General features: G+C 46.8%; 1 protein-coding gene and 1 pseudogene across 1 annotated transcript; both read right to left on the reverse strand.

Moving 5' to 3' along the window:
- Nucleotides 1-32,123: 32,123 nt before the first annotated feature.
- MAP2K1 (mitogen-activated protein kinase kinase 1) lies at nt 32,124-401,490 on the reverse strand. The gene is made up of 11 exons (XM_069625019.1): nt 400,671-401,490; nt 254,809-255,019; nt 248,037-248,183; nt 237,692-237,769; nt 237,530-237,581; nt 183,823-183,947; nt 120,997-121,204; nt 119,872-119,936; nt 98,453-98,514; nt 97,273-97,318; nt 32,124-34,603 (listed from the first exon to the last, which is right to left on the reverse strand). Exons 1-11 carry the CDS (start codon nt 400,748-400,750, stop codon nt 34,490-34,492), a joined length of 1,188 nt encoding a protein of 395 aa, XP_069481120.1. The 5' UTR covers nt 400,751-401,490; the 3' UTR covers nt 32,124-34,489.
- Nucleotides 215,279-215,376, reverse strand: LOC138505329 (U2 spliceosomal RNA; annotated as a pseudogene).
- Nucleotides 401,491-576,716: the final 175,226 nt, after the last annotated feature.

A 576,716-nucleotide genomic window follows, 5' to 3' on the forward strand; every position in this document is an offset into this window, starting at 1 on the left:
CCTTGCCTGGCCTGTTGATGGACCAGCTGTTTCTCTGTCAGAGGATGTGCCTGTTAAGGTGAGATGAGAATACAGTACTCTTCAGTGAGTCACATCTGCAGGCTTGCATTACCCTGATGCTACATTGGGTGTGTCCCCTGCACCTGTCATGCTGTTTGGTCGTTCGGTTTGCTCATGCGTGCATGAACATGTGGGTGGTGGGAAGGTACATTGACTGTTGGTCTGCCACAGTGGTTTGTAGTTGTGTGTGCGTTGGAGCTATGCTTCTACTCCTGTATTCCCTTGGTGCACATGGTCAGCCCTAGGAACTGTGTGGCCAAAAGCGGCAAATGACTTACACTTCAGGTCCTGGAGTCCAGATTGAAAAAAGCAGGAACTTCTTGGCCTTCTCACATTTGGCCCTGATAAACTTCAGAGCTCAGATAGTTTACTTATTAAATACAAATATCTCGTATTATAGCAACATTACAATACGTTCAACCTTAGAAACATTGTTGCTTTATATTCCACATCCTGAATGGAAACTAGAAAGCCCACAATACAAAATTATTATAAGCCTGAAGTGGATAAAGTTTACTTTTGTCACAGACTTCCAGCAGGCGGCTGTTGTGCAAGATGTTGAAGTGCATTGTCCTATTCTCACTAAGCAACCCTTTTGACAAACCTTTAAAAGGGGCAAATTATTGTAAGTGAACACCTTCTTGCTAAGGTGATGAGCTCATCAGTGTCCAACTCAGGGTGTGCTGGATAAGGGAAAGGGGCATGTTGCAGGTCATGGAAAGGCCACAGGCAGCCCACTTCTGGACGCTGCATGTGGCCTTGCCTGAGAATGGCAATCAGTCTGAGCTTTGCAACTGCAGCGGCTGGGACCCTTCTCGGCCTGTCGTGGCTTCTTCCACAATGTAATCACACACATGAGGACACAAGGCCCGCCCTCTTTTGATGTGCGTTTGCATTATGAAAAAAGCCAGGATAGGCAGAGAAGGGTCATGCAGTTGCACGATGGCTGGATCCGCCACAGACTACAGCACTGGAAATCCTCAGAGGCGGTCCAGTCAGCCTCAGCATTTTTCTGTGGAGGGCATGTGTGTACCCCATTCCCTTGGCCGAGTATTTTTGAGGATTCATTTGGGGATTAATTTATTTGCACACATGGTTGTCATTTAGATGGGGCTTGTTGTACTTACTGCCATCTCCTTGTGGCCTGGCTTGTCGCACAAAGTCCCTCAATTCCCTCCATGTGCAGTATAGAACTCAATGCTTCCTCCCCAAGTCATCAGTGTTGGGGGGGGGGGGGGGTGGGTGAGGCCGTCCCAACTCTTGTAGCCAGGGATTCACTGCGATGGGCAGACAGGATATTTGTGCAAATGCAGGTTGTCCCACTGCTTGTGGCAGTCACAGGGCATGAGGGGGACAGGACCCACTGTGGAGACCACATCCGCCAACTCCTGCGATTAGGTTGGTGTGACTGGTGTCCGAGCCGAATAGTTCGTCTGCATGTTGCACAACATGTTTCCGCTCCCAGACATGATGGTGATGTTGTCTTGGGTGGCTGGAAACAGGAAGTGGCTGATTTTGAATTGATTGAATCTTCCCAAATGGCCGCCGGCAAGCTTCCAGTTTCAGCATTGATGCTGTTTCCAGTGCTGGTAATACCGGTGCTGGTGTTTCCGGCATTAGAAACACGGGCTCCAGTGTTTCCGGCACTACTGGTGCTGGTATTGTTGTTGCCAGCATGTATTTGCGGGAATCACTGGCATTTTGGGGTTCATGCCAGTAATTCCGGCACAATGGTAGTACTGTTTCTGGCAAGGGGGATAGGCATGCCTGCGGATCTGTAATATGTCGGTGATTCCGGAAGTCGGGTTGCCGGAAACAGTACTATCGGCATGACAGAATTACCAGCATTTTACTGGCTAATTCATAATGAATTAATCTAACCAAATAACCCCTTTGTTGCCAACAGGAAACCCTGGTGCACTCAAAAGGTTGTTTTTAAAAAATTCTAATTTTTATTTACGGCACAAAAACATGCTTAAATTCAGACAAGATTCAACATATAATTGTCATCGTACATCCAGTTCTCCCATACAATCAATTTCTCAATGGGAGAATATTATGTTTGGTGTCATTACAATCTTAAACATCATCTTTTAGCATGTGAATATCATAACACATATTTGTTTTTTTCACTCGCGTGTATATCCATCATTCTGTAGCTGGACAGTGTAAGGAATGTTCTTTAACACAGTCTTAGGTGCCTGGCGCGTTTCGAATACCGATGTAGCCTTCCTTAGAGGCTAAATCACTGTTCAATTCCATATTATTAATCACAGTTTCACAATGTCCTACAAGATAAAATAATAATAATAATAACCATCTTTCAGTATCCTTATCATTATTGAGAGTATATGCAATGAATCATTTAATCGCTGATGTGTTACTCTGCACTGACCTCTAATAACTGTCCACACCACTCGATTTCCTTTTTCCAAAAAGTAAAAAGTAGAAAATAAAAACAAAAACTGGAATCATTCTATGTCCTCACTCTGATTTAAATAACAGAGTGCCCTTACGAAGCATGGAACTGGTCTTACCCGACTCTGCTGTCGGTTAGGGAACGTTACGTCTGGCTTCGAGCTCACGAGACCGGGTTCTGCACACACATCGACCTGTGTGAACAAGCGTAGCCCGACCTCACGTGGATTAATGCTTCTATACTGAGCTACTTACTGTTTTCTATGATGTATTAGAACACACTGACAACAGGGCATAAGACTGGAGAACCGGTCGGATGCCCCACGTCCACATTAAGATGCCGCCAGCACTGCGATGGCAACTGCCCTGAGCGGAGGGGGCCGGCGCACCACACACGTAATGGCCATCTTGATCTAGTTCTAATCAATATGTATACCTATACGAAGTAGCTCAGCAAGTCTTCATATTCCCTCATATGCAATACCTTACCTTTTAGCTCTTGCTTCCTTTTTTACCGTATTCTCAGATGCTGATCTTGGGGTAATTATGTGCCACAAAACTAAAATATTGATCAACCTCCCCTTATTATCCAGAGACCAGAGCTGACCTTAAGTTGACTAGATTGTCATGCCTTTCAATGTTTTTGTGGTCAGCGCCGCCGGGGGCTAAGAGATGTCTCGGTCTCTTACTCTAAACCATAATCTCTTATGTTTGTCATGTACCTTGGTCATAACCAAGGCAACGCTCTGTTGCCAACAAGGCTGCTGTTCAATACGCCAGTTGTTCGTGGCAGCAGTGCAACAATCAGTATTGTCGTGCCTGTAAGGCAAACGTCACTTAGTTCCGTCTCCAATACCTCAACAAGCCTCATGGCTTTCACCAAGGTGTGTGAAACGCTAGCAGGAACCACTGCTCCTTGTTTAATGATGGCTCACATAGAACAAAATACATAATACATCATACCCAAGTACTATGTATTGTACCCTTGGTTATCACACTCTTGAGCTTTATTGGAAGCACGTTCTCCAAGTCCTCACTCTATGGGATTGCATGCAAAGTAAAAATGAAGTGGAGTAAATACCTAAAGCTTCTATAAACTCAAAGCTTCCTGTCCAGCTCACAATTGTAGTTTTGTTATATCACACATTATCAAGATGATCATTTCATATTCATCACATCCTTAAGCATCTATTGACATCCGTCAGCCAGAATACAGATCTGTTCACAATCTACCATCCTTGACGTATAATGCATAAACAAATAACATCAGGTTTTTTACACTGTGAATCCTTGCATCATGTGTCACACCTTAGGTAGCCAGTTCTCATCCGCTGATCTCTCCCTGCCAGAATATAAATCTGTTCACAATCTGGCTTCAATGAAGTATGACCAGTTAACCTTCAGTTTACATTGTCACATCATGGGTGACCAATCTTATATCCAGTTTGTTATTGTATATCCGTAAATCAAGCCACTCCTGTCTGGCACAAAAATGACAGAATTACAGGAAACATGCGAGAGACCATTCAGAATTCATCCCTTCGGGAGCTAGACACTCTAGCCTCTCGATCCATGCTATTTCTTTTTGTAGAAGTAATCTTTGTACATTGCCCCCTCTTTTGGGGACAACCACTCTTTCCAAAATTACAACTTCAACCTCTGACAAATGAATAGCTACCAGCGACTTCTGGTTTTTTAACCTAATCTTCGACTCATGCTCAGTCCAACGGGTTTTGGCTTTACGTGTTGTTATCCCTATGCAATAAAAGCTACAAAGGAATATTAAGCCATAGACCATGTTGGATGAGTCACGAGTACTTCTATGGTGGTGTAAAATTAAGTTCCATTTTATAATATTGCCACAGTGCTGACAGTTATGGCATGGTTTCTTTACCATGTGTTTGGCCTTTTAAAGTCTAACTGTTTATATTCTGGCTGAAACAAAATGTTCCTCAATGCAGAGCTTTTTTTGTAGGTAAAAAGCAGTGGAGCCAGAAAGAGTTTTTCTAAAGTCGAGTCTAACTTTAGAATTTGCCAATTGTTCTGTACAATCTGCTTGATCTTCCGGCTCTGCGTGGAATATGTTGTTATGTATACCTCTGGGGGATTAGTCTTTGAGGATTTTGACTAACATTTCCCTTCTCAAGATCTCTTCCACTTTCCTTGCTACTTCATCAATGAGTTTAGTAATTGTTCTTTCTATAAATTTGCACTTCGCTTGAGTCTTTTACTTTACTTGTGATGAGAGGTTTCTCCGATACCTCATGAACTGACTTAATGGTATGATGTCGAGTGTCCGTTATGGATGAAACCATGTGGCATGCAACAAGCTCTTCCTGTCCGTGTTGCTCGTAAAGATCCTATTCTTAAGCGAACCTCCTTCACAGTATACTTCTTCATCTGGAAAGCATACCTTTGTCAAACTCAATTCAGTGTTAAAAGTGATGCACAGATAATTCATAATGAGGGCCATAATTTAGACAAATTGGAAATCCGCAGAGACTTGCATAGGCTGAAGGGCATTACTCTGTATTCATAACGCTCGAATATTATTCAAAACGTTGTTATCCATGTGCGCGATTCTACCAGATTGTAAGCACCTCTTAAGTAGAGTTTGGTATACGCAGTGCTATGGCAGCCTTGATGGATTGGGACTAGAATCAAAGGCAGAGGATACCATTTTTAAAAGTGATATTATTTAACTGACTGTAGTCTACACATGGGGCCTCATTATAAGTTTGGCGGTAGCCTTGCTGGTAAAACTGGCAGGCTGCCGCCAAACTTGCAAAAGAATTCCGGTACCCGCGAATGGGCAATTACCGGGCCATTACGACCCTGCCGGACACAGTGATTGCCCATTCGCGGGCCCCAGAATGGTTCCTGTGCATCCAACATGCTCTGCTCATGGGTTGCCGGTACAGCTGCCTGGTCAGACCTGGCGGCCGTAATGGCACTCGCGAGCAGAACTCGTAGTTTGCCAGTCCGGTAACTACGGTACTGGCAAGTTTACCTGTACCGTAGTTACCGGACTGGCAAACTTAGAACGAGGCCCATGGTCTCAATTCAGTCCTTGTTGGTGAAGAAGAATTTATGAAACCTTTGTCCAGATTGTCATCTGTGTTTTTCAGAATAACGTTTTCCTTTACGGCCAAGGTGTATGTTCGACCATAAGGTATGTTGGCTACCGGTTGCAGCTTAATCATAAGGCCTATGAGGGGGTACATTGTTTGCTTTCGTGGGATATAACACATCCACATAGTCGTGATATTTCGCAGGTAGATTGGGGATATCGATAATCGTAACATGGGTTGGTAAGATCTGTTCCCTCATAGGTCTTTGATAACTTACTGGATGTCGATCCCCCGCAAAGGTGAGTACGTGCCACCTCCAATCAATAAGAGTGCTGTGATAAGTAAGCCATGGAATGCGCAATATTATTTGGAAATGAGGGGCTGCAATGGTATCTAGAGGAATGATTTTTTTTTTTTATAACTGTTTATTTTTATTTATATGCACATAACAGCATAAAACAACCAGCAAGGTCACATATTATACAATCGGCAGTATTAACTGTGAATTATGTCCCGGCAGCACAGGGGTTTCTCAGGCGGATCAGGGGTCAGCCTCTCGGGTGTGGGCATCTGGCCTGTTGAGGAAGATCGTGGGGGTGTCCTGGCCTCCTCCCTCAGGCGGGGGGTGGGTCATCCCGAACCCACCCACTTCCCCGAGACTTTCTGGAATTTTGTAGGGCATCCTCTGGCCTTATAGATTCGTCTCTCTAAGGATGCGCATCTGTCCACCTTGTTGGACCATCGGTCTATACTCCGTTCTTCAGCCGATCCCCAAGTTCCAGGTATTTGCCATTTCCCCACGCCCAGTGCCACCGTCAGGAATCTCTTTGCATATTTAGTGAGATCCACCTACTCCCTGTAGTATCCATTTCAGGTCCCCTGGAACCGGGGACCCCAAGACCTCGGAGATCCTGCTCATGCATTCCACTCAAAAGCCCTGCAGTACATTACAATCCTAGTCCATGGCCCTCATTACGACCCTGGCGGATTTTTTCCGCCATCGACGGACTTTCCGGCCATGGCGTAAAGTCCGTTTACGCCATGGCGGATGGTGGACTTACCGCCCCATTCCGAGGTCGGCGGGGCGGTAAGTCCCCATTGACCCATTTACCCTTCCCCATTTCGGCCCCATAGGGTGTAATGGGAGTGGGGAAGGAGTTAATTACGCCACCGTAAATTACGGTGGCGTAATTAACACCAAGGTCCCATAGCGCCATGGATTTCTCCGCCCGCAAAAAGCGGGCGGAAAAATGACCATGGCGCTTTGGGAACTCGTAGTTGGCGGTAAGGGGTCGGCGCAGCTAACGCTGGCGCAAACCCCTTACCGCCAGGGTCCTAATGAGGCCCCATGTGTTATTTTATATATATATTTGTAAAGCGCACATATGCCGAGAGGCATCAAGAGGCCTAGAACAGTAGTGTTTTCAAGGAGCGACAGAATGGTCATCCGTTGCTCGCAGGGTTAGCGGGAGGTCATTCCAAACCTACCCAGCCATAACAAAAAAGCATGGCCACCTATACGTGATAGTCTGATGCGAGGGACAGACAGCAGAAAGGCAGACCGGGGTGACGAAGGGGGCGAGCAGCGATGTACCATGGAAACCTTTCCTGGAGGTATTCCGCTCCCAGTTTATAAAAAGCCTGATGGACAATACACTTAGACTTGAAAAGAATCCGCTTTTCAATGGGAAGCCAATGCAATTGTCTTAGAAGCAGAGACATATGTGCTCAGAAAGGAGGATGCAGGACAGATCTGGCAGCAGTGTTTTGAAGCATCTGAAGCCGGTTGATAAGATAGCGTGGCTGCCCAAAATAAAGCAAATTGCACTAATCAGCCGTACTGAGAACCAGTGCAGCCACCACAGGGGCATGAACTGTACATGGAACAAAAGGGAGCACTTTCCGTAAGATGCGTAGATTAAACTGTCCAGATTTGCACACATTAAACAAAATTGGAGAGTGTGCGGATCCTTGAGGGACCCCGCATGACAAGGGCACTGATTTAGAACAGAAAGGAGGGAGGGAGACTGACTGGGAGCGATCTGCCAAGAAAGCAGAGAACCAGTCCAGGACTTGGCCAGAAATACCGGCATCTGACAACCGAGAGAGCAGGGTGGGGTGATCAACCGTATCAAAAGCAGCAGACAGATCTAACAGTAATACTGCTCCGACCCTTCCCTGATCAACCAGTTGGGCGAGACCGGTCAATGCTGAATGTAGGGCTGATTCAGTACCCCTCCGAGGCCGAAAACCGGACTGAAAGGAGTCAAAGAACCCCAGCGATTCCAAAAAGGACGAAAGAAGAGGAGACACCAAGGCCTCAAGAACCTTCATAGAAAAAGGCAGAAGAGAAATGGAACGAAAGTTGGCCAGCACCCCAAGGTCCAAAGATGGCTTTTTTAACAGGGGAGCACAAGAGCATGTTTAAGCTGGCTAGGAATAAGTCCCTCTTGAAATGAAGCATTAATAGCATCAGTAATCTGAGGGATTAAGTCTCCCGAGATGTCTTTGAGCAAGATCAGAGAGATAGTATCTGCTGGGGAAGCGGATTTAAGGCAGTGAATTGCTTTAAGTATGTCTTGATCAGAGAACAAAGGAAACGAGGACCAAGTAGCAGTAGGAACAGACAGTTTGGAGATACTTGAAACCACAGATGTCTTGGCAGACACGTCTCTAATGTCATTTTGAATGGTTGCAATCTTGTGTGAAAAAAAGAGGAAAGGGAGTGACAGAGATCCTGTGAAGGGGCTACCAGTGAGCCATTTTTTGACGGGGTAGAAAGAGAATGGGCCAATTGAAGCAGGGCCTTTGGTTTATTGATGGTGCTTTCCAACTTCTTGCTAAAATAAGATTTTATTGCAGCAATAATTGCTTTTTGATAACCTGTCAGAGTAAAACGGAAGACAAATTTAGCTTCAGATGAGTAGCACGGTCGCCACTTCCCCTCTGCAGCGCAGCTTTTCAGCCCTGAGCTCATTGGAGAACCAGGGCTGTGAGGCACGATTTCTTTCTTTGCAGAGTCTGAGAGGAGCTAACCGGTCAGCCACAGCAGAGAAGGATGCTTCCAATGAGGTCAAGGAGCAGGAACCACATTGAGTGAGTTGAGATTGAAGAGACGCTACTAACTCGAGGTTGGTCACTTTACACCAGTTGCATCTAAGAGAAGCATGTTTAGGTAGTGGCAGAGTGGGATACAACTAATGAATAAAAAAAGGGATCAGAAAGTGGTCAGACCACAGGGACAGGGAGTGGACACAGAAACCGACAGTTTTGGGGCACAGATAAAATCTAAAATATGGATGTGTAGATTCCGTAATCAGCTCGGGAAGGCCAAGATACTCCATTGATGACAGAAAAATTGCTGTCTGGCCTGTATTGGGAGTATAAGCTGGGAGATAGAAGACGGTGGAAGAAGGTGCCCACAGCCCTTCTGTATCAGAGACAATCCCCATCGCTGACATGTAGTAGTAAGATTGGTGTAATATTTTGAGCTGGATCATTCATAACTTAGCATCGATACCTATCTCTCGAGGAAACATTAATGCTTCCACCCATTTTTCCATTTCCAGGGGGCCCAAGTCCCTTTCCCATTTCCCTCTTAGCCTGGCCAAGTCTCGAGCTCCGAAGGAGTTCAGGACCTGATAGAGTCTGGAGGTGACCTTGGTCAGGATACGATCCGGGAGAACCTTAGTCTCCAGGGGGAGCAGCTGGGAACATCAACCAGAATAAGAGAATTGGGCGTTTATATCATGAGTGAGTTGTATGTGCCTGTAGAAGTCCATAGGTTGTAACCCACATTTACCCTTCAGAGTCTCAAAGTCTAAGAGGTGCCCATCCTGTACTGGGTCTGCAAATGTACACATGCCTTGTTGCTCCCGTTTTGTGAAATGCCCCATTTTCAGAATTTCGGGAAGGTGTTTATTATGCCACAGAGGTTGGGCCAGTGTCGACCTCGCTTTCCACCCAATGTGTTGATGGGCTCCACTCCAAACCCGGTGGATATGCAGTGTCATTCTTGCCATGCCCACCAACCTTGCATTGTCATCATACAATATCTGGAGAGGGGTGGCCGGGCCTACACTGTTTAAACCCCCCCGATGTGTGGGAGCACAGGGTCCCCGTGTATCCATTTGTTCATCATCCCTGTTTGCACAGCCCAATAATAGGTGCAGAGGCAGGGCTAAAGATAAGGTCATCAACGTACAAAGAGATTCGGTCTTCCCCTCTCCGAGGCCACGAGAGCCCAGGTCCAGTTCCTATCTATTCTAAGTTTAATTGCCAGCGTTTGATGGCCAGGAGGAACAACAAGAGGGAAAGGGGGCATCCCTGTCTAGTTCCCCGGCCCAGCTGGAACACCCTGGAGAACCTGCCATTCATCCTCAGAACCGCCTCAGGGGTGTCATAGAGAATTTTAACCCAGGGCATAAATCCCATCTGATTCGGTGTGGTGGGATGCCCTATGGGAAATTATGGGACAAACGCTTTTTCAAAATCCACCACCAGGAGTGCCAGTGTGTCTGAGATTGCAGGGGCACGATCAATAGCAAGTAGGATCCTACGCAGGTTCATACGGGTGGATTTGCTCGGCATGAATCCACATTTGTCTGGGTGGACAAGGGATTCTATCACCTTCAGCAGCCTGTTAGCTAGGATCCGTGCAAGGATTTGGCTTCACCGTTTATCAGTGATATTGACCTGTAGGAGGGCAATGTTCTGGGGGTTCCCGGGTTTGGGAATCAATACTAAGCATGTTCTCCTAAAGTCCAAGGGAAGTCGTCCCTGTTCCTTACTTTGCAGAAACATGCAGTGTATGTGTCCTGTTATGCCACTCCCCAGTCGTTTCTACCGGGAAGCCATTGGGCCCGAGAGTCTTCCCCGATTGGAGCTGCGACAGAGCGGTCTGAACTTCTTCACGTTCAGCAGGAAAGACCAGTCCTCTAGTGCTACCCAACTGCATAGGTTTGCTGGGGGTATGGAGATTTCACTGTCCCTTCTATATGGGTTTCTCCTCCAAACAGCACCTCTTTGTTTCCATTTTCTCTCACCCAATCTCTGACCCAACTGAACCATTAACTGTACATAATCCGTTGGGATGGTAGGGGGCGAATCACAACTTGACTGAGGGCATCTTTGAGCTCATCTTTAAGCCCTTATGGAAAATAGTCAATTGTACCTCGTCAGGCCACGTTGTCTGAGAGGCTAGGTTCCGGAACTGGGCAATATATGCTAATAGATCCTTATTACCTTGACAAAAATCGGGCAGCATATTGCCTGCTAAACATGAAACTCATCATAGTTCAGGAGGGTTGGGCCGCTGTTATAAATGAAAGGATTAACCCAGGCTAGGGTGGTTTTATCCAGATTCAATAATATAAAAGATATATTGGCCTGGTCTGAAGCATACAATTGGGGACTGGTGTCCTTGGTCTAATGGTATCTGGCTCTAGTTACATAGTCTTAGGAGGCATGGGTATAAAATCTTAAAAGCTAAGGCTAAGTAAAAAAAACATGTCCTATAATCATTTATGGGATCCCTATATTCACTCTTATCAGAGTTGACTCCTTCCCATATATTCAAATTGAAGTGTTTAGTCAATTACACTCCAAGCAAACTTGAATCACATAATACATCAACTCATATACTTCAATAAACAAATACATTTTTTATTAATTCTAATTCAAGTAAACACCCAGAATCTTCATATTTCATAATGTGTTCCCCAATTCTTATACCGCATATACTCATCAATATTTATTAAATGCAGTTTTGCGATTCATACATTTCTTCTGCAACCATCAACAGATCAAAAGTTGTTGATGGAAAACTTATTGTCTTAAATCCATCCCAAATGCTCTACGAATTTAACTAATCGTCCTTCTGCAGGAGATCTTCTAATCTATTTTCCTGAAATAATTAATGATATAGAGGATTTCAACCTTACTGAGGTATTGTTAATAGGTCCTGTGTTCTAAATGCACAATGTAATTAGAAATATCCTTCATAAAGGTGTCCCTTGATTTCCTCATCTCCTTGCACTAGAATTATTGCTTGATTTAACCTAAAAGTAATAATGTGAAATCTACATGTTACTACTTTCTTAGGTACATATCACTTAAAACATCATGTCTATCTTCTAATTTAGAGACAGAGTAAATATCTCACCTAATAATATTGTCGATTCCAAAATCTTGTGTCCTTCCCCTTATCTGATAAGTGTCCTAAACCGTTCTTCAGATTAGACCCCAGTTAGTACTACATAGGAACTAATCTAATTACTTAACACTCACCTACAACTGGATCTTATCGAGAACAATCTCTCTTGGACATGGAGCAAATACGGTTAAAGCCATAGAGTTCACCTCAGAGGTAAAGTAGATTTAAAATGGTGCATGCCGTGATGTGCATGATGTCATACGTAGTGTGTGTCATCATGCGTCGAGTGAATTTATCAGGACTTGTCTCCATTAAATGGATAATCAGCATGAAGATCTGTGTAATCTTACTACCATATCTTCTCTATTATTAATCCAATTAACTGTTTCACTACTGTTCAAATTGTACATATTCTTTGGTAAATCGAGCATGTTCAAATTATATCAGAGCAAATAAGGGCAAACAGAACAAGTTAAATTCCATTCTACGATGAGCTCCTTGGTTCCTTCGCATCCATTTTTTTCAAAAGCCTAGACTACCATCTTGGATTTCATTGTCATTTCTCTGTGAAGCCGTTTGGTCAGAGGGCGATGTTCTGTTTTTTCCGAATTAAGCAAAGTTGACTGGCTGTGTTTCTGCTTCAACCAAGGCTTGTATGCAAGATATACGTCTCTTTTTATTAGTGTATGTGAGAATTGATAGAGGCACTTTGCCACACCTGCACATATTACACATCAAATTAAATGACCCACAAGGTACACATTTTTATTTTACTCCTCAAAACACTTCAGTCTGTTTTCATTATGTTTGCATATAAGACGTGCAAAACAACAGATTTACTTTTCTTAGAATTGAAAAGCTTCTTCATATTGTGCACAAAAAATCGTGTACCTATGTCAACGAAGGACCATGTGTTGTTGATCTTACTACTTATTTACTTTTTGTATGTATGTGTCTTGAAATTACAGTAGTAAAACACACAGAAGATCCTACAGGGGTATTAAATTGCCTCATGCCAGACCCAGGGGTTTCGCAGCATTCAGTAGAGGGAAAAGCATCTGAAGAGGAAATGGTCACATTAGTCATATTTGTCAAACAACCAGGTTTTTACAAACTTTTTGAAGGTTGGGTAGGATTGTTCATTTCCAATATGCGGCAGAAGAGAGTTCCAGACGGTGGGCGCTGTGACACAGAAACAAATGCCTCCTGCTCTCTTTTTGTTGCATCTCCTAGTGAGTAGCGAGATGCTGGTGGTGGATCCTAGCGAGTGCCCATGATGTTTCAAAGCAATACTGTTATTGAGACAGAGGGGCGGCCTCTTTGTTGATGCAGCGGTGCACAATACTTTGTTTTGAAGTTAATGCAGGCTTTGATGGGTAGCCAGTGCACCTCTCGTCTAGATGCTGAAATTGGATCTGATCCGTGTAAGCCCAATGCAGTGCACAGGGCTTTGATCTCTAATAGTTGGAGTTTGGCCAGGCTGGTTGCTGAAGTGCCCATCAGGAGTACATTACAGCAGTTCAATTTGCTAATGAGAGCTCTAGCGAGAGTAATGCAGTTACTCAGTTGGGTGGGGGGAAATTGTCTGATCAGGGAGACTGGTCTTGAGGTGTGGGCTTTGCTGAGGCCAGTACATTGATATGTTTGGTCATGGTCAGCTCTGCTTCCAAATGCACTCCCACAGTTTTGACATGTTTTAAGACTGATATTCCAGAGTCATCAATGCAGAAAGTGGATAAGGCCTCATCAAGGTTTTTGCAGCCGGCAAGGTGATCCTATGAGGAGCAGCTCAGTTTTTTTGTCGCTAAGGCAAAGATTGTGGGTGGCCATCCAGTTTTGGATGGTCCTGTAGACTTTGTTTATCATGTCGGAATCATATGCCAGTGATAGGAATGAGAATTTGCGTAACTTCTGGGAAATTGGTATAAATGATCCAGAGGCAGTCCAGAAGGTCAAATAGGGGATTGGTGTATGTATTAGAGGGTAGGTGAGAGCCAAGAGCCTTGGGGAACACCAAGGGGCACCAATATGGGATCAGCGGCCGCATCACCAATGAACACCCTTGAGGTGTGTTCACTGAGAAAGGATTTAATCCTGGTTCTCGCTTCTGACAAGAAGTTGAAGTATGAGCTGAGGTGTTGGCAGAGGGTATCATGGTCAATGAGGTTGGAAGCAGCAGAGAGATCTAGTAAGAGAAGTATAGCTAGATTGCCTTAGTCATGGATGTGGTCCATTTGGATTTTTAAGTCGAGTAGTGCTGTTCCAATACTATGTTTTGGGCGGAAGCCAGACTGTCTAGGTCTTAGTAGGACGTGTTGATTGTTCTAGAAATAATTGTACTTGGGAGTAGGCCAGGCAGTCTAGTATTTTGAGTAGGAAGGAGACTGTGGTGATAGGGCAATAGTTATTACGGAGGGTTGGATTGAGTGATGGTTTCCTGAGGAGAGGGGTGACTCAAGCTGATTTTATATTGGTGGGGACCTCATTGGTTGAAAAGAAGGCATTCTCAAAGTCTGTCATAATGGCCATCAGAGTGGATGTACAAAGTTTAACTATATGTCCTAGACAGTCATCCCCTTAAAGGTAGGTTTCACTGAGAGTGATGCTTTTTTTGTTGCCGTGATTATAGTACGTAGTGAGCCAATTTTGTTAGAGAGTGCGGTTTGGATAGTGGAACACCATGTTTTGTTGGCCTGAGTCGGGGTGTACATAGGGATTGGGTTTTCTAGCTCTCTCAGAATGGAGAAGAGCTCTTTGGTGTTGGATCTCACTTTGGAATTATGGTATCATAAGAGTAGCTTTGTGAGTGACAATTGCTTTCTTATAGGACTTTGTAGCTTTGGCAAGAATTATGTGTTTTTTTGCAAGGAGTGTTTCCTACAGAGATAGTCGAAGGCTCTTTTTGTTTCTGTGCAAGGTAACGCGTTCCTCTGAAAACTAGATGTTGGGTTTGTGTAGTTTAGGTGTTTTGCACTGGATTCAATAGGGGTGCGGACGTGATAGGGAGTTTACAGAGAGAGAGTCTGAACTCAATGAGAGTGGTGAGAGCATGGTACCGTACTGATGGATAAGATGTTGATGGTGGTACTGGTAGTGGGGTCCAATCCAATGTGCATCCTGTAACGCGAGTGGGGGAGACATTATTTGGGAGAAGTTTATATCCCCTAGTGTTTGCACCTGAGCAGAAGTTTTAGCAGGATCCTTGAATCCAAGATTGAAATTACCCATAATAATGAATTTGGTAATTGGTTTCATGAACGGAGTGATCAGGAGGGCGATATCTAGGTCTGGGTGGCTCATGGAGTTTGGCTGCTGGTACAAGAGAAGCAAGTTGTACTTGGACTGGGGTTTGATAGTGAGTTGTGTAGCAGTATTTCGTACTTGGGGATGGGAGGAACAGGGATGGGTCTGATTTGTAAGGACGTTTGGCGAGGAGAGCAACATCACCTCCTGGGGCGTTTACTCGGTCTGCCCTGTAGATGGTGTAGTTAGGAGGAATGGCTAGGGAGAGCTGAGGGTCCAAGGCACTGTGTAGCCAGAATTCAGTAGTGGCCAGCATGTCGAGGTGGTGATCAACAATGGTGTTGTATATCCCAATGGCATGTGCTTCCGGTGGACGTATATTTAGCAGTGCACAGTGAAGTGCAATCGCCTGCTTTACTGGTGACAGTGAGTGCACGAGAGGGGTCTGTCTCACTGGTTAATAGTATGGGAGGGGGACAGTGCAGGAGCTTAGTCTGGTACGTCTGGACTCACCTATTGCAGGGATTGAGCGCTCAGGTTGTGGAGTTGGCAGGTATAGTGTTCTAGCACAGAGTTTGTGTGAACAGGTGGTTCCCAAGCTTGGCGAGGAGAGGCTCATCTTACATCATTTCTGCAAGTAGGGTACAATGGGTTTCAGAGTGTGGCAGCCCAAAGTAAGAGTCCATGTGAAGGGTGAGGCAGAGAATGCGAAAGGCTATTGGCTGAGGAGCCAGGGCTGCGTATTGCAAAAGGCTTCGTCCAGTCGTTGGTGAAGGAGCCCATTAAGTAAGGGTCTGATGTTGGCCAAACCGGTGGGCAGTCATAATTTCGAAAAAAAATGTCGACAGACAAAAATGTCGAAAAAAAAATGTCGACTTTCGTTTTTTTTAATTATATATTTATTTTAGGGGTTCGGGAGTTAAAAAAAAGGAAAAATTAAAAAAGGGGGGTTGGGGGGGGGGGGAACCCCCCCCCATTTCGAAAAAAAAATGCATTGAAAAAAAAAGTCGACATTTTTTTTTTCGACATTTTTTTTTCGAAATTTTGACTTTCGACATTTTTGTTGTCGAAATTATCACTATGAACCCCTTCCAGTCATCCATGGCCAAGTTGGTTTGGCCGGTTCATAGTGATAATTTCGACAACAAAAATGTCGAAAGTCAAAATTGCGGAAAAAAAATGTCGAAAAAAAAAGTCGACTTTTTTTTTCAATGCATTTTTTTTTCGAAATGGGGGGGTTCTCCCCCAGCCCCCCTTTTTAAAATTTTTTTTAAATGTTTCCCTTTTTTTTAACTCCCGAACCCCTAAAATAAATATATAATTAAAAAAAAACGAAAGTCGACATTTTTTTGTCGACATTTTTGTCTGTCGACATTTTTTTTTTCGAAATTATGACTGCCCACCACTGGAAGGATGGTCGTGTGGCTAAATGCTGGGGTGTCAGTGAGGGATGATGCATTTGTGGGATGCAGTGGGTTTATCGGCAGTGACTTAGGGCAGAGGCTGTTGGTTGGGGTGCTGGACATGCGTGATGGTTGTGTATTGGCTAAGACAGGAAGGAAGGATGGGGTGGTGTGGGCGGTAGTAGGGGAGGCAACGCACAGTGTGAAGGTGCTGAGAAATTCAGTCTGGTGGAATGGGGAAAGCAGTAACACCATGAGGAGATGGCTAGGGCTGGATGGTGGTGTATCGGAGGTAGAACTGGGATGGTAAATTCATGTGCATCGTGTGTAGCACGGAAGTAGAGGGTGCAGTGTCTTCGTGTTTGGGGGGCTTAGCTGGGTTAGGTAATAGTCTTAGGTGAGCGTGTGGTTAGGGGTAAGGGGTGGGACTGGCAGTGTGACGCAAACATTGCGCTGCTGCAGAGGTTGAGGTGCGCAGGTGTGCGATGGGACAGGCCTTACCTTGTTGAAGGTCTTGGGGGAGGGGCGGTGGAGGGGGATCTCAATAACTTCAAACAAGCAGAATTCTACCTCACGGTGGCAGTATTGGGAGCTTGCAGGGTGCACGAAGTCCAGTGACAGGGCAGAGTTGCTTATGCAAGGTGTAGGGGCCGGGGTGCCGATAAACTCTGACAGGTCCAGACAGGAGTGCTTAGCCTTAGAAGCAGGCCTTTGATTGGATCATTCATACCTGAGTTCGCGCTCATTTCACTTTCTGGTACCTGTGGTCCTTAATTCAGTAAAGGCACCATAAAACTGCGAACATGCAAAATAATGTGTTAAAAAGCGTGTAGACCATTGCTTGAAACCTGCGTGTCTGCATGTTTTTAAAATTCTTTTTATTGGTATTTTGACATAAAGGCAAACACACAACAACCCAGCCCAAGAACCTGCAAACCACCACCCCCTCCCCCAACCCCATGGACCTGTTCCGCATCCCTTTGCCTTCACCCGCGTTCCGTCCCTGCACCCCCTGCACAACCCAAGGAGGCAAAACCGGCCACAAATTGCCCAACAATTTGCAGTAAACCATCATAGGAAGTCTATTATCTTTACATTCTGCGGGCACCAGTGAATCTTGAAGTCACTTTGCAAGTATACCAGTTTCAGGCCCCAGTCCAGCCTGAAAGCCTCATGGGTTCCCTGAAACTTTTAAGTGATCCACTCCATGGCCAGAAACTTCCAAACCTTTTGCAACCAGTCAATGTTGTTCAGGGCTTGTCCAGGGACGTCGTTTCGCCAAAATGCCAGGGGTAGTGGAAGTGACATCACACGACCCTTGACCCCCTGATGACATCACAGGAAGTGATTTCATTTGACCTCACCCCAAAGTGATCACGCGGGAAGCGATGGAACACAACCTTTCATCCATTGACAAAACAGAAAGTGGCATCACATAGCATTGTACACTACGAAAAATATTGTTACGATATCACTAAAATGTGATGTACATTTCATACAAGAATGGATCGCCATATGTATCGTTAAGATCAGTGTGTATAGGCCCATATTACCACATTACTGTGAATGCAAGCAGACGTCCATGAGCAAATGATAATGTGTTATTATATAGCACTTACGCTTAAGTGCTTTATATAGCAAAAATATACACCCAACCTGTGTTGGTACTCATTTATCGACCTCAGAAGGATGAAAGGCTGAGTTGAGGTGTTTAAGAACAGACTAAATCAGTGAATCACCCCCTGAAGTGTGCCTGAAATAAACCTTTAATGAGTCTAGCAATTATTGTATAGAATTCCAGAAAGATACATTATTTGGTATTCCTATTCTTTTTTATTTAGGGTCATTGCTGAAAGTGTTAGACTTGTGCCACACCTGATCTTATTTTTCTTATTTTTTTTAAGGGGCCTGAACAAGAAAGCCAGCCACTCCAGAAGTAAAGAGCCACATGGTGCTGGCCACAGCCCAGGAGCCTGCATTACTAAACAAAAATACAATAAATAAATAATATATTTTTTTCATTTTTTTTTGGGAGGTCGCAAGGGAGACCACAGAGGTCACAAGGGAGACTACAGAGGTCGCAATTGCGACCTCTGGTGACCCCTAAATGACGTCCCTGGGGTTGTCTCTGCTACTATTTTTGCCCCACCGCCTGCCAGACAGCTATAAAAAGAACCATGCAAGCTTTTCTTTGCTCTCTGGCCACCAAGCCTTCCACTGAGCCACCCAATCCCAACAACCATTCCCTTGTCTCCTAGCCGAAGTCGACCCCAAATATTGCTCCCATTTGCTGGATGATATCTCGCCAAATGGGTTGGATCACAGGGCAGTCCCACCATATCTGCACCCACGACCCCGTATCATTACAGCCCCGCCAACAAACTGGTGTAACGCTCAAACATTTTGTGCAGTATCTCTGTCATTGTAACATTATTCGATACCAAGTCTCCCTTAATTGAATCAACAGTGTTAGCTTGGGTATATTGCAGAATATAAACTCAGTGCTCCTCCGGACCCTCTCCCACATCGGGGCCACATTTCTTTGGAAGGGGCGGAGGGGTCTCCTGCATTAGTTTATATAGGGAAGATATAAACATTTTCGATCCATCATAAGTAGTGATGAATCTCTCGAAAGATGTGAGTGGCCTAGTCCCCGCCGCCTTAACAGCCAGGTTGGCCAGCCAACGCTACATTTGGTAGTACCTGTGACTATCATTTTCAGTCAGCCCAATGTTTTGTTTGCACTGTTCGAATGTTAGAATATCAGGGCCCGAATACAGATCTCCAACCTTCGGGCAACCTGCCCTCTTCCACTGTTGGAATGCCCATGCCTCTATCCCCGGCGTGAACTGCGGATTTCAAAATAGCAGGGTGAGGAGGGATGGCAAGGTCGACAACGACCCACGCGCCACCAGAGAATCCCAGACATCCACCAGCACTGAAAGCATTCTACTTCTATGCATATTCAGTGATCTGTCCGCCCCATCTACCCACAGGACACCCTGCAGGGAGTAGCAGCCACTGCCCTACCCATGCACACCCAGCTCCCGGACTTGTCCCCCGTTAGCCATTCCCTAATGACCCAAAGTTAGGCAGCCTCATACTACTTCTGAAAATGATGTGCCCCTAATCCCCCCCTTTCCCTATCGGCCATCAAGACGCTACTAGGAACCCTGGGACGCTTGTTCCGCCAGACGAATGCTGCGGTGATCCTATTAAAGGACTTGAACAAAGACCAGGGCAGGGGGTAGGAAAGTGCCTGAAAGTAATAGAGGGCCTTGGGTAGGTCTACCACCTTCACTGAGGCTATTCTGCCAAACCACAAAATAGCCAAAGGATGCCATCTCAACTTATCTTCCTTCACCTTTTGTAATAGTGCTGGGTAGTTGGCATCGTACAGTTGACCCAGCGACTTAGTTATGGTAACCCCCAGGTTTTGAATGGCAGTCTGCACTGGATGTGCTCTCTCCTCTCCGCTTCCACCGATAAATTCAAAATCTCTGATTTATTTAAGTTCACTCTTCGCTTGATACTGTGCCAAACCCTTCTAGTTCAGCCCCCAGGGCCTTGAGCCAAGATTCCGGTTCCATAAAGGGCAGCAGCATATCAACCGCATATGCCATGATCTTATGCATTTTCCCTGCAAAGTCAATCCCACATACCAGGCTGGAGGCTCGAATTCGTGATAAATATAAAACGGGGGAGAGCTTTGTCTCATACCCAGAGTGAGAGGGATACACGAAGATGGGTGACTGTTGATAGCAAGCTGAATTGAGGGGGATGCATAATTATCCCTGACCATTTGCACAAACCCAGGCCTGAAGCCCCATACGAGTGAGGGACCAAAAAAGGAACAACCACTCGATACGGTCAAATGCCTTTTCAGCATCTAATGCCACGACGACCGCCAGCATTTGATTAATCTCTGTCTTTCAATAAGGTGGCAGACCTTCTGAACATTATTGAAGGTCTGTCTCCCTGGCACAAAACCTGCTTGGTCAGGGGCTACCAGTCAAGAGAGCAGCAGGGTCAACCTCCGTGGCAGAACCTTGGTATAGATTTTAGCATCCAGGTTCATCAGCGCTATGGGTCTGTACAAGCCACAGCTGGTGGGGCCCTTCCTAGGTTTAGAGAAGACAACCAATGTTGCCTCCTCCATCAACCCAGTCACCTGGAATGTGTTGAACAATTGCACCAACTGGGGCGTGAGTTTAGATCTACATTTTTTATAAAATTGGGCTGTGTAGCTATCAGGCCCTGGCGCTTTGTTGAGCGGGAGAGACTTGGATCGCCTCCTCTACCTTTTCTACCTCGATATTTTCCTCTAACTCGTCCCTTTCCGTGCAAGCCCACTAAGGTAGCTGCACAGAGTCCAAGTAAGAGTCCTGCCCCATCCCCTGAAGAGTAGAGCCGCTCCTAGGAGGCTGCAAACGATTCCACTATCACCTCGCTCTCTGTCACCATTTCCTCTGTATCCGAGGAGATCTTTAGGATAGTCTGGGTGGCTACCTTCCCTTTAAGCGGTCGGCCCTGTTCGCCCCCACATAATAACTCTGTTTTGTGTAAGGAGCAATTCAAACTGGCCCAAGGTATGCTGCTATTCCCTGCACAATCCTCTGGTCCATTTCCTGACTAAAGCCTGCCTAGGCTCACTCAACTGATCTTCCAACTACTTCTCCAGCCGCGCCTACTGCTTTTCCTGCCTGGCCTTGATCAATAGGAGTCCCCCCCCTAACCCCCTCAGGACAGCCTTAAAGGAGTCCCACATCGTTGCCCAGCCAACCTCCGGTGTATCATTTTCTGCAAAGTATAACTCTCTTTTCCCCAAACATAGCTGTGAGGACTGGGTCCCCCAGAATGTCATTGGGAACCCCCGATCTGCACATTTTCTGCCCACTGCCGGGGAAGCCAAGTGTCCGTCTCAGAGGGGTACGATTCGATATTGGTGTTGGGCCCAAATCCAAGCCCTCCGCCCAACCTATTACCCCAGAAGTTACTCAAATGTAATTGATCCGAGACCTAGTGTGATGTACATGCAAAAAACAAGTATACCCTTGTGCTTCCCCCTTCAGCCATTTCGGAGAAGCAATCATTCTCACTTTTCCCTCAACGCCTTGGAAGGGGTTGAAGTTCTCTTGAGCTCACCCAAACTCCTATCAACCTGAGGAACCCAGGCCATATTAAGGTCTCCCGCCAAGATGATCTCTCCTTCAGCAAATTTGTCCAGTCGAGCGAGCCCCCCTTCATCCAGGTCGAATCACTAATCCATAGGATTCATTCACCCTCCGACCCCTGCCATTGACTCTACCACCGACACAGCCCTTGATAACCTTCACCCATCCATCTCCAACACCCTTGACATCCTTGTCTCTGTTATGAGGATCCACATGAAGCCTGTCTCCAAGCGCAACAGTTGGTATGATTCCAACCTAGCCTCTCTGAAACACGTTGCTGAATGAAAGTGGCAGGCTTCAAACACATCCAGTGACAAACTGGCCTGTCGCCTGCTCCAAAGGCAATACTGTTTCTCCATCCGCTCCAAGAAGTGGGCCCATATCCAAACGCTCATTGCTGGGTCCACCAACGATACGGCTGGACTCAAAATCTGTAAGGAAATTGCTAATCTTACTGTAGTTATCATCTCTCCTTTTCCATCCAGGCCCTCTGTACTGCACTGGCCTCCCATTTCACAACCAAAACACAGGATATCCTGTCTTCACGCTCCTGTACCCCCTCCCAATTCCCCCACCTGCTCTAAGGCCTCCCTTGAGCCCCTCTCTCCCTCCCCACCTCCTTTTCCCCGCTCTATGAAAGTCTCATCCAAACAGGTGCACCCCTGCTCCAAAAGAACTATCAAGGACATTTCCTCTCTTCGTCTCTCGCTCCAGCTTTGGCTGATTTCTGTAACCATTCCTTTGCCATTGGCTCCTTCTCACTTTCCCTCAAGCACACCCTTGTGCAGCCTCTCCTAAAAAGCTGTCAGCCGGCCCTTACTGCCCAGTTAACTACTGCCCCATGTCTATTACCCCCTTCTTGTGCAAACTCTTGGAGAATGTGGTCATCTCCCAACCAACCCACCACACTAAATCTGTTGGCTGTCTCCATGACCACCAGTCTGGCTTCAGAGCATCCTGAGGCACAGAAACTGCTCTCCTGAAGACCTGCTCTCAAACCTTTACTCCAATTCTCCTTCTGTTCTCATCCTGCTTGAATTGTTCTCTGCCTTTGACACGGTCAATCATGCCGCCATCATAAAACAACTCCATGCTACCCTTGGTATCACTGACCTGGCACTGGACTGGTTGATCACCTTCCTATCTAATCGCCCCTCCCAGGTGGTATTGGGCCCTATCCTCTCCTCCATCTCACTCTCTACCAGCAGCGTCCCTCAGAACTCTATCCTATCACCGTGGCTCTTCAACATCTACCTTGCCCCACTTGATTTCCGCATTCTCTCCTCATTTCCAGTGTTATGCTGATGACACTTAGCTCTTCTTCAAGGTTCCATCCACTACCTCCTCTGTCATTCCTGACTTTCTGATTGCTATTCAGGTATGGTGCATGTCTAATGATCTCTATCTTAAGGCCAGTAAGACTGATATCCTTCTCATTGAGACCCCTGCTCCCTGCTTCCCTCCCACTATCTGGCCGCCCTCCTTGGTTCCACCCTCCCCCTCACATCTTGTGAGGCCAAAAACCTTGGTGCCATCTTTCACGCCTCTCTCTCCTTCTCCCCCACATTACGGACCTTGCCAAGAGGGCCCACTTTCAACTTCACCTCTTCTGAGGCATTCTCCCCTTCCTTACCTTCCCCTAGAAACTCAGTCTCCAGAGCTCTGGTACTCTCTAGGCTGGACTGTTGCAACAGCCTCTTTCTTCTCTTCGCCCCCTTCAACTAATCTAGAATATTAATGCAAGACTTATCCTTGGCCTCAGGCCCAGGGACCACATCTCTCCAGCCCTAAAATCTCTCCACTGGCTCCCAGTGGCTGCAAGGATCAAATTCAAGACCATCTGCATCATCCACAAGGCTTTCTAGGGTCTGGGACCCTGCTGCATCCAACTCGCTCTCCCCAAATACCTCCCTGCTAGAGCCCTTCGGTCCTCTGGCTCCAACCCTATGCAGATAAGAATTTTTTCCAAGCACAAAGGGGGGGGGTAAGTCTCTCTTTGACTGGGCCTCCCTGCCCCTCTCAGACTTGAGCCGGACTGCCTTAAGTTCTGGAAGTTTCTAAAGACCCTGCTCTTCTCTACTTCCTTCCCTCTCGCCCTCCCTTGCTAATGCCCCGTTCTGCCACTGCGAATGGCGGCCTGGTCCCTTATGAGTCTTACATGGCACCAGGCCCTCCCCGACCAGTCTATACCAGAAACCTCCCAAACCAGCACTGCCTTTCCGGGCCCCTTTCCCCAACTAGCCTGGTGGGTTGGGCATCCCTCCTGATTCTGGTCCACCCCCTGTCCTCGCACTTAGAAGGTGGTCCTCCTCTGGCACCCCCTGCCACTTGCCCCATGGGCTCCCGCCAGCACTTGCCTAGCCCCTACTTCCCCAACTGTATTTTTATGTTCCACCCCTAATTGTCACCTATCCCCTCCCATTCCCCCATGCAGTTCTTGTTACTGCACTTGCACGATCCGAATGTCACAAGGCCTAGTAGGATAGTTATTGTTGTTTATCTCCCATGTCACCCCCCTCGTCTTGTGGTGCCTGGAAACACCATTTTGCTCTATAGTGCAAAATAATACAAAAATAATCAATAAATACATAAATCGCAGGGACTTTCTCTCACCAGATGTGACCCTGTTGAATACCAAGACCACCATACACTGTGGGGTAAAATACCCCCCTGCCATCCAAAATGGCCCCATATCTACCGCCGACTTCCCCCACCCCCAGGCCTCCAGCAGCAGCTGTAACAAACTTTCACCTCTTTCTACATTGTATATAGTTTCCCGACCACACAAGAGAACCGGCTCCTCTGTCAAATCCCCCACTTGGAAGGCAACATGCTTCGTTTCTCTGTCATACAAGAGCAAAATGGTCTGGCCCTGTGAGCATCCTCGCTTCTCATAAATCCATAGTCAAGTGTCATACTGCCCCTTCTCTGCCACTGTCCTTCCTCCAGACGAGCTCCCACTCCCAGCTACGTCTGCTCTTCCCAGCGGCTTCGCCTGCATGCCCTCCTCGTGAGCTGCAGGATGCTTTCACCTTCCCCACCGTTGTTATTCATCACTGCCTGCCATCTCAAGTAATAGCAACCCAAAAGGGAAGGTCAACCTCTTATCTGATGCTTTTTAAAGCCAGAAATGTGATCATGCCATGGCCCTCCTCTTTTGCAGAGTGGACTGTGCCAGGTCCTGGTGTAGGGAGATTTCTGTTCTGTTGACTGAGAGATGCTGTGCTGCTCTTGCCGCTCTTAAAATGCTCTCCTTCTGAACATATGATGTCATGGCCACCAGAACATCCCACGGTATAGCTCCCGGCTCGGATCTCTTTGTACCTACTCTATGAATCCTGTCTATACCAATCTCTTCACCAGGGATGTCCGTGATCAGGCCCCTGAAGCAGTGCTTAATGGTGTCCTTAAGATCCTTGTCCACAATATCCTCGGGAAGGCCTTTTTATCCCGATTTAGAACCTGTGTGATCTGTTTTACAGGTCCTCGCACTGGATTTACAGGTTGTGCAAAAGAGTGGCAAGCTGATGCAAGTGCTCGTACATTTTGTGGGCGTCATCCACTAGGTCCTCCTGCCGTTTCCATTCTTTCCTCCAGCTTCCCAATTTCTGCTTTCAGTTCCCTCGTGGTCTGTTTAATCTCCTCCCTGAGTGCTGTGAACTGGCCCTGGAACAAAGCGTCAAGCTTCTCCTGGAAGTCCATCAAGTACTGAATGAGTTCTTCCTTACTTGCTGCCAAGGTGTCCATGACTGTGCCTGAAGGCTGCAATCCGAGAGGCTTCTGTCTTCCCATGTCTTCTTCTCCTGCACCTTTTGGAGGCCCCCCTCCCATGACGGAAAAGGGGGCGACTTGTGTTGTGTCAGACGGGCATGGTATCAAGAGATGACACAGGCACAAGGGATATTGTTCAAAAACCTTTATTTTACCGGTCAGCATGGTGTAACGCCTAACATGCCATAGCTCTAAGGAGGTATTGTTCCCCATCAGTAAGGGAAGTCGAAGTCTGTCAGTACAAGACAAAATATTGTCTGTGTCAAAACCTATGCTTGCCCTCACTTCTATACAATAACAATGTGTATGGTATTTGGTAAACTCAATAGTGTTCAGGTAAAAATAGTTTGGCAATCGACTTCTTCTGTAACTCCCTTGCCCAAGTTCAAGGCACTCGGGATGACAAAGTTTCACAGGTTTCTCAGGATTCACTTGTCAAAAGTTCACAGTACCTTATTTGGCTTCTCGGGTTCCCTCTCCCCAAACCAAAAAGCCCATTGGTTTACACTCTTCTATAGGTCTCCCAAGCTTCCCTTGCCCAAGCTTGGACCCTTTCGATTCCACAAAGTTCACTTTCAAAATACCAATGTTCAACTGGTTAAGTTTCACACGTTTCAATTGGTTTCTCAGGCTTCCCCTGCCGAAGTTCAAACTTTTTTGATTTCACATCAATGTTCAACTTGTCAAGTACCACTTTTCTAAACACAAGAGTGCTTCTGTAGGGGTTCCCTTCCCCATGTTCAATGACTCCTCATCACATGGTTCACTTATTCAATGGGGTCTCCCCTCTCGCCGTGGCAGTTGTCAGATGGCACCCTCCACCCATCACAGGTTGCGCAACCAGGTGCCCTGGGCTTTAGCTGTTCCCTCTTGTTAAAGTTCATTGGCCAAAATAAGATTCTCTTTCAACATACACTTTCTTTATAAACGACTGTTTCTTCATATTTTCTTTACTAGCTTCTATGGTTCTCCTGGGTCACTCCCCCACCTGGAAACCTTCCCAGTTTAGGTTTCTTTATGGTGGGGTCTCTGCAGTACCCCTGGATCACTCTCCTGCCTGGGGGCCACCCCGATGCTTAATTATTATTTATAGGTTTTCTTTTTGCTCACACTTAAAATCCTCACATATCTCCCTTTTTCGCTCAATCCCTTTTTGCTCACACTTCACGGCTTCACACAGCTCCCCTTTTCTAAAGGTCTTCCTTCTTAACACAGTGGCTGTTTACTTTAAAGTACATTTCACAGAGAGACTTTCTTTCGAAGACATCCCTTCCCTTCTTTGAAGAAACGCGACCACTCCGACATACGGCCGGATTCATGGAATATTTGCCCGGTTCAAAGTGACTTTGCACTGCTGACACAGACATTGATTCATGGAACTGTGCAAGTGTATTTTTGCAGTGCAAAGTCATTTTGTACTGCCGAAATTACCACTTGCACTAACTTTGCACTGCAAAAATACACTTCGCACAGTTCCATGAATCAGAGCTTGTGTTGGCAGTGCAAAGTCACTTTGAAACAATCAAATATTTCATGAATCGGGCTCATGATGTATACTTTAAAACTCGATAGACTAGAAGTTTTTCTTCTAGCACTCACAATCAAAGTCACACAGGGGTTTGCAGCCTCTCACACTGACCGGCTACCCTTAGAAGACTTTCCTTTCTATGGCGCTTGCCACAAACTTTGTGAAATGCCTGTAGCATTTCTTCCTCTACCCCTCAGGCACTCCTGAACTATCACAGTGCCCCCAGGAGGGCGAACACTCCTCTTGGTGGGTGGAAGAATGGCCCCTCAGCTGGCCTCCTTCCTCTGCCTTGCCTCTGTCACAAGGAGCTCTAGCTCCTAAGCCACACCTGCCAGGACCAACAGCCTTCCTAGTCCCTAGGTTGTGGGCGCTTTCCAGACTGCAGCACTGCACACAACTGCCCCCCTCAGAGCTTTGCTTCCTTTCAGCTCCTCTTCTGGCTTCATGACCACATCTGCTTATGTCACTCCCAGGACTGCTGCTACTGCTGCTGCTGCTTTCGCCCTCCTTTTTATTCCAATTGCCTGACCTTGTTATTGGGACATCTCCATTGAGTATGTTGGTGTGCCTCTGTTTGCATCGTCGTCGTCCCAGTACCATTCTGGTGTTTCACATAGGAAGTCTGCATTCCACCTGACTCCCTCTTCTACAGTACTATAATGGTGTTTCCTATGGGGGGGGGGCATGCATTACTTTGAAGCTTCTTCCTTGTCCCAGTACTTGGGTAATTGTAGGGGGAATAATTTTATTAGATGCAGTCCTTTTGGTTGTTTTTACCTCACTCTCCTGTAGGAATGTGGTTTGGTAAGATAATTAGGTGGCATCTCCTGTTGCCTTTTCCTGGTCTCTGTGTCCTGTAAGTTGGAAAAAAGGGACACAGGACAGGATTGACAATAGCCCATGAAGGCTAAGGGAGTGTAGGGTAGGTTGGTATAAGGAAAATGGGCATACCATGTCTCACCCTCTGGTATCCCACCCCCTCTCTTCAAGGACCCTCCATCCAAGTAATTCTCCCTCGCAGATTCAGCCCCGGGGTCGGGATCTAGCAATCTTGCCTTTCCCTTGGTTTCCTGAGGGGGGCATACTAAGGAGGCTGAATGTGAGAATGCCCTCAGATTTCTCACAGTTACCTTCACTTTCTGCCGAAACATCGGCTGGTGCCCTTACCAACAGGCACCCCCCCAGGGCTCACCTACCGGCCTGCGCCCTTGCTCCTCGAGTATCCCGTGACCACTGCAGGGCCTCCACAACCACAATCCCTCTTCAATTCTCCAATTGCAGCAGTCGCAGTTGGCCTTTAGTCTGTGCCCCCTCCCTCGGGACTCTGCAGGCCTAGTCGCATTCTGCCTCCTGCTCCCTCCGCACTGTCTGTATATCACTCCCCAGTGTCTTTGATGGACGCTCACAGCCGTGCCTCCGCTTGCTGGCCTGCTCCTACAGTGGTCATTTCCTGGTTGCACCCTGGTCCCTTTGCACTCATATGTGCCTGCCTGTCTGTGGAGACAGTGTCCCAGGAAGTAGATCCTCCCTTCCCAGCCTCCTTAGTCTGGCCTTCCTCCTGTCGCCTAGAGGTATATCACCCAGTCTTCAATGCTCCCCACTCCCCAGAGGTGGGATGGATCACCACTGCCACCTTCGACCCTGCTCATCAGCGCCTCATCTCCAGTCCTGGAGGTATCCCTGCCGCTCCTCTGCAGTATTGACCGCAAGTGCTGCCTCCCCAGCTCTGTTAGCAGGGCTTCCCCAGGGTCAGAGACCTCTGCTCCTTTTGCTGGTCCCTTCTGCACAGGGGGCACAATCGGGGGGGGGGTGTGGGGGGAGGGATTACCTTCAACTAGCAGGCTGCCGCTCACTCTCCTGCTGCAGGATTTCCCCACCAGGTTTCCTCTCCACTTCAGCGCAACCTCCCCAAGCGTTGTCACTGTAGGATCCTCGTGGCAGGTGCTGTCTCACTGGCCACGGCCGCTGGATTCTGCATCGTGTTCCTGGTCCCCCGTTTCCTCTGGCAAGCCTGCCCTTCTCCTGCGGCTCCCCCGGGGAGTCGCTGTCAGTGAGAGTCCACCACTCCCTCTGCCGCCGTAGGGTCCCTTCCCCACTCCAGCTGCCGTGCAGGCTTCTAACACAATCACCGCCTTCCGCTCGCCTCATTGCCTCACCTCTCTGACCCGCAGCCCAGAGCTCCATTGGCCACTCTAAGGGGGATGTATGTCTCCATGGGGTATTTATACCCAGCTATATTGTAAACTGCCTAAATGGAGAGCTCTGAAATTCACTGCCTCTTCATGCTGGCGGCCATCTTAGAGTCGTGATCTTAGCTTTTAATTGACTCACCAAACCGCTATTTCTAATGCCTGCTTCATTCACCTATCACTTTACATGCTGAATACTAGGTCAGCGCTTCAGCTAAGCCAAATGCACTGAACTTTTGTGGACAAACCTTTTCCTCATTTCGGCACAGCACGGTTCTTTCAGCACACCTCTCCGTTACAGCACACTAAACCCATCACACCAGGCTGCACTGGTAAAGTCATGCCATGACCCCCCACAACATATCTGAATCTTTGCATCTTTCCTCAACACTTCACATACACCCCTTCTTTGCTGGCTACATCGATACGCCTGAGCTACACTCACAAAACGATATTGAGGCATATCACAAGACTCAACCCTGTAGGGTAACCCACAATCCTGTGCAAGGGGATTTCAGCCCATAATAGGGTATGCCTGCATAATTACAGATCCAACCACTCTGTGGGACGAACCCACATCTGGCAGACACATTGGGGCTCATTTTCTTCAAGCTTTACTGTTATTTGAATGCATGAAAGTCCTGCGTAAGACTTTTCCGCATTCAATAAATGGTGCGACTCCTTACATTTGTGCAGTGGATCGTAAGTTACGATTCTGCCTCCTGCTTTCTCTCCGCCATACAAATACTCCATCATTTGCGCCAGCATGCATTATCATGATGGCACCAGCAAAATGCAGGCCATTTTCGTAGTAATCAACTGTAAATGTTTTGTGCCATGAATACATGGCAGGTGGCATTTACGCATTATGCATGGTGCTGTACAAATGGGTGGGTACAAGTGTGTAGGCCACCTTTTAACATTCCTTTTACACTCAGTCGTGCAAATGAGGAATATTATTTGGCTGAACCCTGTTTACCCAAAAGTGTAAACGTTACAGGTGCCCACCACATAATTACAGGGGACTCGAAAATAACCTCGATTGTTGCCGTGGCTCCAGACACCTATCTGTGTCAGAAGCCTGTGTAAATGCAGACATTGCACCTCTTGTATGCTGCAGAGTACAACAAGTGAATACAAATGGAGGGTTTAGAAGCAAAGCCAAGTTAAAAAATAAAAATAAAGCTGTGTTGCAAGGAAAAGAAATGGTTCACAGACGAAACGGATTAGAAGTTGCAGTGATGACAACGTGGGAGATTTGGAAAGGCGCTAAAGCGCAAGAGTGCATTTCACTATTGTGCAAATAAGCTGTTGATCTTCAGGTTTGATGTTCCAACATTCAAAGGGTGTACGTTATCCAAATATGGACAAACGTGGGCAGTTAATGGGATGGGAGAGTTCATGATCAAGGAGGGAAGGCATTCTATTTCTAAGCGCATGACTAAAGTAACAGGACCTTATTTAGGTTATGATTGATGGCCCCAGATGATCTTGATCCCGGCAGACCGGCCTTTCTACACTTAATTTGGAAAATGTCTTAAATTTCATTTGAAAAAAAAAAAAAAATAAGAATTAATAAGTGCAGCAAAGGTAGCAGTTCAGCAGCCACGCATCAAATGAAGTCCACTTTCCCTAGTTGTATAAGGTGCCCACAGCAAAAAGCAGCTGCTTTGTAGCATAGTATGAAGAACGAAGGACCATTCCCACTTGATTCAGGAAAACTCATCCTGAGTTTGGAGGTCTAACCCCAAACTTCTTCAGGATTGCATCCCGTTCCATTGCGGCCGCCCTGACCGCCTGCTATGTGTTTCATGATGATGGTTCATTACGGAGCTGTTCACTTGATCCCTTTCCCTGCCGTCATACAACGGGCCACAACTTGATCTCCAGGTTAGAAATGGGTTCTTGAACTCCTTAGGAATGCCCGAGAAGTGCTTTATGCCGTGCCCTAAAAGAATGCTGTCCAGTCTGCGCAAGTGATCCTCCTTCATCTATTGATATCCTCTTTGCAGTTTGCTCATTGCCCTACTTTTTTAGTTAGCCAAGTGAACGCCCTATTGCGTAGCATTGCCCAGGGCGCTTTCCTGGTGGCCAATGTAAATAACCCATAAACGTGTACCCAGGCCCAATCCGTTATAGATTTTCCACTGCAACCTGAATATGCCTGTGCCCCCCCAGCCCCCCATACCCTCGTAACTCCCGGTTGAACACTGCATGCCACCAGTCTGCCATAAACTCCCTCCAAAGGCCTGGACAATTGGTTGCATTCCTTACCTTGAGGGTACGTTTCTCAGAGGTTTTAAGAGTCCTTTGAGCTGGATATAAATCTTCCTAAAGTGTGAGTGGCTAAACATGATTGCCCTTAACCTGAGGACTATATATCCAAAAAGTAAAAGAAGGGTGGAATGTGGAGTATTTTAAATCAATAAATGAACACTCCATGTAGTAGAATATAGTTGTGCCTTAAGTTTCTTTGAAAACAGCGATTCACATGGGTTCCTGTACACCCTGTGGGAAGCATAGGGGCACTCCTGTGCCTATTACTGACCTGTAAAGAGACATGCGCAGGAAAGACTGCTCTGGGAAGGGGCCAGGAAGCAATGACTATGTACAACAACTCAGCAGGGCATTAACCCTGCGACCCCCCGCTGTCGAACCTCACAAGCAGAGCTTAGAAACCTGGAAGCTAGAGCTGCCCTTGCAAAGAGCTTGCAGGTAAAAGTACCGTCTTGTGATGCTTTGATTAACACCCTGTCACCCCCCCCCCCCCGTGGCCAGGCCTTGCCCACCGTACCTGAAAGGAGACGCAGGTCTGTGCTCATCGGGCTCCTGGCGAGCACTGCCTCGCCTGGGTACGCCCACTTTATTCAGCAGCGCATGCACGATGGCAAACGTTGCTGTCGCGCTCATGTGACACCATCACACTTCTGCCAGTTCCATTTTCTGCTCTCTTTACTGGGCAGAGCTAGAGTAGGATTACAGACCGCTTGGAGACCCCACGGTTTTTTTCCTCTCAGCATGTCTTCCCTGCTAGAACACACAACCCTTACCTGCCTGCAAGAGTTCCCTCCAGGCTTATGGGACTTAAATAAAAGTAAACCAACACACATAATTTGATGATACATTGATTAGAATACGATTTATTTCCTCAAACATCTGAAACACTACATGATTGAGAAACCTTTCTTCCATTTCAGATACAGTTGCTGCACGGTACATTCAGACGCTGAATAGGAGGAAGGCAGTCATGCAGGCATTTTGGTTTTGATCTTGTGGGGCTACTTAAGAAAAATACCCAACTACATTTAAAAATTCATGCAGTCACAATCCTAAAAGATGTACAGCACTTTGTAACTTACGGAAGCATTAAAATAAAAGATTAAAAGTTGAAGTGCAGAAGCAAGTGGCATGCTCGTCAGGGATTGGGATGGGGGGACTATCGCGAGAAGAGGGACCTGGTCTTTCCCACCCCATTCTTACCATGGGAAGGAGGTTTCTTTAAACTTAAGTGCAGGAGTGGGTGGAGCCTACAATTATTCGTTATGGGCATTCAGGACGAACAGACATGCCCTAAGCACTTAAGGGGTTATGGTGCCATTGTGGGCCCCACTGTCAAAATGTGTCAATTCTTTAGCGATTTAGACTATATAGGCAGTAAGTTAACTACAACTGCCCCTGTGGAGATGTTTCTCTGCCTTTCATCATTTGGAGGACAGAACAAAAGTACCAGTGAGTTAAGCAATAACAGGTTAAATGTAGCACAGTGTGCGATTTATGATTGGCAGGTATTGTTAGTTAATGCCCCCACTAGGGACTTACACATTCAGATCCGTTTACGTGGCAGCATAATACAGGGAGGCCAGTAGGGCGTTGTGACCGACATTTGGGCTGAGGAACATGTGGTCACGTGTGCTCCTGGCCTATTATCGGGCATGACCTAGGAATTAATTGGAGCCTAGCACTATTGGCCTTTGGAGGGAGTGAAGGGCAACTGTTTCCCAGGCCCTGCCAGACTTTCAGAGTTTTGGGCTCTACTCTAGATTTACCGGCTTTACAGAGGCACCAGTTTCATATTTCAATGTAGGCAAGACCCGATGAAGGGGTAAAGATGGGCTAAATTCTATCAAGTGAAATCTAGGAATGAAACGTGATGAGTAGTAGCCCAAGTTTGTGCATGGCTCAGAGTGAGAAATCACTGTGCCTAACCGGAGGGAGTATGCACCCCACTTAGAAATGGGTACACCCCCAGCCTGAAGCGAGCTTATCTCTACTCAGGAGTGAGTACGGTGGGAGTGCCTTTATGCATGGAACCAGAAGGGAGATCTTTCATGTATGATGATGGCACCATGAACCTGTATGTACAGTGCAAGATGTGGGTGCTCGTAGGGTTGATGGCAGTGTTTGTATGCATGGTGGGAATGCTCTTATGTGTGGCACCAGTTGTGACTACTTTCCTGTATGGCTTAAGTGCGAGTGCTAACAGGTACAGTGGCAGGCATAAGCACTTGCACAAGGCCATGTGTGTTTGCTGTAAGTGGTGCCTGGCATGCTGACTGCCTGGCACTGGAGGGGCTTGGTGTACTGAATGTAAAGGGGCTACCTGGGAGAAATAATCTGCACGCGGTTGATGGGAGCTTCTTGAACCTAGGATCAGACTCTACCATGAAGCTTGAGAACCTGGGTGCTTTTTGATCATTGAGGGTTATAGAATCTCTCCTGGACAGAGGTGCTTCTTGAGCACATAATATTTTTTATTTAAATACGGTTTATTTCAGAAACCATCATTCAAAAACACTGGATCTTCCATAATCAAAACCTACCCTGGTATGGTTCAGAGAATGCATAGCCACTCGGAAGCAAGCACAAGCCCCAATAATCTACTTTACATCGGAGTTATGCCGCTGAGCAAAAGCAGAGGCAATTGTGTCTCCACATGCGATACTGTACTCTAGCGTGGAGCATAGGGACTTTGCAGGGTGGCATGTTAAGACTGGTTTGAAGCATGGTTTAGAGGATAGGGGACAATAACACAAGGAGGTTTGCCAACAATAAGGACTGTTAAGCACCCGACAATCCTTTTCGTGAGCCTCAAATTCGTCACTTACAAAATAAGCGTTTGGACCACACTTGCAGAGGGCACAGGTAATTTCCAGATATGCAAGTGGAGATTTCCTGAGATCTGCCTCATGGCCACAATATTGAGGTTCAGCCACAGACTAACCATCTGTGTCAAACACGTGGACCACTGCACTTCACATGATTATACATATAACTTAATTGATCGATGATCATGCCCCTGCAAGTGATCAAAACCAGGAAGAACTTGGCACATGCCATAGCAGACGATCCTTCCTTCAAGGTGGAGAGAAACAGATAAGGAACACTGAACAGTTCACTCTTGTAGAAAATTGACACAAGTGGCACTTAGTTTGCTGTGGGTGTGCAGCACCCATCAGCTTTCCTAGCACTTCACCATCTTCAGTGGCTGGCAACATGTGTTGGGGTGCTTGGCTGGCGGAGGCCAATGGTGGAGCAGAGCCAGCCTGCAAAATCCACTTCCTCCAATTCGGAATTCTTGATGAAATTGTGGATCTGCAAAATATAAAAGGTGGAGAAATTTAAAGTCAGCCCATCTGAGGGGAGGGGTAGTTTATTCTGAAATGTCGATGTCTCTAAAATTGAACCGATTCAGGCCTCGCCACAACAACCTTTCAGAAGGATCACCCTGCCTTGCAATGCAATTGATTCTTGCCTAGCACCTAACCTTGGGGGAACTCAAACCCATTCTCCACCGGCCAGTCTGCTTGTATAATCCACCGTCAAGCCATTGAACACAAAGAGGTTTCAAACCTTTTAGCAATGGTTTTCCAGCAAGGGTATACACCCAACCGTCCTATGGGTTGAACTCTCTGCCTCCAGATCATTTGTTGTTGAACATTTTCCTATTAGACATTTCTTTGTTTATTTTAATTATAATTAAACGTTTTAACACCTATAAAGGAAGGAAGGAAAGAAAGAAGAGGCCTTTTGTGTCTGGACAAGGGCTTCAGAGAGGCCTTTCCGAGCATGGCAATGCACCTGCACATCAATACAATAGGAGCTAGCAAAAATATCCATGTAGCACCTTTCAAATGATCTGCCACTGATCCATATCTCAAAAAAGCTGTAGCAGTGGTCTTTGGACATACCTACAGCAGAATGCGTCCTAGTAGGACCCAGTAAGGCCAGTCCATCTTGAGTCGAGGTGTGCAACACATTCATCTACTGGGATGAATCTAGCAATGTCATAACTCCCTCACCGGAGAAACTGTCTTTCCAGAAGCCCAGGGAAAGGCAGCCACTCCCTGATCCTGACCTGGGAGGTGGCTGTCTGAGGGAGGACCATATGGGGGAGACATCCCTCATGGGAGAGAGGTAGACTCATTGACAGGAACATGGTAGCCCCCTTTCCACGCAGGGTATGTCCCATTACATTCCCACCTCTGTATGCCTTACTGGGATGAGGAAAATCCCATTGAAAGTGCAAGAGACACATAGACATATTCACATAGGCATACTGGGATGAGGAAGAGGGCTAGAGTAATGAACATCACATCCATGAGACGCTCACCATGTGTTCTTGTCATTGGCAACATGTGACTGATGCCGGGATATTCACAAGGCCCGACAGACAGGAAAGAGAGGCATACCATTCTTGGGACACAGAAAAAGCAGTTTGCAGAGCGGAGCGGGAGATCTGCTGGATAGTGCAGATGGAGAGGCTCTGAGAGGGAAGGTCCGCTGCACAGGCGCGATAGGCAGAAACTACCAAGCGACATGGAAGGCACAGCAGGGTCCTGAGAGGACGTTTTACAGGGCTGAACGCTGGGAAAACATGAGGCCGTCAGGGACGCTGGAGCAGGCGATAAAGACCAGTGAGCCAATAGGGGAATTTGGGATGCTGTGGCACTCTGAAGTGTTTGCCGGATACCGTTAATAAACTGGGCGAAAGTCAGCAAGGGAGCTAGAACAGCGGGATAGCTAAAAGGAATAACGCATATCAATGAGTGCGGGTCGTGGTCCCAACAGATAAATAAGGAGAAGAGAAAGGTTGTGAACTGTTTGGGATTGAAGGAAATAGCACACTTGAATGCTGAGGACAACACTGTGAGTCAGGGACTTGCACCAATGTGCGGGAAAAAAGGGAAGATTGATACCCCTTGAAAGTGGAAGCTTTTAGAAGTGTAATTCAGGGGAAGGGAAGCCATCTGAAGTTGGTGAAACCTTTAAGTTGGAATCTTCAAAAAGTCGTGGCATGAGAGTGTTCCAGGCAATGTGATTGCGAGTCTGGGACCCGCACCCATTAGCAAATCAACTGAAAGAGCCAAGAAGAGGAAAGCCAACCTCTTAGGTGTGTGAAATCCAGGGGAAGGGAACCATACCCCCTGGGTCGGAAAGTTGCATATTGTGGAAAACAAAGTGAAGAAAGTAAGAAAGTCCAGGCAGGAGAATACACCAGGTGAATTGACTACGAGCCTGGTGCCTGCACCCAAATACATAATATACTGTGAAAGTAAATAACTTTGAATGCCGGAAATCCAGGGGAAAAGTGAATCATACCCCCTGGAATGGGAAATAAACTGTGGAAAAGAAACCAAGAAAGGAACTATATCCCTTTAACTAATGTGTTTACAAACTATAAAGTGTCTAAAAAAAACTCAGTGGAAGAGTAACAACACCTGAGAATTGTGATTGTAAACTGAAAAGAATCCAAGAAACTCAGGGGAAGGGGATATCATCCTAAGGATTGTGGAACTTTGATTATTTGTTTATTTTTGCACCTTTTAGAACTTTGTGTTGAACTTTGGAAAAAAAAGCTAGAGATGGCCAATTGAAAGACTATAGCCCTTTGCACTTTATTTTGAGTGTAGCATTCAAGGGTCAGGTTAGGATTTTGGACACAGGACAGAGAACCCTTCACTTATGGACATTCTCACACTGACATCCTTTTGTGTCATTGAGGCAGGGAAACCCCTCGTAGTGAGAGAGTGAGAAAGGTCTTTCTCCATTTTCTTTTAATAAAAGTCTATAGAAACCAGCATAATGCTTCTGTGTCCAAGTTTTACTCTTGATTCCTTACACCATCTAGAAATGGCTTGCTAACAAAGTGGTTCAGTGTTACCAGCTGGAATATTTGTAACAAAAATACATAGAAAGCCTGCATTTTTAAAATCATATCAAGATATAGTCCTCTCTTAGTACTGAGAATATACAAACATTAATCTGCTGGGGTAATGCAATGGCAAAGGAAAATGATGTACGATTAGTTTGAGAACAGCAAATAGTTTACCTGTCGACCATGCTTGAATTTTGCTCACTCGTTTGACCAACATGATGGTCGGCTTGCAAATCCTCCCTGCTGAAACTCCATAATAAAGCGAGATCGTGATAAGGATGCTTTTATGAAACCTTTTAATTAAAGTCATAATGGGAGAGCTAACCCATTGGTTTTTTCAGGATCTGTTCTAAAATGTGTTTCTTCTTATCTTGCAAATCATTCCTTTTCTGTCTCCTGAAATGTTTGATTTCTCGCTCATTCTCTGTTTTTCCCCACAGTGTCCCTCAAGGGCTTGTCTTGAGTTTGGTTCTATACACACTTTACACTTCTTCTCAGTCTTCTCTTATCACAGATTTCGGTTTTCAGGTGCACTTGTATGCTGATGACACCCAGATTTTTCTGTCTTTTTCTTCTTTCAATGATTCTATTCACCCCGCATCTTGGACTTCGAGTCCCACAAGGAGAAGCAGCGACTGTTTGGTTACTTGCCCTTTGAACTGCCTTCTCCTTCTACATCAGCAGGAGCAGAATGCTAAAACAGTGTGACAGCGCCGCACCCAAACCGAGTCGGTGTCCCGCGTCTTCCAGTTAGGTGGCTGATGGGATGGCATCTGATGACCTGGACCCTTGCTGTGGACCAACAATCGAGTGTACAAGAATGCAACTCCTGCACACGACTAATAACACCAATATTAATGGTAAGCTAAGGTATCAAACAAGTGACTGCTGTCTTAGATTAGCTAAGGCACGTAATAATGTTTTCATAGTTAAATCAAACACGTCCTCTGACTGTAAAGGAGCTCATAAAATTACCACGGAGCAATGAAATGAAATTGTTAACTGATACGAACTATGTGACTAGTTACCTATCTCTTTATTCTGTTTGGGTGGCAAAATTACTAGTTCCATCTTCACACTATTAGATCGCTTGGCGCAGCCAGAAGGCTTCTACACTTCTTTCGAGATTGGCAGTACTGCTCCTAACACTGAAGAACCCACACCTTACAAACAATACCAATCGCAATATTATTCCACCTACTGCTGCCTGGAACAAGAACGTTGCTTCAAATTTCCCTACACCTACTATGGATGTCTGCTTACCCGAGGAGGCCACTGCTATTAATAGTAAAACAGCTCTTCACTATGACTCTATTCTCACAGTATCGTCTAGGGATTTAGATGTCCATCGTAGATAATTAAATGTACTATGTAAGAGTTTGTTGGCTTCGCCCATTTTGCCACTGCATAATTCTATGGGGTCTAGTGACCATGACTTAGAAAAAGAAGTTCCTTCTAACTCATGCACTGAATAAGCAGTATATCTTCATCTCAACTGTTGCTATGTATCCTCTCCTTGCATCTCTGGTTAAGTTATGTGACAAACGTTTCAAAACTTCTGCGGACCACACAGATAGGCTTAATGCCATCATCTAGAAACTGACGACTGATCCCTCCCAGACACCGCTTACGAATGTTGCCTGCAACATTTCTAACTCAATTTCTGTCACGCCCGCCACAAATATCCCAGATAGACATCACTGTATCTCAGAGATTAAGCAAGGTGCTGTAATCGGACTAGCGAAGTGGTGCAATTAAATCCCACTTTAGGATTTAACTGCAGGGGTAATATGGACACCAAACATCCTTAGTGCAGCCACTTCCAATCTTAAGAATGACTATTACAAAACAAGGGATGTCACTCCCATTCAGTCTAGTCATAATAACGAGAGGCCACATGCGACAACAAAACGCTATATATAGGGTAAACATGGCAAAAGAGGAAAAAAAAGAAAAAAGGCAGGGCATCAATGCAGACAAGATAGCAAAAACACAAGGGCCAGTGGATAGCTCCTGTTCCACCCATATTGATCTCACAGACACTGACTGCAGCAGGCCCTAAGGCCCCTATAACTGCCCACTCGCCGCACCCTAAAACTAAGGGGAGGAATACCTCTGGGAAAGATAACAGACATTCGCAAAAAAAGTATAACATCATGGCTCTTAGTTCTAGTAACTCTAGTAACTAGAAAAAGGCTGGTGCATTTGATATTTGCATCAGCAATGAGGGTATTGGGATATTTCTTTCAGGGCCTTCCACCAACCTCAGTGCTAGGACACCAACAGTAAGGTTGGGTAGCACTTACATTGATGCAGACTTTCGCAACCAACAAAAATTAAATTGTCTGCTAAGCCTGGCTCTGTCAAATCTATGAATCACAACTACTTAGCTCCTTGCCAGCTTAAGGAAGAAGCAGAACACCCAAAGGGAGGCTCTGGCTTACCTTCCTCAAATACCTCGGGCAACGAGACGTCGGCTTCCAGCGATAAACATGCAGTGGTGACCATGCATGGCAACAGTGAAGACTTGGAACCAAGACGGCTCTAAAGGGGGGAACGGCTGGTACTCATTCCAATAGGGCTATGAGAATGCCAAGTATCTTGGAATTATTACTATTTTAACCGTTCATTTGTGCTCTTTCTTTTTAATGAAGTTCAGCCATTGTGAAATATCACTTATAATGACATTGAGTTTGTGGAATTATTGGAAGAAACCATAAACATCACATCCAGGATATACTTTTACAAAGAATCTACTATGGAATTTGTTCATAGCTTTGAAGCTGCTTTTGCAAAATCTGGTTATATATGTACATTGGAATATGTGAGCCAATCCATAAGAATAACATCAGCCGTGTGCATGCCCTTTACGTCCAGTCTATCATCTGTTACATCTCGCAGTCTACAAGAGAGACAAGACCGGCACGTCTAATCTCTGACCTATTATGGATTATGGGGCACGGCTCAAGATCACTTTAAATGTTGCTGGGAATAAGAGTGTTCAGTTTGGGATGTCCACCGACATTGCTCCAAGACATGTAGAACAAAGCTGGTCAAGCAGTCTTTTCTCGGCCAGCCGAAAAGCGATTTATGCTTTAATCAATCTGGCTAGCGTGATTTCTTGGAATACGCAGGGTCACAGTCACCTCTTTAGCGAAGAAGTCTTACTCACGGACATCAGTAATATCAGCATTGTGGCCCTCCAGGAAACCTGGTATAAGGATGAAATTCAGCTTGACGGCAGATGCACCATTCAACATTTAGCAAAAAAGGCAACAAGGGCTGGTCGGGTGTAGCAGTGGGAGTTGGGGGATGCTGGTCAGTGTAAAAAAACGGCTATGATTTGATGGATTTAAAAATACCTGGGGACTCACTTTTATCTGGTTCTCAGAAGTAGACTAGGTAAGAATGCCAATTATTGGGCCTGCTCATGGGAACTATTTATGACCCACCTGGTAATACTCCTAATTTTCAACTTACGAGGCACCTTGGTAGATTGCTGGAAATGTGTTGGGGGGGTGACGATTGTATTGTGACAGGTGACTTAAATTCGAAGATCACTGCAGATCTGGTCCAAAATGAGGACCTACCCACTCCCCTCCTTAAGCAATCCATCTAATAATAAGAGGCCTATTTTGTCCCAAAGTGATTGCCATTCAGTCTGACCCTCCCATAAAAACCAAAGTGCGAGTAATTCCCGTGGGAATTACGCTAGATGTGCACGTAACAGCGGTATCATGATTGATTATATCTTCACTATTCGCTCTCTGTATGCTTCTGATACAATCTTGGTTGTTGTTCAATGCGATCAAAGTGATATTGCACTTTTTGGTTTGGATGCATCAGGTGCTGGTCGTGATGCAATATACACTGTTAACATTAACCGTGGTCGGAATAGAATCGGTTGGGACACCATGGGCCTCATTACGATGTGAACGGTAAGGGATTACCGGCACCGGTGCCGGTAATCCCTTACCACCCTACTACCAGTTCCCTTTGCGGGTCCTTCCGTAACGCCTGTTTTTTTCAGGCGTTAAGGACGGGACCCGCAAAGGGACTCTAGAGCTAATAACGGTACCGCAATTTGCGGTACCAGTATTAGCGCCTTCCCCATTCCCATTGAGCCCTATGGGGGCTCAAATGGGAATGGGGAATGGCCCTGGTGAATGGGGAATTACCGGTCCCTCCAACCTTTCCATTCACCACGGCGGAGTCGGAAGTCGGCAGAGTCGGAAGCTAATAGCTCCATGGCTACCTCCAACCTCGTAATGGGGCCCCTTGTATTTAACAAGAATAAATGACAAACTGATTAAGTTACTGGCTGAATCTATGAGCCTGTAATGGCTGACATCGTTGGCCACACTCATCCACAGTGATTATGTAAACTTTAACAATGGTAATTATCAAATGAATGAATTTGCTGATCACTGTGTTGATACCAGTGCTTTGAAGAACTCAATAGAGACACCACTAAAGGGATATGATTTGATAGCAGACAGTCTTAACAAAGAACTGGTTTCAATCCATGTTAATTCCTCACCAGTATCAGTCCCTACACTTTTACCAAGCATAGGCATTGTCATGATAGGAATATTAGAGATGCTAAATGCAGACTTAGACAGGACATTTTGACATTTTTATTTTTTGTATTTTTACTGAGCTTTATGTAGCGCCTTTGTCCAAAATGCTTTACATAAGAAAATCGATGGTACATAAAATCAGCAATGCAAATCATCGTTCAAATACTGCCAGTAACAATCAATCAGAGGACTGATGCAAGTAAGTTTTTAGAGAGGAACTGAACAAAGAATAAGAAGTAATGGAGCAAAGAGACAGAGGGAGCATGTTCCAATGAAGAGGAGCAAGGAGCTGAAAAGAACGAAAATGGGATTGAGCACAGGGGGCGACGGGGAACATTCAACCTAAAGAGATCAGACGAACGGAGAGAACGAGAAGGAATATAGAATGAGAGGAGAGATGCAAGATCGTTAGGGGCAAGTCCGTAGAGAGATTTAAAAACTAAGCAAAGAAAGTTTATATTTAAGCTGAGACTAGAAAGACAGCCAGCTGAGTGAGGCAAGAGAAGAAGAGATCATATCCCGATAAGAAAGAAGAAAGAGTGAGCGAATAGAAGAATGGTAGATTGATTTAAGAGGAGCGAGACGCGAACAGGAGAGACCAAAAAACGTGACAGAACAATAAAACAGTCGAGAGAAGATCAACGAAAAAATAAGACGTTTTGTGGCATGAAAAGTAAGAAAAGGGCGGACTCTGCGAATATTATAGAGATGAAATCGACAGGAGCGAGATGTAAGAGAAATATGATGGGCAAAGGAAAGATTAGAATCGAAATAAAGAACAAGATTACGGGCTGTGGGGGAGATGGATAGACTGGAGGGAGGGAAAGAAATAGAAGAGGGAGGAGACTGTAGCAAGAGTGTTAGCAGGAAAGAATAGGACTTCAGTCTTTCCAGCATTTAAAGTAAGGACATGGGACGTCATCTAGGATTTAATAGCAGACAGGCAGGTTGAGAGAGTATGATGAATATCAGGTGTGAAAGACGAAAAGGATAGAAAGAGATGAGTATCATCAGCATAGAAATGGTGCGATAGTCCAAAAGAAGAAATTATAGGGGCAAGAAGAGAGGTATATAAGGAGAATAGAAAAGGACCAAGGACTTGAGGAACACCATGAGCAAGGGGAAAAGATGGAGAAGTGTTACTGCTCCAAGAGAAAGCAAAAGTATGGTTGGATAAATAAGATGAAAACCATGATAGAACAGAACCATAAAGACCAATTGAGGAAAGAGAATCCAGAAGCAAAGAGTGATCTACAGTGTCAAAAGTAGCAGATAGATCAAGAAGAATAAGAACAGAGGAGTGTTTAGAGTAACGAGCTGTATGAAGAGAATTAAGCACACAAGTCAGAGCTGTTTCAGTGGAGTGACGGGGACGAAAGCCAGACTGTGCAGGGGGACGAAGAGATAGACCTGACACGAATGTTGAAATTTGTGAATAAACAAGATGCTCAAGAAGCTTAGATAGAAAAGGTAAGAGAGATATAGGTCAAAATGTGAAACAAGAAGGGGATTAGCTGTAGGTTTCTTTGAGATAGGAATAATAATTGCATGTTTGAAAGCAGAAGGAAAAGTAGAAGTGGAGAGACAGATGTTAAAGAACGAGACAAGAAAGGGTACCAAAGGCAGATAGATTTTAGGAATGAGTAAAGAAGGAATGGAGCGGAGGGGGCAGCAGTGGGTGAACTTTGGCCAAGAGAAGAGCCACCTCAGACTCAGAAACAAAGTTAGAGGCAGTACTAGAAGGAGTAGGGAAAGGTAAAGGGGAAGAATTATAGGAGGGTGACGATAGAATATCCTGGCATAGGGAATGAACTTTAGAAGAGAAATTTGTTTGCAAAATCAGATGCTGATGGAGATTAATTAATAGAGGGATCAGATGTGGGAGGAGAAAGAAGCCGAGTTATTAAGTTTCAAAAAGATGCTGAGGGTGAGTAGATTGACTATGGCGAAGATCAGAGAAAATACATTTGCAATAGAGGGCGTGATAAGGAAAGTAGGTAGAGTGATTAGCGGGAGACCAGAGTTTGTGCCAGCGCCTTTCAAGATGACGGAGACGGCGGATAGAACAGAGATGGGAAGAGAAGCACGGTTGGCCAGGTTTGCGGGTAGGCTGAAAGGAGGAAAGAGGATAGAGTTGATCAAGAGCAGAAGCAAGAGATGTGGGTGCAGAGATGCAAAAAGTAGGGGGCTAGTCAGATAAGTAGACAGGTAAAGCCGACATAGATGAAACAGTAAATGAAGTAAACATCAAGTCAAGAGTGGAACCAGAAGTATGAGTGGGAGGAGTAGTAAGTGGAGAAAGAAAATGTGATTCGAGTATCGCTAGAAAAGGAGAAGCTAAGTGAGTAGAAGAAAGATGGCGATCAAAGTCTCCAGGTAAGACAAGTGGAGTAGGACTAGGTAGAATGCGTCCAAGAAGGTGGTCAATGTCCTCACAAAATGGAGCCCAAATGTGTTGGGCTTGCTGTCCCATTAATGATCATTTCGATTGTTGTCATGCCATTAAACAATCTAAAGCTCACTATAGATCCTGAATGAGGTAACACCGTAGGAAGAACATTACACATTCTTGTGTCTAAGAAGAATAATAGCTGTGGATTCTGGAGAACTGTCAATTCCAAATCCAACAAAGATCCATTATTAGTAGGTGCCTCTAAGGATGAGTGGGAATACATTAGGAGTACGATAGGGAGGCCAAATGTTTCTTTGCTCTCTCCTCCCATTATTACTGATAGATGGCTGTATACTAGAGGGGTAGAAAAGGTAATTGAGATCAAGTCCCATAAAAACACTAGGTCCTTGGACCTGATGGCTTATGGAATGCTAGCATTAAACCTAACCCCCATTGGTGGGGTAGGTTATTACATCTTCTTTTCATGATCAGCCCCTGTGGTAAACTACCACCTTCATGGTTGTGTATTACCATTGTCCTGGTGTATAAGAAAAGCTTCCAATTAAATCCTAAAAATGAATGAATTCTAGCAATGCTAGATCCCCCGTCAAACATGTTCGCACATGTTCTGCTTTGGGAACTCAAGGACTGGGCCAAAAATAACAATATTATACAAATGAACCAAACAGGGTTCTGTAAGGGTTTGGTACCTCTACTAATTTATTGGCACATGTGGGTCCGTAAACAAAGTGTCTATGTGGCTTTCATTGATTTCAGTGCTGCATTGACACTGTGCAGCAAGAGAGCCTTCGGTCTAAACATACTAATTGGGGTGTCTCCCCGGGCCTTCTTCGAATGATCATGTTGCTGCATAGTCAGGCTAGTGCTAAACTTAGAACATCACCCACTGGCTTGGTTACTGATAGCCTTGCCACGTACATGAGTCTCAAACAGGGGTCGACCGTCACCTACTTTATTCAATCTTTATTTGTCGGATCTACCACAGGCTTTCGGTGGAAAGACAAAATGTTCACCTAAGCTTGGTATACATTGTATGCAATGGTTTGGCTATGCCAATGATTAAGGGCTCCTCAATTGTACTCCGAAAGGACTGCAACTTCAACTTGGCAGTCTTGTGGTATATGCAAAAAATACTGCGTTGGTAATTAACACCAGCAAGCCAAAAATGATGATTTTCAATCCCGTTCAAACAGTTATAAGTAGGCTTTGGAACATATTCCTCTGGATATTGTTGCCACCTATAAATATCTTGGTATCACCATTGGGAGCAAGCTAACCTGGTTCCAGTAGGTAGATTAAGGGGCGAAAGCAACTTGGTGCAGTTCTCTGGTTTGCCCGAGTCCACAGTGGATTTTCCAACAATTGTCGATTACAATTTTATAATGCTAAGAGTAGTTCTATGTTATCATATGGGCTGGAATTTTGTGGCAGTTAACACCTTTCTAAACTTTTTTAATTTTATTTTTTAAACATTTTTATTTGCATTTTCAACACAAAACAAACAAATAACTTTAAACAACATCACACATCACACTTCTACTGGCACTTTCGCATGGAGTTTACGATCTTCTTATTTGGTTGAATCACGGCGAGGCTCCCTCCTCCTCAGTCCGTAGTGCTCATCTGCTACTTTGTGTGCTTCACTCGGGTGCGGGTGGGCCGAGCCTTATACCCCCTGACTCTTTTCGTGTCCGGTTTGTCGAGCCCCCTCCGTCGTCTGATTAATCCTCGTCCAAGCCTCTAGGCTTGCCTGTGTTGTCTCTTTATTTGCTTCCAAACAGGTCTTGCACAAGGGTGTTCTATGCCAGTACCTTGGCTCCACTGTCTCCTTCCCCCTTTGCGTCGCCCTTGTCCACACTGATGTTTCGGCTATCCAGCAGATAAGACTCTGGTGTTCATGCCTGCATTTGGATTCCTCCCTTTGATGCTTTTTCCTTGATTGTATCCCAGAAATGCGTTATCCTCGGGCATGACCAGAACATATGCAACATGTCCGCCAGCTCTGTCGCGCATCGCGGGCAGCTCCGTGCCTGTCTGCTCCCCATGTTCAACATTTTTTTAGGCGTCAGATATGCTCTGTGTATGAGGTGAAGCTGCATCTGCCTGAACCTTGCGTTCCCGGAGACTCTGCTCCATTGCTCATCCGAGAAGGATTTCTGAAGCTCTTCCTCCCATTTCGCTCGTGCTTGCAAGACTCTCATGTTGGTGGCTCCTAGTAGTTGTTCATAGAGTCTGGTCACTGTGTGCCTCCCCCTCCGAGACCTCATACCATGCGTTTAGTGCCGCTCTTGCGTCTTCTGCCTTCGGTATGGTGTCCCATCTCTTCCTTATTGTTCAGACCATGTTATTGTACAATATGAAGTGGCCATTATGTATGCCCTGCTCTTCTACCAGGGTCTGAAAGTCCACCCTGAGTCCGCCTTGCCACAGGTCCCCTATTTGGGCTACTCCCTTGTCTTCCCACTGCTTTCTATGCGTTGCCAGATTCGTGATGCAGGCATCAACTAATCCCGCCAGAGGGATTTGTCTGGAGCAGGGGTCTTTTATGCCTTGGATTCTCCACGCACTTTTCCACAGGTCCATGCCCAGCTTAACCATGTTTGGCAGTGTTTTTGCTGAGTCTTTGTCTATCCATAGGACCTATCTCAGCTAGTACCGCTGTACCGCCGGTTGAAATAGTATCGAGTCAATAGATGCGTATTCTACCAGCCCCTGTACTACAAACTGAAGTTGGCCCGCCAAATAATATCGTTCGATATTGTTCGAAGTCCAGGAGCCTGATGCCCCACCATTCATAGTCCCTCTGCAATGTGTTCAGTGCCACTCTGTTTCTCCCTCCTCCCCACAGGAACTCCCGTGCCATGGTGTGTAATTGCTTAACGAGCGACCCAAGGATGTTGTAAGGAAAATTAGTGAAATAATATTGGAGACAGAGTAGCACTTTTATCTTCAGCAAGGCTGCCCTCCCTATCATCCCCAATGGTAGCGTGCTACAAAATCGTATGGCTCTCCCTGTATTGTCTAGAGCTGGTTGTGTGTTTGCCTCGTGTGTTTCTCTGAAGTCATGATAGATATTCACTCCTAGATATTTGAACGTGAGAGGGGTCCACGTGAGGCCCAGGTCCGGTAACTGGGTTGGGATCACTCCTCTCAGGTCCGCCAAGGGGAACAACAAGGATTTACACTTGGTGATAGTGATTCCCGAAAGCCTGCTGAATGCTCCCAGGGTTTCGAGCAGTTCTGGCAAATGTGTCTGTGGGTTCTGGACATAGAGCAGCATGTCATCTGCGTAAATTGATATTTGGTGTACTTCCCCGTCTATCACTATTCCAGTGTCCCTGTACTTGGCCCTTAGAAAAGCAGCGAATGGTTCAAGGGTCAGATATACAACATCGGGGCCAGTGGGCAGCCCTACTTCGTACCCCGGGCAATGCTCCATTCCTCAGAGACATGCCTCCCAGTCTTCACCCTGGCCCTTGGATCTGTGTATAGGAGCTTAATCCACCATAGGAACCCTTCCCCTATCACGAAGTGGGCGAGCACTCCCAGTTCACTGAATGAAATGCCTTAATGGCATCCAGTGATGCCACTGCGCATTCCCCCTCTCGCTGATTCGCACTGTCTATAACATGGTGGAGTCTGCGCAGATTCCACATTGTATTCCTTCCCGATACGTATCCCGTTTGGTGTGGGTGTACCAGCGTGGGTATAACCCTTTTAAGCCGGTTGGCCAGAGACGCTGTCAGGATTTTGGAGTCTTGGTTTATCAGGGAGATTGGTCTGTAAGAGCCACACTCTAGGGCCGGTTTCCCTGGTTTTAGTATTTGTACAATTATTGATTCTGACATACTACTAGAGAGCTGTCCCCTCTTGTACGCCTCCTCTAACATCTCCAACTGTCTCGGGCTAGGCTGTCCTTGTATTTCTTGTAAAATTCCCCGGGTATACAGTCGGGCCCCGGAGACTTGCCTGTCGGAAGCCCAGTTATGGCCGCTGACATTTCTTCCACTGTGAGGCATATATCTAACATTTGGCTTTGTTCCTCTGTCAGTTGGGGAAGGGTGATTTCCACCAGAGCCTCTGCTATGTCTCCTTCCTCTGCCTCCTGCACCCGGAAGTAAATGTTCTCATAGAATCTCAAGAAGACCGTGTTGATGCCTTCCTGGGTCCTGATCTCCTCCCCCTGCTCGTCTTTGATTGCCTTTATCGGTTCCCGCTTGCCCTCTTGTTTAGTCAGCGATGCTAGGAGCCTGCTGGGCTTGTCTCCCTCTGTGTGTAGCTTCTGTATATACTTCCCGTAATCCAGTTTTCCAAGTCTTTCCAAATCGCCATGCCCTTCTGCCACAGGGTAGTGAGACCCCCCGGCTCTTAACCCATTTTACCCGCTTGTACTTCCACCCATGCCACCTCCCTTTCTATTTTCATCCAGTTCGGCCAAAACTTCACCCCTGAGACCTCCGGTTTTCCCTATTGCCGACCCTCTGACTACCACCTTGAGGGCCTCCCAAACTATTCCAGTGCTCTCCACACTCCCCGCATTCTAATCAAAATAATCATCTATCGTGCTCTGGGTGTACTTCTGGAATTCCCCATCCTTCAGTGCCTCTGTGCGTGTGTGCGTGTGTGCGTGTGTGCGTGTGTGTGTGTGTGTGTGTGTGTGTGTGTGTTTTTTCCCCGTCCGTCCAAGCCCCAGCTATTGGGTTGTGGTTGGATAGCGTTCGTGCGTGAATGTGGCCCCGGTGAATTCCCCCAGTATCTCTCCTTGCCCGTGAACAGGTAGTCAATTCGAGTGAATGTCCCCTGTGGGGCGCTATAATGTGTGTATCCCCTAGTACCCTTGTGTACCTGTAGCCCCCGGCCCAGATGATCGATGCTGCCCTATATAGGGCCAGCTGAGGCCTGAGTGTCCTGAAGAACTCTGTAGCTTCGTGTTTGGGGGCATACGTATTCCCCAGGCACACCTCCCGGTTCTCCAACATTCCCTGAACGATCAGAACCCTACCATCTGCATCCCTTTCTTGTTTTATGAGTTGGAACGGGATCCCTGGAGCAATCCACGTCAGCACTCGCCTCGCATAGTTAGAGTATATTGAACTATACATTTGGCCTCCCCACTTCTTGGCTACTTTGGCTTGTTTCTCGGCTGTCAAGTGTGTCTCTTGCAGCATTGCGATGTGGACATTCGCCCTATTGAGCCAGGCGTAGACCCTTAGCCTCTTGACATAGGCATTTAGTCCTCTAACATTCCATGTGACTACATTTACCACTTCCTGGTCCATTTACTCACTGTGTCTGGCAGCCGCTCTTTCACATGAGCTGATAGGTCGTTGTTCTTCTGGTGCTTCGTGCATCCAGGCCTGCCCACGCTTTGCTCCGCCCACTGGGGTGGTTTTGGTTCCTCCACACCCTGTCAACCTCCTCCTGCATCTGGCCATTGCCGGCTACCCTCCCTGGTGCACCTCTTTGATTTACTGTGTTCGGACATAGCTCTGATTGCTCTCCCTCTTTGCCTCTGCTGTGCCTTTATCGTTTGATGTGTTCTCCTCCATTCATGCCTTTCCCCAACCACCCTAAACACACAACTACTACAACTAAAAACAAATGCCCAGCCACCCTCCCCCTGCTCGGGCTCCACTGCTTTCCAGGTGCCACCCTCTTTTTGTGGGCACACTTGTTGCGGCCTGGTACCTTGAAACTGGCACCACAAGTTCTGTCTTTCCTTGGGGTCCCATCTGTGCGTCTTGGCAGTCCGCTCCCGCAAACTGTGAGCTCCCTCTTCCTACTACTGGTTCAAGTCTCTGTGCTGTTACTCTGCTGTTTGTTTTTCTTCTTCAAGTTACATTGGGGTACGTCCCCAGGTTCCACTCCTCTGATAAGTTTTTGTGATATCTGGTGGCGGTCTGCTCAAATGTTGTGGAAGCTCCCGCCTGTTGGTCGATTGGTCCATGTCTCTATATAGTCTGGTTAGGTGGTTATTATAGCACCATTTCTTGTTATCATCCCGCCCTCCTTTGAGAATGTCAAGATCTTTTCCCTATCTTTGAAGTTCATGATCTTCACAATCATAGGTCTTGGGAGTGCCCCGGGACGGGGTCTCCTAGTTAGAGCTCTATGCGCCCTCTCCACTACGAAGCCCTGGGATATATTCCCTGCTCCTACTTCCTGAAGTAGTAGGTTTTCTATGTAGTTCGTGGGGTCCCTGCCTTCCTCCCCCTCCAGAAGCCCCACTATGCGCACATTGTTGCATCAAGCTCTCCCTTCTGTGTCTTCAGCTTTGCGTTCCAGCGTGCGGAGCCTATCCAGCACCTCTGTCATTTAGGATTGAGAGGTCGTCACGTTCGCTGTGTTACTCTGCACCTGCTGCTCCACCGTTGTCACTCTCTCCGCTTAATTCCTTGTGTCTTGTCTGAGGAGCCCCATGTCTACGATCACTGCATCCAACTTGCCCTCTATTGGTGCTTTAAGTGCTTCTATGGCCTCCAGGATGCCTCTTTCCACTTGCCTGATCTCTCCTTGTGTGGGGCTTGACGTGGCCATGGACGCTTCGGTTACCACGGACTGCGTGTCCTCGTTCTTGCGGGCGAATGACTCCATGGTGGTTCTGCTCCCTGTCCTCTCCCCGGCCCTTCCGCTCCGGACTGTCGCCGCCTCCTCGTCCGCTGTGGGGAAGTGCCACTCTGTCTTCTGCTGCTGCTGGCCTCCCAGCCGGACCGTCAGCACCGCCGATAGTGGCGGGCTGTACTCTCCACTCACTGCCCGTCCTGGCTCAGACTCACCACAGCTGGTTTGCTTCTTCCCCTTGCTGGGCCCAGTCTCTCTCAGTTGGTACGCAGAGATATGGGGTCTCCAGGTCCACAGCTGGGAAATCCACCCTCCGGCCGTGTTCCCTCCTTGCTCTGCTGATCGTCGCCTCTCACGCCTGCTCCCCTTGCTGTTCTGCCTGCGCCTTTGCCCAACGGGGAGTCCCGGCCTTGTCAGCTCGCCATTTTGTCCATGGCGACACGGTCATTCTGGTCCTGTTTCTGCCACCAGCTTGCTCAGATTCTGCTTGCACTTCCAGCTGTGTACTCCGCAGGTCTTTCGACATCCGGCCTGCGTTTTCCCATGCAAAATGTGTTCATTTTCCACCAATTTGGTGGATCTATGTTTCGGATCTCTTGGGAGCTCCAGAAAGTCACTCACCCACGCATGGCTGCCAAGCCACGCCCCACACCTTTCTAAACTTATTAAGATCGAGGGGCTGTGCCTCAAAGATTTAACTTATAGCTCTAGAATGAATGACTCTGATGAGTATTTATATTCAGAATGTGGAATATTGAGTATAGCCAGAGCACTTTCTGTAAGGATTAATTAGCTATATTGTAAACTGCTAAATAGCCTCGATACCTCCTTACTCCACATAATACATTCCTCTGCTTTAATTTCTGGTATTGGCTATGGAAAATCTTGCCTGAAGTTGATAATGGATGAATCCACTTACCAGCTTAGCCCCTCAGCTGCCCTTACCTTAGATTCAGGCATGACATTAAATTAGCCTTCTATGATGTTGATCAGGAACAGACTAGAGTTAACATGGCCTCTAAATTACTGACTGGAGAATATCTATTGCAGCTCACCAAACGAGTCGCCACACTACACTATTTACTGCACTATCCACATTTCAGGATTATTACTGTATACCTGCTGCTGAAATGTATCCAAATAAAAACGTTTGAAATTCAAGGGAGTTGGATGGGTTTTTTATAAGCAACAGAGGACATTGGAATCAGCTAAACATTTGATGATTTACCGCGAAAGCATTAACAATATATAATCGAGGGCTTACAGGTGCCTAGGAATTACAGACCTAAATGTCGAAGATTCTGAACGCATTTGGGAGTTATTCTTTGAGGGTAACGATTAACCTATCACTTACTATCTGACAAAAATGTGGCTCTCCATAAAAAGAGGTTTTAGAAATAGTTACTTTTGAATGCTTTATTGTATTTTATGTGCTTATGATTGATAATATGTTGTATCCTATAGTGACTTGTATTAAAACCCTTATCTGGCAAGGAGTGACCACGTGACACCATGACAGGGGTCAGTATTGCCACTGCAGGAATAGTGCATTGTCTGACGGGGGTCACAGGAATAACATTTGTCAGTGGTGTTTGTACTGGGGAAGCAAAATCCTCTATATGTCTTGCTCACCTGATAAGAGTGAGAATGAAAAGAATAAGGAGTGAGTTGCTTAGAAATGCTGAAATGGGGAGCACAATAGTTGATAAGCCAGAATAGGGCAGCGATATGGCGATTGACGCTGCACTTATAGAAATTATGCACAATGTGGAGCAGGAGCGGCCCAGACAGAATGAGAGGAATACAGCCTTTTTGGAGGTGAGGGACAAGCTGATAAGTGTGTGAGTTAGTGTTAACACTGGGTGATCGATTAGTGCCTTCCCATGTTCTGGAGAATAGTAAATGTGGCGCATTTTAGCCAGCTGGGTTGCATCCTCCCCAAAGGACATTGGAGGACTAGGTTCTGGTGGCAAGTCATGGGTGGGAAGGTTGAGGAGTGTGTGCGGAGGAGTGATTGGCATGCGTCGAAAATAAGACACAAGTCAGTCACAAGCCTAACTGCTCAAAAAAGTCCCTAAATGGGGTGTGGACGAGGATGAAAATCTATTTCATTGGTACTTTGATGGACAAGGGGAACACCTTTAGGATGATCCTGTGCAACCGAATACTTTGAGGTATGATTTGTAGATGACAGATCTACACCCAATGGGATACACTTCTTGTTTCCAATGATGGCGTCCAGCTCAAGTCATGTGAGATGCAAAGGTACCTGAAAAAGTAGGGTATCACACTGCCGGAACATATCGTACAATCCCAAACCCAATGGCATAGTAGAAAGAGTAAACAAAACAGTCAAAGAGAACTTGTACTGGGCCCGTCTGGGCATTGAATGTAAGGCAGTTTAAATGACTGAATAGTGGCCTGTAGGGACTCCCCTCATAAAGATACCGATAGGCTGAGAAGGAGGCAAACACTTACATCCCCCATGAATGCCAGGTGCGGCAGCTGATTATACAACCCTGAATCCGTGCAAGGGAAGGTCTAGTGCTACCAAGAGGTTTTCAAAGCTAACTATGATGCCTGCATGTGGGTCAAATGGTAGAGATGAAAGCTGGTGATGTAATGAGGATAGGTAAGCAATTCAAGAACCCTAAGAGCTAGTCCTTATATTTTTTAGATGAGGTTTAAGAAGGTTGGGTGGCGCATCAAGTGATGGAATACTGTAGGAGGTGGGGCAACATCCATGTAAATCTGCATAGTGAACCGTCCACTTCTATGCCTGCGCCCCAAGATAGGAGCCACCAAATGTATTTGGGATTACCATACAATCTTAAAACTTGGTGGGAAGAGGAATGGCTTGGAGGGAGTGATGGAGAGTATACACCAGAGTGTACACTGCAGAGTTGTTTTAATGTCTGTAGTGAGGGCACTGACGAGTGATCAGATTTCTCTGCAGAGTGGTTCTGATGCTCATGCCGAGGTGCAGGAAGTGATCACGTTGGCTTGAGTTCCCTGTGCCTCTTTGCCATAGCCCCTGTGTCAAGCGAGCTCCTGTCAAAAGGAGCGGATTTGTGCTGTTTTAATGACCCCCACACAGGGCAGTGTTGCTACCGTGCGCTGTGTTCCTTTTCACATTTCACTGATGTGCTATATATTGGGATGCTGTTGCTTTTATATCCTTTACTGGCTCTTTTACCCTTGTCCCCCTCCCCATCCCCGTCCTGCAGCGTAATGTTATATGAAGAGTTGTAAGTTTATGCCAATTGTGGTCACCTTAAAGAAGAAGCATATGTAGCAATTTATTGTTTTACCATGCCAGTGCCTGCTGCATGGTGGAACACTAACAGTAGAAGGTGGAATGCTCTGGCACTCCATCCGTAACAGGTGGGACCAGGAGCTGTTAGTGGACGTGGAGCTTGCTCTTGGCTGCATCTGTGCTGAGGTGTTCTGAATGATTATTGTTTCTACTAACAAAATCATCCTTGCTTGCACCCACCTGTGCCTTCTGATGTCTTTGTGGTCAGCATATTTACTACTTAAATTGTCTGTTCTTACATTCTGCACACCTACAATGCGTTATGCTGTCAAAATAGTGTTGCAGAGTAGACCCTAATTCCTATGCCTTTTTGCCTCCCTCAGAAGGTTGGTTGAACGTGTTACCCCTGTTTCATTAGGAGGTACTTGATGTTACTGGTGTCCACCTGCAGTCGGCACAGAGACCTTGTCCACCAGGACAAAGGGCTGGAGGTGTTAGCAAATGTCTCTGACCTCCAATTCCAAGATGTTTATGGGATGGACTCCTTAAGTTTCCTGGATCGCCATGAGGAAACTCCTCCAGGTGGGCTAAACACTGTTTGAAGTAAGTATCCTTCATCTGTTGCCTGGTGTGGAAGGTAGCAGAAAAGAGCCCCCTAATCAGATCATGACTAAAGGTTCGCCATTTGTAGAAGTCAGCATGCTGAACCATGGTTATTTTGTCTTCTCGCACGTTATCTGGCCACACTGACTTTGCACACGTTTGCTACTACATCATGTGGAGGTACGCTTTGAGCCTATGTAGAATAACACATGACTTTAAGCCCAGCAAAGAAGCTATTGCGCCTGCCAGGAAACCTGCCCTCAGAAGAAAAACCCTATCATCGTCTGTAAAATAAGACACCTCTCCTTCGACAGAACATCCTCAATGCAAATCTATCAATGGTTGCTCCCATGTAGGAAACTGGAGAACTTGGGCACCAGAAGCACTAGTCCCAATCAGGGAGAGTCCAAGGACATGAAGGAGGGCATCAGAGCCAGACCCTTGTCCACAGAAGACAGAGCTTTGACCAAGCAATATGGGTGGACAATAAAACCAATTATAATTCAAATTTACCATACCTGTTACTAGGCATTTAGAATATTTTAGTCCAAAAGGAGGACCTTTATGCTGTTAGTGATGTCAGCCTACAGCGAAGCATAGAAGAGGCGATGTGGAAGTTAGCGCTGGATGTCCATGATGTTTTGTGGTCATTTTTCTGAAGGATGCACTTGATCGCTTGCAGAGTGAACATCTTGAACTGTTTCATGTCGGAAAACTTATTGAGACACCCTGGAGCTCATGTTCGTTGGGAGCATAATGTTGATGGAAGCCATGAAGCTTTGAGTAAGGCTTTAACACTTTCCATTAACGTCACACCCCATTTTCAATTATTTGTATGGCAGAGCGGAGGATCCGAAAGCAACTTGCGCGTCTGCCACCTTCCTTCCTTCCTCTCCACTATACAAATGCCGAGCTCCCTGTGTGGTCCGACGGCTTCATGCACCAGCATGAAGAAGGTTGACCCTATAGAGATCCGTTGCACCGGTTACTGTGTTTTCATTGCAACAATTTTTGCCACAGCCGTTTTCATCCCGGCCATGCTGGCGATGTTTTTTTTAAATTCGTTTTTTTTACTTTTTACAAATGTATGTGTAGTTTGTGCATGGGTTTTGGGTATGGTGGTGCACCCTCTCCCCCCATTAAAAAATTAAAATTCAAAACAGATTTCTTTTCACCAAAGGCGCCCAGGGCGATAACCCCACTGTGAAAACAGCTGCAGCTAAACATTGCAGCAATTAAAACATGCAAATTCCCATTGCGCATGTGGCTTGCCAGGCAGCATTCACTCATTTGCATGGCAGAGTGCAAATGAGCAGGGCAAAAGGCGGCGTACACACGTGTAAGACACTGTTTGCCCTGCATATTTGAACTCTGCCGTGCAAATGATGAACATTTGGCGGCAAGTGCAAATGTACCAGATCCCCGCCATCAAATTACATTTTGGAGCAAGATGAGCTCCCACATGTCTTTTATGGGGGTCTTTCCTTTCCCAAATGCCCTTTGAAGAAAGTACACAGAATACAGTCCCTTAGCTCGCGCCAGAGGACGGAAACTCCTCTATCACTTCTTTAATAAGGGAACTTGCACTTCATACTGGAGCAGGTCATGGTGTGTGGGATTGGACAGCTGAAATATTTGGAGGACTATTTTTTAAAAATCTTCAAGGCTATGTTCTCCACCAACTTGTTGCTGGAAATGGCCTCCCATCTTCGAAGGATTTCCTGCATTCTCCCTTACGCCATGGAGGAATGTGACAATGCTATACCTCCTGCTTGGGTCGGGTGTCCGGCATCCATCAAACATTCACCAATGTTTGATTGGAAACATGGCTGTGGACTGCGGTATACCAGTTGTTTTCCATTCCGAAATTCAAGGCTAGGAACGTCTACAAACAAACAAATCCCCTTAAGTTTGGCTGCTGGGTCCATGTCTACATATTTTCATGTGTGCATGTGTATGGAGAGCTGAAAGAGACAGAGGACAAGAGTGGGAAGAGGAGCTAGCAGGCAGCGAATGGGCAATCAGGTGTGCCTAGAACAGCAGGGTCTTCAAGTCTATTTTCTCTGCTACAATCCTACAGAGCAAACAGTCTCCACCTGGTTAGTCAGGCACTGTACCTCATGGTATGAGTAAGATCCAAGCAAATGCCCCCTAAAATGGAAGAACAACAGGCCCTGTGGTACCTCAACAATTTGATCAGAAATCCTAGAATATGAGTGCCTTTTCAGACAAACTCTGTCAGCCACCTCACACACCAGCATGTCTTCTTAATGAGGTGAAAATGGTTAGATTGGTTGGAGGCCAACTGGCTTTACTTTGCAACTGCTTCAGCCTCTTGACAGTGCATGTATGATTTTATCCCACTTATTTCTATCAAATCTACAAACCATTGCACTTAAATTAGCAACCATCTGTGAGGCTAGAGAATGGGTCCAGGGGGACCTGGGGACCGGAGGACACCCACTCTGTGATACTAACAAATGAGGCATTATAAGGAGGATCCTCCAGCCTGAAGTGTAGGCTGAGTCCTGACACCCTTGAGGAAGAGATGGACACCAATCACTATATACTTGCCTTCCTGCTAAACTTGAAGGAGAGACAAGTGCAGTGCGATGGGGTGCACCGGCACATGGCACAAAAGATCAAGCTGACCTGGGTCATGCATGGGTTTGCGTAGCTGTAGGGGCTACGAATGATGAACATCGGAAGCTGGAGTGAAATCCAAGCAGAACACATTGAGCGAAGGATGGAGCAACAGATGAAAAAGACAGCCGCCGTGACATGGTAGCCAAGTTCCAAGATGGCGTCCCACATTCTTGTAATGTCAGCCTGCAGAGGTACCAGCTGGCCACTGAATCCCTGAACTGCGCCTTGAGAGCAGGAGAGTCCGACCAAAATCCATTAATCACTAGGCTTGAAGGTGAGGACCGACAGGTGCATTCACTTAGGCAATCAAGGGCCCTCTTAAGCAATAGGGCAGAGGGGGCTGTCTCGGAAACAATCATTTTGCAATTTGGAGACATGGTGGCAGAGCAAAGGCAAAGCATAACAGAAGAAGGAAAAGCGAGAGAAGCGATACATCAGGAGGTGAAAAGAAGGCAAGAAAAGGGAGAGAGACGAGGAGAAAAGGCGGCAGGGGGAGTAGGCAAAAAAGTAAAAACATCAAAGCCAGAAGGAAGAGAGAAGTGTCAGAAGTTGGCGGTTGTGGAGAGTAAATTCCCGGAAGGTGAATAATGAGAGCTCAGTTCTGGCTAAGGCAAGAACACCATATGCTGGAAAAGGTTTGAGGAGGTGAAAGGTGAAACCAGGGGCCTAAGCTGTAGAGAGGTCGTAACACAGGGGTTAGTTCAGTTGAGAAGCCTGTGGACTTGGGGCCAGCGACTGGTAGGGGAAAAGAAACATCAAGACGCAAGCAAGGTTCTTATAGATATTAGAAACAGGCTAGCCGGGGACCATATTTGAAATCTGGTGGGACTGGCAAGCTCACTAAGAAGAATATATAACTATTTCCGGCACCGGATAGCTTGGAGAAGAATCCTAGGGCCAAATCAAACTTGTGGAGCTAGAACAACACCAGACTGAAAATCCATTGGGACTGGCAAGGAGGAAATCAACTGTCATCGCTAGCTGATGGAAGGCATTGCTTGACGACAAAAGCTACATAGGTGTTTTATGAGCTTCAAACCCAGGTATCTGTGAATCACAGCTTCTGGCTCTATTTGTGCCACCCAATGCGATCACAAACTATTGTAGAATCTTCTCAAAGACTGAGCTTGATCTATATGCAGCGATTTACTGCTACTTGCATACTCACCCAGTTAAAGGAGACATCTCAATTTTTGGTTTCACATTTACTCCCACTGCAGTGTTTTTATCACAATATATATTTTTGTTTGATTTCTAAATGTGGCCTTAAGTCCTTTGTTGATTCCTCGCTCAGTCAATAACATGCTACCAAAAAGCCACATCTTGCTCGAATGAGATGTCATCTTTAATGTCCTGGGTGTTAGTCTTAGCAGTGCACGGTGGTGGCGTGAGTTATGGTTGCTTAGCTTACCATAACTGGCGAATTTCAAGGGTTTTTCGGTTTTACTTGGAACCATAACGTTCCTTTGACAAAGTTTTTTCACTGAATTTCATAGGTTTTTAGTAGCGCAACTTAACCATAACGTCCCTTTAACAAAGTTTTTTCATTGAATTTCATAGGTTTTTATTAGTGCAACTAAACCATAACGTCCCTGTAACATTTTTTTTTTACTAAATTTTAAAGGTTTTTATTAGTACAACGTGACCATAACATCCTTTTCAATAGATGAAGAACACTAACATCTTATGTCCTCAAAGTGGGAATGCCGGGTGGTAAAAAAAAAACAAAAAGATTTTCATTCCTACGCCGGGACGCCTGCGGCGTCTCGGTGTAGGAAGGAAAATCTTTTACCAAGATGGCCACCATGGAAAGGGAAGGCGGGGTGTATAAAGAACACAACGGCGCATGAGCGGGGTTGGGGGGGGGCACAGGGGAGACACTTGGGCATGAGCGGGGGGTGAGAGGGAACAGGGTACAAACGGGGCATGAGCAGGGGGTGGGGGGGAAAAGGAAGGAAACACAGGGCATGAGCGGTGGTGGGGGGAAACACGAGAGAGACACGGGGCATGAGCAGCGGGTGCGGAGGAACATGAGGGAGACACGGGGGGTGGGGAGGAACACGAGGGAGACACGGCATGAGCGGGGGGGGTACAGGGCACATACGGGACATGAGCGGGGGTGGGGAGGAAAGGAGAGAGACAAGGGGCATGAGCAGGGGGTGGGGGGAACACGAGGGAGACACGGAGCATGAGCGGGGGGTAACCCGAGGGAAACACGGGGCATGAGCGGGGGTGGGGGGAACACTAGGGAGACACGGGGCATGGGTGGGGGGCAACAGGAGACAGACAAGGGGCATGAGCAGGGGGTGGGGGGCAACAGGAGACAGACACGGGGCATGAGCGGGGTAGTGGGGGGCAACAGGAGAGAGACACGGGGCATGAGCGGGGGTGAGGGCAACAGGAGACAGACACGGGGCATGAGCAGGGGGTGGGGGGGAACAGGAGACAGACACGGAGCATGAGCGGGGGGTGGGGAGAACAGGAGACAGACACGGGGCATGAGAGCGGGGTGGGGGCAACAGGAGACACACATGGGGCATGAGCGGGGGTGGGGGGGTACGGGAGACAGACACGAGTAGGGGGTGGGGGGGTACAGGAGACAGACACGGGGCATGAGCAGGGGGTGGGGGGCAACAGGAGAGAGACACGGGGCATGAGCGGGGGGTGGGGGGAACAGGAGACAGACACAGGGCATGAGCGGGGGGTGGGGGGAACAAAAGAGACAGACACGGGGCATGAGTGGGGGGGCAACAGGAGAGACACACAGGGCAGGAGCGGGGGGTGGGGGGCAACAGGAGACAGACACGGGGCATGAGCGGGCGGTGGGGGGTACAGGAGACAGACACGGGGCATGAGCGGGGGGTGGGGGGCAACAGGAGAGAGACACGGGGCATGAGCGGGGGTGAGGGCAACAGGAGACAGACACGGGGCATGAGCAGGGGGTGGGGGGGAACAGGAGACAGACACGGAGCATGAGCGGGGGGTGGGGAGAACAGGAGACAGACACGGGGCATGAGAGCGGGGTGGGGGCAACAGGAGACAGACATGGGGCATGAGCGGGGGTGGGGGGCAACAGGAGAGAGACACGGGACATGAGTGGGTGGGGGGAACCGGAGACGGACACGGGGCATGAGCGGGGGGAGCAACAGGAGACAGACACGGGGCATGAGCGGGCGGTGGGGGGTACAGGAGACAGACATGGGGCATGAGTGGAGGGTGGGGGGCAACAGGAGAGAGACACGGGGCATGAGCGGGGGGTGGAGGGGAACAGGAGACAGACACGGAGCATGAGCGGGGGATGGGGAGAACAGGAGACAGACACGGGGCATGAGCGGGGGGAGCAACAGGAGACAGACACGGGGCATGAGCGGGCGGTGGGGGGTACAGGAGACAGACACGGGGCATGAGCGGAGGGTGGGGGGCAACAGGAGAGAGACACGGGGCATGAGCGGAGGGTGGGGGGCAACAGGAGAGAGACACGGGGCATGAGCGGGGGGTGGGGGGAACAGGAGACAGACACGGGGCATGAGCGGGGGGTGGGGGGGAACAACAGAGACAGACACGGGGCAGGAGTGGGGGGTGGAGGGCAACAGGAGACAGACACGGGGCATGAGCGGGGGGTGGTGGGCAACAGGAGACAGACACGGGGCATGAGCGAGGGGTGGGGGAACAGGAGATAGACACGGGGCATGAGCGGGGGGTGGGGAGAACAGACACGGGGCATGAGCGGGGGGTGAGGGGCAACAGGAGACAGACACGGGGCATGAGCGGGGGGTGGTGGGCAACAGGAGACAGACACGGGGCATGAGCGAGGGGTGGGGGAACAGGAGATAGACACAGGGCATGAGCGGGGGTGGGGAGAACGGACACGGGGCATGAGCGGGGCGGTGGGGGGCAACAGGAGACAGACACGGGGCATGAGCGGGGGTGGGGAGAACAGACACGGGGCATGAGCGGGGCGGTGGGGGGAAACAGGAGACAGACACGGGGCATGAGCGGGGGGTGGGAGGAACAGGAAAAAGACACGGGGCATGAGCAGGGAGGGTGGGGGGCAACAAGAGAGAGACACGGGGCATGAGGGTGTGGGGGAACAGGAGACAGACACGGGGCATGAGCGGGAGGGTGGGGGGCAACAGGAGATAGACACGGGGCATGAGCGGGGGGTGAGGGGGGAACAGGACACAGACATGGGGCATGAGCGGGGTGTGGAGAGAACAGAAGACAGACATGGGGCATGAGCGGGGGGGTGGGGGAAGGGAGAGAGACACACGGGGCATGAGCGGGGGTGGGGGGAGGGAGAGAGACACACGGGGCATGAGCGGTGGGCGGGAGGGGGAGAGACACAAGGGGCAAGAGCGGGGGTGGGCGGGAGGGGGCAAGAGCGGGGGTGGGCGGGAGGGGGCAAGAGACACGGGGCAAGAGCGGGGGTGAGTGGGAGGGGGAAAGAGACACGGGCCAAGAGCGGGGGTGGGCGGGAGGGGGCCAAGAGCGGGGGTGGGCGGGAGGGGGCAAGAGACACGGGGCAAGAGCGGGGTGTGCAAGAGACACGGGGCAAGAGCAGGGGTGGGCAGGGGGAAAGAGACACAGGCCAAGAGCGGGGGTGGGCGGGAGGGGGAAAGAGACACGGGGCGGGAGGGGGAAAGACACACGGGGCAAGAGCGGGGATGGGCAGGAGGGGGAAAGACACACGGGGCAAGAGCGGGGGTGGGCGGGAGGAAGACAGACACACGGGGCAAGAGCGGGGGTGGGCGGGAGGGAGACAGACACATGGGGCAAGAGCAGGGGTGGGGGGGAAGGAGACAGACACACGGTGCACGAGCGGGGGTGGGGGGGGTACAGGAGACAGACACGAGGCATGAGCGGGGGTGGGGGGAACAACATAGACAGACACGGGGCATGAGCAGGGGGTGGGGGGCAACAGGAGACAGACACAGGGCATGAGCGGGGGGTGCGGGGCAACAGGGGACAGACACGGGGCATGAGCGGGTGGTGGGGGGCAACAGGAGACAGACACGGGGCATGAGCAGGGGGTGGGGGGCAACAAGAGACAGACACGGGGCATGAGCGGGGGTGGGAGGAACAGGAGACAGACATGGGGCATGAGCGGGGGTGGGAGGAACAGGAGACAGACACGGGGGATGAGCGAGGGGGTGGGGGGCAACAGGAGACAGACACGGGGCATGAGCAGGGGTGTGGGGGGCAACAGGAGAGAGACACGGGCATGAGCGCGGAGTGGGGGGTACAGGAGACGGGCATGGGTGGGAGCAAGAGTAGACAGACATGGGGCATGAGTGGGGGATGGGGGAACAGGAGACAGACACGGGGCATGAGTGGGGGGTACAGAAGACAGACACGGGGCATGAGCGGGGTAGTGGGGGGCAACAGGAGAGAGACATGGGGCATGAGTGGGGGGTGGGAGGGGGAACAGGAGACAGACACGGGGCATGAGCAGGGGGTGGGGGGCAACAAGAGACAGACACGGGGCATGAGCGGGGGTGGGAGGAACAGGAGACAGACATGGGGCATGAGCGGGGGTGGGAGGAACAGGAGACAGACACTGGGGATGAGCGAGGGGGTGGGGGGCAACAGGAGACAGACACGGGGCATGAGCAGGGGTGTGGGGGGCAACAGGAGAGAGACACGGGCATGAGCGCGGAGTGGGGGGGTACAGGAGACAGACACGGGGCATGGGTGGGAGCAAGAGGAGACAGACATGGGGCATGAGTGGGGGATGGGGGAACAGGAGACAGACACGGGGCATGAGTGGGGGGTACAGAAGACAGACACGGGGCATGAGCGGGGTAGTGGGGGGCAACAGGAGAGAGACATGGGGCATGAGTGGGGGGTGGGAGGGGGAACAGGAGACAGACACGGGGCATGAGCAGGGGGTGGGGGCAACAGAAGAGAGACACGGGGCATGAGCGGGGGGTGGGGGGCAACAGGAGAGAGACACGGGACATGAGCGGGTGGGGGGAACAGGAGACAGACACGGGGCATGAGCGGGGGGTGGGGGGCAACAGGAGAGAGACACGGGACATGAGCGGGTGGGGGGAACAGGAGACAGACACGGGGCATGAGCAGGGGGGCAACAGGAGACAGACATGGGGCATGAGCGGGAGAGTGGGGGGGTACACGAGACAGACACGGGGCATGAGCGGGGGTGGGGGGTACAGGAGACAGACACGGGGCATGAGCAGGGGGGGCAACAGGAGACAGACATGGGGCATGAGCAGGGGGTGCAACAGGAGACAGACATGGGGCATGAGCGGGGGGTGGGGGGCAACAGGAGAGAGACACGGGGCATGAGCAGGGGGTGGGGGGAACAGGAGACAGACACGGGGCATGAGCGGGGGGTGGGGGGAACAACAGAGAGACACGGGGCATGAGCGGGGGTGGAGGGCAACAGGAGACAGACACGGGGCATGAGCGGGGGGGTAACAGGAGACAGACATGGGGCATGAGCAGGGGGTGCAACAGGAGACAGACACGGGGCATGAGCGGGGGGTGAGGGGCAACAGGAGACAGACACGGGGCATGAGCGGGGGGTGGGGGGTACAGGAGACAGACACGGGGCATGAGCGGGGGGTGGGGGGTACAGGAGACAGACACGGGGCATGAGCAGGGGGGGCAACAGGAGACAGACATGGGGCATGAGCAGGGGGTGCAACAGGAGACAGACACGGGGCATGAGCGGGGGGTGAGGGGCAACAGGAGACAGACACAGGGCATGAGCGGGGGGTGGGGGGCAACAGGAGACAGACACGGCGCATGAGCGGGGGGTGAGGGCAACAGGAGACAGACACGGGGCATGAGCGGGTGGGGGGAACCGGAGACAGACACGGGGCATGAGCGGGGGGGGCAACAGGAGACAGACATGGGGCATGAGCGGGGGGTGGGGGGGCAACAGGAGAGAGACACGGGGCATGAGCAGGGGGTGGGGGGAACAGGAGACAGACATGGGGCATGAGCGGGGGGTGGGGGGGAACAACAGAGACAGACACGGGGCAGGAGCGGGGGGTGGAGGGCAACAGGAGACAGACACGGGGCATGAGCGGGGGGTTGGGGGCAACAGGAGACAGACGCGGGGGGTGAGGGGCAACAGGAGACAGACACGGGGCATGAGCGGGGGGTGGGGGGCAACAGGAGACAGACACGGGGCATGAGCGGGGGTGAGGGGCAACAGGAGACAGACACGGGGCATGAGCGGGGGTGAGGGGCAACAGGAGACAGACACGGGGCATGAGCGAGGGGTGGGGGGCAACAGGAGACAGACACGGGGCATGAGCGAGGGGTGGGGGGAACAGGAGAGACACGGGGCATGAGCGGTGGGTGGGGGGAACAACACGGGCATGAGCGGGGCGGTGGGGGGCAACAGGAGACAGACACGGGGCATGAGTGGGGGGTGGGAGGAACAGGAAAAAGACACGGGGCATGAGCAGGGGGTGGGGAGAACAGGAGACAAACACGGGGCATGAGCGGGAGGGTGGGGGGCAACAAGAGAGACACGGGGCATGAGCGGGGGTGGGGGGAGGGAGAGAAACACACGGGGGGTGGGCGGGAGGGAGAGAGACACACGGGGCATGAGCGGGGGGTGGGCGGGAGAGAGACACGGGGCATGAGCGGGGGGTGGGCAGGAGGGAGAGACACACGGGGCATGAGCGGGGGTGGGCGGGAGGGAGAGACACACGGGGCATGAGCGGGAGGGTGAAAGACACAAGGGGCAAGAGTGGGGGTGGGCGGGAGGGTGAAAGACACGGGGCAAGAGCGGGGGTGGGCGGGAGGGTGAAAAAGACACGGGGCAAGAGCGGGGGTGGGCGGGAGGAGGAAAGAGACACGGGGCAAGAGCGGGGGTGGGCGGGAGGGGGAAAGACACACGGGGCAAGAGCGGGGGTGGGCGGTAGGGGGAAAGACACACGGGGCAAGAGCGGGAGTGGGCGGGAGGGGGAAAGACACACGGGGCAAGAGCGGGGGTGGGCGGGAGGGGGAAAGACACACGGGGCAAGAGCGGGGGTGGGCGGGAGGGGGAAGACACACGGGGCAAGAGCGGGGGTGGGCGGGAGGGGGCAAGACACACGGGGCAAGAGCGGGGGTGGGCGGGAGGGGGACAGACACACGGGGCAAGAGCGGGGTGGGGGGGAGGGGGGCAAGAGCGGGGGCGAGGGAGACAGACACACAGGGCAAGAGCGGGGGTGGGGGGAGGGAGACAGACACACAGGGCAAGAGCGGGGGTGGGCGGTAGGGGGAAAGACACACGGGGCAAGAACGGGAGTGGGCGGGAGGGGGAAAGACACACGGGGCAAGAGCGGGGGTGGGCGGGACGGGGAAAGACACACAGGGCAAGAGCGGGGGTGGGCGGGAGGGGGCAAGACACACGGGGCAAGAGCGGGGGTGGGCGGGAGGGGGACAGACACACGGGGCAAGAGCGGGGGTGGGGGGGAGGGAGACAGACACACAGGGCAAGAGCGGGGGTGGGGGGAGGGAGACAGACACACGGGGCATGGGTGGGGGGTGAGTGGGGGGTGAGCGGGGGGTGGGCGGGAGGGGCGAGACACACGGACAAGAGCGGGGGGTGGGCGGCAGGTGGTGAGAGACATACGGACATGAGCGGGGGGTGGGCGGCGGGTGGGGAGAGACATATGGACATGAGCGGGGGGTGGGTGGCGGGTGGGGAGAGACATACGGACATGAGCGGGCGGTGGGTGGGGAGAGACATACGGGGCAAGAGCGGGGGGTGGGCGGTTGGGAGAGACGAGCGGGGCACGAGCGGGGCATAAGCGGGGCATGAGCGTAAGGGAGAAAGACACACGGACATGAGCGGGGGGTGGGAGGAACAGGAGACAGACACGGGCATGAGCGGGGGTGGGGGACTTACTGTGCAGGCGGGATACAAAGCCTCTCATGCGAGGAACAAAGATGGCGGGCGTCTCTGAAGCCAGACGCACTGCACGCTTCCACGCATCCAATGAGAGAGCATGTCAGATGTCCGCGGACATCACGCAAGCTGCTGGCCCAATCACCGTCCTGTCCGCGGAGCGAACAGGGAAGTGTGTCCGCGAAGCGAACACAGATATCACTAATTTTTTTCACTTACATTTTTGTCATTTTTTTAAAAACTACTGGACGGATTTACACCAAATAAAGCAAAGCACGCTTTCGGGACCAAGCCGCCGCTCCTGCCGCTAATTTGGTGTAAATCCGTCCAGCGGTTTGGGCTGTAGGCGTGAGCAAAGTTTTTTCCCATTATGTCTATGGGGGAAAAAAAAGTTTTGGGACCCCCCCTATAACTTTGGCCCCCCTGGACGAATCCTCACCAAACTTTGCAAATAAAATTCAGAGTAACCCAACTACTTTTATTGCAAAGTTTGGTGAGGATCGTCCAGGGAGAGCGAAGTAATAAGCCACCCAAAAAGTGCTCTTCCTATGGAAACAGCAACTTAACCATAACTACATGGCCACTACCGTGGCCATGTAATATCATATACACACACATTCATATTCCCTGCTTTCCCTCGCATTGTCCCCCCCAATACGATGCATTTTCTTATCACGATATCGAATTATGTTGGTAAAATATGTCACTTGTGCACATTCAAACAGGACGTCGAGTTTGGCCTTTTGGTTACGCTCTTCGCCCCCCAGTTTACAGGTTAGTTCGTGGCTGGGAAACAGCTTTTATTTTTTTAACCTTTCTTTTATTTTACCATTAAAATAAAAATAATGGTAGGTGTTGCCAATTAGAAAAATAATAAAGGTACAGCTAAGCCACGAACCATCATGGTCTGGAGGACTGCAGGCAGAGAACTTAAGCACAAGGCCAAACTGCTCCTATGAGTCCAGTGTGCACATGTTACCTATTTTACCATCATCATTCAATATGTTGATGAAAACACTATATATATATATATATATATATATATATATATATATATATATATATATATATATATATATATATATATATATATATATAAAAATAATCGCTGGATCTACATGTTACAATACACGTTAATAAAGGAGACGTGCATGCGGAGAATGGTGTGCTCCAAGTGATCCATTTCCATTTGATGTGAGGGTCTTTAGACGTGGCTGCAATGTCAGTCACGTCCTAACGTCCCTCGCGCCAAATCGGCAGTGCCAGAAAGGCTTCTGCACCAAAATGGGCGCGCTGAACTGGCCGCTGTGCCAAAGCGGTCGCGCCAAACCGGCCGGCGCCCAACCAGCAGCGCCAAAAAGGGGCGTACCGCTATCCCAAGACCCAAAGAAGAGCTTAAAAACCTGGAGTCTCCAGTGTAAACCTGGAGGTTAGGCAGCTATGGGAAATGTGTAACTCTCCCATTTACCGCAAAGGGTGGCAGAGAGAAGCCTTACTCGTCCCCTCTACAATCACAAGACACACAGACATGACTCCATTTGAGACTTAAGAAAAAGGAAACCGTTTTCCTTGAGGCAGCACTGCAGAAACAGTCTTCTGCTGCCAACACCTCCACTGAAAGCAATGGGAGAAAGACGCACATAAAACAAAATACATCAGAAGGTTTTTAAAACTATGTCCCACAAAAGGACTTTATAACACAATTTAACAGCTTGCAGACTGTTGTGGAGTGACCCTCCCATGTGCATTTCCCCTTTAAGAGGATGTATCCCTCCCATGTGTATTGCCCTTTTATAAAACTTTCTTTATTTGACTTGACAACACACAACAACAGTGAGAGATGTACACAGTGCGACAGCGAGATACAATCCACATAATGAATACAGTACCAATGCATGATTGTTATTTCATATCAACTGATTGGTCAGGGACCAGGCAATATCACAAAAGAGGATTAAAGAGTCACTGCACAACGGGCGGTGTCAGGGGAGGCGGGTGTGGGGATGGAGGATTCAATGTCCGAGTTCATAGAGGGCATTTAACTGCGGAATTTCCGCCATATATCCCTTGGCTTCGAGTGTGGATGCTGCATTGCACCCCAAGACTCCTCGGTGTCTGACGCCCAAGTGACTGCCCCGAGACACTTTGTATACGTGGGTGCTCTAGGATGGAGCCATATCATCAAAATGCAGCGCACAGCCAACAACATGCAAAGCCCAGCAAGTTTCCTAGTGTCTCGCCCGAGTTTGGGGAAGTCGTGAAACAGGCATCGTAAAGGAGAAGGGTCTATTGTGTGGTCCAATATAACAGACAATGTCAAACAAATTTCTGACCAAAATTGTGATAGGTGGGAACAAGACCAGATCATATGAATGTATGTCGCCTGCTCGGAGCCACATCCAGGGCAGTTGGAGGGAAGGTCACTGAACATATGGTGCAGCCTGCTCGGAGCATGATGATATCTGTGAAACACCTTGAATTGTATTAATTTAAAGCGGGAATTGAAGGATACATTATGGGTGCGTGCACACATCCGGGACCAGTGAACATCTGTTATCTCCACCCCCAGATCCTCCTCCAACCTGTGTCTCGGTTTAGTGAATGAGGGAACAGCTCTGGTCTGTAGAAGAGTATAACGCCTAGTCACCTTCCCCCTCGAAGAATCGAAGGAGCGTAGCTCAGCTATTATGGGTTTGTCAGGTGGTATCGTGGGGAAATTAGGATATTTAGTTTTGAGATGTTTCCGGAGAGAGGAGTACTGCAACCAAACCGATGGTTTCCGTTTAAGGGAAGGCAGAGATCTGACCATTCAAGAAAGTTACCCTGTACATAAACATCTCGTAGTGTTAAGAAACCCGCGTCGGCCCATCGGCATACGATGGATTGTGGGACTCGCAGTACCTCAGGGAGGAAATTCCAGAGCGGAAGATCCCTGTGAAAGGGGTGTGGTGTGTCTAAAAGCTTCCAGATTTTAGTGAGGGCTAGAGATGTGCTGGCTTCTGGATCTGCTGAACGAGGGTCCGCCGGGGCGGGTTTGAGAATGAGGGAGCAAATTTCATGGTCACTGACCATCAGTTTCTCCAGCGGAACATGGGGGTGGAAGGGGATCCGCAGTATTAAACCAGTGGGACATGAATTGGGATTGTGCAACCCGCCAGTATCTGAGGAAGTCCGGAGCGCTGAAGCCTCAGCATTCCATAGGGGTGGTTAATGTTGTTCATTTGAATCGGACAGCGCAGAATGCCACAGAAAGGTATTGATTGTGCAGCATAATGTCCGGAAGAAGTCATCCCCTGGCCATATAGGAAGATTTATGAAGCGATAAAGGAGCTGGGGTAGAACCACCATTTTAAGTATTCCTATTCAGACTGCTAAGGAGATAGGGAGACTGGCCCAGCTTGTAGTTTTAGTGGCTAGGTTCGTGAGATAGTTTAGATAGTCCTCACGTAGCATCGGGAGACCACCACCCCGAGGTAAGTGAACTTGGATTGGGCCCAAGTGAATCCCATTAGGTTAGAGGGGGGTTGTGTGCACTTGGTGAGCGGGAACAGGACCGATTTTGAGCAGTTCACCTCGAGTCCAGATTTGTGTCCGAAGTGGACCACGTCCTCTAGGATCGGGGCAAGGTTGGCATCTGGAGAACGGATATACAGGAGGGCGTGGTCGGAATATAGGGATACTATATTGGACTGGCCCGCGGTTCGCAGTCCTCTGTGAGCATGCGACTGGCGTATCATGTCCGCAAATGGTTCCATGGCTATAGCGAATATTAGCGGGAAGAAGGGGCAGCCCTGTCGCGTTCCTCTGGCTATCTGGAAGGGAGAGGAGTACTTGTCCTCTGTGCAGACTCTAGCTGATGGGCTCGTGTAGAGTAGTTTAACGCAGGATCGGAAGTTGGGACCAAATTTGCATTTCTCTAGGACTCGCCATAGGTATTCCCACGAGACAGAGTCGAAAGCTTTCTGCATATCTAGGGAGGCCGCCACTGCCTGCACTTTCGGGCCGATCCTACTGATCACATTGAATAGGCGTCTAAGATTAAGGGAGGTGGAGCGGCCTGGGACAAATCCTGCTTGATTTGGGTGGATGATGTGGGGGATAAGTGAGGCCAGGCACATGGCTAGTAGTTTGGCATAGATTTTGACATTCCAATTAATTAATGAAAGGGGGCGGTACGAGCCACATTGAGTGGGAGGCTTGCCAGGCTTGAGCAGTACCGTTATCATTGCTTCCCGGAGCGTGGGGGGGGGGGGGGGAGGGAGTATGCCGTTTTCACAAGCCTCCTCCCATAGGGCCAATAGTTGTGGGACCAGAAGGGGTTTAAATCGTTTATAGAGTTTGATGGGGAGGCCATCTGGGCCAGGGCCATTGCCAGATGCCAGCAAGTCTATGACCTCTGAAAGTTCTTCCAGAGTGAACGGCCTCTCGAGGGAGATACTAGTGTCAGAGAGGGCTGAAAGAGGGAGGTTATCTAAATAGGAGTCGATCTCTGATATCTGCACACTATCTGCTTTCGAGTATAGGGAGCTATAGAATGTTAGGAATTCCGAATTAACGTCTTGTGATGATGTAGCCAGTGTTCCATTGGGTCTCTCTATCGCAGGTATATTGGGGGCTCCGAATTCTCTACCTATCAGTCTGGCCAACATTCGGCCTGGTCGCTCTCCCTCTCCATACTTCCTCACAAGATGGGGGCCGTCTAGAAATTTAACCTCACGCCCGGCCAGACTCCGGAAGTTGTCCAGCTCTGAGCCCAACCGCGCTAGAATCTCAGGGGATTGATCCAGGGCATTTTGAGCCTCGAGAGCGGAGAGAGCCGACTCGGTTCTCGTGATGTCAGTGCGGATCGCTTTCAGGATTCCACTTCCCTTGGAAATGGCGACACCTCTGACATATGCCTTGAAGGATTCCCAGAGAGTGGCTTGTGATGACACGGAATTAGTATTAATTTCAAAGAATTCCATGATGGAGGATTCCAATTCAGAGCTAAAGACAAGGTCAAGTAGGGAATGAGGGCTCATTTTCCACTGCCTGGGACTGTCATAGTCTGGGCCCCAGTTCAAGGAGATGACCACTGGCAAGTGATCGGAAAGAGTGTAAGGGAGAATTGTCAGGTGTGTTAGAGATCTAATCAAAATATCCGATACGAGCCACCTGTCTATTCTGGAATGGGAGTCGTGTACAGAAGAGTAGTAGGAGTATGCACGTGAGTCGGGGTGCATGAGACACCATGCATCCACAATCGATAAGCGGAGGAGCGTTGTCAAAATGGAGTGGGCTGCTCTGGAGAGCTGGCGGGGTCTGGAGCCCAATCTACCAAGATCGACATCTAGTATAGTATTAAAGTCTCCCCCCCATAAAATGGGGATAAGGGGGATCCCTTCCAATATAGAGGCCAGGTGCCAGTAAAAGTCAGGGTCATCAATGTTTGGGCCATAGATATTTAATATGGCCACCTCTTGATTTTGTAATGCGCCTAGGGTTAGCACATACCTACCCTGTGGGTCTACCCGTGAGTGAGCGCACTTAAACTTCAGACTTTTGTGTATTAGAGTCAGCACACCACGGCTCTGGGTGGAATAGTTGGTGTAATACCTCTGGGGTCCCCATTGTTTAGCAAATTTCTCAATTTGTGCAGAGCGGGAATGGACCTCCTGTAAGCATAGTATTTTAACCCTGTGGCGTTCCGCATAGAGCAGTATCTGTTGCATCTTTTTATGGTTACCCAGACCCCTTACATTCCATATGAACTTTAGGTTCTTATCTGACATTTATATGGAGATGTTGGTTGAAATTCTAATCTGCGGCGGGGTGGCAGCCAGATCCGACGTGACCAGGGTGGACTCAGAACTTCGCCAGTATATCCGCACCCCGATATCACAGCATATGTGGCATCTCTCGTGGTTGTCAAGCCTTTTTTAACATTACTCCCCTTCCCCCCTCCCCCTACTCACATCCCTCCCTCAAACAGAGGAATGATAACCCAGCATAACCACAACAACCACCAGATTAACGGCATCAATGCCTGGGGGCCTGAGAGCTGGCCTGGCGGTACTACTCCGGACTGGGGGTTATAAGGATATTAGTACTTCAAAACACAGTAAACCAGCGTGACCCATGAGGACCTCATGGATCGAGGATCAGCTGCACAAACAAAGAACAAGACCGACTACTAATGCATTCTTGTGAGGCATAGACACAACCATACTCGCAGCAGTATATGGGCCTATAAGTGATAGGGGAATAATTGGAGACAACAGAGCAAGATACAATCTCACCGCAATGGTGAGGAATCATCCAGGAACATTCATCAATACATTTTGAAGCCTCTTCCGGGATCGTGAAAAAGAATGTTTGATTAGAGTGTTCCATTCTTAGCTTCGCAGGAAATAGTATAGAGTATTTAACCCCTAAGTCTCGGAGTTTCTTTTTCACTGCCATGAAGGTTTTGCGCTCCTGCTGGACAGCAATGGAAAAATATGGGTAAAGATGGATTCTTGCTGCCCCAAGAAGCAGCTCGCCCTTAGCCCTGGCTGCCCTTAGGAGGGCATCGCGGTCTCGAATATTTAAGATTCTGGCTGTAATGGGACGTGGAGGCACGCCCAGTCTGGGCTTCGCAGTTAGGGAGCGGTGGGCTCTTTCAACTGCGAACTGCAGGGAGAGTTTGGGCGTATCCAGAAGTGTTAGAAGAATGCGTTCCACAAAGTCCTCCATGGGCTCTTTAATATGGTCTTCCGGTATTCCGACTATACGTAGATTATTTTGTCTTGAACGAGATTCGAGATTGTCATTCTTCCTTTCCACTGCTAGCACTCGACTGGAGAGTGTGGAAACCATAGCTCGCAGGGAGCCCAAGTCATCTCCGGTGGCCCCCACCCTAGTTTCAATCTCGGTCACACGGCCATCGGTCTTTTCGATATGGGCTTTTATGGAGGAGATGGTGCCATTCATATCATTAAGTTTGGTATGCAATGTGGTGAACCCCTCGTGGAAATACTTCAGCATCTTCTGTGAGTTGTCCGGGGCCGGTGGGCCCGAGGCGGTGGGTACCTCCTCTAGGGTTTCGACGGCCGGTCTAGCCAGTGTTTTTGCAAACATGTTCAGCGAACTCTGTTTTTTCCCTGCACCGGCTCCCTTGGTCATGGTGCCCGCAAAGGAGGGTTCCAGAGATATGGGTAAGCGTGAGTGATCAGAGGAGTACTTTTGTGACGACTGTTGCAGTGGGGGTATCTGGACAACTGTTAGCACAGATCTTTTGGTTGAGCCGTGCCGGATTCTGCTGAGTAAATTATGCTATCGGCCCTTTTCGAGGCTTGTTGGTGTGCCCAGTAGCAGTTGTTTCTTAGCGCTGACCCCGCGGGCACACCACAGATGACAGCTTTACAGGTTCAGTTGATCTGCGTCTGCGGCAGTGGCGGCTGGGACCACTCAAAGGGTGTGTAGCGAGGAGCCCGTTCACCAGTGGTGGCAGTCCAGGGGGCCAAAGGTATGCAGGATAGGTGCCCGTGGTCAGTGCTGGACCATGCCAACGGATGGGGCCCCGTGGAGTGATCAACAGTATCTTCACATTATTTGAGGCCAATGAAGTTGTCCCTGCAGAGTTTATATCCCCGTTTTGTCCGCTTATAGACGCGCCTCCAGTTCTGGTGTTCCCAGCTCCATTAATTCATTGCTGAGTCAGCAGTAGCGGGGTTGGGGGGGGCTGCCCAGAGGGGGTTCAGTTATGATTAGCCTGTCTCAGGTAGCGTCCAGGAGCCAGCTGCGTGCCGCCTGGGTGCCGGTGGTATAAACAGGCCAGTACTCCGGTTTGGGCCCAAGCTGCAATCGCTGTATTCCAAATATCAGGATAGGGATGTGCTGTGCGTGATGGGGGGCCTTGCGCAATGTCGCCCGGGGAGGCCAACCTCGAGTGTTTGTGTGTCTGCGGGGGGAAGACTCCTTACAGTTCGATAAGAGGCCAGTCTTTGGGGCGCGGGAGTCACCCCTAGCAGAGCACTAGAGCCGAGAATATCCCCCGGTGCCTCTGGTCAGAGTCTGCAGTTTGACATCAGCCACCCATCTAGCCCGGGGGGGAGGTAAGGGAGCCAACGCGGCCACAGGGGCGGCACCGCCTTAGTACAGGCGAAACCCGCTGGGGCCCCACTCCTCCCCCTGGGGCTCTTACCATGCCAAATGTCCCTCAGAGCACAGAATGAAGGAGGGGAGATGCTGGGGGGGGGGGGGGGCTCACAGCCAGCGCACTGGTGTGGGCCCAGCGGCAACACCGCAGTCTCCCCCGCCGCCTCAGCCCACAAAGCTGGGGGATCCGCGGCGTCCGGACTTCACTTCGGTCAGGCGAGGTGGCCCCACAGCAGACCCCAGGTCGATACGCTCCCCAGCACCCAGCTCCCCAATCGACACAACAAGTGGAATGCGCAGAGTTCTTGGTCAAAATATGGCTGCCAGGCGTGCACCAGGGCCGGGGCGCCCCTCCCCCACGAAGGCTAGCTGCGTCGGGGTGTGCAGTAGATGAAAGGGCCGCGGCCGCCGGAGCCGCCGCACGGGGCGAGTTAGGCGCGCACAGCACTGGCTCCTGTCTCGGCTGTTTCTCCGCCCCCAGGGGGTTCTCGGTCCTGTGAGTCGGCGAGGATGTGGTATAGGGGTTCCCTCAGAGGTCACTGCAAGTAGGAGAGGATTTTCTGCGTGAATGAGGTTATATTTGAATTTAAGTATTCTGCATGTGCTGGTAGTTGATCGACCTGCCACCCCTAGAGGCACAGGGCCGCATAGGTGCTGGTGTCCCATAGCACCTCAGGGGGGGACTGGTGCGATGTCCATGACCAGCCCCCACCCATCAATCCTCCGAGGCACTGGGCCTCCATGGTACTGGTCTGCCAGAGTACCACAGGGGGCTGGTGCGATGTCCATGACCAGCCCCACACCCTCCATAACAAAGACCACCATACCAAGAAATCGAAATTGGTGGCCGACCTATTAAAAGGCTTTTATCCCTGACTCACAACTACAAAGCAACTCTGCCACCCAGCATGTGTCCATCTTGAATCCGTCCACACTCCAGCTGAAGGCCACAAGAGACTCCTATGGGGATTTAACAGCTCTTCAGCTTGCATGCTCTCTGATTTGGGCCAGTACGTTTTTGAGCCGACACAAATTCACGGCCATAAATTTAAAATGCGATAAGTAATGAAAATGCCCAAACCTTTTGCCTTTACCAAGGATTGTTTTGTTTCTTTTACCTACGATGTATTTGGTCTGGCTGAGAGCAAAGATGCAGTTGTTAGCTCTTTCAAGTGACTTTCTTTGTAAAGTCAAGCTAGCTGAAAAACGGGAACTCGTGGACCGTGGGCGCCCTCTTGTGCTCATTTGAAAACTAAACGTAATTTTGAACTCTTGTTCTCTTATCGGAGAGACCGGGCATTTGTCGGAATTGGCAGCCAACAAAATGCTCCCCACCAGGGGCGTTGCTAGGTCTGGAAAAGACCCGTGGCTACGCTGATGTCAGGGGGCCAGCTAGCCTTTCGGTTGTAGCTCCTGAGATTCTATCCGGGGCTACAACCAAAAGACCAGGGGCTATAGCCCCCTTAACCCCCCCCCCCCCCCTCCAAGGAACGCGTCTGCTCCCCACCTTGCCACCTGGCACCAGAAGAGCGAGGTGGAACGTTGTCTTAAATGCCGTGGTAGGAGTAGGGAGCAAATCGAGTAGGAATCTTTTGGTGTTTCAGCTTCGGTCATCTCTTGAATTGAGAAAACACTTGGAGGAGCGGTCGTAAATTCTCTGGAAATATCTCGTGAGCGCAAAGGGATTTTTGGACGCCCCCCTCCCCCATCCCCCAATTCAGTAACTCCATCAAAGCATAATGTCCTCAACCAATTCTGAAATTTCCCCGAGGTCTTGGTAACATTTGGTGAGATTTTCCAATCTTTATTCGCCACAGTCAACATCCTACTGTCTTGGTGCTTCTTTCATTTGTGTGCTCGTTTATCTCTATGTATAAAAGTCAAAATGTGTTTTTTTAAATGTTTTCTTGATATGGTTTATTACAAACCTTTCAAAAAGAGCAACAAAACACTCATCAAAATGTGTTTGTTAATGGCGGGATTCGTGGCAAAGCGTTGTTCCTTATACAATTCTACACTGTTTCACCAATGTGCACCACATGTTGCATATTTGCCCGTTAGGACCCCTCCGGACATTACTGGCGACATGACATTTCGACACCCCATCCCGTTCTCCGGATTTCAGCACAAGTCAAAATTTGTTTGTGGCTTGGCAAAGCATTGTTCCTTATACAATTCCAACCATTTCCGCAATCTGCACCAAATTGTCCACAATTACCTGTTAGGACCCTCGGGACATTGCTAGCCACATGATTTTTGGACACCCTCCACCCCTTTCCCCGTATTTCAGCACCTTCACACACACGAGACGGTGGCGTGAAATTGGTGAAACATCAATGTAGTCGTAGAAGGACCGGTCCCGACACGAAGAACACAACTCGAGGTACAGGCCCTAGGATGCACGGTTTCCAAGATATTTGCACCACAACCAATTGCACCACGCCAGGATGAGGCGACAGGCGGGGAGAGAGCAAAGAGGTTCCCAGTATGCAGCAGCACCCAAACTCTCACCTCCCACAATGTCTGCTCCAGAGTAGGTCAGCCAGCCCCATGCACTATTCTCAGTGCAATTTACTTCAGGGTGCAAAGCAGATCAAGCGATAAGCGAATTGGAAGAGCGACCTTCAGGATCAGTGTTATCATGTCTTCCTACAGAACCCATTCCGAGAATGAGTACTTCTGCTATTAATAAATGAAGTGCATTTTACTTTTTTGAAAAACAGCTACTTGCTGACCTTTTATGTTAAAACTGCAGGTTGGCCATGAACACTCTCAAATATCAGTTCTCTAATATATATATATATATATATATATATATATCATACATCCGCAACAACAGGCATATGTTATCTTTCTCTCAATTCTCAAGCATGAGGATTACATTTTTGTTTAAAAAAGGCAGATTTGCCATCATGATGTAAATAGACGCAGCGATGATGTTGCCCATCTTTGACTGGCCTATCTATATAATTAACATGGCAGTATCGTAACACTGGCTGATATATACCACCACGTGTTTTTATTTATTATACAACATTTCTAGGAGGAGATGGAACAATGAGCTCAACTAAGATGCGATTCCTTGTATACCGTGTCGAGCATAGCTCTTTTATGGTAAAGGTATTTCTGTTGGCAATTATATACGCCCGCCATACTATCACCAAAAGTAGTTTCGATTTGGACTTGCTCTTTCTGACAAGTCATTTTCATGATCATAAATGCCAGGCTTAAATAATTAACTCATTGTAAAACACTATAAATTGATGTGATGAGAATGTTGCCCATTTTAAAAAGGAAACTCGGCCTAAGTATTAATAATTTCTTTTCCCCACCAAAGATGGCAGTGGTTTTGTACTTTTGAGCCCGGGCCGGGACCAACAAAGTGGGGGTTTCAGTGGGCACCGCCCTTAGCAGTGGCACCCATCGCCTTTAGCAAGGTTCCCACCTCCACTACCCTTGGGTAAGGGGTCGTGAGGGAGGCTGGCCGGTAGGGCGGGATATTGCAGGTCTGCAGTTAGGGGTGTATTTAGGATGAGGGATGAGAGGGGGGTGGGTGAAAGGTGGTGATCACCTAGGAGCTCATTACAGTTTCTCTGGTCTGGAAAAATGCCAGCAATTCCGGCACAGGCATTTTTTCCAGACTAGGAAAACCCAAGTTTGCCGATGGGGGCCGTGATCTACCGGCAGGACTGACCTGCTGGTAGTTCAGGCGCCTACAGGCAAATAAATGCCGGAATCACCAGCAATACTGGTGTCGGTAATTCTGGCAATCCCATCCCATGGGACTCCATTGAATGAGAATTTACCGGCGTAGTAGCAAAAGTAGTTTTGCTGGTATCCCGCCTGAATTACCAGTGACATACTGACAAAACTGTGATGAGGGCCGCAGTCAGATCGAGGTTGTTCCTGCTTGCGCATCTCCGTTTAAGGGCACCAGCCGCCGATTACCAGTCAGAAACTGGGGACAGCGAGAACACTTGTGCTCCCTCTTTTTCCTCTTGGTTGTCTTGTATGATACTAATGCTGTTTGTTTTTATTTTCAGAGCCCTGTGGCGGAGTTATATGGTGCTTGCACTGAAAAAGTGGTCCAGCACATCCAACGGTCAGATCAAGGCACCCTGGGGGAGAAGACCTGATGTGTGGCTACGAGGCATACATCGGGGGAGGGGTATGTGGGCAGGGAGACTGACCAGTAAATGAAGGACAACTGACTGGCCACAGGCCAAGCTGGGCCAAAAACAAATGTTTATGCAAAGGGGGATGCCAAGGGTGCGTTTGGCCTTTGGAGGTTTTAGTGAGGGAAGGGGTAGGAGCAGTGACTCCCCTGCAACGCTGGTGCTCAAGCAGCCAATGCCAGTGCTGTTTCCCAGGTGAAGAGGCTAAGGACCGCCTCACAGGCACTGCCAGGGCACCCTTTCAGCGTATAATCCGGACACTGCGCTTTAATTTCATGGGCACCTGTAAGTTAACACCTCCATGATAAAAGCTGCAGGAGGCGTTTTTCTCCCCAGACACCACAGGTCTCTGTTTCTGTCTGCGATCATCACGGGGGGTTGGTGCTGGTTTGGAAGGGATGGTGGTACGGTCTCGGTGGGGCTGGTAGAGGGTGCAATCATTCGTTAAACTGTAAAATGTTGCTTAAGGAGAGGAATCAGGTAATAATGTCTCCATACATAATGTCGCCGGGAAAAAGCCATCGGTGACATTATATAGGGTGAGAATATGTATGGGGACGTGTCGCAGAGATGTCCTCTGCTCCCCTTGCAAAAAGAAAAACTAAATTGGGGGTTGCAGGCCTTTCCCCGCATGTTCAATGGTAATAATGTCTCCACAAAAAACGGTGACTTTTTTTGTCAGGAGACTTTTTTGTGTGGACATTGTTATATGGGAACCCGGGAGGCAGGTGTGGGCATTCCCCGACTACAGAAGGTATGTAACTTTTAATACAGTACTATAAATATCAGTAGACAGTGGTGCAGTAGTTAACTGCCATGAGTATGCCGGCACTGAGTTACACATCACAAAAAGCAACACGAATGGCAAGTAGACTAATAGTCCCCTACATTTACAGTGCAAAATATATAGGTTTTTTAAATCGAAGTTACAGGGAAGACAGTAATATCTTATGTGTTTATCTTCCATGTTTCTGATCTATACAAATATTATTGCAGAGAAAATTACGAAGACAGAAAAGGATTGTCATCGACACGACAATGTCTAGCAGTTCCAAAGGTGGGTGGGTGTGAATATGTTTCGCATCGATGGTAAAACCGATTAGCTCTAAATCAAATTTTGATACCTAATATAACACAGCCAATCTTTGTAGAAAAAAGGAGCTGCATAAAATTGAAATTGCTATTACAATGGTCTAGATTAAGCAGCCTCTAATTCGGTATTAACTAGGTAGGTCTAGTAAATAAGCCATGCCGCCACTAGTCCTTTACAGTAAATGATCTCCAGTTGTATGCTGACAAAGTGTAAAACATTTGGTGAATTGTATGCAGCTTCGTGTGAATCCATTTCCGAGTGCTATAATAATCAGTATTGCTATTATTAACCACTAGTCTCAATGTATTGACCTTGGGAGGATTAAAGGCTGAGTCAGACTGGACCGGGTATTGAGCCACATGCACCGCCATCGCCTTGTACCCAAGCCAAGCGTGTGGTGTTTGGGCTAGCCACCCGGCTTTAACTAAGTAAATGCAATAATCATCTAAATTGCATGGCTCCCTGGCTCCGGAAGCTACAACTGTATGGGCACAGGATGGAGGCGATATGGCGTGTCCCACCATAGGTTAACCCTTTGCCTTTACTGTGGCCTACCAATGTAGCCCCCCCCGCCCCCCAATCCAGAAACCCGAGTCATTTGCCACTAACATGCCTCCTTCGTCCCACGGGTCAACATGATCACAAAGAAAGTGCACTTCCAAATCTATATATTTAAAGAAATTCTTCCACTGCTGGACTTCAATGGCAAGGTTGATTTTGTTGGAGCCATGATTCTCCCAGACGTAGACTCGCGCAATAGCATCTACACAGGGGCCACAAAGAAAACTGAGTTTGCTCATGGGCTCAAAGAAATTGAAGACTTTTGTCCCCAGGCTTAAAATCACTGCACTGATTCCTGTTGCAGTACACAATTGCTTTGCAAGTACCCAATAATATAACTGATTTATTTTATGTGTTTATTTGTAGGCTATACCGGCTTGATGTGACCTGTATTCTATATCTCTTCTTACCCGCTTCCCTCTCCATCACTCTCCACATCTACCAGATTTCTTTAGAACTTCAGAAGCATATCCTTACACTGAAAACATCAATAGAGAAAGTGAAAACTGAACCACCAATGTGGTGGGTGGCGCAGAGATGGACGGGAGTACAGAGTGAAACGCCAATGGGGGGAGCTACACGGACATTCACATAGTCCATGATTTCAAGCTGTGTCCTGCCCAGGGTGTACATGCCAGCAGAGAATGCTCACTAATGCCCCACCAAAGCTGACCTGAATCCCCTTCAAGGTTCTAGAGTTTCGTGTCAAATGCAGGGCCTCTGAAAATGACTTTCTGCACATTTGGATCCTACCCCCCTGCTATGCAGATGCTTCTCAGGGCAGGCTATCACTGGCCTGTGAGGGGCAAGCCCCCAGAAAGCCACTCAGAGCCAACATGTGATCCCGATATGGCCTGCGAGTTGCCAGAAGAGCATGCACACAGGCCAGCGCTCAGCTGATTGATTGATTATTTATATAGCGCCTACACACAATGTGTCTAGGCGCTGGGAATATACAAACGGTAAATAACCCTTGCAAAAACCTAGCCCCTTCATCACCCACATCTCTTTGCCACAGAACTTGGCATTCAGGAATTCTGGGGGGTCCCAGGGCAGTGCAGACCCTTTAGATGGGGCTTTGCTGGACTGTAAGGATGCTCTGAAGGGCGCAGGTCACCTCGGGCCTCCGCACGTCTTGGCGTATGGACTTTATTGTACAGGGAAACGTTTGACACCCTGTGCATTGATGCCATCACGATGGATGGCCTACAAAAAGTGGAGTTTCAGGTGCACCAGCTTTTAGTAGGAAACACGCCAGATGTTTATTGGGAAGCATGAGAGATTTTGAAGTAGTGTTTGTTGTTTTATAATTGCATTGGCTTTTTTTTGCTCTTTTGTTGTTGCTTTTAGGCAGGTAAGGAATATAGGCCAGATTCTAGCACATCTCCGCACTTGAGCCAAAAAGGTATCAGCCCAATTCTCAAAGGGCATCTGAGTGAGCGCATCTCCGCTCATTAGATGCCTTTTCCCCCTTTGCGAATTTGTGCAAATAATGGAGGGAGGAGGGGGAGAAAGTTATTTAAAAAAGCATCCCGAATTCACAAACGGGATGCGCTTTTAAATGCTCTGAAATGACGGTTATCCGCGTGAGCCTTTTGAAAGGGGCACAGGGGGGGGGCACCAATGATGGAAGTGTCCTTTCTGCCCCATCACGATTTCCTTTTGGAGTGTGACAGTGGCTCCCACACTAGCATTTCCATCCCCTAAACCTGACGGAAATGCTTTTTTTTTCTCAATCATTTCACAGGGTCCTCTCTGAAATGCGCTTCCAGGAACCGCGTGGTTCCTGGGAGCCTGTCATCCATTAGTGTCAGGACTGCATACCGACAATAATGTATGCAAGAGACCGCACATTTTGCTGCCACTGTCCAGCCCCTCTGAAAATTCTCTGGTGACCTTTGCGAAAAAGGTGACCTGAGCCTTTCTAAAAAAAAAAAATAAAAATAAAAAAGTACAAAAGTGCATTCTCGTCGCTCATTTCATTTGCGCTATTTTTTGAGAATCTGGACCTTTGATTTTTTTAATTTCCTCTTTGTTGTCTTGATTCAATTATATTTAATTAATTTAAAATATGCACTCCCTTTAATGTGGCTTTCTTGAACGCTGCCTTTGTTTTTGGCGTAGCATTCCAAACAGTGCATTTTAGTCTATGTAGAACCCTTTAACATGCAAACAGACAACCATGGATTTCCTTTTACCGGCAAAACGAATAAACAGGCAACCACCATAGTTTGTTTACCTTCTTGGAAAGTGCATAACACATCTTGGATATTGTGAATGTTAACTTGTGAACTCAGCCAAGCTACATGCCAAATCTCAGAAGTGAAATGATACTTCTGATGTTTCATGTCTATCTAGTGTCCCCACCGCCCCCAGGATTGAAATTGCCATTAGACCCTTTATCACACAGACACAGATAGAGGGATACAAACTCTGCTCAAAATGGCCTCTGCTGCAGACATACATTTTGCTAGAGCCTTTCTGTGCTTTAGTCTCTGTTTGCGTCCCCTCAGAATCTGGCATGTGGCCACTGAACCAGCAGCCAAGAACTGCTTGATGAAAGGTGCATGATTTGTTCTTTTTAATATTCTCAAACACTGTCCCCTACTCCCACGTCCAGTGACCATTAGCCTGTCAATGAGCAAATCTTCCTCTTTGTCCGGCACCAATCTTCGATACTAGTTTGGAGATCCAGGTCTCCCCGCCACTGTGCACATTGGACGAGAACAAGGTAAGCCCCATTTAATGTTATTGTCATTTATTATTAAATGAATGGTTCAAGCGAACAACGGTATATTGCACACTTTTGCGAACAATTGTCTAGGTACCAAGCACACTACCACCTAATAGCTCTTGCACTTGGCGCACAGCAACCTAACATCAAACTGGCAGCACAATCCACTCCCTAACCTCACACAACCAACACTAATAAACGATTCAGTCTCATGCAGTACATCACAACCCATACAGGAGTCCGCCCTGTTGCATTTTGCGAAAATTGCAGACAGAAATTTAAGAGGAAGTCTTGAGGCGAATTTGTTAAGTAGATTTTCCTTTTTATGTAAAATCCCTTCACATGTGAGTCCCCAGCACATCTTGCTTCCTTACTTGATTTTTAGTCTGTTCTTCTGAGTGAGTGGGAATCGTTTTCCACACTCATTCCTTCGTTTGCCCTATTTTTGGGATCCTTTTGTATTTCTTGCTATACCTTTTTCTTGAAGTAATGTTTTCTTCCAAGTTTTACGGCCTCTGTCATTGACTTTTACAGCACACAGCACTCAGTTTTGCTGGAAGCCCCTTGGGCTTCTCTTTCATTTCTGTTATTTTCCTTGTGAGAACACATGTTCCCAAGGGCAGGGGATATTTAGTATCCTTCCCATCTTTTCTACTCTGAGATCAGCACACCCCACCTTATGTGGAGTGATAAGTGGTTATACTGTATCCCCTTCGTCACTGCTCCTGTATCTTTTTAGTTACAGTGACAAGCTAATCTGAATGCTGGTGGCAGTGGTTTTATTCTACCTACATTTGTACAGTTTTTACTCCCAGTGGGTACTCACAGCTGCAATAGTGCACAGAAGGGTCACCATTGAGCCAGAATGGTGACAGTTTTCCCTTTTTACCAATTCAAGATAACTTGTCCCTTCTTGGTCCTTCTCCAATGTGGAGTGGGGGAGGTCCTGGTTTGACTTTGGTCTTCGGTGGGACGCCTTTGAGAAGCCTGCCACGGTTTCTGTGAGGACAGGAAACAAGGGAGGGCTAGAAACTCTGCTGTGCCTGCCTGGAACCAGTTTCAACTGGGAGTCTGGCTGTCCTGAAAAGACAGCCACCCTCCAGAGTTTGAATGGCACATGGGTGCCGATTGGCTGGGTTCCTGCATTCTTATGGATCCTGAGGATGAAGACAAGTTGCCCACTGAACTGAAGAAACAATGAGAAGGAAGAGGAGAGACGCCTGAAGCCACTTCCAGATGACCGAAGATGCCTTCTGTGTAACCGCTGCTGTTCAACCTCTTCTTTTTTGCATCGGGATAGCCCCCGAAAAGGATGAATCTCTCTCTTAGACTGGTGGGATCTATCAGTCTTGAGACGACCTGCAATTTAATCCATCCCACAACGAGCTGTGTCCCTCACGGGCAGCAAACCACTAATACCCTGGGACCTGTGGCCATTATGCAGTGCAGCACCTTCCGAAGATCGAATCCTTCCGAAACTTTGGTGAACTGCTTCCAGACCTCCAGAGGCAAGATTCCACTCCTTGAAGTCCCCACACCAGAGTGCTGAACTGAGAAAGCAAGACACATCAACCAGGTGGTAACCTTTCTTCACTGGTGCTTTGGTAAAGGCCCCAAAATCACAGAACCCCAAAGAATCATTTGCTGAGAGCCTCTTCACTTGACTGCTGCTGCGAGATCCATTCCAGTCTCCCTTCTTTCATCTGCCTGACCAAGAATCTGGCGACCAGGTCTGCTACTGCTACCGTGGGGGCGTCGTGCTGCATACTCTTCTTCACGTTCAAGGTACTGTGAGTCTCCTGGTAAAACTTACCTAGAGTTGTGTTGCTGCTCCTGTGTTGCTGGAGTGCTGATTCATATGTTTGGGAGTTTGCCCATACATGGTCGCCCAGGCCTAACAACTGTGTGCCTTCAGGAAGCCTTCTCTGGAGTCCCTGACCTGTTTCCCAACAGAGAGTGTTACTTACTTGCTACCGAAGACCCCCTCTGGAACTTACGACTTTCTACACCTTGTGCCTTACCTTTACTGCCCTCCAATCCGACTCTGAGACACTCATAACTAGATAGGGATGGACTTCTAAAGTGTTAGGGCCCTGTGAAATAATTACATGTATTAACCTGCTTTAAGTTGGTTTTGTTTCATCCCTTTTTACCTGAAACAGATATTCTGAAAGTTATTACAAAAGTATTTTATTTACCTTTTGAATTGCATACTGCCATTCTACAAGTATTACACAAGTGATTACTTACTGTGAATATTGCATTGGTTATTCTAAGTTGCTTATTATATGCTATAGTACTTACCTTTCTGAAGAATCGCCTTTATCTTCGTGTATATATAAAATAAACCATTATGTGTACATAACTTTTAGTGTGTCAGTGTTTATTTGGGCTTATGTGAATATTCTAAGTTCTTTGTACCTCCCCACAGCCCTGTCTCCATCCCAAGATAAGCCTGGCTGTTCAGGCATTGCTACCACCATACTTATGCGGGTGAGGCCTATACTAAGAGCTGGAGCCCTGTGTCCCAAGTGTGAGTCTTTTAAAGTCCTACCAAAGGTGGACTTTTGTGAAACACACTAACATAGTTAATTTGCCATTATGAATGCAATGTATGCTAGGTTTAATACCTTGATCTAGTAAACCAGGTTAGGTGGAGCAGTGAGCTACCGCTCAGTAACTCAGTGCTTCGAGCCCACACCAGGGGCAGGTGAGCTCTTTAAAAATACTAAATAATATAACATAAATGTTTCAAATCACACTGCATTAAACACAGGTCATTAGCAAGGGCCTAAAATATTTCTCTTAATTAAATACACAATCGATCCAAGGAAATCACGGTTGATAACCAAGGCAAGCTATAGAATAACTCACCAGCTGGGCTGCGGAACCAAAAACACCACCTGAAGTTCCAGAGGTTCCTAAGACCTGTCTGTTCACACAGATCTACCTGAACACTTCGAAGGTAATCCCCTCCCACTAAATACAGCAGCCACAGCCAGGACATCTCTATGGCCTCTCTAACAAGACTATGGTCTCTGCTGCAGCTGGTCATGAATATGTACAATTAATATAAGTGAACTGTGACGAATTGAGGGAATTTGTCCCTTCTCTACAAGGTGGAGCATCCCGCCCTGAGGCTAAGGAGGTGAGCCCGCTCCTCAATTCCCTCCATATGGGTAGAGGCAAGCAGGACCTCATTGGGAGAGACCCCCTTTGGGGACAAGGACTCCCGTTCTTGTGAGGAACTCCCATAAGAATATTCTGAAATAGCATACTTGGGAATATCTGACAACATGGAAGACATTCAATATAATAACTGGGACAAAAAAGAAGAAGTGGACATTTGTTATGGTCAACCAGAAAACAAATGTTTCTTTAAATACGGTTCCCATTTAAATGGGACGAAGAAGCTGATGAGAGGAGAGATGCCGCAACTAGTGGATGCAAAGAGATACGTATGCTGACAAGCGAAGCCAGACGGAGATGCAACCCCTGAGGGGGTGGAGACTCAGTGGAAGAGAATACCTGCAAGTTAAAAAACTGCTCTGAAACTGTCAGCAGAGCACAGGATGTGGTGCGTCCTTCAGGAACGAACAAGTGAGAAGGTCATGGTGTTGGCATGACCACCAAGATCCTGTGGTGGAACAGCGGTTCCCCTGAACTACGCTGAGACCACTAGAGGGCCCTTACCGTCTATCAGCCACTTACGAGCACAGCTGTCATTCCGTCAGAAAAGAGCTTGGAACGCGGACTGAAGCAAGATGGAGAGTCCAGGTAATGGGGAGAACGGGAAACCCAGAAGACCCAAGGGGAGCGGTTATCGACTATTCATTCTCGTACCAGTCATATCCATCAAAAAACTGCTCAGACTCATCGCAGTCATGTTTTTGCGAAAGTAAGAGAATTGAAGAAGGATGACAAAAGAAACCATTATGTAAAAGGAATTGCAAGAAATATTCAGAGTGAGAAAATAACACCTGAAAACAGAGGAAAAGTGGATTACCTCGTCAAAAACAGAGAACCCAAGAAAAGCAAAGTACTTAATAAGGGAACTAAAATATAATAAGAATGGTAAGAAACAATAAGAGTGAGAGAAAACACCTGAAGAAAAGGGCAAAGTGAGATATCATCAAGAAGGTAGGTAGGGTGGTTGTGGTCTCCAATCGCTATGAAATACTTTCCACCATCGAGGGAATTGGCTGACATTCTGGTTTTGGAGGGCAGGGGGAACATCTCCCAACACGGTTCCTTTCATGGAATATTGCTGAGGCTAAGGGGAAATTCTCAAACCCTGATACTTTGAATTTTCTGAAAACATACAAAGTGATCCTTTTGCAGGAAACATGGGCCCTGGAGACCACCCTCCTCAACGGCTTTGTGTCATATGGGGTAGCAGCTAATAAAAATAGCAGGGGTAGAAGTTTTGGCAGCCTGGCAATTTTGATAGGTGCTTCCCTTGATTGCAAGGTGAAGGTCATTGGGACCAATATGGATTATCTGCAAATGTTTTTACCATCATTGTGCAATGGGCGAGTCAGTGGCAGTTCTTAATTTTTACAAGTCTCCATAAGACTGAGGCAAATAGGCTGTCAAACCTCAAATAATTCGAAGAAAAATTGGTGCTGAGGGCAGACCGTAAGACCACCTTCCTTTTGGGGGAAGATTCCAAACTGCAAATGGGTGAGGGTCTCCTGGACGATCCTTACAACCTTCATGAGGATATGATTCTCAAAATGCCCAAACCCCAGATGCAGGACGCTCGGGTGTGTGCCAAAGAACGTCAATTTTGCGCCTGGCTTATCAAATGGTGCATGCGTGCAATAAATGGACGTATTCAAATAGATATCCCGGTCCTTCCTACCTTTCGGAATCGCTAGGGATCCTCCACTATTGATTATTTTTGGGAGTGTTATTGGGGCACATTGAATCCTGGCTTTCAGCACATTCTATCCTATACAACAAACAAATTGGATTTAGACCATGGAACATACACTGAATCTATATTAATTGGTGTAGAATTCTGTTTTTCGCAGGGGTGAGGCCATACATCTTGCATTCATGGACCTGAGCACAGCCTTTGATAAAGTGAATAGGTGCAAATTGTGGGCTGTGCTCAGGTCCATGAAGTATCCAGAGGAGATCCAGACCATGTTGTGGGAGCACCAAAGTGGGAACACAACGTTTGCGCGAAGTGGGCCATGTACGGCCTGTTTTGATGTCGGTCTTCGGGTTCAGCAGGGCTTTGTTTTGGACCCTGTTCTCTTCACTATGTACATCAATGGTTTACACGAGGCCCTCCTGGGCAGACATCCCGAGGTTGAGTGGTAGGGCTTTTCCTACCTCAGCCTACGTCGATTAACCTATTTTGCTTGCCAGAACGCCAATGGCCCTTCAGAAATTGATCAATGCCTATGCTGTTTTCATGAACAACCTGGAACTGAAGATCAATACAGTGAAATCTGCTGTGATGGTGTGTGTTTGGGATGGGGGGAGGGAAGGGGGAGAGGAAAAGGCCAGAGAAAATGAACTCTATGGTCTGCAATGAATAGGTCATTTGAAGAGTCAAGGACTTTGACTATTTAGGTGTCCGTTTCTCAGTAACAGGCCAAGCTCATTTTAGGAAGCAACTGTTGGAGATGAACCAATACTTGGGTGGGCTTTCCTGTTTAATTGCTCAGCGTCATGGTCAACCATTGGACTTGATATTAAAACTCTATGGTATGCAGACCAAGGTTGCTGTCCTGTATGGAGCCCCTCTTAGGGGCTGCACAAAAATTCCAGCGTTACAAATATAGGAAAACCAATTCCTTAAATGCCTATTGGGACTCCTGGGGCCTGCCCCCAATTATGTTGTTCATAAGGAATTGAGAGTGGGCATTTGGAGGACCAACAGACGTTCGCTCTGGTCCTCTTTTGGCTACGTCTCTGGTCAAATGAGAACACTAGCTTAACACATTTCATCATTAAGTCTCTATTGGCCAACGATAATTGGCACAACATTCCTTGGCTTGCTTTTATAAGTGATTTCTTTAACCAAAACCAACAATCCTGCACTCTTCCCCGACCATGTTGCTGCCACCCGCGCATCTACAACATTATAAGCGCATGTTTATATCAATAATTATTGAGAAGAGTTATCCATTCCAGCAAATCGGGCCTACACCGTTATTAGATGGGTGGGTCCTATTCAGCCATATCTCAGTCTGAACTCCGAAAAGGTGGACCATTGGCTGATCACCCGTGCCAGGTACAACAGTCTGCTGTTGAGGGAATAAACTGGCAGCTGGAAGGGCTTTTCTGATTCACTGAGTTGTCCAGTGTACAGAGCCGCTGTAGAAGAGCTAAAGCACTTTATTCTGTTTTGCCCTGCTCATAAGTACATCAGAAAGGCCTCTATCCTGCCTGTTTCCAGACACTTTAACTTGAGACAACATCGCTGTGCCCCATTTTTTCTTTTAACTGCTGACTCTCCAAATGTTGCTTGGGCTCTGTTGTCCTATTTAAAAAGAACAATATACTTTAGAAAGGGCGTGTTGGCTGGGTTGGGAACTGAAGTTCTTCGATTTGGAACCTTGCATATTTGCACTGAAATTGATTTTTAGTAATACATTAAAAAAATATATGTTTTGCTATATGTCTGTGCAAAATCTTAAATGTGATGAATTTGTATTTTGCTCGTTTGATGGATGTGTTCATCCAAATAAACATATTTATTGATTTAATTTAAAAGCCCAAGAAACTTAAGAGAAGGAATATTATTTATTTGGATTCTTTTTAAAGCGCTCACACAGCCTGGGGGCATCGAGACGCTGTTACATGAGTTGTTTTTCTTAGTTACGTAGTTGATTGTCTTAGTTGCGTATTTATAACGCGCTTAAATACCCAGAGGTTTCTAAGCGCGGACTAGAGGATCGAACCTGTGTTGCGTTGTGTCGTCTTGCTTCCAAGACGAGCACGTTGCAGCTGAGCTATCCTCCCGGACACGGGATATGATGAACTGAATAATAGAGAATATGAACTGGTTGGCTATCCCATCCTCCATGTAGTTGCCTTGCAGAGCTCCTTGACAGAAGTGTTGGCGAACAAGCATCCCATCACAGCATTTCCACTGGTTGAGTGTAGCATCACTCGCTGTGGTAACGGCCAACCGGCTTTCTATTAACAACACTTGATAAGAGTTCACAGTTCATCAGGTTATGTTATTTAGTTTCTTGTAGAGCACACAAGCACCCAAAGGTATCTTGGTGCTAAATAAGAAAGGCTTTCTGAGAGGGATTGCACAGCCTAGATTCAAGCAGAATACAACGGATAAAGAAAAGGCCTCGGGGCTTTCCAAAATTAGGCATGATTCTCCATTAGCCGAATAGCTAGTGAAAGGGTGTTCCAAAGGGAGGAAGCCGCCACTGAAAAGGCTCTGCCACCTACCCAAGCCTTCTTGACACGTGGAACCACAAAAAGACCAAGGTTGGCCGATTGAAGAGCTTTGGCTGGCTTCTAAGGAACAATCTTTTTCTGGAGGTATAAAGCATCATGCCTAAAACAGAATCTGTGCATTAAGCAGAGAACGTTGAACTTGACCCTCTTTTTGACGGGAAACCAATGAAGTTGGTGTAATACAGCCAATGTGTGCAAACTTTGGTAATTCAGCCACTAAGCGACGAAATCTGGTGTGTGAGAAACCTTATAGGGTATGTGCGCAAATAGCCTATTCGTTTTTGAGAAATTGATTGAGATATCTCACCAAGAGCAGCAGAAGTGGGGAACAGTTGGTTTCTCCCTAACAACTGAATACGTATATTATAGTAAAGGTGGTTCCCCTCACCAACCACACTCAATACCTGGTATTCAGTTGTACATTAGTATAGTAGAGACATTACTCAACATCATGTTTGTCCCTGTGCAAAAGTTTTTATTCCAGGACTTATACTGCCTGCCAAAAATATAAGCTGCCCGCCTACACGTGTTTCAACCCACTTGGATGAAGCAATAATGAATTCTCAGCACCACCTTGTCCCTGCAGAATCTCACAACAGTCTCTTGCACGGAAAGGGCTTGACTCACTGACAACCTCTGTGTGGATGTGATGGCCAGGATGAAAGCTACCTTTCAAGAAAACGTCTTCAGACATGAGGAGTACATGGGTTCAAACAGAGGATCTATTGGCTTCAACAACACCAGGTTCAGTTCCCATCCTGAAGCCGGTCTGTGGACTGCCGGAAACAAGATTGCAGCCCTTTCAGGAACTCTTTAACCAAAGGACAGTGAACAAAGATCCATCTCCTGTTATCTCCCTAGATCTCTTAATAGCTGATCGATGGACACTTTTCAAAGAATGTTGCAGACCGCTACAAGCCAGGCCCAGCAGGTAAGGCAAGATTTTGTGAGTCAGGCAGAGAGCCGGGTGCAAGTCACCAAAACATCTAATATGCTTACAATGTTTACAATAAAATATATACGAAACAAGACCACTGCAAGTCCAGGTCTAAGGGGGTGCCCTGCATCCTTTCTTTTCTTCTTGAAAAAGGCTCCCTAGCCCAGGGTCTGTACACAAACAGGTTGGATTATATTTCGGATCATCGATGGCCAGGTGACCCCTTATGTTGAGGCGAACCCTACTATAAGGCGCTTTATTTAACTCCCTTAGGGGCATAGTAGGGGACCATCCATGCAGAGTATTCTGATTGCCCTGGCGCCCTTCCTCCTGATGACCGTCTCTCAACCTTTTCTTCATTTTATCTTGTCTCGTCTCTCTCCAGGCCTTGTCACCTGGTCTACTCTCTCTCCTTCCCATTTCTACCTTCCAGCTCCCTCTTCTCTACACTCTGTCACCTCTCCTGGCTCAACTTCCAGCCAGATCTTGCTCCTCCCCACAGTACCCTTGCCTCTACATTCCTACCTGCTCCTATCCTCTTACTCCTGTCTGTAACCTTGCTCTCACTTTCATCTCTTTCTCACTCCTGCTCTCCAACCTATCCTGCTCTCCGCCCAAATTCTCTTTAATCACTCGCTGACACACAAACAACCAAATTAGTACCACCATCTCAGTCCCAAAACCTTACCCTCAATCTTTCCAAATACACCAAACATCTCCAAGTTCTTCACCATCAGCTAAACCCTCTTCTCTGGTCTCTTCCTCTAACTCCTTCGACCTCACCCAAGTACCTCTCACTTCAGACTACCTGTGCTGATTTGTATAGTGTCTTTCTTCCTGCCTAGAAGGTTCTTTTGGGATCAGCTGCTTACCTAGGCCAACACCTTTTGTCTAGTCCCAACTCTTCCTGTTACCTTTCCTTTTTTCATGCAGGACTTCCTCTGGAAGTGTTCATAAGGGCCTCTCTCAAACGTTTCTTCGCTCTATCCTGTCGCCTCTACCTCCAGACCTTGTCACCTGGTCTACTCTCTCTCCTTCCCATTTCTACCTTCCAGCTTTCTTTTTCTCTGCTGCCTCCTTTTCAGCCTCCTTCTTTGCAATGCGTCCATGTGATTGGTTGTTCTCGGTTTCAGCAACAGGAAGTCACTGTTCAGGCAGGGATTGAGGAGTGTTCCAGGATCCGCCCCTTATGCAGGACAACTCCCTGCTTGTTGCAATTACACCGTTGCTGATCCCTTGAAGCATGCATAGCTAGTCTGTAGAAGGCGTTTGGTCTCCCATTTGGCTCCTGCATGGGAAAGCCTAGTCCATTTCCTTTTGGGTACCCAGACTACTCCTTTCTCCTCCAAGGCAGGTCTTGTGTTTGGGCCCAGGTGCATTGTGGTACTTGATATTTTTCCTTGCACAGTGCTACTTCCAGGGAACCCCCCCTCCCCCATGATTTGCAGTGTCTGGTGCATGCTGGTCGCTGTAGTTTCTCAGGAACCATCTGAAAGAGTAGAAAAAGAGACCAGGCTAGAACAGAGGCTGATGAGCATCGGGACAGAGAAAAAGGTATCAATCTACATGCGTGGCTCCATGCATACTGTAGAGCTCGGAAGAGAGGCTCCGTACAACTCCCCCACCACCTCTGGGGTAGGATTGGTTCTCGTATTGCACAGGTCACCTGCCCCATGTGGAGAAGGGTCTATGTGACAGGGTCAACCCATGACCCTAAAACTGGGGCATACACGCTGCAGAACCCTTTTGATTTCTTTGCATAAGTGTCCATTGTTGAGCGCAACCTAGCCTCAGCCAGAATGGCTGTGCAGTCCTGTCCCAATGCCAGATGACTGCACTGAGAAACTGTGCTGCCAGGTTGAGCTAGGCTGGGTCATAGTTGAACATGCTGCTCTTTTCCCTGGACCACAGGTAATGGTGGTGAGGTGATGGAATGTGGAGTTGCGGAGACAGGTGCAAGTACCAAGATTGCCTGGCCCACATCGGAACAATGAGGGGCATTGTGCATGGGGGGGACCCGAACTTGTTGACCACCCTCTGGATAAGATCAATTGGAAGAAAATCATACAAAAATGTCTGATATCATTTGATTGAAGGCACATCCGCCTGAGATTCCAGATGGCTGCACCTAGAGGCAAAGACTCTACATTTTTTTGTTTTCCACGTTGGTGAAGAGATTGACCACTGGGCACCACAGCACAGAAAAGTTGTTCCATGAGCTTTGTGTCCATCTCTCATTCTCAGCATTCTTTTAGATGCCTGCTGAGCAAGTCTGCAGTCATGTTTCATTTTTCCTGCCAGATGTACCCGACAGCCACGTCTGGTACATGAACCACCACTGCAATGAGGTCTGCGCCTACCGAGACAGCAGATGTGATCTGGCCCTCCCGATCTGGTTTTTGAATGTAGAACATTGCAGTTGTGTTGTCTGGATCCAGTGTTCTTTCGCAGAGATTACTGGGATGAAGGCTTTGAGTGGGAGTCAAATCGCTGTAAACTCCAGCACAGTGATGTGCAACAGAGATTCTTCTGGGGCCCTCTGACCTTGAAAAGGCCCCAGTTGCACTGAGAACCAAACAAAGAGGTGTCTGCCACTAGCAACAGCTGATGTACCTCTACTTGAAGTCGCAATTTTGACTACATGGGGATCTGGGTCTAGCACAGCCATGCTTCAAAACATCATCTACATGGAGAAAGTCATTCAAGTCTCTGTCTAGCTGACTCCACTGTAAGTCACACCGCTCTTGCAACTGGCTCATCTGCAACCTGAAGAATGAGATCAGCGTGACATGAACCCAAGCAGCCTCTTGTATACCTTGATAGGCACCTGTTTTTGTTGATTGAATACACCCTTAAATCTGATGGCCTGACCAGGCTCTTCCACAGTGTCGAAGAGAGCATGCAGGAACTTAATCTTGTGCATTGGATTGAATGTCGGCTTCTCGTCATTCATTGAGAATCCCAGTCAGTGCAGCAGGCCCACTGTGGTATGCATGGCTTCACTTGCACCCCGCTGGATGGCCGAGTAGACTATCCAAGCATCTAGTTATGGAGAAACATGGGCTTCAAATGTGTGCAGGTGAGCTGCCTCCCACACAAAACACTTGGAGCAGATCCTGGCTGCTGACCTGAGTCCAAATGGAAGAACTTCAAATTGAAAGTGCACCCCCCAGGAACTCAAACAGCAGGAATCTTCAGTGCATTCTATGGATTGGCAGATGGAAACACCTGCCCTCCAGATCCAAGGTACATAGGAGGTTACCTTTTCAAATCAGTGCGCGGAATTTCTGCAATGTTGTCACCATTTTGAACATCTTACTCATGATGTTTGTGTCCAAGGCGCGCAGATTCATGAAGGGCATGTGCTCTTTTTCTCCCTATCACACGAGGCAGTATCTGGAGCTGAAACCCCCCATGCCCTCCCTTGGACCACCATGATAGCATCCTTAAGCAGCACAGGCTACACTTTTCTCTATTCGTTTAGACCGTTATTCTCTGGGGACTCCTCTTCCCCTTGGTGGTATACAGGAGTCTTTTGTTTGAATTCCAAAGTATGACTCACGCAACCATTTCCAGGACTCATTTGTTGGATGTTATTGACTGCCAAGATGTCTAATGGCTTGTGATCCTCCCTTTTACTGGGGGATGCTGGAAGTATAAAATGGCCGGTGCAAAGTCAGATATGCTTGGGAGACTGGACTATTTTGCCCTGGTTTCTTCTGCGGGTCCTATGCGGCAAACAAAAGGAGTTCTGGCCTCTATGAGGTTGGTGGTGCTCAAACCTCAAAATGTATGTCTGATAGTAAGGCTAGTACAAGTGAAAAGATAACACTGATGACTGGCCATAACCTCTTGATGAGCCCTTTGATGCTAATGGGCATCTGGAAGACAGTATCCTCTTAGCTCTCCACATTCTAGTCTTTTACGATAAGAGTGCTTTGTCGCTGCCTTTCCAAATAGATGCAGTCAAAAGGTAGGTCCAGAATCTAGGTTTACACCTCTGCCGATGGGCACCAACCCGCTGTTCATACTTTGGATTAAGGTGTTATATAAATAACACACACATCATTATCATTATCATTACTTAGGAAGCTTGGGACTAACACATTCCAGGTGGCACTCATGATGTTGTGTGAGATCAGAACTCCCTCCTGGGCCAGATTTACCGCTTTCCGCTGCTTGTCCTGCAGCAGAAACTCAAAGAGAAAGTGTACCTTGCAACACAAGTTCCGCCCGCAGTGGGCAAGGATGACTGCAGTTTTGGATGCCTAGATGGCCAGGGACGCAGACTGTATGACCTTTCTTGGCGCAGCATCTATCTTGCAGTATTCCTTCTCAAGGGGCAACATGAAATAAGTCCATAGCATTGCTGACTTGTACCTGAAAGCGGTTGCCACAACAGTATCCGGCTGAGGTTGGTCCTTCAAGCACACTGGGGCCGGGCTTGGTGCCCTGTACTTCTTGTCTACCCAAATGCCAGTTGTTGGGGTTAACACACGTGCCTTGTAGACCTGCAGGACCAACCTCAAAACTTTCAGCAAGATGGGGATCAAAAGAGATGACCTGCACAGCCGGTTGACCTTGGCTATCAGCATAAATTCCTTGTCCTCCCCTCTAACTGAACATCCAGATTCAGGTGGTTAGCCAATTGAACCATCATGCACTGGAAGATCAGGTTCTCATCCGGCTGATATGAAGGTGGAGGCTCGTAGCTTGTAATTGGGTGTCTCATTGGTTGCTGTGGCCTCCTCTCAGGGTATCTGTCCTTCCTTCTCTGACCCCTCCTCTGTGACTAAATCAGAGTAGGGTTGAGTCTGAGCCGGAGGGAACCTACTCTGAATCAAACTGCTGAACAATCTCAAAGATCTTGTCCACCAAGCCAGAGGGCATGCCTTCTGCCAATGTCCTGCAGCTTCACTGGGCCTCTCGAGGCCAGTGCGCCTCTTTTGGGGGCTCGGGCAAGGACGATCAAGACCAGTGACAGTGACTCCTAGACATTGAGCATTGATGATGGGAACCAGAACGACAACAGGACCTTGATCTGGGCGTGAAACTGGACCTCTGGGAGTCCCTGGTCCATGATCGATGACAAGAGTCGCTCCGCCACGCCAGTGAGACTTAGCTACCAACTTCCTCAGTGGTGACCCCACTGTCGACTGCACTGTCAGCAGCCGCTCCTTCACTGACACCACCAGATCCTCCACAGCCAGTTTCATCTCTGTTGCTGGGCTCCCTGAAGAAAGTGGGGTAACAGTCACTTTTTTAAACCATGATTGGGGTCTGAACCTGACCTGGGAACAACCAACCCCTTTCTGGCAACAGTGACTACAGGCATTCACTTATCCTTTTCAGCCAGCCTCTTACCCCCCCCACCCCCGCACCCCCCACCAGAGGCCCAGTGCTTCTTTTTCTTCTTTCCAGAACAGTTTTCACTTTTGAGCATGAAGTCAGGCCAACAGTCCCTACTTTGGCCAGTACTGGTCCTGGAAATGAGCCCTTTCCACAGGTCACAGGACGCATTACCACGAGGAAGGGGACAATATATGCATGCAGTGCTCGTGTGGAGGCTCCAGCCTAACGTTCTTTCTGAGGCACTTGCAGCATTGTTTCAATACAGACATCCTCTCCTTTCCTTCTTGGCGAGCCATAAAGGCTTAGTCTTATAGCAGTTACCTCTACAACAGACCTCAGAGCCCTGGCACAGTCTGGAATTCAGAAACGTAGACTTTCCAGAAAGAAACTCAAATGGAGCAACTAACAACAAAACACAGAGGTTTCTTCTCTAAATGGGCGGGGGGGGGGGGGGGGGGTCTAATCTGTAGAATGTTGAGTTGCCGAAATGGCCTGGCTGTGTATGAGCACTTAAAGGAGCAGCAGTCTGGCTACAGCCGACAGGCTGCAAACTGGATGAATTTTATTTGAATGGGACTTCCAGGGGTTCACAGCCCCACAGTTTGAGATATTCTTAAGTGTGTGCATCTCTAAAAGACCCAAAACGGGAGATTCATCAGGACCAAGAGGTGATTAACTATGTGTTTTGGCTATATAAAGTGCTACATTAACTCCATCACACTCGGCAATATACACCGTTTGCACTAGGCTCCTTTGCACACTACTTACCATAAGCTGCTTTAGATCAGCTCGTTCTGCTGGATTTTTCACCAAACTGAAAAGATAAAAAGAAAAACATGTTACAGGCATCAATGTATCAGGTTTGCAAAGGTAGCGGGCGCCCCTCTCTCGATAGAACAAGGCTTGATAACCTGTTCAGTGGTTATTAACCACTTGAGAGTTCGCAGCCACTGCTTTTTCTCACTGTGCCTTTCACAGATGGGAAATATCCATTTGCATATCAGTCTTTGTCCTGCCCAGGGGCAGTCCAGCACCGAAATGCAATGGCAATTCCAACCTGAACGAGAGTACCACCAGCAACCCCATACACGTGTTTCACCCTTGTTGGGGATCATCAGTGAGGTGAAGCTGATGCCTCTCTAAGCACAGTGAGAGGGAGACCACGTCTGGTTGCCCCCAGGAGACCTAGGGTTACCAATCCCAGGTTCCTTGAAATTTAGTTTTACAAAGGTAGCGGGCGCCCCTCTCTCGACAGAACAAGGCCTGATAACCTGTTCAGTGGTTATTAACCACTTGAGAGTTCGCAGCCACTGCTTTTTCTCACTGTGCCTTTCACAGATGGGAAATATCCATTTGCATATCAGTCTTTGTCCTGCCCAGGGGCAGTCCAGCACAGAAATGCAATGGCAATTCCAACCTGAACGAGAGTACATCAATGTATCGGACTCGTTTTTCGGGATTGAAGGAGGCACGCTAATCTACATTAACTTAACAGGCAAGATCCTCATCCACATCAATGGGTGAGATCCCGTCGTAAATGGGCATTACTGGGAAAGGATCTTGCAAGGTCAAGAAGGGCGAGTTGAGGGGAATTACTGTGCCTGAACTTGGCCCTTGTGTGGATCCATGGAGAGAATGTAAGGGCATTAGCTCATTAAATAAATGGAGTTCTAATGGGCATTGCTGTGGATGACGGCACTTTTGTGAGAATAATGGAGAGCTCTAATAGCATCAGTGTGCCCGATAGGACCTTCATGAGGTAATTACGGGTGCTCTAAAAGGCATTAATGTATCTAACTGGATAACTATCTAATCAATGTGGGAGCTCAAAGGAATGTTACTACATTCGATGTGAACTGTGTAGGGTTAATAGGGGCATATCAAACATCCCAACGTGCTTGATCTAACAGGGATTAAACTGTGTACACATATTGCACTGGAAACTTACCAACTGTTCACAAAGTCTTGGAATTCAGGACCAAAAACTCCACTGGGCAATTTTGGAGGAGGCTGAAAATAGCAACACACACGATTAGCACCATTCATGTGAGAGGAATGTAAACAATGTGCACCATTGAAAGCATCATCCATGACCTATGCAATAATTCCCATTGAGTTCAGTTCCAATGCAAATAAGGTCTATGCAGGTAGGACAGGCGTAACAATAAGGAGGGATTGGGAAATTTGAGGGGGATGCATGCTCAAAGAAGTGGACATCCTAAAATGAAAGAAAAAAGAAATCTTGTGAAAACATGGACTAGGAAAGTCACTATTCAGCTTGCACATGTGTCCGATCCCAGAAGGTGTCTTTAAAGATGGCGAATGCAAGAGAAGAGGACATATGTGTCCCTTGCCTCGCATGGGTCTTTATGGATGTTGAGTAAATGGGTGCAATGCGCAGACCCAGGAGTTACTGTTCTTTTCAAAGAGTTTATGGCAGATGCTATTTATTTTAATGGCAGTTTGGGAATCAAAACGTATTTGTTGTGATCTCCAGTCTCTTTCGCAAGAGTCATATGGGCTGTGATGGGACCTATGACGTATATTGTTTGTTAAGTTAGTACAACACACTCTGGTCCTTAATTTACTACAGTGCCTACCCCAGGCCTTTATTTAAACTGTGGCTGACTTGAGACTTGATCCTAAACCTCAGAGATACATTTCATGGTTGGTTAAGGGAGGGCATGAATAATACCTACAAGCTTGTACACATGTATATTTACAAATAATCGGTGCTTTAAAGAGAATCTGACATTCAAATGTAATAAGTGTTTACAAGACTGGATGCCCTGGATAATTAAGGTGTTGTATGACCTCATTATAATCCAAAAATCGTCTAGATGAGCAGGCTTTGAATAACACACAGTGAGCTCCAGAGTATATCAATGCTCTACTGAAGAGAATTAAAGAGTCAACTCTTCAGACAAGGATTTCACATTACCTATAGTCAAATCAGATTATTGAATAAAAGAGAACACCTGGGCCAGAACCGCTATTGTAGAGTACTCCATTTTCCAGGAATGCTAGTAATAGTGAATAAAGCAATGACTCTGAGGCATCTACTAATTCATTTTCAAAACCTGATAGGCCAAATATACTTTTGAAAAATACTTGACGGCTTACAATTTATCAAAGAGGCGATGATGGGGAATAAGGGCACTAGAGGTGCGGATCATCAAGAAACTTTCAAAAGCAAAGAAGGCATCCAGATGCCAATTGTACTAACAACAATACGAAAATAAAAAAAACCCAGCTGCAGTTTCAACACCACCCACTTCATGAATGAAGGTTAAACATAACTTTTTACCAAAGGGTTTTTTTTTTTGTATCCCCAGCGGCCCTACCCAACTGGTTCAAGCTGATACTTGGCACACTAAAGGTGCTCTGCAAAATACGACTGAATATTTATTTAGATGGCAATCCCAATACACTCTGTCTAAAAAGTACTTCAGAATTCCACAAACCATCTTGATTTATTTTCAATTTCAGAAGCAATTACTTCTGAGAACGTGACTATTAAAATGATATCCAGTTGGAGAGCTACTACATGGGAAATAAATGTAACTTGACAACAGAGAACCATGATGTCCGAGTGCCAACAAATTATCTTACAATGAAATAAAACTATACAATTGGTGGCACTGTAGTGTTCAGTATACAGGAGTATGAAGTCTGCCAACCACTTGAAAAGTTGATTTTCATCCTTGTAGTAAACTCAAAAACCTTTATTGGCACCTCGTTTGGAAACAGACTACAGAAAGGCTGGTTTAACGCCAACAAACAAAATTTCCTTTTTGTTTTCAATGTATTATTTATTATTTTGAAATGGTATATGAGCATTTATTAAACAGTCAATTTTGTACATAGAATTACAAAGCAAATAGCATAAATCAACCATCATATTTATAGCAGAAAAGAGTCAATGTCAAAACAGAAGAAGAAAAAATAAAATTAAAATACAAATAAATGTCACACTACTCACAGGTGTCGATAGGGGGCCAAAATGTATTACCCCGAAGGACACAAATGTAAATAACTAAGCATAAATGTTGTTAAACACATCCCAAATCTTTTCATATCTATGAAGTTGATCCTTGTTATGGAAAGCTACTTTCGCTCTCCTAGAGAGAAGCGACAAACTCAACAGCCAGTCATCCGCACAAGGGGCACCACCACTCCTCCAGAATTTCAGAATCTGCTTCTGCGCAACCAAAAGTGCCATGAACGCTGAATAATTTTTACCATTGGGCAATATAGTATCAGAGGGAAATAAGCCTAGTACATCAATAAGTGGGCTTCGGGGAAGGGACAGACCCAAAACCAAATCCATTCTCTGGAAAACACCATCCCAAAACAGAATTTTTCTACACAGCCAAAACATATGGAGGGTTCCAGCAAACATCATCGCAACACAATTTACATGACCTCATTTTCCAAGGTGACCAATATAAGTAATGATTAATCCGCTGCATTCGCAAAACATAGCTCCAAAACAACCTTATACTTAGCCTGCCCGCCCATATGCAATTCCACTCAATATCCATCAATAAACAACCCAAATCTGTATCCCAATTACTCCAACCACATAACGATGCCAGTGCACATCCTGGTGGCGTTAGAAGTTTGTACTTATTGGCTCACCAGGAACCCTAAAGAAGCTCCATGTAAAGTACAGATCGTTCTCCATTGATAACACCTCCATCCCTGTCTCACAGGCGGTAAAAACCTTGGGAGTCTACTTCTACTCTAACCTTTCAATGGTCAGGCAGGTTAACGCCATAGAATCTGCTGCGGCCTACCATTCTAAACTGCTCACTGCTGCTAGACCAATCCTGACAAGACGGAACTACCTCACCATTGCAAGAGCAATAATCGGGTCTCGACTGGACTACTGCAACGCACTCCTGGCAGGCACCTATGCAAAAAACATCAGGAAACTACAGACTGCCCAGAATAATGCACTTAGGGCGGCTACCAGCATATCCAAAATGGACAACATTTCAGCAACCAGGAAACTGTCCACTGGCTCCCGATAAAGGAGCGCATCATTTTCAAAACCCTCGCCCTCACCCACAAATGTCTCCACAACACTGCACCCTGTTACCTTTAAGAGCGTATGACCAAACCCTCCACAGACAGACCTACAAGAACCGCTTACACAAATCGTTTCATAATTCCTAAGACCCCCCCAGGACCCACGCAGGAGCTTCCAGCTTCCCAGTCATTGCAGAAACCAACTGGAATTCCCTCCCACGTCACTTGCGAAGCATTGACTCGCATGCAGCCTTTGGGAAAGCTGTCAAAACACTACTGTTTGTATAAACTGGACTCAACTAGCTTTGTGCCTTGCACACTGTAAGCTACCTATCCCATTCTCTGTAACCAGCTATGCTAACTGTATTATTTATGAAAACACAATCTTCTATGTACGTGCATCACTGCACCATGTTAGGCTTTCGCTCTCTGTAACCATGAGCAAAGCCTCCAACCTGTAACTAAGACGCCTTCCTGCAACAACGCCTCGATGCCCTCGGGCTGTAGTGCGCTTTACAAATGAAAAAATAACAATAAATAATCTCCCCTGCCTTTGGTTTATACTTAAAACGCGAGAACTCAAAATCAAACATATTCTGACCGTCATGAACCTGTCAGATTCTCCACGTGCCCGCTTTCTGCCATGAAATCCATGACAAAGCACATTTATACTGTTGCACAGCTGGGTTCCTCAACAGACTAGAGTCCAAACAGAGCAAATACTTTTCACCACAAATCTCATTACATCTCTCTCTCAATGTTAATCCAACCTGCACAGTCAATTTGGTCTGGCATAACCCAGCAGTGTAGAGTACGTAATGCAAATGAAGAATGAGAACGCCTTACATCAGGATAACCAAAGCCACCTAGATGTACCGGCTTCCGAAGAACATTTCTCAGGATTCCTGCATGGCCACCCTCGCACCACAAAAACCTATTTAGCGACTTATTAATAAGCAAAATAAATGTATTTGGGAGCGGCAGAGAAAGCATACTGAATGTATACAGTAATTTCGGAAGCAGAGACATTTTCACCACACTAATGCTTCCCCGGAGAACTTCAAATTCTCCCACCTACTGCAAAAAATGTCTATCTCAACAAGTTTTTGATTAATATTATCAACAAGGAGAGATTCAACACCCCTGTCAACATGAATACCCAAATACTTAAAACCTGAATCAGCCCACACCTCAAAATCCACATTAAACAGCCCTCTATGACACGAATGGGAAATCTGAAAAACTCAAGATACATTCCTCTTATAATTAGAAATGCTCCGCTCCCGTACCTCTGCAGTGATAACAAAAGCACCAGGTATGAACGCTCTGGGTTAGAAATCAGCACCAAAAGATCATCTTCATAAAAAAGGACCTTCAATACCTGGATGATTACTCAGCACAACTGCGAGAGGCTCAATGAACAAGTCCAATAACAAGTGCAGCCCTGACGCGTGCCTTTCTGGATTTTGAAAAGATCGGAAATATGGCCATTTACACTCAAGGCTGCTCTTGCTCCACCACACAGAGCTTCAAAACGTGCAAGATCTGATGTAGAAAAGGCCAACTCACCCTGTCGAAAGCTTTTTCTGCATCTATACTAACAGCTGCATAGGCATCAGTAGAGTTTCTCTTGAGGCATATGACATCAAGCAAGTCACACAAATTATCGTCGCTATTCCTGCCACATACAAACCCTGTCTGATTTTTGTGAATTCTTTTAGCAAGTAAACCATTCAGTCTCATTGCAAACACGTTCGCCAAAACCTTGACGTCAACATTTAAAAGCAAGATGAGTTGATAGTTCCCACATAAAGAATGATTCTTCCCTGGTTTAGAAATAACTGATTAATGGTGTCAGCATAGATACTGCGACCACCTCAGTATGCACAATTTCCATATATAACAATACAAGGAAAGGAGGCATGCCCTGACTAAATGTTTTTTTAAATTCCATCGGTAACCCTCAGGCCCAGGGCACTTACCACAAGCCGAAGTCCTAATTGCTATTTCCATTTCTTGGGCTGTAATTTCTGCATCAAGAACTAACTTATCTTGTTTTCCTAGACTCGGCATACATATGGCGCAAAGACAAGATCTTTAATTTCCTCCCCAGACACAAGCCTGTCTTCTTCATATCGAGATGCATAATACTGCCTGAACTCTTCACAAATATCTTCATTCTTCCTCAAAACTGCGCCTCCAATTTCGACAACAAAGAGCACTTGTCTGTTGCCTCCCTCTGCTTTAAACTCGCTAGTAATGCTCCCAACCTCTCACCTCGCTCCTAGAATGGTACCTCAAATAAAACAAATATGTCTCTGCTTTTAGGCAAAGTTCACAGTCTAAGACATCTTTAGCATTTGACATAGCCAGGATAGTCTCATCACTGGGTCTGTCACAATATTGCTCCGTAGCTGTCCTATACACTTCCTCTAATCTGGCCATATCTTTCTCCCTTTCTCCCTTCTTGTATGAAGCATAACTAATAAATGTGTCTCTTATAGTTGCTTTCAAAGCATCCCAAATTATTGACAACCTGTCAACCGAATCCAGATTTTCTTCCAGGAATATTGAGATTTCCTGTCCAATTTGGCGGACAAATTCTCAATCATTTAGTAACTATGTGTTAATTTGCCAATTTTTCACAAAACACCTGCAGATCCATCCAAAGCTAACTCAATTGGGGCATGGTCAGATATCACAACTTCACGAATACCAACACTACAAATATCACCACATAAGCTCCTACTAATCAGAAAAAGGTCAATACACGAAGATGTCCCATGAGGGGTCGAGTGGAAAGTGTAACATTTACTCTCACAGTTAAAATCACGCCAAATATTGTGCAAGTCCCACTTGTCTAACAATCTTAAGTGTCCTTTCCTGACGTTGGCCTCAGCGTATGAGCGTGTCTGATTAGATGTATCCATTTTCAAGTCGAACGTGGTATTAAAATAACCCCCACCATCATTTCCGTACTATCTAACTTATCCAGGATTTCATCTAGTTTATCAACAAAGGCAGCTGATCTACTTTGGGTGTGTAAATATTCAAAAGCGTTAGATACACATTTTCCACATGTAATTTAAGCGCAACAAACCTCCCATCAGGATCAACACACACACACTATCAATTGTATATCTCAGGTAATTTCTAAACAGGACAGAAACACCACGTGAATTACTGGCAGTAGCTTGAAAATTCTTTTACATACAAACTATTCAGGATGTAACCCACTTGATCCCCCGTTAAGAGTCTCTTGGAGAAGCACTATGCTTGGCCCCTTTTTAGTCATATATGTCAGTATCGCCCTCCTCTTAACCGGGTTGTTTACACCTTTAACATTCCAGCTCATGAAACCCAAACATGCGGCCATTATTTCCAACACATCCAAATATTTTTATGGTTAAAATTGCACCGCCACCCACCATCATTTGATTGAGCACACATATAATGGCATAAATACACATAATGCACAGGGCGCAGCAGACAAATAAGTAGTTTGAAACCCCCCCCCCCACAAGAAGAAGAAAAAAGGGGGAAAGAAGAGAAAAGGCCCAAGTTAGGAAAAACTTGGGAGGGGGGGTACAGAGAATAACATACAAGTCAAACTATCTACAATTCAATACAATTAATTCAGTTTAATCTCATATAACTTGGCCTACCCTCTGCGAAACTAGAACCAGCTAAACAAGGAAAGCAGTGAGGCAGCAACACCCACCCATCATTAAAATGTAAATGACAGATGAGTCTAACACTGGAAACAACAGTAAAAACGACTAAACCTACAGTTCCTAAGGGCACTCGAGTCAAAGGCGCTGGGGTACAAACCTCAATTTGAACATGTAAATAAGCAGATCTATACGGGTAACAACAGAGTTGCACTCACTTACAGACAGACAGACCGTAACCCAAACAGTCGCACACTCTCATTTAACACCCATATACACATTCATGAATGCATACTCAACGTCATATGCATGCATATATTTCTATACATACACATACAAGTACATACACACCTGCATACATACCTACACATCACCCATAAATAAACATCACATCCGAATACAACCCAATATTTTGCCAGTAGACCTAATGAAGCCTTGGTGGATGAACACACCATATCATATAAAATGTATTCGAGAGCACACGTGCATGGACCCCATATATTCAGATGTTCACAGCAATCAAGCACCAAGTGAGCAATACAGTATATTCTCAGACATGCAGACGATCATCATTCTTGAATTTGCGTTTCTATGGACACCACACATTTTCCAAGATAATGTCTCACACATAATAAATAAAAATGTGTCTGTACAGCAGCAAACACCATTTTCGCAGGTTGGACTTATCAAAGAGCTGCAAAACTGAAGCTTTGGCATTGTGCCCTTTCCTCATTGCTCACATCCTGGCTGGTGGTGATAAATGTCCAATGTCCCGCTAGTTCGGGTGATTCTGTGGTGAAGGGCCGTGTCGTATGAGGCATGGGTCACCAGCCGTAAAGTTAATGCAGGCACATCGAGTCAAACCCAGCCAAACAATCCTCTGCCCTCCGTTATGGTTTATTTGGTGCCAGCATTTATTCTCCTGGACAGATCATCCATGATAGATCTTCTAGCGACTTCATTCTAAATACATCAATTGGCGGGTTGTGTCCAGAAGCGGCAAAGGGTGATGGCAGACATCTATTAATAATGAAACGCGAGTGACAGATACTTGTACCCCATGTGACATTAGCCATCTGGTTTCATGAATGGCATCTATTTGGATCAGTAAAGTGGGCTATTTACCCGAAGTCAGTCCCTGAACGCAAGTTGTCCACACCATATTTCAATTGCGTTCTGCTCTACGCTACACATTTAACTCGTCCACGATATATAGACTAGTCCAGGTACAATATAAGGGGAAAGTGATCCTTCAACTCAAGTCTCCGCAAACATGTATCTCCCAAGAGGGACCGTCAGAACAAACTCTGCTTACCCAAAAACAATGTGCCGATGCAGAACTTAAAGATTCTTCCGTGATAGGATATTGCAGGACAGATTTCCAATGTCTGCATAATTTCCTACAGCAATCTAACTCGAGGGCGGCCTCTCATGTGCGCAAAACATCTCGCTATGCACACAAATGAGAAATGGAAGGCATAACGACTCTTCCTCAGCCGGGACACCGAAAGCGACACATTGTCTCTGTGAGCACCATGTTGTGATGGCACACTGCTATAAGTTAAAGGAAAGGACCCTCCATTTCGTCTGTGTCATGCTGATAGAACGCAGACCGTTGCAGGCAACGGATTTGCAGTCAAAACAAATGCTCAATTCGTAACCTCTGCCTTATAAGAGTCTCCATCTTCAATACATTGAAGCTTCTAAGCAAATAAAACAATTAAAAGTAAAGTGTACACACCTCCATTAATGCGTATAAATGTTCACATATGCAATAGGAACCAATGCCTTTGGCTCTGTAACCTTGAAGACTTTTCACCAAGGTTGAATTCCTTTCAAAAAAGAGAGTGACTATTGATGATCAGTGAAAATGTGTATTATCCCATCAACAATCACTCTCATTACAGCAGGATGAGTCATATAATAAGCCATTTTCCTCTCTTTGGCAAGCCTCTTGCATTCAGTAAACCGTTTCCTCTGCATAACGATTTCTTTACTGAAGTCATTGAAGACCATACTGGTATGTTTGTCATTCCATTTCAGCAACCCCAATTCTCTGCTGCTTTCATCAGCATATCCTTCAATGGGTATCTTAAACACCTTAACCGAAAGGCACCAGGGGGTTGACCGACTCCTAGTTTAGGGGCAAGAGTGTGTGTTCGCTCAATCTCCAGCACGTTCCCCGGAGGCAGATTTAATAGTTTGGGCAATACATTCGGCAGAAAATCAATAGGACGACCACTTTCCGCACCTTCTGGGAATCCTGGAATCCTCAGGTTAGATCTTCTATTGTAGATTTCTTGCTCAGAGGTTTTCTTGTCAGATGCCTCCAGGAGTACAGGCATGGTTCACACTTTTGTTTCCAAAGCCAACAGCCAGTCTTCAGATCCAGAGACTCTAGTTTTCAATTCCTCGGTGCGCCTCTTGACCATAGCTTGATCATTTTCTATTTCTAACACAGTCTGTTTAATCTTCTCAATGGACACCACAACCACAACCATGATTTCAGTCAGGTAGTCTTCAGCAGATTGACCTTCAGGTCGGACTCCAAACAGGCTCCTTTTACTCACGTCTCTCACTCTCTTTGAAGGTTGTGAGGCTTCACTCAGAGCAGCAGTTTGTCCCTCTTTCCCTCTCCCCAGTCTGGTCATTCTAGATGAGGGAAGGTATAGCATTTAAATTGAGTTTGCCATGATATATATATATGCATTTTAGCAGGATTTTCTGGGCAGGAGCTGTCCTCTCAAGTTGCCATCACTCCAACCACCAGTTCTAGATTTTCTAAATAATTCATCACCAGAGATCCTGGCACTTTATGCGATCCCTAAAAACATATTGGTTTAACCAATTTCCTGGGTCATGCCATCAAATAAGGGATCATCTCATATTAGAAACATTGTTAAAATACACTGATGTATTTCCTACGAACATTTGTAACCAAAATGAAATCTCATGTCAGGGCATGATGCCAATGATGGTGGCAGGCTTCACGCTCCAGCCTGATACATAATCTCTACATTAACGTTGTGCTAAATGATTCATTGGCTGTTTTACAAGGGGCTCTGACTACACTTGACCATCCCTTAAATCTTCTCTTCATGTCCAGAAATCATCAAGCTGCCACTGAAAGCTTTGATGCACATCTTTAGAATATTTAAAATTGAGTTGTTACTTAAAACCAAAGGAATGAGTATGGGGCGACAATTGTCACAATGCCTACCCCCAGGCATCCGGATCAAGCCCATCAGCCCCGGGAGCAGGCATCTAGACATTTAGTAAAACCTCAGCAGCCCCGGCTAGGGGCTATCTGGGTTCAGTCCTGGCGCCTTAGGCGCCAGGCTCATAATAGGAATCAGGCTCATAGTCATTACTTACCTCAGGCAGACCATGCTGCAAATGACTCCAATCCAACATGAAGCCTGAAAGGGACTATTTTTCTACAGGGACTATTTTTTACTCGGGGGTGGTTCTTCTTACCTGGGACTACTTTTGAGGCTATTTAAACCACGCCTGACCAGCAACACGGTTCGCGTTATTCTGCATCCAGCAGCCTAACGCTCACCGTGCCTGCAGCCTGCATCCAGTGTTCTGCCACGCCCGCCTCGAATCTGGAGTTCCTAAAACAAAGAGGAAATCAAGGGACAAGGTTAGAAAACAAACTTATTTCTATTCCACACCTGATTCTGGATCCATCTCGTCTCCGGACCTGTAAAGAACATCATTTCTGCTCGTGCCGCACCTCCAGCTGCAGCGCCGCGCCATACTCACCAGTCTTCACAGCATCCTTCGGGTCGGCGCTGCCTCCATCGTTTCTTCGCCGAACTTCGGCACCTAGGAGACAAAAGAAAACCACAAGGTGAGCCGAGGGAACCAACAAATATAATTCTTACCACCATAGACTTACCTGATTTACCACCGGAGGCATACTTTTGTGACGCTCCATATTTTCACGTGCTGCATCTGTAAAGAGACAAAACAACATGTTTTCCTCATGCAACATTTACCGGACATCGCCGGGTAATACAGACTCTTACCTGAGCGCCACCAGCTGCCACAAGAGCATCTTTTCACGAGCCAGCTGCAAGACAAGAAAGGAAGGGGGGGGGAACAAGAGTGAACATCGGACATATTGAACTCTATGAACTTAATACTTACTGGTCCTCACCAGGAACCTCAGAGTCAATAATCTCCGGAACTCTCCCGAGCCTTCAAACCAGTGGAGTAACTGGAATCGACGCGCCCCTGCAAATCCACGCAGGATGGAGAGCTCATCTTTCAAGAATATAAGGTGAGATTGCTGTGAGGGCATTTCGGAGGTGATTAGTTGGGGAGGACTGTGGGGGCGCCATCACTTGAATCCACAAGTGGCTAAATCCATCTCTCCACTTGCAGGAGAATATTTCTACGGGTTAAGCAGACAAGATTAGGAGGGCAGATCCAGTCATTCATCGCTGCACTACGCATCACGTGGGTGGAGACCGCAGCTGTCCGGGTCTGACCGACGCCCCTGTGGGAGCCAGGTGAGCGTAACAACAATCTCTAGAGCTGCTTGCCAACCTTTACATGGAGATGCCTGTGGAAAAGAACATTTATTATGAGAATTTTGATGATGTGCCGTACTTGGCGGGATGGCTGCAGCCAGTGGCCTTAGGGGCTGGGTCCCCCTCCACATCAGCCCCAGGGGTTGTACATGGGGATTTCCTTGAGCATCACACTGCACCCCCATTGCATAGCAGAGGGGCTACTAGCAGACTACACCTCCCAGAATCCCCTTTTTCCTTGAGAACACAGTCGTTGTTAAGTCCCACAACACTTTACTAGGGAGACAAGCACTATAAGGAAGGATGTTAAGATGACTTGGGACGCACATGGAAGGTGTAACCCTCTTAATATTGAAATGGTAACCGGCCCATTTAAGGGAGCACTTGAAATCATGTTTAGCCAAGCAGGATCACAAAATCTGATACAGGCACCTCAGAACAATAGATTTAAGGTGCACAGGATTTACTGACCTGAAAAAAACAAAAAGTAATATTTTGAATCCTGTGAGGTTCACAGACTTGCTAATGGGTCCGCAGAGCAGCAAAAATGCCACACTATCAGAAACTGCATAAACAACATAGTTCTGGGCCGCACAAACCCCAGTAAAAGGAATTAGCATGCAGATCTTACTTTGTTTCCATCAAGGGTAAGGTGGCAATCTGGAAGAGACTGAGTAGTCCAATGAAATCCAAGATGGATGTCGCACTTCTTATGATCTCTGTTTCATTAAGCCATGCTCATTTGGTGGCAACAGGAGAGGGTATAAGGCTCTATATTATAGGGGAGAAGGAAATGTGTGTAGCTGAAAAGAGGAAGCGGCTGAAGAAGCAGAGCATGATGACGAATCACTGAGGAGCTAGGTGCGGAGAAGGCAATTAAAACTAGGTTGGAGGAAGAAACAGTGATAGGAGGTATTATATTTGGAGAGTCACTCTAGGAGGTTGGAGGAGAGTTATCAGAGGTAGTTAGTGGAAAGGTGCTGGGAGGAGTTTAGGGAGTCAGTGAAGGAGATTTGTTGAAGGTGGGTGGAGAGTCAGAGGAGGTTGACAGGGTTGTTGGTGGAGGCTGTGGAGTTATTAGAGGTGGATGAAGGAGAGCTGTTGAAGGAGGCTGAGATTACAGCAGAGAATGGAGGAGAGAGCTTAATATTAAGAGTCACTGTAGTGGGAGGTAATAGTAGACAAAGGGCCTCATTACAAGTATGGCAGTGCAGGAAAAAACAGCCATAATGCAGTAGTAACCCCGCTGAAATACCGCTGCATTACCACACCACCATACTTCAAGGTTGGTGGCGAGGCAGAGGAAAAACCTCCAGCAGAAATAAATTCCAAATCAGCAGAATTACCTATGGACTCCATAAATGGGCACTTACACTGCCATACCACCACTTGTAATCTGCAGTAATTCCGCTGGACCAAGTGGTGGTGACATTAACCAAATTTGGCAGTAGTTCAACAGATTTACCACCAGACTACCACCAAACTCATAACGAGGTCCAAAATCTGGATGTTTCAGGACTTCATAACAACTGGGGCAGTAGTTGGAGTTCTTTTAGAAGAGCGGGACCCACTCAGTGGTGATAGGTGGTGGTTGGAAAAGTTCGGGTACTCTGCTGAGATGAAAGTGTACACAGGGAAAGTAAAGTTTGGAGGAGAAGAGTTATAACTTCACTGAGGAAGAGAGGATGGCGTTTGAAGCCTCAGTCTGGCAGTAAAGGAGGGAGCTACAATGTCAAAGGCTGAGGGGAGAAGCACTGGACTGAGGAGCCTACTGAGAAAGGAGGTGGAAAGCAAGATTGAGCCCCGAGGGCTAGGACCATGAAGCAGCCAGAGAAGAGAATGAGAACAAAAGAAAGGATACCAGAAAGAACAAACTAGAAGCTCGGCTCAAGGAGCAGATGGGATGTATACGGCTGGGTTAGGACTATGGGCTGATCTGAAGGGTCAAACCCCGGTGGAGGTGGGAAGAGCTAGTGGAAAAAGTGGTGAATATGCCAGGCCAGATAAAACAATAGCCATTATGGCCCAGACATGACTGGACTAGCCATAGATTGTTCCAATATTTTCAACTCCCCACCTGAAGAACCCAGAAACCCTGCTCTATTGCTCCTGCATTACCCAGAGGAACTAGGGAGCAGGCACGGCTGCTACCATCATCGTGGGATCAGGTGTCCCAGCAAGCCTGTCATAGCAGAAGAACAAGTTACTTTCTTACCTGGTAACGTTCTTTCGATGGGATGGTCTGACGACGTAATCCAATCTATGACAGGTAATGGACCTACTCCGACGGCCGACGTCACCCGATGTGTTAAGTAGGACGCACGACGCCCATAGCCTCAGTTATAGTTTTTTCCCCCAGAAGGTGTGCCACCAGTTTTATGCCAGTCAGACACACAAGGCCTTGCGGAACGCAAGCTGCAATCGCAAAAGAAATTCTGCAGCGGGGAAGGTAGGGAGGGAGCGATATGGAATACGTCGTCGGACCATCCCATCGAAAGAACGTTGCCAGGTAAGAAAGTAACTTGTTCTTCGAGGGGATTGGGTCCTCTGACGTATTCCATATCTATGACAGACTCCCAAAGCAGTGCCAAGCAAGGAGGTGGGAAAAGAATTTAGAACACAAATTTAGCATGCCCAATCAAATTGCAGAATATAGGACTGCCTTGCCAAAGGCCAGATCCTGCCCTCTGATGGAATCGAGGGAGTAGTGACGTACAAAAGTATGTACTGAAGCCCAGGTGGCTGCATCACAGATGTGACGAATAGGAACACCCCTCTGCAGGGCAGTAGATGCAGCCACTCCCCTGGTAGAATGGGCCCGCAAGCCAGCCGGAGGGTCCTTACCCAGCAAGCGGTAACACTCGGAGATAGCTCAAATAATCCAACGAGACAAAGTCTGTTTCGTCACAGCTTGTCCCAAACGCTTTCCAGCTTAACCAATGAAAAGTTGATCGTCCACTCTGACCCAGGACATGCACGAAATATAAAAGCTCAACGCTCTCCTAGGATCAAGCCTATGGAGCCTCTCCTCTTCCTTACCAGGATGTGGAGGAGGATAGAACGCCAGAAGAACAACCTTCTGGCTCAAATGAAATTCCAAAACCACCTTCGGAAGAAAAGAAGGACGAACTCTAAGGACAACCCTGTCCTTATGAAACACAGTAAAGGGTGGCTTAACTGAAAGTGCCTGTAACTCACTCACCCTGCGAGCGGAAGTAACCGCAACCAAAAACACAGTTTTAAGAGTTAGCAGTATCAAAGGGCAAGAATGTAAAGGCTCAAACAGAGCACCCATAAGAAACTTAAGAACAAGGTTCAAATCCCAACCGGGCACCAGAAAAGGTGACGGAGGGAACACATTAGTGAGCCCTTTCAAAAACTGAGAAATTAAAGGAATCTTAAAATAGGAACACTCTTCAGACGAGCGCTTAAATATGGACAGCGCCGCCAGGTAACCTTTAATGGTCCCCACTTGCAAGCCCCTGTGGGCCAAAGAAAGCAAAAAAGACAGAACCATGGGAATTTCACATTCAAAAGGATCCACATTCTTAACTCTGCACCAGTTGCAGAACTTTCTCCAACGGCAACGGTACAGAGACTTTGTTGCCGTCCGTCTGGCCGAGAGCAACACCTCCATCACGTCTTCAGGGAGGTCCCAATCCTTGTACCTCAACTTTTCAGAAGCCAAGCGTGAAGGTTGAGGGATCTGACCTCTGGATGGAGAACCTGACCCCCCTCCCGTGAGAGCAGATCGTCTCGGTAGGGAAGACGACGTGAAGGGCAGATGGACAAGTCGAGAAGGTCCGGGTACCATGTCCTCCGGGCCCATGCCGGAGCAATGAGAATCATCCGGGAACCGAACCTCCGTAATCTCCACAGTACTTGCGGAATGACGGGGACTGGAGGAAACGTGTACAGCAGTGGGAATGACTACTCCACCACGAACACGTCTCCTAAGGCTCCTTTTGGAGTAAATTCCCGCGAGCAAAACCTTTCGCACTTCCGGTTGACACTGGAGGCGAAGAGATCTACCTGAGGGGTCCCCCAAAGGGCGAAGATCTCCAGGAGAATCTCCCGAGCCAGCTCCCACTCGTGAGAGATCGTGCTCTGCCTGCTCAGAGCATCTGCCGTCTCGTTGTCGTCTCCGGCCAGATGAACAGCCGAGATTGAAACTTCCTGCTGGATGGCCCAGAACTCGAGCTGCATTGCCTCCCTGCACAGAGGAAGTGACCCTGCCCCCCCCCCTTTTTGTTGAGGTAGTGCATGGCCACCGTGTTGTCCGTTAGAATCAGGACACTCTTTCCTCGCACAGTTGGCAGAAAAGCCTTCAGGGCAAGCCTGACAGCCCTCAGCTCCAACAGATTGATATGGAGTCTGGACTCCGATGGAGACCAACGACCGCTGACTGTCAACTCGTTGGCATGAGCTCCCCATCTCGTGAGGGATGCGTCCGTCACGATCGTCACCTCTGGCCAGGTCAGCCAAAATGGGGCCCCCTTCATCAGATTGCCTTCGACGGCCCACCATAGAAGGTCCTGGGCGACTGAGGGCGGCACCTGAACAGGGTCCGGCAGCCGGCCGGAGGACTGAGACCACTGGAGCTTGAGTGCCCACTGCAAAGATCTCATTCGCAGATGAGCCTCTGGCGGCAGAAGAATGCCGGATGCCATGAGGCCGAGCAGTCTCAAGAACTCGGACGCTGGGAGATTCTGGGCAAGTTGAAACTTGTGCACCATCTGCTGAAAGTGAAGAGCCCTCACCTGGGGAGGAAAACGCTGCCCCAGGGACGTATCGAGCACTGCTCCGATGTACTGGAGCTGCTGCGTTGGTGTCAAATGGGACTTCTTTAAATTGAGGGAGAAGCCCAGCTTGTGAAGGGAGTGGCAGGTGACTGACCGATGATGCAGGACTTGCTCGGGAGAGCGCCCCCTGATCAACCAATCGTCCAGGTAGGGGTAGACGTGAATCCCCCCTTTCCTGAGATGCGCTGCCACCACCACCATGAGCTTGGTGAAAACCCTCGGGGTGGAGGTCAATCCAAACGGCAGGAGCCGAAACTGAAAGTGCGAGCCGCCAACCGCGAACCTCAGGTACTTCTTGTGCTTGGGATGGATCGGCACATGGAAGTAAACATCCTTGAGGTCGAGAGACACCAACCGGTCCTGAAGTTGAAGGGCCCGGAGGACTTGAGAGAGAGTAACCATCTTGAACTTGTCCTTCCTGAGGAGTTTGTTCAAACCGCGCAAGTCCATGATGGGTCTCAATGCCCCGTCTTTCTTCGAAATCAAAAAATAAGGGGAACACCATCCCTTGTTCCTCTCCGCTACAGGCACCAGTTCTATGGCGCCTTTCTCCAGCAGGGCTTGAATTTCCTGCGCAAGGAGCAGATCCGGACTCTTCAAAGAGAGGTTCCCAGGTGGATTGTCGTGAGGCCTCTGCCGAAAAGGAAGACAGTAGCCGTGGGTTATGATCTCCAGAACCCACACATCTGAAGTAATGGCTCGGCACTCTACAAGATGCTGCGCCAGCCTTCCCCCAACCGGCGAACCATGGGACCTGGCCTCATAACTGAGTGATAGCGGCTGCAGCGTTGCCTGAGGGCAAAGAGGCAACTACCCGAGCGGCCTTGGCACCTCGAGTACCCTTGTTTCCACCTCTGGCACTCTTACGGTGGCCTCTTTGACTGCTAGCTCCTCACGCTTTAGTGAAGGACGAGTAATAGCGAAAGGAACCTCCCCTCCATTGCTGTCCCGTAGGACGAAAAGGCAGAGGTTGGCGAACTGCAGCGCCCAACGACTTTGCTGCAGCTTTGGAGGTCTGCAACCTCTCAAGGCTCTCGCCAGCCTTGCTGCCAAAAAGATGTTCACCGTCAAAGGGCATGTTGAGGAGCCGGGACTGCACATCAGGAGCGAACCAGACTTCCGCAACCACGCAAACCTGCGTATTACGGTGCTCGCCGCCATGGACCGGCTGACACAATCTGCCATGTCCAAACCCGACTGAACAGCCTCACACATGGCATCCTTGCCATCCTGAAGCATAGCAAGGAAACCTACGTTCAGCCGCTAATGCAACACAGTTCCACAGAGTGTGTGTGAAACGAGACAAGGCACATATGGAGCTGGCCGCCTGAAGCGCCATACCCCCTGAAGAAAACACTTTCTTCGCCCAGCCGTCAAAACGTTTGTCGTCCCTATCCGGAGGGATGGTAGGATACAATGCCTGCTTTGCCAGGGCCGTAGCGGCCTGCACCACCAAACTCTCCGGAGTGGGGTGCCTGGATAAGTAGCAGGGGTCGCTACTAGCTGGATGGTATTTTCACGACAAAGACTTTCCCACTGCTGGGAGACTCTCCGGAGCAGTCCAAGCCGCCGCCACCCTTCTCTGCAGAGCCACATGAAACGGCAAAACCGGGTCAGTGGGGGGACCAAGATCAAGAATGTCCGTGAGATCATCCTGAACGAACTCCCCAACCCAAGTACTCGGTGACCCGAGACATAAAGCGCCGATATGAAGAATCAGCATGAGTGCCAGGCTCCGGCCTACAAAACTCCACCTCCGGAGAGGTGTCCAGTCCACTGGCATCATGCAGTGACTGCCTCAGGTAATCAAACTGGCTATGGCCAGAGATAAGCTCATGTGGTACCATAACCGGAACCAAGCCGTAATCAGAGCCTTCATCACCCTCTGAAATGTACTCCAGGCAGGGAGAGGAAGACCTCTGGGGACCAAAGTAGTGCCTGACCTTAGCCAGAGCCTTTCAAGGGGCTAACCCCGTGCCACGGGGCCCCTCCGACACCACCGCCTCGAAAGGCGTCGAGGGCGCCGAAAGAGTCTGCGCCGGCGTCGACAGAAACGGCATCGAGCTAATCGGCGTCGACGTCAGCTGCAGCGCCGCCAGCATCGACGCCGTCGACACAGGCCTCGAAGCCGGAGCTCCGAACATGTCTCTCGACGACCTCTGTGCCAACAGCGTCAATGACCCCCTCGGAAGCGGAGCCTCGCGAGAAATTATCGACGACCTCGGCGCCACAGGTGTCGACGTCTTCTTCGAAGACGGCACAGGATCACACGGTCTAAAGCGCGTCGAGGACCGGGACCTGGAACTGGCATGGCGAGAACGGCTACCCTTGTCCGAGCGGGAGCTCTCCAGCGAGCTTTGCCGACCACCCGAGCCCGAAGGCGTACGAGCGGTGTCTCTCGACTGGTGCCGACTGACCCCACTCGGAGGCGCGGAAAGACCGGTGCCCTCCGATTCAAGAATCGCTAGCATCCGCTTCCCGAAGGAAGCCCATTCCTCCGGTGTCGCTTGCATGGAGGGATAAGTGACCCGCCGACTGGCGGAGTCCTTGGAAGAGGACGGGGAAGGCGACCGATGCCGGCGCTTCCGGGAATGCCTCGAAGAAGCGGAGGAGTGCGGAGACCAACTCCTGGAAGGAGACCCACTGGACTTCCGATGATGACACGGAGAGTCGCCCCTCGAGTCATCCGTCGAAAGCCCCGCCGACCTCTACTTCTGGGGCTTAGACACCCGACCTACCGACAGCTTCTTCTTGCGTTCCCGTAAGGCCTTTGCCGTGAGCGACTGGCAGTCGACACAGTCGTCCGTATCGTGGGCCTCCCCGAGGCAGGCGTTGTGCAAGTCCGTAACCGACATCTTGGACCCACAGTACCCGCATTTCTTGAAGCCCGGACGCGGGGTTGAAGACGAAGTAGACATCGCCACAAACAGGTCTTCACAAAAAACCGCACAGGTTCAACAAACCGAGAAGAAAACAGCAAACCCCAAAGAGTCGAGGCGTACCGAGATTCACGAAGCGAACACGTTCGTGGAAAAAACAGAACTGAGGCTATGGGCGTCGTGCGTCCTACTTATCACATCAGGTGACGTCGGCCGTCGGAGGAGGTCCTCGGGGACGGCGCATCGACGTTATCGACGCAGGACGCAGACGCCAAAGATTTTCTGAAGCAGCACAGCTGTGGACATTACCTGTCATAGATATGGAATACGTCGGAGGACCCAATCCCCTCGAAAGGGGCTTTGGGACCAGCCATAAGCCTTCACTTTGAAAGTCGGACAGAGATCCAAGGTCTCACTTTGGGGGGGAATGTAGATGTTGTATAATAGTCTTTTAAACTATTGATTCCTGCCTTGGACCATTTGTGTTCATTTGTATGGCGGACAGGAGGGATGTAACGCAACTTACGTTTCCCCATCTCCCTTCCTCTTTGCTATACAAATAGTTCCAGCATTTGTGCTGGCATGCATTTTCATGCTGGCACAAATCTTCTGAATGGGGTCCACCGGCTTTATGCGCCAGCAAAAAGCAGACAGACTCCATAGGGATCCATTGTAAATGCTATCTGCCATGTGTACATGGCAGGCAGTGTTTAGTCAATTTGCACAGCGGAGTGCAAAAGTGCAGGGCAGAAGGCAGTGTTCATGCTTGTATGATGCCTTTTACCCTGCACTTTTGACCCCTGCCAAATGACCAAAACTCGGGGGCGGGGACCTGCCTACATGCAAGTCTAAACATAACGGGGTCCCGACACCTAATTACGGGTAACATGAAAATGAGCCCCATTAACAAAAGAAGATCAGTATGACTTTTTGGTCCGATCAATGAACCTCAAATAGAGGTTATATGATGGTAAAGATGCTTGAGGCTAAAATGATGACAAACATGTGGATAGTTCTAAGCACTGGGTGTGAAAGCAATAGGAGACAAGGACGGAAATATCCTATTTCCAAACAAGGATTTCCTCACAAATTACTAATTGGCTATTGCATGAAGTAAAAGATGGTAGCTGACAAGTGAGTCGCTGTAAATGTAGCAAAGGAAGCGTGTGTGTTTGTACGCAACAGCAAAAAGACTGGTTAGGGTGTAATAAATCTCATAGGTCCAAGAGTCCTGAAGTTTGGTAATTTTGAGGAGTGAAGGAGCATGCAAAACCATTCGTCCGACAGACCATGGCCATCCCTCCACACCTCCGCCTTGAGGTCTATTTTCAAATGCAAATGTAAAGCCTGCAGGTCTGGCAAATACATTGGAGGATCCTGTTTTAGCTCCCAAACAGGTTTTTGTGAATGGCAGAAAATATGAATGCATTTTATTGTCAATAACGTTCCTGACTTGCCACATATGTTTTTCCACATGACTGAAATTAATAAAAATGCAATTTACAATGGAAGTCTGTACTAAGGAAGCAGAAACCTAAGTAGTTACAGCATTAGGGCAGCCAGCACGATTTCTGTGAATGTGTAGAGAAAATGCCAGAAGCAATACTTTAAGAAGGGGGAGGGCTGGCCAATGATACTACACCACTCAAGGAGCTGTGTTGCATGCCTGGGTGCACTAGGATAAACCTGAGTCAAGTCCACCTATGGTTCTCTCTTTAGACAACCACTCTGCATCTGCTGAAGAAGCTGCATAAAATACATGCATTGGTTCTCCAGGGACCTGGCCCTCTTCAAGTGGGAGCAGGGGTGCCAACAAAAGCCAAACCTAATATTAATGTGGGCAGGTGAGTGCTGTTACTAGGCATAGACTGCATGCCCAATTCAAGAAATTGAAAAGGTAAATTTGACAATGGAAAATGTTTAAAACCTTAGCAGCCTAACAATGACCTCTTGGTAGCCCAAAGGTGCCAAATGTGCAACTGACAAGATATGTCATTCTCAAGAGGCCCAACCGTCTTCAAGGAGACCTACGGGCACTGGCAATAGACCAACCTAATGTCCATGAGTGCAGTCAGGGGATGTCCGAGCAGTTACTATGTAAGTGTCAACATTTTAAAACCTTGGTTTAATTGCTGTGCAAGTACAGTGAGTAACCCATCCATTTATAATTTAGAAAGTGAAATTTGGAGAGGGGTAGACGCAGGAGTCAAGAAAGAACTCTCATCACAATCCACCAGCCCTGTCGTTGTATAGCATTCTGATTTGGGGTTCACACCAGGGCTTCTGTTCCCTATGGGGTTCTGGAGGAGGAAGGCTAGTTCTTCTGCTTTGTAAAAGGTAATCAGACGTGACCTGAAAGCCCACCCCCCTACACAGCTGCCCTTTACGAAACTCCATTAACGAACTGACAACAAATGATTTTCTAATCATCGAGACTAACCTCATTCACAATGTAATCCAGCAGCTCGAAGATGGCCATGGGCGCTCGGCTGTCCGGTCCAAATGCTGGGAGTGTGGAGAGTTGGCAATATCAGTAATCATAAACGGTCAGTAAGTCGGTCAGACATGCACACTTTGTACATTTCTTTTAAATAGTGCTTAATACAAGGATTCGCCTAATGGGGATGAGAGTCTCGACACTCAGATGTCTTATTTCCAAAAACACCTCACCCAATAAGTACAGTTTGACAATCTTGCAGCAATACATTAATAACTGCCTGTAATTTTAGAATGCATGGGGATGTCCAATCACTTTAAATAAAAGGTTGGCGATACTATGTTGTGTTAAAACAATCAATGGATGAGAACCTGTGGCTTAGTTGGCAGACGTTGATCTAGGCAATGGGAGTATTAGTCGACATTACACCATCTGCTAAATTGTAAAATACTAGAAAAAACATTCTGGACCTCATTACAAGGTTGGTGGTGCAGGAATAAAGTGGTGGTAACTCTGTTACTGCCCCTTTCCTCGCACCTGCAAATGATACTTTTTGGCACATTTACTGGCGGTGGCATTACCGTGCAGTAAATCCACTGCTTTTTAGAGGAAAAGTGGAGGCTTCACTTCCAGCTTGTTGCTGGAGGTAAATTCTCCGCTTTGGGGCTCATTACGAATTTGGCAGTTTTACGGCAGTAAATCCACTGAAATACCACCAAACTCAATTACCGTTATCGGCACTTAGCCCTGTGGAGTTACCACAGGATTACAAGTGGTGGTAATTCCCAATTTTATAGTCAACAGGGCTCCATGGGGATTTTTGGCAGATTTACACCTGGCGGAATTACTGTGTGGTAAAACCGGTGAGCTTTTTGCTGGAGGTAAATCCTCAACTGCATGGGTATCTTGGGTGGATTTACTGCTGGAATACCACCAAACTCGTAATGACGCCTTAATCCCCTCATCTTCCAGCCTACTGGCATGTCCCGGAAGAAGCCACACCCCAGTTTTAAGTGCAGTAGGGAAAAGAAAAATTGACATTTACACCCCAATGTACCAGTAGATGATGTGAAGGGTAGTGACTCACCGAATGCACTATATGAACAGAATAATGAAATAGATACTTACAGCTGGGTGGCCGACCTGGAGGGCGGGGCCTGGATGAGGCCTCCGCAAGTGCAGCCTCTGCATTGGCAGTTAGCCCGAAGAGCATCTCCAGCTCCCGGGCGTCCGGTGGTGGGATGGGGTACCGCCCGATGGCCATCTCTACCAGCGACAAACCCATGCTCCAGATGTCTGACTGCACGGAGTAATGTGTTCCCTGCAGGCGCTCCGGCTGAAAGAAAGGTGGCACAGGGCCCAGACAGATGTAAAATGGGATTGGAGGAGATTTCATATTCAAAAAGAATATGGCAAAAGGTGCCTGAAGCCACTTCTCCTTTATACCCCCACAAAAGTGCACAGTGGCCTGGACAATGTTTGCTTGCATGGGTGGGACTGCCTCTAGAAGGCTGATCGGTTGACCTAAAATGTGCATGAACAACCCAAACTTGGCCTACTTTCTCCAAGTTGACTTGATCATCTTTCACTATTCATCTTCCAAGTGCAGTCATGACCACAAACTCTACCCCCAAGCTGTAAGATTCTCTGCAAAAACTGAAATGCTGAAAGAGGCGGCATAAGCCGCTGTACCTTCACAGATGGGTCACAGCGTGCAGAAATTCTAGGCATCTCATGCACAACCTTTGAATACATGATCACGCACGCTGCTTGATGTTCTCTAACGCCTCGTTAGTATAGGTGCTCATCTGCTGATACTTGGAATGTGGCCCTGCACTTCCAAACACTGCAAATAATGATCACAGCAGAAGATGTCAACCTGCGTCGATAAGCAAAGCAACATGCGTGCGTCAGAACTCACAAACTACCAGACACATTAAAATTCCACCAGCAAAAGAATGCCAACCCTCGCTAAGCTGGACACATGTACCCAGCCTTCACAGACAATACAAACACATGCCGTTTAACTGAAAAGGGTGGCGGTGGATAAAAATGTGGTATGCATAGTTGGACCACTCCGAGTTTAGAAAGGCTTTGAGTTAAGCCAAGGACCACTGCAGGAATGACCACATAAGATTGTGAACTTATAAAATGCGCTCACATCCCGTGTCAGTCTTCTCTTGTAAGGCTAACATATGGGCGTGAAAAACGTATTAGTAAGGGAATACGTGCATGCCACCCTGCTGTAGCATGCTTACTTTGTTCCTATATAAATTATAAGGCCAATCAGAAACGTATGAAGGCATTCGTAACATGACCTGGTAAAACTGTACTTACAAGAATGTTGTTTGTTTTGAAAGGCAACCCCGTATTGCTGGTGCAGAAACAATAATTATGGAAAACCAACATTCCGCTTTAAAAGCTAAGGATCCATTAGTAAAAACCAAAAGGAACCATCAAAAGAGCCAAAAATAACCCACAGAAAAAAAACAAAAAAGCACCTTCGAAAATGCCCAAAGAATAATCCACTGGCAAAAAGCAAAAAGCATTGTAGGGAATCCCCAAATCAATCCATTATTAAAAAACACTCGAAATTGGCTCATTGTCAGGTTCCCCAGTAGCATATGGACACATTTCCTCTATCAGGTACCATCTCCCACGTGATGTCATCTAACTCTCAAGTGGCATGTCTGGCTGGAGTCATTGAAGCTCAATATACGACTAAGCACCAACCTGTATTCCAAGATGACAGACTGACAACTTGTTCAGTGGTCATCTTTCAGCACCAAGTTTGTAGTAACACTGTGAGACTACACAACACTTGTCTGCTTGGTATTAGGTAACTCACCTTTTGGAATAGAGCTGCACTACAGAAGCTGGTAGTGTGACTGAGCAGACAGGCCTATCTCAAGAGGGGTAAATGTGAGCTGTAGCAATGAAATTCGCAAATACAAGTAACCAAGCAACACTTATACTCAAGGTTTCAGTTATAAATAGTTATTTAACATCAATTTTTAAATAAGCGTTCTTTAAACAGGGCAAGATATGTAACAATCAAATATACTTTAAAATACTTTTCCAGAATCAGCATTAGTTTAATGGATACTCTTTAGAGATACTTTTTACACACTTCCTACACCCGGAGGTGTCTCCATTCACAAGGACGGTAATGGCATTTACATATCACTAGTACACTTTGCAGATTCTGAGGTTGCAGAAAGGAAAGGATTCCTTTCTCAGGGTATGTGAGTATACTTAAATCTGCCAATGAAATCTAGACAAAACATTTTCCAGCAATAACAGTCTAAAAACAAGGTATCACCTCTGAGGGGCAGAACATATAAAAGTCAATGGATTAGAAGAGTCTGCAGGGAGCCAGGACAGCCAAAGTCAATTGGAGCACAGTCTATGGAGCGGAGGCACTTCGTAGTTAATAAAGGTCTTGCACAAAGTTAGAGAGTTTTGTAGGAATCACTGGTAGGGTCACAAGCTGTTACATTTGTGTAAAAGCAGTTGAAATCAACTCTAAACAAAGTGGTCACTGCAAGTCTCAACTGAGAAGAGCAAAGCTAAAGACACTGAAGTAAGTACCCCAAGTCTGAACAGTACCTCTGGTTTAAAGGAGAGTGGTCCAGCTGGATTCTGTCCTGTTGCAGTGATGCAGATCCTGGGTTCCTGAGCCTCAGTCAAGGGGACAAGAGGGAAGACGTCTGGAGGACTCCTGTGGCAGCAATTTGGAGGTCGGCTGCAGCTACGGGCTGTTTTGGGATCAGCAGCACTTTGCGGTTTCAGTGTGCTGTAAACAGCACCACTGTGGATCTTGGATACCGGTTGGGTTTCCTTCACTCCTTGAGTCCTGCACTCTGGTGAGGGAACTCGAGCTCTTGTCGTCCTGCTTCTGGAGGGTCCTTAGGAGACTCCTGGAGCTTCTAGCCAGATTTCAGACATTGAACTCTACTACGGATTCAGGGAAGATGGTCCAGTGGAGTTCGTCTCGGGGTTAGTTGGTCCCACTTACTCAAGGGAAGAAGTCGTCCCTTCCGGAGCTTCTCTTGTCGATCAGGAAAAGGAGTTTCAGCACAGCAGCAGGGCTTCACCGGGCAATTCAAAGGGCCAGGAGGATGCATTAAGCTTCGTTCACGGTTTCTTCGTCGGGTGTTCTTCTCAGTGGTCGACTGCTTCTAGTACCAAAACCCTTGCCTTTTAAGTAGGTTTCTCCCATTCACGCACAATCTAGACTGTCAATCACACTGCAGGGTGGCTGTCCTGAAAGGACAGCCAGCCAATCAGGACTGGTTGCATTCAGGCACTCCTAGAGACAAAGGACAGGAGAGTTTCAGGAACCTCCCTCACTTCCTGCCCTTCCAGACACACTGGAGCCAGAGGTGGGTTTCAGGACTGAAGCTCGCCAAAGGCAAAACGAACAAAGGTTTCAGACCTGGCTTGGGGCACAGAGTAAAACCCAAGAAAGACATCACAAACAGAAAATGGTGACAAAAGAAGCCCAGGGCCATTTTGAAAAAATTGTCACCTATGGGTACTATACTGCAGCTGAGGGTTCAGCATGCGGTAGAAAATCACAACGGTGGGAAAATTAAACCACTGTCACCAGCCATTTAAAGTAGTGAGGGTAACATGCAAAATGTTACAGGAGTAGGTAGGATAAGGGGTGAATAGGTAACCCCCCAGCACTCCACATAAAATGGTGTGTGCTGGACCTACAAAGAGAAAAGGTAAGTAAAGTCAATTTCAGTTTTGTAATCTTGGGAATAGTAGTTCACACAAGAAAGGGTATTTAAACCTTATGAGAAATCTAAAGGGTTTATCTGTGACACTGCACTAAAGGTGCTGTGTGTCACCATACAAAAAGTAGATGCCTATGGAGTTTGTCAGGCTCCAAAAACAAAGGAAACACATAATCCAAATAAGGTCAAAATACATGAGAGAGTGATAAAAGGTTTCACTCACTCCAGGGTTAAAATTAAAAAGTCCTAAAGTCCAGCAAAAGAGCTGGGGGCCTGGAAGGGTGACGGGAACTAGCAGAGAAATCAGAATTCTCCCTAACAATGCCACACAATGCACAATGCACAATGCACAATAACCATGTTCAGGTTTTATGCAGCCACCTCCCTAAAGTTACTACATTTCAGAAAAAACAGTAACCTGAAAAAGTGTTCAGCAAACATTCAAAACAAGGCTACCGGGAGTTCAATTTAGGATGACAGTAGGCTAAGCTGTTTGGCAGCCATTTTGTGAATGTATTAGAATTGAAGTTAAAATATATGGATAAAGGCATATGCTTGAAATATTTTAAAAATATGATATAATCCCTCTAGTGTTCTATGATAAAGCAAATACACAAGTTTATGAAATGGTTTCAAATATACCAATATTGCAACCACGATTACGAAAAATCCAGAAGCACATTAAAGCTCACAATCTCGTCAGTGTATTGAGCTACATATCCGCCAGGAGGAGTCAGACGAAAGTAGAAGAAAATAACTTGATGTTTGGTGACTTGTAGAAGTAGACATGGCTGTCGGGGACTTCATGAAGTGCATTGAATGCTTTGCCTCTGATAGGAGCCAGCTGATCAAATTAGGTCAATGCACAAAAAGGATCACGTTCCACCACGAATCCTCCATATCACCATTAATCTTTACAATGTATGTGTGATCCACGTACTAGCACACCGCAATCTCCTGGATTTCCAGATGTGTACAGGCACACCTTCATGCACCTTTGCCTAGCAGGAGGATCTGAGAATCCCAAGAATATTAGAGCCTTCTTAAAATACATATATTTCTGGACTAAGGGAAATCAACTGTGCGTGTGTTGCACTAATATTGATGCCTTGAGTCTAGTGCCCGTGCTGCACCAATATTGATGCCTGGAGTCTAGTAGATGCAAACTGTCATAGCATACCCTTTTGTTATCCATAACCTGGAAGTGGGCTGCCCCCACTGGCACAGTGAAGAACCTGGTCATGGGACAGTGTTCATTCATCACCTGTTTTTGTCCGCTGAGTTTTTTGCTGAAAAACATTGGCTGAAAAAAACTCATCAAAATATAGGGGGGTGGGTTATTTATTATTTTTTTAATTTATAAAGCACACCAAACCCAGGGGCTTTAGAGCGCTGTTACAATACATGTTACACGTGGGATAAGGTAAAAGAGAGCGTTTACAGTCAGGGTTTCTCAGTATATTTTACGCAAAAAGACAGGTTTTTAAGGCTTTCCTGAAAAACCAGTAGGATTGTTCAGATCATAGGGCCGGAGGGAGCGAGTTCCAGTGCTTTGCCGCCATCGTGGGGAAGCTAGAGCCTCCAGCTTTTGTCCTTTTGAATTTTGGCTGTTTGAGTCTGTGTACATAGGCAGGTCTAGTCGGGCTGGAGGATTGTGCCTTCTGGATTTTTTCTGCGAGATACATGTGAGCAGCATTAAAAAAAAAAAAGAAAAAGAGGCATCTGTGAGTGATTGACAGGGTTTTGAACAGGATTCGTTCTCGTATCGGGAGCCAGTGAACATTCCTTCTAATCAACGAGATATGCTCAGTTTTGGGTATGTTGAGGGCTGCTCACAAAGAGTCGTTTTGGATTGCCTGCATCTTCTGAATGTTGTGGGTCAAGGTGCCTGCAATTACAACCTTACAGTAGTTCAGCCTCGCTCTGATGATTGCATGTGCGATGATAATGCGACTATCTGATGATAGGAAAGGTTATGTTATGTTATTTGGCATTCATATAGCTCTCTATATATCATTGGGATGACCTCAAAGCGCTGCTAGGTTGAACGCCCTCGGGGACCGTGGTCCAGGCCAGTTGAGAGTAGGGTGTCAAAGAGTGCTTGGGTGCACCAGTTAAGTGTGCAGCTGATGTAATTGCCTGATGGTAACTGCATCCTAGTATTAGGTGTGGTGGTATCGATATTGGTTCAATGTGTGCAGTCTGGCGGGTGGACATCAAGACTGGAATCTGGCTGCGTTAGGCCTGTGAGACGCTTACCTGTGCAGCTAGGCCGGTTTGTCGTGTGATATAGTTGCGTTCTATTAAAATGTTGAGGTGTTCGTGGGATAATGTTCGTATGTGAACAGCTAGGCCAAATTCATTGAGGTGCATAGCTGCACTCCAATTGTGTGATGGTGTAGAGAGTAAGCATAGTGATATGATATGGTAGTCCATCCACACAGCGCCCACACACAATGCTCCAGACATGCTTGGCGATAGAGGTGGCAACAAGGGAAACACACAAACATGCACACAGGCCATGTACAGCAGCAATGCTAAGATCAACCAACGCATTCAGCCTAGCGACATCCCATACAGTGCAAGTGGCAAGACATAGACAGGAGTAAACAGGATTAGACGGGCAACCACGGCCTGATGACCTCTCCGGATAGTTACACAAGGTGAGGGTGAGGGAGAGGGAAGGAGAAAGCAGGGAAAGGAACAAAAACAGGCGACAACCACACCAGCCCCCACAACACCCCATGCAGTGCCGGGGGGTGGGGGGAGTAACAAGCAAGGGGGGGGAGGAGACAAACAAACCATCACACTGGGTCAAGGGACAACTCAGGTAGAGCAGGTGCAGAAAGAGGTAAGGGAGGGGGCGGAGAGAGAGAGAGAGAGAGAGAGAGAGAGAGAGAGAGAGAGAGAGAGAGAGAGAGAGAGAGAGAGAGAGAGAGAGAGAGAGAGAGAGAGAGAGAGAAAGGGGGGAAGGAGGGAGAGGAGAACAAAGAATAAAACAGTGAAAAAAGCAGAGAAGCAGGGGGGAGAGCAAATACAGTTACATAGTTCAGTAGAATACAATTTTGTAAGGAAGCAGAAAATGTTGGATGCAGATTCACGGTGACAATGGGCAAAGCAAGTTTCAGGGATGACCTGAGTGCGGGATCCAGGGGAGGTCGAGTATGAGAGTAGAGGGGGTGAAGCACCACAAGTCGATGAGGTCAAATCCAAGCGTTGGCAAAGGTTATTGATGGTAAACCCTTCGTGACTCAAGACAAATCCTGCAAATAATGGGACGAGGGAATGGAGGAGAGAGATGGTGGGGGGAGGAAGAGGAGGCAGAAGAGATCAGGGAAAGCAGGGGGGCATAAGGGTCAAGAAGGGGGGGCACGCAGGAACATTATGGGGCTGTGGGCATATGGACAAATCACATGGATTTGGAGAGGCACACAGCGATAACACAGAACCAGAGGGGGTAGGTGACATACAGAAACATCATGGGACAAGAGGGAGATGGGCACACAGCGACATCATAGGATCATCAGGACCAGGGGTACACAGCGACATCATGGGGACCAAGGGGGGGCAGAAGGGTCACACAGCGACATTGCGAGTGACCAGAGGGTGGGGGCACACAGCAACATCCCGAGGGATCAGAGGGGCTGAGGCACACAGCGACATCACAGGGAACCAGAGGGGATGGGGCACACAGTGACATTAGGGGGACCAGGGGGCTGGGGGCATACAGCAGCATTACGGGGCAATACAGAGGGGCTGGGCACGCAGCAACAGCATAGGTGACCAGAGGGCTGGGGTTTACACAGCGACAACACGGGGACCAGAGGGGCCGGGGTACACGCCGCAACATCACAGGGGACAACAGGGGCCGGGGGCAGACGTTGTCACCTTGGGATCAGAGGGCTGGGGGCAGCCAGTGACACCATGCAGGGCCAGGGGGGCATATAGTGACATCATTGAGGACGAGAGGGGCTAGGGCCACAGCGACAACAAGGGGGACCTGAGGGGCTGGGGGCATATAGCGACATCACGGGGGAAACCAGAGGGGGCTGAGGGCACACAGTGACAACAAAGGGGCAGGGGGTATCACGGGGAACCAGAGGGTTCAAAACACACAGTGACAACACGGGTGCTAAAATGGGCATGGGGCTGGGGGCACACAGCGACAGCAAGGGGGACCAGAGGGGCTGGGGCACACCGCGACCCAGGGGTGCTAAGATGGGCGGGGGGCTGGGTGCACACAGCGATAGGGGGACCAGACGGCCGGCTGAGGGCACACAGTGAACACGGGTGTTCAGAGGGACGGGGGGCACGCAGCAACATCATGGTGGACGAGGGGGTAGGAGGGTACACAGCAATATCATGGGCACACAGCAGTATCACGGAGAACCAGGGGGTAGGAGGGTACACAGCAATATCACGCGGACCAGAGGGTCTGGGGCACACAGGGAAATCACAGGGAACCAGAGGGTCGAGGGGGCACAGAGCAACACCGGGGAGGGGCTGGTGGGCTCATAGCGGCATCCTGGGACCAGAGGGCTGGGGCATACAGCGACAACACAGGGAACCAGAGGGTCTGGGGCACAAGCAAAATCACAGGGACCAGAGGGGTCTGGGAGCACACAGCGACAACACAGGGATCAGAGGGGCCGGGTCACACAGAAACATCACTGGGAAACTAGAGGGGGGAGGCTGGGGACATGCAGCGAAATCATGGGGAATCTGGGGGCGGGGGAACAAAGCAGCATCACAGAGACCAGAGGGGGGCAGGGGTACACAGAGACATTGCGGGGGACGAGAGGGGCTGGGAGCATATAGCGACAACACAGGGGTCGAGCGGAGCACAGATGCACACAGCGGCAACAGGGGGACAAGCGGGGCAGGGGGTCACACAGACATCATGGGGGACTAGAGAGGCTGGGGGCACACAGTGACATCACTGGGGACCACAGGGGCTGTGGGCATATACCGACAACACGGGGGACGAGCAGAGCACAGGCACCCAGCGACAACACGGGAGCCAGAGGGGCAGGGGGTAAACAGCGACATTACAGGGACTAGAAGGGCTGGGGGCACCAACCGACAACACGGGGGACCAGGTGGGGCTGGAGGCATATAGCGGCAACACGGGAACCGTAGGGGAAGGGGGGCATACAGAGACATCAGAGGGTACCAGAGGGGGCCCGGGGCACACAGCGACATCACAGGGAACCAGAGGGACTGGGGGGGGTACATAGCGAACATCACGGGGGCGGGAGCATATCTGAAGCTGGCAGGGAGCGGATAGAGGCCTTTGTTGTGGTCCTTTTTTGGTGTATTGGCAAGGATATGTGAATACCAGAGAGGAGAGAGTTTGGGTGGGGTTATGATCCAAGGAGATCACTATTCTGCATTTCAGGTATGCGGTTCCTTAATAGTGAATAAATGAGCGTGTTCAGTGATGACATTTTTTGGAATCTCATTGAGTTATTAGTCATGAGGTTGCTACGGTTCAATCGCTTCAGAAGGTCATGGTTGGTATTACGGAAAGAGACATGTTTTTAGAGCTTTGCAGAATGTCATAGTCTTGGGTATGTCGAATATGAGGGCGAAGCGAGCTCCACAGAGATGGGGCCAAGGTTGAGAAAGCGGATCCTCCGATCCTGACAGTTACAGGTTGAAATCACTAGAAGGAGGGCAGTGCTTGATCTCAGGGTGCGTGGTGGGAAGTATAGTTTTATCTTTTCTTGCAGGTATAATGGGCCGGTCTTGTGCACTGCACGGTGAGTGATGCACAGGGTCTTGAAGGTGGCCCTTCATGCGACCCGGAGCCAGTGGAGGGTTCGGAGTGCTGTAGAGATGTGATCTCTTAGACCCAGGTCAAGGGGCAGTTTTGCAGCAGCGTTTTGGGCTCTTTGGAGTTTTAAGTTGGTATGCCGGGGCTCCTAGGTATAGGGAGTTGGCATAGTCCAGTCTCGACATCACAATAGACATAACTGTGGCAAGTCCGATCGGGTAGTAGAGGTAGGGAAAAATGCGTCTCAGAAGTTTGAGGTGGTAGTGACAGCATTTTGACACGTTGATCTGACCGGAGAGTACGTTGTTGATCTTACGGCAGTGTCAGGTCTGAGTCCATCATGCAGCCTAGGTTTTTTACTGTATCGGAGGGGGGAGAGGACCGAGGGATGGGGGCCATGGGAGCAGATGTGGTAGTAGGGTAGTGTTCCCACACACCAAGATTTCAGTTTTAGCAGGGTTCAAAAGGAGGTGGTTTATTGTCATCATCAATCCATGTCACGGAGACGGGCTTCACAGTCGGGAAGGGAGTTGGTGCATGCCTTGGGAATTCTTAGGATAATTTGGGTATTGTCTGCGTAGTTGTAACAGGAGATGTTGTGCATACGGATGTTTCCTGGTAGGGTGGTCCTATAGAGGTTGAACAGGAGAGCAGAGAGGCATGCGTCTTGGGGTACTCCAGTGTTCACCGAGCGTGCAGTTGAGACGTAAGGGGAGAGGAGGGTCATTTGTTTCCTGTTCCTTAGGATGGAGGCGATCCATTTGAGAGCAGTGCCACAGATTCCTAGGGAGTGAAGGCGGTCAAGGAGGATTTAGTTGTTGACCGTGTCAAAGGCTGTAGAAAGATCGAGGAGAATCAATGCTGCGCAGCCTTCAGAGTCTGCAGTGACCTTGAGATCATCCCAGATCGATATCAGAGCGGTTTCCGTTCCATGTCGCAGTCTGAAGCCTGATTGTTCGGGGTCAAAGAGGCAGTTGGATTCTACAAAGGAGTTGAACAGTCCGGTCAATGAGTTTCGCGAGGAACCTGGTGTTGGAGATAGGTCTGTAGTTCTTGGGGTCAAGTGATGCCTTCTTTTGGATGCATCAGGGAAGATGCCAGAGGTGAGGGATTCATTTAGAATTGCTCTTGCATGTTCTCTTGTGCAGGTAGACGAGAATAATTATTTCAGGACAGAGGCTGGGCAGGGGTTGTGGGGTGACCCTGAGGGCTTGCTGGCTGATAGTAGGTCAAGGAACTTGTCTCTAGAGATCGGTTTGAAGGAGTCGAAGGTAGGGAAATTGGGCGTTGGGGCAATGGGATCATGAGGGATCGATGATGGGGGTGAGGAGGACAGTTTGGTGATAAGGGAGGTCGTCCTGTCTAGAGCGGTGGTGTAGAAGTGTAGGGAGAGGGAGTCGCAGAGTGATTGTGAGGGGGTGGATTGGGTAGAGGAGCAAGTGGGATTGACGAATTCTGATATGATCATCTGGAGTTCTTTGCTGCGGTTGCCACAGTTGAGTATTTGTTTGTTGTAATAGGCTTTTTTGGCCTTTCGGATTTCCGTTTTGTAGTTCCGGTGATGCAGGGCAAACATGGATCTGCTGAGCTCGGTTTTTGATGCTCGCCATTTGCATTCAAGGGAGTTGGTAAGTTTTTTGGTGTTCCTTCGGGAGAGACATTCACCATTTGGGGGACAGGGCATTGCGCGAGGAAGCGGGGCGCAAGGGGGTGAGGTGTTAGTGAGTCATTGAGCCAGGAGTCGAACGAGTCGATGGTTAAGGCTGTACCTCGGGGGAGTGTTGTAGGGGGACGAAGAAGCAGGGCTTTGGCTAGGTAGGGAGTGATCTTGACTTTGTTCCAGTATTTGAAATCACTGGGGGGGTGGGGGGTAAGACGGACTGTAGAGGGAGGGGCAGGGGTGTGGATAGAGAAAGGGATGGCAAAGTGATCGGTCCAGATGAGTGGTTTGGGACGGGATAAGTGGACCAGGTCGTGGGAGCTGAAAATTGCCTCAAGGGTGTGCCCACCAGAGTGGGTAGGGCCAGACGTATGTTAGGAGAGGTTGAGTGCATTAAGACCATCAACCAGCGGTTGATTCATGGCGTTAGAGGGGATATCGAACCAGATATTGAAGTCTCCTAGGAGTGTAAGAGATGGGTGATTAACTTGAATGGTAGCTATTGAATCACAGAGGTTGTTGTCGAAAATGTCTGTCGTATCCAGGGGTCTGAAGATGAGGAGGAAGCTGTGGGTGAAGGTCGGTGGTAGAAATAGTTTTACTAGAAGGGATTCACAGGAGGTAGTGCAAGTCTGGGATTCAACGAGTGAGACGGAGAAAGGACAGTTAAAGAGCACTGCCACTCCGCCACCTCTGGGGGGTCTATTGTGGGCAATGAGCGAGGAGCCAGGGGGGAAAGGCTTGGTGTGCTACAGGGGCAAAGTCATCAGATAACCATGTTTTGGTGATAAAAATGAGGTCAGGTTTGTCAGAGGAGAGGATGCCAAAAATGCTGTGTCTGTTTCTTGCTATCGAGCGGGCGTTAAAGAGGATGCAAGTGACTTCATGGGGTGGATGAAGGTATTGGGGTGCTCAGAGTGGGAGCTTGAGGTACATGGCTGCCAGGCGGGGTGGTGGGAGAGATAGGAGCATTGAGAGGTGTTGAGCTAGGATGAGGAGGAGTAAGGGAGGGGCTGAGTGCCTGAGGTGCCTGAGTGTCTGCCGAGAGGGTTACGTCGATAGGGGGCGGGAAGAGTAGGCGGGCAGAGATAGGAGTGTGAGAAGCAAGGGATGGGACAAGGGGGGTTGGGAGGGTGGTCGAAGGATTAGACTGTGTAAGGGGGTTTAGGTGGGCAGAAATTGGAATGGTCTGGGAGGCGAAAGGGGTTAGGTGTACAGGGTGAGAAGTCAAGGGAAAGGGGTTTGAAAGTGGGGGAGGGGAGAGGGGAGTGCAGGGGGTAGGGGATGGAGAGGCTGGGAGAGTGGGCTGATTCAGAAGTGGTGAGGAGTAGAGGGTCGAGGGGGTCAACGCGCTACTTTCAGAGAGGGGAAGGGATATAAAGGGGGAGGTTTGTTGGCAAGGGTCGAGAACAGGGGTAATGGTGGTTGGTTCAGGGGGGTGTTGTGTTCCTCAGTTGGCTGAGGGAGGGAGTGGGGGCATGGGAGGTTGGTACGGAGGGGGGTTCCTCAGAGGGCTCAAGGATGGCGTTGATGTGGAGGTTAGATTGCGCTGTTTGACGAACTAGAGGGCTCCCCTGGCTTGGGAGTTCGATAGAGGGCATGTTGAATGGGCGGGGGCATTATAGTGTTCTCAATAGATGTCAGGGGGAGAGTGGGAGTCAGTGTGTTCGGGTGGGATGAGGGTTAGGAGCTCAAGGGGACAGTTATTTAGCGCGCCAGAGCGCTCCTCTGATCTTAGAGTTGGACGTGGGGTGATGGTATGAGAGGGGCCGGGTGGCATCTGGATGTAATGGTGTACGGGGGAGTGGGTGTGGCTTGCAATTGGGAGAGGAATAGAGGAGGGGAGTCGTGAAGTTGGGTGCTAGAGCGCAGGCGGTGCCCCGCAAGAGGTTGGGGGTGGGTATTGTGCTAGTAGGTTAGCAATGCGGATGGGTCGGAGAGGGGGTATATCAAGAGTTGGGCTATCCATCCTGGGGGCAGCGGGGGGTCAGTGCAGTACCTAGAGGTTGGTGAATTAGTTATGGTAGACGTATAAGCCCAAGATGTACAATATGCATCTAGATTCTTTTAAGGGTGCAGTGGGAGTGGGTGAGAGATGGTAGCAGTAGGGTTTTAGCTGAGTGGCAGAGGTGACTAGATCAATCACGGAAATACTACAGGGTGCACTCCTAGAAGTGTGTCATTTACAGTGGGCACTTTCTAGGTGTGGATCAAGCCAACAGGAGCAATACTAGGAGAGCAGCATAGGCAAATCGATTGCAGTATTATTTAAGGGACACCCTTTAGATGTGAGTCAAGCTCCCGGGGACAGTTTCTAAGTCACACAGGGTACCTTCTAGATGAGAATCAGTGCAGCAGGAGTGAAATTTCTACGTGTGTGGAAAATAAATCACAGTGATACCATGGAGGGCACTTCTTGATGTGACTGAAGCAACAGGAGCAATTATAATTGTGTAGAACAGGCAGGATAAACACAGCAATATCTCAGGTGGTATCTTTAGATTCTACAGGTTAACAGGTACAGTTTCTTAGTATGTGGGATAGGTAGAGTGAGATACAGTAATAACCAAGCCAACAGGGAAAATTCTAGGTATGTGGACAGGTTAACAGGTACAGTTTCTAAGTTAGTGGGATAGGTAGAATAAAATAAAGTAATAGCTCAGCAGGCACTTCTCAGATGCCAAACAGATCAACAGAAACAATTCTTGGACTTAGAGGGCACCATCTAGATGAGAATCAGTGTAGCAAGAGCAAAATAGATCACAGGAATATCTGGGGGGCACTTCTACAAGTAAGTCAGGCTTACGGTAACACAATCTTAGTGTGAGGGACAGGCAGAATATACACAGTAATATCTCAGGGGGCACTTTTGTTGCGAAACAGGTTAACAGGTACAGCTTCTAAGTAAGTGGGATATGCAGAATAAGATACAGTAATCACTCAGCACGCGCTTCTAAGATGTGAGTCATGCCAGCAGGAACAATTCTAACGTCTAGAAGGCATCTTCTGGACGAGAAACAATGCAGCAAGAGCAATCCCTGAGGGCGTGGAACAGATAAATCACTACAGTGTCTCGCAGGACACTTCTAGTTGTGAGCAAGGCTAATAGGAATACATTCTAAATCTGAGGGACCGGCAGAGTCGAACACAGTAATCTCAGGGATTTTTCTAGATGCAAGTCAGGCTAAAAGGGGCAATTTAAGTGTGGGGAGCAGGCAGAATTGGTCACAGTAGTGATTCAGGTAGAATAAGAGGGCACTCTTAGATGCGAGTCAAGCTACTAGCAAAAGTTTCTTATTCACGTAGGGTTCTTCAGGTTAGAGTCAAAGCAGCTATAGCAATTCTAAGTGTGTTGAACAGATAAATCACAGTAATATCTCGGAGAGTACTTCAAGATGTGAGTTAAGCTGAGTTAAGCTGACAAGAACAGTTCTAAGTTTGTGGTACAGGGAGAGTGTGGCACAGTAATAGCTCAGGTAGAGTGTGACACAGGCTAAACCAGAGCAGTTTTCAGAGTTTGGGACTGGCAGAGTACAACACAGTTATATCTTAGGAGCACTATCTAGATGCGAAACAGGCTAAACAAGAGCAGTTTTCAGTTTTTGGACAAGAGTATTATCTCACAGGTCATTGCTCTACCCCACCCTAGCCACACCTACCTTGGTAGTAGCTGCTGGTTGACGTCTGCCCACTGGCTTCCCCTGCTGACACCTGCAGACACAGATTGGAGCCACCTCTGTAGGATCCGCCCTTTGCCTTGGGGCCCTTAGCCACAGGGGCTGACGGGCATAGGGATGCCCTGGCAAGGTCGGTTAAAGCACCTAAGCAGCCAATCAGGGATGGTGGGCGGGCTGGGAGGCGGGAGGGAAGCAGCTGGATGAGGAAATAGATGTCGGGGAAGGGGACTTCGGATGCAGTGCACAGGTGGTCTGGGGCTCCAAAATATACAAATTAAGAGGTGCTGGAGGGTCTCAGCGCAATGGGGCTCACCTGATTTTGAAGCAGAAAAGAAACAAGCACGCTGATGTGCACAAAGCTACACCAATCTGAATGCAAAGGGACAGCCAATCAAGGATGGTGGGCGGACAGGGAGGCGGGAGGTAAGCGGCTGGATGAGGAAATGGATGCCAGGGAAGGGGACATCGGATGAGGTGCACAGGAAGCCTGAGGCTCCAAAATATACATGCAAGGCCACTCTTTCCTTAATCGGATGGGGTACAGTACGCCACCCCACATTACTTCCCTAAGAAGCGGGATGAGCTGGGCCACGCAGGGGGCGCCTTCTTCTTATATGCCTTGCCAAACGGCGCTGTAGGCACAACAGCTTGGGTCAGACTTCAGCTTGTCATCAGTGAAATGAAGACACTGATATAGTCCACGCAGAATCTCAACTCTTTGGTTCCTTCCTTTGGTACTATTACAACTGGACTAGCCCATGGACTTGTAGATGGCTCAATAAGCCCAAGGTCAAGCATCTTGTTGACCTCTTCCTTGAGTTTTTACATGATCAGACATTCTGTAGCACTTGCTTTTGACAGGGAGATGGTCACCAGTGAGGATATCATGCTGGCCCCAAGAGGTCAAGCCTGGTGTCAGAGAAAACTGAGGGGCACACCGAGTTAACAGAGCCTTGCACTCCTCTTGTTGCTGCAGTGTCAGATCAGAAGAGAGTCTTACTCCTATGGTTTCATCTGAAGGGTGTCCCTCGAGGAAATCAGGGAGAGGTTCGCTTTCCTCTTCCTCTTGATCAGAGGCTAGAAGCAAAGCTCCTAGTTCTGGTCTTGAGACATAGGCCTTCAGACCATAAGTGTGAAAGACCCTACGGGCCACCTTGGGGTTCCCCGAGTCCACTAAATAATTGACCTCGCCAAGTTTGCCTGCAACTTTTAAGGGTCCTATTCATTTGTTTTGAAAGACTTTCCTGTGGGAACCATAACTAGAACGAGCTGGTCTGGAGTAAACTCCACCGGGTTAGCTTTCTGATCATGCCAATGCTTGACCAGCCTTAAAGTTTTATGAAGCTTCAGTCATCAGTTGTACTATCCTCTTCCTGAGGCCTAGTACATAGTCAGTTACACAGACTGCCTTTAAGTTTGGAGCACTCTCCAATCCTTCTTTGATCAGAGCCAAAGGACCTCTGACAGGAAGACCAAAGAGGACCAAGGTCTGGACCAAGGTCTGCATGCATTAATCGGTATTGTGGTATGGGCTGCAGGAGGCGGCAATGGCCTTCACTTGCCTAGTCAGGGAGAGTGTCACGTCCAGGTAAACTCCTAGTGTTTTCACTGACAGGGGGGGGGGGTAGGGAAGGATCGTAATGCCATCAATATTAAATGAGGCGTATTGAGTATTGAAATTATAGATCACTGCCTGAGGGATTACAATGAGAAGCTCGGTCTTGTCGTTTAGGCAGAGACCATGCGTGGGTATCCATGCCTGGATGGTAAGGTAGACAGTGTTTATAGAGGCTGAGTCTACAAGGTAGTTGCCAGAGAGAGGGAGGAGGATTTACGTATCATCAGCGTAATTAGTATAGGACACGCCAATGGAATCTAGAAGGTCTAAGAGGGCTTGGTGAAGATGTTAAGGAGGATGCGGGATATACATGAGCCCCGAGGTACACCACAGGAGATGGGAGAAGGGGGGGCACTAGCATTCTCTGCAAACACTCTGACAGTTCTATTGTTTAGAAAAGTGGCAATCCAGGCAGTAGCTTCAGAAGAGAACTATGCAGCCATAGTCAGATGGTGGCACAGCATATTGTGGTCACCCAGATCAAAGGCAGCTGAGAGGTCCAAGAGGAGAAGGGGGGGCTGATCTCCCCTCGTTCCTAATCTCATCTAGCTGGTTTTTCAGGTCTAATAGGGCGAATTCGGTCACATGGCCTGGGGTAAATCCGGAATTGCCTATACCCAGAATGTGGTTCACTTCTAGGAAGTGCTGAATTTGAGTGTAGGCCCCTCTGTCCAGGATCTTCAGTAGAAATGGAACAGTGCTGATGGGTCGATAGTTGTTGGGTATGGTAGGGTCTACTGAAGGTTTTTTGATGAGGGGGTGTACCCAAGCTTCCTCAGACTGGTGGGGACCAGACCCGGAGAAAAGGAGGCTTTAATGAAGGTGGCGATGACGGGGGCTAAGACTTCTGAACAGTCCTTGATGATGGCGGCTTTGCAGATGTCACCCTTGCATTTCGATGGTTTCAGACCTTTTAAGATAGATGTGACTTCGGCCTCGGTGATATTAGCAAAGTGAAATGCTAGAGGTGCTTTCCTTGAGGTAGTGGGGTTCTGGGAGGAAGCTGGAGGTTGTTGTCCAGTTTTAAGAGTTGCTTGCTTGAGGTGGATTTTGGTGTGCAGGGTGTTGATTTTGTTGAGCATGGCCTTTAGTATACTTGTGCACCATGCCTCATCTTTAGAGAAGGTGGGTGGAGGCGTGGAGGGTGACTCCAGTTCCCTGAGGTTAGTGAAGATTTCTCTGGTATTTGATTTGTCATTAGCAATTCGTGTATTGTATGTGGTTGCTTTTGCAAATAGGGTGGCCTTGTTATAGAATTCTGCTGCAGTGGTAAAGATCCCCTTCTGGTGATCAGAGGGTGAGCATTTCCACTTAGCTTCAGCTAAGCGTTTTTTGGCACAGAGTTCTTTGAGGTTGGGAGTGAACCAAGATTTGGTATGTGCTGTGGGTTTAGGTTTGTGCAGTGCTAGTGGGGCAATGGCGTTGATGGCTTCTGTCAGTGCCTTAGAGTACAGATTGGCTAGCACATTAGGGTCAGTGATGTGAAGATACTCAATCGGAGAGTGTTAAGCAAAGGCAAGATATTGACATTTGTAATAGTTCTGGAACTTCAGGCCAGTGTCGATGGGAGTGAGGCAGCAGGTTCGAGGTGTGACAGATGGGTGAGATAGAGTAGGTCACAATGTGGTGGTCAGACCACGGGCAAGGGCTGTTTGAGCTGATGGCGACCTGACAGTTAAGGTCTGCTATCCAATCTAATATGTATCCTTTGATATGGGTCGGGCACTGATGTAGTATATGAAGCCTATTTATTTATTTTATTTATTCGCATTTCTAAAGCGCTCACACAGCCTGCGGGCATCGAGGCGCTGTTACAGGAATTGTTTGTTCTTTATTTGCATAATTGTTTTTTTTTGTCTTAGTTGCAGATTTAGAACGCGCTTAAACAGCCAGAGGTTTCTAAGCGCGGACCCGGGGATCGAACCTGTGTTGCTTCGCATTGTCTTGCTTCCAAGCCTAGAGCGCTAAGGGAGTTGGATAGCGCGGTAGCATTAGTGTAACCTGGGTCATTAAGACCCAGGTGACTCAAGTTAAGGGCAGTGGGAGGATAGGTAATATATAAAAGAAGAATGAGGGTTTGAGGGGTACACCCCCAAATAAAAAAAAATAAAAAATTCAATGAGTTTTTCCAGCAAAGAAATGTCAGCTAAAAACTCAGCAGAAGAAAAAAATCGAGATGAATGAACATAGAAGACCTGGTCATCATGTTTGATGCTGAATTCCCCTTCAGTTGATACGACAAAGGTGTATTCAAGAGTGATTATTTTATTTCCAGGACATTGAAGTAATCATCAGTTGCAAATGGAGAATTGTAACAGACTAGTCCTAGACAGAAATTACATTTTCTGTTAAAATGTCAACTATGTAGTACAATGATACACTGTGGCACTGTATTTACTTTCAGACGTGCGGAAGCCGCAGCTGAACATGGTCAGGCTTACAGTCATCAATATACTCTTGTTACTTTGTATCATTGTCTGCACAATGGCAAAGATGCAGTCTAAAATGGATTCCCACTGAAGTATTTTTTCATTTCTTTCCTCACCCCTCCTTCCTTCTGGCCTATTTGCCCCCTACTTGCCTTCATTTGCACTTCCTTCCCAACAACGCTTTGAAGCTTCATGAATGCAGTGTTGAACACTAAAAAAGAAACATGCAAACATAATAAGGTGGTAGTGCCTTAGCATCTCTCAGTCCTCCCATCCTCTTCCTCCATGCCTCTCTTGCCTCAGTGCTCCATAGCGGGCCTAGACCTGCCGAAGCTCCATGTTAGCAACACACACATTCACAAGCCCCTATGGCTGCCAGATGGGTGCGGCATGTATCCACCTGCACACCGGAGTGGGCGAGGTGTGCTGAAAAGGAGAGCATGCCGTCCAAGGTGCTCTTTAGAGGGTCAATCTCCCTAGAGTCGGCCCAATGACCGAATCTAGATCATTTATTCTTATATTGGCTCCTAGTAGACTTGCTTGTAGCGCCCTGGATGATCTTTAGGTTAGCCTGAGATAGGCTAAAGTGCTTCAGCGTGATCTGCCCAGGAACCACGCTGTGAGGGCTAGCTTGTGAGGAGCAGGGTGGAGTACCCTGCCCCCCTGCTGGGCGAGAAGAGTAGCTGGGCCCAGCAGTAGGTGAATGGGTGGTCTGTCCGATAGGCTGAGAAGCTTGGAGAACCACGGTCTCGCCGGCCACCAGGGAGCTATTAGAATGATGCTGAGGTGTCGGGATTCCTTTACCTTGCAGGTCATCCTGTGAACTAGGTGTATGGGCAGGAAGGCATATGCCGTCATGTCGTTCCATTGTATCTGGAATGCGTCGCCTAGGGAGCTGGAGCCCTGCCCCTGCCAGGAGGCAAACTGTTTCCTGTTGTTCCGGGAGGCAAATAGATCCACCTGGGGATGCCCCCGCCAGAGGACGATCTCCTTCAGTACCAGGTTGTTCAATTGCCACTCGTAATTGTCTGCCCCCAGTCTGCTGAGCCTGCCTGCCTCCAGGTTGGATTCCCCCAGGAGATGGACAGCCATGAGGTAGATGTTGTTTTCCAGAGCCCATTCTCACATGCCAACTGCTAGGTTGCACAACAGAGGGGATCTGGTGCCCCCCTGCTTGTTGACATAGTACAAGCTGGTGGAGTAGTCTGGCTGGATAAGAACTGTCTTGCCCTTGATAAGAGCAAGAAAGGCCTTGAGGGCTAAACATATGGCCTTCAATTCTAGCCAATTGATGTGGGACTCTTGCTCCTGCCAAGTCCAGACTCCATGGGTGCTGTGGCTGTCCAGGGTGGCTTCCCAGCCCTCTAGGGAAGAGTCTGTAGTAACTGTGACCTGAGGGGCCAGCTGTTGCAAGGGCTTGCCCTGCCGCAGGTTGAAGTCCGCAGATCACCATTGGAGGTCCGAGAGGAGAAAGGGAGGAATGCTGACTGGCTCCTCTTGGGAGCCCTTCTGCTAATTCCATGAGGCTGCGAGGTGCAGCTGTACTCTCCGCATCTTGAGTCTTGTGTGGGGCACGGCCATGAGGACCGTTGCCAGAAGACCCAGAAGGTGCTGGTACCACCAGGCCAAGGTCACAGGCCTCGAGAGGAAGTGAGCTGTAGCTCTCATGATGGCTGCAATCTTGTCCTCCGAGGGAAAGACTCTAACGGAGCCCGTGTCCCAGATGAGGCACAGGAAGGTCAGGCTCTGCCTGTGCTGTAGCTGAGACTTCTTGAGATTGATAGCGAACCCCAGGTCGTGGAGTGTCTTCATCAGTGCAGAGGCCATATGCTGACCGTTTCCGGAGAGGTGGCCCGGATGAGCCAGTCGTCCAGGTATGGGTAGACGTGGTGGCCCTGAGCCCTGTGGAGGGCTGCCACTGCATTCATCAACCTGGTAAATACCCTGGGCGCCGAGTTGAGGCCGAAGGGTAGCACCTTGTATTGGAAATGGAAGCCCATGATCCTGAAGCGCAGTAAGGAACGCTGTGGCTGCCAAATCAGGAGGTGTAGAGAAGCATCCTTCAGATCCAGGGAGCACATCCAGTCTCCCCCGTTCAGTGTTTCTGCAATAAGAGCTGGCGCAACCATCTTGAATTTTTGCAGAGGAAGGGAGAGATTGAAGATGGAAAGATCCAACACAACTCTCAGGCCAGCCTGGTTCTTCTTCTGTATGGCGAAAATACTGGAATAAAAGCCTAAGCCTCGCGGGGAGGTTGGGACTTCTTCCACAGCCTGGCTCTCAATGAGCGACCGGATCTCCGCCAGCAGAGTTTCTGTCCCAATCTGTGGGAGAGAAGGGAGAAGAGCAAGGTACCGGTAGGCGGTACCCCATGGAGAGGATCCAGGGGTCTGAAAAATTCTGGTGCCAAAATTGCACGTGAAAGGCAAGCCTGCCCCCCACCGGAGACATGTAGTCCTGAAGGGACGGGTCATGCCTTTTTTCCCTCTGAGGCTGTTGCAGAGGAGGGGGATTGGAAACAGCCCTTGCCCCCCGCACACCTTTTGTTGTTTCCTCCGATTCTGACTCAGGGAACAGTCAGGCTGTCTGGACCTCTGTTCTTGGAAGCCTCGGAACCCGCCAAACGCCCGCCCCTTGTCTGAGCCTTGCTGTGACTGTGTGTAGGCCTTGGGCGTGGCCTTCGTAAGAATAGATAAAGACTTTGTGGTTTGCAAGCTGTTCTTCTTTTTATTATTCCTCATCCGTGGTGGAATCTAAGAGGTCACTGCCCTCGAAGGGAAGGTCCAATATGCGTTCCTGGACATCATGATTAACGCTAGTAGCCCGGATCCAGGCCGTCGTCCTCATGTCCGTGGAAATGCAGATGGCCCGGGAAGAAGTATCGATGTGGGCCACGGTGTCCTGTGCTACCAGCCTGGATTCTCCTAGTCCCACCTTGACGCGTGCTTGGCTCTGTGCCGGAGGTTCTGAGAGGAAGACTGTAATTTCCCGCCAGAGCCTTTGGTTAGCGGCTGCCAGCATGGCTTCTGCGTTGGCCTGCCGCAGGTGCAAGGAGGCGTTGGAGTACAGCTTCTTGCCGTACCCCTCCAAGATCTTCTCCTCCTTGCCTAGCAGCATCGAGGACGAGGTGGCTGAGGACCAATGAGGCTTGGAATAGAGTGATGCTGCAGCTATCACAGAAGAGTGCAGTTGAGGATGCGCTGAAAGCCCGAGTGTGTGTCCCTCCATCTGGCTGCACTTGGCGTTGAGGCACCGATTGACAGGCTGGGCCGAGTGCGGCTTGAGCCACCCCTTCTTGGCCAGGGCAACAAAGTCTTTCTGCATCGGGATCCCTGTTTTGGTAGGGGGTCTTAGGGTGAGGACTTCTGCCAAGACCCCCTCCTCAGGGTGCTCTACCTCGGGCTGAGGAAGGCCCAAATACTCTGCCAAACCTTCAAGGCTTTTGTTGAAGGCCCTGGCTGAAGTCGGCGTGTCAGGGTCCTCCTCCTCGTCCGTTTCCACCAGGCTGAGGTGGACCGGCGCTGGTGGAGGAGTGCTGGGCATCGTGGGCTGCGGAGTGGAAACTGGAGCCGGTGGCTGCTGCGGAGGCTGGTATGGAACCGCCTGTACTGTGGGAGGCAGGAAAGCTTGAATCGGAGGAGGCACCTGTGGCAGCAGCGTCTGCGCTGGGGCCTGTGGCACCGGAGCCATCAGATGAATGACCATGGCTGCTGGTGGGGTGACCTGAGGGAGCAAGTCCCTGATGGCATTCTGGAGGATGGCCCCCATCTGGGGAGTTTGCATCAGCCCTAAGAACTTTTCAAAGAACCTGTCTTTGGAGGCTGTAGAGGTGGCATGAGATATTGACGGAGTGGCCAAGGGCAGCTGGGGCAGGGGCACTCTTTGCCTGGGGCGCAGGTAAAACCTGCCCTGCGCTGCTGATAGATAAACTGTAGGCCATGCACCTGGTTGACACCAGTCCCACCTTGTGACTCTTTCCTCCACCCGCTTCGCAAGAAGGGGTATTGGATGAGCGGCCATCTTGTCTGGCGCGGCAGCCATTTTGTCAAGCTGCATGCCACATGCCGAAGTCGTGGTGCCTGGCTCGCTGGAACCAGCCCCTTCCAAGACGCTTGGTATTGGACCAAAAGGCCTTCCCGCACCTTAGGCCGTGACCTGGAAGGAATATTGCCATCAGCAGAGCTGCCGATAGTGCTGCGTGAAGGCGCCCCCCTCGGACATGATGCCAGTACTAGGGTGTTGCACCTTGGGAGTAACCCTGGTAAAAGAACCTTGCGGTCCCTCAGCACTGCCACTGGAAGGATCCGGTGACCCTTGGCCACGAGTCCGGTATCTGGACTAGCTTCGGTACGTGTGCTGGTACTAGAACCCAACAGGTTCCTCCTGGCCGTGCGCTTCCTTGTGAAGGAGTCGCCCTTACCGAGTGAAGTGGTAAATAGAGGCCTTTCCTTCGGCCTCGAGCGATGTTTGACAAAGTCCTTTAGGTCCACCGGAGGTGACTTCTGGAAGAGCTCCCTCCTCTTAGCTAGCCTGTTCTTCAGTGCCCGTGGAGTCAATGCGTCGCATGCGAACAACCTTCCCAGCAGTGGTTGGGGCCAAGGCAGCAGAGGCAAAGGGCATGGGGTTCGGTTGTAGGGAAGAGCCCCTTGCCGGCTGGGCACCTGCTGAAGCCCGCTGAAGTCGACATGCACTGGGGAGGAGCATGGCGTCGGAGGACCAAGTAACTATTGAAATGAAAAAGATAGAATAATATCCAGGGAAGAGCGCGTGGTATTACATGGCCAAAGCCAAACCCAGGGGCGCTGGTGATTTCATCCTGTTCCCGTCGATGCGGAAAAGGGGACTGAGAAGTGGCGCCGGAGGGCGGAGTCAGGCGAGCGCATGCTCCCAGGGCTGCGCCCAGCGCACCTCTAAATTTAAAGGGAAAGAAGATTTTTTCTGGTGAAAAAGCTTCTGTCTCCTGTCCCTCACGAGGGATGCCCATACAGTATGGAGGAAAGGGGACATTAATAGGCTTTTTCATACATCACTCATACCTTTCATACCGATTCATTCATTCTGTAACATAAGGGTTCGGCAATTTACGAGTGATGTATGAAAAAGCCTATTAATGTACAGTTTTTATAAAAATGTGGTTTTTAACCAACTATTAAAGTGATTTATATCTTTATAATTCAACGGTTTCTGTAAAATAATTTGCTCTCTTAAAGGGTAACTGCTGTAGATTTATGTAACAGCACCTTAGCACCTGCATCTGTAGTGTCGAAAGACCTTAGAGAGAGGGGTAGTCAGTCTGTCTTGTCTCTTTTTTCTCCTTTAAATCTCCCTGTTCACAGACCTGACCCCCCGAAAACAAAAAACTTTGGGAGAACCGTTATATTTACCCATACCGATGAGCCTGATGTCCCGGCAGACAGGGAGCCGCTGGGTGCCAACAAGCCTGCCAGGGCCTCGCCACCGGATTAGGTTGGTTCCTTTCATGCCATGATCTCGAGGGCCTCCGCTCTCAATTTGTTACCAGAGGAGATGGAGAAAGAGGGCTTTATCTTCCAGTGCCGGGAGTCCAGACAGAAGACCGTCATATCAATTCCTCTGCTCAATGAAGTTAGGGAGTAGGATTTGGCTCTGTTGAAGAAGCCAAGTACCCCTCCCCCAAAGAGAGACAGGCTGGAGAAGAAACATAGGGTCCCAGACTCAGCCCCCAGGTGCTTGAGGCCCCAGCCTTCTCCAGACTGTGTGGTGTCTTCCGCCACCAGAAAGCACTCATCAAACCTTTCATCTTCGGCCATGGTAGGACATGGCTCGGTCTGTGGTTCAGTCGACTGATGCATCCACTACATGGGCTTGTGTTTGACCTCATGATCACAGGTTCGAATCCCAGCAGGTCCACTCAGCCCTTCATCCTTCTCAAGTCGATAAAATGAGTACCATAAAGTTGGGTAACAATAAACATCTGCTATCTGTCAATACCACCAAGATGCCCTGCTGGGGGTGAACGTGTGCTCTACAAATACACCTGTTATGTTATGGTGCCTCCAGACCAGATAGGAAGAAGCTTGATGCAGTGGGAAAGCGCATCATTTACACCGCGATCTCCACTGTCGAGGCCGCTAATGTACTGGCCATCTTATCCTGCTATGACAGGGAGCTTTGGTATAAGCTCAAGCCCACTTTGGACTTCCTGCCAGAGGACAAGAAGGTTGAGGCCATGGCTCTGTTCCAGGATGGTGAGGTGGCTTTGGCTCACGACATCACAGTGGCGCTGGATATCGCGGATACCGGGTTACCCCAGATGAGCAATGGGGTGTCCCTCCGATGTGAAGGCTGGCTGAAGGCCACGTCAGGGCGGACGTCCAGTCCAAGATGGTGGATATGACCTTTGATGGGGGCACTCTATTTGGCAAAACTGTAGAAGAGTCTCTCCAGATGATTAAGACGGATACAGAGATGGCTCGCTCGCTGGAGACAATGCAGCAGAGGAGGTCGTCCTTTACAACCCTCAAGGGGTATGTCTGGCAGGTCCTCCAAGGGGTATAACATCCCCTATCGTCAACCCTCGTGTTCCTCGACCCAGGAAGCCTATAGAGGCAGCTCACAAGCTTAACGCAGCAGAGGGCAGCATCGTCATCGCCCGCAGGTCAGGGCGCAGACGCCCAAGCTGGCCTGAACCGGCCGTGGATCCAGGGCTCCACTTTCACACCCTGGTGGGAGGCCAACTAGCCAGCTTTGTTGACAAGTGGAAGACCACCACCCGGGACAAATGGGGCTGGACGTTCTTCATCAGGGGCACACCTTGGAATTCCAACACAGGTATCCTCACATTCTTCCGGTGGCGGGGCAAGAACTACACATGACCCAGCTGCTGCAGGAGCTTCAAGCCATGTTAAGGAAGGGGGCAATAGAACCCGTCTGCCAGAGCCTCCACGGCACAGAGTGTACTCCAGATACTTTCTGGTATGGAAGAAATCAGGAGGGTGGTGGCCAATACAAGACATAAGCTGCCTCAACAAGTATTTGAAGTTTCAGGATGGATATATTGCAGCACGCACTTCACCTGCTGGCGGAAGGAGACTTTCTGGCAACCTTGGACCTGGAAGATGCCTACCACTATGTCCCCATTCACCCAAAATATAGAAAGCTCCTCTGGTTTGTGGTCCAGGGATGCCACTATCAGTTAAAGGCACTGCCCTTCTGCCTCAAGTTAGCGCAGACAGTGTTCATGGCTCCAGTGGCAGTGCATCTACGCATCAAGGGCATCCACATCTACCCTAATCTGGACGACTGGCTCATCCGCTCCGGTCTCTCGCACTGTCAATACAGCATACCGTGGAGACCATTCGCCTTCTCACGGAGCTCGGATTCTCCATCAACTATCCAAAGTCCAGCATGGAGCCATCGCAGAACGCTCTGTTCCTGGGTGCCTGTCTCAACACTGTTGCATCCCTGGCTACGACTCAGAGGAGAGGGTGGCAGCCATCCTGGGCAAGGTACAGCGCCTGTCGTCTGTGCTCTCTGTGACAGCCTGAGCCATTAAGTCGCTGTTGGGCATGATGTCCTCCCTCATCCACCTGTCCCGTTTTGCAGGCTGCAGATGAGATCTCTTCAGGAGCTTCTGGACGCACAGTGGCTGCAGGTGTCAGGCTCTTGGACTAACAAGATTATTCTTACCCAGGAGTTCTGCTAATCTTTATGATGGTGGGGAGTGCACCCACATCTCACGCAAGGAGCTCCTTTTCAGATCCCACCATACCAGGAGACGGTCACCATGGATGCCTTCCTGGAGGGGTGGGGGCCCACACCGGACAGTTGCATGCCAGAGGCCTCTGGCTTCCGCAGGAAAAGGACCTTCACATCAATGTCCTGGAACTCTGGGCAGTCTTCTGGGCCCACAAATAATTCCTTCCTCAACTGCGGGGGAAGGTGGTGAGAATCTTCACAGACAACACCACCACAATGTTCTACATCCGGAAGCAGGGCCGGATGCGCTCCAGGCACTCTCCCAGTAAGCCCAGACCCTGTGGCGCTGGGATATTCTTCAGGACATGTTTCTCGTCCCATTTCACCTGGCAGGCACCAAGAACACCATCGCAGATTCACTTAGCAAGGAGCTGCATTCTTGTCACGAATGGGAACTTCGTCAGGATCAAGTGTCTCTTCTCTTCAGCAAGTGGGGTCAACCCCGGATTAACCTCTTTGCAATAGCGGCCAAGTCCAATTGCCGGAGGTCCCCCAGCAGGGTCCCTCATGCGAGGAACCAGGTGGATGTCGTCTCGCTCCTGTGGGAGGGAATCTTCCTGTATGCTTTCCCTCCAATCCCACTCCTGCTACGAGTGATCAACACTCAGACACTGTCATTGCAAGATGATACTCATCGCTCCGGGGTGGCCTCGACAGATCTGGTTGGATCTGCTCTGTCAGTAGCTCCGTCCATCCGGCTGCCTCCACTTCCTGATATTCTCGCCAGAGAAGATAGGTGATTTTACACCATGACCCGGCATCGCTGAGCCTCACGGAATGGCTTCTGCAGCCCTAGAATTTGGGCATTATTCCCTGCGGCTGGAATGTAAGAAAGTCCGAGCCAAAGTCAGAGCTTCCTCTATGTTGCTAGGCTACAGCCACAAGTGGAAACGCTTCTCAATGTGGTGCAGGATTTAGAAGGTGACGCCTCTGCTTGTCACAGCTCTGCAGCTCCTTCGGTGTCTGCGTTCCCTGGCCAAGGCTGGCCTGGCTCACGTCTCGATGAAGGTGCATCTGGCTGCCATATCCCATTACACCAGGACACCTGATAAGCCATCCCTGTGGTTGAACGGGCTCACCAAGAAGTTCCTCAATTGTCTCTTCAGGACCATTCCACCAGGTAAGGCTCCTGCTCCAGCTTGGGAGCTCAGCATCATTTTGACTAAGCTCATGGGGGCCCTATTTGAACCAATGCATCTGGCCTCTTTGAAGTTTCTCTTGTGAAAGATGTTTTTTTGGTGGCCACAACCTCGGCCAAGCCTGGAGATGCAGGCCATTTCTTGCAAGCAGCTGTACTTGTCTTTCCACACTACGAGGGTGGTGCTGCAGACTCGCCCCACCTTTATGACTAAAGCTCCTTCAGAATTCCATCTCAACAAGCCTTTGGTTTTACCAGTTTTCTTCTCAAATCCTTCTACGCCGGCGTAAAGGGCAATGCATTTGCTGGACATTGCTCTTGCCTTCAAGTTCTATGTGGCACGCACAAAGGACTCTTGGAAGACGTCTCAGCTTTTTGTGAAGCAGGAACTGCGAATCGCAGGATGGCCCTGTCCAAGGCCTTCATATCCAGGTGGCTCTCTGGCTGCATCATACACGGTTATTGTCTGGCCAACAGAACTCTTCCAGGATGGCTGAGAGCCAATTCCACCATAAACATTGCAGTGATGAGTGTTTCTCTCTGCTGTTCCCCTGCGTAATAGCTGCAGAGCTGCTATATGTAGGTCCACCCACACCCTCACAAGGTACTACTGCATCAACAGGGATTCCAAGGAGGAGTCCTGCGCCTGCCAAGCGGTGCTACACAACCTGTTTGAGGTGAGGCTGTTGCAGGTGAAGCGTATTGCTTCTGTTGATCCTTGCCACCTCCCGTGGTTGTGTATGTGTACTGCTGTATAATCATATTCATGAGCATGGGAATCCGTGCCGGACCCCATGCTGGAGAAGGAATACATTATTTAACCAACTCCTGCTGTCCAGCATTGGTCTGGCATGGATTTACATGCAATCCTTCCTCCTTCCCCTCTGTGGCTCTTCTTGGTTCATACTGCCACTTTACGTTCTCAACCAAATCTGAAGATGGCCACCAGTGGTGGAGCTCAGGGAGACAACTGTCATTGGATGGGGCAGTATGACCCAAAGTACAGTGATTGGTGTAAAGGACAGCGATTGGTGTAGAAGGGAAATGCAGTTTTCTACCAGGGATTCGTAGCTTGACGATAGGCAATATTCATGAGCATTTGAATTTGAATCCATGCCAGACCCATTCTGGAGAACAGGAGTTACAGGTAAGTAACTTATTCCCTGTCCCCCCTAATGAAACTCATTCAGACCCAGGGACTGACAGCCTACAACAATGCAGATGACACCAACTCATCTTCAAGATAACTTGCGCCCAAGACGTGACCAATAACTTCTACAAATGCCTCACGGACATATACACATGGAAAAAACAATATCAGGTTAAATCCAAACAAAACAGAAATAATGATCTCCCCACCAGAAGCCAATACAACACGGACATACCTGAGCTGGCCACCGTGCATAGGAACCCAACCAGAGACATCGTCAGTGATAAAATACCTGGGAATCTGGACAACAGACTCTCCCTAGAACCACAAGTCAAAGCAATAGCAAAAACAAAATGTCTACCTCTTGCAACTAATAAGAGGGATACTCCCTTAGCTAACCTTCCCACACAGAACCCTTGCGATCATTTCCTTGGTACTATCAAGCCTACACAACGCAAACAGCCACTACCTTGGAATGCCAGAATGACTCACAGAAAAACTACAATGCATCCAAAATACCACAGCAAGGCTTCTCCTGAGGCTATATAGAACAGACCACATTATACCGGCCATGAGATGTCTGCTCTGGCTACCAGTACAAAAACACATTCACTTCAAAGCCCTCTGCATCGCCAAAAAATCATTACACAGACAAGGAGCTGAATTTCTCCAAGCTAAAATTGCCAGTTACCAACCAGGAAGAAATCTAAGACGTCCAAACAGAAAAAATACACTACAATAAAAGGAAATTCAGAGGAGCCGCATTCTCCCATCTGATAGCCAAACTATGGAAACTCGATATCGGAGGAAATAAGAATGACTGAAGACCATCTAACTTTCAGAAAACCACTATTCAATTCACAGAGACAAGCATAGACACGACCTCCACAAATCACACTCTGGGACCAAAGCAAACAAGGGACAATAGAGAATAAAGAACCAAAAACAAAACCCACCCACCCACAGGGTCGGTTTGGCCCCTCAGCCTTTTGGGGCCGGTTTTTGGCCATGCCTGGGCAGGTTTGGAGAAAAAAAAATAAAAAATGTTTTTTTTTCCAATTTTTATTTATTTTTTTTTCTTCCAAAAAGCCTTTCATCCTTCTTACGTCGATAAATGAGTACCAACACAGGTTGGGTGATATTGTATGCATATTTGATCCATAAAAAAGAGGTGAAGCGTAAGTGCTATACAATAACATATTATAATTTGGTCTTGGACGTCTGCTTGGATTCACAGTAATTTAGTGTACTTAGGAACAATGCTATTTGATGCCACTTCCTGTTTTGTGAAAGGGGTGAAAGATCGTGTTTCGCTTCCCGGCATGGCACTTTGGGGTGGGGGTCAAATGACATCACTTCCGGTTATGTCTTCAGAGGTCAAGGGTCATGAGGCGAGGGGTGGACCCCTTTTTTAGGCAATGGGTGGGCCACTTTTATTTGGGTGACCAGGCCTATTTCTTGTCCCAGTCCGACCCTGCCCACCCACACTAAGAGCCCAACAGAAACCAACTAACCACCCCCTCCACTTTTCCACACCTCTCACGTACTGCACATGCCCAAAAGGGCCAGTGAAACAACACACCAAAAACGCACAAACCACACACCCATCCCTAATCACGCTCATCACACTAGAAAACCCCAAACTTGCAAACAACAAACAACTCAGACACTGGGCACTACCCTTCCGGACACAACAAACACAACAAAGCACACTCAGAAGGTTCACACACACAGACGCCAGTTTCTCCTGGTGCTGCAAGAAGAAACAGACGAGCACAACCTCTATCCTATCCCTCACTAACCAACCCCACCCACTTTATTTTTTTTTTAACTTTTATTTTTTGTTGCACACAGTCAGTACAATCACTTAGTTATATTATTGATACATTCACACAATGTACAGTTACAATTACAGTTTCTATTCGGGGTCGGGGCGTTCTTTCTCGATCTTTCCCGCCAGATATAATTTGTATCTTTCCCATATATTCTTGGGCCTTGAAATAGGAAGCACCGTGTCTATATACAATTCCTCCATATCGTTTGCCCACGCCATGTCCCTGATCCAATCAGCTTTAGTTGGGGGATTTGCACTTTTCCATTTGAGCAGAACAGCCCTCTTGGCCAAAAGCAGACTTAAGTTCAGTAGTTTCCGCCATATCGGGTTCATTTTCTCAATTGTCCCCAACAGGCACATTCGTGGGGTCCACTCCATAGGGTGATCCGCCATCTCGTCCAGTACCCGACATACTTCCTCCCAATATCCCCTCAGTTCAACGCACGCCCATAACATGTGGTAGATGTCTGCATTGTCAGCATGGCATCTCGGGCAGTTCCCCATCATGGCCGGATATATGTGTTTGAGTTTCATTGGGGTGTAGTGTGTTCTTTGTAGTATTTTACAATGAATTAACCTGTATTTAGAGTTACAGGAGATCTGTTTAACAAGTGCACAATGTTGGGACCATTCATCATCTCCTATCTCCTCTCCCAGGTCTTGTTCCCATTTGGCCTTAGCTGTACGTTGCTCTAAAGGACGTGTCTGGAGTATGATTTTATACAATGTAGATGCCGTTATCTTTTGAGATCCCCCCGTGAACACGTATCCCAGTGCCATGCTAAGTGGAGGTTCATTGGGAAAGGTCGGGCACATATTCTGGATGACTGCCTGCATACGGGCGTATTGTTGTCTGGTCCCAGGAGTATTCCCCACTACGTCCCTGATGTCTTCCCATTGAATGAAGTGCCCATCAGTAAAAAGTTGACCCCATTGTGATATGCCCCTGGAGGTCCAATGGTGGGCTGTTTCTCCCTCTAAGGTAAAAGGAGCCTGAGGGGTACTCGGGTGATATATCCTGTCAGTGCCGTATATTTCAACTATTTTGGCCCATGCTGTAATCACCACTTTTGATGGTTTCAGGGAGTTATAGTGTTTGCAGGTGGACCTCGTGAGTTGGTGAAGCGTCAACATGGCCTCTTTCTCAAGTTGGGTTGGTGTAGGACCCACCGGATTAATGAATGTTGTAGCCCAAAGGGAAGCATGTTGTGCCTGCGCGGTCAGATAGTAAAGTTCAAAGTCTGGTGCCATCAAGCCGCCTTTGGAGTATTCATTGGTAAGTGCCCTCCAGCTCACCCTAGGGTGACCGCCCCACACAAATGAAGCACACGCTCCCGACATTTTAGTGAATAGAGCCCGACCTGGCCAAACCGGCACCGTACTAAATAAGTAGAACAGCTTTGGGAGAATTATCATTTTTACCAGGGCGATCCTACCCATCATGGAAATAGGGAGACCCCCCCAGCGTTTCAATTTCAAACACAGTGAATCCCCCAGCAGGTTATAATTCAATGCCCGAGACAACTGTGCAGTCCTGGCTATACATGCTCCCAAGTACAGTATATGTGTCGGGCACCACTGTAGGCCATGCAGGTCGCGGGGTTTGACAGTGGCTTCAGTAATTGGGAACACTTCTGATTTGTTAGGGTTAAGTCGTAGGCCCGAAAATCTACCAAATTGTTCCACTATGGACAGGACCCTCCCCAATGTTCTGTCTGGTTCTCTCAGGTACAGCAAAATGTCATCTGCGTATAGATTTAAGATGTGTAGTGTAGCACAAATTTTTAGCCCGTATGCGCCGGAGTGGGCCCTCAGTATATCCGCCAATGGCTCTATTATTAAAGCAAACAGTAATGGTGATAGTGGGCAGCCCTGTCTAGTGCCCCCTCGCAGTTCAAGTTTTTCTGTTAGGGCACCGTTAACTCTAATTCTGGCCTGTGGGGATGAGTATAATAACTTTATCCATTTCAAGAAGTTCGGACCAAACCCGTAGTTTCGCAGAACCCCGAACAGGAAAGGCCAGGACACCGTATCAAAAGCCTTGCGCATGTCCAATGATACAGCTATCGCCTGCTGGTCTAGGGGTGCCGTGGTCATAACCTTGTGACACCTTCTAATGTTAGTAGCTGTGGACCTGCCGGGAATGAATCCAGCCTGATCCTCGTGGACCATATATGGCATCCAAGGTGTTAACCTTGTGGCGAGTATTTTGACTAATAATTTTGCGTCCGTATTAATTAACAAGAGAGGTCTGTACGACCCACAGTCTTCAGGGGGTTTTCCCGTCTTAAGCAGTAACGTTATCACTGCCTCCCTTGTAGTCTCAGGGAGCTCACCCCTTTCCAACGCTTCGGTCCACATTGCTAGCAGTCTGGGAACTAGATGGTGCTTAAACTCTTTGTAAAATTCTGCACTAAGGCCATCGGTGCCCGGAGCCTTCCCATTAGGGAGAGCTTCAATTGCCCCAATTATTTCTGCCTCAGATATCGGAGCCTCCAATGCGTCTCTCGTACCTTCAGCCAGAAGTATTGTCGGGATGCGGGAGAGATATTGATCAATCTCTGCCTCAGTGGCGTCGGATTGGGGCGAATAGAGTTCTTCGTAGAATGTATAGAATGTGTTGCGTATCTTGGCCTGATCAGTGGTGACCGAGCCTTCTGGTGTAAGTATGCATGGGATATCCGTTGACCCCCTTTCTCCCCTGACTGCTCTGGCTAGCATCCTCCCCGGACGTTCACTTTCACCGTAGCGGCGTGCAGCCGCTGGTCTGTCGAAGTAGCGGATCTCTTGGTCCGCTGCCTCCGTGTATTCCTCTAGCTTATTTTTTATATCCAACGTGAGTTGTGGTGATGGATTAAGCTCATATTGGGATTGTGCCAATGCTATTTGCGCCTCAAGCCGTTGCAGCCTATTCCTAATATCTTTGAGGATGCCACTCTCCTTAGATATGGATGCACCTCTTATAAACACTTTGAATGCTTGCCACAGTGTCGCAAGGGAGGGCACTGAGTTCTCGTTAAATCCAAAATACTCTTGTATATGCTGGTCCATTGCATTCTTATAGACCAGATCACGTAATGTGGCTGGTTTGAACCTCCATGGAGGCCTGCCCATTGCTTCGCCAGGTATTCGCAACTCTATCAAAATGGGGGAATGGTCGGAGTAAGTCCTGGGGAGCATCTGAGAGTCGACAACCCAGGCTAACACTGCGTTATCCGTCAACCACATATCTATCCTGGAGTGCATATCATGCACAGTTGAGTAATACGTGTATCTCCTCTCAGCGGGATGTAGTGTCCTCCATACATCCTTCAGTCCTAAATCTGCCATGTGAGCAAAAATTGCCTGAGCGGCTTTAGATAATGCTCTCGCTTGTGTCGAGGTGCGGTCCATGCCCACATCGAGAATGGTATTAAAGTCCCTCCCGCAAATCAGATGGGCAGTAGGGTAATGTGCCAGTTTCCCAAAGACTTCGGAGTAAAACTCCGGGTCATCCACATTAGGCCCATATATATTTAGGAGAACTACCTCTTTATCTCGTAGAGTGCCGTGTACCAAGACATATCTGCCCCCCGTATCGCACTCCACATCCTTGCAGGTAAATCGGAGGGTCCTGTGCACTAAGATTGCCGTACCTCTAGCCTTCTTCGAATAGGTAGTGAAATATTGGTGGGTACCCCAATTCGGCACCAACTGTCCCCCGTGTTGCCGTCCAATGTGTGTTTCTTGTAGGAAAAGAATCTGTGGGGTATGTCTGTTGATATATGCTGTAATTTTCCGCTTCTTGACCCTTGAGCCCAGACCTCGAACATTCCAACTCATTATCTTAATATTTTCAGTGTTTGTGCCAGCCATTCCCTATAAGGTGTTTGCGGGTTTGTGTTTGCAAAAAATTGTTTCACAGTGTTTCCAAATTTGCCAGCGTACATTAACTGTGTGCTTTTTACTTTCTTCCGATACGTAACATAACTCTTTCCCAACATGTCAAACTACCCCCCACCCCCACCCTCACAATACCCCAAACATCTACTGTGCTTATTGGATCCCACTCCCTCCCGCCAATTTTCTGCATATGCACCTGCTACAGGGGGGCCTGCGGAGATTCCCAGGGCCTATGCTCTTCCAAACTTTACATACGGAGAACCGGATCCGGCGTTGCTCTCTCACATGTGGTTGGCAACGGGAAATTTTGCCGCAAAGCTTATCATACAAATAGAAATCTTCCCGCCCTCACTCATTGTGATCCCACTAGGGGGAAGCTGATTATATAAAGCGAGTGACATTCTATCGATGTACCTTCATGAAAGTCAATCCTGACTATTAGCTTCAGAGCTCCCTGGCACTGCGGGGATATGCGTCTCAACAAAATTGGCGGCTTCCTCGGGGAAGGTAAAGAAGTGGACTTTGTTTTTGTACTAAATCTTGAGTCTAGCCGGGTAAAGCATGGCATATTGGACTTGTCGCTCACGGAGCAGTTTCCTGACGCCATTAAATTGTTTTCTCTCCTGCTGCACCGCAAGTGTGAAGTCGGGGTAGATCCGTATCACGCTGGTCTCCCATCTCAGCTCCTGCTTTTTCCTTGCCGCGCGTAGTATCAGGTCCCTGTCTCTGTAGTTCAGCACGCGTGCAATTATTGGCCTTGGCTATGCTCCCGGCTTCAGCTTCGGAGCCAGGGATCTGTGAGCACGCTCAATAATGGACATGGATGACCACCCGGGGTCACCCAGCAATGTACGAAGGAGGGCCTCAACACCTTTCTCCATGGAGCCCTTCATCGCTTCCTCAGGCACCCCTAAAATGCGAATATTGTTGCGTCTTGACCTCGCTTCCAAGTCCTCACATTTAGTCTTGATCGTTCCAAGTTCAATCGCCATCGTGGATACCGTACTTTTCAGGGCCTCAAGTGCATCTTCCTTGCCCGATATTCTAGTTTCCGCCTCCGTAATACGTGTCGTTGTTTTGTCCAATTTTGACTTAATGGATGCCACATTAGCGGTGATCCCATCCAGTTTGTCATTCAGAGCTGTGAACCCCTGCTGCATTGCGAGGAAGACCGCCTGCGGGTCCATCTGAGTGGATGGTGGGCCCTGCTGCTCCATCGGGGTCATTGGTTCCTCCATCTCGGCCGCTGAGTCCTTCTGGATAGATGTGGTGTATTTGTCGATAGCCCCCTTATTCTTCTTAGGTCTGAAATTCTTGGGCATTATTCCGTGCTTTGTGGTCAATCGTGTCTGCCTCAGATTGTGTTGTACTCTGTCTTCTCTGACCTGCTCGCGTTAGCAATGGTGTGTGCAGTCGGGATGTGTGCACTGCACTCTTGGCCTAACCCACTCGGCACACGTTTAGCAGGCAACTTTGACCAGGCCACCAACCATTTTTCCTAGATGATTTTCGTGGGGGCCTGAGTGGTTGCCCAGCACCAGAGCCGCAGTGAAAGGCCTACGCCGCCGCCAGCCCCAAGAGCGCAGCCTGGGAAGTGTCTCGGGAGATCATACGTTCCCCAACAGATAGCAGGAACCGTTCCCTCCGTGGTTCCATGCGTCGTCCCCGTTGTGTTGTACAGAGCCGCAGGGCGGGGGCCCACGTCGCATGCAGCGCTGCCCCACTTATCTGTGTTGTTCCGGCCGGCGGGGGAGGGCGGTGTCCGCTCCCGCGACCCGTCCGCAGCCCCCTATCTCCGATCGGGAGGTCGGGATTCCTCCGCCCAGCAGCTCTCGGTGGGGCAAGTAGGCGGGGGGAGCCGCGATGGCCAGCGGGAAAGGGGGGATCCAGCAGGTGCTCGGCGCAGAGCGGAGCACCCAGAGCGGGCCCCGATGATGATGGGTCCAGAGCGCGGATCGTGCCTTCCTCACGCCAAGCTCCTCCTCCTCAGCCCTGGCACGATCCAAGGGCCCATCAGCCGCCACCCGCGCAATCTACGTGCCGCTGTATCGTCGAAGTCCAGCCACCACTGCCTCCCAGACTTCACGGTCGTGCCGACCAGCCGTTGCCATTCATTCCATGCTTCGCATTTGTATACCCGGATCCGTTGAATGGTTATATTTTGCAATACGGCCCTGGTTCTCTCCGGAGCTCACACAGGAGCGGCCATCTTCTCCTGTGGGCAACAGCGCCCCCCCACCAACCCCACCCACTTTTATTATAGAGCCATGTGAGCACCTCGAGACCATGCAAATGTTGGGCGAGAAGTGAGTGTGGTCCACCCTGTTTATATCGAACATGTCTGTTGCGGCATTGGTGCTGATGAGGATGCTCTTCAATGAAAGAAATGTTTGAAATGTGCATAAATCCATCTTTAATACGAGCAGTTCCAACACGTTTATGTGTTGAGATGCTTGCTGAGCTAACCATCTGCCTTGTGCTTTGAGTACTAGGCAGTGTGTGCCCCACACGTTTTGTGAAGCATATGCCATAATGGCCACCTAAATGTCAGATCTACAAACAGTTACCCCTTAAATGTATTTGTGCTTGTCCCACACTTAAGTGACTTTTCCACCTCCTGCAAAACCACTGCTAGAACATCCAACATGCCCGATGCTTGTAACGAATGGCTTTTTAGACAGGAATACAAATAAGTGTAAGAAGTAGTTCGTTTTTTTCTCTCCTTAAACATGTTGAGATTATGCTTTCTTTATTCGATTAAGTTGACATTTATGCATCATCTTTGGATGCCATATGTGCTGGACTAATATAAGATCTTAATCATTCATACAGGAGTTATTAATCTGGTCTGTGAAGGTACATTGCATACATTCAAAGATGGCGGCTCTTTTTGCACAGCTCGCCATATAGTCTTCATTTTGAGTAACTCTGGGATACATGCGAACATCATCCTCCCCATTTAAAATGAATTTTCACAATGTAACAAGTTTTACTGTGTTCTGAGGAAGACTGTCGCAAAACGTGTCAGTTGAAGTACCGACCGGTCTTTGTTGTCTGTCCATAAAAACGACGAGAATCTATAATATCATGCAAACTGACATATTGTGAGAGCATGGTTTTATTGTAAAAGCTGGTGGATCTGCATGATGTTGAAATGTGCTTTTCTTTATATACTATACAGAAGTGTTATCACCTTGGTGCCTTTTTACACCGGTTCCTCCACATCACCCACTTGCTAACAAAGAAGGATGTACAGCTTTTCAGTGGGCATTTCGTGGTTCAGTTCACTGCTGGCTGTCTCATGATAATCAATGGGTATTAGCCCTTGGCTGTATTTGTCTCCATTATAATGGATGCACCCCACGGGTGCATCAGACTGTTTTCTGCTCAAGAAGGGCCCGCAACCATCATGTTGAAATAGGAACCCACACATCTTCAGCCGGCCTGTGTGCAATGTGTGTGTGTGTGTACACTCAAGTCTACTTTAGTGGAACCCCGAACAAGGATAAAATGGGGGCAGGAGGTATTGTGGTGTAAGTATTATGATGTAAGTAAAACACCCAATGTTGCCTCAGCCAGAACAGCTCACAGTGCCAAATGCACAACATTTTGGTGCAGGCCGTTAGGCTGCAGCATTTTGTCTGCAGCTCATTGGCACAGGTTCCCTCTGGTACACCCTGTTACCCACGTAAGCTGAGAGTGCCAAAGGGGGACCCAATATCTCTCAGCACTCGATCATAAATATACACTGTTATGCAAAAAACTAGTAAGTGAAGTGCTTTGGTTGATGGTATAGTCAAGAGATTCCCAGTCCACTCAGCAAGTGAAGCTGTGCTGTCAACTTCACTTGCTGAGCGGGCAGTCATTCCATGAATATATGAGTATACTGAATATACTGTCATCCCAAACACTGTATTTATTACACAGTAAGTCAAGTCTGCCCTCACTTACAGCAGCGACCGTCATAGTTTCTCCTCTCCAGCCCTCCACGTGTACGTCATTCTAAAGAAGCACCCCTTTGCACAAGTTCAACAACCAAAGATGCACTTTTCCAGTTAAAGAAATGATTTTCGTGCAAGCTTGGCATTCACAGATATACCTTTTCAGCCACTGAAAAGCATGTTTCTGATAAAAGCTTACAAATTAAAGACAAACTTGTCCAATCAAAGAAATGAATCTCACAAAAGCTTGCCAGAGACATGTTTTTATCGAAAGGAACACTTGTTCCTCTTGCAATCACAACAGTATTAATACCCTATGTTATGGCGATTGACAAAGCAGAGCTATCCATCAAGGGTGTTTCCATGCTTGTTTATGGAAAGCAAGGTGTGGCCTGTGCTGGCATTGGGGCGGATCTTTCCGGATTGCACTCTACATTTATTTTAGAATGTTGGGATTGCTTTAAGCTATTGTGATGAATCTGATGATGTCATCACTCCTTTCCCGGGGATAGCCTCACCCCATGTAGCCAAGGGAAGGCAGCCGCTACCTAATCCTGACCCTCGGGGTGGCTATTTGAGGGTGGACCACATGGGGGAGGCGACTCACGGGGGGAATGACATGACATCATCGGGTGAGACATGGTATCTCCCCTTTCCCTTTTAGGGATATTCCCTCCATTCCTCATACCTTGATGGCATACTGCCATTATCCCCTTTGACAACTTGCTAAGTCTACTGACGGTACTCTTCAATATCAGACAATTAACAAGGTGACAATAACTGAGATGAAGAAGATGCAAAGAGCAATGATGATGACTCCCAATGAGAAACACCATCAACAGTCTAGTAGATGAAAGAATCAGATTGTCCCGACACGGTTTAAAACCATGCCAGAAAGCAAAGTATGGAGTTCTTCCTCTTCTTCATCCTGGTGCAGATCGAGGACGCCGTGAGAATGGGAGATCCGTCCGGCTAGGAGCTGCTGGGGAACCCAAGCTATCACGTTGACAGGCAAGCAGAGAAACCGGTAGTGCGTGACCAGCGATAGTGCAGAAGACAAAGCGAGAAGGCAGCCCAGTGAACAACACACTCGGGGAAGCTCAGTGGAGGGTCTGGCAAAGCAGGAGGAAGCAAGCCGTGCTTCCTGACAGCTGAGGGATCTGGAACGCTGAACGAGGACCTACCGGAGATGCCTGCAAAGTCAGAGAGCCGCGAGAGCCGGGGAAGCACCCAGTTCGAAGTCGGGAATGCAAAGAGAATGCAGGAAAATAACCGCTGAGCTAATGGAAAGGGTTTGGACACTGAAGCACTGTCAGGCAAAGTATCGGAAGCCCTAGACCGTGGGACTGGGGTCTGGGACCCACAGTACAAACTTGCGGAAGACCAAGAAGAGAAAACTAGGTGGACATTGTCTATTAAGACCTGGCAGGAGAGTATACCAGGTATTTCTGTGTATCAATGTGAATGAACAAATTAAGAGAACTGGGCACAAAAGTGACAGCAGGATGAGGTTATGTCATATTGACCAAACTCTGCTCGATGTATGAGTCGTGTTATGTGTGGCTTATATTTATTCAAGAATCTTGAATATCCTTGTATTGATTGATGTTTTTAGTAAAGACAAAATACATTGTTGATACTAACCCGTGGGCACAAATGATGCTGTCTATGTTTTCTGAGAATAATTGTTAGAAGGTTACCTATACAGCAGTATAGGGATAGATTTTTTGATATCTGTAGGAACTTTTTTTTATGAATATGAATAAATAAATATATATTTTTGGACAAAATAATGCTCTGTTGCTAAAGCCGATGACCGAGTAGTGTTGGGCTAGTACAGTGTGCGCCTGAGAATTAAGTCAGTGCAAAAGAGAGGGGGTAACCGGTTTTCTCTTTATAACCTGTGTGACGAAAACTGCTCATCTCGAAACAAGTCCCCCGAAAACAAAAATAGGGAAGTACCCATATATTTTAGAGGAGAGTATACCAGGCAAACCCAAGTGTAGGGAATGAACTGCATAAGAAAATCCCAGGGAAGACTCATGCCCTCAAGATTTTGAAATACATTGAATGTGGAAGAGAACCTGTAAGGGGAGTATACCAAGTGTTCTGCGAGTCTGGCACCCGCCCTTAAATTGTGGCATTGTGAAAAGTGAATCCCAAGGAAGACACATGCCCTTAATATTGTGAATTACATTGAAGGCGCAGAAGGGTGTCATTTCCCCACAAGTGCATTGCTACACCAAGAAGAGAGAGTTATCCTCATGGTTTTTTTGGACTTTTGTTTTGGTGGAGAGAAACCTGGGGAAGGGTGTTGTTCCCTGGGAGAGTAAATATTAACCATTTGAGACTTTAGTTGGATTTATACCTTTTTGTTGTATTTGAACATTTTGTGCACTTTCAAGGCCAAAGACAATATTCTTTATTCCTTAGAGTTACTTTTAGAATGTGTGGGCAAGGATAGGATTTCGGACACAGAACATTTTTGCTTGTTACATGTTGACACAGGACAGAACCTTAGCTTTGGCTGAGGTAGGAAAATACCTCCTAGATTAGGGATAGTGAGGCATTTTCCAACCCCTTTATTATTTAATAAAAGTCTATAACGAAAAACATGAGTCCTCTGTGTCCGCGTCACATTCCTGGCTCTTCACAGTATCTTGTGGTGGGTTTACAGGGCCAGGATTTGAACAGGGGTCCAGACACATTCCCACAGGACCACTTGAGGGCCTGAGCAGAAGCCATGTGCAATCCCTCATTAATATTGCAATGTACAGTAAACATTAAAGTACATCATTTTAGGTTTAAAAGGTGTGAACATTTTCTGCTTTGCAGACATTATACAAAACGAGGCTATTTTCCAGGTGTTCATGATTAATCTTCTAAGGTGCTGAGAGGCCTATTTGTATTGTTGGGGGATGCTTAATATACCGCCCCCATACCCATTGGGTTCCCCCAGTAAAAATAAAAAACAATTTACAGCACCGAGAGTGGCAATGAGATTTACTATAGCATTGGAATAAATCGGAGGTGAACACAACACACAAAATTGTGCAAGTCGTTCAACGAATAAGACATATATTACATACTTGTAATCGTCTTTCTGATGCTTGTATCTAGTGGTTGGTGCAGAGTACTGCATGATTTGCTTTTCAAAATTCGAAAAGGGAAGTCAACAGGGCTTGCCTGTAATACTGACCATAGTGCGATGTGCACTGTACCCATGGTGCTTCACGCATCGAAGTCATCAGATATTTTTGTTTCTGACATCAGGGAGCATGAAGCGTGTATGAGAGGTACAGGAAGGTAAAGAAAGGTGTAAGAGGTCTATTTATCTCCAAATCCAACAAGGGGAGGTAGGGTGGGTGCATGAGAATCTAAGCAGATTCAAACATCACAAAGACAATTATAGGTATGTAATATTTGCCTTCTGAGGCTTGTGGGTCTGCTTAGAATAACATGCTTTGCTTAGACTATCGAGTAGTACCTGGAGTAGGAGGTGGGTTGTTAGAAGTTAGAGGCAAAAAGATGTCTAAACACCGCCTTTAGTTAGGTCGACGGTTGGGCCCCAACTTGTGGGGGGGGCGGGGGGGATGTGGGGAGTTGAAACTGGGTGATACCTTATTTTATCCCATTCCATGAAGACCATTCACAACTGAACCCTTCCACCAAGACACCTTATTTTGTGATGTAGTGTATCGGAAAGCGCTGCTAGATGGACTTTAAGCAAACTGAACACTAGACCTGAGTCTAACAAATGTAGCAGGTAGTGTACTACATTAGTAGGAGTACAGTTAATGGGATTGACTTTAGCTTTTCTACACAATATTACAAATTGCCTCCATTTATTGAAGTAACAGAGTCTTGTGTTTGGCTTACGTGCTTCTTTTAAGATGTCCATACACCGTTTGGGCAAGTTGAGGTGTCCAAACTCTATAACCTCAGGAGCCAAGCTGCTAAATTGAGCGTCTGAGGATGTGGATGGAAGATTGGACCCTGATTTTGTGTTAACAAGTTGTAAGGGCTCGGCAGTTTAATTGGTGGGCAAACTGACATTTTGAGCAGATGTGAGAACCAGGTTTGTTGAGCCCATATTGGAGACATCAGCATCAAGGTTAGATGTTCGTGATGCATCCTGTGTATCTTGTGCAGAGGTGGCAATGGATGAAAAGCGTACACTAGTGTCCCTGACCAACTGATCCACCTCGTGTTCCCCTTGCTTGCACCCTCGTAGGTGAGACTGGAGTGCATAAGCAAGGCATTTTCAGTTCTCTTGTGTTACGATGAGATCTATGTCTGGATGCCCCCATTCTTTGAAATGGTGTTTACAATTCCCACTAGTGTTCGGAGGGAAGCTCTGTGCTTTTGATTAGTACATCTGCCAGACAGTTGTGTTCCCCTGGAACGTGCTGTGACAGGAGATGAATGTTTCTCTACAGAGACCATTTCCAAATCCTCTGTGATAGTTTGGACAGATGTAGTGAATGTGTTCCACCTTGCTTGTTGATGTAAAACATGGCGGCTGTGCTATATGTGAGGACTAGAACTCTTTTGCCTGATAATTGGTGTTGAAAGACTTTCAAGGCTTTGAACACTTCCAGTAACTCTGGGATGTTGATATGTTTGTTTGACAGAGACTGTGTCCACATGCCATGCACTGTTTGGTGGAGATAGTGTGCTCCCCACCCTAAAAGTGATGCATCTGTTGTTAGAGTGGCTTCTACTGCAGGGGTGAGAAAGAGTTTTCCCTTTAACATGTTTTCCCTCATCCACCACTGCAATGCTTCTGGTACAGCTTGCGAAATGACCACTAGATCATTGCAGTGACCATCTGCCTAGGACTATTGTTTCGCAAGCTACTCTTGTATTTGCTGCATGCGCAGCCTTGCATGTGGCACGAGAGAGATGCAGGAAGCCATCATTCCAAGAAGGCACATGACCTTTCTAACAGTTATCTGATGACCGGCTATGCAACAAGGAATTTGATTCAGCATGTTCTGAATGCTCTTGTTGAAGGGGAAGACTAGCACCTCTTCTGTTTGAATCACAGCACCTAAGAATAGCTTGATTTGGCTGGGCACAAGACTGGATTTTTTCTTGTTGATTGAAAAACCCAACTGAAGCAGACGTTTGATTGTGTCACGAGTTTTCTGGTGACACCTTTGTGGTGTTTCCCCTTGTTATGAGCGAGTCATCCAGATAAGGGTACACTGGGATAGATTGCCTGCGTAGGTGGGCTTCTACTAGCGCTAGAACTTAAGTGAATACCTGGAGGGGCTGATACAATGCCGAAGGGTAACACCTTGAACTAGCAGTGAGCGGACCCTACTTCTAGTGTTGTAATGTACTCCCCCTTCTTTAAAAGGGTGATGACCTTGTGGACATTTGTCATCGTGAACTTTTGAGGCTTGACATAGGTGTTGGCAGGTCTTAGGTGTACTACTGGACGCTTTGTCTTGTCTTTCTTTGGAATAAGGAAGTACACAGAATGAATACCCTTGTTTACCTCTTCCAAAGGGACAAGTTCTATCGCTCCTTTCTCGAGTAGTGACTGTACTTGCGCACTGAGCATTAACTGAGGTTCTCTGGACATTCTTCTGGATCTGGGCGGACTATTGCGCAGTATTTCCAGGAACTCGATGCAGTGGCCCTCTTACACTGTTGACAACACCCACTCGTCTGTAGTGATCCCCTCCTATGTGTGGGTGAATTGTGAAATGCGACCCCCTACAAGGAAGTCATGGGATATTGATATTTTATTTTCATCACGCTCGTACACAAGTGTATCAGAGCACGATAAGGCAATGGAGGGGAACAGGGGAGAACAAAACAACAATCTTACTAGGCCAAGTGACATTGAGACCGCGCAAGTGCATGGGAGAAGGGGATGGGAAAAGTGCATGGAGGGGGGGAGAAGAGGAAAGTGCGAAGCAAAGGAGAAACAGATCAATAATAAAGGCAACAAACAGTGGTAGTGCAGCCAGCAATTGGCAAGTGCTAGGTTTAAGGCAGCAGACAGGGTAGGTCTGATAAGTGCAGGAAGAAAAGGGGGGGGGACTGTATGGTACAGATACAGACCCCAGTGCAAGGGGTGGCTGGGAGGCAATGCGAGAGCGTGGCAGGGCGAGCAGGTACCTGGGTCCAGAGGACGGGGGGTGGCCAGGTGCACAGTGCCAAAAGAGAACAGATCAGCAGGGGAGAGGGGGAGCAACGGCAGAAGAAAAGAGGAAGGTCTTGAGGTGCTTCCGGAACCGGAGATGGTTCGCCTCAAGTTTTAGAGTGGCAGGAAGGCTGTTCCAGAGGGAGGCCCCAGTCGAAGACAGATCTACCCCCAGCTTGTTTCTTTGAAAAATGACTGACCCTGAGTGAATTAGAGGTAGAGGAGCGAAGAGCTGGAGAGGGGAGGTATTTGCAGAGGGATAGCTGAAGATATTTTGGACCCAGGCCCCAGAAAGACTTGTGAACAATGCAGAGTGTTTTGAATGTAATCCTTGCATCCACTGGGAGCCAATGGAGGGATTTCAAAGCTGGAGAGATACGATCCCAGGGCTTGAGGCCAAGGACAAGTCTTGCAGTCCTGTTCTGGATTAGTTGCAGAGAGCTGAGAGTAGAGGCAGGTAGATTTAGAAAGAGGCTGTTACAATAGTCCAACCTAGAGAGAACCAGAGCTTGGGAGACCATGAGCTTCTGGAGGAATGGAAGGGAACCTCAGTGTTTTGCACAGGTGGCTGACCTTTAGATGCTTGGCCTCTACCAGAACACCATCCTCTCCGAACAGCTCTCTGAAAGGAGGATTGAAAAGAGGAGACCTGTAAGTAGCCTGAATACCAAATGTGAGGATGAAGCACTTGGTGAAAACGCCGGCTGCAATGCTCTAGAGTATCCCTGGGAACGAAAAGTGCAAAGGGTTTTAAACGCCCCCCACATTGCATAAAGGGTTTATTTGAGATTTGTCCAAGGGTCTTCAGAGTTTCACGATCCTTTTTTGGTGTCCACAGTGCATTGTGAACTGTCTGACCAAACATAACCACATTTTCAATGGGCATATTCATTAAAGTTGCCTGCATTTCTGGCTTGAACCCGGAGTCAGGAGTGGGACCTAATTAGTGTTCCGTCAGCAACTATTCTGCTACTGTGTCAGCCACATAGAGTTATAATAGAATTAACCACTTGCTTCCCCTTTGACACAGTCTTTAGAACATGTGTCCTGAGATGTTCCGGCACTGAATATAATTGTTCTTCAACCAGGTCCCACTGGGCCCTAATATAACTTGCCATTAAAGTAGTATCATTGGCAATCCTGGTTTGAAATGCTACAGAAGTAGCCACCTGTTTCCCCAAACTATTAATCTTTTTGCTCTCCTTTTCAGGAGGAGCCTTAGAAGTTGCTAGAGTGCCTGCCTTTTTACAGGCTGTAGTGACTACCAAGGAGTCCGGCTTTAGATGGTCTCTAATGTACAAAGGATCAGTAGAGAGATGGCAGGATGCGCTTTTTTACAAACTGCAATAATGTATTGGCCCACTGACTTCTTTTCATTTAAAATATTATCCACACAATCATTATCCTCTTCTGATTCGTGGGTCTGCATTCTAAAATGATCCGCAGCTTTCTTTAACAGATTAATAGGAAGCTGGTCCTCAATGGTCTAATTAGCCACAGGTTCATCTGGGACGACAGGGGCTTGGAGGATGTAATAATCGGGATCATCATAATCTGCACAAGGATCATCATCAATAGAAATTTCATCCCAGATCATCATCTATACTACTCACTGTTTGAGGCACTTTGTGTGACACATTCTCCACTCTAGGTTATTTTTGCAGGTGGTTCTCACTCACCCAGCAAAATATATTTTTGCTTGATAGGGTGTTTCGCTAAAGAATTTACAAATTAACACACCTTAACCATTGTGGTCACAAAGCGATCTTTAGTTCAGGTGCCTGTAGATGGGTTTTCCTGTAATGAAAATACTACCTCTTCTGGGTCCGTAAGACAGGATTTTCTGTACAAGGCTTGAGACAATGGGGATCAGACCCAGAGTGTACTGTGAGCATTTAGAAACAGTTTCCGTCTGTTTCTACGGCTGTTTTGATGTGTGTGGGTGTTTGTGTAGTAGACGCCCACTTGGACATTTGTTTCGGCGTGGGCGCTGTGAAGATAAAACCGTCGAAGAATTTAGCGCAGTAGCCACTGCGCTTGGTGGCTGTTTAGGTTTTTGGGTTATGCGTCAAAAGCGATGCGGACGACAGGACTTTTTGTTCACAGAGTCAGTTCATGTAGCAGTGCTCTTTGGTTCTGCTGACCTATTTTTCAGCGATTCCGCAGAGGTGTGGCTGGGGACACTAGTGCGTTTACCCTGTTTGTGTGTGTGTGCCCATGTTTGTGCTTGCTCCGGTCGCCAGGGATTTCCTCCACAGCAGTGCCTGACATCTGCCCCCCCGGAGCGGAGGACAAGCATCCAGAAGTCTACCGACTCCTGCCTTGTGTCTTCAGCGTCAATAGAGGCGCTGATGCTGCCTTGTGCTTCCTCTGACTCATCCACGCCAGAGGGGTAGTCTGAGTAGGCCTCAGCCTGCATGACATAGGCCGCCCAACATTTTTGCTGCCGATCCTTGAGGGTCTTTGGACGGAACAGATTGCATGCTGTGTACAGAGTTTCTAAATGGTCTTGTGGGAGACAATGACTGCAAAGAGGTGAGAAGAGAGAACAAAAGCTAACTAGCCTTCGGTGTGGGCTTGACACCCTAGAATCCACGCTGTGGTTGAAATCTATATATTCATTCAAATGTATCTTTCACTGTAGACTTGGTATGGTAAGAATAAGTGAGCTTTATTAATTTGTACAATAGCCTTATCAGGAGGCTTGTGTTTAACTAAAGATTAGGGGCAGATGCACCCTCAACCGATGCATTTAGTACTCTCCAAGTCCTTCGTCAGGGCATATTTAGGTCATCTTGATCATGCAAGTAAAACAGAAATTGTCCTCAGTAGTCATACCAAAAAAATCAAAAACTGTTGAAACACCAAATAATTCAGATTTGGTCAACACAATGAAAATAATCAAAATAATTCCATATTCAGTCTGCAGGGCATTACAATGCACCAATTGTGCTGCAAAATACATAAGGCCACAAGACATACAATACATTTAACACATAGGAAAAAGCAAAATAGAAATATGTACAATACAACATTAGCAAAGCAATTAGTGACAACATATGCCATTAAAGCTACTTAAAACTATTCCATCATTTACATGTAATCATACCCATACTTAACAAGGCTAGTGTGACCCGCTCTCATACACACGCTGAAAGCATATTAATGTGCTGCCTCTATGTAGTATCCCAATAAATTTAATAGTGCTTATACTCTATTCTTAACATGTGCCCAACGGTGTCCAGTCAACTGGTCGACAACAAACTGGTCGACTGCAATTTGGTCGACACCATTTGGTCGAATGCCAAATGGTCGATTTTTTTTTTTTTATATATATATGTGTTTTGTGGGTTTTCGTGTGGGGAAAAAAAAGAAAAAAGAAAAAAAGGGGGTTGGGGGGGACCCCTCCAAAAAAAAACAAAAAATGGGTAAAAAAAAAAAAAAAAAAAAATTCGACCATTTGGCATTCGACCAAATGGTGTCGACCAAATGTTTTCGACCATTTGACTGGTAACCGTTGCAACACCTCAACGTGTTTGTTCTAACCTGACAAAGTTTGTGAATCTTTAAATCTGTAGCCCGCTGGTCGTGCTCGAGACATTCGTCAATACCGTAGCCGACTTTGGCGTGGATGTTCACCACGCTCCAGCAATGTGCGCATAGGCTTTTGAAGCTAATCTAAGTAAACACTACGTTACCCTAGTAACAGTGCCACTTCAGCATGGCTGACGAGCGTAAAGTTCCTAGAAGCATATGCGGTCAGCCATCTTGCAATGTCCGACCGGCTTAAGCATAAAGGAAACGCTAATACTATTGCTTGTGTGCTTAGAGGTTAGTGTAATGCCCAACAGGTGAAAGCATTAAACAAAATGTTTCTAGTTGTGGAGAAATGTAAAAATACTACTGGTAATCTCGATCAGGATGGTACCTATCATAACAAATATTTGTGAGGAAGTTGGATCATTTATTAATATTTAAAGTAATACTCTATTCCTCATAGGTGGTAGTCTTAAAACATGAAGACATGCAGACTCAGACTATTGTCCTGCCTGTACCTGTTCATAGGCAAAAATAAATATATCGCTAATGTATCCCACAATCTGCGTGTTTAAGCTAGGTCCATCATGGCTGCATTCATACTATTATTTAGGCAAACGGTCCATTACTCTTATTAAAACAAACAGTCTCTTTCTTTGTTCATGTTATGGTGCTATATAACTTCTATATAAAACTCTCTTACACAAAGACAATTAAAAAGCCCCGTTTACAAATTGTTCTCTCCTTTTTATCCAATTCGACCTCCGTCTACAGATTGATAGACAATTTACAGAAAGCAGTTAAGGTCCCATTCTTCGTTCATCCCATTAGGGATTAATGAGTCCAAATGGTCAATCCAAAAAGCTTTGCGTTGTGCCATTCTTTTCTTGATGTGTTCTTTCTGACATCTTGCTGTAATAGTTTCCAAAATCTGGAACTTTACTTGAGATATACTGTAGCCTTTCTCTCTGGCTACGGCCGATGCTATGTTGATGTTCCTAATACAGGATTTATGTTCATTCATATTAATACATATCTTTGTTGCTGTTTTTCCTATGTAATATAGCCCACATGTACATTTTATGCAGTACACACCATTTTCTGTCATACATGTTGCAAATCAATGACATTTTTTTCTCCAGTCCTCGGGTGAAACACTATTGACCCTTTAATGACACTGTTACAGTTACCACAGTTCAGGCAAGGGTAAGTGCCCTGCTGTATGTCCTTTTCAACAGTTCTTATGTCACTTCTGGTTTTTACCATCATGTTCCTTAAATTGTTGCTTCTTTGGTATGCAAACACTGGTGGCTGAGAGAATAATTCTCTTGTGCGCTCATCGCTTGTCAATATATATTAGAATGTTTGGAGATGCTTTTTTTGATTTGTAGACTGTGTATTTGGAGATGAATACCATCCCCAGGGTGTCACTTTGTGTTTTTTCCTGCAGAAGATCATTCCGTTGTGCTGTTCTGGTTTTGTTAGCTGCTTTCTCTGAATCTTCCTCTAGGTATCCTCTCACTCTCAGTTGTTGCTGTGATTTGGCCAACTCTTCTTCACATTAATCAGAATCATTGACTATTCTCTTAATTCTGAGCATCTGCCCATAGGGTACATTTTTTAGAGTGTTGGGCGGGCGGAAGCTCATTCTATGTAGTAAATTGTTTCTGTCGGCTACTTTAGTGAACAGAGTCGTGGATATTTTGAGTTCCTGTACCCTAACCTGCACATCAAGCTAATGCATATCATGAATACCAATCTCCATTGTGAACTGTATCCTTTGATCGATACTATTCATGTGTGCAAGAAATTCATTGAGTTTCTCTCGACTGCCATTCCAAGCGCCAAATATATCGTTGATATATCTTACCCATTTCTTAATGTATCGTTTCCAATCCGGATGTTCTAGATCATGGATACACAACATACGGCCCACGGGCCAGTTGCGGCCCGCCATGCCCTTTTGACCGGCCCGCGAGGCACAAAGACTTTCCTAATGGAGGGCGGCCCGCGACCGCCCTCCATTAGGAAAGTCTTTGTTGTCTTCCGGGCCGGTGAAAACACTGGCCCTCATTGGCTCAGCACACACACGCATCACGGCGCTCCTACGAGCCACGTAATGCGTGTGTGCTGCACCAATGGAGGGCCAGCACTACGGCTGGCGTGGTCCATAAGGCTTGATGCCGGAAGGCATTTCAGCCTTGGACCTCGCCAGCCGTAGTACGATTCCAGCTTACCTGCCGCTTACCTGCCTTCCAGCACGTCTCCGGTAAGTGGTCTGTTTGTGTGTCGGGTTTGTTTTGCTTTATGTTTGTGTGTGTATGTTGTGGGGGTGTGTGTCGGATGTGTATGAATGTTTGTATTTGAATGTATTTTGTATGTATGTTGAGATGCGGGGGTGTGTGTCAGATGTGTATGAATGTTTGTGTTTGAATGTATTTTGTGTGTATGTTGAGATGCGGGGGTGGAGGGGTGTGTCGGATGTGTATGAATGTTTGTGTTTGAATGTATTTTGTGTGTATGTTGAGATGCGGGGGTGGGGGGGGGTGTGTCGGATGTGTATGAATGTTTGTGTTTGAATGTATTTTGTGTATATGTTGAGATGCGGGGGTGGAGGGGTGTGTCGGATGTGTATGAATGTTTGTGTTTGAATGTATTTTGTGTGTATGTTGAGATGCGGGGGTGGGGGGGTGTGTCGGATGTGTATGAATGTTTGTGTTTGAATGTATTTTTGTGTGTATGTTGAGATGCGGGGGTGGGGGGTGTGTGTCGGATGTGTATGAATGTATTTGAATGTATTTTGTGTGTATGTTGAGAAGTGGGGTGTGTGAATGTTTGTATTTGAATGTATTTTGTGGGTATGTTGAGATGTGGGGGGGTGTGTGAATGTTTGTATTTGAATGTATTTTGAGTGTATGTTGAGATGCGGAGGTGGGGGGGTGTGTCGGATGTGTATGAATGTTTGTGTTTGAATGTATTTTGTGTGTATGTTGAGATGCGGGGGTGGGGGGGTGTGTCGGATGTGTATGAATGTTTGTGTTTGAATGTATTTTGTGTGTATGTTGAGATGCGGGGGTGGGGGGGTGTCAGATGTGTATGAATGTTTTGATTTGAATGTTTTTTGTGTGCTGAGTTGGGGGGTGGGGGTTCGGGTCTGTATGGGTGCTTGTTTGAAAGTTTGCTGATTTGGGGGGGTGGAGGGTTCGGGTCTGTATGGGTGCATGTTTGTGTGTGTGTGCTGAGTTGGGGGGGTGGGGGGTTCGGGTCTGTATGGGTGCATGCTTAAGTGTGTGTGTGCTGAGTTGGGGAGGTGGGGGGTTGGGTCTGTATGGGTGAATGTTTGTGTGTGTGCTGAGTTGGGGGTGGGGTGTTCGGGTCTGTATGGGTGCATGTTTGTGTGCTGGGGTGGGGGGTTCGGGTCTGTATGGGTGCATGTTTGTGTGTGTGCTGAGTTGGGGGGTGGGGGTTCGGGTCTGTATTGATGCATGTCTGTGTGTGTGCTGAGTTGGGGGGTTTGGTTGGGGTGAGGGGGCCATGGGGCATAGTGTTTGGTTGGGGGTGAGGAAGCCATGGGGCATAGTGTTTGGTTGGGGGTCAGGGGGCCATGGGGCATAGTGTTTGGTTGGGGGTGAGGGGGCCATGGGGCATAGTGTTTGGTTGGGGGTGAGGGGGCCATGGGGCATAGTGTTTGGTTGGGGGTGAGGGGGCCATGGGGGCATAGTGTTTGGTTGGGGGTGAGGGGGCCATGGGGCATAGTGTTTGGTTGGGGGTGAGGGACATGGGGCATAGTGTTTGGTTGGGGGTGAGGGGGCCATGGGGCATAGTGTTTGGTTGGGGGTGAGGGACATGGGGCATAGTGTTTGGTTGGGGTGAGGGGGCCATGGGGCATAGTGTATGGGGCATAGTGTATCTAGGGTCAATAAAATGTATATAAGTTAATTAAACAGGCGAGATACAATTACTAAATAGAAATAAATTATAACAATGGAAAATGTGTAGTACAAAATGTAAGTTTGAAATGCAAATAAAAATCGTTACCCCTCAAAAACATTCTTTTTCCATGTGTTTAGTACAAATTGGGGGTTTAAAAAGCCTCCTGCCACGCCCCGCCTACCGCCCCGCCCACATTTACTTTTCGGCCCACTATAGCCCTCATGTAAGGTACTTTCGGCCCTCTGTCAAAATCAGTTGTGCACCCCTGTTCTAGATAGTGGGTTTTCTCTAATGTATAGATAAAGCTGTTGGCATAGGCAGGTGCCATAGTTGCTCCCACTGCGGTAATTCAATTAAATAAAGTTCAAGAGCACCATGATGAATTCCTTCAAGGCACCTATTGCTTCTTGTTGTAGTAATAACCATTCTACTGCTTCTTGTCCTTGGTCATGAGGGATACGCTTATGTATACTACTTTCGTCAATTGTGAATAGGCTGTCATCCTTGGTCAGTTTGATTAAATCAAAAGTATGCATGAAATGTGCACTATCTTTAATGTATGTGTCATGAGTTCATCAGTAATGGAACATGACAGAGATATTAGTGCAGAACTATCTGATACTTCCAACATGGCTTCCCGAGTAGCCTACAGTAGCGGGCTAGTGTATACAGCGATGGAGAGGGCAGGAATTCCGGGTGAAGCCACGCCCATTGAGGAAGCAAACAGTACATGCAGAGGGCTGACGGAAGACAGCGCGTAGCTTCTCTACAAGAGACTGCATCACGGTCCGCGAGTTCGTTTCAGGGAATTATTCTTACCTTGCTCTCGAATTCTGTCTTTTGACTACCTTTCTATTCTCTAACTCTTTTTCTGATCCACAGAGACTAATTACTCAACGGCTACTCAACCCCCGGAGTATATGTTTCCCGATCTCTCTTCCCCACCGGGGATTGTTTTCACTGTGTTATTCCGGTTCTGTCTGTGGAAATGCGGATAGGTTTACTTAGATTCAATCTAACAGTAGATAGAGAGGGGATGTGACCTATACCATAGATCTTCATCTGCGCACCTGTTTTTGTGAATTAGGTGGAACTCCGGAAGCATCATATTGGAGGAACTACATCTCCCATAATCCTTCTCCAATCGCCTCTTCATTCTCCCAGAAGCTCCCAGGTTAGCGAGTCCGCTTTCAGTAGGGGGTTGCTTCCGCTTTAGAATTTCTTCTCACTTAAAATTCATTTGATGCTTTGATATCAGACTTACAAGAGAGGCGGATCCTGGCTGTCATTTTCTTCCCCATGGCCATCTTTCCTTCTTCATTCATCTAGGGTAGGTCCTTTAGATTTCTGGCTTCACTTTCTCACATTCTTAAAACTTCCACCTGAAGTAATCATTTTTACTTTTGTGTTCAGCTGAGTGCAACGGTGGAATCAACGTCGTCCATCACGGGGATATCAGACCAAGACCAGCTCATCTTTACAAGCGGCTTTGGGGAACGCAGGACCCGCGCTCCCTAGCAGCTCAGCCCAGGGTTTTCTCCCCCATGAGGCTTTCCCTGGGAGTGCCGTCGTGATTAAGTGTTATTTCATGGGATCACGGCGGTGGTCTCAGGGGGATTCTTGACATCAGCATTTACTGTATTGGCACTCGACAGAGTCCTCCCTGAAAATCAGGTAGGAGAGTAGTGATTACCGCTTATGGATTTGATTCTGCTGTAAACCACAACATCGAAACTAGGTAGTTGTTTGGTCAGAGAGACAGTAGTTACAGTATCTTGACGTTTGTTGTATAATGGGTTGAAGGAAGTAATAAATATATGTCCCAAGCAGTTGTAGGATCCCTCCTCTGGCTGCTACAGTTGGGCTCCCTGTAGTTTGTGACCATCTTTGGGAATTTTGGGTACTATGTACATATGTGGTATACAATGATATAGTGTAGATAAAAATGCTTTGGTTTTATGGGATATCTATCCCATTTCTTCTGCAGATGCTATGATTACTTCAAGATCCTTCTGTATCTCTGTGGTGGGATCATGATTGAGCTTGGCGTATACGTTACCATCTCTGAGTTGTTGTTCACATTCGCTCTTATAATAGTATCGAGTATCACTATGGCTCCTCCCTTGTCCGCTGGTCGAATGGTGATGGTTGGATCAGAAAAGAGTGCTCTTATTTGAGATAATTCTCCTCTATCGAGGTTGCCCATAGTGGAGCTTCTTGATATCTGATAGAACTAGTTTGAGGAAAATCTCGATTGCTGGAACATTGATCGGAGCGGTAAATGTGCTCTTAGGTTTACATTCAGTGTTTTCTTCCTCTATTTCGTTTGTATCTATTGGTGGAGGTAATTCTGCAAAGAACACTTTCAATTTAAGTTTCCGTATTAGTATATGTAGCTCAGCTTTCTTATCAAAAATATTGGTACTATATGTGAGTACAAACTTAAGACCTTTCTCCAGTTTTTCCGATTTCATGTTTAGACAATATTACGTTGGACACATTTACAACCAAGTTTGTTGCGTTTGGAAGCGTGTCAGCATTCCTTGACTTCTTCCTTACCCCCTCCTCTTTCTTTTCCTATTTGACCTACCTTTAAACAAGTATTTGTGCCTCCTGTGTTGCTTGTGGCAGTTCGCCGATTCTCACTGCTGGAAGTACTTGCTGTTTGACTATTGGTTGGCAGACTACATCTGCCTACTGTGTTATCTGAATCAGAACTACTGTAGACTGGTTGCTAAGTCATGGTGCCTGGAATTGGTATTTATCTGCCCAGTTGTACACTTTATTGTTCATGTAGTCGTACGTATCATGCTTAAACTTTCTTATTTTCCTTGTTTCAAGGTCTGTTTTGTATACTTCTAATAGTTTATTGATGTCCGAGAGGATCTCAGTGAATGTTGCAGCGTCTGTTAGACTGGTAATTTCTGTTGATGGTTCACTGATCTCTTTCTCCAGCTGCTCAACATTACCTCACAATTCTTTAAGAGTCAATAATATTATTGAGACTCCGTTCCCATTTCTGCAAACACTCCTTGTTTTCTTTGCAGAATGTGGGTCTTGGAGGCATTCCCAAACCCTGTGGAATCTGTTAAGCTTAGAAATATCTACCTACGGTCACTGCATAAAACGTTCTGTTGATGGCGTTTCTGATTACATATTCAAGTTGTTTTATTTTTTTCTGTGGATCTGTAATGGTAATTGACTGACTTGTTTCCTTGTTCATACTCAAGATAGCATCTGCTTCTTCAGAACAGAAACTGAGTGTAGTAGCTCGGTGTACAGCGTACCACCACTCAAATGAATTACACAGAATAGTCAAGAATGTTTAATAGTGAGTGGGCACTACTGTTATCTTCATTAAAGCTTGACGTCAAGTTTTGCACATGTAAGTGGGGTGCAAACCCAATATTACGTGCCTCTGTGTCGGGCACACAAAGTATTGAGAAGAGAGAACAAAGATAGCTGGCCTTCGGTGTGGGCTGCACACCCTAGAATCCACTCTGTGGTTGAAATCACTATATTCATTCAAATGTATCTTTCACTGTAGACTTGGTATGGTAAGAATAAGTGAGCTTTATTCATTTTTACAATAGCCTTATCAGGAGGCTTGTGTTTAAGGAATTCAAGATTAAGGGCAGATGCACCCTTATCCCATGTATTTCAGACTGTTTTTCATCAGGGCATCTTGATGATACAAGTGTAACAGAAATTGTCCAGAGTAGTTATACCAATTATTGTACAAAGTATGTGTGTCTTTCCATGGAAACTTTCGGTTATACTTTGGGCAGAATTTAAATGGAGTATTTTCCATGGCTGTTTATAAAGTCAGCCAGATGATGTGGAAAAGGGAAGAAGCCGAAGAGACATTCTCTAAATGTGAAAGCAATAGATCTTCCTCCACTCTCCCTAGTGTGTATGCCGAAGTCCGGAGAGGGTTTGTTCAAGGGAAGTCAAGCACTGTTTCGTCGAGCACCATCCAGTCTGTCGAGTGTCGATGAAGAGCAATGAGTTGCAACAGCAATATTATTAAATATGAATATCATGCTGGTTATAAGCTAACAACTACGCATAATGCGACCAAAACGATGGCGGTTTCACGAACTGGACGTTTAGAATCAAGAAGTACGCCAAGACCATGAACTCAAAGTAAACCAATTTTATTAGGGACTGTGTACAGGGGAGGGCCAAATTGAAATGTAAACAGGATCTTTACCCAGTGAAAATAACAAAAATAACAGTGTCTTCTTCCTCCAGAATCTCATGCAATGGTTTTCTCACTGTCAGGATGAGAGTTCAAACTGTCAGATCTAGGCTACTGTTTCCAAATGACTCAGGGAAGTTACCTCACTCCCCAATCCAATATGTTGCAAACTTGTATTCTGCTCCTCTCTGCCTTGTTGCAAGCTTCCCATGGTCCCGTAGCCCAAGACCAAACAAATCCTCAATGTTCCGTCGGATCTTCGGGGGTGGTTTAGGGATCTTATTGCTGTCAGCAAGGAGAGGGACAACAGGTCTACTCTGCACTAGTCTTTGTTCTTTAATTGATTATTTCCACCACCTCTCTGAGCAGCTTTCACTAAGATCCCTGAGCCCCGTTGGAACCTCCTCCCCTTTGTAAACCTACCTAGGGCCTGACCTGCCGCTCTCAAACTTCCTACTTCTACATGACTAGTTGTTCTCTGGCTCCCTGCCTCTTCTTTCCGTATTTTACTAAACTCTCCCTTCCAAAGCTCCTCAACTCTTAAACTCGTCTTCTTCACTCTGGTTAACTGAAGTTGTATCACTATCGGTTTCCTCACATTCACCTACACCCTCCTGCTGAGTTCTCAATCTCTTCGCACTACTACTTTGGCCTTTTGTCAGTGCCTCCTACTCCAGTTTGGGTATTACTTTCTCCTGCCAACTTTCTAATATTATTCCATCCTTCAACTCCACTTCAAGTCTTATTTCCGCCTTTGGCATTGTTCCTACTTCCTTCTAACTCCACTCTGGGGTTTTTATCCCCCTTTTTGTCCTCTATTCCTACAACAGACTTTCAACCCTCTCCTGGGTTTACTTCTTTCCTGTTTTCCTATGTTACGAATATGGACCCAAAATGCACTAGAGGGTTTTCCTTCCTCCATTCTGTCCTTTACTTTAAGTACTGGCTTACAAGTCACTCTTGGGTTTACTTCACCACTTCCTTTCTCTATTACGGGTACTGGTTTATAGGCCCCTCCTTGGTTTGCCTTACTACCTCTATTTTGGGGCCTGCCTTACAAACCCCTCCTGGGGTTGGCTCACCATTTCCTTTCTTTATTTCAGGTACTGGTTTACAAGCGCCTCTTGGGTTTGTCTCACCACTTCTTCTATTTCAAATATTGGCCTACAATCTCCTCCTGGGTTTACCTCTGCCATTCTTTCCTCTGTTTTGTTAACAGGCTGAGAAGCCCCCCTAGATTTGCTTCAGCCCTCTTCACCCATTTTCTCTCACTTTTAAATCTCACCACCTTCTTCTCTTCTATGACGATCACCTCTTCCTCTCTCCTGTTGTCACTTCTGCAGCTTCTTTCTATGGCAGACACCCGTCTTCAAAATCTCTGAGGCACTGCTCCCCTGCAGCAGTCTGTCCTTTCCAACCTTCTTTCAGGAGCCGTCTGCATCTGTCAACTTCCACACTGGAATGGGTTTATATAGAAACACTCCTCCTCCCCCTGATTGGAATAAGCTTAACTGTTTCACGAGCTTAAAGGGTGTGAGTGTTGGGATGGCATCTAAGTGATCGGGCCACGGCTGAAACAACAGCGGCCAAAACGTTTGCATGAGAAAGGTGCGAACTACCAAAAGTTTGCACCTTTCTCATGCGAACACACATACATACTCACACACACATACACAACACACCCATAACACCCCCCCCACCCAGACCCTCAGCACACCCCCACCCAAACCCTCAACATAAACAAACCCTACTTACCTTTATCTTCATGCTGGGTTCCTGTAGCGCCAGTTCCCTTTCACTTCCGTGATCGGGAACCGGCGCCACAGGGTCCTTTTCTTTTCTTTTTTAATGGAAGGCTGTGGGAGTGCCTCCCGCAGCCCCCGCTCACTATACCATAAAGTATAGTGAGCGGGGCGATGTCAAACTTTTGGTGTTCGAACCTTTAGTGGTAGCATTTTTAGAACTTTTGGTCATTGCGACCATTTTTTGGTTGGTAAAATTGGCCTATACCGTTGGGATTGGCTGGTCTCTATCACTTCCTGGTATTGAGATTGAAGCTTGGAGGGTTGGGCTGACTATAAAAACCCTGGTGGACATTTGGAAATTCAGTATGCAGTCAGAAGCTGAGGAGGCAGCTTGTGTGATAGACCATATGCTGTGCCACTGTTGGACAGGTAAAGGTTCTCTAGGGGTGTTTGGGTTTCTCCTAGGGTCTGCCTGTCCGTGAAAGGTTTTGTTAGGGCTTCCTGTGCTTTGAAGGGGCAACTTAACCTCCCTGTCCCTTTCGGGTTTTCTGATTGGGAGAGAAGTGTATTCTGGGAGAAGTTTTCCCTCCCAGGGTGGTTTGTTTATGTGATCTTGATATTTGGGGTCAGTGACGGGTTTTCTGGTGACTTCTGTCTTAAAGGAGGGGATTGGATGGTTTTCCAGATTTAATGTTCCTAACCCCTAATTCCGCTTCTCGGATCAAGTACAGATTTTGTTTTTTTTTCTCTGGGGCATTATGGGAAACATATTTTCCCTTTATTAGTTTATCTGAGAAGGCAGCACCCTGAGTTTCTTGGCTCACGGCTTCCAGACAGAAGTCCCAGAAGGGGACTTTGTCACAGCGGGAAAAAAAACTATTTGAGGACCTCGACCTCTGAAGCACTAGGAGTACAGTGTACGTGTCACACTAGGGCTAGCATTATAGACATGCCCTGTTGACGCCCCTTTTTGAATTTCGAAAGTAAATCATGAAATACTCTGCACTAACCACTAGATGTCGGCCTATGCAAAGCATGTGATTATAAGCAGATCCACGAGCCTCAGAAGGAGAAAAAACACACTGGATTCTGCCAAGATTAGAACCTGTTATCTGTGCAGCTTTGGGTGGGTGCTCAGTCCACCGAGCTTTCTCACTGAGCTTCAACAGAAATATGTCCTTTTAGCAAAAGAAGAAGACTAGGTTCATGCAATCTCACCTGTCACGTGGGTTTTGCTCTTTTATGGCTTGCAAGGCAAAGGCCCCCATTACAAGTAAGGCAGAAATTACTCCAAACTCTTTTACCATTACTACCTGTACAACATTCAATACAACTGCTTGATTGTGTGTTTGTTATTCCCCATTATGGAATCTCATATGACTCTGTGGGGCATTGGAGGAAGTACCACCAGAGGTTATCCCACTGGTGATAACTCCCCCATTTGTGTGGAGGAAGTACCTCCAGCCATATGTTGCATCTATGTCCTATTTACCGCCCTACCTTTAATTCGGCATAGCAGTAAAAAGTGTGGTAATGCTGTTGACACCATTTTTTACCACTATTGCCATAATCATGATGAGGCACAAGGTCCAACCTGTAACTCTGGCATGATTCCCTGCGTATGCTTGATTGTTCTCACCCGGTTACCTCGACTTGTTTCCTGATGAGTCCTCATCTGACGTACAAAAACAGCTGTGCTCTGCATTCCCTGTGTGAATTTTCTCACACAGTTTGCTGTGTGGGATCCATTCATTGGTGGCAACCTTTTTGTGTTTATGCATGTTATACCCCAGGGTTGGCCATAACAGGAACCCCATATACAATCCAGTATCAAGTCCAATGGCCAGACTGTTACTTCCTGTTGAGTGAGTGAGATACGCATGTGACCATATTTGGCCATGGCTACCGCCTGCTCCAGAGAGTGAAGGCCACTGCTGCAAAGTCCAGGATATGACCAGTTTGTGAAAGGTGCCTGGGAATCAGCCCAGAATCCACACCTGAGAGAAAGGGCTATTAGCGGCAGATCACGAGTAGCGGTTAGGCGGTTATTTCCCATTCCCCCCAATGGGATTGGTGGCACTATTAGTGCCGGTGGAAATTGCGCTAGTGGTAATAGTGCCGGAAACGGCCGAAAAACGGGCAGTAAGTGGAAATGTTTACCTCCAGCTTTTTGCTCGAGGTAAAACTCCAACTTACTGACCAACTCATAATAGGGCCAGCCCTTAAATGCAGCGGTAATAGCGTACCGCCGCATTTAAGGGTTACCGCCCAACTCGTGATGTGGCCCAGTCTGGTAAGAAATCCATGACCAATGAATGTGGAGACCTCACTAATAAAGTGGCCTCTAAAATGTTTCGATGGATGCCGCCCTGTGATTGTGAACTGAGCTGCCCAGCCCCACTTCCCTGTAAACGTGGAGGACCTTACCCTTTACCTTGTAACACAGGGGGGAGAATACCAGAGCACTTAGAAAGACGCCAACCGGAAGACAGGACATTGTGCCTGCACCAGCACCCTACTAAGACCCTTTGTTTCAGTGAATCCCTACCCCAGTATTGGCTGTGCCAGACATTGCGTTACCAGTAATGATGCTATCTTCACCTGGCCTGGTAAAGAGAGCTGATTTGAAAGCCCTCGTAAACTCATGACTTCAAGAAGCCTTGGTGCCCGCCTGTTTTTGGGCCCAACATGAAGAGACGTGAGCACAGGATTCAAACAGCACCCAGAACCTGAGGAGGCTAACGCCCTGAGCTTAAGCCAAAACTAACCAGAAGAAACCAAAAGTGAATGTCGGTACTAGTCTGCTCTGAGTTTGTCTCCTAAACACAAGCCTGCAGGACTCCTCCGAACACTGCCCACTGGTGTAATGTGACGGACTTGCAGGAAGGAAAACCTAAATCTGGACAACAATTAATCAATTAACGGGTCACATTGTTCATAGAGAGTGACAATGAGCCAAAACAAATAAAGAATAAAACAAAGGGCGCAAGAAATAAAGACAGCAAAAGCTCTACAGCAATAGGAATCAAAGCAATCAAACTTGTAAAAACTGGTAAAATACAGTTAAATCGAGTATAAAATGTTTTGTCTTTTAAATTAGAAAATCTTCTCCTCCACTTGTATTACAATCAAGTTTATGGGTAACGGGTTTGCACCTGCTTGACGGCTGCTTCAATTAGCTCGACAGATAAATGCTTTCTTATGAATTTAGGTAGATTGAAAGGGGAAGTACTGGCACCGCAGCAGCCCCGAGACAATGTACCTGCCAAAGTGAAAGGTTTTCCAGTTTCCGTTTTTATTTTATTTGTATAGGGGGCCCCTCTCCCTCCCCCTCACATAAGTGGCCCTTCACAGGCGAATGCTTACAATATTCAGAAATGCCCTCGACCGGGAATGCACGGATGTCACTATGTGTGGCGACTCCTCTTCATGCCACAGTGGCTCGCACTCTCTCGCAGCCTATGGACCCTCGGATCCCTCGAGCCTGGCTGCCAGTCCCTGCAAACGATTCATTCATTCATTCATTCATTCTTCAAACCTCGTCTAGTCCGCCTGAGCGCTCAAACATGGGGTACCCGCCGGGTATAGTACAACTCCAGACCCTTCGCTCACAGGCTTTACCCAAACGACGTGCAGCACCACTGCAGGATTCTGGCTCGGGAGGGCTCCCGATCTACCTCCACCCCTCCCCCTCCATGCTTCCCCTGCTCTCCTCCTGAAGCGCAAAGAGACTCAGCTGTCTCCAGGATCCCTAGAAACAGCAGAAAATACACAGAACGCGTTTCACTGCCAATGTACTCAACCCCGTCATTATCACTGAAGAGAATGAACTTGAGGCACAACCCACGCAGCCCATTAAGACGACAAGTAGCTGCCAGTGTGTGGGAGAGTCACTCAGCCGCCCGCACACGAGGACATTTCACTTCTGCGCATGTGATGGGAGATGGCAGAGAGCAGCAGGGTGGTTGTGACATCACATTGACGGTGAGAGAGGATACGGTTTTAAATGGATCGTGTGAGGACTGGGCTGTGGGGACATGTATGAGGTACGGTTAGGATCAAGGGTCGTGATGACGGAGAGCGTTAGGCCAAGACTTAGGTAACATGGACAGTGCGAGGACAGGATTGTAGTGACCCTTTGACCTATGTAGTGCGAGGGCAGTCCTGTGGTGATCAGCAAGGACAGGGTTGTGGTGATCTCGGCAGTGTGAAAGGGGGGAGTATGTTTTTGAAAATGGTTTGAAAGCAGGATTGTGGTGAAACAGGTAGTGAGAGTTTAGGGTTTTGATGATGGCTAAGGTTTAGTGGACATATATAGTGTGATTGTAGAGTATGGGGATACTCAGCTTGGCTTGGTGGCATGGACAGTGTGAGGGCGTGAGTACGGTAATACTGATAGAGGAAGAGCAGGGATACAAGGATAGTGAGAAAGCAAGATTGTGGTGACCTGGATACAGAGACCGCAGGATTCGGTTTCTGAGGTTGATCTGAGGGCAGAATTGTAGTTTGAAAACAGTGCGAGGGCAAGGTTGGTGATGGCATGAAAGCAGGATTGCAGTGGCATGGATAGAAGGAGGGCATGATTGTGGGTCCAAGTAGTGCGAGAACTGGATTGTGGATCTGCTGGGGATAGCGTGAAGGCAGAAATGTGGTGCAGAAGGTCATGGGAAAGGAGGAGTGTGGTCTTCAACATAGTGAGAACAGGTTAGTGGTGCCGATTATGACAGTGTGAAGTAAGGATTGTGGTTCGACTACGGTTGCATTTTGACAGTAAGCCAGGCCTGCACTCACCGACATGTAGGAGCGGGTGCCGACGAAGGAGTTGGCCATGGAATCAATGAGTTGTCCGCTGACACCAAAATCGCAGAGCTTGATCTCACCCCGAGAGTTCACCAAAATGTTGGACGGTTTCACATCTGTTAAAAAGTACAAAAAAGCACACCCTGAAAGAATTGGACTGGCAACAATGTATCTGTCAGGATGTCTGGTACAGAGAGCAAGAGAGTGCACCATACTCAGTGTCAACAGTGAGTAGTGCTTCTATACGAGGACCAAACACTGGGAAGGAACAGTCACGATCTTCTGACTGGCATTGCTATAGTACCCATACATGGCAATCATATCACGCTGTTAGAAGTCTTCAAGGGCACCATCATCCACTACTGCGCAGGGCCAACCACTAATACAGTGGTGTGAACAGCCCATGTGTTCTACAAAGCAACAGAGAAGGCCCATACCTATGGATTTTTGAAGACAAACATTTGTGTGATTTTGGACCATTCATGTTCTCACCAGGCCCCATAACCTGTACAATTGCAGTGTGACAATGGGCCTCATTACGAGGTTGGCGGTACAACCCGCCAGTAGCTGGTGGGTTGCCACCAACCCCATAACACTGTTTCCGCCCACCTGACATCCGGTGCTACCGGGATATCATAGGCGCCGGTTGAACGTTTTTTTTCCCATTCCAATGGAGTAGCACAGGACTCCATGGGAATGGGAAACCTCAAGCACTGGCACTGTAAATAACAGTGCTTCAGTGAAAAGCCTGCCTGTAATCGTTTTATTACATCAAGATTGACATATTGAGCAATTAATTTACCCAGTGCTCAGGCGAACAGGGCTCAATCTCCCTTTCACAAATTACCTTTTGGAGAAAGAAGGGCACTTTCTCATTGGAACCCCATCACCAGCAGCAGGGAATTTTAAGAAGATACAAGATGGAGCGCGGTGATCTAGCTATTCTAGTGCCCCTGCACCACTCCATAGCATGTCTCATACTCCTGCTGTCAACATACCCACAAATTGAACCTTGGTCCTCTCTATATAGGGTGCTAATACAAATCAACATAGACATGTAAACACTATTATAGCTTAGGCACATAGTCCTACACTTCTTCGGTGCAGTCGCTGTGGTTTTCTCAGGCATGTATTTCAGCAACGCTTCGGCTCCATCAGCATCCCAGAATCGATCATCTTTGTCCTTGCATGTTACACTTAGCTTAGCTGGTTTAGCTTAGCTGGTTTAAGCAGCCCCACTTTCACTCCTCGGGCCAGAAAGGATGTCTTGAGCGTGTTGAGTTTCTGCCTCCTCCTCCTCTCAGTTGCTTGCCAGCTGAGCTATTGACTTTTCAATGTGTCCAGGGCTGCCAACACGCGATCTCCAGATGCGGAGGTGGGCCGAGACTCATCAATACTAGATTGCCTACTGCAGGGAGTGAAGAAATCCGAGTCTACCCCTTTGGTCTTTTTTTTCGTTTTCCCTGATGCCATTCTCTTTCACCTGCCCCTCAGGCACCACAACTGAATGACTTCAGGCAGGAACACACTGAATCCTGCGTGCAACCATTCCCTTTTGCTCCTGCATCTCAAAATGGAGCTGCTTTGGTGGTATGCATACTTGCAAAAGGCAGCGCTTCTGGGACCTTCAAAGAGAATGCCTGTGTGCCCCTTCATGCTACACAGCTCACCTTACAGAAAGTCACCAGTGCTCCACTCAGCCGCTTCCTTCAAACACCCATGGCTGGACAAAGAATGTCCTCCTTCAAGATGGTCACTGCCTTTTCCAGGCCTCTGTGACCAGAGGCCCACCACTCTCGGCTGCCTCCTGAGGCGTGTGTCTCCCAGGGAGACCGCCAGCGAGGGAGTCACAACCCGTAAGAGACATCCGCGTCCATCCCGTGTTAGGGTCGCCTCTCCGGCGATGTATGTGCCACCATTCCTCCACAACCTGAGGTGCTCTGCTGTGCTGGCGGAGAGACTTCAGTCACCTCGACAGTGCAGCGAGGACCCTCCTGAGGGCATCCGCTACTCTTCACTCTTCACCATATTCCCATGTCTGATCACCAGCAATTTTCGCCTATTCTTGGTGAGGGGTGCTCGGAGCTCATGAGACGCTTCTGCACTGCTGCAGCCATCTTTGCCATGGCCCCCGGTAGTGTTTTTCTGCGCTTCTTTTTCTGTGCACAGCATAGGGCAGGCACACTTAAATTAGGGACCAAAGCTAACAACTGCTCAGGCCAGACAAATATACCACCCAAAGGGCCACATTTCCTAAAAGCAGGTAACATCTAACATTCAATATGATGTTCTTGTGCTCTTGTTTGATTTTTTGTCCATAATGAATATTTTAGCCATGTTCTACGTAACAGAATGATGGGACCTTTTTGGTGGAGCAATGCAAGTAAATCAAAGAGGAAATACACACATTTATTCATGTTTACGGCAGTGAAATTGTCTTCTGCCGAAAGATTTTAATATGCCGTATTTATTCCAAGGGTAGTGGTTAGTTGATACCGAAAGTGGAATTGCAGATTTGACCCTAAGTAGTGTGTGGCCAACCTCAAATCTCTAATAAAAAGAAAGCTGGCACGATGCTCTGTCCTTAGCGTTATTATTTCTTAAACCCTGCCCAAACCAAAATACATTCATAACGACTATATTAACTTTAATTACTCATTAAATGACATAAATGCTTCCGATATCCTCCAATCCTCACATTCGAGAACCTGTTTGAAGAAATAGTCCTGAAGTGCTTTCATGAACGCTCCTAAACCCCATCTCACTCAGGAAGAGATACTCCACTGGTGCCAAATGCGCCCCTGCGCCGCAGGCACTTTCAACAACAAAAGGCGCCATTAGCCCCCCACCACGCGAGCTCAGGCGAGTCTTTCAAGGGCTCCCCCGTGCTGGCATAGTGGAAGGCGGCATGGCAGGCACCTCATTGTTAGTCAATGCGCCCGTGGCAGCAGAGCGCATTTAAGAACAATAGGGTGCTGATGCACCCTATTCATAGTATTACCTTCTCGCCAGAGTGAGGAGGTTTATATATATATTTTTTTAAAAAGGAAAATAAAAAGGAAAAAAAAAAGGACACTTCCTGACCTTGTCCCCTGTTGACCAGGGGCGCGCGGGGGAAGGGGAGGGTGCCAATTCGACCAGGGCACTGCTGCCCCTAAGGCCGGTCCTGCACTGGATAGGATGTACCACACACTATGGGAATGCAGTTAACAACTCTCTGAATTTCTCAACTCAGTTGCTTACTGCAAGAATGGATGTTTTCCCACAGATTGGTCCCTTTGGTTGTCAAAGTTGTTGCTAATTTATCCTCGAGAATATGTCTATGAGCACGTCACAAACATAGGTGGAAGAGAAACCATTCTGTAGCCTCTTGGCTGTTTAAAGGGGGTGGGGAATCTAAATACAAAAATGCAACAGGTAGATATACAAGACAGGAAAACGTTAAGATTTACCTCCTTCAGTGTTAAAAACAAGAATCCTCTTTGGTTTCACCTCAAGAGATGCCAAACATACCAAGAAATCACAAAGACATTATAACCAGGGCAGAAAAAAGGAGAAGGAAAGCAATAGAACCTACCGTCGCAACTCTGCGATCAGCCAACTGGAAACACCCAGTGCTACATCTCCAAAGACCGCTAACAACCTATATATCCACATATCTCGGAAAGCAGCCACCTAAGCAAATCTAATTTGACCAGGTTACCATACTCCAAACAGAAAGAATATGTGGAGCAACAAGTCACAAGCTTATGCCGACAAGCCCTGTCACAAACATCCCACCAGTTAAATACTTGGAAACAAGGCCACAATATCAAGGCCCTCCCTTTATTACATCTTTCATCACAAAACAACACGCAACACTGGTAACCTACCCCCGCCCCCTGAGGACACTATGAGGAGGTGCCCTACCCCAAGAAGAAGCCGGTAAGCAAGTGGCCGCGGAAGCAATGGAACACAACAACAAACGGTCCACCCACATTGGGGACACCATTAAGATGCACAAGGAAATGTTTGGCACCAGATGTCTTTTGATCCGTACTCGCGTATTTGCCAAACACGCCTCTGACATTTTCAAGCTCCCCCCAGCGGTCCAAATTGGCCTGCTCTTCATCACTGAAACCAGGCTCTCTGACAATCAACTGAGAGATATTCACAAAAGCATCCCGGCAGGCTATGAGATCAAAGGTGCAAATTGTGTCAAATGCAGAGGAGGAAGGATAGCACCGGTCCGCAGAGATTAGTTCAAAATCTAATCACCACCCCCCATCACCCCCACCCCCACCCCCCATCAACAACACTGTCAAACGCTGGCCATTATCTGCTCATTCTCCAAGAACTCATAACAAAGCTTCCTCCTAACCTAGAGACCATTGTCCCAGAGTCCGACCGTTGCTGACAAACTTGCAGATATGTTTGCAAACCTATCTGTGGATCGCCAATACCACAATTAACTGAGCAATTTCAACATACGACTTGAAAAAGAGGACAATCTTACCACCAGGTCACTTACAGCAAACCATGCTGCTATACATCTCAAAGAAATTGTTAAGAGTCCTACCCACATAGCTGTTCACACATTGGATGGCATTATTTGTAATGATAACATCATAATCTTCTCCCTAGTTCACTTTCCCCGGGTAGATCACCAATCCATACCGGTGTCCAGTTAAAGGATCGATTACAAAAGGTTTGAATGCAAAAGGTAAGAGTCAATAGGCACGAAAACCAAATGTTCACATTTTGTTTAATTATATATTTTTTTGGGATTCCGTGTAGGTAAAAAAAAGTGTTTTTTACCACAAAAACAGGGGTTGGGGACACCCCCCCCAAAAAAAAAATTAAAACCTTTTGTTTTCGGTCCTTTGATTCGAACCTTTTGATTCGAACTTTTGACCTATAACCATCCATACCATTTACAATTTTCACAAAAATGTGCCCCCACTCGCAAAACCATCCAAATCAGCTACCACCCTAATTAGACCTTGGAAAGACATACAACTTAACATCCTAGTGGAGAGACTTGTGTGAACAAACCCACAACTTACAGTGGATCCACAAAATACAACCCCAGAAGAGCCGCTCCACAAACCTCAGGGAAGGGTGACCTCTGCCTTTAATAGCATAGCACCAAAAAAGCCCCTCAAAAGCGCACAGAAGAAGAAAGTTACTAAATGGTATACTCCAAAATGAAAAGAAAAAAAAAATCTAAAATTTGAGAAAATATGGAGGAAAAACAACCTACACGCAGACAGGCTCGGCTACCACCAGCAGTTAAGTTTCCATACAGCCAAAATCATGAAAGCCAAGAGAGCACACAACTTGGTGCATTTAGAAGCGGCACAACACAGCCAGTAGGAAAGATTTAAATCATCCAAGAATTCAAAGATTCAGCAGCCTGTAACACAAAACCAACACCAGCTCAAGAAATCAGCAACCCAATTGCTGTGCGTTTCAGAATAAAGATTATACAAATCCAAAAACACCTGAACAGCAAAGGAACCAGGCCACTCCGTCTGACCACAAAACCAACGCTGACTGCACCAAGTACCCCTTCAGTGACATTCCACTTCTTCTTCATGCAAGACCTACTGCCTACTATCAACTCATAGAGCCCAGCAGTATCCCCAGAAGACACAGGACCCCCAACCTTTTCAAAATGATCATGAAACAACAAGATGCAATAGCAGTCTTCTTATCCTTCCTCAATGACCATCAACCCTGCAACATTTAGCCTCCAAGCTTTGCTCGCACCTCCCAATCCAATATCCATTACCTATTCCCTATCTGCTAATTACTTTGCTCATTACATTTTCTGTAAAATAACTTACATTTGTGACACTAACACAGCTGGTTTCCCTCCCTACACCACCCTCTTTCCATTCACCTCCTCTCCTCTATACCCCTTCTACTCTGAACTAATCTCCCTTACTTCTCCTACAGAATTACCACCCATCACTGCCAACCCATTTTGAGCGCCTTTCAACCCATTTCCTCCTCAAATCTTCAAAGGATTAATCTCAATCACCTACCCGTACCTTTCTGAGATATTTAATCTGGCTCAACCTGCTCCTTCAAATCTGCAACCATCCTACCCCTTTGAAGGAACGCCTCTGTTTCTTCCTGGCAAACTATTGACCAGATCCCCTCCTTCACCATTACTTCACAGCCCCTGAACGGATGGTCTTCAACTGGATCACACTGTACCTTCAGGATAATGGCCATGGAGATCGACTTCAATCTGACGTCCACAGTAAACACTCCACTGAGACTGTATTTTTGCATGTCGCCAACTTTCTCTCTAATGCTCACTACTCCAAACTATTTTCTATGCTCATCCTTTTGGACCTCTGTGCCGCTACCAACACCATCAGCCACTCATCTCTCCTCCTCACTCGCCATGACTTTGGGTTTTGCAAATCTGCTGTCATCTGGATTTCCTCCTACCTGGAAAGTTGCTACTTTATAATCTCCTAGAGCTTGCAAACCTCTGACCCTACCCCTCTCCCTGTCCCTGTCATCATTTACAAAGGATCAGTTCTTCAAACTCTACTCTTGGCACCTTATACATATTTCCAAGGAAGACTTCTCTCCTCAAATCTTGTTCTCCTTTCTATCCTCCAACCCAGCCATCTCGAAATAGATTACCAACTGTCTCACTGCAATCCATCTCTGGTTGACTCTCCTCTGCCTCATGCTGAACTCTTCAAAAACAGAATTAAAGTTTCTGCCGGCTTTCAACACCATTCCTCCCCCTCACCAGTCCCCTTCCCACCTGAGCTTGTACCCTCGCAAGGCTCAAAACCTTAGGGTCATCTTTAAAAGCCATCTCTGACTGCAATTATTAATCCACGTCACTGTCTGAACTGCTCTTCCTACCCTACTCAACATTCACAAAATATGCCAATTTTTTACATATCATTCTAAGAAAGCTCCAACCTCCACGTTTGTGCTCACCTAACTAGCCTACTGCTCATGCCTACTCAACTTTGCTACTTACAATGTCTATAAGCTATGAAGATCCTCCTCCACTTCTACCTACCAACACCACAATCGATGGCTTTGCATACACAAAGGCTCCCTTTTCAGGTTTCTTCTCGCAGTCCGATACACAGATAATCTCCAAACTCAAAAACATCCTCTGAACAAAACCACTGGACCCTAAACACGAATCGCACAGGTGGTCGCATGGATGACAACCGACTAAAGCTTATCCCCTGGCAAAGCAGAACTCGATCTGCAGAGCGGTTGCATCAAACCGCACCTCAATAACTTGTCCCGATAAGATGGGCCCATGCCCATTATTAGCATTTTCCGTAAAGAGCCTCTAAACCATAATGCACAGTGCCTCACACTTGCAACACAGGTGAGAGCCAATGTCAGAAGTTGCTTTTTTCTCCAAATTTAGCGCTCAGACACATCATGCCTTCTCTGTCCTTTACCCACAGGTCTATGGCCATGTTATCATTAGTTCTCTCATGACTTGACTAAACAAACAGCCTCTATCTCGGCCGCTAGCAATACCACATAGACAAACTCCAGAGAGTCCAAAATGCAGCAGCCAGACTACTACTTAGAGTGAAAAGCTTTGAATACATTACCCCACTGCTGCACATTCACCATTGGCTTCCAGTGAAAAAAAAAAGTGTACACTTCAACACAGTCTTCATCAACCATTGTGCTTGCCATGCTAATGGACGTGTCCTTTTTAAGGAAGTTCCAGCAATGCAGACCATCAAGGACTCTAAGGTCCAGTGCTGGTTCCTAGCTTCAGCAGGAAAAGACAATGAGGATCCCCTTTCTTGTGCTGGCCATAAAACTCAGGAACTCACTCCCCAAGCAACTTTGCATTGAAGAGGACCAGCAGACTTTCAGGAAATTGCTCAAGACATGGTTCCCATCAGCACACCACAACTCACATACCTTAGTCCGAAAGCTTATCTACTATCCACAATCTTCAAACCAGTCTACAATCGCTGCAATCCATCTTGGAACTGAGGACATTCTTCCTGGGCTTTCACTACCTTTTCTGCCTCACTAAAACCCTAACTGCTAAAATCTTGTACGTTTTCATCACACTCATTCCCTATCAGACAGCACATAGGGCCTAGCGCACAAATCACAGACTCCTTCCATGCTGCATTCAACACTCACACCACACCCACTGGACCAACCCTGAGGCCTCCCTAACGGATAACCTGTCCAGCGTCCTTTATCCCCTTGAAAAAAGAATCCTTACCGCCACATAGGTAATGGGTGCTTGCGACCTGTACTTATCAATACGATAGAGGCAGATAAAAACTAACAGCCCTGCCCACAGTAAGGCCAACAATACTGACAGAAGGGCGGTGTGATGCTGGAAATGCCGTATGGAAGGACAGGGCCTCCTGTCCTTGTCCTAACACTTCTCTGTGTGTGTTTTCTCTATGTTTATTGCCACTCAGGTCCCGCCTGGACTTCTGGCAGTGCAGCTCTTCATTCTCATCTTTTGGTGAACATCACCCATGGGATACCCTTATGGCACCCATAGATGGTGGTACACCCTTGTAATGCTGTATATTTCTGGGCACCTGTGTGTTGCCCACAGAGCAGGGTATTGGCTGGTGGCAGCTACATGCTGACTTGCAGTGACTCTGCATGTCCTCCGTTTTTGATACACCCGGGCCCTGTCGTAGGAATCAATGGATTCCTGTTAGGAGGCAAGATGGCCCCATGGCCTCTTGGTTTCTATTGCCTTTTACTGTGTTTCCCAAAGTCCTGGGAAACCCTGACTCTGTCCCTTCCTCCTGAATGGCTGTTGGGTGGAAACACCATATATGTCTCTGCTGTTCCCTTTCCCCTGACTAGATGTTTGGTGGAAATACCATATGTAGATCTGGGGCTGCCTCCTGCCAGACTGACTGGAGCCTTCCCAGGTGTTGTGTGTTGTGGGTACACCCTAGGGGTGGGATCTGTGTGAATGGATTCTGAGGTGAACTCACATTCTCTGTTGTGGGTGTCTGTTTTCTGTGTGTGTGACACAATGAATGAGACAGTCCTGCCTGAGACTGACATGAATGCAGTGTAGTGTGCTGAAAGGCTGGGTACTTGCCCCAATCCACATCTTTTGTTATGGGTGTCTGGGTGGAGTTAATGGCCTGAATGCATGTGAACCTGATTGGCTGCCTGCCTGCATGAATGCCTTAGTGTGTGCTTGGCTGACCGAGCCTGGCTCAGGCAGAGTGAATGAGGGACAGATGTGTTTATCTGGGCACCTCTCACTTACCAATTTGTTCAGTAGCTGAAGTCAAAGCTTAGCAAGAAGTAGCTGCTACTTGAAGCCCAGCCAGAAGAGAAGTCTGCTGTTGCATTTCTTCAACAATCTGAAAGCTGTTGTGTCTCCCAAGGACTGATCCAGAGAGGACCTGCAAAAGGAGACCTCTCCCCGAGCTACAAAGGACCACTGTGCAAAACTGCTACTCTTCATCGCAGTATCCTGGTAGCCAGTCCTGCATGCCTGCCGTCCGAAGAAGGGGTCTTCGAAGTTCAGAGGAGTAGTGTCGGACATCTCGAGCCAGAGAAGTCCATTTGTGTTACCCAGGGCCCGCAGATGCGTTCCGTGACCAATGGAAGCCGGGAAAAGTGGTACCATGGCATAGTGCTCTTGGACACCCAGAGCTGAGAAAGTTCCAAACTACCTAATAACATTTGAAAGGACATCCTTGCAGTCACCACTGACCACTTTTTCCCACCAGAGAGAGCCCAGAGTCATTGGTTGCATGGAATGTCTGCCGGTGGGTTTCCCGCCACCAGAAGCTATCAAAGTCGCCCAGAGGGTCCAGACTTGGTGAGGGTCCGAGGTCCCCTCCAGTGGTCGAGTCCAGGTCACCAGAAGCCGTCCAGAGGTCTGTGTTGCGGCTGCAACACCAAACAACCGAAAGTCGGAAAACCGCAATATTAAGAAAGTCGGAAAACCGCAATGTTCCAAAATTCGACACCAAAAGTGGCCTATGCACCCGTCGCCACCAGAAGTCATCAAAGGGCCCCAGGAGTCTTATCTTCATCCACCAATCCTTTAAGGAAACCACAGCAAGTTTCTTCTTCCCAGGACTTCTGCAGTCAGAGGAATCGTCGACCAAAGGAGAGCACTGCAAAGAGCCAAAACTGCTGCCATTTCGAAATACTTTGGTTTCCTTTTATTTTTGGACTCAGCATCCAAGTGGCTTCATCTCCCAAAGGAGTTTCATCCTTGGAGGGAATTGTCGTGTAAAGCCGAGAAACTCTGCGACTTTGCCTGCCAAGGCACCAAAGGTACTGTGACGAGGAAGAGCATCTTCTAGCCTCAGGAGTTGTCCAGGTCTCCCAGAGTCGTCTCGGATCCTGTTCTCCTGTGGCCTCTCAGGTACTTTGGGGTGGTTGAACCTTTTAAAAGAAAGCACACGGTTTTTGAACAGTATTGGACTGGGCTGTAAAAGACAACATAAGTTACTCCCTAACATTTCTATTACAAGTTGCCCAGGTGGGGGGATTCTCACTCAGAATGACTTGTCTCGTCTAAAGAAAGCATTCTGCCACTGTTCCTAACTAACCTGCCCTTATGTCCTATTATATGCTGGTTACACACTATTTAAGATTTCACCTACCATTTAAAACTGTCCGCAGTTAGTGCAGTTCTTCCTGAATTTAAGTAGTGTGTGGTACCACATAGAGTGTATATGTTTATCATTCTCTGAATAAGTATTCCATGTACAAATTGTTATTATTTATATGTATATACTGTTGGTAGAAGTAGCAAACCTCATTTTATATAATGAAGCTGTGTTATCACCTAACTTAGTGTGTGGACATTCCTTTGTGGGGGCTTTGGGAAAACACTATACTTAAGAACCTGCCTGCATCACCTCCTGAAAACTCAAGCCGTGTTGGGGTTGTTCTGTGCCTTTACCCTACCATATAGGGGGCAGAAGTACAGATACCCCCCCCCTCCAGTCTTTACAGGCGGTTTATAAGACCATTTGCTTTCCTTTATCTTAACTCCAAATACTGGAACTAAAACAAGTCAATATGCATTTCTAGCAATGGAATTGAGAAAACCCTGTTTGACTTGCAACATATGAACATAAAACACAGTCATGTTTGAAGACAGGCCAGTTTTATGGACTTTATTTTTAATTACCTGCCTTCTGTAGTTTTTGTGTAGTGCTTGAGGAACATAGTCTGGGGACATGATTTTGGCTTTAAGCAAGCTAAACCTCAGTCCGATACTCCCTCAACAAAATATTCTATTTCCCCCTTATTGGATCCTAACTTAGATGCAGAGACTAGGCCTCACAGACACTGATAAGTGTTGGGGTTGTGGGAAGTAAAGAGGTGAACTGGGTCACATACTCTACAATTGCAATTGTTTTTGAGTAGATGGGGTGGACAGACCGATCGGGTGACCATTTGGAGAATAGCACCTTGTTAGCCATATTACACTGACTATACTACAGCCCACTCTTTCCTACAGGATGCACCGCTGGGCCTCTAGGGTGCTGATGGTGGCATAGAAACAGGTAATGATGTTCTTCAAGACAAGGAAGAAGCTCCTGGTAGAGGAATGGCTGCATGATCTCCACGTCTTTCCTAATATGAGAGGGTGATGGACATGCAAACCGCCAGGGAAGATCCGTCTCTGGAAATGTGGGCATTTTTAATGATCTATACATTTAGTTGGCTACTATCATGTGGTGCCGAAAAGTAGACAGCAAATCCTATGTGGTGTTACGTGCATAAGTTGTGTCCTTTTTCCGCCTCTGTGTGCTGGGTTATGTGTTGTATTTTGTGTAGTGGCTGCTTAGATACCTTTGGAGTTGTAGTCTGCTCAAGCAGGAAGAATGGAGCTGTGCTTGGCAGGTGGGCAAAACTATTGGTCTAATTGGACCTTACCCCGCCGACCCCATCCAAAATTCTGGGCTATTGTTGATGGGCCCTTACTCACCTACTGAACTATTGTAAGACGAACGGGGTGCTGATGATAAACGGTTTCTGGGGTTGTGTGATCAGCCCCTTAACAAGGACCTGGCAATTACTTTTCTAAAACTTATTTTTCTCATCAGCAATGCCTTTCTTATGCATGAATGTTTAGGCAATGCAGACTGTGATTGTTCGTTTCCAACTGAAGGGCCCTGCAGATTACCCACCAAGTGTGTGCCTGACTGCAAGACAAATGAGGTGAGTCACAATTTAAAGCTACTTTTTAAAGCTCAATTTATTTCCTCTATGTGTAATTGGTTGACATGCAAAACGGGTTTGCTTTTAAGTGCATATTTAAAAGTTCTTATCATGCAAAACAAGTTGGAACTTTGTGACAAAACACTCACCATGGGCAGGTGAATGTATCACACAATTAGCTTTATTGTGTGTCTAAGTGCTGAAAGTATATTGGTGTAAAACAGGAGATTTTTCAAGCTTGCATTATTCTACATTCTGGGATTTATAGTCTCCCATTCTGGTTTGGAAAATCAATCTACAATGTGTGGACACTGTGTCTCACCTTCACTCCCCAAGTCTCCTCCACCCAGGTAGTTCTTCCTCACATATCTACCGCCAGGGTCAGGATCCAGTAGCTTCGGCCTTTCCTTGGCTACCTGAGAGGAGGATATATTGAGGAAAGAAGTGAGGACGCCCTCAGATTCCTCACATACCTTTCCCCTATGCGGGTTGGATCTTGATGTTTCACAGGGCAACCGAGAAAGGAAGTCGACATTTCCTTGATCTCGACCCTGTGCACCAGGACCCCAACCGGCACATAAAGCTGGGGGTTGCCCAATTGCACTTTAAGATGAGGTAGCAGCACCTGTGAGATGGATGGGGATGCAGATTCGTACTCTAGTATCAAATCAATAATGACAACGCAATGGTTTGGCAAAGGGAGTCAGTTTAATGACAAGTACAAAAAACGGGGAGTTCATGAACATCAGCTGTTGCTTGATCTTCCTCCTCGCTTCAACACCAACGAACTTCATAGAAAACACATCTTTTATACTAAAAACCCGTCATCACTGACGTGTAACGCTTAAAATGTTGCATGCAATTCTATTGGTTATAGGAAGGTAACTTTGCTATAAGTACTATATCTGTATGTGGTAACAGGGTGACAGGATTGGGTAATCAGTGTCAGATGGGGCATCTAAGCCCTTCCTTCTGAATAGCTATTGTGGACGTCACTAAAAGTATGACGTCCCATTGGTTCTACAAACTATAGGATCCTAGATTACTTTGTTTATTGCGATTGGGTTGGCTCCAAGCCTCCTTGTACTTTTCCACTGGCTTAGCAGCATGCAGAATGGTCGGCCAGGTGCAGGGTGCTCGCCCACTCTTCCAGCCTTCCCCCAACCATTGCCATCATCAATCACATCCCCAATGGCCATGTGTCAATTATTTCCTGTTGGTTTGGTCTTGAGACTGCATCTGTGACTGGTAGAGTTCAGATATCTGTGCATGGCACAAGTCTGCGCGTAGGTGTGAAGGCCCCAACTCTTCTTAGTTGGCAGGTCACGTGATTCAGGCACCATGAAATCATCTCCTTTTCCCTGCAATTCATGTATTTGATTTAGCTTTCTGCCCACCACCTGCCTTCTGCTGCTTATCTTGACTTCTTTGAACAGGATACTCAGCTCTTTGCTTCAAAAATCATATCTATGGTTCGTCTATGTCAGCCGAAGCGACCTTGGCTTCTTGGTAAGGGTTGCATGCGTCGGAGTTCCGTTTCTCATCTTTTAGCTTTCGATTCTCGTGTTGAGGGGCTCCTCTCCTGTGGTCTCTTTTAGTAACATTTGGTTGATTCTGCTCTTGCGCACAGTGGAAGTATACTTATATAAAATGCTCCTTTTTGAGGTAGATATGTATAGGTGGCGCTTGCCGCAATCTATTTTACTACTAAGCATAGCAAGCCGCACAATTTTCTTAGCGTTCTTGCAGTTCCAAGCGTATGTATACGTGTAAACTGGCTGCATATCTTCATCACGCTTATGGCATAAGCTTCATACCTTTGACATCGTTATTTTACTTTAGATTCATGATGTCCCTTATTCATGGCGTTTTGTCTCTTTTCGTCATTCGTAGGTTGTCATATCTTCTATATTTGATTCAGTCCGGGTTCTTGTGACATCACCATTCGTCTTCCTTTAGGACTTTCTTGGCTTCTTCAGGCATTGTGTTTCGGCAATCGTCAGTTGGTCTCACTTGTCGATATGGTTTTCTCAATGGGTACCTTACGGTCCAAGGTTTCTTAAGTGCAGGTACTTAAATAGGTGCTGTCTGATAGGTACCGGGCAAAGCCCCACTGCGGCTCTCTGCTGGTTTATTTGCTCATCATACGTCACATACTTCGACATGAAAGTTCCTGGCACTTCAAAATGGGTGAATTGAGTGTGGGTCGGGCTTGGGACCTCCTCTACACTCCCCCGTCTGGGCGATTCATCGACCACTTTCATTTTTTCCTTGGTATCCATCTTTTCTGCATCCTCTGCATTCACTTCTCCTTCATCTTCTGGGCTCACACACGATAGTCTATTGAAATGTCTTTTTTTAATCCATATTTTTATGACTCCCTTCAAGCTTCCTGCTGCTCTCACGTGTTTGTCTTTGTTCCAAGTCATCAGTTGACATTGTACATTTGAGCTGCAATAGATCCATCTTCCCACATAATTTCTATGTTTCCTTGGATACTGAAACTTTGTTCCTTCTGGTACATAAATGCTAGTTTTCACGAGGTCTCTTATTTCTTCATCAGTCAGGTCTTTGGGCTTCCATCCGGGGTCGACATCAATCATGATCTTCATCTTTATGGCTGTTTTCACCGTCTTCTGGCACTGGGAGATTATTATTTTGATAACACAGAATCCAAGCAATATCATCACTAGCAGGGCTTCTAGGAATTTGAATGCATCTGCCATCCATTTCGGAACCCATGAGGATAGCGATCCAAACCAACTGTCGTTGTCCACATAGTCAGTTTCATCAATCATTTGATTCTGTAATTCCGTCAGCATACCTATAGCCTCTGTTAATGTTCCATTTTCTTTGTCATGAGATGGTATAAATGTGCAAAATGATTCTCCGATTTTAGCACAAACTCCTCCATCCATGGCTGTGATCATGTCAAGAACATATCTTTTCTGGAGCGTCATTAGTAAAATCGCCCTTAACTCTTCCCTGATCGCGTTGAATCCCTTTATGGTTGTGTTGATGGTTTGCAGTAACTCACAAATGTAATTACTGTCTGCCTGCACAATCTGCACAACAGTCTGTGTTCATACGGGATTGCATGGAAAGCTTCTTCTGATTTGGCAGAAAAGTAATTCTCTCTCTTCATTCTATTCATCAGTTCCGCAGATCTCCTTTTTCTTAGGTGAGCATCGGCTTTCGGGAAACTGTCAATATTCAGATAACTTTTTGGAATCACCTATGCTGGGACAAGGACATTCACTATTGTGCATTTACCTCCCCAATTCTTCGGCAGCCTGATATATGCCCTGGGTCCACATGCCCAGTAATGATCCATGATTACTGCGGTACCGTGTGCCATTCCTGTGGCATCAAAGATACGTCCACAGTTCTGATTCTCTCCCATTTCCCTTGTACCATTGTTTCTGAAGCACGGTTTGGCATTTTCCAATGGCACTATCTGTAGGGGTCCTCCTCTGTCTTCGACCCATGTTAGTAGCTTTGCGAGTTTTGGCCATAATGGTCTGCATATCTTCTGCAAATTTTCAATTTCTTCTTTGCAGCCTCCAAGGACCATCCATGCTCTGCAAATCACTACTCCTTTCTCCCATCCGTCTGGTGAAAGCACTGTTCCCCAGATTAGCATTTGACCTCTGTTCTTCCATTTTCTGGCTTCTTCTGGAGTTCTTCCTTGGACGTTCAGTTTTTGATTTGCCTCCCTTCTGATCTACGCCCCTTTTTATTCCAGGCCTCTCGTATATGATCACAATGTGCTTTGTCTTTATGTCCTGAACATAGTCATCTTCATTTGGATCAGTTGCTTCAGTTGCCCATTTCAGTGGGGCATCACTTCCCATGAACTTGCCTCTGGTCTTGCACATTGCGATGTGTGACAGACAGTGTGCTGTCTGGACATCGATTTCTACAGCTACAAAGTACTTGGACTTTCCCATGCTGTAATTTAGGAGTGCACAAACAAAGCATTCCTCCTCTGAATCCCGTCTTCCAACTTCTATCATATGCTGGTACAATATGTTATTCCCCAAGTGTGCTGTGCTGTCCAAGTAGTCGTTTAGTTCACTGTCATCTCCTTGTATGCTTCTCTGGATTCTCAGGGTTTTCATGAAGTTTGCTATAACTACGACCTTGAACACCTCCGTATGGCTTCTTACTGGAGGTTTCTCAGGTACCTGAATCCAGGGTTCAGGCCTCTTCATCTGTACTAGTGGAGTAGGCAAAAGTCTGCCAATTCTTTCCTTCTCCTCTTGCATTTTCCTCGCTCTGGTTATGAATGGCCAAATTGATTCTGCTATCATCACTGCACATGACAGTTTTGCAAGACTGGTGCTTGTCAATGCTGCCTCGGTTGGTTTATTATCCAACTCCTTTTGTTTCTTTAAATGTTCAGCTTTTCCCATTTGTCTTTTCATTTCACTTGTAGGATAGCTTCTCATCGTTGGTTGTCCAAACGTCTCCCCTTCTTTGGCCTGAGGTTCTGCTTTTATTGACACTAGATCTGGTGTGTGTGCACTTATCGCTTGCATGCGTGTGGTCGTCATTAACCCACTTTCATTCTGACCGTGCCGACCCTGTCTCTGGCTTTTCAACTCGATTGTCACTGTGTGTGTGTGTCATTGCTAATCACATTAATTTCAAGTTCACTCACTCCTGTGTCGGACCTCCTAGGAACAGGAATCACTATAAAGGGTTTCGGTGCTGTTGTGGGTTTCATGCGTACGTTATTAGGTGGGTGCACTGCACTTGAACACTTTTTACACCTATAAAAAATGCAGTTCGAATTGTCAGTGATAATAAAACAATGATGAATATGATGCATAAATACATTATGCCCCTATAGGTTAGGCGATGGCACTTAGTTCTGGGACAATAAGTACTTCTCTCTTCCTGGGAGGTGACGATGCTGCTGGTTTGATTTCCCATCTCCATCATTGGAAGATTAAAACTAAAGCGAACATATATACTCTATGCAACAATAGCTCTGGATTCTGCGGTCTCTGCTTGTCGGCTGCAGGTACTGAAACAATTGTCCTCCTTTGCCTGGATCACAGATTGTCTATTGTCTTTGGATACCGTTCTCTTTTCTGTATTCAAAAAATGTCAATTAATGCAATAAGCCCGGCAAGTTCTCTTATACTGTACGTGTTCAGAAGTTCCTAAGTCTACTCATCTTATCTGTTTCACTTCCAGAAGAAATATCGTGTCCTTGACAGTATGAATAAAAGTGAAGTCTCTGGCAATACTTTCTCGATCTGTCCTTTTGACGGAACGCTTCAGTCTCCTGGGAATTCTGATGGTGATCAGAAAGTTCAATTTTCATTACAATACCCTGCAGGAGCATGCTCATTGGTGTACAATTTGCTGGGCCTCTGATTAAAGTGAAGACGTCAACCCCGGCGGGCATCCCCACAAGTTCTGGAAAGTCCTCAATTACGTGAAAGAATAGATTGCTCGCCAATCTACTATCTTCTGGTGACAGGGACATTTGTCTCGTCCTTGCTGAATTCGTTCGGTATTCACTGTGAGTGGCTTCTGTGAACTCGGTGTGTGTGGAGAGCAACTTGAATTTTTATTCTGTTCAGGATTATACTCAAGCGTTCTGTATTTGCCGGATTTCGAAGAAATGTCAGGACGTCAGTGTGTCTCCTGACAAGATTTGGGCAGTCTTCAATTAAACGAAAGAATAGCACGTTGACAAGCCTATCCGCTTCTCCTTCTGCTTGGGACATTTGTTTTTTCTTCTCTGTATTCCAGAAGCAGAAGGAACTGATCAGCAATCACGGTAAGCAGCCTCCTTATCGTCTTCTCGTTTTCAGGGTCTTGAAGGAATTCAGTGATGCTAGTGAGCCTTCCCACTAGTGACGGGTATGACCTCTAGACTAGGTCAAAGCCATTCAGCACGTCTTTAGTGATGCTGCTGCTGTGGGGCATCATAAGTGAGTCCTAACAAAGCTCCTGTTTTGAACGAGTCTCGATACTGTACTTTCTTCAAATGTGTGTGTCCGCGATCACATTTTGGCATATTCTTTTCTTATCAAGGCTTCAGTGTGCCTCAGTCAAAAGTTCAAAGTCAACAGGGTACGTTGTGGTTCATACGTACAATTATTTCTTCACCCTGCAACTAGGATGCACAGAGTGTCTGTGTTTTATGTCCTTATTCAGTTTTCTACTCAGAGGAAATGTACAATTTTAATCCACAATTTTGGACAAAAGTTCTTTATTTTTGTTTTGCTGGTCATGCGTCCTTCTTCCTCATCATGGATCTCGTCTGCACGTGCTGTGGTTCTTCCCAGTTGTCTGTAGTCTCTACGCATTGGGGTGCGGGCAGGGGGTCTTTTCCGATGTACGGTTTGATGTTGCCCAGGAAAATCCAAGCTCTTCTTCCTTGTAGTTTGACTGCAGATGGGGTAACATCTTACACTGTAAAGTGTCAGTTGAACCTTGGTTCATCCCACTTCTTTCTCGTGTGGTTTCTCACCAGGACCGTGTCTCCAGGAAAAATTGATGGAACACGGAAGCTATGAACTGAGTGTGTAGCAATATCTCCTTCTGTGTTCTGTGCTGCCCTACATCCTTTTTGTCGTCACTGCAGCTGTCCTGAAATGATAGCGAGACAAGATGTCATGCAGTTCAAGTAATTTTGCTATTCAGACCCTAAGATTTCTCCTGTTGGCTGGGCATCATATCTAGCTCTGTCTTGGGGTGTCAGCAGAGTATGCATCCTTCTGCCTGTTGCTATCTTGTGTGGCGTAAGATAGTCAGAACCAGGCTGGTTTCTGAGAGCATACCAATGAAAGGCAGTGTAACCATCCCTTCTTTAGAGTAAGCTTCAACTTGGCTATCCTTTCCTTTAATAAGCCGTTGAGCTTATCACATGTCCCATTACCTTGCGGGTGATACGCCGACAAGAACTTGTGCTTTATACCAAGCAGCTAGATAATCTTTTCGAAGAATGCATTAACAAAGTGAGGCCCATTATCTGACCTCATGACCTCACATACTCCCCACCTGGCAAATACTTCTCTCACCAGAAATTTGGCCGCACAGGTAGAGTCTGGGTGTGTACATGGACCTGCTTCTATCTATCTAGAGAATGGGCACACCACAACAATTAAATACCCATTTGGCATTGGGATGAGTCCTCTAATCACATTTAGTGTGTGCCCAGCTGTGAACTGTTGGCAGATCATACAGTTCATCATATAAAAATGCATCGTGTTCCACTAAATTCGGTAAAACCCAGTCTTCAGCGATCGTTGCTGCTAAATTCTCTTTCGACATGTGTGCCGGATAATGCAATTTGTCAATGCTAATTTTAACAGGGCTATAGGCAGTACTGGTGTACCATTGCTGTCTTGTCGCCACAAGATTTCGGAGGGGTTTAAAGAACACCCTCACCGCTTCCAGAGGTTCTTTTCCTCTTGTGGTGCTTCTTCTTGGAGTTCCATTAACTTGGTTTGCCCCATGTTGCTATAACTCTCAGGTTCACTTCGTGCAATGATCATTTTTTCATTTACTTCAGTTATTTCCACGCCCATTATAGTTTCGCCCTTGGATGCCATACGCTTGGCCTCTGTGTCTGCCGCTTGATTTCCTCGTGAGTTTAAATCTGTCCCCTTCATGTGGGCGGTGCATTTCATGACCACATAAAGGGGACTGGGAGCAGTAGTGCCTTAATGAGCCTATCCAATAGGGCTGTGTGCTGCACTGGCGTGCCGTCTGCTCGGAGGTAACCCCTCTATTCCAGCATGCTACACCTGCATGCACTGTTGATGTCACATAGGCGGAGTCACTGTACACCATCACTTCCTGGTCTCCATGATTCTCGATGGCGAGTATCAACATCAATAATTCTGCAGCCTGTGCTGAATAATGAGACGGTAATCGTGCACTAATAAGTACCCGAAATTCTCCATTTGCTGTGTGCTTTACCACAGCAGTGTCTGTGTACCTCTTCCCATCATTTTGATCGATTCTCGAAGAACCGTCAACGAAAACAATTTCTCCTTCTGCCAATGCATTTTCTTTCACCCTGGGAATTTCGTCATAGAATTCCTCATAATTTGCGCAGTCATGGATCGGTTCTCCTTCAGTGACTGGCACTGCTATAAACATCACAATGGTTGTAGCTTTCTCTATGGCGAATGCTGCAGCAGCTAAACTCTGTTCGCAAGAGAAGTGGCCTCTCATCACTGAGTACAAATTCCCACTGTAGTATGCTAGGGGCTTGTACCCCAATGTGGTTCTCTGTGCGAGTGCTGCCGTCGTAAAGCAGCCATTCGTGTGTGAGAACAGGTAGAATTCCTCTGCATAATTGGGAATCCCTAAAACTGGAGCAGTGCAAATGGCTTTCTTTAGTTCAGTAACCCGCTCTTCCATAGTCTCAGACCATTCAATTCTTTCTTTCATCACCTGTGCTTTCTTCAGGGCCTGTACAAGGGCTTGGTATATGAGCTGTAGTCAAAGACCCATGCCCTGACGTAATTGCAAAGACCTAGAAAACTCTGCATCTGTTTTATCGTGTGTGGTTTGGCTGTGTTCAGTATGGCTTCAGCCCCTGCAGGGGTAATCCGTTTCCCCTCAAGCGAGATCAGCTGGCCTATATACAGCACTTCTTGCTGACAATATTGTAACTTTTCTTTGTCAACTTTATATCCTTTCTCAGCCAGTATAATCAATAGCTGAATAGAATCGTGTCTGCATTTTTCCTCTGCTGTGCTGCAGATTAAAAAGTCATTCACATATTGCAAGACAGCACTCTCTAATGCAGAGGTCTTCAAACTGTGGGGCGCGCCCCCACATCCCAGGGGGGCCCCAGAGCACAGCATGAAATGTAAAAACAAAAAAATGTTTTTTTAAAAAAAACATTTTTAATTGGAGGAAATGTGAAAGGGCAGCTCACATGGTCAGACTGAACCATAAAACGGTCTTAGGCACCAATGAAAAAATATCCAGCAGTTGCAAATGGATATTCAGTCCATTAGTCACAGACTGTTTGAATAGTACCCAAGGGGTCGTTTTTTGTTCAAATGTAAACAAATTGTGATATTTAAAGAATATTTATTCAGCAACAATGGTCAAAACTACTAGTTGCATAGTGAAGTAACTCCTCAAACTGGCCCACATTGGCCAAAAAAGTGGCCCATTTTGACTGGCCTACACTAGCATTTTGCATTTTTGGTACGGTCATCGCCCTATTGCCCAGTCCAAGCCTGCCGGCTCCTCTATAATGGGTGAGGGGGCATCCACCCACTGGCCACCTCACCCATTCTGGAGGCGCTAAGGTGCAGCACAGTGAAACACTGAGCACTCCCTCAGCTGCTTTTTCCAGCTGAGGGAGTGCTCCTGGGCTGGCTGAACTGTCAAAGGGAAACACTGTTTGCCTTTGACAGTTCATGTCCCCAGCCGCACATGATCACTGAGCCATGCAACGCTGGGGGTGTTTTGCTTCGCCAGCCTTGCATAGCTCATTGGAAATGCTGGCTGGGGCACTGCCTGTATGTATGTGGGAGGGGTGCTCCTGCGCATCCTCGCACATACGGGCAGAGCTACCTGGAGTGGGCCATTTTAGCAACCACGCGCAGGCCCCTGCAGAAGGTACGTTTATGGCAATTTATTTTTTATTTAAATGTGTATGGATGTGTGTATGCTTGTGTTATGGGACTGTTGTGGGAGCAGGACGGGCAGCAGCACTGGGATAGTGGTGGGAGTAGGGTGGGTAGAGCCCAGGGTCTGTACTGGGAGTAGGGTACGGTGACGGCACGCAAAATTCCATAGCAATTTCTACATACTGTCCATCTGGCACTTTTGGGGGGGCCCGGCCTGCCCATACTTTGCTCAGGGGGGCCCAGGCCAAAAAAGTTTGAAGACCACTGCTCTAATACAAGGTTGCTTAAGTCCATTTGTAGGACTCTGTTGAAAATTGAAGGAGACTCACAGTATCCCTGGGGTAGTCTCGTGCTCTTCAAACACATTTGTCTGAATGTAAATGACGTCAAATCTTGTGAGTCTGAGTAATGGGATTGAGAAAAATGCATTTTTCAAGTCAATCACCGTGAAATATTGAGCTTCAACAGGTATGTTACATAGGATCTTTGACGGGTTAGGGACTAGAGGGTACTCGGCCTCAACAATATCATTATGAGGCGCAAATCTTGAACTAGCCTCCTGGACCCTCCCTTTGATTTCTTGACCGGGTAAACCGCGGTATTGCATGATGTCTCTGACGTCACTAAGATGCCCTGCTCCATCATAGCAGAAATTGTCTTGAAAATCCCTTCATCTGCTTCCCTAGACATGGGATACTGCCATATCCTTGGCAAAATTGCTCCTGGCTTCAGTTTAATCCTTACTTCTCCGACTCCCTTCAAGAGGCCTACATCATAGGGGCCTGTGGTCCACACCAAGACAGGCACCTGGGCCATGTCATCATCAAAATATTCAGGGTGTTTTTTCACCAACATCATTCTCTGAGGCACCTCTCTTGTGATCATTCTCACCCAGAAAACGAAATTTACCTCAACTGATGTTTCGCCTACATCTGTTTGTTCACCAAATAGATTGTCATCAGTGATGTCAGTTAGTCTGTACCCCTCTTCAATGGCGATTACTGTGCACCATTGTCTGCTTTCATCATCACACCCATGGATCAGTGCCATTCTCCCTCACACTATGGCTGTGTGTATTGGCAAGGGAAACACTTGTCCCTTCTCCTCGTGCATAGGTATTCGTGGCCTAAATAGAAATTCATCTCGGGTTCTCATGGTTTTGTCTGCAAGGCCTGGTAGCCCTGCCACTAGTATGCATATCCCATATGCGAATATTTCTGGTTCCAATGGGACAGCTCTAACAGCTGATTTTCCTGCGTATGCTCTAATCATTTCACATACGTTCAAATAATGCATTCCTGGTGTCGAACATACTATGCCCTTCTCCGTGAACGAGTTTGTCATGTTTAATTTCGTCATTAGGTCTCGTCCCAATATGTTTACTGGGGTTTGTCTTGAGTATAACAGTGGCACATTCATGTCACATTCTCCTATAGAGACTGGAAGTTCGTTTGTAAAAGGAACACGACTTGTTGCTCCTGTAAAGCCCTTAGTATTAATAGCATTGCCAGACAAGGAAAACTTGCCTTCACGTATACATGAACGTTTTGCACCCATGTCAAATAAGAAGGAATATTCTTTATCCCCTATAAGGACATCTACCCCTGGTTCCTCATGAAGGTCTGGTGTTACTGATAGGATAGAACACATCAGGCTTCCCAGTGAGCTGTCCTAATCCATATATAACTTTGTCCCACTCTGCGTGAATGGACTTCCTCCATCACCATCGTTAGCTCTCATTCCAGAGTTCGATGCCTGTCCTGCACTCGTTGTCTTTGACAGTTGCATCGGCGAATGTTGAGACTGTCCTTGTGGATAACTTATCAAGTCCTGAGGTTGCGAGCTTTGCTGTGCTCCTGGTGCTTGCTGTTGCACTGTGATTCTGTACAACTCCATTTCCACCCTGCTGAAAAAACACAGGTGATTCACCATTCCTACTCTTGTCCCCTGGTCGCTTTGCACAATGCCTTACTTCTGCATGTGTGTGCTAGATGTTCTGACATCCCACACGTCCAACATAACGGCGGTGGTCTGATTATTTGCCGATTTGGCATACCCTGATTGCCATTTTGCATGTTTTGAAAACCTCCCCGATTACCTTGGAAACCTCCCCGATTGCTCTGGAAACCTCTTCCTCGAAAGCCTCTCCTTCTGGGGTAGAACCCATTACTGTCCTGACTAATTTGCTGTTGATTATTGACCTGCGGCACATTCGGTTCATCTGTGCTAATTATCATTGCCCCTTCAATGGCATATTTTGACAATTTCTTCTGCACTAATTTGGCCTCTTCAGCTTTTCATGCAGCCTCTTCTTTGCGATTCTTCTCCTGCAGTAATCCGCAATAGTGAGCTATGGTCAACTGTATTTCAGACTACGGTTTGGCCTCAATTCCTACCAATTCTTTGAGCTGCTTCTGTACTTGATCTGGCAGCCCTTGGCATAATACATGGTAAAACACGGGTATAGATTTCCCCAAAGATTCACGAGTTTCGAGCACCCACGCGTCTTGGAAATTCTGAATGTAAAGCAAAGGATCCTCTGACTTCTTCATTTTTCGTGTCATTATGGCTCCCATGTCAGAAGTATCCGGGTATAGCAATCATAATGCTTTCCATACAGCAGCTCTGCAATTGTTAAATGGAGCTCCATCGTGTGCAGTATTAACTGTAGTCACACCAAGGTAACCGGCACGTGTCCACACATCATCAGCTCGATCACCAAGTATGGCGATTAAAAGACCTTTAATATCTCCAATAGCTAGCATGTTCCCTCCCGTCATTTTTTCCAGCTCACGTATCCATTTCCCGGCTCCCGATGTTAACATTGGAAGCTTATTTTTCAGGTTTTCTCGATCCATGTGTGGCCATGGAATATATACTGTGGCCTCATTCCTCCTTTCTCGAGTAATGGGATTTGGGATACTTGAAACTCCTTTTCCTCTCTCATCATTTTTCTATCCACTGCAGGGGTGATAGTCCCGCATTGCCGTCTACCTGGCAATGTCCTTAGTCGGCTCACATAGGGTGGTGGAGACCTCGCCCTCTGACCGTAAGATACTCCTTCGCGTCGGTCTGATTACCTGGCTGACTGATGCCTTAGGTGCAGATCCACTGGAATCCGGCCATCTTATTCCCCTTGAAAAGCATTTTTTTGCGTCTTCTCTCATCCTCCTTTCCCTCATATTCCCCTCTTTCCGCATCTGACATTGTCTGTGCCCAACTCGTGCAACTCCTGTCATCGCCCTCGTTCCGATTTAGTGTCAACCCATCGAGGGACAGCTCTCTGTTTCTACTACTTCTGGAGGCGTCCTCAATGTCATACAACTGAGTGCTCTCAAGACGCTCGTCCTCTCCTTTTCCTTGGGGTACTTGTTCTAGCCCCATTTCATCATATATTCCATTGATCATCTCTCCGATGCATCGGGTGTCGAAGTTATCCTCGATACTTGCCCTAGACGTGCCTGGTACTGAATCGTACTTGGTAAAGAATTATTCTATGTCCTCCCAGTTTACCACTGGATCAGGTTTTTTAACCTCTTTCCAGATACTCAAGATCACATGCTCTCCGTCTTTGCTTGCGGTCTATGTAGTCATCGAACTCTCTGCGCTTCCTCCCTGACTCCATCTTCTTCCCGTTTCCTTGCATCTCTTTTCATTTGCCCTTCGTGTTTCCTCATCCCTTCATCTTTTTATTCTCCTTTCCCTGATCTTTTGTTCTTCATCTATTTTCCTTAGTTCCTGCCTACTCTGTTCGTCGGCTACTCTATGCTTGTGACTGAGTTTCCTTTCTTGCTCCTCGCGATACACTTGTTCTCGTCTCTGCCCGTCTCTTCTCGTGATCCTTTCGTCTCTCAATCCTTTTTCCTTTTCACTTGTTTGAAACTTGTCTAGCTCTCTCGTTTGTCTCACTTCTTCAATGCCTTTACCATCGAGTTTCAACAGAATCTGACCTCCCATCCATTTGTTCTGGGTGAATGCTATCTCATCAGTTCTATCCTCATCTCCTTTCCATCTTTTGCCTCTCTCTTGGTATCTAGAGATGTACTTGCTTGTGCCTGGTCTCCTTTCTCCTTTTCGCGCCACTCCTTGTCCCTCAGGACCTTGGAGGTGATATCTCGGTCTTTGTCTAGGCTTTCGTCACTACTTTGCATAGGTGACTCATATGCCGGGTTGCTATATCCAGTGGCTGCTTTAAGGTCCCTTAGCGGGTATAATCCTTCGTCTTTACTAACTTCACCTTTTGTTTCAGGCAGGGCGGGTGGCGCGGAAGGCGTCTCACCACCCTCTGTGCATACGTTAAGTATCCAATCTAAAGGTGGCTCTTCCTCCTTGTCCTCTTGGTACATTTTCCAAAGTTCTAAACTCGCTAGGCGTTTGTCTAACTTCTTGCCCCTGTACGTAGCAAATATGTCGTCATGTGTAGCAGGACCGTTTTGGATAGTGACCCGCCCTGGGGCCACGGCATAAACATTTTATTAGCGGTTCCCTTAACCTATTCTACACAGTACTTTTTCAGCTTAGGTGCATGCTTTGGCAACTGTTTGCATAAGTGTATCAACGTTGTAACATCTTCCATACATAAGATAATCTCTTTTCTTCCTCACACAACACTTAGTCAAATTTTACATTGCTTAAACAATATCAACAATATGAGCGAGCACCAATCGTCGCAAGCTCCACGTTAGAGAGAAAAAGAAAAGGAAAGAGAAAAACATAAAACAAATGTGACAGACTAGACAGACAAGACAGACTTCAACCGGCTACACAGATCTCTGCCCCTATGAGTTACCCAACATGGAGTGTAAGCTCATCCCTTTCAAAAGCGTCTTTAACCGCTTTGGTCTCCCAATTCATCCTATTAATTCAGGACTTTGGATGCAGGCTTCTTCTAGCCGCTATATTAAGCATAAGTACTTGGGCATATCCTCTCTCTGCTCAGGTATCCTCCTCTATGCTCTGGTATCTTCCCGGTATCCTCTTCTATGTGTTACTCGGTCACCCTTGAGTCTTTATTTCCTTCCCTATATATATATATATATATATATATATATATATATATATATATATATATATATATATATATATATATATATATATTTATTTTTTTTATTTTTTTTGCCAAAGCGGTCAGTCTTGTTCACTCACCGTTCGCATGTTTCCTCTCTGGATCCTCGGGATCACTGCCTCTCCTGCTGTTCACTCGATCGGCTGCTCGTAGAAATGGGAAGGGGTTCGTGGGAAAAAAAAACAGGTTCCTTCAAACCTTCACCTGCAGAGTTTTTACTTAACTAACCACTATCTACGGGGAGCTTCTCGGTCTACTTAGCTGGATGGCTAAAGGACTTGTGATATTGCAGAGGACCCAGAGTTACTTTATGTCGACGGTCAATGGGTGTTTTATCTAATCGATAAATCGATAAACCATCCTCTCTCTGCTACCAAGTGTGCACCAGGACCCCAACCAGCCCATAAAGCTGGGGGTTGCCCAATAGCACTTTAAGATGAGGTAGCAGCACCCGTGAGATGGATGGGGATGCAGATTCGTACTCTAGAATCAAATCAATAATGACAACTCAATGGTTTGGCAAAGGGAGTCCGTTTAATGACAAGTACAAAAATCGGGGAGTTCATGAATATCGGCTGTTGCTTGATCTTCTTTCCTGCTTCAACTCCAACTAACTTCATAGAAAACACATCTTTTATACTAAAAACTCGTCACTGACGTGTAACGCTTAAAATGTTGCATGCAATTCTATTAGTTATAGAAAGGTAACTTTACTATAGGTACTATATCTGTATGTGGTGATGGGGTGACAGGATTGTGTAATCAGTGTCAGATGGGGCATCTAAGCCCTTCCTTCTGAATAGCTATTGTGGACGTCACTAAAAGTATGACGTCCCATTGGTTCTACAAACTATAGGATCCTAGATGACTTGGTTTATTGCGATTGGGTTGGCCCCAAGCCTCCTTGTACTTTTCCACTGGCTTTGCAGCGTGCAGAATGGTCGGCCAGGTGCCGGGTGTTCACCCACTCTTCCAGCCTTCCCCCAACCATTGCCATCATCAATCACCTCCCCAATGGCCACGTGTCAATTATTTCTTGTTGGTTTGGTTTTGAGACTGTATCTCTGTCGGGAAGAGTTCAGATGATATCTGTGCATGGCACAAGTCTGCGTGTAGGTGTGAAGGCCCCAACTCTTCTTAGTTAGCATGTCACGTGATTCAGACACCGTGAAATCCTCTCCTTTTCCCTGCAATTTGTGTATTTGATTTAGCTTTCTGCCCACCACCTGCCTTCTGTTGCTTATCTTGACTTCTTTGAACAGGATACTCAGCTCTTTGCTTCATATATCATATCTATGGTTCGTCTATGTCAGCCGATGCGACCTTGGCTTCTTGGTACGGGTTGCATGCGTCTGAGTTTCGTTTCTTGTCTTTTAGCTTTTGATTCTCGTGTTGAGGGGCTCCTCTCCTGTGGCCTTTTAGTAACGTTTGGTTGATTCTGCTCTTGTGCACAGTGGAAGTATACTTCTATAAAATGCTCCTTTTTGAGGTAGATATGCATAGGTGGCGCTTGCCGCAATCTATTTTACTACTAAGCATAGCAAGCCGCATGATTTTCTCAGCTTTCTTGAGGTTCCAAACATATGTACACGTGTAAACCGGCTGCATATCTTCATCACGCTTATGGCAGAAGCGGCATACCTTTGACATCGTCATTTCATTTTAGATACACAATGTCCATTATCCATGGTGTTTCGTCTCTTTTCGTCATTCGGAGGTTGTCATTTATATGTGAGTCAGTCCGGGTTCTTGTGACGTCACCATTCGTCTTCCTTTAGGACTTTCTTGGCTTCTTCAGGCATTGTGTTTTGGCAATCGTCAGTTGGTCTTACTTGTCGATATGGTTTTCTCAATGGGTACCTTACTGTTCAAGGTTTCTTAAGTGCAGGTACTTCAATAGGTGCTGTCTGTCTGATAGGAACCGGGCAGTGCCCCACTGCGGTTATCGGCTGCTTTATTTGCTCATCATACGTCACATACTTCAGCGTGAAAGTTCCTGGCACTTCAAAATGGGCAATTTGAGTGCGGGTCGGGCTTGGGACCTCCTCTACAACCCTTTCAGTGTTCCACAAAAAAACAATATGGTTGGAGATCCACAAACCACTGCATAACTCTCGCATTTGTCTCCTTTCTTTGACTAATCCACACCAAAGGTGAGTGGTCTGTGATGAGTCTGAATTTTCGTCCCAATGGATAGTATACTATCTGTACAATAGCCCATTTTATGGCAAGGACTTCCAATTATAGAACAAAGTAGTTATTTTCTGTTGAGAATAGTTTTCTACTTATGTAGAGCATTGGGTGTTCCAGGCCGTCATGCTCTTGGGAAAGGACAGCTCCTAGTCCCGTTAAGGATGCATCCATATGCAGGATAGAATCCTTTGAAAAATCAGCCACTTTTAGGATGGGGCTTTGGCAGAGGGTCTCTTTTGACCTGTTACAATATTTTTGACCTTCATCCCACCTGATCTTCAAGGGCTCTGCATTTTTGTCAGCGAGTCTAGCAGTTTTACTACTAAAATCGAAATAAGCCGGATTTAGAAGAATATCTATTCAGAAATATAACCAGAATGTATCCATTGATCGTAGCACTAACCTGCGTAATCTTACACTACCAAAACATTCACCAATTGGAGCACTGAAAAAAGCATACATACAATCTTGCATTGTCAAAATTTCTATTGCCATGTGTTCAATGGCTCACAAGTCTAAAAAAACAAGTCCGTCAAAGAACATATCTATTCCAGCAACTAACCTTACTCCTCTCCCATCTGTTTCCAATAACGGATGCTGCAAACAAAACACCAAAACATTCAAGTTTCAGAGGTACTGTCTCCCTTTCCACGCCATTGGATTAAAAACCACTGCAAGACACTATCACAAACATTTCTCACTTACTAGCAGATGATTTCTATAGCAATAATGAATCAGTCACTCCCAAATCAATAATTTGTTCTGTGGGTTAAAGGGATATATCCCATAGCAAGGAGTGACTGGGTAACTTGGCAAGGGGTTGATGAGCTATTTGTTGTTACCATCTGTGAAGGCATCATGTAGTAGACACAGACAACTGAAGTAATGTTTTGGGCTATAAACATTTATTCAACACAATGAGGGTGGGTGGAAGGCCCAACATACCCTTTGCAAAGGTGGGATTTCCCTACCTATATCAAACTAATGATAGTCTGTCAGGAAGTCCAAAGTAAAAGTATGGGTCCAAAACCTTTGCTTGCCCTCACATCTATTTGTATACAATGGGGTTCCCTTCTGCAAGCATCAAAACACTTCACAATGCAAAGGAGTTCCGTTCCTCAAGCTTTCAGGTATTTCAACTCTTTCAAAACACAATTCCTGGGGATACATCACAGCTCTTCTGATTTGGTTATCTTTCACAAGTTTCACAACTTATGCTTCTTTAGTTTCAAACAACATTTCCTTTAGTTTCAAGCACAAGCTTCTTTGCAGGAATTCTAAGTGGCGTTTCCATCAATAGGTGTACTCGGTCTAGGCGCAGATGTAGGACCACACGGTCCACCCATCACAGGTCATGCAACCAACACACCTCATTTGCCTCTTTTCCTTGGTATTCATGTTGCCACTGTTTCAGCTCTACAGTGGTGACTGTTTATTTCCGTTTCACCTCCTCATGATGCTTGACCATTGCTCAGTTTGCCACCACTGACTTGATGCAGTTTCATATGCATCTGTGGCTCTTGCCAATGCTTGATTCCTCTCAATTCACACAGTTCCTTTAAAGGGTGTGATTTCACACCACTGCTTTCATTCAGATCGGTATTCAACAATACTTGCTTCATGCTTCAATTCAGAATGATATTCAAAAGTGTTTGATTTTATTCAGATTGGTATTCAAAGGTGTTTGCTTTTCACTCAAATCGGCATTCATTACAGTTTTCACACAGGTCTGTCCTGCTCGCTTGTAGATGCTATCCTACTCGATGTCGTTTGTTCTGATCCCTGGTGTGCTTTTTTAATAGATTTTCCTTCTCTTCCAAACACATACACATAGTGGAAGCGTGTGGTAAAGGACTTGCAAGGCTGAATGTGTAACGACATATAGAAGTTTCTAGTTTATCTCTTATTCTAGCTCTGTTAGATAAGCGGCACACCATTGTGACCTAGCAGAGGTCCCTGGATTAGGTAGGTATAGTTTGAAACTCGTTCTATCCTTTCTGTCCTTCGTCACAGCCTTGTTTTTCTCCATTACTTGTCCTTACCACAGAGGTTTACTTCCTGGATTTAAATTGGCTGTAACAAAAATACGAGACAGATGTGTCTTGCCCGTTTGTTTCTGTTAAACTGCTCGCTTGCCGCCCTGTTGTCCACCCTCTTTGTTTGACTCACCTGTTGGTGCTTATGGCGCTTTAACAAGGCTTATTGCTGCCCGACCCACTTTCAGGTTTGCTTCACCAATTGTTTCACACTCCTTTGTAGCTTGTTCACCACTCAGGGTTTCCTCGTCTAGGCGCAGTTATCTGACCACATGGTCCACCATAACAGGTCACACAAACAGTAGCCCTATACTTTGTCTTTGGCTTGATTCTTTTTTTTTATTTTTTTTTTTTTATTTAATATATGGTCCCCAGATAGAGGACGTATCAGATGTTAAACTGATAAGAACAGATACTACACTTTGACATTAGGAGACTTTCTGGTCGAGGCGCAGTTGTCGGACCGCACAGTCCTCCCATCACAGGTCGCACAACCATAAATCTCCTCAAAGCTGCTGGGCCCCTTTATAGGCTCCTCGGCCTTGGGTTTTCACTTTCCACACTTGTATTCCTTGTAACACTCCTTTAAACCAGTTCTTGGCTTGTCACATACTTATGACTCTCTCACATTTGCAGTTATAACTGATATTCTTTATTCTTCTTTGCACTTGTAATGCTAAAAACAACTTTCATCACATGTCTTTAATTCTGTTCATATTGAGTTTTAAAGGCAGTGTGCCACTTGATATGTGTGTTCATTCACCATTCAGCACATCGTAGTTTAGCCACATAGCAGCTTTATTTCAGTTCGGTATTAAATAGATGCAGCATTGACTTGCCCTCAGTCAAATAGCAAATTTCTTGCAGTTCAGTATTTAATAGATGCAGCATTTACCTGTGCTCACTGAAATACCGACTTTCTTGCAGTTTGGTATTCAATAGATGCAGCATTTTCTTCTGCTCACTCAAATAACTTTTTTCAGTTCGGCATTCAATAAATGCAATGTTTAATTGCATTCGTAGACCGTTAATTATTTACAGTCCATTTGGATCATGTTGGTCTCCCCAGTGTCTTCTGACACTTACCGGCTCTTTGCAGATCCTCCCGGCGGCTCTCCCGAATGGGAAACCAAACTGCCAGTTCGCCAGGCACATCGCAATGCACACACCAGCTACTGTGCTCTGCTCCACTTCTACTATATAGCAGGGCCTGCTGCCCACCTTCCCATACGAGGGTTCCCGGTCCTGCCCAGTGCCTCTGGCAGGTTTCCCAGGATCGTTACCATCAGATTCTCTCCTCTCCTTCTGCTGCTGCTAGTATGCTTTTGGGCTCCACCTTTTACACTCTTTTCCATTCTTGACAGGCTGCAGGTGAAGGGAGTTAAACTCAATTGCCTGACCTTGTATAAGCCTGTGACATGCCTCATCTTCATTACTGGATGTGTTTGCAATAGGAGGTGTGCAATACTCGGAGCCACCGCTTCCTCTTCTCAGTACTTGGTAGGACACTACAGGGGAAAATGGGATAAGATTTACAATATGCCACAAAGACTGAGGGAGAGTCAGGTAGGTCAGTGTTCGTGAAGTAGGGATACCATGTCTGGCCTTCAGGTACCCTTTCTCCCATCCCCAATGACCCTCCAACCAGGTGATCCTCACTTACTTGTCCACCCCCCAGGGTCGGGATCCAAAAGCTATGGCCCGTCCCTGGCCACCTGAACAGAAGACCCCTGGGGAGTAGATGTGAGAATACCTTAAGGTTTCTCACAGAGGACAACGAGAAAGAGGTCCCACACAAGTGAGTTTGCCCATTCACAAAAGGCAGGCCCATCCCCAATACCTGACGCATTATGCCCCCTCTTATGGTTCAGTCTAGTTGTAAGCCTGGTGGTCTGGGGAATAGTTTTCCAAAAAGGTGATCCATTCCTTTCCAGATCCCAGCTCTCAAAGGGGGTGGAATGGGCACACAGCCAGATCAGCTCTATGCAGGCTCCGCTTCCACAAATAGGACAAAGGCCCTTGTGTCCACGAGGCTTCACAATGGTGTTTTCACAATGGACTCAACTCCCCCACGGAGGAAAGGAGACTCAGGAGTGTATCGCCAATAGCTCATATGACAGTCTTCAAGCTATGGCACAGTCTTCACAGGAGCTGCAGCCAATTAGCACAAGGCATACCTTCTCTTTCGACAGAGAGCAGATTGTACAGATAACACGTCCTCACTTAAGCCAACTGTCCCTCTGTAGACAGCACCAATGTTAGCAAAACACAGGAGGCAAGGAGTGGAACAGCAGCGACTGGTCATGTGTCTTCTCCTGAAGCATACAATACAGAATTCCTAATCAATATCACTAACTCCACAAAATTTGAGAAACAAAAGATTCATAGTCTGCAAGGTGGGGGAGGGGCAGAAGTAGCAGAAATGTATGAACATGTGGCGTCCTCAGAAGAACACAAACGTACATGCGTAACTGTTGCAAAAAGTATGAACCTGCAAACACTTTGGCAACACTTGTGACCTCACAAATCCTGATAATAAAACATTATTGTGCTGTATTGAGTCATCACAGAAAGCCTCCATACAGCATATTCAAAAGCTAGCCAGCCTTGCCGCTTCTCCTACAGCATTTCTAGAAAGTTGCTGCCACCAACCCACAAAGCTACACCAGTTATGCCAGCAACCCACTTCGCAGACAGCTGCAATGCACACTTGATTTACGCGGGAAACATATGGGTCATTTTGTGCAAACAATGCTATTAGCGGCTGGCATAGCAGGATATTTAGTAAAAAAAAATCTCTGAAAGGACCATTCATCGCACAAATCCCCATATAGTTCTAAAAAGCTGGGTATTTTACTGCAACCATTTTCTTTTCATCACATTTTCTTTATGGGGTTGTGGGGGTGCTCTTGCTTCAGTGGGTGAATCGCAGGGTTGCATGTGCATGTGTGGAATTCATGACAATATATTTGCTTTTATGCCTTTGCGGAACTTTTTGTGAAGGTCTTGTGGTAAGGGCAGGAATATGAATTCTTTAATTGGTCTCCAGTGCAAGATTCTATGGGTAGTTGAGGAGCTTCTTCTGCAGTGTGTGCGCCTTTGTCTTGTGTTGTAGCAGTCTAGTTTGGCTGCTATGAAAGTTCACATTATGCTTAAATAGACGTTTAGTTAAGTTATAGCTCTTTCAAACAGAAGAACAAGTTACTTCCTTACCTGGTAACGTTCTTTCGATGGGATGTTCCTCCGACGTATTTCACATCCATGACAGTAATCACCACAGCTGTGCTGCTTCAGAAAATGTTCTGCGTCCTGCGTCGATGACGTCGATACGCCCCTTCGAGGACCTCCTTCGACGGCTGACTTCACCCGATGTTATATGTACGACGCACAACGCCCGTAGCCTCAGTTGTAGTTTTTTCCCAGAACTGTGGCACCAATCTTCTGCCAAGTTTACTACAGAAAGCGTTGCGGAAACGAAAGCTGCAATCGCATAAGAAATTCTGTAGAGGGGCAGGCTGGGACGGTGTGATGTGGAATATGTCAGAGGAACATCCCATGGAAAGAACGTTACCAGCAAGCAACTTGTTCTTCGAAGTGATTGTGTCCTCCGACGTATTCCACATCTATGACAGGCTCCCAAAGCAGTACCAACGTATGGAGGTGGGAAAAGAATTTAGATATTTTAGAATGCCCAATAAAATTGCAGAATAGCGAACCGTCTTACCAAAGGCTAAATCTTGCCCAAGGATAGAATCCAGGGAGTAGTGTCTTACAAAAGTATGGACAGATGCCCATGTGGCTGCTTCACAGATATTATGAATGGGAACACCCCTCTGCAGAGCAGTAGAGGCAGCCACACCCCTATGAAAATGTGCCCGTAAGCCTACCGGAGGGTCCTTACCCGCCAGACGGTAGCATTCAGAAATTGACAAGATGATCCAACGGGACAAGGTCTGCTTCGAAACAGCTTGACCAAAACGCCTTCCAGTGTGTTCAACAAAGAGCTGATTGTCCACTCTGATCCGGACTCTTCAAAGAGAGCTTCCCCGGTGGATTGTCGCGAGGCCTCTGCCGGAAAGGAAGACAGTAGCCGTGGGCTATGATCTCCAGAACCCACACATCTGAAGTAATGGCACGCCATTCTACAAGTTGCTGCGCCAGCCTTCCCCCCAACCGGCGAACCATGGGACATGGTCTCATGACTGTACGGAAGCGGCTGCGGCAGTGCCGGAGGGAAAAGAGGCAACTGCCCAAGCGGCTTTGGCACCTCGAGTACCTTGTTTTCCATCTCTGGTACTTCTACGTTGGACCCTTTGACTGGCAGCTCCCCTCGATCTACCAAAGGAAGAGTAATATTGAAAGGAGCCCCCCCCCCTCCATTGCTGTCACTAGGACGAAAAAGCGGAGGTTGACGTACTGCAGCACTCAACGACTTTGCTGCAGCTTTGGAGGTCTGCAACCTCTCAAGGCTCCCGTTAGCCTTGCTGCCAAAAAGTTGGTCACCATCAAAGGGCATGTTGAGAAGCCGGGACTGTACATCAGGAGAAAACCCAGACTTCTGCAACCACGCAAACCTGCGCATCACGGTGCTCGACGCCATGGACCTGCTGACACAGTCTGCCACGTTCAGACCCAACTGAACGGATTCACACATGGCCTCCTTGCCATCCTGAATGAGGGCAAGAAAACCTTCCTGTTCCTCCCCTTTGGGAATATGTTCAGCCGCCAAAGATACACAATTCCACAGAGTGTGAGTGAATCTTGCAAGGGCACAAACAGAGTTGGCTACTTTTAAAGCCATACCACCAGAAGAAAATACCTTCTTCGCCCAACTGTCAAGCGTTTGTCTTCCCCATCAGGAGGGATTGTAGGGTACAACGCCTGCTTTGTCGGGGCCATAGCCGGCTGTAACACCAAACCCTCTGGAGTAGGGTGAGTGGACAAGTAGCAGGGGTCGCCACTGGCTGGACGGTATTTTTTTGGTAAAGACTTGTTCACTGTCGGGAGACTCTCCGGAGCAGTCCAAGCCGCCGCCACCCTTCCTTGTAAAGCCATATGAAATGGCAACACCGGGTCAGAGGGTGGACCTTGGTCAAGGATATCTGTCAGGTCATCCTGCAGAAAATCCACAGGTGGAGCAGACCACCCCAGATACTCTGTCACCCTCAACAAGAGGCACCTGTACGAGGAGTCAGCATGGGTGCCAGGCTCAGGTCTGCCAAACTCAACCTCCGGGGAGGTATCAAGACCACTTGCGTCATGTAAAGATTGACAAAGGTCTTCCAATTGGCTATTACCAGACAACAGGTCATCAGGATCCTCAGGAGGAAAAAAACCCTCCACATCGGACCCTTCATCCACCTCAGAGATTTAATCCAAAGGCTGGAATAAATCCCTGGATGAGGGTACAGAAAAAGGCTCAAACACAGGCCTCACTGACCTTCCTCAGGGTTTCCACCGGTCGCCGGGGCACCTCTGATAAAGTCACCTCAAAAGGCGTCGATGGAATCTGCGTCGATGCCGAACGAGGAGCTGACGGCTTCGACAACGGCTCGAGACTGGAGCCCCGAGCGTGTACTTCGACGGCCTCAGCGCCGATGACGTGGATGCCATCTTAGAAGGTCTCACAGGCTCCAACGGTCTCGAGGGCGTTGAGGACCGGGACCTGGAGCGGGCATGGCTAGAGCGTTCCACCTTGTCCGATCGGGACCTCGACGGCTCCCGATGATCGTGCCGACTGCCCGAGCCCGAAGGCGTGCGAGCGGTGGCCCTAGCGCGTTCCTTTGCCGGCTTCTCTCGAAGGCGCGGATGGAACGGAGCCCTGCGATTCGAAAATCGCCATCATCTCCTTACGAAATGCATCCCATTCCGCCGGAGATTAATGCTTGTTGGGACAAGCTACCCACCGTCTGGCAGAGTCCTCGGATGAGGACAGTGAAGGTGACCGGTGACGGCGCTTTCGCGAGTGCCTAGGAGAGGCAGAGGAATGGCGGGAACCACTCTGGGACCGAGACCCCCTGGACTTATGCCGACGCGGAGTCGCCCCTCGAATCATCGGTCGAAAGCCCAGCGGATTTCCATTTACGGGGTTTGGAAACCCTACCTACAGAAAGCTTCTTCTTTCGCTCCCGTAAGGCCTTTTGACGTTAAAGATTGGCATTCGTCGCAGTCATCGGTAGCGTGGTCCTCGCCGAGGCACCACAGGCAGACGTTGTGCGGGTCCGTAAGCGACATTTTGGAACCGCAGCAGCGGCACTTCTTGAAGCCCGACCTCGGGGTAGAAGAAGAAGAAAACATAATTCGAACAACAAACCAAGAACGAAGAACCGATTCAACAAGTAGAAGAACCGAAGCGCGCCGAGATTCCAAAGCGAACACGTTCACGGAAAAAACGGAACTGAGGCTACGGGCGTCATGCATCCTACATATAACATCAGGTGAAGTCAGCTGTCGAAGGAGGTCCTCGAAGGGGCGTATCGACGTCATCGACGCAGACGCAGATGCCGAAAATGTTTCGAAGGAGCACAGCTGCAGTGATTACTGTCAGATGTGGAATACGTCGGAGGACACAATCCCTTCGAAGAGTATTTCCTGGAAAAAGAACCTGAATCCCAGGCCTAACCACGCCCTCTAGAGTCCCCATCTCTAAAGTAATAAAGTGGTCCTACCCTTCTGCAATACTTATAAAAGTAAGATGCTGAGGTCATAGTGTGGATTGCTTGTGCAGATTAAAACTGTTTTAGAAAACACGTTTCTTACAGTTTGCAATCCTGTGCTTTCTGAACTGTACAGGGAAACCCAGGCCAAGTGAATGGACTCATCCCCCAACATAGATCCCACATTTTGGAATAAATGGCACACCCCAGTAGGGAATTAGACCAGGAGATTGATTGCAAGTTGAACAAAGTTTTATATCAGATAAAAGATGCACACAGAGAGCTCTTCTGCCCAAGAGCGCTCTGCCGAACATTACATTGAGCAGCACATTAGAAGATTGAAACGCGTCAATACTGACGCTTCGGTATAGGTACAAAATACTTGAATGTAATTGGCTAGACATATAGAAACATAATGGAAACATAGAAGACAGTTGCACCAGATTGGCTTGGGGGTTTGCCGAGCAGCACGTGGTCAGCTGGGCTCATCTGTGTGGGGCGAAGGTCAGACACACACGCTGAAACATAGCTAACTAATCTATCTTGGCAAAACAGGAACTGAAGGCATGAAACAAATAACGAAAGAACAAAGTGAACAGTCATGGGGACGTTGTGGAGTTCATTTTGTTAGATATCTGATCGATTTTGTCCATTGCACCCTAAGGACCTGAGACCCTTGATACTCGGGCCCAGATTCCCACCTTGGGGGTTTTTGATCTGCTTGATGCCTCATGGTATAAGTCGACATGTGTTCGTTTTACCAGTGAAATACAATGGCAGGGGATGAGATCTGGGGTGGGTGGTTAGCCTGTTCATAAAATGATGGTCAGATGTGCATCTGCATCAAGAGAGGTTAGGGGACCGTGGCTTCTCAAGGTGGGGATCGAGGGGCCATAGACAGGTTTGAGGAGACGGATGGGCATGCAGGCAGTGGTTCTGCTCCGGTCACACACAGGGCAGTCATCTCAGAGGAAGGGAAAGAATACTGTATCCGTTTGCAACAATTCGTGCCTGGGCTTCTGTGAGAAAAGAGCTTGTGCAGCACAGACAGAGGAGGAGGTGGTGGTGGGGGCCGCTAGGTTGGCTGTGCGTGGCACTGGACAGTTGAGAGATGGCTTTTGGAAATCATTTTGCGGCCTATTAAAAAGATGGAGTCTGGGGTAGGATAAAATGGAGGAGTCTTTATGTGTCATCCAATGGCTCCTGTACTCTGTCTTCGGTGGACAGAACATGGGGACGTCTCCCGTGATTGGATGAGCTTAAGATTCATTCCATACAGAATGTACAGGTGGGTCAAAAGGACCATTCCTTCCTTACACACGCAAGAAACATGTTGTAGAGCTACAGCTCCTGACTTGCAACACATATCTGATCATGTGAGTCTGTGAGAACCAATTCCAAATAGCTCTCCCTAGAAATACACATTCCAGAATTCTCCTCTCTATTCCCTGATACCGCACTCCCAGATCCAGGGCAATTGATGGAATCCTGTGTTTCAGGAGTAGCTTTTATTCAAGAGATCGTGAATTCCAGAAGTATCGTGGATGAGGATGGGGTCACATGCCCACGATTACACAGACGATTGCATGTGCTTCTGGTGTTATTCCAACCGAGAGGCATTCTGAAAAATGTCTCTGTACACATGAAGAGCTGTAATATTAAACAGTTAAGAAGCTAACAGAATTGCTTCCATTCCACTACAAAACCATTCTGAGGAATTGACATCTATTTTCTATGTCTGCCCATATTAGCCATGCTCATTATGGGCAGTAATCTGAGAAGCCGGGCAGGCCTTCTACACTGTGGGTTCAAAACAGTTTAATATTGGGTGTAATGCAGGCCTCCCTGCTATAATGCACAGCGCAATATAAACACGTTTATATTTAGTGAAATACAAGCTGCGAGAATTGCTTTTCCATGTTGCGATAAAGTACATTAGAGTTTTTTTTTTCTAAAGGTTCGGCTGCGAGGCAATGTCCTTGTGCCTGAACAGCACCTTTTGCTTGTATAAACAATGTCTGTCAACCCCTGAAGAGGGTCATTCCTGGAAGGCAGCCAATGTACTTACAAAACAAAAAACAGATATTGAACACTGGACTACAACATGCAGGCCTTCTGTAGTTCTATTATGAAGGACGGGGCCATGTCCTGGGTCATGATGTGCACATGAAGGATGCAGACAAGCTAGAAATACAGTTTTTGGCAAACTCCCTTGCTGCAACTGAAGGACAGAGAATTATCATTGACTGGTCAAGTGCTGTGGAACAAACAGCAAATAAATACAATCTTTGGCAAAAACCCTAAATTTAATTGAAGGACGGAGAATTGTACTTGATTAGTTTGAGCTCAAATACACTAATATCAGCAAAAAATCAATTATTGGCGAGATTACTAGTGCCTCCGAAGAACAGGACCATGTACTTGTCTAGTCTAAGCTAGAGAAAGATGTCAGCTGAAATGCATTTTTTGCCAAAATTCCTAGTGGCCTCCGAAGGACATACAGTAAGCACGGAGGTCTTGGACATAGGGACAGCACCCAGGCTATATAACAGAGTAAGCCCAGTCTCTGGGGATGGCTGTTTGGAGGGAAAGAGCTGGCGGGAAGACAGGGCAGACGCAGACGGCTTGAGGGAGATAGATAGAAGCATGGCTTCCCAGATGGGAGTGGTCAACCCACTCCTAATTCCTTTACTGGACTTTTGAAGCCAAAAGCTGAATTCTGGCGATTTTCAGGACATTTTCTTTTAACAGTACTTTGATTCTTTTTGAGACGCTTTGGGAAAGATCTTTACTCCCTCCAATTTGTGAGAGGCCTCATGCACTGTAACCGTATGGGTACGTTTTTGTGCCTCAGGTGTTTGGTATTGTTTTGTGTTGGAATCGGTGTTGTGTGGTACGATGTGTAAGTTGTGTGCACTGGTTAGATAGTGTCCATAAGGGATCCGAAGTCATGGGTGGCCGTAGCTGTAAGGTAATATGGAATCATGGTGTATAGTTGCATTGTTCACAGTTTGGGCTATCTGTGTGGGCATAGTAATGGTTCTATGTTTGTATTATGTGTAGTGTGGCTAGTCCAGTATCTGGTGTAGAGTCGTCCGTTATGTAGAATGAGCATGAAGGGAAAAGGGGTTAGTAAGGCTTGTCTGTTTGTTGTGGTCTCTATCTGGGTGGCCCTTTGGGTGCCGCTTGATGGTATATAGCCGGGTTCTTGTTTGTGGTTCTTTGGCCTATCTTGTATCCTATCTTGTATCCACTCTAGTTGTTTGTCTGTGGTGGTGTTGTAGCCGAAGTCCCTTCTAGATTACCATTGTCTGTTGAATAGCCAGGTTTTGCATAGTTTCCTGAAGGTGATGTGTACTTTTGTGATTCTAATTACTTTGGTCATGTTGTTCCAGGTGTTAGCGATTAGACGTGAGAATGCTGTTCCGCCGAATTTCCTTTTTTTGTAGTGTTTTGCTTCTATTTTTAAGTCGTTGCTGGATCTTAGTTCCCTTCCTGGGGGAAAGCGGCTAATCTTGCCTTAGAGGAATTCTGCTCCTGGTCTGTGCAAGGCTTTGTGGGCTATGCAGAGCACTTTGAATCTGATGTGCTTTTTTACCGGTAACAAGTGTAGGCTTTTCAATGCTGATGTGGTCTCTTCTGTTCTCTTAGTGGGATCCTGGATGCTGTATTTTACACCCTTTGGAGTTTCTTGGTGAGTCGTGCTGGCCTTCCTAACTAGAGGCTGTTGGGGTTCTGTGGGGGAAGGAGAGGTAGTGGAATAATCCTCTGAGTAGTCATAGGAGGAAGAAGCATTTTTTGGCGATGCGTTGACTTGCGGTTCCACTGATAATCCGTTGTCCATGAGTATTCCTAGGTTTTTACTACATTGATAGTCTCTGGTTGCGTTCCCATGCCGATCATCCAGCTAAGTTGTAGGTTCCCTCTGTCGAATCCTGCGGGTGAGAGCATTGTTTCAATGTTTGCCGGGTTCAGTTTGAGGTTGTTCATTGTCATCCAGTTGTAGATGGCTATGAGCCAGTTGTTGGGGTTATTTTGTTTTCACAATTAGTTGTGTGTTGTCTGCAAAGTTGTAGGTGATACGTCTCTGGGGTCAGATGATTTTCATCAGTGGTCACATGTCGATGTTGAAATGTAGAGGGGAGAGGCTGGAACCTTGTGGGACTCTGCAGGATATATTTTTGGTGTTTGAGGTTTGGTTTGTTAGGAATGAGGTAAACCACTTTAGTGTGGTTGCCTGTATGCCACATTCCATTAGTCTTTTAATTAGTGTTGCATGACTGACTGTGTCAAAAGCTGCTGATATGTCTAGTAGAATGAGGGCCGATTGGGTGTTGTCTGCGTTTATTTTCAGGTCGTCCCATATTGGTAGGAGTGCTGATTCTGTTCCTTTCATCAATCTTAAGACCACTTGTGATCAGTCGAGTATTCTGTTTGTTTCGACGTGTTTAAGAAGGATTTTGTACGCATGGTTTTCCGGGATCTTCGCTGGGTAGAGCAGGTTGGATATCGGCCTGTAGTTGCTTGGGTCTTCTGGCTTTCTGATTCCATTTCTTTTTTATCAGTGTTTTGATGTATGCTGATTTTAAGGTATTATACAATCTTTTTAGTGATAGATTCATTAGGTTCCGGAACCGTGTCGCTTGGGTTCTGTGGTTGAGGATTCCTTTGAAGAGGTTGAGGGGGCAGCAATACCCTGGAGATCCTGCAAGGTTGGTGTCCTTGATCAGTGTGGTGAAGGATTCATCTGGAATGGTTCCAGGCAGATGAATGTTGCTGCAATCCGTGTTTCGTCCAGTGTCTGTGGTGCAGCAGTCGTGGTTGTCTTTGCCCGGGCTAGGTTGGTCTCCTGGATAGTGTCTATTTTTGCTATTCGGTGGTTGGTGATGTTGTCACAAAGTGTTTGTGATGGAGTGTTGGAATTTTTGCAGGAAGAGTTTTTTTAATCTTTGATTATTTTGAAGAGTTATTTCTGTGGACTGTTTGCCAATTCTTTTGAGGACTGTTACTTTGTATGGTTTGAGTTGTCTTTGGTATTTTATTTTGTCTCGTCTGGTGCATTGTTCTCTCCATTTCTTTTCCATTCTGCAGTGGTTTTTCTTGAAGTTTTTCAGTTCTTCTGTGTACCCCTTTGCTCCCAATTTTTTGGGTGTTGGTTTGAATGCATCAGCTGGTGCTAACTGGTTAAGGGCCTTGGTGATCCAATTGCCGAGTGTGTCTTATGCTGTGTCTATGCTTGTATCAGTGCGGTCTCTTTCACTTAGGACAGTTGACTCTAGAAGGGCCTCTGGGTCCAGGTTCTTCCAGTTTTTTTTCTTGCTGGTGTAGAGTATGTCCTTCGCGGCCTGTAAGCGGGTTTGGGATGTGATGCAGAATGGTATTAAGTAGTGGCCGCTTCACACCATTGGTGTTGGTGGCGCGGATGTGCCTAGTCCTTCCCTTCAGAAAATTACATCCAGGGTGTGTCCGGCGTCGTGGGTGGATCCATTTACTATTTGCTTGAAATGCACATTTTATAGGAGTGTGCAGAGTGAGTTGGCTGTGGATTTGTTTTCTTTTTCGAACCATATGTTGAAGTCTACCAGTATGACTAGGTTGTCGTGGTGGGTTGATAACATGGCGGCCTTGTCCGCTAGTTTTGTTGCAAAGTGGGGTTGGGTGTGCAGTTAAAACGTTGAATCAATAATGTTGCATGCATTAATTTTGAGGAAAAAAAAATTCGAAAAAAATGTTGAATATTTATTTTTGTATTTTAGTTTTTTTTTGGGGTTTGGCTAGTAAAAAATGGGTTATTAAAAAAAACAGGGGGTTGGGAGAACCCCCCATTAAAAAAAAAATGAAATATATGCAACATTTTTTTCGACATTATTGATTCGAAATTAATGCATTCAAAATTATTGAATTCGAAATTTCACTGTAAACTGTGGGCTTGTACGACAGTGGTCTGTAGATCAGGAGGAATACTATGTTGGATTGGTTGTTGGGTTCTATCTTGATGAGAAGGGATTCGTAGTCTTCTGCGTTGGTTGTGGTGATTCGAGATGCTCGGACCTGTTCTTTGTGTATAGTTGCGATTCCGCCTCCTCTTCGCTTTTCTCTGTTGGCATGTATTCATTTATAATTGTTGGGTATTGCTTCATTTGCGATTGCTTTATAGTTGTCTGATAGCCGGTTTCCGGTAAGGAAGAGCACGTTTGTGCCTCCTTCATTTAGGAGGTTCATTTATTTCTGTTGTGTTTTTCCATGGATCTAACATGGAGGAGGCTGCAGTGTAGTTTGTTTGATTTTCCTTTCGGGTTTTTGTTAGTATTGTTTGTTCTGTCCATTGTGTTTTTTCATTTTGTTTTTGATTTAAAAAGGTAATTTTATTTTTTTAATTGTGGATTTTTCCAGGCATCACATCTTCTCCAGCACTCTTCAACTCCTTACCTTCTAGTTAGTGAGTATAAAAAGGCCTTTTACCCTTCATTTGATATCACATTGAGTAAGGTATTGATTAAGGCAGATGCTTTGATGTAAATTGATTAGCATGAATTGTAAGGTTGCATATTAAGACCTGGTGAGGCACGTAGTTGGTCTATTAGGTGGTTATGTATTGATGTGTTCTACAAGGAATATGTCTTAATGCACACCAAGGGTTAATGGATGGTGTGAGAATTGAACTATCAATATGAATATATGTGACATTGGTAAACCTCTTCCCTGTTGGCAAATGGGAGCAGCAACCTACTTCAGGGTTTGTTGCCTGCTCTCATCACTGTTGCACAGGGACAGGTGCATGCTTTTCCCTACCCCCTGCACCTACCACAGCCCCTGCTGGGTTGGTCGTGGACACTCCCCTGGGAGTGGAAGCAAGGTTCTGGAGGTAGGGGTGATAAGTTACCCTGGACTAAATTGGCTAAGGACATGCATAACTGCCTGAAGTTGCTCTGACTTTCCCACTAGACCAGGTTCCCTGTGTCCCCTTACACTGTCCCTTGCTTCACTTTATACATTTACTGGACTGATTCTTGTGCAATGGCTATTGCTTTCTGCCTCTGCCCTATCAAGGCCTCTGTTTCTACCAAGCTGGTGCTTTGGCCTTTGTTTTCAGGGTCCAGATTTTCCCTGATCAGACTCATGCAGTACTGCCTCCCCTTTTGCCCTTCTACTCTCTCATTCATATTTTAGTACCTATTCTTTACTTATGCTTCTCTTTTGAATCTTGTACTTGGGTTCTAACAGTTACTAGTACCTGGTGATGTGCTACTGTAAAGTGTCACTGAAGTTAAAGCACAGCAGCACAGAATATCTTTACTCTTCAAACTGATCTGCCAAAGCTGAGTGTGTGTGCTTTATCTACCTACCTATAGAAGTCGAAGCTCTTCCCCTTCAGTCTCAAGCTCTGGTAAAATGGCACTTGGTTCAGAGTTTGCTTCTTGCTGCACAGCCATTATTCAATGAATGCAGCAGAAGGCACAAGTTACTTACCTGTACCTCCTGTTTTCCAGCATGTGTCTTGCATGGATTCACATGCTCCTGAATATTCCCCTTCGTCAGGCTGGGAATCCTCGGTAAAAAGAAAAGCAGTTTTCACTTCAAAACTGCTCATCTCTTCTATGGCCTATCCGTGTCCTTTGGGTCATACTGCCCCCAGCCAATGACACTTGTCCTCCTAAACTCCACCCCTGGTGGCCATCTTCAGATTTAGTAGCGCACTTAAAGTGACAGTATGCACCAAGAAGAGCCAGACAGGGGAATGTGAGGGTTCAGAAATGCGAGGCGGACAAGTAGATAGAGTTTCCTCAAAAGTAGACATCTTTATTTAAATAATATGGGTGAGAGAAACGCCTCACTTTCCCTACCCTAACGAGGATTTCTCTTCACTCCACAAGCTTTCCAATGTGCACTGTAAGGAAGGCATGGTATCAAACAGTGAAGACAGACAAGTGATCACAGTTCAACGGTTTTTATTGAACTTCAATTGGGTTTGAAAAACGCCTATCTAATCCTAAATCTAAAGATTGGAGCAAGCTATGACCATCAAATAATAAAGAACGCAGTCTTAGTAGAATCTGGTCAAATCAAAAGGGCCTATACTAACAAACCTTTTTCCAATCCTTACTTCTAAATACAAATGATGTGGGAAACAATGTTATACAGAAGAAAAGTGTTCAAGAAATGATAGGTCAGGGTAGTTGAGCCGTTAACTTTGCTTCCCCACGTTTTCAGCATGGGACAAGGCGGCACACTCGAGCTAAGCACATACTCTGGTTTTCTAGCACGAGGATGCAGTTCAAAATCTCAGTATCAGGACCTTCTCTGCCAAAGTCTCTTTGCCATTCAAAGTCTCTTATTTCAGAGGGCCTGATGCGACAAACATTCAAAGTTCCTTTCTCTTCAGAATTCTCCTATGTACAACTTCTCTGGTGATGCGCTGTTTATGGCGGATTCTCCCTGCCCCCTGCCGGGCTCAGACCCACTTTAACACAAAACCTTCATTTGGTCTCCCTCTGCTGGGCTCGGACCAAATGTATCTAATTTTCCAAACTTTCTCTACTATATCATAATTGTAGACTTTCGATTGTGCGCAAGATTTTGCTTGTCCCGTTGCAGGACCACTTCGATTCACAATTCTTTGTTCTATTAACATGTCCCTTTTAACTTTCACTTCTGCCACTTCTCAGCTGGACATCTTACAGAGGCCTTCGATTGACCGGACCACTCTGTCAAATATATTGTATCAAAGTCTCTTCAAAGTTCAAACACTCATCAGCAGTTCAAATTTACTTGCGTTTTATCACATGTGTTTTAACAATGTCCATTCCAGCGCTCGCCATACAATGCTGCTGCTTGTAACACAGACCGGCCTTGTATTGGTCTCCCCAACTCACCAGCTGTGTTGATTTCACTAACGTTGCTTTCTTCTTGGAGCCAAGGACGGTACCACAGCGGCTACTGCTTCTCCCCACCTTGATTAGTGACGCGGGAGGGCCCCGGGTATCTGACCCACAATACAGGATTCTTCATCCTGGCTTCCTGGTCTTATGCTTTCTAATCTAGAGGGCTGTTGAAAGTAACCGTTTATTGTCGGAAAGGTCAAGGGAACGTCCCTCCTTACGATCCCCTCCTGTTTTGCCGTCTTTCTTCTCTTATTCAGCTGCCGTCTCGAAACTGGGGTTTCCTCGTGTGCCTTGCCTCACTCAGAGCGTGCTTTCATGCTCCGCCTTTTATCTGTGTGGGGAAGCTTAATGGAAGTCAGGTGTGAGTGATGGTCAGTAATTGCCTTACCTCGTCTGACCATTGTATTGGGACACGTCAGGTATACTGCTCAGGTGTTAGTCTGTTTTCTCCCAGAGCGGGCTGTCTGTGTGAAAGTGTTTGTGCAGGAAAAGGGAGAGGGGGAGTAGAGTCCCTGTGCATCCTATCTGATAGGATGGGGTAAAGGTGTTACAGGAAAGAGAGGGCTATTGCGTCTCACCATCCGGCGTCCTACTCCCCAAGGACCCCTCATCCCGGTGATCCACCCGCACTGGTCCACACCCCAGGGTCTGGAACCAAAGGCGATTGCCATGCCCTGACCACTTGAGAGAGAGATCCACAGGGACTAGTGGGTGAGACACCTTCTGGTTTCTCACAGCACTTGTATCAAATGCAACAAAAAGTTATCTTCCAAGGTGACTGCTGAAAGTATTCACAATGTTCTCCTTCAACAAAACCAAAATACATGTATCTTCCCATTCTTTGATTGTTCAATATCTTTCTCTTCACACACAAAAAGAATGTGTCAGGATGAGTTTTTATCACATTTCAAATAATCACATTGTAGTGGCCTAGCCAGCCACTTTCTACCACAACCTTCAACCACAATGCATTACTTCAATTTATTCTTCCTAGTTCACTAACCTGCCAGCACTAACCACTAAAAAGTCCTTTTCCTGGTATACTCGAATGCCAGGATAACACTCCTACTTCTACTAGCAGTGCTCAGTGGTGAGGTATACTTCAAACTTCATTAAAGTCTTCAACCGTCAACAACATTGAGATGTATAGCTTCTTTCAAAAGGACATAACACTCATTAATGCCATTTGTTCCTCTGGCTTGTTTGCCACATGAAATGCACGTTAACTTCCTCTCCTTGAGAATGATAACAAGGAGGGATTCTTTCCTGCTACCTTTGGGTTTCTTCTGTTCCACCAATTAACTGCTGATAATATATCCGATTTAGTTTTCTTTCTCTAGGAAAACATGTTTCAATTCTATTTCTTATTGCCTTTTTTTGGCATAGGCAATGCTGGTTCTCTTGCTCAAGTATTGCCCTCTTTTCAATTTGGCAACAATGAATATAATCTTTTGGTTTTGCATTTCTCTTAATCTAAGAATTATTCCAAAAGTACTTTAATTCATTAGTTTGGTAGTCAAAATGTCTATTTCCAGACAGCTGTCTGTCACGGAGCTCCCCAGGGTCACTGTGCATAGGGAAACTCACTGGTCTTCCTCTGCACTTCCTTCCGACACACAGCTGGTTCAGATTCTTCTTCCCGCTTTGGGATTTAAATGCCCGACTGCTCCGGTCACACCTCCAGTGCTCAAACCTTCTGTACATGGAGTCTGTGTCACTCCACGCGCACACAGGTGGTCGCCAGCCACTAAGGCACCATACAGAATTGGGAGAGCTCCTCTCTCCCGTGGGACAGTCAGCCTCCACACCACTTCCCACTGCACGATCTCTGCACAGTAAGGCCACAATGTTCATGACTCTTTCAGAGCCTCAAGGCTCTGGAAAAGCAGCTGCGGTCCTGGCTTCTTCTCTCTGCTTCTGCTGCTCACACAGCTGATCTTCTCATGGCCTGCACCTGAGGAGGCCATAAGTGGTCAAACGTTCTGCTCAGGTGTGGTTTCATTAGAGCCAATAGACAGTGCATCAGAATTCTGCACCTCTGAGCTCGTCTTCCTCGTCCCAGTATTGTGAGCATTATGGGACTTGAAGTCCCTAATGTTTTTGTGTCTGTTTTTGCCACATACTTCAATTTTACAATTAGCCATTCAAATCGTGGGATTACTAGGAAGGTTAGTTAAAGGGTTTTCCCAAATTCCCCGACCTGGGTCTCCCCCTTTCTCCCATGTGATCCTCTTGCAGAACACCAACCCAGGGTCAGGATCAGGAAGTGTCTGCCTTTCCCTGGCCACATGAGAAGGGTCTCTGGCCAAGGTTTTTGGGATGATCAGCTCTGATTGATCACAGGAAGGACAGAGGGTTTGGTTACATGTCTTTATAACCACAAGAAAAATAGTGTCAAACTTTTCAGTGACTCTAAAATAATGTCAATTTCTTTTCTCTTATTTATTTTGGGGTCCCGCCACCAAGCCCTCCATTTCCCCTGCTTTACTAACCCCCGCAAACCCTTCCACTCTTTCTAATACCTTGCCCCAACCCCACATATACTTTTATAAAAAATTCAAAATCTTTGTCGTTATTTATCTTTCACTGAAAAAGTTTGTTAAATATTTTTTATTTGTTATAAGCACTGTGTACCGGAGGGTTTGCATGTGAATCCCTGAAAGACCCATGCTGAAGAACAAAAGTTACAGGTAAGTAACTTGCACCTTCTCCAGCATGGGGTCTTGCATGGATTCACATGCTCATGAACATGATTACACAGCAGTACATATACATAACTGCGCCCAGATACCTTTGTGTTAGGTGCACTATATAAATGTACAAATAAATAAAACACAGGAGGTGGCAAGGCTCACAGAAGCAATACGCTTACCCCTGGAATAGACTCACCTCAAACAAACAGGTTTGCGTAGCACTGCCTGGACGACCTGGGACTCCTCCATGGAATCCCTGTCGATGCAGTAAAATCTCGTGAAGGTGTGGGTAGACCGCCACATAGCAGCCCTGCAGATGTCGAGCAGGGGAACACCGGAGAAAAACACTGTTGTTACTGCAATGACTCTGGTGGAGTGGGCTCTCGGCTGGCCCGGAAGCGGTCTGTTGGCCAGACGATGACCGTGCATGATACAACTAGAGAGCCACCTGAATATAGAAAAAAAACTTTAGCGTGTGCCACGTAGAACTTGAGGGCACGAGCAACATCCAGTAAATGCAATGCCCGTTCAGCAGACGTAGAAGGGTTGAGAACCAAAGGATCATTGATATGAAAGTAAGATGGAACCTTCGCCATGAAGGTGGCATGAGTCTGTAGCAACCACCTTAGTTCTGTATTTTTGGAAGGAACTTGGGGTTGGTCACCCTGAGTTGCCTGGGGGCAACCAGACGTAAACTCCCTGCTCACTGTGTTCGGAGAGGCACAGCTCCACCTCACTGATGAGGCCCAACAAGGCTGAAACACGTGTATGGGGTTGCTGTTGGTACTCTTGTTCAGAAGGGAATTGCCATAGAATTTCGGTGCTGGACTGCCCATGTGGGTGGGACAAAGACTGATATGAAAATGGATATTTCCCATCTGTGAAAGGTACAGGGAGCAAAAAGCAGATGGCTGCAAACTCTCAAGTTGTTAAAAACCACTGAACAGGTTATCATGCCGTGTTCTTTCGAGAGAGGGACGCCTGCTACCTTTTTTGCACCTTAGTTGTGTGGAAGGACAAATATGGTAGCTTACAGGAGAGGGCCTGAATCTCCCCGACCCGCCTGGCCGAGGTGAGCCACTGGGAAAGCGGCCTTCCATAATAGAAACTTCAAAGGGGCGGGATGCATTGGTTCAAAAGGGAGGGCCCATAGGCTTATGCAGGACCACATTCAGTTCCCAAGCTGGGGCAGGAGCCTTCACCGGCGGATAGGTCATGAAGAGACCCTTGAGGAACTCTTTGACAAGCCTGTGCAACCAAAGGGAGAGATTGCCTGGAGCCATGGGTAATGGGATGTGTCAGCCAGAAGAACCTTAATAGAGGTGTGAGCCAGGCCAGCTTTAGCCAGCGAGAGAAGATACGAGAGGAGCTGCAGAGCCTTTAGCCGCAGAGGTGTGATCCTCCGCTCCCACCACCACACTGTGAAGCGCTTCCATTTGTGCCTGTAGCAAGACAACATAGATGGAGCTCTGGCCCTGGCCAGGATCTTCTTGCATTCCAGTGGCAGGGAATAGTGCCCAATTTCTATGGCTGCAGGAGTCAGGTTGTGATGCTCAGTGATGTTGGGTCGTGGTGAAGGATTGATCTGTTTTCTATGGAGAGAAGGTCGGGAAGTGGAGGCAGCTGGATGGCTGGCACCACCGACAGATGGAGAGGATCTGAGTAGCAGATCTGCCTCGGCCATGCCAGCGCAATGAAGATAATCCTGCAGTGGCAACGTCCGAGTGCATTGATCGCACGGAACAGTACCAGTATCAGAGGGAAGGTGTACAGGAAGAGCCCCACCCAGGGCAATGAGAAGGCATCCCCTAGACTCCTCGGCTGAAGATATCTGCTGGCAAATTTCCAGCACTTGGAGTTGGCAACTGCCGCAAAGAGGTCAATCTGGGGAAGACCCCACTCGCTGAAGAGGACCGCAGCTGCTGCTGAGCAAATCCGTAATGGTATTCATGACACCCACCAGGTGAACAGGGACAAGAAACATGTCTTGAAGAATGGCCCAGCGCCACAGGGAACTTGAATTCCAGGGAGAGAGCGGGGGAGCCTGTCCTGTCCCCGCCCCGTTTCCTGATGTAAAACATGGTGGTGGTATTGTCCATGAAGATCTGCACCACCTTACCCTGTAGCTGGATGTTTATGTGCAACTCCTTCTCCTCCGGGAGCCAGAGGATTCTGGTGTGAGATTGTCCTGTGTGATTCCCCCAACTCTCCAGCGAGGCGTTGGTAGTGACTGTAGCCTGGTATGGAGGGATCTGGAAGGGGACCCCTTGTGCGAGATGTGGCCGAACCAACCACCATTGAAGAGTCTGACGGAATGCCCGATTCAGGACAATCTTCTCTGTCCATGTGCCTGTGACCTGCTGCCACCTGGCGTCCAGGAATTCCTGAAGGAGCTGCATTTGGAGCCTGCAAACGGGGACCAGATGGATGCAGGAGGACATCATGCCCTAAAGAGATTTGATGGATTGAAATGTTGCAATGGATACTGTGGACAGCTGCTGAATCTTCCCCAAGATGGCTTTTACCCTGTCCTCCAGGGAGGTCTCCAGACACAAGATCGTATTGAGCCGGCACCCAACTTGGTCTGTACATTTTTTGAGTGATCTAGGGTGGCTTTTAGGGGGTCTTGATAGACTACAGTACCTTACTCTTTAGGTGCAATCTGCAATGGATGCAACACTAAAAATGGCTTTAAAAGAGTGGGTCCACTTTAGTAAATAAACACTGATAATGAGGTTTAGTTTGCCTTTAAAGACTTCTGTAGTAATGTGGGTTTAGGTCAGAAAATGAGAACCGCCTACCAGAGCATTTGAAAGATTACACAGTTTATAAATATTCGGCATAGGATGAATGAGTCTAAACTATGTGTCATTGACATCAAGACACAGCAGGTTCGAATTGTGTGCCAAATATTTGGAAAGTCTTGCATCAGTGTGATGGACCCAGTGCCTCATCACACTGCTTGCCATTATATTCTATGGACCCTTGGCATGTGTTTTGTGTCTTTTCAGTTTCAGTTGAACAAGCAGTGTTTTTCCAATTAGAGCTTGCTCTCCGTGATATCTGGGGCTAACATAGAATGTTTTATTGCAAACAAAAATTGAATTATGTAAACTCTAAGCTTACTGGGATTTCAAACTGAGAACTTCCGGCGAATGTGAAGTTAAGGCCTTACTCGGAAGGTCAAACTTGGAGCTTTGTGGACATGTCCACCATTTTGGAAATGTGAAACTCAGAGCATACTTTGAATGTTTAGCTCACTGGGAATGACATGACATAACATGCCTTGAGATACCATATCATGACATATCAGGACATGAGTCTGAGAAGAATTAGCATGAGAAAGTGAGAGAGGCCGTGCGTGTAATGTAAGTGGATCTTGTTAAAAGTAAGTGAATCATCCTTGGTACAAGCTTCATGGTGCTAGGTCCTGTAAAAGTGATGGGAAGGTTGGGGTTAGTGGGGGGGGCAGAAGAGAGAAATAGAGGGAGGGGGAGGAGGGGAGTGGTGAAGAAAGGGAAGAGAGGGGGGAGGAGGACAGAGGAAGGGGGAGGAGAGAGGATGGAGAGGGGGGAGAGGGAGAGAATGGGAGAGAGAGGGCGATAGGGGAACCAATACTTGTAATGTGAATAGTAAAACGGTGACAGAAGTCCATGTCGGTAGCTGCTTGCTGAGCGGAAAAGTACTGGTTACCACTGGGTCCTGGTGTTTATCTGTCAGAATGATAAACGCTACACTAGAGCCAAGGGGGCGTCATTTTGATGCTGGTCTCAATGTATTTATTGCTAAGCCATTCCAATCTTGGAGAGTTTGTCCCATCTTCGAATGGGATCCGTCCAAGCACCATTTTACTTCTAGCAGCCAAGCGTTAGAGTGAGTTTGATCATAAAAGTGAGTGTTCATCCCCCAAGTGGGCATAAGATAATTTTATTAATTTGACTAATCTGAACTATTAATGATGTGCTAAGTGGGTTTGCTGGAAACGAGCCATGATGTGGAAACTAGGTATAGTGTATACTGAAAATGATTTGCTAGCTGGTTTCACAATTACATAAATAAAAACGGATATAAAATTATGTATTCATCAAAATGGAGTGTGCCTTGTAGTGGAATTCCAACTTAAATGCAGTGTTGTACTAGCCAGTTTATTTTTTTGTTATTTAAATGTGGCAGGTCCTAAGGGAAGGTGTGTTGTAGCATGGAAGATAGACAATTTCTCTACAAAATGTGACAAGAAAGGCTCAAATAGATCTCTGCTGCAGGGGCTCATAGCATCGAAGTACCTTGCCAGATCCCTCCACAACCTCAGTTAACCAACGGCTTGTTCATACAACGCTGGTGTATTCCAGATCCCTACTCACCTCGATGCATGATCTTGTGCTTCTCCCTCAGGTACGTCAGACCTTTGAGGACCTATTGAGATAGAGGGAGGCAGCGTTAGTTTGTCAGCGACTGGCTGTGCACCACTAACAGTTTGCTTCAGATATAGGGCTAAGACCATAGGCAGGGATGTCGCTACTCACTGCAATGCTGACTTTACCCAGAATTTTCTCCGGGATCTTCCCAGCTTTTTTCAGCACCTGGTCCAAGGATCCACCATCCTGGGAATAAAATGAACAAATATTGCAATTGATACAAAGAAATAACACAACTGGTCTTTAAGGTTCAGGTGACCATGCTAGCTCCATGCATCACATCAAATTTCCTTAGCTGTGTACATCAGGTCCATACCTTTAGGAGAGGAATAAACACCATCTTATATTTATGTAAGTTAATCTACGTTACCAGGCCTGGTTTGGTTTGCTTTTAAAATAGTTTCTTTATGAGCAGCCTTTCCTTCTGACTTCCACTAGAACCCTCTCTTTCAGTTTATTTCACTCACCCTAGGTTTCCCATTATATCGCTAAACACCTGCTTTCTTTCTCTTTCTCTCAGTCCGTTTCTGAACTCTGGCTTCCTCATCCCCCCTCACCGCCCCCCTCCCCCGTTTCCTTATCACAGCTCCTCTTGCTTTTCTCTTTCTTTCTCACTGTCTGGCTCCTATTTTCCCCTTTACCTTCACCCAATCCTCAGCAGGACAGTCTGAGTTGTCACACTTTGCCCCAGGTGTAATGAGGAAGTTCCGTTTTAATAGGTGCTAAATAATGGGAGGTGCTGCAAAGCTTTAACCGCATGAGGTGGAGCTGACAGTACAGAATGAGGATGAAGGCTTTTGTCCTCATTAAATCTGCTTCAGGTGTGCTCTCTGCCATTCTTGTTAGCAGTGTCGCCTCTATCTCCCGCAGCGCCCGCTTCGACTTCTTTGCCCCGGGCCATTGCACTCTTGGTCCACCCTTACAAAAGGCCCTGCTTTGCTCAAGAAGCTATGTCACAGCCAAAAGTGGATTGCATAAACGTGTCGCCGTTTTTGCTGAGGAAAATGGTTTTGCATCCCTGCAGTATCGACTGTGCTTTGCACTTTGAAAATGAAAGATCTTCCAAGTGTGTAGGAGAATGCAATATGTGGATAAGATGATGATTAAAGGGAGTGGGAGGGGATTAGGAGCATTCTTGCCAGAGCCTATAACCAGCATCTCACTGTGCCCACCAATTACAGCTCTTCACAATGTTTACCAATGCCAGCTTCGAACTCTGACCACCAAATGCTAGATTCACAAGCAGCCCCTAATGCAGAGCTTCATACTCTGCTTACCAATTCAGCTTCAAGTGCTGCCTACCAAAGCCAGGCTGCTCACACTACCCACACATGCTAGCTTCTTAAACTACCCACCAATACCAGCCTCTAACACAGCAGATTAATGCCATTGCCGTGTACTGCCCACAAATGCCAGTTTATCAAGCTGTTAGCCAATGCCAGCTTTTCAAGCTGTTCACCAGTGTTGGCTTGTCATGATGCCCACTGCACCTCCAAGGGCATCTGGTGGTCTCCTTGCCCACAAGTGCACACTTCACATTGTCCATCAGTGATTGCTTCCCGCGTTGCCAAGTCATCACTCCTCAAATACTGGGCAGATGTTTGAAGGCGTGAAATTCGCTTTCAATTTAAAAGAAAGTGTGGAAGAGAATTAAGTCTGGGAAGGAGCCCTCTCCCCTATATTTTCTGCTAAATAAAATATGAAATGGTGCCCCGTGACCGAGAGTCTGTGAGCTCTGCCCTCTTTAGCTCATGAGCAAATACCACAGATATAACTCTCAAATGCTCTGCCCCTCACATTCACTTTTCTTTTTCAAGTGAAGGCCGGGGAGGAGCCAGAGCGCACTGCACCATTACATTGGTTACTCACAGTCACCTTGCTGCTTTTTCCCCAGTGGTGCAGGTTCTGATGGCTACCCTCATTCTGAAATCCACTTCTGCTCTGCAGAAGTCAAAAAGCAGCTCTTTAAATACACACTGAACCTCTCACATGTCCAGTATTCGAGTGATTTATTTCCCCCTGGACAAGCTGCTATATGGTAGGATTGTCTGGCTGAACACTGAAGATCTGGCTACCTTCCATGATTCTCAAATTATCCCTGCCCTTCCAGAACTAGTTTGTTGCCCCAATGCAAGATTGTTTTAGTGCTCAAGTGCGAGCTTCTTCCAATTCCCTGACAGGAGGATTTCACATTGAACGCCCATGCACGTTTTTCATACTGCACACCCATGCAAGTGTCTCACACCACTTCAATGAAAGCTTCTCATGGTGACAAATCCACAGTCCCTAAACTCCCACTTATGCAAGCTTCCATCAGTGTTGGCTTCTTACAACGTGATCCAGCTTGTCACACTGCCCTACATTCTATCAGTGTGGGGTCTGCGAACTGCCTACCAGTTACGTATTTTCATGTTGGTGCCCCATTGCTTGTTTCACACACTCTCACCAGTTAGATAATACAGCATACTTGAGCGTGGCAGAGTGAGCCAGTACCAGCATTGCTCCCAGTAACACTGAGATCAGCGTGGCGCTCAATGGCATTACCTACATAAGAGTTTGGGGATGTTGTGACTAGAACAGTGTTGTGAAGTGACTTGCAGGCTTATCTTGGGTTACATCTTAAATTTATTCCAGACACTTAAGTTACCATGACATTAAGACAAATACATGAGAGTATGGACTGAATCAGCAATGGCCAGGGGAGCTCTAACTGCCTGCCTCAGTATGGAACCCTCAGATAAACATTCCATCATTCACACAGCAACACTCCATGTGACATCACAGACTCACTAAATGACAGCATGTCGCAGACAGTCACAACATAGCACACATCCTTCCTTTACCAGACCCACACACAAACAGTCACCGCAAAACACATCTGCTTCCTTTAACGGACCAGACTCAATACCACACATACTGAACATCACGCATCTCACTCATTACCAAAGACAAACACTACAGACCCCCTCATACACTCCATTGACTCAGCCTATCAGGTGCAACCAAATGAGCCAATATGTTCAAATACTCCAGAGAACTCTGAGACACTAGCCAGGCATCCCCTAATCCATCTGCGTACCTGACACTTGACCACTAACGACCCCTAGCAGTATCACAAGAGTCTGCCATGCCAAACCCCACACTCTCCAAAAAGTGCAAGCTTCAGCACATCAAGATATAAGAAAATCTGAACAATGAAGGCGCTACCTCCTTTAAACATTGTGGCACTAATATAGCGTGGCACACACAGACTAAACTTCCAGCTCTACTTCATACAGAGGAAGGCACAACCTTTCCCACATTACAGTATTTAACAAACATCGAAGGTGCTACCTACCTCAAGACCACTACAAACACACAAATCAGAGGTGCTACCTCTCTTGAATCCCAATTGTGCTACACAAACTGGAGGCGCTACCTCCCTCAACTGCTTTTGCGTCAAACTCACAAGAGGCGCTACCTCTCTCAATTGTGACACAAACATCTAAGACGCTATCTCCCTCAAATACACTAATTACATGCACATAAGAGGCGCTACCTCTCTCAAATACCATTTTCACCACACATACTGGAGGCGCTACCTCCCTCAACTACCTTTGCATCATACTCAGAGGCGCTACCTCTTTCTACCGTGACGCATACATCGGAGACGCTACCTCCCACAAAATACACTAATGACACACTTATCAGAGGCGCTACCTCTCTAAAATACCACTAGTGCAACCCAAACCAGAATACACTAATGACACACTTATCAGAGGCCACTAGTGCGAACCAAAACAGAGGCGCTACCTCTCACTACTACTTAGTGTCACTCACACCAGAGGCGCTACCTCAGCAGTGACAACTCGTACTACATCTCATACTAATCCTTGTGCAACCGATTCACATCCAACCTCAATTGAGTCAGGCACATTACATATTAGCATTTCACATTCCTAAAAGCAATTTTATGACTGCAGTATACACGCAAATCAAATACATTCGTCCTAAAAGTCCATGGACATCTTTTGACCCTATGACATAACTTTGCTCCTAAAGTCCATGTTGCAATACCAAACTAAACTCCTGAAAATCCTCAAAGTGATTATGCTAGCTCGTTCTTACATAGACAACTTCCTTCAAGACATCACAGGCACACTTCACACGCTTAATTTGTGACTTTTAGCTAAGCATGAATATTTTTACCAAACAGGTCGTCACAGAACTTCTAATTTTCTAAAAGTCGCTGGGTGATGTGCACTCTTAGCCTGCAATTACTTCATAGAAAGGATACTGTGCGTATTCACCTCACTTCCGTTATGCAACTTCAACTGCACCATTTCATTTCTTCGCTGTGATTGAAGAAACACCAAAGTTCTGAGATATTACCCACATTTCCCTTTCATGTCTCTGCTCCTCATTGATGCCAACTCTGCATTGCTTTCACACCGTGCCTCCTGACTTTAAAGCACTTTCCTTCCTTCTTCATGAATAGGAACTCCGAGACTTTTAAATCCAAATGTCAGCCAAGCAGGCACTTGTATCAGCAAAGCAGGCACTTGTATTCCACTCCATTATCTACGTTTCAACTTCAGAATACCCGCTCGTAGACGACACCTCCTGTTCTGCACCTTATCAAATGCCTGCATCTATATAATTTTGCCAGTGTAACCGCAGATAGCTGCCGTCGTATTCTACAGTAAACATATGATACTGCCTAGGTGTCACTGGATTCACTGCCTCTTCATGTTGCAACGTAACTGCAGGTGCTTTCTCCTGAACTTATGTTGTATGCGCTGCGTCTCACATCATCCCACCATAGAGTTCACCACTAAACAGTTCTTCATTCGAACGCTACACTCGGGTTCCACCGGATCGCCAACACACCAAGACCTTCAATGATGTCGAAACTGCACAAGCTTTTGAACTGTCACCGTTTTATTTTATTTTTTGCTTTTCCGAAATGGTAGATTACAATATCCTAACCGAGTGTAATCAACGGGAATGAAAGGGTGTTGCCCGCATGTGTGGGTGCATCTGCAGCAACAAGAGCCAGTCACAAATTAAGCGTCTGAAGTGTGCCTGTGATGTCTTGAAGGAAGTTGTCTATGTAAGAACGAGCTAGCATAATCACTTTCAGGATTTTCAGGAGTTTAGTTTGGTTCTGAAATGTTGGGACATCAGTGATGATACTATGGGGTCCCAGAGGAAGGAGTTCAGGAGGTCCACAGTGATTTCGGAAGTGCAGAAGGTGCACGGTAATTCCAGAGGAAGAAGCGCAGCATGTGCTGCACTGGGATTTCAGAAGCACAGTAGGTGGACAGAGATTTCAACGCGTAGGATGTGTTTGGAGTTTTCGGAAGGGAGTTGGTGGGACTGGTGACCTCCGTTGGGTGCAGAATGGAACATTACAGAAGTCATGGAAGGAGAGGAACAATAGTTGGTCTTACGAATATCCTTTTTGAGTAAAGTGTGGCTAAGGAAAAATGCTGAAACTAATTGTAATATCGTCTTCAATGGGATACGGTTGTGCAGCCCTATGTGAATAGCTCATTTAATGCCAAAGACTGGTTTTGTTTTGGAACTTGTGGCAATGAAGTGCGGAATGTGCATGGTGCCAGTATGATGTATGGCATGTGTAGGCTGCACAGTGTGGTATCCAGTTTAACCATTCTTTGGAATTTGCAGTTTAGGGTCGCTGCGAGCGACATAGACTTTTAGCAATTACAATGTTGGTGTGGTATGTTTGGTATTGCATGGCTGGGAGGTATTGCCTGATATATAACAAGTCTTAACTATCTTGAGGCTTTGCAGGTCACCTGGCAAGGATGCTACATGAACATTGTGGTTCAGGACTACAAGTTTGGATTGTGGCATATGACATCTAGTGTCATGGAGTGGGTATTCCAAATGGTAAATGTTTAGCTTTTATTAACATGTATGGTATGGTAAAGAGTCAGGGATCTATGTGTAAAACATGGATTCGTGTTATAACATGGGAGGATGTTCAGACTGGGGGTAGCACCTCCAGATCTTTATGGTATGGATGTGGTTATCCCACGAAGTTATTGCGGGGGTAGCGCCTCCTCTGAGTTTGGTGAGCTTGAGTGAAGCTTATATGAAATGTATAGGTATGGTTGCTGATGGTGTGAGTGCCAGGTCAGCATGTCTTACCTCTCAATGTGATGGCTGGGGTAGCGCCTTCAGCCCAATGTACAGTATGGATGTGGATGGGTATGTCACTAGGATATTTGAGAGGTAGTGTCACATAGTATGGTATCTGGGGATAGCGCCTCCAGTTTGGTATTGGCGTGATTGCGATGAGTCACGCGTGGTTAATCAGTATATGTGTTGTTTTCTGGTGGTAACGCCACCAGTTATGTCGGGGCGTGACTATAATGAGGTTATGCATAGTTATCTCTCGTATGGCTGTGTGAGGTGGTAGGGCCACCAATTGTCCGGGCGTGACTGAGGTTAGTCAGGCAAGGTGAATGGTTTGGTATCTGGGTGGTAGCGCCCCCAGGGGATGTAGTGCTGTGACTGTAGTATAAGTCACGCATGGTTAGGCATATATGTGTACGTGTGTATGGGTGTGTCTATGGTATTAGGCATTGCATTGCCACGCATTACCCCGACACTTGTGGTTTATTTACCACAAATCATTTTTTTTTTCCATTCTCTGTGCACATGCAGTGCAGCTGGGTTTTTTTTAGCTGTACTGTGTGTGCTTCTTTGACTCTTTTCACCCTCATCAGGGTCCGGACTGTGACAGTGATATTGGTTGATGGTCCCGGTGTGCTATGCCAGAGGCCAGTGCATCGTGTATGAGGTGAGTGGTAGTTTGTCTAAGCACGTGTTACGTGCTAGCCCTGATGATGCGAGTCGGCGTGAATGTCTTATGTTGGTGTGTGTGGAGGTGTGTTGTGTAATATTCCGTTCTGTTGCCGGAAGAGGGGAGATGTGTTGTGTAATGCTTTGCTGTGTGTGATGTGCAAGTGTAAGCGGAGGAGATGTGTTGTGTATGGCTTGGCAGAAGGAATGTTGTGATGTCATGTGGAGTGTTTATGCCTGAGTGTTGGAATGTATGGGTGAATGTTATAACACGGTCAGTTGGTGAGCTCTCTGCCTGGGTGATGGGCTGCCAGTGTTTTATTGTCCTATATGTAATTTAAATGTAACATGATTGACTGTTATTAAGATGTCTATGAAGCTGGAAATAAACCTAGCATGTCAATTTAAGAAGGCTGGGAGCTGCTTCGTTACAAATAGTAAACAGGACACTGGGCTTGGCACTAGTATTTCAACGAAATGTGGGACCTCCGTGTCATATTATATGATTTTCGGCTAATCAGTATTTTAAAAAAGAAGCCAGCAGGTTTATTAACTGAGGCTGTTTCTCAGTTTAATAATGTTGAAGCCGGTGGCTCCCCTAGGTGTAGAGTTAAGGGCAGTAACCGTGTGTTGGACACCAGGGCAAGGAGGGCCATAGGAGACAGCGCCTCCATAAAGAGAGCATGGATTCAACTGATGAAGATGGGTGTGTAACTGTGGATGTCCCAGTAACAAACTTAATAGCAGAGTTGGAAGAAGTTGCTGCTCAGAAAGATCAAGTTAGTTTATTTGATGAAGGTCATGTCCCTAGACAAGGTGGTATTTCTGTTCAAATGCCATCAGTTGCAAGTGAGGCGCTACAATCTCTGCTGAAAAGTAGGGACATGGTGATTGCTGAAGCCATTTCACAGGCCTGTCTTGGAAATAAGGAGTCACTGGGAGGACCTAGTGAATCAGAAATCTGGCCATATATGAAGGAGAAATTCATTGAAGTCCTGAATCAGTGCAAAACTAATCAGGATTCCTGTGCTTGGGTGGATTCCTTTGATGAGATTGCATCCCAAGCCCACCCCCCCCCCCCTCCACACCCCACTGCAGCTAGAGTGGATAAAGCATGTCAATGTGACTTGAATTAACTGCATTCCAACAGGCGTGTTATAGCATGTCAAACCGACAAGACAAACACCATTGTGACACCTATTGCGAATGAGACCAGCGTCCCTCAGTCTGACATCATCTGCCCTTCCTCTAAACAGTTTAGAAAGGCGGCCAACCCCTAATTTGATCTGGCTATGCCTACTCATGGTAGGGATTTTCGCATTAAGAAGGCAGATTCTTTTCTGAGAGAGCTTGTTATGAATTTTCATTAACAACGTAGATACACCAGAGAGGACCGAAATTAGAGAAGCACTCAGAAATAAGGTCTTGTCTTGGTGACACTCTAAAGTGAGTAATGGGAGTGTTAGAGGACAGGACTTTCGGCTTTTGCGCAGGTTGCATATTAAGGAAATGTGCACCGGGAACAAAACTGATTGTATCATCAAAGGTTGTTGTCATGGCAGTTTGCTGTTATTTTTGAGTATATGTAAAAATCGGCCCAATATGTCCTCTGTCTCCAACTGACTAACATGCCATCTGCCCCAACTCAAGGATTGTGCTGAATTAATTTCTTCCTTTTAATTTCAGTATTGTATGCCTTTTGTTCCGTGTGAAAAACTTAGCCTATTTACGTTGTGTGTGTTTGTTTCTGTGTGTATTGTATTATGTGGAAAGTTCATTCTATTGGAGTTCTGGCAGTCTGCCGTCATTCTCGAGTGTATGTAAAAGACTGACAAACATGGCATCGGACTCAAACTGAAGGATTGTGTTGAATGAATCTCTTTCTTTTAAATTCTATCTTGTATGCCTTCTGTTCCCTGTGGAAAACGTATCCTATTGATGTTATGTGTGTGTTTCGTTTTTTGTTTTGTTTAGCGCCCTAGTGCCCATGGGCCTATGTCGGCGCTATACAAATTAATAAACTTTAAAAAACCTAAACTAAAACTGCACCCAACATCACCGTAGTGGTCTTACAGAACCAGGCCTGTCTGAAAAAGTGGCGTATTGTGGCCCGCCAGAGTGTTGCCAGACCGTTTCATAGTTGATGTGCATTCTGCTTGTGGCCTGGTAAATTGCTGCCTAGTGTAACAGAAGTAGAAACAGGACATTATGAATTGCTTTTGTTAAGATGTCTGCCACCTTATGTTTGGATGTAGCTCTGTGGTGTAGCTGAAGCGTGTACGCTATTTAAATGATCCCACGATGTCCTAGGTAGGTTGCTGCATTTGCACTCTTTTTTTGTCATATGGCCGATGCAGTGTATAAAGACAGACTGTGACATGATCAGAGGCGTTGCTAGGGGGGTTTAAGGGGGCTATAGCCCCTGGTAATTTGGTTGTAGCCCCGGATAGAATCTCAGGAGCTACAACCAAAAGGCTAGCTAGCCCCCAGTTCCGACAGTTCCAACATCAGCGTAGCCCCGGGTCTTTTCCAGACCTAGCAACACCCCTGGAGATGATGGAGGCTGCTGGAATTCTTCAGCACTCTATGGTTGCTGCGTTACTCTGTTAGTGAGTTTATCTTCTCTGGAGTCTTTTTTTTAACGTTTGGAACCGGTTTCCATTTGGCATCCTGTTTCTTTCTGCTTGGGAGTCAGGGATCTAGGGTCGCTTTGGCCACTTTTTATGGACAAAGGTAGAGTGAAACTGGGTGGACTATACAGCGACAGATTATAACAACGCCAGACAGTGCGAGCTCCTCATGCAGCCCCCACACGCAGCCCCACACGCAAACACTTTCTTTCCCCTGTCCAACAATGAAGGCTCCTTGCACTGCTCATCAGTGCCAGCTCCACACACTACCCTCATGTGGACATAAAACCAGAACAGGCAGCAAAGGCACAGTAATAGAAGTGGCAAATCTGTGGTCAGTAGAAAAAAAAACAGTCTGTGCTCAACTACCATGCCACAGGCATGGTCATGTTGGGCCATAACAGTCTCTTCAGCTCTAAGATGGCCATGAATATTCCAAACTGTTGTACAGAAGGCATGTCCGCAGGAAGCCCACACTATAATCAGATAAAGATGGCCAGGCCTATACTGAACCTTACTAATGTTCCAGGATGTACGAACTTGATCTTGAGGTGGCTGCACCGAAACCCAAATATACCATGTCTACCAGGAGGCTAGCCAATCAGTTTAAAAACAGAACCAGATACCCGACTATGGGACATCAATGCCAATTGTCCTGGCAGAGAATGGGTCAATGATTTATTTAATTTGATATTTTGTTGCTGCAAAGCACCAATTGTGGCATACAGGTTTATAGATGAACGCAGATCACGTACAGAGCACAGTCACAGGGGGCAGGTCATATGGGAATGGCCTGCTAAGGGTTGTGTGCCAAGATGGGTTGGTGGTGGGATGTCTTTTTGGTAGACACTGGACAACAAGTGGTCTTCCATGGAATATGTACCTTGCATATGCACACATCAAACTGGTCATTTTTACAATTGACAGAGTCCGGCACATATTATGTTACACTATCTAGGCCAGCAAAAATCATGCTGCCCAGCCCAAGCAGAGTGCTTTGGAGCCCATACCATATGTTCCATGCAGATGCTGATCTCCCCGTCGCTGTAGAATGCTCCGTAGAAGCCTACGATGTAAGGGGAGTTACATTCATGTAGCACCTGGAGCTCCCTTATGATCTGGTTCCTGATGGCTGGTTTGATCTCCAGATGAATTAACTGAAACACAGAATGAATTGCAATTTACTTTTCTTTGCACGGACAATAAACCAATGTTAGACGGCAGGGGAATAGGTCTTTCGTGGTACTAGAAGTTACTCGCAAGTTATATTTTTGAAATTGGATGCACTATTCAGGTGCACTTTCTACAACAAGTAGACCCCGGAGCAGAGGGAAGAGAGATCACAGCCATTGTCTCGGTTTCTCCATATGCAGGAAAAAAGGCAAGTTTGCACAGTCACTCTACACATTAACAGGTCCACTTAAGGGAGGACGGCCATGTACTATTACACTGCGTGCGCACACACCCGCCTCCCCCTCGGTTAAGAAAAAAGCAGCTCACATACAAACCCGGCCTCCCCGTGCAGAAGACAGGCCCCGACAAAGAATGTAGCTGAAATACAATCCCAAGTTTCACTACACAGACGGCAGGTCGAGACAAAGTACATATTCCAAATACCATCCCAGGCACTCCATACTGACTCGAGGCCTTGATAAAGAACATATCCCAAACACTCTCGCCGGTTCGACATAGTGAGTACAGGCTTTGATAAGAACATACCCCAAATACCCTGCCCAGGTTCGACATGAAAAATCCAGGCCTTGATAAGAACATATCCCAAACACCCTCGCCAGGTTCGACATAGTGAGTACAGGCTTTGATAAGAACATACCCCAAATACCCTCGCCAGGTTCGACATAGTGAGTACAGGCTTTGATAAGAACATACCCCAAATACCCTCGCCAGGTTCGATGTACTGAATCCAGGCTTTGATAAGAACATATCCCAAACACCCTGCCCAGGTTCGACATAGTGAGTACAGGCTTTGATAAGATCATACCCCAAATACCCTCCCCAGGTTCGAGATAGTGAGTACAGACCTTGATAAGAACATACCCCAAATACCCTCGCCAGGTTCGACATAGTGAGTACAGGCTTTGATAAGAACATACCCCAAATACCCTCGCCAGGTTCGATGTACTGAATCCAGGCTTTGATAAGAACATATCCCAAACACCCTGCCCAGGTTCGACATAGTGAGTACAGGCTTTGATAAGATCATACCCCAAATACCCTCCCCAGGTTCGAGATAGTGAGTACAGACCTTGATAAGAACATACCCCAAATACCCTCCCCAGGTTCGACATAGTGAGTACAGACCTTGATAAGAACATACCCCAAATACCCTCCCCAGGTTCGACATAGTGAGTACAGACCTTGATAAGAACATACCCCAAATACCCTCCCCAGGTTCGACATAGTGAGTACAGACCTTGATAAGAACATACCCCAAATACCCTCCCCAGGTTCGACATAGTGAGTACAGACCTTGATAAGAACATACCCCAAATACCCTTCCCAGGTTCGACATAGTGAGTACAGACCTTGATAAGAACATACCCCAAATACCCTCCCCAGGTTCGACATAGTGAGTACAGACCTTGATAAGAACATACCCCAAATACCCTCCCCAGGTTCGAGATAGTGAGTACAGACCTTGATAAGAACATACCCCAAATACCCTCCCCAGGTTCGACATAGTGAGTACAGACCTTGATAAGAACATATCCCAAACACCCTGCCCAGGTTCGACATAGTGAGTACAGGCTTTGATAAGATCATACCCCAAATACCCTCCCCAGGTTCGACATAGTGAGTACAGACCTTGATAAGAACATACCCCAAATACCCTCCCCAGGTTCGACATAGTGAGTACAGACCTTGATAAGAACATACCCCAAATACCCTTCCCAGGTTCGACATAGTGAGTACAGACCTTGATAAGAACATACCCCAAATACCCTCCCCAGGTTCGACATAGTGAGTACAGACCTTGATAAGAACATACCCCAAATACCCTCCCCAGGTTCGAGATAGTGAGTACAGACCTTGATAAGAACATACCCCAAATACCCTCCCCAGGTTCGACATAGTGAGTACAGACCTTGATAAGAACATACCCCAAATACCCTCCCCAGGTTCGACATAGTGAGTACAGACCTTGATAAGAACATACCCCAAATACCCTCCCCAGGTTCGACATAGTGAGTACAGACCTTGATAAGAACATACCCCAAATACCCTCCCCAGGTTCGACATAGTGAGTACAGACCTTGATAAGAACATACCCCAAATACCCTCCCCAGGTTCGAGATAGTGAGTACAGACCTTGATAAGAACATACCCCAAATACCCTCCCCAGGTTCGAGATAGTGAGTACAGACCTTGATAAGAACATACCCCAAATACCCTCCCCAGGTTCGACATAGTGAGTACAGACCTTGATAAGAACATACCCCAAATACCCTCCCCAGGTTCGACATAGTGAGTACAGACCTTGATAAGAACATACCCCAAATACCCTCCCCAGGTTCGACATAGTGAGTACAGACCTTGATAAGAACATACCCCAAATACCCTCCCCAGGTTCGAGATAGTGAGTACAGACCTTGATAAGAACATACCCCAAATACCCTCCCCAGGTTCGACATAGTGAGTACAGACCTTGATAAGAACATATCCCAAATACCCTCCCAAGGTTCGACGTACTGAATACAGGCCTTGATAAGAACATACCCCAAATACCCTCCCCAGGTTCGAGATAGTGAGTACAGACCTTGATAAGAACATACCCCAAATACCCTCCCCAGGTTCGACATAGTGAGTACAGACCTTGATAAGAACATACCCCAAATACCCTCCCCAGGTTCGACATAGTGAGTACAGACCTTGATAAGAACATACCCCAAATACCCTCCCCAGGTTCGAGATAGTGAGTACAGACCTTGATAAGAACATACCCCAAATACCCTCCCCAGGTTCGACATAGTGAGTACAGACCTTGATAAGAACATATCCCAAATACCCTCCCAAGGTTCGACGTACTGAATACAGGCCTTGATAAGAACATACCCCAAATACCCTCCCCAGGTTCGAGATAGTGAGTACAGACCTTGATAAGAACATATCCCAAATACCCTCCCCAGGTTCGACATAGTGAGTACAGACCTTGATAAGAACATACCCCAAATACCCTCCCCAGGTTCGAGATAGTGAGTACAGACCTTGATAAGAACATACCCCAAATACCCTCCCCAGGTTCGACATAGTGAGTACAGACCTTGATAAGAACATACCCCAAATACCCTCCCCAGGTTCGACATAGTGAGTACAGACCTTGATAAGAACATACCCCAAATACCCTCCCCAGGTTCGACATAGTGAGTACAGACCTTGATAAGAACATACCCCAAATACCCTCCCCAGGTTCGAGATAGTGAGTACAGACCTTGATAAGAACATACCCCAAATACCCTCCCCAGGTTCGACATAGTGAGTACAGACCTTGATAAGAACATATCCCAAATACCCTCCCAAGGTTCGACGTACTGAATACAGGCCTTGATAAGAACATACCCCAAATACCCTCCCCAGGTTCGAGATAGTGAGTACAGACCTTGATAAGAACATACCCCAAATACCCTCCCCAGGTTCGACATAGTGAGTACAGACCTTGATAAGAACATACCCCAAATACCCTCCCCAGGTTCGACATAGTGAGTACAGACCTTGATAAGAACATACCCCAAATACCCTCCCCAGGTTCGAGATAGTGAGTACAGACCTTGATAAGAACATACCCCAAATACCCTCCCCAGGTTCGACATAGTGAGTACAGACCTTGATAAGAACATATCCCAAATACCCTCCCAAGGTTCGACGTACTGAATACAGGCCTTGATAAGAACATACCCCAAATACCCTCCCCAGGTTCGAGATAGTGAGTACAGACCTTGATAAGAACATATCCCAAATACCCTCCCCAGGTTCGACATAGTGAGTACAGACCTTGATAAGAACATACCCCAAATACCCTCCCCAGGTTCGACATAGTGAGTACAGACCTTGATAAGAACATATCCCAAATACCCTCCCCAGGTTCGACGTACTGAATACAGGCCTTGATAATACAGGCCTTGATAAAGAATATCGTCCTTAGGCGGCCTACACAGGGGCCAGGCCTAGACAAATAAGATCCCAAATGCTAGCACGAGCGGCACTCTACAGAGAGAAGGCCTAGACAAAGCATATATCAGGAATACAAGCCCAAATCCATCCATACAAAGGGCAGATCTAGATCAAGAAGATGTCCCCAATTACCTCCCCAGAGCTGGCTCAGGTGACAAATATATCCTAAATACTAATCCCAGACATTCCATAAAGAGAGTAGGCAAAGACATGGTGGGACTGGGGCATAATATTGTCTCGGGCACCAATTCAATAGTGGGCCACCATTGCAAATGGAAATTCATTCCTTTTGTGACAGACTGCTTGAGTAGTACCCAAGGGGCAGCTTTTTGATAAAATGTGATGTAGATTTAGCATTTTAAAGAATATTTATTCAGTAACACCGGTCAAAACTACTAGCGAAATGGTGAAGTAACTCATCAAACTCACCCACATTGGGCAGAAATAAGTGGCCCACATTGGGCAGAAATAAGTGGCCCAGAATAGCATTTTCCGTTTTGTGTTCAGGCCTTGCCCTATAAGCCAGTCCGAGCCTGGGCCTAGATCAAGAAGATACCCCAAATAAGCTGCATAAAGAGGCTAGGCCCAGGTGAAGAATAGATCATCCGTTCCATGACTAGGCCTTTCATACATACTCCCGCCCAGATGAGAGAGCCACTCTACAAACAGGGCAGACCCAGAGGAAGTAAGGATCCCACAGCCTAATCCTAGCATGTCAATGCACAGTGCAGGCAGAGATAAGGAGGTAAGCTATACACATACCATCGCCTCAGGCAGTCCATGCATAAAGGCGGCCCAAATCAGGGAATGGTGGCCATACACCATCCTTCTTGACTCCTAAAACGATCGGCAGGCTTACATACTATTCCCCAGATCCTATCTAGGCCCAGATTTACACATTCGTTTTTGGACTTTTGGAAAGTGCTGCATGCTCCTAAGAGAAGCCTCAAAGCCTCAATCCATTCAGATGAGGAATGGGAGGCCACAGACATTTCCATTGGACCCCTTAGATATAAAGCAGGGCCCTCTGGGGGATGCAAACCATACACTACTCTTTTCTCATACTCTCCTTGTAAAAACTAGGATCAGATGAGTAAATGCAGCCCACCCAACCTCCTTAAACATAGGGCACAGATAATGGCAGGGAGTCAACAGAGTATTATTCAACTAAAACTGCCAGCAGGACCCTTTCAATCCATACTTAAGTGATAAGTTAACGCTGATGTACCAATGTTGTCACATGCCTTATACAATATACTTCGCAAACAAAAACATTTCCAGAAACATAGCAATTTTATATTTCGAAAAAGGTGATAGCGCTTGTACACTGAAAGAGTGGATGCATACTTGTTGCAGAGTTCAGTATCCATTGGAGTATGTGGATTGAATTAGTTCTGCTAATGACTGGTAGTTTTTCGTGAATACTGGAAAGACCTTGCTTGGATATTATAAGTCTGGACACTATCCCATCCAAATCTCCATACCCAGAATGGGCTCTTTCAATGTGGTATCACATAGGCCGGAATGCAGTTCCCCTGCGGCACGCGCAGCGGAATGTGTGGAAGATTGGTTGTCCAGCCGGGATTTGGCATTTGGCCTTGTGTCAAGCACAAATACTTTATATTACTAAAAGACTGGCACTGCATATTGGATTCTTTCTGTGTGTAGAACAGTGGCAACCAGGGTGGGATGCACGTTTTCTATTAATCAAGCACCACACGCCGGTAACCTGCTCAACCCCCCAATCTCAACTAACAACCCAGACATGGAGGAAAGTCGGTCAGCCGTTAGTAGAGGAAATGTAACTCATTGCAAAGGACCAAATAACAGCCTGTATGCTACCACCCAGCTTCTCCACACAAAGATTAGACCCAGATGCAGGGAGTCAAATATAGAGCATGGGTGACCGACTAGAAGCGAAGAAAAGGAAATTAGTCGCTGGTCGCAACCAGAGACTCAGTGCCTCATTACGAATATGGCCGTAGTGGTCAAAACGGACATTAATACTGCTACCGCTCCTTTTACCACTCCACCTGATTACAGGGTTGCTCAACCCAGAGGCCAATAAAGTGCCTGCTTTACCATCCCACCATTACTGTCTTCACTAACAATGTAAGTAATGGTGCAAGCAGTATTACTGCGTGGCAATACCGCAATTTGCCTATGAAGGCCCAAGGGGCTTCATAATGGGGAATATCCAAACTTGAAAGGGGGCACAGTCAATGTTTAGCAACTGCCATAATGCTAAATGAGTTTGGTGGCATTAGAACTGTTAAAACCGCCTCAATCTTCTGATTTAGTAATGTAGGTGCGCTTTCATTTTCAGCACAAATTCTCTTTTCCGATGGGTTCTGGAGCGCATAGTCCCTGACTCTAGGCTTGAGTTAGTGACAGTAGTCTTGAGTTAGTATAGAGTTGCCACCCCCTTGAAGATGGACCAGCATAGTCCACACAGACAAACTTTGTTTTTGCTTTCAAAGCGACAATACACTTCAATGTTTACTCAAGTATTCAAATAATCAATATACATATTTCTATGCGTTTCTTTAAGTATTCCCCCTAATCTGCTTTTGCCACCAGGAGGACAGGTCTTACCTTTCTTGCCATGATGAGCCCAGAAGGTTTGTGAGACACCTTGAAGACCACACCACCATTGCCTGCCCCCAGCTCTGATACCTTCTCGAAGTCGTCATCCTTAAGCTCGCCTACTTTCTGTTTCTGAGTGAGGAAGGCCTCGAGGCGCTTTCGTTGCTGTTCGTCGAGTTCAAGCTCTTCCAGTTTCTTCTGCAGCGCCTCCAGGTTGGTTCTGCACAAGGGTGGGGAGAAGAGATGGTGTGGTGAGCAGGAAGGATCCAGGCCTCACTGTATGATTGTGCAGTGCTTAGACATCCAAAAAGAGGAGAACCCATACTCCACAATATTCTCGCTCTCTTATAACGATCATACCACGTCACCACACTTACCTCCTTAGCTACCACACCTTTGGGTGGCCATGCTTTGCAACAAGATTTCCCTGTCCTCCCACCCAACCACTGTAGATTGCTGAATTCGGACAGCAGTAAAAAATAACTGCCCACCTACTGAGATCTAATGGGCCCCTCAGGAAAACCGCCCACTCCAGGAAACCCTGTTTATCTTATGATCAGAAAACCATAACATTGACCATCGATCCCATCGCAGAGTTATTTGCCCACAACATCCATTTTAGGCTGCCTACACAAAAAACAACCAAGTCACCCTGTTGACCAAATACCAGCCTACCAGACCTTTGATCAACTGCAGAGAAGAAGCACACCCAGGTGATAATTATAATAATTTGACCGTTTGTATTTGTGAAAGATAAATTGTGGCGTTGACCCCCCAAATTCTGATTTTATGCTGAAGATCTTCAAAAAAGGCACATTAACTCACTGAGCTGTGCTCCCCCACATACACTGCTTGCAGTTCCCAGCACTGACCATCGAACCACCAAGCTGGAGACACCCTTTTTCTGCGACGTTTCCCTGTACCCGGCACACCACTGCAAACTCAATCGCCTGAAGGTGGGTGTGGGAACTCGCATTGTTGATATGATGCTCGTAAATGGCGCCCATCAAAATAAAACAAGGTCCATAAGCTTTTGTGCGACAAACGTCCTCATGAAACTGGCCCGCAATACCTCTAATTCAGGAAACAGCACAAATGCAGATTTTCTGGCCGACCAAAAATGTGGTGCCCCAACTGGGACCTAGAGCCCTGCCGAGGGGCAACTGAAGAAAGCTCAGCAGCTAAGCAAATTCACTCCCAGCTCAAAATCTAAAATCCTGCCAGAGGACAAGGAATAAACTGTGCACCCTAGAAGGGTTCGGACATGCTGTCTGCGCGCAACTCAAAGACAGTGCTGGTCATTGGGCCGGCTCTCGGCGGATCCGAGATCCGGCACCAGATGTGGAGCCGGATCTCGGGATCCGGCCAGAGTCAGCCGCCCAAGCCCATGAACCGCACTGGAAAACCTATAAGAACAAAAAAAAGCGCCCGCGGCTTTGGCACTGGTGTGTAATGCACAATGCTCGCTACAACGGGCAACTGTTTCCTTTCAGTTGTACATGTAGCGAGCATTGTGCATTACACACCAGTGCCAAAGCCAGCGGTAAAAGGTAATGCTGCCGTAGCCAGCGCTTTTTTTTCTTTGTTTTTTGAAAGCATTGCTGGATGTCCACAACGAGCCCCGCATCTTCTAAGTCACGCTCCTCAGACCCTGCCCCCCTCCGCCTCCTTGTTTTGTGGGATCCCCCACCACTGAATACAGATATGCCAAGCACCTGATGAAGATAATGAAGCCCGTATCCCTTTTAGATGATCCATGCTTACGAAGGTTATAACCTGACACATGCATTTCTTACTATTATGAGCTTTATGATTTGATGGCTTCCTGAATGTTTTCTTGAAATTCAAAGTGGTAGAATGGAGTGGCTTTTTAAAAATAAATTATATGAAACAAGCACATGAAAAAAGACAGCAGTAATAAGTATCACGCTGCCCACTGGGGTGCTTGAAACCAGGTAACGAGGGCGAGAGAGTAGTGCAGACTCAACACGCGCCTTCCATTCCCAGTCTTCGGAGCCAAGAACTACCAGTTTTTCGGGAAAAGACCCTGGAGAGGACGCTAATGCCCAATAACAAGAGGATGTAGCAGAGAAAAGGGAGAGAGAGTGGTCAATTCTGGGGATGATTGGGGGACGCTGACTCTCCAATCCCTCTATGTGGGAGGCAGCCTTCCTTCCTCCGGTAGTAGGGGCCAGCACTCTGTTTCCCCAGATGTTTTGGCCTGCGATTACTAAGACCCCTCACCATAATATTGCTGCCTTCTGCTGATGGAAGTTGTAGCACAACACATCTGGAGAGCCAAATGTTACAAACTCCATGGCATGCATTATGTGTTGTAGCAGAGGAGTGTGCTGGGATTCAGCAGCGTACAGTAGCCCTCCTTACGCAAATGGAAGGAGTCTTGAATTCTAGAACCCTGCATGAATCTGGGTGTACCCCTCTCGACCCGCTACTGAAACAAATCAAGGGAAACGAATCTGCCCTTTGGGAAAATATCACCCAGTCTAAAAAATTACGAGGGTAGCCCACTTCCTACTGCTGCTAAAATCAAAAGGTGAGAGCTAACTCTTACTTACCCATAGAGTTACCGCCCCAAAAACAGACACAATTAGAGCCCAAGCCATCATTGCGCACCTCTCAGGATCCAATTTGAAGTCTTCAAGTACCACACAAGATAACCGCAGAGGCCAGAGGCTTTGAATGCACCACCGCTCAATCCATTTCCACATGCGGTAGCGGCTTACAAGACTGGCTCTATTTGATTGTGTCATAACAGGGGTGGAACCACCGTCAAATTTTCATGGGGAGGGGTGAGGCAGGACAGTTTGAAAAAGCGGGCCACGAGTGCAGCTTGCAGTGAACCCCCAACACCTAAAGCCCATAAAGTTCCTGCATGCCCCCCCAACAGTTGGGCCTTTGCTTTGTGCGCTATGTGCTTTGTGCTTGGTGACACTTACACATAAGCTGGCTCATTGCTTCTAACTGTCCATCATTTGTTTTTAGGAAAACACGTAAAGCATAGGGGCCATTGCTGATAAGCTACTTGTGCTAAGAATCAAACTGGGCACATTCCCAAGGTGTTGTGAGGCGATTGCAGGTCTTAGCATAGAAAGTAAACATGCATTAGTATCTCATCAGCAATTGGATGTGTGGAATGCAGGGTAAGGTTATACATAGATCCCTGCAGGAGGTGCATTAGCCTATTGTGCTGTCAATGCCCCCCCCTTTTCTGAGACCAGGTGATTATCTAATAACACTTCTTTTGGCCCAACAGGTCCATCTTCACCCCAATTCAGAAGATATTTATTTTCACATAACGATGCTAATCTTGGGAGGTATAAAGCACTAAAAGCTGGGAAAGACCAGTTAGGCCTTTGGCTTCCTCCTCCTGCGGGTGCATTGATATAGGCAGGGAGGGCTTCTGCCTCTACTACTGTAGGTTTGTGGCGGCTGCCGCCTGTGAGCAAGTGTGTAACCTGGTGAGGAAGTAGACCTGGTTTTGCTGTAGCCCCCCTTCTCCATCAGTACCCAGGGCTGGACGCCAAAGGAGTGTTGCCTTCCATCTCAAAATACCTCCATTTGGGACGGCTTAAGCCCTCATTGACATTTTGGAAATAATGGAGCCATTTTAGAACCACTTACTTCTCGATAAACTCACCCTTTCATATAATACAATTGGAAATGCTGCCCAGCGTCTGATGGTTGCCCTCCTTTCTGCTGGAGATACTTCATGGTCTATGTCCTGCAACTGGCCGGATACACATACAGATTCCAATAAGCAGACCAGTTGTTCCATTTTGCGCCCACCTAGGTCTGAATGCACAAAACGATCTGATTTTAAACACATGATCTGTAGGCCTGAATATAGCGCAAACTTTGGGACCTCACAAGTCACAAAGATCCAATCAACTGACGGGTGTTTAATCACCTGATCAGTTCCATGGGCGTCTCTGCCTTATTGGTGAACATCATAGGTGATGGAAGGCAGCTGTCTTGGCCCACAGCCAAGACCAGGGAAAAGCCTTCAGAGAGAAGGGATTGGAGTTATGGCCCAGCAGAGGGCTCTGCATATAGTAAGTAATTGGATACAATTAGGGAGGCAACTACCACATTTTGCGCGTAGGAATTTGATGTCTACCCCCAACACTTCCCTTGACGTTTTTCTGAATTTGGAAGCTGGTGTATTTTTGCATACCACCGAATGTGCTGTATACATGAGTTCGATGTAATATTGGTTTGGTCAATATGGAATAAAATTCTGTGTACTGGTTTACAAAATATGCTGTACCCTACTATCTGTTTATGATGGGACAAGCAGATCATTTTCCAATCTAATGTTCGGCAACTGTTACTTTCTTCCTAGGGCCCCTTCATTTTTTCAGTTTTCTATCAGAAGCTCCCGTTACCCCAATGTGTCCCTCCTGCGGGAAGCAGAGGTTACTGCTCTTTTTTTGCAGAGGTCGTTTTTGGCTACTTTACCTACCTTATTCCCCACTCTCGCCTTAAGATGCTTTTTAAACCATGATGCCTTAGAGAAGTTCCAGAGGGCGTGGTCTGGCACGCATGGAGTGAGGAAGCAGGGCATTGAGCTCCGGCCGCGATCCTATGTACTGATCCTCCAGCAAGACAGAAAACGAGCTATAAGTGGCAAGAATCGCACCACCGGGAAGATAAAACGACCCACAGCAGAATCGTGTTGGGACCGGCAGAAATTGGACGCTGGAAGACGCAGTAAGACCTGAGAAACGAGTCCCCCGACGGCACAAGATGGCGGCGATGGACGCGAGCTAGGAGGACGGAGGGGGAAGGGCGCGGAGACTGGGCCGGCCCCAGAACAGACTGCACCAGTGACGGAAATAGGCCCCGGCTTACGGGAGAACCTCTTGGATCGGGACCAACGGCTGTGGAGGCGGATCAGAGGCCGGACCGAACATCAGAGGAGTCAGCCGGCGGATCCCGCAGGCAGCCGAGAGGCGACCACGGAACGGAGGTGACGTGGAGGCTAGCGCAGTGAAGGAGACCGAAGTGGAGAGGCCTCCGGGATCGAAGCAGCGCTCAAGTACACGCAGCGGAGAAGCGTAATAAGGTGGAGGAGAGGAACCGGAGCAGATGCCGCGGGAGGAGCCCAGTGCAGTGACTGCGGGCCCTGCAAGCAGGGGGGAAGACACTGACGCATAGAAGCACGGTGCAACCGGAGATCCTGCCATCGGGGACGCTAGGAAGGAAGGACAGAGGAGGAAGGCGAAACCCCGAAGCAGCGCAGGTATCACGACCACGGGATCTAGCATGACCGGAGACCCCGGCAAGGAACGGGCACCCGGGAAGGAGAACGGAGAGCAGGAGACAGCATCCAGAAGCACGCTTGGACAACCCTGGGGCCATTGACCCAGCCGAGCAGGGAGGCAAAGGGGCACTTCGGACTCCGGACAAGCGGGGTAAGAAACAACCCACAGCACCACTCAGGGCAACAAAGCACCAACACAAGGGAGCAGGGCCGGTGGTGGGGCCAATTGCAGGACTATTATAGACACATCACGGCACGCCACAACTGTGCAGCATCTGAACCACAGGGCTATCAAGCGGCCTGATAGGCCTGGTGCCCAGAGGAGTGAGAGGAACACTGGTCGCAAAACTGGGGGGACGATATTCGGCAGATTAGAGAACCCAGGAACACCACCGGCAGCCAGTAAGGACTGAGGAGCAGGTGGAAAAAGTCTGGAACAAGCGGGAACCAGACGATCCCTGATCAATCGCTGTGCCATTCGTGGGGGCTGCAAAGTGGAAACCGCACAGGAAAAGGCCAACACTTGAGAGAAGCCGGGTAAGAGGACTGGTGGGAGAAGCGGCAAGTCCAGTTCGGAGGCACGGATCGGGATTCACAAATGGCACAAAACCGTCAACAGCAGGACTGGGGGACATGGGTTGGCACCACACCCAGACGGGAAGTGGAAGGAATAGCGGATTCAGAGAACTTGGTACCCCCTGACCTGGGAAAGCCCAACGCAAGCATGCCATCTGCCAAGGACAGAGGCAAGGTGAAAATGACGACAATGGCCGCGTTTGTGGCACAGAAAACAACGGCCGCAACGCAAAGAAACGCGCCAGAAACGGAGGCACAAAGAGAACCAGAAATGGACAACAGAGATGGGCAGGTGTTGGAGGCCATTGCTGCTCTAAGGACCTCCATAGAAACGAAAATCGACGAAATGAAAGCAGATATGCAGCTCATGAGGCAAGATGCATGGAACCTTGCGGAGAGAGTGGCAGTGACCGAAACTGGAGTGGCAGAAACTGCAGAGGCCACGACTGAATTGAAGACCAAGGTGGGGGATCTGGAGAGGAAGGGGGCAATGTTGGAGGCAAGAGCTGAAGAAGCAGAAGGGAGGGCCAGGAGATGTAACGTTAGACTGCTCGGTATCCCCGAAGGGACCGAAGGAATGAACCCGACAAGATACGTAGAGTCCCTACTGCAACAAGAGATAGGCGCGGGCAAGCTCTCACAGGGATTCGCAGTTGAGAGAGCACAACGGGCCCTCCAGAAGAAACTACGACCGGGCTCGCACCCCAGGCCGATGATGGCGAAGATTCTCATTTTTCAGGACAGAGAGATTATACTCAGGCACTCGAGAGAAGGCGGGTTAATAGAGCGGGGAGATTCCAAGATAGCCATATATCCTGACTATACACAAAAGGTGCAACGAGGCAGAGACTCCTTCGTCCCGATTAAAGCGAGGCTGCGGCAGTTAAACATAAAGTACATGCTGCTTTACCCCTCTCGGCTGAAGATAATCCATAAAGGGCGGACCATATTCCTAGAAACCCCAGCGGCGGCGAATATGTGGCTAGAGCATAACAACTTAGCGGATGGCCAAAACGATGAAATCTGATAGACGGACACAAGGGCATGGAAGTGATGTTAACAACTAGGCTGCCAACGGAAGCACAACGAATTATTGGGAGAGGACCACAAGTGCTCTTAACAGACGGCCGAGAGGAGCTCAAATACCGCTCTGTGTACAATGCCCCAACCCTCGGAATGACAGGCGGCAGCCTGTTGCTGGCACATCCAAGTCCATGCTGGATGCCTCGGAAGGGGCTAGAGAGTGTGGAGGCACCCGAGCACAACACCGGTTGTGTAGTTGCTGGGCGCAACTGTTTAAGCTGCGTTCGTTGTCGCAGCAGTTTCAGTTCGACACTACAGTCTTCATGCAGAACGAAGAGTAGGGAAAGGTGGCCAACAAATCGAGGATGCAAGAAAAGAGGTGAGAGGGCGGGAAGGAAACAGAGCCCTGGGGGTTGACGCCCTAAGCATGGCAATGCAATTTAGAGTACTAACTTGGAATGTGAGAGGGTTGGGATCATACCTACGCCAGAACAGGATCAGGTCCTATCTTCGCAGGAAGAAAGTAGACATTGCAATGCTCCAAGAGACACACCTCTCAGTGGAGGACCAGTCTAGGCTGCAGGAGTACTGGGGAGGTCAGGGACAGGGGGCCCCATATTCCCAATTTGCGAGGGGAGTGTACACTTGGATCAACCCGGAGGTGCCCTTTCAGATGATAGGAAGTGAAGCGGACACGGACGGGAGGTATTTGATACTTTGGGGAATGCTTGAGCAAGTAGAGATCTGCATAGTCAACACGTATTTTCCAAACCACGGTATTCCGCCCTACCTTGGATGGCTGCAGATGAAACTGGCGGGACAAAGAGACGGCCTTTACATATGGGGTGGGGATCTCAACTGTGTGAGGGACTTGAACCTAGACCGATCCGAACCCCCGCAGAAGCGAGCGGACAGAACCTCCAGGGCATTGAACAACCTGCTGGAACAACTAGACCTTGTGGACGTCTGGAGGGAACACCACCCCACAGACAGAGGATACTCATACTACTCCTCCCCACATAACCTCCATACGAGAATTGACTACATGTTTATAGGCAAAACGATCCTAGCTCAGGTAGAATCAATACAATACATGGGCAGATCGATCTCAGACAACTCCCCCCTGTTAATGCACTGGGCATTGAAGGGCCCTAGACCCCCTATCCCGTTATGGCGTATGCCCACGGAGGCACTGACGGACCCAATATTTAAAGAGGAACTGGGAGAAAAATTGGTAGAGTATGTCACCACTAACAGTGGCAGTGTTGAGCGCTGGAGCACGGTGTGGGAGGCCCTGAAGGTGGTAACGAGGGGAGAGGTTATAGCTGGGACAGCGGGAATCAGGAAAATGTTGAAGAGGGAGCTGGAGGAGAGGGAGGAAGAAATAAGGCAGGGGGAAGTTAATAGCTCGGGAACTAGAGAGGAAGAGGAGCATTTGCAGGAGGCACGGACAAATTGTCACCAGGCGTGGGGACGGCTAGCAAAATTTGACTACACAACACGTACCACCAGAGCACACATAAACGGTGACAAACCAGGTAGGCTACTGGCCTGGCTATGTAAGCGAGAGCACCCTAAACACCCAGTGACCGCAATAAGAGACATGATGGGAGACATGAGAACAACCCAGCACTCCATAAACACCACATTCTATGACTTCTACTCCACACTATATGCACATGACACCCAAGTGCTGCTGATAGACATACAAGACACCCTAGAAGAGAAAGGACTCCCCAAGCTGAGTGAGCAACAACAAGACTTATTAGAAGAGGCCCTCACGCCTGAGGACATCACAGACGCCATTAGATCCCTGGCCACATGCAAGACCCCAGGAACGGACGGGCTCCCCCTGGAGTTCTACAAAGCATACAAGGCAACATTAGCCCCACTGTTACACGAGGTATATCAAGAGGCCTATGAGACAGGAACCCTACCCAAGACCATGAGAGAGACGCTAATAGTCCCGATACCCAAACCACACAAACCAGCCGAAGAATGCGATTCTTACCGACCAATAGCAATGCTAAACTATGACAGTAAGATACGGACCGCCATACTGGCCAAGAAATTGGCCAAATTGATAGGAAGCCTGGTACACGAGGACCAGAATGGCTTTGTGCCTGGCCGCAACACATCTGCCAATTTGCGTAGACTACAGCACATTATAGAACAAACAGAGGGAGGCCTGGAGCATATGGCAGTGCAGTCATTAGACGCCATAAAGGCATTCGACTCCATCTACTGGGAGTGGCTGATAATGGTGCTAAGGGAGTTCAGATTCGGGGTGGGATTTGTGCGCTGGGTCAAGATACTGTATAATGATCCCAAAGCCAGAGTGAAGACGGGCAAATGGGTTTCAGGAGCCTGGAACATACAAAGAGGCACCAGATAGGGCTGCCCCCTGTCGCCCATGCTCTATATTTTGGGGTTGGAGCCAATTGCAATTTACATTAGGAAGCAATTCTGGGACGCCGGAATACGAGTGGGTAGGGGGCACCATATTATCTCACTATATGCGGACGATGTCCTGATCTATCTGAGAGACCCAAAAAACAATGCCCCCACAATCTTGGAAGTGCTAGACAACTTTTCACGTTATTTGGGGATACATTTTAGTAGATAGAAATCCTGCATGTTTCCACTGGCGGGCTTGAGGGAGGTGGGAGTAGACAACCTACCCCAAGTTGGGATAAAGTGGCAGTCGGACATGTTCAAATACCTGGGGGTCAAGATCAGACATACACCTGAACTCACACACGCGCAAAAACACACTGACGGTAACTCAGAGGCTTCACAACTCAATGAAATTCTGGTCTAGGCTACCGCTCTCAATGATGGGAGGGCATCGATAGCAAAGATGATTATACTGCCACGATACCTATACTTCTTCCAGACCATCTGTCACTATATCAGACCACCCTTTTTCCGAAAATTAGACGCCCAGATTATAGACTTCATATGGGGAAAGGCACATCACAGGCTGGCATTGAATATTCGAACCCTTCCGCATGATGCAGGGGGCATACAGCTCCCGGACTTTGAAAGGTACTATTTGGCAGCCCAACTTAGTCATGTCACCAAATGGTTGTCGGTTGAGGTCACCAACGAAACCGCCCTACTGAGCGATCTCGTCAAACCTATACACCTCAAAGAAATAATATGGGCGCCTCCGAATCGCGCCGGCAGAGCACCCCCATTGGCTAAACTGGGCAGACTAGTATGGGAAAGAGTTAAAACCATCACACACTCGAAGAACCTTTACTCACCTGAAATGCCAATAATGGCAGTCATGAGAATGGCACCAGCTGATATTAACACACTCAGGCAATCGGAAGGACTGGGTATATACGCCTGGGGAGACATGTACGAGGATGGGGAATTCAGAGAGCTGGAATCACTGCATGAGAAAGAGGGCCTACCCATGGGGCAATTCCTATGGTACCAGAAGCTTAAACATGAGGCTAAGGTGAGATGGAGCGACTGGCCAGAGGAGCCAACAACAACCCCTCTAGTGACAGAAATGTACAATCTGAGTGACGTGTGGAGGCCAGTGTCGAGAATCTACGCGCAACTAAATGATAGGCCCAACCCCCGGGGCCCCACACTAAAGACCAAATGGGAAACAGACATTGGCGAAGAGATTTCAGACAACGAGTGGGAGAGAGCACTGAAATACCCAAAAGTGGTGTCCAGAAATGCCAGGTTCAGACTCATCCAAACAAATGTCCTATATAGAACGTATATGACCCCAAAAAGGGTAGCAAGCTTTAAACGGCAAGCGGAAGCGCACTGCCCATGGTGCACCAATGATGAAGCAGGCCTAATACACATGTTCTGGGGGTGCGCAAAAGTGGGCATTCTCTGGGCTAACATCAAACAGGCATGCGAGAGGGGCAGAGTAAGCAGATATGAGTGGACAATGAAAGAATGTCTGCTGGGCACGTACCCCAGGCTAAGCAAAATAAAACACATTGTGTGAGTGATGGACATGGCATGCATACTGGCAAAAAGGGAGAGAGCAATGTCGTGGAAGTAAAAAAAAGGCCCACAATAGGCAAGATGGAAAAGGGAGATGGAGCGATGGACGGCCGCAGAGACAGAAGCTTGGGGCACAGGGATCGTCAGGGGCGAGGGGGACATTAATGCTAAATTTGAGGCATGGAAAGCCGTGGTGAGAGACATGTTCCTACCGTCTGATGATATGCCCCTGTGAACTTATGAGAAGGGTAAGCGGCGTATAGCCACAGGAGGTGCGAGGCTCATAAAGAAGAAAGGAGGGAGATGCGACACAAAGGGGGAAGAATGTTAACCCTACCCGCCCCCCATCTAAAGGGATATGGACAGGCCACCAATTTGACCCAAAGCAATGTTGACACTACAATCGTTTAAACATGAAGACAGTTCACGTTTGTTATATGTTGTTGTTGTTTTGTTTGCTGTTTCTTTTCACGAATCAATCGAATATGTTTTGGAATTGTGGAAAGGCGATGGAAATCCAGAAAGGGGGGGGGAATTACACTGATGTAATGCCAACTGAAAAATGCCAATAAAAATATTTTGAAATAAATAAATTAGAGAAGTTCCAGAAAGTTGAATTTACTACTTGGGAAATGCTTTGATGTAATGTATATACATTGTACAGCAATTGTGCTGTAATCAGGGGTGTTGCTAGGTCTGGAAAAGATCGGGGGCTGAACTAATGTCAGGACTGGTGGGACTCGGGCTACGTATAGCCTTTTGGTTGTAGCACCTGAGCTTCTATCCGGGGCTACAACCAAAAGACCTGGGGCTATAGCCCCCTCAGCCCCCGACCCCCTAGCAACGCCTCTGGCTGTAATTGATAATCAGTGTATGCAGCTGTCATTAACCTCTTCACTGGCCTGCTTCAGTGCCTGCATGATCAGCTTTCCACTATGATGCCGGCAGATCCCTGGTGACTTGCAGACTCTCTTTCTTACTGTGCCACTCTAGAAAGGGAACACATAGCTTGGTGTAATCTGAAAAGGTAGACGCTAAGGACTGGTGATTTCTTTTTTACCTGGTGGGGCATAAATGTATGTGGCAAATATGCATGAGTAACCATGGGCAGCACTTTGTGTGGAAAAACTGGGTAAAAAGCCACACCGTTTGATTCAGATTCTTGAGATCCAGGACTAATTGAAATGTTCCGTTTAGTTTCAGTTTATGTCTCACAGTGTGTTTGTTCCCTGATACCCACTGTCATTTTGGCTACCACAGCATCCTTGTGGCCAATTACTTCACATGCCTCCGGACTGCGACCTCAATCCTGAGACATTGAAGGGACGCTCAAAGTTGCCTACCCACTCCCAACACAAACTCCCCTCTTCCGTACTCAAACACAGCATATGCAGACCAACTATGTCACTAACACATGACCATTTTAAAATTGCTTCCTATACACATCAAGCAACAGAACTCTACACCTTTTCAACAACTTACATAGCACCGCCAAGGCATCCTAGCAACATGGGCACACAGGGCTCCCATCTGGACAAAAATGCCTCTATGCCCCCGACACAGGGCGAAAAACTGACCTGCATGCAGAGCTCAGGGTAATTCCGGGCTGCATGCACCAACACCAAAGTAAAGCTACCTTGCATTTTCCCCCCCATCTCCCTACTAACCCAAGCCCCCCTCTCTTTGGGATCCGCCAGAACGCCTGGAGACCATGCAAATGGCAGTGGTGCACGGTATGAATACCAGTAAGATAAGATAACATTTTCACCTGCTCACTTTCTCTTTCTGGAAACTGCAGTTAATACAACACCTGAAGCAATGAAAGCATCTGTGGGGCATGCTGTACCCGTCAAGGTTCAATAAAGGGCAGCCCCTCCCCATCACTGTGTAATGCGAGAGAGACCCTTCGTCTTCCATAATATAATTCTTTAAAGATTCCTAACCTACAGCTATGTAATCAGGAACCACATGGTCAACTCCAACTGTTTTAACAGTGGCAGCGCCCTCACAGTGAAATCAGGGAGAGGGCACCACTTCTAACTGTGCAATGTGAGACACCCCTCCCTCAAAGTGAAGTCCAGGAAGGAATGGCAATTAACAACCCCTACTGTATAAATTGAAACTGACCAATCTCCCCCTTAACTGTTAAATCCGGGCCTGTGTTATTGGGAACTTACCCTTCACCACATTCAATGTAATCCGGGACAGACATGTCACCTCACAATGTCATCAAGGACAGAGTCTTTTCCACCCATAGTGCATTCTCACACAGAGCCCTAATCTCCCAAGTACAATCAGGAATAGAATCATTGCCTCCCACATCCATGTATTATTCTCTTAGATCCCGCTTTGCCTCCAATTTCCACCATCGTGCTCCCTGCCCCATGAGTGGGAATCGCTTCACTGAGATGATCCCAAGGACTAGTAGATCCTGTCCTGAAATCTCTTCCTCGATGTGAAGAGAACCACACTACATGTAGTGCGCTATAAATCACCAATACATACATCAATTAGAAGGACCGCCACCTGGGATCTCGGGGTGCTTATGCCGGGGGTTACAGCACTATAGGAGAAAAGGGAACACTGCACAAGCAGCAGCCAAGGTCACAAAGTTGAGCTAGGAACGTGCCCTCCATGAACCACAGCGTTTACACTCCCCAATCCCACGATAGAGAGATGGAAATAAGAGCGGTGGGTGCAGCTGGCGAGGGAAGAAGGATGCTCTTATGGAAGCAGCCCACGCAACCATCATCCCACAAAACAGCAGGCAGGCTGCCGCCTCCAGGATTTCTAGGAGCACCTGCGTTTGGGGAATGAAGTCTTTTGTTACCCAATGCGAAGGCGGGCGACAGATGACTGATCAGGAAAGATAGAGAGAGCAAGTGTTCCAGAGTTGGCACAGATCTCAAACGTTCATCATGAACTGTTGATTTCTTGGGCGACTGCGCGACCAGGCACTTAGAAGTGGAAATAGGATATATGAAGGGGATGTAAAGGGCACTGGATAAAATGCGAGAAATTGGTTTAAGCATGCAAGTCTTTGCTTGGGACTGCCGCCAGGGGTTGTGCTACTAAGACACCAGAAGTCCGAAAAAAATGTGAGAAACAAATTGATCCAGACACATGAGGCAAGATACAGGAAGAACACAGGGAAAGATGAAGGCTTCAAAAATGTAACCAATGGCACACTAGTCCAGTGTCGTGGCAAATTGATCTTTTTATTCCTTCTAGAACGACTCAAGAGCCGACAGGCAGCCGGTTCCAGAGTAGTGCCATCGGAGAACCCACATAAGCCTGCTCATCTTTAAAAAGACTCCAGACCATGCGCCTAGCTTGCCTGTATTTAGAACTTGGGTGTTCTAGATTATTCAAGAGCCAAAAGTAAGTAGGTTTGGCGTGGGGGCCCATTAACAGATCTTAATATTTGCCAGAGTGAAGCATACTTTGTTTACCCAGCAAACGCTGGTGTGTCGGCGGTAAAGCCAGCCTCAAAATGGTGGGGGCTGGAGAGGGACCTGGATGCCATTTTTGAAAGCTAATAGTGAGTGGGGCCATTAAAACCCATTGCGGCGTCGACTCTCCCCCCCCCCCCCACTTGGCTGAATCGATATTATGAGCCCAATGCTCAAAATGCAGCGCAAATGAAAGGCGCACAGAGAATGCGCTCGTTTCATTTGCGCTGCTTTGAAAAGGGTTCAGGTCACCTTATTTTCAAAGGTAACCTGAGCATTTCAAGAGGGGCTGGACGATAACGCAAAGATGTGCTGCCCAGCTCCCTGGCACACAGTGTGGAGAGCACACTCCCGACACTGATGTAGGACAGACTTCCAGCAACCATGTGGTAGTGGGAGCGCATTTCACCAAGATGGGCCTGTCTCGGTGTAATGCCAAAGGGGCAAAAAAAACATTTCTATCCCTGTTTGGGGGATAGAAATGAAAGGGTAACAGATGCTGCTTCACAAAGAAATGTCTCCTCCCGCTGCGCCTATTTGAAAAGGTGCAGGGGGTGACCCTCATGTCAAACGACATACAAATATTCTACCGTTCTCCATCATGCCTTCTCCAAGATTTAAAATGGATAGAAACGTAAATGAAGACCCAAACCACTGAAAGTGCTGCATAGGTACACTAATGTCATCAGACATATGCAGAAACAAAGCCGGCAATTTGCCCTGGGTAAGGGCTGAGAGGTTTTGCAAATACAGAACTTATGTTAGCTTCTGTCAGTCCGTATTTTCTCCACACAAACAAACAGGAATGCCAGAACGCAATGTGATGGGAGTCGAAAAGCCAGGACTGGCTGAGCATATCACTGACATGGGCCAATGTAAAATGTCTGTAATCTCTAGTCTGTGTTATAGCTCAGTATGAACATCACCTGTTCTCATTAACCGTTTGATACATTTACACATCGTACTACGCATTACAAAAACCAACTAGTGATTCGGGGAACACTGTTTTACCTTAGAACTTAGTGGTCGGAATTGTAAGGAAGTCCAATTTGTGCTTTGATGGCGGAGGGGCAAACAATACTTGGCCAGGCCTCCTGGAGTGCAGCCTCTTTGATGCGAATGCCTCTGTAGTTCGGTCGCCTTGCGGAGGGATGGAAACCACTAGCCCACATGGTGCCAGCACCGCTGGAGTGGCCTCCATTCTTGCGGTGGGCAGACACCTGCTTTGGACGGACCTGCCCCGGCCGTTCCACCTGCCAGTGCCGAGAGTGGCGCTTGGCTGCATTGTGCAGCAGACCCATTTGACTTTTTCCGCATCCCTTATGTTGGATTTCCCCTGCTCCTGCTCCAGTGCACGCATACTGTGGCGCAATGTCTCCATCAGCGGGCAGGCATAAAACAGAGATCGTTTGAGTCTGCCTCTGATAATCACCGATCACGTGAGCATAGCTACGGTTCCACGGGAGACAGAAAAAACGACAGAAGGCTACAACTGTCAACTCGGATAAAGGTCCCTCGCAAATAGCACCCACCAGATGGCAGATGAAGAAATCGAGAATTGCAAGAAGGATGGCAGAAGCCCCGACACCGAAGGAGATGCTCTCCCTGGAACGATGTGCCACCCCGTTGCCAAAGCTGGCAGCTTTGACAGGGAGCAAGAAACCGTGGAAGGAGAACATCACCAAATGCTGCTGATGAGGGAGAGTGCGCGAGCGTTGCAACATGTGCAGAGGGAGAGTAGACAACAGGATAACATAACAGGAAAGTCCTGCAGCAGGAACAACAAAACTCAAATGGTCAGAGGGTCACGGAACTCGTGGGCAAAAAAAGAGACTCGTGAAATTCCCCTTAAAAAGGTTTTGTTCTAAGACCTCTTAGTGCTCTGTTTGCCCCCAGCTGGGTTTGCGCTATAAAAATATAGAATAAAAAAAGGGCGCTGGTGGGGGAAGGCCAAGAGACAGAGGGTTGGGTGAGGTGGCCAATGCATTGCAGCTGAGATGAAAGGGAAGAAAAACCTGGGACTTGTGGCGACAGTTCTCAAGCATGTACTAGTAGCTACAGTGAACATCCCAAGGCGAGAAACAAAACACCGTGATCTTGGGTGCCGAGAGCGCTACATGAAGTCAAAAGAGGGAATTCTTGCACTGCATCCTGGAACTTGTGGCAACAGTTCCCAAGCGTGCAACAGTAGAAGCAGCAAACCGCGCGAGCAGAAGGCGCCACACAGTGGCAAGAGCAAACACTGAAGGAGAGAAAAACCTTAACTTAACTAATGAGTGACTCTTTTAAATGACAAACTTTTCTCTCTCTTCGTCTCTCGGTCTCTCTTATAGCTAAAAAGATCTCACCACCATCACAGGCTCACAATTAACCCCTGCACTGACCCTTGATGGGACGCGGGGGCGATCGTCCCAGGCTCCCAAGAGGTTCAGGGTATGGCAGAGGCCTCAAAGTGTGTTGTAGACGCTTGGGGAAATAGCAGCCATATTGAAATCGAGGCCCAATGCTGTGCTGCAGCCAGGATAGTAGGGCCCAGGCCGCGATCGTGGAAATAAGCACATGCATGCGGGAATAGGTTGTAGCATGGGCAGCAGTGAGAAAGGACAGAGCCGCAGAGATTCATGCACCTTCTCAAAGTCTCATACTGTCAGTATTCCTATCTCAGGAGGAATGTGCCCGGCAAGGTCATGAGGGCGCGAGAGCTCCATGCAAAAAGTTATCTCAGTAGAAGGAGGGCACAAGCCTCTGACCTTTCCCAGCCCCAGCGTTAAGATATAGTGTCAGAACTGTGGGTTATGGTAGAGGCAACGATATCCTGTGAGACACAAGGAAGGTCTACTTCCTATTCTAAGGTCAGGCATTACTCCCTAAGTGAATTGGGACAGGGAGTTGACAGACCAACAAAACAGAAGTGACTTATCATAGACACTTCAAGAAGGTACTTGGGCACCTCAATCTGAAATTGCAGTGGAAACAAGGATATTCAGTTAGTGATTACAATCATGATATCTTGGGAAGTCTCCTCCTCCCACCCTAGGTAGTGGGTTTACCTGAAAACTCCAGTCTTGGAGCTCGAACCACAATAGTAGTACCTTGAAAGACTTGGAACGTGATTCTACTTAGAGGGGTTTTACAGACAAGAGCCCCAGTCTTTGTAGGACCCGTTCAAAAAAAAAATGTTTAGGTGCCGAAATTACCAATTGTTTCCCACGCAGCATCATTGCACATTTGCGAACAATTACTTTTCAAAAAATTGTTCAAAACAATTTAATTTTGATTTTTGTATAGAGAATTGATTATTTACTTCATCTTTTCTTCTTTGTTCTTTGTATTGTGATTTCCACTCTCTCAACATGTTTAAATTCTTTTGGATGCCCAACATTGGGGTATGTTGATTCATCATTTCATTCATATTTGTTTGTTTAATTTTGAAATTTGATGATTTGACTATGGTTTTTACATCATGGATATTGCGTTTACATTGTATATTTTTATTGTTGTGACCAGCCTTGAAAAAGACTATTTGTCGAAACACGTGTTGGCTGGTTCGAAGAATGAGAAATTGATTAAACATTTGGATATATGAAATTGATCAAGAATTTGGACATTTACTTTCGATCATGGACTGTAATTTAGATTGACATTGCTTTGTGGACTATAATTGGATTGGCATATGCGCACTATGCCTGCTACATTTTTTTGTTAAACATTGTCCATTATCTATAGGAGTTTATGGGTACTCCTATTGTGTAGCACAGGCAACGCAGCTCTGCCACATTAGCATTCAGTGGGTCTAGCGCACACATTGAAGCCCTACTCCCGTATCTCACTTTCAGCAGTTTGTCACAAACCCCATCCAGAAGACCCCCTGGCAAGGCCATGGGCCAGGAAGGGTCTCCACTAAAACCAGGCATCCTTGGCCTAGGCCTTCTCGGGGCCAGTCCTGGTGCCTTTGGCGCCAGGCTTATACTTGATAAAGGACTGGTATTGGGAACTACTTTATTTCAGTGTCAATCAACATGGAGGCATCCACATAGGTTGGCTCCTTGGAACCAAGCTATGCGGTATAGTATTTTTGGGTGTGGTACCATAGGAACTATTTTACCTGGACTACTTTCTTCAAGCTATTTAAATCACGCCCGACTGGGATAACACGCTTTGTGTTACTTTGCAATTCTGCAATGTGACGCTCACTGTGTTCAGCTGCGCCCGCGAACCTCGGAAGAACAGCATCTGTAAAGGAGAAAACGGACGTCGTTAGCAGCAGCAGCTTACCTGTAATTTCATCGTTAGCTGTCCACGGCTCTTGAGATCAGCATCCTGGAACCGGCACTCCTCCCGAACGACGGATCTGCAAAAAAAGGAAGAAACAAGGCATTAGACATTTTTACAATTTAATGAACGGTGCCGAAAGCTCACCTCGCAAGCCGCTCCTCGACCAGCATTGCCTCAGGAATTCCATGCACCGGGTGATCACCGCGACCTGTGGGAAGACAAGACAATAGGTTAGCAAGAGGCAAGGCATCATAGCGCTGCGCTTAGCACCTACTCACTGCATCAAGGTGCTTTAAAAAGGCCATTACTTACCGGCGAGAACCAATTCAGTCTATGCCACATATTGGACTTCCACGCACCTAAAAAAGAGAAAAGACATTAGTTAAACTGAAAAGGCATGCAAGGACTATAATATAGCACAGCAATAAGACCTACCTGAAAGACTCAAAGCGGGCAGGCATCAGTGAAGTAACTCGATTGCAAACGCCCACCAAGCACAACGCGCCCCTGCCAAGAAGGCAGGACGGAGAACACACCTGCATTAAAAACAAGGTGAGGAGAGGTCCATTGGGGCCGCAGGTATACCGGGTGGTGAGGGAATGTTTACCCCAGTTGCCCAGTCTTGAACATTGCCCACCTGTATTCTAGGCAGAACCCTCCCACTGGTCACACCTGGGAACGACAGAGAAGGATACCCGAGTCCCAACTGCTGGGTGGCGTCCCCGTGGAACCAGGTGAGCGTATCAGAACGCAAAGCCTGCTAAACCAATCCACCTGGGCGCCATGGAGACCTCGGAATTAGACCAATTGGCCCAATTAATAGGAGAACTGCGTGCTGAGGTTCAATCTGCCCGACAGGAGACTAACGCTCTCCGAAGAGATTTAATAGTGACTAAGGAGCGCACAGAAGACATTAACAGACAATACTTGCAATCACAAGCAGGACAGACACCTCTGCCTGGAAGCAACCTGACGATGCAGAATCCTACCCTGCCATCCACTTCCTCTTCCTCTTCCCCGGTACAAACTATGCTACCAGGAACAATTCCTTTGGCACCGCCGGAGCGGTTTACAGGTGATCCACGGAAATACGCAGCTTTCATGAATCAGTGTCGCCTCACTTTCTTTGCAGGCCAGGAGCATTCCAAAACGACCAAGCTCGGGTAGCCTTTGGTTTTATCATACCTGAGCGGTAGCGCAGCAGATTGGTCTGTACCATTGGTGACCCATGATGATCCTTTAATACATGAATTTGGGGGATTTCAGAGGGAAATGGAGAAACATTTTGCTCGCCATACCAGAGAGCAAGCTGTGGACAATGAACTCCTTTCCCTCCGACAGGGGAATCAGGACATGTTAACGTACATTGCTACTTTCAACAGATTGGTTGCCGAATCTAGGTGGCCTGAAAACAAAAGAACCACGTTGTTTCATCGGGGCTTACGAGGCGAATTAAAAGACGTTCTAGCTCAAGTAGTTGATCCTCCTCGAGACTGTTCTGAGTTCATAAATCGGGTCGTACAACTAGACCACCGGTTGCAAGACCGAAAAGCAGATCGTTCCAAAATGGATCCTCGGGCAGTGTATGTTCAGTCTAAAGACAATGTAACCCAAGCACAAGAAAGCACTGTGGAGCCCATGCAAATTGGGGGTGGTGGGTGCGACCTCCATTAACAAAACAAGAGCGAGATAAAAGAAGGCAACAACAGTTATGTCTGTATTGTGGAAAACCTGGGCATTTCCTAAAGGACTGCCCGGTGAAACCTCCAAGGAAGATCATCGGGGCCACAGAAAAAGATGGAGAAAGAATCTAAATCAGAAAACTACCCAGCTCGGCAAACGTAGAGGTCAGTTTGTCGAGTGAGAGGAAAGAGCCACCGACCTCACACTTTGCAATACCAGTGATCTTAATCAATAACAAATGATCATCAAGAATGCATGCCGTTGAGGCATACATCGACAGCGGAGCAGTCGGGAATTATATAGATCAAGACCCGGCTGAGGGGCTTCCCTTATGTTCTAACCCGACTACAGATAAGGTGACTACTGTAGATGGGACAAATCACTTCCGGAACCGTAACCCAATGCACAGCTGAGATAACCTTGCTGTGCCAGGACGGGCATCGGGAACTCATTTCGTTCGATCTCATCAAGGCACCTCAATTCCGGCTTATACTAGGGATGCCATGGTTAGTCGCTCACAACCCTTTGATCGACTGGCAGGCCAAGAAATTAGTGACTGCTCTCCAACCTGTTATTATCAAGAACAGAAACCAGCTTTCAGTATTTCTGCAACTCCCGGAGTGACAACATCAACCCTGGGTGTAACTAATACCTTGCCAAGGGAATACCGCGATTTCCAGGATGTATTCCAGAAGGACCAAGCAAACACCCTGCCGCCGCACACAGGACTTATGACTGTCAAATCGACCTTGTTCCTGGTGCTCAAGTCCCTTGTGGTAGAATCTATGCTCTTAGGGAACCTGAAAATCTTCATCTGAAGTCTTACTTGGACCAATACCTTGCAAACTGATTCATCCGTCCATCGAAGTCCCCTGCAGCCAGTCCTTTGTTCTTCGTGCCGAAAAAAGAAGGGGACTTAAGGCCTTGTATTGGCGCATTAAACCAGATCACTGTAAAGAACCGTTATCCCTTGCCACTTATCCTGGAAATGCTGGACCAGGTCAAAGATGCTCAGATTTACACCAAATTAGATCTTCGAGGAGCGTACCACCTGGTCCGGGTCAGAAGCAGAGACAAATGGAAAACTGCTTTCCGTACCAAATATGGTGTATTTGAATATCAAGTCATGCCCTTTGGGTTATGCAACGCTCCGGCAGCATTCCAATATTTCATGAATGACGTCTTGAGAGAGTTAATTGATGTCTGTGCCCTAGTGTACATAGATGATATCCTAGCATACTCAACCTCAAAACAGGATCATATCAAGCACGTCCGTTCAGTCCTCGCCAAGCTCCGTGAACACCATTTATATGCAAAGCTTGAAAAGGGTTTCGTTCACGTAACCGAAGTAGAGTTTCTAGGCTTTATCCTTACTCCTGGAGGCATCAGGATGGGCCTGCACAAAGTTGACGCCGTTCTGAAGTGGCCATCACCAACATCAGTAAAAGGAGTGCACAGTATGTTGGGCTTTGCGACCTTCTATCGATGGTTCATACCAGACTTCTCCCAAGTTGTACACCCAATCACTGTATTACGACGAAAAAATAACAAAAAATTTGCCTGAACCGAAGAAGCAGAAAAGGCTTTTTAGGAACTTAAGAAAAGGTTCACCTCAGCGCCAATCCTGCGACATCCACGTCCAGATCTGCCTTATATCGTGGAAACAGACGCTTCCAGAATAGCAATGGGAGCTGTCCTCTCACAAAGAGATCTTGACACCGGCCAGCTACATCCAGTGGCCTTCTGGTCGAAGAAGTTCTCACTTCCAGAAGTAAATTAAGAAATTACGGACAAAGAACTCTTGGCAATCAAATCCGCCTTTAAAACTTGGCAACACTATCTTCTGGGGGCCAGACACACCATTACAGTTATCATGGACCACCGAAATCTGCAATATTTTAAAACAGCTAAAGCCCAGTCTTCACGCCAGTTGCGGTGGGCTCTTTTCTTCGCCGAATATGATTATGTCATTACATTTCGACCAGGGGTCAAGAATGGAAAAGCTGACACACTCTCTCGTACTGGCACTGATGAGATGGTTTATACGGCCCCAGACCTAGTCCCCATCATACCCGAAGACAAACTCTTAGGCTTCACTACGGCCTTAACCCAAATGGAACAGGGAAAAGAAACTCAACAAACCATGAACCCAGATGCCCTCCTTGCATGGCAAGCGCAGGGGGAACAATATTCCATCAAAGATCACTTACCCTTTCTTAAGGGTCGTCTGTACATACCAACCAAGGACTTACAGCAACAAATCATTTCAGGTTATCACGATTCTTTGATCGAAGGACACCCTGGAATTACCAAGACCTTAGCCAAGGTAAAACAGAACTTCTGGTGGCCTACCTGGCGTAAAGATATCATCCAATACATTCAGTTTTGTGGAGCCTGCGCACAAAACAAGTCGCAAAAACAAAAACCATCTGGCCTTCTAAAACCTCTGGACATTCCTCCTGCACCATGGCACACTCTTTCCCTCGACTTCATCGCTGACCTACCTTCCAGTCAAGGGTTTAACACCATCCTTGTAGTCGTAGACCTATTCTCAAAAATGGCACACTTTATTCCGCTCAAAGTCCTCCCCAACGCATCCACTCTAGCCAATGTATTTCTGGACGGTATTGTTAAACTACATGGCTTCCCATCAGTCCTAATCTCCGATCGAGGTAGCCAGTTCGTCTCTAACTTTTGAAGAAAGTGTTGTGCAATGGCGCAAATTGACATCTGGCTATCCATTAGCCATCACACCCAAACGGACTGTCAGACTGAGAGAACCAACCAGACCCTTGAGCAATACCTACGATGCATGTTGCACCATGAATTAAGAGACTGGAAGGACTTACTATGGATAACCGAGTACGCATATAACAACTCCTTGCATTCCAGTACCGGACAAACACCCTTTTACACCCTATATGGTAGACACCCACGTACCTCAGAACTGGATCTCCCGACCAGCTTGGAAATGCCAGCAGTAAAAACCCTTCACACCAACATCACTCAGGCTTTCAAAAAGGCCAAAGAACATCTAATTCGCGCCAAAGACAAGCAAAACCATTTGCCGACCAACACAGGAAAAAGGCCCCAGACTATCAAGTAGGGGACAAGGTTTGGCTGGCCGCCAGGTTTGTACCCATCAAAGGAACCCGAACCTTTCAACCCAGGTACTTCGGACCCTACACCATCAAGGCGATTATTAATCCAGCAGCCCTCAAATTAGATTTACCATCCAATCTAGACTTCCAACCGGTATTTCATGTGTCCCTTTTAAAACCAATGCAGCCTGGTAAACAGATTGGAACACCACCAAAACCCATTCTTGTTGACGGAGAACCAGAATTCAAGTTAAAGGCATACTGGACTCTAAGTATTCAAGGGGGAAGTTATACTATCTAATTGATTGGAAAGGATTTGGACCCCAAGATAGATCCTGGGAACCGTGTGAAAACGTTAAGTGACTAACAAAACTGATACAGTACTTACAATTTAACTTATTATTTCACTGGTCATGATTGGAGAAGGTTGTTTAGAAAATTAGCATATGTCTGTCCTTTTATTTGCAGGACCCGTCGCAGAATCAATTTATGTAGCTAATTTGGCCTATATTTTTATTACGTGATTTGGATTCAATTAAAATCTGCAGCAACAATACAAATTTAATATACATCTGACCATTCGGTAAGCAGCTACTTGCTGGATTATTCATTACTTTACATTATAGAATACTTTAAATATTTCCATTAAATTGCATTGATGGTATAATTTTGGAGCGCAACTGTAAACATACTACAATGAATCAGATTTTAAAGCGTGCACCATTAACAATAGGACTTAATACATTTTTTAGGACCCGTTCAAAAAAATGTTTTAGGTGCAGAAATTACCAATTGTTTCCCACGTAGCATCATTGCACATTTGCAAACAATTACTTTTTCCCTAGTGGGTTGCATGTTTTCTGGTGTGAGCATTGAGGGGTTTTTCTACATTTTTGGTGATTCCGACGTGATCCCTGGTTTTCTGCGAAGACAGGCTTCCAGGCTGCATCTCTGGAGGGGCCGCGCATCACCTGCCGTGACCAGTCCCAAGCGCGCATCCCGCTGTGGTGTATAGGAGCCGCTTTCACAGAATTCCTGTCTGCTCTTAAGAGCGGACCCAGCTCTTAGGAAGGCGCAGGCCGTTATTGGGACCCTGTGACAGAGGAGCTCGGGTGAACACGCGGATGTAAGTAAACCTCTTCCGAGTGACAACAGAGAGAAAGAGTGAATGGGGAGATGTGGTATGTTTGAGTGAAAAGAGAGCGTGAAAGACCACGTGGCTGTTTTGTATTTTTTCATATTATTATTGTTGTACGGATAACAAGGAGAAAAAACAGAAGTGTGGGATCCTTTCCAAGCTAGAGGAGAAGGTGGCGCCATATTTTTATTGTGATAAGGGGATACAAAAGTAGGAGCTCTGTATAATTACATAGCTCAGATTGCTGTGCCCAATATATTCCGGGTGGGGGAAGGAGGTGAAGTAGTGGTTGTTATTTTGGCTTCCTATTTTAGTTTGTTGCTTTATTGTATTAAAATAATATTGTATATCAGGTGGAGGCTGAGGGATGGCCTGTGGAAATAGTGTGGGTGTTGGGTATGAGAAGTAAGAGCATGCACACAGGGATGAGAGTGTGGATAAGGGTTGACTGGGAAGCGGGGACAGAGGACTGGTAGTGACATTTATGATATCATATTTTATTTATATCGCACCCATACACAAGTGTTTCAGGGCGAATGGGGCAAGGGAGGGGTACAAGGAAGGAACAAAACAACGATCTTACTAGGCCCAGTGACATTGAGAACGCACAAGTAGAGGAGAGAGGGAAGGGGAAAGTGTAAGGGACAGAGGAGGAGTGGAAAGTGCTGAACATGTGATTAACAACAACAGGTAGTAGGTAGTACGGCCAGCAGGTGGCAAGTGCAAGAATATGGCACAGACAACGGGTGTTAGTTAAGTGCAGGAAAGTGACTGTAGGGTTGCAGATACAGACCCAAGTGCAAGGGTTGCCAGGAGGCAATGCGGGTGTGCGGCAGGTTGGGCAGGGATCTGGGCCCGAAATCAGAAAGTAGCCAGGTGCCCGGTGCCGAAACAGACCAAGATCAGCAGGGGAGAGGAAGACAGAAGGCAGAAGCAAAGAGGAAGGTCTTGAGGTGCTTCCAGAACCGAAGATGATTCTCCTCAAGTTTCAGAGAGGCAGGGAAGCTGTTCCAGAGGGAGGCCCCAGCTGAAGAAATATCTACCCCCAACTCGTTGCTTGGAGAAGCGACTGACTCTGGGGGAGTTGGTGGTGGAGGAGCTAAGAGCTTGAGTAGGAAGGTATTTCCGAAGGGAGAGTTTAAGGTATTGTGTACCCAGCCCCCAGAAGGCCTTGTGGATAATGCAAAGGGTCTTGAACTTAATCCTTGCAGCCACTGGGAGCCAGTGAAGAGATTTCAGGGCTCGATAAATACGATCCCTGGGCTTGACGGCAAGGACAAGACTTGCAGTCCTGTTCTACATGAGTTGCACACGGCAGAGAGTAGTAGCAGGCAGATTTAGGAAGATGCTGTTGCAGTAGTCCAGCTTGAGAGAATTAGAGCTCTGGAGACACTGAGCTTCTGGGGGAAAGAGGCGAAAGGAAGAATACCTTTGAGGAGGTGCAGTTGGTAGTTTGACTTCTTAGAGACATCAGAGATGTGTGGTGAAAATGAAAGCGTGGAGTCGCAGATGAGCCTGAGGTTCTCATCCCTCACAGATGAGCGCAGGGAGAGGGCCAAGGGAGGCCGGCCAGAGAATGACAGGAAAGGAAGGTACAGGAGTGCCGATGAGGGGGATCCTGGTCTTACTGGTATTAAGGCGGTGGTCACTGGTGGCACACCACTACTGGATTGCAGAAAGACCGTCAGAGATTAGAGAGGGAGAAGAGGTGGTAGAGGCTAGCCTGGAAACAAGCGGAGTCATCCGCATAGCACTGAAAATTGGAGCAGAGACCAGTAATGCGGTGGGCGAGGGGTGCCAGGTATTTGTTGAAAAGCCAGGGAGAGAGGTTAGACCCCTGGGGACCACCACAGTGGAGAGTGAGATAGAGGAAAGGAAGGACCCAAGTTGGACCTGGGAGGGTCAGTTGGAGTGGAAGGTCAGCCAGGCCAGGGCCTGATCAGTGATACACAGATTATCACAGAGGCGGTTGAGCAGGATGGCATGGTTGACCGTATCAAAGGCAGATGATAGATTGAATAGGATGAGGACAGAGGGGAGATTAGAATGAAGGTTGGAGAGCAGGTCTTCACGGATGTTCAGGAGAGCAGTTTCCGTGCTTCTGGCTGCTCTGAAGCCAGACTGATGGTCATGGAGACAATTAACAGAATCAGTATGAAGATTAATCTGGGAGATAGCCAGCTTTTCCAGGAGTTTGCCCAGGAAAGGAGTGATAGAGCTCAGGCGATAGTCGGGCAGGAGGGGTCAGCAGTGGGTTTCTTTAGAAGAGGGTGCACAGGAGAGTGCTTCAGAGGGGAGAGGAAGGCTCCAGTGGTGAAGAAGTGGTTGCAGAAGTCAGCCATGGCAGGAGCAAGGGTGTCAATATGGTCTTTGATGGTTTTGAACGAACAGGGAAGAACCTGTTTTGATGAGGCTTTAATAGATTGGACTTGTCCGGAAATCTCCTCAGGGGAGAACAAGGGAAAGGAAGAGAAAGAGGGAGGAGAGGTGGCTGCAGGGGTGCCGGAGGTAGTGGAGAGAGAGGAGGGAAGTGGAGGAGAGGAGGGGCTGGTGGACAGGATGTCCTGGGTTTTAGAGATTAAATGAGAAGCCAGGGCCGTGCAGAGAACCTGGCAGGGGACAGGAGAAGTAGAGACTGCAGCAGGATTGGCCTACTCCTTGCAGATTTTAAAGAGTTCGGCCCAGTTGTTAGATGCCGAAAATACGCAGGCTTGTATGTGGGATCTCTTCTTCGTGTGGACAGAGAGCTGGTATCGCTTTTGGAGCAGGCGGCAGGCCAGTTTGTCAGAGGATGCACTAGATGCCCGCCATTTCCTCTCAGCCACCCTACACTTGCGTTTAAGGATGACAAGGTCAGAGTTGTACCAAGAGGTGCACTTGGCTTTGGGCTTCAGGCAGATCCTCATGACAGAGGCAAGAACACAGTGTATCAGAGATAGCAGAGTGGAGCTTGGAAAGGGCAGTATCAGGATGAGAGTCAGCCAGAGGTTGGGGGAGAGAAAGTGTCAGCAAAAGCCTGAACTGACACACGCTTCATGGGCCAGATGACCGAGAAGGTAGGTGGCAGTGCTGGAGCAGGCTTGGCCTGTGGGGTAGGGAGGGAGAGATGGGAGGAAAGGAGGCAGTGAGCGCTCCATGAAAGAGGAGTGGTGAGAGGGTTAGCGAGGGGGAGGTCAGAGGAATTGAGAACATCCACAGTGTGCCCTGTAGAGCCGGGCTAAAGGGAAGAATAGACAGAGGGAGAGAGTCACAGAGGTTGTGAAAGAGTACCGAAGGGGGACAGGAAGCATCCAGGTGGATATTGAGGTCTCCAAGGAAGAGGAGTTGAGTGGTCGAGGCCAGGAGGGAGGAGGAGAGGTCAGCCCACTCGGAGAGGAAAGAGGTAGTCTGACTAGGTGGCCAATAGATAGTAGCAATGGTGAGAGAGTGGCTGGGAGAGAGAGAGAGAATGCCTACAGACAAGGTATTCGAAGGAGGAATAGGCCTGTTTAGGGATCACAGAGGCAGGAATCCACCCCGGGAAGATCAAGGCTATTCCCCCACCAGGGCGGTTGGGTCTGGACACAGAGAGGATCTTGTAGCCATCAGTGAGGAGAGTTTCAAAGCTTGTGACAGAGCTGGCCGTGTACCATGTCTCGGTGAGACCGAGTACATCAAGGTCAAGTTCTTCCAGGGGGCGGCAGATGTCAGAGGAGTGTTTGACAGCTGAGCAAGAGTTGAGAGTAGCAATATGGAGGAGGCTGCCAGCCTTGGAAGACTTCCGGGGAGGGGTACAAATCACACCCTGCATGGGTGTAGAAAGTCTGAGGATGGGGTAGGAGAGGGAAAAGTAGCCAAGGAGGAGGCAGAGGGGGAGGCAAGGAAGCTGAAGAAGGTAGAGAAGGGACAGCAGGAGAAGAAAAGAAATTGATGAGGTATGGGAAGCGTCTATCAAAGAGGAGAAGGTTGGCCCGAGGGCCTTGTACCAGGAAGATGCCATTGAAGGTACCCACTCCCGACACACTATCCCAAAATCAGAATAATGGGTACACCCCTGTAGGGAATGAGACCAGGCGATAGATTGCAAGTAGAACAAAGTTTATATAAGATAAATTGTGCACGCAGAGAACTCTGCTGCCTGGCGAGCGCTCTGCCAACAGATACACGGGCAGCACATTAAAAAGGCATCAAGCGTCATAAATGACGTCACATTACAATATACAATCCCGCAATTCAATTGGGTCAAATCATCGGTGCAGTATGGATCCATACGTGTTGACCTCATGGGATTGGTGGGTGCTTAGACGTCACTCCCGCAGCACGTGGGTCAGCTGGGCTCATCTTTGCAAGGTGAAGGTGGGGCCAGCAAAATGACACTTTCCCTTGCTAACTGATCTTGCAAAAACAGCATTTGAGAGCACGAGACAAATAACACTCGTAAAGTCAGGTAGGAATGTGGGTGCTTCCCAGAGTTCATACACAAGTTATAGGCAGGCATTGTACCCTCTGCACCCCGGTACCCATACACCTAGAATCCCCGTCCCAGGTGCCCACCTTGGAGGTTTCGATCTACCTAATGCCTCATGGTACAAATAGACAAGTGTTAGGATTAGAAAGAATATGTGTGACTGGGGTAGGGACTCTCGAAGGTGTCTTTGTCGGGTTACTACAGGAGGGCCAGATGCATGGGCCTGGTAGTTTACAGCTTAGCAGGGTGGGGGTTGAAAGGGGCATGAGCAGGTTAGTGGAGATGGATGGGCTCTCAGGTGGGGACCTGTTCTGATCTCACACAGTGCAGTGAGCACATCTGTTCTGGGACGGCACTAAAGGTTGCAACAATGAATGGCTGGACTTCCGTGAGAACAGGACTTGTGCAGAGCTGGCAAGAGGTGGTGGGGTGGGAGCCTGGGCTGGTGGTGTGTGGCGTGGGAGCGAGCGAGAGAGCGAAAGAGACAGGCTTTTAGAGATAATTTTCAGGCCTAGTAAATGATGGTGTCCAGTGAGCTACCCAAAATGGAGTCTTTGTGCGTTAGTAAGGCCTAATTGCATGATTTACTTCTTAGTATTCAATAAGTAATTAACACAGATTACCGTTGGGGGAAATGGGGAACGTCTCCCACCTTTATCACAAGTGAGATCCATGCATGTGGGAGTGGTGAGGGGGCGAAATAGACCACCTCTCTCCCAACACCATGCCAGTAGATATTAATGATTACCTTAGAGGAGCCCTTGCACTCCTCTAAGGTAATCATTAATATCTAGGAGGGCCTCCCACCGGGTGCCACCATTAATGGGTGAAGGAGAGAAGGGAGAGAACACAGAGGCCATATGAGGAGTACACAGGTCCAGCGAAGGAACGACAAAGACGATGTCGGTTAGGGTCTGTCTTGAGGAAGCACTGGTGTAGGTGCTGATGGTAGGGAGACCAGGATTAGAGGCAACGATATTCTTATGACAAAATTGTACGCTGTGTATATCTTATGAGTTGTTTTTACGTAAGGATTATCAATATGGAGGTAATGTCTCAGTTGGAATATATTGTCAGCGCATTGCCGTTGTAGAAGGACAAGGTAGAGAAGTATCTTAAGAAGTGGGTAGCAGAAACCCTGGGAGGGTTCTCCCACCCATGGCCAGAGCAGGGAACGAATGACAGGGGGATATTGGAACTTATGTCCACGTTTCTGGGTGCCAAATACAAGGGTAAACATTAGAAACGGAAGGAAATTGAAGACTTAGGGAAAATGGTAGAGGACAGAGGACACTGATGGGTGCAAGCCCCAGTGCGATGATAGTGTCACCCCAAGCGCAGTAGGAGCAACAGCACCCGAGGAAACGCTGCAGGCCTTGCCCTCAGGAGGGCTGTGCCCGCTCAATACCCATCCTGCCACGGGATATACAAACTGAACATATGTGCCCTCACCCGCCACCACCCCACCCCCATATCGACCGACATCTAACACTGCAGGATAACAAATCACAAAAAGTGTTAGAGGTGGTGTTAGAAACAGCGCAACCTGAGTTGGCACGTTTGAGGGCATTAAGGGAGAAAGCTAACCAGAGTGTGGCTTGGACGAGTCGAGAGCTGGAGACATTCTGTTTAGATTAGACAGCAGCGCAATAAAGTATGTGCATATTGAGAAGGGCAATAGTGGCTATCGAGGTGCAGAAAGTGTAGGTTATAGGACAGTGAGGTCTGCCAGGGACGCAAGCAGACGCTTGCGGGAAGGAGAATGGGATACTACGGTTAAGTTAGAGGAAATTACACCAAGAGTAGAGAGCTTGTGGGGTCTGCGACTGCAGAATAGATTCAGGCGGGTAGCAGTGGCTAGGAAAAAGGGAAGTGACGGAAGGAGAGCGGAGCAAGTACTTGGCACACAGTTGCCATTATTTCATAAAGGTCTTGGGAGGGCGCATTACGTCCCCTGGGCCCAAATGGAGAAAAAACAACCTGATCAAAGCACTCCCTTCCCTCAATACAGGGGCTGGGAAGTGGATATATGCATTTGAGAAACAGATAGCTGGGATCCATTAGCTGTTGGGGATATGAAAAGCCTGCTCGTTTTATTTGTAGGAGGACAAGCTGGGGACATGTGGGTTAAGGTTGTGTATCCAGGGTGAAGCTAGATGATTATGTGCATTACGGGGCAACCTTCAACACCATCACAGCACAGGTGTGGGACGCACTGCGGCAGGCATATCCCGACACACCAGACTTACAGTCCATAATGCATTACATCATGGGGGACAATGAAGACCCCACTCACTAGATTTTGAAAGTGCAGGAGATGTGGAGAGCAGAGACGTGAGACCAGTGGGACCGATCAGTTCCTCTTTTCTATTTCGCTATTAAAAGGGGATTGCCTGAAGAGGTGCAGAAGGCACTCAAGAAGATAATGGGTATTGAAGCAAAGAGGTGGGCTGAGAAACAGACTATAATCATACACCACTGTAAGCGGATAAAAGAGAGAGAAGCAAACGGCAAAGAGGCTGCAGGCTGAGGAAGCAAAACTGGTACAAACAAAGTTGGTGAAAATAGCAGTTGATGGGGCGTCAGCTACAGTTCCCCAGACAGAGCCAATGGAACAGGTAGCGGCGCGAGCAGAGGCGAGAATAGCAGCGCTTTGGCAAGGAGGAGGACAGGGGCAATGGAGCAGTGGACCTCAGGCCCAATATTCTGAGTGGTATCAAGGAGGTCAGAATGGGGATTACAAGGGGGTAGAAGGGGTTGGCCAGATTTGAGGGGAAGGGGCAGAGAGGGGGGAACAGGACCCAGTCAATTTTGGAGGTGTTGGAAGTGAGGGCACATTGCAAGGGAATGTAGAAGTAGAATGGGAGCGGGATACAATCCATATGCCCCTGCCGGTCCAATACAACAACAGCAACCCCCAATGGCCACTTCCATCTCATACAAAATACACCAGGCGCGCACACACAGTTGCCACCACAGCCTGCACATATGCAACAGCAGGCCCAGTCTGGCACCCAGAACTAGACTACACCAATGAACCAATCATAGGGCACCCCCATGCTCGGAGGCAATGCCATCCCCAATGGACCATTTGATCCATTCGGGGGGGGTGAATGTCATGGGAGGTAACTCTTTCACCTTTGCAGGAACAAACACCTATCCTGATTAGGACAGCCCACAGAGAGCCTTTGCATGCCCAGTCCTGACGAGGAACCTTTGGTGGGTGCTGAGATAGGAAATAAACAATAGATATTTCTGGTCGACACAGGTGCCACTAAATCATGCATCGGTGAAAGAAACTTCCCATTATCAGAGGTGAAACGGTCGACACGCAGGGATTGTCTGTTCGGTAAACAGAAGAGGTAGCTATCAAGAAAGGAGGGAAAGTGGTGCATGCACCTCTGCTCTACTCAGAAACCTCCCCAGTACATATGCTGGGGTGGGACCACCTCAGCAAGTTGAATATGACAATTTCTTTCACAGACCAAGGAATAGTGTGTGCAACCCTGGGTATGTACGCAATGAGGGCGATGGTGATTATACATGCGATGGGAAGAGAGGTGGTGGTTCGTGGCATCCCTGTTGACCCTGACATGTTTGTATACAGAATCACAGTTTTGATTGACGCAGTGCCTCAGATTGTTAAGGGAAGGTGGGGTTGCATCTGATTTCATCTTTAACCCATTGTGACCCCAGAGGTTGTGGCAGGGACAATTCTATAACTGGATCTGCAAGGGTTGGTGGTGTCTGCAAAAAGGATTGTGATAGTGGAAACAGATTCAAATGGGTGCGAGTGGCACACTGTATGTATCGAGCCTACCATTTCCCGAAAAGGTGACAAATGCAGCCTTTTTTGAGGATTGAGCTGACAACAGAGAAATTGTGCTGGCGAACCGCATCCCCTGTGAGATCATGGTGTAGTAGCGCAAGGTGCATTGTTCATTGATGGTACTTGCCACTCCGCCCTCTTTTACTGAGAAAGATCTAGAGCAGGTCCCAGAGAGGATGTGGACAACCAGTGCCCACAATGTGAGGCTCCTGCAGAGAGTGGCCCCTGTACAGATTACACTAAACTGGTGCTGTGCGACCACAAGCAAAACAATATCCGCTGTCAAAAGAAGCAGAGGAGGGCCTACGAGACACTATTACCGTGCTCCTGAATCAGGGACTTATTGTGCCCTTATTGTGCACAATATCTCACCGTGTTCATTAATGGCGGGCAGCAATGGGAACAGACAAGACTGCCACAAGGGTACTGCAAATCCCCTAGTATTTTTAGCAGAATACTCCATGCTGACTTGGGAAACATCCAAGTGCCCAGTACTATCATTCAGTACATTGATGACCTACTAGTGTGTAGTGACAACAAACAGTAGTGCTGTCTGTCACTCTCCTGCAGCTGCTAGCATACAAAGGCTACAAGGTCGATAAACCCAAGTTGCAATATTGCCTACAAAAGTGCTTTACTTGGGCCAATTGATATCTGTCTATGGTAAGATAATCATACCAGAACGCGCCGCATCTGAGCGCAATGCCCCTCAGCCAACAACTGTTAAGGAAATGCAGAAGTTCCTCAGGCTCTGCAATTACTGCCGAGCATGGATTCTAGATTATGCAGCATTCACTAGGCCTTTGTTATAAGGTCTCAAAGAATCAAAAAAGGCAGACAAAAAAATAACATGGACAGAGGCCATGCTGACAAGTTTCATTAACCTAAAGGAAGTTATATGCACTGCCCCAGGGTTAGCAACTTCTGACTACACACAAGAGTTTTACTTCTTTTACCATTCCAACTGACAACTGATGACTTCAGTACTCATGCAGAAAAACACAATGGGCCACAACAAGCAATTGGCCTACTGCAGTGGTGTGTTCGATTCGGTGATGCACGGCTAGTTCCCATGCGAACAGGTGCTTGCTGCTGCTGCGTTTGCAAATGAGAAAAGCTCCACAATTGTCATGGGGTGTTCTGCTGTATTTGCCATCCTTGAGCAATCTAAATCAACTCTGCCCACCAGAGAGCATCCACATATGAGGTCATTCTGTCTAGCCAAAACATCCATATAGTGTGATGAAAAACGGTAAATCCTGCCACTTTCTTGACTTAAATGTGTACTGACGAATACCTTGCAAGACATGGCTGTGTGACGTTCGAAAGGGGAGGAAGATGACTACCGAAGGGAAAAGACAGCCCACTCGAGGAGGGTGGGGAGGCGAGTACTCTTCATTGACGGGTCAGCAACTATTGACCAGGGGACTGGCCTGAAGCATACTAGTGCAGCAGTAGTCCACCTTGTGGATGGGGTGTATGAGGTACTAGTGCAAAAACAATTGCCCATGCACTATTAAGCCCAAGCGGCAGAGCTTATTGCGCTCATCGAGGTGCTCAGAGCATCCCAGCGGTGCTGCGTAATGATCTATTCCGACACTATCTAGGTCACCACTACGGTGTACTCAGGACTCGCAAGTAGGAAGAGGAGGGGGTTCAGGAGAACTCAGGGGTCCCCAGTACAGCCTGAAGCATTATTGGACAAGTTCAGTGAAGCGCCCTCCCAACTCTCCTTGACAGCAGTGGTGAAATGCACCGCCCACACTAATGACACACACGCAGTCTCACTCAGTAATGCTGCCAAGGACGAGGCTGCCAAACAAGCAGCCTACCTCCCTGTGCCTGTAGTCACAGAATATCCAGTGCTGGCACAGAGACGAACTTAACTGTCTGAGTCAAACAATTCATTGCCAATTTCGCAAATAATTAAGTTGCAGGGTTGTGCGCCACAAAAGGAGAAAGATCTGTGGCAAATTAGAGGGTGTCAGCAGTCCCCTACATATTTATTGTGGTGGCAGGAAACGATAAGCAACGTTGTCATGCCACAAAAGTTGCTGCTGGTCCCATTCAACCAGCTGCACTTCCCATACTATGTGTCAAAACAACATATTGCTACAGATACACGGGAGGACCATTCGTCCCCAATCTACAGGAGATATTGACTAAAATGATTCTTCACTTCACTACGTGCCAGACCTATAGCACTGGCCTTACCTTAAGAACTATTTGAGGTACCCTGCCCCGCCTTACTGGGCCATTCCGCGAGTTGCATATTGATTACGCAGACCTGGGAGAGAGATCTAATGGTTTACATGATAGTAGGCATGTGCCCCTTCTCCCGATAGGTGGAGGCAGGTCCTTGTGCACATCCAGATGCTAAGTGTGCCTCTAAATTTTTGATACGAGTGGTTTTCCCTCATTGGACAGTGTGCAATGTCATAAGGTCCAATAACGGTGCTCACTTTTTCAATGAGCTGTTTAAGTAAATAACTGCATCACTTGGCATCAAGCATCAAGCATCAAATGTGCACGATTTACCACCCCCAAGGCCATTGGGGTTGTAGAATGGAAAAACAGCCCTTTGAAAAGCAAACTGTCAAGGCTGTGAACCACATTGCAAAAGAACTGGGTGCACGGCTTGCCTCTCACCCAGTTTAGCATGCGCACGCAGCCCTGTAAGGATCACCATTTGTCACTCCATGAAGTGGTGTTAGGGCGGCAAATGCACACGCCCGTGTCTCCCATCAGAACAGTATCAGATGGTCAAAGGGCTGCATCCGTTCTAGGAGATGAATTTAAAAGTTACCTCTTTGCCTTAACAAAAGCAATAAAATGTATTTCTCGACAGATAGCGCCACCACGGTCAGAAGAATCTACCAGCGCTGCAATGGATCTACAGATGTCAGCTCCCCTCCAGCTGCTTCCAGGAGATCTCGTTTATATTTTAAAAAAACGTTGTCCACCGGTGGAGTAAGCCTAGATACAACGGCTCCTTTGAGGTCGTCTATGCCATTCCCCTTGCGATAAAGGTTCGGGGCTGCGGTATTGGGTACAACTTTCTGATGTTAATGTTAAAGGATATTTGTACCGCGCACTATCACCAACAGAGTGGTCCCTTCACACTCTCTGATCCCCAAAGAGCACACCCCATGCCACACACCCCATTCAGGTTGAGTAAATGTTGAAGATCTTAGATTTGTACAAGCACTGACCCATTGCTCTGATCAAATATTTCTGCAGAAACTTTATGCATACCTATAAAGTGCAACTGAGTATTATTTTTGTGCTTCCATTTTTAAGGATCCCCTGCAACTGATCTACCTTCACCAGATACAAACACTGCTATGCACTATTTGCTCAAAAGTGTTTTATATCTCTTTCTCATCCTTTTTCTATTCTTCTCTTGTCTCACAATGGACGCACACGTCTCTGACCACTCGTTCTTGTCCCCGTGAATATTCTCTCATAACAGTGTTCGCTTCCATTAATAACTGTGTTATGCACTATGTAGCTGTATTATTCACTCCTTCTATGTTTGCATTAAGTATATATTTAGGATGTAGTTTTATATGGGTGGACATATAAAAGGGGGGGCAGAAATGTAAATATTGCTAATAGTTCCCCAACACATGCCAATGCTACTGGTGTCTTCTTGTTAGACAAAGTATCTGGAATGTACAATACCATGGCCACAGTCCCCAAAACAGAGACTGATACAACTGTTAATAATATACCTGCCACCCAGCAACATATGGGGAAGCTTCCTAATTTACTTATGCGATCATCATTTCCTAATGTGTAGTCCGACATTATTGCAAAGTCGAGTTCTTCTCCTATTGGTTCAAGACAATTGAGAAGAGAAAAGTACAACAGGTACAGAGGGCTCAGTTTAGATATAATAGAAAATGTGCACCACCCAGAGTTAAGCAATAGTTGGTATGCAGACATGAGCTCAGTGGGGAAAAAGAGGGTAAATGGGAGCTGTTACATCTCTGCCTTGATACCACACCAGTCGGGGGCTGCCAAGGTGCTAATGCCGCAGGAAACTCCACTTTTGGAGACTCAATGTTTGGTCCATATGACATTATGCAGCTTGCAAAGCACTTTTCAAGCACAGAACATACGACTCAAGATGATGGACCCAGACCAATTGCATTGTGCCCGGAACCCCAGGAGTTTACAGTGCTTACAAAGGCCACATATGAAGATAGAATGGGTGAAGCTTGTAGCGAACAGGTGGCAAGAGACTACAATAAGCTGTATGGCAGGAGGCCTTGTGGGATTCGGTGAAGAAGTTTTTGAAAGGGTGAACAATGGGTGCTGAGGGTACTGGAATGAGCATGTGGCAAAACTCACATGGATTGAGGCAATGGAGAAGCCAGTCAAGGTGCAAAAGCAGGAAGAATACAAACCGTGTTTCTATTATGAAGGAAGTGTATTGGTAAGGGCCAACAGCAAGTGCAAGAAGACATTATACATACTAGATCTCAAGAAAGGGACAGCTGATGTGATGGATAACTACTAGGAATATGGCCAGCAATCGTTTCTGCACCTCCCTCCACTATGCTGGCCAAATTACATTCAGCTCTCCTTGTGGTCACTGAAGAACAAAACTAATAGTGGGAACACAGGGATTCTTCACATCAACAGCAGCACCAGTGACGGACGACCGTGCAATAATCCCACTACTACCACCAACATTCGCATCAAGCCAGAGAAAAGCATTGAGGAACTATCGCACAGAAAGCAGAGATCAAATTATCTGTCTCAGAACTCATCACAGTTGCTGAAAGAAATACCTGATCAATATAGAATGTACAGCAAGGAGGAGACATTATTTGCCTCTTTGCAAGTGTCCGGAATACAAGCAGCCGCAAATGCCAAATGGCTCCAAATTGTCAGCTGGGAAGTGATGCAGTTGGCAAATGACACTGAGCAGCGCATCAACGCTATCAAGGTTGAGTTTCGGGCAATCAGGTTGATGACCCTGCAGAACGGCTATGTGCTGGAATTACTAACAGCGATGGAAAGAGGCGTGTGCCGCAAAATTGGCGATTCATGCTGTACCTACATACCTCCAAATGACACAGACAACGTGTCCCTAATGTAAATAATACAGGCTCTGCACACTCTTGGCACCCACATGCAAACAGAAGCTGGTATCCAAAGAAGCGATTGTATCGACAACCTCTTTTCCTGGGCACCATCGTGGATGGGGGGCATCGTGAAGATATTGGTACCCGTGTTCGTACTGGTGATCTTCTGCACCTGCCAACTGGGACTTTGATGTTGTGCTAAAGCGATGCCTAGCAGTACAATGATTATGGTTTCAATTGGGGTACATGGGGCACCTCGTGATATAAAAGACAGTGCAGTGCAAACAGATGGCCCTAAGAAGACCCACATAGTTGCAATAAAACAGCGCGGCCAACCCCCAGGTACTATTACTACGCCTCCACCTGACCCTGAGAACTATGTAGAGCACTGGGTTGACCTAGCAGGTGATGGGGGGGTTTATATACATGACGTGCACCCCAGAACATTATGCATAGGCAGGGGAAAGTTTATGGACTGTGTGCAGAGCATGGGTATCAAAGGAGGGGACACCGCCATATTTGGAGGTTGAGAGATTGGAAAGGGAGAGAATAGAGACGGAGGAGAAGGAGAGACTTGCTTGGGAGTTCGTTAATGTGGGATTAAGGAAAGGGGGAATGTTGGCAAGCAGGGCGATTGTCCCAGGCTCCCAAGGGGTTCAGGGTGAGGCAGAGGCCTCAAAGTGTGTACTAAACACTTGGGGAAGACTATAGGGGGTGCCGCTTGAAGCTGCATCATGGGCGAGTTAGTGCATTTGTGGGAATAGGGTGTATTGGGAATGAAACGCCATTTTGAAATCGAGGCCCAACGCTGCGCTGCAGCCAGGACAGCAGGCCCAGGCCCGGATCGTGGAAATAAGCATGTGCATGCGGGAATAGGTTGTAACATGGGCAGCGGCGAGAAAGGCCAGAGCCACAGAGATTCATAAACCTTCCATTGTCTCGTGTCTTTACCATTCCAATATGGCCCTGGTTTGATATTGAGTTTGGGGAATTCTATGTAGCTAAACGTGATGTTGCACGTCACGCTCCTGTCACATGATGCCCATCATTTCCTTTAAATGCCGGTGCAGGATGGGAGGCTGTGTTTGCATCTCCCTGTTCTTGTATCGGGCATTCTAATTGCATCTCGACGGTAAGGAGTGATCTACTAGTTAAGATCCATGTTTAATTAAAAGCCTTGAAATAGACCGTAGGCCTTCATTTGGAATAATGAAGGGTCCTTTGTGATTGTGTTTTGGTGGAGCAGATTGGAATGAGATGGACTGAATCCTTGTTGCCAGTTTGGTGAAAATAAATATTTTCAGCATGCTGGAGACCGATTAGAAAGGAAACAGGTCAGTTTATAGATAGGTAATGTTAAGTCTTTCATTTACAAATTAAATGTGCTATTAATGTTTTTTTGATTGTGAGATACTGCATTTTAATCTCTTATACTTTTCCAAATTGATGCTTACTCCGCCAGTCCAAGAACAGACAGGTCAGTATTTTGCTCAATTTATAAACATCTGATCAGAAGTATTTACATATACACTGATTGGTACTTTTCTCTATATATTTTCTTTTATAGTTTGTTGGAAAAGATAACAGTTACACCTGATGAAGGGTCTGAGGGTTTCGAAATGTGTAGTGTGGCGTCAATAGAGGAATATCTAATTGGGAATACCATTTTTTGCTGATGTGGTATTGCTCTAATTTGAGCACAAAGTTGTTATCTGCATATATGTACATACAACATTTCTCAAGCATGATATGTGTTGACTAAGTTGTTGAACATATTTTTTGTTTCTCTTGCATCTGAATGAATTCACAATGGTATTATTTGTTTGTTAATGCATAACACAATGGAATAGAAGTGTATATTGAAGAATTAATGATTTTGTAAAACAATTTTAAAACATTTATTTTAGTATATTCTGTACAATTAAAATCTTTGTGTCGAAAAAGTGACCATTTGTGAAGGGGTTGATTACCTCAAGAAGAGTGACTGGGTTACTCATCAGTGATACCGAGGAATTTTGATGATTATATGTTTTATTTCTCTGTAGCGAGAGAGGACCCAAGGCACCTGAAACATACTTGATAATATTTCTAAACAGTAGGAATTATGTCAAACTTTTTCTATGTAATGAAATAGAGTAGTGCACCCTAGTGGAGTATTTATCATTTTGCGTGATTAGGTTGTAACATGGGCAGTGGTGCGAAAGGCCAGAGCCGCAGAGATTCATAAACCTTCCATTGTCTCATACTGCCAGCATTCGTATCTCAGGAGGAATGTGCCCGGCAAGGCCATGAGGGGGCTGAGGGCTCCATGCGAAAAGTCATCTCAAGAGAAGGAGGGCAAGAGCCTCCGACCTTTCGCAGCCCCAGCATAAAGATATAGGGCCTCATCACGAGTTGGGTGAAGCGATAAAAAAATGCAGCAGTATCGCTATTATCGCCACATTACCGCTCTGCCAAATCTCGAGTTTGAGCAGAAAGTTGGAGATTTACCTCCAGCTTTAAGCTGGAGGTAAATCTTGCCACAATCTGGCCTTTTTCGGTGCTATTACCGCAGGGCTAATAGCACCACAGTAATATCGCCCAGAATGCCCCATGGACCCAATGGGAATGGGGACTTACCCCCCACTCCCTGCAACTCGGGATCCAGCGATGCAGTAACGCAATTTACATTGGGCAGTATCTGGGCCGATTTAACGCCAAACTTGTGATGAGGCACATAGTGCACAGGTGCCACTGTCCCAAGACCCCAGCAGTCCAAGTTATCAGCCAGTTCCAAACCACCGACCATATATATAACCGTTAGATCACCAAAATGATCAGAAAGCATGTACTTCTGCCCCTGCCACTAAGTCATGTGATGTGTGCTGGGAGGGGCAAAGCAACAAACCTAAAAACCTAGGTGGGAACCTTTGGAAGGGCGCCAACGCATCTGGGATCGGCTGGGGTTTGTAAGTTATAGAAAGTATCCTCCAAGCCCATTTCATCAGAACCAGCTGCACATTAGGTTAGAGATAGAGAATGCATTGTTTTTTGTTCCCAATTGGTGATTCAATGTAGCTTCGCGCCCAATGACGCACCAGAAGGAACCCATGTGGATGAAGACGGAGAGAAGAGGCTGGGACCAATGGCCTGGCATCTGTTATGGAGCAGGTAGCCTATGTATAGGGTCACATCAACCAGCCATTCCGATTTGTAACCTAGGTTACCCATGTCACTGATGACGCTGTGCGCCCTTTTAACATGTTGCTTGTCTTGATTTTGGCAGAGTGCTCCGTGGCAGCAGAGTTCTTTGCTGGCGCGTCTATCTTTTGTGGAAATAAACCTTGTTCTCCTTGCAAGAGGTGTGCTGGGCCTTTTTACCTAATTTTTTCATTTTTTCTAGTGTGAGCATTGATGGGTTTCTCTGCAGCTCTTTCTCCCTTGACTTTAATTGCACAGACGATTATCGGTCTAAAAAACAATGGGCATCATTACTAGTTGGCGGTATTCCGGCAGTAAATCTGTCAGAATACCATCAAGACAAATGTGTTGGCCCGGAGCTGTCCTCCCGGACTAATGTGCAAATATTTATTAATACAAGCCATCCTCCTACCAGAGTTGGGGATACATAAAACCATTGTATGCACAAACAATAAAACTATATATCAGCTATGCAGAAAAACACAACATCTAACTAAGGTCATTTGGGCCTTCTCACATGTTCTATCAACTGACAGACAAGTCTACATAGTCTGCTATAGCATCTTAAGAGGTTGCAGACTGCCTAGAAGAACACTCCTGACTTTTTGCACTCCTCCATGCTCTGGACAAATAATTACATACAGAGTAAAGTGCCAGACTGCCGGAGGATTCGTAACAAAGTTGCAGAGCCTCCTCCACTGTTCGAAAGCGGATATTAAAAAATAATGGCTTCAAAAATGTCACCCTTAAATCCAGATGTCCTGTACATGAGCATGAAATTACAGATACTCTCAGAAATCATTTCACAAGCTGGACATGCCCCCTCTCTGTCACTACTCCAATTGCATGTCCATTGTCTTATAGGCAAAATATCCAGGCGCAATTTGGTATACAAAGCTCCCATGACCTCTGGCTGGAACAACATCCAGATATGACTCATACCTGGGAGCAGTTTTTCGATCCCAGCATTTCCTGCCCCTAATATTTTTATTCACTTTACACAGACTATCCAAATCGAATTTTTCCCTCAACATATGTTTCAATAGGCCTTAGATGAGGAGTTCATCATGGACCGCTCCAACCAGAAAACATTCATCCCCTGAACATCACATTTCTTCCTTATATGTTGAAACCAGGAGAGAGACATCCTTCCTGGTTGGCGAATAAGATCATTAATTGCCTCCCTATATTTAAACAATATCTCTGTTGCCCAAATTCCAATCCCTCCAAGACCAAGGTCATTGTGTTTGGCCCTAAAAATCAGTGGACGGACATTCAATCTGGTCCTCCTTTCACAGCTCTTTTTGATGTAACAGTTAGCCTCGCTGCCAAGTTAAAAACTTAGGCTATATCTGGTATGCAAACCTAAGTTGTAATTTAAATGTCAGCAAAGTAGTGAAATCAATTTACTATCAAATTAAACTACGGAAACCTGTTTTGCCCCTCATCACAGAGTCAGTTCATTCAGTTGTTGTCGGGACTCTGGTAAATTCCAGATTCGACTATTGTAATGCCCTTTTGTTGGGCCTTCCAACTGGCAAGATACACCACTTCGAGGTTGCTCAGAATGCAGCGGTTAACTTCTTTATAGTCTCCCCAGAACTGCTCGGATCTCCTTATTTTTGCAGAAACCTTCATGGCTGCCAATTCATCAGAGGATTTTCTTCAAGGTCCTCTGTTTGAGCTTTCATGGCATCGCCCCCAGTTATCTTGCCTCAAAAATCTCTCTTTACTGACCTTCTCGATTACTTCAATCGGCTAGCCAAAATCTTCTGAATGTTCTCTCCTCTCGCTTTGTGCACTGTGGAGATCAAAGCTTTTCCATTGCTGGTCCACATGCTTGGAATCTGCTGGCCACGATCTCTGGAAAATAAACTCTGCCCCTATTTAAGAAGAAGTTGAAAACGTTTCTTTTTCAATATTTCCCTCCATCCGAACGATTCTGCCCCTGTTCAGCCTTTCAAGTTTTGTCTCAACATCTGCGCTTAGGTCCAGTTTCTGCTTTGTTTCCGTTTGGATTTGCACCCTATAAATTCTCAAATCAAATCACACTGCGAGTACTACTGTGCACTTGAAGGATCACCACCAAGGCCTGGTATCATTGAAATACCATGCTCTTTCCTCCATTGCAGTTTGTGAGGAAAGAAGCCTGATGTGCAGCAGAATGATCTTGCCGAGCCAAGGGGAGCCAAAACAATTGGTATGGACAATACTGGCATTGGGACGGATTTTCGGGGGAGCTAGTAAAAAATACCTTCCTGATCTCGGGGCAATCCATTTGCATCCTTCATATGGTTTAGTGAGTCTGGACTGCTTTAAATGACGATGTAGAGCCAAAACTTGGATTCAAACTGTTTTAGGATCAGGGGCGAGACACTTGCCCACAAGACCAGTTGAGCATCTGATGGCGATCTTGTTAAGATTGCACAGTGCAGGAAATATTTAAGTACAGATTTTAGAGATAAAAGGTGTGCACCTTTTTTAATTTGCTTTCAACATTATAAACATATGAAACATCCCTCCCTTGGGGTATTTTCCAGGTGTTCATGATTAATCTTTTGAGAGCCCACTTTCCAGACCCCCACCATCGCTGGTGGGCTCACACAGTAAAGAAAAAAGAAAAGAATTTCCAGCACTGGTTAAGGAACTCTATTAGCAAACCTGTGCGCATCTACATTTGTTTTATCGATGTGTAATTATTTACTTCTTTTAAAAGTATGATTTGCTGACAAATAAGAATAGTGCATGTGCCGCAATTGCAATAGGTTGCATCTGCTGCCAGTTTAATGGAAACCAGTTCTAGAGGTGCCACATTTGACAAAACAACGTCTTGCTGGCTCTACTTGTTTGAAGTGTGTGTATGTTTATACTTTAATCACCATTACCACGTGCAATGATGTAAACTTTATTGCTTCTCTTTAGTCATGTGGTCTAGTGTTAAATTCCAGATTCTCATATAGAGATTAAAGCAGAGAGGAGAGTGGTAAGGTAGTAGGGTCGACCTTCTATTGCTCTAACAGGTGTGGTGTAACCTGAAAGGTGAGCAAGAGATGGGTTGGTAATTCACAAATGCCTGGATGAGTAGCAGAAAAAAGGCCTCCACCTTGGGTGGAGCTGGGTATACTACTAGGACTTCCAAGTACTCAACACGTAACTGGTCGGCAAATATTGAATTAACATTATATGCGGATTAAAAATGCGCAATGGAAGGCAGCATGGCCTGAAACCTAGGGACTTTTGTCATCAAACTCCTCATTACAGAGGTGAGCGCTGAGTGGGCAGCGGTACACATTTCAAGCTGCCACCTCAATTCTACATATACATAGAGCATACCGTTTTTTACTTACCAAGAGTCAATTATCACTAACCCATGGCTAATGGAAATTTTGAGCCCTGGCATGCCACATTATGAAGGTGCGCCTATGACAGAGCTGAGAATGTGTAGCGAGGCAAGGTTCCACATATGAGTGAGCTCAGGCATTTTCCCTCCTTCGCATGGCAGGCGGTAGCAGGCAACGCACAGTTCTGGACAAAAGGGGTTGTGAGTGCTCTGGAAGGGATAGTGGGACCGGTGAGCGTTATGGTATGTTACAATAACTTCTAAAGTGCACCCCACGCTGTGAGGCATCATGGCGCTGGAGGAACTGCACAGGGAAAACGATTTCAACACGGCCAGGAGACAATTATAGTTAGAGTTTTCAGAAGACGATGGAATAGTACATTATTTACAGAGGTACAGAGAGTTAAAGGGAGGGGGTTCCATAGCTCTGCTGCCACTATGGGAAAAGCTCGGCCACCGATACGGGAACGCCGGAAACTCGGAATGGAGATAAAACAGGAATCCACAGACCGGAGAACACATGAAGGAATTTAGGGGAGAAGTGTGGCCTGTAAATATTCTGCCCCTTTCCTATAGTAAGCACAATGTACTAAACACAGTGATTTGAAAAGAATACATTTCAGCACTGGAAGCCAGTGTAAGCCACAATGAACCAGAGAGATGTGAGCGCTGATAGGAGTTTGGGCGGCCAGTCTGGCCACTGAGTGCTAAAGGACCTGGAGGCGTTTAATGAGATACTCAGGTTGCGCAAGGTAAAGAGAATTGTAATAATCAATTGAGCAAAGGACCAAAGACACAACCACAGGAGGCCCTAAATCAGAAGAAATAAACGGTAGGACCTCCTGCAGTGTTTTAAGCTGGAAGTGCTCCTTTTGACACACTGTGCTCACCTGAGCTTCTGCAGATGAAGATGACAATTTTACCCCCAAATTCTTCACAACAGAAACAGGTAAGGGAAACGGACCCAAAGAAGCAGGTCAAAAGGAAGGGATCCAAAGGGCAGAGGGAGGGCTGAATGCAAGCACATCTGACATGTCCCGATTCAGCCTAAGCCAGTTATTACACATGAAAATCCCCACATCCTCAAGGCAGGCACGCAACCTGACAGCAGTGTCAGGGAAGGAAAGATTAAGATGAACAATGATCTGCATGTCATCTGCGTAGGCATAACGGAGGAAACCATGCGATAGGATTAGTTCGGTCAAAGGCTGAATGTAGACAATGAATAAGAACAATGAGATAGCCGACCCTGCGGGAACCCCACACGTCACAGAAGAAAAAGTATCCAAAGTGTTGGATACTTCTGTCCCCTGCACACATTTTTGCTGAAAACTTCAGTCAGAGATTCAATTAAACGTTTATGGAACCCCACACGTGAGCAAGGTTGGAGCCAAACGAAAAGGAGGAAGGGAAAGAGACTTCGTGCGATCTGGCAAAAAAGAATAAAACCAGGCCAGTACAGCACCGGAAAGGCCGGCCGTGCCAGACGATCTAGCAAGACTGCATGATCAATTGGTGGGGCGGAAAGAATAGGGGACAGATCAGGACGTGGGGTTCAGGGGAATCAAATGAAAAGGGAAAAAGTAAGAGAAATTCGGGAGTGCAGTGGGATCAGATGAAGTAGCAGCTTTGGAAGGGAACATCCCTGATGAACAGAACGAAACGAGTGGATCATTTAGAGAAGGCAACTTTAAAAAGTAACAGTAATCATGGGATACAATGGGACAGGGAAGGGCTCACGAAGGGGGAATTGGAGGAGCCCCGCCCCATTAAGTACAACTGACCCGCTTTAAAAACAATGCCATTTTAGACAGTCCTACTGAGAAAGAGTGTATATTTCACTTTTACTCTCTAAAAATTGGCAAATACTACCAAAAGATAAAAATAAGGACTACACATACTTGTATTTTAGTTTGTATTTAATAAAGTGCCTTAAACCAAAGCGCTGTACATTTTAAAAGCAAAGTACGGTACAAAAAAGTGGTCAGCAGTAAACAATCAATCCTGGTAGCAAACATTCATGGATATTGAAGAAGGTGGGTTTTGAAAGAGACTCGAAAAAGAGAGTAAACAGTAATAGAGCATAGAGAAAGTGGAAGAGCATTCCAGTGAAAGGGAGCAAGAAGGTGGAAAGATCGGAAACAGAACTGGGCACCTGGAGGATGGGGAACGTTGAGTCTGAAGAGGAAGGAAGACCAGAGAGAGCGAGGCGCAGTATAGAAAGATAAAAGTGCAGCAAGGTAATCAGGGGCAAGTCCATAAAGGGATTTGAAAACTAGACAAAGAAAATGATATTTGATTTGGGAGTGAACGGGTAACCAACCAAGTGAGGCAAGTGAAGAGGAAATAATCTCAATAAGAGAAGTGAAAAAGTAGACAAAGAAGAATTGTAGATTGATCTTAGAGTCGCAAGACGAGAGCACGGAAGACCAAACAGAGTGGTGGAGCAATAAAAAAGTCGAGAAAAGATTAGTGAGGAAATAAGAAGTTTAGAAGCTTGGAAAGTGAGGAAAGGATGAACTTCACAAATATTATGAAGATGGAAACAACAGGAACGAGAAGTGATAGAAATGTGGTGGGCAAAGGAAAGATTTGAATCAAAATAGAGGCCAAGATTACGAGCAGTAGAAGAAATAGGGATGAAAAGATATGTACGGTTGTGGAGGATGTGGAGGAAGAGTATTAGTATGGAAGAATAGGACCTCTGTCTTCCATGCGTTAAGGGTGAGAAAGTGAGATGCCATCCAAGATTTGATAGCAGAGAGACAAGCTGTGAGGGTGTGGTGTATGTCAGAAGTGAAGGAAGAAAAGGATAGAAAATGTTGTGTATCAACAGTGCAGAAGTGATCAGAAAGACCAAAAGAGGGGATAATAGCAACAAGTTGTGAGGTATACAATGAGAAAAGGAAGGGACTCTTGGGGTACTCCGTGATCAAGGGGGAAAGACGTAGAGATCTTACCTGCCCAATATACAGAAACCGTTTTATTAGACAGATAGGAGGGGAACCAGGAAAGAACAGAACCATTAAGACCAAAGGAAGAAAGGGATTCCAGAAGCAAATAATGATCCACAGTGTCAAAAGCGGCAAATAAATCAAGAAGAATAAGAAAAGGAGTGTTTGGATTAACAAGCCGAGAGAAGACAGTTAAGCACAGAGACCAAAGCAGTCTCAGTAGAATGCAAGGGACGGAAACCAGACTGAAAACGAGGAAGAAGAGAAAGCTCAACGACAAAAGAAGAAATCTGAGAATACACAAGACGCTCTAGGAGTTTAGAGAGATAGGGTAGAAGAGGGATAGGACGGACATTAGAAACAATCATAGGATTACTTCCAACAAAAATAGGAAAAAGAAATGTAGAATCTTGCACCCCTGCTTTCACCCTGACAGCTCCATGGATATGCTTGGACCAGTAGTTCACCTAGGACCACAGGAAGAAACTACTATTTTAACTGCCTGATTGGAAGAAGTAAACATGCAATGTTTAATATTTTTACTTGTCTGTTCATAAGCTGTTTAATGATACTTGAAGCATTATTATGCAATGTATGGTTCCCGAAATAATGAACAAAATATGATCATCCATATAAACATATGGCAATGTCTTAATTATACATATTCCGAGTTCCATAAAGAGTACATTTCGTTTCTCCACTTAAATGAAGGTCCAGCCATCTGTTTCTTTTTGTTGACCCAGGCTGGTATAAATCCATTAACTTTCTTGCCAAGACAATGGCCTGGCAATGCGTCTGCTTATCTCCTGATGTAGATGAAGACATCTCCACCCACTCTTTCATGTAACTCCTTCTGGTGCCAGTCAAATGTCATCAGCTCAGGGAGAGGTACCACCGAATTGGAGTTTTAATTCCAATCATTTTACAAAGTTCAACCCATTAAGGGCTGGCTCTCTGTTTAAACCGCTGTTTTTACTTCACCCCAATAAACACCTTGGTCATGCATGAGTACAGCCCACTTTCTGGCCCTGAAATCTTCAAAAAGATTTCTAAATTAACAGTGGACCAAAGATAGAGCCTTGCAACAGATTGGGGAGGCAGAGGGGGTGAGCAATGTCTGGACTTTGAATCTCAATGTTAAAGTCAGCTCTAATGAACAGAAATCTGTACTTTAAATGTTGCAATTTCTTTCTTTATGCAGGAGGCCTGCATAAATATCGTACATCACACAGACTTCATTTTTCTCCTGCAACATGCAATCACTGACCATCTTTAAATGATGCTTTATATTAAACTGGCACAAGCAGTGGAGTTTGACTGGTAAACAGTTCCTTTCAATCCAGCTACAATTGTCTTTGTTTTTATGGCAGCTTTTCTCTGTGGAAAGAATGCATTTGAATGTCTCCAACAAAGGGTGCAATAGAAAGTAGGCCTCATTTCTTTCAGCATCATTGTTTGCACATGGCACACTTAATTTTAGTCTTCCTGTTTCTCACAACACTGCTGGTGTATTTGGCAGTGTTGAATATTCCATGCTGGCCTTTCACTCTACCAGTCAAAAGTGTGCTTTCAAATTCCAGGCCCATATTTCTGCATTTATTGGCCCCAGTCAGCCAAATGCTGTTTCCCTTTGTCTTTGTGCCACCTTTAAACCCTATAGATTATATATTTTAGTTTCCGTCCAGGATTATGATCTTACTTTCATTCCTCAGATGGTTCTTCTGCTCTAACTTCAGTGGGCTCCTCAATCACTCCTAAAGCTAGTCTGGGATGACAACATTTTAACTGATTGATAGGGACCCATTTCTCTTCCGTCTGTTCTCCTTTTGGGGTGAAGATCATATTAGTAACAGGTGATATTTTGTCCACAATTTCAAAACTACCACACCAAGACGGAAGAAATGTCTGTTCCTTGGTCTGGTTTCTCTGTAAATTGTACATGTAAACCAGGTTACCTACCTCGTGCTTCTTTTTTGTGGTCTTCAAGTCGTAGTATGATCTCATCCCTTCAGCCGACTTCTCTAAATTGCGCCGAGCATAAGCAAAAGCGTGCTGGATGTGATTCCTTATGTTCTCAATGTACTCATGCGTACTGGACGTGTTAATCAGTGTCTGCTCCTGGGTTCTATAGAGCAGATGCTGAGGTAACAATTTGTCATCCGGTCAAACTCAAATGGAAACATTTTAGTTGCAGAATATGGTGTAGACCTAATAGCCAACAGGGCAAGCAGCAATGAAATGTCCCAACTGGGTCCAGAGTCAGCCACAAAATTCTTTAATATGCTTACAATTGACTTATTATGTCTCTCAACCCCTCAGCTTAATTCCAGGCGGTAGGCAATGTGGAGTTCTTTTTACCCCAGGAATCTCCCACATATTGGTCATCACTTCACTGGTAAAATGAGGTAGAAATGAGAGAAGATGTGGTTGATTGTTACCATGGCAGCGGTCTCCGCCTTACAAGTCAGGGCAGGAAAAAATTCTACCCACTTTGTAAACAATCATGTTACGGTCAACATGTACTTGTTTCCTCAAGAGGAGCAAATCACTGGCATGATGAAATAGACTTGCAAATCTGACCAAGGCAGTGTCATTCCCCTTTTTTTGTAGGGAAGCTCCATGTGTGGGGGAATTTGGCCGAAATTGTGCGCACACGAGTCATCCCTTTGAGGAGGTCCTGGCCCATGTGTAGCCAGTATGTAACCTCACGCAAGATTTCCAATGTTGCGTGAAAACCCCTATGACCGGCAGTGGCCGCATCATGGGCCTTATTCAACATCTGGCTCTGGAATGAGGTAGGTACTACCCACTGGTCACATCCAGATAGGGATCTCCATACCAACAAACTGTCTTGGAATCTAAACATTTTGGAAAGTGTCAACACCCAGAGATCCTCTTTACCGGTTTAATCAGATTCGGTTAGAGGAAAACTGACATGGTCTTTGATTTGTCGATAGAATTTTCCAATAATAGGGTCCTCTTTTTGTACAGTGATCAAATCTGCATCTAGGGCATCTTTACTCCACTGAGCAGTTGAGAGTTTACTGCTGGCACATGTTTGAGACCGGGCCACAGCTGTAACTTGTATTTCATCCAGCAGGGATTCTGGATCTATGAAATTCCTCTGCAGAGCTCCAGTTTTAGCTAACTGGTCCACCAGGCTGTTCACAGTCTTATCAGGACCCTCTATTCTGGAATGGCCTCTTATCTTTTTCCCACTATAAGGCCATCCCATTAGAGGTCACCAGATCATCAATAGACTGGATCAGTTTCCCATGTTTTAATGGGTTGCTGTTACCACAAATTATTCCTCTATGCTTCCATTTTATCAGGTGTTCCACGAACCCATTCATGACAGCTGAAATCAGTGATTATCAACAGTTCTTTGAGTTGGTGGTGTATTGCAGTGAGGATGGCTTGACAAACGGCCATCAACCTGCCACCTGACTACTTTGAGGTCCAATATTGTAACCACAAGAGGGTTCAGGGGTGTCATTAACCCAGGCATTCCCAATGCCAGCCACCAGCTCTTTTTCCCAGTTATTGTCAGCAAACTAAGACCACCCATCCACATAAACTGTGGGTATCCCATGACAAGTGTCTTCTTCATAGACCTTGTGGGGGGAAGTTAGGTATGCCTCCATATTATCTTTGTTTATTAGACTTTCGTCCTCGACTTTCTTGGGCACAATCATGCAAGTCTGCCAATCCTTGCACTAGAGGACTCTTCTTGTTTTGGCCATATCTGACCTCCACAGGTAAGCCTTGCATGGACAGAATCCAGGAAGTAATTCTGGAATTACTTACATTCCAAGCACACTAAGTACTGCAAGGGTTGGTGAGGAGTCTCTACGATTATGTGCTCCCACTGGATGAACGGCCAGTAGTTTTTTAATGCCCCTATTGTTGCCAGGAGTGCCTTTTTCGCAGTCTTTGAATTTTTCCTCCACAGCAAAGTTTTGCTCGCATAAGAGATATGTTGACCTTGTGCTTTTGTTACGATACCGCCATTAGACAGGTATCTGAAAACCCTGTGTCAAAGAAGAACTCCTTATTAATGGGGTAAGCCAAACAAGGAGCTTGAAAAAGTCTTCTTTTCAGTTGTTTAACTGCCTCGGCTTGCTCTGGAACCCACTTTCACTTGACTCTGGCCTTTAATAAATGGACCAAGGGTCGAGTGACCTCTGCATAGTCTTCAATTAACTTTTGACTATGATTAGTGTGTCCAAGAAGGCTTCTCAATTATCGCAGAGTTTTAGGATCTTTTAATTTCACTAAGACTTCCACCTTGTTTGTTTGGGGGTTGAGACCCTCAGGGGCGATTTCCTGTCCTAGAAAGTTCACTCTGGTCTTACACCACTGTGCCTTTTGAAAGAACAGTTTTGCTCCAGCCTTTTTCAACTGGGCCAGAACATAGCAATTCTCTGCAATATGTTCTTCCACAGTTTAGTTCTTGATCAATACATCATCTACATAGGCCAGGTTTCCCCTTTTGCCCAAGTTGGGCTTGGCCTTATGAAGGAGTTTAAATATCCAAAGGGTGTTCGAGTCACGTATATTGCTGCCCCACAAAGGTAAAAGCAAGCATGCATTGGTCTTCCGTACAGACGAGTACCGTCCAGTAACCATTGGTCAAATAAATGGCTATATACACTTTTCATCCTTGGATCTGTGATAATCCTTGATTGATGTAAGGAAGTGGCTATCATGACATGTGGACCTGTCGGTTCAACTTTCTCAGGTCTGCACATAGTCTCCATTGGGTTTTAGTATTCCCAGTAACGGGTTGTTAAAGGTATTGTTGATCAGATTAATTATCCCACAGGATTCCAAATTCTTAATAATCTCAGTGAGTGACCCCATGGATGTGAGAGGTAACAGGTATTGTTTAACAAATACTGGTGCCGTCTGTGGGTATGGTGGTTGACTGGATCGATGTACATCCAGAGTCATATGAATCTACTGAAAATATATCCTGGAAGACCAGGAACATCTGTTTCAGTTTCTGTCTTTGCTCCTCAGACTCACATGCATGAGCAAGATTGATCCGTTCCTCGACGATCTGCCTGAACCCTTTAAAGACCTCGGGTTTGGAAATCTCAGTGCTATCCTCCAGTTGTGTGTAGAACTCTTCTTTGATGGTGTTTACCTGGACATGAGGTTCCTCAGAATTGAGGTAAATACCTCCTCATCCTTCCTGATGTCACAGGTTACCTCTTCCACCCCATAAGGGCATGAAGAGTACACCAAGAAATTCCCCCCATGACGGTTAAAACTCTTTTCTGAAGGAATATAGTCACTGGTGTCAAAATAGTTGTTCGGGATTGGTCCGATGATTTTATTCCCTAAATCAATAGAATAGTGTTGGGCATCAACCACCATTCCAATAGAGGTGTCCGTGTGCAAAGTGATACTTTGAGGGTCGCTGTTATCCACCAATATTCAAATGGTGTTGTGTTCTAGATTCACTAAAGTTGTTGGATGTAAATATAAACCTTGTTGTTGGAGATAGGAGTTTTATTTATTTTGCATTTGTACAGCGCTTATACATCAAGTAAATTGTGTTTCAAATCACCCACAGGGCAACATGGAGGGGACATGGGAATTAAACCAATATAACAAAAGATAGAGGCAGTCCAACTAGGCCTTGTGAGCATTCAGAACGTGCAATTGCAGAGAGCAGGAGGGAAGAGGGAGTGGGTGGGTAGGTAGGTGCTAGATGTATCAAGAGGGAAGTACTAGGGAGTGAGCAGCTGTAAGTACATAGGTGGAGTGGTCAGCCGTCAATAAATAAGTAAGTGCAGGCCTGTGGTGACATGGGCCAGTGGGTGCCAAGGCAAAGTGCTGGGATGGGTGGAGGATGTAGGCGATTGCGTGTGGGAGGACAGGACTGAGGAGGGTACATAAGGTCCCTGGTCACCAATCTAAGCAACTGTGGGATTTAGCAGAGAAGGAAGGATGGGAAGGAGGTGGTGAAAAAGAGTCTTGAGGAGCTTGCGATATTTGAGGAGATACGGGTCAAGACGAAGAGGAAGAGGGAGGCTGCTGAGGAAAGAGATTGGCCACCAGCTTGCTGTTTAGCGAAGCAAATAACACACAGAGGTGCTGCCGGAGGAATTTAAAGATCTGGAGAGAGAGTATTCAGTGAGAGCAAGTTGTAGATCGCGTGGTCCCCGGTCCCAGACAGCCGTGTGGATGATGCAGAGGAAACTGAATTTGATCTTTGCATTGACCGGGAGCCAGTGGAGAGATTTTAGGTCTGGAGAGATGCAGTCCCTGAGCTTGAGGCCAAGGATACGTTTTGCAGCCCTATTTTGGATTAGCTGGAGGGGATATAGCAAAGAAGACGGTAGATTAAGAAAGAGGCTATTGCAGTAGTCTATCCTAGAGAGAACCAGAGCTCTAGAGACATTTAGCTTCTGGGGAAAGGGAGGAAAGGGAGAATTCCTTTGAGGAGGTGGAGTTGAAACCGAGACTTCTTGTAAAATCTCCTGAAAGTGGAGGAAGAAGGAAAAAGAGGAGTCGAAGATGACTGAGGTTTCTGGCTTCAGATGAAGGAGAAGGGGGAGATCCCATAGATGATGGCCAAAGTGAGGGACAGAACAAGGGAGGAGTCCCAATCGGAAGGATCTCAGTCTTGCTGGCGATGAGGCAGAGATCATTGGAAGTACAGCAAGACTGGATGGCAGACAGGCAGTCAGGAATAAAGGAGGTAGTAAGAAGAGAATCAGAGGGAAGTTTGAAGAAGAGTTGTGTGTCACCAGCATAACACTGGATGTTTGGGGTGAAGGCAGAAATGAGGTGTGCAAGAGGAGCAAGGTAGTTGTTAAAGAGCCAGGGAGAAAGGTAGAAGGTTGGAGAAAGGAGGTCAGACAGCTCGCTGTTTAGCGAAGCGCTTAACACACAAATAGTTGGTGCCAAATTGATATAAGCACCCTTATGTTTGAGGTTCTGCCCTCGCTTAATTTTGAGGGGGAAGGGTGAATTGTTGCATCTGTCCTGGGATGAGGACCTCTTCTTCCACTTGAAATTCAAGCGCATAAGGCAGCAATTGAGTCGAACGTAATGCTCTTTCTGCATTGTCAAAGCCAATGGCATTAGCCCCACCCCCCAGTTGTGACCATACTTATAAATAAATTGCGAAGTGATTGAGAATCTCACTACCTAAATAAAAGGCAGAAGGGACATCTCTAAGAAACCAAAAAAGTGTGTTCTATAACTGTATCGCCAATGGACATTTTTAGCATGCACCTGCTAGGCAGGAAATGTTTAGAATTTGGTGTTTCCAGACCCACTTCCCATATTTCAGTCATCCTAAATTTGGAAATGGTCTGGTCTTTTTGGAGTTACCTGAATAATCGTTCGCAGTTGAAGCTTTTTTCCATTATTCAGAAAGACTCTGGTGAGCACTGGCTCCTCCCCCCATTTATCTAAATGGGGAAAAATAAGTGTTTGCCCCTTTCCTGAATGTTGGTCAGACTTTGAGCTGGTTTTTCATCGTCCTCTTTCAAGGGATTGAGGTTTCTTTAAGATTTTGACTGGTATAAAGTTCAAAGTGTTCCCTTCGGGCGTGGAATACCACTTGAAACTGGGAGTTCGATGGATTTTCAATAATTGAGAAGATCTTGCATTGCCAGTTTGTTCTCCAACAGAGATGATGGCAATTTATGGGATTTGGTTGTTCCAATTGATGGGTATGCTGCTCAATAAGATGGCAGGGGCCATTCAAACTCACATACTTTATACTTCCCTTTAGTTTGATGGGTCGGTTATTCTGGGTCCAGAGGACCTGGCTCACGCAGTCGATCAGAGGTGATAAACCTCCAAAGGAAATCATTCCCCAGTAAACAAGGAGCGCCCTCTGGAGTCAAAACTATCACTGGTTGTTTTTAAAAATGTTGCCCAATTTTTATCGTTAGATCTGCAGTCCCTTTGACAGTAATATCATTCCCATTGAAATTTTGGAGTTGTCCAGGAAGAGGTATGAGGGGGAATCTGGTGACTCTCCCCTTCCTAAATTCAGTTGGCCGAAAGCCTTTTTGGACAGGAGAGTAGCTTGGGATCTAGTATCCACCACAGCCAATAATTCACACTGAACCTGTACCTTGAGCGGGGCCTAAAATATGCCCTCTTTTCCCTCAAGTGTAACAAATCAGGTGCAAGTTATTTGCCAGCTCAGCAGTCATTTTCTTAATATTGAACTCCACCACAGCGTGATCTTGGGCGCTTTTCCATGACAGAGATCGGGAATCTAGGAATGAATCGTCATTTTGAAATTGTGTGTGTAGTAGGGAGATCATCTTTATCCCCAGATTCCTGGCTGTCCCTGGGTATTTGAAGACAGTTCTCTGAACCGGTTTGGAGGGAGATGTCACGACCCTCGCCCAAAACCCCCTCTGGCAAGCCCATTGGCCAGGTGGTGTCAGTACTCGGGTCTCTAGGGCCTGGCATCCTCTTCAAAAGCCCTCCTGGGGCAAGTCCTGGCACCTATGGCGCCAGGCTCATACACCAAGAAAAACATGTGTTCTGGAACTACTTTGAGACTGTCAGCCAACATGGAGGCATCCACATAGCTTGGTTCCTAAGAACCAAGCTATGCAATCTAGTGTTTTGGGTGTGCTGGCCTAGGGACTACTTTACCTGGACTATTTTGTTGGGGTTATTTAAACCACACCCCGAGCAAGACAACACGCTTTGCGTTACTTTGCAGTTTGCAACGTGACGCTCACCGTGCCCAGCTATACCCACGAGCCCCGGGGAAGCTGAACCTGCAGGGAGACAAAAGGAATACCATTAGCAGCAGCATCTTACCTGTAATCTTCATCTTTATCTTCTCGCAGCTCCTGTGAACAGCTTTTTCGAATCCGCACGCCTCCCGGACCGAACGACCTGAAAGAGGAACGTAGAGAGAACATTAAGGAAGGCATTAAAAACATTGCAAATTACGAACTGCTCAAAAGGCTTACCTGGGTGGTCGCTTCTCGGCTGGCATCACTCCGGAAATTCCACACGTGCTGGAAGAATACCGCGACCTACGAGAAAAGCAAGACAACAGGTTAGCAAAGGCAAGACATCGCAGCGCTACGCATTGCGCTTACTTACCGCATTGTAGCGCTTATTACGCGCCATCAGATACCAGCGAGGCTCAACCAGGCCAGTTCGCCACGCTGAAGCTCAGCATATCTAAGGGAGAAAAATACATTATTAAATACAGAAAGGCATGCAGGAATAACAACAATATGAAAGAACAGCAATAAGACCTACCTGAAAGACATCACGGGCAAGCGTCAGTGAAGTAACTAGACCGCATACGCCCACGGAAGACAACGCGCCCCTGCCAAGAAGGCAGGACGGAGAGCACGCCTAATTCTACCACAAGGTGAGGAGAGGGCCCAGAGGGGCTGAAATCATACGGGTGGAGGGAGGATATTTACCTTGATCGACCAGTCTTGAAAACAGCCCTCCTGTATTTCCAGGCAGAACCTTCCCCGCTGACCACCTCTGGGAATCACTGAGGAGTATACCAGTGAGCAGTCCGGCTGGGTGGCGTCCCCGTGGATACCAGGTGAGCGTAACAGGAAATACCTCTATGATGTTAGTATGATCTAGCTCAAATGGTTGGGGTATAAGAATTTCTTGATTTGCGTCGGTCTCCATATTTACCCTATCGGACTCGGGGTCTCCTGGGACCCATTTTCTTTGGGAGAGAATACACAATTCCTCAAAGAGAAGATTTCCTTACCTGAATCCTCTGGGGATTCTTCTCTTTCAAAGGGGATGATCTGGTTTTCCTTCTCTGCAAAGCGGGTTTTTCTTGGGCCACTTTTACTTACCCTCTGGTATTTGGGTTCTAACTTCCCGGAGATACAAGAGTCACTATCAGGCTGAGAAGTTTCCAGGGGTTCTGTTCTGGTAAGAAAGGAAGCTTCCTCAAAGGCTTGGCATCTGCCTTCTACCAGGGCCCCATCCTCAGGAACCTGATTGTCTGGTTTTCCTTCACTCATTTACGCCCCAGGATGTTGGGGCCTTCTAGGAAGCATGGTTAGGTTGAGGGTCGAATGAGCCCTCAGCATGCGCCCCAAGTTGTTGGTCAATTGTTGGACCTGTCGCTCCAGTTGTATAACCTTTTCTTCAGATTCTGGGTTTTAGGGAGGTCTCTGCGCTCATACCCGTGCTGCTCCCTAAAAGGGTAACTGTCCCTTCTAGCATAGTAGCTCAGTGTTAGTACTCACCAATTCCAGATCAGGTGTGTGGGAACGATGACTGAAATGAAAACCAGGCAATCGAAATGAGTGCTGTGTTGTCGTAAAACCTGGGCAAAATACTGACCCAAGTCTCCTCACAGAGGAAGTTCTTTCCCTCGATACACCCCTCTGCTTTTAAGAGCACACCAGAACAGAGGAGAAAATCAACTGAAGGAGCGGGTAGAACACACTACCAAGGTCCCAGGCTTTAACGGAAAAAAATCAACAGATTAGATGGTTTGTTTATGGAGGTAGGAGTACAATAAGAGCAATTGGTAGAAGAACAACCTGCTGGTCTTGTACAAGTGTTGATAATTTCTTAGAAGAACTGAAGACACTCTTCACTGCTTTGTCTACCTACCAATAGCAAAGATAACAATTATACTAAGTCTGCGATCAAGAGAAAAGAACCATAAGATGTCAATCAGGGATCTTACCGCTAATGTGGTAGTCAACTGGGAAGATGGATGGATTTGCGGAAGACAAGGAATCCAAGGCTGAACAAACTAAGGAAAAGGGAATATTAGTAGGGCTCTGAACCTGAACGGCACGAGGGACGCACTAGTTCCGGAAAGGTACACTGATTGTTAGCAGCAGAGCGTCCCGTTCAGGTGCAAAAGTTAATCCGGGCGACGGGTGAACTGCAGAGCATCCCGGTTTAACTACTGCATCAGATTTCCAGAACGGGAGCCAGAGTCCTTGTGTCGGGGTCCGGCAGCAATGGGACGCGCATAGGTAATTAGAGGGACAGGCAGAATATCCGTTTTCGTGCGGGCAACAACTAGGATCAAAACGGGAAACAGGAAACAGGCCACGGGACAGGCTAAGTTCGGCAAAAGTACTGGCAAGGAAAAACAGAATCGGTAGGTCAAGCAGTCTGTGGTCAAAGCAGAGGTTCAAGATAAAGCAGATCCAAACGATAGACTTAAAGTACAACTTTAATCAGAAGCAGCGTGTAACAAAACTGGAGGAGTTTTATGTGGGCGGAGTGGGTGGAGCCTGCCACGCTGACCTGACGGTCCAAAAACATGATTGTTCTGCAGCGTACATCGTGCTGCAGTGGAACGCAACGTTGCAGAAGGATGCGTATACACGGCATATCTCCATGGCAACCACAAACAATGGTAAAACGGAGAGGCCGTGCACCGAGACTGCTGAGAAGCAAGCTTCCACAAACGGGCACCTGGATTATGGGGTCGCGCGCTGACGCTTGGGGTAATGACACTCGGGTATTGAACATTTCCACCATCATTTTCAGTCCTGATTCTCCCTTCTCATTGGTTCAGGAACCTATTGACCTGTAACCAGTGAGAAGGAGGAGGATTATTTGGGAAGTTAGAATTTTGAGGGTACCCGTTGAAAAAATTCAGGGTGGGAGGTGGAGTGAAACTGCTCTCCTGTAAGAAATTTGGAGGGACATTTCCCAGGGAATTATTTACCAGGTTGCCCCCAAACTCTTTTGTGCCGGCAGTGTACACATACCCCGGGATCGCTTTTGTATCCTTATATCAAGGACGTACGTAGGTAGCAGGATCAGAGGGGTCACTGTTCTGAGACCCTGCTTGATTTCCATTCTATTGAGCCTGGGTGGAGGGTCTCCTCTGCCTCTCATTTGCTTCTCAGCTGGAGGAGTATTTTTAGGCCCCCCCCCGTCTCCAGGTCCAAAGAGGGGGTCGTTTTCACCTACATGACCATTGCATCGTCAGGTGTGGTAGTTGGCTTAGTGGGTTTAGTGTTTTTTTATTGTCAGTGGATTTCTGGACCTCATATCCTGGTGGCTTGCTCGATTAACCAATCCAGTGTTGTGCGCTCTTAGAAATCACAAACTAGTTGGGTAATCATATTTGGGAAGAGCGCAGAAGTATGTGGTCACAAATTCCCTGCTATTCATATTCACCCACCTGGAAGTCTGCACAAATGCAGGTTTTCATTCTTTGGCAAACTCCCTAGGTGCCTAATCTTCTCCACATACTAAATTATACGCAGCCTTGCATGCCTCTTGTGGGTTCCTGTGAGTAGAGAAGTGTTTTAAAATGGACGCTTCATAAGAGGACTATTTGTAATGATCCTGGTCTTCTAGTCCCGCAAAGAAACTGGTATACTTAAGGGAAAATGTAAATTTCACATACTCCATGCAATTGACCTCATGATGACATAATTTGTTCATAGAGTTCCAAATGTTCCCACACTGAATACTTGGTGGTCTTGTGGTCTGGCGTCATGAAGCTCTTTATGGCCTTAATCTGCGTCACTTCAACAAAACCCTTTCTTTGTTTGGTATTTCTTTTTTCGCCCCTGAACCAAAGTCCATTCTCCCTCAGAATCAGTGCCACAATTGGCACTCCAGTCCCCATCTCCTACGCGCTCCCTTTATTTGTGAGATTGAGAATACCTTGGAGGAGCATGGGATCTGGACTCTTCCTTTCACCTGTGCCAACGTGTGCTCTCAGGGTCACTTTCCCTTTCATCATCTTTTGGCACAGGATATAACACAGTCTCTTCTTCAGACTGTCGCCAATGGGTACTATCTCTCCTTCCAGCTAGTCTGGGGTAATCACCCATTCCTCTGAATACATGGAGCTTTTAAAATGTCCTTACTGGGCTGAAGCTTTTGCTTTTCTCTTTCAGTGAAGCAGGCTATGGGTTCTCTTTGCAATATCATTTTCTGTAAATCTAACTGTCTGGTTCTCTCATCATATGAGTTTTCAGGGTCAGAAGTACTTTCAGGACTATTTTTAGTCTCCCACGATGCACTAGTCCAGCCACTTTCCCTTCTGTTTGGGTAGAGGTGACTATTCATCAATGTCCGATAAGGACTGCCCTTCCTGATCAGGTTGGCTAGGAATAGGTGAGGCCACCTGCTTCATGTTTCTCAGTTCTCTATAAGTGGTATGCATGAGGCCTGTTTAAGTCTGTACCTGGGAGTTTGTAGGTAACTGGCACGAGGTCCTTGATGGGAGGGGCATCTCTCCTTGGCAATAGGTTCCTATGCCATACCCCGATTAATTGGGTGTGTCTCAATGCCTGTTTATATTTTCGGATTTCATCATTTAATTTTTCACAGTTGTCCCTCTCTGCCAGGATTTCCTGCTTATGCTCAGAGGGTTGAGCTTTCAACACTGACACAGAGGTCTGGCTGACGTCAAGCAAACTACTCTGAGCCACCACTCAATCTTGTTAAGAATGCCTGCTCAAGTTGCCCCCGTAGTGTAGAAGAAGAATTATACCCTACAATGTAACCCTGTGTCTGGATACAAATAGACCAGCACCAGAGATCAATTGTTTGGTGGAATGGACCCAAAATGCATGGCAGGAGACTCCCTTTGTGTATGTGAACCGAATTCCAAGTTGACACAACGTGTTTTGTATTTTACATCGACATCAAAGGAGAGCTGGAAAACATCTGTCACAAATAAACAAGAACACAATAATCCTTAATACTCACAGAGACTAAACTGGATAGTACAAACAAGAGTAAGGACAGACACTTCTTACCACGGGATGGAAAGAGGATATTCCAGCTAGAACCAATGCTCCAGTAAGACCGCCAAGCATAGGGGTATAGGACTATTCCCGCCGGCACGCAAACGCCTAGAGATCGGAAGTCCTGCAAGGAATACCAAATGAAACGAGGACTCTCCACCCTCACCCTCTGATGGTACACAGGCAGTCTCCAGTCCGTACCAGGGTGAGGTGAGGAGGAAGGTACCGGCAGTCTTTATGGAGCTCTTGTAGTCGTGTGGATCCCAAGAACAGCAAGCAATCCTTTGCAGTCCAAATTCGGTAACGGGCTGACAACAACGTTGATCAGGCGAAAGACAAAACAATCCTTAAAGCAGTCCGGGTCAGCAGTTGGGGATTCTTCAACAATGACAAAATGTGAGGAAATGGGCAATCCTGGAAGAGGCCCGATTCGGCAACGGGGAATTCAGTAATGACCAAAACGTGAGGCAATAGGCAGTCCTGGAAGTGGTCCGGTTCGGCAACGGGGAGTATCACAGCAGAAAAGGGGAAAGTAATGGTGAAGCAGGAAGTACGAGTTGTAGCAGGAAGGAAACAGGTAAGACGGGAAGGCAACACACAGGGCGAGAAAGCAAACGGGTACTCAATAACGGAAGCCGTAACTTCGTGATATCAGAATGCAAAGCTTAAACAAGAGAGCAGGAAGCAAGGCAGGAATAACAAAACAAAAGATCAATAGCAAACACAGAGTCTTTGACGAAGCGCACTTTGTTCAAAATCAGAAGCAACAAGTTTACTGCGAGCTAGAGTTTATCAAGTTACAGTCATATGACCATAACGTTCGCCTGACGTAGTGAATCAATATCCCTGCTCTAATTTCCATGGCAACCGCCACCGCGACCAAAAGGAAGGACAACGTCTTACGAACTTCTTACGGCAGCGAATTAACCCTTTATTTCGAGGGAAAGGATGGGATTGGATCCGCTGGCGCATCTTAGAGTGTCCCTGTTGTGTCTGACACGACGAGGACGGCGCTTGCCTTGTTCAACTCCTGGCAAGTCCGGATCGATTCCTGACAAATCTTTTATTTTCTCAACCACTTCCTGAAGGATTTCATATTCCCTCTAAGATTCTTGTCTTATGCGCGCATGTTCACAGTGCTTTGTCTTAAACTGACAAGTTTTCTCTCTTGAGCGTCCCTACTATGTGCTGCCTGTAACAGAACAGCTTCTGCTTGTCTCAAACGCTTCTTAAACTCTATATATTCTTCCCCGATTCTCGCCGGTTCCTGAAAAACTGACCAACCCTTTTCTGCATCCATTTTCAACAGATTCACTTGTTATAGCAGGACACGGTTATCCTGGGTAAAACTTTTTTCTTAATCTGCCTCATTTCCTCTTTCAGAATATTTAAATCTTGGTGCATCCGCTCAAAGTCGTTCTGGGAGTTACCCCCCCTTTATAATTAACTGACTGTTTTGTTTAAGCTCCTTTATGAACTGTTTAAAGGCTACAATTTCATCCAACAATATTGTGAATAGGCTGGTCATTCAATTGGTGTTGAAGGTGGCTTACAGTGTCTGCACTCTCTTTATATGTATCTTGCTGTGCAGCAAACTCCATTTCTCACTGTACGCTGGCCTGCAGGTAGGTTTTATCTCATTTTGAAGTTGCGCAATGAGGTTTTCTTGTTTTAATTCAAGAATTTGGCACCGTTGTGATTTATGTACTAGCTGCGCAAGTGATTTCTGGGCTTGTAATAGACTAGCACATTTATTTTGCAATCTCTCTTCAATTAATTGCAAATGAAAATATAACTGAGCCATAAAGTTGCACTCTACCACCTACTCCCACGTGATCTTCCATTCTGGTGGCCAGGGAAGGGCCATCGCTTTTGGATCATGACCCTGGGGGTGGACAAGCGGGGGAGGATCACCTGAGTGGAGGGTTGCAGCGGATTGGGAGGAGAATGCCTAACAGCGAGACTTGGTATTCCCCCCTTCCCAATTGTACACCAGCACACCCTCCCTCAGCCTTTATGGGGGTATTTTCAGTCTCATCCCATCTCCCCTGCCCATTTCCAAAATGTACTGGGACGAGAAAGAGTCCACTGGGAGTTAAAAAGATTACACATAGGAACAGTACTGTGCAGAGGAAGATGACCGGAGAGGCCTTCACTAAAGCACTAGGCTGCTCCTTTATTAGAGTCAGGCAGGTTCAGGCATTTGACACTAACTATACACACCTGACTCTAATTGACCCTCACTTACGGTTTACAAGTTGGAGTTCTGCCTGAGTGAATGAGTGAGCTAGGGTTACTGGATGGATCGTAGAAGCCAGGGAACAGGAGGCTGCAGCAGGAGGAATCCAGAGGAGAACGGGACACCAGGATGCTGACCCGGTGTGTCAGAGGGGTTACAGCGTGGCGAAGGAGCCGTGTCTCCATGGAGCCGGATTGGGGAAAGCTGTGACCTGTTGGCCGTATCCAGGCCAGTGCTCGTTCCCCTAGGATGTGTGCATGTCCAAGGGGTATCCAAGGGGCAGGTAGCGAGACCCTGACCTCGACACATCGAGGATACTGCCCCAAGTGCTACGCTGCTCTGAGTTTTATGAGAAAGAGAAAGAAAAAAGAGAGAAAAAAAGAGAAAAAGTGAGAGAAAAAGAGAGAGAGCAAGAGAGAAAGAGCGAAAGAGCGCAAAAGAGCGTAAAAGAGCGCAAAAGAGCGCAAAAGAGAGCAAAAGAGCGCAAAAGAGAGCAAAAGAGAGCGAGAGAGAGAAAGAGAGAGAAAGAGAGCGAGAGAGAAACTCAGTAGCATGCGGGTGGCTGGAACAGTAGCAGAATGATAGCTTGCACAATAATTGAAAAGCGAGAGAAAGCAAAAGAAAGAAGGTGCGCGAGCAGCACGAAAGCAGAAACAGTACAATTTGCATTTCAGAAACAAAAGAGGGTGCGAGCGACCCAAAAGAAAGAAGGAAAAGTGAGAAAGGTGCGTGCAGCATGAAGCAGCAAGGTAAAGAAAATCTGCAAGGTAGAAGGTGACAGGAAAGGCAGAAGGTGCCAGAAAATTGTGCAAGGGGAACGGAAAAGACAAAAGGTGAAAAAGGAAAGTGTGCAAGAGGCATGGAGAGGAAAAAGGTGCCAGAAGTAAGACAAAGTGTAAGGTGAGGGGCCAGGTATCGGAGTGGTTGTGCATGGGAAGGAGCAAAAGCCCTGCATTCTCAAAAGTCTATGATACTGCCCCAGTGTTGACCAAAGGAGGGGTACAGCACCACTTGATAGAAGGTTGAGAAAGGGGGAGCTACGCTGAGAGCAAAGTGGGAGCGAAATCCTCCTAATTGAAGGAAAGGCTGTTGAAGCCTCACAAGAAAGAACTGTGCTTTGAGAGGTGCATCTTGACAAGGTGAACTTTTGGTTTTGTGTTTGTGAACTCTTAAGTGAACTTTTTGAGGCAAGGGGGTCCTATTCTTGGGGAAGGGAACACAGAGGTCTAAAAGGAACTGTGACTCTTCGTTTTGAGAAACAGAAGGGTCCGAGCTTGGGGAAGGGAACCCCTAGATACCCAGGGACATTGTAAACTGTATTGTCCTGCTGCAAGAGCCCTCACTGGAAGATCCCAAGGGCACCCCTTTTTCATTGAACTATTTTTATCTGGCAGAACTAAACCCGACGGTAAGGCTACTTGAAACCACCCTTGGTTTGTATTTCTTTTTGAACCACCATTTTTCTTTAAGAAGACCTAACATCACATTTGTTTTAAGAGTGAGGGCAAGCATAGGTTTTGACAAAGACAGACTTTTTTGGACTTGCGGACATTGAAGGCCCTTAGAAGCATCAGTTGAGGGAACAACCCCATTAGAGTTAGGGCCAGTTAGGCATTACACCAACCCTACAAAGTTTTATAATAAAGGTTTTCAAACTGTTCGTTTTGAGTCTGTGGGCCTCTTTACGACGTTCGTGGAACGGGTTAACGGGCTCCGCTAATGGAGGTGGACCCATTGAGCCTGTTCCACGAAATTACGAGGTAAAACCAGGCGTCGTTACCGGGTCCCGCGAGGGGAAGAGGGAGCTAACAACGGCCGGTCGTAATCAGCCCGTTGTTAGCTCCCTCTCCCATTCCCATTGAGCCCTATGGGGGCTCAGATGGGAATGGAGAAGGTCTGGGCCAGGGTTCCCAGAGGGAGGAATTACCGGGCCCTCCGAACTCGGAATGGCCCAGTAATTCCCCATTCTGGGAACCCAGTAAAGGAGCCCAGTTTGGCGGCAGCCATGGAGCTAGTAGCTCCATGGCTGCCGCCACACTCGTAATTAGGCCCCGTCTATCTTGATACCATGCCTGCCTCACAATTCCTGCTAGATTTTAACAATCAATGCTAAATCAAATCGAATTACTTTTGCATCACTCTGCACAATCATATTCCTCTGTACACCTCCCTTAATTCTCAGGGGTCAAGCCAACAGTAGTATTTTAACAATACATCAGCAACCTGCCATACACATTACTGACATTACACTAAAACGCCTGGCCTGCTAACAATGCACTTGTCATGAATCAAAAACAGAAAGCTTGATCCTGGATATGAGCCCCCATTTATTTGGGATATATTTATGGACAATTAATGCAGGGAGTTCAGATCCCCGTCCCACCCAAAAGCGCCACACCAATGTACCTATGTAAATAAAATAAAGTAATTCAATCTAGCCCCGTCTGTGACCCTGCGCACTTGGCAATGCTACAGTGTTGGAGCACAACAGACACACCTAGGCATTTGTACTGTTTATCAATTTCTCACACCATAGTTAATTCTGTTGCTTAGAATGCTCTCACGTCTAGGCAAATTGTATTGCTTAGCCTTTTCTCACACCTAGGTGATCTATCTAGGTGAACTGTGCTGCCTCGTCTACTCTCACATCTAGGTGAACTGTGTTGCTTAAACCGCTCTCACATCTAGATGAACTGTGGTGCGTAGCCATTCCCCACACCTAGGCGAACTGTCCCACTCAACCTACGCTCACAGCTAGATGTACGGTTTGCTCAGCCGTTTCTCACCCCACCCTCCACCCCAATCCACATGAAAAACGAAGACGACATAACCCACATATAGTCTAGCGGACAACTACTCCAACGAAAGGATCAGGCTTCCCCTCCCCATCCAGACTTGCCCACCCCCATCACCCCCGCCCCCCCATCGAACCATCGGACCCAGCCAGCTCACCTAGATGCCAACAAACACTGAGACTACCACCACCCAACGACCGGACTAAGACACGCCCAATACCCCACAACCCGACCATGGGAGGATAGCTCAGGGGCAACGCGCTCGCCTTGGAAGTAAGACAACGCACAGCAACACAGGTTCGATCCCTGGTCCACGCTTAGAAACCCATGGGTATTAAGCACGTTATAAATAACCAATCATGATCATAAAAGAAAACACGCAAGGAAACAACCACACAAAGGAACATAACTCCAAGCCATAGAGAAGAACAATCACAGAGCAGACAGAAACACAAAAAAACAACTCAGGAGGCCAATCACTGCTGCAAACCCAGCAAACACCAACCACAGGAACCAATTTGCAACCATGAGCAAACAACCACTAACCACAGGAAGTCACATGCAACCGTGAATCAAGCAAACAACCACCAACCACGGGAAGCCATTGGCAATCGTGAGGCAAACAACCACTAAATTACAGGAAGCCACTCGCAAACCGTGAGAAAATGTTTGCCAATAAAAACCTGGTCACACCGTTAACACCTATCCAAATACTATGGCACGACCACCTCATTAACCCTTTCGGGATCCAGATGCCATCAAAGCCACCTAAAAAAACAGAAAAATACCAATCTATTTGGAAAAGAAACTGGAGAGCCATTAAGAACAGCAACTTAGAGGAGCGACCAGAAATCTTGAAGCCAGCGACCACATCATTGGATGCAACAGACAGATGAAAAAGCAAACCTAATCCAGAAATGGATTGCAGAAACAATAAATACCATCTGCCCGGAAAAACACGTTGTTCCATCAAGAATGAAAGCAGTGGCAAAATGGTACACTCCCCCACCTAAAAGTGACGAAAAGAATTAACAGAAAACTAGAACAATAATGGTAAAACAACCGCGACCAAGAAAAAACATAATAAAATACCTACTACACATCCAAGCATACTAATCCAAAATTCTAAAAGCAAAAAATAAATACTATAACAAGCAGATCGAAAAAACCACCAACCCTCAAAAAGAATTATTCAACATCATAGATGAGACGTGAAACCCACCAGGATGCAACAACACATCAACACCCTCCCAAAAACTATCTGATAATCTTGCAAGTAATTTTAAGAACAAAATCACCAGCATACACCGAATCATACAAAACTGCAATCGACCAGACAACCCACCAGCTACCACCAACCCAGGGACCAGCTAACAAAATGCACTGCTTCCAACAGATGTCAAGGGAAAAACTACTAAGTTTGGTGAAAATGAGCAACACAACAGGTTTTCCGATGGACCCCTGCCATCCAGACATCTATAAATCTATTTTTGCACAGGACACACCAGCGGAATACTACCTACATCTCTTCAATCAATCAATCTCTTTCAACAGGGAAAGTACTAAGAACTTTCAAAAAGGCCTACATCAAACCTCCATTCAAGGACACAACGGACAATGTGGAAGACCTCTCAAACTACAGACAAATCTCTAACATCCCTTACCCGGCAAAAATACTAGCGACCCATGTCTACGAACAACTACTGGAGCATGTTGAAAATAACCAACTACTGGAACAGGCGCAAGTAGAATACCGACCCCTGAGACAAACTGAAACAGCACTAGTTTCTATTTGGGATGACCTAAAGATGAATGCAGATCCAACACCAAATCAGTACTGATAACACTTGTTCTCTCAGGTGCCTTCGACACAGTCAACCACAACATCCTAATAAAAATAACGGAAGAAATAGGGCTCACTGAGACAGCACTGCTCTGGATCAAATCGTTCCTTGCGGAAAGGACAGAAATTATCTGGTTAAAGCCTTTCAAATCCACGCCACTGGATTCCTCCTGTGTAGTAGCACAAGTACTTTCACTATCCCCGCTTCTTTTCAACATCTACATGACACCACTAATCAACCTCACCAAAAGGCACGGCCTAACATGCTAAAACTACGCAGATGGTACATAAATCTTAAAATTTGGGGACATACAAGTAGAGAATGCATTCCTAGGAGAGTGTCTCAAGGAGCTCTACCAATGGATGAACCTTAAACTCAAAATCAATCCTGACAAAACTGAAATCATGATTACACCGGAAGACAGAGGGAACAACAAGCAAATACCATGGCCAATAGAGCTGGAAAACCAACCAATGCTATCCAAAGCTGTAAAAAATCTTGGAATCCTCACTGACAACGAGTTAACATTTGAACCCCAAGTGAATGCAATAAACCCCAAGTGAATGCAATAATCTGGAAATGCTTCTTTCTCCAACAAATGATGATAAAGATCCTACCATTCCTCTCCTTCATGCACAAAACGCTGGCCATCATGTACCTCATTAAGTCCAGGATTGATTATGCTAACAGCATATGCCTCGGGATGCAAGAATACTTAATGAGGCAACTACAACAAATACAAAATGTGGCAGCAAGACTCCTCCTCAAATTCAGCGGAAGAGATCACAAAACACCAGCACTTAGGATGCTACATTGGCTCCCGGTCAAAAATAGAAACTCCTTCAAAGCCATGTGCATAACGCACAGAGCAATACACAGCCAGGGAGCAGACTTTATCCAAAATAAATTATTCATCTACAAACCAACTAGAACCCAGAGATCCAGCAACAACATCCGTCTTGAACACAAATGGTACTGGAAGAAAAGAATTGGGCGGCTCAGTATTCTCCTGCGTAGCCACGAATCTATGGAACTCCATTGTGAGGGAAATTCGAACTGTGGAGGAGCATACAAAATTCAAGAAACTGCTGAAAACCTGGCTCTTCAACTACGACCACAACAAAGCTGACTGAACGACGTCCGCACACCCCCTGATCAACCAAGCACGGGAAAAAGAGAAGTAACCAGGAAAAACAAGATTGAGATATAGGACCAGAAAGAGAAGCTCCCCACCACCCCCCAACCCCGACATACTGCCCAGCAAACAGAGACCCAGAAAAGAGACAGTGATGAGCCAGAAATGCTAGGGCCAGGGAAGTAGGCCAAGGAAATCCCAGTGATGGAATTGGGAAAGAGAAGGTCACCCCCATGCATGCCACAAGTAAGGGCAACAAGAGGGAACTGGACCAAATACTAACTACGCCCCTACTAGAACTTAACCCCCCCAACCCCCCAAAGGGAATACAGTTAAAGAACTCTCTGCCCCGCTGATCACTCTCTAGGCTAAGAACGGACATCTAGTCAGAAATAGGGACTGCACTCAGAATTCGGGCAACAGTAGAAAAGTAGCGCAAGAACCCTTCACCCAGAGGCGACTATCGATAAAACTAGAAAGGGCACAAGGAAGAAGGAAGATACAACTAATAAACTGGAAAAGCTGAAGATCAGCCACAGCCACTTACAACCCAAACTGTTCCTAACAATAAACCCTCCGCAAACACCCCCTCAACACAGTAAACCATACACACTTCACAACACTGCAGACATAGCATACACAATCTTGCACAACACCACATGACTTCCGCCTCCGGAATTTCACAACCAAGCTCGGCGAACGGTACATCCAAACTGAAGTTGCCAACAGCACATCAAAGCTCTTTTTCCCACTCCTCCCACTAACCTCCCCCCTCCTCCTTTTGTTTCAGAGAACCGCCAAAGCACAGAGAGAGCACGCAAGAGGCACCTGTCCGCGGTATAAAAACCTTTAACATTGACATTAACCTTCTTCCGTCACCACAATGCAATGAAGACTCTCTCTTCTACCAGAAGTCACTTTCCCACTCTAGTATAGAGAGTATGCTTTCTAATTAGGGACTTCACTTTATTTAATTTGGCAAGAAACCTTTTTGCCTCAGCACAAAAACCCAGATATTCAGTTTACATTCAAAATCCATCTGCTGTAAGTCAGGGTCTGAGGAATGGTTAGCAGTTAGGAATTTCATTTTGACAAGTAGACCTCTTCCCTTTAGGGAATTCAGGGGTTGGTAATGAAAAATAGGAGTACCCAATTACTTTAACAGACTATGGGCCTCATTACGAGTTGGGCAGTACTCCAGCGGTAAACCCGCAGGAATACCGCCCAACTGAATTACCGTTACCACCACTGATCGGACGGAATTACCGCCAGATTACAAGTGGCAGTGGTAGTGTAATTCCCCATTATCATTGAGTCCACTGGACTCAATGGGGCTTTTTTGACAGAATTACCATATCAGTAATTGTGCCGATTCTGCCGATTTTTCGGCTGAGTGGCAGAATTTACCTCCAGAACTCTACTGGAGGTATATCCACCAATCCAGGACGACCTTATAATTTGGCGTAGTGGTAAAATTGGCAGTAATGCAATTACCGCCAATTTTCCCACTTACCGCCATACTCGTAATGAGGCTGTATATTTGTATCCATACTTGAAGTAATGTTGATTTCGAATTTCAACAAAATCACCCTGTGTTTGTTAGCCATAGGGGAGTTAGGTAAATTATTATTTAGCAAAAATGATAAGGATATATTTGGTCTGCCCGCCAAATCAATAATGGGAAGATATTAAATCAAACTGATCCCATCAAGACTTGGTTTGGTTGGACAGCACAATATCTCTGGGTTTTGTGCCCAGGAAAAGACACTACGGCTCCTGAATCATCTCATGAGCCAAATAGGGACTTGGTTAGATGGCCTCGCCAGGTTCACTCATGGATACCTCCAGAATCCATCCCTTTACTCGCCTCTCCAGGTATGGGTCCCAGTTTCTGTCTTTCCTTGGTTTTCTTCCACCTGCCAGGCAATGTTAGTTCTCCTGCAATTTTTCCTAGCAGTTCCCACTCAGGTGATAACAGACAGCTCTCTCCTTTTCCCATTGTGTGTCCACTTATACATCTTCAACCACTCCCCAAATTATCTAAATTAGGATGTGCCAGCTGATTTGCTAACTATTCTGGTTGGACATCTATTGTCCACCCCAATTGCAATCGTTGGTTCCTTTAGCTACTATGCATCCTCCCTCTGAATTATAACTCCACCCCTCTGAAATTGCAATTTTTGACCACTTCAGTTATGAGCTTAAAAATCACAAAGTGGAAAATGTCTTTAATTTACAAATAAGCATCATAAAATATTAATATCTAAATTGGTCTGACCATGCCAGACATAATGAAATGTGTCTTATTTTGGCATGTTGTTGCAGGTTAGAATGTCAGATTTCTGTGATTTGTTCAACAAATATAACAGTTATCAACAATAGATTTTCTACACAGATTTCTCATTCAATAAGATATCATCTGACCGAATCTCTGTTTTGTGACATTTTCTGGGAAGTCAAAATCACATTTCAGGTTGTAACCTGTTCCCAAGGTCAAATGTTTAGGAGAGTCGTCACTACAGATAGGTCTGTCCATAAGCTTTTAAATGATACTTGGACCAATATTGCACGATTTATGGTTTCAGGGATAATGAACAAAATATGACTGTCCTTATACACTTATGGAAATCACTTAATTATAAATGTTCTGTGTTCCACAAACAGTACATTTCGTTTCTCCAATTATAAGTAGGTCCAGTCATCCGTTTATTTTTGTTGACCTAGATTGCTATAAATCCATTGACATTCTTGCCAAGTCAAAGGCCGGCCCGTGGGTCTGCTTATCTCCTGAGGCAGATGAAGACAACTTCACCCACTCTATCATGTAACAGCTTCTGGTGCCAGTCAAGTGTCATCAGCTCAGAGAGAGGCACCAAAAATGTGAGTTTTAATTCCAAGTATTTTAGAAAGTTCAACTCATTAACCCTTTAAATGTGAAGGACGAGGCATCTCGTCCTCAGCACTACGTTTGTAGGGCTCGTCCTCAGCATTACTTACCTTTGGGGGGGTGGATGCCCCCCGTTACTGCAGTGATCATCCTGACCCGAGGCAATGAAAGGTAGGACTTTCCCTCCTGTGCCTGCGGCTCAAGGGGTAGCTGTGATGACGTTGGTGCACACTAATTGTGCCAACGTCATCAGGAAAAGAATGATATTTACATGCTGAAGCCAAAAGGCTTCAGCATGTAAATATAGCAGACACATTTTTCAGGGCTGCTTGGGCATTTCTTGCCGGGTTTACATGGGGGAGGGCTTGTTGGAAAGGGGGCACTCTCCCCTTTCCAACTGGCAGATGGCTGGTTAAGGATTGTTCGATCCTCAACAAGCAATCACCATTAGACCACCAGGACTTTGACAGGCCGAACAGCCCCCAACCCCACCAGAAAATAAAGAAATAATGGGGCACTGCATTTTGCCTTCTTTGGGTGCAGATGGGTGCTGCTTTTTTTCACTCATTTGCCCCCAAAACAAACGTGCCAAAAAGGCACACTTTGGCCATTGGGGGCTGGCGCTGTGGGCCACCCCCGCCAGAAATCCCCTCAAGTGAGGCGCACATTCTTGCTGCTTCCCTGGGGGGCACAATTGAGGGTCTGACCCTATTTTTCCACCCATGGGAAGCAGCCAGGACCAGTAGGCCACCAGGGATATGATCTTGGGGTGGAGGAGGCCCAGGCCCAAGCACATCGGCCCACCACCCCCACAAAATGCCACCCAGATGGCAGAATGTTGTCGTGCCTCTTTGGGGCAGCATCCCTGACAGTCCTGGAGCTCTGGCCTGGCTGTGCGATAGGTTTTCCTTCCAGGGAGGGATGGGGACCTTACTGGGGGCTCCCTGGGACTGCCGCTGGACGGTCAACCCACATGGGAGACAGGCACCAAAGGCCGGGGGCAGCACTCCTGGCTGTCCTGGTGCTCTGGCTGGGCTGTGTTACAGCAGTTCCCTTCGGAGAAGGGTGGGGACCCTGCCAAGGATCTCTGGGACAGTAGATAGACTTGTGGATGGTCGACCCACATTGGAGACAGGCACCAAAGGCCAGGGCATTACCCCCGGCCCTTCCTGAGCTCTGGCCATGCAGCATTACATCTTTTCCCTTCAGTGAGAAATGGGGTCCATGCCGGGTCATCCGATAACTGCCAATGAACTGAGGGGCGATCTACTGTAAGCGGATTCAATTCAACACTACAGCTAAGTCAATGCCTAGTCTGGGATGCTGAGGGAAACCCTTATTGATATATTTTTATGTCCTGTTCGTTTACTCTGGATGACAACCCTTATATAACACCCCTCTCTTAGAATCCCCCTGACCCCACTGAGCCAAGAAGTATGTTTGTTTGCAAATTAAAAGGTTTATTTGAAAATTAAACAATATATATATATCACACTTTTATAGTAAATTAATATTTGATAGCACACTTGTGAAGATGATAGTGATCAACAATGGATAATGTTACAGTGGTACACTCTTTTTGATGGCTTAGAAGTGATAGAGAGGATACAGTAGCTGAGAATGCTTTTATGGCTTCAAGGACAATGCAATGATGAATGAAAATGCAGTACAGAAAATAAACTTGATATGACTTCAACAAAAGACAATGTAATCACTTTTCTTTGACAATTCACCCCCCCCCCCCTTTATGCAAGGTAAAGAGATGGAAGGAAAGCACACAGTTCTCAGGAATGCAATAAAATATAATTCAGTTCCCCTCTAGTAAGCTTAGAGGAAAACAGGTAGGAGTTTTAAACACAGGCAAAATCCTTTTAAATGTGGTGGCAATGAAGTGAAAAAATATAATCAAATTGCTTTTAATTCCCTATAGGAGGTTCAGGGTAGGTGATAGATACTTTGAATCAGTTCGGGCAAGCCCTATCTATGATTCAGGGATGGTTATTAGGTTGAAAACAGATTTCAGGGATGGAAGCAAAGACAAATATTTTTACCCATGGCTAAAATGAAGCAAAATGTCAAATCGTGGCAATTTAGTCACGTGCGTCGAGCGCAATAACGGAGGCACTATAAGGGGTAGTCGGTTTTAGGTTTGTTGGAAAGCTTAGAATCTTAGCTTTAAGATGACAGTTAAAACTCACTCCTAGCACAAACGGTTCCGGAGATACGGCCGATTTAGTAAAGGTAGTTTTTCAGATTTTCAATTTTAAAGCTCAGAATGACAGATGACAGTTTTCAGTATTAAAGATGACAGAATGACACGATTCTAGGAGGCAGTTCTAATAGTCTAAAATAGTTTGGATTAGTTTATTTTGAACTAAGAGATTGGTTTTGGCACAGTGCTAGCTGGGTACTCACACTAGATTTTGGACAGGAATGCGACTTCGCCACGGATCAGGTCAGGATTGGACTGCGGTTCCCTCGCCACGGACGGTCTCGCCTGGTTCTGCTGCTCACTGGATGATTCTACCTTCTGGGTCAGCTCTGCCAGCGGCACTGCACAGCGGTCTGGATCTCTGGTTCTGACAAAAGTTCTCGGCACTGCACGGCGGTCTGGTCTCTGGTTCTGACAAAAGTTCTTGGCAAAATTCAAACAGCTCGCCCGGCTGTTGAATAGTTTGCAAATGATTTGGAGGCCTGCTGAAAAAGGATTCAGCTTGTGGATTCAGGCCTCTCTGCTACAATTCTGGAGTTAATTTCTGGTCTCTGGAGATTGATGGATTTGAAGTCTGGATCTCTGGATGTGAAGTCTGAAGTCAAAATGCCCAGCAGAAAGTGAAAAAGAAAGTCCTATCTGGCTTCCAGTGGCTCTTTTTATGTGTTTAGAAAGTGGGTGGGTTGGCTAATTCTGCATGCCCAACCCACTAAGGGTTCTGATAGGTTGAAGAGTTTTCTGTGCTCTCACTGGAGAACAGAGTTGTGTGTCAGAGTGAGTCATGAGGTGTCATCTTTATGGCAAACAGAAAGAACACTCCCCTTTGCGCTTACCTTAAAAAATCATTTTCATAACTAAACACCTTTCCCAGATACACAAGTGGTTGACATTACATACACACATCATATATCACATAAGGTAGTTTCTGTTCCAACTCTGATGTTTCTAAGTGCTTGGATTAAGAAATAGCAACTTATTTTCGTTTTTAGTGGGTTTTGCAACATTGGTTTTTCATCAAAAATTACACAAATGTAGACCCCCCTTCTACACACATTCCGGTAACTTACTAGGTCTCTAGCATAAACCCAGTGTCTGTAATATCAATAAACAGCGGGGTTTGGTCCTAGAACATGATACAGAGTTGAATCAAGTCTTGAATTGTGGGTACATTTCTTAGATTAAGTTTCTCCAAACTGCTAATTTTTGTGAGCTTAATACAATATTTTAGAAGCATTTAACTTAAACATATATTTGCTGCAATAGGATTCCACAAAAGTGTCTGAGTCCTCCCCCAGAAAGTTGGGAGTACCACATGTCTCTCCTCTCCCAGGCAGGGCTCTGTTTACAGTCCACACTGAAAAATCAGCATACCCCATTCAATTGCAAGAGTCTATTGTGTCGGCTGAGGTCAGCAGGCCAGGGGGCCACTCTGCATTTGGTTAGCATGAACCTGTGATTTCCTGGGCTGTTGTGTGGGTCTCTGAGGGGAGAAGGTTTCCCAGCCTCTTGTCCTGTTAATGCAATCAGATTGTCTCTGGGAACAGCAGGTGGTTAAGAGTTGTAATTAACCAGCGGGCCTTTGAAGTTTCCAGCTGTCTCAGGAGGCCGATTAGCTTCTGAAGTAGCAGTTCTCCTGTCAGAGTTTAGACTGCTAGCGCCGGTTTGTGGACAAAGCTGGTACTGCACCCATTTTTGGGATCTGTCTTGAATTAATGCATTTCAATAGAGTGGTCTTTTCCTTGATAGTATAGGATCCTTGCTTAACATTGTTTTGATGGCATCCTTACAGTAGAGTGGTGATGTGGAACCCCCCACAAGAAGGTTGTATCTTTAGAGTGGACTTGTGCCCATGATTCTAGCAACTTTTTGACATCAATAAAAACGGATTTTGAACAGAACCATCCTTCTTTGCACTGGTGGGTGGCAGATTAGGTGACCATTTTGGTGTGCGCAAACTGCGCGGTTCTCCTGGATTCTGGCGTGAATGTGGGCGGCGACAGCTCATCCCCACATCTACCCAGTCTATTGATTTAGTTTGTTCTGGGATAGAATAATGGGCGGCGACAGCTCATCCCCACATCTACACAGTCTATTGATTCAACATGGGTCAAAACCCTTGACAAGCCCCCCCCGCCCGACTGCGCATTGATTTGGATTCGAGGGGGAGTCTGGTGCAAAGGATGTTTTTGATCCACGCGCTGGTATGTCCGCAACATCTTCTTCCAATTCCGTAGATGGCACAGTTCAGCATCTTTTCCTCCATCTGGTTGGATCGATTGGTTCTCCTCGCCGGTCCTGATGGGAATATTGGGCTGTACCCCGGCCCCTCAGATCTCTGCTCCCGGTCCCAGAATCATTATCCTTGGTCAGTCTCCATGGTTTCATCTCTCCTAGGATGATAAAGCAAAGCGGCAATACCTATTCGTAGACATTTCTCCCCCACTATTGATCTAGTGGGGCGGCATGTACATTTTATAAATCAAGAGACATAGCATTCTTATTTTGAAAAAAATATAATTCAAAGACAGTTGCATACAAGAATCATAATATTTTAGAGACTATATGTGGGAGATTTTAGGGTGGAACTGAATTAATCTGGAGCGTTCCCCTCTGGTATTGCAGAGGACTCCTCCAGTTGCTGCAGAGTGTGCTTGGGATGGCAACACTTTAGCTGATTTATATGTACCCACTTGTCTTCCCCTTCCGCCAGACTACCTTTGGGGATGCGGATCTTATACGCTACTGGGGAGACCTTGTCTATAATTTCAAACGGTCCCTTCCATGTAGGCAAACATTTTCGCCGTTTGGCCTGGTTCCTGTGGAAATTGTATAGATAGACCCGGTCTCCCACAGTATATTCCTTCCTGGTGGACTTCAGATTGTAGTGGGTTTTCATGCTATCAGCTGATCTTTCTAGATTCCGCTGAGCATAGGCAAAAGCATGTTGGAGGTGTTTCTTTAAATTCTCCACATACTCATGAGTTGTGGAGGCATTTATCAATGTCTGCTCTTGGGTCCTGTAGAGCAAATGCTGGGGAAGCACCATCTTGCGTCCAGTCATCAGCTCAAACGGTGACATTTTAGTTGCAGATGAAGGGGTAGATCTGATGGCCGTTAGGACCAGAGGTAATCGGATATCCCAACTTGGCCCAGAATCTGCCACAAACTTTTTTAATATGCTCACAATGGTTCGGTTGTATCTCTCTACTGCTCCAGAAGAAGCTGGCCGGTAAGCAATATGTAGCTTCCTTTTGACACCCAGTATCTCCCACATCTTTGTCATTACCTCGCTGGTGAAATGGCTACCTCTGTCTGACTCAATCCTTTGAGGTAGACCAAAACGGGAAAAGATGTGATTAATCATCAGGGCAGCTGCTGTTTCTGCCTTGCAGTTTGGGGCCGGGAGACATTCCACCCACTTGGTAAACAAGCATGTAACCGTCAACATGTACTTGTTTCCTCTAGACGAGCGAATCACGGGGCCTACAAAGTCGATTTGCAAATCTGACCATGGCAGTGTCATCCCCCTCTTTTGGAGAGGCACACGGTGTGAGGGATGATGGCTGAAATTGTGCACAGACAAGACACCCCTTCAAGTATTGGTCGAGGTCCTGCCCCATGTGTGGTCAGTATGCAACCTCTCTTAAGATCTCAAGTGTGAAACCCCCTATGACCGGCGGTGGCCGCATCATGGGCCCGACTTAACATCAGGCTTCGGAATGAGGTAGGGACTACCCACTGATCATGGCCAGCTTGGGATTTCCTTACCAACAAACCGTCTTGGATTCGGAACATCTTTGGACATTTCATCAACACTCTAAGGTCCTCCTTCCCAATGTAATCGGTATCCGTCAGGGGAAAGTTCTCAGGGTCCTCAATGTGTTGGTAAAACTTACCAATTATTGGATCCCCTTTCTGAGCTATAATCAAATCAGCATCAGGGGTCTCCTTATTCCATTGTGCAGTTGAAAGATCATTGTGAGCATTTGTCTGGGACCTAGTGATAGCAGTGACCTGGATTTCCCCCAACAGGGACTCAATCTCTATTAGATCCCCTTGGATGGCCCCGGTTTTGTCCAGCTGATCAGCTAAGTCATTTCCAGTTTTGTCTGGTCCCTCTACTTTGGAATGACCCTTGATCTTCTTCCAGTAGATGGTCATCCCATTCGAGGTGACCAGATCAATGTTTTGGATTGCCTTCCCATGTTTCAAAGGTTTGTTATTAGCACATAGCATGCCTCTGGTTTTCCAGTTAACCAGGTGCTCCACGAACCCGTTCCGTACATAATCCGAATCTGTGATTATGACCAGTTCGTGGAGTTGATGTTGGACAGCAGTGAGGATGGCTTGATACACAGCCATCAATTCTGCCACCTGACTACTTCGGGGACCAATTTTGTATCCAGCGGAGGGTTCTGGGGACTCATTCACCCATGCATTCCCTACGCCGGCCACCAGTTCTTTTTCCCCATTGTTGTCAACATGGTAAGAGCATCCATCCACAGACAGTGGGCATTCCCTCACACTTTTCTTCAAAGACGTTGTGTGGGGAATTAAGGTATGCCTCCATGTTGTCCTTGATTTTTAGACTTTCGTCCTCTAGACAGTTTTCTCTGGGACAATCATGCAAGTCAGCCAGACCTTGCGCGAGGGGACTCTTCTTGTTTTGGCCATATCTGACCTCCACAGGAAAGCCTTGCATTGACAGAATCCAGGAATTAATTCGGGAATTACTCACATTTCCGGCCCGGATTCTGTCACTTTGGAGATATTGCAGAGGCAGGTATGGAGTCTCCACTATGATGTGTTCCCCCTGGATAAACGGGCGGTAATTCTTCAATGCCCACACCTCACAATCGTTGAATTTTTCCTCCACAGAGGATAAAGTTTTACTCGCATAGATTACTTTATTGACCTTGTCATGCTTTTGGTATAATACTGCCGTCAAGCACGTATTAGAGAACCCTGTCTCCAGGAAGAACTCCTTGTTTCTGACAGGGTAAGCTAGGCAAGGCGCTTGTGAGAGGCTTCTCTTGAGTTGTCTTACTGCCTCGGATTGTTCTGGACCCTATTCCCACTTGACCCCCCCCTTCAAGAGATGAATCAGGGGTCTAGTGATCTCTGCGTAGCCTTCAATGAACTTTCTGCTGTAATTAGTCAGTCCAAGGAGGCTCCTTAGTTCCCGCAGAGTTGTGGGATCCTTCAGTTTCTGAAGTGCTTCCACTTTCTTTTCCTGGGGACAGAGAACCTGAGGAGTAATCTCATGCCCCAAGAAATTAACACAGGTTCTACACCACTGTGCTTTCTGAAAGGAAAGTTTTGCTCCGGCGGCCCTCAACTGCGTCAGAACATAACGGATCTCCGCTATGTGTTCCTCCACAGATGAACTTTTGATGAGGACATCATCTACATAAGCCAGGTTACCCCTCGCACCCAGGTCGGGCATGGCCTTATGTAGGAAAATGTTGAATTAATTGCCGGAGTTGAGGTATCCGAAAGGAGTTCGGGTCCATGTGTACTGCTGGCCCCCAAAGCTAAAAGCCAGTTTGTATTGGTCCTCCCTACTGACAGGCACTGTCCAGTATCCATTGGTCAGGTCTATTGCTGTGAATACCTGTGACCCCTGAATCTGGGCTAGCCCTTGGTCAATGTAGGGCAGAGGCCATCGGGAAGTATGGACCCATTTGTTGAGCTCCTTAAGGTCGGCGCAGAGTCTGCACTGGCCATTTGGCTTCAATATTCCCAGCACCGGATTATTGAAAGTGCTGTGGACTGGACGGATTATTCCCCGGGACTCAAGGTTCTTAATTATTTCAGTAAGGGACTCCATGGATGCGAGAGGCAAGCAATATTGCTACACAAACACTGGAGTCATGCCACGGTCCGTGGGAATTGTTGTTGTGTGGATGTCGGTGCGACCACAGTCATATGAGTCTACCGCAAAGAGATCTTGGAAATCCAAGAAAACTTGTTTCAACTTTTGCTTCTGTTCCAGAGTCACGCAGGCATCAGCTAGGTCGACTCTCTCTTCCACCATCTGCCTGAAGCCTGGAAAGACTTCTGGTTTAGCTATCGCAGCGGCCTCCTCCAGCTGGGTGGAGAAGTCCCTGGTCAGAGTGCTGATTTGGACTGGAGGCTTCAGGTGGGAAAGGCAGCCCTCATGGATCTGGAAAAATACCTCATCCCTCCTGAAGTCACAAGTCACATCTTCCTTACCATAAGGGCAAGAAGTGTACACCAGGAAGTTCCCCCCATGCCGGGTGAAAATCCTGTCTGGTGTTGTATTGTCCTCACTGTCACTGTCAAAACAGTCCTTGGGGATTGGTCCTAACAGTTAATTTCCTAAATCAATGGAGAAATGTCGGTCATCAACCGCCATTCCAATAATGGTGCCTGCGGCTAGTGTAATACTCTTTAAGTCGCTGTTATCCACCTCTATTGGAATGGTGTCATGTTCTATGTTGACTAATGGTGTTGGGTTTACCCCCAACCCTTGCTGTTGGAGAGAAGCATTTAGATGAATATAAGCATCAGGGTTTTTCAATTTTTTTCCTCTTTTAACGTTCACTTCCAGGGAGAATTGTCGGGTCCTTTCCGGGATGAATTTCAACTGCATAAGGTAGCAATTGTGCTGACCTAAATGCTTTTTCTGGATCATCAAAGCCCATGGGATTATCCGCTAATCGGGACCAAGCTTTGAAGTTTATTAGGTCCAAACTAATGGCAAAGCGATTGAGAATGTCACTGCCTAAGTAAAAGGCGGCAGTGGCTGTAAAGACTGGTAGGGGGTGGTCTGTACTTCTGCTCTCTATATGGTAGAGGGGAGGCACAGAGGACCCCAGCCTAGATTCTCTATTCGGTAGCTATGGTCGAGCAATCAAGGCCTAGCTTCTCAGGAGGTGATGCAGGCTAGTTCTTAAGTACAGTGTAGTCCCCAAGCCCCCACAAAGGAACGTCCACACACTGTATTGGTTAGAACACAGTCTTTATATAATCAATATTCAAGGTTATGTACACTTATCATAATAACTCACTTTGTACTTAGGAAAATCAACAATGGCACATATATACAATTCTAAAGTGGTACTACCCTTTGTATTAGATCTCATTAAAGTGCATCAACAATACTGTAACAATGTCACACAGATCAATAGAGTGAAACCAGCAATAGAGAGAGGAGAGAAAATAAGATGGTTGAGCAATAGGCAGAATAATGGCCCCTACTACCAGACACAGTTCTGTGTGGAGATCCCCCCACCTGGGCAACCTGTAAAATAAAGATATAGCACAAGCCCAGTCCATATATTGTTCTGCAAGTGTTATTCCCTCCTATAATGTTTTTACCCCCCCAATGTACCTGGTGGAGTCGAGTTCTTCGAAGAGGCGTCGACAGACCCTTCTTGAGCGACCCCCTTTCAAGCAGGAGTCACGGATCGTCGAGAGGCGTCGAGGAACTCGGCGTTCGGCGGCAGGGAATCGACAGCCCTTCTTGAATGCCTTCCCTTTCAAGCGGGAGACACGGGGAGTCGAACGTCCGTCGAGGAACTCGGCGTTCGGCATCGGGGAATCGAAGACCCTTCTTGAGTGCCTGCCCTTTAAAGCGGGAGACACAGGTCGTCGAACGTCCGACGGAGAACACGGGTGAACGGCGTCGATGAGGCGGCAGCTTCGTCCGAGCGGTGCTCGTCGGTGTCGGAGCGTCGGCGTCCTGCAAGGAAGAGGCGTGCGGGGAACCTCGGTGACAATAGTTCTGGACCGCAAAGATTGTGGAGACGGGGGCCCAGCAAGGGCGACGAGTCGTTCGAGTCTTTGTGGTCTTCGGGTGGCGGGAAACCCACCGGCAGGTTTCTCCTCGCCGCGTTGGTCGTCCTCGACTTTCTCCGGCAGGATAAAGCGGTCGACGGTGCGGACGAGGGAGTCCTTCGATTCAAATGTTCTTAGGCAAAGGAGCGGGCGGCTCCGGTCGTCGGCGGCACGGCGTCAAGTGGTCCCCACGGCTGGGCAACACAACTTCGACGGGCCTCCAGCGGTTACACAAACCTGCGAACCCTGGTCGACGGCAATGGACTTCGACGGCGGCGATGTCCGGGTGCTTCACTTCGATCTCCTTGGCGGTCCCGTCTCGGGTCGGCAGCCTTTCGAGGGTCTGACTTCCAGGGCGCTTCGGCGAAGATGGAGCGGTGCTCGTTGGTCCCTCGGAGCACGGGAAGAGGGCACCTTACCAGGTCCTCTCTCGGGTCAGTCTTCGACGATTTCGGCAGCCTTCGGATCGGTCGAAGCAAATGCAGCAGCAAGTCTTCTTCTTCCAGCTGGGCATCGAGGATCAGCAGTTCCAGTTACTCTCAGAGTGGAGACTCAGCTCCAGAACGCTTCTGAACAATTACCAGTGGTGAGAGGTCCCCAGATATACTATTCTGTCTCTCATCCACACTGCTGGCACACACTCAGCAGCCAATCATACAGAAGGGCATTCATGCAGTCAGTCAGCCAATCAGGCACACAGTGCATTCAGGCCACACTCCTCCCTTTCAGACACTCACAACAAGGAATGTGGATTGGGACAAGTACCCAGCCATTCAACACTACACACTGCATTCAGGCCAGTTTCGGGCAGGGCTGTCTCAGTCTTTGTCTCTCATGCCAGAAACCAGACAACCACAACAAGGAGTGTATATTGGTCACACACTCCATTCACCCTGGTCCCACCCACAGGACGTACCCACAACATACAGTCACTGGGAAGGCTCCAGTCAGTCTAGCTGGGCCTTCACAATAACACCATATATGGAACTTCCACCCAACAGCCAGTCAGGGGGAAGGGACAGAGTCAGGGCTTCCCAGGACTTTGGGAAACAAGGTAACAGGCAATAGAAAGCAAGAGGCCGCAGGGGCCATCTTGTTTCCTATCAGGAATCAACTGATCCCAATGGCAGGGCCTCGGTATCCCAAAATGGAGGACACCCAGAGCACCTGTGAAATTCAGCATGGAGCTGCCACCAGCCCATACCCTGCTCTGTGGGCCACACATAGGTGCCCAAAAACATACTCTAGGGGCACAGGGTTGCACCCCCACCCATGGGAGCCATAAGGGTATCCCATGGGTCTGTACACCAAACCAAAACTAGGTAGAGCTGCACTTCCAGGAGTCCCACATGGACTCCTGGGCAGAAAACAACACAGAACACAATATGAAAAAGGACTACAGGACAAGGACAGGGAGGCCCTGTCCCTCCAATGCATTTCCAGCATCACAGTCGCCCCCCCCAGACTGAGGTGGAGGGTGCCTAATCTCCCACGGGATAGACACCCTCATCCAGACGGTCAACATACCTTCTGGAAAGGCCATCTGCATTATTGTGACTCTTCCCTGGTCGGTGCTCTATGGTGAAGTCTAGCCCTTGCAGGCTAATGGACCACCTGAGCAATTTCAGATTCTCACCCTTCATTTGCATAAGCCACTTCAGGGGCTTATGATCTGTTTGGACCTTGAAGGTAGACCCCGTAAGGTAGGGCCTAAAACGCCTAAGGCTCCAAACTATGCTAAAACACTCCTTTTCAACAGTAGCCCACCTAAATTCTCTACCCTTGAGTTGTCTACTGATGAATATGATAGGATGTTCTCTCCCTTTGTCATCTAACTGGGACAAGACAGCTCCAATTCCGGTGTCGCAGGCATCCGTCTGGACGATAAAGGGTCGGCTGTAGTCAGGCGCACACAACACAGGTGCCCTACACAGACTTTCTTTCAAGCCATCAAAGGCCCTCTGACAGTCTTCGGTCAAATTAACCTTCCTAGGCTGTTTGGGGGAAGATAGAGCTGTCAGGGGTGCAGCTATGGTTCCATAGTCTGCCATGAAATTGCGATAGTACCCAGTGAGGCCCAAAAAGGCTCTCACCTGGGTTTGAGTAGTGGGAGTCTCCCAGTTCTGTACATCCTGTACTTTACTGGAGAGAGGTTGGATTTGACCCCCTCCTACCTCATGACCAAGATAGGTAACTTTCCCCTGAGCTATCTGGCACTTGGTGGCCTTGATAGTGAGGTTAGCCCTTTTCAAGGCCTGCAACACCTTATCCAGATGTGTCAAATGCTCTTCCCAGGTGGAACTGTAGACGGCAATGTCGTCTAAGTAAGCCACACAAAAGGCTTCCAGCCCACTGAGCGCGTGGTTGACCAATCTCTGGAAGGTGGCAGGGGCATTCTTCAACCCAAAAGGCATGGCCCTAAACTGGTAGAGTCCCTCAGGTGTTGAGAAGGCCGTCTTTTCCTTGGCATGGTCCGTCAGAGCTATTTGCCAATAGCCTGAGGTAAGGTCAAAGGTGCTCACAAATTTGGCAGCACCTATGGTGTCCACGAGCTCATCAGCCCTGGGCAATGGGTGCGCGTCAGTTTTGGTGACGGCATTGACTCCTCGGTAGTCCACACAGAACCTCCAATCCTTGGTACCCGCCTGGGAACTTGCCTTGGGGACAAGGACCACTGGACTGGACCAGGGACTGGTTGAGGGTTCAATTACACCCAGATCCAACATCTTGGCGACCTCAGCCTGGATGTGGTTCTTGACGGTATCTGACATACGGTAGCACCTGCTTTTGACAGGCACACTGTCACCAGTGTCAATTTCATGCCTACACCACGGTGTAAGGCCTGGCGTCAGTGAAAACAGAGAGGCATACTGTTGGAGCAAAGCCCTGCAGGCCCTCTGTTGCTCTGTTGTCAAATCCGGAGAGAGATCTACTCCCTCCACTGAGCCATCCTGAGGGTTGCTATGCAGCAAATCAGGAAGGGGCTCACTCTCATCCTCTTCTTGCCCTGAAGCTAGCAAGAGACATGAGACTTCTGCTCGCCGGTGGAAAGGCTTGAGCCTGTTGACATGGAATACCTGAGGGGCTACCCCAGAGGCTCCCAGGTCAACCAGATAATTGACTTCGCCCATCTTGGAGATGATCCTGAAGGGTCCAGTCCACTTGTCTGCCAAAGCTCTAGGCTTGGTAGGTTCCATCATAAGGATTTCCTGTCGCGGAGTCCGATCCACTGGCGAGGCTTTAAGGTCATGCCAGTACTTATTCAATTCCTGGCTGGCCTTGAGATTTGCTGTTGCCTGACCCATCATCTGTGTCATCCTCCGTCTGAGGCCTAACACATAGTCCCCCACTTGCATGGCGGGACCTGGAGGGGTGGCTTCCAATCCTTCTCTGATCAAGGCGAGGGGCCCCCTCACGGGATGTCCAAAGAGTAACTCAAAGGGGCTGAAACCAACACCCTCTTGAGGTACCTCTCTGTAAGCAAACAGCAGGCATGGCAGGAGGAGATCCCATTTCCTCCTTACGGGTTCTTCCAAAGCCCCTAGCATGCCCTTGAGAGTTTTATTAAATCTCTCAACCAGACCATTGGTCTGGGGGTGGTAAGAGGTGGAGAACTTTTAGGTTACCCCGCACTCTTTCCACATGGTTTTCATGTAACTAGACATGAAGTTGGATCCTCTGTCAGAGACAACCTCCTTGGGGAATCCAACATGGGTGAAAATGCCCAGGAGAGCCCTGGCAACCACCTTGGCAGTAACAGTCCGAAGGGGTATTGCCTCAGGGTACCTGGTGGCATGATCTACCAAGACCAGGATGAACCGATGTCCACCTGAAGTGGGAGGGTCAAGGGGACCGATGATGTCGATGCCCACCCTCTCAAATGGTGTGCCAACCACTGGCAATGGCTGCAGTGGGGCAATGACCCTGCCTCCAGTCTTGCCAGACAACTGACAAGTTGGGCAGGTCCTGCAGTGGGACTCCACCTCTACTCCCATCCGTGGCCAGTAGAAATGGGCAGGGAGCCTCTGCTTAGTCTTCTTGGTCCCAAGATGACCATCCAAGGGCACCTCATGCGCCAACTGCAGTAGGAAGGGCCTGTAAACCTGGGGTACCACCAACCTCTTGAGGGCACCAGGTTCAGGCTTAGTGGGCTCACTAACAAGGAGCTCACCCTCCCAATAAATCCGGAATGTCCTAGGCACTTCTCCTTGTGCCTGGGACAGGGCCTGTTTCCTCAGTCCCTCGAGAGAGTGGCACTCTCTCTGTCCCTTACAGAAGTCTGCCCGGGAGGGTCCCCCTTCAGCTAACAAGCATTGAAGGTCGGGATGATCCTCCGGGTTGAGAACCTCTCCCACAGGAGAGTCTTCTGTCTCTTCTCCCACAGGAGTTGAGTTTGGGTTTTCCACTGGACCCAGCCCGTGCGGAGCATGGATCCCAATGGGTGCTGTCGGAACAGCAGGAAGAGAAGGTGTTCCGTCCACAGAGGTGGCCTTCTTGGTATTCCTTCTTCTTGCCTTAGGCCTCGCCTTTGGCTCGGGTACCTGACTCACAGCCAGACCCGGTGTCACCTGTGACCTAGTGACTGCAGCAGCAGTCATGGGAAGACCATCCGAGATCAACCCCAACTCTACTAGATCATTTCCTAACAGAATGTTAGCAGGGACATTGTCCTGAACCAGGACAGGAAGCTTTGCTGTCTTGTCTCCAATCATGAGTGTGACTAAGGCTACAGGCGATAATTTGGGAGGCCCACCAGCTAACCTGGTGGTTCTCAGAGGAGCACCTACATAGTCCTCTGGCTTGAGCAGGGTCCTGTCCACCACTGTCATGCTTGCCCCAGTGTCTCTCAAACCAGTAGAAGGCCGGCCATTCAAGAGGACACTTCTCAAAAACCTACGGGTGTTCTGTGGGATAGTCGCCAGTACTTCCGCATACTGGTCCCAGGCCCCAAGGGACACTAAGGAAATCTCTACCAGAGCACCAAATGTGATCCCGGTAGAGGAGGGGAGGACAGTGGCCTCCACCTCAGACACGGGGTAAGGGTAGGTCAGGCTGACAGCCTGTACTCCAAGTGCCTTACCTTTACACTTGGAGTCACCCCTTCTGTGATCCAGAGCCCCACAGTCCCAACAAGTGCCAGGAGTGCGGGGTACGGTACTGGAACCACTGGGAGCCTGCTTTGCAGCAGGTGGACCACTACTCTTATTCCCACCCACAGATGACTTATCCCCACTAGATTTTTGGGTCTTGGGAGAGGAAGGTTTAGGTTTACCCGACCGTGTCTGCTTGTGGGACTCCTCAGCTTTCTGAGAGGCCCCCTTTTCTTTGTCCTTGTCCTTCCCACTGGAGTCCTTAGGGGACACCCGGTGGGAGACCCACTTGTCAGCCAACCTAGCCAGCTTAAAGGGGTCCAAAATGTTCTGGTCAGCCACATACTGACGGAGCTCTGGTGAACAGGCTTCAGAAAAATGCTCAAAAAGCAAGAGGTGGGACAATTCAACAAAAGTCTTAACCTTGTATCCATCAATCCACCCCATCATGTTCATGTGCGCAGCACTCACCCAGTCAACCCAAGACACATTCTCTCTTTTCTTAAAATCCCTGAACCTTTTAAGGTATTGGGTAGGTGTCTTGCCAAACTTGGCAATCAAAGCAGACTTCATACACTCATACGGACCCCTTTCTTCCACACTCAGCTTCAGAATACAGTCATATCCAGTTTGAGGCACTCTGCTTAACAAACACTTAGCCCAATCTCTTTTATCAACATCATGAATCGCACAAGCCATTTCAAACGCTTCAATCCATTGGAGGATATCTGAACCCTCCACAAATACACCAACCAAATCTTTCATAAACTTGGTGGCTGGGGACCTGACACTCTTACTGGTTTTAGCTGAAGTCTCCACTCTAGCTTTCTCTAGCTGGATTCTCTGACATTCAGTGTCCTGGCTCTTGAGTTCAAGGTCCTTATTCTTGAGCTCCACTTGTTGAGCCAACTCCTCTTTCTTAAGTTCAGCATCTATTTCCAACTTGCGGTATTCAAAGGCCAATGTCATCCTTAATAACTCAAGCTCCAAGGAATTGCTGGGGTTTGGAACAGAGGCAGCAGGAATGGCGGCATTCCCAGAAACAGATTCAGCAGAAACCCCAGGGGCAGAGTCCTCATTGGTTGCATTCCCCCCCTCATCAAGAGTTTCACCATCAGTCTGGTAGTCCACCAGGGCAGCTATCAGCTTAGCCCTAGACTTATCCACAAAGTCTAACTCCCTGGCTTCACAAGCACTCTGGAGAGCCTCCAAGCTCATCCGAGTCAATTTTCCATTTGCAATAGACTCCATTGTTTGTAATGCAGTTATCTTGTACACAACTAAACCTTAATTTAATAAAGTGCAGATATTTTGTAAGTGGCACGGTTATACACTGATTCTTAAAACCATAAGCATCCCACCGCTGCCACCAGTGTAGAGGACTGGTAGGGGGTGGTCTGTACTTCTGCTCTCTATATGGTAGAGGGGAGGCACAGAGGACCCCAGCCTAGATTCTCTATTCGGTAGCTATGGTCGAGCAATCAAGGCCTAGCTTCTCAGGAGGTGATGCAGGCTGGTTCTTAAGTACAGTGTAGTCCCAAAGCCCCCACAAAGGAACGTCCACACACTGTATTGGTTAGAACACAGTCTTTATATAATCAATATTCAAGGTTATGTACACTTATCATAATAACTCACTTTGTACTTAGGAAAATCAACAATGGCAAATATATACAATTCTAAAGTGGTACCACCCTTTGTATTAGATCTCATTAAAGTGCATCAACAATACTGTAACAATGTCACATAGATCAATAGAGTGAAACCAGCAATAGAGAGAGGAGAGAAAATAAGATGGTTGAGCAATAGGCAGAATACTGGCCCCTACCACTAGACACAGTTCTGTGTGGAGATCCCCCCACCTGGGCAACCTGTAAAATAAAGATATAGCACAAGCCCAGTCCATATATTGTTCTGCAAGTCTTATTCCCTCCTATAATGTTTTTACCCCCCCAATGTACCTGGTGGAGTCGAGTTCTTCGAAGAGGCGTTGACAGACCCTTCTTGAGCGACCCCCTTTCAAGCAGGAGTCACGGATCGTCGAGAGGCGTCGAGGAGAGTCGAGGAAATCGGCGTTCGGCGGCGGGGAATCGACGGCCCTTCTTGAATGCCTTCCCTTTCAAGCGGGAGACACGGGGCGTCGAACGTCCGTCGAGGAACTCGGCGTCGGGGAATCGACGACCCTTCTTGAGTGCCTGCCCTTTAAAGCGGGAGACACAGGTCGTCGAATGTCCGACGGAGAACACGGGTGAACGGCGTCGATGAGGCGGCAGCTTCGTCCGAGCGGTGCTCGTCGGCGTCGGAGCGTCGGCATCCTGCAAGGAAGAGGCGTGCGGGGCACCTCGGTGACAATAGTTCTGGACCGCAAAGATTGTGGAGACGGGGGCCCAGCAAGGGCGTCGAGTCGTTCGAGTCTTTGTGGTCTTCGGGTGGCGGGAAACCCACCGGCAGGTTTCTCCTCGGCGCGTTGGTCGTCCTCGACTTTCTCCGGCATGATAAAGTGGTCGACTGTGCGGACGAGGGAGTCCTTCGATTCAAATGTTCTTAGGCAAAGGAGCGGGCGGCTCCGGTCGTCGGCGGCACGGCGTCAAGTGGTCCCCACGGCTGGGCAACACAACTTCGACGGGCCTCCAGCGGTTACACAAACCTGCGAACCCTGGTCGACGGCAATGGACTTCGACGGCGGCGATGTCCGGGTGCTTCACTTCGATCTCCTCGGCGGTCCCGTCTCGGGTCGGCAGCCTTTCGAGGGTCTGACTTCCAGGGCGCTTCGGCGAAGATGGAGCGGTGCTCGATGGTCCCTCGGAACACGGGAAGAGGGCGCCTTACCAGGTCCTCTCTCGGGTCAGTCTTCGACGATTTCGGCAGCCTTCGGATCGGTCGAAGCAAATGCAGCAGCAAGTCTTCTTCTTCCAGCTGGGCGTCGAGGATCAGCAGTTCCAGTTACTCTTAGAGTGGAGACTCAGCTCCAGAACGCTTCTGAACAATTACCAGTGGTGAGAGGTCCCCAGATATACTATTCTGTCTCTCATCCACACTGCTGGCACACACTCAGCAGCCAATCATACAGAAGGGCATTCATGCAGTCAGTCAGCCAATCAGGCACACAGTGCATTCAGGCCACACTCCTCCCTTTCAGACACTCACAACAAGGAATGTGGATTGGGACAAGTACCCAGCCATTCAACACTACACACTGCATTCAGGCCAGTTTCGGGCAGGGCTGTCTCAGTCTTTGTCTCTCATGCCAGAAACCAGACAACCACAACAAGGAGGGTATATTGGTCACACACTCCATTCACCCAGGTCCCACCCACAGGAGGTACCCACAACATACAGTCACTGGGAAGGCTCCAGTCAGTCTAGCTGGGCCTTCACAACAACACCATATATGGAACTTCCACCCAACAGCCAGTCAGGGGGAAGGGACAGAGTCAGGGCTTCCCAGGACTTTGGGAAACAAGGTAACAGGCAATAGAAAGCAAGAGGCCACAGGGGCTATCTTGTTTCCTATCAGGAATCAACTAATCCCAATGGCAGGGCCTGGGTATCCCAAAATGGAGAACACCCAGAGCACCTGTCAAATTCAGCATGGAGCTGCCACCAGCCCATACACTGCTCTGTGGGCCACACACAGGTGCCCAAAAACATACACTAGGGGCACAGGGTTGCACCCCCACCCATGGGTGCCATAAGGGTATCCCATGGGTCTGTACACCAAACCAAAACTAGGTAGAGCCGCACTGCCAGGAGTCCCACATGGACTCCTGGGCAGAAAACAACACAGAACACAATATGAAAAAGGACTACAGGACAAGGACAGGGAGGCCCTGTCCCTCCAATGCATTTCCAGCATCACAGTGACGTCTCGCATGACCCAACAATTATGGACTATGCTCTTGTTGCCAATGGAGATTTTGACCATACACCTGCTTGGCAGGAGATGTTTGGAATTGGGTGCTTCCAGGTCCATTTCCCATTTGTCTATCAGTTTGAATTTGGGAATGGCTGGATCTTTTGGGAGTTGGCGGAACATGGCTTCGCTGATGAAGCTCTTACCGTTGTTCACACACACTCGAGCGAGAACAGAGTCCTTCCCATCATTTAACTGAACAGGGATGAACAACTGTTCTCCAATTTGCTGAATATCGGCCAGGCTCTGAGCTGATTTCACATCTTTCTGGACTATAGGAGTGGGAGTGTCTGATTGTGGATTGGTAAAGAATTTCAGAGTGTTCCCTTCCAGTGTGGAATATCACCTTAAACTGGAAGGAAGGTTGATTTTCAGAAATAGAGAGGATGCCCCATCACCAGTCTGTTGTCGTACTGCTATTACTGTCACGTCTGGAATTTGGTTGTTCTGGAAGTGAAATTCTACTTGGTCAGATTTTTGTTCAACCATGTGGCAGGTGCCATTTAAACTAACATGGTTGACACTCTGTTTTAATTTTATTGGTCGGCTAGTCTGGGTCCAGAGGACCTTGTTTACGCAATCTATTAGGGGTGACAACCTTCTCAGGAGGTCATTCCCTAGTAAACAAGGGGTGCCCTCTGGAGTTACTACTATGACTGGGTGTTTCACCTTGTGTCGCCCAATTTTAATGTCCAACTCTGCAGTCCCCTCGATGGGAATTTCCTTCCCATCGAAGTTCTGAAGTTGTCCAGGAAGAGAGGTGAGGGGAATTTGGTACTTCTCCCCCCTACCTGAATTCAGTTCATCAAAGGCCCTTCTGGACAGAAGGGTGGCTTGAGATCCAGTGTCCACCAGCGCCAAGATTGTACCCTGCCCCTGTACTTGTACCGGGGCATAACATCTTCCCTCCTTCTCCTCAAGGGGGCACAGATAATGCACATTTTTGGACAACTGGTGGGCTAACTTTCTTGTTTTGGACATGGCGAGAGAAGAGATTTGGGCAGAATTCTGTGGAGAGCCTGGGGAATCTGAAAGAAAAAGTTGGCAACTGGAAATGGTTTCGGGTTCTGGGCCACCCCCACCTTTTTGGAGGCAGTCATCAGGATGGGTTTGACCCATGGGATTTTGTTATTGTTGGTTCTGGGATAGAATGATGGGCGGCGACGGCTCAATCCCCACATCTACCCAGTCTGTTGATTCGGTTTTAGGTTCCCTTGGTTCCGGTTCTGGGACGCCCCTGCCATTTTGGAGGCAGTCACCAGGATGGGTTTGAACCAGGGAAGTTTGGTTTTGTTGGTTCTGGGCTAGGATGATGGGCGGCGACAGCTCAAACCCCACATCCACCCAGTCTGGATTGGAATCTCTTGGGACCCATTTTTCCTTGGGAGGAGTTCCCCCATCTCTGAAGGAGAAGATCCTTTTCCCAGTTTCCTCTGAGGATCCCTCTCCCTCAAATTGGAAGAACTGTACCTCCTCCACAAAGTGGGTCTGTTTGGGTCCTTTATTTCTCCTACCCCCCTCTCTTGGGTGGCAGACTTTCAGGGGTAGGAGATTTTGTTTCCAGTTCCTGGTTTTCCAGGGGCTGTTTACAAGTTGGAAAGGAAGCTTCCTCCAAGGCTTTACACCCCCCTTCCCCTTGTGCCTCCTCCCAGGGAACTGGTGGGTTATCGGGGTGCTGCCCCCGTCATTGTTCTGGAGCACCAGGCCCAGAGTTTGGGGCATTCTGTGGTGGCATGCTCATCTGAGGGTTCTGTTGCGCCCTCAGCATGTGACCCAGATCCCGTGCCATGTTTTGGCCCTGGCGCTCAAGTTGGGAAACCCGCTCAGGCTGATACGGGGTTCCTTTTTCTCCCCTGGGCTGATCCCGGGAAGGGTAGCTATCCCTTCTCTGGTAATACCCTCGGTTGGGAAGATTTGGGTACCCCTCCACCCTTGACCTCCACTCTCCCGGATTAGGTTGTCTGGGCTCAGGGAATTGGGGAAAGAAGGATGAATGAGTTTGGGGCTGGAAACCTTGTGGATACCTGGGGAAAAAGTTCGGCCCAGGGTTTGGTGAATTTCTGCCCTCCTGTGGGAAGTTTGGAGGGAAGTTCCCTGGGTCAGGTGCTTGGCTGGATTCCCCCCCCTTGGGCTGGAGGAGTCCACACATAACCCAGGATTTGTCTATTTCGCTTGTAGCGGGGACTTACATAGTCAGGGGAGCGAGGGACCCCATTTGTGGGACTACCTCCTTGACTCCCTGTCTGTGACTGGCCCCAGGGCCTTCTGGGCTGTGAATTATTTGGTGCAGGCAGGGTTTTAGGCCCCCCCCCCCATCTCCAAATCTAAAACGGGGGCAACCTTTACCTCTGCCACCTTAGCAGCAGCAGGGGTGCTGTTGGTTTTGGGGTTTTTTTGGCTGATTGTTTTCCAATGGTTTCTGCACCTCATAGATGCGGGTGGGTTGCTCAATGACCCAGTCTAAAGATCTTTTCTCGTGAAAATCTCTCATGAGCTGGGTCATTATGTACTTGGGAAGAGCATGGAAAAATGTGTTAATGAATTCTCTGCTGTCCGTGCGCACCCTTCTGGTGGTCTGCGCAAAGGCACGCTTCAATTCTTGCACGAATTCTTGTGGGGTCTGATCCTCCCCACATTGCAAATTGTAGGCTGCCTTGCGAGCCTCTTGAGGATTTCTATGTACAGAAAAATGTTTCAAGATGGCCGCCCTATATGTGGACCATCTTCAATGGTTTTGGTCCTCCAGCCCCGCAAAGAAACTGGAGTATTCAGGGGAGAATGTCCATTTGACGTACTGGATGCAGCTACTGCTGTCCTTCAAATGGAAAGTCTCCATCATTTGCTCATAGAGCTCCAAGTGTTCCCAAACCGAATACTTGGCGTTCTTATGATAAGGCGTGATGACACTCCTGATTGCCTTAATCTGTTTTAAGGGGTCCTTAAGCAAGGCCCTTTTCACCTTATTGGCCTTTTTGGTTCGGGTAACCCTGGTCCATTCATCCTCTGATTCAGAAGCACTGCTCCCAGAGGTGCCCGTCTGATCTTCCAGGTTTTCCGGGATTCTGCGAGCCTGGGAATAGCTACAGAATGTGGGGACATGGTCTCCTGTGACGCTCAGAGGAGTCTTCAGATCCCTCCTTGCTACCAGGATTTGATGGGTACCCCCCCCCCCCACTGACTTAACCGGGCAGAGGTTTTCAGGATGCCCTTAGTGGGCCTACTCTCCTGGGGTTCCCCACTAAATTGCACTGTACTTAGGTGCCCATACCCGTATGCCCGTCCATCCATTCCTGGGTGGTACTGGCCTATGAGCCCCATACTTTTGGCTGGATAGTAATCTGCCATCCCTATGGCCGGGTGCTCATGTGCGCCAGGGGACATGGGGGTGGCAGAGTCCAGGGACTGGGAGAGATGAAGGCCTCTGGTACTAGGGCTCCTGAGGTTATGCTCAGGCGTTTCCCTTTCCCAGCGAACCTCATCTCTATCAGCCCCTGCTCCCTGTTGCAATGCAAGAGCCTGCGCTTTCAGTTCCTCAGTTAAGGCCTTACTAGACTCGATCAGTCTCTCCTGCATGGCTACCTGTTGCTGGAGCCTATCATTGTGCTGGCAGAGAGCCTCATTCTCTCTCTGTGCCTCCTGATTGGTCCTGGAGTACTGGGCCAGTCTTTGCTGCAGGAGGGTTACCTCCTGAGTCCCAACCCTACTGGCCTGCTCCTTTCTTGCCAGAGCCTCTTCCACCCTCCTAACAAGTTCTGATGCTCTTTTTGGAGGTCACCCAGCCCCTGGAGGGCCAAGTGATTTTCTTCAGTTTTTCTTTTTAAATGGCAGACTTCCTGGCCTAAGGTGTCCCTTTCCTGACTAAGAGTCTGCATCTGTGCCGCCAGGTCATCCCTTTGCCTTTGAAAGGCACCAGCTTTCTGGCGCTCGTGATCAAACTCTGCCTGGGTATCCAGGTCTTTCAGGATCAGTTTATTGCTCTCTGCCTTTTCCCTATCTAGGTGGCTTTGGCTTTGCAGGGCAACTACCTGCTCAGCACATGCCCTATTGAAATCTAATTGTTGCTCCAGCTTTTTCTGGCTCTGCAGTAGGGAGTCCAAACCTTCTTGGTACTCCTTCTGCAAGGCCAGAAATCTGGTATCCTGGTCAGACTTTTCCTGTTGCAGGATACACATGTCCTCTTTGATTTTAATGAGATACTGTCTGCTCTCATTTTCTGACTCCTGGCTTCTGTGCATCCTCTGCTCAGAAGAGACCAGGTCAGTTTGGGCCTTCTCTAACGCGATCTGTTGCCTATTTGCCAGATCAGCACATTTGTCCTGCATGGCTCCCATATATAGATACAAATATGCCGCTATCCTAACCATCTTGTCGTGTTTATCTTTAGCTTTAGGAGCCATGTATAGTTCACTCAGGGCCACATGTAAGGGACCCTGATCTCTCCAGATATCTAACCCAGTTGCAGTGACCTGTTGTGTGATTGCCTGCAACCGCGCATCCTGGCCCTGCTCAGTCCATTCACCTCTCACAAATAGCTTATGTAAGAAGTGCTCTCTGGCTATTTTGATGTCTACCAGTGTCGTCATTCTAGAATTTGAGTTCCTTCCTGACTTACAGAAGTGTGTGTTTTATTTTGCAAAACAGACCGTTTCCTTAGAGCGTTCCTTTGAGGAGTGCTTTACAGCGTAACACAGCATGGTGATCTAACCGGATATGTATCCTGTCAACTGGCACACTGTATTAATCTGCACAAGTGATAGATCTAATCCAGAATCCCCGGCTACGAGCCCCCACTTTGTAAGCGGATTCAATTCAACACTACAGCTAAGTCAATGCCTAGTCTGGGATGCTGAGGGAAACCCTTATTGATGTATTTTTATGTCCAGTTTGTTTACTCTGGATGACAACCCTTATATAACACCGCTCTCTTAGAATCCCCCTGACCCAAGAAGTAGGTTTGTTTTGCAAATTAAAAGGTTTATTTGAAAATGAAACTAATATATATATATATATATATATATATATATATCACACTTTTATAGTAAATTAATATTTGATAGCACACTTGTGAAGATGATAGTCATCAACAATGGATAATGTTACAGTGGTACACTCTTTTTGATGGCTTAGAAGTGATAGAGAGGGGATAAAGTAGCTGAGAATGCTTTTATGGCTTCAAGGACAATGCAATGATGAATAAAAATGCAGTACAGAAAATAAACTTGATATGACTTCAATAAAAGACAATGTAATCACTTTTCTTTGACAATTCACCCCCCCTTTATGCAAGGTAAAGAGATGGAATGAAAGCACACAGTTCTCAGGAATGCAATAAAATATAATTCAGTTCCCCTCTAGCAAGCTTAGAGGAAAACAGGTAGGAGTTTTAAACACAGGCAAAATCCTTTTAAATGTGGTGGCAATGAAGTGAAAAATATACTCAAATTGCTTTTAATTCCCTATAGGAGGTTCAGGGTAGGTGATAGATACTTTGAATCAGTTCAGGCTAGCCCTATCTATGATTCAGGGATGGTCATTAGGTTGAAAACAGATTTCAGGGATGGAAGCAATGACAAATATTTTTACCCCTGGCTAAAATGAAGCACAATGTCAAATCGCAGCAATTTAGTCGCGTGCGTCGAGCGCAATTACGGAGGCACTATAAGGGGTAGCAAGTCGGTTTTAGGTTTGTTGGAAAGCGTAGCATCTCAGCTTTAAGATGACAGTTAAAACTTGCTCCTAGCACAAACGGTTCCGGAGATACAGCTGATTTAGTAAAGGTAGTTTTTCGGATTTTAAATTTTAAAGCTCAGAATGACAGATGACAGTTTTCAGTTTTAAAGATGATAGAATGACACGATTCTAGGAGGCAGTTCTAATAGGCTAAAATAGTTTGGATTAGATTATTTTAAACTAAGAGATTGGTTTTGGCACAGTGCTAGCTGGGTACTCGCACTAGATTTTGGACAGGAATGCGACTTCGCCACGGATCAGGTCAGGATTGGACTGCGGTTCCCTCGCCATGGACGGTCTCGCCTGGTTCTGCTCACTGGATGATTCTACCTTCTGGGTCAGCTCTGCTAGCGGCACTGAACAGCGGTCTGGATCTCTGGTTCTGACAAAGGTTTTCGCCACTGCACGGTGGTCTGGTCTCTGGTTCTGACAAAAGTTCTTGGCAAAATTCAAACAGCTCGCCCGGCTGTTGAATAGTTTGCAAATGATTTGGAGGCCTGCTGAAAAAGGATTCAGCTTGTGGATTCAGGCCTCTCTGCTACAATTCTGGAGTTAATTCCTGGTCTCTGGAGATTGATGGATTTGAAGTCTGGATCTCTGGATGTGAAGTCTGAAGTCAAAATGCTCGGCAGAAAGTGAAAAAGAAAGTCCTATCTGGCTTCCAGTGGCTCTTTTTAGGTGTTTAGAAAGTGGGTGGGTCGGCTAATTCTGGATGCCCAACCCACTAAGGGTTCTGATAGGTTGAAGAGTTTTCTGTGCTCCTACTGGAGAACAGAGTTGTGTGTCAGAGTGAGTCATGTGTTGTCATCTTTATGGCATACAGAAAGAACACTCCCCTTTGCTCTTACCTTAGAAAATCATTTTCATAACTAAACACCTTTCCCAGATACACAAGTGGTTGACATTACATACACACATCATATATCACATAAGGTAGTCTCTGTTCCAACTCTGATGTTTCTAAGCGCTTGGATTAAGAAATGACAAATTATTTTTGTTTTTAGTGGGTGTTGCAACATTGGTTTTTCATCAAAAATTACACAAATGTACACCCCCCTTCTACATACATTCCAGTAACTTACTAGGTCTCTAGCATAAACCCAGTGTCTGTAATATCAATAAATAGCGGGGTTTGGTCCTAGAACATGAGACAGAGTTGAATCAAGTCTTGAATTGTGGGTACATTTCTTAGATTAAGGTTCTCCAAATTGCAAATTTTTGTGAGCTTAATACAATATTTTAGAAGCATTTAACTTAAACATATCTGCTGCAACATGATTCCACAAAAGTGTCTGAGTCCTCCCCCAGAAACTTGGGAGTAACACATGTGTCTCCTCTCCCAGGCAGGGCTCCGTTTACAGTCCACACTGAAAATCAACATACCCCATTCAATTGCAAGAGTCTATTGTGTCGGCTGAGGTCAGCAGGCCAGTCGGCCACTCTGCATTTGGTTAGCATGAACCTGTGATTTCCTGGGCTGTTGTGTGGGTCTCTGAGGGGAGAAGGTTTCCCAGCCTCTTGTCCTGTTAATGCAATCAGATTGTCTCTGGGAACAGCAGGTGGTTAAGAGTTGTAATTAACCAGCGGGCCTTTGAAGTTTCCAGCTGTCTCAGGAGGCCGATTAGCTTCTGAAGTAGCAGTTCTCCTGTCAGAGTTTAGACTGCTAGCGCCGGTTTGTGGACAAAGCTGGTACTGCACCCATTTTTGGGATCTGTCTTGAATTAATGCATTTCAATAGAGTGGTCTTTTGCTTGATAGTATAGGATCCTTGCTTAACATTGTTTTTATGGCATCCTTACAGTAGAGTGGTGATGTGGAACCCCCCACAAGAAGGTTGTATCTTTAGAGTGGACTTGTGCCCATGATTCTAGCAACTTTTTGACATCAATAAAAACGGATTTTGAACAGAACCATCCTTCTTTGCACTGGTGGGTGGCAGATTAGGTGACCATTTTGGTGTGCGCAAACTGCGCGGTTCTCCTGGATTCTGGCGTGAATGTGGGCGGCGACAGCTCATCCCCACATCTACCCAGTCTATTGATTTAGATTGTTCTGGGATAGAATAATGGGCGGCGACAGCTCATCCCCACATCTACCCATTCTATTGATTTAGTTTGTTCTGGGATAGAATAATGGGCGGCGACAGCTCATCCCCACATCTACCCAGTCTATTGATTTAGTTTGTTCTGGGATAGAATAATGGGCGGCGACAGCTCATCCCCACATCTACCCAGTCTATTGATTCAACATGGGTCAAAACCCTTGACACTACCCACATGCGAGGCAGACGACAAAGGCTTGGGGCAGCAACCCTGGCCGTTCTAGAGGTCTGGCCATGCAGCATTATAGCTTTTCCCTTTCGGGAGAGATGGAGACCCTGTCGGGGCTCCCTAGGACCGCTGCTGGGACTGGGGTCGGACAACCCATGTGAGAGGCAGACACCCAAGTTTAGTTTAGTTTATTATTTATAACGCGCACCTAACCCTGAGGTAGCTGGGCGCTTGAGCTTGTGACATAGTTACAGATACATACATATAATACAGACAGCAGTGCTTGCCTACCAATGGTTACAGGTTTAGGAAGCAAGCATATTAATACAAGTAAGTGAAAAGAGTTGTCACCAGCAGTTACAATTTGGTAGCCAGTGCAAGAGACAAAAGACGTTAAAGCAGTGTGACTAGGATATATAATGGGATGATCAAGGATGAGCCAGGGGCCTGTTAGTGTTTCTTATCAAAGAGCCAGTTCTTCACTTTGGCTCTGAAAGACCAGAAGGAGTGTTCAGCTCTGATCGAGAGAGGGGGGTTCCAACATTTGGCAGCCAAGACTGGGAGGTTGGCTCCTCCCGCCGTTTTTAATTTGTACCTCGGGTTATTGAGGCAGTGAGAGTAGAAGGTTCTAGTAGGTCTGGCTGATTTGTTGCTAGAGAATTTGTCTGACAGCTATTTCGGTGCAGAGTTAGACAGACATTTATGCGTGATGACTAGGGTGCGGAGCGCAATTCCATCGCGCACCGGGAGCAAGAGGGCATCTCGTCTGAGGCCTGAAATATGGTTAGACCTAGGGATGTTAACGCTGATCTCAAGGCGTTATTCTGTAAGACTTGTAATCTATTGAAATTCCATTCTGTGAAGCCTAGGAAGAGAGTATTACAGTAGTCTAACTTTGATAAGACTAAAGCCCTGGCTAATGTGAAGCAGCTGTTGGGGGACAGGTAGGATTTACAGGCATTAATCAGTTTGTTGGTATTGGCAGTTATTGAGGCAGTGGTGCTCACTTGTTTCTTAGGTGACAGAGTAGAGTCTAGATATACTCAAAAGGTTTTGACCTCCTTTGCAACTTTGATGGAGTTCCCGTCAATGTTGAAGGACGTCTACCGAGGATCCAGTTTGTTAAGACGTGCATGGGATCCAATGATCAGGAGCTCTGTCTCCTCGTTGTTAAGACACAAACTGTGTGCCGCCATCCACGCTTGAATTTCCAAGCAGATATCGTTTATCAATTTGGAGTCATTTTCATAGCCCCCTGACAGCGTGATGAGAACCTGGGTGCCGTCTGCGTAGTTCGCATAGGTAACACCGATGTTGTCAAGACGATCGAAGAGAAGCTTTGTGAATATGATATGGGGCGTTGCAGAGACGCAACAGTCTTGAGGAACACTGTAGTATATGGGGATTGGCTCAGCTGAAGCTGCAGGTGCGAAGACCCTAGTGGTTTGGTTAGAGAGGAAGGATTGGATCCAGTTTGAGGCGTTTGTGGAGAAGGCGGCGGCTGTGGATAGGTTTTCTGTGAGGATCTGGTGATCGACAAGATCAAATGCTGCAGAGAGTTCCAGCAGCAGAAGGATGGCCAAATTGCCCTTATCTTTGGCTTCATCCTTTTGGATTTTTAAATCCAGGAGGGCTGTTTCAGTACCGTGTCTCGGTTTGAAGCCAGATTGAGGGAGGAAGGGGACAGTAGTAATGGGCCTGTAATTGGTCAGAGTGTTGGGGTCTAAGTTCTTTTTTTTTTTTAGGATGGGCATACCCCAAGCCTCCTTGACGTTGTTGGTGACCGAACTGGCATTGAATGATGCGTTAATCACAGCGGCAATGAACGTGGCTAAGTCTTTGGCGCCTTCCTTAATGATTGGGGCAGGACAGATATCTCCCTTGCATCTTGAAGGTTTTAGGCCCAAGATAATATTTTCCACTTCCTTCGGTATGACTGAGGAGAAGGAGAAGGAAGGCAGCAAGGGGGGAGTCAGGGTCCCTCGTGATGTTTGTGTTAGAGCTATTGGCCAGACTGTTTTTTTGTTTCTATTTTTGTTGGCAACATTGTAATTTTGTCAGAAATGGCCTTCTGAATTTTGGCACACCAAACTGCATCTTTGACGTGGGTTTCCTTTGCGCCCGGGTAAGTGCACCCACACGCGTGAGGTACCGTTTTCATCAGGACACCTGTGGCAATGTGAGAAGGTATGACATGTGTTGTTGCCAGCGTGGTTCGGTGGTTTCCTGGTGGCAAACGTCTGAAAATGTTGTTTTTTTCCCTACATTTCGGACTTTGCTGGGCTTTGTGGGTAAAATATTCTAGGGAGATCGCAAAAATCAGACCTCTTTGAATTTTTAGCGATCTCTTCTTTTCAGAAATATACAGGGTTTCCTGTTTTCATTAGTGGCTGTGACACCGCAGGCCCAAATCTGTGGGTTGTCCAGATGGCCAAATCCAGTATTCCTCAAGGGTTTGATGTTCCAGTGGTTTAGCCTTTTCCCTTTGCGCCCAGGTCAGTGCACTGACACAGGTGTGGTACCATTTTTATCAGGATACCTGTGGGAATGTGCGAAGGTAGGGCATTTGCTGTTTTCGCTTGGTTTTCATAACATTTTCATACATTTCCTAATGCACTTTGTTACACAACCCTGTCATTTCCCAAATGTGACCTACATTTAGTCGCTGTTTTAGGCACTGTGTGCTTTTGTAACCTGTGCAAGTCACCTATCCTTCAAAGGGTCTGCTTGTGCTCTTTCAAAAAATGTATACTTGCAATTCTTCACCACATTTGTTTTCCTTATTTTCAAATGTATGTCTCTTTAGGGCATCAGCATAAGAAATCCTGTGTACCATGGCTCAGTTTTTGGCTTGTGGTAATGCTCGTTTTGTGAAACATTACAAAAAATGTGGGATTTCCTAACTAGAAGAGTCAGGGGAATGTAGCAGTGCATTGCTTTTCTCAATATTCACAGAAGTCATTACCTTACAAGTTCAAACTGGATAGCACATACCTTTTTTCTGTCATTTTTTCAATTTATTCCCAAACTATGGGAATTTTAGCTACATAGTTGTTGCCCGACCTGTGTATGGGAGGATAGGTCCAGAAGACCCCTCCCTCCCCGACATGCCCCACCTACATGAGGTTCATGGCTCGTCAGGGGCCCCCCTGTCACCAGGGCCCAGGTGACGGGGTGACGGGGTGACTACTGATCGACACACAGGACTGATTGTGACCATGACTCCATTTTAGATACTAGCAACCCAAACCCCAACGAGACAGCCTGCCTGCGAATGCTGCAGCTTGCCCCCCACTCACAGAGGACCATGCCCTTCCCCGGCGCCTCCACACCATGGCAGATCCGCTGAAGGCCCGTTCTCACGAGCAACCAGACACAAACAAGTATCAGAACAAACACTCTAATATTTATCTTCTGCAGTACATCACTGTCCCTGAAGTGACCTGACTCGCAGTTCAAGTCTGGAAAATAACAGAAAATCATCCCAATAGAACAGGCCTCCACCCCGCATGTAACCCCTAACATGTAAACCACATGGTGCCAAACACCCTCCTTACATGAACCCCTATCGATGTTTAACAAACCCCCCCAAAGCCTAACGAGTCATAAGGGTTATGTTAATTATAAACATCTGTGTTTTGGGGACGGGATGAAAGTTCATAAGTGTCGGTAAAGTAAGCCTGGCCTCAGCTCATACACGATACCATGTGCTTAGGAGACTTAATGAAAAGAAATAGACACAGACCACCTATTGCCAACTAACGAATGCTGCTAAGTATAAAGGAAGGCAGAAAAAGCATTACAGCAAGCATGTGTGTGTTGCACAGAGGGACACGTTTAAATGTACAAGCCAGAATGGAAATGTATTATCGCCTCTGAACATATTGCTTCTATGCTCCAGAGTACACCACCAACCCTAATGCTACCTCATGTGTTATTCAGTTACTACCGTGTGAAATTGCTGAAATGGAGTCGTCCGATGTTTAATGATGTATGAAACACTGGCAAATTATTGTAGACAAATGCAAAATAATACACGAATGTATAGATATTAGAAATGTGTGATCACTTTAATATTACTAACGTTATTAATCATTTCCTTGTTTCACATGGTGTGCAGCCCAAGCACAGAGAATTACACACACGCGCACGCACACAGACACCCAAGGCCATCTCCCCTCACCTCCCACCAAGGCACGGCAGGACAAGCTGGTGTGCGAGCAGCCAGCCTCACCTCCCCTCATTCTTCTGGACCCGCTTCAAGTATTCACCTACCCCCATGTCCGAGACCGCCATTGTCGGCAAAATGAATTATTTACAACCCGGTCCTAAAACCCCACCGCCCCAAGGGGCCAGAGGTACACCCTCGCTGATCTAGTGGTACTCCGGTTCACCCCAAGTTAATGGGCCTTGGAGAGCAGATATTCAACCCTGTACTAACACATCATAAAGTAATTCTTCACTACATCTAACAAGACCAGAATGACAATGTAGCTCACCTCATGCCCTCGGACCAGACACCCAGGTTTATGACACTCGGTCAACAGGTCAGAAGTAACAGTGTCTTGATGAATTGGTAAAGCTTCACATTATATGTATTCCTCCTGTGTCCCATTAACACTTAGAGTAACATATTGCAGGATTTACAGGACAACCGGAACTAGCTAAACGGATGAATGTGTGTGTGGCCACAAGGGCAGAATGTCAGGGCAATCGTCCATCAACGACACTGACCGTGCCTGGCCTGGCCTGGCCTGGCAGCCCCACCCCGATGAACCCAGCTGACCTATCCGCCCCACGTTGGCACCACGCTGATGTCCACCAATCATGGAGCTGCTCGTCACAACTGCACCTATAGTTAGTCGACGCCACCCAATCCCCAAGACTATGTGTCTCCTATAGTGTGTAGGTTTTCATGACGAAATCTTGTAATAAATAAGACCGTCTTTGCTATTGTCAGACAGAGCGCTCTCAGAGCTTGCAGAGTCCTTTGCATGCCCTATTTGGTTAGATAAAGAACCTTTTACATTTACCCGCACTTGGTCTTGGCCTCATTCCCTCTTGGGGTGTGTTTGTTACTGCCTCTCATTGCGGGGAGGGTAATGCCTTTTGGGGACGCTTGCCTTCACCTGTGCAAATGACCCCTTCCTGAACTTGGAATTTTGTCTCCTTTTCAGAAATGTATGCCTTTGTCTCCCCATTCAGCTTTCCTACCCTCCTCTTCCATTCCATCCAAGCATGTCCTATTGAAAAAAAGGGAAAAATCACCTACCTCTCACAAAACTCACGGTAACCTTATGAAAAATATGTTTTTTTTTGTTTCCACTAAACCTGTTCTTAAAAGCTATTCTTGAGCAGTTTTGCAGTCATGCCCAAATACCCTAGGCTCAAGTAATGCTGCCATGATGATATTATAGAATGTTTTATGTAGCCATGATTGACAATGAGAAAGTTAAATATTGAAAATGGCGAAAGAAAAGATGCAATTGAAAGAAGCACGACTTCCTTACAGCTGTAATCTAGGATTCTATGAACAAATTGCAATCAATGATAAGTCCCAAGCTTCTTACCCGGAGGTCTGGGGGAAACTCAAGCTCTTGCATGCCAATGAGTTCAGTTTCATCCGATTCCTAGACATTCAGTCCTGCTCTTCAGACAGGCATAATGAGAGTCTATTGAGGGTGTTCTCCACATCTCTTCTGTGTTGTAATGTTTAAACTGCATCTGATGCAGAGGTCTGCAACCTGCGGCCCTTCAAATGTGTTTAACTACAACTCCCTTGATCCCACATCGTAGACTAAGCTGGCTAGGGCTAATGGGAGTTGTAGTCCAAACATCTGGAGAGCACCAGTTTGCAGACCCTGGATGCTGCTGTAAGTGAGATTGTGATAAAAAACGAAATACATGGGGTGATATATTGCAAATACAAATTTAAATAGAACTGGCATATTTTCATTTTGAATATGTAGGAGGGTATAGTAAGCAACATTTGCATTCATTGTAATGTTGGGAACTCGGAACTGTTGAAATCAATAGGATAAATGCTACTTCTTCATTTTAATATATCATTACTTTTTAATGTCTGATGTAAAAGGACCTTCAAAATTAAATGAAGGAAAGCAGTTTGGTGAAAAAACATTTTTTGCTGAAAGTCAGTAAAAGAAGAGTTGCTGTTTTGTCAGTACAAGAAAAGGACAATAACTGCTGAGAGGGTGCAATCCGCCCAATAAATGAAGATTGGTGGGTAGTGAGCAATGTTTACTTTGGTTTTGCATAATTTTGTAATTGAATCCAGGGTATGAGACACCATTGCTGTTGTGCTGAAACACCGAGAACAAGCGTGTTCCCTAAAACCTGGGAACGCTATTATCCTACAATGCCATAATGGAGCACTGGTTTGACATTATAAAATAAACCACGAGGCATAGGTTGAACAGTTTATAAATGTTCCTGTAACTTCACGATTGTATTATTGGGCCATAATGCACATCACAGATAAAGCAACATTTATGTTGTGTGCAAAAATAAATCTAGGCTTCCTACTGATTCAAAGCTGCAATTAAGTGGAACTATGGAATACTTGTTGATTATAGAGAATAACTCAATTGACATGGACTAATATCATGCCATTTGAGTTAGGGTTTTGAAGCCATTGCTCTTTGGGCACTAAAAATAGAGAAGCAGATAAACGATGTGCCCATTGGTAGGCTACAAAAACACTATGTCATACCCGTGAATTATTTTCATACGATTACTCTAATTACATAATACATGTGCATTATGGACTTCAATCAATGACTAGCCTAGCAAATGATTGGTCTCTCAGTAGTTACTTAATCTGCATTCTCCAATCATGGATATCCCTTGGAATATCCAGCACACACTATCAAGCTTAAGCAATATCCTTTGTTCAATCACTGCTTTACACATGCCATGTTTTCTGTAGCGCGTAATGCCAGATTCCTCCCGATTCCAAATGCTGTAATAGTAGGGGATTTTATTTACCAGTTTAATGGTAGCAATGGTGAAGGATAACGAAAACACAGAACAGTGCAAGAAGCTGCCATTTCTAAGCGAACAATGCAAGGAGTGGACAACCGGCTTCTTCAATTAGCATTAAGAAATGTAAACTAAAGCAAACATTCTTTGCACCGTCCTCCATTTTTAGTGGAGCACTATGAAGGTCTGCAAAGTTGATCGGACAAGGAAGGCTTTCTAAAAAGCTCTTTAAAGCGGAAACGCTACCTCTTAAAATAAATACATTATTTTTGCCCACTCTTTTCATTGGACTGCAAGCTAACATACTACATCAGTCAATGTAAGGATTTCAATAAACATGCTCGATTTTCCCTCCCATGCTAATCAAAAGGAGAATGGGTAAAATCCAGAAAGGTTAAGGGACGAAATGGCCCAATAATGCAGTCTTTGGCTACTGCTGACATTCGTATTTTGTTATGAAGGGATTTGAGGATCAGGACCTAAAAACAGATTCTGCTATAAGGCATCACCCAGCAAGCACGTTGGGAAAGAGACGCTAGTACACAGAGTGCTGCAAATATGACGTCCACATTAGACAGAAACTATAACTTTGTGTCCCTTATACATGGCCCATGCATGCTTTAAATGTCTTTTACACTTGCCCCAATGCTCCTTTGTACACATTCCCAAGCACAAAGAGTTATGTTGACGACGTTTTGTTTGTATAGTTTCACTTGGCCTCCAGCTATCATTTTCAAGTTAACCAGGCTCCTTTAGGCTGAAAAAACTTGATAAATAGCTGCCAACAATTTCAATCCCTGGTTAGGCTATACTATGTGGGATATGTAAAGTGCACCTGAACACAATCCTGTGGCGCCGATGATCATCTATGTGATCTCTGTATCCTGAAGAGGCGTGGGAAATCACGATGCGTGCGAAGAGGGCTGGTGGGGTATAGTCCTGGCAGGAAGTGGCAAACGAAGTGGTCCACCCCCATCACCTTTCAGTCAAACTTTAGTCTGGCTATTAAATGTTCCTCCTGTCACCAAACACACCCACCCGCATGGCATTATAGGATCAGAATGGTGACTCAATGTAATTTTAATGTATCATTATATATGCGCACATTTTAAACATGTGTTGCAGTTGGGACATGTAGTCTATGTAACTGAACCAAAGGGAGAGCTAATGAGTGTATAGGCCATGTTTGTCTGCCACGGTATATACATTCCATTTAACCTCGAAAGGAGTCCACAGATGTTGACTATTGTGGTGAAGTGGTATTAGAGATCACGCGCAGCATAAAGAATCAGAGTGTTTGGTTTATTGACAAGGTCACATGATGCAACGCTCACCTCTGCGGGATAGAAACATAGCACAGATCAGAGATGCGGGGTGCCCAGAAGGGTGTCCTGTACCTTCTGGAAAGCCAAAAAGCATTGAGGAAGTGTGTGTCCCCTGTGAAGCGCGAGTGGGGGGGGGGAAGAGTTGGATGAGAGACCCAGAATCCATTGGCAACAGTGAAGAAGAGATCTGCCGCACCCGGATGTGCAGATCTCAAGGCACTGCAAAGAGATACTGATAGCGAGAGGAGCGGGTGTGCCAGAATTCGGATAAATGCACTGAGCCAAAAATTCACAGCTGGGGAGAGGGTGCAACAGCAGACTTTTACTTTACTTGACTCTATTCAATTTGTAACGTGCTGCCTTGGACCCAGAGGCGTGAGGGCGCGAAGACAACACAAACAGAACAATAACCATAAATAAGGGAAGCGACAAGTCAAAGCGGTGGAAAAAACAAAAGGAGCATGAGATGTGGAGCCGACCACAGCCGAGAGGTACGAGAGTATTTGTTTAATAGAAAAGGTGCGTCTTGAGGTGCTTCTTGAACGAGGAGACCGAAAGTTGCTGATGAAGCATAGGAGGAAGCAGATTTCAAAGGGTCAGGGCTGCCATGTAGAATGCTCCCTTCTCCACCTTCTTAAGTTTGCATCGTGGTACGGATAACCGATTCTGATTGCTAGATCTAAGAAGCCTGGGATTGGATTTGACAGAGATTTGGTCAAGTAGGTATTTGGGCATTATGCCCAGCCTACATTTAAAAGCAATTGTGAGAATTCTAAATCTGACCCGGGCTTCAATCGGTAGCCAGTGTAAAGAGCGTTGGGCGACAGAGACATGGTCACATCGTGCCAGGCGACACGAACCGCTCCATTTTGGACTACTTGAAGTCTGTTAGAGTCCGTTTTTCCTAGTCCTGACAAAAGGCTTCCGCAGTAGTCAATCTTCGCACCGACTATCGCTCTTGCTGTAGTCTCGGCATTAGCTTGCGAAAAATAAAGGGTCTCAAATGAGACAAGAGTTTTACATAGTATGTCGAGGCGGAGATGACACTGCTAACATGGGCTTTCATGTGGAGGGACTGGTCCAGAACCACACCTAACATTTTTAGCTTAGGTTGGGGAGAAATATCAACCATATCTAGCCTGAATGATTTAAATATGGGTTCCAATTTGGCAAGGTAGTTTGTGTTGGCCACGATCATAAACTCAGTTTTGCTTTTGTTTAAAGCAAGATTATTGGTCATCATCCAATTTTCAATAATGGAAAAATTCTGTTGAGTTCTAATTCGTCCTGTGAATGAACACCCGAGAGTTTTACCAAAACCTGGGTGCCATCAGCGTAATTGGAGAATGAAATTCCTTCTTCCTCAAGCATATTAAAGAAAGGGGCTGTGTAGATATTGTAGAGGTATGGTGAGGTACTGGCACCCTGAGGAACGGGATTGGATCCGCCTAATGCTGCCCGATGCAAACTCTTGTTTGTCTGTTGTCCAGGAAGGAATTAATCCAGGATGAAGCGGAAGGAGAGAAGTTGGCCACCTGTTCCATTCTTGCTAGCAGAATGGAGTGATTGACCAAATCAAATGCTGCAGAATGATCCAGGGACACGACTAGAGTTGCCAGGCCTTTATCCATGTTAGCAAGTAGGCGTGACTTAATATCTAGAAGGGAGGTCTCAGTACCGTACCCCTACCTAAAACCTGACTGGTAAATATTTAGGATGTTATGCTGGTTCAGGTGGGAGGCTATCGGCGTGCAAGACACTTTCAAGTATTTTCAAAAGAAATTGCATATTAGTGATGGGACGGTAATTAAGAGGATTCTCTGGGGCAAGTCCGGGCTTCTTGAGAATGGGGGTGATCCAGGCGGTTTTAAGGTTATCTGGAATACAACCCTCATGTAAGTAGGCGTTAAAGGTGCAAATGGATTTTTACAGCAGAGGGGGGCAGGATTTTATGATTATAGAAGAACAAGGATCGCCTTAACATTTAGTGGGCTCAAGTTGTTCATTGATGGATTTTAGATCAGCTTCTGTAATAGTGTGGAAGTTCAGGGATTGAGGGATTTCTAGTAAATGGTTTATCGTGTGCTAATTCGGGATTAGCAGCTTGTTTTTGAATAATGTCGGCTCTAATACTGAGAAGCTTATTGTACATGCTAGTCTGGATTATAAGACACCAGGAGTTGTCTAATGCTGGAAGTTGTCCCTGTGACTCGGAAGTAGATTCCGTATCTTTTAAGATTTTGAACACTTCTCTAGTGTCAGACTTAGTAGAAACAGAGAGAGAATGATAAGGGAACCACAAAGAGAGAGAGGCCAGATGCAGGAAGAGAGAGGCAGTCACTGAAACCATGAGAAAATGTTCCTGCAGCCATTGACAAAGTGATTGTGATACAAAGGGCACACTTTTGTGTGTCATTTGTAAATTAAAGTTCAGTTCCTAAAACCATTGACAAACTGATTGAGCAGAGAAACAATGGATGCTAGTACCTGAAGTCAAATTTCCCAGGACACTGATAATATGTTTGATAAGAGCAACGATGCATGCTTGGACCTGACCCCCCCGCCACCCCCCTGCGACAATTTAGTGACTGATCAGAGCAACACTGTATGCTGGGACATAAAGCCAAAGCTCACAAGAACATTAATTAAGTGGCTGATCAGAGGGACAAGGAATGCTAAGACTTGAAGGAAAGGTCCTAGTTGTGATTGACTAGAGGAACACTTGGAACTGGAAAAAGAACTGAGGCTTATCACAAGCCAGAGTGGATAATTCTGGACAACCCTTAACTAAAATAACTAGTTGAGCGCTGTTTCAAAGGTTCATTTTGGAAAATCATCACACTGTATACATATGCATGTACCCAAGCACACACACTAGAACACTACAGTTCATATTTCACTTCCGATTCCCAAAAATATTTGGGTACATATCACAATGCTTACATTGTATATGGTACAATGGAATTTACAATCAAAGAAGTACGCTTGTGAAAATAGGTAAGGAGGGAAGGTTAAGCAATTTAGATCAGGATTTATTTTTGGAATTGCAGGAGGGTTACTATTCTAACCCTAAAAAGCATGTGATCCAATAAACTAATGAGTGTAATGGGCAGTTCTCAAAGTTATGAGAGTACCAGAACGCTAGACCGTCAGTGGGTCAGGAAGGTAGGTTTGCTGTAAATAGTGTTTGCAGTTTATTTGGGCCTTGTTTTCTGTTGGTCCTTATATCAAAAGTAAAAGTCAACTTAAGGAGCCTGGGTCACGTGATGCTTTTGTTCCTCAATCCTTGTGGGAACTGTACCTACGTGTGTATTATCTATGGAGTCATGAGATAAGCCATGAGCCGTGCTTGGAAATGACTGAGTAGCGAGTTATGGTTGCTTTTGAAACAATCTGGTGGAATACTGTGGTTTTTATGTTTTGTGGGGCAACCATAATGCCCATTCAACTCAAGTTTTTTTAGTGCATTTCTAAGGTTTATATTACAATAGAGTAATCATAACTGCACTTAAAATTGAAGAAACTCCCCATCCTTTCTCATGAGGGGTTGATCATCAGGGGACTGGATTGGTCCGGCCACTATCGATGCACCTCTGAGTGAGTGCATGGAGCAGGATTCCCTGGGCTCACTCGCCCTGAAGAGACGCAGTATTCTATTAATCCTTAAGGATCTAGCTTTATATCTAAACAATGGCCTGGGAATACAAGTCCCAACATGTCCTATAACTTCACGCCCGGGCACCATATGCACCAACATTTGCGCATAAACCTACCATCAGCCTATGCCACCATTTCCTTCACCATCCACATATACCCACCATCAGCCTACACAATCATATACACAATATGCCACCATCCACATGCCCCATATTACATAACGGTATACAGTGTTTACATTGATAGAGAGCAGCTTAGTTGAGTTAAAGTTGATCACTGAAGTGTTCCTTATGGCATACATTACTCATCGTAATTGTATATCTGATGCTTGTATCTGCTTAGATTCACATGCTACGCATAGGCCGACATCTAGTGGTAGTCACAGAGTATTGCATGACTTGTTTTCGAAACTGTACCCATGGTCCTTCATGCGTCGATGTCCCTCAGGATTGTTTTGTTTCTGAGATGAGAGTGTATGAAGTGTTTGAGTGAGTACAAGAAAGATAAAGTAGAAAGATAAAGATGGAGCATCTATGCACCTTAAAATTTCAGGAGGGAGGAAAGGGGGGCGCATGTGGATTTAAGCAGATACAAGCATCAGAAATACGATTAGTGAGTGATGTATGCCTTCAGAGGTTTGTGGATCTGTTTAGAACACATGCTATGCACAGATTAGCGAGCAGTACCTTCGAGAAAGAGGTGTGTTGTGAGAAGGTACAGCCGCAAATGGATGTATTAATACTGCTTGTCCCACCTGTGAATCTGCTTTAGAGTGTGCGTCTAGGCAGTAATGCTGAGTAAAGGTGTGAATGGAACTCCAAGTAGCAGCCTTGCAAAAGACATCTAAAGGAACATTTGCAATAAATGCTAAAGTAGCCATTGTGCCTTGTGTAAAAGTTAACGTCTTTTTTGACAGTGAGTAGCAAAGTTGGATGCATTCACTATCCACAAGAGATTCCCTTTTTAGAAACATGATCTCCTTCTTGTAGTAAAAGACCGCCCTCCTTAAATCTACAGTATGGAGGCTTTTTTTCTGTTAAATTTGATAGATGTTGAAAAAAAGTTGGAAGTTCAATAGATGGACATGGAACTTTGATATGAATTTTGGCAAAAATCTAGAATTTGTTCTAAGAACCACCTTGTCCTTGTGGATGTTAATGAAGGGGTCTTGTACTGAAAGTGCTTGTAGTTCACTGACTCATCTTATGGAAGTAATAGCCACTAGAAAAGCAGTTGTGTAACTTAAATGCTTCAGAATGGCTTTTTGCATAGGTTGAATGGGTGCACCCATGGGTTTTCCCCGAGTACACCGTTGAGGTTCAAACCTGTGGTGGATTTTAAATGGGAGGGTATAGTCGTTTTACTCCCTCCATGAATGCCTTGATTACTGCCACTTTCTATCATGACATCTTGTTTTGAGTAGTGTAAGCAGACACAGCTGCTAAGTGTACGTTGATAGAATTGAAGACTAAACCTGAGTCTAGTAGGTAAAGCATATAGTGAGGTATGTGCAATGGAAAACAGTCAATTGGGCTTATGTTGCATGACCTTCACCACATGACACATCTTTTCCACTTGTCTTGGGTTGGGGTTTTGTGCTTCTTTAAGGATATCGATAGCCCTCTGTGGCAGATTTAAATGCCCAAATTCTACGACTTCAGGAGCCAAGCTGTCAAGTTCATAGTCTGAGGGTATAGATGGAATGTTGTCCCCTCCTGTTGAGACAGCATGTTGAATGGGCATGGAAGCTTGATTGGTTTGCACACTATTAGCTTCAGTAGGTGTAGAAACCATGGTTGTCACGCCCACATTGGAGCTATCAGGATTACCGTGACTTGTTGCTGGTGCATCTTGTGTGGTGTCGATGGAAAAGCATAAGCAAATTTCCCTGACCAACTCATCCACAGGGTGTTCCCCTTGGGTGCTGGTTGGGGAAACCTGGATGTGAAGTCTAGCCATTATGCGTTTTGCTTTGTTGCGAACAAGTGTAAAGGTGGATGGCCACCTTTGGGTGAAGATATCAATTAAAATATCTTTGTGAATTTGCCACTCGTGTTCTGCGGGTAGCTGTAAACTTCTGCTCACTGTGTCTGCTAGTGATTTGTGTTCCCCTGCAACATGTTGTGACACTAGGTAAATGTTTAGTTTGAGAGACCACGTCCAAATATTTTGGGATAAACTGGACATACTTAAAGAGTGTGCCGGCCGTGTTTGTTTAGATAAAACATGGCAGTGGCACTGCCCGTGAACACTAGGACCGTTTGCCCTGCTAGGTGTTGTTGTAAAGCGTGCAGGGCTTTGAGCACTGTTAGCAATTCTAGTGAATGTATGTGGTGTCTTGCGGTTGTTTGTGTCCACACGCTGTGTGCAGTGTGATGAAGGTAATGAGTTTGCCATCTTGAAAGTGAGGCGTCCGTTGTGAGAGTGGCCTGCACTGCTACATTGCAAAAAGGTTTCCCTTTTAACATGCTGTCTTTTGACCAACAGGGTAGAGCTTGTACTAAGGTTAGAGAAACAAACACTAGATCGTACCACTGAACGCTTGCCTGAGACTATTGTTTTGCTAGCCACCCTTGCATCAGGCGCGTTGCCTTGCGCGTGGTTATCTGACAACCAGCTATGTAGTGAAGTACTTGAAACAACATGTTTTGTACTTTCTCGCTTGAGGGGAAAACTAACTGGTCTTGAGTCTTTATAATTGCTCCTAGGAATTGTTTTACTTGATTGGGGACAAGCCTTCATTTGTTGGAGAACCATAATTGGAACAATAGGTTGATTGTCATTTGGGCGTTTTTGCAAATATGTGGTGTTTCTCCGGTTATGCCCCGGTCGTCGAAATAAGGGTGCACTGGGATTGATTCTCTACATAGGTGCACTTTTACTACCGCCTTCAGGAACACCCTTGGCACTGATGAAATGTCAGAGGAGGACTATGAATTGGTAGTGATTGTTTGCAATCTTGAAGCGCAGGTATTTTCTGTGCGCTGGCAACATTGAAGTATGAAAGTATGCATCTATCATATCCAATGTTGCCATGAGAGACCACGTGCAAATATTTTGGGATAAACTGTTTGGGAGTTTTGTCTTGTGGCGATTTTAACAGCGGGATCACCTGCAGTGTTGTCATGTGAAATGTTTGAGGCTTGACATATGTGTTTTCAGAATGTAGGTCTAGTACAGGGTGCATAGTCAAGTCCTTTTTTGGCACAAGGAAGTATGTTCAATAGATACCCTTGTTTACTTGGTCTGCAGGGACTAGTTTGGTTGCGCCTTTCTGTAGCAGGAACTGGATTTGTTCTAGAAGAATCTTCTTATTTTGTGGTGACATCTTCTGGTGTTTTGGAGAATGCTTTTGGGGTCTTTCTTGAAATTCAATGCACTTGCCCCCTGTAAGTGTGGATAACACCCACTGATCGGCTGTGATCCCCTCCCATGCGTGGGTGAACTGGCAAATGCGACCTCCGACTGGAGTTGCATGGGAGGGAACTTGTATCATGGCATCATTGTTCTTTTATACCCTCTTCGAAAACTGGGTTGGTAACCTGTTAACTGGCCCTATGCATTGCCCCAGGAAGAGGATTGCCCTTGACTATATCCATTAGATCGTGGGTGACCTTATCTGCGAAAGGACCATCGGGTAGTGAACACCAAACATTGAACAAACACTTTGAATTTGGCTCAATGATTTTAAGGTTTCATGCTCCTCTTTTGCACGCTTTAGTGCATCATTGACTGCTTGTCAAAAGCAAATTGGGTTCTATTGGAATATTTAAAAAGGGTGGCCTGGGTTTCTAATTTAAAACTGGACTGTTGCAGCCATGCATGCTGTTTTATTGGGTGCCTTCTGCTATAATCCATCCAGCATTATATGCTGCATCTAAATTATTCTTTGGGATGTAGCTGTCATCTTGTTTGCCCTGTGAGATTGTCATTAGGAGCTGTCATTTTAAGGGCTCAGGAACAGTGTCAATCTGATGCTTTACTGTATCCCAGACATGGCAGTTATAACTGGCAAGTAGAGTGGTATTATTAGCAATGCAGGTTTGATATGCTGCAGAAGATGCTGCCTTCCTACAGAATGTATAGATGGTCTTGCTCTCCTCATCTGAGGGTGTCTCCCCAGAGGCTAACGTGGTCCCCACTCTTTTCCTTGTGGTAGTTACCACTAAGGAGTCTGGTTTTAGCTGCCCCCTGATATAAAGGAGGTCAGTTCAAGCAGGCTTGAAAATCTTTTCGATGCAAGCATTAACTGCTCTTGTTCGGGTGGGAGTAGATGGTTGAATGTGTCTCTGTACAGACTGGATAAGGGGAATAAACTGTTGCAGGCTTTTTTTGTCTCCTATTTTAAAGTGTCTCCTACGTATCAATTTTAAAGAGCTGGGCAACTTTAATATGAGCAGTTCATTTTACTGCAGTTGGTTATCAATCAGGGAGTCAATAGGCTGTTCCTGGTCTTCCAGGAATGGCATTATATATATCATAGAACTATTGGTCAACTTGAGAGATGTGATCTCCTTGATGGCAAGGGTCAACAACGCACAGGTCATCTGAGGTGCCCTGACTGTGACTAAGAAAGGGTTGATGCATGGAAGTACTGGGTTTCAAGCGGTCTCTGTACCTTGGAAGGTGGTTGACAACTTGCCTCCCCACTACCATGTGGTGTTACAGTACCCTGAGGGTGCATGAACTCTTCTGGATGCCGGACCATAAAATCGACAAGCAAGAAATCATTTTCACTACTTTCTCACATTTTTCAGTGATCCACTCTATGGATCTTGGAAAAGGGGTTGGCCCTGAGGGGGGGGGGTTCTGGGTGAGAAGCCCGTTTCCTGTGGTGCAAAGCCCCTGGTCAAAGTGTCCTGAAAGGGTGTATAATGTTGATCTTGAGATTTATCTTTTTTGGGCATCGAAATATTTGTATATTTCGACATTGTACCCTTAAGAAGTGTCTTGCGGACATGTTTTTTTATAAACACCTGTTGCATTTTCGAAGAGCCTGAAGCGTGCATCAAAGATTTTTGTTTTGATGCATGTTCTTCGGCGCACGATGAAGGGCCGTTTAAGGAACCGTGTCGGAAACAGGCCGACTCGGCGCTTGTTTGGGAGTTTTGTCTTGTGGTGATTGTGAGCACGAGGACCCAGAAGACAGTGAGCATTTTGATTTTTCTTTCTCCCTCGACACCGCATGGCTGTGCTTTTCCGATGGCGTGGTTGGCTTACGGCTCGGGATTGTGTATTTAGTGTGTTTATGGATATGTGTGCTTTTGCCACCGGGTGTCATTGCCATTATAGGGCCGCCGGCCCCCTTACCGGTGTTGGGGCCAGCACATGGGGATCCAGAGAACTTCGATCGTCCTGGGTATCACTGTGTGCACCATAGCCAGACCTGACTAGTCTCTGGGTTTAGCCCAGAGACTTCAGGTTTCCACGCTCTTCTCCATGTCTCTGGAGAAGAGCATGGATTGTTCGGGGTTCTGGCTGTCCCAGCAACTCCGTCCACACCTTCATGTATTTGGCTAGAAAAAGACTGCTGGTGGCTAATCACATGGAGGTGTGGGCAAGAGCGGGCAAGAGCGACAGCAAGCAAGTTCTCTGTGCATGCTGTCATTTCACTTAATAAACAGCCATATCAGGTGCAAAACCCTTTAGGGCTGGTGGGCAAAAGTGGGCATGGAGTTGGGCGGATTCTTTAGTGGGTGTGGGCATGCATCGTGTGACGCAAATCTCCGAGTTTTCTTTTTTGAAATGTAGGCAAGTATGGCAGTTGCTGCCTTCGTCTGATTCTTCTGCGCCAGCAACGTCTCTGCGGCACATAACTGACTGTGATGGTGGAAGAAAACAAACTGAGGGACTTCAATGCATGAAGAACCATGTGACGTCACAGTAGGGATAGTATTACAAACACGCCCAGTCGATGTCCCTTTTTCAAGTTTCAAAGTAATGCAATACTCTGCGACTACCACTAGATATCGGCCTATGCATTGCATGTGATCTAGGCAGGTCCATAAGCCTCAGAAATACTATATATTTAGGCCATTAGGCCCTAACTAGTAGAAACTGCAAAGCCCTTCAAAAACGCACTGTGAAAGAACTGTATGGCCACCAGGAAATCACAGTAAAGTAGGTCAATGCCCCTCCTAAGCAATAAACGTCTCTAGTACCTGCTTTATGATTTTAGTGGATCTGGGTGATGTGACCTTTGGAACAAATCTGACACATGCTTTGAGAGACCCCGCCCTTCAAGTAGTTCTGCCTCTCAACTTCCAACCCCCTACAACCATACGCGGTGGTGAGTCAGAAAGGACGTAGTACTTGGACCTAGCACACATTTCTGCCAAAGAGGAATCATCCAGACCTGTCCTATTGCTGGATCCAGCAAGAGAGGAAACCATGACCATCTCATCCAAAGAAGTGCCACGTGAATCACTGCTGCTCTTGACTCCCTGATCTTGAGCAGAACCCTGAGGATCGAGGGGTAGTACCGCATTCTCTCATGAGGTCCAGAATGGGAGTCCCAAACCTCTGACATATTCCCGGAGCATCCTTCATCCCACAGCCCAATCCTAGGAATGGGGAAACTCACTATGCAGGAGGTCTGTGGCTGAGTTATCCATTCCATGTATGTGAAAAGCTTTTAGAGTGGCTAGGTTCTCCTCTACCCAGTGTCACAATAGAAACACCAGTAGTGCAAGCCACTAAGATTTGAAACTTCTTTGCCTGTTAATACAATACATGGCAGTGATACTTTCAGTCCATAAAGTCACTGCCTTCCCCTGAAGCTGGCTGCTGAACCATTTTAAAAGCCATTGAACGCTGACAATTGATCCTTCCACTTGGAGGATTGGAGAAGAGCCTCCGATTCCAATTTCTCCTGTCAGGTAATTCAGGGTTAACTCAAGTCCATTCTGCTGTTCTCTGTGGTAAGTGTGTTCAGACACAGCTCACAGGAAAATTCCTCAGATTTCCTTCCCTGAACCTCCACTGCATCTCCGCTCCAAGGTCTGCATTCATCGGAATTATTACCTCAATGTCCTAAGGTGAGGTAACCCAGTTGTTTTGTATGTGGGACCGCCAGTGTTGAAAATAATGTCTTGCCCAAGGGACAACCTCTACACACACCACAATGTGGTCTTGAATGCAAAGAAACAGTCTTGCCCTTGCTGACCTTTCCCAGATAATCTGACCTGGGGAGATAGACCCGGTTCCAGGCTGTTGCACCTTGAGCACCTGTGTAGATCCTAAGTGTGATTCCTCCCGATTGATAAGAAAGCAGAGGGCCCGCACACGCTGGCATGTTCTCCTACATAGGCCATAAGGAGGAGTCTGGATGGAGCCCTGGCTGGCCAGTCATCGAGGAAGATGAATGCCTGTATCCATTCCAGGTGAAGCCAGCACCTTTGTAAAATCCCACTGAGCAGATTTGCGGACAAGTGGCAGAGCCCTGAAATGAAAGTGTCCTATCCCCACTGCGAACTTGGTCTGACCTCCTTATCAAGATATGCATTGTGTCCCTCTTGGAGCGTTTTGTACAAATCAAGTGGTTGAGAGTCTTTAGGTTGAGAATCATTGTGTAGGCTTTGGATGGTTTCATCACCAAGAACATGATGAAGTAAAAACCGTCTGATCTCCCTGTTGCCATTGTCTGTGGTTCTGACTCTGGGAAGGGGAGTAAATATGGCTCCAGTGTGGGAGAGAGGGTTTTGAAAATTTGTAGCCGCAGGAGCAGAGGAAATGAAGTGCGTTTTCAGATGGCGCTTTAAAAAAAGATGGGGTTCACGAATACAACATGCATGGCATGGTATCCGGAAAGGATCCCCTTTACCTAGATAGCTGGATTAGACAAAGAGCGTGAATAGACTGGCACCCATCTTAAATTAAGAAATAATGGAGAGCATGCTTTATTAGGAGAGCCCATACTCCTTAAAATAGATGGGTAGTCCTACTGGCATTGTCATTTGTCTTTAAAGGGTACAAGAGGATGGACGAACCTTTAGAAGATTATTTTAAGGGAGAATGTCAGCGAGTAGTATCGTAAATCCATTATGTTATGTTAGGGGCACTTGTAACGCACACGTCTGCCCGAGGGCATCTTGTGCGAAGAAGTACATTGCAATACAGGAGAGAATTACAGAAAAGAGATTGGACATTTTTGCCAAAGAGAATGGCCTTGATTAGGCGGCGAAAGACTAGGTGATTCTCAGTGGCCTTAAGCTTAAAGGGAAGAGAATTCCACAACCTTGCGGCCACTACAGAGAAAGCCATGCCGCCCACGCTCTGAAGATGAAAAGTAGGAACCACCACCAATCTGTCGCAACTAGAACGAAGAGTACGACTCAGAGTATAGGGCAGGAACTTATCCTGAAGAAACTCTGGTCCAACCGGATAGACCGCCCGATGAAGAACACACAGGATTTAAATGCAATCTGCTGCTGCACAGGGAGCCAGTGCAGGTGACATAATACCAGGCTGATATGGGCACCACAGGGGGTGCCAATGGCAACTGGGGCAGCTCAATTCTGGAGTAATTGCTGGCGGCGAATAACGCCAGCCGGCTGAGCCAGAAAAAGTGCATTGCAATAATCTATCCTACCTGAAACCAATGCAGCAACAACCGGAAGTCGCAGTCGAGCAGGAAGAAAAGGCAGGACTTGGCACACTGCACTAACCTGTGCTGCCATAGAGAGGGACAAGGACAGGTGAACCCCCAGGTTCTTCACCACTGTAACCGGGATGGTGCAAGCATCGAAGGAGACAGGCCAGAAAGAAGACCACGAATTAGAAGTGGCTGGAGATCCCACCACCAGGACCTCTGCCTTGTCCCCGTTCAACTTGAGCCAACTGACTCCCATCCAGCCCCACACGGCCACAAGGCAATCATACAAACAAGACGACACAGTGTCCCGGGCCAGATCTAAACGGACCAGGATTTGTGTGTCTGTGTAAGAATAGCACCTAAAGCCATGGGAGCGGACAAGGGCAATCAGGGAACAAATATAGATGTTAAATGACATCAGGAACAAGGCATAGCCCTGGGGGACCCCACAAAACAGTGAGTGAACAGAAGACAAAAAGGGAGGAAGAGTAACAGACTGACCTCGACCAGTCAGGAAGGAGGTGAACCAGACCAGCATAGGACATGAGATCCCTAAGAACACCAGCCTACAAAGGAGGAGGGGATGGTCGACCGTATCGAAAGCCACTGACAGGTCAAGCAAAATCATGGCTCCCACTCCACCGCTGTGAGCCGGCCTGACAAGGTCATCCATAACAGAAACTAAAACACTCTCTGTACCCCTTTCCGGCCGGAAGGCAGACTGAAACGGGTCAAGAATAGCAGATGACTCCAAAAAGTAGGAAAGAAGAGGGGAGATAAGAGCCTCGAGAAGCTTCATGAAAAAAGGAAGTAAAGAAATAGGTTGAAAATTAGACAAGATAGAGTCATCCAAAATTGGCTTTTTATGTAGAGGGGTTACGTGTCTTGTTTTAATTCTGCTGGAATGAACCCATGACTACAAGAAAGATTCACTGCCCGAGTTACCAACGAGATGATCCTAGGCAGAAGATCCTGCAAAACATAAAGAGGAACAGGGTCCGATGGAGCTGCTGGCTTAATACGAGAAATGGCAGGCAGAAAAGCTGCATCGGTAAACACCGGAAAGGAGTCCCACTTAGCAGCAGCTGGAGGGCTAGGGTCAGTCAGTGGTCTCGTAGACTGAGAGGACTTAATACTGTCACGAATATTAGTAATTTAGATTGCAAGGAATCACCCAGTGCATCACAGTGGGACTGGGACAGCAAAGCTGTTGGAAGAAAGCGTGCAGTTGACGAAAAAGATTTCACAACAGAAAAGAGCTCCTTAGACAATAAGAGCAACTTCTATACTATTAGTAAAGAACTGTTTAGTAGTCTTAATCAGCAGATTATATTTTCTAGATCGAGAAGAAAATTTTGCTTTGTCCATAAGGTTATATGATAAGCGCCATTTGAGCTCCACTTGGCGGACACCAAGCTTTGCAGCTCTCAGGTCATCAGAAAACCAGGGTTGGGAGGGACGCCCGCGAAACTTATCAGGCTCCAACGGAACCATTGAATCAGCGGCACGCAACAAAGATAGGGACAGGGTGGATAAGTCCACTATACTCTCAGTGGCACAATTAGCTAAAATAGTAGAAGCGAGAAGAGGCATACTCACACTATGCCAGTACCTCCTAAGAATAGTGCGCCTAGCGAGAGGTGGCACCCGCATCGTAAGAGGGGCCGTGAATGCAACTAAAAAGTGAACTGTCCAAATAAGCGGCATAGCAGCTGAAACCACTACACCTGGAATAGTTGAGAAGACAAGATCCAAGATGCCACCTAACTGATGGGTAGATTCTACTTACACTTCCCCTTAAAAGATACATCTTTCCACCACTGCACTTTTTTTTCACCCTACTCTTTACAAATGTAGATTTGACTTTGGTTTCATTTCGGGTTTTAATGTGCGTTTATTGTTTTTAAATAAAGCAGGAGTGGTCTCACATACCCTGCCACTTTTCCCTACTACTTCCACTAAACCCTTTTGCGATCTCGTTTTATTTTATTTGCCTACTTTGGAGTGACTCAAGTTCATTTGTCAAGGTCAAAATGAAGGCCTGTATAGTAATGCATTGAGGACAAGTCATGTTCCCTGAGTAACCTGTCCTATCCAGGTTACCGGCCAATAGTAAGTGTGTTCAACATTAGACATGCATTCACCCAGTGCCTAGACTAGGCTCTTTCTGCAAACCGGAAAATAGACCATAGCGTCATTGACAGTGACATTGGATGGCAGGGAGGGCACAGTGGTGTGCCTTAACGTCTTCAGCCGTTTAGTGGGATTTGTTATGGCACCCTGCACGGACCATGGGTGTTTGTGCCGTGCTACCCATTGTCTTTTCGCGTTTGCATAGTGAGAATGTAGGCAGGTTAAATGGATGCTAGTCTGATCATTTGTTGCGACCTGCGTCAATGGTCTAACCTCCGAGACCCTCATGCGACAGATGCACCATATACCCTCTCATTCCCATTTTTCAAGCTGGCAAGGACCCTAAAAATTCTGTGGCAAGAGGGAGGTCTGAGTAATAAGTGAGCCAGGTGCCCCTTTACATAGGCCTTTCGTGGTTCCTATGAACAGGAGGAACAGAGTGAGGGTCAACACATGTTCCGAGCACCACTTCACTGCGGTTCTAGCCTGTAATGGTGGCCCTATGGACAGAGGGAATGGGAAGGCAGGGTGAAAGGGTTACCTCTTTGCCCTTTCTTTGTTCTTGAGAAGGGTTCTATGTAGAGGTGGGTGAGCCAGGCGAGGCACAGATGGCTTCAGGCCGAGGTATGTGTCAGACCACTGCCCCCAAAAGCATGGGCCTAACCTTGCTTGCTCATTGCTGGCTGGGAGCAGGTGAGGGATGCCTCATGTTTTTATCCATGCCGAACAAAAAGAGGCCCCACTGTCTGTCCACAGTCAACCCCTCCGAGCCCACTTCAGCCCCGACAACTTGCTGCTGCAGTGACCAAACAGGCATTTCCAACCTTCAAATGCTCCATGTTGCCATGGTAAACCCATGCTCACATATGGCACATGCGAAGGTAGATGCCTCTATTGCCACCTGCACTGCTGACGTTGTATCTGACCTGCCCAGTTTGCGTCCCACCCCACTGTTCAGCCAGGACACCACCAGCCTTACTCTTAAACAGTGTTGAAATGGGGAATTCCTTCCAAAATTCCAGCATGTTGGCACTCAGATGCCTCTCCAACCACCTGCCCCTGCACAGCTGCTCTTGTTTACAGCCAGTTATCTTCCCACCGCCTTTACCCCACTAGGATCTGCTGTAGGGACAGCGACACACCCTCAAGTACATTGCCTTGATCATATTAAGCCTGGGGGCAGTGGGTGGCTATTGCCACCTGCCCTAAAACAATCTTTTTAAAATGCTCCCCAATTTTATTTTGTTTCAACCAGTTCTATTCAGGTCGTAAAGAAATGGAAGGGCGAGTATGGTGATGTTTTAAACTTTTGTTTGACATTTACTGCAAATGACGTTTGTTTGCAGTAAATAGCAAATAAAACAAAAGTTTAATTGAGCACGGGTGGCAGCATTGCACCAAATATGAAGTGCGCTTATAGTGACTTTGAGGCGGCGCCTTGCATATGGGGACCATAACCTTCATCTGAAGCATTGGGTGGCATTATTGTAGCATGTGAGGCTACGCCTGGCATACAGTTGGAGCATCTGCACGTGAGGACGTGCCTAACATATACATAATACCCAACATGTGAAGCATTAACTAGCGATGGATGGCACTAACTGGGGCCTTTGAGGTGGAAATGACTGGAATATGGTGGCAACACCTGCATGTGAGACTGTGCCTTACACATTTTATGTTATTGGGTTTTATACCACATACTTCTGCAATTTGCATGGCGTTGCCTACATTCCACATACGAAGCACTTGACAGAATTACTGGAGCATTTTAGGCTGTGTTTGGCATTGGTATCAGCAATCTGACTTGCAAAAGTCTGTTTTCCGAGGTTTACCAAATATTCAATTTCAAGAGGTATACCATCTTTGCAGTCTCCGCTTGTTTTTGGCTCTTAGACCCAGGCCAGAGCCCCTAGATGGGCTCCAGCTAGGAATTCCCACCCTCCCCCCCCCCCCACTCTATTACTATGCAGAGAATAAACAGGGCGGGAGAGTGGATGAATGCGCCCTGCACCACTCCACAGTGGTCCAAGCCCTTGGTGTTGGCCCCATGAACAGTCAGAATGGGGAGGCAGAGAACAGCCATGCGTTTGGCTCTGCACAGAACAAATGGGGAATAACGACGAATACATGTTGCCCCAGCCTCTGGTGGTGGTGGTCCTATGGACGGAAAGACCAGGAAGGCAAGGAATATGTGCGCTTCTCCTCCTTATCCCTTGCTAATGGTAGTACTATGCACAGCGGAAATAGGGAGGTTGTGCATCCTCTTCTCCTACCCAATCCTTTGCCAATGCCCCCACGCACAGTGGAAAACGCAAGGGCAATACCATGACCTAGACTAGAGGAACAGGACGGAGGCAGATAATGGGCGAAAAGAGGCCTAACAGCAGCCATGACAGGTGCACTGACGGGGTCTGACCCCACCGTGTACCACGCGCACTTCTAAAACCACTGTGTCGACGCCAGGCACTTAATTACACTTTAATAGTTAAATACATAGTGCGCTTCATGCAGCTTTACATGTTAGCAACAGTTCAGTTCCTTAGCAACGCAGTGCAACCATCGACGCCCACGCCAAGCCCATTTCCTCCCGAGCCTTTCAATGTTGGAATTGTTGAGGGTTTTTTTTTCCAAATGCAAAGCAATTTCGACAATCTGCCGTTTATGCTAATGCTTCCAAGAGGTGGCGAATCCGAGTACAAAACCTGTTTTTCTTGGAATATAAAAGACATTGAGACTACACGGAACATGCAAAAACGCAACAAACGGATTTTGATTATCGGGGGGCCTATACAACGTTTGCGTGTGTACTTCTCAGGGGGACAGGTGACGGGGCTAAGGGGGGGGGGGCGTGTACCCAGGTCTATAGGCACATATACGACACTCATGAAGAAAAGTCAAAGCCGCAACTCTTACGGAAGTATCCTTGGAGCAACCACATGCCTGAATCTTTTCTGTCCTGCAGCTGAGCCCTTAACCAAATGATATTCAAATGATGTCAAGGACAGCGTCCTCAGTCACCACAATGGCTTCAATAGAAAGGCAGACACGCCGGTCTGTCGGCTACCTGAGCTGTGATGCGACAGGGCTTTCAGAGAAGCATACAGCTCTAAGCCATACCAAGCTGGGCGCAATATAAAGTAGCAATGACAAGGAGACTTGTGGGCACAACTAGGGATGTCATTGGGAAAACTGGGAGGTCCACACAAACACAAAACAATGGAGGGAAAACCAATAGCGATGATGCCATCAGACAAGCAGAATGATTGTGTAAACAAAAGGGGGGCATAAAGCCATGGGCTCTGATCTGCTACACTCTAGATGTTTTGTCCTACAAAATCACACAATGCCCACCATTGACAATGCTCGGTAGGGCTGATGGTAACTGTGGTCCAAAACATTTGGCCCACTAAAGGTTGCAGATCCCTTATCAACGCAGAAGTGCCTAGTTAATTTTAGATAGAAACATTTTTAGGTGGAACTTAATCAAAAATACTACAGCATCATCTGCATTCAATTTGGGGTAAGCCTGAGCGCTGTGTACATGGGGGTGTGTACATGGGGGGCAAAGAGGCAACATTCCCCGATGTCCTTGAGCAATTTGGGCAGGATTGTCACTTTGCCTCCTTGGAGGAATCCCACACAGGCTCCACACTGAAGAAAGAGTAGGCCTTTCGTAGACGTCCCTGGGCTATTTTTTTCCAGCTGCTGCTTCTGCGGAACCTAGCAGGAAAGCCCAGCAGGTGTTAGAAAGTGACCCTGCCCCTCGTGCATCACGCCCTCCTGCCGGCAAACCTTTTGTTATTCACACTCTCTTTACTTTCAGGAATGCATCTCTAATGGGTAGCAATTTAATGAATGTCAGCAGAAGACACATTCAGACCGATTCATGGAATTAATGTGCGCCGAAAATCGCAGCGCAAGCGTGCGAAAGCCGCGCACATCGATTCATGGAAGTCTGTGCGCATGTAAATCCTGGGATGTGCGCTAAAATCGTGCGTGGCACACGCGGGCGCACATGTCATCAAACGCTGTGCGCTATGCGCACAGCGAAAGCACACAGCACGGCACACACAACAAAAGTGGGCGTAAAACGGGGCGTAACACGCAGAATGGGGAACAACGCGTGAAAATGTGGGCGTTATGGGGGAAGTACAGGAGGCAAATGCGCAGAACACCATACGCGCGCCTACAACACGTATTCATGGAATCGAACAGGGGAAACGCCTGCGCCAAAAAAGACGCGCTAATCCGGAAACACATACGCCAGCATGAAGCAGGCATACGTGGCCCCGCGTAGTATAAAAGTGCATGCAAACAACAAACAAGCCCAGACGCTACGATGAATATACCGTTCCTCGCAGCAGTGGTCGTGGGACACCGCAGGAGGAGGAGGATAGCCAGGCCCCGCATTTTTACACCCAGGACCAGCCTTTTTGGGATGCACGATGACCAGGTGTATGGGAGGTACAGGTTTCCACCACACATAATACTCGACCTGGTGAGTGGGAGGAAGAACTCACATCACCCACCCTGTGCTCCCAAGCACTGAGCCCCTTGGAAAAGGTGCTCAATGTACTGCACTTCTTGGCCACTGGTTCATTTCAGCGGACAAGTGCCATAGTGGGGGAGGGGGGTGGTCTCACAGGCCACGCAGTCATGCTGCCTACACCAGGTGTTGGCCATCATGATTGCACGCCCCTCAGTCTGCAGGCACATATACATGCCCAGAACGCCTGCAGAAAGGCAGGCTGCGGTCCAGGACTTTTACGGGGTGGCACACTTCCCCAAAGTGCTAGGTGCCATTGATTGCACCCATGTGGCTCTACGTCCCCCCCAGGGCATCTGAGCACATCTATAGAAACCGCAAGCACTGGCATTCCATCAATGTGCAGGTAGTATGTGATGCCAAGGGAATCATCACCTCAGTATATGCCAACTATCCAGGCTCCACCCATAATAGTTTCATTTTCAGAATGTCACCCCTAAACCGGGACCTAGAAGCTGGGCGGCATGGCGATACATGGGTGCTTGGTGAGTATAATTGCCTCTGCACATGCATGCATGTCAGATACTGAGTAATGTCACAATCCCACTAATGATACCCATCATCACCTCCCCAGGGGACAGTGCCTACCCTCTGAGCACCCACATGACGCCGCCAATTCGGAAACCCACCACAGCACCTGAGGTAAGATACAACACAGCCCATATATCAACCCGGGGCATAGTGGAGCGCACATTCGGAGTGCTCAAGTCACGCTTTCGCTCCCTTGACCGCTTTGGTGGGCAGCTGCTATACGCGCCCCCAGTAGTGTGCAGGATCATAGTGGCAGCATGTGTCCTGCACAACGTTGCAACACGCCGGGGCCTGCGGGTGGACATGGTGGTGCCCCCACATCCCCAACCACATGCACGGCCGCTGCGCATGGGAGGTGAAAGGGCACGTGGTGAGGCAGCCCGTACACAGCTGGTGGCTAATTACTTCACCTAAAATACAACCCCTGTGGAGTGCACGCAGCCCTGGCACATACCAGCTGACAATCATGATGATGACATAAGGGACAGTCAACAACCATACCAGCCTGAGATTGGTCACCTGGCAGTGTTACATTGTGTGCAGCTCTACCTACTGAAATACAACCAATGCTGTGAGAAAAAAAGACACACATTCATGCTGCATGAATTACTACTCCCTTGAAAAATACACCATGAAAATAATGCCATGTCACCAAACCCCTCCCCAACTCAGCTACCCAACACACCATGGCATGTCAGACAATGTGAAAGCTACAAAATGAATGCACAACACAAGTGTCACAAAGTTCACTGTTCCAAATGTAAACAGGCCACAGACAATATGCTCCCAGTAGTCAATAAGAAACAGCACACATGAACAAATACTTACCAACAACACAGAACAGCAACACAGGATGAAACAGTGTCAAAATACGACACTAAAAAATCAAAGTAGTGCAGGTCTCACAACCTGACTAAACCAGCACATCGACCCCTTCCAACTGCAGAGTGTTGCTGTCCGGAAAATGTGTCAGTGTACTGCATACAACATGAACTGCATCTGCAAAGGAGACGGCCTTGTAAAGACATGAAGACGGTACATGTGAATAAGGAGCAAGACATGGATGAACAAGCACATATCAATACACCATGCAGTGCTCAATCCAACAACAATCCCTACTAGGGATGTACAAACAGTTTTGACTACAGACTGCCCACACAGTTCATGGGAGCCCAATGTCACTGTGTAAGTTACTGTCACTTGGTCACACCCTGTGCAAGCCCATGGAAAGGGGAAGCAAGAGGGGTGTGTGCATCAGGAACCCAAGCATCTAACCCAAAGACAGGACAAGCTTGCATGTGCCCAGCTGGAATACACAGTGGATGCCCACGGAAGCCACACAAGGCAACATATTGTAAAAATAAAAATTAAAATACAAAAATCAAAAATGGCCATGTGTGGACCAGGTGGGTGGGGGGTGGGGGGGAGGAGGGAGGCCACCCAGGAGGTTCGAGGACAGGGTGCACCCCAACACCCACCTGCGTGGATGTTGCGAAAATAAAATACCTCCATGGGCTCATGGCCTGCATGGCTACGGTAATGTGGGAGAACTGCTGTCACTCTCTTCACCCTCTGCTGCTACATCAGGAGGTGCCGGGGCTATGGGAGGCAGCCCACGCAAAGCTCTGGTATGGTCCTCCATGGCAGCAAGCATGCAGGTGTGGAAGGTCTGGTTCTGGAGGATGATAGTACGGAGATCCCCATGCAGCACCTCACGGGTTGCCTGCCTTTATGCATGCATGCATGCATGGCCTCGTGTGATGCCCGGATCTCCTCACGTGTTGCCTGGAGCTCTGCTGAGAGCGAATGTGTGAGCTGCTCCAGCTGCTGTTCTGCCCTAAAATTTCGGGAAGCCTCAAGTTCAACCAGATTCTCCCTGAGGAAATGGAGTTCTAACCTCAGGGCTTCCCTGTGGCCCTGGGACTCTACAGATATGGCTTCGCTCAGAGTCTCCAGTGCCGCCCATCGGTCCCTGCTGGATGCCAACATGTCCTCCCTGTGTGATAGGCAAATGGAGTCTGTTGCCTGCTGTTGGAGCTCCATCTGCCTTTCAGGGGGGCGAATGGAAGTGGCCACCCTATCCATTGCCTGAGCCATCATTTCAACCGATGCTCCCTGTTGTGCTACTATACTGTACATGGAGTTTTCCCATACAGTATTCCCTGGTGGCACACGGGCACCGTGTCGGTGGGCACCACACCTGTTTGGGGCAAGGCGATCTGCACATTGCTGTGCTGGCACTGCCTGAGGCTGCAGGACTGCATTCCCCCTCTGATCTGCTGGCCCAGGAACAGGATCAGATGTTGTGGAGTGTGACCCTGCATCCGTAACCACCAAAGGCGGAGTTACCAACACTGACATCCCCATAGAGGGGTCTACCCCCGGTGCAGGTGGGTTAGACAGAACAGCATCCCAGCCAGAAGCACTCACCTGCGACAGCACATAAGTCTCAGTGTCCGATTCAGCACCTGATCATAGAGGTCTGGGGAGGTGCATCCAGAGACACCCCTGGTCTGCAGGAGGATTGGGTTTTCACCCACCACCACCCCACGTCCTCCACTGGTGCCCGGTCGTGGCCGAGATTCCTCCTGGGTCTGCACCTTCTCCTCCACCTCAACAGCATCAAGTGCGTCATCACCTGCAAAAACATGAAAGACAACAAATGGAAACAGGCATGAGCACCATAGCACACACATAGGCCTGACAAGCCAGAGATCCAGTACATGAATTACACATGTCCCACATGACTATAACCCTGGCATGCATGCACTGTCAATGAGTTGGAAGGGGAGGCAAAAAGCAGACACTGAGGACTCCAAGATGGAAAAGCAACACATGTGCTGCATGCTGGATAGCACTGGCAGCACACATTAGCCTGCGAGTGGCATGGGCAATCCACATACATGACACATGTCAGCACACAGATGGCACGTAGCATAGCCATGGTACATTTGACAAGTACAGCCATATGTTACTGAATGAGTACTGTCACCCAGCCATGTGAGATGGACATGATGAGATGAAAAAGCAAACATGTGTGACAAAATACGCATGTGCCACACACTGCAACACATCCAGTGTACAATTATACAGTGATGGCAGGCAGATGGATACATCAATGGCTGGTCACTTCAACATGACAGGAAACGACAGTCATGTTCCACATTCAAACAGGCCCCAAAAATCAATGTGAGCAGGCCCTTATTCAATCAGCCTGAATGGTCAAATCATTCCCATAACAAGTTAATAAATGTTGCCCATTGTGGGGTGTAATATATGACAGAAGCATGTCACATATGTGGCATTAGGGCAATAAAAATGCATTGCAAAAATGGGAGGATTGAAACAATCAGGCTGAATGAACACTGACAATTCTGAACAATGTTGTTGCAAGATGACAGTTTAAGGGCAACTGCAGTAATGTGGTGCTAATTGGCTACTGTGGTCAGAAGGGATACGGACATACCCAAATCCAAGGGCGGTGAATAGTTTGGAGGAAGCACATGGGTGACCCATACCACTCAGGACTACACACCCTCACCTGGCACTCAATTAGAACACGTCACCCAAGCAACATACACATGGATTACACACACATGCAAGGGCACTCACCAGATAATGCTTTGTAATCTGGTAGGTCTCCCACGCCTTGGACCTGTTCCTCTGTGACGAAGGTTCCAGCAACAGACTCATGTTCAGTGAGTTGGTCGTCCTCTGGTGGAGACCCACCACCAGTCACCAGAGTAGAGGCATGATTTGAAGCCAGCTTGTTCTTTGCTCTGCATTTCAGTTCATTCTACCACTTGTAGCAATCATCAGCTATGTGCCTCACAAATTCAAGGGCACTAATGTGGTCTGCGATGGTCTGCCAGTGGGCCCTACGTTGACCAGGCGTAGTCTTGCACCCTGCAGTCACCACCATTTCGCGGCTATGTGCCGACACATAGGCCACAAGTGCATCAAGTTCGGCGTCATTAAAGCTAAGCTTCCTTGACGTGCTGGAGTGTGTAGCAGTGTCTGGGGTCTCAGCCTGTAGTGCTAGAGCACCCTTCTTGTTAGAAGGTGGTGCGGATCCTGAGTGCCTTACGCCGCTCTGGACAGTAGGGGCAGAAGCGGAGGTGGACTGGGTACTTGAAGCCTGTAAAGGCAAAATGACCAAAGGTCTTGGTGCAGGCATTGGCTGCAGGGTGATTTTGGCAGGGCCAACGTCGGTGTGATGGACCTGGACTGACACTGTCCCGGCTGGGAGACTCTAAGCTGGGATGGATTGAGCTGCAGCTGCCCCTGCAGCCTCCCCACTCTGGCTACTTGGGCAGCAGATGACATTGCTGCCCCAGATCCACGTGGCCTGGTGACAGCAACTTTCACCGCCACACGTGGCTTAGACTTGGTGACCTGGAAGTCAGCCCGAGAGTCATCCTGTGCCAGTTCAGTTGACAAAATGGGCCCGTCCAACAAGGGCTGAGCTGGGATGGTGTCAGCTACGTTTCCCACAACCACTGGGGGGGGCATAGGTAGCCCCGATTGGTCCTCTACACATGGGGCTCTAGGGGCACCCTGCAAATCCTGGCCACGTCCCCTACCGCGCCCACCACGCCCACCTCTTTGAGATCGGCCACCTTTGCCTCCCTTACTGCTTGGTCGCCTCCCAACCATGGCATTGATGTTGTTGTGCGTATGGGAGTTGCAGTAAACAATTGTCCTGGGCAATTGGGGTGAAAGGGGTAGGGTACTAGATGGAATTCGTACCCTAGTGCTCTAGCAAGGCTGTCTGTGACCCCTGGGGGGAGATGACGGGTCACGCAACGCACAGGCACCCCAAAAACAAAAGTACACGTGCACGTGCACGCAACCCCTGGTAGACCACATGCGCGGAAAAACGAACCCGCACTACGCTGTGGCACCCAGAAACAAAAATAAGCGTACGCGTGTTACACGCAGCCTACAATGACCTCTGAAGGGGTACGCGACACACGGGGGCAACCACAGTTGGAAAATACGTGAGCGACTCACCGTCTGCCTTGAAAAAGAACGTGAAAAAGATGCGCGTTGGCAACACCCCCGCCAAAGCACATGCGCTGGCAACACTCCCGCCAAAAGAAGAAAAGAACTCAGTCTGAGGAAACAGGGAGTACGAACTGGAAACGTTGTGAAGTAATCGCGTGTGAACCCAAAAGAAGTACAAGAATCACCCGCTCGCTCTCCACAAAAAGCACATACAACAAAATAGTGTGATACTCGTACCTTTTAAGCCAGCCCACACGTGCAACGTCACTTACGCGCTTATGCGCTAAGGCCCTTTCCTCCAATAGCACAGTGACGTGCAGTTTTCTCAAGTGCTGATTCACTATGCACCCGTGTAGTGGGGAACGCCCGCGCGCGTAACGTCACTTACGCGCCAAGGGCCTTTCCTCGGATTTCACACTGACGTGCAATTTTTTCACATGCCAAATCACTCCGTATCAAGCTGGCCACGCAACAACACACGGAAGACCACGCTCCTGCCCAGAAGGCAGGAATTACTGCCCCCAGAGCCCTGAGCACGCTCCCACCTGCCATCTGCTGCTGCCTGCCTGCTGCCCACGTGCCCTGCTATTTGCTGGCTGCACGTCAGCCATGGGTGCACTTGCTGTGACCACCCCTGCTGGAACAGAAGACTCCCGACTGGGATACCATCGCTCCACAGCCCAGCCCCAGGACCCAGTTGCCCACCCACACCTGCCTCTGGGGTTGCCATGTCGGGCACAACACCATCTGGCAACACTGGCAACCCCCAGCCAGAGAGGCAGAGGGCCATCAGCTTCAGTGCCAGGGAAGTTGGTGTCCTGGTGGAGCAAGTCCTGGGGCAGTATAATGCCCTCTTTGGAAGTTTGCGCGCCGCCAATGAAGGACGGGCGAAGATCTGGATGGACATTGTGACTGCCATCAACGAGGACGGGGTGGCAGTCCGCGACATCAAACATGTCCGGAAGTGCTGGGAGGACTTCAGGTCCAGGACCCTCGACAAGGCCTGGCACCTCTTGAAGGCAGCAGATGCCAAGGGGTGCCGGGGCCACCTGTCCGACCACCAAATGAGGGTCCTGGAACGCATACGCCCAGCGCCCCACATCCAGGTCCTTGAGAGGCAGACCCGCCTGGAGTCGAGCGGTAAGTGTACATGCCTACTGATTGGACGCTGTGCGTGTTGTGGTGTGCCAGGAGTGTGCAGGTTCAACATGTCTTTGTAGGGCCATGTATGGATGCGTATGTACAGGAACGTGAACCAGCCACATGTGATTCCTCTCATGTGTGACACATCGATGGTGTATGTGTTGGCAAGCATGCTGGCCAAATACATGTGTGGGTGCGCACATGTGAAAATTATGTGTATGTTCTGTGGCATGGTTGTGGTGTCACACATGGATGGGGGTTCCTGCTGCATGTATCTGCACTGTGTACATGTGCATGTGTGTGTATGTGACAAGTGTGCAACTGTGATTCAACATGAATGCATGTGACACTGACATGTAGGAGGCCGATTGCCAGATGTGACATGGATGGTGACATTATCACTGCAGTGGTGGAGATGTACAGATGCATGTCAGTCTGGTGGCGTGTGTGCATGTGTTGTGCACTCCCTGTGTTTCATGTGATGTCAGGCTCACCTTCGGCTGCTCGTGCTGTTGTTTGTGTATGGACGGTGCTGCCTGGAGCAAGATTCCTGTTGATTTGCTCATGTGTTTGAGTTGAAATGACATGTGTGTTGGGGAGTGTGATGCCATGTCTGTAGTTTTACACTGACGCTCATGTGCAACTGTCATGTGTCTATCAGTCCATTGTACAGTGCCCTGAAGCCTGTGTTCTATCTCTCCCTGTCTGCAGCGTCAACTGATGAAGAGGGCAGAGAGGGTGCTGTGGAGCAAAGCGGCAGGGATCGCACCACCAGCCGGAGACGCAAGGCCCGGCTCCCCTCCCAGGTTGTCATCTCATTGGGGAGTGAGGAGTCTGGTGCCGTGTCCCAGGCTGCAGCTGCCGAGGGTATGTCCAAGAGGCGGAGGTCGGAGGTGGACTCCTCGTCAGCAGAAGGGGCAGCTGAGACCCCACAGGGTCCGACGGAGGAAGATGGCATGGAGTCATCCAGGTTGGTGGGGGGTTTGGTGGAGGAGGAGGCCGTGGAAATGACACACACGGGGTCTGGAGGTGGGGATTCCACTGGTGCTAGTGGTGCAGTGCAAGGGCAGGGACAGGAGGCAGCACAGGCCGCCGCAGAGGTGCCTGTGTGTAATCCTGTCCCCGATCCTGTGACTGCATCATCCTGCACCAGCAGGGATGCCTACGTCCAGACCCATTTTCAGGGAGGGGGTGAGCGCACAACAACTGGCCTTCCTCTCAGTGCGGACGTGGCAATCTGAGACCAGGTTGAGCCTGTCCTGTCTGGGATGGCGTTGCGTCAACGGGGTATGCGGGTGACCTGCAGTCTTTTCGTGAAGACACTGCACGTCGTCTCGGATCCTCGTTGACCTACTGGGACGGGTCACCAGGGCTGGATTCTTCCGTATGCTGGACCTTATTCCGACCCCCTCCTCACCTGAACCCCCTATGCGCCAGTCGTCCTCCATGCCATCTTCCAACCCATGTACCACCTGGGAACCCTGTAACCTGTGGCGCTGCCTCTGACCCTGTGGCCAGGCTGGTGGAGGACACATCCCTGCCACAGTCGGGGGTCGGACGTCCAGTAGGGGTGGCCACCTCAACAACTGCACCCCAGCCGGAGGAGGACGTGCAGGCAGCAAGAGCCAGGGCACAGGCACAGCAGCAGCAGCAGCAACAAGGTGGGAGCCATGATGGCTCGGGGCCTTCAACATCCGAGGGGCAGGCATCGGCCAGAGGGCAGGAGGACCCAGGATTGGAAGTGTCTTCCGTGTGGCAGCAGTTGGGCCAGGCCATAGATGCGGAGCAGCGGCGGGCGGAAGAGGCATGGCTCACAATGGTCAGGGCGGAGAACTCCATGCGGAGGGCACTGAGGCGGGCCGAGTGCCTCGAAGGTAATTCGCAGGGAGTTGGAGGTCAACATGGCAAGGTCCCTGCAAACCCTCAGGGCCATGGAAGAGGACCGCCTCCAGGACATTGAGCAGGAGTTCGATGATGCCCTGGCCCGGGAAATTGGAAAGTGAGCCGTCGGACTAGCCCGCCGCCATTGTATATAGTTTTTAGTGTTAGGTTTCATTTTCGTTTTCCTTTATTTTGGGGTGTTTGGACTTTGCCCCACACATTTGTATATAGTTTTTTTTATTAGGTCGTTTTTTTCATAGGTTTCTGTTCTTTCGTTGAGCTCATGGACCCTTGACAATTGATTGTCCATAGTTGGACAATGGATTTATTGGAACTTTCTTTGGATTTCACCATGGATTAATGGATTTTACTTTGGATTTGCTTTGGTGGAGGGAGAGTTTGGACTATTTTTCTTTTGGATTTCTTTGGATTGGTTATACTTTTGATGTACTCATCTTTTGGACATGCTTTTCATTTCATGTTTGCAATTTTTTTATGCTTTCATTTCATTGCTTTATTTGTGTCCATAATACATTTTCATATTTTACTTCCATGTGTGTAATTTGCTCATTGAGTTCATGCATGTGAAAATGTGGGTTTACACAATCAATGCCAACCAGTGTGTGTGTGTGTGTGTGACGGACATGTGTTGATGTACATAGTTGACTTTTGGTTTATGTCTTGAGATAGGCATGTCAGTGTGGGGTGGATTGGGAAATCATTGCGTCTCAAGACTGGGGTGGCGTGCTGTGGTATTTTGGGTATTTTGGTGGAGATGTGGGCCATGATTGTGCATCTTTATGTCATGTAGGGGGGGGGGGGACATGAGTCGGGGCCTGCTGGCAGGTGCCCGTCAATGCTAGGTGGGTGGGGGTGCTGGGGGACATGAGTCGGAGCCTGCTGGCAGGTGCCCATCAATGCTGGGTGGGTGGGGGTGCTGGGGGACCCGAGTCGAGGCCTGCTGGCAGGTGCCCCTCACTGCTGGGGGGTGGGGGTTCAGGGGGACATGAGTTGGTGATCACTAGTACAAGGTGACATGTGGGCTGGCTGGGAGGCATGCCCATGGTGGATGGGCTGCCTGCAGGACATGACCAGGGGTGCTGGGTAGTCCCCTGTGTTGTGGGCTGCCTGCAGGGGCCATGGAGGGGGTAGAGGGCACACCTGGGAGGACCCACACTGCCAATTCACGTGTGGGACTCCCCGCGACCCCACTGGATACACGTACCCCGCTCTGACAGCGAAATCGCGTGTGAAACTCCCTGCGTACCCCTGAAATACACGTACCCTGCTCGCACAGGGCCAATCGCGTGTGATTCTCCCCATGCAGCGGGGTACGTGTGTTCGGAGGGGTGCACGGGAGTTTTACAGGTGTTTTCGTGGTTGGGGGCCTGTATGCTGGTCCACTGGCCTGTACAGGATTTGTGCGCTGTACATTGTGCACGGGGAGGGGTTGGGGGCGTAACTGGCGCTGCTGCAGGGTCGCTGCGCCACGGCTGGTAATCCATGAATACGCTGTGCGCGGAAATGGATTTTGGCGCACGTGGCTGGTGCAGACTGTGGCACGCACACACTGTGCGCCAGCCGCGTGCGCCACTTGTGCGCCACTTGTGCGCTGAATTCTATGAATTACCCTCATTGATTAGTTCCTCTATAAATCTAAATTCTGCTTAAATGTTAATGTGGATGTTTGATGTGCGAATGTTCTGCACATTCTACATAACAGGGCACTTATCTTTGTCAAAACAGTGATTAGAAGCAGACCCTTTATCGGCCAGCTTCTTCTGGGTGCGTCACCAACTCTTGAACTTGGTAACACCAAATGGACAGTTTATTGAGATTTCAAGTTGTGCACTGTTAGGTGTACAATAATAAAACTCCCTTGCGTTTAGGCTTGTATGCTGCTTTCCCGGACTTGTAGCCAGACATTTACAATATGTACATAAATGCTTAATGACATGCGCTAAAAATGCCAGGATTTACAGAAAATACCTTCTCATCTGTAGATGTTTAATTTCTACTTTTTGTTTACGTGCTGCATGGGAGTTGGAGGGCCATCTTGTGGGGTGGTGTGTGCTGAGGTGTCTGGAGTTTGTAGCTGGGCTGCAAGTAAGCCAAAAGTCTGTACATAGGTATGTCTGAATGTGTTGGTGCATGCATGCAAGGGTTTGCATCTGCAAGTGCGCGTGTAAATGAGATAGATTGTGTGTTATTTGGGTGCACATGAGAATTAGACTTTATGTTCTTTGGGTGGAGTGTAAATGAGAAAGTATATGTGCTGTATGAATTCATGCGCTTGTATGTGTGTTGGAGCGGGGAATTTTCTACTGACATCAAAGACAAAGCCAACATGACGAATGTTCCAAGGTGGCCATACTGGCCTGCACTGGTGCAGCCATTCTGGACATGTTTACTTTTAGTGGCAGGTCATTTTGGCCATTTGTTACGGCTGTGTGGTCACAAGGTGCCATCTACTGTGATTACACTCCCACCCCAGTCGAGCACTATGCGTGGCTATGGGTAATCATTTTTAATGGTTTGAAAAAGCTTTGTGCGTGTATATTGTAGTGAGATTTATGTATGCGTATATCACAATTTCGGCCTGTTGTGAACATGAGGAGTTTTTACCCATGATAAAAAAAAATGTACTCATTTACGTCTAAATTACAACTATGAAGTTGTGTGCTGAAATTGATAGGTAATTTTTTATTGGCATCTAGGATAAAGCCAACATGATGAGCGTGCTTACGTGGCAATACGGGCCTACTTTTCTGCAACACATCTGGACATGTTTTCTTGTACTGACATGGCATTTTTTACTGGCACGGCCAAAAGGATTATGTTCTTACATGGAGAGGCATGGTGGGGAAAAGAAAAAAAAAGAGAGAACAGGCCTTACTGTCTACACCCCAAGACTGGATGCTCCTTCCCTTTAACATCCAACTTGCCCCTTCCCTTCTACAGTTAAGGAAGGAGCTCAAGACCCTCCTCTTGAAGGAATGGCTCCTCTCTAACACCTAGGACCATGCACCATCCACTCTCCAGCTAACCCGAGACTTGGTAATCTGAGCCTGACTGTTTCCTCCGCAGGTTACTTGTACATCCATTGCTGACTATTGCTCTCTGCCCCCTGTTGTTAGATCCCCACTCCCTTGTTTCTATGCTCCCTAACCTTATTCTTCCCCCTATGATTGCAAAGCACGCCTCTGTTACTTCCCAAAGCTAGGTCTGTGCTCAACAATAATAAAGAGATACTGGCATACACTGGTGTAACCAGCATGGACAGGCAAGAGCACAGCCAGCAACAACATGTTTTTATACTGGCATGTATTGTGGGCAAAGCCAAAATGAAAACCTGCCTGTGCAGTGTTGGTGACCTTGGCATCTACTGGATTTGTCCATGTGTTACCCTACAAAACCAATTGCAAACTGTGTAGCTCATTACCATTTTTTTCACAGAAAGGGTGCTGGAAAGTGCACCTATTTTAAAATATTTCTCTGGGAGAGAACATACCCACCACCACCTTTAAGCCCACCTTGATTGGTTTGGGCTCCCAAACTAAGTGGATTGGGCTTATTCACGAAAACCATTTACATTTCGCCAATTACACAATTTACCAGCAACCACCACATCGATTCATGTTATGCGGCTGAAATGAAAACATTTGCATATCCTAACCAAGCACGTTAATTCCAGGGGCGTTGGCAACATATATGTACATCTCTTGGGAGCCGGTGCAACCTGTATATATTTGTTAGAATTCTGGCAGGGCCATCTCTGCATGTGTGTTATAGTAACACCTGTCTGCTCCTTTAGACACATTGAAAACGAATCACATGCTTTAACTAACTACTTTAAGGTGTTCACAACTTTTTGTTGAAAATCGTGATACTTGTACAGCAGAGCTCTACAACCGTACGCTCTCCTGCATGGGCGGTGCCAGCCTCTAGATAGGGAGTGCTGAAGTCCTCCCACTTTTAAGCCAGAATGCAGCTCGCTGTTGTGATGCCAAGCCCAGTTGTCCGACATGCTTCCAGCATCTTTGTGAAACTAATAGCTTATGAATTGGGATGAAAGACACAACTAATTGACAAAAGAATGGCAAAATAGCTTTTAAGCCCCCTGGGCTCAGAGTAAAGAGGTAAAGTGGCGTTGACAGTGCAGTGGATGTAATCGCTGCAAGCCCTACCAGCTTTCAAAACTGCCATCCAGCCCCCAAAAAATAATTTTGAGCATGGCTCCACCTCAGCTCGCCTGAGGTTTCACACTACAGCTCCAGTCAGCCATAGCAAACATAGCCAATGCTGAAGGTTCATTGGAGTGGTTGTGCAAAACACCTGGAGAGCGAACATTTGTAGACCCTTGTTTTACATCATTAGTGTTAAGGATTCTGTAAGCGCACAATAAAAACAATGCGATCCTGTTGCGAAAAATCAAAAGTCGGTATGTAAGGACATCAGCATGAAAGCAAGGTCCTCAGATAGACCACAACATCATTATTCATAATCAGAGAAAAAACACTGCATCACACGAACATCATAAAATCATCAGGGAATGTGTTTTTAGAAGGATGCACATGAGGAGTAATGGACTCTTAAGTTCAGTACAAGGCCTTAAAGACAGAGCATAAAGCACTTTGGTGTCTATTATCTTCTCGGAGTGAAACGGGACTAAATACACGAACAACAACGACTGGAAACACGTTCCTCTTTAAACCTGCCACCATCTTCGAAGAGACTCACAAACCACACACTTAGTAATTCAAGACACGTCGAACCCCGCCATAACCGTCATAATGGGCCAACCAGCGTTATGAACGCACACCGGCCTCTGCGCTGTTCCGATCACATCATATCATACACCGCTTCACTCTCCCGATTTTGCAGTGGGTAGAGCATTGTGAAAAGGACAATTGCCATGTGTGGGAACTGGATAGGTCTTTATGTGCGCAAGTGATAGCGAGGCCACGGTTGTGTTTTGTACACTGCCCTGCCCTCTCTTCAGTGGCAACACAAAATGTGGGGGCCCCCTGTGAGCCATGCTGAGGGCCCGGTCCCAAATTCAGAAACAAATCACGGGTCGTGCCATACTCTGGGCCAGCCTAGATTACCACGATTGTGCAATATGCAGAAATGTGCTGCAGGGGTACGCCGCACACTGCACTAGTAGAAAGATACATTCGGCCTAGCTGCTCACATACGAACACTACCCCACGAACACCTCATCACCCTAATAAAACGCAGCTATCCCATGACATTCCAGCCTAGTCGCTCACATAAGCGTCCTTCAGGCCTAACGCAGCCAGACCCAGTCTGGATGTCCCCCACCAGAATGCAAACACATCCAACTAATATCTTCAACACCACACCTAACGCTGGGATGCAGCTACCATCCGAAAACTACATCAGCTGCACACATAACTGGTGCACCAACGCACCCTATGACACCATCTCTCTCTACGGACCAGAACTGCAGTTCCACAGGGCGTTCAACCTACCAGCGCTTTAGGTCATACTAATGATACATAGAGCGCTATATAAATGCCAAGTAACGTAACATATAAATATGTGTTTTAATGCATTGTAAAACACACATTCTGAGAAAAATTGCCTAAATGGTTTTTGCAGTTGTTTTGTAGGGTAACACCAATCGAAAAATCCAAAACATTCAAGTTAATTACAGTGTAGAGGAACATTAACACTTTAATATAATGCTTTGCTATTAAAAATGCCATGCAACAATGAAAACATGTCCAACCGGCTGCATAATGTGGACCATTCTAGACACATAATAACATATTACAGTAACGCATGCCAGGCCACATTTAGAGATACCGAGACTGGCTGCACCAAAATGCCTCTCTAGCCACTAATACCACATAGCAAGCCTGCTTAGCCTGGACATAGATGACCATTGCGATTTATCACACATTTAAGCAAGTGAAATCTTGATGTGGGTTTATTACTTGCATGCCAGGGAAGTGCCTGGAAGGGCAGAGAGGGGACAGGAGACTGCTTAGTCTCACAGCAGTTCATACGTGGGTGCTTTCAGACTTAAAGGAGAGAGTTAACTGCTTGTAACATTGAATCTGCACTAGAATAGTCTCATTAGAATGCATAAAGAAGTTAGGTAACCCACAAAAGATATGCCCCCAGACCGCCCGTGAAGTTAGCATCTCTCCCAACATTTGAATAGTTAGCACCCCCGCCACAGAATTTAGTTTTCATTGTGCCCCTGAACACCAGCACACACACCATTCAACATACACACACACCCAGCCACCCTTACATTTAAGTGTGTACCCTTTCACCATGCATGCACACCCAGGCAGCCACCCATACATTCAAGTGTGCACCCTTTCACCATACAGGCACACCCAGGCAGCTACCTATACATTTAATTGTGCACCCTTTCATCATTTCATTATTCAGGCACACCTAGAGAGCCATCTATACATTTAAGTGTGCCCCCTTTCACAATACACTCATACATGTTATGGCGTTGAGGGGTGCCCCATTACTGAAAAAATAAATGGTTTCTTTTTTAAGTCTCTCTGACTTAATTAAGATATTATTTCCGTTAAGGACCGAACCATAATGGAAATAATTCCTTTATGAAGGCAGAGTGACTTCAAAAAGAAACTATTTACAGGCTTCCACGTCAAGGGGTGGGGGAGCCCTCAGACTTCAAAAAGAGTTTATTTTTGTAGTCCCTCTGCCTTCATAAGGACATTATTTCTGTTACTATGTAACAGAAATAATTACTTTATTAAGGTTAACGTAGCGTGACAAAAAAAAACAAAAAAAACGTTTTTAGTCCAATGTGGCTCCCTTTCCAGGACATGTGGTGGCTTGAACCCCCAGCAATGCGTGGTGTGCGGGGGGCCCGTTATCCCAGTGCCTCCTTTGCCGCCCACCTTCGCACAAGGACCTTCTCTGGCCTATCATCAGCTGCCTTAGCTCAGCAGGATCCCAATAAGCAGGGACAGGTAAGGCTGACACCGTCCCATGGCGTGTCGGGCCTACCTCGCCTTGGGATGGGCTTTCAGGTAGGAATGAGTGGCCCAAGGGAAAGAGTGGCGGGCTGCCCCATACCCATCCCCGTGTATCCCCTCAGGCACTGCATTTTTCATCTGAGGAAGGCAGTTGAGTCCAGGCGCATGAGAACATGCTCGTACAAAACCATGTTTGAAATCGGGCCAATACATTTCTGTCATATTTCAGTCAGGAAAAAAAAATAGGCGGTTCTCCACCAAGCAGACTATACCGGAGACAAGAGCCCAGCTCCAGAACTGAATAACGTTTATGGGAAGTGGCAAGAATTGGGCGAGGAATAAAAGAGAGCGTTTAAAGACCCAACACATTTCTGTAACCTTCAAATATTAAAAAGGAAATCAGAAGGCATGCTGCGAGGCTGGTGTCGCAGCAGAAGAGCTGAGCCAAGGCCGGACTGGCCCGTGGTGGGGCAATGCTCAAAGGGTTGCTGGCCTGTCTGATCAGTGTGGGACAACTTCCCGGGCCCCTGCGGGACACTTTAATGAATGTACAGCTCAGACTTTTGACCAATTTAGCTAGGATAAATGTGCACCACAAGCCGCAATAACACTACTCAAAAACGCTGCCAAGAAAAGCCCAATTTTCAAATAGTGAACGAGGCTTACATTTTTTTTTAAGGTTGAACTCGTTTTTGTCCAATTCCTACCTTCGGTCCGTGCGAGAATGTTATATATCAGGCTCCTATTTGAATGGCCGCTTTGTCTGGCAAAGAGCCAATCACGACCCACTATCAACTTTGGTAACTCGGTACGGCAGCAAGTCACATGCCACCTATGGAAAAATTACCTGTCTGCCTGGGGCACAGTTGGGCACAACAAGTCAGGTACATCTTGCATGTATACATTCTTGAACATAAGAAGGAGCAGTAGAAAACATCTCTAACCCATTATACATAAATGATTTAATTGCAAGAGCAACAACTGTTAAATGTACACAGATACTGGTCAAGCAGCGAGGCACAGGACACATTACTCTTCTGCGTGGATCTTCAATCCTAAATATAGCTCTTATATCCCTCAATTGATTCCAGAAGGTATTCAATACGTACCCATCAACCAATCTCCTCACTCACCCTGAAAATATCCAAAATACCCTAAAACGTCATACTAAACATTCAACCAGTCCCTCTAATTCAACCAGATCTTAATTTGTTGGGGTGTTTGCAAGGGCTCAGCCCTGGCACTTTTTTATTGAGCCCCGGCATTTATTGTCTCAGACTCAATTTAATTATGAAGCGGTGATAGTCAGTGCATCCATCAACCACAATGAGCAGGTGCGATCTGCAGTGTAACCCCCCCAAATATATCGACACTGTGGGGAGCAGCCATGGTTGGTGGCAGCATGGTGGGGAACTGCCCATCCACAGTATCACAGGAGTGCAAGAAACTATTTGGGCCCTGGCACTTTATAAATGTTTTTATTTATTTATTTATTTACACAAATGAAGCACAATAGTCAATGGTATCAGGTAATATTATCCCCACCAAAAATATTGCTGTATATATGGTAGTCGGGAACGCCAGAGGCGATATTTTTTTGGGGGGATAATTTGTGGGAGTGGGGGTTGCCCCCCACAGGGTCCATACCTCAATATCGCCACAAAAATATGGCGATATTTTTGTATCGCAATATTTTTGCAGGGATATTAACACATGGAACCTATTCAACGTATCCAAAGCATGCCCTTCTAAATTTACACCACAACCCATTCTCAACTAATCGTTCAGCCCTCTCTCATTGCACCCCTAAATTCAGCCAAACCATACCCATCAGCCACTGCCGACCATACTTTAAAGCCATACTAAGCATTATGCGTGTACCGAAATGTGGCTTCTTGTATGCAATTGACAGCACACAGATCAGAATACTTTTTTAAACATACGTATGAGACGAAGAAAAGCTAATGGCGATTCATGATTAAAAACACCTTTGCTCAGAAATCTATAATTTACACATTGAAATCAACATATTTCAATTATTCAGGCTATTGAAAAGAAGAGTAATACACGAAACATGGAAACATCAAATTAGAAGATAGTGATTTATTACTTTTAAGTGGTGCCTTTATCAGATTTGGCACTTTCGTTTTTAAAAGAACATATTTTTCAGATTTCTTTTTCTACTTCTACCAAACAAGACCATTGTTTTAACTCAACACTAAAAATGCTATTCGGCACACCCCTGCATAACATACCATCAGTCCATACTAAGCACACCATCAAACCATCCCTCAGGCCAGCCCTAAAAAAGTCCTCAACTAATTCTGAACCCCATACCTCTTAGCCGATCCTAAACATACCACTGCCAAAAATAACCATCAACAAGTCCTTAAAACAACGAATGCCCATGCTAAGCACACCCTAAGTCCATTCCAAACATACTCATTGGCATCTGTGCAAGCATGCATGAAAGTGGTTGCGTCTGCAAAAATGCGTGTGTGAATGAGAGTGCAGAGTGCAGGGTGCGTTTGTGAGTGAGTGCATGTGTGTGTGTAAATGTTCTGTTGGGAACGAGTGTGCCCGGGAGACTGACCAACAGCAAGTATAGTCATTTTCTTACAGGGGCATTAAATGTTTTACTAGCATAATGGGCAAAGCCAACGTGATTAGTGTTTTTATGTGGAGGTGGGGTACTACACTGGAGCAACCAGTATAGAGATTTTCTTATAGTGGCATGGTATGTTTTATTGGCGTTATGGGCATGGCCAACTTTAGTCATTTTACGTCAGGAACGGGGACAAGAGGTATCAAGCAGGGATGTTTTCTAACAGTAACATGGCATGTTTTAATGGCATTAATGGTGTTATATGGAATACTGGCCTAAATTACTGCAGCAGATATGTACCTTCTTAACAGTGGCATGGTAGGTTTTACTGACATTATGGGCAAAGCCAAATTGAGTGTTTTTGTTGCCATGCTCGTCTACATTAGTACAGCCAGTATGAACGTTTTCTTACAGTAGAATGACCGGTTTTACTAACAATATGGGCAAAGCAAACTTGATGAATTTTCTTGAGCTGGGGTGGGGGTTAGAACGGGGCAGCCAGTAAATATGTTTTTGTACAGTGCATTGCATTTCTTTACTGACAAAAGCCAACATGATTAGTGTGTTTATGTGGCTGTACTGGCCTACATTGATGCAGCCATTATGGACACGAGGTCTTACTGTGAAATGTTTAACTGACATAATGAAAAAGCCGACAGGAGTATATTCTCTTGTGGGAATACTGGCATATATTTGCAATGCCAACATGAAAATGGTTTCTTATAGTATCATTACAGGCATTATGGGCAAAGAAGCACAAGTATGTTTTATGTAGGATATAATGGTGCAGCCAGCAGGAAAATGTTATTCACACTGCAATATATTGTGGGCAAAGGCAACGGGGAAGGACTTTACAAAATGCTCCTGTGCACTGTTTGATTGTTTCATGTGTTACTCTAAAAAACAACTTTAAACTGCCAATTTTTCACAGGTCAGTAGTAAAAAGCACTGTCAACCCATTATTAAAAAGAAAACGTATTTAAAAAAAAGAATGCCCTCTGCCCTCAGATCCTCCCTTAGTTGGTTCAGGATCTCTCGCGCATTTCATGGGAAATGTCACCCCCTCGAATCAAGTCAAGGGACAGTACTGCATGTAAGCCCATCACAAGCATAGCAACATGCTCATCTGAGCCAAGTTTCTTCTGATCATACCTATAACCCATGCTAAACATACAATAAACCCACCTCAAACATAACCATTAACTAATCTTAAATCCCTGATGCATCAGATAAACCTTTAGCCATACTCCAAATAATAATTCTGTTCGTACTGTCTGTAACCCACCTATTGATCCCCCCTAATCCATCATCCCATCACCCATTCTTGCACTCATACCACCTTTAATCCATACTATCCCTACACCCATCCCTTAAACCACTTTTGAAGCACTCCTTCATTTCATCCCTCCACCAGTCCCTCAGCACCTCCCATCAGAGGTACACCCCTCCACTTACTCTGCGGTGGTTCCGCCATTGATATTGGAACCGTCGGGAGTTGGGTTCAGTTGGATTGGTCCAGGCTTATTCTTTGGCATTTTTGGATACAGTGACAGTCAGTTCAAGGGTCAATCAAGAACCATTCAACAGAAGAGATAGCCTTCTCCACTGGGACAGCAGTGTGACGATCACCAGCACGTGTCCTCTTTCCCTGGGCTATGTATATCACAGATGTTTCGATGCACTTCCTCGTAGCAAACAGCTTCCTGTACCTGCAGGGTAGTCTTTTTGAGTAGAGTGTGACTTGGTCTTGCTAGTAGTTCTTGCACCCGATGTCAGGACGTTGTCTAAAAAAAAAAGGTATTAGTCTTCCAGTATAGGTGTAAACTTCACAGCACAGCTCCTGTGAAGCGTATTCCAATGCACGTTCTCGTCAAGCAATGCAGAAAAGCTTCCATTCACATTGTGCAAGTCTTTATTTTGAAATGCAGGGCAGATCTAGGAGAGGAAGTGCAAGGCACCTTCTAGTACTAACGCACTTTAAATGCTGGTCTCGCAATCGTCCTGGTCAAGCAATAACGCGAAGGCCAGCCAAATAGTGATGGGCAGGTAGTAACCGTACAATGCAAGTCCAATTCACGCGGCGCAGGCGGTCCCTGATCTTATTCATACAGAGCAGAGCATCCAGTGTAGGCACTGATCATGAAATTAAAGAATGTATTGGTCTTATTCGTGAGATGAGAATCAGTGCAGTGAACGAGTGCAGCTCGTACATGGGATTCTTCCTTCAGCCGCCTGCTCCACTGTTGCATTCCAGCCCAGGCCCAGGGCGGGGACTGTGGGCGGGAGTATGAATTACTGGGCGGAAGGGAAGGGTCGTGTCTAGTTCTTATCCGAGAAAAGGACCCTTATAAAAAGAAAATCCCTGCTAATCACGTGACTTTGAACGTTACGTTTTATAGTTATAAATAACGTCATACGTCAGCCCATCACACACCTTTATCGAGCGAAAACAAAACAAGTGTTTGGAAGTGGGAGCTTCCCTTACTTTGTCCGTTTGATTTGTTTCTGGAAGGTGGGAGAAGGACACTGTTTTTTTTTAAAGTTATGCCTACGGGGATTCGAACCCTTATCCGACCTATTTTGTTAAACCCCCCTTTCTCAAGCTTTTTCCCGATTGGCTTCTCGTGCCATAAAGCCCATTTCGTAACCACCACACAGAAGGACACTTGTACTACCGTTGGTCTTTTGTAATTGAACACAGTGCTCGATCGCTGCAGGCACAGCTATGTATTGGCAATTGGGCTGGTTGGCCCTTACGAGGTGGGAAGGGGTGCCATTAGAAATGGGAGGGGTTCATAAAGCTTCACACTTTGGGGACAATGTCTAAAAGTAATGCTGATCTTTAGATGCATTACCCACGCCCCTTCTTCCTCGTCCCAGTACTTACTATCTGAAGGACATCGGCCTTTAAACCAGGCACTTTAGTGACAATACTTCCACAACTCAAATTGTAGTCTCCCCTCAAGGAGGATATACAATTGTCACCATTGCTCACAAACCTCCTGTTACGTTGGCTCTATTAGAGTCTTTTTGAGGCAGACACAGTGACCTGCTGGATTTTGCTGCTGTATCCTTCATGTAAACTGTTTCTGTCGCCTTTGCTGGCCTTAGGGGGTGCAAGAGCAGGGAGGCCCTTGACTTGCCACAGTAAGTGGGCAGATTCGTGGACTCCAAGCTTGGATGGATGTCTGTGGAACTCCTTTAGGTATGCCCCAACTAGGCAAGCTCGCCAGACTTGGTTCCATGGCCTTGCGAAATACATACTTCCCAAGTCATACGCTTTTGGCGAGTATCACCCATCTTTTATTATTATGGCAATTATTGAGCGCGGACATAGCTTTGAGAAGCAAAATTAATGACCGCCTCACACAGCGAGATGAAAGATAAGCTTCCGTCTGAGCTTAACGTATTTATAACTGCACCACTTGGGTGGACATCTACCACAGGCACGGCTATCCATCCACACACTTTAGAATGCAGCTACGACTATGGAAAATTGGGTGTAGCTGGACACCTAACGACTTCGCCCTTACACCAGACTTGCCTCAACACATCTGCCATTAGAATACAGTGACAACCTACGACCATTTTAGGTCTAGCTGGGCACACCTCGTTTCTCATGCACTAGCGCTCTGCCATTACCCCCACATGCCTGACATATTGGGTTGCTTACTGGAGCCTAGCCATCCCACCTAATTCCCAATCTTGGGCAAATGCACACATGCACTTTAAGCCTTTCTTAGAATTTTTCCCATACCAGGTCCTTGGTCCCCGAGGGCGTTGGTACCACAAAGCACATTCAGGCCATACAAAAATGGCAAAGGCAGTATATAAATGACAACTACAACAGAGCGTTTTACAGTGGTATACAACAATACAGATACACAACAGAGTACTTTAAAGGTATACAAGAGTACAGATGCATAACAAGCGCTTTTCAGAGGTAACAACAGAACAGATCTACAGCAGGGGTTAGGATACAGCGGGGCACAGAGGAGGGGTACAGTTCTACAGGGTGGCAGCTAGGCGGTGGTCTGGGCCTTGAAATGGAGGGCCTAAAAGCAAGGTCTTTCATTGCCCATCCTTTTGGCTGTCCAGATTTCTAAAAAACCATCTACACTCCATGCATATGACAAACACTGGTCACAGTGCTTCTCTTTCCATCAGTAGGTGGATTAAGAAAATAATTTCTTCAGCCTATGCTATTACAGATTCCCTGCATCCTGGGAAGGGTGTTGGTCTTTCTACCACAGAGTGGCAACCTCTTAGGCAGAGGATAATGGAAATGAAATTATATTTTATTTATATCACACTCATACACAAGTGTTTCAGAGCGCGACCGGGAAGGCAGGGCAACAGGGGAGAGAACAAAAACAACGATCTTACTAGGCCCAGTGACTTTTAGAGCATGCAAGTGCATGGGAAAGGGAAAAGGGGGAAGCGTGGAGCAGAGGAGGGAATAAATAGTAAAAAGTAAAAATAAATAAAGGTGATAAGCAGTGGTAGTGCAGCTAGCAAATGGAAAAGTGCTAGGTTAGTCAGATCGGGTGTATCTGATAAGTGCAGAAGAAGAAAAGTGGGTGGAGGGGCTTTACAGCTACAGAAACAGACCCCAGTGCAAGGGGTGGCCCGGAGGCAGTATAGGAAAGAGGCAGGGTGTGCAGGTACCTGGGCCCGAAGAAGAGAGAGTGGCCCAGTGCACAGTGCCGAGTGAGTAAACAGGTGAGCAGGGGAGAAGAGGGGAAAAGGCAGAAGCGAAGAGGAAGGTCTTGAGCCGGAAGCGGAGATGGTTTTCCTCAAGTTTCAAGGTGGCAGGAAGGCTGTTCCAAAGGGAAGCCCCAGCCGAAGACAGAGATCTACCCCCAGAGAATCTTTGATGGAGATCTGAGAAGGTGGCCACGTGGTACCCTCTGAATACGTTTGCCCTTCACTATCTGTTATTGATTCCGGGATGGGCGGGTCAGAGGTTTGCATCAGCAATGTTGTGGTCACTCATTGCTTGATTTAGTTATGTGGTGATACCATTAAAGGAGAAGTTCTCTCAGGCGTTTTATTTGACAAGACATGTATTTCTGAGCATACATCAAGCAATTACATTTTTTCTTTCAATGCATCTTACCGTAGGCATCCAGACATTTACACATGCGAACCTCACAGGACCGAAACTGCCATCTTGTGATGAACTCTAATCAGTTTATTAATTGCCCTAAGCTCAACTACCCTTACAGCAATAAATCATATCCCTTGATCCTCTATTTGACATCAGCATGTCAAACCGCTGTGCTACGCCCCTTGTCAGGACGTTGGTGTAGCCAAACGTTTACTGTCAGCATCTACGAAATCGCATTTATACGCGCAAAACAAGGAAGGCACTCATTCAATGTACTCACACTTATTTTGTTTATTTACTTTACACAAAAGCAACTTAACACTTTTCACTTTTTAATAACTGCAAGGAGTCTAGTATTTAGTATATTGGTATGTCTTGTATTAAAACTAACATTTTTCAAAACATTGATCCGAACCATTCAAACAGTTTACAGGCATAACCACTGAAAAAACAGATCATCCATCTATAGGAAGAATGTTCTGAGAAAATATCACTTTCTGAATCGTAAACACAATATATTTTACCATTTTTGATTTTTTTTTTTAGATACTTTCCCAAAAACATTTTCTTGTAATATTTATTGTTCTGTGTTTTATTCTGACTTTTTGAATTTGAAATGAAAAAGTTCCATTGTATCACATCAAAATACATATTTGGGGAAACTTCAGTGTATTTAGTCGACTTCAACTCAGGTTATCACGAAGCTCATGGCATTCCCTTTGGTATTAAAAAAGAAAGGTTTGTTCATCTGTTAAAATCCTCTACTTTTCATTTCTGTTCATATTGGTACCACTGTCATGTTAGTTCTTATCACGGCTATCACAAATGTCCTAACGTGAGTGGTGTGAACATACCATATCAATTTAACTATTGATCCATTGCTAATGGTGATTCTCCAGTGCTGTGAATAGATGTCATCAAAGGGAATGCGTCTTCCATAGCAAACGCATATTTTTCTTACGTCACTAGGGATCAAGACAACATTATTATAGTATTTGCCATTTGCAAGAAACAAAATATTATTTCACACATTTAGAGTACACATGATTTCTCATAGAATCTGCATAGACATAATGTGCATGATTCACAGAGTGTTTTTCAATGTGATTGTGTTGCCATTTTAAAAGGCTTTGGTTAATTGGGCACCGTGCCAGTTCTGCACGCGTTTCTCGGTTGTGTGTTTGGCGATTGTTGCCGAATATATTAAAAATATTTTTACATAAGATACTGTTGATAGAAAGTAACTGTTTATTCCCATTAGTATGCCAATACATGTCCACCATCTAACTATTATTCAGCGTTTATATTTTACGTCAAACTTAATATTACCACTGTTGGATTAAAAATACATAACATTTTTTGTACATAAACCTGTACGTTCATTATGGAACAGTAATGTTGATTTTTTTTTCTCTAGCAAGTATGAAATGATAATTATATACGAGTCTTTGTGATTTTTGGTTACTTTCATTATTATATGCTATCATCGGAATGTGTACTCCCTACAATCCGAGGGTCAGAATATAGCGTGAACACAGTTTCACAAAGCCACCGACCAAGGACAAAATTGCTTTCATTTCTTAGTTTGTAACATTTTCAGACTGGGCTTTAACAAAGAAACATGAATAACATGAAAAATGTTTGCTTTCCTCATAATACGCAAAGTTAATTACTAACACAATTATTCATCCAATGATACGATTTTTATTTATTTTTATAATTATATTATTTGGGTTGAGGATAATGATAAACAATAAGTCTGTATTCAAATAAGCAAGATTAGATACAGGCATGGACGATTGTTCTGTTATTTTTTGCGATCAGAGGTAGAATGCTTGGTGTTTATCAAAAGTTTTCCCATTGAAAAATCGTTCCCATTGTTTTTAAACCTGATACACACAAAATGTAATTAACAAAAAGTGGTAAACTAATAAGTAACATTGAGAAATTGATAGTGTTGGAAATACAAATGTATGAATGCAATTGTATTTGATATAGGTACATTGTTGAAAAAAGATGGATTTGCATCCCATGAGGCAGAGAGAAGGACAGGGGTAGTTTGGGGGGAGAGGAAGGAATAGTGAGTGCGAGTGAACAGGGTGGAGATGGCAAGGGCAAGAGATAGACCAAACAGTAGAGTAAGACATGCACATTTAGGTAACAGACTTGTGGCTCTAGAACCATCAAGTCTTAGACATACAGTCAGACACATCACTTGAGACAGAGAGGGAGAGAGAGAGAGAGAGCGAGAGAGAGATGTAGATGGGGAGAGGAAGTGAAAGGAATGGAAAGGAGGTAGAGAGTGGGGAGTGATAGAAATGGGGGGAAGGAGATAGAGCGTGGGAGGGAGTGTTAGGGATGCAGCAGGGGAGATGAGGTGAGGGATAGGGCAGAGAAAGAGGCAGTATGAGATGAAGAGGAGGGAGAGAGACATGAGAGGGAGTGAGTGATGGAGGTAGAGAGGGCAAGGAGGATGGAAGGGCACTGTTATGAGACAAAGAGAATATAAGCAGTATATAGGGGACAAATAATAAAAAGTTATAAATACATCCTTGGACAAACAGATATAGCAAAGAAAATAATGCAAAAAACTGTATGAATTAGAGTGTAAAAACAGATGACATTATAAACTGCCTTAGTGATTTAGACCAAGTGATAGAGAGAAACAGAGAAGACATATTGAAACATTAACAGAAAGTGAGCAAAAATAAGATAAGGTAACAGATATGAGATATGAACAGAAAACTTATGACAGTTATTGCATCAGATGTGAAAAGAATGACAAGAGAAAATAATTTAAAAACTCTGAGAAGAGACACAAATAAAGATAGACAGACATAAGCACGCAAATATAAGAGTACAATTTGGAGAACAAATGAGAGATTAGAGAAAAGGGGAGTGGGATATGAAAATAGATAAACTGATATCAGAACTTGGTGCTTGTGTGGAGTATGTATACCTCCGTCCCTAAACAACCAACAGCAAGGTATAAATTACTTGCTGTTCGGAGATTAGGGCCACAGGTAGCAGGAACAGGAACCCGGATCCTCCAAGTGGCTGCTGTAAAGGAATTAGGAGGTTAAGTGAATACATAACAGAATTTGAGCAAAGCCAACAAACTAGGTCAAAAGTTTAAAGGCACCTACCAAGATGTGTTCTGCAGGAATGTTAAATGGGAGGAGATGCGGGTGGTGTGTTTCAGGAGTAAACCTGTTCCCTCAGTGAGCCCAAGCAGCAAGTGAATGGATAATCAACCGGAAGGGTGGTCAGTCAATGAAGGGCTTGCTGGAAGCACATGCTGTAGCAGAACAGAGTTCAGGCAAGAGACGTGAGTTTTCACCAAAAGTTCGGAAGAAACATGAGCTTGGTGAAGAAGTGAAGTCTGTATGCCTCAAACAACAAGGCAAATCCAAAACCATCCGTGTTACAAGTCTGTGGTCAAAACCAGTAGAAGGCTGCAGATCTGAGGCGAAGTGCAGAGAAGGAGAAGACAGAGGAATAAAAAAAATGAAGTCTGAGGTCAAGTATTCTATAATCCGAGGCTAGAAAACATGTAACGACCAAACCGCCGAGTCAAACAGCCGAGAAGCACTGTGTAGCGGAAGAACCATAGTTTTAAACATTTTCCTATCGAAACCCGGATCACGTGTTTCCGGACGTGTACATCATGTGTCAGGAGGCGTTGCAGTAATGTGATTATGCGTTGCTGTAGAAACTGGGTCACGTGATTGCTGTGACCGTCGATCCCTCCTCCTCCGAGATCGCATAGAAAAGGAAATGCGTTTCCTCGTATGGCAATACATACGCCAAGGTAATTGCCATTTGTAATACAAAGATGTTCTTCTTTGTTGACGGTGCTGCGGCATAACAGTATGTCTACTCCTGAAAGAGGTGTGTGAATCGTGGGTCATTGTTGATCGTGCTAGTGACTGAGATGGGACGTGCATGACAGAACCCCCTCCCAAGCGCCCACGACCCCGTGGGCTGGACGGGTAGTCCTGCTGAAAGCCAGACACCAGAAGAGGGGCATTGACATCAGAAGCACGCTCCCATGACCTCTCCTCAGGACCGTACCCCAACCAGTCGACCAAGTAATACAACTGACCCCTAGAAACACGGGAGCCCACGATAGAATTACCCTCATACTCACAGGATCCGTCCTGTATAACGGGAGAAGGGGGTAGAACCAGTTTAGTAGACAGGGGGCATGGTTTGAGGAGAGAAGAGTGAAAGACAGAGTAGATGTGCCACGAGGAAGGAAGGGATAACCGAAATGCCACTGGATTGACAATCTATGTGATCTTATACGGCCCCACAAATCGGGGTAGCAGTTTGCGAGAACCAGGCAACCGGAGATGCCTGGTGGACAACCATACTCTGTCACCTATCGCATAGGAAGGGGATGGCGTTTCTTGTTGGCTGCGACTAGCATGGTCTCCTGTGCTTCACAGAGATGAGTAAGCATTTGAGCATCAAGGATAATCTCTGATACACTCTGTGGCAGCAGGGGTCTGCGACACAGAAAGGTCAGGAATGGGAAGAGTGCAGGGATGTTGGCCATACAGGGAATAAAAAGGTGAAAAACCTGTGGAGGAGTGGGGAGCGTTGTTGTAGGCAAATTCAGCCAGATGCAACAACTGGTACCAAGATTGCTGATTCTGAAGGGATAGGCATCGTAGATATTGTTCCATCACTTGATTGACCCGTTCTGTTTGCCCATCTGTCTCTGGATGATAAGGGGAAGAAAACCTTGCATCTATGCCCAGTAATTTAGTGAGGGACCTCCAGAACTTTGATGTGAATTGAGACCCACGATCTGAAACAAGGACTGTGGGTAACCCAAAAAAACGAAAGATCTCCCGAAAGAATAACACAGCCAGTTTGGGGGCTGTGGGCACACCGGAAAACAAGGGACCAAACGGGCCATCTTCGTGAATGAATCTACTACCACCCAGATTTGGTCAAAGCCCTTACCCTGGGAAAATCTGTAACAAAGTCCATGGTAAGCGTATGCCAATGTCTAGGTGGAACAGGCAATGGTTGAAGTAGACCTAGAGGCGTCTCTTTCTGTTTTTACATTGAGCACAAATGGAGCAAGTATTCACATAAGTGTTGCGGTCTCTCCGCATTGCAGGCCACCAACACCAATGCTGCAGTAAGCCAAGATTGTGTTTTTGCCCTGGGTGACCATTAATAGGGGCATCATGAGACCACCCTACGGCTTGACTGTGTGTGTCCGGAGTGGGCAAGAACAGTTTCTCTTGGTAATATGGCAGACCTTCCCGCAAAACCAAATCCCACTCTAATACCTGTTCGGGATGCAGCGCCGCCCACTGACAGATTTTATGGAGTAAATCAGGTGGTGGAGTGCAAAGACAGATTAGGTGTTTCTTGTCTAAGAGTGTTTCAGGGTATATAGGGAGCGAAACCCCCCCAGGGGAAAGGGAAAGAGCATCGGCTTTCCCGTGTGAGCCACCGGCTCGGTGCTTAACAATTAAGTCATATGCCGAGAAGAACAAATGCCATCATACTTGTCTACTGTTAGCACACTTCAATGAAGCCATGTCTTGAAGGTTTCCAATAATCAGTGTATACTATAGTCTGGTGACTGGCTCCCAAGAGATGATGTCTCCAGGTCTGAAATGCTTCCTTGATGGCCAGAAACTCCTTTTCTGTCACTGTATAATGGGTTTCTGCCGTATTAAATTTATGTGAGTGGAATGCTACGAGATGCAGGCGTCCGGTGACTGGACAGGTTTGGGACAAGACTGCCCCCAGAGCGTAAGAGGAGGCATCTGCCTCCACTATGAACGGGAGATCGGGGTTTGGGGTTTGAAGGACAGGTGCTGAGGTGAAGGCGGCTTTCAAGGTTTCAAAGGCTTCTTGTTGTACTGCTGTCCATAGAAATTATACCTGTAGGCTGGTGAGAGCAGTGAGGGGAGTTACTATGGAAGAAAAACCAGAAATAAATCGTCTGTAGAAGTTGGCGAAGCCAAGAAACGACTGGAGTTCTTTTACAGAATATGGAAACCCAGGAAGTCCACACTGTTCACATGAAACAGATACTTCTCGAGTTTAGCATGCAGAGCATGAGTACGAAGTCTTGAGAGCACCTGCCATACGTGAACCACATTTTCTTGTAAAGAGGGAGAGAACACCAATATATCGTCTAAATAAACGATAACAAATGTGTCCAGGATGTCGCTGAAGATATCATTCATGAACCCCTGAAACGTCTCTGGTGCTTTGCACAACCCAAACGGCATGACCAAGTATTCGTAAAGGCCATACCATGTTCAAAACACTGTTTTCCATTCATCACCCGTGCGTATCCGCGCAAGTGTCAGCCCTCTGAGAATGTTCAATCTCCACCCTTAACCTTTCTCCCCTTTCCTCCTCCTCACCTGAAGATTGGTCTTGAATGGATGATATTTGTGGTCTTCTAGCACAATAATCCTTCTACTTCTTTCTCCTTTCTTTTTTTTTCTGAGAAAGTGTCTTTCTCACGAAAGGAAGCCACAGTGTACTGCTGTGAATAGCACTACCTGCGGCCCCTCTTCCGAGAGGGACAAACTGGGGAAAAAGCCAGCCGGCACAAAAAACCCCAGCGGTAGAACAGCAACAGCAGAGGTCTGTCGTAAGGATTCCGGGTGGAAGGCAGGCTCCAAAGGAACCGTGAGGTAGCCGATAATGATGGCCTGCGAGAGTCAAACAGTACGGAGAAAAAACCGGAAGGGAGCCGGAGAAAGGAGGCAAACCGAAGAGGGAAAGGGAGCAGGAGTAAGAAGCAAAGGAAAACAAGAGGACCCGGAAACGGGAAGGCAAGAAGCGGCCCAAGGGGCGGCAGAGGAGAGAGAGAGGATAAAGGAAAGAAAACTAGCGTAACTGCAACCAAAAGAAACCAGTCAGGGAGCTGACCAAGCGGGTTGCAAAGCACTGTGTGCCGGGGGGCGTGGCTGATAAGCTTCCCGGCTCGCAGTGAAGGAAACACTAGACTGCTACAGCGACGTTCGAAAAATGTGGCAGAACGCTGCAATGGCGGCCCCCAAGCCGCACCCTGGACCATAACGTCCACGGGAGGCGGCGCATGACAGTATGCCCCCTTCCAATGTTGCAACCCCCCGGCTTTCCAGGGTGAGCCCTGTGAAACTTCCGCAACAACCTAGGAGCATGAACAAAGGTAGAGGGTTCCCATGAATCTTCCGCCCTCGAGTATCCCTTCCAGTGTATCAGGTATTCCAAGCGACCTCGCCTGTATCGAGAATCACATATTTGAGATACCTCAAACTCTGCTTCCTCCCGGGGCGGTGGATTCAGTGGAACCGAACGGGTAGAGGATCCCACGGGAGCTTCCCTGAGAAGGGAGGAATGAAAGACAGGATGGACCCTGTGCAAACAGGGAGGCAATTTCAGGCGAAAAGCCACTTGGTTGATTTTAGCCATGATAGGATAGGGTCCAATGAAACGGGGGGAAAGTTTGGAGGGACGATATTTCGTAGAAAGCCAAACCCGGGAGCCCACCTTCCACTCCGGCACCGTTTGACGGTGACGATCCGCTTGAGTCTTATTTGCCACTTGACTGTCCAAAAGACTGGACTGGGCAGTCTTGTGAGCCTCCTGAATCTTGGACAACACACCTTCTACAGCGGGTAAGTTGGATTCAATGGATGGAACCGGGAAAATAGTACGAGGATGAAACCCATAAGTACAGTAGAACAGAGTGAGCCCAGAAGCGGAATGACGAGTGTTGTTGTAGGAAAACTCCGCTGTGGGAAGAAGAGACACCCAATTGTCCTGTTCCTGGTTTATGTAACAGCATAAGTATTGTTCAAGAGTGCCATTTAATCGCTCAGTCTGCCCGTTGGTCTGGGGGTGAAAACCGGATGATAATGCCCGTTCAATGCCCAACCGATGACATAAGGCTGTCCAAAATTTGGAGACATATTGGCTGCCTTTATCTGACGTAATCTTGTCGGGAAGACCATGCAGACGGAAAATATCCTTGAGAAATACCTCTGCCATTTCTGATGCCGTGGGCAATCCGGGAGAGGGGAGAAATGAGCCATCTTGGACATATAATCCACTGTTACAATGATGCAGGTACAAGTACTTGAAACTGGTAGATCCACCACAAAATCAGTGGAGATGTGGCTCCACGGACGTAAGGGTATCGCACTCTGTTCAAGTAAACCCAAAGGTTTGGTAGTGCGATTCTTGCTGCTGTTACAGATCCTGCAGGATTGGACATACTGTCTGATTCCGGATCGCATTCCGGGCCAGTAGAAATACCTTTTGACGAGATCTAATGTGCCAGCCTGACCTCTATGTCCGGCCGTCTGGTGATCATGACACCATTGAATAACTTGTTGTTGAAGAGGACCTGGGAGAATAAACAATCGATGGTCCTGAAACAAAATCCCTTCTCTGTCAATTAAAGCTATCTTCTCCTTGGGGGTAGCCAGAATCGTAGCTTCTTTAACCTGCTGGAGAAAACTGGTCACATGGAGGAAAACCCGATTTCTGGGAAACAGTCTTTCTGCCAGTGGTAAATGGGATGCTTCCAATCCACCCTTCCGAGATAGCGCATCAGCAAGGAGATTCTGACTTCCAGGGATGTACGTAATGTGGAAATCATACTGGGAAAAGAAATGGGCCCATCGGGCTTGGCGAGAATTGATGCAGTCCATAGAATGAAGGACTTGTACGTTCTTGTGATCTGTTCGAATGGTGAACAGACAGTTACTTCCCTGCAGCAAGTGTCGCCATTCCTCACACGCAAGTTTCATGGCCAAGAGTTCCCTCTCAATGACCGAATAATTCTCTTGACTGGAAGTGAGGGTGCGTGAGAGATAGGCTATGGGATGTTCATTTCCGTTATGTTCCTGGAGTATGACCGCTCCTACGGCGGCAGCATAGGCATCAGTCTCTAGAATAAAGGGTTTTGTCTGGTCCGGTTGCCGCAGAATGGGAGCTTGACAAAACAGTTCTTTCAGGTGTTTGAAATTTCTTTCAGCTTGGTCATTCCATGAGAATGGTAACAAGGACTTTTTTAGTAACTGAGTAATGGGTAACACCACTTCAGAAAAAGAGGGAATGAAACGCCTATAGACGTTGGCTACTCCCAGGAACTTCTGTACTTCCTTGACTAATCTGGGAGAGTGCCAGCTTAGAATGGCGTCCACCTTTCTTTGATCCATAAGAACCCCCTGTGATGAGAGTACATACCCCAGATAGGTCACGGTGCTGACCCCGAACAGACATTTCTCCTTTTTTATAAGAAGCTTATGTGTTTTCAGACGTGTTAAGACTTTGGTGAGATGTTTCTGATGCTGTTCGGAATCTCTAGAAAATACAAGTATATCGTCCAGATAGACTATAACCGAAACAAGCATAAGATCTGAGAAGACCCGGTCAATAATTCTCTGAAACACTGCCGGCGCGTTGACCAGTCCAAAAGGCATAACATGGTACTCGAATAGCCCAAATGGAGTACGGAATGCCGTCTTCCATTCGTCCCCTGATTGTATGCGCAAAAGTTGATAAGCACTGCGTAGGTCTGATTTGGAAAAAATAGTTGCTCCTTGTACAGCCTCTATTATGTCCGAGATAAGGGGCATGGGATAGCGATCCCGTATCGTGACTTTGTTCAAACCACGATAATCAATACATGGGCCCTCATTACGACCCTGGCGGAAAGTGACTGACCTGACCGCCATAGCGTAAATAGCGTTTCCGCCATCGCACGACGGAGCAAAGTGCGGCCAATTCCGACCCATCGGGCACGAGCACTACGCCATGGCGGAAGTGCAAAGTCCGCGATGGCGGAAATGTCCCCAAAACGCGCCTCACCGCCGTCGTACGGCGCCCTAGGTGCAATTCCGCCACCCATCTTAGCGGTCACCGTAATGAGCGGCAACCGGAAAGTACGGTGACCGTAAACATACGGTAACGGAAGTAAAAACATGGGCCCGGAACGGGAAACAGCACGCCGTACACCTATAAAATCAGAATCCCAACACAACCATTAAAAATACTACCCTGAGACACATCCCAACCCGTCATCCACCCCAGTGAAAGCAATAGAAATGGGAAAAGTAGCGAAAAAAGCGTGCGACCGCAAGCGGCAGGTCCACTTCTCCCGTGAGGAACTCACCGTGCTTACAGAGACCCTCCAGGAGAATGCTGCCGTCGTCTTCTCCACGCAAATGACCAGGACGGCACTTGCGAACAAGAAGGCCATATGGGCCCTGGTGGCACAGCGGGTAAGTGCGGTGGGGACCGCACCCCGCAACCCACTGCAATGCAGAAAGCGATGGGACGACCTGCGGATACGCGTACGGAGCATACTATCCGCCAATCGCAACATTGCCACAGCTACCGGGGGAGGATCGGAATCACCCATCAAGTTGACCCCCTGGGAAGAAATCTGTGCCTCCACCATTGGAATGGAGACCATAGAGGGAGTCGGAGGGATGGAGAAAGGAGTGCAGACATCCGAAGAATCAGGTAGGTGGGCCAACTAATACAATGCCAAATCCACAATGTCCAATCATGTGAAGTACCATGTGTCCACATAGTGCAACAGTAACACATGTCCAGGAGAACGTCCACATACATTGGCCTGACAGCGCACTTTAAAACTCACATTAAATACATAAATAATTAAAAACCCTAAAAACACCCTCTACACGTGCAGCAGGCACACCCTAACTGCAGGCTGCAAAACAACTGCATCCTCAATCCACACAAAAATGAAACCACCTCCAAGGCCCTGACCCAAATCACCCTCAGGTACCACCCCAATGCATGTGATACATTGCCATTCCAATTTCCACAGACCCATAAATAACGCTCGCCCTCCTTTACTCCACCACAGGGTCCGATTCAAACGACGAGCTTCAGGACACCCCTACCAGCACACCTGCAAAGAGGGCCAAGACCAACGGCCAAAGACCCTCCACCTCAGCTGCACGCATTAAGACACGGCAGCAGCACAAATCAAGTGGCAGCACACAGGAGGGAACATCAACAGGCACCCCAGCAGCCAGCATGCCCACAACAGCACCACCACAGGTCCCCCCAATGGATGCCACAGAAGGCACTGCCTCTGGTGGCAGCAGCACCATAGGTGACACCCCATTAATGGCAGCATGCTCCGACACAGAAGACGGGGATGTCGAAGTAAGATCCATCCATGACCTGTCTCAATCCCCCTGTTTGTTTCATCCCGTACACCATGAGGATACCACGCAGGGGCACCCACAAGACGACGACTGGCCATCCCCCACAAGCCCTGTGGCAAGGCAACATGAGGTGACCAGCCCCTCTGTGACACCACCGCAAATGGCCATGGCACAGCAGAGGCAACAGTCCCTCGACCAGGTGATCGTGCAACAGCAGCAACTGGCCACGCTCCTCAAGGACCATGCTGATGAATGTGGGGGTACTAAGGCAGCCATAGAAACATCAACTGAGACGCTTAGGGCAGAAATGGAGAGAAGCACCGAGAGCCTGAGAGTACAAATGGAGAGAAGCACCGAGAGCCTGAGGGGGGAACTGCATGCGACGTCCAAAGACGTATGTGCTGAACTTGCCGCTGTGCGCCGTGTGCTCACTGAGCTCTCACAAACCCTTAGGGACATGCATGGACGTGAGCAAGCAGAGACATCATCCGTTGCAAGTTCCGTCCAGGGCAGCCCCCAACGTAGATCTGGGAGGAACCTGCGCTCCACAGGCAGGGGTGCCCCTGATACCCAGAGAGGGGGCTTGCAATAGCGTCTGCCCACTGACAATGAGCATCTTTGGACACTGGTGTTCGGGGGGGAGGTAGGCGGGTGGAGGGGGGGTGTTGGGCTTTCTTGGGTGGCGGGTCGATGGGGTGTGTAATATAATTTCACATATGCTATAAACATTTCACAATCATCCAATGAGATGTGTGGACATTGATCTTTGTGTTCGAGGCCTTTATAGGCGTACAGTCCATATTGTGCATGTTCCCGACACACACAGTGCCACAAGTCCCGTGTCCATGTATCAGCCACCAGGCGTGAGTGCTAGAAGCATGAATCTATGATATCCTGACGAATTTCACGGCCTCCTGTGCCTCGCGGACTCCTTGAGGTGCTGCCACATCCCCACCCTCATCATGACCATCTTCAGGTGCTTGCAGTTCTGCGTCAGAGGGCATGGGCACATTTCTACGTACGCACATGTTGTGTAGCATGCCACATGCCATGACCATCTTTGCAACCTTCTCATGGCGGTACAGGAGTGCCCCGCCAGACCTGCTGAGGCAGCGGAAACGAGTTTTCAGTAGGCCGAATGCCTGTTCTATGACTACACGGGTACGTGAGTGGGCATGGTTGTAGTCCTCCTCATGCTGGTTCTGTGGGTTCCGGAGTGGTGTAAGGAGCCATCTCTTCAGTGGATACCCGGCATCACCTGTATGTGGACAATAAAGGACGTTTGTGGAATGACATTGCTACGTACGCACCCCCCCCTTCCTGCCAGGTCATTGCCGCATCACATACCCCACATTATCATGCATGGAATGAGACTCACCGAGTAGCCAGGATCTGTTCCCTGCGTGTCGCTCCATGTAGCGTGGTATTGTAGAGTTCCTCAAGACCATAGAATCATGGGTTGATCCAGGAAATCGTGCACAACAATGTGTAATGATCCTGTTGGAGTCACACACCATTTGTACGTTAAGAGAATGAAATTGTTTTCGGTTGCGGTACTGGGCCTCCATGGCATGTGGGACGACCAGTTCCACATGGGTGCAGTCGATGGCACCAATGCAACCCGGTATGCCGCCAAGTGCATGGAATCCCACTTTTGTGTTCGTAATTTCCTGCTCCGAGCGTGGTAGAGAGATGTAGTCGTCTGCGTGCTTCAGGAGGGCATCGAGCACTTGCAATAGTGTCCGTGAGAACAGTGGCTGTGAAATGCCATGCAACTGTCCGACTGTGTGCTGGTAGGTGCCTGTGGCCAGGAAGTGGAGTACAGACACCACCTTCAGTAGGGGTGGGATGGCGGTTGGGCTATCTATCATGCAGACAAGGTCAGCCTGTGTCATGTCCACAATGGCGGTTATGGTGTCCCGGTCCAAACAGTAGAGGGTGTGGATCTGCTCATCCGTGAGGTTGAATGGATGTGCTCGGAGGCGTGGGATTGTGGGCTGCCTGCGTGGTGGTAGTGGCTGTGCTGGCGGGCCTTGCTGGCCCTGCCTTGCCCTCCTCCTCCTCCTGCGTCTCCTCTGTGCGGCCGGTTGTTGTAGTAGTTGCTGTTCGTCTTCTTCTTGAAGTTGGAGTACTTGCAGTGCTATCAGGTCCCCCAGGGCCAAGATCGCTAGTCCTGCCGGTAGCATTTTGGAGTGGGTGTGGTTGTGGGAGGGGGTTGGGTGTGCAATTTATGTGTTTTCAGGCTGTATGGCCTCCACCTGTGGTGATTCATTCCACCTGTGCCAGCTGCAATCCCCTTTGGGCGAGCACCGTACCGAGGTTCACCGACGGGCGGGGCGTCCCATTTGTGAGTGAAGCCAGTTGCCATTTACACACACTGCCGCACTACATGGATGAATTTGTGATTTCATGCGGTCACAGATGCCTTTTCGACGTGATGTTGCAAATGAGGAATTCGAAGGACAGCGCTTTCGTTTTTCAGCTAGCGGCGAGGAGACGCCCACAGGTCTGACTGCAAATATAACGTTCTATTGTTTAATGTCCTTGGGACAGGGGCCATGGCGAGTATGCTATGATTGATATGGATAGTATGGGATGCGCAATAGCGTAGTGGACAAAAAGGCAGGACGTTCCCAAATACATGTTACTTCACAACACTAGAATTCCGGGCTGGAGAACAGTGGATTTTGCAGACTGCATTACGCACAGACTCAATGGAAGTTTCAAATGTGATGTGAGTAAATAATCAGGCGTTTTCATACCGGGATGAGGGAATGATGTATGGATGCATGGACAGATGATTTGATGGAGAGTTTGCCATGTACAGGGCTTTTTGGAATCTATCCACCTCCCCTGCGCTATGTCATGCAGAGCTGCCATAGTGGGACCATCGTCTTTCTGCCCTTGTTGAACCCTCCCTGTCTCGACGCGCCTTCAGGCACTTGTGTCTATGCACGTTACTAATCCCATCTGATGGATTCTGTCTTCACAGACGCATGCACACAAACACTCGTTTGTAATGCTGTTTTCACCTCGATTTTCATGGTTGTGATTCGCAAGTGATTTTTGGGTGGGTATATTCCTTTTGAGTGGGCTAGCATGCATATGGCTGTAGATTTAGTGTGATCATTGAAGTGAGTTATACAATTGTAGTTCTGATGCCCATACTATTCTTTTTCTTTTCATTTGGGTGACAGGTATCTCCTCCCCTTTTGCCGCTGCCATCTGTACGCCACTCCTGCAGATGGCTTTTACTCCCGACACCTGCTGCTTCGTGTCAATCAGTGGAGCACCATTACGATCTTATGGGACGATCGCCAATGGGCCACATGCCCTTACGCAGTGCTAGTGGCTAGGAGCAACATATCCTCCTTTCTGCTGGACTAGTGCCTACCTGATGGGACGGCCCTGCGGTTCTAGGCGCTTCCGTGTTGCCTTTTTGGACGTGAATGTAGCCCCTGTGTACCATGATGGAACAGGGCGTCACACAAGCAGGAGCTGGTCATTTCTTGCGGATGCAGCCCACAATACTGGAATGTATTTAGGAGTTCATGACCTAATGGCTGTATGGCCCTTGGTGGTTTTGTGGTGCATTAAATGTCTATTCTGTTTTTGTTTGTCTCATTTTTCTGCTCATGTTGCTGTACTTGGACCTTCAAATGCCTGTGCTGCATCAGTGCGGCAATGGTGCCATGGCAGATATGGATGTCCACTCACAAGGCACTTGGAGCCCCTGGATTCATTTGTTTGTTGGCATGCATGGGTGACTTGTTCATTTCACTGGTTGCATAGTGTGACTTCATTGCACCTACGAGGAGTTGTGCAATGTGGGCAGGGAGTGGTGTACAGGCACTCAGTAGGGCCGTTTACGGTTGATTCGCGATGCCGTACTTCTCACCATGGCGGAATGGTACTTTCCGCCATGCTTGATGGTGTTAGGTACATGTCCGCTAGGGTCGGAATTCGCGTACCGTTGCGCCATGGTGGTAATTACGGTTTGGCATGGCGCGCGTGCGCGTACTTGGTGCAGTTAGCGTTGGCGTTCGCTACGGTGTCGCTAATGGCATCGTACTTTACGGTGACGGGTCGTAATCGCACCGAGCGCTATTCGATGGCGGTATTGTATTTCCGCCATCGTTTTTCGATTTCCGCCAGGGTCGTAATGAGGGCCATGGTCTGAGTTCAGGAAAATCCCTCTTTGGTATGAAAAACAAGGGAGCACCTGCTGGGGACTTGGAGGGACGGATTAGACCATTCTGCAATTTGTCGTCCAAATAAGTCCTGAGGGCTCTCTTTTCTGTTTGTGATAGGGAAAACATTCGACCAAAAGGAACTAGGGCATTGGGAAGGAGATCAATGGCGCAGTCCTCTGGCCTGTGAGATGGTAGTTCCAAAGGTTTCTTTTCTGCAAAGATATCCTCGAAAGCCGAGAAGTCCATGGGAAGAGAGTGGACACCCACGGTACTGGCTTGAGGAACGGTATGGGCCTTGGCTTCCATAAACCGTAGGTCCTTTAAGCAGGTCTGTCGACAAAACTTTGATTCAAAGGTAATATTGTTGGTGGACCAATTAATCTGCAGATTGTGTTTGCGCAGCCAGGTAATACCCAAAATGAGTGGAAAATGGGCCGCACGGATGATATCGAACTGTATGGTTTCTGAATGTTGTTGTATGAACATTTGAAGAAACTCAGTAGTCTGCGTAATAAGGCCTGAACTGAGGGGACTAACATCCACCCCCTCGACCTTCTGATCCTCCTTGGGTCCATGCGTCGTAAGCCGACAGAATCGGCCGAGATGGTGTCCACAAAGTTGCCGGCGGCCCCACAATCCAGTAGGGCCAATGCTTCAATCTTGCGATGGTCGATAAACAATTGCACCTTCAGTACCATTGGTCTCGAATCTTCCTGTGGATTAACTGGACCCACTGATAACGACACATAGGGACTGGTTACTTCCCCTCGGATTCCCGTCCCTCCTAGGACCGAGGGTTCTCTTTTCCCACACGTCGCTAGTGACTGAGACGGGACGTGCATGACAACTATTATGTACAGTTAAGTATAAAAAACATGTATGGGAGATACAGAGACAAAAAAGAGATTAAGCGAGGCAGAAATTGTGGTAATGAGAGAAATGCATCTTCAAAGACAGATGCAGAAAAATATATAGAAAAATTCAAAAATTAATAAAAAATAAATGAAAGATACATTGAGATACTACAAATAGATTTAGAGATGTTGTTTAAGAAGTAGCTATAGGGTTTAAGAGGTAGAGACATATGAAGATATAATGAAAAATATAGAGACATTTAGAGGAATATTATTTTTGTAATAAATAAAATCATATAGACAACGAGAAAGATATAGTAACATTTAAAAAAAATATATGTAAATATATTCAAATTGAAAAAATTAAAATGTGTAAATGGATACAAGCAGAGAGATGAAAAGTGGCAAACAGATAAAGAAAATAATAAACAAATTCATAATGTATGTGAGACAGAAAATAGACATAACTATCATAATGCAAACCTTCAAAAATATTTTAGTTTTGTATTTTCTGTAAAATGGCCATGTAAGTTTGAGATAAACAAATAGGTTTAGTAATAACATATACAGTCAAATATTCATGAATAAACATTTGGACAATAAGAGACATTTGATCGACCACATCGCTACACTTGAATCTTCTTGTTAGTTTTGTCTCAGTGTCAGACTTTGCAGGACGCTCTACATTTGCAATGTGTTTCGGCATAGAAGCATCAACTTTCTTGTCTATTGATTTGACACGTGGCATACATCAAATTGTTGCTTTATGTCTGAGAACTGCTCTTGCATGACCTTTGCAATGCCCACATGCCTACCCATGGCTATACATTCTACTTGCAATCCCCTTAAAAGTAGAAGTTACGTGGATTTAATGAAACCATATTTCTTCATGGCAACAGGGGATGTACATTCTGACACTTCCACCACAACAGAGTTCACTATTTTTGGGGGGTAAGTGGTAAGTGCAGTACCTGGCCAAAATTCCACGACTGTGGCACTGTCCATCACCAGTCAGCCTGAGCCTTTTACTTGTCAAAGCATTGTCAATTGGTACCTGTTCGGGATTCCAGGCATGACTTATAGCAGGGAACAGGTACTGTCTCTGATATTTGTAGAATGCAGTTTTTTAGCAATGAATTCTAGTCCTAAAAGTTACAGAAACTGAAGATCTTGCTAAATGTTGATCCACCGAATAATGGAAATCAAGAACTAATTCAATTTCCTGCAGGTACTTTGCCAATAATGGGGTGAGTGGACCATGAACATGTTGAATGTTCTTAGGCACACTCCCCTTGATCTTCAAGTTTGTTCCAATGACTTCTCAAGTAAAAGTAACCAGTTGCTCCCCATAAACCCTCCCACGTTTCCCAAAGTTGCATTTAATCATTTTTAAAATCTCAAACAGTCAGATGTCAAAAACAACGTCCCTAAATAGCCACTCGTAGTGTAATGTGGTGCATTCAGATTCAATGGTGGCAGTGAATTCCTTCTCACTACTCATGGTGTGGTCATGGTATTTCTCCTTGTCGATTAATTCAGAATATACCTAAGTGAATTCGAACTGTGATATTTCCTGACTTTGAGATTCTATTGGGGAAACGGGGAACAGTAGATCTTTATACTGTACCACTTTAGATGCCGTAGATTGGCAAGTAATTGACGCATCTTCTGTTGGGACTGTCAGTTCAGGTGGACATTGTGTGCAGTAACAATGATCAATTATTACTTTCTATGGCTCACTGCTGGTATTCAGTTCCAACTCTGGCCACTCCACATTGGCATCCCGAGTTTAACTTTGGGATGGGTATTTGAAAGCTCACAGAAAGGTTCCTCCCAAGTCACATAGTTTGACAAGCAGCATCAATTGTTAGTGGTTTGTTCTGAGACTTACTGTTCCTCTTCCTAAGGCTCTAATTGATAGAAAAAAGCCATAATTCTTTCCTAGTTACAAAACATATCAATGTAAACCTTACAATGCAATCCTCTATAACAAATGTCAAAAAAACGTTTTTGGTCAAGGTTTTCAACAAAAATATTCATGTTTACACCGGTTTTTCTAATGTGTTTTGAAGCAGTCAATGTTGATGTCATTCCCCCAACTGTAAAAGTACAGTCAAAATAATTGACAATCATTTAAAGTCATTTATTAACATGAGTTTTGAAAGTCATCAATAATTTTAAACTTACATTTTTATAAACATAAAGGAATACCTATAGAATGCCATTTGATTTGACCTATAAAATAGACCAAAAGACTTTTCGTATCATTATGGCAGAGGTCCTTGAATGAGGTTGTTTGTGCCAAAATTAAACTGGGCCATTATGATTTCATTGGTTGAAAACAAAAGTGTTTCACAAAACATACAGTGCCACCCAAAGGACAGAACAGCCCACGTCCAATTGAAAGAAAGCACAGAGAAAGAGCTTACTAAAACACTAGGTCCAATGAGACACTGGAGGCTGGACCATTAACATTCAAAACCACTTAAAACGTGTCACTATCTCAGGAGTGCTTATTTTGTTCCTATTGTATCACTAGACACTACGTTAAAAGGTGATGAATTTGTATTTGCGAGCACTACCTCTACTAAGACGTAGCAAGATCTTCGAGCACAGGCTCCGGGAGATCAAAGAATCTGGGATTAGCTGCACTCCAGCGTGCTGCCCAGAGTTTTATGTCAACTGGTTTCAATGGCCTTAGGTAGTTCTGGACATATTCATCAGGACCGTCTTCAACTTTTATAGTGTATCACTAACACTCAGACTATCCAAGTCCCCCATCACCAATTTAGAGTAAATACGGTACTTGCGGAAAGTAGTTTTCCTTGCCCTGAACTGGGCTATGTGCATCACCTGCACCTAAACAAACAATATGAAATACCCACTTCAGTATCTGTGAATATCCAAATTCACTCAATTATTAATTCCTTATCTCATGTTTTTAACTCCAATGAAGTGTACTTACTGTGGACAAGTGATGCCACAAGCCCCGTCTAAGAGTGGAGCAGCTGCTCTAGTCCCCCTGAAAGATACAGACAACTAGTTTCACTGTAGTGTTAGTTACAGAACCCCAATGCTGCACATATCTCGCCCCTGTGTTCCTAGAGAAACAAGCTGTTGACTCTGTATGCAGCTACCGTGTATTACTGATAATCCTTGGATGTTAGACCAGTCGCCAGCAGCCTTCACACAAACGCTGCGTGCCATTGATTTAAACAGCAAGCGTGACCTGCTGCGCCCACTCTCGGTGTCATCCCAGTCGCCATTGATGATGGACACGGCAGATCGTGCCGAGTTCAGCCATCTTGGACTGGACGCTGTCCACTGCATAATGGGCCATAATTATTATATGGCTACTATGTACTGGCTCAAATGCCAATTCTGTGTACTTATGAGGCCAGATCTTCCTCTGCCTTGATCCACACACTGGTGCTCACACTGGAGGTGCTTATTGTAACCTAATTTTAAATTTTCTAAATGATGCACTCCGCCAGCTGTAGCAATCTAGAGTGCAATGCTGCATTCTCATTGTCACCCCGTGCTGCCTTTTGGACTGTCAGCTGAGGTGGATAACATAATATACTCTTCCACCCAGATCTTAACCATATGTAAGTTGCACTCATTTCTTTACTGACAGCTCTGACTTGCCAGCAAATGGTTTCATTGAAACCCTTGGAGTCGGACTGCAACCTGAACATCCATATCCCTCTCTTAAAGAGGATGGTATGCATATCCTCCCCTGCTAGGGCAGACTACCTTTTCCAGCACTGTCCAGGTAAAATCGCTCTCAGAGTGTCCTCTGAGGACGAAATGCTACACCATTGGGGCTGTCATTTCTCTTGTCCGTATGCAGGACCTTTGTTGTAGCATTCCATTTCTTGACTGGTCTCTTGGCCATTCCCACGTATCTCAACATGTATGAACGTGTAATCAAGTAGATAATGTTCAAGCTATTGCAGTTGTTAAAGTTAGTCTGCCGCCAAGGTGTTCTCCAGCCTAGGTCAATCTCTGTGGATTGTGTCGTCTGTCTACACATGGAGCATGTCCCGTTAGTTTTGCAGTCTGCCACATGGCCAGTTGTGTATCTCTAACTTCACTCGGTACAACTGATTGAACAAGAGCGTCACTGATACTCCGCTGTTTCTTAAAGTCAAACCCAGGGCACAGAATATTGGTCTGGAAGACATTCAAAATGAGCCATAATACTGATTTTCCATTCTAACGTTATAGAAAGTCAAGATTCTATTAAAGACACAGAGATGAAGGAATATGATTTCTCTCTTTACTTTAAACTAGAGCAGCATTGAAACTATTACAACCATATAATAATGTACATTTTGAAAAAAAAACATTTCCCAGGGAATAGTCTTTTTTGTGTAGTCCATTTTTGTTATGCTAAACTAGAACATGTGACCTTTCTAACCAATCCTGTCACTCATAGTCCAATATCTTCCTTTCCATTCCTCTGTCCTTCCTCTTTCTTTGGCTGTCTCAAACTTCACGACTTGCACCCCAACCGGTAGATGCTGCATTAAGATGTGACCTTCTCTTTCTATGCTCATGATCCTGTTGTCTTCACCTCCATTCCTGTATATTAATCAAACAACAAGCTGAGGCTAGCTGTGATAGGGTGGGCAATCATTACGATACAGCAATCTTTCACAACATTAGGGTTCTATATGTATTACATTTATTTAACAAATTCCATATAACGATTGACTGGGTGGGATAATCCTTCACCTCCATATCTTTATTAGAATCTTGACTTTCTATAACATTAGTATGGAAAATCAGTATTCTATGTCAAGACTGGAGGCTCTCATTACGCTTGTTCAAAGCTTACTCACCACCAATGTAGACATCTCATTTATTGGTCTAAACTAAAATTGTTTGAACGTTGACTCCCTTGACCAGTCTGCTGTCTTTAGGATGTCCTCCAACCTAGATCCTGCTTTATATGCTTTTGACGCCCTAGCTCCACTATGGAATGCGCTCCATAGGTTCCAATGTCAATGCCCGCTTGAAGCAACACTATTAAGGATTTCAATCAGGCGACACACACTTTGGTCTCGGCCTAGTATGTAGCGCACAACTGATATGCTTTTCTCCTTATTTTATGCATATTCAATTTGAGATGGTACACAACTCGTATCACACCCCCTTTTCAAAATACCCCTGGTCACAATGGACCATGAACCAGGCAGGTTGGTCAAATGCAGTATTTATTTATTTATTTTCAAATTCAACATAAATCGCACAATTTTTGATATGGGGCAGCAATCACCAATGGGGTGATAATTACAGTGAGAATATAAGCAATGCACTTGGTTTATCCTTCTAGTGGAACATATACAAAACACCAGGGAATAGGAGTACTTTTTGATTTAGGAAAGATAGCACCCAAGTTAGGCTTTCCCCCTGCAATGTTCCCTCAACCCACAAATAATCAATTCTGAATGGATAGAAAGACACAGTAGAGAATTAGGAATACGAGGCAGAAAACAGAATAAAAATCCAACCTTCCATCACCAAATAAAAGTGGAAAACCGATTGTAAACCCTTTGCAATGTTATGAAATTATACTTGGAAATGGACAACTAATTAATGTGCGGTTAAAACTTTAAGGTAAATACAATTTCTCACTAAAGAACAATGCATAGACACTAGCAATCACCAGCAATGAATTGCCAAGGTCATACAATTGAAAACTGAGTGGAAAGTTTAAAACGAATTTCAGCCAAATGACACGTGTAAAAGTTGCATTTCCTTTCAATTTTCGTGTAAATTTATTCAAACGGTTTCTTTAAAAAATGGGTGAAATATTGCAAATTGTTTTGCAGTTTTTGGTCTGGAGGATAGAGGTGTATCTCATGAATATTACAGAAGTGAAAGAATGTGGGCAGCTGGTGAATTGAGAGATTTGGAAGGTAGATTGAGGTTCGTTTTTAAGAAAGTATAGCAGTGAAAAAGAGAAAAAGTTTTAAAAGTGAAAGGCAAATTTTACTTAAACTAGATTTAATGGCTTAGAAAAGAGGAACACCACTCATGAATATAAAACTTATGCTGCAGTTGTAACCCTTCACGCAGTGTACCCCTTTTCTGTAGGGAAAATTAATTTATTTAAACACAATACCGCTAATGCCCTATGATCTATGCAAGACAGAAATGAAGAGAAAAGTGTCGCTAACACTTGGAATCAAGGGCAGGGTTGCATGGATAATTCTGACAGTTTTAACAAGTTACCAGGATAAGGATAGGATGGCTTAGAGAGTGGAGTAAGGATAAAGTAGACTATGGATTTCTATGGGGTAGGGATTATACTTAGAGTCCACTTTTAGTTGGGATCTTGGTCTGTCAATGGTTCTGGTCACTACACGGTAGCGCGTCTGGGAAAGGACAGCTGGGCAAAAGACAGCTGGGCAAGGTTGGGTCACCGGATGGTAATTCTGGTCACTGGATGGCACAGGTACCATTGGATGCAGTTAGTGGGCAGCAGTTAGTGGTATCAGGATGCTTCCCAAAGAATACCACATCTTTCTCCCTTTGGTTATTTGGGATTTTAGAATTGAGCCCTTGCTGGAAGGGACAGCAATGCTTAGGCCTTGTAGTTGGAATCTGGACTCAGCAGGATGAATGGAACAGGTACGCCGGCGCAGGAAAATCAGGAAGAGTGTTTTGTAGAGTCTTGTCAGGGACTCTTATTTATAATGTATAGTGACATCATCAAAGTATATGGCTGGGCAGGCCTAGCTAAGCACACCTCTAACTCACAGGATTGGTCAGGGGTGCTAATCTCCGCCTCGCTTTCAACTGGTTGGATTTCAAAGCAGGAGGACAGATTTATGATGTGAGTTTACAATGTTCAAAAACCTACCACAGTTATTTTAGCTAAAATCCGATTTTGCCACAAATGATACATTTATACAGTTGAAGTCTCTTAACAACTTACATAAACAGGTTACATTTTTCATGTAGAGCACAGCACTCCAACTCTGAAATCCGTGAGACATAGTTTCACCCTTCTAATACTTTTTGGTAATTTTGAGAATGAATGATTCGGCCTAAGATTCGTAACTTTATACACATGTGTGGATTATCATAAGGGATGTAAGTATAAAATCATTGGCATCATGAATACTTTCCTTGTAATCCCTGATCCTTTGCCATTTCTATTCCCAAGGGGTCAGTGAATTCTACCATGTCTTAAATGAAAGCCCATAAAATCACTTTTAAACTGCAACAGTTTTACATTATTACCAAGTCCTGCTGCAGAGATAAAACTCTTTACATTTTTATTCATAATTAGTCTTTGGGAACAAAAGGCAGTTGTTTGTCCCCCAAATTTGGGAATAGCTTCCAAGCTACCACCCTGGAGGGCAGGGTTGTCATGGAGATCTCCTCTGAAGCCTCCTGTAGAAATCACAAAGACGTGTGACTTTCTTTTCACATATCCTTGTCCTGGAAATTCCATTGTCAGTGGGTTCAGCCCAGACCAGATTCTGTCCAACCTAGTAATTATCACAGAGGTGTTAGTATCTACTGAGAGGCCCTTTTGGTTCTGTCATCCTCTCAGCAGAAACCTGAAAGTTTGTGTTGGTTCCCTTTCTTGGGGGAAGCTTTAGCTCTGCCAATTGGAATAACCTGTTTTTGGAAGCTTGTAAATCTAGCCAAGGTGGTTTAAAACCTTTATATTCTCATATTAGGTCCTGAATTATAACAAGCCTGTTGCATAAAATAGCCCATGTGTGTATTTTCACCAGCAACACACCCCTTCACATTGCCAGATAACGGCAGGCTTTCATTTAAGAGTTTACTTTTTAAAACAGGCATTTTTCTCCCTTAGCCTGCAAAGCCCATTTTTACATGTGTTGCGCAAAGCTGGCATTTCTTTTTAAATTTGGTTTAGCATCTCCATCAGATTCCCACACTGTTCTGCAGCCATAGTTATTTCTTGTATGCAAGAGTTTAGTTTGCAGCACAGATGCATTGAAATTGACATGGCCCAGATAGCTGGAGTTCCTTCGAACTACTGATCTTTGATACTTTGTGAAGAAAATGAACGTGTTTCCCGTGTGGGTAAAAGTGAAGTTCCTTGGATGATTTTTCACAGACTTGGTTTGACAGGGCCTGTCATTCAGAAATCATGCTTGGATTTGCTAAGGCACAGTGGGGTATACTGGGCCTCGCAGGGCCTTATTAATAACAGTGGTTTAAGGAAGAACAGATGGAAATAGCATCAGAGCAGCAATTTTTAAAGGTGAAAAAGTTTCCTTTTAATGGGGATTTTGGGCTTGCAGCAAGGCAATGCTGCTTTTTCACTTTATTCCATTTGTATATGTCAGAATACACTGGCACACTCCCTCTGTGTGTCCCCTCATTCCATCCTGCCCAATGTATGCTTGGCAAGACGGTGCAGCCATCTTTTTTTGTTTCTACAAAATGCAGTTTTGAAGCCATGGTGCTCAGAGAAGCCAGTGCAACCATTTTGCTGTTTCTGCTGAAACGCAGCTTGGTTTTGGAGAAATTCTGTTCAGTGGGTCATTGTAGCCCACAACACCCTCTAATCCATGTGGCTAGGGTCACCCCTGCTATGGCCTTGAAAGGTTTCCTTAGTAAGATGAACAATTGAGTTATCCTCGTTGCTCTAAGAGTACCTGTCATTACTTCGTAAGCTTTCAGTCACCAGACCGGGCATAGTTGGGGTTGGTCCGGATAAGCTGAGTAGGAAACTGTTCTGATACCTTTCTTAGTTATCTTGCTAATTTTAAATGTGACCCCGAAGGGCTAAAGGATATCCTCTCTATTTTGAGTGCCTTTACTTCCGACACCTGCAAGATATGAGGCAGAGCAGTGTAGTGAGCTTTGCCGATATTTCTTTCCTTGTCTCATTGTCTCAAGTGCTCATTGTCTGGCCAGTTATTAAACAAATTCAGGACCGTGTTCACGTCCCATGTTTGTGAATATTTGGGTAATGGTGGTTTCAAAAGTCTCACTCCTCTGAGGAGTCTACATACAAGTGGGTGTTCTCCTACTGCCACATTCTATATCTTGCGGTGGCTGGCAGATATGGATGATCTACATGTGTTTACTGTTCTGTATGCTTTGCCTTGCGCTGCCAAAGCTGCTAGAAAACTCACTATCTGAGTTACATCTGCCCTAGTGGGATGTATGTGCCGCTCCACCCACTAGCTATTCCACCGTGCCCAGGCCAATCTGTAGGCCTTTCAGGTACCCGGTGCCCCAGCTTCCTCAATTAATTTTTCAGTGTCTCCCAAAAGTCCTGGCTTCTGCCAGGCTGCCCAGAAATCATCCATGCAATCAGGCTCAAGTCCCCTTTCTGGTTCAGTGGATGACTCTCCCACGCTGTATTCCGAATCAGTTCCTTGAACTCCGGAAGTACCAGTGGCTTGTGGATTGACAATTTGAGAAGCTCTGGGAACCAGACCCGACTCCTCCAGTCTGGCGTTAATATAATTAGTGTCACCAGTTGTCTTCTGACCTGTGCTACCGCTCTCGGAATCATTGAGAAAGGGGGAAAGCGTATTCCTTGTCCGGTTCGCACTTTTGTAGAAATGCATCAGGTGCCGTCGCTGCTCGATCCGGCCTCCAGCTCTAGAAGTGACTCAGCTGTGCCTTTAGCCTGGATGCAAAAAGATCCATCTTGTATGGTCCCCTCATTTCCATTAGTGATAGAAATACTGTCCTAGTTGCTAGTCGCTGGCATCTCCCAGGGCAGTCCAGCACCGAAATGCTATGGCAATTCCCTTCTGAGCAAGAGTACCAACAGCAACCCCATACACTTGTTTTAGCCTTGTTGGGCCTCATCAGTGAGGTGGAGCTCTGCCTCTCTGAGCACAGTGAGCAGGGAGTCAATGTCTGGGTTCCCCCAGGTAAGTCAGGGTGACCAACCACATGTTCTTTGCAAACATTTTTTCAAAAAAGGTAGCAGGCGCCCCTACAGAAAGAACATGGCATGATAACATGTTCTGTGGGTTTTTCCCACTTTGAGAGTTTGCAGCCATCGCTTTTTGCTCATTGTACCTTTCATAGATGGTAACTATCTATTTGCATACCAGTCTTTGTCCCGCCCACATGGGCAGTCCAGCACTGAAATGCTATGGCCATTCCCTTCATAACAAGACTACCAACAGCAACCCCATACACGTGTTTCAGCCTTGTTCGGCCTCATCAGTGAGGTGGAGCTGTGCTTCTCTGGTGCCCTGCAGGAGTGCCTGGTCCGGATTCCCCTCTGTGTGGCTTCTGGTGAATGCTGCGGGCTCAAACCACTCCCCACTCACAGTCAGCTGAAAACGCTACTGGACCAGCATGTGGGTGAGTTGGGAGGGATTTAGAGGTCTGGTTATGGATCAGGACCCTCTTGTGGTTAATGGTATTGTTAGGGAGAATTCTCATTTTATGGCTAATTTCCCTCACCTACTGAGTCCCCCAGCAGCTTTGCTGGATTTCTGGAGTTATTATTTTCACTTGGTAAGAGTGTGCCTCTTTTTCCCACTCTTACCTGTGTGTTTGCCATGTGTATTTCATCTGCTTTTGTGATTATGGACTCTGGAGTACACCGCTTCAGTAGCCCCCTTCTTTTGTGTGTTACACAGCACCTTCAGTGCAGTGACACAGGGTTGTCTTTTAGACTTCCCACCAACTCCATTTCTGAGGCTGACTACTGTCCCCCAGAAAAGGGTAAAGTTGCCATTAATTTCACTTAGTCATTTAACCACAGATCCAGTACACCCCATCTTACATGGAGTACTGGACAGGGTTAATCCTTAGCCCTTTTTATCTGTACCTCCTAGAGCATTCTTTCGCTCTTTTAACATTTAGACTTGGCTGGTGGCATTGGTATCTACCCTAACTTTTCTACTGCGATTATACTATATAAACACGGTATTGTTTTAGACTATTGTATTACCCTCGAACTTAAACCCGCTTGACCAAATACTTTTTCTTTTGGCTCCGGTCGGGTTTATTCGCCATTTCTTTTTGTTAAAGTCCTTCTTGTGTTTTTCTTTGCGCGGCAAACCATGTTTGTTCACTGTCTTTTGGCGGGCTTCTGCCAAGAAGCCTTCCTCCAGGCGCCTGGGTGTCTAGGTGGGCTGAATGTGAGGGAGGGGTGTAGTCACCCCTTGCACAGGGGAGCCTAGGAAACCCAAGTCGCACTTTGTCATGATTGGGTGAGGTGGTTGTCCGGGCTGGACAACCCCCCTGCTGCGTGATTGACAGCCAGGCTGTGTGAATGGGGGATTTTTGCATAAAAGGCAGGTCTCTTGGGCTAGAAGTCAGAGTCATCACTGGAACTACAAGGAACCGAAGAGAAACGGAGAAGAAGACGGCTGCTGCAACTACCCCGCCCCGGTGAAGCCCTGCTGCAGTCCTGAGCTATCTAGCCTTCGACGACCAGAGAAGATCCAGTCCGGAGTCGTCTTCCCTTGAGCCTGGTGGGGATAACCAGCTCATCTCCCACAGCTAGAGAATCCTCTTCTTGGTCGAAATCGCTGCACACAGCTGTAGTGGCCCAGATTTCAATCTGAAGAGCCTCTCCTGTTTTTAAGGAGCGCACCTTTTATTCACCGTCGCTGCTGCCTGCCTCATCCCTGTGTGGTTCAGACCCCTCCAGACATCCTCCTTCGCACCGAAGCTCCAGGAACCGTGGGTCTGCAGGAAACTACAAGGAACAACTGCCGTGGCACCAGCTTCTTCATTGAATAAGGTACTGTGTTCTGCTTGAAGAACTAGGGTGAACCCCTTTTCTTCGCTTCCAAGGCTTGCCCTTGTCTTCCCTCCTTCTTATAACTTTTGCTTCCTCTGTTGACAATATCTAAGTACTCCTGGCAACGTTGAATCTTGAACTGTCTGACTGTGTGATCCTCGACAACGGGATCCCGGTTCCACTTGACACTGGCTCTGGCCTATTGACTCTTGAATTCCTGTCAACTAGTGTTCTCTGATTCTGTCTGCCTTGACAAAAGTATTGCCTATGATTTTTGCTACCAACTCTCTCTGGTTAACTCAGGTGCTAAGTGTGTTTTTTCCACTCTAACATTTCTTGCAGCGGATATGCGTTTCTTTAGTAAGACTGAACTGTCATTACTGTCAAAAAGTGATTGCAAGTGTATTCCCGGTAACGTCTTTTGTTTCACAACACCGGTCCATTAAAACATAGGGTACTTACCTTGAGTTAGAGGTACCAAAGTGAATTGGTTGGTTGTAGTGTATTTTACGTGTGATTTTGAATTAATAGATGTGTTGTGTTTATAACAAATGGTTTAAAAATGAATGTACTTATATTTTTTACCTGAAACCTTGAGTCAGTGTTTGCTTGAGTCACAGTAACTGTGGTCCCTTTGTGTAATCTCTGCTACTGCTCATATACTCTTGAGATAAGCCTGGCTGCTCCGCTACTGCTACCACTATAACAAAGTAGTACAGGCTTGTACCAAAGGTAAAACTTGTATTGCCACCTGTAGTCTTAATTGTGTGTAGTGGTCCGTAAGGGCACTGCACAGGATTCTGCCTAACAGGTATGTACAGGGAAACAGGTAAGAGGACGGTAAGTACTGTGTTGCTGCTTCTTGTACTGTGTTTCTGCTTATTCTTCCCCCACCTCCCAACTCTCTGCCCAGGGTATACTGGCTGCTGGCTGGCAGGCATGTTGCTCACCTTGATATGAAGGTGGATGCAGGACATGAGGTGTGCATCTCTTTCCTACTTGCTTCACTAGGAATGGAGGTCCAGACCAGCTGTGGCGCTCCTGATGCAGAAGGTGAGTGTCCTGCTCTGCCCATTGCTTGTGTACGTGTTTTTAATGTTCTGCTGCTCTGCACATTGCTTGTGCATGTAGTTTTAATGTTCTGCTGCTCTGCACGTTGCTTGTGTACGCAGTTTTAAGTTCTGCTGCTATGCACGTCGCTTGTGGGTTCCATGTGTTAATATCCCTACAAAAATATTGCCATATTTTTGCTGTGATATTAAGGCATGGAACCTGCGGGGGATACCCCCGCAACCCCTGCATCATTTTTAAAGGAGCGGAGGACACCCCGGCAACCTCCGCTCCCAAAAACCCAAAAAATTATCCCCCCACAAATATCACCTATGGCCGTTCCACGCAACCATATATACAGCAGTATTTTTGGTGGGACTAATATGTAGTGATACCCGCTTGTGCACTTGGTTTTATGTTCTGCTGCTCTGCGCGTTGTAGACTGAGATGTGCGTGTATTTACAAAGGGTCAGCTGTTTTGCGTGTAAGAGAATAGTCTGCATGCATACTGCTGAAGCGTTCTGCTCCTGATTGTAATGTGCAGCAAGATGCGGCATAACAATGTCCTCTTCAGTTCGTTTGGCATGATGTGTTTCCCTTCTTTCCTTTTCAGGTGTCTGCAGCTCAATCAGGATCAGCTGAGGGGAAGCGGCTTGTTGTCCTGATGTGATGAAGATCAGCTGGGGAAAAGCGGAACGTAGCCGTGCTCCGGGCAGAGGTAAGCTGGAACACAAAGGGGCGTGCCGGAAGTCTTTGACTGCTGACCGCTGCCTACCAAGTGCTTTATCCCTCCTAGGTGGCGATATGCTGGAGCAGGTCTTCCGGAGCAGATTCAGGTAAATGTGCAGATTTAGGGAAGAAGCTGCAGGGCTGAGCCTCCCAAGCCCAGATCGCAGAGTGAACTGCAGGCGAACCGCAGAGCACGTGGAGAGTTCTGTGGAGGCGAGAATTACGCTGCTTCAACACTGCAGCCAAAGAAAATGCTAAGCCTGGGTGTGGCCCAAGGCGGGGCTTATAAAGCCCTGGGCTGCACCCAGCACCACTAGACCACCAAGGATACTGTGGATGAGGGCTGCCAGGGGCCATCTTGGTTTTCTCTTGCCATCCTGCTCCGGGGGCCATCTTGGAAGTAGCAGGTGCCCATATCAATGGACTGCAGCCTGCCCCTAAGCCAGCCAGCAACCCTCAGTGTCCAGGCATTGCCTACACTGCGTGTGTGTGGCCTTAGTGTCCTATTCCTCCGGATCATGACACATGGCATGATAACCTGTTCTGTGGTTTTTTACCACTTTGAGAGTTTGCCGCCATCACTTTTTGCTCACTGTACCTTTCACATATGGGAAATATCCATTTGCATATCAGTCTTTGTCCCGCCCACATGGGCAGTCCAGCATCGAAATGCTATGGCAATTCCCTTCCGAACAAGAGTACCAACAGCAACCCCATACACGTGTTTCAGGCTTGTTGGGCCTCATCAATGAGGTGGAGCTGTGCCTCTCTGAGCACAGTGAGCAGGGAGTCCACGTCTGGGTTCCCCCAGGTAACTCAGGGTGACCAACCCCAAGTTCCTTGCAAATATTCTTTCAAAAAATGTAGCAGGCAACCCTATTCAGAAAGAACTTCTTTGAGGTCTGTCCTGACCAGCCAATCCTCCACCTGTAACACGTCCCTCAAGAGATGGATACCTTTCATTTTGAAATGTCTCTATATTATGAAGGCATTCAAACTTCTCAAGTTTATCACTGGTGAAAGTGAGAGTCAATAACGGACACACCCCAGGAGGGAATGAGACCAAGACCAAGTGTGGGTGAAAGTAAAGATAAAGTTTATCTAAAAACCAAAATAGGGCAAGCAGAGAACTCTGCAAACTCTGAGAGCGCTCTGGCCAACATCACTGTAACAGTACTTTAAAAAGGGTTACAGCATCATAAATGACAACACTACATATATTACAAAAATTGCATTCTCATTGGTAGGTTCACAAATCCAGTATAGTTTTATAGGCGCCGCCTCCAGATGATTGGATAGTTGCTTGGCGGGAAGGCGGACATCACATGCTTCTGCCGGGCTGGTCAGTGAAAGGTGAAGGTTATGGGCCCTGGATGGGGTGATTGATACTAACTCTCTAATCTAGACACTACTTCAAAATATGCAATAAAAATACACTCATAAAAAATATCGTTGACATCCTGACAGTGGGGGGGATCATATATTTCACACTTATCTATACATACATTTGTATTGTGCACCTGAAAGGGGGGAAAGGTATAGGGGTCATCTTTGTGTCAAGGGGCAGGGAGGTGACATTTTCTGTGGGCCTACTAGATGTGGGAGAAGGTACAATTGTTGCATTAAGGCATCAGTGAGACATAGGCCTCTGGCCACAGCACTGTCATAAGGAAGGGAGGAACAGGTGGGGGCTGTGTGCTCTTTGTGCACAGCGCTGCTAGAGAGGGGGAGAGAGGGCCCTTTGGCTCTTCAAGTCTTGCCCAGTTCGATCAGTGGAATTATACGTAAACCATTGATATTGAGTTAATATGGGGTGATGTCTACTATCATCACATATATTGTGGTCACTTCTGTTACAGAATGGCTTTTATTTACATTAGTCTCATGGCCGCACCATTTATATTGTACATGGGGATCTTATAACATCTGAATACATTTGCGAGTATACACAGTACTGAAAAACAAGTGAGCATGCAGATCATACATTTTGCATCCTAACAAACAAGTCATCTAGCATCCCATACTTTTGCGGGGGTCTTTGGTAGGGAACAATATGTAACCAACATTATAGGACACTGACATGTGGATCATAATATCATATTCATTACAATTGATTTAGGTAGGTTAATTATTGATCGTTCTGTTACATATCATAGAGACAGCCCCCTTGTACATAAACACCGGAGGGAATTTATATCCTTACAGAGGGAATTAGCATTGTGGGTGAAACAGGCTGGCACAGAGTCGTGGGGTATGCATCTGCTACATCAAAAGGGGTGTGGGGTTGGGGGGGTTATATACAATATATATCTTATGAGTAGGGTCTGCAAGTGACAATGCATGTTGTGGAGATGAATATATTTTGCCCGGTCATTCACAGGTCAGTGATGGAAGAAGGAAGCCGAGAGATACAGTGTTCAACTTGTAACTGTTTGCGCCCAGTCTTCTTTGAGAACAGGGCAGCTGCAGGAACACCAGAGGGGAGGAGGTGGGGGGAGTAGCTGGTTAACTATGCGCAGTGCCAGGGGAGAGCTGCAGGCTTGCAGACTGGCTTTGCTGTGGGGCCTGCTTTGGCATATACAAAATGGAGTTGGAATTTAGTACAAAATGGAGTCAGTATCAGCCCTCTTCTGGAAATTGTACTCGTATGTGTCATCCCGAGGCCGTCCGGCACCTCTGGCCACAGGCGTACGGGCAGTCGTGGGATGAGCATAGTGTGCATGCAGACAGGGAATGGAGGGGAGGGGGCCTAAACAACCTTTCCTCCCATACATTCCCCCCTTTCGTTACTTAAGTAACGAATATTGTAATTCACCTAACCTTTTACGTTCTTCCTCCTCAGCCACTGCTTCATCCCGTGCGGGGGTTCCTTTTCGTGGCATCCAGGCTCTGCACACTACCCTCAGGCATTCTCCGGCCCTCGCATATTCATCCGGTGTGCAGGTCATGTAAATGCAACCACCATCCCCTTCCAGGTCGACCCGTACTTCGTTGTACCATGCTATTTCACAGGGCTCTTTAATGGGTGTGTGATATAACCTGTCTTCAATGTACCCTGTGTTGTATATAGCCATCATTCTATATTTTGGCTCTGAGTCATCTCCGGTTTGTACTTGTGCCTCGTGTGTCATCTGTACCACTCCTTTTGCATTGCCCATTGTCACCATCATCATTGCACTGTTGGTATATCATTTGCGCAGCACCTAAGGCCTAATTGGCACACACAAAAAATCAAAAGCAAAAAAACGATAGTGGGTATTAATAGTTTGACAGGCATTCCGAACAAGGATGGTACCCACGAAAACATATCATCAAACCAAGTGCCGGGCTGTACCCCTCCTTCTTCCCTCATACGCTCGCCAAGGTTGTGCACGGCTGCTATGACATGTGAAAGAGTTCCATTGTCCGCATCTGCAGAAGGTACGAAAGTGCTACATGCACTCCTGATTTTTTGGCAAACACCTCCATCCATAGCTGTCAACAGATCTAGGACATACCTGTTCTGCACCGTCATCAACCGCAGGGCCCTAAGCTCCACCTTTATCACATTAAACCCTTCTTCTTTGTCGTTGGCCAATTGGATCAGTTCCCTGTGCAATATTGGCAGCCATTTTGCATTGGCCTGCGCCTGGATTCTTGGAACAAGGGAAAAAAAGAACGTCTCAGCGGAGTTAAACAGTCGGAATCAATCTGGAATCTGTGCCAAAAGTTTGGAGGCTGCCTTGGAAATATAGTTTGATGATCTTCTTCTTTGCGAGATTGTGCTTTGCAGCTTCTCCTCGGAAAGTGCTTACATGCGGGTATCTTCAGTTGTTCCGGATTTTTGATTGTAGATGGCCTCCTTCCCCCTGGATATGGCTTTCCGGTATCACCATCAGAGCTGAATGCAGCGTTGCCAGGGAGCACGTGTCCCTCCATGAGTGTGCAAGGTGCAGGTACGCCTGTTTGCCGCAAAACAGTAAGTGTCCATTAATGCAGCCGTTCCTTTTTTCATGTCTGGGATGATGAGAGTTTTGCTACAGTTCTTATTTGAACCCAGATTTACTTTTCCCTCTCTGTGGAACCACAGCTCATATAATATCTCCTTCTGTAGTTTGAATGGCTTGTCGAGGGCCGTTACCCACGTGAGCTTTGTGATGCGTTGGGTCCATATCGGGGCGCATGTTCTATGAATCCATTGTAATTTGTCATCGGATAGTCCTCGTAGTGCCTCTGCTTTGCATGTCATTTGCTCTTCTTGCCACTTATTGTCCAAATATAATGTTCCTTTGATTACTAAGAAAGGTTCTTTCAGGCAGATTACTCCTTGTGGTTTTGCATAAAACATCCTCTCATTCTGCAGTATTTCAAATGAAACAGTGTGTGCTTGAAAAGTATATTTTATTCTGCACACAGTACCTCTACAACAGGTGACTCTTGTGGTAACAGCACTTTAGGAGTACCCGAGTCATGCGGTATCAGAGAGCACTCATAACAGCTCTCATTGGTTGTATGTTTTGCAGTGGTACTCATGTCTGCGTACCATTTGTTAGACTGTTGTGGGTGTTGTGGGTCTTCTATTGTGTCCAGTCTCAGCCCATGATACTCATCATATCTCTTCCGTCCCACCCCCTTTTCCTCCTTCTATTCCCTCCCGGGCGTCCCAGAATATTTCTTTCGTCATGTTGGATTGGGACTGTTCCGCCTGCCCCCTTTCTCCCACTCGTTATATAGAGCAATGTACCTCTTAACAATATTTTCATCACCACTTTTCGCACTCTCAGGGTATGGTGTGTATTGTTCAGCTGTGTCTGGGGTAAATAAAACAGTTGGATTGGGATCATCATGTAACCACGGTAATTCAGAGGGGTCTGGGTCGTTCATCTTGTAAATGCTGAACTCAGTTTCATTATAACGGGTAGTAGCATTTACATGTGCGGGAGTACTGAGTGTATGATTGTCATTGTGTGAGCCGTTTCTATGGGTCCCATGTGCCCAAATTAATTTAAGCCCGTCCCATATGAGATGGGTGCCCTGTTTCAGCAATTTTGCTCCTCCCCGCCTTATTCAGATCAATAGATATGAATGCTATGGCCCAATATACTACTAGGCCAAACAATATTGAAAAGAAAAGAACTGCACAGGAAAACAAATCACATTCCTATGAATATTCTCTTAAATTAAATCTTCTATTTCTATTTCTATCTGAACTACTGTTGTTGATATTGGGGGGGCCCCTCCGTTGCCATGGTTGGGGGGGCCCCTCCGTTGCCATGGTTACTCCTACAGAATGAGATATAAAAGTGTGTTGAGCATACATTCATCTAATCCATTTTTCTTTACATCGTTCTAATTTTTCATTTAAAGTTCCATATATTTTAATACATTATTTCTCAATTAATTTCCTTTCGACCATTCATAAATTATTATTCAATCTAGAAGAGACCTTAAGGAGAGAGAGAGAGCGAGAGAGAGACATAGAGAGAGAGAGAGAGAGAGAGAGCGAGAGAGAGAGAGAGAGATAGAGAGACAGAGAGAGAGAGAGAGAGAGACTTTCTCTGTCATCACTACTACTTGAAATGCATTGCGTCTTATCTTTTTTCCACACTTATCATTTTTGATACATTATTTACACATTGTTTCACCAATTTCATTTGTCTTTTCTTCCCTCTGTTTATTTTCAGATGTCTAACACTTGCCCCCCCATTTTTTTTCTTTATTGCATCTGTGTTTCTCCTTGTTGCCTCTGTTCTCTTCTTCATTTTCCCCTACACTGTCATATGCTTTGCGTACATCGGACAAATTAATCCAATACCTCAGGCCCTTCACTTTTACTGCAGTTAGTGTGCAATATATTACTTCACATAGCCCATGGAATCTGGGTGCATTCCACCGATGTACAAAGTTTCTCACATAAACCATCTCCCCTGGCATGAGCTGGCAGCTTGTGCTATCTGTGGCTGGTGTTACTGTGTCACTTGCTGTCTCTTAAGTGAAGGAGGGTGCCAGCTGTTTTGCGATCATGTGCACTGCTTTTGTAAGTTGTTTCAAATACTCTTGGCATTCTTCCCCTAATACTGTTGCACTTCTGTGTGCATCTGATTGTCTTCGTAATGGGGAGTGCGCATCTGCACGTTACTATCTCGTGGGGGGACAAGTGGTGGTCCTTGCTTGGCTGGTTTCTTAATTCAAATAGGGCCAGTGGTAAGCAATACACCCAGTTTTCTTTAATGTGTGGCAAAGTTTGGACAGTCTACTTTTTTGTTTATTTTCTCAGCAACGCCATTTGTATTGTTTTGTACTTTGCATTTATATAGCGCCTTATGTATCATTGGTATGATCTCAAGGCGCTGGTAGGATGAACGCCCTCGGGAACCATGGTTCAAGTCAGTAGGGATAGATAGAGAGAGAGAGAGAGAGAGAGAGAGAGAGAGAGAGAGAGAAAGAAAGTCGTAAGGTGAGTGGGTGCACCGGGTATGTGTGCAGCTGGTGTGGCACTTGCATGATAGCTGCTTCTTAGCAGTAAGAGTGGTGGTTGGGAGGTCAGGAATATGTGTTCATTCTGGTTAGTTTATACCCAAACTGATTTCTGGCTGCGTTAGGCCTGTGGGGACGCATAGGTTAGCAGGTGTGCTGAGCCAGCTGTGTTTAATTAGGATGGTGAGGTGTATGTGACAGTTGTTAGTATGAGAACAGCTATACCGAATGTGTCATAGTATTGCTGTGTACTAGTTGAGTGGTGGTGTATAGGAGAGAGTAAGCGTGTTGATGTGATATTGATGTTTTCATTAAGGTGGTTTTCATCATGCTTTCCGTCCGATCCACTACTCCATCCGATCTGTCCGCTCCTTGTGGTCAATCCACTTCATCCGATCCATTTACTTCATCCGTTCCACACACTTCATCCGTTCCACGCACTTCATCCATTCCACGCACTTCATCCTTTGCACGCACTTCATCCGTTCCACGCAATTCATCCGTACCACTCAATTCACCCATTCCACACACTCTGTCCGTTCTACGCACTCTGTCCGTTCCACGCACACCATCTGTTACATGCATTCCATCTGTCCCATGCACTCTGTCCGTCCCACGCACTCCATACATCCCACGCACTCTACCCATCCCACGCACTCCACCCATCCCACGCACTCCATCCGTCCCATGCACTCCATCCGTCCCATGCACTCCATCCGTCCCATGCACTCCATCCGCCCCATGCACTCCAACCGTCCCATGCACTCCATCCGTCCCATGCACTCCATCCGTCCCATGCACTCCATCCGTCCCATGCATTCCATCCGTCCCATGTATTCCATCTGTTCCAGGTGCTCCGTCCCTTCCATGCACTCCGTCCCTTCCATGCACTCCATCCCTTCCATGCACTCCATCCGTTCCATGTACTCCATCCGTTCCATGTACTCCATCCGTTCCATGCACTCCATCCGCTCCATGCAGCCCACCCGTTCCATCCATTCCATTCACTCCATCCGTTCCATCCACTCCGTCCTTTCCGTCCACTCCGTCTGTTCCATCCACTCTGACCGTGCCATCCACTTTATCTGTGTCATCCACTCTATCTGTTCCAACCTCTCTATGCGTTCCATCGGGTCCATGCGTTCTATCAGTTCCATACGTTCTATCCGCTCAATGCGTTCCATTTGGTCCATCCACTCCATCTGACCCGTCCACTCCATTTGATCCATCCACGTCATCCGATCTGTCTACTTCCATTCTATTTACTTCATCCGTCTATTTACTTCATCCGTTCCATTTACTTAATCCGTACCATCCACTTCATCCGTCCCACCTACTTCATCCGTCCCACCCATTTCATCCATTCCACCCACTTCATCCATTCCACCCATTTCATCCGTTCCATCTACTTCATTCGTTCCACCCACTTCATCTGTCCCATGCACTCCATCCGTCTCACGCACTCTATCCGTCAGTTCCATGTACTCTATCCATCCGTTCTGTGCACTCCATCCGTTCCATGCACTCCATCTGTTCCATCCACTCCATCCGTTCCATCCACTCCATCCATTTCATCCACTCCATCCATTTCATCCACTCCATCCGTTCGATTCACTCCAACCGTTCGATCCACCCCATCTGTTTCATCCACTTAATTTGTCCCATCCACTTCATTCGTTCCATCCACTCCATCCTTTCTATCCACTCCATCCTATCCATCCACTCATCTTTTCCATCCACTCTATCTGATCCATCCACTCTATCAGTTCCATCTACTCTATCTGTTCCATCCACTCTATCTGTTCCATCCACTCTATCCATTCCATCCTCTCCATGTGTTCTTTCCGCTCTATTCCTTCCATTTGATCCATCCACTACGACTGATCTAGTCATTCCATCTGATCCGTCCGCTTCATCCGTTCCCTCCACTTCATCCGTTCCCTCTACTTCATCCGTTCCCTCCATTTCATCAGTTCCCTCCACATCATCCGTTCCCTCCACTTCATCCGTTCCCTCTACTTCATCCGTTCCCTCCATTTCATCCGTTCCCTCCACTTCATCCGTTCCATCATTGTGCGTTCCATCCACGTCATTCGTTCCTTTCGTTCCGTCCATTTCATCCGTTCCATCCACTTCATCCGTTGTGTTCACTTCATCCGTTCCGTCCACTACATTTGTTCCGTTCATTTCATTCGTTCTGTCCATTTCATTCGTTCGACCACTTCATTCGTTCCGTTCACTTCATCCGTTCCGTCCACTTCCACCGTTCTGTACACTTGAACAGTTCCGTTCAATTTATCCATTTCGTCCACTTCATCCGTTTCAACTGCTTCATCTCTTCCATCCACTTTCTTCCGTTCCACCTACTGCATACGATTCATCCGTTTCGTCTACTGCATCCATTTCATCCACTGCATCCAATTCATCCGTAGCATCCGTTTCGCCCACTGCATCTACTTCATTCCTTTCATCCACTTAATTTCTTTCATCCACTTCATTCCATTCATCCACTTCATTCATTCTATTCAGTTTATCCATTTTAATTTACATTGGCAGTTTTAGTTTCCGATTTTCTCGCTCGGGTCTCGATGCTGGATTGTTATTTTTGATGTAGCAACCTTGGGCTACTGTTATTGTTGCTCTTATCCTGTTTGAGTTAAGCATCGATTTTTAGGGGAAGAGCCACGTTTTCAGTAATTTGCGGAAAGACTTGAGGTCCTCTGTGAGTCGGATGTGGGGTGGAAGTGAGTTCAACATAGTGGGGGCTAGGGCTGAGAATGATGATCCGCCTAACCTGATTGAGTTGGTTTTTGGAATCACTAGGAGGCCGGCAGAGCTTGATCTAAGAGGGCGTGGTGGATAATAGGGTTTTAGTTTGTCCTAAAGATATTGAGGCCCGGTTTTATGCATTGCTCGGTGAGAGATGCATAAGGTTTTGAAGGTCACCCTTCGGGCAATCGGAAGCAAGTGCAGAGTTTTGAGAGCTGGTGAGATGTGATCTCTTGGGCCAAGTGCTAGTAGTAGTTTGGCCGCTGCATTTTGTGCTCTTTGTAGTTTAGTCAGGTGGTACGCATGGACTCCGAGGTAGAGGGGATTAGCATATTCCAGTCTTGACATAACAATTGATTGGACCACAGAGAGTCTGTTGGGAAAGGAGAGGCATGGAAAAATGCGCCTAAGAGTTTTGAGGTGGTAGTGGCAGGACTTAGAGACATTGTTGAGTTGGAGCGAGAGGATTAGATCTGAGTCAAGGGTGCATCCAAGGTTTTTTACTGAGTTTGAGGGGGTCGGGGAATTGTCCATGACAGATGGTCATCCCAGATTGAGGTTAGGGTGCTTTCGGTTCCATGTTGGGGTCTGAAACCTGATAGACCGGGGTCTAGGAGATTGTTGGCTTCGAGAAAGGCATTTAGTTGGGAGTAGGCGGTTCGGTCAATGAGTTTAGCAAGGAACCTGTTGTTTGAGATCGGGCGGTAGTTTTTGGGCTTGGGAGGGTCGAGGGAAGTTTTTTAGCAGAGGCTTGACATGAGCAGTTTTGAATGCATCGGGAAATATTCCCAAGGAGAGGGAGTTGTTTATGATGGTTCTTGCATGTTCTCCTGCACAGGTAGCTGCGAATATTTCTTTGAGGGTTGTGGCTGGGCAGGGGTCCAGCAGGAAGCTGGATGGTTTGCGGGCAGAGAGAAGTTTGAGAAATTGCTCAGTTGATTTTGGAGTGAAGGAGTCGAAGGTCAGTGCATAGTCGGTGTATGCGGTGGGAAAGTAGGCAGGGTGGGTGTAGGAGGGCTAGTGTGTTGGTTGTTCTTTCGAGAGCAGTGGTGTAGAAGTAGAGAGAGATTGAGTCGCAGAGTGATTGTGAGGAGGTCGGTTGGGGGTGGTACATAGTGGTTTGGTGAATTCAGAGATGATTTTGTGGAGTTCTTTGCTGGGGGTTTCACAGTTCAGTATTCTGGAGTTGTAGTGGGCTTTTTTTGCTTTACGGATTTCGGCTTTGTAGTGGGGATGGTGCTGGGCCAAGGTGGATCTGCTCTGGGGTGGTATGTCTTTCTTCCATTTGCGTTCTAGGGATTTATATAGTTGTTTTGTTGTCTTCAGTTCTGGTGTGAACCATCTAGGAAAAGGGCCATGGCGAGCTGATGGTTTGCAAGTGGAGGTGAGCGGGATTAATGAGGTATTGAGCCATGAGTCTAAGGCGCCAGAGGTTAGGTGTTCATTGGGTCGGCAGGTAGGGGGAGGAGATTGAAGGAGCACATAGGCTATGTCGGGAAGGTTTTTTTGTTTCTCCCAGCATTTGCATAAAATTGGAGGTTCTGGTTCTGGTACGGGGAGCAGGGTGGGTGGGTGAATGGTGAAAGGGACAATGAAATTATCGGACAAGATGATAGGGGTGGGGGGGTTTAGATGTATCTGGTCGTGGGAGCTGAAGATGGCATCAAGGGTGTGTCCTTTATAGTGAGTTGGCCCGTTTATGTGGGTATGGAGGTTAATTGTGTCTAGGCAGTCAACCAGGGAGTGGGTCATAGGGTTGGTGGGGACGTCGAGCCATATATTGAAATCTCCTAGAAGGGTGAGGGTGGGATGGTTTAGTTGGAGGGTGGCTATCGAGTCGCAAAGGTTGTTTGAGAATTTTCTGTCGTAGCCAGGGGGTCTGTAGATGATTAGGAAGCTGTGGGAGAACGAAGGGGGGGAGGTATAGTTTTACAAGAAGTGATTCGCAGGAAGGAATGAGGCAGAGAAGTGTGACTTGAAAGTGATTGCTAGTCCTCCTCCTTTAGAGGTTCGGTTCAGTGGGATGAGGGAATAGTCAGGGGGGAAGGCTTCATAGGTGATAGGGGCAAAGTCATCAGAGAACCAGGTTTCCGTGATAAAGACCAGGTCCGGTTTGTCAGAGGCGAGGAGGTCAAAGATGCTGTGTCTGTTTTTTGCTACAGATCGGGCATTGAAAAGGATGCATCTTACTTCGGTACAGGATGATGATGGGTGAGTAGCAGAGGTGGGGGTTGGGGGGCAATGAGTAGGAGGGGAGGCGGGGGTGAAGGGGGAGGGTGGAAACTGGGTTGAGCAAGAGGGGGGTGGTTAGTGGACGATGGGAAGAGTAGGTGGGGGTTGGGGGTGGTTGGTCTGGGGGGGAGAGGTTGGACTGGTGTGTCGGGTTGGTTGGATTTGGGTCAGGGGATTTGAAGTGGAAGTGTGGAGGGTTAGGAGTTTCAGATGTGGTTGGTGAGAATTCGAGGTAGACGGGTTTCAGGTAGGGTGAGACAGGGGGGAGGGTGGTGATGATCGAGATTGGGAGAATGAGGTGGTGGGTCGAGACAGGAGTGGTGACGAGTACTGAGAGATTGAGGGAGACCATGTATGTTTTCTCTCCAGGGTTTTTGTTGCGGTTGGTGTGTGAGAGAGGGTAGGGGGGTCAGAGGGTGAAAGCGATGAGGCTACTGTTCTTGCCAGGGCGAGGTGTGCAGTTTTTAGGGAGGGGACGGATTGAGGTTGGAGGGGGAAGTTGGTGGGAGTTGATGAGGGGAGTGGGGGGTGGGTGGTTGCGGGTCTGGTTGTGATTGGGAGGTTATGCAGGCAGTCAGTAGGGGGAGGGTGGGTATGATGATAGTGAGCGGGTGAGTGGAGGGATGGGAGGAGCAGGGGTCTTAGGATGATTGGCATGCCATCGTGCTCTTCTGGCTTGGTGTTTGGATAGGGGATGGGGTGGGGGCGTGGTGCAGGGTGGGCTGGATTGGGATGGGATGGTTGTGGTGGAGGGTGGGATGGTTTAGGGAAGGGGGGACGGGAGGAAGGTCGGGAGGGAAGGGAGGTGGGCAAGGGCGGGTCATTTTCGGCAGACCTTGGTGGGTTGGGTGGACTCATGGCTTGGATAAAATTGAACTGTGTTATAGTTGGCGTAGGATGATTTTGTTCGCACCTTACAACTTCAACTATACCACTGGATGTTAAATGTTCACACTTTCTAAGTTTAACTGTATTACAGCTAGGGATAGTTTCTAGGTTCAACATAAACTATAGCAAGATGTTATCTTCTCTTTCTATGTTTGCCTATACCATAGTTATGGACAGGTTCTAAGTTCAACTGGGCTACCGGAAGAATTATCCACAATCTCTAAGTTTATCTAGACCACAGTTAGGGATGGTTTCTAAATTCAACTGAAACACAGGGTGGTATTATTCACACTTTCAGAGTTTAACTATACCACCGCTAGACACACTTTCTAGTTTGGCAGTGGCACTGGTTGTTATTATTTGGAATTTCAAAGTTCAGGTGTATCAGAGGGAAATATTATTCATACTTTGAAGGACAATTATACCACGGGATGGAATTATTCGCACTTGCTGAGTTCACTCACTAAGTTGAACTGGATCGCAGTTAGGTGTTAGGGATAATTCTACATTCAACTTTGGCACAGTGTGGTTATCAGACACACTTTCTAAATTGAACTAGTCCACAGTTATGCTATTAGTTACACTCTCTAAATTGAACTAAACCACGGATACGCTATTCGGTATACCTCAAAACCAACTGTGGCACAATGTGGTTATTAAACACTATCTAAAATGAAATAGGCTACAATTGTGCTATTAGGAACACTTTTTAAATTGAACTAGACCACAGTTGCGCTACTAGGCACACTTTCTAAATTCAAGATTTGACACAGTGCCGTTATTTAGGCAAACTCTCTCAACTAGATCAATAGTTACGCTACTAGGCACAGTTGTAATAATTGTCACATAAATATTCTAACACGGCCAGAAAGTACACAGAAAACACCTACCTGAGTCCTTTCCCGGCGATTTATGGCGAAAATGAGGAAATACCTAGAAGTCCCTCCACTGGCCGGAACAAAAAAGTCCAGGCCAGGGGTGAGCCCTCCAGGGAAAACCCCCGTAGGGGAAAAAACCCTGTGCCGAGAAGAGCTGCTGGGGTTCGAGGCGTCCAGATAGCTGCTCCCCGGGGAGGTTCCAGATGATCGGTATGTTACTTCTCAATGTAGTAAATGATCTTCGTGCAATCAGTAAGGACTACTGGAACTGGATAATAATATAAGGGGATATTTAAGATTTACCCACAACACATTCATAAACTGAGAAATGGAGTTTAAGAAAGAAGAAATGGAGGCTTACCCAAAACTAGCCAGAGATAAGCCTTGAGTGAGGAAAGGAGTGTCCCCCGATTTTAGACCCGGGATGTTAGTAGGAACTAACCAGAAAACTGTGAACAAAACAGAAAAATATGAACCTGGTAGCAGAGGGAGTTGAACTGACTTCCTAAAGATATTCGTGAGGAATCTTACCCTCGGAATAAAATGGTGAGTAGGGCTCTGCTCCGAACGTGGGTCGGAGTATATAATCACGACAGATGAGATGAAGCTTTTGCCTGAAGGAAAACAAGGAATGAGATACCTGTGAAGGTACAAGATCTCCCCCCACTATACAAAGAGAGAGCAGCGGGAAAAAATATAAAAAGACGTACCCGCTCAGTGAGCGTTGGTGGTTAAAGGAGGCGTCTCCGCCCTGAAGTGCAGGCAGAGGGATTCGGAAGTGAGGAAGGGATTCTTCTGCCGAAAGCTAGGAACACATATAGGGACGAAAGCCAGAACAAGGGTTAAAGTGTCTATCAGGACAGAGGAGCTAAAAAGGTAATTCTAAGTATGGGGAAGAACAAATAGTAAATAGTTAGTGTTCGAACTCACGAAGCGTCTCAGAACTCTGTGGAGAGTAGCAACGCACTGAACTGCCGTCGCCGTCTCGTGATAAGCGTTGCGTGCGTAGAGGGGCGTGGCCATGGAAAGGTTGGTCGCTGCTTGCAACACTAGACCGCTGCCTGCAGTACTGCAATTCGCCACGATACCGGAAGGAGCCCGGTAAGGTACTGCCAGATCGCTGTGCCGTGTCCTTATCTCGACAGTGTTTATTACAGTATGCCCCCTCCTAAGGGTACCGCCCCCTGGTTTGTTAGGATGTTTCGAATGAAATAGACGCACAAGTTTGGGGGCATGAACTGCTTTCTCAGATTCCCAAGTTCGGTCTGAAGGGGAGTACCCTTTCCAATCCACCAGATACTGTAATTTTCCATGATGAAGTCTGGAGTCACAAATTCCTGATACTTCATATTCCGAACCTGAGTACCCTAATAAGGGGGGAGGACGTACCGAAATATTAGGATGAAAAGTACTTCTGAGATCTGGCTTTAATTGGGAGACATGGAACACCGGATGAATTCTGGACCAGGTCCTTGGGAGTTTTAATTTGAAGGCGACTGGGCCCCTTGCTGCCTCAACACGAAATGGACCCAGAAATCTCGGTGAAAGCTTTGAAGGCCGAAGATGTCTGGGGAGAAAACGAGAGGACAACCAAACCCAGTCACCGGCTTGGATAACCGGAGATGGGGTCCGGAGGCGATCAGCGAACTTCTTCACTCTTTCTTGAGAATCCGATAGGGCTTTTGAGGCAGCGAGATGACCATCATGAATCTGTCCCATCAGCTGTTCAACATCAGGAAACTTGACATCGGAGTGTTTGGTCTTGGGAAATGCGGTTGGATGGAATCCATATGAACAGAAAAATGGTGAGGTCTTAAGTGAGGAATGATAAGAATTATTATATGCAAATTCTGCTAGAGGTAATAACTCTGACCAATTATCGTGAGCAGCTGAGATATAGTTTCTTAGATAACCTTCCAAGGTCTGGTTGAGCCTTTCAGTCTGGCCGTTGGTTTGGGGATGATACCCCGAACTTAAAGCTTGTGTAATTCCTAAGATCTTACAAATCTGCTTCCAATATTTAGATGTGTATTGTGACCCTCGATCAGAGATGATGACTTCCGGTAATCCATGCCGGGAAAAGATTTTGTCAATAAACTTCCGGGCCATTTGAGCTGCGGACGGAAGTCCCTTAAGTGGCTCGAAGTGTGCCAATTTAGTAAAGGAGTCAATGGTTACCATAATGGCCGAATGACCTCCTGAGGGAGGTAGATCGACCACAAAATCAGTGGAGATGATTTGCCATGGTCTTGTGGGTAATGGCATCTTTACTAAAGTCCCTACCGGATGTTGACGGGGACTCTTAGTCTGAAGACATGTAGGACAAGAATTGACATACTGTTGAACATCCCTTCTTATCGTTGGCCACCAGAAATAACGGGAGATCAATTCTCGGGTGGTAATCCGTCCTCTGTGACCCGAAGTCTTGGAATCATGACACCACTTCAACACCTCCTTCCGTAGTACCTTGGTTGGTACGTAAACCTGAAGACCATGGAAATAACAACCATCCTTTTTGGTCAGCGTTTTCTGGTGGGCTAGGGAAAGTTTCTTCAATACTGCCGGCCCGGATTGTTCTTCCAGACGTGATACAAAATCGAAGGGTTTGTTTACCTGCAACGTGGAGCAAGAGAAAATGGGTTCTGAACGGAAGAGGCTCGAGGGAGTAGGGTCCTTTCTAGACAAGGCATCCGCTTGCAAATTGTACTTCCCAGGAATAAATGAGAAGGAGATCCGGAAAGGGGAGAAAAAGTGAGCCCATCGAGCCTGTCTGCTGTTGCATGTTTGAGCATATTGTAAAATACGCAGGTTGTGATGGTCTGTTCTAACTTCCACTGGAATGACGGCCCCTAATAATAGATGCCTCCATTCTTCGAACGCTCTTTTGATAGCCAACAGTTCCTTTTCCAAGACAGTATAATTCCATTCGGAAGAGGATAATGTTTTAGACAAATATGCGATGGGTCGTTCTTGGCCCTGATCGTCTTGTTGTAGCAAGACGGCTCCTAGAGCATGTTGGGAGGCATCAGTCTCGACGATGAAACCCTGCTCCCTGCTTTTGATTCGGAGTCTTCAGAATGGGAGCGGTGGTAAACCGATTCTTTAATTCCTCAAAAGAATCTTGAATAGATTTGGTCCAGACAAATTGAACCCCCTTCTTTAGTAAATTAGTCATGGGTTGTGTTAGAGAGGAGAAATTTGGAATAAATCGTCTGTAGAAATTAGAAAATCCCACGAATCTCTGGATATCCTTACAGTTTGTGGGTACTGGCCAATCCTTAACGGCTGAAACCTTCTCTGGGTCCATTGAAATACCTTGAGCCGACAAAATGTACCCCAGATAAGTCACCTGTGATTGATGGAACATGCATTTCTCCATATTGCAGTGTAAATGGTTTCGGTGCAGTCTGCTAAGGACTTCCTGGACCTGAGATTTGTGTTCTGAAAGATTATCCGAGAAAACCAAAATATCGTCAAGATAGACGATAACGGAATGAAGTAGAAGGTCGGAGAAGAGATGGTCCATGAACCTCTGAAAGACTGCTGGAGCGTTAGAAAGACCAAAGGGCATCACCTGATATTGATAGTGACCAAATGGAGTCCTGAAAGCAGTCTTCCATTCGTCCCCTTGTCTAATTCTTATTAAATGATAAGCCCCTTTCAAATCAAGTTTGGTGTATATCTTGGCCCCTTGGACTGCTTCTAATATATCAGGAATTAGAGGCATAGGGTATTTGTCCGGAATGGTGATCTTGTTAAGGCCCCGGTAGTCAATACAGGGTCTGAGCTCTGAACAATTTCTTTTTGGAATAAAGAATAATGATGCCGCCGCCGGGGATGTAGACTCGGTAATCAACCCGTTCTTTAAATGAGTGTGTAGATATTCTCGTAGTACTTCTTTCTCGGTGTTAGAGAGAATATACATTCTTCCAAAAGGGAGAGGTTGTGCTGGAACCAACTCAATGGCACAATCATCACGACGATGAGGTGGTAATTGCATATATTCTGAGGTAGAAAAGACGTCAGCATAATTTTGGTAGTCCTTCGGTAAACCTGAAATGTAGCTGACAATTTTGGTCCTTGGACTCTCTAGAGCTGACAATGTAGGAGCTTCTTTGTTCTTCCCTGGATCTCCAATACAATGCCTCACACAAAACTCGGACCCTAAGAAAAGGGATCCAGCCGTCCAGTTAATAAAAGGGTTATGTTTTCTTAACCAAGGTATCCCTAATATGATGGGATAGTGGGCGGCACGGATTATATCCAAAGTTATGATTTCATGATGAGAGGATATTGACATGGACAAAGGATTCGGCTGGCTCATAATTGGGCCAGAAATTAACGGACTCCCGTCCACACTTTCGACAGGAATAGCCTCGGGTTTTGCCGAACGAGGTATGTTTCTTTGTCTGGCCCATTGGTCGTCAATAAAATTGCCAGCGGCTCCACTGTCCACCAATGCTGATATCTCGGGAAGGAAATTTTCACCGATTCTTAAAGTTACTTTTAGAACCAACATATAAGTCAGAGAAGAATCGGGACAAAGTGAACATTGCAAATTATGTGAGGAACCTAAATCTAGAGAGGGTTCCCGAACCATGGTTCCTCCTACGGCCGGGCGCTGGCGTTTCCCGACTTTCTAGGGGGAGCGATGGGACAATCTTGAACCACATGAGTATGGGCTCCACAATACATGCACAAGTTATTGGTTCTTCTCCGGGTACGCTCCTCTATTGACAAAGGACCTCGAGGGGTAGCGTTTCCTAATTGCATAGGTTCATCGGAACTCGATTTGTTTGTGACCGATGAGGGCTGAGAAGGAAACGGGCGCATGACTCTGCCTCTTCGTCTTTCATTGTTCCGTTCTCGGATTCTGTAATCCAACTGCATAACCAATGCCACTAGTTCTGCCAAGGATGATGGGCGAGGTACTCTGGACACTTCATCTTTTAGCTCCTCTGACAGACCTCTACGAAAAATAGTCACCTGAGCATCGTCTGACCAGGTTGTCCAGCTAGCCATCTGTTTAAACCGGGTGACATAGGTTAGTATGTCTTGGTTCCCTTGTTTAATGTCTAGCAAGTGTTCCTGAGAGGCCACCCTAATCTCCTGCCTAGCGAACATGGTTCGGATGCTGTTACGGAATGCCGTATAGGAGTCAATAATTTGATTATTGGACGTTACCAATGGGGTGGCCCAAGCTAGGGCTGGTCCTGACATTTGAGAAATCATATAACCAACTCTGTCCCTATCATTCTGAAAATAAGCATGTTTGAAAGCAAACTGTATAGTACAGGCATCAAGAAACTCTTTTACCCGATGAGGATTTCCATCAAACATTCCTCCTGGTAGAGCCCCGGGAGGAACCTCTGAACACTGAGGGATCCTCACACTTGTAGCCTGCTGAGCTGCCTGCTGTTGTGCAACCTGTTGCTGGGCAGCTTGTTGGGCTGCCTGTTGCTGATTCTGTAACAGCGCAGCGTTTTCCTGTTTAAGGGTCTGAACTTCTGAAGTTAAAGCCTGTACTGCAGCTATAAGCTGCTGGATTTGCTGATCCATCTTCCTCTAGGTGTTCCCCAGATACGCTCAAGCCGTGTCAAAATAATTCTCTTCGTCAAGGCGTTGCTAACTGTAATAATTGTCACATAAATATTCTAACACGGCCAGAAAGTACACAGAAAACACCTACCTGAGTCCTTTCCCGGCGATTTATGGCGAAAATGAGGAAATACCTAGAAGTCCCTCCACTGGCCGGAACAAAAAAGTCCAGGCCAGGGGTGAGCCCTCCAGGGAAAACCCCCGTAGGGGAAAAAACCCTGTGCCGAGAAGAGCTGCTGGGGTTCGAGGCGTCCAGATAGCTGCTCCCCGGGGAGGTTCCAGATGATCGGGATGTTACTTCTCAATGTAGTAAATGATCTTCGTGCAATCAGTAAGGACTACTGGAACTGGATAATAATATAAGGGGATATTTAAGATTTACCCACAACACATTCATAAACTGAGAAATGGAGTTTAAGAAAGAAGAAATGGAGGCTTACCCAAAACTAGCCAGAGATAAGCCTTGAGTGAGGAAAGGAGTGTCCCCCGATTTTAGACCCGGGATGTTAGTAGGAACTAACCAGAAAACTGTGAACAAAACAGAAAAATATGAACCTGGTAGCAGAGGGAGTTGAACTGACTTCCTAAAGATATTCGTGAGGAATCTTACCCTCGGAATAAAATGGTGAGTAGGGCTCTGCTCCGAACGTGGGTCGGAGTATATAATCACGACAGATGAGATGAAGCTTTTGCCTGAAGGAAAACAAGGAATGAGATACCTGTGAAGGTACAAGATCTCCCCCCACTATACAAAGAGAGAGCAGCGGGAAAAAATATAAAAAGACGTACCCGCTCAGTGAGCGTTGGTGGTTAAAGGAGGCGTCTCCGCCCTGAAGTGCAGGCAGAGGGATTCGGAAGTGAGGAAGGGATTCTTCTGCCGAAAGCTAGGAACACATATAGGGACGAAAGCCAGAACAAGGGTTAAAGTGTCTATCAGGACAGAGGAGCTAAAAAGGTAATTCTAAGTATGGGGAAGAACAAATAGTAAATAGTTAGTGTTCGAACTCACGAAGCGTCTCAGAACTCTGTGGAGAGTAGCAACGCACTGAACTGCCGTCGCCATCTCGTGATAAGCGTTGCGTGCGTAGAGGGGCGTGGCCATGGAAAGGTTGGCCGCTGCTTGCAACACTAGACCGCTGCCTGCAGTACTGCAATTCGCCACGATACCGGAAGGAGCCCGGTAAGGTACTGCCAGATCGCTGTGCCGTGTCCTTATCTCGACAGTGTTTATTACAACAGTTCTGAATCCAACTTGTCACAATCTGATTATAAGGCACACTTTCTAATGTGAGCTAGGGCACAGTTGGGCTAATATGCACACTTTGTAAGTTCAAATTTTGGGACAGTGAGGTTATCAGACACACTCAGATTTGAAATAGACTAACATTACGCTAATTGGTACACTCTACAAATTGAACTAGACGACAGGTGCGCTAAGGGCACACTCTCTAAATTCAGACTTTGACACAGTGAGTTTATTAGATGCGTTTTCTTAAATTAACTACACTGCTGTAATGCTAATAGGTGTACTCTCTAAATTGAACTACACCACAGTTATGCTATTAGGGACATTTCTAAGGTGAACTTCGACACAATTGGTTATTAGACACAATTTGTAAATTCAACTTAGACACAATTAGGTTATTTTAGTCACACTCTCAGAATGAACTAGACCACAGTTACGCTACTAGGGACACTTCTAAATTCAACTTAGACACAATGGGGTTTTCAGGCACACTTTCTAGGTTGAACTAGACCACAGTTATGCTATTAGGTACACTTCTAAAGTCAATTATGGCAGTCAGGTTAATAGGGACATTTTCTAAAATCAACTTAGACACTCTGATGTTATTAGACACTCTTTCTAAATTCAACTTTGACAGAGTGAAGTTAAATTGAACTAGACCACAGTTATGCTATTAGGTACACTCTCTAAATTTAACTCAACCACAGTTACGCTATCGGCACACTTTCCAGATTCAACTCAGGGACAGTTGGTTATTAGATACACTTTCTAAATTCTATATTGGAGACACTTTCAAGGTTGAACTAGACTGCAGCTATGCTACTAGGTACATTCTCTAAATTGAGGGACGCCTCTAAATTCAATTATGACACAGTGAGTCTAATAGGCACACTTTCTAAATTGAAACTGTGTAAATTGAACTGGACCACAGTTATGATATTAGGGACAATTTCTCAATTCAACTTAGACACAATTAGGTTATTAATTCACACTATCAGATTAAAATGGACCACAATTGCGCTACTAGGAACACTTCTAAATTCAACTTGGACACCTCTAGATTCAGTTTAGACACAATGAGGTTGTCAGATACACTTTCTGGGTTGAACTAGACCATAGTTATGCTATGAGGTACGCTCTCTAAATTGAACTAGACCATAATTATAGTATTAGGGTCACTTCTAAAGTCAATTTAGACACAATTGGTTATTAGGCACACTTTCTAAGTTCAATTTAGACACAAGTAGGTTATTTGGTCACACTTCCAAATTGAACTAGACCACAGTTACGGTACTAGGGACATTTATAAATTAAATTATGGCACAGTGAGGTTAATATGCACACTTTCTAAATTGAGCTGGACCACAGTTATGCAATTAGGTACACTCTCTATATTGAACAGGACCACAGTTACACTACTAGGGACACTTCTAAATTCAATTATGGCACAGTGAGGTTATTAGACGCACTTTCTAGGATGAACTAGACCACAGTTATGCTATTAGGTAAACTCTCTAAATTGAACTAGACCACAGTTACGCTACTAGGGACACTTCTAAATTCAATTCTGGCACAGTGAGGTTAATATGCACACTTTCTAAATTGAGCTAGACCACAGTTATGCTAATAGGGACACTTTCTCAATTCAACTTAGACACAATTAGGTTATTTTAGTCACACTCTCAAATTGAAACTAGACCGTAGGTACGCTACTTGGGACACTTCTAAATTCAGCTTAGACACAATGAGGTTATCAGACACACTTTCTAGGTTGAACTAGATTACAGTTATGCTGTTGGGTACACTCTTTAAATTCAATTAAGACCCAGTGAGGTTAATAAGCGCACTTTCTAATTTGAGCTAGACCACAGTTACACTATTAGGGACACTTGTAAATTCAATTATGGAACAGTTACACTATTAGGGAGGTTTGTGCATACAATATAGGCATGAGATTCAGCTCCCTAATCAGGGGCCTCAATGTTATTGGGAGTATAGTCTAGGGTGAAGGTAGTTACAACAGTAGGGCTTGTAGGTTTCAGTGGCTGGGTTGTCTGAAATGAAGTAATTGCTTCAGTCCCCGCCCATGACACACTTACATTTTGCTGGGTGCTGGCTTCCTGCTTCTCCTGCGGATACCTGCAGATAGGATCAGGAGCCGTCTCTTTGGAGTCATCCTTTGCCTCGGGGTCCTTGGCCGATAGGGCTGCCGGGCAGAGGGCTGCCTTGGGAGGGCCAGGTAAGACCGGTAGGGATAACCAATGGTAGGGGGTGGTCGGATCGAAGGGGCGGGAAGGCAGGGGAAACCAGGAAAAGGGAGCGGGGTGGGTTGGGGATGCCAAACACTCACCAGCTTTCAGGTGGGAAATCATTGAGGGAAATTATTGTGGGTAATAAATTGTGCATAATTTGTGAGTGATGCCCAGCAGTGTTGTCACTGCTTTGAACAAGTCATCAACAAAATACCTTTAATTGATTGTCAGACTGTATAACATTGCATATTCCCCAGTGGGAGAAAACCTCCCTCACTATGAACTTGGCTGCACATATCTCGTCTAGGTGGGCGCAGGGGCCTGCTTCTAACAACCTTGAAAAGGGGCACACTACCACTATCAAGTACCACAAACCATTACTTCATCCCATATCTGCGTAGTCTATGTGTAGTTCTCAAAACGGTCCAACTGGTTTAGGTAGTGTTCCTCGTAACGTTCTCATTGTCATTCCCAAATTATATGTTTGACATGTGGTACATTCTATCACCATTTTGGATATCTGTTCTTGTAGCCCTGGCACAAAGCAATTTTCCTGAATGTCTGTTGAAAAATGTTGTTTGGCATTGTGGGTGGGGACGTGAAGCTGCTGGAATGCTATTTCTAGTAGTTTCCGTGTCATTACTACTTTACCTGTGTTTTGTCGCCAGAGGAGGTCAGTGGATGATTGACTACACCTTCTCTTTAACCATAGTACCTTTTCTTCCTCTGATGCATCTTGCTGCAATTCTAATATTTTTCAGACCGGCATGGAGTTGTATCCCTCCTTTTGCTCTTCCTCCACATTTCTTTGCAGTATGTACGCACCTGCTATTTCTTTTGCTAGGTAAGGCACTTCCTTTGCAGCACCATCTGCTGCTGCATTTCCTAGTGAGGTGACGTCATTGATGTTTGTGTGGGCCTGGCATTTTACTAATGCTACAACTGTTGGCTCCTTCAGTGCCTCTATTAATTCTGCATGTTGTTCTGCACGCTCCACTGGGGAACCATCTGCCCATCTGAATCCTCTCCTTCCCTATCGGGCCAATCCCCCATGTACTGTGGTGGTCATATATGCGGAATCAGTGTATATTGTCACTTCGCTTCCTTTGGCTGCATGTAGCGCTTCAATTAGCGCCACTAGTTCAGCTGCTTGTGCTGAAAAATGGGCATGCAACCTCTTTTGTACAATCACTTCATATTCTCCTTCCTCTAATCGTACCACTACCGCCCATACATGTTTTTCTCCTTTATCACAAATTATTGATGCTGATCCATCCACAAAGTACACTTCTCCTTCAGTCAGTGCATATTCATTGGCTGTGGGTGTACCATCATCTCCCCTCCCCCGTATGTGGCACAATCATGTCCCTGCATGTCTTCCAATGTGCATGCTTCTGTGAGAAAGGTGGCTGGGTTCACTGTTTTGCAGTGCACTATGTGTATGTTAGCACTTAATAGAATAATTTCATAGGCGGTGGCCCTTTGGGGGGTCAATGTGCTTTTTGATCTTTCAAGTATGGTGAATAATGAATGCTCTACGTTTAACGTCACTGAACATCCCATCACAATTGTTGCACTTTTTTCAATGGAGAACGCTGTGGCTGCGAGAGCTTGTTCGCAAGCGAAGTGTCCTTGCATCACCGTGTCTAGGGTGCCAATGTAGTACGCAAGAAGCTTATGACCCAACAATGTTTTCTGTGGCAATACTGCTATCATGAGTGTTCCATCACAGTCTGAAAATAAATAAAATTTGCGCTCATAATCAGGTGTCGCTAGGACGGGTCGATATTAGTTCTTTCAATGTGGTGAAGGCGGTGTGCATTTCTTGTGTCCATTGTACTTCTGTGTTCTCCCTTTGTGCTTCCTTTAATGCTTGTAGGAGAGGTTTTGTGTATGCTGCATATTCGGTGCTAGTAGCGTCAATAGTCTTACTGAATCCTGTCTTCAGTCATCTTCATTTTTTTCCACAGATCAAGAGGTCATCTATGTACTGAATGATTGTGCTTTTTGTGTCAATATTGCCAAGATCTTCATGCAGTAGTCTGTTAAGTATGCTTGGGCTTTCACAGTATCCCTGGGGTAACCTGCAGTGCTCGTACTCTTTCCCCCCCATGGTAAATGCTGTCAAGTACTGTGATTTGGGATCCAGTGGTACTGAGAAAAATACATTTTTCAAATCCACCACTGTAAAACATGATGCGTCTTTGGGTATACTACATAATATTGACGCAGGGTTTGGGACGAGTGGGAACTCTTTTTTTATGACATCATTGAGTGGGGGCGTAGATCCTGTATCATCCTCCAAGCCCCTCCCTTTCGTTTTTTGATTGGATAAATACGAGTGTTACAGGGAGAATTTGAAGGTACTATGATCCCTTGTTGTAGTAGGGCATACCTTCTTCTGCCTCTCATGACAGGGGGTACTGTTTTACCCGGGGCAATAATGCCCCTGGCTTGAGTTTTATTTTTACAGGTGCTACCTCGCGCAACAATCCCACGTCATGCGGGCCAGTTGCTACAAGTCTGCTGGTACATGTTGCATGTCTTCATTGAAAAATGCTGGTGGTGCGCTCACTATGGCCATAAGTGGTAGTGGCACTTGTCTGCTCTGGCTCATTATGTCACAGAGAATTGCTATCTCCATTATTATTTCACCATCACTATCTGAGTCTGTGAAAAGTCCCTTGTCATTCAAATCTCGCAAAGCTGTGTTGGCACTAATGCACAGCACTGTTCGACATTCACATCCATGTATGTCTAGTGCACTCATGGCTATCCTTTGTGTTGACACCTGTACCCATGCAAGCCTAGGGACATTATCGACCCTGGCACTGTCTCGGGCGTGCTATGGGACGAAACACAAATTCTGATGGCACTCTCCATTCTTGGTGTTTTAACTTAGGCACAACTCGTGCCCAGGCCTTTAACCCTTGGATGAACATGTCTGGATCTCCAGGTATTCCACGCACTTGCCTGCTGTGCCGTGGCATGTGTGTGTATTACTAGCATGGCTCGCATTGCTGATATCCCAGGAGTTGAGCACACTATCCCTCTCTCTGTAAATGAGATAGTCATGTTAAGCTTGCTAAGAATGTCCCTCCCCAGTAAATTTATGGGCGAGTTTTAGTAATACAGTAGGGGTGCTCGCACTGTTTTTCCCCCCACTGTTACCTCCAATTCTTCTGTGTATGGAACCTCGACCACTCCCTCAGAAAACCCCTGCATCTCAATTTTATGATTAGATAGCGGAAAACCTGCCTTCTCGTAGGCACGATTGATCTGCTCCCGAGTCTACCATAAAAATGAACTGTGTGTTCCATATCTCTGCCCCCACCAGTGGTTCCTCTGCTGCGTTGACCATCATTGATAGTACTGGACACGCAAGTGCTCTCTGTGGGCTGTCCTATGCTAAATATATCATGTTCTCCTCATTGTCAAAAACACTACCTGACACTACTGTTGTTCCTCTGAAAGCTGCTGGGGCACCATTTCCTGTGGTGACAAAGGGACTTCCGCAAACCAGGGCAATGTGTTCTCGCAACTGTGGGTGTTGTTGTGCGTTTTGTGGAGGTGCTCTGCATTTGTCTATGTATCTGGGATCAGGTTGCTCTTCCCTTCTACCGCCACCCATCGGCAACCCATTTGGGCTTCCTGGGTGAGGGTGGCCATATTGTTGTTCGTTTTGGTAGGAGTTCATGGGGCGGTTCGACACTCTCTTGAAAAATGCCCCCACCTCCCACAGTTCCAGCATGTTCCTCATCCTCCTCCTCTGGGGCCTTGTCCTCCATATCCTCCATACCCGTACCTGCCACCTCTTCCTCCGCGGGCGCTTCTCGCTTGCCATTGTGGCCCCCCATATTGCTCCTCCCCATTCCACTGTTCCTCTCCGTTTCCTGCCCAATTTGCGGCCATTCTTGCTTGTATTGCTATCGGCCCTTCCTCCTCCTCTCGTTCTCTTTCTGCTGGCAGGGCGTCTACTTCTGCTGTGACCTTCACCAGTTGCATCTGTATTAATTTAGCCTTGTCTGCCAGTCACTTTTGGGCTATCTCCCTTTCTCTTTCTTTGATTCTTTTGCAGTGGTGGACTATAATGCCCTGTATCTCTGGCCAGCCCTTGGCTTCTATCCCAGCTATTTTGTCAAGAGCCTTCTGCACTTCTTTTGGGAGCCCTCTTTTGATTATGAAATAGAACAGGGAGGTTGATTGATCCCATGCTGTGCCTGTCTCAGCTCTCCACATCTCCTGCACCTGAAGAATGAAAGCCATCGCATCCTCCTCCTCTCCCATTGTGCACTGCATTACAAACTTTAAATCTTCTGTATCTGGGAAACTTTCTCTTAATGCATCACATACTCTTGCTCTTACTCTATTAAAAGATGCCCCATCATGGCTGTCACAATCTAGTGTAATTCCAGGTAATCCTGCCTTTGCTCACACCCTGTTGGCTTGATCACCTACTGCAGACACTAATAGGCTTTTGACATCCCCTGCTGCTAAGGGAACTCCGGCAGCGTTTTTCTCAAATGTGTATATCAATTTACGTGCTCCCGGCGAGAGTGGCGGTAGAGTTTTTAGTAAATTTGCTTTGTCCATGTGGCCCAAGGAATATAATTGGGTCTTCCTCCCCCTCTGTGTATCAGTGGTAATTGTAATTTGCTTCTTGTAGATTTCCCTGTGCTTACCTTTTCTCCCTTTTTCCCCAATACTGCCATTCATCCCATTACATTCCTCAACCTTCCATTCCATTCTTCTTCCATTGCCCTTCCCAGGGGAGACTGTTCTGATTCCTACAGACCCGCCACCTGTCGTACACTCCAAACTTCTCTCTTCTTCTTGCTCTTCTATGTCACACCAATATTCTTCCTCTCTCCGATGCCAATTGCCCTCCTTCTGCACCCACCTCACTGACTGCTTGATCCATTTCTATTATTCTCGTGGGTGTATCATTGATTTGGAACAGTATTTTCCACCCCTCCTCTGTTGACCTCTTAAGTGGTTGGGACATCTGCGTCTGTTCTCCTCTGGAGGTGGAGGAATCTCCTTGTTCACATATATCTCTTAGTCGTGACAATTCTGTCCGGGCCATTGTTTGCTGTGAGTCTAACTCTTGGGTGCATTTTTCGATATCTATTTTTGGAGTACTCACCTGTCCACTTGCACCACGACATTTGTATGGGGGTGGTGCTGGGGTTGTTGCTGAGGGTGACATAGGCTTTGACACATACACTGGGTCACTATACCCTTCTGCTGGTACCGGCTTTGGCAGGATGGGGTATAATCGTGCAACCTCTATCTTTCCCTCCTTCTCTTCCCCCTCCTTTTCACTGCCATTTGCTGCTAAGGGAGATGTGCCCTGTTCTTTTGCCTTACTCGGAGGTATTTCCTCAAGAAGTCTCCATAGATCTCATATTTCTCATCTGTTTTGGAGCTGTTTATTTATTTATTTATTTATTTGGATTTATAAAGCGCCCAGCGGCCCAGGGGCATCGTGGTGCTGTTACAGAATATTCATTTATGACATGGTAAAGATAAATCATGGGCAGTGGTACAGGTAAAAACATGACAACGTTCCAAAGGTTACATAGGAACAGTGTTGTAAGCAGTACATTTGGCAGTAGATTAGTTGAAGAGATTCGTTTTTAGGACCTTCCTGAAGGTTGTGAGGGATTGTTCATTTCTCAGGTTGCATGGGAGCGCATTCCAAGCTTTTGGTGCTAGGACTTCAAAGCTTGTGCCGCCAGCTTTGGCTCTGTTGAAGGCTGGGACGGAGAGCAGGTGAGCGTATTGGTCACGTTTTGGTCTGTGTGCCGGGGCTTGGTGAATTCTTTCTGCTAGGTATGCCAGGGCTGTCAAGGCAAGGTATCTGTGGGTGATGGTGAGGGCTTTAAATGTAATGCGTTCCTTGATAGGGAGCCAGTGGGCGTATTGTCTTGCCTGTGTGATGTGCTCTCTCCTTGGGATGCTGAGGGCAGCTCTGAGGGCGCTGTTTTGTGCCATTTGAAGTCTGTTGATGTTATTTGCTGAGGTACCTAGGAGTAGGATGTTACAGTAGTCGAGTTTTGCGCCAATAGTAGCTCTCGCAATGTTAAAGCAGTTTTTTGGTGATAGGTGAGGTTTTACTGCATTTATGATTTTAGTAGTAAGTGCGGCTGAGGATGAGATGGCACTAACTTGTCTGTCCATTGATAAGGTGGAATCTAAATATACACCAAGAGTTTTTACTGCAGTGGCGGCTCTGACAATACAGTTCTCAATGGTGAAGGAACTATATTTGACGTCTATTTTCTTTAGGGATTCTCTTGGGCCTACCAGTAGGATTTCTGTCTTTTCCCCATTTAAACAGAGACCATTAGCTGCCACCCAGGCCTGGATGTGTGCATAGGGCTTCTGGAGGGTGTCAAGATCTTGTTCATAGATTCCTGTTAGTGGGAGAAGAATTTGAGTGTCATCAGCATAGAAGGCTATGCCAAAGTCTTCTAAGTCACTGAACAGGGGGAGGGTGAAGAGGTTGTATAGAGTGGGGGAGGTGCAGGACCCTTGTGGAATTCCGCATTCAATGGGTGATGGTGTGGCGGAGGCCTGGTCGGAGAATACCCTCATGGCTCTGCCCTCTAGGAACGAGGTGATCCATGCAGTGGCTTCTTGTGAGAAGTGGGCAGTGTTAGTGATGTGTTTACATAGGATCTTGTGGTCAACCAAGTCGAAGGCTGCCGATAGATACAAACGTAGTAGGAGTGAGGTTTTGCCTTTGTCCATGGCTTCAAGTTGTTGATTCTTGAGGTCTAGTAAGGCTGATTCCGTACCGTAACAGGGGCGGAAGCCGGATTGTCTTTTACCTAGAATGTTATGAGTTTCCAGGTAGGATTGGATCTGTAGGTAAGCCGCCTTGTCCAGTATTTTCAGCAAAAATGGTACAGTTGTGATTGGACGGTAGTTGTTAGGGGAGTCAGGGTCAAGCGGTCGTACCCAGGCTTCTTTGAGGGCAGGCGGGACTGTGCTGTTGGCAAAGGAGGCATTGATGAAGGTAGTGATGAATGGGGCTAGGGTGGTGGCACAGTCTTTAACTATATTAGCTGGGCATGTGTCCCCTTTGCATAGAGATAGTTTGGTCTGTTTCATGATCTTTAGGACTTCAGGGATGGTGACTTGTCTGAATGCAAACGGTGTGGGCTTGTTTGTGCCCTGCGGGGTGTCTGGAGGTTGTGATGTTGTGGGGGGTTTTGGTGTGGGTGGTGGAGCTTTGGGCAGTTTGTCAAACTGGGTCTTGATTTTGTTCTGAAGTGTTTTGATTTTCTTTAGCATGGCGTGTTGGATGTTGTTACACCATGTTTCGTCTTTCTCCGTGGGTTGTGTGGAGGTGGGGGGGATTGTCAGTTCGTTATCGATGGCAAATAGGTCTTTCGATGGGGAGTTTGCTTTTTCAATTCTGGAGTGGCAGGTGGCGGCTTTGGTGATGGCCAGCTTGTATTGTTTAACAACTGTGAGGTATGTGTCTCTGGTGGTGGTGGAGGGGTTTGTTTCCCAAGATTTGAATGCTGTTTTTTTTGCTGTTCGAGCATCTTTGAGTTCCTGTGTGAACCATGAGTTGGCATGAAGTGTATGTTTGGCTTTTTTTAATTCTAGTGGGGCAACTGCATCTAGAACCTCTTTCAGAGTGGCGTTATAGATTTCTACCAGCTTTTTGGGGTTATTGGATGTGGGATGGGCGAGCGCAGAGGCTTCAAGCCGAGTGAGGATTCTTTCGGTGGTGAGTAGTTTTTTGGATCTAGTTAGGGTGGCTGGTGTGGGTGTGTTGGGATACCCTCCTGTTTTAGAGGGTATGAAGAAGTGCAGTAGATGGTGGTCAGTCCATGGGCGTGGAGTGTTGGAGCTAATGTCTACCGCGCAGTTGTGGTCAGCAATCCAGTCTAGTATACGACCTTTGTTGTGGGTAGGGTTGTTAATTAGTTGTGTAAAGCCTAAGTCTTGGATTGCTTTGGCAAGGGCTTTACCTTTTTTGTCTTTAGGGTCTTTGAATCCTAAGTTGAGGTCACCCAAGAGGATGGCTCTAGTGTTGGTTTTGAGGTTGTCCCCTAGGATATGGGTGAGGTTAGATTGGAAGTTGAGTGTTGGGCCTGGAGGTCGGTAGACCGTGTGTAGTGTTATGGTGTCATTTGGAGTGGGAGATATTTTTACTGAGAGCATGTCAAAGTTGTCAGCCTCAGGGGTTTTTAGTTGCCTGGCATTTAGAGACTCCTTGAGAATTAGGGTGACCCCTCCCCCTTTACTATAGGTTCTGTCTTGTTGAAGGATGATGTAGCCTGGTGGCAAGGTTTGGCAGATGGCTGGGCCGTAGGCTTCCTGTAACCAAGTCTCTGTGATGGCCATAATGTCTAGGTTTAAGTTGACGATAAGGTAATGGATTTCTATGGTATGTGCAGGCAGGGAGCGTGCATTGATGAGTGCACAATGGAGTTGTATTCTCTGGTTGTTCTCTGGTTCGGATTTAGTCTGAGTGCTCATAGTGGAGGCAGGTTTGTTATGGGTTGTTGGCCTGTGGGTGCTGTCTGGTGGGTGAAAGGTTTGGCTGGGTGAATACTAGGTTTGGTTAGGAGGTGGGTAGATCGGGAGCCTAGTCTATTGTTTCGCTGGTGTGGGGAGGGAGGGAGAGAGTTATGTTGTGTGTGGTGGTGTGGGATGGGTTTGGTAGTGATGCAGTGTAGCTTGAGGGTGGTGTGGATGGGTGCTCGTGGTGGCATTAGTGAGTGTAAAGGTAGAGGTGGGAGAAAGAGTGTGGGTGGAACGTTCTGGGAGAGTGGGAGACATTTTCAGGCACGGGGCTACTGCGTAGGTTAGGGGGATTGATGAAGTTCCTGTGCTGAGTGTATGTGTAGGCTTGCCACTATAGGGGAGAGCGGCAGAGTTTACAATATCAGGATACAGTATCAGGGCAGGCTGGATGCAACACAAAGTGTCAGGGTAGGGTAGGTGTAGTACACAATACCAGCATACAGTAGGGGGGCAGGCTAGATGCAGTACACAGATAGTGGCACACAGTAGGAGGGCAGGCTAGATGCAGTACACAGATAGTGGCACACAGTAGGAGGGCAGGCTAGATTCAGTATACGGTAGTAGCACATATTATGAGGGCATACTAGATGCAGCACACCGAGTCAAGGGAAGGCTAAGTGTTGTACACAGTATACAGTATGAGGGCAGGCTAGATGCAGTACACAAATGGTTGCACACAGCAGGAGGGCAGGCTAGATGCAGTATACGAAGTAGCACACATTATGAGGGCATACTAGATGCAGCACACCGAGTCAAGGGTAGGCTAAGTGTAGTACACAGTATACAGTATGAGGGCAGGCTAGATGCAGTACACACATGGTGGTACACAGTAGGAGGGCAGACTAGGTGCAGTACACAGATAGTGGCTCACAGTAGGAGGGCATGCTAGACTCTTGGTGTGGCAACTTACATTTGATTGCTTTGGGATGACGTGATATGCCGGTATGGAGGAGCGATGTTGCGTAGTGCAGCACACACGGCTGCAGATTTCAGTTTGTTCCAAGTTCCTGCGAGGTTGGCCGCTGTTGTCACGGCGAGTGAAGTTGCAAATGTTTCTGGTGAGGTGGCCTACTTTTGTTAGCTCGTAGAGAGGCGGGGTGTGAGCCTAGCACAGGGGAGGTACGCCTGGATTCGGCTAGTACTTTTAGGACGGGAGGCACGGCAGGTGTCCAATGGCCGCGGATCAGCCCAGACAGGTACAGACAGGTGTGGGGCCTTCTATTTTATGGGCCTTGGATTTGAGGGGCCCGGCTACCACCTTCTGGTTAGCCAGGTCGGCCTATGAGGACGTTTGCAGGTGGTTGCCTAGCAACATAAGGCAACAAGATCAGTTGCATGCATCAGCAGCCATTTTAGGAGGAGCGGAGAACAAAAGGCATGGGCTGACGACATCCACAGGTGTTGGCAACCTTGTGAAGGTGAAAAAGGGTGAATAAGGAGTGGAGGTTGTAGTTTCACCTAGTTGCAGCTGGTATTAATGTGATGGGTGACCGTAGCGGCAGATCCTTATTTTCACGCTCCGTCGAGTCTCAGGGCGGCAGAACAGCTGCTCCTGCAGCATTCGTAGGGAGGAGGGCTCCAGCCCTAAGTGGATGCGGGTGGACCACGGAACAGGTACTCTTGTACCCTTGTATTTCACACACAAACAGGTTACTACCATGTCCAGGACGTTTTTTATCAAACGACCCCCCCTTTGGGCCACACCTGGGGTAAACCTTCCCCTTTCAATTCTGTAATTCCTTGGTCATGGTACTTTGTTATCCTGTCTGCATACCCTGGCAAACTTTGACAAATATGTGAGAAGGGTGTCGCCGCACCCATCCGGTTGTGGCAATACCTGCTCACCCTCATGAGTCAATACAACAAAGCAAATCACTGTCTTTCAGTAAGTCACCCCTTTGTGTGTCACCTATATGACACTGTATTTACCAGACCACGATCTGCCACACTTGCTACGACAGAGTGTGTTAACCAAACAAATGTACAATATTGCTTCTATCACTAGTTACTCATTAAAATTATGCGCAGCTGATACAAACAATACTATTACACAATGAACTTGAGAAGTACTACATTTAACACTTAACATAAATCTATCCCCCCTTATCTCTATAATATTCTCCCTTGAGGTCCCAGCCCGTTCACTATCCTGGTCCCTTGTGCACTACCCCTTTTCCTGTCTATGAGTGTCCCCTTACGAAAGAAAGAAGAAAACGATAAAGCACTTCTAAATACTATTCCGAGTCTCCTCCTTATATGAGACTCCTACTTTTTCCACTTATTTTCCTCTTATATCCTGCACTACTTGAGATAGCACCATGCAGCGCCACCTTCCACCCCCTTGCAGAGCTAGGTTCCCGTACCCCTTTTCACCTTGTAATCTCCTTAACTGTCCTAATGGCCATATGCAGAAAGAAAAAAGAATAGATCAAACCCAAGAATTCTCCATCTATTATACAAACTTTCTCCCCCCTAGTCTCCCTTTGTTCAGTCCCCAATATCCCTTTATCTGACTCTTTACACTACTTTTCCATTTCTCTTCCCCTGTCGCCTTTTAATGTCGCTCGCACTTGATACTCACGTGTCTGTCTTGATCCAAGACCCTCCGGACCCGGTCTGTCAAGGCGCAACCCCTCACTCAGTGGCTACACTAGGCTCCGGCCAGCGGTATGGTGGGTTTTTGTACAGCCGGGACCCGTACCCTCTCACCCTACTGCGTGCGCACGTCTAGGTATACCAGTTGCTGTAGGCGGGCAGCTCTTGAGGGGGCGCGCCCTGGGTCTCCGCTGTGGCCGGGTACGTCTCGTGCCAAAAAGGAATGAAAGGACAAATTCACTTCCCAGGGTCACCAAATGAAAGTGAGAGTCCCCCAAAAATGCAGTCAAGACTCCCAGGAGGGAATGAGACCAAGACCAAGTGCGGGTGAAAGTAAAGGTAAAGTTTATCTAAAAACCATAATAGGGCAAGCAGAGAACTCTGCAAACTCCAAGAGCGCGCTGCCCAACATCACTCAACAGTACTTTAAAAAGGGTTACAGCATCATAAATGACGACACTACATATCTTACAAAAATTGCATTCTCATTTTTAGGTTCACAAATCCAGTATAGTTGTATAGGCGCTGCCTCCAGATGATTGGATAGTTGCTTGGCGGGAAGGCGGACATTACATGCTTCAGCCGTGCTGGTCAGTGCAAACCAAAGGTTATGGACCCCGGATGGGGTCATTGATACTAACTCTCTAATCTAGACACTACTTCAAAGTATGCAATAAAAAGACACTCATAAAAAATATTGTTGACATCCTGACAGTGGGGGGGGGGATTATATATTTCACACTTATCTATACATACGGTTGTCTTGTGCACCTGAAAGGGGGAAAATGTATGGGGGTCATCTTTGTGTCATGGGGCAGGGAGGTGACATTCTGTGTGGGCCTAGTAGATGTGGGAGAAGATACAATTGTTGCCTTAAGACATCAGTGAGACATAGACCTCTGACCGCAGCACTGTCATAGGGAAGGGAGGAACGGGTGCGAGCTGTGTGCTCTTCGTGTGCAGCGCTGCTGGACAGGGGAGAGAGGGCCCTTTGGCTCTTCAGGTCTGGCCCAGTTCAATCAATGGAATTATACGTAAACCATTGATATGGGTTTCGATCATGTCTACTATTATCACATATATCGTGGTCACCTGTGCTACAGAATGGCTTTTATTTACATTAGTCTCGTGGCCGCACCATTTATATTGTACATGGGAATCTTATAACATCTGAATCCATTTCCGAGTCTACACAGTACTGAAAAACAAGTGAGCATGCAGACTGTACATTTTGCATCATAACAAACAAGTCATCTATCATCCCATACTTTTGCGGGGTTCTTTGGTGGTAGGGAACAATATGTAACTAATATTATAGGACACCGACATGTGGATCATGATAACATATTCATTACAGTTGATTTAGGTAGGTAAATTATTGATCGTTCTGTTACATCTCATAGAGACAGCCCACTTATACATAAACACAGAAGAGAAGTTATAGCCTTACAGAGGGGATTAGCATTGTGGGTGAAACATGGTAGCACACAGTCGTGGGTTATGCATCTGCTATATCAAAAGGGGTGTGAGGTTGGGGGTTATACACAATATATATCTTAAGAGTAGAGTCTGCAAGTGACGAGGCAAGTTTGTGGAAAAAGAGAGAGGTATGGGGTGGGAGGCACTACTGAGAGTTCATGGGATCAATATAAATGTAGATGATGACTCCAGTGGATTCAGAGTGTTGGATAAAAAAGGTTTCAGGTGCAACAGGGCGGGTCCCGAGGCCACTCGAGATCAGAACACAAGAAGAGAAACACACATCGGGTGTTGCCAACCGATAGCCCTGTATTGCACTGTTAGTGGGATAGAATCCCTTGACAATTTGAATAACAGATTGTAAGTCGGAATCTTCTAGAAAGTGGGAGACACCCCCTCCATAGTATACAAAAAACTCTTCAGGAGCGAGATAGTTCAGTACTTGTGTATGTTCATAACTAGAATAGGCTATGTATTTAAATAAGAAAGGTGTGCACCTGGTGAAGTCAGTTCAAGAACCACTAAGAACCTTCAAACTGCAGGAGCATAACGTGTTTTTATAAGTATATGTAAAAAATTTCATTACAAAAAATGAAAATGAAAATAAACAATTAATCAGTTCAAACCCAAGTCTAAACATACAGTTGGTTTAAGGGTCGAACTCAACATTAACAAATAGCAAATAACTGATAATGGGCCTCATTACGAGTCCGGCGTTAACCGAGGCGGTAAAACCGCCTGGTTAACGCCGGACTCGTATTACCATTCCGCCTCCGTGATTCCCGGAATTACCGGGGCATCACAACCCCGGTTTACCGGGAATCACGGAAGCGGAATGGTGTAAATCCCCATTCCCATTGAGTCCTATGGGACTCAATGGGAATCGGGATCATGGAAACACCGGCAGCATCTTGTAATGCTGCCGGTGTTTCCTCGTCCGCCTGCAGGCGGGCGGTGTTAAACCCGCCAGGTCAGACCTGGCGGGAACATCACCTCCCGCCTGCAGAGGTCGGGATCAGGCAGTCCGGAAACAACGGTGGCGGCGGGTTTACCGCCACCGTTATTTCCGGACCGCCACGGTCGTAATGAGGCCCAATGTCAAAGAAAACTTCCTTTGATGTAAATGTACAATTCAAATGGTAATTTAGATTCCAAGTTAACATACAGTATATGTAGACACAAGAATATGGATGGGTTGTAGCGTAACATCCAATGATATACATTCACAATAATTCACATTCAAAAGTAATGATAGTGTGTTTTGTCCTAAACACTCCTGGGTGTAATCGAGTGCCAACGCGTTTCGGATTCAGTTGAATCCATCTTCAGGGCAGGAAATGTGTAGTTCCTTCGTGCATAAGTGGGTGTTCCTATAGAAATGTAAGGAAACTAATTAGCTCATGGGGAATTCAAAAAAGTAAAGGTTATATATAACATCCAAAGATAGGCACTAACCTTAATGGAGAGAGTTCTAAACCATGTGATATGATCTGTATGGGAAACAAGAGGTATAGTATCGGCTTGTAAGTTACTAGGTTTGTGTTCCCCTAGAATTCAAAACTTTTAGGACGGAGGAAGGAGTAAAAGTATGACTCACCACGTCCAGAGGCAAGTCTAAGGCACCCCAGGTGTGAGTGGTTAGACTGACAGTCGCTCGCACAGTACGTGTGCTGTAAAGAATCAAAAAATGCAAGTTTTACTTTTCAGTCGAATTCCGTGACGAGGGCGAATTCATCTCATGACAGTGTAAAATTCAGAGTCACTGTATTAGCTGAGTCAATAGGGTCTCATGGAAAGGGTCGAGTATCACGCCCGGTTATGGCAGCTGGTAAAAGCCTATTCTAAGTAGCATTGGGACTGAGCATGTAGCTCCTTTAGGTCCATTCTTACCTGCATTCATGATGCGGACGCAGTGTATGCGAGATGCGCCAGGTAGGCTGTCGGTTCCCAAGTGCGAGTTGTTGAGAGGTCGTCATGGCAGCGGCGCGCATGCGCGGTCCTACGGTGGACGCCATATTGGAGGGGGCATACAGCGGACAAAAGGAACGGGATACAATGGTTTACAAAAAATGTTCCAAGCGTACCTCAAGTCTAATTTGCTAGTTTAGAAAGTGTGGCGCTTCTAGGTGCAAACCGAAGCCATTTATGACACTATTCACTCCGATCTATGTAAGACTCGCAACGCGAGTAGGTTGTCATGGTGATAACCGTCAACATGCACGACGCTGCAGAATGCAGCGTCTAATCCCGATCAGTCATGTCCCGGAAGGAAAAGAGAGATCGGCTCAAGTAAGTAAAACCCAGTCAAGCATTGCAATGATGGGTATCTGTATAAAGCATTGACTGCTCCTACGGAGGAGCACCGGTGCAAATGGCATATATCGAAATGGATTTCAGCCCAAGACAAAGGGCCTAACTAGAGAGAAAGGGGTAAATGCATGTTGGGGGTGCATAGTCGAATGAAGTGTAGATGTGTAGGGTGTGTGGGGGGGGGCACCACCACAGTTAGATAACTGCGTGGTGCCCCCCCTCACACACATGGTTCACAATGCTAAACCAGACAGAGGCACAACGCCAGGAAGTACCGGCGTGTCGGTCGACTGGTTTGCTGAGTATAGTGGTGAGTCATTGATACCTATAATTGACCATCAGCCATAATAGTATGTATAAATACAGCAACAGTTATAAAATTGTGCAGAAAAACACATGGAAAATGCAAGGAGAGAGAAACGATGAAGTTGCACATAAAGATCACTCATGACATGAAAATAATTTTACATTTAAAAAGACAACTTAAAAAAACCAAAGGTGTCCAGCAGATAATTGCAGATAATTGTGTAATATTAAACGAAACACATCAAATCAAATTTGCAGTTCATGCCCCTAGGGGCTAGGCAGTCCAGCAGATCAATCCAAAAAATTTCTCTTTGTAATAGGCGTCTATGTACATCCCCGCCCCTTGGGCCTACCTGTACTTGTTCCAAGATAATACATCTCAATTGGGCAACTGTGTGCCTTGCTTCTAAGAAGTGACACAGGAGATCACAAACTTTTCGTGCGAATGTTTGATTTATGTTCCGTCCATCTCACTTAGCTTTCCTCATGGTGATACCCACATAGTACCAACCACAGGGGCATTTTAGTGCATATACCACATTTGTTGAATCACACGTGCATGAATGTTTAAGTGTGATGGATTTGCCAGTGTGTGGATGAGAGATGGTGTTGCAGAGATTACTGCAGTGTTGGCAATTGTAACAGGGTTGTGTACCCTTATGTTGTACACTTGATGAGGGGTCTGCCACCGATTCGGCTGGAATTAGGCTGTTCTTGAGAGCCTTACTATTTCTATATGCGAAAATAGGGGGCTCTTGAAAGAGGGATTGAGTTTCGGGGTCCATTTGTAGCATTGGCCAGTTCTTATGGATGATACTCCTGATCTGTCTGCTTTGATTAGAGTGCGTTGTCACATATACCAGACTGTCCTCCTTGTTCTTGGTTTTGGTCGTGAGCAGTGTGCCCCTCTGAACATTTGTTACCTTGTCTTCAATCCTAGCAATCGAGGCCTGTTTGTATCCTCTTTCCCTGAATTTTTGACGTAGCGCCACAGATTGTCTCGTATACTCTGAATCCTCTGAAATGTTCCGACGATAACGTAGGAACTGACTCAGTGGTACACTTTCAATTGTCCTCTGAGGATGGAAACTGGTGGCTAACAGGAGGCTGTTTCTGTCAGAGGCAAGTTTGTGTCACGATCCTGTTACGGGGTCAGGGGTGGCGGGTTAACAAGGGGGTAAAAACCCCCCTCTCTTACAATAGTGAAAAGGTGGACAGGGATGGTGGCTGGCTGGCGCGAGCGTGTGTGTAGGCGCGTGCACAAAGCCAACACCCTTACGCATATAAAATATATAAAGCCGTGCCCCGGACCGCACCCTGTGCTTAGCGTTTCTTCTGCTCCTGACAAGAGTAGTGTTTCGCTTACTGCTTCGGTGCTCAAAAATTTTCTGCGTTGAGCTCCTTGGTCAAGAACATTCTTCTGTATCCAGTTGTGACTCCTTTGGTCCTTCAGCATCCTTCAGTCCTTCTGCATCCTTCAGCAATCTTCAGTGCCCTGGTCTTCAGTCTTGGTCTGCGGCCTTCAGCATCCTGTTCAATGCGCTCCTCAGTGTGCTCCATCCTCCTTGCATCCTGCTCGGACTTGCCCCCGCCCTTTGTCTTCTAGCCAGCTCCTGTTGTCAGACGCCCTGTTCGAAAGCAAGCAACAGGATTAGCATCCGCCTCCCGTTCTCCGCTGTTAAGACTGATTTCCTATATTCTGGCCTGGTGGACAGATGTATAGAAGGCCAACCTATATTGTGACAGGGGCAACTTGGGAGGCTGTAGCCAAACTAGTTTAAGGTAGCTGTGACAGGCGATCTAGGCTAAGATCTCCAGAGGGGTGAGATTGTAAAGGGTCCACAATGAGGTCACACAATGGGAGTCATAAATTACCCTTAGACAGAATGTATAAAAATACACTTATTTAATTATGGCCTAATACACTATAAGAAAAATGAACACAAGCATGTAGACTCATCAACCAATACCATCAAACTAAAATACATATATACAATCACAGGTTCAAGTGCATAATACAAATTAGAATACTCCTGCAAGGGAATGAATAGGCAAGTATTGCACATGAAAAGGTCCACAGAGAATTAACCGTTAACTAATATTGTCCAACCCTAAATTGCCTGGGGCCTTGTGCCCTATTGTTCAGGATACAAAGATACAGCACTCAGGAGGTAGGAGAAAATGTAAGTAGGGGCTCTGGGGTCCAGTGATGGATTCTTAGAGCCAGGGTTCAAGATAGACAATGGCCCTCATTACGACCCTGGCGGTAAGTAACGTACATTACCGCCATGGCGTAATTAACGTTTCCGTGCTGGGCCGAAGCCGTAAAAAGCGGCACATTACGACCCATCGGGCACGAGCATTGCACCATGGCGGTAATGTAAACAGCGCCATGGCGTAAATGCTCCCAAAACGGCACCTACCGGCATCGCATGCCGCGTAAATTGCACTACCGCCTTCCCGAGAGGAACTAACAATGTTGGCTGAAACGCTACAGGAAAAGGCGGACATCGTCTTCTCTGCAGAAATGACAAGAACAGCCATAGCCCGCAAAAAGGCCATATGGGAACTCATAGCACAACGGGTCAGCGCCGTAGGAACCACCGCACGCACCTCAAAACAGTGCCGCAAAAGGTGGGATGACCCCCGGCTCCGAGTAAGGAGCATACTGTCGGCCAACCGCAATATGGGCATGGTAACTGGCAGAGGAGCAGACTCTCCAGTTAAGATGCAGCCATGGGAGGAGATATGTGCCTCGACGATCAGCATGGAGAGCATCGAGGGGGTCGGTGGAATGGAGAGAGGAGCCCCGACATCAGGAGACGCAGGTAGGTGCCTCTAATTTAGCCATGCGAAACCCCTTGAATTCCACTTACATGTGCATCACAATGTTGCCCTATAGGTTTAACGTAACACATCAGCAGAAGACCTACACCCTGCACCCATGCAGCATGCACACTCCACAGCAGGGATCCACATTCCTGCATGTTCCACCCACCCAAAAGGGAGACAACCTGTATGTCACAGCCTACAAAGGGCACCATCTATCCCTCAAATTCATGGCAGTCATCACAATGCCTGCTCAATGTCCGCTGACCCATCAATAACACTTTCCCTCCTCTGCTCCACCACAGGCTCCCATTCGGACACCGGCAGGGACGAGAGTGGCACCACACCTGCCAAGAAGGCCAGGCCAGAGGCAAGAGCCCACCAACCCTCAACCTCTGCTGGACCCAAAGACCAACCACAGCAGCCAAAATTGCCTGTCGCAAAACAGCCCAGGGCAGCAATGATCCCCGAGGCAAGCAGCATGGCACCACCCACAGGAGACACACAACAACTGCTGCCCACTGAGGGGAATGTGTCTGCGGGGAGCAGTACAATTGGGGAGACTGCTGCCATCGCAGCCTGCTCTGACAGCGATGTGGGGAATGACGAGGATGACACAGAAGGTCCCCCTACTGCCAACCTTAATTCCCCCCACCTGTCCCTAAGTAGCCTGCACGGAGACGGCACACAGGGGCTATCCCTTGAAGAGTCATGGCCAGCCACTCCCAGCCCAGTGGGAGGAGGGGAGGAGGGGAGTAGCCCAATTAGCCCAGCAATTGCAACATCCAATGCCCCAGATTTCCAACAGTTGCTGGACCAAATAATGACGAGGCAACAACAACTGTCCTCACTACTCACGCAGCATGTGGCTGATTGTGGAGGTGCCAGTGCACACATGGAAAGATGTGCTGAGACTGTCAAGGCAGCCATCCAATCCGCAAGCAAAGACATATGTGCGGAACTAGCCGCGGTGCGGAATGTGCTCGGTGAGCTTGTACACACAATAAGGGCACGCGGCATACCGAGCAGCCCAGTACCTCCTCCGCTGCAAGTTCAGCCGCAACCAGCCCCGTCCGCAGGTCAGCCAGGAACCTGTGCAATACAGGCAGGGGGGCCCCAGGGGCCGGGAGAGGGGGCTGCCAATAGTGGCCGCCCAGTGGACAAATGGAACATTACCCACTTCATCACGGGCACCGTCACACCTTTGCATGGAGTTCAGGGGGGAGAGGGGAGGGGGGATTGGGTGTGTTGGGGAGTTCAGGGGGGAGGGGGGATTGGGTGTGTTGGGGAGTTCAGGGGGGAGGGGGAATTGGGTGTGTTGGGGAGTTCAGGGGGGAGCGGGAGGGGGGATTGGGTGTGTCAAACCTATTCACATTCATAATACACTTTTTCCTTTTGCACAAATCAAATTTGTGGACATTGCTCATTTCGTATGTGTGCTTGATTGGTGTACAGTCCACAGTGTGCATGTCCCAGACACACACAGTGCCCCAAGTGCCGTCTCCATGTTACACACACCAGCCGTGTGTGCTAGAAGCATTGGTCAATGATATTTTGACGCATTTCACGCCCCTCCTGTGCATCGCGGCCTCCATGAGGTGCTGCCCCATCCACACCCTCCTCATCCTCATCGTCAGGTGGTTGCAGTTCAGCGTCAGGGGGCAGGGCCACATTTCGTCTGACGCACATATTGTGTGGCATGACACATGCCATGACGATCTTTGCCACCTTCTCGTGGTGGAACAGGAGTGCCCCACCAGACCTGCTGAGGCAGCAAAACCGTGCCTTCAATAGACCAAATGCCTGCTCAATCACCACACGGGTACGTGTATGTGCACGGTTGAAGTCCTCCTCGTGCTGGTTCTGTGGGTTCCGGACTGGTGTAAGTAGCCACCTCTTCAGGGGATTGCCTGCATCACCTGTTTATGGGTGAGAATGTATGTGTCAGTCATGACGTCAAACTCAAAACTTGACGTGCCACCATGGCTTGCATCCAACTGTTACTTAGGACCACTTTGACATCCACTAATTGATTCACACTATGCAACATGAATATGCTCATGGCTCATATGGACTTTTGTGCATGCCATCAACCAATGTATGCAGGGGGGTCATGTGCCTCCTTCGTGCGCAGTTATGGGGGACAGGCCTTTCAGTTGATGGTGTTTGGTGACGTGCATGTAGGTGCATTTTGTTGAAGTCATTGTGGTCTGAATTGTTTCAATGCACTTGCAGATGGTTGTGTTATGGTTGGGACACACCTTCATTCACATGGTAGGGCTGCATACATCAGGCCTTAGGTTTACTGGTGTCAGCTGAGGTTTGTGATGCATTAGGGTATGATCTGGCTCTGTTGTCTTTGCTACTCACAGCCAGGTGGAGTATGCATTGGTACGTCGTTCGCGTACCCACTTCGCAATTCCATGGTCATGACATTAGACTCACCAAGTAGCCCGGATCTTGGGCCTGCATGTCGCTCCATGTGGCGTGCTATTGTGGAGTTCCTCAGGACCCTTGAATCATGGGTTGCTCCGGGGAATCGGGTACAACAATGTGTGTAGATCCTGTTGGAGTCACAGACCATTTGCACGTTGATTGAGTGAAATAGTTTACGGTTGCGGTACGGTGCCTCCATGGCATGTGGGACCACCAATTCCACATGGGTGCAGTCGATGGCACCAATGCAACCAGGTATGCCGGCTAGTGCATGGAAACCCACTTTGGTGTTTGCAATCTCCTGGCCAGTCCGTGGTAATGAGATGTGGTCGTCTGTGTGCTTGAGGAGGGCATCGAGTACTTGGATCAGTGTACGAGAGAATGATGGTTGTGAAATGCCATGCAAGTGCCCCACTGTGGGCTGGTAGGTGCCTGTGGCCAGGAAGTGGAGTACAGACACTACCTTCAGTAGGGGTGGGATGGTGGTTGGTGTTTCTATCATGCTGACGATGTCTTGTGTGTCATGTCTACGATGGCGGTGATGGTGTCCCGGTCCAAACGGTACAGGGTGTGGATCTGCTCAGCGGTGAGGTTGAATGGACTGGCTCTGATGCGTGGGATTGTGGGCTGCCTGCGTGGTGCCACTGGCTGTGCTGGTGGGGCTTGCTGGCCCTGCCTTGCCCTCCTTCTCCTCCTGCGTCTCCTCTGTGCAGCCTGTTGTTGTTGTTGTTGTTGTTGTTGTAGCACTTACATTGCTATCAGGTCCTCCAGCCCCATCATTGCTAGTCCTATTGGTATCATTGTGGAGTGTGACTGGGTGTGGGAAGGGTTGGGGTGTGCTCTTTTTGTACTTCCTGAGTCTGTATTGCCTCCACCTGTGCTGATTCTGTGCACCAGTGGCAGCTGGATTCACTGCACATGGCCATTTACAGTTGGTTCGCGATGGCGTAATTAGCACCATGGCGGTAAGGTACTTAACGCGCTTAGTGATGGCGTTAGGTGCATGTCCGCTTGGGTCGTGATCCGCGCAGCTTTGCGCCATGCCGGTATTTACGGCGTGGCAGGTCGCGTGCGCGCGAACTTGTTGCAGTTAGCGGCAGCGTTAACTACGATGCCGCTAATGGCATCGTAGTTAACGGTCACGGGTCATGATCGGACCTAGCGGAAAACGATGCCGGTAATCATTTAACGCCATCGTTTTTAGCTTACCGCCAGGGTCGTAATGAGGGCCAGTGTCCAAAATTCCCCCCAACAGTTAGAAGTCTTTCCAATGCAAGTGTTGGCAAAGTCAATAGGTTTAAGAAAAAGAATAAATCCATTGACTTACAATGGGAGTTCAGGGGTATGTTAAAAGCTCAATAACTTACCCCCTTCACTCCGAATCATCCCAAGACTTTCCAGAACAAAGGAAGGGTGTCCTGGCTTGCTTTTCCCGCTGAATTCCGAGGTCCATGATTTTCGCGGGTTGCAGGTTCGAGTGATTCTCCGGTTAGGATCTTTTGCTGGTGCAAGGACTCTTGATGAAGAAATGCAGAAACAAACAATGCAGCGCCCTTCTCGGGACTGGAGACGGGTCAGAAAAGCAGGTTTCGGACCGTGCACGCCACACACATCGATGCAGCAGGACTCCGTAGCCGCGGTGAGACATTCCGTTATTTCTCGGGTCGTCTTGGTGCTAGGACACCGAAATTTCGCAGAGGGTGTTGTTGCAGTGGCAGCTGAGGGTGTGACAAGTTTCAGGTCGAAACTCTGAAAGGCAACAAAGATAACTCAGTACCCCAAAAACAAAGCTGGTCAGCCACAGGACGATTCCCAGGCACTTCCGAAGGCGGTTTTTGCATTGGGCACCAAGTAGGCTTTGGGAATGGGTGGTCCCTCCAATCCAGGGGTCGTCGCACCTTCGCAGGCCTACTGGAGATCAAGAGACAGACAGGGCTCCACCAGGACTGCAGCAGAAGTTGGTTGCCAGGCCTCCTTCAGACAGGTTACAGGTTTCTTTGCGGGTCTACTCAGCTGGACGGATTCTTGGCTCCTTCAGGTTCTTCCAGGATCTCTGAGAATTGCATGCAGGGGTCCTCTTCTCATCCTAAAAGCCAGGTAGGAGTCGAAACTCCCACTAGCCAATGGCAGAACTAGCCCACACACACACCCCACAGTGGTCCAATCAGTCCACTGGCGGGAACACTCATGCATACCACTCAGACACACAGAAACCAGGATGTGTATTGGGGTCAGACTGACCCAGCCCACATCCTGCCTATCCTGCCTGCAAACACACAAAGCCCTCCAGTAGCCCAGCAAAAGCTCCTGCTTTCCCTGTCACTGGAAGTCCTTATAAGGATCTTTCTGACCTCTGAGGCCAGGAAGAAGGCTAAACAACAAGATGCAAAAAGAATGGACGAAAAACCTCGTGGCACAGCCATGTTTGGCCAGTAGCCACAGTAAGTAGCTAAACGCGGTAAACGCGGTTAGGCTAACACGAAATTCCCCAAAACGTGGGGAAAAGTCACTGCTGCCACCAGCCCATCTTTTAAGCACCTCAGAATAACCAAAAAATTCTTTGAGTGTTAGTCTAGGGCAAAACAAGAATGAACCCCATTGCACTGCAGTGTAAGCTGCTGTGTGCAATGATAAAAAGTTACCACATGTGATACCAAAGTAACCACAAGTAGCAACAGAGTCACAAGACTAAGGGAAACACTGTTTCCCAGTACTGATATCCTTAAGGATATATCAGTTTCCCCATAACATGTGAGAAAAGGCCAGTATAGTGAAGCTTAAGGCTTCACTGTACTGCAAAGAGTACAGGTCAGATTGAAAAATAAAAGCAAAAAGTTTGCGGGTTCCATAAAGATGGAAGGAAAGGTTCAGTAAAGAGAATCTTTCCTAACATCTGCCCATCAGAACAATCCCCCCACCTAAGAACTTGAGAACGTACCTGTATACCAGAAACAAGCGATCCTCCCTCAGGGTCCCGCTACCGATTTGGCGCTGAAGTTTCAACACCTAGAGGAGAGAAAGAACATAAGACAATTAGCAGAGACATCATGCCCGGGGGGGAGAGACCCTCATCCGCTTCAGCCCCCCCTTTGGGACACCATCTCCGAAGCCGCGCTTGCAGACACAGAACCACAGGTGAGCCGCATCCACGCGCTCCAGCCAGCCTCGCTCTTTAAGGGGACTAGGGGAGCGGAGAGGGGGGAACATTGCAGTTATTTTTCCCACAGTAGAATTACCCTCTGTTCGCCTCTTAGGTTCCCACATCACCCCCAGAACACCAGTAACACAAGTCCCGAATACACCCAGGCCCCTTTCAACCTCACTGCCCCCTGGAGCTTTTTCCTCCAGGTGACAGGTGAGGGAAGGCATGGCTGGGACATACGACCGGGTGAAGGGGACCAGTGCGGGGGCCACTCTGCAGCACAGTCCAGACCAGGCACTCCTGCAGGGCACCGGAGGTAAGCATGACAGTTTGTGGAGATTAATTGTTTTTTCCAGCCGGGCTCTTGCCCGGTCATTCACAGGTCAGTGATGGAAGAAGGAAGGCGAGAGATATAGTTTTCAACTTGTAACTGTTTGCACCCTGTCTTCGTGAGAACAGGGCAGCTGCATGGACACCAGAGGGGAGGAGGTGGGGGGAGTAGCTGGCTAACTGTGCGCAGCGCCAGGGGAGAGCTGCAGGCCTGCAGGCTGGCTTTGCTGTAGGGCCTGCTTTGGCATATAAAAAATGGAGTCAGGATTTTGTACAAAATGGAGTCAGTCATCAGCTCTCTTCTGGACGTTGCACTCGTATGTGTCGTCCCGAGGTCGTCCGGCACCTCTGGCCACAGGCGCAAAGGCAGTCGTGGGACGAGCATAGTGTGCATGCAGGGAGGGAATGGAGGAGGCCTAAACAACCTTTCCTCCCATACACTGGTCTCTGCTTCTTTTTGCCCGTTACCTAGAACATATTGCTTATAAACCCATTTGAGGAATCGGACACTAGTGCAATGGCACCTTTCTTCTCTAGTTCTATTATTTCCTATGGGCCTCAGGTATTCTACTTGTACTGGTTCTTGCCAGAATTCTAGTTGGCAACCCTGTACCATTTGTTCGACCCATGTATCTCCTGATAACTCTCTCCACTGTTCTAAGAACCATGCCTATCACTGGGGTCCCACCATCTACTGGCTGAGTGAGTGTTTAATGCTGTGATAAGTCTCACCTGTGCTTGCCTGTTGGCCTCTGTTATTGCCTCTTCAGCCTCTGGCTCTACCCCTTTCTCTCGATTGAAAGAAGGTGTTAGGTCTGACCTCCTCCTGATTTCTCTAGTCATTCCTGCTGTTGTAGTTAGGCATGTACGAGGTTGTGGCTGGCCATGGGGCCCCTTCCTCTGCCAGCCCTTTCTGAAAACCTTATGTCCAAAGACTCTTTTTAATGATGCCTGTGCCTTGTCTATCGCGGCGTATTTGCAAACGTTTCCATTTTCTTTATAAATGCATCTCAAAACAGTTTTCCTTTACTGCTGGATGTTGATTCTGCTGTGGCAAGTTCGCTCATTTTGGGGTCTATTTTAACGAGAATAGACCTCCATCTTTCTGTTGTCAGGGTGGTGTTAGCATTGCCGAGCAGGCATATTGCTCTATGCGCCCATCCCGCTAGGATTTACGGGTCTACATTCTGTTCTGGCTATTTTGCCTCTTCCGCCATCTGCCAGATTTTTGTTATCGGGCTTAGGACATCAAGGAGTTTATCCTGGCATGATCGCCAGGATCTATCTATACCCTTCCTGATGTCCCTGTCACAGCGCCCCATGAAGGTTTAACATCTTTACATATATTTCTGGTGTTTCTGCCATGCCATCTGGCACTTGGGGCCTGGGGCATTCCGCCTAGAGTTTGCTCCTGGCCTCTTTTTTGACAGGGGGTTACGAATTCTCCTCTTTATATATTTTCCAATCTTGGCAGGGGCATCCCACTCTGCCGACCTGGGATGGATGAGAGTATCTGGGTTCAATACCTCGCCCATCTCTTCCTCCTCCCTTTGTCTTTTCCTTTTTTCTAGCAGCCTTACGCTTATATGGAGGGCTCGGGATGATATATCTCGCTATTCTGAGCTATTTTTTGGATGTCTTGTCCCACTCTTCCTCATCCAAATCCTCTGAATTGGACTCTTCATCTGTGTATCCCTTGCCTCTCCTCACCCAGGACCTCACTCTTTTCTCACTCACTAGCCTTTTTCCGTGTAGTGCCCGGGGGGTCAGGGGGAGATGGGTTTGGCTGCTGCGGGCCTTTCAGGCTTTTTTCTTCCCCTTGCCCCTCTCGGTATCTTTCTGGGTCTTCTCCCCTCAGGGCTTCCATCCCTTGGGAGAAAGTAATAAGGTCCTCCACCCAGCTCCTACCCTGGGACAGTGCACCCAAACCTGCACCTAGTACACTTTGTACTGCCTGGCCTATGTTGGACACTGTCCACTGCTTGCTAGTATGGGGTTCATCAAATCCCTTGCTGGAGCTGTGCATTTTGTAATGCTTGTGGGTCTCTGCATGGTTGGTGGGCCTGTACCCGTCCAAAATTGCATCTTATGTGGGTCTAGGTTACTTTGTGGTAGCAGTTTATCTTGAGTCTGTGCCCATCTTTTGTGCGTAGCACTTCTAAAAAAATAGCTTCTGCCTTCCCAGCTTGATTACAGGTGAACGAAAACCTCAACAGACTTTATTTTCTGTCAGTACTATTTCCAGCCACCTGGTGGCACTCCGATGTTTGTTGTGCTGCTGTATTCGCTTGTCAGCGTTATGCGCAGCCCTCACTGTGTTTGCGCTATCACGCAAGCTCAATATCACTTGTGAGGCTTTGTAGTCTGCGTCTGTAACCAGAGCATCGTTGTTCTCGCTCCTCCTAGCAGTCCGGAACAATGTTCGTTGATTGCCAGAACCCTAATTGGTCCCATCGCGCTCAGGATCACTTCCATGACCGGAGTGCCCCCTTTCAATGAAAGGAGACGTTGTGCTCTCCGGAGCTCACTGACCCGTTGTGAATGCCAATAAAGTAAATATACCTTTAATTCTGCTTGTGGATACGTTCCGCCACACTCCCTCGCGCTGCGCTCGCGTTGCCTAGCTACGCTACGTTATCTATGTACTTTGTAACTTAAAACATCTTGTACAATCAAAGACACCATAATAAAGTCAAAACCCTTAACTGGCTGCCCGAGCAGCAAAGAAAGAGGAAGGACAGAGGAATGGAAAGTAAGATATTGGACTATGACTGACAGGATTGGTTAGAAAGGTCACGTGTTCTATTTTAGCATATCCAAAATGGACTACACAAAAAAGATTATTCCCTGGGAAATGTAGTTTTTCAATGTGTACATTTTTATATGATTGTAATACTTTCCATGCTGCTTGAGTTTAAAGAGAGAAAGCATAATCCGAGCCACCGGTCTTGACATAGAATCTCTTGATCTCCTTTTTTAGTTTGTTAGTGTGAGGAGAAAAACTGAACCCTCCCGTTATGCAGTGTTCGTCAGACTGTTGATGCTCCTTTTGGAGCGGCACTTCTCATGGTATTTTGCTGGCCCTCTTACTGGCTTCTCTAAAAAGTCGTTTTGAGTAGCCTCACGCTTTTAGCCTGGTGGTGAGTAGTTCAGCTTGTCTCTCAAATGTCCCCCTCTCGGAGCAATTTCCGACAGAAGTATCCCTCAACGGCCTAGGATGGAAATTGGCATAGTCCAGAATTGAGTTCTGGTCAGTGGTTTTCCTAAAGACCGACGCTGAGAGTTTACCATCTGAAGTATGGATATCAAGATCCAGAAAATGAACCACATACTTGCTGACAGTGTGTGTGAAATGTTGGAACCTATTCTGGTTATTCAGCCACGCCATACATTCCAGTTGCCATTACAGATCACAAACATACATACACAAATTTAAAGCAGTAACATAAATTCAGAAAAGGAATACAAATACAGTTATGAAATGATAGAAAACACTTTCAAATTTAAACATAATAGAAAACGACTGTCAATTGGACTTTAATACCTGAGCTCTTTGTGTTTGTTCATGGTCAACTGCATCAATGGTTAAATCTGTGTACATTGCAAAGTACAAATTAATTCTATGAGAAATTAATGTTCATTTTAATAATCTGTTTTTCATTCACTTCAAGTTTATACAGTAGGAATATTATTGATCTATATATTCTAATGATGGACAAGCAAACCCAAAAATGTGGTGTCCAACTACATTGTGCTGTGAGGTATGACCTGATATCTAAATTTGATTTCACTTTGCAGTGTTATGACACAGCACAGTAAGTGAGGAGAACAATAAAATAATCATGGGCCATACTTTATGAAGACTTACATATATAAGGATCAGCAACTGATTTAACTGTAAAAGATACTTACTGATTTATCTTTCAATTGTCATACTGTAGATATAAACATTTGAAGACATTTCTAATAAATACCTGTTGTTCATCGCTAGTGTCATATGGAATGGAGTGAACAGTTTGCACTAATGTATTGTGATTAATCGGGGGATTCAATCCCTTCTCCCGGGGGGGGGGGCTTTCCTTGTGAGGCTGGGAAGGTGAGCCTGCTACGCAATATTCACCCTATGGGTGGTGGCAAGTGGGACCTCACACAGAGGTCCATCAAGGAACTCCCTAACCCTCTACCATATGAGCCCCTCACATCATCAGGGCCTCAGGAAATCCAACTTGAATAAACCACCATTTCCTATTGTGACATTACTTATAATACTCAAATGAAAACCAATCAGACGGTGAAGAAGAAGAGTAGATGAGTAATGCTGATCACTCCACCATTGAAAATGGACAACACTGTCAAGAGTAAGAATAGCAGAGTGATGAATACTTCATGGATAGTGAAAGAGGACTGTGATCCTCCACTGGGGAGGACCCAACTAAGCAGCTTAAAAAGAGAAGAAGGACGCTTATCAGAGAGTCAACGCCAGGAAGCAGAAGCCCGGGATGCTCAAACCTGCATTGCAGCGACAGCAGAACGAAGCAAGGAAGTCCTGTGCCCCATGAAGGCAACCAGCTGGTGTACGGTGGAAGTATCAAGGGAGCTGGAACCAACAGAATGAAGAAAACCCCAACACAGACAACCTGTCGTGAGTTGTGGCATGACCCAAGAAGGGTGGACAGTGCCATCCGTGAACAGCGCTGAGACCTCCATGACCGGGACTATGCGGAATGAGCGTCGAGAGAGTAAGAAGGTCAGAGAAGACCGGAAAGCCAACCTCACTAGAAGAAGAATTCCCATCCTGATAACAGGCCCATTGACACCAATCCCCTGGAGAGAATGTAACAGGCAAAAATGTGTAAATCATAGTTCTTTCAATAAAAATGCTTATTGGAATTCAATAGTAAACCGTTGCTGGCCCAAAGGCCGAAATTCCAGTGATAAGGAATTAAGAAATATCAACGAAGAGAATAACAAGAATAATTATCTCTGTACCGGTGAAGGTGGGTCCCATCCAGCGGGTAGTAGAAGAATAAGTAAAGAATACGTGCATGCATGCAGACACAGCCTACTCGTCTCAGTACAAGAATGAGTGAAGAATACTTGGGGACACAGCTTACTCATCCCAGTACAAGAATAAGTGACGAATACCTGGGGACTCAGTAGATTCGTCCCAATATATCGGTAACAAATAAAGGAAACAAGTAGATAAAGGAAATGAGTGGTGTGATGAATCCTCTGGAATCCTCACAGAATCCCAGCTTAAAGCAACCTCCCATGTGGCCAGGCCCAGGCAGCCGCTACCTGATCCTGATCCTGGTGGTGGAATTAGCTGGGTGGATTGCAAGGGATGAGAAGACCCTCAAGGGAATGTGAGGATTCTGTCAGAGGAAACACAGTATTTACCCTTTTCTGAGAATGCATGTTCCCTAGTGTCTGAATATCTGATGGCTTGTTATCATAGTAAGTCATCCTCTCCCAGATTTCCCCAATGCATAAAGTATGAAAACACTTATGGTCAACATGGGAATTATATGTGTGTAAGGATCAGAGAATCAATACCACTACTTCTGATACATATAATTCCACCTTAGGTTGGAATCATAAAATCAGGAACCAACCATTAACCCCTTTAAAAACCTCCACTAGAAATATATTTTATAAATCATTAAAACAGAGTGCATTAGATAATGTTATAAAGAATAAGAAGATTATGGACTACAAGTGCTCTTAGTACTAAGACAAGGAAGAGGGGCTCAGAGTTGCAGGACTGTAGTGTGCAGTCTAGTAATAATGACCCACACCTAAGTGAGACTTTTAAATATTTAAAGCCCCTTCAGGTGCAAGTCATTAGTAGAAAGAAGCAGTGGAAGCAGCAAAGGCAGAATGAGGAGGACCTCGGAACCGTTGCTGTGCTGTCAGCAGGACGCAGTGCGGAGAGAGTCGAAGGAGTTGGGACCCCTGAATGCAGAGAACATGCAGCAGGAAGCTGTGCTGGGACAAGCTGTCCCGTAGGAGAGAGCTCCTCCCGTTCTGCATCCTACTCGGGAGTGTGGTGTTCCCCCGGAGTATGCGAGGCGCAAAGAGGTTCCTTTTCCAGGAGGAGCGAGCAACAAGAGTGTGACCGGAGCTGTCAGATGCCCATATGATCCCAACGAAAGAAGAAGTTAAGGCAGCAGCATGTCCAGAGGAAGCACCGGGAATGACTTGTGTTGACATTTGCTGGGTAACCCCAGTGCGCTCTGCAATCGACCGCTGGCTCAAAGCAACCCTTTTGAATACCAAACTATTGAACTAAAGCGTTTTTGGTGTAACTCTCATGTTGGGAGAGACCAAGACAAACAATACTGTAACCACCATTGCCAAAGTAAAGAGGGAGCAATATTGGAAGAAAGTGAATGTAACCACCATTGCCAAAGTAAAGAGGGAGCAATATTGGAAGAAAGTGAATGTAACCACCATTGCCAAAGTAAAGAGGGAGCAATATTGGAAGAAAGTGAATGTAACCACCATTGCCAAAGTAAAGAGGGAGCAATATTGGAAGAAAGTGAATGTAACCACCATTGCCAAAGTAAAGAGGGAGCAATATTGGAACAAAGTGAATGTAACCACCATTGCCAAAGTGAAGCGGGGCAATATCGGAACAAAGTACATGTAATCTACAAGAAGGGAGAATAGATGAAAAGGAAAATAACAACCAGCATTGCCTAAGCCAAAAAAAGGCAATTATCAATAACAGGGGATGCAGCTTTCCTAATGAGGGTCTAAAAACTGGAGGGGGGTTATCTGTACTCCTGCCCTCTGTATGGCAGAGTAGAAGCACAGAGCGCCCCAGCCTAGGTTCTGTATTTGGTAGCAATGGACGGGCAACCAAGGCTTAACCTCTCAGGAGGTGATGCGGGCTGGTGCATAAGTACAGTGTAGTCCCCAAGCCCCCCACAAAGCAATATCCACACATTAAGTTGTGTGATAACACAGTTCTTTATATTCATAAGTTTCAATATATATACACAATCAATAACACACTTTGTGCTTTGGCAAATCTAATATGGTAAATGTGTATAATGTCTTTGTGGTACCACACTTAACGCTTGATTCCTTTAAAATGCACCAACTGCTGACAGTTCTAATGGCATACAAATCAAACAGTAATGGGAATCAGCATAAGACATAGGAAGGAAGACAAGTTAGGTTAAACAATGGCAGAATACTTTGTCCCACTACCAAGACACAGTTCTGTGTTAGGATCCCCCCACCTGGGCAACCTGTAAAGTGTATCAACAAGCCCAGTCCATTAATGTTTAAAATAGTTTTGTTTCCTACTAAAATGTTCTGCTACCCCAATGTACCCGAGTTAGCAGAGTTTCTTCGACGGTTCGTCGACAGATCCCTCAAGGGTGGACTACCTTTAAAGCGCGAGCCACAGGCCATCGAGATTCCTCGAAGAAAATGTGAGCACTGTCGTCGGGCCAGCAGCTTCGACCTTTGCGGTGCTCGTCGACAATCGATTGTGGACGTCCTGCGGAGATCACAAGAGTTTGTTTCCGCAAAGCAGATTTGGTGAAGAACGTAGGCCCGGCAGTGGGCGTCGGGTGTCGGCATTGGTGTCGACGATCGGGACTCGACCTCAGCTACCTTTCAGATCTTCGTTGGTCTGTGTCTTTGTGGACTTCGGGTGGCGGGAAACCCACCAGCGTATTCTCCTCGGTTTGTCGACAACCTTGACTTTCGCTGGCAGGACAAATCGGTCAACAGTGATGGCAAGGGAATCCTTTGTTTCAATGTTCTTAGGCAAAGGTGGAGCGGTGCGGCATCAAGCTGTCCCCCGTTCTGGGCAACACGGCTCGACAGGCTTCCACCGGTTACGGTAATCCCCCCCGAACCCTGGTGGACGGCAATGGACTTCAATGGCCTCGATGTCGGGTGCTTCACTTCGAGATTTCTCTGCGGACCCCGTCTCCGGTCGACAGCCTTTCGGGACTGGCTTCCAAGGTGACTCGGTGAAGATCAGCTTTCTGCACAATGTCCCCTCGTAGCTCTAGGAGAGGTCTCCTAGCCAGGTCCTCTCTCGGATCAGAAATGATAGCTTTTGAATTTCGTTGATGGCAAGCAGCAGCAAAACCTTCTTCTTCCAGCTGGGCTTCAAAGATAAGCATGAAGGGAGAGTGTTCTCCTGGCTATCTTGCTTCGGTGGTTCCACGAATTATTCTTACACACTGGTAGTTGCGATACAGTTTTCGCTTTAATTTGTGCAAGTGATGGGTTGTTCTACATTTGGTTGGTATGCATTTAATACGAATGGGGCTCTTGTGTCCCCTGGTTGTCAGCCGACACGTGTTTCGACATGTGGGTCTTTATCAAGGCTATTGTATGCAGTCTGTAGCCCCGTGTGTCGATTCCAAATCTAGAGCCACCACTTTTCTTCAAAGATAAGCAGCTTCAAGTTTCAACTTCAGCTTCTGAACAATTCTGGTAAGTGAGAGGTCCACCAGATATACTGCTCTGTCTCTCATTCACACTGCTGAGCCTGTTAACTTTAGAGTTAGTTGTAACTGTGGGAACGTAATGGCTCACTCAGTTTCCCCCCAACACCACACAACAATTGGAGATTTCCTACCTTGTCTTCAATAGTGAGATGAGGCTATCAGGAGTTCACCTGTTACACCCTCCCTTCGCCTCTAACTCGGCAAATGAAGGATGCGGCAGGGAAACCCTTTGTAAAGGGGAAAAAACCCTGTGCCGCTTGAGAGCGTTGAGTTAATGGGATTTGACAAGACTTCTGCTGCAGCCTCGAGGTGGAAATGTTTCAGCGTGCGGGTTTCTCCCGAAGGTTCTCCGATAGTTCGCAGATTGCTATGCCGATTCTCGGAGGTGGGTTTGTTGAGAGGTTCGGGACCGGCGGGAACTTTGGGAGAGGAAGAAAACAAGGTCAGTGATGTTTTAAGAGAAGACAGGTTGTAGGAATATCTAAGGGATTTGGCTCCACCTACCCAGTCTGAGTACGAAGGTGGATGTGAATGGAGATTCCCGGGATGAATGATGGGAGATGTAGTCTGGAGATTCCTAATGAATAGACACGAGGGGGAAACAATGAGAGGTAAGTATATAACGAGGCTTCCTGTGTGATGAAATGTGAATCGAAGGGAGAGGGGAGGTAACCTACGGACTGTGAGCAGGTCTGAAGGCGACTTCACCGGTAACGAGCTCTTGAACGCTCTGAAGTGACAGTGATTGGTCGTGGTCAGCATGGGAAAGAGAAAAGAGGATAGACAAGCAGGTTTCAATAAAGGGAGGAGGTGGAAGGTTGGAACCAATTCGGAAACGAAATTCCAGTATTTCTCCTAAGCAAAGACTTACGGAGCGTGACCACTAACAACAGTAGCAACGCGCTGAGTCTTCCATTCCGGCGGTTAAAGTAACGTGATCAAATCACCGGGCGGAGTTTCCTCAATGGATGGAATGGGTTCTAGACCGTCCATTCGATTCCGCGACGCCATCTTGGGAGTGACGGCGTGAATAGATGGCATGAAGCGCCACTGGCGCAGAAAAGACCACCGTTGGGAACGGTTCGTAACAGTATGCCCCCTGCCAAAGGAGGCGGCAGCCGGTTTACCCGGATGCCGGTGATAGAAGGCGCGAATCAAGCGCGTAGCATATACCGCAGAGGCGGACTCCCAGGATCTCTCAGCTGGTGAATAGCCCTTCCAATCGACCAAAAACTGCAGAGACCCCCTGTGAAAATGTGCATCACAGATATCTGAGACCTCGTATTCGGGGCCAGAACTCCGAAGTATCAGAGGGGGTGTACCAGTAGGGACAAGATGAAAACGGTTCCGAATATCCGGTTTCAGCTGAGAGACATGGAAAGTAGGGTGGATCCTGCTCCATGACCTGGGTAGCTCCAATTTGAAGGCCGCCAATCCCTTCCGCTCAAGCACTTTAAAAGGTCCAAAGTACTTAGGGGACAGTTTAGAAGGGAAGAGTCTCCGGGGCAAAAACGTCCTGGCCAACCATACACGATCCCCTACAGCAAGAGGAGGATCTGGGGATCTGTGTTTGTCCATCTGCACCTTGCTTCTAACCTGCGCCACCTTCAAGGCTTCCAATGCCCTTTGGTGTCCTTGTCGAACGGAGTCCGAAAGCTTCTCCAAGCTCGGGAAGATTGAGGAAGAAGGGGAGACTGATGGAAATACGGAAGGATGAAAGCCATAGGTACAGTAGAAAGGGCTGACTTTTGTGGCCGAATGCACCGCATTATTATATGCAAATTTTGCAAGAGGTAGTAGGTCTTTCCAATTGTCTTGTGCTGCCGAAATATAGCATCAGAGGTATCCCTCTAGCGTCTGATTTAGGTGTTCCGTTTGTCCGTTAGATTGAGGGTGGAAGCCCGAACTCAGAGCACGTGAGATTCCTAAGGTGTTACACAAATGTTTCCAGAACCGGGAGGTGAACTGGGGACCCCGATCAGAGATAATCGTGTCGGGAAGACCATGTAAAGAGAAGATACGATCCAAAAAGACTTGGGCCATACGTAGGGCAGAAGGTACAGATGGAAGGGGGATGAAATGTGCCATTTTAGTTAGCGAATCCACGGTGACCATAATGGTGGAACAATGGTCCGAGTCTGGAAGGTCCACAATAAAGTCTGTGGATATAATTTGCCAGGGTCTATTGGGTAGTGGCATTTGCACCAATTTCCCCACAGGTGGTCTGCGAGGAACTTTAGTCTGTAGACAAATTGCACAGGAAGCTATGTATTCCCGTACATCCTCCTTAACCGTGGCCCACCAAAAATGCCTGAGGATCAGTTCTACGGTATTGGAGATTCCTCTATGCCCAGCGATCCGTGAATCGTGGCATAGTCGCAGTACCTCCAATTGAAGGGTTTCATTGGGGATGAATAGCCTATCTCCTTTAAATAGGAGTCTGTTGTTAACTGATAACTCTTGCTGAGTGGTAATGTCTGGATTGACCGTCAACATCCTCTGAGTATGATCTCGGATTTTCTGTATAAAAAGATGTATGACTGGAATGAACTTAGCAATGGGGAATAAGGGCTCCGGTTTGAAGCTCTTATGGTCCTTGCCCTCCCGTCGAGATAGAGCATCCGCTTTTAAATTAACTCTACCTGGAATGAAGGTAAAAGTGATTTGGAACGGTGAAAAGAAATGTGCCCATCGAGCTTGGCGACTATTGCATGTCTGTGCATACTGCAGGGTTCGTAGATTTTGGTGATCCGTCCTCACTTCTATAGGGTGTTGCGCTCCCAACAGCAGATGTCGCCACTCCTCAAAAGCTCTTTTTATAGCCAGGAGCTCCTTCTCCAAGACTGTATAGGTGAGCTGTGCTTGAGTGAGGGTTTTTGACAAATATGCTACTGGTCTTTCCATATTCTGTGCATCCGGCTGTAATAGGACCGCTCCAAGTGCCGAATGGGAAGCGTCTGATTCCACTATAAATGGTCGGTTTTGATCAGGAACCGCCAAAATGGGTGCTCTAGTGAACACGGATTTCAAAGCGTTAAAGGAGGTCTGGGTTTCGGGAGTCTAAACAAATGGGACCCCTTTTTTGAGCAAATGTGTAAGTGATTGAGAAAGAGAAGAGAAGTGTGGAATAAACCGTCTATAAAAGTTGGCGAATCCCAAAAACCTCTGTATGTCTTTGATGGACTTGGGGGATGGCCAGTCCCTAATGGCGGAGATCTTTGTCGGGTCCATAGAGACTCCTTGCGGTGAAAGGACATACCCCAAGTAAGTGACAGAAGTTTGATGAAATTCGCACTTTTCTATTTTACAAAATAGATGGTTATCTTGCAGACGGGAAAGGACACTTTTGACATGTTGAACGTGTGTAGTTTCATTGGGAGAAAAGACCAGGATATCGTCCAGATAGATGATAACATAATGTAGCAATATATCTGCGAACAAGTGGTCCATGAACCTTTGGAACACTGCGGGAGCGTTGGTAAGACCAAAGGGCATAACTTGGAACTGGTAGTGACCAAAAGGGGTGCGGAAGGCTGTTTTCCACTCATCTCGGGATTTTATGCATATCAAGTGGTAGGCTCCCCTGAGATCTAGCTTGGTGTATATCTGTGCACCCCTGACCGCCTCCAATATGTCAGGTATTAAGGGCATAGGGTACCTGTCTGGGACTGTAATTTTGTTCAACCCTCGATGATCTATACATGGGCGAAGTTCGGCAGAGTCTTTTTTCGGGATAAAAAACAAAGAAGCTGCTGCCGGGGAATTAGACTCAGTAATCAACCCGTTCTGTACATGTGTGTGTAAGTAATCTTTCAGTACTTCCTTTTCCTTGGCAGATAGTATATACATTCTCCCAAAGGGGAGAGGACTGTCAGGGATTAGATCGATAGCGCAGTCATCTCTGCGGTGTGGTGGAAGAGAGGAGTACTCTGTCTGTGCAAAGACTTCCTGATATTGTTGGTAGACAGGGGGAAGAATCTTCACCTGGTGGAGCCCCTGGTTGGTTGTTGATTGGTTTAGGGACGCGTTGTTTGATCCTAAGCAGTGTTGAACACAGTGTTCCGAGCCTAGGAACAAAGTGCCGGCAGCCCAATGTATGTAAGTATTGTGTTTCCTCAACCAAGGTAACCCTAAGATTAACGGGTAATGGGCTGTTTTGATAATGTCTAACACCAGTGATTCATGGTGATTAGAAATGCTCAAATTTAAAGGGCCAGTATGATTAGTAATGGGTCCTGAGGTTAAGGGGCTACCATCCACGCTTTCCACTGGGATTGCTATGGGTTTTGCTCTTCTCGGAATACCATGTCGAGCCGCCCAGACATTGTCAATAAAGTTCCCTGCAGCTCCACTATCTATGAGAGCAGACACTCCTTGAAGCTGTATGTTGTCCGAGGATAGGGTCACTTCTAGCACAATCATGGCGCTTTCTGGGACAGGGTCGGGATCCGAGTGTATGGCCAATAGGGAACCGGTAACTGTCAAAGAGCCCTGGACCGTTGTTCCCCTCACGGCCGGGCGCTGGCGTTTCCCGATTTCCTTTTGGGAGCAAGGGGACACTCCTTTACCGTATGTGTACTAGCCCCACAATACATGCACAAACTTAACGATTTTCTTCTGGACCTTTCTTCTGGAGAAAGAGGACCTCTATTGGAACCTAATTGCATCGGTTCTTCTGTTACTGAAGTCTTGGGTAGAGGGACTGTCCCTTCAGAAAAGGCTTTTTGTGAACGACCCTTGCATCGTTCTCGCTGTCTTTCCTGGAGGCGATAGTCTAGTTGCATTGTTAATGCAATAAATTCCGTTAAGTTTTGAGGAGGGGGGGACTCGTGAAACGTCGTCCTTTAGGTCTTCAGATAGCCCTTGTCGAAATATGGTAACTAGAGCATCGTCCGCCCAGGAGGTGTCGGCGGACATCTGCTTAAACCTAGTAATGCATGTCAAGAGGTCCTGACTTCCCTGCTTAAGGTCCAACAGCCTCTCTTGTGAGGCTATCGTGATTTCTTGCCTGCCAAACATACTTTTGACACTGTTGCAAAAGGCGGGCTTGGAGTCCAGAATCGGGTTATTATTAGTGACAAGGGGGGTAGCCCATGCTAATGCTGCGCCCGTCATTTGGGCGGTCATATGGCCCACCTTGTCGCGATCCGTAGGAAAAAAGGCTGCCTTAAAAGCAAACTGAACTGTGCAAGCCTCTAGGTATTCCTTAACGGCATGTGGATTTCCATCAAATTTTCCGAATGGAAGTGGACCCGGGGGAACCTCTGAGCTATGGGCTGAGCGACCCACCTGTTGTCGCAATATTTGGTTTTCCTGTTTAAGCTGTTGGACCTCCCCTGAGAGGGCTTGTACAGCCGACATCAACTGTTGGACCTGCTGCTCCATACTAATTTGCGGTGAGGTAGGGAGCACCAAGAGAGTCAAAACGCTACCCAGCTACCACCCACAGGCGTTGCTATCTGTTAACTTTAGAGTTAGTTGTAACTGTGGGAACGTAATGGCTCACTCAGTTTCCCCCCAACACCGCACAACAACTGGAGATTTCCTACCTTGTCTTCAATAGTGAGATGAGGCTATCAGGAGTTCACCTGTTACACCCTCCCTTCGCCTCTAACTCGGCAAATGAAGGATGCGGCAGGGAAACCCTTTGTAAAGGGGAAAAAACCCTGTGCCGCTTGAGAGCGTTGAGTTAATGGGATTTGACAAGACTTCTGCTGCAGCCTCGAGGTGGAAATGTTTCAGCGTGCGGGTTTCTCCCGAAGGTTCTACGATAGTTCGCCGATTGCTATGCCGATTCTCGGAGGTGGGTTTGTTGAGAGGTTCGGGACCAGCGGGAACTTTGGGAGAGGAAGAAAACAAGGTCAGTGATGTTTTAAGAGAAGACAGGTTGTAGGAATATGTAAGGGATTTGTCTCCACCTACCCAGTCTGAGTACGAAGGGGGATGTGAATGGGGATTCCCGGGATGAATGATGGGAGATGTAGTCCGGAGATTCCTAATGAATAGACACGAGGGGGAAACAATGAGAGATAAGTATAGAACAAGGCTTCCTGTGTGATGAAATGTGAATCGAAGGGAGAGGGGAGGTAACCTATGGACTGTGAGCAGGTCTGAAGGCGACTTCACCGGTAACAAGCTCTTGAACGCTATGAAGTGACAGTGATTGGTCGCGGTCAGCCTGGGAAAGAGAAAAGAGGATAGACAAGCAGGTTTCAATAAAGGGAGGAGGTGGAAGGTTGGAACCAATTTGGAAACGAAATTCCAGTATTTCTCCTAAGCGAAGACTTACGGAGCGTGACCACTAACAACAGTAGCAACACGCTGAGTCTTCCATTCCGGCGGTTTAAGTAACGTGATCAAATCACCGGGCGGAGTTTCCTCAATGGATGGAATGGGTTCTAGACCGTCCATTCGATTCCGCGATGCCATCTTGGGAGTGACGGCGTGAATAGATGGCATGAAGCGCCACCGGCGCAGAAAAGACCACCTTTGGGAACGGTTCGTAACAGAGCCAATCTCAGGTAGCCAATCATTCAGAAGGGCATTCATGCAGGCAGGCAGCCAATCAGGTTCAAAATGCTTTCAGGCTATTCACTTCCACCAAGACACTCACAACAAGGAATGTGGATTGGGGCAAGAACCCAGCCTTTCAGCACTCCACACTGCATTCATGTCAATTTCGGGCAGGGCTGTCTTATTCTTTGTGTGACACACAGAGACACCGGACACCCATAACATGAAGTGCATATTGGTCACACAGTCCATTCACCTAGGTCCCACCCCAAGGGTGTACCCACAACATACAGTCACTGGGAAGGCTCCAGCCTGTCTGGCCTGGACTTCCCAACAATGCCATATATGGTTCTTTCACCCAACAGCCAGTCATGGAAAGGGACAGAGTCAGGGCTTCCCAGTACTTTGGGAAAACAAGATAACAGGCAACAGAAACCAAGAGGCCACAGGGGCCATCTTGTCTCCTATCAGGAATCCACTGATTCCTCTGGCAGGGACTGGCTATCCCATAATGGAGGATACTCAGAGCACCTGCCAAATTCAGCATGGAGCTGCCACCAGCCCATACCCTACTCTGCGGGCCACACACAGGTGCCCACAAATATACACTAGGGGTACAGGGTTGCACCCCCACACATGGGTGCCATAAGGGTATCCCAAGGGTCTCTGTTCACCTCAACCAAAAAGAGGAAGAGCTTCACTGCCAGGAGTGCCAACTGGACTCCTGTGCAGAAAACAACACAGAACACACATGATAAGGAAGTACAGGACAAAGACATGAGGCCCAGTCCCTCCAATGCATTTCCAGCATCACACTCACCCTCCCCAGACTGAGGTTAGGGTGGTTTAATCTCCCACGAGATTGACACCCTCATCCAGACTGTCAACATACCTTCTGGAAAGGCAATCTGCATTATCATAACTTTTCTCTCGTCTATGCTCAATAGTGAAGTCTAGCCCTTGCAGGCTAATGGGCCACTTGAGCAGTTTAGGGGTTTCACCCTTCATCTGCATAAGTTATTTTAAGGGCCTATGGTCTGTTTGGACCTTGAAGGTAGACCCTGTAAGGTAGGGCCTAAAACACCTAAGGTTCCAAACTATACTGAAACATTCCTTTTCAACAGTAGCCCACCTAAGTTCTCTACCTTTGAGTTGCCTACTGACGAATATGTTAGGATGTTCCCTCCCTTTTGCATCTAACTGGCACAAGACAGCTCCAATTCTGGTGTCACAGGCGTTAGTTTGAACAATAAAGGGTTTTGCTGTAATCATGCGCACACAACACAGGTGCCCTACACAGACTTTCCTTCATGCCAAAGGCCTTTTGACAGTCTTCCATCCAATTAACCTTCCTCTGTGGTTTGGGAGAAGTCAGAGCTGTCAGAGGGGCAGCCATGATTCCATAGTCCGCCATGAAGTTGCAGTAATATCCGGTGAGGCCCAGAAAAGCTCTCACTTGGGTTTGAGTGGTGGGAGACTCCCAGTCATGTACATCTTGTACCTTACTGGGTAGAGGTTGGATTCACCCCCTCCTACCTCATGACTGAGGTAAGTGACTTTCCCCTGAGGTATCTGGCACTTGGTGGCCTTGATTGTGAGGTTAGCACTTTGCAAGGCCTGCTACACACGAAACAAATGAGTCAAATGCTTTTCCCAGGTGGAACTGTAGACAGCGATTGTCATCTCGGATGGCCACACAAAAGGTCTCCAGCCCACTGAGTGTATGATTGACCAACCTTTGGAAGATGGCAGGTGCATTCTTCAACCCGAAAGACATGACTCTAAACTGGTAGAGCCCCTCAGGTGTTGAGAAAGCAGTTTTTTCCTTGGCCTGGTCCGTCAGAGCTACTTGCCAATAGCCTGGGTAAGGTCAAAGGTGCTTTCAAATTTAGCAGCACCAATGGTGTCCACGAGCACATCAGCCCTGGGCAATGGGTGCGCATCAGTTTTGGTGACGGCATTGACCCCTCGGTAGTCCACACAGAACCGCCAATCCTTGGTACCTACCTGGGAACTTGCCTTGGGGACAAGGACCACTGGACTGGACCAGGAACTAGTTGAGGGTTCAATTACACCCAGATTCAATATCTTGGCGAACTCAGTCTGGATGTGGATCTTCATGGTATCTGATATCCGATTGCACCTGCTTTTGATAGGTACACCGTCACCAGTGTCAATTTCGTGCCTGAACCACGGGGTGAGACCTGGTGTCAGTGAGAACAGAGGGGCATACTGCCGGAGCAAAGCCCTGCAGGCCCTCTGCTGCTCTGGTGTCAGATCTAGAGAGAGATGCACTCCCTCCACTGAGCCATCCTGAGGGTTGCTGTGCAGCAAATCAGGAAGGGGCTCACTCTCATCCTCCTCTTGCTCTGAAGCTAGCAGAAGACATGAGACTTCCTCTCACCTGTGGAAAGGCTTGAGCCTGTTAACGTGGAATACCTGAGAGGCTACCCCAGGAACTCCCATGTCAAACAGATAGTTGACTTCACCCATCTTGGAGATTATCCTGAAGGGTCGATTCCACTTATCTGCCAAAGCTTGAGGCTTGGTAGGCTCCATCACAACGATCTCCAGTCCTGGAGTGCAATCCACTTGTGAGGCCTTAAGGTTGTGCCCATTCTTGTTTAATTCTTGGCTCGCCCTAAGATTCGCTGTTTCCTGGACTATCATCTGTGCCATCCTCCGTCTGAGGCCTAACACATAGTCCCCCACTGGCTTGGCAGGACCTGGAAGGGTGGCTTCCAAACCTTCTCTAAGGCAATGGGCCCCCTCCCAGGATGTCCAAAGAGAAGCTCAAAAGGGCTGAAACCAACACCCTCTTGAGTCACTTTTCTATAGGCAAACAGCAAGCATGGTAGGAGGAGATACCATTTCCTCATTAGGGGCTCTTCCAAAGCACCCAGCATGTCCTTGAGAGTTTTATTAAATCTCTCAACCAGACCATTGGTCTGGGGATGGTAGGAGGTGGAGAGCGTATATGTTACTCAGTATTCCTTCCACATCGCTTGAATTTAACCAGACATGAAGTTGGATCCTCTGTCAGAGACCACCTCTTTAGGGAATCCAACTCTGTTAAAAATGCCCAGGAGAGCCTTGGCAACCACCTTGGCAGTAATGGTCCGAAGGGGTATAGCCTCAGGGTACCTGGTGGCATGATCAACCAGGACCAGGGTGAAACAGTGTCCACCTTATGTGGGAGGGTCTAAGGGATGCACAGTGTCGATGCCAACCCTCTCAGATGGTGTGCTGTGGGGTACATTTACCAGCCCCAACATAAATCCCCTTCATCATAAAACTGCATTTGAGCAGTTACCAAAAAAATGGCTGTGCTTTTGTCTGCTGAGCACATCTGGGGCGAGAGTTGAACACAGCCACCCCAAGAATGGCTGCATTTTGTTTTTCTGCATGTGAATCCGGAGAAAATAACTTAAAGGCAGAATTGCTCTGTCTTTCTCTTCTGTCACTTAAAAACTCCAGGCTGCACCAGAAAATGACCTGCATTCCGGACGGCATCGCACTGGTGTCTCTTTTCATTTGAAACAGCACACATTTGTTTTATTCAATACAGCCCTGCCTTTGTATTGTATTTGAATGCCATGAAATTAGACAAGCCCTGTAGAACAAAAGTGTTTTCATAAAATAAAGTCCATGAAGAGCAGAGAATCTGCATCAAATCCACACAGCCGGGATTTACTTTTGCAACAAATTAACACACGCAAGGTACTTCAAAGAAAAGATGCTTTCCCTTGCTTTGTGTCAATTACCAAGAAAACTATGTCCAGCATCTTTCTGGGCTCAGAAACTGACCTGATCTGTAAAAGCTTGTCAGAAAATAAATGCCCAAGAAACCGCATTTGTGAAATGAATGGGAGATAAAAAGTAAATGGAAAAACATCTTGGAAACTAAATGTGAAATTACACCATTACTCGCAAAGAAACAGTATTATATGTGTGGGGATGGGGTTTGGTTTACATGTATATTATTTATTCCCAAAAAGACTTGGTTTCTGTTGAAAGAAAAGGAAAAAAAAAATGTTTGAACCAGCAAAACCAGTTTGGCCTAGGCAGGCACTTCAAAGGTACCAGCCCCCATGGGAAAGGAAGCCCCTCCACAAATGTGAAAGGGCCAAAGTGTGGAAATTTGCGACCTTGTCAGACTGGCTGGCATTTCTACAGCAAGAGACAATGGTCCCCAGGGGAACTAGCACTGTCACAAAGAAGTATGAATTCCTTTGCCACCCCTCCTCAGCTTCAACTGTTTAGGATCAAAGGGCGCCATGGTAACCATGTTGTTCAGACTGACACATAGGGGGCAGATGAGCAGTGGAAATTTGAAGGACCGCTGATACAGTGGCAAATGCCCTCCATAGACTTTAGAGAACTTTACATTAAGACATTTTCTTCAATACCTGGAATAAGCAGTAATCTGATATTATGACAGTTTTTATGGGATTTTTAGACACACCAAAAGAGACTAGGTTTGTCGTCTTAGCCCATGGTGAACTGGAATGAAAGAAAAATGGTATTTCGTGTGAATCATAAATGGCGCAGCCATGAAAGTTGAGGAAAATATGCCAAATGATAGTATGCATATATGGAACCATTTGTAGAATTTGAGGTGTTTTGTTCCTCCTAAAAACAGTGAAATTGTGCCGAAGGGCAATACAGCATCGCACAGAGGTGGCGTTTGAACCAGCATATTCCTTGTGAAATATGGGATCTGCCTATCTGATTTTTATGAGGGTGATTATAGTCAATGTAAAGTTGTATTCCATAACTCCTTTTTGTGAAAAATGTGGCTTGTGGGACAAAAGGAGTCATAAAATGCATACACCTAAGGTGAGGTCACTTCCTTCAAACCAATCAGCTTGGAGGGAGGTAGTGACATTAATAGCCTGACCTATCCTAGTCAAGGGGTATGTCCACATTACTTCCGCCCATATTGTAAACATTCTCTGATGTCATCCTGGCTATATAAGAGGTAGACAAGAAGGCACAGGGAGATTCAACATTCAGAATTCACCCTGCAAGATTCCAAGACTCCAGAACCAGGTCCAGAGGTAGCTGACCCAGAACCACCTATTCAGAACCACCTATCCAGAACCAGATTCATCCCAATTATTCAGGGAGAAAGGAGGAAAGGCTGGTGATCCCTTTGGGAGAATCCAGCAACCAAACTCTTTGGCCAGCTGATGCAACCCGCTGTCCACCGTGACCAGACCCCTGTTGCCCAGCTGTTCCTATAAAGGAGAGCCTAACCACTCCCCAGTGACCAGATTCGTGCCTCGCTGACCCAGTTAGCTGTCCAAATTACCCAACTCAAGTGCATTTTGTAAGTATCACACTCCCCAGTACCCAAAAACTGCATATGCCGCTCTGTTACCTTGCATTCTGTCCAAATCCTATACAAAACCCATAAGAAACCTAGTAATTTCCCAAATTGCAGCATCCTTTGTTTATCCTGTCCTTAGAAGAATCTGTGTTAGCCTATATGTGTTAGCATAATTATTTTCAAATCATTTCAGCTATCTGTGTAAGTCCTTAGTACCATTTTTGAGATAAATTAATGAATTCCACTATAAGGAGGTGTGTGGCGCAAGTTGGTTAAACTTGCAGGTTAACCCCCTTGCGTGCAATGTCTTTCTTTAAGAATCTAGCCATTAAAATATAGTCTCAGTAGAACCTGTCATTCTACAACAAAACCAATGTTGCCGGTGTCATTGCTTTCCTTAAAAGAAAATCAGAGTTACATTTCCTATAGAGAAACCCATACTGTCACCCCATAAAGAGTTATCCTTTCACTTCATTATCCTATCTGTTATGTGCCTTTGTTCCCCATCATAAGAACCGATTTCCGCTTTTGATTGTTAGCCTTTTTCCTTAGCTGTTTACTTGTTTAAAATCCATTTAGAAAAAGACATTTCAATTCTGCCACGTGTGATTTTGGCTGCATTGTTTTCCTTCCCAAAGTCGATTTTCTCACCTGTGTTCCTGTTGCTTTAGTACCCTGCTCAGTAGCTTGTAAGCTTTCTCCTCTTTTTAGTACTGCCACCCGAATTTCTGTCTGATCTATCTGACCGCAAATGTAGACTGACCTCAGAGTAACAAGTGCAATCTGCATATGCTATTTTTCTCAATTTTAAGGTTTTCATTTTCTTCTTTGACCTCCCATTCTGGAGTGGTGGGTCGAATTTAAAAACTGATTTTTTCTTCTTATTTCTGACTCCTTGCTACTGCTTTCCATCCGCATATAATTTCATTAGCAGGTGTTTGGCGGAGTGTTGCAGGGGGTGTGCATAACGAGTGCCACCTATGAGTGGGACAAAAAGTGATCTTGCTTCCATCCCCGTTCAAAATGTATGTATCTGATGTCAGAAAGTTACATTAATTGTATTATAACATTTTGCTGTATATTATCACCCCACTGGTGATTGCTGCCCTAAATTTGATTTGTTTCATTTTGCATTTGAATTTTAAAAATAAATAAATATTTCATTACTACACACCGGCTTGGTTCATGGTCCATTGCGGTGTTTGTTAAGGGGGGTGTGAGATGGATTGGGTGCCTTCTCAAAGTAGAATCCGAAATCAATACAGAGAAAAGCGCCACATACCTTGCCAGTGGAAAGAGTCCTGGTCTGGAGTGCTGTGTTGTAAATTCCATTACAGTGCCAACCACAGGCAAAGGCTGTAGTGGGGCAATGGCACTGCCTCCAGTCTTGCCAGACAACTGACAAGTGGGACAGGTCCAGCAGTGGGACTCCACTTCTACTCCCATCCGGGGCCAGTAGAAATGTGAGCCTTTGCTTAGTCTTCTTGGTCCCAAGATGACCAGCTAAGGGCACCTCATGCTCCAACTGCAACAGGAAGGGCCTGTAAATTTGGGGTACCACCAACCTCTTGAGGGCACCAGGTTCAGGTTTAGTTGGCTCACTACAAAGGAGCTCACCCTCCCAATAGATTTTGAAATACCTAGGCACATCACCTTGTGCCTGTGCCTGTTTTCCTAGACCCTTGGGAGAGTAGCACTCTCTCTGATCCTTACAGAAGTCCACCCCAGAGGGCGCCCCTTCAACCAGCAGGCATTGACGGTCAGGGTGATCCTCTCAGGGTGATCCTCTCGGTTGAGCACCTTGTCGGGGGGGATTCTGCCGGGGTCGGCCGGGCCGTCCGCAGACCTCCGGGCAGGGAGGCCCCAACTCCTCCCGTGTATATCTCGGATCGAGACAGAGTATGAGGCACACACAAGGAGCAAGGCAACTTCTGTCGTTTATTATGCAAACGGCAGGGATGGGTCAAGGAGCGCACGCGTTCGTCCTGACACACACACAATAGTGGGGCTCGCAGGCCCTTTTTACTACATTATGACGCGCTACTTGCGTCATTCCAAAAAGTTACCAAAAGAACCTATCGCCACTCTTGATTGGTTGCTCGAGTGGTGGGGTTAGTATAGTACGCCTATAGAGAATGATATTAGTGGTTAAGGTGTAGTCAGGTGGTATATCTGGGTTGTCCCTACAATTAGATACATAAGAATTGTTACATGAAGACCCCTGAGGATTGGCTAACGTTACTGACGTCTGAGATAAGAACCTCATGTTCTGATTGGTGCATCCGTGAGCTCCCCAGCCTGGGACCACCGTTGTTCCCAGCACACGGTGCACCTGTGGTTGCAACAGTGTTTCAGTATGGGTACGTGCAGGCAATGTGAGGATTTATTCATAGGTGGGAGACTGACCGTTCCCACTGTAGCAGGTGTCCATTGAGCCTTTCAAGTATGTCGGCCTGCGTCTCGTAGCGAGGTACCCAGACGCCTTTTCTCTCCTGGGTTTTGGCATCTCGTCAGGTTCGGCTTGGTCACGTGGGGAGGGACCGTGTTTGAGGCATAATTCTGCACAATTAATATTGTTTTTCCACTGTATGTCTGGTTTAATTTGCAGATATGATTTTAACATTGGTACGTGGAGTGCGAGGTTGCAACATCGTGCCTTTGAAGATTTGTTTCTTGACTGTGGGTTTGCAACATTACGACCTTGGCTGGTTGCTCCACTGGGTTCTTTCTGCAGGCTCAGCAACCTGACTTTTGCTTTGTTAATGTCCACGGGAACTCTTGCTTGGGGCCTACTTGGGCCTGGTGCACGAGTAATCCATTTAGTGCATGGATGCTTTAGGTTATAGTGGCATACAGTTTCATGGCCAGTATCGTGTTTCCATTATATCTCTCATGATGGTAACGGGTTTCAAGAGAAGCGTGAGCAAGCGTTATAAATGAGCTCATGGTGCGTCTTGCGTTTCTGCATTCTGAAAGCCTATGTAAAAATAATAAAGATGCACGTCCGTGAATAAGCCTGTCGCCTACGTCAGAGCACTGAGTATGTTCTTCGTGTAGATTGGTGTGGAAATGTTCAGCGTGTATAATAGTTCAGCGGTGCTTCCCGTTATCTAGGTCGTCATGGCATCTCTAACGATGTGTAGATTTCAGTCTAGTTGGTCCGTGCCGCAGGTGTCGGCATGGCCAGTGCGGGCTGTTGGGCAGGCAGATGGACATATCCGTATGTTTCTGTACCAGGGTATTTGGTCATCTGGTAAATGGGCAAACTCTTCTCGTGGCGGGTGTCTGGGCCGCGACCCTCTAGGCCAAGCGCGAGAGGTGAAGGACGGGAGTCTGGTTTTCCATTCTCCCACTTCAGTCCCCCCTCTGGTCGACTTGTCGACCACAAACATATCCTTCTCGTTATCTCCTCTTACTCTCCATATCTTGGTTATCCCTCCGAGATGTCCATAATGGTTTACGTGATCTTCAAATGACCAATACATGTATTCGCATGTTCCTCCAGGAGTACAGTACACCCATCTTCCTATGTAGCTCCTAGGGTTCCTTGGGTTCTCGATCTTCACTGATGGTGGGTCTAGATGATTGGCGATGATTTGGGTGCGCAACTTCTCCCTTTCGTGTATTATCACACCTGTGTGCTGGCCGTCATCCGCTGGCATCAAGGGGTGCATTCCCACCATTTCCAGCAACTCATCAGTTGAGCGCGCCTTCCGGGCTTTCCAAAATCTAATTATTATCAGTGCAGCTCCAGCCAAAATAGCACATCCCACTATTATTTTCAGTCCATCTGACAGCCAAGATGGCATCCATGACCATAATAGTGAAAACCAGCTTTTATCCTTGTTTACGCCGTTACTTTCGTCCATCATTTTGGAGTGCATCTGGGCCAATTGTGAAACTGCTTCTGTTAGTGTACCATTGTCGGCATCGTTGGCAGGTATGAACGTGCAGCATGATTGTCCTATCTTTGCACAAACTCCTCCTTCCATTGCTGTGAGAAGGTCCAATACATATCTGTTCTGGAGTGCTACCATCCTTACAGCTCGCAGCTCCTCTTTAATTGCGTTAAACCCATTTACTGTCGAATTTATGGTCATCATTAGTTCCCATCTGGTTATTTGCAGCCATTTTGCGTTTGCGTATGCCTGCAGTCCCGGATGTATTATTGAGGAGAAGAACATTGCTGCTCTGCTGAATAGTCTGTGTTCTGGCGGTATTGAGGTTAGTTCCGTTTCCGACCTTCCCCACAGATAATTTCCTGTTAATGGCTCTCCTTGTCTTTTTCTCCTGTTTAGGACAGTATCATTGCTGTTTGTCCTGTTTTCTTGCTCCTTCTGGAGTGGTGCAGATCTCTTTCTTCTCCTGTCTCCTTCATCCATTTTCGGAAATTTCGCCACATCGACATGCTTCTTAGGTACCACTAGTGATGGTACATTGACGTGTACCATTGTGCACACACCACTCCACAGGGGAGGCAGTGTATGATATGCCTTTTCTCCGCAGGCCCAATAATGGTCCATTATTACTGCTGTTCCCGCTCCCCCCTCAGGTAACTCCATCACACTTGCACAATTGGTGTTATATCCCACGTCCACCTCTCCTTTATGCTGGTAACATACTTTGGGCGCAGTCAATGGTAATATAGTTATCGGGTCTTCATCTTCTTCTACCCACGTGAGCATTGGTACGTACTTGATCCATGTCGTCCAACATCGATGATTGTGTGTCTCGATGGTTGAGATAGTTTCTTTTGTTACCATGTTGCTGCCAACCACTCCTATCTCCCAGCTGGCACCCAGGAACACCTTTCCTGTTATCGTCAGTAATGGCCTCTCCCAGCATCCTTGTTTACCCGGAACTTCCGTGGCGTACCAATCACATGGTAGATACTGCAGTGTTACCTTCTTTGTTTCTCCTTTTTCAGGGCCACTTGTTATGTATCTGAATGCTTCAGCATGTAAACTGGTCTTGTGATAACTCAGATAGGTCTTGAGGAAGTTGTTTTCATATGGGTATGAGTCTCGTGTTTTCCATGTCATGTGCACTACTGTTCCTTGGAATCTTCCTTTCGTTTGGAACAGGGCCAAATATATTATGCACTGTGCTGTTTTTTCATCTATTTCTGTGGCAACAAATGTTCGTGAAGCGCTCATGGCGTATGGTATTAATGAGCAAACGTAACAGCTATCCTCAGTTGTCTGCTTACCAATGCGGGTCATGTGCTGGTACCATATGTTGTTTGTGACGTGTGCTGAATCTTGTACATAATTATCAATACCTTTATTGTCTGAGTATGTGCTGCGTTTAACTTTATTTCGCTTTTGTTCATTGTTACTGTTACCACCTGACGTAACACCTGTTGCAGCAGGGAGGTGGGGTACATTAGGTTTGGGTGCAGCAAAAAAACTCATAGCATAGCTGTACTGCCATACAGAGGCAGCCAAAACTCCGGTGATCATAAAAATCCCTATTATTTTTATTACATATGCTAACCTCACCGACATTTTTGCTCTTACCTTGCTGCAGTCCTGGCAGCGTATTCTTGCGACGTTAAAGTTGCCCGCCTAAAAATTCTCAAAAAGTGCTTGTTATTAAATGTTAGTTTTGTTTCATTAAGCTCTCCCTATCAAATAGTCATTCAGTGCCCAGGTGAAGAGTTGCTCCCACGCTACTCTAAGTGATCGGTCTCTCAAGACCGGCAAGTATGGGCGGAGGTGGGGCATGTAATTTTCTATGGCCAGGAGGAAGGCCGTGTAGTATACACGTACCCTTTTCTTTTTTAAGTATGTTGGCCTTTTTATTTCGTATACAAATTGGTGTGACAATTCTTCTGGGTAACTATCGTCTGGCAGCACCATCTACGCCTGCACACTGAATTTGTTAGATAACTTTTCTTAACAATACAATATTACGCAGCTCCTGTATGTGCGAGAGAAAAAGAGAACATTCACGTGTTTACATGTGTATTGGTGCAAGCGAAGTCCTTAGTTTTTATTACAATTGTATTTAGTAGTCAATGGGGGGGGGGTTTGCTCAGATGGTGGGAGCAGTTTTACTCTTTGAACGTGTGACCATGGGGTGGGCAGTGTGGGGATCACCCCCTTCTTCGTCCGTTATTCTCTCCGAGGGGACAATTGGGTCGTTGTCTGTGGTTGTGTTTTCTTCCGCTGCCGGGGATGTTGTTGGCGTTTTTCCAATGGACCTGTCGTTGGCGCTGGGGCGGGTCTGCAGTTTGTAGATTTTTACATCATGCAGGTGGTTCCACGCACGCTTATCCTTTAGTTTTACTGCTCTTGTTGATACGTCCTCTACTAAATGGGGGCCAGTGAACCTCTGCTGGTTCCACCTTCTATTAAAATTTCGAAGTAGTACGTGGTCACCTTTGGCAAGTTGGCACAAGTTCTCCTTTCCCAATTCTGTATTTTCGTCTATTTCTTGGTTGCTGGTGGACCCGCCCCGTGTGCGCTCGAGCTGTTGAGACACAAACACAACGCTAGTAATCAAAGAAGACACATATTGATACATTTCATCACCTAACACATTCGCAGAACTTTCTTGGTCGGTGAATGCCCTTGACGTTGGTGTTAGGGGAAGGCGCATTTGGCGTCCAGTAACCACCTCGTGTGGGGTGAGGTGGTGGTCGGACCCTGGCCTGTTTCTAAGTTCGAACAGTGCTAACGGAAGGCAATACAACCAACTTTTCTTTGTTGTTTGCTGTATTTTAGCAATTGCCTCCTTCAATAGGCCATTCAGGCGTTCACATACACCATTGGCCTGTGGGTGGTACGCACATGCAAATTTGTGTTTAATGTTCAGTAGGGATGTGATATGCTGGAACATTTCATTTGCGAAATGGGGTCCGTTGTCTGATCTTAACACCTCGCACACTCCCCACCTGGGGAATACCTCCCTTACTATAAATTTGGCTGCTCTAAACGCATCAGGGTGTGAACAGGGCCCTGCTTCGATCCACCTAGAAAATGGGCATACTACTACTATCATGTATCTATTGCCTTGACAAATGTTGATCATATCAACATAGTCAATGTGGAGGTGCCGAAAAGGTCCTTCTGGTCGGGGTATGGTACCTCTTATCACCTTTAAAGTATGACCGGCCGTGAACTGTTGACATGTAAGGCAATTGCTGATAAAATTTGACACATGGGATGTTAACTCGGGACAGAACCAATCTTCTCTAATTCGTGCTGCTATTATTTCTTTGCCTGTATGGGCAGGGTGATGTAATTGGTTCAAGGCGGTATTTAACAATGCCAATGGTATTACAACTTTCCCAGTGCCGCCCTGGCGCCATAGTGCGTCGGTTGGTGACATTGTGCATCCTCTTTTCACCCATACTTCTTTTTCGGCCATTGGTGCAGCCGCTTGTAACTCCATAATCTGGGTGGCTGGGAGATGGGTGTACCCTTCTTTTATTAACATCTCCCTCGCTATTCCCCTCCCTCTCCCTCTCTGTGAGTCTGTGGGGTTCCATATCTCACCAAAATATGCAGCATATTTTGCGTGTGCGTCTGCTGCTGCATTTCCTTTTGATATATAGTCTTCTCCATTGGTGTGTGCTGTGCATTTTACTAGGGCTAGTTCTTGGGGATCGTTTATTACTTCAATTAGTTCAGCCAACAAGAGGGCATGTTGTACTGGAGTGCCGTCAGCTCTCCTAAACCCTCTTCTTCTCCACTTTGATAGCCCTGAGTGGACAGTGGATGTAACATATGCACTGTCGGAATATATAGTAACTTTTTTATTAAAACTTTCCTTTAGTGCCAATATGAGTGCAACCAGTTCCGCCGCTTGAGCAGAGTAATGCTGTGGTAATTGTACACACTTAATAGCCACACACACTGGCGCTTCCATCATTTGTACTACTGCTGCCCCAGTCCTCCTTATCCCGTCTCCTTGATCAATAGTTGATGACCCATCAATAAACAAAAGCTCACCTCCCTCTAGTGCGTTTTCTTCAACTTTCCTAGTACATGAGTACATCTCAGTTACTTGGGTGCAGTCGTGGGCGTAATCTCCCTCTTCAATTACTTCTGCTAAGAACCTTGCAGGGTTAACCGTGCTACATCTAACAATTGCCAGTTCAGCTTTGGACAAAATAATCTCATAACCTGTTGCCCTCTGTGTCGTCAGTGTGGACTTAGGTTTATTCAATATCGCAAATAGTGCATGTTCTACAAATAGTGTAGTTGGACACCCCATAGTTATTGATGATGCTTTTTCTACTGCAAATGCAGCTGCAGCAAGACCTTGTTCGCAAGAGAATTGTCCTAACATTATTGGATCTAAGTGACCGCTGTAAAATGCTACTGGTTTATAGCCCATGCTAGTCTTTTGGGCCAATACTGCTTTCATTACTGCTGAGTCGCAATGTGAAAATATAAAAAATCGTCGCTCATAGTCTGGGGATGCTAGTACTGGAGCAGTTGATATCGCTTCTTTTAATTCATCAAATGCCTCCTTCATTTCCATAGTCCATCCCAACTTTTTCTCCCCTTTATTTGCTTCCTTCAAACCCTCAAGCAGGGGTCCTATGTAAGAGCTGTAATCAAATACCCATGCTCTACAGTAGTTGCACAGTCCCAGAAATTGCTGCAGTTCTCTTACAGTCTGTGGCACGGGAGTGCCTGATATTGCCTGTGCTCTTTGTGGTGCAATCCTTCTTCCATATTGTGATATCAGTTGGCCAATGTAAAGTACCTGTTCCTGACAGTATTGTATCTTTTCCATGTCTACCTTGTACCCCTTTTCAGCCAATATCGTCAACATTTTTAATGAGTCCTCTCTACATTTATCTTCATTTGTACTGCAAATTATTATGTCATCCACATACTGTAACACTGTGCTTTCCAACTCAACGTTACCCAAATCCATCTGTATTACCCTATTGAAAATTGAAGGTGATTCACAATATCCCTGTGGTAATCTGGTATGTTTCCACTTCCTATTTCGGTAAGTGAAGCTTGTCAAGTCTTGTGAGTCTGGGTGTAATGGTATTGAGAAAAAAGCATTTTTAAGGTCAATCACTGTAAACCGTGATGCTTCTGCTGGAATGCCACACAAAATTGTGGCCGGGTTTGCTGTTACTGGATACTCTGCTTCTACTATGTTGTTCAACGGTCTGAGGTCCTGTATGAACCGCCAAGACCCTCCTTTAGCCTTGCGCACCGGGTACACAGCTGTGTTGCATGGGGATTCTGAGGGGACCAATATGCCATTGTTTATAAGGGCTGTTATGGTTTCGTATATGCCCTCATCTGCCTCTCTTGACAATGGGTATTGTTTCACTCTTGGTAGTATGGCACCCTTTTTTAATTTTATCTTTACACCCCCTATGCTTTTAATGCATCCTACATCATAAGGGCTAATAGTCCATAATGATTTTGGCACCTTTGACATATCTTCTTTAAAAAATGGGACTGGTGTGCCAGCGGGTGCCTCAAGTGCCATTGCAATTTTCTGTGCCACTTGTTTGTGAGCCACTGTTAGCCACATTTCTACACTCATCATGAACACCATTTCATTTTCCTCCTTTTCTTCTGAAAACAACTCTTCATCTGACACCTGGGTCAGCCTACATCCTTCTGCTAGTGCTATCACCGCCCTCCATGCTCTCCCTTCTTTATCTTGGGCGTGCACAGCAACATAATCAGCTGTTGCAATAATGCTCTCAATGTCCACTGCAATGACCTTCCCTTCCAGTTCATTAGCTGGTGTTTCTGGTCGGAATAGATAGGCTGCTGGTCTCCTCCATATTTTCCCTCCTATCCCTGGCATCCATGCAAATGCCATGTCTGTTCCGTACTGGAATAGCTCGCCGTCTACCGGCTCCGCCCTGATCGCTATCTGTCCACAGTATGCTTGCAAAATCTGTCGTGCTGCAAGCATGTTAATCCCTGGAGTAGAGCAAATTATGCCATCCTCTGTAAAGGAGATCGTCATATTTAATCTGTTCATTATGTCCCTCCCCAGTATGTTTACTGGTGAGGCACTATAATACAAAAGTGGTACTGACAGATCGTAATCTCCAATAGATAGCGGAACGTTATCAGTAAATGGAACCAACCCTTTAGCCCCAGAAAACCCTTGTGTGTTCATGGCTTCGCCTGACATCTTAAACTTACCTTCCCTTATGCAAGACCGGGTTGCCCCGGTGTCAACAAGGAATGATAATTTTTTGTCACCTATCGTTACCTCTATGCGTGGCTCCTCCGCACTATTAGGTGTTACTGACAGGATGGGACACACCAAGGCCGTCTGTGGGCTGTCCTATTGGGGGTACAATGACTGGCCATTCCCTGTGTAAGGGTTGTGCCCCAACACCGTCACCCCACCCAATTGCGTTCGTTCAGGTTGTGGTGGTGGTTGTATTAACGCTGCACCAGTTACTTGTGGCAGGTATTGTTTTATTTGTTGTTGTGGTAGGGAATAGTGTTGGTCACTCCCTTGTGGTGACATCTGCTGTGGTTGTATGCCCTGCTGTTCTTGTGATGTCCTATGTTGTGCTTGTTCGTTCCATGCTGGTGTTCCTGGCCTGACCCTGCATGTACGTGACATGTGTCCCAATAGTCCGCAGCTCCAACACACGGGTGGTTCCCTGTTTTGCCATGGGAAGTTCCCTGTGTTGTCCTGGTATACTGGTTGCCCTGTCTGGTAATTATTTCTGAGTCCCCCAGCCTGTTGTTTGGTATTATATCCGTATCCTCTTCCCCTCATAAACCCTCCTCTCCCTCTATTATAATTATAATACCCAGCTCCTTGCATTGGGTACCCTCCTCCCATGTTCTGTGCGTGTGATTGCAGAGGCAGCACTTGCTCTATTACCTCTTGTGGAGGCGCTATTTGAGCTGGATTTTGTGCAGCCACTACTTGCGTTGGGCTTTGGGCCATTGGTGTTGGCGCAGTTATTAGCGCCCCTTCCATGGTATATTTAGTAAGTTTTTTCTGTACTAATTTGGCCTCTTCTGTTTTCCTGTCCTCTTCCTTTTGTTTCATTTTTCCTTGCCATGTTCTACAGTGATGTACTATAGTCAGTTGTATTTCCGGCCATGGTTTTGCTTCCATCCCCACTACTTTCTTTAATTGTCTCTGAACTCCTTCTGGGAGCCCTTGTACTAGTATATGATAAAATATGGCTGGTGTTTTGTCCCATTGTTCTCTAGTTTCCATGCGCCACTTCTCTTGAATATCCTGGATATAATCAACAGGATCCTCGTTCTCACCCATCTTACGGGAAGTAATGGCTCCTATGTCTGATGTGTCTGGGTACTGCACTCTTAGTGCCTGCCATAGCGCATGTCTGCAGTTTGCAAATGGTGCCCCATCATGCGATGTGTTTGTTATTGTTACCCCATGGAATCCCGCTCTTTTCCAAATGTCATCCGCTCTATCCCCTAATATTGATATTAACAGGCCCTTAACATCTCCCACTGCTAGTTTCTGTCCTGCGGTGTGTTTTTCCATTTCATATATCCATTTACCCGCACCTCCACTTAATGATGGGAGCCTACATTTTATGTTTTCCTTATCCGTATGTTTCCAAGGTACATATTGTGGTCTAACCCCTCCTCTCTCCAGCAGTGGCATTACATTCTGTCTTGTGTCATCCTTTATGCTCCATGATGTTAACTCTTCACACCCCTCCTCTTCCCCCATTCCTTTTACTACTTCAAATCCTTCCTTACTACCTCTTCTCCTACCTCCCTCTTCTTCCTTTCCCCTTTTTTCATCCTTTCCTGTGTTCAATATTGGCACGTCTGTTTGCCTGTCTTGCCTGCGACTAGGGAGGTCCCTAAGCCGACATGCATAAGGTGTAACTTCGTCCATGAAGGGTGCGAGCTTTATTCTGTGCAGAGAGCGTGCAGTTGTTGAACATGTGGGGTGTGGCGTTAGAGAGCGTGATGGTGATGTGGGTGGCGTGTGTTGGTTGGTGAGCGTCGGTGGCGTGTGTTCGTTAGTTTGTGTTTCTCCCATTCTTTTCACTTCCTCCTTACTTCTCTCCAGCTCCTCCCATCTTCTACTCACCCATGGCGAATCTATGTTTGTTCTAGTGAGGTATAGCTTATCTAAGCTTTCCCTTTCACTCTTCCTTCCATCCTCACTACAAAAATCATTCATAAATTGCGCCCCCCACTCTGCCTTTTTTCCTTTTATTGTTACAGTTTTTAAGTCTATTAGGTCTCCCTCTTCCTTTCCGTTGTTACCACCTGTTCCCCTTAGTGCTGACGTTGTTGCTACCTCTCTATTTTTATATACTTCTCCCCATCTTTCACTCTCCCTCTTACTCTCCTCTCTCTCCCCTTCACTCCTCTCCTCCATCTCCCTACTATTTTCCTCTCTTTTCCTTTTTAATTCCTCCATTACTTCGTTGCTCATCTCTTCCAATATCCTTTCATCCTCTCTCCTCCTTTCCCATTTCACCCTTTCTCTTTCTACTATACTCTCTATTACCTTCCCCTCTTCATATTTTTTAGCTGTCTCTGATATTATCCTCCTCCTCCATATTTCCATTTCCTTTTCATTTTCTTCTTCTTCCTTCTTCTTCTCCCTCATCACTACTCTTGATACCCTTTCTGCTGCTGCTTTTACCCTTACAGCTTCCCTCTTTCTCTCCTCACTTTGCTCCCTTAATTTTTCCAATTCGTCCTTATCTTCTTTCCTTTTCCTCACTCTCTCTCTTTCCTCCCCCTCAAGTTGTTTTATCAGTTCATTCTGCTCATCCCTTAGTTTAGCTAATCTTTCCTCCAAAATCTCTTCCTTCTGCCGTAGCAGCTCCTCTCCCCTCATTTCACTCTCTCTTTCACTATCCTCGTTTGTTCTCTTTACCGCCTCCCTTTCCTCTCCAGTTAGTGATCCTCGTAATTTCAACAATATCTGTGCAGCTACCCACTCATCGTTTCCTATCTCTACAGTCTGCTCTTCTCTCCTCCCGTCCCCCATTGGTATCTTTCCATGAGCCACATATGGTGGAGGGCTGTATGCCGGGTTTGAGTATCCTTCAGCCGCCCTTAACTGTCCTTTTATTTCTCCTAATTCTCTTAAAGGGTACAACCCTCCCCCCTCTGTTTTCACTCCCGGTGTTAAGGGTATCTCATTGCTCGGTTCCTGTTTTATGTCAGCTAATTTATCAACCTTTCCTCCACCCAGTTTTTCATTCCCCATATTCTTTGTTCCTTCACTCTCCTTTTCCCCATCCGTTCCTTCTTTCTTAATCTCCTTTTCTTCCGGTGTTTCCCCCATAGTGAACATTCCATTTGGTCCTGGTCTAGACCCCTGGAACATCCTCCATAAGTTAAACACCTCCACATGGTTTGCCAACTTCTTCCCCTTGTATGTATTGTGCAGATGGTTTAATAGTGAATGTTGGGCATATGGGTCAAAGCTACCATTAGGCGGCCATGGTGTCAACATTTTGTTGTCCGTCCCCTGGGTCCACTCTATGCTGTACTTAATTAACTTCTCCCTATGTGGTGGCAGTGTGGTGCATATATGTTGTAGTGGGGTAGTGAGGGTATTCCCCCACCCTCCCAACCCTCTCCCGTATGACATACTAGCGCACCCTTTCTTACCCTTCCCCTTGCTACCAGTTTGCAACATACAACCTTTTATTGCTTACCTTGCCCCGCAAGTGTGGGGACTTACGACAATCCTTTGACAATTTATGCAATGATAATAATCACAAAAAAAAAAAAAAAAAAAAATTATAAAACAAATATATTTATGATGTTATATTATATTCCTTCCCCTACGGCCCCCTGCCGCCGAAGCGCACGCAGCCCCCTGCAGCTGCGTACCCCTTACGACGATCTTACACAGTCGTCCTTTTTCCCCGTTCTCCTCCCACCTTTACACTTGCCGTGGCCGGCGTTCTCCGTGCGCAGCCACGCCCCCTTCCCCTTCTCCTCTTTGATCCACTCGTTTATCGTTTATCTCCGTGTCCGCTCCTTTATCATGTTTCTCTTCCCCACCAATGTCAAACCCAAAGCTTCTTGTGTTCACGATATCTTACTAAATCCCTACTGGTGACGTCACCTATTTCTTCGAACTACTGGTATATTCGTGTTATGTTCTTTAAATTCAAAATACACTTGCAATCTACCCCGCTAACCCTACAGCTGTCTTCCTGTCTCTCCTGGAACAAGGTAATCTCATCAATACTATAACCGGACTGCGCACGCTGCGTCGCCTCGCGTGTGATACGCCCCTCAACAGGAGGGCTTAACCAGCCAATTATCTTCCGTTTTGGGCAACTACGTAACTAGCCACCGCCCACAGGGAAACGTCATCTACCTATCGAGTTTCTTGCTCGAACAATAGGGAACCTCATCTACCTATCGAGTTTCTTGCTCGAACAATAGGGAACCTCATCTACTCATTGAATGATAAATGTCAAATCGTAGGAAACCACACACACCCACCCTCACACGTAGTCGCGATTTAGGCCAATCAGTGTCTTTCGAGCGGCTGCACGTGATGTTTTCGTGCCCCGCCCCCCTCTTTCGCGTAACGTTAGCTTTTTGTTGCGAGCGTCTGCACGTGTTGTTCTCGTGCCCTGCCCCCCTCTTTCGCGTAACGTTAGCCGCCTTCTCTCGCACTCAATTCACTACCATTCATTCCATTATCATCACTCAATTAAACCTTCACCCCACCTTTTTACAATACCTCCCTCCTCCCTTATTTACTTCCGCCCCCTCCCTCACAATTTCGCATTGCTTGTTGTGCGTGTCATGCTCACCAAGTTCCCTCGATGCAGGGCCGCTCGACTGCGTGCACCCCTCCAAGCGGCTCGCCACCTCCCCTCGTCTGGACCACGTCTGGACACTCGCCGACCGCGGGCGGGATACTTCTCAACCGGCTCCCGAGGGCCAATATCCGGATTGCGCTGTCCGGTCCTCTCGCAGCTCCGCGATGGTCCTGTAGTCCTCAGAAGGGGGCAACGGCAGAGGGGGCCGCGCCGCCGGGCCTCCCCGCAACGGGAGTGCCTGGAAAAATAAAAAATAAAAGTCGATCTTAAACAGATCTCAGCAGTGCCTCCAACTTGTCGGGGGGGATTCTGCCGGGGTCGGCCGGGCCGTCCGCAGACCTCCGGGCAGGGAGGCCCCAACTCCTCCCGTGTATATCTCGGATCGAGACAGAGTATGAGGCACACACAAGGAGCAAGGCAACTTCTGTCGTTTATTATGCAAACGGCAGGGATGGGTCAAGGAGCGCACGCGTTCGTCCTGACACACACACAATAGTGGGGCTCGCAGGCCCTTTTTACTACATTATGACGCGCTACTTGCGTCATTCCAAAAAGTTACCAAAAGAACCTATCGCCACTCTTGATTGGTTGCTCGAGTGGTGGGGTTAGTATAGTACGCCTATAGAGAATGATATTAGTGGTTAAGGTGTAGTCAGGTGGTATATCTGGGTTGTCCCTACAATTAGATACATAAGAATTGTTACATGAAGACCCCTGAGGATTGGCTAACGTTACTGACGTCTGAGATAAGAACCTCATGTTCTGATTGGTGCATCCGTGAGCTCCCCAGCCTGGGACCACCGTTGTTCCCAGCACACGGTGCACCTGTGGTTGCAACAGTGTTTCAGTATGGGTACGTGCAGGCAATGTGAGGATTTATTCATAGGTGGGAGACTGACCGTTCCCACTGTAGCAGGTGTCCATTGAGCCTTTCAAGTATGTCGGCCTGCGTCTCGTAGCGAGGTACCCAGACGCCTTTTCTCTCCTGGGTTTTGGCATCTCGTCAGGTTCGGCTTGGTCACGTGGGGAGGGACCGTGTTTGAGGCATAATTCTGCACAATTAATATTGTTTTTCCACTGTATGTCTGGTTTAATTTGCAGATATGATTTTAACATTGGTACGTGGAGTGCGAGGTTGCAACATCGTGCCTTTGAAGATTTGTTTCTTGACTGTGGGTTTGCAACATTACGACCTTGGCTGGTTGCTCCACTGGGTTCTTTCTGCAGGCTCAGCAACCTGACTTTTGCTTTGTTAATGTCCACGGGAACTCTTGCTTGGGGCCTACTTGGGCCTGGTGCACGAGTAATCCATTTAGTGCATGGATGCTTTAGGTTATAGTGGCATACAGTTTCATGGCCAGTATCGTGTTTCCATTATATCTCTCATGATGGTAACGGGTTTCAAGAGAAGCGTGAGCAAGCGTTATAAATGAGCTCATGGTGCGTCTTGCGTTTCTGCATTCTGAAAGCCTATGTAAAAATAATAAAGATGCACGTCCGTGAATAAGCCTGTCGCCTACGTCAGAGCACTGAGTATGTTCTTCGTGTAGATTGGTGTGGAAATGTTCAGCGTGTATAATAGTTCAGCGGTGCTTCCCGTTATCTAGGTCGTCATGGCATCTCTAACGATGTGTAGATTTCAGTCTAGTTGGTCCGTGCCGCAGGTGTCGGCATGGCCAGTGCGGGCTGTTGGGCAGGCAGATGGACATATCCGTATGTTTCTGTACCAGGGTATTTGGTCATCTGGTAAATGGGCAAACTCTTCTCGTGGCGGGTGTCTGGGCCGCGACCCTCTAGGCCAAGCGCGAGAGGTGAAGGACGGGAGTCTGGTTTTCCATTCTCCCACTTCAACCTCTCCAGCAGGAACGTCTTCTGGCTCTTCTCCCTCAGGAGTTGAGTCTCACGTTACCACTGGACCCAGCTGTTCCGGAGCCTGAATCCCATTGGGTGCTGCTGAAGCTGCCCAAAATGTTGGCAGGTACATTGTCCTGAACCAGGACGGGAAGCTTTGCTGTCTTGTCCGCCATCATGATGGTGACTAGGGCAATAGGAGATAATTAGGCCCACTAGCTAACCTGGCAGTTCTCAGAGGAACACCTAAATAGTCCTCCTGCATGAGCAGGGTCCTGTGCACCACTGTCATACTTTCCCCAGTGTCTCACAAACCAGTAGAAGGCTGGCCATTCAGGAGGACACTTCTCAGAAAACTGCGGGTGTTTTGTGGGATAGTAGCCAGTACTTCTGCATACTGGTCCCAGGCCCCAAGGGACACTAGGGAAATCTTTATAGGAGCAACAAATATGATTCCCGTAGCAGAGCAGAGGACAGTGGCCTCCACCTCAGGCATGAAGCAAGGGTAGGTCAGGTTGACAGCCTGGACTCCAAGTGCCTTACCTTTATACTTGAGGTCACCCGTCTTGTGGTCCAGAGCCCCACAGTCCCAACAAGTGCCAGGAATGCGAGGTACGGTACTGGATCCACTGGGAGTCTGCTTTACAGCAGGAGGACCACCACTCTTACTCCCAACCCCAAAAAGACTAATCCCCACTAGTTCATTGGTTCTTAGGAGAGGAAGGTTTAGGTTTACTCGACTGTGATTGCTTTTCGGACTCCTCAGACTTCTGAGAGGTCCCTCTCACGCTCCCTCCCCTGGAAGGTATGGCAGCGTTGGAGGCTCCATTGATTGGGCCGTCATGTTCCTTCCGTAGCAGCGGTCTAGCCTTCCTTCTGTTCCAGCAGTATAAGTTGAGGCCATGCTCCCTGCTCTGAGCGTTGCAATTCTGTTGACAGAACGCTTGTAGTTTCGCTACACCTTTACTCTGTTCCTGTTTACTTTGTCTTCCCCTGTTCTCCCTCTGCGTCCGGCTTGCCAGTACGCTGCTCTCTTCGCTTTCCTTCTCGCCTTTGGGAGTTCCCCAGCTCGCGCCCTTCCATGCTTGACTCCAGCTGCTGAGCCGATTCTCCAGGGTTGTTCTATCTTTACCTTCCTTCTTCGCTGTCAGTTGCACGGCTCACGCTCCTCGCTTTGTTCACCCTGCAGAGCCAACAACACCTGCAGCTCTTCTCGCCAGACTCTCCCTTCGCTGCTTGTTTGCACTGCTCGCGCCTCCAGCTTCGCATTGCCCCCCAGCTCTCACAGCTCCCCCGGTAGAGTCAGCTGAGTCTGCTTGATTTTTCTGCATTTATCCTTGTCGTAGCTGCGGTGGGACCTGCTCCTCACTTTTCCATCGGCCTCCCATTTTCGTTGCAAGTCCATGACACTTCCCTTCTCAGGTCTCCCTTCTTTCTGGTTCTCCCATTCACCCCAGAAGTCTCTCTCTCCCCCCCTTTCTACATTACCTGTCTTTGTGGCTGTCTCAGGCGGTTCTTCGCCCTTCTTATCCAAAAACCTTCAAGACCTCCAAGCGGTATTCTGCAAGACCTGCTATACCTTCTACATTGATACAGGGATTTTCTGCCTGTTGACTTTTCCCTGTTTGGGACTTGTTCCCCTGAGTCCCCTCTTGTCTGCAGTATATATACACCCAGTCTAGGTGGCCTCTGGGGCAGCCCATCCTTATCTCTATGAATGGAACAAGGAGAAGAAGGATAAGAAGGAAGAGGACACTAAGAAGGGCTGGAGAAAAAAAAAGACAGAGACCCAAGACAGCTCTACAGACGATCCAGGTGAGGAGAGTCAGAGGGAGGATACACCAGAGCCTGAGAGTCCCTTTCTCTTTGCCCTTGTCCTTCCTGCTGGGTTCCTTTTGGGACACCCAGTGGGAGACCCACTTGTCAGCCAGCCTGGCTCTCTTAAAGGGATCCAAAATGTTCTGGTCAGCAACATACTGACACAGCTCTGGTGAACAGGCTTCATAAACATGCTAAAACAACAAAAGGTGGGACAATTCAACAAAGTTTTTCACCTTATATCCATCAATCTACCCCATTATGATCATATGTGTAGCACTCACCCAGTCAACCCAAGACACATTCTCTCTTTTCTTATATTCCCTGAACCTTTTAAGTAATTGGGGAAGGTGTCTTGCCAAACCTGGCAATCAAATCACATTTCATGCACTCATACTGACCGCTTTCTTCCACACTCAGTTTCAGAATACAGTCATAACAGAGGCACTCTACTTAACAGACACTTTGCCCAATCTCTCTTATCAACATCATGGAATCCACAAGCCATTTCAACCGCTTCAATGCATTGGAGGATATCAGAGGATATCAGACCCTCCACATACACACCAACCAAATGTTTCATAAACCTGGTAGCAGGGGAACTGACAGTCTCGACTGGCTTGACTGAAGTCTCCACTCTAGCTTTCTATAGCTGGATTCTTTGACATTAAGTGTCCTTGTTCTTAAGTTCAAGATCCCTGTCTTTGAGTATCACTTGCTGGGCTAGCTCCTACTTCTTTAGTTCAGCTTCAGTTTCCAACTTTTTATATTCAAAGGTAAGGTCAATTTCATCCTTAATTCAAGTTCCGACGCATTCCCTGAAGAAACAATGCTGGGTTTCGGAACAGAGGCAGCAGGAGGGGTGGCACTCCTAGAAACAGATTCAATAACAACCCCAGGTGCAGGGTCCTCAGTACTTTCATCCCCCCTTCATCAAGAGCATCACAATCAGTCTGGTAGTCCACCAAGACAGCTATCAGCTAAGCCCTAGACCTATCTTCAAAATCTAACTCCCTGGCTTCATAACCACTCTGTAGAGCCTCTAAGCTCATCCAAGTCAATTTACCAATTGCAATAGATTCCATTGCTTCTAGTAAATGAACAAAGTGTGGATATTTTTTAGGTGGCAAGGTTACACAGTGATTCTTAAAACCATTAGCATCCCACTGCTTCCACCAGTGTAAAGACTGGAGGGGGCTATCTGTACTCCTGCCCTCTATGTGGCAGAGTAGAAGCACAGAGTACCCCCGCCAAGATTCTCTTTGTGGTAGCAATGGATGGGCAACCAAGGTTTATGCTCTCAGGAGGTGATACAGGCTGGTTCTTAAGTGCAATGTAGTCCCCAAGCCCCCCACAAAGGAATGTTCACACACTATGTTATGTGATAACACAGTTCCTTATATAAATAAGGTTCAATATATATACACAATTGATAACACACTTTGTGCTTTGGCAAATCTAATAGGTCTATGTGGTACCACAGTTAACTCTTGACTCCTTTAAAATGCACCAACTGCTGACAGTTCTAATGGCATACAAATCAAACAGTAATAGGAATTAACATAAGACATAGGAAGGAAGACAAGTTAGGTTAAACAATGGCAGAATACTGTGTCCTCTACCAAGATACAGTTCTGTGTGAGGATCCCCCAACCTCGGCAACCTGTATTAAAGTGTATCAACAAGCCCAGTCCATTAATGTTTAAAATAGTCTTGTTTCCTGCTAAAATGGTCTACTACCCCAATGTACCTGAGTTTAGCAGAGTTTCTTCGATGGTTCGTCGATGGATCCCTCAAAGGTGGACACCCTTTAAAGCAGAAGCCACAGGCATCAAGATTCCTCTACGAAAATGTCAACACTGTCGTCGGGCCAGCAGCTTCGACCTTTGCGGTGCTGGTCGATGATCGATCTTGGACGTCATGCGAAGATGAGGTATGCGGTGCACCTCGATGACAAGAGTTTGTTGCTGCACAGCAGATTTGGTGAAGAACGTAGACCTGGCAGTGGGCGTCGGGTGTCAGCGTTGGCGATCAGGACTTGCCCACAGCTGGCTTTCGGATCTTCGTTGGTCTGTGTCGTTGTGGACTTCGGGTGGCGGGAATCCACTGATTCCTATGGCAGGGACTGGGTATCCCAAAATGGAGGATACTCAGAGCACCTGTCAAATTCAGCATGGAGCTGGCACCAGCCTGTAGCGCTGCTCTGTGGGGCACACACAGGTGCCCAAAAACATACACTAGGGGTACAGGGTTGTACCCCCACCCATGGGTGCCATACGGGTATTCCAAGGGTCTCTGTTCACCACAACCAAAAAGGGGACGAGCTGCACTGCCAGGAGTCCCAACTGCAGAAAACAACACATAACACACATGATAAGGGAGTACAGGACAAGGACATGGACGCCCTGTCCCTCCAATGCATTTCCAGCATCACAGAGGGATTCCTGAAAAAGAAACATTACCAGCAATTAATTGGTGGTGTAAAAGGTACCCAGAGGTGGCAGGAGCAAAGCCCTCCTTGTACAAATCATCAAGGGGGAGAGGAATATTACCTGCAGTGCATGTGGCAAAACAATCAGTGGGAAAAACAATGTCAATGTGTATTGTACACATGTGAAAGAAGTTGTGTATCCCATAGTTGTTGAAAGTGAAAGACTTTTAAAAGAAGCAATTTGTTAATTAACTTTCCACAATGAGAATCTAAGTGTGGAAAGTTTGAAGCAAACCTCGCCACAGAGTACTTGTAGTAGTAGGAGTTACATCCTGACAGACGATTATACAAGGAAAGGGACTATTAGTGGTTGGTCCTGGCAGCTCAGTGGACCAGGAAGAAGATAATTGAAGTACTGCAGTGTGGTAGAAGGTTCTCGTTGAAGGAAAGAGTCTAGTCCAATAATGTGTTATGATGAACTGGGGTAAAACCATCCTGATAAAACATTATTATTTATAAAGAGAAAGGTGAAAGTGGATATTCTTCACAGAAGAATAAGGATAATCAATACTGATTGGAACTGAGAAGACAAAGTCTTTTTGGTTTATCAAGCAAGAGCTAGTGGAAACTTTGACAGTCATTTTTAAGACTAATCCTGTTTAGCAATAAGACCATCTAAGTGGCAGGTGAAAGACGTATGGAATGAGATGATCTTTGTGTTGTTTTTGGAGCGGAATGAATCCTGGTGAAGGGGGTGCATGATTTTGTTGTATCTATAAGTGCGAGGGACAGATACCTTTCCATATTAGAGTGTTTTAGTCTTAGTTTGACAGGTGGGGAAATCCTTATTGGGTTAGGGACAGCAAGGCATTTATCTCACCCTTATTATTTAATGAAATGGCTGCTTGTGAGAAAACTCTATCTACTTGTCCGTCTCACATTTCTGGCCCCTCACAGTGGATAATGAAACCACAGAAGAAAAGTTGGTTCAGATTAGAACAAGCACGTCTGAATACAGCGAGTGAGAAAGAGACACTGCAAGTTGAACAGATAGATAGACCTTTTGATTTAAATACAGTGGTACTACTGAAATGCCACCACTTGGTCCACCTCCTTTTCTTGACCTACCACAGTATCTTCCTGCAAATCATAGATAAAAACAGACGTGAACACTATATATAATCAGAAATTAAAACCTATTATTGTTTGCATGTGCTTCATTAATTGAATATTGGAAAAAGTGGAGTTATTATTACTAAGAACCATAAAGTAAATTCTGCCAGTCACACAATTTCACTTTAACACATGCATCCAGGGACGTAATTTCACCAAAATGCCAGGGGTAGCGGAAGTGACATCACAATGCCACACCCCCAAGATTGACATCACGGGAAGTTATGTCATTTGACCACGCCCCCACGCGCCATCACCGGAAGGGATGTCATTTGACCACACCCCTGTGTGCCATCACAGGAAGTGGCCTCATAAAGCATTATCCCTCAGTACACTAAGAAAAATATGGTTACGGTATCACTGTATAGTGACATTTTATACAAGAATGGATCATCATTTGTAGCAGTGTCAAAGTCCATGTTGCCACAGGAAGTGTATGAACCCAAATTCCCTCTTTACCTGGATTTGCCCCGTTATTTCAACAGGACTACTGAGCGAAATCATATTCTGGGAGACAGGGCCAGATAGATGGGTATGGTGATAGGGGAAAGCCAGGATAAAAGGGGAGAAGGAAGAATATTTCACTAGTCAATGGCATCCACAGTCTTTAATGATTTTGGCACTTACCCCATTTTCTTCTGATTCGCCAAGTTACCTTCAGCGTTGTGTAGGATTGGATTCAGTCCAGTAGCATGGGAAAACACGTACAGTTTTAAACAGGCGCTAGCACATAAGTAAAATCTAGAGCACAAGTTAGTTTGCTCACTAAATAGCAAAATAACTTGCTGTGGTTTGGTGTTTTTTAAGCACTAATTGATTTAAAATAAAAATGACATTTGCCCCGACAGAGTGTAGCTCAGGAAGTGGAACACCTGTTACTAAAATCGGAGTCCAAAATGCAGGTGGTACGTTTGAATCCCGACAGTGCTGACTGCCTTGCAACCTTCCTTGAGTACGGATGAGTCTGGTATTAACACGTTTTGTTCAAGTGCTGCCCTATAGAACTGCAGAGCAACTGGGCCTATAGAATATAAGGGAGGCCCCACTGAATTTACATGAGTGCTTCATGGAGCACACTCATTGCAGGAAGGCAGCTTTGCTTGACATCTGATTCTGTTGGAACTTTGATGTTTATATGTTTTTTATTACTTTTTTCGTTTTGCTCTCTCGTGATTAATCCCTTGCTTATTTAACTATAATGGTTAAAAATAGCACAAGACAGCAAATAAAGCAGCCAACATCTGCAAAACCATCAACTTGATATTTTCTTAGTATCTGGGGGCCTATTTTGGGAAACCATGTGCCAAATGGTGCATCATTTTAAAGTCAACTACTGGTGTAGTGTGATTGCACTTTCGTGTACTGTGAACGTCTGTGTCTAATCTGACCGCATACAGTCGAGTGACGTTTGAGAGAGGATTGTAAACACCTCACTTGGAATTTACACGGTGCTTCATAGGGGCATAGGTTCGCAGATTTCTTCTAGGAGAAAGTGGCAGCAACATGGTTTTTATTTGCCATGGAACTTCTCCCATTCCAACATGTGCAGACACAGTGAAGAGTGAAAGGTAGGAATAACTTGGTGCACTGTTAAAGCAACGCTTAAATAAATAACCCGCCCCTCCTGTATACTTTAGTTAAATGCAGCTTTTCGACAATGATGCGCGTTCAACAAATGGGCCTAAATCAACAGTTTTGAAGAGTTTGGGGGGGTCTTACATGACAAGTTTTTCAAGTTTTCCGAGGGGTGTTTGAAGTTTTTTGCATCAGTCCGCCACATGGCAAAATCAGTTCTTTATCAACTACGGCTGACCCCAGACTCATTAGCACCCATTTAACATGTTAATCGCTTCTGAGCGCAAGAGCCATAGGGAAACGCGACATGCAGTTGCTGCCTGGGGTCACCAGTGCTAACCAGCAGCATGCTTCAGGGAAGGGGGAGTGCATCGTCTACCCACCTCCCATGGCATGCATGAAAGCAAACAGGCAGAACGTGCATACATTTCTTTTTAAACAGGAAAAGTTGGTTTTACAAAGAAACACACTGTGCATTTCTCATCTAATCCCTCGTTTCCACTGAATAGTAGACCGGGTGCTGCAATCCGACCTACATGCAAGACACCCAAAGTATGAAACCACCCCCCCAAAAAGAAAGCAGCGTGAACTCAGTCTGTCCCGATATGGAGGGTGCATATCCCAGCACCATGGCGGTATTATCTCACAAACCTGCTAGAAACTGGGATTTTTTTCTCCGTCTGCCATTCCTCTTCTACACAGTCCCTGGAAAGGGTAGAGAGTAAACTTCCACCGGGACGTGCTCCTGGGCAGTAGGGAGGCTGTGTCCTTGTTTCGGGAGCTTTCGTGCATTCTCCTGCTCACACTGGCAGAGAGAGGTAACAGCTTCCCCGCTGCCTCTTTCTCCCACACAAGCCCATGCCCGCGCTCGTGTGGGTCATGACCTCGTCGCTCGAGATGAGAGAACATTGCAGACACAGTGGTGCCCGCGTCCAAGCATGCAGAATGGAGCTTGCACTTGTTAAAAAAATAGTGTTGTTTTTACACATTGTTTTAAAAAAAAGTGCAAAGCTCCGAGTACAGGGGTCGCAAACTGATGGCAGAGGCCGCCTGGAGCAGGACGATTTGGCGCAGCCATTTTGACCTCCTGCCCAGGCCCACCTGCTTCACCCCCAGGAGACAGCAGCTCCAGCTCAAACATGAACAGGCCTAGCGAGCTGGAGCGCGGGGGTGGGGGGCACAGGGGCATACAGGCGGGCGCGAAACTGACGCCTCGAGCTTAGCTCTCAACCATTTGTCTTGCAAAGGCGGGTGAAATCACCCAATTTTGTTTTTGGCGGGTGAGAGGCCCATTGGAATGAATGGGCGTGCAGGAGGCTTGGCGGGTGAGTCAGCCCTTTACAAGGCGGGTGACACCCGCCAAAAGCGTGTTATTTGAGAGCTATGGCCTCGAGACAAGCTTTGCTCTTCTTAGTTCCTGCCTCAGCCCCGGACGACTAGAGCTCGAGCTCGAGCGATGGATGCCAAGCACCCATAGCTGAGGAACAGACATGAAGGCATCAGTGCGCTGCTGCTTCCACTGGCCTGGACTGGAGTTTGCTCCTTAAATAGTTTGTAACACACTATTTATAAAAAAGAGCAGCTCCAGTCCAGGCCACAGGTCACAGAATAATGCCAGAGGTCGCTGGGGACCTCTGGCGACCCCCAAATGACATCCCTGCATACATTGAAAGGTAAATTAAACCACCTTGCATAATAAATGATGACTGTCAATTTTACTTTTGTACTTGTTGTCCTTGTGTTTCTTCCATCTACACCGCATCAGTAGTAGACTCCTTGCATATAGCAACACATGAAATTAGCATGCGAAAAACTATTGATAATAATATGAACATAGTCTCTATTGCATTTCATTTTTGATAACTCATAAGGCACTATACGTAATTCATAGGCTTCTTCATACAGTAATAATGGACTTTAAGTCAAAATAATTAGCAATACGAACGTAAACCATGTATGATATAATATAAGTACAGGATATTGGTCTTGTTAACACAAGTGATGTGAAAAACCCAATGAAGTGATGATATTAAACAGCATAGTTTTATCATTGATCACAAAGTTATTTTTTACCAAGAACAAAGTTATTTACGAAACGAACGATGAAGATGTCCTATAAAGCAATTATCAAATATAATGATAATTATTTCGCTGGTTTCATAGGGAATAGATGTCAAAGTTAGCGCAACAGTCTCCTCCTTTAAATCAAACTTCAAAATGATTACGAGCACAATGTAAATATCTAGTAGTAGAAAGATTGTGTAGTTTACTTGTGGTTGAGTTCTTCTGGATAGGAAGATATACGTTGAGCATTTACAGGAGAAAAGAATCTATGAAATCGACCAAAACACACATTTTGAATTACGCATTACTGCTGATGGTGCACAGTGAAAGGTGCATGACATTACATTGTAGATTCCATGTTTCCATATTTTTCCAGTGGTACCTTTTAGAAAATATAATTTCAAATCTGAAAAACAAATAGAGATTTCAAATGTATATCTTGAAAAAGGTAATAACATTTCAAAACTAGGGCAAATGTGACACACATTAATAATAATTTTTGTAAAAGTTGCGTGCCATACATTCTCCGTCTGAGCAGTTCCAAGAATATGTTGATGATGTACTGGCATCCTCCAGTACGTTATATCTAGTTATTTATAATAATGATGTAAACAAAGATAGCAATATAACTAAAGATGCCAAGTTAAGTGAAAATGGAAACCAAGACGAAATTACAAATGTTTAAAAAAGTAAATATCAATAAAGATAATTGATTGAAATGTAGCATGAAACCTATACATCTACAGTCTACATGTAGACAAATTAAGAATGAAAATAAGAGTAATTGAAAGGCAAGTGAGGTTTCAGTTGATCCCAGGAAAATTGATCGATGTTGAAACTTAATCCTGTTGGAATGGGTATATTCATGAAGATACTCAATAGAAAACCTGTGTTTTTTCTAAAACATGGACAGTTTAATACAACATATTGAAATGTCCATGTCGTAAGTGCTCACTAGTTGGTTAGTGGACATGTCTGTCGTTTCTTCTGAAGTACCCTGCTGCTTTTCCATCTGCTGTGTATGTAATTAAAAACGTTGAAATTAATAAACAAACAAAAAACGAAGTAAAAAGCAGATATTACAATTATTTGCTAAAAAGAAGAGTGGCATTGCTATGAATTGTTTTTGTTATAAAAAGTTAGGAATAGAATCATACATACAATTAAAAATGTAAAAAGAGGATATTTGATCAAATTCACAATTTGACAAGCTTTATTCTATCATTTTTTTTAAAGAAATTGTGCAGGCAGTCCTCATAGTAGATATCGGACAGATGTTATACATATAGCGGGAGCTAAATATAAATGTATATGGGATACATTACTCACTGCACACTTATTTCTGATGCTTGTATTTGCTTAGATTCACATGGTATGCATAGGCTGACAGCTAGTGGAAGCTGCAGAGTATTACATTTGTTGTTTTCAAAATTCGAAAAGGGACGTCGATAGGGTGTGTCAGTAATACTATCCCTAGTGTGACATCCACTGTATCCATGGTCCTTCACGGGTCGAGGTCCCTCAGATTGTTTTGTTTCTGACATGAGGCAGCATGAAGTGTAGCGTGAGTACAGGTTTATCAAAGCAGATATGTATTAGATAAAGCTCATATAAACATCCATGCACCTTCTCTCCAAGGGGAGGAAGGCAGGGCACACATAAATCTAAGCAGATACAAGCTTCATAAATACAATTACAGTGAGTAATGTATCCCTTCTGAAGCTTGTGGAATCTGCTTAAATCACATGCTATGCATAGATTAGCAAGCAGTGTTAGGAGAAGGTGGTGGGTTGTGAGAAGGTCCAGCAGCAAACAGATGTTTCAGAACTGCTTGTCCCACCAGTGTATCTGCTTGGAATGTGTGTCAAGTCAGTAATGCTGAGTGAAAGTATGTACTGAGCTCCATGTAGCTGCTTTGCAAATGGTGTCTAGCGGGACATTTGCGATAAAGGTCAAAGTAGCTCCTGTACCCCTTGTGGAGTGAGCCTTTGGTTTGAAAGGCAGTGTCTTGCTTGATAATGAATAACAGAGCTGTATGCATCTGCCTGTTGCTACGAAGACAAACAGTTGATCTGTTTTTCTAAGCGGTCTGGTTTTGTTTACATAGTAAAGGACCGCCCACCTTACATCTAGTGTATGGAGTTTTTTCTCAGCTGAGCTGGTTGAGTTCTGAAAGAAGGCTGATAGCTCAATGGATTGTTTTACATGAAATTTGGAGATTAACGTAGGAGAAACCCTAGGGTGTGTGCATAAAACTGAAGTGGGAAAATGGAAAAACAGACTCCCCTCTTTCCCCTCTCGCGCCTGGCCTAAAGGTTCACGGCCCAAGCACCCGCCACGAGAAGAGTTTGCCCATCTACCAGACGACCAGATACCCTGGTACAGGAACATACGGATGTGTCCATCTGCTTGCCCAGCAGCCCGCCCTGCCCATGCCGATGCCTGCGGCATGGATCAACTGGACTAAAACTATACGTCGTTAGAGATGCCATGACGACCTAGCCAACGGATAGCGCACCTGTGCCAACATACACACTGGACACTCCCGCACCAAGCTACATGAAGAATATACTCAGTGCTATGACGTAGGCGACAGACATACTCACGGACGTGCATCTTTATTATTTTCCATATAGGCTTTCAGAAATGCAGAAACGCAAGACGCATCATGAACTCGCCTAAAGAGCTTGCTTACGCTTCTCCTACACTTGGGTGCCATAATGAGAATTATAACGAAGACACGATACTGGTTCTAAGACAATATGAGACTATAACCTAAAGCGCCTGTGCACCAGACGGTTCCACCTATATACTAGGCCTGAGTAGGCCGCAAGCAAGAGCTCCCGTGGACGTTAACAGAACAAGAGTCAGGTTGCTGATCCTGCAGAATGAGCCTGGGGAAAGCAGACAGCCAAGGTCGTAATGTTGCAAACCCACATTCCAAAAGCAGACCATCAAGGGCACGATGTTGCAACCTCGCACGCCGCGCACTAACATCAAAGTCGCACCTGCAATTAGACCAGGCACACTGTGGAAAAACAATATTAATTGTGCAGAATTCTGCCTCAAACACGGTCCCATCCCACGTGACCAAGCCGAACCTGACGAGATGCCAAGCCCAGGAGGAAGGAGGCGTCTGGATCCCTCGTTACAAGACACAGGCAGATACACTTGAAAGGATCTATGGACATCTGCAACGATGGGAGTAGTCGGCCGTCTAGCTCACGAATAAGTCTTCACATTGTCTGCATGTACCAATAGTGAAACATTGTTGCAAATTGCAGGTACACCGAGAGCTGGGAACACCGATGGTCCCAGGCTGGGAAACTCGCGGGCGCACCAATCAGAACATGGGGCTCTTATCACTGACGCCATTAACATCAACCAACCATTAGGAGTCCTCATGTAACAATTCTCATGTATCTAATTGTAGGGACAACCCAGATATATCACCTGACTAGCCCTCAGCCACTCATATTATTCTCTATACGTATGCTATACGAACCCTACCACTCGAGCAACCAATTAAGAGTGGCGATAGGTTTTTTGTTAATTTTCTAAAGTGACGCAGGTAGCGCGTCATACTACAGTAAAAAGGGCCTGCGATCCCCACGATTGTGTGTGTGTCAGGTCAGACGCGTATGATCCTTGACCCATCCCTGCCGTTTGTGTTTAATAAACAGCAGAGTCACATTGCTTCTTGTGTGTGTCTCATACTCTATCTCTTTTGGGATATACGGGAGGAGTTGGGGCCTCCCTGCCCGGAGGTCTGCGGACGGGCCGGCCGACCCCGGCAGAATTTCCCCCCGACAAAACCAATTTGTCGTTGTGGATGACAAAGAAAGGGTCCTGCACTGACAATGCTGGAAGTTCACTAACTGTTCTTATGGAAGTAGTAGCCACTAAGAAGGCAGTTTTATATGTAAGATGTTTAAGACTCACCTTGTGCATAGGCTCAAAGGGAGGTCCCATGAGCTTTGCAAGAACTATGTTGAGATCCCAGCCGGGTTTGAAATCAGAAGGTGAAGTTTCCTTACCCTCTCCATGAATGCTTTGATGACAGGGACTTTCAACCATGATACTTTATTCTGAGAGGAGGTGTGAGCGGATAGAGCTGCCAGGTGAACCTTTATAGAGTTGAATACTAAACCTGAGTCTAACAAGTGGAGCATGTAATGGAGAATGTGAGATGGAGTACATTATAGGGGGCTTATCTGTTTGGAATTGCACCAAATTACAAATCTCCTCCACTTTTTGAAGTAACAGTGTCTGGTGTTTGGTTTGCTAACCTCGTTGAGGATATACATACACATTTGTGGCAGGTTTAGATGTCCAAACTCTATGACTTCAGGAGCCATGCTGCCAAGTTTATTGAGTGAGGTTGAGAGTGCACAGTTAATCCCTGTGTTGAGTCAGTAAGTTGGTCTGGCACAGGAGTTTGATGGGATCGCACATCGCCAGTTTGCGCAGATGTGGATACCATGCTTGTCTCGCCCACAATGGAGCAACTAGGATGAGCGTCATTTGTTCTTTGTGAATCTTGTTCACCACCTTTTTCATAAGAGCTGTTGGGGGAAAAGCTTACGCAAATTTCCCTGACCAGCTCATCCATAGGACATTCCCCTTGGAGTCTGGTTGGGTGAACCTGGATGCGAAGTCTGGGCATTGCTTGTTTTCTCTTGTAGCGAACAAGTCTAGTGTCGGGTAACCCCAATGAGAGAAGATGTGGTCTACGACCTCTGTGTCTAGTTGCCACTCGTGTTCCTCTAGTAGGTTATCTCTGCTCAGAGAGTCGGCTAGAGTCTTGAGTTCCCCTTGGAACGTGTTGTGAGGATAGGAACATCTTCCGTCTAAGTGCCCATTTCCAATTTTTTTGTGCTAGCTTGGACAGATTTGGAGAATGTGTGCCCTCCTGTTTGTTGATGTAAAACATCACCGTAGTGCTGTTGGTGAGGATCTGTACCACCTCATTTGTTAGCTGTTCTTCAAATGCTTGAAGAGCCTTGAATACTGCCAGAAGTTGCAGCAGATTGATGTGGTTCTGCGCCGAGGCATGAGTCAACAGACCATGTGCTGTGTGAGGAAGGTGATGAGCCCCCCCACCCGGAGAGTGACGCGTCTGTAGTAACTATCGCTTGCACCGCCGGATTGTGGAACGGTTTCCCCTTCAACAGATTCTCCCTTGTCCACAAGCGAAGGTTTTGTTCTAGTGTTGGCGAAATGACCACTAAACCGTCCCACTGACGGCTTTCCTGAGACCACTGTTTCGCCAACCACTCCTGCATGGGGCACATGCGCAGACGTGCCTGTGCGACCAGGTACATGCAACATGCCATCATGCCTAGCAAATGCATAGCTTTGCGTACGCTTATCTTGTGAATGGCTTGATAATGAGGTATTTGCAGTAACATGTTTAGGACTCTTTCCTTTGAGGGAAATACTAACGCTTCTTCCGTGTTTATCACAGCTCATAGGAATTGTTTGGTTGTGCTTGGCACAAGGCTTGATTTTTTCTTGTTTATTGAGAAGCCCAATTGGAAGAGAAGGTTGATAGTTCTTTGAGTGTTTTGCCTGCAAATGTGGGGTCTTTCCCCTGTAATCAGCCAGTTGTCTAGGTAAGGGTACACTGGGATTGCCTCCCTGTGCATGTGCGCTGCCACCACCACCAGTACCTTTGTGAATACTCTTGGAGCAGATGCTATTCCCAAGAGCAGCACTTTTAATTGGTAGTGCTGGTTTGCTATCTTGAAACGCAAGAATCTTCTGTGCGCTGGGAACATTGAAATAAGAAAATAAGCATCTTGCATATCCAATGTTGCCATGTAGTCCCCCCCCCTTCAGCAGTGGGATTACTTCTTGTAGCGTTGTCATGCAGAACTGTTGTGGCTTGACATAGGTGTTTGCAAGGCGTAGGTCTAATACTGGGCGCATTGTTAGCTTTGTTTTTAGCACAAGGAAGTAGGTTGAATAAATACCCTTGTTTACCTGGTCCGCCGGCACAATTTCTAATACGTTCTTGAGAAGCAGCATTGTGATCTCCTCGAGAAGGATGCAGTGTTCTTCCTTCGAGTGTGAGTTTTGACGCGGGAGGACAGTCTTGGGGTCACTGAAGAAGCTCCACGCAATAACCGCCTGCCACGTTTGATAGCACCCACTTGTCCGAGGTGATCCCCTCCCATGCGTGGGTGAAGTGTGTAATATGCCCTCCTACTGGATAGGCTTAGGAGGGCACCTGAAGGGGGTGGTCGTTGCTTGGCATATGTGGCTCCACCTCTCGAAGTGGAGGACCTCCCCGGCCACAAGATCAACACTGGCCCCTCTGGAAACCGGGTGAAGCGTGACCCTGGTTTTTTCCCCAGGATTAGCCCTGACTTTGTCCGTAACCTGATCCCCTCTGTGAATTTTGTCCACAAAATCCGTGAAAATTGCTACCACCTCTTTGGCCTGGTGGCCTGGTGGCTTATTTGTTAGCTGGCCCAGTGATTTTAAAGTGTCATACTCCTCCTTCGCGGATTTTAAGGCATCCTCTACGGCTTTCCCAGCTTTGATACGTGGAGCTTGAAGCCGGTGGTAAATGCTGTCAGACTCATGTTTGGGTGGACCCTTAAACGCTGTGGTAATAGCATTACTGCTGCATTTAAGGGCTACCGCCCAACACTTGATGAGGCCGACAGTATTCAGAGTGTCGATGATGACCCATGAAAAGCTTGTGTTTCCCTTCACATGGTGTGCACCGAAGTTCATGGCCCTGGAGTGCCCAAAGCGCTATTCATTACATTCATACGCACACTATTCAGAGCGTCTTTCATTAGGCGTCATCCTAGTTATTCATGTTCCTTTTGAAAACACCCTACTGATAACATAATGCAACAATCATATTATCACTTAACTGGGGTCCGGGAGCCCCGAAAGGCTGCCCGGAAGGTGCTGAGAGTGCAAGTAAAGGCTGTAAATGTCTTCTATGCTGTAAATGTCTCCTACGCCGCGCAGACTGTATCCGGCCTTACCGTAATCACCATCAATAAGCCGCACCTGGCACTGACGGGCGGAGGTCTTTATGCCGGCAGTAGCTTCTCAGTGTGCTCACTGTCACATCCTTCCCAGGAAACCTGGGAACTGTTGTCCTCACCCAGCCACCATCATGCATTCTGGTTGCTCCAGTGTGCCGCCCACCGTCCCTTTTCCTGACAGTATCTCCTCTTCCAGGGATCCGCCCGGGCTTTTCTGGATTTTTCCTGTGAAATTTTCTCTCTAACCGTGGTACATGCAATGATTCCTCCGATGAACACTCCTCCACTCCATAACCCAGCCACTCCACCAGATACCACAAACGTCTCTGCCTTCTTCTGGAATCCAGAATCGTTTTACTTCACACTCCACTTGTCAATTTTTTATGACTGCTGGTGGTCTCTTGGTAAGGAACCCTGGAGCTGCAGGTTTAAGCAAAGAAATATGGAACACTAGATGTATCTTCAAATTATCAGACAATTTTAGACGAATTGCTGAATGTGACACACATTTCTCAATTTCATATAGCCCAATGAATTGAGGTGCAAACTTGCGTGGTGCCACCAGTTATAGATTCTGAGTGGATAACCACACTCTATCTCCCACCTTGTAACTGGGTGCTGTGAGAAACCTGAAGGTGTCTCTCTAGCTAGTCCTGGGGATCTGTCATGCAGGTGGCCAGGACACGGACATCGCTAATGAATCCAGTTCCTGAGGATGGACCAGTGCAGTGAGGGAGGATCACCTGGATGGGGCATCCTTGGGGAGTGGGAGTGGGACGCCGACGCATGAGATGCAGTGTCCCCCTTCTTTCAACACATTTTCCCCATCCTACCATGTAGGATATTCCAAAACACTGCCCCCCCTTTTCCGACACAAACACTTTTGCACAACACGAAAGACAACGGACTACACCAGAGCCATTTAACTGACATGTCCCAATACAAGGGTCAGGCAAAATCAGGCAATTGACCAGAACCACACACACACACCTGATGGCCCTTTCCCTTCCCCACAGGGATAAAAGGTGGAACACGAGAGCACAGGACGAGCAAGGCAGACCACACAATGTGAGTGCTAACTCAACACGGCAGTTCAAGAGGAGGCAAAAGACGGCGAATACCCAAAGGGTGACAAGGAGAGATATGACCTTTCCCTTTCCGATCCAGGTCCATAAAACCTCCTCAATCGGAAACATAAGACCACGAACAAAGGCCAGCATGTTTTGCAGCAGATGTCTACGGTACGCGCGACACTCATGCGCTGATAACCAAGCTGGGGAGAGACGCTTGTCTCAGAGGTACCAACCTTGATTCGAAGGAGAAGAAAGCCAAGTGGTTCATCACAGCTGGTGAGTCGAGGGGAGAGTCGATAAGAAACCAAACAAGAGCTGATTTGAACTTTGAAAGGAACTATTAAGAAAAGAGGGGGAACCCCGTAACAGAGGTGACCGGCACCACGTGGGTGCTCACGCAGGAAACTCTGGGTGATTGCCCGCTGATAAGAGACTACCGTAACCAGAAGGACTTGAGAAGAGGCAAAGAGAGGTCAAAGTGGTGATACAGGGGTCTTGTAAAATCCTCTGTACCATCGAAAGTCTTTGACATAACGATGATTGTGAAAGAAAGGGAAGTGAATCCTGCATGGTGAAAACTTGTACATTAACTGTTTGTTAAAAGCTGGTGAGAGTGTACCCGGCAGAGGGAAGCCAACAATCAGAGGCAAAGCCTGAAAAACTGTTTAAAAAGACATTAAGACCCGTGAAAGTAAGAAGCATTGGAAGACCAGGGGAAGTGAATGACACCCCCTTGTCAAGAGGGTCTGAGCCCGGTCGAGGGAGATCCAAGGGTGAAAAGTCCTCACCCAAAAAACATTGAGAAAGGAACTTTTCATTTGTTTGTTTGTTGTTGATTACATCAGGTCCTTGAAGGAAAGAGATTTTTTATTGAAAAGAGACTTATAATGATTAGTACACATAACAGTAATTTATGAAACAGGATTACTGCACTATATGGGTATTTTAGTGACATAAAAAATATTCCAGTTTGGAATGAGAGGATTCATTACTAAACAAAAATTCTTTTCATTGTTTTGTTTTTTATTTGTTTTTTTATCTTGTCCTTAAAGATCCTTACCTTTGCCCAACCCCCTTACATCTCTGTCTCTATCTATGACAAATCTAATATTTTTTACAAATTCATTTTGGTTATGTGTACACAATATGTACCCTTAATGCAATTAATTTGATTTTTACAGTAATTGTCAATTTTTGAAGAACGCCAAGTGCCGAAATAAGTGCCGACTAACGGACAAACCTCACTCATAAAATTTCTTTAACTGGCGCAATTTGTGTGGTGGCATTGAATTGTTATCAATAGAAGAACCTGATAGCTGGAACAGAACTGTCTGCTCATGCTGAAAAAGCTTGAGCGTGTGCTCTGCTTCAAGGTCCCACCTTGTCCTGTGCTGAAAACGTGGGGAAGGGAAACCCCTGGCAATCACATCCTGTCTAATTATTTGAGAACACTTCTTTCTTTATTGAACTCTTATCCCACACTCTTTTTGTAATTAGTTGTAAGACATTGGCAATAGGTTTTTCTTAGTATAGACCCTTTTATTTTGGCACAACACAAGGACTGTCTTATTTTCCATTTGATGATTGACGCTTGCTCACATCTTACATTTAGGTTTAGATTAGGCATTTTTCCCCCCTGCATTCACAGTTCACCCTTGAACTGTGATCACTCGGGTCTGTCTTTACTGTTGCCACCATGTGTTCTTTACAGTACACTTTCACATTTCATATCTGCTTGAGCCTTGTTCGCCGCTTTAGCCTTCTCAAGACTTTGCTGTGCCTTTCGCCTAATGTCAAGAAGCAGTTGTTCATGCTGTGATTAACCTAAGGGTGTTCTCCCGATTAGACCCAGAGAATCCCTTATTCAGGTGGCCAGGTAAGGACTGTCTTTCTCAGGTCCCAACCCTTGGGATCGACGAGTGAGGGAGGATCACCTGGGTAGGGGAGCATGGGGTTATGCTTGGGGGAATGCCCCAGGCGAGACGCAGTATTACACCGGGGAAGAGGACGAGGAGGACAAAGTCCTTGAGCCTTTTATAGGCTGTTCCAAATCAACTTCTTTTCCCTCCAATGAATCTCTCTTACCAAAATCCAACACAAACCCCATTGCAGTGAGAAACTACATCTCCCAGAATCCCTATATTCCAGTTGCCTACCCGAATGCTTCCAGTCATCCTTCTCTCCGTGCCTCTGGTTATTATTTCCCGAACTCCCCATCTGCTTTTACCAACCACCACCATTTCCACAATCCTCCCTATTAATTTCACGACAGTAATCCCGGTCCTTCCCCCGACAAACCTTCAAACTATTATCTTACAGATTTTTCCCATTTATTTCACAAACCCTACAAATCTCACCCTTCCAGGTTTTCCAACTCCATGGGACGAGGGTTCATGAACTAGGAGGTAGAACGAACCCCCAGGGGAATATGAGGGATATAATTCCTCATGAAAGTCTGCCATGGTGTCCCAGTTTTGAAGCAAGACAGACTAACACCAGAACCGTATACCTGACATGTCCCAACACAAGGGTCAGGCAGAGTCAGGCAATTGCCGATAACTACACACACCTGTCTGCCCTTTCTTTTCCCCATAGGGATAAAAGGCAAAGCGCAAGAGCACACTCCGAGCAAGGCCGAATGCACGTGGAAGCAGCCATTCCAGGACGGCAGTTCAAACGGAGGAGAAAGGTGGCGAGACCTGAAAGGATGTCAAGGAGGCAGTTGCCCTTGACCTTTTCAACCCAGACCTGCGAGGCCCCAATGAAAGAAACATAAGATTGTGAATTGCAGCTGGCAAATTGTGTGACGGATCTCAGCGGTACATGGTACCTTCCCACACTGATAGCCAGACTGGGGAGACATGGTTGCCATTGTGGTACTGACCTTGACTCCAGCTGCAAAGGAACCGCCAATGGGGTCAGCATAGCCGATGAGTTGAAAGAACCTGATTGTCAACCGGACTGTGTTAGGCTCAAGGTTGCAGTGGCAACATTAAGAAGATAAATAGACAAAAAGATCTTTTGTGAACAAACTTGGTACCAGAGAAAGAGTGGTCCGGTGCCACGTGGGCACTCAGTCAAAGGTCTCTGGCTACTACCCCTCTCCTGAGCAAAGGGACTGTGTTGAACATTGTGACTTATCTAATGAAAACTACAAGTACCAAGAGGCCATAGGGAAGGCCAGTATAAGGTGTTATGGTGGTCCTAAAATGGTCAAGCCAAATCCCTTGTACAATAGAATGTCCTTGACACATTGCAGAACTTTTGATATTGTGAAACAGGTGTTTGCGCCTGGCTGAGGGGAACGCAGTGTGAACTATGAAGGTATGAATTCAACAAAGGTAGCAGGCGCCCCTCTCTCAGAAGAGCAAGGCATGATAACCTGTTCAGTGGTTGTTAACCACATTGAGAGTTTGCAGCCATCTGCTTTTTGCTCACTGTACCATTCACAGATGGGAAATATCCATTTGCATATCAGTCTTTGTCCCGCCTACATGGGCAGCCCAGCACCAAAATGCTATGGCAATTCCTCTCTGAAAAATAGTACCAACAGCAACCCCATACACGTGTTTCAGCCTTGTTGGGCATCATCAGTGAGGTGAAGCTGAGCCTCTCTAAGCACAGTGAGCAGGGAGTCCACGTCTGGTTGCCCCCAAGTAACTTAGGGTGACCAACCCCAGGTTCCTTCAAAGAATTCAACAAAGGTAGCAGGCGCCCCTCTCTCGGAAGAACAAGGCATGATAACCTGTTCAGTGGTTGTTAACCACATTGAGAGTTCGCAGCCATCTGCTTTTTGCTCACTGTACCTTTCACAGATGGGAAATATCCATTTGCATATCAGTCTTCATCCCGCCCACATGGGCAGTCCAGCACCGAAATGCTATGGCAATTCCTCTCTGAACCATAGTACCAACAGAAACCCCATACACGTGTTTCAGCCTTGTTGGACATCATCAGTGAGGTGAAGCTGAGCCTCTCTGAAACATGTTTCAAACATACACTTAGTCTTCCTCTCACCAGAATAGAATGTCCGGCCAAAGGTTATTTATGGCACCAGAACAAAGCCTTCCCTTTTAATACCTTACTGGGCAATTATAAGTATCCTGCATGATATGGAGGACCCTCCCACATTGTCCGAGACGCATGACTGGCCACCCAGATCTGCAACACTTTTCTCTTCATACTCTTGCATACTTGTTCTAGCAACTCCTCAGTTACTGTCCCAATAAACGTTTTGGTAGGGATAACAGCCTTCACCTCTGGAATCACTGTTTCCAAATGTTGCTCCCTGGTTAACGCATTCACCTTTCCATTCTTTTTTCTGGGGTGGCCCAGCACCACAAAATCAAACTCGTTAAAGTACCGAGACCCTCTCAATTGTCTTGGACTAAGGGTATGTGCTGTCCTAAAATATTGCAAATATTTGTGATCGGTCTCTACCATTACTTGATGTCTGGCCGCCAGCAAATAATGTCTCCATTGCAGAAACGTTGCTCTAATAGCCAACAACTCTTGGTCTGTATAGAGTAATTCTGTTCACACCCCATAAGTCTTCGATAATAATATGCCACTGGGTGCCATATGCCCTCTTCATCCTTGTGGGATAACACTGCACCCAAGGCCAAATTGGATGCATCCGTTTCCACCTGAAAAGGCCTCTCAAGAACTGGATGTCTCAGCATGGGTGCACCTGTAAATGCTTGCTTTAATTCCTGAAATGCTTTCTCAGCCCCTTCATCCCACACACATTGTGCAGACTTCTTAAGTAAGCATATTATGGGTGTCACAATGTGAGAAAAATTACTGATAATCTCCTATAGAAGTTGGCAAACCCCAAAAGGACTGGATGTCTTTTACACACTGAGGTGAGGGCCACTCCGTTACCACCTGAACCTTTCTTCTATCCATGGTAATGCCTGCTGGTGTAGGTTTAAAACCCAAACACTATACCCTTCTTGTGTGGAAAACAAATTTCTCCTGTTTAGCTTAAAGCTGGTATTCCTGTAACCTATGCAGTACTGCCTTTACATGCCCCACATGCTGTTCCTCAGAAACAGAATAAATAATAATGTCATTTATATATACAATAACAAAGACATCAATTAATTCCCTTAATACGTCTTTCATAAAGTGATGGCAAGCCACCGGGGCATTACACTGACCGAACGGCATGACTAGATATTCAAAGAGCCCAAACTTGGTCCTAAAGGCAGTTTTTCACTTATCACCAGCCTTTACCCTGATTAAATGGTAGGCCCCACGTAAATCCAATGCCATGTAGATTACTGCTGATTTAACTTGGTCTAAGAGGACTGAGATTGAAGGCAAAGGAAACCGTTTCTCAATGTTCACTTTATTCAAAGTGTGATAGTCAATGCACGTCCTGAGCGTGCCTTCCTTATTGGTACGAAAAATAGAGGGGAGGATACAGGTGATGTAGAATGCCATATAAACCCTCTCTCTAGCATGTCATCCAGATATTCCCTCAAATGTTGATTTTCAGCTTCAGTGAGTGCGTAAATCTGGCTACACGGCAATCTAGCCACTGGTTCCAAATCTATTACACAATCATATGTCCTATGCAGGGTCAATTTCTCAGCTCCAACTTTGTCAAAAACATCTGCATACATCCTGTACTGAGGAGGAAGAACTGTCTCTACTGCCCCTATCAACTGTGCTACCTGGGTCCCTTCCGCCTAGAATGTAGCTGACTTAGCCCACTCCGGGACATGCACTTTACACCCCTGAGAATCATACGTAACCTCTTGTCTCGCCCAGTTTATCACAGGGTTATGCTTCACTAGTCAGAGTAGTCCCAAAATAAGACCAAACTGAGGAGCTGCTATAAAATCAAATATAATCTCCTCCTCATGCCCCGATGAACACACCATCCTTATAGGTTGTATCTGTCTTGTGATAGGACCTGATGTTAATGTAGATCCGTCTACGGATTGTACTCATCCACCTGTTGCTTGTCCTGTAAAGGTAGACCCAACTGTTCTGCTAATGTGATGTCTACAAAGTTACAGTGGCGCCTGAGTCCACCATCTCGGACACAACCTGTTTTGTAAATTCAAAAAGCATAGTCACCACAATATACAAGTGAGGGGTCTTACCCTGCATGGTATTTGTTGCCCAACTAGGGAACTCATTGGATTCGGCCCAACACCCCCGTTCCCTCTAAGGTCGAGCCTACCCTTTTCCCACCTCCACCTTGTTCCTGTCTGCCTTGCACTTCTATGAGGAGTGTTGGGACAAGTTCGAATAAAATGTCCTGATTGACCACAGTATAAACAAAGATTATTTGCCTTCCTCATTTCCTTTTTTCAGTAGACAACCGCTCTCTTATACTTCCTATCTGCATGGGCTCACCCTCAGATGGTCTGGGTCCTCTGTTCTGGAGGAGAGGAATTCGCTGACGGGCCCATTGGTCAGCACTCACCCTCTAGAACTTGTAAGACAAGATAACTGCACCATGTGAGTACAGGGGGTGCAGGATTCACTTACTCCGACACGACTCAATAACGAGTACTCAGTAGTTTGGCAAAAGGAAGTCCGTTTAATGATACATACATCAAACAGGGAAACAAATGGGAATCAGCTGTAGTGCGATCACCTGTCTCGCTCCGACTTCCTCGAACTTCAGTTGAACAGTAATTCTTATAGGCAATATTCGTCATCATTGACGTCCAACTTTACAAAACTCGACATGCAATATAATTGGTTAGGAAAGGTAACTTAAGTATAGGTGCTATATCTGTATATGATAATAGGGCATGCAGATTGGATAACTCTTATCTAGTGGGCGTCTACGCCCATCCCACTACATCACACGTGCTTGACGTCATCACAAGTACGAGGTCTCATTGGTTCTACCATCTATAGGACTCCAGACAACTTGGTCCATTGTGATTGGGCAGGTTACACCCCTAGATATAAAACCACATTTTAATTAGCAGCATGCAAAATGGACACCTAAGGGCCTGGTGTACCAAATTTCACCCTGCCTCTCTTCCATCAATCAGTGTTTTAGGGCTATGTGTCAATTAGTTGGCTGGGTTTGGCCTCGGAACTGTAGCCTCTTATCGGGAAAAATTATGGCATCCTGGGTTCTGGATGACATCAGGCGATGGTACCGCTTCGTGCCTGGCTGGCCACGTGTCTGTTCACCATGAATTTGCTTCAGTTTCCAGCTTGTATTGTATTTAATTCTGCTTCGGCCCTGCCACCTGCCTGGGCCTCTCTTATCTTGACCTTCACAGGCGAGCAGGTATGCTCTGAAGTTTGGTTCTTGCGAGTTGATGCTCTCCTCCCCTTCTCGGGGTGACCTTGATTTCCCAGGCATGAACCGTTCTCTGTTGAGTTTCGATTTTGCTCTTTCTCTCTGTTCTGGCTGAGTTGTGAAACTTAGCCTGCCAGGCCTCTGGCAGCCTTGCCCCATTTCTGCTTTACAAAATGGAGTCACACTCGTATAACGTGCCTCTTGAGGTAGCTGTATAGTTGGCGCATGCCGCTTCTAATATTCTACTAAGCATCTCAAGCAGTATCGATTTCTTAGCATCTTGCGTTCCAAGCCTATTTACACATGGTTAACAGGTCGGTTGCTTCCATCTTGTCTCGTAGCTCTGTTTCCTCACGTTTTAACATTGTCTCTTCTCTGTGTCCATTACCTTTATTTTCGTATTTACTTAAGCTGGCGTGTTCTAGTCGATTGTGACTTTTGTTCATTCATGAGTCTGTTCAGTCCCTTGTGTCATTTCCACTGGCCTTCCATTAGGGCTCTTGGGGTCTCTTCGTGGACCGTAAGTAGGCACTCCTCATTTCGTATTGGCGGCAAGTTTGGCTGTCTGATAGGGTACCGTGCTGCCCAGGGTTGTCTGGTTACGGGCGCTTCAACAGGTACGGATCTTCTAATGTATACTGGGCAGAGTCCTAGTGCAACTCTCTGTTGGTTCATTTGCTCCTCATACGTTACATGCCTTGGTGAGTACCATCCTGGTTGCTCGAAATGAGCGGCAGGGGTGCAGGTCATGTCCGGGACCTCCTTTACACTCCCCCCTCTGGTCGGTTCATCAACCACTTCTGCTTCATTTTTTATCTCTATTTCCTTTGATTCTTCAGTGTTTTGTTCATCGTCTTCAGGGTTGGCACATGCTGGTGTGAACATGTGCGGCTTTGGAATCCATATTTTTATCACGCCTTTCAGACTCCCTGCTGTTTTTACATGTTCATCTTTGTTCCAGGTCATTAGCTGGCATTGTCCGTTTGGACTGCAATAGATCCATTTTCCTTCATGCCTTCTTCGTTTCTTCGGATATGTGAACTTTGTTCTGTCTGGGGCAAATTTGCTGGCCTTCACAACGTCTCTTATTTCTTCATCAGTCAGGTCTCTAGGCTTCCATTTTGGCTCAACATCAACCATTATTTTCATCCCTATGGCTTTCTTCGCAGTTGTCTGCCACTCTATAATGATTATCTTGATAACGCAGAATCCTAGCAATACCATTGCTAGGAGAGCTCCCAGAAACTTGAATATGTCTGCCATCCATTGTGGGACACACGAGAATAGGTCTCCAAACCAGCTGTCATAGTCCACTTCATCACTTTCATCGATCATCTGGTTTTTCAGACTTGTCAACATGCTTATGGTCTCTGTTAGGGTTCCGTTTTCTTCATCGTTTGATGGTACAAATGTGCAACATGATTCTCCAATTTTTGTGCAAACACCTCCATCCATCGCTGTGATCATGTCAAGCACATATCTGTTTTGGAGGGTCATCCGTCTTATTGCTCGCAGCTCTTCTTTGATAGCGTTGAATCCTTTTATAGTGGTATTGATGGTCTGTAATAACTCCCATCTGGTTATCTGCAACCATTTAGCATTCACTCCAATTTGGATGTGGGGCAGGAGTAGGGTTGTGAATACTATTGAGGTGAGGCTGAATAGCCTGTGCTCGTACGGGATTGCATGGAATGCCTCTTCTGATTTGGTAGAAAAGAAGTTTTCCATCTTCATCCTGGATACCAGTTCTATAGATCTCCTTCTTTTTACATGAGCATCTGTTTTCGGGAAACTGTCCAACTTCAGGTCATTCTTAGGGATCACTAGTGCGGGAACGTGGACGTTCACTAGTGTGCATATGCCTCCCCAGTTTTTCGCTAGCCTTATATATGCCTTGGATCCACACGCCAAGTAATGATCCATAATTACTGCGGTTCCATGTATCATTCCAGGGGCGTCGAAGACTCGTCCACAGTTCTGATTCTCTCCCATCTTCCTCGTACCATTGTTTCTGAAGCATAGTTTTGGGTTCTCCAGTGGTACTATCTTCAGGGGTCCTCCTCTATCTTCGACCCTTGTGAGTAATTTTGCGAGTTTTGGCCATAATGGCTTGCATCCATTCCACACTATGTTGATGGTAGGTTTGTAATGTCCGGTGACCATCCAGGCTCCGCAGATCACCACTCCTTTTTCCCATCTGTCTGGTGACAGCACCGTTCCCCAAATCTACATCTGGCCTCTGTTCTTCCAGCTTCGGGCCTCTTCTGGGGTTTTTCCTCGGACATTTAGCCTCTGATTCACTTCCCATCTAATTCCTGCCCCTTTTACGTCAAGGTTCTCATATCTGATCACATGGTTCTTAGTATGAGCTCTGTTTCTTGTTTTTATGTCTTGAACATAATCGTCCTCATCCGGATCCATTGCTTCTGTTGCCCATTTCATGGAGGCATCACTGCCCATGAACTGGCCTCTGGTATTGCATATTGCTACGTGCGACATGCAGTGTGCTGTGTGGACATCAATTTCTACAGCCAAAAAGATCTTGGATTTATCCATACTATATGGCAGGAGTGCACAGACAAAGCATTCTCCTTCTGACTGCCTTCGTCCTATTTCCTTCATATGCTGGCACCATATGTTGTTTCCGAGATGGGCTGTGCTGTCCAGGTAATTGTTAAGTTCATTGTTATCTTTGTGTGGCCTTCTCTTGATTCTTACCGTTCTTCTGTAGTTTGCTATGACTATATCTCTAAATGCGTCTGTGCTGCTCTTCCTCTCTGGGTACCTCGGTGGAGCTGGCTGTCTTGACAGCATTGCTATGGTAGGAGAAGGGTTTTCTTCTTCTTTCCTTCCTCTTTGTGTGTTGTCATAGACTTCCCCTACCCGCCATTGGCTTCCCAGCTCTTCAATGCGTGCCTGTGTTGTAGGTCTGGTGCTTGTTGCTATAGTTTCTACAGTTCTGCCTTTCAGTTCCTCATGCAGTTTCTTTGCTCTGGCTATGAATGGGAACAAGTAGTCCATTAGCATTTGTGTCTTCTCTGTTAATTCTTTTGTGGCCCTTCTGTTCTTTTGAGGGATTTTGCAATTCCCTCCTTCTTTGGCATTTCACTTGGCATTTCTTGGTCACTTCCATTATTCTCTCGACTTGGATGTTCGGTAGGCAGTTTCTCCTTCTCTGCTGCCTTTGTTGGAGGCCTTGTAGCCATTCACCCTTTCCCTTGTTTATGTGCATTCTGTGTGTGGTGCGTGCCGTGGTCAATGCTACATTATCATTCATTCCGTGCGGACCCTGTCTCCAGCCTTTTCTCTCATTCATCACCTCATGTGTATACTTATCACTGCTAATTACATTCAACTTTCAATCATTTGCTTCATCATTAGCTTTTCTTGGAACTGGAATCACTATATAGGGTCTGGGTGCTTTCATAGGCCCCTGACGTTCGTTATCCAGTGGGTGTACTGATAGGGGGACACTTCATGCACCAATAAAGAAAGCAGTTCTGATTGTTAATAATAGAAAAACAATAATGATCACTGTACATATGCACATAATCGTTCTGAGTGAATGTTTGCAGCATTTTCTTCCAGGAAAGCGGGGGCGCCCTTCTGCTCGGGGTAAAACTATGTTACTGCTCTGAGCCCCCATGTCAATCGAGTCCATAGTCAATTATTTATTCTTTTCTTGCTCCGATCTCACAGTTCAAAAGTTTGTTACTACTAAAGTGTCGAGTGCTTTTCAAGTATCCCCCCTCTTGTGGGTGATGACGATAGTCTCTGGGTATGCAGCACGGATTTGTTTGCTAGGCTATGGGAAAAAGGGTTAGGCTAGCAACTTTGGTACATCACATTAATTTAAACATATCGATAATAGGTGAGGTCCCACTGTTCGCCTCAAATTTGCTTCAGTCCTGAGGACATGCTGGAACCTGTTCGCTGTGAAAGAATGAAAAAGATGGAGCTACTAAAATCACACAAAAATAAATGTTGTAAAAACAAAAACAAAATAAAAAATAAAAGTGAGCATATGAAAAAATAGGAAAAAATGAGAAAAATGAAGAAAAAGGAATATAGGATGGTGAAGTTCTTGTGTCCATTCCTTTCGCTCAGTCTCTCGGCGGCAAGCAGAAGAACATTGTCTTTCTCCTTGATCTGCTCCACGGCGGATAGAGAAAAATGATAATAAAAATAGAAGAAAAAATAGAAAAAATGTAGGGATAAGATGTCATAATCCTTGTTTTCTGTTCTTTTCGATCAGTCCTCGGCGGACAGTCCTATTGTGGATCTCCTCCTTCCAAGGCTCTCCTCAGCAGTGGATGACCATAATTACTTCTCAGTTGCGCTATGATGGCTCTCAGGAGCCGATTTAGTTGGGTGTTCTTTGCTGGGTCTCTGAGGAATGCGGGTATATCAACATTGTTTGGTCTGCCCACTAATTCTGGAAAGTTCTCAATGAGGTGGAAGAAGACTTGGTATGCTTATCTGCTGTCTTCTGGTGTCACCGACATTCACTCTGATCTTCTGGTCTCTAGATCACAGGCCTTTCTTGTGACGTGAACAGTTTTTACACTTTCCTGCTGCGTGGATCGCGACCACGTAGTTTAATTTGTACCACACTTGGTTTAGGAATTCTTTGTTTTTTTGGATCTCTGATAAAGGTTAGTGTATCTGTGGTTCTCCCGACAAGTCGGGGGTACTCCTCTATGATGTGGAAAAGTATGGCGTATGTCAGTTCATCGATGATCACTTGAGGTGGGAGGATTTGTCCTCATTCCCAGTACTCTGGCACTTCGGCAAAAGCTTCTGCGAGTACAGTCAGTAGTCACTGTATTATCTTCCTATTAGCTGGATTTTGAATGAAATCTGAGATGCTGGTTTTTCTCCCTACAAGTGATGGATATGTCTCTAATACTAGCCGGAAACAGGAAAGCACATCTTTTGTAATATTTGTACTGGGGGATACCATAAGTTCTGTGTACAGAGTCTTTATATTGGATGCTTCAGGATATTGTTTCGTTCTCAGAAATGTCTTATTTGCAGTCTATCAGAGTCTTGATTCTCAGTACTACTTGGGTATGTTGTGCTTTCAAAAGTTCATTTTATCAATGTTGTTGTGGCTTTGGACGTGCTTCTCTTTACCCTGCAACTGGGATGTGCCGAGTGTTCGTTATGTCCTTATCCTTTTAGTGCTTAAAGGAAATGTTCAATGTAATGCCAAGATTTTCACGAAGAGCTCTCATCTTTTGTTTTCTGCTCATGCTTCCTTCTTTCTCACCATGGATCTTGTCTGCATGTGCTGCGGTTCTTCCCCATTCTCTGTAGGTTCTTTGCAGTTAGATGTAGCTGGAGAGCCTTCTCCTATGTAGGGCTTAATGTCATTTAGGAAAATCCATGCCCTCCTGCCCTGGAGCTTGACGGTGGATGGGGTGCAGTCTTCTACGATGAACGGGTCATTAAATCTTGGCTCGTCCCACCTTTTGGGTGGAGTTCTTCACCAACACGCTGTCACCAGGGAAGACGAGGGGCGCATGTTCACCTCGCTCAGTGTCTGCTTCAGCACTTCCTGTTAGGTTTCGTGCTGCGCCATCCCCCTTTCGCCGTCGCTGCAACTGGCCTGTAATGACAGAGGCACTGGATATCATACAGTCAATGTACTTGTGCATCTCTGTTCCCAGAACCTCTCTAGTCGGCTGGACCTCACAACTAGCTCTATCTCCAGAGGTAAAAGGGGTCCTCATCCTTCTGCCTGTAACTATCTCGGGCGTCGTGAGGTGATGGTCGGAGCCTGGTTGGTTGTGAAGTGCATACAGTGCCAATGGTAGACAGTGCAGCCATCCCTTCTTTAATGTGAGCTTCAACTTGGCTATCCTTTCCTTAAGCAAGCCATTGATCCGTTCACATATCCCATTCCCCTCAGGATGATACGCAGGCGAGAACTTGTGCTTTATACCAAGCAATGAACTAATATGTTCAAACCCTGAATTTACAAAGTGGGCCCCATTATCCGATCTCATTACCTCGCACACCCCCCATTTAGGGAACACTTCCCTCACCAGGAACTTAGCAGGACAGGCAGCTTCGGGGTGTGTACAGGGACCTGCTTCTATCCATCTAGAGAAGGGACACACCACCACAATTAAATACCTGTACCCATTGCACACTTGAATCATGTCAACGTAGTCGATATGTAAGTGCTGGAATGGTCCATTTGGTCTGGGAATGATTCCTCTCACTACTTTTAATGTGTGCCCAGCGGTGAATTGCTGGCAGATAATGCAGTTCACCATGAAAAATTCAACATGCTCTGCTAAATTCGGAATGAACCAGTCTTCTGCGAGCGTTGAAGCAAGATTTTCTTTTCTCATGTGGATGGGGTAGTGCAGTTGTTTTAATACTACCTTGAGGAGGGCGACAGGCATTACTGGTTTACCAGTGCTGTCTTGCCTCCACAGCCCGTCAGAGGGGTTTAAAGAACACCTTCGACGCTTCCATAAATTCTTCTCCTCCTGTGGTGCATCCCCCTGGAGCTCCATTAGCTGAGTCTGCCCCATATTGCTATAGGCCTCCGGTGTGGCTCGCGCTATCGCCATTCGCGCATGGGTACGTGCCACCTCCACGTCCATGATTGTTTCAGTTTTGGATGCCATGCGTGTCCGCTTCATGATTTCCGTGTGACACGAAATCCGTCCCCTTGGTATGAGCGGCGCATTTCATGACCGCTAAGCCCACTGGGAGCTATAATGCTTTTATCAGCCTGTCCAATAAGGCTGCATGTTACACTGGTGTGCCGTCTGCTCGGAGGTAGCCCCTCCTTTTCCAGAGTGCTAAGCCTGCATGCACTGTGGACGTCACATAGGCGGAGTCGCTGTACACCGTTACTTCCTGGTCTGCATGATTCTCAATGGCGAGTATCAGTGCCAATAGTTCTGTAGCCTGTGCCGAATAATGAGATGGTATTCGTGCACTAACGAGTACTTTAAACTCTCCATTCGCTAGGTGCTTTACCACTGCAATGCCTGTGTCCATCTTCTTGGTAAATTCTTGAAGACCTGTCAATAAAGATGATCTCTCCACCTGCCAGGACATTTTCTTTTACCCTGGGGATTTCATCATAGAATTCCTCATCGTCCGCACAGTTGTGTACAGGTTCTCCCTCTGCGACTGGCTCTTCTATGAACGTAGCTGGATTCACAGTTTTACATCGCACTATTTTGATCGATGTGTTGGAGGTAGTCAGTGTGCCCTTGGGTTTTTCTAGTATGGCAAACAGTGAGTGCTCAACATACAATGTCATGGAGCATCCTATCCCAATGGACGATGCCTTTTCGATAGCGAATGCGCAGCAGCTAGGTTTTGTTCGCATGGGAAGTGGCCCTTCATGACTGGGTCCAGATTCCTGCTGTAATATGCTAGGGGCTTGTACCCCAGTGAGGTTCGCTGCGCGAGCACTGCCGTCATAAAATTACCATCGGAATGTGAGAACAGGTAGACTTCCTCTGCATAATTAGGTATTCCAAGGACTGGGGCCTTACAAATTGCCCCCTTGAGCTCTGTGAACCCCTTTTCCATTGCCTCAGTCCATTCGATATCTTCCCTTGTCGCCTGGACCTTTTTTAGGGCCTGAAGCAAGGGCTTGGTGTATGAGCTGTAGTCAAAGACCCATGCTCAAAGCTTTGCATCTGTTTTATTGTGCGCGGCTTGGCCGTGTTTATGATGGCTTCAGCCCTTTCTGGGGTTACCTTTTTCCCTTCATGGGAGATTAGTTCGCCTATGTATAACACTTCTGGCTGACAGTAATGCAACTTCTCCTTATCAACCTAGTATCCCTTCTCAGCCAGTATAGATAATAGCTGCACAGAGTCGTGCCTGTGTTGCTCTTCAGTGGTGCTGCAAATAAGAATGTCATCTACATACTGCAAGACAACACTGTCCACCGCAATGTTGCTTAGGTCCATTTGCAGGCCTCTGTAAAAGATTGATGGGGACTCGCAGTACCCCTGTGGCAACCTCATGCTTTTCAGACGCATTTGTCTGAAAGTAAAGGATGTCAGATCTTGTGAGTCATGGTGCAATGGAATCGAGAAAAACACATTTTTCAAATCGATCACCGTGAAATATTTTGCTTCAGTTGGTATATTGCATAAAATTGTGGATGGATTAAGGACTAGAGGGAACTCGGCTTCAACTATGTCATTTAATGCTCGTAAATCTTGGATTAAACGCCACGACCCTCCCTTTGACTTCTTGACAGGATAAATCATCATGTTGCAAGGTGATTCTGATGTCACTAGGATGCCCTGCTCCATCATGGCAGAGATTGTTTTTGCGATTCCTTCATCTGCCTCTCTAAACATGGGATATTGTCGCGCTCATGGTAAAATTGCTCCTGGTTTCAGTTTGATTTTTACTTCACCCGCCCCTTTCAGGAGACCTACATCATAGGGCCCTGTAGTCCATACTGCGGCAGGCACTTGGGCCATGTCGTCATCAAAGTATTCTGGGTGTACCAGTGCCAACATCGTTCTCTGTGGCACTTACCGTTTGATCATTTTGACCCAAAATATGAGGTTCACCTCCACCCTTGTCTCTTCTAGGTCAGGGTGTTCTTCGAACATATCATCATCGGTGACGTTAGTCACTCGATACCCTTCTTCAATGGCAATAATCGCACACCATTGTCTGCCTTCATCATCATACCCTTCGACCAATACCACTTTTCCTCGCACTGCGGCAGATTGTATCATTAAGGGAAATACTTGTCCTTTCTCTTCGTGCATGGGTATTCTTGATCTGAATAGAAGCTCATCAGGGGGTTCTCATAGTTTTGTCTGCGAGGCCTGGCAATCCTGCCATGAGCAGCCGCACTCCATATGCAAAAACTTCTGGTTCTAACGGTGTAGCCCTCATTGCTACTTGTCCTGAGTATGCTCTGATCATTTGAATAATGCATTCCTGGGGTGTTGCACACTATACCATTCTCAGTAAAAGACATGGCCATGTTTAATTTAGTCATCAAGTCCCGACCCAGAATATTTACTGGGGTCTGACGTGAATATAATAGGGGTACATTCATTTTGTGCTCTCCCACTGAGACTGAGAGTGCGTCTGTAAAGGGAACTCTGCTATGAGCTCCAGTGAAACTCTGGGTATCTATGGCCTCGCCGGACAGGGAAAACTTCCCCTCACGTATGCACGAGCGCGTTGCACCCGTGTCAACTAAGAAGGAATATTCTTTCCCCCCTATGGTGACATTCACATTTGGTTCCCTGTTAGGGTCTGGTGTCACTGATAGGATAGAACACATCAAAGTCTCCAGTGAGCTGTCCTATTTTATATATAAGTTTGGTCCACTGTACACATGTGGGTTTCCCCCATTTCCATTTCCAGGGTTAATTCACCCTCCGGGATTATTGCCCTGAGCTATCTGTGGCGGTGCCTGTTGGGGTTGTCCCTGTGGCAGATTCCCCCTGTTCGGTGGCTGACTAGTTTGCTGTGCACCTTGCTGAGTGCCTGGCACCTGCGGTTGTACTGCGTAATTTTGTGCACCGCCCTGCTGCGGGGCGGCAGGTTGATTCACCATGCCTGTCCCCATCCCTTGGCTGTTTTGCCACATGCCTTGGCTTCCGCACATTGGCAGCCACGTGTCACTCCACACAGCCAACACTCCGGTGGCGGTCGGGCCATTTGTCCATCCGGCATAGCTGGACCGCCCATTCGTGCATTCTAGAAACCACCTTGAACATTCTGAAAACCTCCTTGGTTACCTCGAAACCCTCCCTGATTGCTCTGCCATCCTCTACTTCCAAAACCTCTTCCCCTCGGGTAAAATCCTGTGTTGCCCTGATTATTTTGTGATGTGTAAGTCGCTTGCTGTGCGCTTGGTTCGGCTGGGCTGGTGAGAATGGCTCCTTGAGAGCATATTTCGAGAGCTTCTTTTGCACCAGCTTTGCCTCCTCTCCTTTACGGGTTTCCTCCTTTTCCCGTTTTTTTCTTGTAACAATCTACAATAGTGCGCGATTGTCAGTTGTATTTCGGCCCACGGTTTAGCTTCTATTCCTACCAATTTCTTGAGCTGTTTTTCACCGGTTCTGGTAACCCTTGGCATAATATATGGTAGAATGCAGGGATAGATTTCGTCCAAGACTCATGCGTTTCGAGTACCCACGCGTCTTGAAAATTTTGGATATAAATCAACAGATCTTCAGATTCCTTCATTTTTCGTATTATTATAGCTCCCATATCAGAAGTGTCTGGATATAGTGTACGCAGCGCTTTCCACACTGCTGCCCTACAGTTATTAAATGGCGCTCCATCATGGGAGGTGTTAGTTAGGGTTACCCTAGGGTAGCCTGCCCGTTTCCATACATCATCGGCTCTTTCACCAAGTATTGCGATTTGGAGACCCTTAATGTCCCCTATGGCTAGGGTGACACCCCCCCGTCATTTTCTCTAACTCATGTATCCACTTTCCGGCTCCAGATGTCAGCATTGGAAGCTTATTTTCGGTCCATGTGTGGCCATGGAATGTATTGTGGTCTTGCTCCCCCCTCTAGTAACAGGAATTGGAATGCACAGTCCACTTTCTCTTTCCCCATAGTTCTCTGGTCTATTGCCGGGGTTACGTTCCCGCCTTGCCATCTACCTGGCAATGCCCTTAACCTTTCTGCATAGGCAGGCGCCGACACCCCCCTCTGACCGTGGGGTGTTTCTTCATGTCAGCTGGATTGTCCATCGGACTTTGGTGCCCTACTTGTGGACCCTCTAGCATCCGACCATCGCACCTCTCGATCCCTTGGGAGCCGTTTTTCGCACCGTCTCCCTCCGTCATATGCCACTTCCTCCGTTTTCTCACCGGAGTCAGATCCGGAATACTCCCAGTTTACACAACTTCTTGCATCTTCTTCGTTCTGCCCAATCTCTAGCCTGTCTAGGGACAGTCCCCTGCTCCCACTACTTCAAGTGACATCCTCAGTGTCATATAGCCGAGCGCTCTCTAAGCGCTCATCCTCCCTTCCCCCTTGTGAAATTAGTTCCAGCTCCATCTCCTCATAAATTTTATCAATCATTTCCCCGATGCTTCTGGTGTCGAAGTCATCTTCAATATTTGTCCCGCTTGTACCTGGTACCGCATCGCTTGCAGGAAAGAATTCTTCTATGTCTTCCCATTCTACAACAGGATTGGGTTTTTTAACTTCCCATTGTAAATATTCTAGATCTCGTGCCCTCTGTCTGTACTTACGTTCTGCTTCCTCATCTATTTCCTTTCACTTCTTTGCTTCTTCTCTAGCCTTATCTACTTCCCTCATCCGTTCATTTCTACTTTCCTTTGCCCTTCTACTTTCCTCGTCTTCTCGCTTCTTTACTTTCCTTTCTTGCACTCTCCTTTCTTCCTCTAGCTTTAGCATGTTCTGCCTGTACTTCTCATAGGCTGCGCATTCTATGCGACTGAGCGGTATTCCTTGCTCTTCGCGATACAGTTGTTCTCGCCTTAACCTATCCTTTCTTACCCTCTCGTCTCTTATTTCCTTTTCTTTCTCCTTTTCCTTTCTCAGCACCTCATCAGACCATTCCCTCGGTCTTATGTCATCACTCCCTTTACTATCAAGTTTTAGCAATATCTGACCTCCCATCCACTCGTCCTTTGCAAATGCTAACTCGCTACTTCCTTTCTGCTTCTTTCCCTCTCTCGAGAGAGATGCACTGCTCTGTGCCTGATCCTTTCCTTCATCTCTGCGTCTCTCCTTGTCCCTCTAGACTACGGAGGCAAGATGCTCTTTTTCTTTGATGTCGTCACCACTGCATGCAGGCGACTCATATGCCGGGTTGCTGTACCCGTGGCTGCCTTAAATTCTCTTAGCGGGTAAAGACCCTCTGACTTACTCCCTTCGATCACTGGTTCAGGTGGGGCAGGTGGCACGGTAGGCGTCTCACCCCCCTCTGTGCATACATTTAATATACAATCTGCGGGTTGTTCTTCCACTTTCGTTTCTTCAAACATTTTCCACAGTTCCAGTACAGCAAGACGTTTCTCTAGCTTTTTGCTGGTATATGTGGCATGTAGGAAGGTGGTCATGTGCTGTAAAACAGCCTTAGAGAGTGACCCGTTCTGGGGCCACGGCATAAACATCTTATTTGCGGTGCCCTTAACCCACTCCTGGCTATATTTCTTCAGATTTGTTGCATGCTTGGGCATTTGCTTGCATAAATGCGCAAGCGGGGTAACTTCCTCCATTCTTAATTTCGTCACCAACAATAATTATACAGTTCTTTCACTCTTTCAATAGTATGAGCGAGCACCAAATACGCAAGCTCCAATCCAATCTTTTTCCCACAAAATTTTATACCGGCAATTTACTCAAAACTCATCAATTCAGTGGCGATTCCCTCTTATTTACAGAATCGCATAAAGCAAAATGCATTTCAAACAATCGTCTATACAATTATTTTACATTTGACATACAACAGAACACATGACACACGTTTGACAGACTAGACAGACACCAGCTGGTCATACGTATGCCTGCCTTCTAATTAATACCTCGTCATGGGATTTGAACGAACCCCCTTAATGATGTCTTTAAATGTCATCATAGCTTAAATTGTCCCCCCACTGTGGGCTCTGGGTTCACGTTCCTTCTGCCCACTCTTTAAAGTGCAGGAACAAGGTGAATCCTCTTACTTTTTCTCTTGGGTGTCCTCCCGGTATCCTTACGTTTTCTTACGGGTGCCCCCCCAGTAATCTTTACGTTTTCTCTCGGGTGCCCCCCCGGTATTCTCTATGTTTTCTCTTATGCTTGAGTCATTAACCCCCTATATATATCCAGTCTTCTTCTACTTCTAACTACTTTATTTTTTCTCCGTCACCCTCCGTTACCTTTCCCTTTCTGGCTCTAATGCCTACACATAGATATATAAAGGAGACAGATTCAACATTTTCAAATAAAATGATCTTTGCATATAGTCTGATGTAACTACCCTCACTGTACCTTTAGTCTGTAAAAAAGTAGACCAAGTACGTGATATTAATTCAGACTACCAAAACAAGCAAATTTTAATAATAAAGTTTTACAAAAAGTTAAAAAACTCATAAAAATATGTTTTACATAAATATGACCCAAACATAACGAACCTTGGTGGATAAAAACAGTACAAATCACTGATTTTACAAATACATAACAACATATAATGATAAAACACAGTACAAAAACCACACACAAATGGCTTTTAACACTTTCCTACAGCTGTGTATTATTAACTACAGCTCAAAATCATCCCGACATGTTACAGTTCTTCGTAGCACTAATTGCACAAACTTTCTACAGTGGAAGAACTCGATTTTCTTATTCTCCACCATGTAATCCAGGGCCACGTATGGAGATATCAATAGTACTCCTAGTTGGAAATGTGAAGATAAGAAGGGGGGGAAAAAACTATCACTATACGTCACCATCAAACATCTCTGCAAGTCAAAAAAAGCTTGTAAACATAGCTCCAGGAACCAGACTGCATGCTAATAATTTGCATTGCACTGGGTCGGGTCCAAGGCTGCCACACAACTCTAAAAAATACTACATACCTCTCAGTGGGACAGTAGTGCTGGTGTATAGATACACCTTTGAGTAGCCGTAGACTTCACAAATCAAGTCTTTATAATTTGCTTTCTGGCTCTTAAATAGACTAGGTCCTGATCAGTGCTGCAAAACACAACAATAACAAAAACCATAGTCTTGTGTCAATCTAGAATTGCATACGATTAGAAACTTATTCCACCACCACAACACCATTATGTCAACCGTGTTGTTCTTAATCTAGTGTCCTATTAACTCAAAAAACAAAAACTGAATATATCCGCTGTCACAGCTCACACCACCAAAGTTCTTAGTATTGGTGCTGTATTGCTTTGCTATTTGCCCCATCACCATACAATAAGAAGTAGCAACAATACCTCTAGTTCAATGATCTGTGTACTGGCATAGCCATAAACGTGGTCATTTCACAGGTGTCACGCAGTTTTTTGCTGCTATGTCACCCCACCTCCAACTGTGAGGTACCTATAAGCAACAAGAGTAAACCATTCTATCACCTGCGATCATATCGATAGAAACACTTAGAACATCCGTGTTAATTCATAACGTGGAGTTGTTTGCAAAATACCTTGTTAGTAGTGAATCCCCGTACTAGGACAAAAACAACGGCTCTCAGCGTTCCATGTCTTGGCTTCGCATTCAGGTCGCGCTACGACCGGAAATGTGTAACTCCTTTTTTAAAAATACTTTCGCGGCGGCAGGCGAACAACACACACGTCCTCCATGGATATAAAAAGAGGACTTTGCAGGAACTTATACTCGTGGACAATCGTAAGGTTAAGTTCACAATTTATCCACGTTATCTACAGGTATTGTAATATAGAGGACACATATGCCCAAACAATAAATTACCAATTAATAGCAACCGACCATCATCAAAAATTGCTAATTAAATAATTAAATAAAGATCGACGTGGCTGTGATATATGTAGCCATAAAGTTGGAAAACAGACTAAGGGGTGGAATTTCCACATGCAAGCCCAACCATAATGGACAGAATTCGGAAAAAAGAAGGAAAGACCCCACCACATTACTGAAAGGGTAGCTGGCTCTGGATTTCATGTTGGAAAGAAATTCTTTTACAGGTTAAAAAGATTTGATTTACACATTCATCGAGGCAGTAGATCCAGCAATCATTTTGATACAATAAAATATCATGTTTCACAATTATGTCAGATTCAGAATCAAAATCTCCTGACAGAATCCTGACGGTACATGTACATAACACACCACATGGTATTAATTATACCTTACACAGGATCCACAAGGTACTTACTTAATGGAAACATGATATTTTGCAATGGACATATATCGCATTAGTCATACGTATGTTGCCAGTCTAAAACCTCGTTGAGGCCAATAACGTATCTTTGACATTTAAAAATCATTTTTTGTTCAAACAGTATTAATTTACGATCTGTTTCTGATTTACTGTTACCAGCAACTTTCTTCAAAATCACCCATCTAAAATCTTCATGGGAATGTTTCATTTGTTTGAAATGTTTCACCATCAGTGCTATTATTGTTTGTTTTTTTATACAACTCCGGTGTTCTAACATGCGAGTGCGCCATTTTCTGTTAGTTTTTCCAACATATTGTAATCCACAGGGGCAAGTAATTAAATACACAACATTTTCTGTGTTGCAATTCGTCATATCATTGAGTTTCCACATGGTGGTCGAATTCAATTTGATCTGTTTGGTTTCTTTAGTAGAGGCACACATAATACAATTCCCCCACGGGTAATGTCCCTTCACTTTCGGAAGACTCCATAAAGTGGTTTGTTTGGGTCCTGCTACCTGCTTAAGTGATATGTCGTTCCTAATCAGCATATCGCTGATATTTTGACTTTTCTTGAAGGCCACTAATGGTGGAGGTCTGGATTTGTCATTATAGACTTTTTTCTATGCTTTGGTAATAATTCCTTTGATTTTATATGACAAATTTGAAAAAGTGTTGACAAACACTATACAATTTTCTTTGTCATCTCGTTTCTTTTTTTCTAGTAGGGCTTCTCGATTATTATTGTATGCTCTTGCAAGATGTCTATAGCAATTTTGCTGGGTAACCTTTCTTACAGAGTTTTTTTTACAATATAGCAGCGCTGTTCTCGTAGTCTTGCTGTAGACTGCTATTTCTCTTTAGCCTGAGAAATTGTCCAAAAGGTAAATTGGTTTTGATGTGCTTAGCATGATGGCTAGAAAAGTGTAAAAGAGCATTTTTATCAGTTTTCTTATGTTAGGGTTTAACTTTGAGATTGCCCCCATGTTGAAAAATGGTAATATCGAGGAAATGTATCTCTTGGTCATTAATCTCCTTGGTAAATTTTAGAAATGGATTTTGTACATTGAGCCATTCTACAAAAGCCTCTGCTTCTATTACTGTGCCATCCCAAAGTATGAAAATGTCGTCTATATAGCATAACCATTTCAACAGATGTTTTTTGAAAGGATTAGTGGCTGGATAGACGACATATTTTTCGAAGTATTCCACGTAAAGATTCGCAAGATTCGGTGCCATAGCTGCACCCATAGCAGTACCTTCTATTTGCTCAAAAAAGGCTCCCTGAAACAGAAAAAAATTCTTTGTCAAGTCAAACTCAGCACACCACATAATGAAGGCATTACTAACAGGGTGCCCATCTTCTCTGTCTCTAAGAGTTTCTTCAATAACTTCCAATATAGCTCTTTGTGGAATCACGGTATACAATGATTGTATGTCAAGGCTAATCAAAAGGGACCTACCCTGGTCAAAAGTCAGATTCTCAATTTTATTAATGGCATCTGATGTATCCCTTAGGTAACTGCTCATTTTGAGAACAAACGGTCTTAGATAATAGTCAACAAATTTGGATAAGGGATCTAGTATGGAGCTCACCCCCGATACAATAGGTCTACCCGGTGTATTAATAAGGTTTTTATGGAATTTGGGTAAAATATACAAAACAGGTACCCGCCCTTGTTTTCTAATGAGGTAGTCACATTCCTGCTTGCTGATCATTTCTGCCTCGTAGGCCCTCAACACCTTGGTTTCTATGATTTCCATCAGAGTAGTTGATGGATCAGAGGGAATAGAACGATAACTTTTTTCGTCGTTCAATAAACGTAGGCATTCGTCCACATAGTCATTGCGATTGAGAAGCAAAATTGCACCGCCTTTGTCAGCTTGCCTAACTATAACATCCTCAGTCTTGGACAGTTTGGAAATTAATGACCGTTGGTCACTACTAAAATTTTACCTAGTTGTTCCAATTTATGAACTTCTTTGAGTACCTGTTTTTCAAACACCCGGGACTCAGAAGAGTAGCTGTGGACGGGTGCGTTAAAGGTGGATTTGTTTCTTAAACCTGTGCGGTTGAGGTTTTCATAGGAATTGTCACCCTGGAAAAATTCATTTAAATGAACCTTGCGCATGAAACTATGAAATTCGGACCTAAATTCAAAAGGGGCATGATATTTAGTGGTGACAAAGTTTAAGCCTTTGTTTAGGACTAGCTCTTCGTTCCTACTTAAAACATAGTTGGACAAATTTATCACCACTGATTCCTCGCCCTGCTGCGAGTTTGTATCTGGTTTCCCCAGTCCCCTCTGTTGGGTCCCTGTCCTAAAAAAGGACGTCCTTGTTTTTGTCTGCTTTGATGCCGCTGTCCTCGACCACTACCCCCGCGCTGTTCATTGCTTTGATCTACAGATCCTGTGCTTCCATCGTCGCTTGAGCTATAAGAAGTATTGTGAAAGTGAACTCTTTTCTTGAAAGCATTTGGATTGGTTGTGCCTTGGTGAGTATTGCCAAACTTATAACCATCCATAATATAGGGAAAAACCTTTTTATGAGAAAAGATGGATAGATCTTTTTTCATCCTCTTGACGCGTTCTAGAGTAGTGTCATTTTTAAAGTCTGCTAATTCTTTTAGATGTATATCTAATTTGATTTTGAAAGCGTCAAGATCTAAATCCTTTTTTAATTCATCCTGTAATTTGGAGATATCGATTTCAATTTGTTTCGATACTTCTGTGGCCGTGTCTATTATAGGTAACAGCCAGTCACGGCCGCATTTATTCGATATATAACTCCACTTGATCTTAAACTCTGGGTTATCCAAAAACAGCCTGGGTTCATTTCTTACTATAAGGCCTTGCGGCAATGCCTGATTCTACAGGTATTGTAACATGATGATGCCATGCAACTCTTTGTGCGAATTAAACGTTTTCTAAGTTGAGTTAATTCGTCCCATTGGTCATTATTTTTATTGTTAAGAATACCATCATTAGTGTCTGCTAATGATGACAGCGAATCTAACAATTTCTGTACGTATTCTTCACTATAGGCCAGGCATTTATCTGCACTAGCTGCCACAATAGTACCTAATACTCACACCTAAAACGTGAAGGGAAAAAAAAAGTTTTGCACACTGATACAGTAGAGCCATAAACTGAAATGATATGCCTTCGAGACTACAAGGAGCCTCTTAGAAATCCTACACGACATTTGCCAAAGTAACAAGTTTTATTGCCTCACTCACCGATCGCATCGTTTCCTCTCTGGAGCTTCGGGATCACCGCCCCTTCCTCTTCCTGCTTTTAATGTTTTCGTCCGATCCGCTGCCCGTGGGAATGAGAAGGGTTATGTATGGAAAGGCGGGTTCCTTCAGACCCACTGCAGATTTTTGAAATTTTACTTTATCATTTTCCACGGGAAGCTTCTCAGTCTACTCAGCCGGAATGGCGAAAGGACTTGTGATCTTACCAAAGGCCTAAAGTTACTTTGTGCCTTCGGTCTAAGGGTGTCTTACACTATATCAATCGATAATCTATAATCGATGGCCAGAACAATCCTCTGCTACCAAGTGTTCTGGAGAATTCGCTGACGGGCCCATTGGTCAGCACTCACCCTCTAGAACTTGTAAGACAAGATAGCTGCACCATGTGAGGACAGGGGGTGCAGGATTCACTTACTCCGACACGACTCAATAACGAGGATTCAGTAGTTTGGCAAAGGGAAGTCCGTTTAATGATACATACATCAAACAGGGAAACAAATGGGAATCAGCTGTAGTGCGATCCAATGTCTCGCTCCGACTTCCTCGAACTTCAGTTGAACAGTAATTCATATAGGCAATATTCATCATCATTGACGTCCAACTTTAGAAAGCTCGACATGCAATATAATTGGTTAGGAAAGGTAACTTAAGTATAGGTGCTATATCGTATATTATAATAGGGCATGCAGATTGTATAACACTTATCTGGTGGGCGTCTACGCCCATCCCACTTGACGTCATCACAAGTACGACGTCTCATTGGTTCTAACATCTATAGGACTCCAGACAACTTGGTCTATTGTGATTGGGCAGGTTACACCCCTAGACATAAATCCCCATTTTAATTAGCACCATGCAGAATGGACACCTAACGGCCTGGTGTACCAAGTTTCACCCTGCCTTTCTTCCATCATTCAGTGTTTTAGGGCTATGTGCCAATTAGTTGGCTGGGTTTGGCCTCGGAACTGTAGCCTCTTATCGGGAAAAGTTAGGGCATCCTGGGTTCTGGATGACATCAGGCGATGGTACCTCTTTGCGCCTGGCTGGTAACGTGTCTGTTCACCATGAATTTGCTTCAGTTTCCAGCTTTTATTGTATTTAATTCTGTTTCGGCCTTGCCACCTGTAACGCTCACCTGATTTCCACGGAGGCGCTGGACTGGACTGAGCTGTCGCCGTGTCTTCTAGTGTGACTCGTAGATCTCGGCCTTCTCCTAGGGCTGGTCCCCTTCTCACGATGTACCGGACGTGTAGAGTGAGGTGTCTTAGATATATTGAGGCCGGGCTCTCCATCCTGCGTCTTTGCAGGGGCGCAAGTACCAGTTACTTCACTGGTTCACTGACAATCCTCTTGATTGCAGAGGTTGATGTTGGAAGATACCGCCGTTTACCGCACAAGCGGTTTCTTGATAGTTATTGGAGCACCCTTAATTTAATCCCTTGCTCAGTCTCAGGGTGTCAGGATTGAAATTGTAGAGGAATGATGCGGCGAGCAGGTGAGTAGGAAAGTTGACAGGTTGCTGTCACCCTTTCTAATGTCTCTCTTTGTCCTGCAGGTTTAGGTGCAATGTACGCTGATGAATAAGTGCCCAGGATCGTGCAAGCGCGTATGTACGAAGAAGATGAAGTGCGGTGCACGTAAGTAAAATGACTGCTGTTTGTTTCAAAAGCACGCCTTAATGTCTCTTTTGTCCTTGCAGATTGTGGATGCAGAGAGCGTTGCTAGATGGATGCCGGCTAACGTGCGAGCGCGTAAGTAGAAAGTTTATGGTTGGTTTAGAATGCGCCTTAAAATGTCTCCCTTTGTTTTGCAGATGCCGGCATGCAGCGCTTCTTGAAGTTCAGAACGTGCGGAGCGCAGGTAAGCAATTCAAGAATGCAATGCTTAATCAAGTCCTTTTCTTTGCAGATGTCGATGGGGAGCCGAAGAAATCGGCGGAAGGCTTTGGAAGATGCCGCCGTATTTGGTAAGTAAGAGCGCTGCTCTCGAATTGAATTCTGCTAACCTGTTGTTTTGTCTTGGCAGGTGCAGCTGAGGATCGGATCTCTAGCAGGTAAGGAATTCGTTTTCACAGGAACTGGAGCTGAAGAATCTCAGGAAGACTGGAGCTGACACGGTGAGAGTCCTGCTGCAGATGCAGAATAACGCGAAGCACGTTTCATCAATCGGGTGTGGTTTAAATAGCCTTCTGTAGTGCTTAGGTGTCTTCTTCCACAGCCTCGCCCAGGTAAGAAAAGAGTTCCTGTGTTCTGATTCCAGGGAGTGGCTCCTGCCCCACCCAGACAGGAAAAGAAGTTCCAGGCAGAGAAGGATCAGAAGACCATCGAGCTCGTAAGTAAGCAGCATGGTCTGTTGCAGGTAGGTCCACCCAAGCACTCTTAAGCATTATGAGCCCGGCGCTTCCAGCGCCGGGACCGGTCATCTTTATGAGCCTGGTGCCACTGGCGCCAGGACAAGGTCCAAAAGGTCCCGATAGGGACTGGCTGGTACCCAGGATCAAGGTTATGGGCCTGCTTCCAAGGATGTGAGGCAAGTCCTGACCCCTTGGAAGCAGGGATCATGACAGCACCCCCCCCTCAAGGCCCCTCCCAAGCTTGACTTCTCCGGGGGTCTTGATTTGTTAGGAAATGTTCGATGAAATTTCTTGACTAAACGAGGTGCGTGGACATGTTCTGCAGGTTCCCAAGACCTTTCCTGGGGCCATAACCTTTCCAGTCAATCAGGTAGTATAGCCTTGATTTGGAGATTTTGGAATCTAAGATGTTTTTGATTTCAAACTCGAGTTCTCCATCAACTAGGATAGGTTCTGAAGATTTAGTCAATCGGGTCTCTGGCTGCACATGTTTTAGTAGCGAGGCATGGAAGACTGGGTGCATTTTCATATGAGGGGGGAAGTCCAACTTGACTGCCACTGGGTTTATTATGGTAGTGATTGAGTAGGGTCCCAGGTATCTTGGGTTGAAGGTGCGCAGTCCTTTTAGGGGTAAATGTTTGGTGGATAACCAGACTTGATCTCCTACTTGATATTGAGGGGCCTCCTTCCGATGTTGGTCTGCTCCTTTCTTGTATTGTTCCTTAGCCCTTTGCAGATGAGAAGTGGCTTCCTTAAAGGCTTGGGTGATTGCAGAATGCAGGTGGTCTACTGCTGGTGTCCCTAGATCCTGAGGTGGATACAGATTAGAGGTTCGAGGATGGCTACCATATAAAAGAAAAAACAGGGTTTTTCCGGTTCCAGAGTGGACTGAATTATTGTAAGCGTACTCGGCTATCCAAAGGATGTCCTTCCAAGTTCTTTCTGTTTGTTGCAGCATGCAGCGTAAGTACTGTTCCAAAGTTTGATTGGTCCTCTCGGTCTGTCCGTCGGTTTGGGGGTGGTGACTGGTTGAAAGTCTTACATCAATTTGAGCCAACCGACAGCAACTCTGCCAAAAGTGGGAGACAAATTGACTTCCTCTATCCGAGATTAAAACTGAAGGAAAGCCGTGCAACCGAACGATGTTTTAGAGAAACTCCCGGGCCAGGATTGCTGCTGACGGTAGACCTTTCAGTGGGATGAAGTGCGCCATCTTGGAGAATACGTCCACGATTACTAAGATCGTATTATATCCGGAACATGAAGGTAAGTCGGTGATGAAATCCATGGAGAGAGTATGCCAGGGACGAGGTGGGATGTCAAGTGGGCGTAAGAGGCCTGCTGGTTTCTCCTTTTGACTTTTATTTTGAGCGCACACTCCACAGGACATTACAAAGTCTCTGATATCCTTTCTCCAAGACGGCCACCAGAAGTGACGCTTGATCTTTTCTGAAGTCTTGGCCATACCGGGGTGTCCCTCCATTAGGGAGTCGTGATAACAAGAGATGACTTGATTCTGTAAACTAGCACAGGGTAGATATAACCGTTCTTGGAAGTACAATAGGTCGTTCTTCACTGTGAAGTCTTATCTCTGAAGATGCCAATTCTGTATGTCTGCTGGAGTTATAAGTTGTTTAACTTTGGCTTCAACTTCTTCGATGGATTGTGTGCCGATTAGACCTAGGATTCTTTGTTCGGGAATGATAGGTACGGGTTCAGGATTGACCATGTGCTCTTCCACTCCCATCCGGGAAAGGGCATCAGCTTTACCGTTCTTGTTGCCTGGTCGGTAGGTAATGACGAAGTCAAACTCGGCAAAAAATAGTGCCCAGCGGAGTTGTCTGGAGGATTGAGCTTTAGCTGTCTTTAGGTATTGTAAGTTGCGGTGGTCTGTAATCACTGTGACTGTGTGTCTGGCACCCAGAAGATAGTGTCGCCAGGCCTTGAAGGCGGACTTAGTAGCCAGAAGTTCCTTATCCGTAATGGTGTAGTTGATTTCAGGAGCCGGGAATTTGCGGGACCAAAATGCCACGGGGTGTAACTGGTTTGTTTCTGGATCTCTTTGCGATAGGACTGCACCCATCGCAAGACTGGAGGAGTCGGTTTCTATGATGTAAGGAAGCTCTGGGCGGGGATGACTCAAAACAGGAGCGGAGATAAACTTGGCTTTTAACTCTTGGAAGGCTTGCTCCGCCTCGGTAGACCACACAAAGCGTTTGTTTTTCCTTAGAAGGGCAGTAATGGGCTGGACTATTCGGGAGAATTCTGGAATGAATCTACGGTAGAAATTGGCGAAACCCAACATGCTTTGGACTCCTTTCACTGACGTTGGTGATGGCCACTTAATGATAACGTCTACCTTTCTTGAATCCATGTGGACTCCATTTGGTGACAGAATGAATCCCAGAAATTCGACCTCGGTGACATGGAAAACGCACTTCTCAAGCTTGGCAAAGAGTTTATGTTGGCGAAGCCAAACAAGAACTGCCCTGACGTGTTTCCGGTGATTGGCCTCAGAGGACGAATATATAAGGATATCGTCGATGTAGACAACTGTACACATGTCAATTAGTTCTCTGAGGACGTCATTCATGAAGTACTGGAAGGCGGCCGGGGCGTTACATAGTCCAAAGGGCATTACTTGATACTCAAATAATCCATACTTGGTGTGGAAGACCGTCTTCCATTCGTCGCCCTCTTTTATTCGGACCAAGTGGTAAGCTCCTCTGAGATCCAACTTCGTATAAATGCGAGCATTCTTGACTTGGTCTAGAAGTTCAGGGATCAATGGCAAAGGATATCTGTTCTTGACTGTAATCTGATTCAGGGCGCGATAATCGATACATGTTCTGAGATCCCCTTCCTTTTTCGGAACGAAGAACAGAGCTGAAGAGGCTGGAGACTTAGAAGGACGAATAAATCCATTGGCCAGGTATTGGTTCAAATACTGCCTAAGGTGGAGATTTTCTGGTTCGGTGAGAGCATAGATCCTACTACATGGAGGAGTGGACCCAGGTACCAGGTCTATCTGACAGTCGTATGACCTGTGCGGGGGTAGGGAGTTGGCTTGTTCTTTCTGGAAGACATCCTGGAACTCTAGATATTCAGGAGGCAGTTGGGGACCCTCGGATGTAATTGCTGCCAGCTTAATGTCGGACTTCAGATAACAAGTGGAGGCACATTCTGGAAACTGAATCGTCTTTGCTCGCCAATCAATTTGAGGATTGTGTTTTTCTAACCAAGGGATCCCCAGGATATTTTGAAACTGAGGGGCCTTGATGTTACGGGCTTGGTCTTGATGGTCGTGTAGATTAGTAAGCCTCCGTCCCCAAGTACCAGACAGACAACGAGATATTCAGTGTCTGTGCAGTCTTTGAGGCCACAGGTTTTTTGTGAGCCGTCAGGTCTGGAACCGGGAACAGCCAGAAGGACCCCTGGAGCACTGCAAGGCAATAAGTGACTATCAAAACAATGTGCGTGTGGTACAATAAATACCCAGCAAGGAAAAGAGCACCGCTTACCTAGTGTATAGAAAATGACACCCTGATGGATAGTGGGGCCCTGGACGGGGCTTGGTGTGCGAGACTCTGTGGATGGGCGCACACCGAGGTTTGAGGCAATCCAGGTTATGCAGCCAGGCGAACGCCTGGCAGAGGCCGGTGGCCAAGAATACCAAAACACAACGAAATCCGTGAGGCAATCCAAATACAAGTCCGAGGTCGTAAAAAATGTTCAAAGGTGCCAGAGGAGTAGACAAATCAATCAAGTAGACAAATCCGAGGTCGTGACAGAGTTCAAGCCAAAGTTCACAAATGCCAAGGGTTAGACAAAGCAATCCAGTAGACAAAATCCGAGGTCGTACACAGATCGTAGGAGCAAGGTTCAAAACAAGGAACAAGAGCCGTACAGTACTGAAAGAGTTCAGCTGTGAAGCAACGCTTCCGTGTTCCTGGCCGCTTTTGAATCCTTGAGAGAAATCACGTGATGCGTGTCACGTGATGCGGAAGCGTTGTCGCCACGTGACTCCTGGCGGTGCTCGCCCCCTCACGTGATGCGTGATCGTGTTGGCCCTCTCACGTGACGCGAGGATCGTTGCAAACGATGTGGATTGTTACGGGCTGCCAGTGGGAGTCTCCATTGTGCTTTCCAGCGCTGGGATGGCCGGTAAACCCCTGGTCCAAACAGTGTCCTAGTATGGCGGGTAAGATGATGCAGTCTCCGACTGCCAGAGTGCATAAACGGGATCCCCTGATGGATTTTGGCAGAGACCGGGCGTGCGGAGGGAGCAGGGAGAGGGTGTGCGGGAGAAAGCGTGACACTTGATCACATCAAACACGATCTCCTCACGATGTCCATTTTGGCTTACTAACGTCACTCCCTCAGTGGTATGGGTAACTGGTCCGGAAGCTATTTCCGTACCATCCACTGTGGTAATAACGTCTTTTAACCATTTTAGGACAGAGAGGTAGATTCATCCTGGATGCCATCTCGCGATCCACATAATTGCCGATTACTCCACTGTCAATGTATGCCTTGATGGCATGCAAACGATCTGGCTTCTCGGGGCTTATTAGGACCATGGGCACGATGAAATGTGAGATCAAAGAACTGGTTTTAACGCTCGGCAAGCGGACCTCTACACTTGTCGGACGAGGTTGTTTCCCGATTCTGGCTTTTCGATGCTTTTGTCGGAAGCTCCCACGGTCTTCTTAGCAGGTTTCACCAAGCATTCACAAAGAAAATGTCCTGAATTCCCACAATAGAGGCACAATTGCAGCTGTCTTCTTCTTTCTCGTTCCTTTTGTGTTAATGGCCCTTTCACGACTCCTATTTGCATGGGTTCTACGGTATCGACTCCTTTGGTGGAACTCTGTGGACTTGAAAAAACCCAAGCTTCGAATCTGGAGCGATCAGCCTTCCTATTCTGTAACCTGTGATCCAGTTGAACCACCAGGTCAATATATTCAGAACAATCTTGCGGAGGATTTACTACTTGGGCCAGGACATCTTTGAGTTCTCCACGCAACCCCCTATAAAACAGCGTAATCCTTTTATCCTCGGGCCATCTGGCTTCACCTACCAGTCTGTTAAATGATGCAATATATGCCAGAAGACCCTGATTACCTTGTAGTACAGAGAGGAGTTCGTTATCTAAGGCCTGTCCCTGAGAGTGTCTGGCAAATAGTCTTTCCATACTGGACTGGAAGGCCTGAAAATTACGAAGAATCAGGTCATCCTGGGTTACCAGGGGAATTGACCAGTCTGCAGCACTGCCACTTAGATATGAAAGTACGAAGGCCACTTTGGCCTGATCAGTGGAAAAAGCAGCTGGCCTACACAGGAATTGCAGACGACATTGATTGATGAACACTGCAAACCTTTTGGGATCGCCTGAGAAGCGTTCGGGTGGAGCCAAAGGCACATTTCCAGGTAGATTAATTTGTACAGGATTAGTGGAGGTCGCTGGGATATTACCCCCCCTGGGGTCGGCAGCGGTGTTTGCCCTGCCTGCGTTTGTAACAACTGTCTAGCAAGATCATCTGTGCGCTCTTTGGACACAATTAGCTCCCTCCTTAGGGCGTTCGTTTCCTGGCGCGCTGCTAGTACTTCTGCTCTTAATTCCCCTAGCAACTGAGCTAGATGGTCAGTATCTGAGGTTTCCATTGCGCCTGGGTGGAGGATTTGTGGTGGGCTTTGCGTTCTGTAACGCTCACCTGATTTCCACAGAGGCGCTGGGCTGGACTGAGCTGTCGCTGTGTCTTCTAGTGTGACTCGTAGATCTCGGCCTTCTCCTAGGGCTGGTCCCCTTCTCACGATGTACCGGACGTTTAGAGTGAGGTGTCTTAGATATATTAAGGCCGGGCTCCCCATCCTGCATCTTTGCAGGGGCGCAAGTGCCAGTTACTTCACTGGTTCACTGACAAACCTCTTGATTGCAGAGGTTGATGTTGGAAGATACCGCCGTTTACCGCACAAGCGGTTTCTTGATAGTTATTGGAGCACCCTTAATTTAGTCCCTTGCTCAGTCTCAGGGTGTCAGGATTGAAATTGTAGAGGAATGATGCGGCGAGCAGGTGAGTAGGAAAGATGACAGGTTGCTGTCACCCTTTCTAATGTCTCTCTTTGTCCTGCAGGTTTAGGTGCAATGGACGCTGATGAATAAGTGCCCAGGATCGTGCAAGCGCGTATGTACGAAGAAGATGAAGCGCGGTGCACGTAAGTAAAATGACTGCTGTTTGTTTCAAAAGCACGCCTTAATGTCTCTTTTGTCCTTGCAGATCGTGGATGCAGAGAGCGTTGCTAGATGGATGGCGGCGAACGTGCGAGCGCGTAAGTAGAAAGTTTATGGTTGGTTTAGAATGCGCCTTAAAATGTCTCCCTTTGTTTTGCAGATGCCGGCATGCAGCGCTTCTTGAAGTTCAGAACGTGCGGAGCGCAGGTAAGCAATTCAAGAATGCAATGCTTAATCAAGTCCTTTTCTTTGCAGATGTCGATGGGGAGCCGAAGAAATCGGCGGAAGGCTTTGGAAGATGCCGCCGTATTTGGTAAGTAAGAGCGCTGCTCTCGAATTGAATTCTGCTAACCTGTTGTTTTGTCTTGGCAGGTGCAGCTGAGGATCGGATCTCTAGCAGGTAAGGAATTCGTTTTCACAGGAACTCGAGCTGAAGAATCTCAGGAAGACTGGAGCTGACACGGTGAGCGTCCATCTGCAGATGCAGAATAACGCGAAGCACGTTTCATCAATCGGGTGTGGTTTAAATAGCCTTCTGTAGTGCTTAGGCGTCTTCTTCCACAGCCTCGCCCAGGTAAGAAAAGAGTTCCTGTGTTCTGATTCCAGGGAGTGGCTCCTGCCCCACCCAGACAGGAAAAGTAGTTCCAGGCAGAGAAGGATCAGAAGACCATCGAGCTGGTAAGTAAGCAGCATGGTCTGCTGGAGGTAGGTCCACCCAAGCACTCTTAAGCATTATGAGCCCGGCGCTTCCAGCGCCGGGACCGGTCATCTTTATGAGCCTGGTGCCACTGGCGCCAGGACAAGGTCCAAAAGGTCCCGATAGGGACTGGCTGGTACCCAGGATCAAGGTTATGGGCCTGCTTCCAAGGATGTGAGGCAAGTCCTGACCCCTTGGAAGCAGGGATCATGACACACCTGCCTGGGCCTCTCTTATCTTGACCTTCACGGGCGAGCTGGTATGCTCTGAAGTTTGGTTCTTGCGAGTTGACGCTCTCCTCCCCTACTCGGGGTGACCTCGATTTCCCAGGCATGAGCCGTTCTCTGTTGAGTTTCGATTTTGCTCTTTGTCTCTGTTCTGGCTGAGTTGTGAAACTTGGCCTGCCAGGCCACTGGCAACCTGGCCCCATTTCTGCTTTACAAAATGGAGTCGCACTCGTATAACGTGCCTCTTGAGGTAGCTGTATAGATGGCGCATGCCGCTTCTAATATTCTACTAAGCATCGCAAGCAGTATCGATTTCTTAGCATCTTGCGTTCCAAGCCTATTTACACACGATTAACAGGTCGGTTGCTTCTATCTTGTCGCGTAGCTCTGTTTCCTCGCGTTTTACATTGTCTCTTCTCTGTGTCCATTACCTTTATTTTAGTATTTACTTAAGCTGGCGTGTTCTAGTCGATTGTGACTTTTGTTCATTCATGAGTCTGTTCAGGCCCATGTGTCATTTCCACTGGCATTCCATTAGGGCTCTTGGGGTCTCTTCGTGGATCGTACGTAGGCACTCCTCATTTCGTATTGGCGGCAGTTATGGCTGTCTGATAGGGTGCCGTGCTGCCCAGGGTTGTCTGGTTATGGGCGCTTCAACAGGTACAGATCTTCTAATGTATACTGGGCAGAGTCCTAGTGCAACTCTCTGTTGGTTCATTTGCTCCTCATACGTCAAGTGCTTTGGCAAGTACCATCCTGGTTGTTCGAAATGAGGGTCAGGGGTGCAGGTCATGTTTGGGACCTCCTTTAAACCTATTCCCACATCCAACTGCACAAAGGGTGCAGCTTCTGGTCTCTTATTTTCCCTTTCCAAGTCAATCATTGCAGTGCAAGTAGTAGGTTGCGGCTCCGCTTGCGCCATTGCATCCTTCAACTCCTCCCATAACCCTTGATAGAATAACACTGTTTGTTTGGGTCCTGGCCACTCTGTCTCTATCACCAAACAATTCAACTGGGTAACATAGGTGACCACATCTCGTGCTCCCTCACATAACCCCAAATGTTCCTTGTCCTGTGCCAATGACACCTCACGTCAATCAACCAACCTCCCAAATTCTATCAAAAAAGACTTCCAATCGTACAACATGGGGTAATTATTTTGTACTAGTGGCATGGCCCATGCTGCTGCATCCCCAGTCAAATAAGAAATAACAAAGGCTGTATGCGCCTGCGTACTCTCAAAAGCTGCAGGTTTACATAAAAAATGCAACCGACACTGTCGATGTATTTCCGTGGATCCGCAGCAAACCTTTCCAGGGAGGCTAATGGCATGTTACTTGGTTGTTGTATTGTCACGGTAGGAGCCGACCAGCCAATCCAGATGCTCCTGCACTTCCCACCTGTAATGGGGTCCTTTGTGCCACTAGACCCTGTACTTGGGCCTTCAAAACCGTGGTTACCTGTCTGGCATGAGTTAATTCAGACTGAATTTCCTGTAAAGCCGTTAATACCTCAGTTAAAGTGCGAGTGGTCGCTTCCATTTGGAGTGGGTGGTGAGATAACCCCATATATGGGGGCACCTTATGTCAAGGCGTGAGGAAAGGTTATCAACATCTACTCCAAAACTACAGAAGCCGAATTAACTCGACCCTCCCACTGTGGTTGGCACAGGTTCCTGATGGTAGAACTTACAGGTGACCACGTGGCAGCCAATGGGGGGAGGAGGGATTAGGGAGAGGTTGTGGATAGCAAGGGGAAGATTGGGGAAACCGGAAAGAGGGTTTGGGTAACAAGATTGGATAGGTAGGAGAGTGTTAGGGAAAAAGACACACCTTAATACACTTGATACCTTGTGGAACGTCGTAGGATACCTGACCTTACTTGTTTCCACCCTGCTTAATACCTCCTACCACTTCCTAACGTAATTTCTCCCATGCATTTCCCCATAGAACCGCTATCTCAGATACTCTAGCAGACATTAAGCATGAGAAGCACATGGCTGTGGACTGCGTAACTACATGAACACGATGAACAATGAAACAAACAACTGGAGGGAACATTCCCGGCAAAATACACAAGACTCATGGCCTAGTAGGTAAACAATGAAGCATGAAGGACATGTAGCACAAAACATGAAAAAAGTAACAATGAGTGTCCTCAGACACTCCTTCCATGATCCTGATAGCGTGTTACAGTCACACGCTCATAATGAAACCTCTGTTTGCCTCCACACCTGGCGCACCATAAGTTTGTAGAACCTGCGTGCTCAAAGCGCAGTTAGTTATATTCACAAACACACAGTATTCAGAGCGTCTTTCATGACCCATGAAAAGCCTGTGTTTCCCTTCACACAGTGTGCACCAAAGTGCATAGCCCGGGAGAGCCCAAAGCGCTGTTCATTGCATTCATACACACACTATTCGTTAAGCGTTGTTCTAGTTATTCATGTTCCTTTTGAAAAGACAATACTGATAACATAATGCAGCAATATCAATTAACTGATGTCCGGGAGCCGCGAAAGGCTTCCCGGATGATGCTGAGAATTCCAGTAAACGCTGGGAGCTAAATGCAGTCACCGACGCATGGCAGTTACTCTTCGCTGGTCTCATGTCCCCTGTCTCCTATGCCGGACATGCAACGTCCGCCCATGCTATAATCACCATCAATAAGCCGCACCTGACACGGCAGGCGGTGATCTTAATGCCTGCAGTGGCCGTGCGGTGTGCGCACCATCACACCCTTCCCAGTAAACCTGGGAACTGTAGGCCTGGGTCTCAAGTGCAGGAGAGGAGCATCAGGGTGTGGACCAGGAGGGAGGGCAGGCTTCTAGGCATTGGTCAGCAGGGGCTATCTGAGCAGGGATCTGAAGGGAGGCGAGTGGGAGGGACAGGAGTATTGTCATATTTCCTGCCCCTCATGTCCCCAGCCCTCCAAGATGTCAGGCTGGAGCCAGGCCACGATCACCTACATGGCCCTCAAGGGCCTCTCCATCCCTCCAAAGACCCACTTGGAGTCAGACTTGGCGCTTGTGGCACCAGACTCACTCATTCCCATAGGATAACATTGGGGATTGGACTTGTAGTGCATTGATGGGGACAAGATGGATGCCCCCACATATTTCGGTTCCCAGAACTGCATGTGCGGTCTAGGCCTTTCGGTGTGGTTCAGCCCAGAGGCACCTGGGATACCCAGAGACTATTTAAGCCACACCCAGGCTGAGAAACATGCTTTGCGTTTTCTGCACATGCAGCGTGACACTCACTGTGTTCGGATCGGTCTCCAGTAGGTCTGCATCTTTCTTCTGCGCTCAGCTCCTGCAAGAACAAGAACACCGTCAGGGACAGCCTTACCTTGCGGCGCTTCTGCCCATCAGTCATCGCTCCTTCTGTTCTGCGGGCTTCTTCGGCGCTGTCATTCCCATCCTGGCACACCGTTTCCTAATAAAAGGGAAAAGAACAGAAAAAAGGCATTAGTAAGCATTCTGCAAATCTTCGCTTATTTTTAAATACTGTACGAGCTTCAAACGCTTACGTGAATCCTAGCCACTCTGGGGGAACTCTGTCTCTGGAACTTCTCATCCATCTGCAAGAGGGAAAGGACACTCCAGGTTAGCGTGGAAACATCTAGAGGCGCCGCATACCGCACTTACTCACCGCATTTGTTCTTCATAACCGGCATCCATGCTGAAAATGTTGCGGCACCTAAAAGACACAGAAAAAGAACTCAGTTCAATGCAAATACGAAATGGGTGCATCGCGCATCGCACTCTCACTCACCTTCAGTGCTACTCATCTCAGCAGCACGCCGCCATCCCCGGACGCCGGCCATCATCTAAGGAAGGAAAGGAACAAAGTTAGAGAACTGTTCAAAAGACTCATTTTACTTACCTGTCGGACACTTGCCAGTGAAGTAACTAGGCAGCAACGAGCCTGCATCAGTCAACGCGCCCCTGCGCTGAAGGCAGGACGGAGAGCACACTATCCAAGAAAACAAGGTGAGCTGTGGATCAAAGGGAAGGGTTGGACCCTGGGGAAGAAGGGGCTCAAGCACACAGAGACAATAGGGAGTTAAACTCTACCAATCCTGTGTTTCAGGCCCAGTCTCTAGTCGAATAGCCTCCAGGGAAGGGTTTGAGGTCGTAAGAGGTCAGAACAGGCTGAGTGACGTCACCGTGGATACCAGGTGAGCGTTACAGAATGCAAAAGCCTCACATCAAAATCCGCCTGGGCATCATGGAAACATCAGAAACCAACCAGTTAGCCCACATGTTGGGGCAGCTACGTTTTGAAGTACATGCAGCCAGGCAGGAGACCAACACCCTGAGGAGAGAGCTGATAATAGCCAAAGAGCGCACTGATGATTTAAGCCGGCAACTTCTCCAGTCACAAGCAGGGCATGCACCATTGCCGGGAAGCGTGCCCTCGATTCCAGCGCCATCAGCCAATCCCGTTCAGATAACTTTTCCTGGGGCAGTTCCCTTGGCCCCGCCCGAACGATTTACGGGGGATCCCAAGAGGTTTGCAACGTTCATGAACCAGTGCCGCCTGTACTTCCTTTGTAGGCCAGGGGCCTTTCCGAATGACCAATCACGGGTTGCTTTTGTGCTATCCTACCTGAGTGGTAGCGCCGCAGACTGGTCTGTACACTTTGTGGCCCAAAATGATCCTTTGCTGCATGACTGCAGAGGCTTTCAGCAGGAGATGGAAAAGCTGTTCGCCTGTCGTACTCATGGGCTGGCATTAGACAACAAACTTCTGTCCCTACGCCGAGGGAATCAAGACCTATTAACATACATAGCCACGTTCAATAGACTCGTAGTTGAAGCAGAATGGCCAGTGTAGAAGAGAACCACGTTATTTCAATGGTGGTTCGGGGGGGAGCTCAAGGATGTTCTCGCACAAGTAGTGAACCCCCTGAAAGACTGCTCAGAATTCATTGACCTTCTTGTTCAACTGGATCATAGGTTGCAGCACCGAAGAGCAGATTGAACCAGACTGGACCCTTGCCCTATGTATGTGCTTTCAAAGGACAATGTGCCCGAACAACGGAAGGTTCAGGAGAACCAATGCAAATGTGGGGGGGTCAGATCCCCCTTGACTAAAGTGGAAAGCAGTTCTGTCTGTACTGTGGAAGGTCAGGTCATTTCCTTAAAGAATGCCCTGTGAAGCCACCAAGGAGGACGGTAGGGGCCACGGACAAGGAAGATACCATCAAGGAATCGGAAAACTCCACAGCCTGGCAAGTGTAGGGGTCCACTTGTCGAGCGAAGAAAGTGAACTACACACCTCCCATTTTGCAATATCTGTGGTCTTGATCAATCACCAACAACCATCTTGGATGCACGCAGTAAGAGTGTACATAGACAGTGGAGCCGTTGGGAATTACATCGACCAGGATCTTGCGGCAAAGATGGGGCTTCCGTTATGCCCTAAATCAACCACCAACACTGTTACCACAGTCGACGGCACGGAAATAGCTTCTGGTCCAGTATCCCAATGCACTGCAGCTTTAACCCTTCTGTGCCAGGATGGACACCAAGAATCTATTGTTTTCGACCTCATTAAGGCACCACAGTTTCGGTTGATTTTGGGAATGCCATGGTTGGTAGCTCACAATCCTCGGATCGATTGGCGAGGAAAAGAATTGGCCTTTCCCGAGACTTGCGCCCACACATGTTATCGCCAAGAGAAACAACCAATAGACACCAGTAGCTCCACACTTGCGACTGTGGCAATCGGCACCCTACCAAGTGAATATCAGGACTTTCAAGATGTCTTTCAGAAAGAACAGGCTAATACCCTGCCACTGCATAGACCATATGATTGCAAAATCGACCTGATACCCGGCGCACAAATCCCTTGTGGGCGAATTTACGCACTTACGGAACCAGAAAACCAGAACCTGTAGGCCTATCTTGACCAATACCTGGCCAAGGGGTTCATCCGTCCCTCGATGTCTCCAGCAGCCAGTCCTCTATTCTTCGTACCGAAAAAGGAGGGGGACTTGAGAACGTGCATCGACTATCGTGCACTGAACCAGATTACCGTAAAAAATCACTACCCCCTGCCACTGATCCCTGAATTGCTTGATCAAGTCAAAGATGCCCAAATCTACACAAAACTAGACCTGAGGGGGGCATATCACCTTGTTCGCGTAAAACAGGAGGACAAATGGAAAACCACTTTTTGCATCAAATACGGCTTATACGAATATCAAGTAATGCCCTTTGGCCTTTGCAACACGCCTGCTGCATTTCAATACTTCATGAATGATGTCCTACGGGAATTGATTGATGTCTGTGCTCTAGTGTACATCGACGATATCCTAGTATATTCCGTATCAAAGCAGGACCACGTTAAACACGTCCGATTCGTATTGGAGAAACTCCGTCAACACCAGCTCTATGCCAAACTCGAAAAAAGTGCTCATTCCACATCTCCGAGGTGGAATTCCTGGGCTTTATTCTCAGCCTGAATGGAATCCGAATGGATGTGCACAAGGTAGATGCTTTCCTGAACTGGCCATCTCCAAATTCATTCAAGGGGGTTCAAAGTATGCTAGGTTTTGCAAACTTCTACCGCCGATTCATCCCAGGATTTTCGCAAATCGTGCATCCTATCACGTCATTACTAAGGAAAAGCAACAAAAAGTTCCAGTGGACAACAGAAGCCGAGGAGGCTGTCCAGGAACTCAAAGCAAGATTCCCATCTGCCCCAATCTTACGCCACCCTCACCCTGATCTCCCATACCTGGTGGAAACGGACACCTGAAGCATGGCTATGGGAGCCATCCTCTCACAAAAGGACCCCGAAACGGGCCAGTTACACCCTGTTGCCTTCTGGTCACGTAAATTCACACCCCCTGAACTCAATTATTCTATCACAGACAAAGAACTCCTGGCCATTAAGTCAGCCTTTAAGGCTAGGCGGCACTACCGCTTGGGCGCCAGACACACAATCACCGTAATAACTGACCACCGGAACCTCCAGTACCTAAAAACAGCAAAGGTCCAATCCTCACGACAACTACGTTGGGCTCTTTTTTTTGCTGAATATGACTACGTGATTACATTTCGACCAGGGGTGAAAAACGGGAAGGCCGATGCCCTTTCCCGTATGGGGGTGGAAGAGCAAGTGTATCAGACCCCTGACCCAATAGCAATCATCCCGAGTGACAAGCTCCTAGGAATCACAGCAACCATAACTCAGAAAGAAGTACATGAAGAAATTCAAAACCTGATGAGTCCAGAGCAATTACAAGCGGGAGTGCACAAGGAGAACATTACATGATAAAAGATCAGTTGCCCTACTTCAGGAATTGTTTATTCTTATCAAACCAAGAACTACGAGAACAAGTCATGTCC

This window comes from Ambystoma mexicanum, chromosome 11 (genome assembly GCF_040938575.1).
Source record: "Ambystoma mexicanum isolate Mex_15411 chromosome 11, UKY_AmexF1_1, whole genome shotgun sequence".
Lineage (NCBI taxonomy): Eukaryota > Metazoa > Chordata > Amphibia > Caudata > Ambystomatidae > Ambystoma > Ambystoma mexicanum.

What these genes read in the sequence shown, in the direction of transcription:
- MAP2K1 (XM_069625019.1), bottom strand. Translation starts at nt 400,750, where the DNA reads ATGCCAAAGAATAAGCCTGGACCAATCCAACTGAACCCAACTCCCGAC. An exon ending in TGGGTAAAGTCAGCATTGCA is followed by an intron (nt 237,582 to 237,691) that starts GTGAGTAGCGAC and finishes CTATCTCAATAG; the next exon opens with GTCCTCAAAGGTCTGACGTA. An exon ending in GCACCCGCTCCTACATGTCG is followed by an intron (nt 121,205 to 183,822) that starts GTGAGTGCAGGC and finishes CCTTTCTTTCAG; the next exon opens with CCGGAGCGCCTGCAGGGAAC.